The sequence below is a fragment of the Oreochromis aureus genome, linkage group 15 (genome assembly GCF_013358895.1).
Source record: "Oreochromis aureus strain Israel breed Guangdong linkage group 15, ZZ_aureus, whole genome shotgun sequence".
In the NCBI taxonomy this organism is placed as follows: domain Eukaryota; kingdom Metazoa; phylum Chordata; class Actinopteri; order Cichliformes; family Cichlidae; genus Oreochromis; species Oreochromis aureus.
Genome location: NC_052956.1, coordinates 11698534 through 12184935, shown reverse-complemented (window position 1 = coordinate 12184935; position 486402 = coordinate 11698534). Strand labels below are relative to the sequence as shown.

The 486402-nt window shown below is 41.3% G+C and overlaps 12 protein-coding genes and 1 non-coding gene across 26 annotated transcripts; 9 read left to right on the top strand and 4 right to left on the bottom strand.

Annotated features, from left to right (window-relative positions):
* Positions 1-13027: 13027 nt before the first annotated feature.
* On the top strand, positions 13028-42015 carry LOC120433203 (nesprin-1-like). The gene is made up of 31 exons (XM_039599084.1): positions 13028-13112; positions 15234-15295; positions 21727-21822; positions 22412-22495; positions 24971-24991; positions 26297-26389; positions 28001-28182; positions 28280-28476; positions 29377-29489; positions 31059-31166; positions 31537-31674; positions 32081-32245; positions 32372-32484; positions 32710-32878; positions 33114-33210; positions 34433-34638; positions 35058-35222; positions 35350-35502; positions 37288-37431; positions 37517-37693; positions 38597-38767; positions 38978-39130; positions 39306-39440; positions 39715-39876; positions 40001-40209; positions 40286-40394; positions 40486-40650; positions 40733-40900; positions 41073-41237; positions 41612-41752; positions 41845-42015. The coding sequence occupies exons 1-31, from the start codon at positions 13028-13030 to the stop codon at positions 42013-42015; spliced, it is 4317 nt and encodes a 1438-aa protein (XP_039455018.1).
* Positions 42016-42310: 295 nt separating this feature from the next.
* On the top strand, positions 42311-46363 carry LOC120433202 (nesprin-1-like). Its single transcript, XM_039599083.1, has 8 exons — positions 42311-42478; positions 43042-43269; positions 43354-43452; positions 43596-43783; positions 45366-45489; positions 45574-45740; positions 45890-46043; positions 46271-46363. Exons 1-8 carry the CDS (start codon positions 42311-42313, stop codon positions 46361-46363), a joined length of 1221 nt encoding a protein of 406 aa, XP_039455017.1.
* Positions 46364-46380: 17 nt separating this feature from the next.
* Positions 46381-133233, top strand: LOC116310752 (nesprin-1-like). The gene is made up of 108 exons (XM_039599082.1): positions 46381-46838; positions 47144-47323; positions 47428-47581; positions 48831-48989; positions 49590-49772; positions 49864-49965; positions 51442-51645; positions 52093-52300; positions 52957-53069; positions 53353-53558; positions 53671-53832; positions 53929-54208; positions 54367-54539; positions 55751-56060; positions 56177-56341; positions 57661-58020; positions 59451-59587; positions 65389-65566; positions 67681-67863; positions 68056-68199; positions 69431-69586; positions 70503-70667; positions 71059-71231; positions 71402-71555; positions 71724-71867; positions 72247-72411; positions 72611-72928; positions 73981-74136; positions 77008-77178; positions 80213-80539; positions 80887-81039; positions 81317-81484; positions 82303-82479; positions 83593-83739; positions 83879-84004; positions 84113-84289; positions 84418-84683; positions 84889-85045; positions 85160-85558; positions 85755-87359; positions 87780-88117; positions 88239-88383; positions 88546-88764; positions 90342-90628; positions 90898-91063; positions 91961-92116; positions 92451-92603; positions 93075-93257; positions 93384-93521; positions 93815-94000; positions 94723-94845; positions 94981-95163; positions 96192-96335; positions 98672-98902; positions 101076-101216; positions 102713-102826; positions 103037-103198; positions 103666-103860; positions 103986-104159; positions 105940-106131; positions 106799-106930; positions 107093-107193; positions 107340-107490; positions 107686-107814; positions 107951-108124; positions 108292-108507; positions 108616-108717; positions 108827-108946; positions 109032-109232; positions 109334-109507; positions 109634-109765; positions 109859-110055; positions 110165-110297; positions 110701-110883; positions 110972-111121; positions 111209-111385; positions 111466-111621; positions 111707-111862; positions 111951-112121; positions 112200-112333; positions 112432-112636; positions 113374-113556; positions 113659-113805; positions 113901-114055; positions 114986-115133; positions 115255-115349; positions 115451-115685; positions 115960-116154; positions 117334-117459; positions 118705-118860; positions 119109-119267; positions 119461-119627; positions 122365-122527; positions 123123-123310; positions 123514-123664; positions 124203-124385; positions 124528-124665; positions 124812-125003; positions 125462-125780; positions 126745-126878; positions 127364-127490; positions 127574-127785; positions 128042-128248; positions 128626-128754; positions 129069-129323; positions 129524-129598; positions 130130-130188; positions 131739-133233. The coding sequence occupies exons 1-108, from the start codon at positions 46396-46398 to the stop codon at positions 132019-132021; spliced, it is 20853 nt and encodes a 6950-aa protein (XP_039455016.1). The 5' UTR covers positions 46381-46395; the 3' UTR covers positions 132022-133233.
* A 1554-nt stretch (positions 133234-134787) lies between these two features.
* On the bottom strand, positions 134788-145350 carry esr1 (estrogen receptor 1). 2 transcript variants are annotated; one of them, XM_039598991.1, is made up of 10 exons: positions 145245-145350; positions 144154-144579; positions 143090-143298; positions 142159-142275; positions 141473-141660; positions 141228-141381; positions 139819-139957; positions 138693-138826; positions 137281-137464; positions 136767-137103 (listed from the first exon to the last, which is right to left on the bottom strand). In XM_039598991.1, exons 2-10 carry the CDS (start codon positions 144447-144449, stop codon positions 136767-136769), a joined length of 1758 nt encoding a protein of 585 aa, XP_039454925.1. In that variant the 5' UTR covers positions 144450-144579; positions 145245-145350. The 2 variants fall into 2 exon arrangements, with proteins under 2 accessions (XP_031583520.2, XP_039454925.1); XM_031727660.2 differs by lacking the exon at positions 145245-145350 and having other exon boundaries at positions 134788-137103; positions 144154-144590.
* A 1360-nt stretch (positions 145351-146710) lies between these two features.
* On the bottom strand, positions 146711-150639 carry armt1 (acidic residue methyltransferase 1). 3 transcript variants are annotated; one of them, XM_031727661.2, is made up of 5 exons: positions 150122-150406; positions 149641-149746; positions 149306-149547; positions 148620-148785; positions 146711-148223 (listed from the first exon to the last, which is right to left on the bottom strand). In XM_031727661.2, exons 1-5 carry the CDS (start codon positions 150178-150180, stop codon positions 147444-147446), a joined length of 1353 nt encoding a protein of 450 aa, XP_031583521.1. In that variant the 5' UTR covers positions 150181-150406; the 3' UTR covers positions 146711-147443. The 3 variants fall into 3 exon arrangements, with proteins under 3 accessions (XP_031583521.1, XP_039455413.1, XP_039455414.1); XM_039599479.1 differs by lacking the exon at positions 150122-150406 and adding an exon at positions 149888-150112; XM_039599480.1 differs by lacking the exon at positions 150122-150406 and adding an exon at positions 150530-150639 and having other exon boundaries at positions 149306-149746.
* Positions 150640-153700: 3061 nt separating this feature from the next.
* On the top strand, positions 153701-161700 carry zbtb2b (zinc finger and BTB domain containing 2b). The gene is made up of 3 exons (XM_031727657.2): positions 153701-154943; positions 158053-158233; positions 158519-161700. Exons 2-3 carry the CDS (start codon positions 158061-158063, stop codon positions 159927-159929), a joined length of 1584 nt encoding a protein of 527 aa, XP_031583517.1. The 5' UTR covers positions 153701-154943; positions 158053-158060; the 3' UTR covers positions 159930-161700.
* A 2211-nt stretch (positions 161701-163911) lies between these two features.
* On the bottom strand, positions 163912-212463 carry akap12b (A kinase (PRKA) anchor protein 12b). 2 transcript variants are annotated; one of them, XM_031727655.2, is made up of 4 exons: positions 212171-212463; positions 187343-187418; positions 167122-171414; positions 163912-166260 (listed from the first exon to the last, which is right to left on the bottom strand). In XM_031727655.2, the coding sequence occupies exons 1-3, from the start codon at positions 212303-212305 to the stop codon at positions 167126-167128; spliced, it is 4500 nt and encodes a 1499-aa protein (XP_031583515.2). In that variant the 5' UTR covers positions 212306-212463; the 3' UTR covers positions 163912-166260; positions 167122-167125. The 2 variants fall into 2 exon arrangements, with proteins under 2 accessions (XP_031583515.2, XP_031583516.2); XM_031727656.2 differs by lacking the exons at positions 187343-187418; positions 212171-212463 and adding an exon at positions 175119-175392.
* Positions 212464-216366: 3903 nt separating this feature from the next.
* On the bottom strand, positions 216367-261360 carry mthfd1l (methylenetetrahydrofolate dehydrogenase (NADP+ dependent) 1 like). Of its 3 annotated transcripts, none has more exons than XM_031727653.2 (28): positions 260931-261360; positions 259537-259621; positions 259225-259275; positions 259066-259119; positions 258278-258402; positions 257639-257739; positions 255809-255945; positions 255175-255286; positions 254875-254942; positions 254671-254768; positions 254355-254528; positions 254000-254136; positions 253514-253560; positions 252814-252921; positions 252431-252505; positions 251633-251735; positions 248813-248889; positions 247028-247168; positions 246237-246305; positions 241834-241945; positions 235170-235309; positions 234702-234743; positions 228419-228522; positions 228107-228284; positions 226714-226821; positions 226465-226617; positions 217412-217524; positions 216367-217251 (listed from the first exon to the last, which is right to left on the bottom strand). In XM_031727653.2, exons 1-27 carry the CDS (start codon positions 261164-261166, stop codon positions 217435-217437), a joined length of 2925 nt encoding a protein of 974 aa, XP_031583513.1. In that variant the 5' UTR covers positions 261167-261360; the 3' UTR covers positions 216367-217251; positions 217412-217434. The 3 variants fall into 3 exon arrangements, with proteins under 3 accessions (XP_031583513.1, XP_039455129.1, XP_039455128.1); XM_039599195.1 differs by lacking the exon at positions 260931-261360 and adding an exon at positions 260467-260486; XM_039599194.1 differs by lacking the exon at positions 260931-261360 and adding an exon at positions 259956-259981.
* A 316-nt stretch (positions 261361-261676) lies between these two features.
* Positions 261677-265858, top strand: LOC116310670 (syntaxin-11-like). Of its 2 annotated transcripts, none has more exons than XM_039599196.1 (2): positions 261677-261791; positions 264372-265858. In XM_039599196.1, the coding sequence occupies exon 2, from the start codon at positions 264379-264381 to the stop codon at positions 265210-265212; it is 834 nt and encodes a 277-aa protein (XP_039455130.1). In that variant the 5' UTR covers positions 261677-261791; positions 264372-264378; the 3' UTR covers positions 265213-265858. The 2 variants fall into 2 exon arrangements, with proteins under 2 accessions (XP_039455130.1, XP_031583387.2); XM_031727527.2 differs by lacking the exon at positions 261677-261791 and adding an exon at positions 263272-263426.
* A 282-nt stretch (positions 265859-266140) lies between these two features.
* LOC116310748 (syntaxin-11-like) lies at positions 266141-269940 on the top strand. The gene is made up of 2 exons (XM_031727652.2): positions 266141-266727; positions 268380-269940. Exon 2 carries the CDS (start codon positions 268387-268389, stop codon positions 269284-269286), a length of 900 nt encoding a protein of 299 aa, XP_031583512.2. The 5' UTR covers positions 266141-266727; positions 268380-268386; the 3' UTR covers positions 269287-269940.
* A 347-nt stretch (positions 269941-270287) lies between these two features.
* On the top strand, positions 270288-272507 carry LOC116310747 (syntaxin-11-like). 2 transcript variants are annotated; one of them, XM_031727651.2, is made up of 2 exons: positions 270288-270518; positions 271254-272507. In XM_031727651.2, the coding sequence occupies exon 2, from the start codon at positions 271259-271261 to the stop codon at positions 272159-272161; it is 903 nt and encodes a 300-aa protein (XP_031583511.1). In that variant the 5' UTR covers positions 270288-270518; positions 271254-271258; the 3' UTR covers positions 272162-272507. The 2 variants fall into 2 exon arrangements, with proteins under 2 accessions (XP_031583511.1, XP_039455376.1); XM_039599442.1 differs by having other exon boundaries at positions 271245-272507.
* A 2868-nt stretch (positions 272508-275375) lies between these two features.
* On the top strand, positions 275376-275458 carry trnal-uaa. Its single transcript has one exon. It is a non-coding gene; the product is annotated as a tRNA-Leu (tRNA).
* Positions 275459-278960: 3502 nt separating this feature from the next.
* On the top strand, positions 278961-467509 carry utrn (utrophin). 6 transcript variants are annotated; one of them, XM_031727646.2, is made up of 79 exons: positions 278961-279379; positions 280594-280745; positions 299631-299692; positions 300991-301083; positions 302215-302292; positions 304182-304274; positions 304894-305066; positions 306768-306883; positions 307514-307680; positions 310826-311056; positions 312108-312289; positions 312769-312919; positions 313108-313227; positions 313422-313523; positions 313882-313989; positions 314172-314351; positions 315702-315865; positions 315948-316071; positions 316165-316252; positions 316955-317199; positions 317751-317919; positions 319098-319225; positions 321209-321346; positions 321440-321553; positions 321727-321882; positions 322938-323108; positions 323241-323432; positions 324119-324253; positions 326280-326429; positions 326916-327077; positions 327328-327459; positions 327751-327924; positions 328012-328167; positions 328289-328459; positions 329190-329369; positions 329862-329990; positions 332610-332780; positions 332923-332967; positions 333236-333400; positions 334056-334193; positions 334333-334428; positions 335182-335352; positions 335934-336106; positions 337491-337641; positions 338591-338766; positions 339230-339365; positions 339812-339961; positions 340294-340446; positions 340553-340654; positions 340915-341035; positions 341523-341740; positions 341856-341973; positions 342081-342289; positions 343195-343349; positions 343485-343674; positions 388837-389009; positions 391381-391537; positions 401357-401486; positions 404950-405218; positions 406056-406202; positions 409381-409459; positions 410795-410855; positions 418906-418967; positions 420701-420775; positions 423726-423927; positions 424480-424565; positions 426024-426181; positions 431097-431263; positions 433865-433976; positions 437548-437684; positions 444784-444822; positions 445308-445373; positions 447630-447695; positions 455127-455288; positions 456116-456353; positions 460374-460449; positions 460648-460731; positions 463551-463576; positions 466175-467509. In XM_031727646.2, the coding sequence occupies exons 2-79, from the start codon at positions 280673-280675 to the stop codon at positions 466181-466183; spliced, it is 10626 nt and encodes a 3541-aa protein (XP_031583506.1). In that variant the 5' UTR covers positions 278961-279379; positions 280594-280672; the 3' UTR covers positions 466184-467509. The 6 variants fall into 6 exon arrangements, with proteins under 6 accessions (XP_031583506.1, XP_039455048.1, XP_039455046.1 ...); XM_039599112.1 differs by lacking the exons at positions 278961-279379; positions 280594-280745 and adding an exon at positions 291501-291635; XM_039599114.1 differs by lacking the exons at positions 278961-279379; positions 280594-280745; positions 460648-460731 and adding an exon at positions 291500-291635.
* Positions 467510-486402: the final 18893 nt, after the last annotated feature.

Here is a 486402-nt window from a genome sequence, read left to right as displayed (position 1 = left end):
ATCTTTGTTTATTCAACACATGAATGCACTTAGAGCCATTTATGTAGCTATGTGTGTGTGACAGAATGCAGAAATCTAGCTTTTGAACATATTCCAACCCCCCAAAAAAGACAAATGATGGAATTTTCTGCAACTGAATATTTCATTAATTTTGGTTGGTCTTCCTTGAGTTTGGCCTCATTGGCTCAGTGGGCATTATAACCTACAACTTGCACCAACTTTTGAATATAACAATGAAGCTGAAAAAATGTAGTTGTGCACCAGCATCGCAATTCCATTACTTTTTATCATGGCTTACCTTGGTGTGGTTTGCAAAGTGCTTCAGAAAGATGAGGAAATCTGTTTCTTGCACCCATCCTGATTTATTTCCACTACCAATACTTCCTACTGGTCCATCTCTGACACAGTGGTCTGCATAATGTATGTGTGGGAACACAAACAGTGGAGGAATTGTGTTGCCAATGGCATTAACCGCATATACAAAGGCGACCAGTGAACCTCTCTCTGCTGATGTCGTTGCCCCAACTTGTTTAATATAAGTTAAAGTAATAGTGTGGTAAGTTGTAACATCTGCATTATTGTTACAACTAACCCAGACTGTTGCTGTTACAACTGACCCAGACTCCTATAGCCATGAACTAGCTAACATTACAGCCAACGGCTAAAACATTAGCACTAAAGACATACACAGAATAAATCCCCATAGACATACAAATAACATAATTTAAGTTTGATGAGTTTAACTGCAAAGCAGATAATGCTATTAGAAATTGAAATAAAGTAGAAAAATTTACTTTTTGGCATACAAATTACTTTTTTTCGTATTAAATTGTCTGTGTTTGACAAAATGTGCTGATTTTTCACATGTGATAGCAGAACTGAATTGGGCATGCACAGCATGAATCACATCATTTGAAACTTAGCCCTGATTGGAGAAATTGGAAGTGTTACAACTGACCCACGTTACAACTATCCCCGGTCTCCCCTATTGGTGCTGATAGGTTTGATTCTTTAATGTCGGCCCTTTTTAAAGCGGGATTTATCTTCCATCGCACATTTTCTGTGACTCATTCTGTTTTTTCTTGTTTCTTTCTTTTGCCACTCTGCTGACACGCACATTTGCCCAACTAAAGACAACTTCCTGTGTGGAAGAACCAGAAGGCACGAGAAGAAGCCCTATCCTGAGGTCTGAGATGGAAGCGCATTCCTTTTGGTTGGACAGCAGGTGGCAGTACATGCAGACCACAAAGCTATCCTGTCTGCAGGAGGAAAAGTGTCAGGGAAGGGAGGGGGGCCGCTAAGATGTTCAGTGCACAGACACACACGCATGCATGCTCGCATACACATCCAGTTTGCACTTACATCATCATTACCAGGGGAGGAGCTCTGCAGAATGTGAGGATTGCAGACAGCTACTGTAACAGGGATGACTTCAAAAGAAACAGCAACATTGGCATGATTCAGTCTTGACACCCTGCGGTCAGTGTGAAGACTCTAAACTGCTGCAGTCCTGGTCAGAGCATGAGGATCCTGCCAGGGTGAGTCACAGGAGCTGGGACGTGACTTTAGTGACCTCAGTACAGCAGCATGGCATCACCCAGGCACTACGGACACTCTGCTCGGGATATCACCAACGTGATGCAGAAGCTGCAAGGTGGGAGTGAAATGCTTACTCACAATGCTCTTACTTGGTTTTGCAGAGTGTTTAGAGGTGACCTAGAGCTTGGTATGACACAGCAGAGCAGAATGAGGTAGAGACAGCGTGGAAAAATCTGTCTTTCATCTCATCCTCATGACATGAATGTCCTCGATGTGTAATGCTGGAATTCAAGTTCATATGACTGATAAATGTTTGGTATGAGAAGGACATAAATCAGTGGAATGTACAATGTCACTGCATGCAGTATAAGAAGTACAGTGGAAATTTGGGGTTATAATCAGTTCTGTTTTATCTCACCTTCAGGCCCCATCAGTGCTCTGGTTTATTTTAGATGCTCTGAATGTTTTTTAAAAATCGAGATGGAGAAACCTGCAGCGGTTAGAGCTTATTATTTGACATATATTTTTTCTTTTTCATTGGGAAAAAAACTTGATCAAATGGTACTGAGTAAATGTGTGAGAGACAGCATTATTGCCCCATTCTTGTTTGTGTTTTGTGTTTGTTTTAATTGCCTGCTTGCTTGCTGTGTGTTTGGTCTATCTGTGTTAGTGATTGCACACATGGAGTGTGTGTGTGTGTGTGTGTGTGTGTGTGTGTGTGTGTGTGTGTGTGTGTGTGTGTGTGTGTTTTTGTGTATATATATATGTTTCTGTATGTTGATTGACAGGGAGGCAGACAATAGCAAAGCTAATCCTCAGAGAAGCTGACAGGATGAAGTCTATTCCTCAGCCTAACTCGGCTGTAGTAGCAGGACTCCTCATAATGGACAGTTATATCCTCAGCTTGCTGGCACAGTTACATCCAACCTGGCCAATTTAAAATAATCAGCTTAAAGTAATTTTTTTTAAAATCTTCTCTAACCTCTAACTTTTATTTCTTTTTAAAAATTTTATCTTATTGTATTTTTTGCAGCAGATAACTAGCATTTAATCCCATTTGCTAATAATGAAACAGCATGGCTTTAACAGTTTCACAAGCTTCCAGTGGGAAACGGTGTATCTCAGTGTGCCGGGATCATGTATCCTTTGCTGACAGGATCAGAATGATGACGCTTGCAAAGCAGCAGGAAAGTCAGGTGACACTAGAGCTGAGATCCAATATGGCTGCTCACTGTGCGGCTTCTGAGGTGGCAGTTTCTGTGAAAGCCGAGAACAGCATCAGCAGCCACGTGGTTCCCCTGCATCACTGTGTGCAGGTGTGGATGCACACTTCGAATCTCGATTGTACGCTGATGGATCTAATTTTAGAAGCCTCCCCTCCAGCCGTCTCTCCAGTGCAAAGACGGATTGATGCAGACACGCATTGAGTGCGCATTTAACCATTTGCAACAATGAAAGGGTGTCAAATGTTCCCATTATTTATTCATACTTCTCAGAATTAAAACAAATTAATCCACAGGGAGACACCCCCATTTCAAAGAGGTGGATAATGTTTCATCGGCATCTAAATGGTGGTGTTTCTAGATATCTGGCAAGCTTCTACTACTATATAGGAGTCTTATTGAATGCTGCAAGTATGTAAATAACATGACAGTGGTTTGTTCCAGCCACAGACTTCTGACTGGGTCCTACTTTTTTTGGCAGTGTGTCAGCTCCAGTTAGTGAAACCTTTATCTCATCTTAGCAAATGGCCCTTTTACCAACTGTTGCTTTAATGGTTTCACAAATTGTAAGCATTTCAGATAAAATTGCTTCTGTTGCTGTGGGTGTCTTTACATATGGAAAGACTGAGGGTTTGTGGGAACAATGCCGCTTTAATGTAGCCGCAGTAGCCGTTACCACAAAAATACAACGCGTAGATCATCTTTGATTCTGCTGAATTTAGTATGTGCCTATTATATTCGAGTCTGATATATTGCCTGTGGTTGGATTATGCATCGTTCTTACTAGATGTGTTGAAAAAGCAAAATCTGTACTTGATCTACACTCACCGGCCAATTTGTTAGCTACACCTGTTCAGCTGCTTAACATAAATGTTTAATTAATCAAACATGGCGGCGACTAAAAGGATTTAGGCATGCAGACATGATCAAAATGACTTGCTAATGTTTAAAATGAGGATCAGAATGGGAAAGAACGGTGATTTGAGTATCTTTGAACGCAGCATGGTTGTTGGTGTCAAAACGGCTGATTTGAGTTCTTCAGAAAATGCTGACCTACTGAGAATTTCCCCACAAAACCATCTCAGGGGCTTAAAGAGACTGGTCCAAAAAAATAGAAACTATCCAATGACTAGCAGGAGAAAATATCTTGCTGATGGCAGAGGTCAGGCTTTGAGGTGATAGGAAAGTAACAGTAACTAAATACAAACAAGGTATGCAGAAGAGGATTTCTGAACACCACGTTGAAGCACATGGGCTAAGCTAGGGCTAAGAACAGGAAATTAAGGCAGCAATTCAAACAGTCTCACTAGAATTAGACAACATATGATTGGAAAACATTACCTAGTCTGATGAACTCTGATTTCTGCTGTGATATTCAGAGGATAGGGTCAGAATTTGGAGAAACAACACGATAGCATGGCTCCATCCTGCCTTTTACCACTGATTCAAACTACTCTTAATGTAATAATAGTGTGGGGGATATTTTCTTGGCACTCTTTGGGCCCCTTAGTACCAACACAAAATTGTTTGAATGTTACAGCCTACCCGAGTATTGATCCTGATCATGTCTATGCCTTTATGTGTACACATCTTCTCATGCACCGTGTCACAATGCTCGATCACGTCAAGCTAGTTTCTTGAATATAGCAATGAGTACAATGTACTCAAATGGCCTCCACGGTCACAATTTCTCTATCAAGATAAGGGCCTTTAGTGTGTGGTGGAACATACACATGCACATGCTTGCATGTGCAGCACACATATCTCCAGCAACTGTGGATGATCATTTCAATATCGACCAAAATCTCCCAATACTAGCAAGGTGTACCTAATGAAGTGGCCGGCCCCCTTTACAGTTGCCTCTATACATGTACTTTCTCCAGATATTTAGGTTTAGTCCAAATTTAAATCAGGAGTATTGTCTTTCCTTTATAATGGGTTGAGTTGTGGAACTTTTTGATTGTACTCTGTATTTGTTTTTATTCTTTCTTTTTTCATAACATGTAGCTCTCATGTATCTCATATGTTCTCGCCTCTGAGTACAGCATCAAATTAACTTGTTGACAGCGGGCAAGCAGAATCTAATTTCATTTGTTTGATGTGTTCTGGTTGCCGTTCATCTCCTGGGAGGCGAGAGCTAAACCTGTGATAATATAATCAAGATGTATTGTAGGAATCAAAGAGGAGCACTTATTTTTTTCATTAATCTGCAGATGAAAGCGAAACACAACATAAACACGTGTTCTTTCCAGTATCATATAGTTCTGAGCTTGTACCCCGAAAGACAGCTGTAAATGAAATGTATGTAGCCTTTGTTCATGACAGTGTGACTCTAGTGGGATAATTGTTATGTTCACATGTGTTTTAGGGAAGAAAACTTGGTTAGTTGTATAAATATATCTAATCTAATGTCACTTGCATGTCTTGTAAACCGTGATTAGTTTAACATATTTCCTCATCATCTCGAGGGAATATAACAATCTCAAATCGCCATGTTTTAAACCGTTCTCCCTCAAGGCTCAATTTGGCGGCTGCTTGAGAAGAAAGAAACGGCTCAATGCAACATCAAAACAATCAAAACTTTTGCCCCAGTTTTGGGCTTGTGTCTTTCTCCCTTTAACCAGCTCTTTTGGTGCACCTCTCTGTCGCATACAAAAGGAAAAAAAAAAACCCCATCGCAATTAGTGACACCATATGGCAGAGAACGGCAAGGCCGCTTTGAACACCTCCCAGCCTGAACTCATCCATATGCTGTGGAATTTGCCTGTTTGTTGTCTCTCATTAACGAGAAAAGCGATGCGCTGTTTTTGCTATAACAATTTCTCACCTGTTTTCACCGTCGTGGGCGGAAGAGGCGCACGTCCATGCCTACGCCTCTGGGCGCTGCCGTCTGCCGGCCCATCAAGTGGGCAAGTTTGCTAAATCTCATTGAGGTGAGTGTGCACACCTGCATGAGTTTTCCCTGCATTGTGTAATTTTGGTAAAGGAAGATGCTTAGCAGGGGAAAAAAAGGCTGAGAGGGCAAAGGGCATAGGCAACAGAGAGGCAGCACATCTGGAAGACATGAGCCCCATACTGAGAGTTTCAGATGGATGAAATGGGAATGAGAGCGGCAGCGGGAAAAGCAGGAAAATGAGGAGTGGACCAGCAGAGTTGTTGGGGGGAGAGAGAGAGAGAGAGAGAGAGAGAGAGAGAGCCCACACACCAGCTTTTAAGCTCCTAGTTGCTAGTGGGCCTGGCACAGATCCTTGGGTTGGCACAGGGCCAGCTTGACATCCTGTTGCCAGGGGCGACATTATGATGCGGCCGCAGCCAAGGAAGGCCCGAGCAGACGGTCACCTTGAGCCATGCCAGCCTCCTGTTTAGCTGTGACACCACTATTTATTGTCTGTGGCTCTGCACACCGTGGCTTCACACACACACACACACACATACACACACACACACACACACACACACACACACACACACACACGTGTCCACATTTACACAGACACCGAAATAATCGCTGTGTTAAAAATAGCTCTAGTGCAACGTTTTATTTTTGTAATTTTTTAATAAGACTGGGTGTCAGCAGTTTAACTGAGTGGTTAAACAGACCCAGAGGAAGTCTTCAAGGCCACCAGAGTAGAACGGTATCAGAGGGTCTGTTCGGGAACAAAGCTGTAGCGTGAGTTGTTGTTTGTTCTGCTGCTTCTTCTTCTTCGCATGACAGCCAGCTCAGGGCTTTTTTTTCTCTTTTTCACCCTGTGGGCTTATGGGGCATGTCTGGTTCAGGCTCTGCTTCTGTAACAGCACGTTATGCTTGATAAAAAAGTGTGTGTGTATGTGTGTCCCTGCACTAATGGGTGTCTGTGTTCAGACCATGCAAGTTTCCCAGTGGCAGCTTCTATTGCAGATCAGATCATAATCTCTTTTAACCTGACAGTCAGTGAGGTTTTGAGTGACGTATCACAAGATTAGGTCACTGAGGGTCCCTCCTGTACAATATGTAAGGTGGGTCACACTCATCCACTCTAGACGCTCTTTTAAATGTCACCCTTTCACGAAGGTCAGAGTGTATTCCTGCGTTATTTAAGTGAAGAAGAAGAATTACAATATCAAATCTTTCTCTAGCTCAACTCTAAAATTTTATGCAACACAAGCAGCATTAAGTGACTCTAAAGATATAATGAAAGGAGTATTTATGTTATCTCAAACTATTAGGTGCTGTTGATTCTCTATTAAATTCAGCATGGGGCAAAATCACAGCTTTAGGCCACACCGATTCCACGATACAGTATCTTCTCTGATGCTGTCTGTCAGATTGAAGCTCCAGATAGTTTTGACGGACGTGCCGAACAATGTCTTTACAGATAAAATCCTGACATCTGAGCTTTTGACCCCGAGACACATTCAGCCTCTTTCTGTAATACTCTGAGTCTCATGCAGGCTCTTATCTCTCACCCACAGACACCTCTGTCCCCCTTTTCCCTCCGTCTCATTGTGATTGGATAGTAGAAACTTTTGCCTCTGGCGGTAAATTTAGCGCTTTTAAATAGAGGTCAGATTGTGAATCCTTGACCTCGTTAAAGGTCAGTCAGCCAGATAATGTGGAAATAAATAAGTAATTTCCAAGTTTTCCTGTTTTTAAAATAATCTGTCGCTCATAGAAAATAATAAAAATAAAAACACCTCATTTTGTTTTTAAGACACAGACGCAACTCTGCCATCTGAGACTACAAGCCCTTTTTGCCTGTTTCAAGAATGCATAATAAGGAAAAAAAACAACAAAATTCAGGTGAATTTTGGGAAATTAGAAGAAAATTAATAGTAATACCTTTACAGATCTGCACTGTGAATGGGACAGATGGGTTTTAGTGAAGTAAAAGGCGCTCGGACATCTGCCGGATGCAAAAAAGAATTGGTTTAGGTTCACTTTTAATAACGCAGAAAATTTGCCCAGCTGGATGGGCATAAATGCGCTCAAGTGGATATGTGCAACAGGATTTTGCAGATGATTCTGGCTCTGTGCCAGGCAGCATTTTTATTTCACAGCAAAGACGAGCCTTATAACTGAATTTACTGCTCTGGCCACAGTGATTTATTTAGTGTGCTGACGCTAGTCCTTTCACTTTACTCGTCCCTGTAATGTGCGGCGGGCCACTGAACCTGGATAAAGAGCTTAGACTGTCTGACCCACTCCCGCACTCTCCCACACACACACACACACACACACACACACACACACACACACACACACACACACACACACACACACACACACACACACAATCATCACACACATTCATGGAGAGCAGCAGAGAAACATCAAGCAGAAAATATTTTTTCAAAGCCAAACTGAGTCTTTCTAATGCTCTTAGTGCCGCTGAATGGTGTTTTGATACGACCCCCTGTGCCTCCAGTGGAATAGATGCTTTGTATTAGCCGCTTGTTTAGTCTGATTGTGTGTGTGGTGTTAAAATTTTGTTTTGTTCACCTAAATGTATTTCGCTGTGATAAAGAAGGCCTTGATAAAACAAGACAGAAGGCTGTAGCTCACGGACTAACACTGATTCGCTGCAGGATATAGCTGATATTTTGCAGCTCCTCTGTCAGAAATGAATCAAATTAATAACTGAAACAAATATACTGTCTACGCTAAGAGAGATGACCTGTTTAGACTTTTTTGTCTCATTTGATTTTTACATATTTCTTTTTAAAATTCCTTTAGTTTGTTTTGCTGTATTGCATTTGCATTCTGATCTGCCTCATTGCTGTTGTGTGTGTGTGTGTATGTGTGTGCGTCAGTACCGCAGGTGCTAAAATTGCTGAAATTACTGTATCAGTGGCCTGGCTTTAATGAACACTGTGATATTTGGACATTTTTGTCAAACGACAAAGTGCCTTCTCTGCACATCTGCTACTGAAAAGGGAGTGATGGTGCTTGAAAGAGGCAAGGGGTTGTTTTGATAATCACTTTGACTTGTTCCCCCCTTCTTAGTCCTTTTAATGTGGTATCATTATTACTGAAATGTAATTAGGTATGCTAATTGGCTGACATTTGGACTTCCGTCTCAGCACTTACGTCGGGGCTGGTAAAAATGTGTTGTAAATGAAGTGGGATGGCGAATGGAGAGGCTGAATGGACGTGAGGGTTGAGTGGAGGTGCTGAGAGCGTGATAGATGGTGTTATTGAGTGCTCAGGCTAAAGTACTCCAGCGGAAGTGCAGAGAAGGGTTTTTTTTTTTTTTTATAAATTAGGAATTGTTGGGGTGAAAGAGAAGAGCTGGAGTCAGGAAGTGGATAAATAAGCTGTTGGAAGAAGCAGGGGTAGAAAAGCCTCTAACCCCTGTGAAATCAGTGCAGTGGGATGGGTGTGCGTGCAAGTGTTGCAAAATAGGTTGTGTGTGTGTGAGAAAGAGTGTGAAGCAATTATAGGGTACCTCTGCAGCGTACAACAAAGCCATCCATTTAGTGCATGATGGCGTTCACAGGCACGATCCATTAATGTTGTGCTGCAAGACGCACTATTTTCAGAAATCTAAAAAAGCCTCATCATGTACACACACATCTACAGTCACTGTCCTTTAAGCAATTAATCCAGGTTGGTATGCAGCAGTTAGATGAATTTAAATGTCCACCAGCTTGAATAATATGAAGATAATATGATTAAATCAATGTATTACTACATTAATACTTGACAGCAGAGTGTGTGACCTTGTACAGTAAGTATGTGGAGTGCCCGTCCATATGTGACTGGCCATAATCATGGCTGGTGAGTTGTGGAGTCATTAATAGATTAAAAGAGATCAGAAATGCTTTGAGTGCAGAGCGGGGTCATCTGAGAGGCTGAGGTTTAAAGCTGAGCTTGTTCTTTCCACCCTCTTCTCTTGCTTTCTCTTGCTTTCTCTTGCTTTCTTTTGTCTGTACGTTGCTTCTTGGGAAATATACATTCAAAAGAAAAAAAACCCCCATCAACTTCAAATACTTAAAGCTTTACTTATCCACAAGGTGGCGCTGTGTCTCTGTACAGTCATGAAGGGCTAAATAAGAAGTCTTGTTTGCTCAGAAAGAAAACCCAAATATCCTTAGGGTGAATATATTATATGATGAGCAGACATGGCGTTATTCCACCTTCCAGGGGGGCGTTTGTTTTTCCTTTAATGGCTGAAAAGAGACTGTTCCTCCTCTCCTCAGGAAGCATCGCACCCTGCAGGCATACCTGTGTGAGCGCTGGGCGCTGACCCACGTCCAACCTCCACAACCTCAGTGAAGGATCTGGTATTTTCTGGGGCTGCCAGGGGCTCCAACAGGGATCCAGACCAGCTGAGGTTCAGGCTGTTTCAACCCCCACTATCATCTTTTTTTTTTTTTTTCCTCTTGGAAAGACTGAAACACTCCTGAGATCTGCAGCCTAAAGGAGTCTGTTGGTTTATTTTGGTTTATACAGTATATGTGAAAGTGATTGTCTCCATTCAGCTTATTCTGTTCAACATGTGTGTGTGAGCCTGTGTGCACCTGCTCACCCTGTGGTTCTCTCAGCTCCCGTGGTGAAGTCTAATAAGTCCCATGAATCCTCACCATGTTGTTTTGGTTTTTGTCCTGGGGTTGTTTTTCTTAACAGTTTAGTTCACCAGAGAAGTTCTGCTTCCACATTTTTCGCTGTTAAAAAGGAAAAATGATAAAAAACAAACAAACAAACAAACAAAAAAACCCAGAAATACTGTAGCTCAAAAGACTTGGACTTTCAGCGTGGCTATAGCTGGTCATTATTTAGTGCTGGCTCTTTGTAAATTTACTGCTTTAAAGTGGATTAAAAATCGCATTAATTCTCGTTGATTGATTCTCTTTGGCGTGTTCAGCACCTCGGATAGTTCCCTCACACTTCGGAGTTCGGGTGTAGCTGTTTAGCAGCACCTTGAACTTGGCATAGAGGCTGGAGTAAATGGAAACACACTGTGCATCGGTCAATATATTCTGTTTTATTATTTACATCATTGATAATGCGTGGGCTCTCTAGAACAATAGATCTTTGCCTGGTTGCAGCGCAGCATGGGCCAAAGGATTTTCTTGCAGTAATGTTATTGAATTGGGATTGCGAGTTTGTGCAGAGTGAAACCCCCAATGGATTTTGCTTTCCACTGGCATAAATCATGTTTTTATAGTTTAGAGAAGGCTGGTAAAGGCAATGCAAATATAAATATGAAAAAAAAAAAAAAAAAAACAGGACTGCATGAATATTTCTTTGAACTGTCGCTTGAGCTAAAATGCCCGCACAGCCCTTCACACATACACAGCTCTCCGACTATATGTTCAGAAATGTAAAGCGCTGCTTGACAGACACTCGTTTCAAAGAGTCATCCAGAGGGATAGGCTCGCATTATGACGGCCAGTTCCAGGGCTGTTAGAGGGAGGAGTGTCAGCGGTGTGATTATCAGCAGACAGATAGCGGATGACAGCTGCCATCGGTTATTGATGACTTTTATAATTAAAATCCCTTATGGGGGGAACCCAAAGAACAAAAAGAGAAAATCATACAAATGATGAATGGTCCTTTCATCTTTAAGGCTGATATAAGATGCACCGGGCTCTTCAGCATGAATATTGCTTTCCAGGAAACTCTCTGAATATGGTTTCAAAAGGAGCTCTGCAATTTAAATTTTACCAGAGCTCACGCTGGCTGTATGTTTTTGTGTCTGTGTGTGCGCGCGTATGCCTGTGGTTGTTAGAGGAGATGGGGAACAAACAGAAAAGGCTGAATGCAGGAGAGCAGAGGTCAGGCAGAAACTGAGATAGGAATCAGAGTGTGAAAGGAGAAGGGGTCAACATACACTGGGGACATGCCCACCTAGCTTTATGCAACATCATGAGAAGATGTTAAACCATAGGGAATGGCACAAGTTAGCTTTATGTTTAATTCCCAGTATCATCTTGGGATTTCTCGCGCTCAGGGAACATGCCTTTGTAAAATGAACTCTTAGTAGTTGGACAAACAGTGCACCCATTGTCTAATGTTTTCTTGTTGCCTTGTTTAGCAGTAAAAGTTTTACCAGCAGCAGCGGCAGTGCAGTTTCCACAGCATGACTGAATCAGAATGAAAGTGGTGGTCTTCTTTGTTCTGGACTTCCCTATATTGTTCTTGTCCGAGACGCTTCGTGGACTGTGTACATTTCATGCTGTATGGCAATCCAAACCTCGTCCCAGATATTACATCCTCCTGTATTGTTTTCCACTGCTGTTCAGTAGTCGCTTACCCAGAGAGAAAACAAACAGACTATTTGTGACTGTGGTTGAGATGAAAGCGGCTCTTTTCTTTTTTTTTGAAGGGAGTACAGTAGGAGATCAGACAGGATGACTGTCAGTGATAGTCTGCTCCCCTGAAGGCTCTATGGAGTTAAAAAGCAGCGTGCCTCAGAGCACCGCATGGTATCTGTATGGATGACAGAGGGAGAGCAAGGAGGGGAATTAAGAGTGCCAGCAGCACATAGGGAATTCCTGCACGTCTGTCCCCGCGTTGCTTTAGCGCATGTGTGTTTGTGTGTGTGTGGTACTGTCACAGAAGAGCTCCCGCTTTTCCCCTACTAACCTGCTAAATGGTCTCCTTTAACCCACCCACCACCGCTCATTCCTCCCTCTCCACATGCGGATGGGGCTACTGTGACATCACTCATTCCCACGCACTCTGATTGGCTAGCCATTGGAGGGAAGTAATTTTTTTTCCTGCAGCCTATAGCGAAAAATTGAGCAAGAGAGAGAGAGAGAGAGAGAGAGAAAACGTGGGAGGGAAGGACACAGGTAGAGAGGATATGAGAGGAGAAGAGCGAGGGGGAGACTAAGCAAAAAAAGATTGATGCTGAGGCAAGCCGGCACTGCGCAGCACTCTCTCACACACATACACACACAAACAGTCATTGCATCACGCGTACTCTCACATCACACTCCCAAGCTGCTTAACAGGCAGGAAAACCACTGAGTCTGACTGAGTCTGCAGCCCGCTACTGCAGGACAGGACAGAGGACGGCAGAACGTAAAGGGCGACAGGAGAAACAAGAGGGTGGTTCTTTCCACCCTGCTTTACCTCAGCGCAACAGTTCCACTGCTGTCATCTCAGGAGGTCCGGTGCTCCAGGGAGCTCTTTAAAGACACCTCCCCCCGAAAAAAGGGGGGGTGGGCAACAAGGGCAGGAGCAAGGGCAAGTGTTGCCTCTCCCGGAGGTTGTCGTTGATGTCCTGTCAGTGCCCCCATGAAACAAGCACAAATTGAGGCATAATCCGGGTTACAAGATGGCACGGCAAGTAGGGGGCGAAGCCTCCCCGAAAAAGAACACATCCCTCAACCTGGTGGCGGGCTTCTACCAATACCTCCGGGGTAAGTGGGGCAGTTTGTGTGCGCGGCTGTGTGCATGTGTGTGTCCTGCTGAGACAGAGACTCCAAGAAGAAAGCAAGTGCACAAAATGTGTATTTTTGCATGTGTGTAGGGTGTGTGATTTAGAACGGCACTGCAGCATGGACCGTACGTGCCTGCTGGACATATGTGTATGTGTGTGTGCGTAACTATGAATGATTGTGTGCATTTTGCAGTGCAGTTTTCTTCCAAAGAGTTCCCTGAAGGATGCTTTTGTTTTTTTGTCGAAGCTGTGAGTGTGTGTATAAAGTGAAATGGGCAGACGTCTGAAGGGGGCGTTTCCACACTGGCAGAGTCAGCGAGTGAGTGTGTATCAGCCTGTGTGTGTGCGGAGGTCTCCAGCTGGTGAAACAAGCATACCCAGCAGACAAGTAACAACTCACTGCAGGTGTCACAGCACAGAGGGCTGACTGTCAAAATGCTTGATTCCTTATCTCTCTGTCTGACCCTGTGGCTATCTGCCTCTCTGCTCATTTGGATATCACATATTCAGCATTCTGTCTGCCAGCTTGTCTCTGGATAAATCACATTATCAGTCTATACTGTTGAGAAGAAAGGAAATACTCTGAGATGTTTGACAAATGGTCTCTTTGTTTGCACCAAGTTTGCATTCTTTTCCTTGACTGAATCAATGATAATTTGTTAAGGTGATCTTCACTGTGGGAAATCAGGGACTGTGCATGAGACAAGTGATACAGAAGGTAATTAAGTGTGTTAAAATACTGCTGCAAAGGATTGCTGTTTCCCATTGTGATACTGAAAGAAGATGAGCGTGTGTGCTTAAGAGTGACTGCGTTTGTGCGGCAGGTTCAAAGTCACCTCGTCCCTGAGACTGAGAGGCTGGCACCACGCACATGCAGGCATGTTCTCCGTCACGCATGTTCCTGCTCAAGGATGTGGAGGGAGGAACATCTTTCCCCATTCTCATCCAATATTACCGCCCATCAATATTTGATTACTCTCGGACCCAATCAAAAGATTAATTTGTAGAGCGGGTAGCTGCTCAGTGGCACGTATGACTATGTTTGAGTGTATCTACATTATGTATGAAAGGTACCTTCCCTCTGACACAGACACACCTCTTCCCGTTAGCATCTGTCCACAGCACCCAGTGACACACTAACCAACTTGAGTGCAATCAAGGCGTCAGCATATTTCATTAAGGTAGAGGAAGGCACTGTGTCAGACGTCCTTTCTCACTGATAACGTGCTTATCTCAAGGATATTGCTCTGCAGCAAAGACGGGACACACAAAACATCAGTTGCATGCGCGTGATGGGATGCTTTGAATCCCAGGTAGATTGTGTGGTTTTGTACACTCTAATGGTATAAGTGTAGCAGCTGCACATGAATTTCTCTGAGATAACCTCATTCATGTTCAATTTTTTTAATACATGGGTTGCACATAACATTGAATTTTGCTGACACAAGATATCACGAAGAATAAACTATACATTAGTTGGTAAAAAATCCAGCAGAACACACACACTTTCATACTATAAATGCACAGAAAATTGGATATATGCTTGATTTATTAGGTTTTCTCATTTAGGTTAAGTGCCTTTTTAGGGGACATCATCAGCAGACATGTATACTATTGATTGGGTCTTTCCAAAAGGGCCTTCATTATGTTAGCTGCCATAAACAAGTCCAATGCATTTGGGGTAATGTTGCGTTTGTGTATTTTGATCACAGCCCTGAACAGAGCACCAGATTTCATGTTTAAACTGTACTCAGAAATGACTAGAACATGGCAGATAAGAGGGAGAACCACTGGCCTCCTATCATTTAAAGGGCATTTTCGAGAACACAATTTTCTGTCCTCAGCAAGAGGAGTTCAGATAATGAAAATGCCATCTGTAAATGTCAAATGCCTTCTCTTTGTACATTAGTGTAAGGTATGATTTGGTGTGACTGAAACATTAGAGAGACAGGAATATTATCAGAGATAACAAGAGGCAGCCGTCCAGCATCAGAAACCCAATCGACTCTCACAATAAACAATGAGAAGATTGTGTTTTTAATCCTTTCTTTGTTTATTATTGCGCGTGACTAATAGTGATGCTCTGGGCTCTGATTTACAGATGAGCAGGAAGCGGTGCAGAAAAGGACATTCACAAAATGGATCAACTCCCACTTGGCAAAGGTAAGAAAGTCTGGTTGTGTTTCCCTGCTGGTGCCAGCATTGTGTTATCCATTTACACAAAAGCTGGTGCTGGTGTTTGTTTTAAAACTCCCCGATCTCCATGTTTTTCCACTGTGAGTGACTTTACTCCATCCTGTGTGCATGCGCTGACATTTTCCAAGAGCTGGTCATGGGACTGCTTGTTCCAGCTCAGACCACACACGGTCCTTCATTCTTGCATGATTTTCTTGCTCCTTGTCTCATATAGCTACTAGCAAGGATTTACTCTCACTCTAATTATCTATTTCATATTACAGCATTTAATACACTGTATATCTTTTTCCCCTGCAAGCTAGAGTCATTAATTTACATCTTAGTAACCTCGCTATCTCAATATGGGCCAATTTAGATTGTTTAGGATAAGAGTTTTTCATTAAAGCATGCTCTTCATTTGTCCACTCAGTGGACAATATGTCTGTGCCTTATAGTAAACAAACACATTTGATGCTACTGCATGCTGAGGGGCCTGTAATTATTGCATTATACTACGTTAGGCTCATCAGTTTCGCTCATTAATGCTTAAATGGTATGTCAGGAATGGGCAGACAAGGCAAATATGGCACAGTGCAACACAATTAAGTGTTACTCCAATCAGTGACGCTCTTCTCAAGGTTCCCTATTTGATTACGACAGCTGTGGAGTTCTTGAACTGCGGTGACGTGGAGCAGAAAATTCATTTGAAGAGCACTCAGAAGGGAATAAACCATGACGTAATATTAAATAAGCACGTCTCAGGACTGTGCCAGCAGAAAATTACACACACACAGCCCAATATTTAAATGCTGTGAATTTTTTATAAGATTTAAGGTATAACCACATACTTTATTTATCAAGCCTGCAGTTGAGCAGAGCTGCAGTACCTTTGTTATTTCATTGTGATTGAAAATTTTGGAGAGGCATTCCCACGAAGCTTAGAGGGGCTAGTTCAACATTTTTTTGGTCAGATGAGTAAATTGAGAAAATGAACACATATTCCACATTTGCATTATAAATATGTAGATAAGTAGATCCAGTAGCTTATCATCTTTTTTGGCTTCTCCTTTTATGGATCACCACAGATCATCTATCCTTTGCATCCTTTTCTGTCACACCAACCCTCTGCATGTCCTCCTTCACTATATCCATGAACTTCCTCTGAGGTTCCTCTTTTCCTCTTCCCTGCCAGCTCCATCCTCAGCATCCTTTGCTCAATATATCCACTATCCCTCCTCTTCAGACAGTAAAAAAAGGCCAGATATATATCGAGTTAGGGATGTGAAGCCTAGGAGACAGTGCCAAAGCAGCCAGTGCCTTAACTTTAACACATTTACAAACACAGTTAAACCAGGTGGTTTCTAAAATAAATAAGTGGAAGTAAAAAAAAACGTAGCTCTGTTTAAAGCTGACCATTTTTAACACAGGAGTCCAGGGGGATTGACCTCTTTTTGCAGTTTCAAGTGGCCATTCACAGGGCTGTAGTCTTTGACACTTCAGCAATGGGCTCATTTTTCATCCCTGAGGTTGTTGCTTTGTCCTACTTCTATATTTACTCCAAGAGCCGAAGATTGGCATTTATTTCCTCACATAGCTTTCAGCAAGAACGCCGGATGTCTAACTAATCTTTTGACCTAAAGTGGAATAAGATAATTTTTGCTATATCAACACTCATACACTAAAAACTCAAATGAACTGATCCAACAAAGATCCCAGAGACTTCATTAAAATTCCATTTAAATTTGCCTTAATTAATGGATTCGGGTAATTAATAGATTAGTCATACCATCACACTTCCACTGGAAGAGAAAACCATATTTGTTCCCCGTGCTTTTCCCTCTGTCGACTTGATCAAATTACGTAGCTGATGTCCTCCTCGCTCATCACGAAGCTGCTTACATTTCCACCTGATGCCTGACGTTACCATAGTGATACTGATTGGCCTATATTTGTCTTAAAAATGTCTTGGCTGTCATGGCGGCTTGGTGAATTTTCAAAGAGCGTTGTGATGAGCAGGGGGTAAAGGTTCACCAACTTAAAGGTGGTGCAAAGAATAAAGAGGGCCATTTCTGGAAGTCGTCATTCTGCAGACTAGTAGAGATTATGTGGCATCTTATGGACTCACTCTCACAAGTATAGCTAATCATACGCAAAAAGTAGTGTGAAAGTGAGACAGGAGGATAGAGCGAGAAGATGAAGACAGAGAAGCTTTAACAGTTGGTTTAGCTTTGCTCTCACAGGGATAAATCCTGCCCTTGGCTATGCAGATGATTAGGCCACTCCAGTTATCACAGGTCTTTAATTCACCGCCTAAAGGTATGTGATTAATCGTTAGGTGAGTTGAGCCATAGCATGAGGGCTTCCTTTCGCTATCACCGCCCTCCCCCTCACTTTACCACTCCACAGGTATAACAAAAGAAGTCTTACGGGCTCCCACAAAGACTTTCTATGAGAGGGGATGTATTGGAGCTGGTAATTTATACAGAAGATGAATGACTCTCATTAGTTTACCAGATTAACTCGCCAAAGATATGAACTATAAGAGAGCTGCAAGGTAGTATTTTTCCAGGGGGTGCATTTCATTTAGATAAAGGCTGATGTCGTTTAGACCCACACAGCAGTCACACTCAACTTGCAAAATTGCTCTCCTCACAGTGTATTTTATGTTGCACCCGGTAGTGGAGTGACACATGTGGAGGGGTTTCAGTCAGTGGACCCCAAATTTCCACTCTGACAAATCCTTTCTGAGAAGGTTAAAGCTTAATTACAGAGTGGCCAGTGTGAACTGCGGAGGTCTCGCCGTCTTTCAGGCGTTTTCCTGGGAAAACAGCTTTAGTTCAGCCATCAGTGAAGCAAGTGTTCTTTGAGATTAAAGAAGGAAAAGAAATGAAGCTCCCAGCTCCTCTCTCGGTGTTTACTCTCGGGTTAGAGCGAGGGGAAAGGGTGATACATCCCGTGCACGTGAAGTTCAGAGACAGCAAATCATGGCACGTGGCATGTGCTTCAGCTAACAAACAAACAAACAAACAACCTTTATTTGTCACATACACAATTATACAGAGTACAACATGTAGTGAAACTCTTGTGTCTGAGCTGCAGACAGGCTGCAGACATAGCCGCGCCATTCCAGGGCTTTGTTTTTAGCATGAGGGGTCTAGCCAGGACCCTTACTGGATACTGGGTGGGAATCGAACTTGTGACTCCCGCGCCGAAGGTATGTTGTCTTACCACTACACTATCCAGCTGCTGGTATGTTTTTCAAAGTATTAAAAATTTCAGTCAGCCAACTCTGCTTGCGGTGTCCTTTTAAATTGTTAAGTTGTGTTTATTATGTATTTTTTAACGGCAGTGTTGCTTTCTTTCATTTCATTTCAGTTCATACTTGTGTTTAGGAGTCATACAAGCTTATAAGCTTAAAAAAAATCCATCTATCCATCATCTTCCACTGCAGCCTATCCCAGCTGTCATAGGGCAAAAGGCAGGTTACAACACAGAGAGACAAAGAACTATTCATGCTCAGAATTCACACCTCACAATTTAAAATGACTAATTAACCTAATGAGCTTGTCTTCCGAGTCTGGGAGGAGCGAGACTACCACACATATCATGGCCCTGGGTCATTTGCCCCAGTATTTGTGAGTTTTTTGGCCTTTCTGGTTTTGTTCATTTAAATAATCTATTTGTTTAAAGCCATATCTTTTTGTTTCTACTTTCCAGTTGCTTTAGAGAGGAATGTCACACTCGTTTTACATTGTGGACCACATACAACTTTGATTTTAAGTGGGTCAGACAAGTAAAAAAAACAAAACAATTTGTATCAGTGTAAATATGTTTAACTACACATTTGATCCCTGAGATGTCTTAATATAAAAAAAGTGTTATTTCACTGTTATTAAAAAGTGTTATTTCAACAGTATCTCTGAGTTTTTCTTCATGATAAAGAAAACTGTTGTATTAAATGCAGGAAACATGCCAGCATGACTCTTTGGGCTTAAACTGTAAGAAGTAAATATGTAAAATTATAGAAAATTCTGGTAATTTATTGCCTAAACTGTTCTGTAATTATAAAGTGAATTTTTTTTATTATTTATTTTACTGTTAACACATAAAAAAAAAACTCCAGGCATTTAAATTAAAAACAGACATTAATTGTTTATCTATTACATATTGGTATGAATGATGAAGGATGAGGTCTTTATCAAGTCGACAAGTTGTAAATTCATGACAATACATTTAAAAGTCCAAAATTTATGCCCTCCATCACAGTTTCCACAGTGGGCCAGTCTTTGCCAGACTGATTGTGCCCCCTGGGTCTTATGTTTCACACCCTTGCTTGAGAGTTTATTTCTCCCTCAATGTCCCATCCGTTTGTGTTAGTCCTTCCTTTTAGTTGTCCCACTTCCTGCTTTATTTTGAGAGCTGTCCTTTGCTTAGTTTTTGTTTCCATCGTCTCGTCTTCTGTGATTTAGTTCAGCTGTGTCCCCAGCTGTCTCCACTTCCCCGATTGCCCTTCTGTGTATATATAGATGCTCTCTCTCCACGTCTCTGATCATTGTCTGTTCTCCTTGCAACCTTTTGTTTCTGTAGTTTATATTTTTTGATGTTCCCCGTTTTGGATTATTGCAACCAGCCAATAAACGGTTCATTTAAGATTGCTCCGTTTGCCTCCACATTTCTGCATCCTGTAAGACTCCACATGGTCAGCAGCACAGCTGATAATGACAACAAGAAAGGCCCCAGCCAATGGATTTAGACACACAACCTCGCCGCTGTGAGATGACAGTGCTGACTTTGCACAAGTCCTGCATGATTTTAATTGAAATCTTTCTACACGAGTGGTTTTATGTGCCAATAATTCCCTGTCAGAATACCATCATCCTAAAAAGACTTTGCCAATAGGCTTCAAGTTTTTATTGTCCCTTCAAACTGATGTGTTGCAGCTCAAACTGAAACCTCTAAGTGTTCTCTTTGTTTCTGCCCCCTCCTGTGTCTTTCATGCTGTTGATCTTTTGGGATCCAGTCAAATGTACCAGGGGAATAACAAGAGAGCACAGACAGACGCACATCCTCAAACTCCTCTGCTCACAATCAATTACGACCCAGACGCTCATGTGTAATTAGCTCATTAAGTTCGTGATTTATTTTTTTTTACCGCATGTTGCCGAGCAAAGGGAATGAATATTACTTTCTTTTTTTGTAATTAGTCTGAAATTTCCTCATTAGCTTTGGGATTATAATGAACAAATAGGTAAATTTGGCTTCAATTAGCTCATGGTATAATTTATCCCTCTGAATGGGATCTTTTTTAAGTGCTTCTTCTGTCAGGCTATGATACGGGCACAAGTGCTGTCTGAAAACTCTAATATCCAGAGCCATGAAACGACGTTAGAAGAGGAATTAGTGAGAAGCGCTGCTGCGTTTGCTAATTAAATTTGAAAGACGTGAGGTTAGTGTCCTGTCTCTCTCTGCCTCTGTCATGTTTTTCACTGCCACTCCTTCTACTAAATTAAACCCCTCTCTCATTTTCACTTTGTTGGGGTTGTACATATATTTTCACTCTGGCTGCACACACACTCTTGCGCACATCTCTACTTTTTGCCTTCCCTCTCTTCACTCACTCCCTTTGCCGCTAATCTCCCTGTGAATGGTTCGCTCGTCTGAAAGCTCCCCCTCCCCTCTAAAGCTCTCCTCAGCCCCAGCATGTGACTGTGCTTTAAGAGAAATCCTTGATGTGGCGTCGGCGAGAAACTGAGATATGTGGATTTCCTCAAGTCTGGAAGTCTGTGTCAGGTCAGGGAGGAAGTCAATGGGAAGGATACAGTTTGAAATCATCAGCATATTTTAGGATTTGAAGAAGCCGTTCAGAGTCCCCTGAGCCGGCGCTTATGGATGAATCCAGCTGTCAGTAATACACGGCACCACCAAACTCTGTTTGGGCTCCTAGCACAGTTTTTTATGAAGATTTCCTTTATCCATGTCCCACAAGTTTAAATGAGTGTCTTACAGTTTAATATATGTATTATATTAGGGTTATGTATGCACTATGCAGCTTTGTGGGGGATAATGTGCAGAAAAATACTTCTTACCTCAAAGTTTTCTGTACATTGCTAGACCTATTAGCTCTGTAATCCTGACTCTTTGCATTCCAAGAAAACTGGGAAAGCTTTGTGTGACATGAAACATTTATGTAAACAGCGATCCCTTTTTTTTTTTTTTTTTTTTTTTGCACAAACAGTTACATAAATTCAGTGGCTTGTTTAGAAATATCTTGCCTGGAAAAATTGTGTGATTATAAAGTATGCACCTGCCTTCAGATCAGTGTTTTCAAGTCCTTCTCAATGTTAAAAACCAGTGTTTCTAGTTTAAGCATTGCACTTAAGTTTACTTATTGTATATGATGTGTGTGTTTTCTCCTGTAGCGTGTCCCTCCCCTGGTGATGACAGACCTCTTTGAGGACATGAAAGATGGTGTGATGCTGCTGGCCTTGCTGGAAGTCCTTTCAGGACAAAAGCTGGTGAGCCTGTGGGTCATTTCTACATCATGGGATTTGGCTACAAGCTTCAAACACGTCCTCTCCTCTGATCTCTCTGGATTATATTTTCTACTTTCTCACACTGAACCGGCTCAGGCTGATGCAATAAAAGAGAAATGCAATAATTTTTGACTGTTTGTTTGTCCGGTGAGCTGCAGACTTAATGCAGTGAATGCGAAATGAGCCAGAATTATATGGAAATACCTATCGACTGGCTTTTATTAGGATGTTTGAATTGAGTGGGAAAGCCCAGATTAACAAGGACAGATCAGAGTTCACAAACACAGACAAAGACACACACGGTTTGAGGATTACATTTGACCAATACTGCCTAAGGTCTAATCTGCCTCTGTCCTATTGATCCGGTTGTTTATAGTCTCTGATTGGAATTCTGAGTCTCATTATTTCAACAACCTTTATGCTATATTTTTTTCATCTATGCTTTATTGTCTGTTTAAACTGTGCTAATTTTTTATACATGTACTGATACATTTTACCCTCCTGTTTTCTTTCCCTCTCAATATCTCTCTTGCTTCCTTTCCATATCCATTGTTCTCCCTTCTACTTCCAGCCATGTGAACAGGGCAAGAAGCTAAAAAGGATCCACTGGGTCGCCAACATTGGTACAGCTCTTAAATTCCTTGAGGGGAGAAAGGTAAGAGTCCACCGCCTTCTTTTTATGTTTTTTTTCTCTCTTTTTTTCTTAACCCTCCTGCTCCTCTCCCTGCTCATCTGGAGCCTCGTGGGCGCAAATATTGAATCTTGACCTCGTGTGACCCGTTTCTCTTTCCTTCTCGCCTCTCATTGTCTTCACGTTCCCACATCCTTTAGGTGTCCTGAAATTAGTAGATTCTCTCGATTTATATTTCCACAAAGACTCTGTTTGGTAAATGTAATTCTGTCTTAACAACTTCATTACATTTAATTGTTTGTCTCCCTCTAAATGATGGAGAACAACGTCTCTCTCTCTCTCTCTTCAGCTGATTACCACTACACCTACTGCACTCCATGTTATTAGTACTTAGCAAATTCCTTTTCTCTGCTTCATTGGCAGAATTGCATCAGAAAAAAACGCTCAATATGGTTTTGAATGTAATCATCTAAATGCATCAACTGCCCCTCCATGAGATTAGTAAAACGTTCTCAAAGCGTCGCCTGGCTCGTCCTTGGATATACATAAATAAAGCCATGAGTATGAGCTGACGTCTGCGGGGACACTGACTTGTCTTCGTCGAGTGTGACAGGGTTAAAACTGTAAATCCTAAACCAGTAATCTGCTGTCTGGAGATGAGACATCAGTGGGCACTCTGCTGCGTAAATCTGAGAGTTGAAAATTAAACGTAAATATGCTCTCTGTGTGTGAAGCTGATGTACACACAGAGCATATTTACATTTTGCTTTAGATTGCCTATGTCTGATCCACGGCTGTGTCTCGTGTCTGTGTCATAGAAAGTAAGTGTTTGCTGGTGTAATGATGTTTACTGATGTTTGGAAACTGTTGAAACCCTGTGATGTAAAGCCTCCCTTCTGGGAAAGTAGAGAAACTGTGTAAAATGTAAATGAAAACTGGATGCAAAATCAGACCCCAATCATCGGTGATGACCCTGAACCTATCACGATATTCCCCAGAATATGTAAATTTTTCTTCTTTAAAAAATTTGTTCTTGACAGTCAGGGATTAAAAAAAATCATTCTAATTGACACAGATTAGGCACTCAGATCATGTGATTAGGGTTAGTTAATAAAGTCTCTGGTTAGGGTTTAGTCTTTGAAAGCTGTGGTTATGGTTTGGGAAGACGACTGGGTTGGGTTGCCAGATCCTGAAATTTTTACGTCGGCTGTAACTGTACATAGTACATACCACAGCCTGTAAGAAACTCTGAGATAGTTGCACAAGTCAGTGCATGACTCCCTTAAATCGAATGGGTTGGGTTAGAATGAAGAGTTAGGGTTTGGGGTCATCACTGACGGTGTAGTAAACACCACCATGGTCATTTTCTCATTTTGATTTTGATTCCAGCAACATGTTTCACAAAAACTTGGACTGTGGCAACAAAATGCTCATACAAATAAGATTCTTAAAAAATGTATTCATAAATTATTATTTTAATTAGTAATAATTGGATGTAAACGAGTGCCACGGAGAGACTGAGACTTTCTAAAGTAAAGACAGCGAGAAGTAAAAAAGCTGAGTGTCAAATATTTAAACAGTTAAAGAAGAACTCAAAGTCAAATTATTAAAAAATGGTTGAATTTGGGTTTCATTCCTTAATATGTTGCCTTTGATGTGTTATTAATATAATAAATTTAGATGATTGGTTACCTGTGATGGACAGGTCACTGCTCCAGTGTTTACCCCACCTTTCATGCAAACATCTGGGGTAGGTTCCAGTTTACCTGACCCTAAACTGGATAAGCAATTTAGAAAATGGATGGATAGTTTGTAAGCGCTTTACACAGCTTCACAACTTTTTAGTTTTACTATTTAGCGTTTAGTACAATTTATCCAAAGAAACACAACCACTGCTACTGTATATGTTTACCGCTGTCATTTTATACCGGTGTGTTTTCGGTGTGGTCACGCTACACCTCTGTTAACCACTCCAGCCTTGCATTACTGTTTTGATTTGCCAGGATAACCTGCTGTGTTTTTTAATATAACACCATGTATTGCATATGTTCTTATCAGTCACTATCCCACGGTTCCCCATGCTGCCCTCGCCTGCCCCCAATCTCATTTTTCATGCTTGTTCACATGTGCGGAGTGGCAGGTATTACCATTAGATGACCTGTTGTGCTGCGGCTCCTCAGTAATACAACCCTCTATGTGATAATATACAATACTTCATCATATCACAAGATACAGCCCCCTCTCTCTCTCGTTTCTTGCTCCACTCGGCCCCTTTCTCCCTTTCTCTGTGTCCATCTCTGCTGGATATAATCCCTGTTGCCTGCGTAGTAGTGATAGATCTCTCCTCTCAGCCAACCACTCAAGTTATCTCACCTCAGAGATGCTACAGTATCTGCCTTTTCACAGTCAATCAGGCGTTTGCTTTCAATCATCTCCAGTACTTATGAATTATCTTTCTCCCCCTCCTCCTCTTCCTGTTCCTCCTCCATCTGCCTCCAGTCTGCATACAGAGGATCTCCGGTCAGTATTCATAACATTGCTCCACTTTTTTCTTTGTGATGTTGATAAATTGTGTCAGAAACATCTGCATGCAGCAGTTCTGATGATTACATGTGTTTTCTCTTAAAGATGCACTGAAATTAGCTTGAACTTGTGGCTGTTTTGTTTTCAATCTGGATGTTGAGTTCACCTGCTTTAATGTGTGTAACATTAGTATTTGTGCAGCTTTTTATCTTTTACATCGCTCTCTTGAAAAAGAGATTCTCAATCTCAGTAGAACTTGAATGTATTGCCTGGCCAAAAAGTCACATGCTCTTTTATTTCATTATTTCATTCATTTCATAATCTTATGAATGTCCTAATATTTATTTTTGTCCATAAATGCATTATGTTTGTGCCACGATCTTGTATTGATGTTAGAAGAGTCAGATCAGTTTTCCAGCACATCCCAAAGATTCTCAATGGGGTTAAGGTCTAAAGTCTGTGGTGGTCAACTCATGTGTGAAAATGATGGTTCACGCTCCCTGGACAACTCTTTCACACTGGTGCCCTCTTTGAATCCTGCCATTTTGATCTTTAAAAAAATTGATGAAAAAAAATCTGGTCATTAAGTATATTCTGCTGACCTCATGTTTTTTTTGGGCACATGACATTCCTGAACCAGACCAACTAAAGCAACCCCAAATCATAACACTTTTTCCATTGTTCCAGAGTTCAACCTGTTTGCTCCCAACTAAACTAAAGCTACTGATAAGTGGTTTTCTTTACCCTACACAGTTGTTTAGTCCTAGTCCCGTCACACTGTGTATAAGGAAAAGCTTCTACTTTCACTAGTAGACTCATTTATTCATTAAATTTGATTTCACCAAATATTTAAGTGATCTCTGATCACAAACAAGATTTTTTCCAGCTACATAATTTCTTCCTTGAGGATGAATGTTTAAGTCATGAGATAGGATATCGTTGTTTATGAAACAAGAAGCTACTTGTAGCATCAGTTACACTCGAGCAATTGGACAGCAGAGAAAGAATTTAATTGTACAGAGAAATGCTTTTTCTTGGTACACATGACAGTAAATGCTTTGAATCTTCTTAAATCCAATGGATGGCGCTTACTTTTTTGGTTAGTTAAATCCAGGTGTTGAGCTTTTTTTTTTGTTTTTTTTTGGCTGGGCAGTGTTTTTACATTACACTCTTTATTGTTAACTTTCTGAATAAAATGGGCTTATTGGGGTTATAGGGACAACTGATAGAATAGTCTGCGATCTGGAAATATCTAGACATTCTAATAGTGTAGTTTAATGCTGCCGCTGTGTTTGGACACAGATCAAGTTGGTGAACATCAACTCAACAGACATCGTGGATGGACGGCCATCTATTGTCCTGGGGTTGGTGTGGACCATCATTCTCTATTTCCAGGTAACTTTTTGCAGCGTTAGTGCAATTAGATCATCAGATTCAGTGGACATAATTCAGCATTATTGTTTGAGAAGCAGTGAGAAGAAGAACATGATGTGAATATTACCACTCGCTCACCACAAGAACCTTAACCTGACAGCTAATATGGCTGAGAATATCCAGTTTGCAGGGAGAGCAGATGTGTATTTTTCTAGTTATATATATATATATATGTAAAAAAGAGCAATTTAAGTTAAAGGGACATTTTTTAAAAAGGGTAATCTTTAAAAGTATGATAAATAAACAGCATTTACCTCAGGTAATTCAGACATGCAGAGAATAAATCAGAACTTAATACTCCACTCTCGTAGCAGCATCAGTACACATGAATGCCTGCTACTCCATCAGACATAAGGATATTCAATAAAGGAAATGAAGTGCACTAGTAAATGTACACTTTCACTTACTGACGTATTGATTTGTTTTATTTATGGATTTTCTGAGTTGTTGTAGCCCGAGTCTGCTGACTTTAGGGAACAGAAACTGTGGATCATCTACAGGCCTGATAGGATATTATCAGACTGAGCTCCCAATATAATAATTTACATGCTTGCTTAAATATGTCAGTTGACTCTATTTGTACAGATTCACAATTTTTGCTATGTTGAATAAAAAAATATAATATAATACCACAGATAAAAAAAAAATAATATTTAAGTAAAATGCGGCTGATGTATATAAGGATTAAAGCCACAGCTAATTTGCAGACACAATTCATGATAAGGTTGTTAGGAAAAGATTCTCAGTCACAAGCTCTAATAATTAAACAAACAACTTGGAGGGTGAGAATTAGGACCCAAGATGAAGGCACTGGCCTTCATCTTCATCTTCAGTTCATGTGAGTGAGCTTTATTGAAGGCGAGTGACATACAAACAAAAGGCGGGGATGGTACAAACAAAACTAGCACAACTAAACTGGGAAAAACTAAGAACCAAAGTAACAAACCCGAAGGAGACGGAGAGCAGAGCAACACAGGGCGTGATAAACAGGGAGAAACGTACAGAGGAAACACAGGGTAACAACACAGATGAACCAGCAACAAGCAGGAGAAAACACAGGGCTTATATACACACAGGAGCAATCAGGGAATGAGAAAAAGGAGGGAAACACAGCTGGGGTAATTAGGCAGGATGAGATCTGTGCACCTTATATTAGTGTGGAAGATTATAAATATTGTATGAATTCTACTTTTATTGTTAAATAGCAGCTTCTCTTGGGTGACAGTTGATGATTTTTCCCTCCTTTAATGATGTATATTATATAATATATTATGTATATTATAAGTAAACTTCTGGTACTTTGAACTTTCAGAAGAAATAAAACACTGCTCATCAACTAGGTGTAAAGTTACTTAAACTGGCTTTAAAATGAACATGCCCTGGGTTGGGGTACCAGTGTGGAGCTTCTTATTTGCCTCACAAACAGACCTGATAGAATTAGAAAACTAACAGATTATATTTTCAGTTTACGTGATCTAAAGAGCACTGTAGGAATCTGAAAACCTAACAAGATAAAATGTAGCACTTGAACTGTGGCTAAGCCTGACCTGGTTGGTATTCTGTTGCTTCCAGATTGAGGAGTTAACCAGTAGCCTACCAGCACTCCATGCCGTGTCCAGCAGCACCTCCTCACTGGACAGCTCCACCAGCAGCACTGAGACCACCAGCCCACCTGTCAAAAAGAAGACCCTTCCTCCTCTGCAGGGTGGAGCCAGGAAGGCATTACTGAGATGGGTCCAGCAGACAGCCACCAAGTATGAAGTCTGATTTGATGGTCAAGTGTTGCTGCAGGTTGTAGGTTATGTTTTGTTTTTTCTCTGCTGTGACCTTGTAATTTTCTGTCCTTTCTAGAAGTCTGGGCCTTGAGGTGAGGGACTTTGGCCCCAGCTGGCGCACTGGTTTAGCATTCTTCGCGGTTATCAATGCCCTCCGGCCTAATCTTGTCGACATGGAGCGAGTATGGAGAAGGCCCAATCGGGAAAATCTTCATGAAGCCTTCTTGTTGGCCGAGACTGAGTTAGGGATTCCACAACTTCTTGAGCCAGAGGGTAAATAACATTTCCAGCATCATTTCGGAGTGACTCTGTCATTAAGTTTATCAAAAGCAAACGTGAGCCTGGCCAGCAACAAACCTACAAGTTGGAATAAAATTACTATGTATTTTATTTCTTTTTATTGTCTTAAAAATAATATTTCATGTCACTGACTGGATTCTCTGTGGTACAAAATACCACTTCTCCTAGACACAAAGTGTCTAGGAGAAGGACCCAAAAGTAGGCATCCCCAAAAGTCTAAAATATAAAACATATTCCTACAAAGCTTCTTGAAAACAGACAGGGGGAACAGAAGGACAGGTAAACAGATGTTATGACAAAGACTAAGGAGCCATACAGGACTATTTATACGCATGAGGGTAATCAAGGAGAGTAGAAACAGAAGGATACCAAAATACAGCTCAATTAAATCAAGATGACGAGATTCAGCAAGGGGGAAGTTAAACTAGACACAAGACTGAGGAGACAGTTGCCTACCATGGGGTGTGATGCAGCATGAATACTGTGGGAAATGTTTGCAAGGCAAGTTTTAGAGAACAGAAATACTGTACAGTACTGGGTCAGTCCTTGCATCAGATGTGCATCTCACTTTCACTGCCAGACACCATCTGCTCCCCTTCATGCCTGCCCTTCAGAATGTACTCCAGCAAATCAAGCTTGACATCAGCATAATTAAGGTGCATTAGGCCATGAGATCCAGCATGGCGGAACCCCCAAACAAAACTTGGACACTGATCTGAAATGGTGAAGATTGATTTTATTTGAGATGCCCGCTTGTCTCCTTCAGTCAAGCCGATTCTTATCAGCGGCTGATATTTTTCTCTATGAGAAAACTCTTGAAGAATTTACAGCCAGCTTATTTGACTGATTTTATTTATTTGGTTCCCATCTCAGATGTCGACGTGGAAAAGCCAGATGAGAAATCTGTCATGACATATGTAGCCCAATTCCTGAAGCATCTTCCAGAACGAAAGCAGAGCGGCTCCGAGGGACAGCTACAAGTAGAGGTAACCGGCTGTCTCGGTCTCGATAGCCTGTCATTGTGACCATCTTCTCTCTTTCTGCATAGTGAATGTTTGTCTTTTGTATATGTATTTGTATGTTTGTATGTGTATTACTTATAATCATTTTGAGCTATCAAAGTGCAAGATTCAGGGGGAAAAGAAAAATTTGCTTGTCTAATTTTATATTTAATTGATTCAGAATTAAGTTAAAATCTCTTATTTAATGACTTGAAGCTATCTAGTTTTTAAAGTAGGTTGAAACGATCTGCGGCAGTGTCTTGTCTGTTCTGTGTTTGGTTTTTGTACATCTTTCTCTCTTTGTGTCGCTCTTTGTCTTCTTCTCTGGTGTTTTTGTATGGTGACTGCTTTCCTGTGGTTGTTGTGCTGGACTCTGTTCTGCAGCATGATCTTGCACCTCGGGATATAGAGGAAATGTTGGAGGTAGGTTATTTAGCCACTTCGGTTCCCAGGGGAGAGTTTTCAATAATTTCCTCCAACGCAATGCAATTACCACCCATGATCATTCATGGTTTCCATATAAATTTGATTAAAGCATATTTTTCTGCCTCCTCTATTGGATTGCTGTATCAGTCCCTACTGTACTTTGTAAGGATGGGATTAAACACTGATTTTTCATGTCAAAATAAAGCCTGTATCCTAATATTGGCTCTTTATCTAACCTGATGTGATATTCGGGCCGCGGGGTTTCTAAGCCATGATAACGGAAGGAAGTCCAATATAATAAGATGTGATATTACCATTTATGAATGCTACCATTGAGCGCTTTGGCTCTCGGTCCCATTAGCATGACAATGAAGGCCTCTGGCATCGGCAGTGTGCACTGATACAGCGTATTTGATGGAAAGCTTGTGAATAGAGGTTGGCCTTTTTTAATGTTTGCGGTGTCCAGATGTATGTCACACCGTGTTTTGCTGTTTTACAACACTGATAGGGCTTTTTGTTCTTCCTTACTTCCTGGTGTTTGCACTGGAGATTAATTAGCTATGACAAAGCGTGAATTTATAAAATAAACAGAAGCATAAACACTTGGGTTTAAAATATTTAGAGAATGATGGTGAGTAAAATATGGCAGATTGTTTCCTTTTAGAGTTAACTTGATCTACTTCCATGTTCTGAGCTGTCATAGAGAATAAAGTTGGGGCTTCCTACAGGAGGGGTGGTATTCAGAATGAACAGCTCTCAAACTGAATGCTCTATCGCACAAGCTTTTCAGCAGCATCGCATTATCGTCATGCTTATTTAAAATCCAATGAAATGTTCGTAGGGGGTCTTAGACAAAGTACCCTGTCTAAGCTGAGTGTTGTTGGCAGCTGTGGGTTTTTGACGTTTTGTCCTGCAGGGAGACACAGAGGATTAGGGGAACACATGTTTAACCGTGCATGCTCTGCTTTCTTGTTCCCCTCTTTCCTCTTTTCATCCCGGTCAATCACTTTTTCCACTCTGTCTTCTTTTCTTTCCTCCTTTTTTTTGTGGTGCACTGTCCTCTTTTCTTTTATTTCCCAATCTCCTACTCGTTCACTCTTCCACTCCTGCGTGATCCCGGCCACCTAGCGAGAGCAGCGAAAGAGCCTGAGGGAGCTCAGGATGTGGCTCGACCAGCTGGAGAGAGATGCAATACAGGCTCAGGAGACTGAGGGCAGTCTTGCTCAGCAGTACCAGGTTAGTGTGAGTGTGTATGTGTCTGTGTTTAAACTGGGCACACTGGGCACAGACGCTCCTATTATTAGCTTAATCAGTGGTATTAGACTGTGGGGATCAGGCAGCAGCCGTCATATTTTCAGTCAATCTGGCTTATTCCACCAAGCCTCGGGATACATTCCATATTCAGCAGCATGTGGGATATCCTCATTGTCATTGCATAGCTCTGAAAGTCTAAAGCCAGATAGAGGGACAGTTTTTAAAGGTAGAACATATGAGGATCTGATAAGATGCAAATGGGAAAAGGGTATGACCTGTGAGAGAGAGAACACTCATTATCATCCTTTTATTGAGGATAAAGAGCTGTGAGTCCCTGATTTTTGCTTTTCAGCTGTTCAAGAGTCTGCGTGTCCAGTTGGAGATGAGGAGGAAGCAGGTGGAGGGAGCTTTGCAGTCTACTCAGAGGGATGGGATGTTGACTGTGGATCAGGCTCTGGTCAAACAGGCCTGGGAAAGGATCTCCAAAAGGGTGAGAGCAGTGGGATTACCCACTCGCCTCCTGTTCAGAATTGTACAGAGAGCATTTTCTTTCTATTCAGAAAAAGTGATATGTAAAGATATTTAAAGCTACTCCTGGAGGTCGGTGGAGGGTTTACAATGTTCTAATTCATACATAAGGACTTCAGAAGGCATAATTTGAATTTATTTTGTGCTTTGCCAGCAACTCTGAGAATCAGCCATTTTTGAAGCTTGTATGATGATTTATCGTTTAAGGTTATTTCTTTTTACCTTATCTGGGCTAACACAGGTTGTGTTTTTTATAAAGAGCTGATGACTTAGTGTCTCCTTCTTTTTTTAATAGAAATTAAAAATTCAATTATTTGTGTGATGAGGTCATTATTTAAGGAGACATCGTCTGTTTTTATCCATCTTAGTTACTAGACTGGCATCTTCAGCTGGATAGGTCTCTGCCAGCTCCTCTGGACACAGTGGGAGCATGGCTGCACGAGGCCGAGGAAGCTCTGCGACAGGAGATAACCATCCAGCAGGCACATGATATCACAGCCAGCACTGTGCATAGAGCTCTGGAGCAGCACAAGGTTAGTGCAGAGCCATACATAGCACAACAGAGTGTGAGAATCAAACATACTATTAGAATGAACACAGAATGTATGAATACATTTTTATGTCTGTTTTCATATCTTTACTCGGTGTACTCTGCACAGGATGTGTTGAAGAGCCTGGAAAGTCACCAGCAGGTCTTTCAGAGAATCCATAAAGACAGAAGTGTTGATGGAGTGCCTGTTCCCCCAGACCAACTCCAAGACATGGCTGAGAGGTAAACAAAACTCCTGCTAGTCTCTCTTGAAAGTCCAGAATACAAAAACCAAGACATTTCTTCAAATTAATGTTCTTCATGGTAATGTTTTGCTGATAAGATTATTTGGATGAAATTTGGCACCTCAGTCGATGTGTTTTCTCAACCTTGCTTTTTGGGAAAGCAGCAGTATGAGAAGGTCGAGGTATAGGTCTGATGTCCCTGTATGAACTGTGTCTTTTTTAGGATGAACTTTATCTCTACATCTTCTAGCATCCACTTAGCAAAAATGGAATTTCTGGAGAACAAACATCACATGCAGGCCTTCCTCAGTCTGGCTGAGTCCAAACTAAAGTCCTGGATCATCAAATACGGTCAACAGGAATCTGTGGAACTGATGCTTCACACCTATATTGTAAGTTCAGTCTCTGATTTGTTTAGTTTGATCTTCAGGGTTCACCTGCATGCTTATATGGAAAGGATTTTTAATTTTTAATTTATTTTTTGTATATTGCATAATAATTATTGGTTGATGAAGGATAGTTACCATTACATAGCGCATGTATAAGATATTTAGTTCTGTTTCTGTGTATCTGTTAAGATGCTTTTCACCTGTAATAACATTTTCTTTTGGAATCTGTCTTCATCAGTCATTTGTGGAGAAGCAGCGTTTCTTTGAAAACTATGAGATGTTGTTCCAGTCTCTGAAACTGTCTGCAGAGGCCTATGTGAGTGCTGACAGCTCAGGTGAGTAGTTCAAGGTGTAATATTTACTATGTGTATATATAAGCATTTATTATCCTATCACTTTCATATAATAAAGTAATTCAGTAATTCTCCTGGGAAGTCTGGGAAATGTTTATCAATATCCTGGCCAGACAGTAATCTGATATAAAGGAGCTTTATTGCGATGATGTCAGAATCACATAAAATGTCCAACAACGCAATAAAAGAGTCCTGCTCATTGATTGGGAACATCATTATTATGTCACATTTCCAATGCATTCTCATCCTTTTAATGGAGCTTTAATCTGAAATTGATCTGATACTTCCAGTGTGTCCTGGCTGAGATCAGTATCTCTCAATTGTTCACTATATTTCAACTTTATTTCCCTTTTCAACAACTCAGTAACCAATGAGGCTTTCCCTGCCAGCAGCTCAGTTTGCCCCTGACTGGTTTCACAATTTGATAGAGGAGGAGAGTCTGCAGGCTACAGCTAAATGAGGTTCCTCCACTCTCTGCTCTCAGTGGGGAATACGACCCCATTTGCTAGTTGGGGGGCTGCTCCACTTCTGCAGGTCTCTGGGCGCAAACTGAGCTAGCTTGTTGGTTTCATTAGGTTTCAGGGTTGCATTGCTTTAGGGTATGCAGAGCAGAAAAGTGAGGTGTGGTGAGAAATCAGGACATCTGAGGTTTGATTGGTCGACCCCACAAATGAAATGCAGCAGGTCCTGCTGGTACTGTAGTTAGCATCGTGGTTTCTGATTGGCTGCCTGAGAAAAATAAGGAAAGGGTTAGGGTACTGATCTGTTTTTTGTCTCCCATTTTAGAAGGATCGCGTTTATCTGATGTGTGTCTTTATGCCATTGTTTTGCACATACTCTAACAACTAGAGAGTTTGCATCTAAGAATGTAGCACAAGCACGGATGATACATCTCCTTGTAGTGAGTTTTTGGGGTCAGGGAGTTTTCTGCAAAAGCGTGTACCTCCTTCAGCTCTATCGAGTGTTCCTGTGAAAATGTGTCCTTTGCCTTTGCCAAAGTGTGGTGATGTGAAACAAAGCAGTGAAAGTCGTCAGGCGCACACAGACATAAAAGGTACAGCTGCAGCTCCAAAACAGCTGCTTCAGTGCTTCATTTTCCATTTGACTCTTGTGAATAAGTGACATTATTAGTGGCAGCAGAATCAGAGGTAATGGTGGTTTTGTCGGTAGCTGCCATTCTTGTTAAACTTTACCTCTCTTCCAGTGGATGAAGGCGAGATGGGAGTGCGCAGGTTCATGCGAGAGGTGGTGACTCAGTGGAGGAGTCTGTCCATGGAAGTGCGCAGCGTGAGGAGCATGCTGGAGGAAGTGCTGTCCAACTGGGAGAGGTACACCTCCACTGTGGCCTCTTTGCAGGCATGGCTGGAAGATGCAGAGGAAGCCCTGAGCCAGCCAGAAAACACAAAACGGGTATGAGATTAGATCTTAATACTGTCTGAGCCTTTGATTTTTTTTTATTTTATTTTTTTCTGTGAACAGATTAGGAGCCTGCTCATACACCCATTTATTTGATGGACTCACATTTAATTGTAGCAATCAAGCCATTTTGAAGAATTTAGGTTTTTTATGTGGAAGCTTATTAGGAGTCTCCACTCAAGTATCAAATGATCCTACAACAAGCCGCTGAGGATATTCCTGTTGTTGCATTGCCATGGTTACACAGACTCACATCTCCGTCTAGGATTAGACATCTAATTACCCCACTTTTTTTATTGTCCTTCCTTTGTTTCTTTCTTTGAATCACTTTCTTTGTTCCTTTTTTGATTAGCTTTCTTCATCTCTTTCTTTGACACTCGCTCTTTGTTTCTCTTAATTTCTTTGTCTTCCAGGAGTTTTTCAGGGATCTCAGCCACTGGATGGATCAGCATGCAGCCATGAACGATGCAGGGAATTTTCTTATTGAAACGTGTGACGAGACAGTGTCACTTGATCTCAAGCAGCAGCTACTCATTTTAAACGGGCGATGGAGAGACCTCTTCCTCAAAGTCAAACAAGTAATGAATGAAAACATCTAAAAATACTGCCTGTCAGACAAAGACAGAATTGGGTCAAAACATATATGATGGCTCTGTTTGCTTCATTTCTCAGTGTAAAGTGTAATTAGCTTCTTTTTTGCTGCAGTATGCCCATTCAGATGAGTTGGAGAAGTGGAGAAAAGAACACTTGAAGGCTGTTTGGGCCCTGAAAGAGCTGCTGGACACTGCCGAAGCCAAACTTAATGCTCCTGTTCAAGTCTCTTTCCTCAGTGTTAGGGCTTTTCTTCAGGATGTGGAGGTGAGGAAAGCAAAGTGTCAGTTTAACTATCAAATATAAAAGATAAAATAGCCTGACAGTAAAAATACAAACTGTCTGTAATGTTTTTTTAAGCTGGTGGCATTGCAGCATCATGATACTTTAGACTTCTTAGTTCAATGGGCACCTACACTTACATACATACTTTATATTAGACCATCCCTGATCACATTGCTTGGGGTTTTTTCACATCTGTTCTTTCTTAAGCTGATCGAAAATGACAAGCCTGACTCTGAAGTGGACCTAATATGCGTTTTCTTTGTTTCTTTTTTTGTGTGTTTATATGCTGTTACTGAGGGTGGATACTCATGTTAAACATGGCCAAAGTTTCAAATATGGAACTGGATGGAGTTTTTTTTTACTCTTAGCTTTATGTGATTTCAAAGAGAATGGTCATCACAGCTCTTTTTAGGAACACAGCTGCCCCACACACCAACAGCAGGTGAAACCTAACTGTTTTACGTCCTCCCAAGCCATTTTCAGACACGTAAACTCTCTTTTTCATGTTAAAGAGGGACTTTTAACAGGACTCTGTGTAGTCCTGTTATAAGCCAGCTTTAGCAGCAATAAATTGAAGTAATTGTTTGTGGTGTGTATTTATTGGTACATCTTTTAAGGTCCCAACACGGGATTTCAGTTGGGTTGTGGTCTGTTCCTTGGGCCATTAGAACGGTTTCTTTTTCAGTCCTTTTATTGTAGATTTGTTGCTGTGCTTGGGGATCATTGTCCTGTTGCATGAGCCAAGAATTTGTTACTCAGAGGAATTCAGGGTTGACTTAATGGCTAAAAGGTGCCCAGGTCCTGTGCCTGCAAAAAGCACGCCCAAATCACTCCTCCTCCACCACACTTAATAGCTGGTATGAGGTGTTTTGCTTGCAGATATGCTGTGTTTTATGACAAACTGTCTCCACTCTGGTCTCATCTGTCCAAAGCACATTGTTCAGATGTAACTTTGCAAGCCTAAGCGATCCCGCCATGTTCTTTTTTTAAAGGAGAACAAGCTTTCCCCTGGCAATCCATGCAAACTTGTTCATTCTCTTTCTAACTGTACCGTCATGAACTTTAACGTTTAACATGCTAACTGAAGCTTGTAGAGACTTAGAAGCTGCTCTTGAGTTTTTCCTGTTGATTTTCTTCCTTTTTGACATGACTGTATTTCAGACTTTGTCTGAGAATTAGTCACACACAACAGACTATAGTCTATTTTAGATGCATTACCACTATGCTGGCAATGCTGTCCTTGGTCTTGGCAATGGTACTATCTGGGCAGAGCATACACAAGTAAGCTTGTGTGACGCCCACTCACTGTGAAATTTGGGTAATTTTCTTCCCTGTTCTCTAATGCATGCCACCAGATATCTGTCAGACTTTGTGGTGCTTAAAGGCAGCTAAATTTCTGATCTGATAGCATCCAGCATTTATGTTCCATAAATGCAGTTTCATCAGTTAATGCTTAGAAATGTTCATGACTGCAGTAAATAAGTGTCACTGGCTCAGGTCAACATGAATTGAGGCTCAAGCTCTCTTCCTCGCCTGAGACAAATCAGATAAAGTCACGCTTGAGTCATGATAAAGTGAGATTTCACAGCTGCACTCAATGTGTGAAAACAGCTTTACTCTCATACATTTTTGATAAGGTGTTAATAAAAGCTGCAAGTCACTGCTTTATTGATATCAGCATTTTTATTACTAAAACAGCTTTGAAAGCAGTGCATTCACTTTAAGAACGTATGAAATGACCCTTTACCTTTGCACGTCACATCGCAGAATACCAAGCAAAAGGTTGTCGCTATGGAGACACAATACAAGTTGGCTGCCCGCAGTGCTCAGCTCCTTGCCAAGGATGCTCCACAGGATGAGGCAACCAGGGTCATGGCAACTATGGCAACAGTCAAAGGTCAACTAAGCAAGGTGAGTCTCATTTGAGCGTGAACACAAAGCCTTTTAAATTAAAACCTTTTTTCACTGTAAAGCGGTGCGTTTTGTATCTGTTCAGGTGAGAGAGCGGTGCCCCTCTCTGATGCGGGAGTGTCATGCCTTTCTGCCGCTGTTGGAGGAGATGGAGAAACACATCAACACTTTTTACCAGGCCTTGGAGCGAGCGAGTCGCATCACTTCTGCTGCGGGAGACCCAGAGTCACAGGCACAAGCCCAGCAAAAATACAAGTGGCAGGTCAGACATGGACGCGTTAAATTCACAATAAGTGTTTACCAGATATGTTTTTATTCTTTTTTCAGAATCTTTTTATTTTTTTTACAGTTATTATGGATATGAGCTGCCAGCTCCATAAGCAGTGATCTGCATTTACAACACTACAGTCCTATTGCTGTATCTTTTATGTGTTATTGTTCCCTTCCTTTATATTCAAATCTGATGCACGCTGACAGAAAATAATAACTCCCCTCAAACGTCTTCAAAGCAATGAGCCTCTTATGAAAATTCAAGGAGTAGAAAGAAGAGATATTTGTGTTGAAATGTAGCTTACTTCAAATACGTGCTTACTTTACTCTGAGGAGCATTATTGTGTAATTTCTAGATGCAGTTTTCTGCAGTGAACCACTTCCCATCTTTACTTCTGGGGAACTCTACATCTCTAAGACGCTCTTTTTATACTCAGTAATGTTACTGACCTGTTTCCAGTTAACCTAATTATTGCAAAGTGTTTCTCCAGCTGTTTCTTTTTTAACACCACTTACTTTTGTCGCCCCTTTCCCAACTTTTTTGAGATGCGTTGCTGCCATCAAATTAAAATGAGCTCATATTTTTCATGGAATGGTAACATTATCTCAGGTTAAACTAATATTTTCTGCGTCCCATTGTGAATAAAATATGAGTTTATGACATTTGCAAGTCATTGCATTCTGTTTTTATTTACAATTTAAATCGTGTTCCAACTTGTAAAAGTCTATCCATTCGTTTTCTTCCACTCATCCAGTTCAGGGACTGTCGACTTGTCCAGTGTGCACGCTGCCTCACTAAACTGGATAGCTAGATAAGAAAATGGATGGACGGAACAGATGGATATTCGAAACACAAGTAATTTTTTCAAACTTCTTGTCTCCCCTTTTGTGACAGGATTTGTTAAACCAGCAGCAAAGCTGTAAACGATGTTTATCGGTGATTGAGAGGAACCACCACTCCCTGCAGAGGGTGCTTTCCACCAGTAAGGTGCTCAGGAACTTCGACATATCGTTGCTGCAAAAGAGAGTTGTTGAAATTCAGGGCTCGGCACAGGTTAGTATTAGAGTTATGCATTACATGCATTTGCATACCAGAATGCCAGTCAGAAACCACAATACTGATTATACTATAGAGATTACACAGACATCAGAAAAACACAAGGGATTCGTGCAGATTAGACTTATCCACCATGTGTGTTACTGTTCATTTGCTTGTAGGACAAATAATGTAATTACACTGTATTACTACTATCCAACCTCTCAGGCTTTGCTAAAGGAGGTTGGGGAATGGAGAAGGCAGGAAGAGGCCAACAACTGCCTGAGGAGGAGATTTGAGGAATCACGACAAGAGCTGGAGAGAGTGCTGAAGAAAGCTCAGGGCTGCTTGAGAGAGACTGGAGATGCTGAGGAATTATTAAAGAAACACACTGTAAGATTAAATCTGTAACCTCTAAGCATGTCTGTGAAAGCTGCGGCTAATCTGCAGAGGCATTTCTATTTTCTAATTACATTTTTAAGTGGAAACGGATAGAGTGTTAACATTCTTGACTAAACTTTTACTCTGTCTTGTGTCGTGTTTACTCTTATTTTATTTTACATTACAGGATTTCTTTGGACAACTGGACCAACGGGTGCTGAGCGTGTTTTTGAAAGCGTGTGATGAGCTCACGGACATCCTGCCACAGGAGGAGCAACAGGGGCTGCAGGAAACTGTCCGCAGGCTGCACAAACTCTGGAAGGTCAGAGGTCACCATGGTTTACCACTCTCACTAATTAATGTACACCTCTTGAGGCGCATAGGCACTACTTCATTAACTTAACCAGGAAAACCTTTGGCTTCAATAGAGTCCCTCCAGTTTGGTTCCAATTAACCTGGTTAGATAAAAATGCAACCCTCTCTGTGTTTATTTGCAGCCACTCCAGGGAACTTTTGATCAGTGACAGATACAATGTGACACTTAAGGGTAGCTTTCAGGTCTGCTATGTTTTGTCTGATCTCCATCTTTTTTACAGGACATGCAGAGCGAGGTACCATCTCACCTACTCCGTCTCAAGGTGGATGTGGAGCGAAGCCGAGTTGCCGTGATCCTGCAAGACTGCAGAGCAGAGCTGCACAGGGAAATGCAAGCCCTGTCTGGCACCTGCACCAGCGAGCGAGTGATCAAAGAGCACAGAGTGAGTCTTGGATTTAGTGGAAAATTGAAACCGATTGAACTGAAAATCAGAGAAAGACAAAATCACTTAATGTTGTCATCACTGACATTCACATATCTTAATTTTCTTTATTTTTCTCCTTCAGACTTTCTTCAGGGAACGCAAACCTTTAATTCAGTGCGAGAAGAGGATTAGAAACATGGAGGATCTGTGTTACAAGTTGCCTGACAACGACCAAGCTTATCGAATACTTGACTGCACTAGAAGGGCCGTAGAAGAGGTTACAGAGCAGATAAAGAGCACCCACCTCAAGCTGGAGCAGCACCCTGATAAATGGAAAGAGTGGAATGAGAGGTAAAGATGGGCAAAAAGCACAGATTTAAATTGATTTAAAGCAAATTCAGAACTCAGTGGTCCATTTTTGTTTTAGGTTCTGCGAGCTTTCTGATTGGCTCTCATCTCAAAAAAGGCAAATGAGGCTCTTAAGAGAAACAGCAATAACTTCCAGTCATCAGGAGCAGCTTGATGCTGCTGTTCAGGTGAGCTAGTGGGCTACATTTGCTGCTGTAGGCACTGAGATTAGGCTATACTTCAACTTCAGTTAACATCTAGTGCTTCCATCAATTCCAGGCACTACGGGAAGCAGTGGACACTCGAGAGGAGAGTCTGCTGTGGCTCAAGAGCCGCCTTGTTGTGCTGTCTGAAGTTAGCTCTGAAGTGGAAGTCCAAAGACAAAGAGCAGCCTTGGCTAAACTCTCAACTGACCTGCGGGCAGTTTACTCTTCACTCTGTCAGGTATTCCAGGATAAGTGCAGAATATTTTCTTCCGTATTGGGATTTTTCATCAGAAAATAATCCGATGACCTTTCTGCCACAGCTGGGTGATGAGGGCTCCGCCATGTTCCAGTATGAGGAGCTGAGGGACGAGATTCATGGTGCTCTGGAGGAGGTTCTGAGGGCCCGAAAAGAGGCTGAGGAGCAGATCGGCAGAATTCTGGATGCTGAGGGTTTGGAGGAAGCCAAACAACTTTACCTTATTCACCAGGTATGTGTTTAGTGCAAATGCACTTGTAACAACTCGGTTTCCATGTTTGAAAGTCTCTTTTGTATTTAATTTAACAGTTTAACAGTTTACATTATGAATAGTTTGAGCAAAGCAAAGCAAAATCAAGGTTGCTCACAAAATAGCGTGTTGTTTTTGTGTCTGTGTGTTATAGCAACACCTAAAGCGCCTGCATGCTAACAGGAGAGAGGCAGAGCTTCTGGTGTCCCACTGCCGCCAGCTGCAGAAAGGGGAGGGGCTCAGTCAATCTCTACGGGAGCTGGAAGGAGCTTTCAGTGAGGCTGACCACAAATCAGGGGCAAAGGAGCAAAATCTGCAGGTAGGCAGAGCCAAGATTTCTCTCATGTCGGCGCCCTGGTGTTTGCATGTGTGAGTGTCATTGATCATCCACACACAGTCCCGCTGTTATAATTGATTAGCCTATTGCTGACTGTTATCCTGCACATTAATTTTGTTTGTCTGTTACTTTGTGATTTCTTTGTAGACTTGTCATTGTCCTTGAATTGATCAGAAAATTAAAAGTAAACAGCAGATGATCTGCTGTCTTAAAATACCCTATGCTTACAGATGTAATCAGGAGAATGGCAGTAAATATTACAGTGCCCATTTCCTTTGTGTAAGATTGTGCGTGTTATCATCGGGTATGAATTTGTACCTGCTAACGTTACTCTTTCATTTCTTTGTCACTTCAAGGCAACGCTGAGCTCCTGGGAAAGTTTTGAAGCAGAAAGAGAAACAGTTTGGAGGTTTATCAGCAATACTAACAATGAATTGCACAAGGAACTCCTTTTCAACTGCTTGGACAGCCTGAAAATTGAACTGAAGCATAACAAGGTGTGTATGTGCAAAACGTGCATGCATTCATATTCTGGTTTATTGGCCTGTATTTGCTCATGTTGTGTAACTGCTTGTTTTTCGGTCTATAGGAACTCTTCATGGAGGTCGAGGAGTACCTTATACGAGCAGATCTCCTCTCAGAGAAAGCAGAAGACATTCAGCTTGGTCCGAAGACTCAGACTCTTCTCCTGCAGCAGGCGCAGTCCACCAGAGAAGCAATCGCACAACTTCAAGACCACCTCAACAAGAAGTATGTCTGAATATTTTCTTCTATTACAATTTTTTTTTTTTGGGTGGAGATGGGGACAAGCAATAAAGGTCTGAAATGTGGTATGGGCCTAAACCGGCAGTTCTACGAGTGCCCAATAATGAGCTTTAAGTGTAAAAACAAACTTGTGATATTAGTCTGTTAAAAAACTAAAGTATAAAAATGTAAAATTATATTTTGCCAACATGTGATGTCTGTCTGGCATTCACCTGCAAATTGCATCTATGCTATTGTCTGCTTGTTTGTTTTCATTCCAATATTCTGACCTTGGGCTGTTGCCTAATCTCATGTGTCCCAGTGTTGTCCAGCTGGAGATGATATTTGTGTGGTGGGAGCGCTTCAGCAGTGAATCAGCGGCCTTCTTTCTTTGGATCAATCAGAAACAGAAGGAGCTGGAGGCTGTCAACATTTTCTCCTCCTCTGATCCTTTAGACAAACACATCAGCGCTGTAGAGGTTTGTGCAGGTCTATATTTCTATCACAGCATTACATTGTATACCTTGTTTTTTTTTTTATCTTACCTGATCACAGGGTTTCCAATTGGAGGTCAGTCAAAGGTGAGGCAGTTCACTGCACAGTTTTTACACAACTCCTTAAATATTTTTTATATCTTCACAAGTAAATACTCATCATATTTTTGGTTGCTTCAGTTAAACTGGAGAGTCACATTGCTGTCTGGCCTTGTGTCTGTAGTTTACAGTATCATTGTGGCCCAGAATGATTAAGATTATGATGAAATGAGATTAAATTTTAATCTAACCCCAAGGGAAATTGAGTCAGTGCTGTAGCAGAGGCTGGAATTTAAAGGAAATAAATTGATCATATTTAATAAAATATAATCTTGGCATGCCTAATCCCAGACTTGTCACTCTCATGATGGTCTTTAAAAAAAAGGGTACTGCCATTATCTGCCATTTTTTTTTTCTTCTCAGTTTGAAAATAAATTTCTTCTTGAAAGAGCGATCTTTTATCGTTGTAATTTCCTGTATGCTTTCCCTCTCTTATTGCATCTCTCCAGGCCGTGGGGGAAGCTTTAGAGGAGAGAAAGGCGGTTCTTGCACTCATGGAGGCCGACTGTGAGGCTCTGTCCAGGTTTGTGACTTCTGGAGAGGCCGGTCGCATCCGGGCGCAACTTAACCAGACGAGACAATACTGGGAAGAGCTGAAGGGGAGAGCAGAGCAGCTTGGCGTGCAGCTCAACCAGAGCGCCTCCTACAGGCAGAGATGCAATGATAACCTTGAACAGGTTTAGAGCATCACACAATTTATGGCTTTTATTAAAGGTATTTTGTTACATAATACAAACTGACATTTTTATTTTTATTTTCAGGTTAAGAAAGCAGTTAGTGATCTGAATGAAAAACTGGACTGTCTGATCACATGCTGCGTATCGTCATTAGAGACCTACAAAGCCCTTCAGGATCACATTGTAAGAGCACAACTTGGCACCTCTTTGATACATGAATAAGTATCACTGGTTTCCTTTTCAGAGTGGTGCCGTGTTATTATGTTGTATTTTCAAGGGTTTACTTAATGTGGAGTTGATAACAAGTATTTTTGTGTTTATCCCAGGAGGTCTGCCAGAGTGTTGAGCTTCTGAAGCCCAGGCTTATGGCCCTGTGTTCGGCCACAAAAAGGCTTGGAGAGGGCAGCCAGCTGGAGAAAGAGGTGGCTAACCTCCAGAAGCAGCAGAGAGAGTTAATGGAAAAGGCTTCAGAAAAGCAATCTATGTTAGAGAGCCTTCTAGCTCTGTGGCAGAGGTACAATAAACAGCAAAATGTGGTTGCTTTTGTCCTAGACCAGGGATGTCAAGCTTATTTTGTCTGGAGGGCCACATCAACTTTGTGTTAGTGTAAAGTTGTTTAACTACACATTTATTTCACTTTGATATCTTAATAAAAGATAAAGAAGTGCAATTTCAACAGCACATCTCAGTTTTTCTACATGAAAAACATCTGTTACCTCACTGCTCAGGCTGTCCTGTGTTTATGTATTTTTTCTGTCATTTGCTTGTTTATCTATTACTTAATATGAATGGTAATATGAATCAATGTGGGGAGGTCTTTATCAGCAAGAAAAGCTGCAAAACATCTAAAAATACAGTTAAAAGTCTAAAAATGTATCCTCTCCTTCATGTTTTCCAAAGCTGTCCCAGCAGGCCAGATTGGAGAAATTGCCGGGCCAATTCTGGCCCCGGGGTCTTATGTTGATACCAGTGTCCTAGACCTTTTGGAAAATGAACATTAGTACAGGAAAAAGTCAGTGTTTGTCTGGGATAGAGAAGACAAATGCTAGACGGTGAGAAAAGAGTGTTAACTGTTAAACTGAAGGCATGAGTCACTGTTCACTGTAATGTGTGAAGATTTATCCATTTAGTTTAGCGTTTAGAGTTTATTATGCTTTGGTATGGCCCAAAGCATGTCGGGTGTATGTGCCCCTTCAACACTTTTGTATTACTGTAGGGTCTTTACATTACAATATAAAGCGCCTTGAGGCAACTGTTGTCGTGATTTCGTGTTGTATAGATAAACACCTACAATAGGGCTGTTTGAATATTTCAGATTTTGCCACATTGAAAAAAACATAAAACCAAAAAGTACATTTATAAAAATGGAGAAATACATTATAAGTCATTTTTTGAGAAACATCTGTAGTCTCCTTTAGCACACACCTACAGCACCTTATTGCAGCTGTATAAGCAAATGCCATTTTCCTTCTATTGTGCATGTGCTGTTTGTGTTTCTCTCTGTGCCAGTTTCCTCTTTATTCCTCTGAATCTCTCTCTCATCTTAGTGTGATGTGGAAGAGCGAGATCTTGTCTGTCCCCCTGTCAGCCAGTGCATTTCTATTCTAATTATATGCTTTCTTATCGCTTTCTTTTGTCACACAATAGTCCTTCACCGGAGTGATTGTTTCTTTTCTGTTTAAGCGTGAGGAGAAAATAATGATCTAGCCACATGGTGGCTGTTTAAATTGCCCAAGCTTTAGCGCTTCCTTTTATTTACCCAGCCGGTGACTATTTTTGAAATGAACTCAATTATGTTTTTGCCACTAAACTTCAGCAGAGTTTATGTGTGTCTGTTTGTGTGTGTGTGTGTGGCTTAGTGTCTCTGCAGTTAGGCTCATCCTGTATCCTGCAGGTATATGTATAAGGGATTACTTCCAGCACTGGGTGCACTGGGACGATATGGTTGCCCCATTATGACCTTGTCACTGATACTAAGCTTTGGTCAGATTAAAAAAAAAATAAAAATAAAAAATGAACTTGTAATTGTGTGTGTCCTAAGGGGATGCAACTTCTATTTTCCTTGATTTTAATACATGCAACATCTGCATCTACAGATATGAAAAGGAAAATTTGTCCATGAAAAGCTGGCTGGACAGGTGTGAGTCTGTATGCTGCCCAGACACCAAACTGCTCTCTGCAGATAAAGTAAAGCTTAGGAATGAATTACAAAATGTGCAGGTAATCTTTTTACTTTTCTGTATTTGTTTCTCCAAGAAAGTTTTGTTATTTTATCTAATTTGCATTGATTTTATGCCTATCCAGGAAATGCAGGTAGAGACGGTGTCACACGATACTCTCCTTCAGGGCCTCGTGAATCTCGGGCTTTGCCTATACCCCACGGCACCCGAAGCTCGTATCCAGGAGCTCAGTGATGATCTCACACAACTACAGGAGAGATGCACTTCTGTGAAGAACAGCATAATACACAGGTAATTTTTTTTAGGGTGATTGATTATGATATAGTTTATTTACATCTGGGTTACAGTATGTGAATGGATCCTTGAATTTTTTTAAAATTTACATTTAAAACAGTCACTTCCATATTCTCAGTCCATGCTTTTCTCACCCTCACCTTTAGAATAAAGCTGCTGGAGCTGCAGTTGGAGCACTTGGAGCAGTTTGATCAGGCACTGCTGCCCCTTACCCAGTGGAGTGAAAACTTCCTGTCTCTCTTGAGAAGCTCTTCCCAAGTTGATATTGCTGATCTTGAGGCTGCGTTTATTAAGCTGAAGGTGAGAGATCAATAACTTGCTGTCAACACTGATGTCCTTTATAGGCTGTATGTATATTGGAGCAGTTTTAGTAAACAAGTTTAGATCGATTGCTGTTGGAGCTCACATAAATGTGTCTAATTGAACAATCGTGTTGCAGGAGCATGAGGCACAGCTACAGGAGAATGCGTCATTGAGAGAGACACTCCATATAAAAGAGTCCTTCCTGCTTTGCTCTTCCACCCCAGAGGCCCAAGAGCAGCTCCAGGCATGGAGAGAGGACTGCCTGCAACCCCTCAGTGAATCCCAACGTCTCCTGCTGCTTCGTAAAGAGTCCCTGACCGAGTTAAACACTTTCCTCGAGAAGCATAAAATGGTTGCTAAGGCCGTGCGTCGCCTTCATGAGGCTGTGGAGGGCAGAGGGAGCTGGGACCATTCCAAAGCTGAAGAGCTGCATCGCGAAATAGGAGAGGTGGCTAAAGAAGTGGCCCGACTTGAGGCTGAAGCTGTTGGGTTAGATGGGCAGCTGAGCAAAGCACATCTGCACCTGTGTGGAGCAGAGTGGAGGGGATCTAAAGATGCCAGCCATCCTCAGGGAAGAACATCTTGCAGAGGACAGGCGGTTGCCCTGACAATGGCTCTGGAGGAGGTGCAGAGGGGTGTGGGGTGGAGACAAAGTGAAGCGGATGCTTTAGGGGCTTTGTGGAGCTCCTTCAGAGAGAGAAGAGAAGAAGTGATGAAGAATTTGGAGAAACTAGTGGACGATGCAAGACAGGAGGGCATCAGAGAGAGCTCTGTACAGGCCTTTCACAACAGGTTTGTTCATTTTAATCGAGACACTTCAGACCAGTAAATATATCAGTATTCATAGTGTCTGCATAGTTGGTAATGTCGGCTTTCAGTAGTAATAATGCTCTCAGTCCTTGCTTCATTCCTACTTTTTGCATTTCTACTGCCTACTATGAACCTTTGATTCAAAGATCTACTGTATGCCAGAGTCTATTGTCTATTACAGAAGCCAACATACAGGCAGACAAATTTAATCTCCTGAAAATTGAGATGTAATATGTTGGAATCAGGCTACTAATCTCCATTGTTTTCTTCTGCATCTATTCTCCCAGGATGCGTTTCTTTGTCCAGCTGGAGGATGAGCTCCAGTCCCTGCAGCACTCCCAACGGTGGTTAGAAGAGAAGGGAAACCAGCTGGCCCAGAGAGACAGTGAGCTGGCAGGAGAAGCGCTCAGGGAGGTAGCTCTGGTGAAGATAGCCTGGGATAACGTCAGGACTCTAATCATCAACAGGTAAGAGATTAATTTTCTCTCACCCATCTGTTTTTTTTCCATCTTTTACCACCTGCTTTAAAAAATAATATATTTGACGTTTTCTGATTTGTTTTAACATGCAGTCAGGAACACAGTGGAGTTGTGTTAGATCTTCTTCGCCAGTTCCACCACCTGAAGTCGATCCTCACCACACTCATGGAGAGCGCTCAGGCCGTCGCTCACAATCTGCCTGACCACAACCACAGTGCTCAGGAAGCCAAAAGGACTTTCACGCAAGTCAGTAGTTTATGTTTATTCTCAGAAAAGTATTGAATTACTACATTTCTGTGCTTCAGACTAAAAAAAACTGACCATCACAGATTTGCTTGGGGAAAAATATACAAGGAAAAGTAATTTCTCTAAATAAATACATAAGAAATAATTCAAGGGATGAGGGACATTAAAAAAATCCACTAACTAGAAAACTACTTGGCGCTACCTAGGCGCTTCAATTTTTTTATAGGTTGGTATCTACCAATCTACTTTGTGATTAGGGATAGTTGCAAAGGCACCCAGCACACATGCTCTCTTCTTGGCCAGAAAAAAACTTGGCTGTGAAGGGTGGATAAATTGAATGAAAACATCTTGCTCTGCTTTCAAAACAGTCTTTGGCTGCTATACATAAAAATGAGTGCCTTATAAAACTCATATTGACAAAATGTGAAAAATGATCATCAAAAATTTGGGATATAATGTTAAGAGAAATCTGCTTTTTCTAATTAAGTTTGTTTATATTTGGTACATGGTGTCATTCATAGAGCCATAGTACCAGATACTTAATAACAATTGAGGGCCATGCTTAAGTAGGTTTTTAAAAAGGGCTACTAGAAAAAGTGTTTGAAAGCAAGTTTTTGAGAAAGATCTGTTGATTGGTGTGAGGGATTTGATGAGCTAACATGAAATGAACCTACTGTTCATTTTAAAGAATTTATACAGTAGTAATTTATATAGTAATCAAATTGGTAACTTTAATTCTGAGCCTTGTTATGGAGTCAAAAAGGACAGTATCCATTCCTCTCAAATATTTTTTTCCCATTGTTATGACTTGTTGGAACTTTTGATGGTCGAAAGTGTTTATTCATTGTGATTTTTCCTGCTATGATGAGTTAAAATATCTACTACTGTTAAAACCGGATATCATAGATCCAAGTATGATTTATTTTTCGTATGAAAACTTATGTAAGAATGTTTTTATGAACTAAGAAGAAAAATCAGCTTTAGTGTCATTTTCTGGTAATTCAATGAGTTTTAAGTGAGTAATAATCTGTTTTCATCAAGGAAATTAGTCTGAAAAGTTAAGGATTCACAGCTTTCTCTGTGGTTTGACTGTTTTTATTGTATATTAGAAAAAAACAGGAGGTGGAGGAAAAAGAAACTTGTCTCATTTTTATTCAGCAAACCAAATCTCAGAAACCCACTGTCTTACCTCTACATTGAACAGAATCTCTCCCTCCTGTTGCCATTTTCCTTGCTGTGTTCTCTTCAGCATAAAGCCATAAAAGATGAGCTGAGAGAAAAGCAGGAAGACATGGACCAGCTCATCAGGACGGTCGAGGACCTGCAGAGGGAGCTGGAGAAGGTTCCCAACTGTGAAATGTCCTCCATCCAGAGAGACACAGAGACACTTAGAGAGCAGTGGCTGGCGGTGAGTGGTCTTTAGTAAAGATAAATCCACAATACTGATTTTCTGTTATTCAGGTGTTTTGAAGTGAAATATTTTTGTAACATTAAAAAGTTTCCCAGAATTTTCCACATCTAAATAAAAAACTGAAAAAAATCCATAAACTATAAATGGTGTTTTCCCCGAGTCTGGGCCTGAAGTACAATGATAACTATGAAGAGTATGAACAAATCTGTGTGAGTATAAAAAAACATTCATCTCTGCTGAACACCTGCGCCATCACTTTTTTCAATTATATTTTTTCTCTGCTTTTTCTTTTCTTTTATCTGCATTTTCTCCTCTTTTGAGTTGTTGTTGTCTGCTCAGCTGTCAAAATGAGACAGAGAAATAAACAAGTCTAGACAGGTTATCTGCTTCTCTGTCTCTCTCTCTCGCTTCTCACTTGCACATCTGTCAGACTAATTAGGCAGCGATTTTCTTCCATCTCCCTGTAAAGCATACATCCCCTGTTACAGAGAGAAAGCCAAACACAAAGGAGGTGGGCCTTCCTCTCCTCTTGATTGAGATGTATTATTCTCTTACATACCTCACATAGTCTCCTGGTCTCTCTTTTTCTCTTTTAAGATCGCAGAGAAAATACAAACCAATACAGAAAGGTTAGGCTACTGTGTGAAACTCTGGGATGACCTCAAGGCCGCGGAGCAGGACATCAACCAGTGGACCAGTGAATCCATCGCTGATCTAACCGACGCTGTCGCCAGTCTCAGTGACAAGGAGAAGACAGAGGCCCAGCTTGCGACCTTTCAGGTCAGAGTACGCTGCGTGAAAGTCTGCGCAAATGAATGTTCTCTCAGATGACGGCGAATGTTATTTCATTGTCTTGCACTTTGATTCATAGGAGGAGGTTGAAAAGAGGGAGCACATGCTGGATGTTTTGGAGGAGAGAGTGGCAGATTTGAAGGCTCGAGCCAGACTGCAGGAAATCCCATTACAAATGCAGGTGAATGTATAGGAGAAGAGAAAAATAATGCAAGGTATTATTCATCAAAGATTAAAACCACAATATGTGGAACCCAGACTTCTTCTCTGATCATGTGCAGATTTTGCGTATAGAATAAGTAGACACTGAAACATCCTGAGAGTGTTGACGACCTTTTTTTTACGCCTTGGTTCAGTCTTCCTGCATCCAGTAACCCTCCTCCTCTCACCCACACCTGTTGCCACTGCTGTTGTGCTCTTGTTGTGTTACCATTAAGAGCTTCAGAAGGACATTTGAGAGTGCTAAGCAGTTGTAAATGTTAGACGGTGTGCAGAAGCTCAGTGCATTAATGTACACGCAGATAAACCGGCAGGATTATGTGACAGACACACATCAGGAGGATTAGGTGACAGCCGTGGCAGATAAAAGGAGGGGCCATTTAATTGCTGTAGCCAAGGGTCAGTACTAGTGTGTCAGTCAAGCTCTGCTGTGTGTGTTTAGAACATGTTTTGTAGTGGTGTAAACAGCATATTTACACCCATGTACATTACAGCACAATTTATTAACTTGCCTAGTTATTTTTAGCTAATGACACCTTTGGTTAAAATAATTTTTTTCCAGTTTTTTCTTGTTTATATATATAACCGTTCTATTCAGGGGCTCTTTCGTGGCCGTCTCTCCTTACCATAGTACAGCACATCAGCAGAAGCCACATTTATCTTCATTATTCTTCCAATTAATTTGCTATGCTATACTGCCTCTCTCTTCCACTTCCCTCAGTCCTCTGCAGGAGTACTAATTCCCCCTGTTGCTGGCTGCCTGGAAGAGTGCATCAGTTTTTTCCCCATTTATAGGGCCAGGGCTTTGAACAAACAAAATAGTGATATATCCATGGTCCTTGATCCCTGTGTAATTTACTTTCATCTGATTTACGTGGTTCATGCTTTATGGTAAATGGCCTGTATTTGTATAGCGCTTTACCCTAAGGACCCCAAAGCGCTTTACACAACCAGTCATCCACCCATTCACACATGGGTGGATGACTGGATGGCAAGCTACAGTGCAGCCACCCTGGGGCGCACTGACAGAGGCGAGGCTGCCAGACACTGGCGCCACCGGGCCCTCTGACCACCACCAGTAGGCAACGGGTGAAGTGTCTTGCCCAAGGACACAACGACCGAGACTGTCCAAGCCGGGGATCGAACCGGCAACCTTCCGATTACAAGGCGAACTCCTAACTCTTGAGCCACGATCCCCTGGCATAGACTATTCATAGACTTTCTGCTCCAAATTGCCTCTTGATTGACTTAAACTTTACAAATAAGCGTTCTCAGCTGAGCTGAAGACAAATAAAGTATCTGTACCTTCTACTCAGGAGGAACTTACAGTCACAAATCTATGAAACCGTAAATCAAATCTATGAAACCATACTGGACCAATAATTAAACATACTCTTGTGTTGTTTAAATGTGACTAAAACTAATTTTCACATGCCAGGTCCTGCAGTCAGATCTGAGGAAGAAAATGGCCCATGCTGAGGAGGTGTACAATCAGGCCAAGCACACTCTGACCTACTTCAGTTTCCAGAAAGAGCGACTGGAGGACCTCATGTCCCAGATGGCCGAGCGGCTGGAGGCAGTCGAGGGTTCCTTATCGGACCTCACCGAAACTACTTCCCCTGAAGACATTGGCACTGTTAAGGTATGGCATTATCAGTTCCTTCAGTAAGACAGAAAAACTCACAAAAAACAATTTTTTTTTTTATTTACACACCTACAACTAGCTTATTACCTAATTAGTTAGAGGAACTAATCATAATGTGCTAATCATTGTTATTCTAGCAGGAAACTCCTCAAAAGTATTTCCCTAATAAAAATCTGAGCACCATAGGTGGTGTAGTACTGTAAAGAAGGAAAGAAATGTTTACATCATACAATTTTGATTCCTAAAGGAAAACGCCTGTCCTGATTAGTGATGCTTTTCTGGAAGACAGATGTCAAACCAGCAACAGATCAGCATCCGTTCTGCTTGAAGAGACTGTTGCCTTAGGACACATTTGCAGGATAGACACAGCACAACACATACAGAGCACATAGCTATAAACGTGCAGAATTATTTGCACAATTTCTCACTGTGGTCCATTTCCAGGACCTGCAGAGTGTCGTGCAGCAGCAGAGGGCAGACATGGACTCGGCTAGAGATGCCCTGACTGCTCTGTGCAGATCACATCCCTCTGAGGAGCTGTCACGCCTCTCGTCTGATCTCACCTCCATTGCCAAACGAACCGAGACCGTTTCCCAACGCTGTGCCAAGACCAGAGGAAACCTGCAGGACGGTCTGCAGCTCCATTTCAACGGTAAGCGATCATCAGTTTTGCTTGGATTTTGTTTGTGGCATTGATGATGTATCAGCTAATTCACAAAAGGTGCTTAATTCTTCTTCATTCTGATGCACCGAGCGATCTTATCTATCAGTAATAGTAAGTAGCCGCTATAACTTATTCCCTGATGAGGACAAATTAAAATTTTTAATAACACTTAAAATGCCATAATCACCCAATCAAACATTGCACTGTTACACGAAGCAGAGCCATTTGTTCGTGTTAGTAGTGCAACAGATTTGCTGTTGATTATCCTACATTTTCCCCAGAGCGCACTCAATCCGCCCACTACAGCCCACACTCCATTGACACACATGCTGTCAGGTACACTGGTGCACTCTCACTGCGCTGACACACACCTGTGCCTCGGAGAGTAATGTCGCTCTCGTCACATCTGCTCTCGAGGGACTCATTTTGGGCTTGTTGCCAAGGCAACCTAGCACTCCATAGCGTGGACACGCCCACACTTTCCATCTGCCTTAACACACTGCCTGCTCTCACACTTATCCTTCAGGTTTCTTCACTTTAAAATGTTTTTTCTTCCATAATCTGCAACACATCAGCTACCTCGACTTGTTGCTCTATGTTTCTTCGGCTTTTAACTCATCTCTTCTTCCTGTTCCCTCAATCAGAGCTTGTCCAAGACTTCAAATCTTGGCTAGCGATTCTGAAGTTGGAGCTGAAAGAATGCTCTAACCAGTCAGGAGATGCTGTCCTCCTAGGAGCCAAGTTACAAAGGTTAAAGGTACGTTACTTGTTGCTCTTTTTCTCTGTGCAGATCTAAGGGCTATGAAGTGCATATTCCACTTAAAAGTTCTAAGGAGGTTGACTTGTTGATATGAGCATGCTACAGTATAAACAGTTTATATTTTTAGAAACATATATCTGTACCTTCCACATAATTTGTTAGTATAAGTCATAAGTTCAAACTAGGCTTGTAAATAATAAAGACTTAGAGTTGTTTAAATGGATGAAAACACACAAAAAAGTCCCGGCTTTTTATTTAGAGACACATCCTACGTTCACAGGTATCACTTCAGCGGATTTCAGAGGGTGAGGAGCGCCTCTCTGAGGTTTGTAAAGAGGCTGGAAAACTCCAGCTCCACCTACCTAAAGCTGGAGCAGCACAGGTTCAAGAGAACCTCTCTGCCTGCCAGCGAGAGTGGAGGAGCTTTCTGGACGGTTATTATCAGAGCAAGCTGGACTTGGAGGAGAGCGTTGGCCTTCTGAAAAAGTAACACCCCCACTTATGGTTATTTCTTGCTTTTATACAAATGAATTTGAATCAAATAGAAATATGGCTCTCATTAATTCTTTTTTCTCTTCCTTCCCCTCTTTTCCCATAGTTTTGACGACTGCGTGCAGGGTATAAGAGACTGGCTGAAGCAGATGGAGCTCAGCCTTAAGGCTGAGCCAGTTCTTGGGGGAGAAAGCCAGCAAGGACCCCCAGACACCACAGAAGAGCTGGAGAGGATGGAGCAACTCCATAAGGAACTGACAGAAAGAAGGTTTGTATATGAGGGTGTCTGTGGCCATATGCTATACATGTCACAGCATAAGCTACTGAATATTCAGAACAATAATATATCATTGTCTTTTCTAAGGGAGTCTATTGAGCGACTCTGCCAGGAAGCCCAGGCTCTATCTGAGGCAGGCCGGGGGTCAGGAGGAGAGGTCAGAGTATCAGGCCAGCTACAGATGGAGCACCAGGCACTACTGAAGGCAGCCAGGGAGAGGCTCAGAGGCTGCCAGGAGAGCCAGGCTTTTGGAGACACTCTCCAGGGGGTTTGGGCTTGGCTGGAGGAGATCCAGGAGCGACTGGGTACAGTCGACAGCACGATGGGGACGAAAGAGCAGTTAGAGCAAAGGCTGGAGACGGTGCAGGTGAGAGGACAACAAGATTACATCCGCATGTATTCTTTATTTAAGTAATTCACCTTTATTAAAATCTATAGTTTTTCCAGTGAACACAAGAGGGGGCTGTTTGCTCAAGATATATTTATATATTTTTTATCTTTTACTCTGAATGTCTGTTTGCACAGGATATCCTGCTTTTGAAGGGAGAGGGTGAGGTCAAGTTAAATATGGCAATGGGTAAAGGTGAGCTCGCCCTGCGCAGCTATGGCGCCGCCGGACAGGAAGTGGTTCGCTCTCAGCTGCAGGAACTGGAGGACGCATGGGCTACACTGCTTGTGACAGCCATGAGTTGCCACAGGTACAACTACTCACTTTAACTATCACCTGCAATTTGTTATAAACTACAAATCATAATCTAATTAGTAAAGAAGCATTCCTGCCTTTAACTATTTTTGCATTCAGTTATACAATACATGTATGCTTTTGGATAAAGCACTTTGGTTAGCACTGTCACCTAACATCAAGAAGTTTCCACGTTTGAACCCTAACCGGGGCTTTTCTGTGTGGAGTTTGCATGTTCTCTCTGTGTGTGGGTGGGTTTCCTCTGGGTACTCCTGAAGGTATGCAAAAATATGCATGTTAGGCTAATGCCTGGTTCTAAATTGGCCATGGATGTGATGCAGATAAAGTGCTTAAAATTCAAAAAGCACTATATGGATGTGTGGGTAAAATTTGGCTTGTCGAGTAAAGCACTTTGACTGGTCAGTGAGACTAGATGAGCTCAATATAAATGCCAGTCAATCCCCATTTCTCTGCCACTGAAACATTTGCCCATGAACATTTAAGAGGGGATTTTTCTAGTTGCCAAAAAAAAAATCCTCTCTTAGGAACAGGTTATTTTCATCACCATAGATTGATGTGTCGGTGCTGTTAATTACCATTAGGTTAAATAAATAATGAGAAGTATGTGTCTCGTTTTCCAACTGTGACTGATGTGTCTTAGTATGTGCTCTCGGGTGTGTTTGTGTGCGTGCGTGACGGCATGCACGTGCATCAGTTTGTGTGTGTGTGTCTAATTGACCAATTATGGCCCCTCCTAGAAAAAAAATTGATCCCATTAGGGACTAAATGGTGGATGGCAAACAGTGGGTCACACATGCGGTGTGTTTGTGTTGAAAGGGGAGAGGGATAACAGGAGGCGAGGGGTAGCAGGTGAATTAGAGGTGTGTGTGAGTATGTGGATATTGGCGCTATTTGCACAGGCAGGGGTAACAGATGGCAAGGAAAATTATGGGTGTGTGTCTGTGTCCTTGTGTGTTTTGAACCTCCTGATAAAAGGGGAGAAAGGCTTTAAGCCAGTATTACTGCCAATTTATGATTCTTCTGCAATGCTGCAAATGTACAGGAGAGTAAAAAGGTGTAAAAAGATTTGTATGTGCCAAGATTTAAATTAAGCAGTCTATACATGCAGTTGTAAAAGATTTCATGTGCTTTTTTTTCTTTTCTTTTTTTTTTTACACCATATTTAAAAGTGTAAGATTAATGAGAGATCTACTGTTCTGTCTCCAGTCGATTAGAGTGGACTGTGTCTCAGTGGGGAGGATACCTTGAAAGTGCCGCCCAACTGCGCTGCTGGATGGAGGTTGTGGAGCGGGAGGTGTGTGCCCCTCTCACCCCTCAGCCAGGACCTAGGGAAAAAGCCTCACAGCTGGAGAGACTCCGTGCTCTGCTGGCTGATCTAGAAGACCACCAGATGGCGCTGTCCACACTGGAGGAAAAAGCCAGAGAACTCTTCAAGAAGACTGGTGATGCCAGCTTTAACCATGGTGCTCGCACCCAGCTGCAGGTGCAGTTTGACAACCTCACAGCTTTGGTGGAGGTACAAAGCATCTGCCTTTATTTATTAATTTACAATGTGAATGATCTTCAACCTCTTTCAGCTTGATCAAGGCTTTCGGTAATATAACGCGTACATTTTTTGTGTTTATTCTATAGGAGAGAGTACGTCTGGCGCAGGCAGTGGTGTTGGAGCACCAGGACTACCTGGAGGCCGTTAGAGAGCTCACTGATTGGCTAATGACTGCAGGGGAGGAGCTACAGCACTGGTCTGACACATCCGGAGACTCCACATCCATCAAAAAGAAACTGTCAGAAGTTAGGGTAAGGAAGACAAACATTTGGGGACAAATCATAAAGGGTTGCAGATTATTTCAGCCTGCAACCTGCAAGTGATAAAACTGTAGAGAAGACACAAGTGCACGGATGCTAAAACAGTATCAGCTAAACAATCTAAAATTTATTTGACATAATCTGAATCTCTTGAGCCACTCCATGTTAACAGCACACGGTACATGTTGGCTTTATCGTCTTTTAGTTATAAACTTACATTTTTTGAGAATAATAACTTGGCTGGACATCTTGTAGGAATTTGTTGGGATAATTGATGTGTAACAGGCACTAATTACACATCTATTAAAGAAGGATTAACTCTTTAAACCCAATATAGACACAATGATTCTCAGTGCAGTATCAGCGACTCTTGTGTGGAAGCAATGTTTAACTTATTCAAGAATACTTTGTCTTTGGCTCTTCTGCATGCATGAAATGTGTGTGCTGTTCTTTGTTTTGTTTTGTTTTTTTTAATCCACGCCCAGTTTTTGCGAAGATAACTGATTGCTGAATTATCTGAACCCATTTGATGAATACATTCTCACTATGAAGGAGAGCAAATTATGCGGGGAATTGGAATTGGTTCTCAGCTTGTTCCCATATCAGAGCCAAATATCTCAATCTCTCATGATGCATTTTACTGCCAATGCAGTATAATGTGGTTTATGGTCGTGTGTAAAAGGAAAAAAGAAAAGGAGCAATGAATTTAATGCTAAATCTTTCCCTGCTCGATAATTCTGTGATTACAGAGGAGAGAAAATATGTGAGGAAAAATTGATTTGCATTTAAATTTTACACATGGGTACTAATTATCACATTATAAATGTGTGTCGGCAGAGCTATGCTGTGTGAAGCATTACAGTAGAAGAGGAGATATGATGTCTCGTGTACACAAGCTAGTTTTCATTTTTTATTTAGTGTCAAGGTTGATCTTCATAGTCGTCTTCTCCCTTTTTAATCCCTCTATCAGCTCACTGCTATCGCATCACACTCAAGTGTTATTCACATCATCTGCCTGGCTTCCCCTTAGAGAGTAAGAGGTGAAGAGGGAAGGAGAGGGAAAAAAATAACTAACAGATCGATATTACTGATATGGAAATTAAAAATACAGCAAATCAGAATAACTGGTGCACTGACAGAATCAAAGAAGTAGATATAAGCATGTAAGGTGATGAAGCAGGGGACATCTGATGAAAACACTATACAGCAGCTTTAAATAGACACCAGCACAGCCAGAGATTGCGGTTTCCTTAGCCACAGTTTCCGTAGCAACTTTGTCTCTTACCTACCTACCCTCTTTATCTCTCCAGGAGCGCGTGGAGTGTCGACTTCTGGAGGGCCGCGACCGCCTCAGCCGGGTACGTCGCAGCGCAGCGTCCACAGCGGAGCACACGGCAGCGGGAGGCTGCGAGGCCATGGATCGACAGCTGGGGGCGCTGTCCCACGCTCTCGAGCAATGGGAAGGGGCCGCTCTGAGGGCCCGGGATAGCTTGGAGGGGGCCCTGTGCGCTGCCGCGGCTTCCGAAGAGGAATATAACCGTCTGACCGCCCAGTTGGAGGAAGAGTTAAAAGTGTTTGATGGACGTCTGAGGGGGTGGAGCCAGGAGCTGGTCAAAGCTGAAGGGCAGAGTAACGGCGAGGAGGCCGTGGAGGGATGGCAGCTGGCTAAGGTACTATAGAATTTAAATAAACATAATGACAAGAGAAAGCCTGAATTATTCTCTGTTCATTTCCTCACAATGGTGCATTTAAAAAAACAGCATCAATAATAAAAACTCGCTGGGGCGGGTGAAAGCTGACAGCGGCTATGCTGCCGTCCTATGATTAGCATTGTTTAATACAAAGTACACACACAGACCCTCTGCAATTAGCCATGCTTTCTCTGTCAGTAATTATCCATTCTATTTGTAAATCCTAAAAACAGATTAGTTTGTAAATCAGCTTTACTGGAATGATGAACGAGTGACAGCCACAATCCCATCACATCCCCTGGTTTCTTGCTCATTCTGTCTTCCCTGCTGTCCCCTCTACCCCTCCCCGCTTTGTCTTTTTTAACCATTATTTTCCACTATCTCTCCCTCCCAAACATTCCCTCATTGTTTTTCCCGCCTATACTCCGACTTGGTTGAACTGAAGTGTGCTGAGATGTCCTTCTTGGCTGTAGGGGTTCTTTCTTAGATGCTTGTGCTTCTCACCTCCCCTGCTGCTCTGTTTCTAACCTCCACAGGATGTTTACAGTATGACAATTTCTCTGTATTGTCAAGGCCGTGCCAACACGTTCCCTATACTTCTCCTCCGGGCTTCTTCAGCCATGCCTTTCTCCGGTTTTCCTCAATTTGGGGCTGTCAAAGAACAGAGGAGGAGTTTTTATTTTTTTTCTTTCCCCTCCTCCGCTTCTCGTTCTCCTCCTTCTCCAGCCTGTTTCCTGTGTCCGGCCTTGTTTTCGTTACGCGCTTGTTTGTGTGCGTTTGAACCAATTCTACATCTGTGAGGGCTGACAGCTGAAATCCACTGGGAGAGAGCGTGAGAGAGTCATCGGGAGGAAAAATGTGTGCGAGGGAATAAGTGGAAGGAGTGGGAGGAGGGAGAGAGAAAGAGGAGAGAGCGAGAGAGTGGGGTAGAGAAAGAAGTAGAACCGCCGTAGGAGGAGGGAGGGAGGAAAGGAAAGGAGAAGAGGGAGACGGGAGCAGCGAGTCCACAGGAGAAGGGAGGGAGGGTTGTTTTAATCGTCATACGTCAGAGAGTGAGTGAGAGTCACACAGCGAGAGAGAGGGAGCTTGTACATATTTCATGGGACAGGATTTCATGACTGTGTGAGTGCAGAATGTGAGGCACGCTGAGGCGAGCTGGAGACCGTTATCCACAGCTCCTTCCTGCCACACTCCGCCAGGAACAGCAATGCTTTTGTACAGGCAGCACTGTGAGTATGTGTTTGAGCGTCTGTGTGCGCGGTTTGAATGTGAGAAGAGCGAAAACGACTGAGGCAGGGTGTGAATAGGAATGCGAGCGCACTTATTGGAGGGTGTCATGCAGATCCGTTGGGTGCTTGTGTTTCCTTGTCACACACACACTGAGCTGGTGTCTGATTTGTGCCGTTTAGGATATACTGGAGGGCTTGCAGAGCGCCGAGCCGATGGCGGAGAAGTTGAAAGGCCAACTGAATGACCTGGTGCGATACTCCAGAGACCTCGGCTCACAGTCAGACCGGGTCACGGCGCTAATCAAACAGCACAACAGGTGAGAGGAACATTTCTGCTGTAGTGATGTGATGTGGGTGAGCGAGAATTACGCCTTGGAGTGTTTGTGGATGTAAAACGAAACACTGACTGATTAACTACAGTTTATTCATGATGTCTTTTCCTTCAAGTCTGTGTGATGAGGCCAAAAGCTGCTTTTTTCAAATGTAGATAGAAATGGCCCCAACTTGAACTTCCCAACCTAAAAGCCAACAATGTTATCCAAACAAATGCTCTCACTGGAGATGGAGATGAAGTAAAAGGTTTTCTCAAAAGTAGAGATGTTATCACACAGATTATATGAAAACTGTGGTTTAATATAGAACAAAAATAGAAATTAGAGGAAGAACCTGGAGATACTTTGGACCAGAGATGAGAAACAATGGATACCAAATGGAATAACAGCACTGTGGACAGTACTGTTATTATAACAAAAGATGGGAATTTTATGAGTTTTCAGGAGATGGAACAAAATTTTACATTATGCAACCATTCTCCAACCATAGTAGGAATCTACAATTTAAAGAAAAATAGAGTAATATCTGCATGGAAAGGAAATACAGCACATTATGTTAAACAGAAATGGGAAAAAAAGAACTAGGTGTGAATATTTCTCAAGATAAATGGCCGCCTGTATGGAGAACACAACAATCTACTACATCATCATGTAGCTCGAGAGAAAACTGTTGGAAGGGTTGAATAAGATTCTCTGTCACCCCCAATATGAGACGTAAATTTCGGGTTTTCTCTAACAAAGCCTTATTGAAGACAATGTGATGCGGTAAATGTAAACCATTCTCATGTCTTTTGGCTCTGCCCTGGCATTGTCCAGTTTTGGGAGAGTGTTCATTTATTTATTGTTAAAATTATGGGTTGCAATATATACAGGATCATCTCTGGTGTTGCATTTAGGTGATATAGCAGGAAATATTGTGTTGAGAGAAGACAGATGTTTGTTTAAAATCTTGTTAGCAGCCTGTAAAAAAGCCATCCTGGAGAGATGGTACAACCCAGACCCACTATAACAAGATGAATGGCTGTAAATAGTGAGTGAAATATATGTTATGGAGTAACCGACTCATAGGATCAGACAGGAACGGTGGTGAAAGAAATGGACCATGTTTACACATCAATGACAGGGTGAGGACTGAAATATTAATGTCACAGGAACAAGCTAGAGACAATCTTTACTGGATTTTTGTTATTTTGTTTTGTTTCACTTCTTTCTTTTGTGTATACCTGAAATGGAAAGGTGGTAACAATGTGTTTAAAAGTTATCTGATCAAAAAAAATGATTTTGGAGGGGTTTTTTCAGCTAGGATGTTCAAATCAACCTCTATTGACCAATATGCTATACACATTTTAAGGCAAAAGCAAAAAAAATAGCATAAGATAAATAAATAAACAGGAAATAATCGAAATATGTTGAGGAAACTGAAAAAAAAAAGAATTTCATTTGTTTAATTGTAATATCCTAAAAGTAATAAGTGCAAACAAAGGCCAATGCAAAGGCATACTCACCTTGACCCACTTTGATTGTGGAACAGTTAAAAGCAGTTGTTTTGGGGATCTGAGACCTACTGCTTGGGTAGAGGACATTAGGTTCTGAAAATCAATCTGACAGGTGGCCAGTGCAGGGATTTTAGTACTGGTGTAATGTGTTTTCATTATCTGCTACCAGTTAGTCTCACTGCGGGATTCTGCAACTGCTGCATGATGAGATGAGGGCTGGTGCAGTAATGGGTCAAAAATCCATCCTCGAGGAGAATAAACTGTTTGTAACACTCTTTATATGAGTGAGAGAAGGGATGCACTTAGCTGTGTCTGTCTGCCTAGTTTGCCTTTATGGACAGCTCCCTGTGTACATAGCCCTACATAACCCTAACCCTAGACCTGGTGAGACCTTATTCAAGCAGTTGGTCTCTCTAATCATCTGATCCGAGTCTTTTGATAGAAATGACCACACTTTTTGAGCTCTTGAACTTTAGAACTACGTTCTGCAGTGGAGGCATGCATGTATGAGTACGTTGAGTAAAACCAGGACATTTCCAATATTAAAGAAATTGTGTTTTGCCTAAAAAGTCTGCACTTTCTTCTGCAGTTATCTGTTTATAGAGAACGGAACCGAATTAATTCGATTTAGGTTTAAGTGCAAGGTCAAAGGTGATACCAAGATTTTTGCTATGGGCTTAAAGGTTTAGTGCTAATGGTCCTAAATGGCTAGCTAAAATAATCACACCTGTCTTTGAGTCATTAGATGAAGACAGTTTTTTCAGTAGAATTACACATCCTAAAATATTTGTGTGACATTGGATTATCATTTGAAAGATGCATTGTACTTGTGAAAAATATAGCCTAACAAACACATAATGCTAAAAGGGACCTAAAATCAAATCCTGAGGTACTCCATAATTGATTGAGGCATTGGAGAAAGAGAAGCTTTATTAGCTATTAGTCAACAACCTAGCCAACCTTATCCTTTAGACAGTTTTTATTAAAAGGCTGTGATTAATACAGATGATCAAGTGATTATTCTAATTTTTTAAAGCTATAAATAGTTTCTTATGACGCAACGTGCAACATAACATATAAACAAGTTATCTGCTATTTATTATCAAAACTGTACAAGTATGTGATTCTGCAGATACTTACCATATTTTTTATCTGGCATATTATATAAAAATGTGTCATTTTAATGATTCAATTAAACCTGTCCTCATAATTAGATGTTGACGTCACACATCATTCCATATAACAGTCTTAAAAACAGCTGTTCCATAACACAATAACAAGAGCGGAAAGGAAAGTTCTCCTTAATTACAGCTCAAAAGCCAGGGCTATGTTTTATAACCTTTTGTGTGTGTGTGTGTGTGTGTGTGTGTGTGTGTGTGTGTGTGTGTGTGTGTGTGTGTGTGTGTGTGTGTGTGTGTGTGTTGTGTGTCTGTGTGTCTGTGTGTGTGTGCTTGTGGCCATCACACAGAGGTCTGACGTCCGTATCAGCCAGGTGAAGGTGAAAGGTGACGGACAACAACAGAGTCACCAGTTGCTAAGCGACATTTAACCGTCTTCCCTCACTTCCACTTGTTCACTGTGTTTGTGTCCTTCCCCGGTTTAATTTTATGCAACGCTGAGTGTAATTTTTTAGGGAAATTAAAAATGTTTGGAAGGTCTTTTTCTTCACACTGATACCCACTTTAGTCTCTTTACTGAGCTCTAATTGCCTGCTTTAAACCCTCAAGTGAGCCCGTGTTCAATGAGCACCACTTGTTTGTGAACGCACCGTGCAGTGCCTTTTCAAAAGAACAACAGTGCATACAAAAGAGCATGCGCGCACACAGCCATGCATATTCAACGCATTCACGTACAAGTGTAAACTTCTACCGTAGCGCAAATGATCTCCTTTATTTGCTGCTTCTCTGTAGATTTATTGGCAGACAATCTAAGTGAGGTCAGCTTTTTGGAAATGCTTTGGCAGCTAATTGGCGTTGACTGCTGATTGGCAAAACACCACCTTTCCTTATTCGTTTGGCTGTTTAGTCTGTAATAGACTTGGCCTGTGCGCTCTTTGCACCTGTCCTGCATTAAAGCGCTCCAGAAAGAAGAGTGCACAGACAGAATGAAAAAAAGGAGTCAGAGGAGAGGAGGAAAAGGCAGTAACTCCCCTCCGCCCCGCCTCCTCTTTATACCGCATGCCAGATTTTGTCTGTCACAGCAGAAAAAGTGCTTCTTTTACACCCGTGCTATCCCCACTGTGTTACCCTTTCATGCCCTCATCACACCGTTAAAGCTCAAGAGTATCTGTGCCTGACTTTAATGCGTGTTTCAGTGCATTGAGATGCTACATGAGGACAATGTGTTTTTTGTTTTTCATACCTCTATTTCTGATAAGTAACCTTATTTCCCTGCTGTCATCCACTTCTCCCCCTTCCTCCTTTAACCTTCACACACTCCCCACAATGTGTGAAATCCAGTAATTGTTTTTCTTTTTTTGTCTTACATCATGTTTATATCTATTTTGAATGAAACCACATGTACATAGATTTTTTTTTCTTTACCCCAGAGTTGAAAGAAAATAATTCTGCTGGTTGGTCATATAGCTTATCCATATATGAACTTGTATCCATGTTGGTGATAACACATCTCACAATTTGGTTATGTAAATTTAGTGCCAGGGAGCATTGAGCAGAAGTGTGTGAAGGAGTATGGAGGTCAAGAAGATGGTGGGTTGTTTAGTGCGTCATGCTGGAGATTTGAATCTGAAATAAATTTTTTGTTGTTGCCATTTTATACTTTTAAATAGCCTAATAGCTGAATTGTGTCTGATTATAAAAACACATTACTGATTGTTGGTCTCATGACTGACTCAAAGCACCATCAACAAATTAAAAAAAAAAAAAAAAAAAAATCTCATCGCCCATCATTTTGTAGCTGACAGCTGGTCTCCCACCCCCTCATATGCCAATCAACAACATCCTTCGCTCCCACTGGGCTGGTACTTTTGCTGCTGGGTCTTTTCTACTCTAAATCAACACACCAAGGCTCATTCACACATTCATAAAGGTCTTTATTTTGTGCCCTTAAGTGCTTTCTGACTATCATGCAGACACTTAGACTGCAGTCGATGCATTGGGAGAAATTTTGGGGTTCAGTATCTTGCCCATGGACACTTACGCACAATTACTATAGGGGCTAGGGATCAAACCCCCAACCTTCCAGTTAGTAGACGACCCAATGTACCTCCTGAGGTGCCGTAAATTTATTGTCACGCTCCGTAAAGTTGGGAGTTGTCATCAAATTTTGCTGACATTTTCATTTTGTGTGTTCTGTTTGTACATCCCTTTAGATTATTATGGTTTCTTGTGTTCTTAGCTATCCTTTAAAGCAGCGGTCCCCAACCTTTTTTGCGCCACGGACCGGTTTATGCCCGACAATATTTTCACGGACCGGCCTTTAAGGTGTCGCGGATAAATACAACAAAATAAAACTAGTACCGGTACCGAAAAAAAGAAGATTTATTCATAACACACGTGAAAAGACCCAGGAAAACAGAGTTAACGATAAAAACGATAACAAAATAACGTTGAAAACCGATAAAAACCCTGAAAACCATACATTTCACACCTGAGCCTCAACTCTCGCGGCCCGGTACCAAACGACTCACGGACCGGTACCGGTCCGAGGCCCGGGGGTTGGGGAGCGCTGCTTTAAAGCTTCAAATCTCAGTCTCATTCAACAAGTGATTTTATTATGCTTCAGTTACCTACCTGCTGTACCTTGTGGTTAATATATTAATAGCAGAAAAATTCCTAAAATCCAAATTTGAAAGTGTACCTTTGATATTCTGTCAAGCCTTCTGTAACTGCTTCCTCACCTATCTCCTCCATCTCATCTCTTTCCTATAGCATCAAGCTGTCATGCCTCGTTCCCTCCATCTTGTCACCCCTGTGAACTCTTGCCCCAGTCATATGTTGCCTCTCAACCCCCCTCCCACACGGTGCCCCTTAGCACCATCCCCCCACTCTCCCTCTTTGCCCCAGCGCTCATTCCTTCCACTTCACCCACTTTGCCATTTCTCCACCTGCCCATTTCTCATCCCTGGCTCATCCTCCATGACGTGAGTACAGTCTGGACAGTATCAGAGCATCAGCACGTGTCTCCTTTGTTTTGATGGACACATGGGCAGTAAACACTTCCTCTGTTTGTAGCTTCGTTCTTTCTTTGTTCATTTCTCGCGGGAGATTTCAACCCATGAACAACAACTTAAATGAGGCCTTTCCTTTCTTTTCTTCTTCTTTCCTGCAGCCTGAGTCTTCGTGCATCCAGGGAATGTCAAAATAAGGAGCGCTTGTTGGAGCAAAGGTTTCGTGCAGCCCTTAGAGACTTCCAGCAGTGGCTGGTCAATGCCAAAATCAGCACTGCCAAATGCTTTGATGTGCCGCAGACTGTCACAGAGGCGTCCTCTGCTTTGCAGAGGATTCAGGTAAGGGATATATTTTGCAAAATCCTTATTTACAGCTTCTTCCTGTGTGTGTGCGTGTGTGTTTTAAGGGGGCATATAACTGTAGTAAAATTGAAGTTCATCATCTTCTTTGCACAGGAGTTTTTCCAGGACAGACTTACCTGATGCAGGAATTAATCACAGATTTAATCACATTTTTGTCATATTATTCCAGGGCAGACTGAAGTAATACCAGCATATAAAGCAGTTTTTTTGGATGGAAACGTAACTAAATATTACTGTAGTCAAGTCTTTTGAGAAATAACATTTTCAATAACTTGTTTTGTGCTCATTCATATTGATGTCTCAGAGTTGCCAGCCAGTGTAGCCGTATGATATTTTTTCTACAGGCAGATTGCTTCTGTGAGTGTCTGTTGATAGCGGAGGTAGGGAGTGTCATTTATTCACTTACATAAACCAGACTTTTCCTGCCTCTCGGGGTGATGATATTAACAAGCTTCTTGTCATAAAAGCCATTTGTCTGCTCCTTGAGAAGCTGCAACCTTGCATCAGTTTGAGTCCACTTAAATCCACTCCTGCTAATTACAGACCGGTTCTCGCTTTTTATTTTCTTTCCATAGAGGCAGGCTAAGCAACAATATGGTACTACAAAGAAAAGCAAAAGATGTAGTAGTTAAACAATCAATCCTCTTTCATTGGATGTTTGCTCAAAGGGAAGCGTGTGTGAACATGCCCACTGTTGAGTGTCTGCTGGTGGGCTTGTTGGAGTGATGGGACCTGCAGTAGCCTGGATAAGCTAGAAATGGGCTCATAGCCAAAAGGGATAAGAGAAAGCTCCACAGCGGGGTCTCTCTGCCTTTCTCTTCAAAATATCTGTGTGTCTCTCTTTCTGAGAAGTCTCTGAGATTCTGGCAGGTCTGGCAGCCTCTTCAGAGCACCGCAGGGCTCTGGCTAATAGTCAGCTGCTTGTCTGTGAAGGTGGACGTCCCCACATCCATGCACCGCATTACTATCAAGCAATGCGTTATTATTTCTAAACTCTGCACTCTCAGACCATATTTTGTAGCTCTTAGATGATCGACGAAGCAGTGAATCAACAGTTAGGTGGTCAGGGAGTGTGAGTTCAAAATGGCAAAGCAGCGTGTGGTTATTTGACAAAATAATTTGCTGGAAATCCTCTGCAGGGGTTTAGCAAAGTCTGCTCTTTTAGAAGTTTCTAGTTTTTTGGATGAGAGGGATTTTCATACTTTCTGACTATCGGAGGGGAGAGAGGCAATCATGTTTTATTTATTATTGACTTGGTGAGGAATGTGGAACAATGTTTCCACATGGCTGACCTCCAGGAGGGCTAGCGTGGGAGGGGCTGGGGCATCCATTGTGTCATGCTTAATTGGTGGTATACAGTTACACTGGCAGGGTGAGAAAGACAGCAAATGTGGAAAAGAAAAAGAGCGAGCAAGTAAATGAATGTAGAACACAGAGAGCGAGACGGTGAGAGACGCAGACTTTCTTTTCTCGTGTGTGCCTTTTACTTTACCAAGTGTGTGTGTGTGTGTGTGTGTGTGTGTTTTGAGGAGGCTGAAGCTAGATAGTGTGTGTAAGTGATGTGCTGACTGCACAGATGGTGGAGTGGTCCCTGCTGCGCTACTGTCATCGGCTCAGCTCAGAGGGAGGGGTGTCTGTGTGTGTGCATGCTGCATATGCGTGTTTATCCTAATATGTGTGTGTACATTGCCGGTGGGTGTGTATGAAGGCGCTTTGTAAAAAAAAAAAAAAAAAAAAAAAGCAGACACATTTCAGGCTCATTGACTTCCCTTATCTGTTATTGTGTCTGTGGGTCAGGCCACTTCTTCATATGCATGTAGAATTAGTAATGACTTCATCTAATGTAATTACCGCTTTTCACAATGTAAGGTCACATTCTGGGACCTTGAGAGAAAATTTGTTGACAATGTAGAGAATGGCTTTGTTACCCATCAGGCACTGCAGCAGAAGCAAAAGGCAAAAAAAGAAGAAGTTTGGGATTGTCATTCAGTCTTTTCCCCCCTCCTTTCACACCCTTCTCCCTTTGTGTGCATGCTTCAGTTAAATAGTCACTGCTCCTTTGTCTTTGTCTGTATACTGTATCCCCTTAGGAGTTCTTGAGTGACAGGGAGAATGGCCAGGCCAGGCTTAGTACAGTAGGAGCCAGTGGGGAGCTGCTGATGGCTGTAGTGTCCAAAGACAGGGTGGAGGGAATCAAGGCCAAGGTGGCAAATGCGAGAGAAGACTGGAAGAGCCTGATGAATAACCTGCAAATGAGAGAAGATGCTCTCAAGGTTGGTGCATTGTTTTCCGTGCTTAGCAGATGGCTTGAAAAATTACATCAATGTGTATTTAATGTGCAAGAAAGCAAGCAATCAGTAGTTTCATTTTTTTTATCAGAATGCTCACTTTCTCTGATATTTGTACAGTTTGTGCAAATTCAGAACCTGAAAAGGTGTATTTAACAAGTTGCTTCACATTTGCAGAACCTGCAGGCCCAGATGACAGAGTTTGAGGCCAGTGCTGAGCCTCTGCAGGAATGGCTGAACAGCACAGAGGTCAGAGTTCAGGAGAGCAGTGCTCGCCTACATGACCTTCCAGCCAAGAAGCAGGAGCTCAGCAAACTACAGGTACTGTGAAGCCCATAGTGGTGCTCATGATTCTCCCTGGACATTACAGTCCTCTTAGAATGACATTACTTCTGCGGTTATTGTGGCTGATGAAGGGTCAATCTGTTAGTCCACTCCTGTAGCAGTACATCAGGACATTTTAATCAATACTGTAGGGTCCATTTACTGTTAAATTGCATTACGTTAGTGAGGCTGCCCCTTTTACATTTCTCTTCTCAGCTGCTCTCACTGATGTTTTCTAATTTCCTCTCTTCACTCAAATAAACCTTGTCATTACACCGCAAATTGAATATTAAGTAGATTTTCCAAGGATACTAAATAGTCAGCTCTCCATCAGATATGGATCCCTGAAGTACAATTTCAATTCACTGGGGAGAAGAGAAGGACCTAATTACATTTTTCGAGCACCACTGGATCAAAATAGAGCTGCGTCTTGACACAATAGTCAGAAGAAAAGTCCAGAAATCTAATTAATTCTCCTTCTGTCAAAGCTGAAGCACTGCGTGGCTAAAAGGCCTTTTTCAGGATGCGATAACAGCCTCTGCCACGTCTGGCAGAGACAAAAAAGGAAGACAGGCATGAAGCGTTAAAAAAGATAAAACTGACAAAGGAAAAAAAAAAATATCAAACCCATCTCAAAGCTCTGCTCTTATCATTGTTGCTATTTTTATATTTATTCTGTCCCCCGCTGTAGCACTTCTCGTCATTGCCTTTTGTCTGGGCCCTGCAAGCAATTACATTTCTTCCCACAGCACCTGAAGTACAATACAACACGCAGGCTTCAGTCTCTGAACTCATGTAGGGAAAATCCTCCTTACCCTTTAACATGTATACAACCCATCTTTGGATTACGTTATCAGCCGTGTCTCCTGTGCCTCTTCTTTGCTGTGGTGTCTAACCGAATAACAGCATTTATATGTAAAAGTGAACATCAGGAGAAATACTGCTGATGCTCGTGTTCCTCTGTTTTTATCCATGTATTTTGATGTGCTCCTGTGTGTACTTGTGACATGTTAATCCCGTATCCCTCCTCCTCTGCGCTTCTCGCGCCTCCTGTCTCCGCTGTCATGAAAAATGTTATGTTTTCTGTTGTTTCATTTTCACCTCTAATGGTGCTCACACACAACCATACTTTCCAACCCATCACTTTTTTTTCTGTACCCCGCATTCACCAACATCCTATTGCTCCGTCTCTGTTTTTCCACCATTCGCCTGCTTCACACCGGCTTAGTGTGTGCTGGAGGAGATGGCGTGTCAGGAGGTAGAGCTGGGCAGGCTGAGGGAAAGAGCTCATCGACTCTGGGAGGGACAAGCAGCCGGAAAGGGCTTCGTCCACAGAGTATCTCAGCTGTCAGCACAATACCTAGCCCTCAGCAACTTAACCAAGGTAACACCGCTCACGCCTTGTAACCTTATTCCCTGCCTTTCCTCTCTTTATGCTCTGCTTCTATCACAGACTGCTGCAGTGTGCTGAAATGTGCCTTAACCCATGTGCTCTTGATAAACACTGAAGAGCTTTCTGTCCAGCTGTGGTGTTCGCTGTTTTGTTGTATGATCTGCCGTGTCATGGACTGCTGCCCCCTTGCACATTAGTCATGTCTCTAAGGGAAGACCTGGTTCCCAGAGTAATTTACCTGAGCTCAGTAATCTCTCTTACCTCTAAAACGCCCTTGTGCTTGCAGCCTCATCAGCATAAAAGGGCCAAGACTGTGCAGCGTACCTTTATCCACTAAAGCACTTCTGAAATGTCACAGCTGAAATGTGTCACTGCTTGAGAAGCTGACCTTTGTGGAGCTCTCATTAGAGTGGTCGCACTCGTATGATTAATTTGATACATCACAGAACAAAATATTACGCTGACCGCGGAGCACCATTCTCTTACCTCGGGACAATGAGAGTACCCCGGCGATGATGAATGGGATTTATTTACTTTGCTGGCCAGCCAGTGAAGTGCTATTTTTAGGTCCTCTTCCCTCCTAGACGTGGAAACAGGAACGAAAACACTTCAAAAATTGCCACCAGTTATTGAAGCTTTTACTTTCTGCGCTTTGCAGATCCACAGATGTTGCAGATGTATGAGTGATGACTGAAAACACAATGCGTTTTTTTTCTTGCGCTATAACATGTGGGTGGGAGAGTCTCTAGAGATGTCTATCTGGGAAAACAAGGCTGTAATTTCAAACACAAACACAGAAAAATATGAAGAAACTGTTGTTGTTCACTGGAAACGTGTAATTTTAAACTCTTTGGTAAGGAAAGACTTGAGGAGTATATTCACATTACTGTACTTTAATATCTAACAGGACAAGGCATCCAGGATTGAGCGAATTGTAGGGGAACACCGCCTTTTCTCTGAAGGACTGAAAGAGCTCCAGGACTGGGTGTGTGAGGCTCAGCGGGTCCTCAACACCTGCATCTCCACCACTACAGACAAGGGCTTGTTGGAGGACCGGATGTTACAACTTGAAGTAAGGAAGGAAGACATGGATGGAGTTCTTTAAAGGGATACACAAAAACTCCATTGATGCACATTTTGCTAGCAATACTTTTCTTTGCTGGTTGCTAGGAACAAAAATGAGCATTCCCCAGTAAGTTGGCGTGTGGTTGCTGTTGCTTGATAAAATTTGTTGCAAAGAGCTGTACAGATTGCTGTGGTCCCCTGCAGGTTGCACACAAGATGCCAAATTACCAGCAAACAGGCTTATTTTACAAACCATGCAACTGCAGATTTCTGACTTGACACAAGTTTTATCTGTAGATATGTTGCATCTATTTTAATGGTTTAGAAAGAAACAGGGAGAGATGCATTTTACCCTTTAGAGAGTTATTTTCTGTCTGTGTGTTCACCGCTATCTGTAGGCCTTACTAACTGCCCGTCAGGAGAGGGAGATCCAGCTAAAAATGCTCCTGACGCGGGGAGAGGCAGTCCAGAGGAACACTTCAGCTGAGGGAGTCCCGGTGATTCGCAAACAGATCCAAGACCTCAAAGACTCGTGGGACTCACTGCTGTCTGCCTCAATCCAGTGTAAAAGGTGAGCATGGGGCAATTAATCTGTCAGTCTTTGATAAATGGGACTGGGAACTGCCTAGTTTCCCTTGATGGATTTCTGCTAGTTGAAAGGTTAAAGGGATTATTAGATTTAGCTTTTCAGAATCTTGTTTGTTCCCTCTGTGCTAACTTTGCCTTATATTATTGTCACAGTCAGCTGGAAGGTGCTCTATCGCAGTGGACCAGCTATCAAGAGGACGTGGGTCAGTTTATGCAGTGGATGGATCGGGTTGAAGAGACGCTTAGCTGCTCAGACAGACAGTACTCTGAGATGAGAGACAAGACTGCTAACCTGGGAAAGACCAAGGTATCAAATGCCACTGTAGACTATCCAAACTCTGTATTTAGATTAGCCTGACTGTAATTTTAATTTAATTAAAATTTTAGCCATTTATCCGCTTTAGATTCATGCAGTTACATTTATACCTCAGAGCGTCCCGGTTGCAATGATCTATGGGTTCTCCTTTCTTTCCAGCTTCTCTATGAGGAAGTACTGAGTCACAGCAGTCCTCTGGAGACCATTGCCACAAAGGGTTCCAATATGGCTGAACACTACACGACACAGCAGGAGGTGCAGCAGCTGCAGTGTAGATTCAACTCCCTCAAAGAAAAAGCTAAGGTGCTTACCCAGAACATACGGCTTCATTTTTTCCTCTGCAGGCATTTGAATAATAACCGAATAGTTTGAGTGTATTTCTTTAAAAGCTTGCTTCATGCTTTTTCAGAAATCTTAATTATATTCCCCAAAATACTGAAGGGCATGAACTTGTTGAAAATTTTAGTGACTTGCCTAATAATTATTGTAAAATCATTACACATATTTCTCTTTGAGCTTCAAGTCTGTAATCAGAAAGCATTTTAATTGATAGACATTACTTTAATCTCTCCAACTCTTAATTTTACATTATTCAAATTTCAAATGTCCCTATAATACTGAATGAATGAAATGCTTTCATCCATTAATGTTTGCATCTTGTTACCTCTTTTATATTTTGCAGAATGCAGTCAGCAAGGCCAAGGAGCTGGTGCTGGTGCATCAGGAGTATCAAAGGGGGTTACATGTGTTTGAGGACTGGCTGGAGAAGGAGCAGGCCTCTCTGGCCTCATTGTCCCATCCAGAGGGAAACGTGGATACACTTGAGAATACACTGCAGCAGCTACAGGTAGAAACACCGTGGAGTTTTATGTCCACTCTATATGGTTATGATCAGAGAAGAGAATAGCTGCAAACTTTTAACCCTGCCTACGCATAGTCGTATTTTTCAAAAGTAAAGCACCTAACACCTAACCCTTTCTAAATCTTTAAAGTCTTCAGTGACCTCCAGTATTTACTTTGTTCTTGACTCTTCATTTTCTTCACAGAACCTACAGGAGCACTGTTCAAATGGCCAAGCCTTACTCTCTGCTGTGCTCACCAGCAGAGAGAGAGTAATCCCCTGGGGTATACCTCAGATCGAGGACCGAGCCCTGGACACTGCTCAGCGAGAGTGGGCAGCCTATCAGAGCCGCCTAGAGGAGACTCAAGGCCAGCTGCACTCAATGCTGACCCGACTGAGGCAGATGGGACATAAATTCCTGAGCCTGGCACAGTGGCTGGAGGAGATGGAGAGGGTAGCTAATATCAGAAGTAATCGGAGGTCAGACGCAACCACCAAGCAGATTCAGCTGAAGAAACTCCAGGTGAGAAAGAGGCCTGATTGTTGCAGTCCATATAAGATACAGGCCCGTGATATTTCATGCAACTGTCAACACTGTAAAGCTCAAAAGGGAACAACATACTGTCTTATTAGAAGAATTTCTTTTTGGGGGCCAGGATGTAGAGACTGCAGGAAGCTACTTCCCCCAACCAGGAAATTGTTTAGCAATACCCATCCATCTATTTTCTTCTGCTAATCCAATTCAGGGTCGCTGGAGGGGCTGGAGCCCATCCCAGCCACCATAGGGAATACCATAGTTTAATAATATTTCAACAAATGTTTTTTTTTATTTCACTGGTCACTTCAGTCAGAGTTACCTTCTGGTTATACTGAAAACCAAACAGAAGAATATCAAGCTCACAGTTTCTTAATTTAGATTTCAGGACACAGTAGAAGCAAACTAACCTAAAAACACAGCCACACATGCTGTAAGCTGTGAAGCATTGTGTCACTTTGTACTACAGCGCATCACTTTGTCATGTTTCAAATAAAACAGCAGTATTTCCCATACTTGGTATCCTCCCTCTGGAGCATGCTTCCTGCCACTGTCAGGATGCCAGAGAGTCTCAGTATTTTCCTTCCTTGCATTTAAACACACACACACCTACACACACATGATTCATATCTTGTGGGGACATCTAGTTGACATAATGCTTTCCCTAGCCACTTACCCTAACCATCAAAAAAGAATGTCTAAACCTAACCCTTACCCTAAACCTGACCATAACCCAATTGCAACCCTGACACTAAGTGTCCACTAACTCCATTTTTGAGTCTCAAAAATGCCTTCGAAGTTGTGGGGACTGGGATTTTGGTCCCTGTAAGGGCTGTCGGTCCCCACAAGTATAGTAAAATTCCAATTTTTGGTCCCCACACACACACGCACCCTTCTGTCCTTCTAGGCCCTATATTATTTCGCTTGTAATGTGTTTTCTGGCACCTGGCTTTTAAATGAACTTTGCTGGTATATAAATCATCTATAGTTTTGGCATTATGTGACTAAAATAATAAAATTTATGTGTCCCTTGTGATCAGGGGTGTCTGGAGGCAGTGCTCACACGGCAGAGTGAAGTCGATGGACTTTCATCTTTGGCCCAGGAGGTTCTGGAGGAAACTTACATCAGCAGTCGTATCAGTGTTACGGCCACTCAGCTCACTGCCCGATACCACTCCCTGCTGCTCAACATACAGGTTTGGCGCTCTTGATTATCTGCAGTTTAATAATTCCTATAATATTGCATTTATATTAAATTAATGGTGCTTTGCATTTTCAGAGATCCTTTATCTTTTTAACAGTGAGCCACATGCGGGGTTTGTTGTGGTGTTTTCAGCGTTTGTAGTGTTGCTAACCCAGTTGTTCCTCTGTTGCTCCAAATCTACTCAGAAACAGTGTAATGTCACAGTTTTTTTTTTTTAAATTTAACACCATTTCACAAAAAAAGTCCCCCCAAGCTGCTTTATATTGTAATGTAAAGGCCCTACATTCCTGCGTGTATTTATATTTCTGCCTCTGGGCGCACTTTGCCAGTTCATGCATTTCTCCACTCATAGACTCTGCTTCCATCTCGGTTTCACCTGATTTACCCCGACCACTTAAGCTCCCAGCACGGTACTGCTTTTGTAGCGTGCAGGTGTTACACTGAGCTTTGCAACCCACATCAGTATGTTGTAGCTGTGTGCTGTCACTTGAGGGCAGTGTGAAAAATCAGCGGACTACAATGTGGACTGCTTTTGTTCATGTTTGTGCTAAAGTTGTTCCTTCAGTGTCGCCCTTGTAGCCATGAAATCAGAAGTCATAATAGTCAAAGAAGTTATTTACAGTGAACTAAAACTGAGCATCAGAAGCAACCATTGTCTGTGCTTCTATTCAGATGTTTATTTCCACAGTTCCTCCTGTTTTTGGTGAACTCTGCTATCACTGCCCTTCCTGTTCAAGCAGATTTTGAACCAATCAGCATTCTGTCTACACATAGCTTCATTACCATTGGGCTATGCTCTGGTTTTTTGAAGGACTGCATAAAGAATCCATCTCTGCATTGCCAAAGGACACCACTGCAGGAGTATAAATCACAAATTTCTCACCTGTTCCTGTTTTCCTTCTTTGTTCAATATTCATAAAGACTCAATTTCAGCTGCTCTTTTCTCAGAGCCACCATGCCTGGTGACTGTATCTGTTATATTGCTTACCTCTAATTCTCCATTGTCATCGCAGCTTTTTAAAACGCTTCACCAGATTTTCTTACCTGCGTGTTTGGATCCACCCTATTGCCTACACTGCCAGCCTTGATGTATAAATGTGTAAACAAGACCTAGGTGTCATCGCGGGTTTAATAAATAAAAAGAATTAAAAACAAGCTGGCTGCAGGCTAAAACATTTTTTGTGTTACCATCTCAATCATCTATATTAGAAAATGTGAATTTTTCATGCATTGCCTCTGGGATCTCTGCCCACAGTGTGTTTTTCACAGATGATTGTTCTCCCTCACTGTGGAATTTACTCCTGAGAGAGTTTTGACTTTGTTTCTGTAACACCCCATTGAAGTAGCTTTGAGAGTTATCCGTGTTACCCCTGCCGGGGTTGTTCTGTATACTCAGATCCAGCCTCTCTATTTGTCTTCTCCTCTGGGTTGAGGGGGGGGGACTAAAGGAAAATCAATGGGGCTCTGCTGGTCTGGAGCTAAAGCTGTAATTAAACGCTACAGAAAGCAATCTCACACCCTGCACCAGGAGTGGAAAAGCTTTGCCTGCACTGCATTGATTTTTTTTACACCTTCAGTAACACATCTGAGTGTGTGTGTGTGTGTGCGCATTTGTCCCCCTTTACTCCCTCACTTTTGTTTCTCCACCTCCGTACAGCCCACACCCTTCCTTTCCTGCTAAAATTGTCTCACATATGCATATACTTTACAGTCATGCCTACACACATATGCAAACAAATAACATCCCTCTCAAACTGTGGATGCCTGTAATTATACCGTGTGAAGTGTGGGCCATATGGGCTTGAGGTGGGAAGCTGTTACCTCTGGCTAGTCAGAAAAGGTGTGCACTCAGCACTATCAGCTAATTGGAGCTCCTCACCACAGGATTTGCAAGTTGAGTGAATAATGTGTCAAAACCTGCAAGAAACCCTCTCCATCCTCACGGTGTTATCGACTCAGAATATCAGTCAAGTGGATAATGCGTCAAAAGCATAAAAACCCACTCCTCCTTGTAGTGAAGCTATTGACACTGAGCAGATGAAAGAGTAGAGGGGAAACGGATATTTTCTGTTTTGATGGCTGATCAGAGAGCTTGTGGTCCTTGGTGACTAATGTTAGACTGCTGCTGGGGCACAACTCACACCTTCAAAAGGAAAGGATACAGGCAGTGTTTTCTAAATTTGACCCAAAGAAATATAATGTAACTTTGAAGAGTCTCACCAATAATTCTGACATATGAAACACGAAATCCTTTTTTTTTGTTTTTTGTCATTTATCCTCAATTTGTATTTGATCTACAGCAGTCGAGTTGATATTTCCGGGAAGGACTAATGTTGTTTAGAAAGAAAGGGAGGTTTAAGACATTTATATGATGAAAATGGGTGGTTTTAGCCTGTTGTTTGCCATGTATAATTCAACTTTTTCGGATATAAATTAGATGTTCCAATAGGATGCTTTCATAAGGTTTTAGGTCAATAAAGACTGAAAAACAGGTAATTAAAAGCCATCCATAATTCACCTTTTGTGGATATAGGGTAGATGCTGTGATAAAAAAAAAGAAAAAAAAAGAAGAAACATACTTTAATATAGCGTTATAGGTGCATGAATGGAAAAAATTGGCAATTTTAGCCCATTGCTAGGCAACATGATGGATATCATAGTATCTGATTTCGATAAGTCCCTTCAGGGGCTTCAGATATATGTGTGTGCCAAGTTTGGTTGCTCATCTCCTGATCGTCTAGACAGAGTTTTCAGGCAGACAGAGCTTTTATGTATCATAGTAAGATATTTATCCTCCTTAAAAATCCAAACTCAACATTTCTAGAACTTTTTTCTTCTGACCTTTGATTTAATCTACTTTCAGGACACCATCAAACAGCTACAAGAGGAGCTGAGGAGCATTGAAGAGGCCGAGAATCTTTGCAAGTCCTTCACCGAGTGGCTTGGCTCGACTCTGAAAAGCTTCACAGCATTAACTGACACTTCCGAACCTCTAGACCAGGTGGCCATGGAGAAGAAGATGAAAAAACTAGAGGTATGTTTATTTAGTTTCACTGTTACATTTCTAAACCTCCACGGTTTAGACCCAGAGTGATGCATTTGGATAGAAGGTGCAGCGGTGTACCTAATGCACCTCCCTGAACTGTTTATGTCAAAGAATTTGAGCACAAACTCATATGAATCCAATTTCACAAGCCAGCAAACAAATCCTTTGTGCAGTTTTCTTTGGCAGCTGCAAAATGGCCGGTAAAATATGCATAGACTTCCTGTAAAACTTGAAAAGCGTTCATTGTTCGTATAATATTTGACCAGCGCTCTCAACTGAGAGAAAATGACTGCAGCACTTTCTCTTATGTTCATTTCATCAAATTGGCTTTAGAGGGAGGTAGCCCTGCTCAGAAATGCACACACTGTAAAAAGAGAATCACCACTATAGTTTGCCTGGCATAGTTCAAATCGAGTGTGTAGAGGATTGGGTGAGAATGTGTGTATCGATCGGCTCTTTATGAAGACAAAGCGGGTGCTGCTTTAGAGGAAGCGTGATAGCAGGGAGAGACCTCCCACTGTGTGTAAGAGGATGAAGAAGCGCCGGTGTCAGGAGCCTGCTGGCACAGACACTGTAATTGATGCAGTGCCCTTACTGCTTCAATACACACACAGAGACACACACACACACACACACACACACACACACACACACTTCTCTCCTCAAACACTCGTTTCATATCATAAAACCCATCCAAAGTACTAACTAACAAGCTGCAGCAAACCCATGAGTCCTCGCGCATTTTTTTTAACTTCTCCATCGCTATATCTCATTTCTCTTTGTCTTCTTCACACACATCCAGAACAGCCTTAACGCACACAAACACCCACACACCAAACATAGATGTTTACAATAGATCATCTGGTGCAGTCTTTGCAGTAATCCGTGTCTGGGATCGATGCTCTGTCTCTGCGTATGCACTGAAGACATGCTGCCACCACATGTGTCCTTCCAGCACTGCATATAACACGCGAGCGCTTGCTCATCTCCTGCAGTGAGAGCTACAGGGCTGTTCAGTGAGCAGGGATGATTATGCATCGACACAAAGACCAGTAGTCAATAGCTGTGTCAAGGGCCATTAGTTGGATTTGGACTTTATTTGATGCTGTCAAAGTGTGAGTCATACAGTAATGATGGACTACCTCAGTTGGAAATGTGCTGTGAATTCATTGTGCATATGGTGATCATGTAGAATGTAACATATAATTTAATTTGTCCCCTTCAGCTCAAGTGTCTCTGTAGTTTTCTTTCACAAGATTTCTTTAGAAATGACTGGCTCGTACAAACATGTAAACAAGGCAAAATGCAAAATAGAAAAGGGTTGGTTCTCGTTAATAAGCACACACCCCCCCCCACCCCCCACCCACCCACACCCCCCCACACCCCCACCCCTCCTTTCTCCTCCCTCCATAATTTTTAATTTCACTCGCATTTCATAGATGTTCAAGGTCATATCCTTCCCAAAGTCCCTGATGGTTTCTGATGCACACAGTCAGGGTTTTTTCCCCAAAGGTAAAGGTAAATGGCCCCATTTTTTAATTCCATATTTATAACTGGGAATAATGAATGCATTTAGTATAGCACAGAAACTGACATATGCTTCTTAATTAATTTGAACAAAATTTCGAGCTATGCAGAATTGAACATGCTCCTTCTGTTATGTGGTTTCGCTGCATTTCATGCACTGACGGCAGAGACTGCTAAACTGCTCAAAGGGTCATTTTTGTAATGTCCTTCACTTCTAGTAGGTAATGTAATTGCTAAACATGGTTGGCAGATCCATAGTAGATGCAGTGCAGTAGATAAAAGAGCCCAGGCACTGATGCAGAATCACCAGTTACAGCAGGTGCACAAGGAACTTGACTGGGATAATTGGGTTGACGTGCTATAAGACAGCTACAGCAGAAAGGGCATGATGTCTTTAACACCCGATATACATTGTTCACAAGACTGTACTGCCTTATGCTATATGGAAGCCGTAGAATTCTTAAATTATATGAGCCTACGCAGGTTTAAAACCTTACACTGGTAACTTATTTGATGCAAAGACAGATTGTGAGCACCAAATTTTGATCATTCTCTTAAGTGAAGTTAATGATTATTTCAGATTCTGGAAGAACAAAATCTTGCAACTTTAATTCAACATGTAAACAACCACTGCTGCTGCTAAGATGGAAAACTGATATCAGGTGTGAGATGAAGAGGCGATAATGAGTTTTTCAGCACTAAATCTAAAGTGCTGTAACTGCAATTACTGCAGATTTCTTCTTTTAGCTCTTGGTAAACACAGAGAACTATATGAAACTGAAATGTAGTCAGTGTCGCTCATTAAAGCCATAAAGGGGGAGCGCCATTACTCGAGTGACGAGCGAGCCTGGAGCATCACATTAAGCGGGAAGCATGGATGTGTGCAGACAGACGCGGCTCTTGTTATATTATATTACCAACAGCCGTAGCTGGAGATCGGGGATTGCTGAAGTGAGAGGCTACTTTCTACACAAGCAATAACAGACTGATGATGAAAGCTAGATGGCATCCCATAGAGTGGAGGTGTGAGTGTGTGTGTGTGTGGCATGTTATGGTTGCCCTGGAAACCCTGCAGCTACTTGTGCCTGTTAAGGGCCTGTTATAATTGGGTCCTCCTTTCATATTATTCACTGTGGTTTCTCCCCAACATGACCTCCCAGTCCTCTCCACATCGCACCATGCAGGTGTCAGCCTACCCAATGAGTTCAAAGCTTTTCAAATGCACTGCAAGGCTTGTCTGGGTGACTGGGACAGCACTGGAGGTGAAGGACAAGGGAATCAGTGATCTTGTGTTGAATGCCAGCCTCAAAGTCAGTGAAGCTATGATATAAATCTATTTTATCCAAGAGGATGATTGCGGAGGATGATTTACTCTTTTCTTTCATTCAGTAGTGTGTAAACTGCCTTGGCTGAAGGTCAGTTAGTAACAAGCAATGGTGATAACACAGTAGCAGGACCCATGGTGAGGTCTATTCATGCTTTCTCTTTCTCCCAGAGTCTCCAGTCTGAGCTCCAGCACGGTCACAGCTTCCTGAAATCACTCAGGGAGCGAGCAGAACAGGCGGCAGGCTTCCTGAATGAATCTGCAGCTGAAAGTTTAGGAGGAGAAGTAGAGGCGCGTCTTTCCCAGCTGGAAGAGTTAGCTGGAGGCCTCAGGCAGGAGCGCAGCTTCCTTGAGCGGGCATTACTGCTGGCTAAGGAGTTCCAGGACCGGTACAAGGCTCAGGCCCAGTGGCTGGTGGAAACCAAGGTTTTGCTTCGTACGCCAGTGGAGCCCAAGGCTGAGTTGTATCAACGCAGAGCACAGCTGACTAAGTATAAGGTATAGTATAAAAAAAGTGAGGAGGACATCTGGATTAATTTTACACTATGTGATTTTTTTCTCTTTGGCAAATTCAGCAAGACTAATATTAGCATAATGAACCACATGAGTGACCTTGCATGTCTGAAAATTAACTTTAAAAGTAGATTTGCTTTAAATAACTGCTGACCATTTTCCAGAGTCATAATGACAAATGCTTATGGGCCACTTTAACAGCAGTTGGCATTAATAAGTAGACCCTATTAATAGTAAACTAGATTAAAAAACGCTTAACATCTAACGCCACATAACATACTCTATGGTGTGGAAGATACTGAAGATAAAGCTTGTCTGTTTGTGTGTTTTAGGCTCTGTTGCAGATGGTTCAGTCCCATGATGGAGCCATCAAGTCAGTGCTGGAAAAGGGCGACGCTCTACTTTCCTCTGTCCACTACCCCTCCATTCGAGATAAAATGAGCAAACTACAAAAGGACTACACTGGACTTTGTAATACTGCCTTGGTGAGAAGCTGTACACAGATGACAGTAGTTCTTTTTGAAAGAAAAGGACAAACTAATGTACTTTCCATGCAGGCAGAGCAGCAACTTTAGAATCAGCTGCACATAAATTAAGTGCATGTACATGCATGTGGATGTTTCTGAAAAAGTTGTGTAAAACTGGCTTCTGATTTAAAAAAAACAAAACGCTGTTGTGTTTCGGTGTCATAGAAGCTTTCCTGCCCAGCTGTTGCATATGCATTGTCATCAGTATAGTTTGTCTGTGAACTGTGTGGTCCAGGCTCATGTGGAGAATTTGGAAGGCCAGGTGAAGGAACAGGAAGCTTACCACAACGAACTCCAGGAAGTGGAGCGCTGGTTGCTGCAGATGTCCAGCAGGATGGTGACCCCTGATCCCAGTATTAGCGGCAGCCTGGAGGCAGCCACTCAACAGCTGGCCAGACACAAGGTACCCAAATAAAATATTTCACTTTTGCTGTTTTTGGCCGTATTGGTTGTATTTAATGACAAATCACCTTAAGTGGGGGACAAAAATGATCCCTCGTGGCCTGCACTACTACTTGATGTTTGTTTTATTTGATGTTAGTGTCATCATTATTTGAAAGGGTTTTGTTTCTTTAATTTAATGTTGCATATAGGATGCCAGGGTTACTGTCTTCTCAATAAATTTTACTTATGCCTCTTTTACACATGGGTGCATATATATATATATATGTAATAAAAAAATTCCTAGGACTGCACTCTTCTGGACAGAGATCTCAGACGTTGTTCCTGGGATCTGCTCAAGCCACTTGCCTAGCTTGGGAATCACTGCACCTAGTGCTCCAATTACCACTGGGACCACTGTTGCCTTCCCCCTCCACATCTGGTCCCTTCTGGGGATCCTTGGGGATCAGGAACGTCTGGCCAGCCCAGTGTTTCCCATCGATATACTGCACAGACCTAATTTTGCTGGGCATAAGTGATTGGCATGGTGTTTGGGTTTAGCAATAATGGTGAATTTTATGACAGTTAATCTGGAAAAATATCAGACTTTTGCTTTGGACATGAAACTATAAGTAATATATTAATAATAAAATGTTTTCTTTTAGTAGGTTCAGTCTAAATGTTTAACAGATGTTGGATTTAGTCATCATTTAATCCAGACAGTTTAATAGCTCTTTGTGGTCACTCTGCTCAAATCACAAATGCACAAGCTCATCTGCTATTATATCTCCACTGCAGATTCTCTCATAAAATCCTACGCGGTTACTTTATCCTCCACAGGCCATCATGGAGGAAATTGCAGGGTTTGAGGATCGCTTGGCAGGCCTGAAAGAGCGAGGAGACCACCTGATGGAAGGCTGCAGTGACCGTGTGCAGAGCAGGCTGAGACAGCAGGTCCAGGCACACCAGCAAGGCACCAGAGACAGCTACTCTGCCATCTGCAGCACAGCGCAGAGAGTGAGTGAGGAGGAGGAGATGGAGAGATGGAGGGAGGGAGGGAACGTGGAGGAGAAGGGAGGGAGTTGGAGAAGCTGAGAAAGACAGATAGTCTGTCTGTGGAGCAGTGAAATGGTTAATACACATTTATGAAATAATTCTTGGATGTCGTTTGGACGAGACATGCATGCACAGAAACGCATGGTTTAGATATCAGTTCCATTAATATTCCAACAGCTTAGATAGCAACTTAATCCTAAATCATTCTGACACTTAAACCCATCTCTTAAGACAGCCCTTTACTGCCAGCGTAGAGGGCACAACCAATTAGGGCTGCCAAAGTGGAGCTCAACAGCAGCCATACGCGGACAGACCCCACCGGCCAAAATCACTAACTCAATCTCGCCATATTAATCTCCGTGTATCCCCTGTCAGCTCCACTTTTTCATGCTTGAGCCAAAAATGATCACACACCACCATTCAGCGAATCTGGCGAGCCCCCATAATCCAGCCCCACTCTGTCATTTTGGCAGCCTCTGTTCTGTCATCATAGCTCACCTCCCAAGATACTACCTCTACCACCACTCACACATCCAATCTGGCATTGTGTGATCCAGCCACACTTTACCACTACACTGCTGGCTTCTCTACAACTGCGCCTCAAGTGTTACGATGGCTGCCAACTGTGTCCCAGCGCAGCACAGCTCTAATATCCTGCCTGCCACTTGCCACCATGCCAGCCTTCTAGCCTTTGCCAAATACATTGGGCATTTTGCCAGTAGTTGCCCCCCGTTATTCCTCTCTTTCGGGTTCTCATATTAACACTGTCAATCAGACCTTGCTGTTCCGCTCTCCCCTGGAAGCCATGGACGCCTCCACATTCAACACCTGTTAAATACAACAATGAAAAACTGCCTAATCATTTGGGGTTTAATCTGTCATTGTGTTTGGCCATAGGTTTTGACTTCAAAGCATTGTAGCACTGTGTCGTCTACCAACAGTTCATTGTTTTCACTCCGTGTTCTTGCATTTGTTTATTCTGCTACTGTTGGTAAAACAGAAAACATTTAAATGGTTTGCCATGCAGAGGTGCGTCAATAAGAGCACTTATATTTAGCTTCTTCTGTATTACAGGTGTATCAGAGTCTGGATCATGAGTTACAGAGACATGTGAGTCTGCAGGACACACTGCAGCAGTGCCAGACGTGGTTGAACTCTGTGTCAGAAGAGCCAGAGCCTCCTACACATCCTTCTTTCAGCCTCGAGGAGGCTTTACAGCAGGTTAGTAACCATACATACATAAAGTAAGCATACATAAAATATATGTATGCTAATTTTGTAGTGAGAGAGGATGTAGTGAGGATATAATATGCCCAACCAGTAAAATCAATAAAACTAATAGACAGCTGTATACAAACAGGTGAAGCAGGAGCGGGCTCTGCAGGAGCAGGCTGGCACTTACCTCCAGCTTGTGTGCTCCACGTGTGACCTGTCTGAGCCGAGGGTGAGGGAGACCGCGGCAGCTATCCAACAGGTCAAACTGCAGGTCAGTACACTTTAAGAAGCTTTTAAGCAAAAGAGTACAAGTTTCACCATTCATGTTTATAGCTCATACACCCATTGTGAAATGACTGCACTTTATTTTTGTGTCTAGATTGAGGAGCGTATGCTGCTTTGTGAAGAGGTAGCCGACAGCTGGAGAGACATCGAGGAGCAGAAGGCAGATCTGGAGACCCAGCTAACAGAGACAGAGCAGCAGCTTCAGAACCTCACCAGGAGACCTGCAGAGCTGGAGCCTAAGATTGCACAGAACCAGCTGGACAAGGCCCAGGTTTGATTTTACTTTTTAAAATTTTTTTTACATTTACATTTTTCAAAGAGTTTTCTTTTAGCTAAAATCATACAATTTGAGTTGCTGCTCAGAGTAATCCCAGAAATCAACTCTTATCTTTCTTCCAGGAGTTCCTGCAGCAGATTAGGGAGAAACAATCTGAGGTAACACGTCTGCATGAAGCCATCGGCAGGTTGATGGACGGACAGGTCTCTCCTGCCCTGGAGGAGATAAGGAGGCTGAAGAAAAGCTGGATGGACCTGGGCCAGCGGACTGAAGAGCTGGAAGCCCTGCGGGGGGAGGACATGCAGCGAAGTGGAGAGTATCAGGAGAGTGTTGTTGCTGTAGAGGAACTTTTCCATCAAGTATCCAGGGAATGGGACTACCTTGCTAGGTATCAGACTTTTTTGTTTTTATCAAGGCTGTAATGCCATTCTCTGCATGGCATACACTTGTGTACTACCTGTATATACAGAAATAGCTATATATATGAATACACAACATAGTTTTATTAGTCTTTCTACCTCAATAAAGACAAAACTTTACATTTTTATTACTATATCCCTGATGTCCCTTAACTCATGTACATATGTTACTAGGGCTGACACAGAGAGTACAAGTGAGCATCTAGAGGCACTCAGGAAGCTCGCCAGTGACCTAGAGGAGCAAAGAGAAACTCTGGAAGACTTGAGGGACCAGAGACAAGCTATCCTGCCTCGACTTAGCCTGCTAGACAAGGAGCTGGTCAAACAACAGGTGAGGGCATTATTTTTTGCTATAACTGTATGTAATATGTCCAGCAATATGCTAATATGATCACACGGTCGAAGTAATATTGAGACATTTTCCGGAAATATTGTACTTCATCAGGTGGGTCATCTGGAGCAGCGCTGGGCACAGCTGGAATCTCTGATTCAGCAGAAGATCCAGGACTCTGCGCAGATGCTAGAGGATCTTGCCCGAGTGGAAAATCAGCTGAGAGATGCCAGAGAGTGGGTGGAGGAGCAGCGGCCTGCCCTCACCTCTGCCCTGAAAACCAGCCCACCCCCCGATCTGGCCCAGAGTTTCCTGTTCGACCACCTGAGCGTATGTGTAGAGCTGGAGGCCCGTCAGCAGCTGCTCGGTCAGGCAGTGAAGGAAGCTCAAGCTGTGGCTTCCAGGCTGGGACTGAGTGAAAAGAGATGCCTGCAGGAGCTCGTTGAACAAGCCCAGACTGAAGTGGAGGCTCTCGGGGCTCGAGTTGCCCAAAGGAGGAAGTACCTTAGTAAGGTAACAGCTGGACTTATGATTTAGATTCCAAATAAAATTTTAATTATGCCTTAAAGGGGCTAATTTTATCCTGAGCTATTAGTTTGGTGAAAGAAAAAAAACCCAAAGAAAAACCAGGTAGTCCAAGAAATAAATTCTGCTTATCCTGCCAAAGTCCATTTGTAAATAAGTTGTGATGTTTCTGTCTTCCTCTCAGGCCTTCACAGAGAGGACACAGTTCCTTCAAGGCCTGGGGCGAGCATTGTCTTGGATACAGCAACAGGAGAGGAAGGCCTTGATAGATGACCACATAGCACTTCTTCCTGAGGACCTGGCCAAGCAGGTTGCTGGATGTCGAGGTGTCCAGAGCAGCTTACGAGCTTATCAGAGGGAGCTGGCATCTCTCTGGGTACAAGGCCGCGATTTAGAGAGAGATGCCACTGACAAAGAGAGAGCAGAAACGCTGGCAAGACTTGAGGAGCTTCAGTCTGCTTTTGAAACTGCTCTCCAGAGGACTACCCAGCGTCTTGCAGCCTTAGAGAAAGCCTTGACCTCCAGGAAGTACTTCCAGGTTGACCTAGACAAGACTTGTCAGTGGCTGAGACAAGCAGATGACATAACATTTCCGGAAATCAATTTAAGCACTGCTGATGATAGCTCTGATTTGCAGTCACAGCTTTCCAATTATCAAAATGTCCTAGAACAAGCTTCCGAGTATGAGAACCTCCTTCTTATTGTCCAAAGAATAGGCCAGGAGATCCTCCCTACTCTGAATGAGATCGACCATTGCTACCTGGATGAGCGGCTCAATGCCCTGCCACAGCAGTACAATGCCATCCTAGCTCTAGCCAAAGAGAAGAAAGACAGGGTCCAACAGATTATCCTAGAACGGAAAGAGTTCTGCACTTTCTTTGATATTACTCGTAATGCACTGGAGGAGCTTCAGGAGCAGTTTGACAATCTGGAGAAGCAGACTATCAGTATTGAAGAGGAGGAAGTTGTTAGTTTAGTTAATGAATACAGAAATATAAATGAAAGTTTAGTCCATATTAGCCCTGCTGTTAGAGAACTGCACGGGAAAAATGAGGGTTTCCTCAGTAAAGGTCAGCACTACAGAGCTGAGGAGACACAGCAGCTTGTGAGTCTCCACAACACACTGAAAAGGAGAATTGATCAGAAGATCAAACACTTACATGATTGCTTGGAAATACTATCTAAACACAAAGTAGTTTTTTCCAAGTTAGACTCAGAGTTAAAGTCTGCTAAAGAGGAGCTGGTGAAATTGAAATCAGACAAAGAAGTAAGTGCCATAGATAAAATCTCAAGTCTTTATTCACTGCTTGAAAATCTGGATGGAGTGAACTCTCAGGCTGAAGAATGCAAACAACAGATGGAAAACCTTTGTCTTACGACCGATGCTGCTGCCTTTCAGGAAACTAGTCTGCAGCTCCAGTCGCTGCAGTCTTTACGATGTGACGCTAAGCGTTTCGTTGAAGAAAGCGAAACGACAGTCGCAAAAAATGAAGACTTCACAAGAGCAGTTGAGAAAGTGTTCGAGTGGTTGAGGACTATTAAGGACAAAATGAAGGATCCTTTGACCTTTTCAGAGGTCAAAATTGAGAGGATGCACGAGGAAGTGCGGAAACAGAAAATCAAGGAGGAAGAAGTGAAAAGTAGACTGAGGGTCGTTGATGTCTTGGGTGCACGAGAAAAGCAAAAGTACGAAAGCAGGAAAGCAACCGTTCCTTCCCATGTAGACGAGAAACTGCAGGAGCTGGGAAGGCTGGGAGATGAAGTCCAACAACGAATTTCTGCAAAACAAGTATGTAATTATGATTGTTGATTGATTTTATTCATCTTATAGCTATTTCCTGATAGTATTGTGACGTTGCACTAAATGTAATTGATATACATCTGGAAATGACTGCCTCAGTCATTGTCCACAGTATTCCTGAGCCATCATTCATGGTTTAAAATTCTAAATGTTACTTTCAGTCTCATGTCAGCCTCACTGTTAATATTAATCAACTTGGGGAGGTTACAACATTTCAAATATATCCTTAGCATCTTCCTCTATAAAAAAAAAGACTACTGGTAAGTTTAAAAACAGGACATTTTTACACATTAACAGCAAAAATGCGCTTTAATGTTTAAACAATGCACTTCTCTATCAACTCATTTACATAGATAAAATCTTGGAGAAAAAGAAGAAGTTAATTAAATCACCTTTTGCATATTCTAGCTGGCTGTGGATCAAGCGCTTTCCTTGGTCCAGAGGCACCACTTATCTCTGCAGTCCATGCAGAAATGGCTAGACTCCGCTGCGGCTTTACTTCAGAGGGCCACCACAGGGGTGGAGCTTGAAAATCAAGCAGACTGTGCACAGGATCTGGAAGAAATTTTAGCTCAGGAAAAAAACTTCAAAGCTGGTTTAGAGGAGTTCAGGACTTTGGATCCCTTGCTGGTGGATTTTCTGGAGGCAGGAGTGATGAATGGGCTTAGAGAAAAAGTAAACGCAATGCAGCTAAGAAGCACCGAAGTCAAACAGCAAGTGGATACTTACAGAGAAGTGTTGGAGAGGTGTGTACTATATCAAGTATACATATACAGTTCATATTTATTCCATATACCTAAAATGATGTTGTGCATAGTTGCTCTATTATGTCACCCATCATTGATGTTCAATCTGAATGTTTCTTAGATGTGCAGCTCTGTGGAGCTCCTTCCAACGTGAGAAAGAGACCGTGGTTGAGCAAATGAATGATTCAGAGGGCAGGATGGCCATGTTCACAACAGCTAAAGCTGTAAGCGCCCACCAAGCAGAAGACAAGTGTCAAAGATACAAGGTGGGTCACTGTGTCAGAGAAAAAGAGATTCTGTATTAGAAATTACAGAACTGATCTAGCCTTTCCCAGGGGTTGTAACTTTTAGTTTTGCATGATATGTTTGACGAGAACATATTTATTAAACAGCTTTGTGTCGTATCTCTTATAACCTTTTGGTTCTAGTCGCTGGTGGCGCATGTTGACTTGCTGGAAATGCCTCTGAATGCTTTGAAAGAAAGAGCAGCAGAGCTGGAGCAATTAATCTCTGAATCCAGCAAAGCTATCACCAGTCACGTTGTATCGTCGCTATGGCAACGGTGGACCCGTCTCCGCAGTGTGGCCCGAGCCCAGGAGAGGGCACTGGAGGACACCGCAAGAGAGTGGAGGAACTTCAATGAGAAAGTAAGAGACAGTGTACCAGTGGGTTTTTGTGCATGTTTGCCTCAGACGTTTGTGGTGTGGTGGTCCTCACATAATGACCTGCTTTCTGGGGAATAAAGAGCAGGTCCCCACATTGTAAAACACTGAAGTAAACCTTTAGGGAAAAGGTTTACTTTAAGGTCCCAAATCATAAAAATGTGTTTTTATTAGCTTGAAGATGTAAAAAGTATAAATTTGCTTGTCACAATAATTTTTCTAGCACTCTCCACAACTAGACCGCCTTCTAGTTTTATAAGCCACTGAAAACTGGATGATCAGTCATCATAGACATATAGCTAAAAAATGCAACACATTCTACTCTCTGACTGCTCGGTTTCTTTTAGGTGAACGTGAAAGTCCTATTTAAGCACGCAACTCAGACTCTTTTAAAGTGTGGCTGTATCAGAACCTTGTGCACGGTCGGTTTATTAGCTTTAGCAGTTGATAGTTTGTACCAGGTTGGTGAAGCAGACAGGAGTAGCAAGGAAACTAACTAGATCACATAAAATATTATTTTCAGAGTAGGCTGTGTTTATTTTATTACTTCTTTCCTTTACTTGATATGTGACGGCCTTTGCTAAGAGGAGACTGAAGTTGTTTTATTCTGCTGTCAAAGCCACCAGACTATATTGATAAAAACACTTGTTTTACTTTGCCGAACGCAGAAGAGGCTGATCTGCCTCAGCTTGATCGGTTAGGTTATTTCTGTTATTGTGTGGCTTTTATGTTGAATCACCAGAGTCCCACTCTGACGGTCCAGAAACTTGCAGAGAATATGGGACATTTTAGGCTTGGATAAAGGTTCAGGTAAGACAAGCATTAGCTATGGCTAAAGCAAAAGTCAGACCCGAGTACGTCACAAGTCTTCAGTCTGTCCCTGAGTGGTCTGTATAATCAACCCTTCACTGGCGTCCAGTTAAGTCCCTGTTTATTTTAAGAATGCTGTAGTCCACCCACTATTTCCCTTTTTGTTTTGATGTTTTAGTGTTTTATTTTATTTATAAAGGTGCTTTGTAAATAAAATATGACTTTACTTACTAATCTTACTTCTGCAAAAATGCATCTGCAAATTCGAGTCAAACACAGTAACCGCTGAACACCAGTTGGTGTGCAGTGATGTAACTCCAGGCTTCAGGCCAGTTGTTTCCTCCTGCCAAAACACTGTGTCATGGAGTGTTTTCCCGCCTTTCGACCTAATTTGTGTTTGAACACTCTCTGTTCCCATAAATACCCACAAGACACTCTTCCTAAAAAAGGAAATGAAGTCATATTGTAAGTAACTGTCACTTCCTCATATGTGGCACATTCCTGCTGTCCACTGTTTTTCTGTGGCCCCTTTGTTCAACTGGGCATGATGTCATCCTCTTCGTCCACTGATTCCTTTGACTATCACAAAGTCTTGTCGCATATAAAGTAGACTGGCAGCAATCCCAAGTGAAAACAGACAAAAATTTAAGTAATTATGTCTCCCAGCCCCTTTTTTAAACCCACAAGCTCTACATGCCCATCATGAAGCCGAATGTGGAGAATAATTCTGTACATAAACATCTGTCCCCCAGATGGAGAAGGTACGATCGGTGTCCAAAGACCTCCACGGTCGTGTCCCAGACAGCACGGTTGAGAAAGCAGCCACCAGGGCGGCGCTTCAGAGTCTCCTGGAGTACCACGACTCCTTCAGTCTGGAAGTGGAGAGGGAGCAGTCCATACTGGCTCTGCTGGGGCAACAAAGTTGCAGTCTCAGGGGAGAGGATGACAAGGTGGAAGTGATGGAGAAAAGCACTGAGAACGGACACAAGGAGACGCCGTGCTCACAGGAGATCCAGAGCATGCAGGAGCAGTATGACAGGTGAGAGGACTGCTGCTGGGGCTGCTGACAACCACTTTATAATCATAATGATTATTGCTATAACTGTTCAACTTAGGTAGGTGGATATTTAAGTTGTTTTACAGCATCTTAGTACAAGGATAATGGGGCTACTTTTCAGTTTATCTTCATTTTTAAAAAGAGTTTCTGCTTTTTACCACTTAAATTTGTTTATAGTAAATGTAATAAATATCCCATTCAGACCGAAATGTGTTTGTTTATTTTGATCTTTTTCTTTCTTGTCTTGTCAGCCTTGTGTTGCAGGTGCGGGCTAGCAGGGCTCAGGTGCATCAGGAGTTGAGGGAGAGAGAGGAGGTTGAGAAAGAGCTAGGCTTAGTCAAAGGCTGGATCCAAGACACCCGGGGTTTATTGCTGAGTCCCACTGCAGACCTGGATTCACTGCTGCAAGAGCTAGAGGTAAGGCACTTACACACAAAGCAAACATAGTCTGACTTCATTGGTGGTTTTTCTTGCTTGTTTAGACACAAATACAATGTATTAACATAATTAACAGATGTGATTATATTTGAATGTGTGAGTGTGAGAGTAAAGCTATGGATTTACTTGTTTATCTATGTTCCTACCTTCACCTATGGCAGCAAGCTGTTAGTAGTCATCAAAACAATGAGATAGTACATGGAAGTGGTAAAAAATGAATGTCCTCTGAAGGGTCTCTGGGCTCTTCCTTAGAGATAGAGTAAGAACAATGGTCATTTGGGAGGGGCTCACAGTACAGTCACTACTCTCCACATTGAAAGGAGCCTGTTGAGGTGGTTCAGACATCTGATTAGGATTCCTCCTGGGCATATCCTACTAGAAGGAGGCCTCAAGGCAGACCCATGGCACGTTAGAAAGGTTATTCCTCTCAGCTGGCTTGAGGATGCCTTGGTGTACTGTGGGGGAGCTGGAAGAGCTTAGTCTGCTACCTTGTGACCAACAGCCAGATAAGTGGTGAAAAATAGATAGATAGACAGATTAATGGAAAAATGATAAAAAGGGATTTGTAGTCATTCATGTAATAATTACAAATTTAAAAAAAGACCCAAACAATTTCTAAAGTGAAATCACCAATAATGAAATGTTGCTGTTGGTGGATCACTGCTAAAAAAGGGTCTTTGTCTCCATGCAGTTAGTTTAACTCCCTGACAAAGATTTATACACTTAAATGAGTTAGTTAAGTTAAACAAGACCAAGCCATAAAGGGAGTTTAATTGTTGATTAATTGTTAATCATTCAGCTCGATTATAACCATGTATATTTCATCAAGTGCAGCTTCTCGTATGTTACATTCATGTCATACACTATGCCTTGTAGACGGCACACGGTGAGGTGATCAGCAGACGTCAGAGTGTGGAGCGGATGACAGAGCTGCAGCAATCCAAGTACCAAGACCTCCAAGCTGGCCTGCCCTCTGAACTCAGCATGCAGCTAGCTGAGGTGGCGCTGGCTCTCGGATCTGCTGAGGATCAGGTAAGCTCATTTTACTTATTGTATTATTTGACTCTAATAATGATGCATGTATGAATATTATCAATGAAATATGACACTGATTTGTTTAACATTCATTTAGTCTTGTCAAGAGGTTTACGTTAGTATTTGACCTATTTTTTTTTAACTGTGTATTTCCAAGGTATTATGTGGTCTAATTGTTAAGGCTCTATTACACAACCACAAAGGTTCTGTATTGGATGTTGTCTGCAACTCTTTCTTCACACATTGTCTATCTATAACTTCTCTGCCACTAACAAAAATCCAAAAAGGGGTGTTAAACAAGCATTGTGTGTGTTTCTGATATCCACTTCAGGTGCAGGCAAGGGAAAGGGAGGTGCAGCAGACCAGAGATGTGAAAGAGGACTTCAGCTCCAGACTGCAGGACATCGAGGCAAAGCTGAAGACCATTGCTCTAAAATTGGAAGACAAGGGTGCCGACCTGGAGGAGGCCAAAGAAGACACCAAAGTAATCAAACAGACAGATTGACTAATTAGCAAGCAATTAACCCCTGTTAAACTGGCTATTCATTTTGCAGATGTTGAGGTTAATGAGTGAATTGAGTTCTGGCTTCAACAGTGACCCACTTTTGAGAGGAGTATTCCAGATGGGAGTTTGAGCCCCTTGCCTCCTGTTCTTCTTCTTGTCTCCCCAGCATGTTTCTTCCCTCACTCATTTGTAGAAAAAAAAACTTTGGAGTTAAAATTCATTTAAAGGAGCAGTTTGCGCACATCCCACATGCCTCTGGTTTAGTAATTAATCACTGCTTCTCACCAGGAAAGCCATAAAACCACAGCTTGTCATTTATACGCTTTTAAAGCTGATTTAGTCTACAATCTAGTTTTACCTCACTCATGAACTCCCTTTCTTTAATCTTTGCCCTCCTTTGACCTCCTTTCTCCTCCGTTTTTTCAACCCCTCCTCTCCTCCCCTCTCCAGGCTCTTTCTGAGGAGTGTGAATCCTGCGGTTGCTCTCTGGCAGAGTTGGGAGTGGCCGTGCAGGAGTTTGGGGAGCAGAACCCTCTCCTGTGTAAGCAGCTGGGTGATGCTGTGGCCAAATTGACAGAGGTGCAGCACCACACCTCGCAGCAGGTCCAGGATAGAGCCAACAGACTGAAGAAGGTGGGGTGGACAGTCAGTTCAGTGTGCCATCCAGATGATTTGTTTCATATAATTCTCTTAAATATTATTATATTAAATGTAGTTTTTTTATTATTTGCTCTGAATTTGTGGTCTTCTGTTGAGCAGGCAGAAAGACAGGTGGAGGAATATCAGGGCATGAAGGCATTCATTTTGAGCTGGACAAAGAAAGCTGAGGCTCTGGTCACCGGTAATATCATTTGGAGCTCTGCGTCCCAGCTGCAGGAGCAAATTCGAGCACACCAGGTGAGCTTTAATGGCACTGCCAGCAGGGATTGTGAATAGCTATAAGTTGTCCTAAAGCTGCTGTTGTGTCAGATGAATGGGTTCTATTAAATTCCATGTTTATTCTTCCTCCAAAATATTAATCCTGGAGCTGCGGATACCCCACAAAGTTGAAACTAATTAGATGCACCGAGTTTTTAAAATTCCAGTGAAACGTCATGCTCTACACTATGTCGGCCTGCCTTAATTAGTATAACTGCACACCCGAGAAGACTCCTCTCCTTGACTTATAATTTGTGTTCATTTGGTGGCAGGCCTTACTGCGTGAGTGTAGAGGTCTCCATGGTGACTTGGAGGCCATGGGGGAGAGGGAGGTGCAGCTGGCGGATGTGTTGCAGACAGAGGGGTGGAGCCAGCGGGTGAAACACCTCAGCAGACGCGCAGAAGAGCTGCAGCAAACTGCCAAGACTCGCCTCCAGAGTCTGCAGGATGCAGCTAAGGTACATGACACTTTTAAGAAAGCATTACAGGAGTTATGCAGTAGCCCCCTGCCTCAGTCTTACTGTGTTCACATCATCTCCATTGCTGCCAAATAAATGTGGCTATTTCCATTTTATAATTCCACACACTCTGTTGCATAAGAGCATGTGCACATCCCTTCAAATTGAGTCAATTATAATTTAGCCACAACTCAACAGTGCCCCCTTATGGTCATTCACGACAGATTACTCCATCATAATGGAAGGCACTGTTTCATTTAGCGTGTGCAGCAGTAATCTGTTACGCTAATCTGATTGCCATGCAGCTGCTTCCCAGACGACAGTCTGTTGCTGATTGTTGCTAATAACACTGTGCATTGGAAATCTGTTTACAACTCCTCTTGTGAGTTAGATTTTTTTTTTTCTGGGTCTAGATTGCAGAGCACGAGTTTAATTTGTAGCGACTTGTAATTTAGTTTCCTTCCAATGATGCACATTAAGGTCAGTTAGAATTTGCAAATGAATACATTTTAAAGCGAGATGCACCACTATCTTCATCCTTCAAACTGCACTGGGGAAAAAAAACGTTTGCAGCATCAGATATCCACAAAGGAGCTATGATACTTTTAAAAATCTGTTTTCATGTGGGTTTGATTACTGCTGTGTACAGAAGCTACATTCTATCTTGTATCTGTTCCCATATATACTTTCCCTTGATTTGTTATGTCTGTATCTCTCCTCAGGACATGTTGCGTCTGGAAGCGGAGGTCAAGAGCCTCCATGCTGCTGTAGATCAGATACAGGCCACACTTGCTTCCCCTGAGCTTAACAAGCTCAGCCTCAGAGAGCAGTTGACACAGAGACAGGTAAACACAAACATAATACTGGCAAACAGCTTGTGTCCAATCAGTCTGCAAATGTTATTTAAATTAGCGTGCACTGATATACATCTAGCATTTCTATCTCCCGTCTTATTATCAACCTCTTTGCTTTTCAATAAGCGTCTGCTGGTGGAAATGGAGGGCTTTAAGCAGCAAGTAGCTGCTGTTCAGCAGTGTCAGAGCGCCCTCCGGCTGCCAGAGGAGGTAGTGGCCAGTCTGCCTATCTGTCGCACAGCTCAGACTCTGCAGCAAGAAGCCAGCCAACTGCAACACACCACAATCCAGCAGTGCAACATCCTGCAGGTAAAAGGCAGACCGAGTATTATGAAGGCTGTTGATGAGCTGTTAGATATAAAGTCATAGTGACAGAGACAAGAAACAGTACATTACCAGCCTTTGTGATAAGAATCCTACTATCAAAATTATATATTTTTTCAATTGCATTGTTTTTGTTAGTATTTTATCGCTTAAATGTAGCACTGAAATTTCAGCTGCTGAGAAGAGTTATTGCTTGGAAGAGTGGATGCTCTGAAACCTGTGCTCTGTAGTGTTTCAACAAGCCTTCTCAGGAATGTCTGTGTTTTCTTTAAGCCCCCATCAGAGCCCAACTGTAGTGAAGATTAGCCCTGAGGAAGAAGGAAGTGACTTTCAGCCAATAAATCAGTCAATCCATTTGAACCAAATACATCATGTTTAACAAGAACTGAAACAGTTCATCTACCATGTAGGCACATTGTTCTGGCTCAAGGTCAAATTTGTGACAGGCTGTCTAAACATTTTGATACACAGACCTTCTGATTAGGTCATCTACTAATCGGAAGGTTGGTGGTTCAATCCCTGTCTGATCCAGTCCAAATATCCACGGGAAAGATACTAACCCCAAGTTGCTAGATAGATAGAATGCACATAACTACAAAAAGCATAGAAAAAAGTGCATGTGTGAATGGGTGAATGAGGCAAGTTGTATAAAGCGCTTTGAGTGCACAGATAGAGTAGAAAAACACTATATGAGAACCAGTCCATTTACCATTTACATTCACATCTATCTTTGTAATCGCAATATTCTAATTGTGGGAAGTTAGCTTTCACACACCTGCATTATTTCAATATCAGCAAATGAAAAAAATACAGATTATTCTGTCTAATAAGAGCTTACCAACAATATAATGAGCATGCTCAGTACCAGTTACTGCATATGGATTTGAGAGTCAACGTAAAAGTTTAGAACTTGACTCCCTGTGTGGAGTGGGAAGGGAAAATATAATTTCCCTCAGGGATCTATATTGTAAATACAGTTTCATTCATCTCATTTTACCTTAACGCCCTGACAGGAGGCCGTGGTGCAGTATGAGCAGTATGAACAGGAAGTGAAGAACCTCCAGAGATTAATTGAAGAAGCTCATCGGATCATTCAGGACCGGCCCGTTTCCACTAATAATATACAGGAACTTCAGGCTCAGATACACCACCACGAGGTATGAGGGTCTCCTTACTTTCTGTCATTTATCTGTTCAGTTTATTAGAACAGCAGTATGTAGGCGATAAACATGTAACCCCCAAATCATCAACATTATCAATAAAATGCTGCTTTATGATTGTCTAATCCAAGGTTGTTAAAAATAAGGCCAGAATTGGCCCTGCAAAGATTCCCATCCGGATGGCTTTGGAAAATGTAAAGCAGAATAGAAATTTTGGCTTTTTAATATTTATATATTTCTCGGGGATTGTGTGGTTAAACTTCTGTACAATGGTTTCAGTGGTCCTCCCCACAAGATTTGCTCCTAGAACAACATTTTAGTCTTCTGCCGTAAACCAAATTGAGTGTGACTCTTAAAAAAATGAGTTGATGCCTCAGACATTCAGACATTTCTATTGAGGTCAGTATTTTTAACATCAAAGAGTTAAGTGAAAGAAACAGAGAACTTGAGTCATTATGTTTCCTGTCCTATGTTTCAATGCACAGAGGCAAAAAGCAGAAGTTGTGGCACCAGTGAATGTATCATATATCTTAAATTAGCCTTAGGCAAGCCTGACTAAAGTGACTCAAACTATAATTCAATAATTTCATTGCATCATTCAGCATAAGCAAAAGCTGCTTCTATAGAGCCCTGAAATTGTTGAGTAAATCTAGTGTGAGAACACAAATGTCAAAGTGGTTAGACCGGACATGAATTGTTCTTTAATCTTCCAGCTCTTCAGGACAAATGCTTGTCTGATGTCTTATTACACCTGTGTGAGAATGGCACACAGGTGTGTAGTCTAGGGAATTCACAGCATGCACATGTGCTTCCTTCTGCACGCTCCACCCAGGCAATTCCCTCAGCTAAACCAAACAGACAGGCCAGGCAGTCAGTAATGCTCACATAAACACCTACAGTCAATTTAGACCAAACCTAACATGCATGTTTTTGGACTGTGGGTGTTAGCCAGAGTTCCCAGCACAGGATGCAAGTCAGTCTGCACATTCAAACCCAAAACTTCCTTGCTGTGAGCCATCAAGGCACCCTGGTTAAAAATAAATGGTCAATTAATACCCCTTTCCATCATTCCCCCTAAATCCCAATTTAAAAACATCTGATTTAATCTCCCTCTTAACATGATCAAAGCATGCATTTTCCCAAACAGCAATCCAGAGAAAATGTTGTGTGGTGCTTTTACAAGCCCAACTCACGCACATTCCTCGTTTTATCTGATGGTGCATGTAAATATAATCTGCATAGACAGATGCCAGAGTTAGATGGTTTTCACCTGAGCGATTTGAGCCTCTGCTGCAGTTTCACTTTGCTGAGTATGTTTGATCTCCCATGCCGAGAAGGAGATTGCGAAGGTGGGGGGGTGCAGATGCAAAGACCTGCAGAGAAACAGATCATGTCTCCCCGCAGGCAACGTTTTTTTTTATTACATTTTAATTTCTGCTGCACGGTTCAGGCAGATTTATATCTTACTCCAGTGTTTGACTACCTGGAAAATATTAACCCAGGTGTTGCAGATATTTGCAGATATTTTCTCACCCTTGCAATCACTTTTGTCGCAGCAGAGCGGCCTGGCATGCCAGCATTTTTATGTCTAAGTTAGATCTCTAAGCTCAGCGGAGAGTTGCAACTCCACTGGCCCCTTTAGTCACATGACCTGATTATCAGTGCAATGACCATCTGTGGGACAGAGGGTGAAAAGAGGGGTGGAGGAGGAACAGCAGAGATGGGCTGGCCTGCTGGCACATTAACGTAGTTGTAATTTGACACCGTTTCTGTCACTCTTCCTCCAGACGCCCTCCCTCTCTCCTTCAGCTCCCTTTTGTTATAAGTAATCTGCCCAAGGGATTGGCGGAGAACGACAGCGACAGGCAAGGGAGGGGGAGGGTGCAGCGCGGTGAGATCACTTCCTGTTTTTCCTTGCCATTTGTGTATATGTAGCAGAGGGAGTGTCTGAGGGATTTTGAAGTATTTCTGCTATGGTCTCTGCTTCAACCAAACATCCTGTCTTAGCTTCAGCACTGATCTGAGTCACCCGCCTCTGTGCTGCTCCGATTGGCTCAGAGAGAGAGTGAGAAAGACAGAGAGGAAAAAAGGAGAGTGAGGCGGTGCTATTCTCTTTCTACACTTAGACCAAAGGCAGCCAAAGAGAGGAAGAGAATGCGTCTGCTCCGCTTACTCCTCTCAGACCGGCATCACATTCAAGGCTGAACCAACTCAGCCACCCACTTTCACAGGATCCTATTTAAACAGGAACTATTGATCTTGTGCTGTGGACTCAGCCACACTCTCCTGATCCTGGGGGTGGTGTTTTCTGTTTGCTGGGAATGTTTTGACAGGAGTTAGCCCAGAAGATCCGTGGCTACCAGGAGCAGATCGCCTCGCTCCACTCCAAGTGCAAGATGCTGACAGTGAAGGCCAAACACGCCACTATGCTGCTGACGGTCAGCGAGGTGGAGGGCTTTTCAGACGGCATGGACGAACTGAGTGACGAGGAGCTTCCCAGTGCTGTGACAGACACCACCACAGCTGACGCCAAGCAGCTTCCAGCACACCCCTCTGTGGTCATGGTGAGTGGGAAAACCTTTGGTTTTGGGGGGGGATATACAGTCATAGACCTGTAGACATTACAAGGATGTGTGTGCATGTGTGCATAAGTTGTAGCATCTCTCCCTTTCTGCACATACCACTGACTGCCAAGTGACTCCAAGGATCCCAGTGGGGCCTTTAAGGTTTCTATGCACTTCATTTCACAAAACTGCAGTTAGGTTAGTTACTCTTGACTTATACCACATTAATACATGTCTGATAATATCAGTTAAGATCAGATTTTTTTAGCTCTACAAACCTTTTCTTCTCCACTATTAAGGTCACAGTAACAGTTATGACTGTGCAGTTCATTTACAAGATAAAAATGAGCCACACAGAAGTAGCTGAACAGCTCCCTCACGTGCAGCTGTTCAGGCCTACGTAACAGCTGGATAAGTATACAGTGCTACGCAACATGTTTTAAACTAGTGGCGTGAATATTTTTAGTCACCAATTATGTTCTAATTCAAAGTTCAAGTTCAAAGGTCGTTGGGGCGGGTGTAAAACCTTGCCTTTTAAAACAGCACCACTTCTCGCTGGTACTCTTGCACCCAGGTAGGTTTTTCCCTTTTGAAGATGTTGCCACACCTGCTCTGTGGATTTAGGTTCTTTCTTCGTGTAATCCTGGAGTAACTCTGATGTTGAGCTCAGGGCCCTGTGAGGGCAGTGCCATCTGTTGCTGACTCCTTCTTCTTGTAGGTGAAAATAGTTCTTTATAAATCCGGCCGTGTGTGGGAAGTTGTTGTCCCGCTACAGCAAAGAAGTAGTACTGTAAAAGGTTCTGGATAGGTTTTTGTTTTTTTTATTCATTCTGTATGTTATTTAGCAGGTTCCTCTGGTGTGTCACTTCACTGGTACCTTGTTTGTCACTTAATGTTAGCCTGAGCCCGTCTGTCACCCTCATCTTAATCATTTATTTTTCATACAGTTAGCACAAGTAACCACCCCACTTCCTTTCAGTCTGTTTCTGAATCAGGTTTCTGAGCCTTCCCGGTCTACTACTGTTGTTTGTGGTGTGTTTCGTCTCAGCAGGCCAGGAAACAGGATATTACTGTGTGTGTGTGTGTGTGTGTGTGTGTGTGTGTGTGTGTGTGTGTGTGTGTGTGTGTGTGTGTGTGTGTAAACGTTGTCAGTTTGCGTGTATGGTAACTGTCATGCATGGATTACTGATATTTTTAAAAATGCACGTTGTCATTCTTACGGCAGTGGTTTTACCAAGCGAACCTCACAATGTAAAACCACACAGTTTCCCACACATACTGGTCTGCTAATGCTCTTAGTTGCTTTGCATTGCATCATAAAGCCCGCGAAACAGTCCTCCGAAGGTCCTGAGTCAGTAGACTATGGTCCGCATCGACTGCCAAAAAGCAGCCCAGTAGGGTTTGGCTCGCATTTCAGCTCTGCCTCTCTGCTGAAGCATGCAGGCACACTGACAACAGTGCTACTTCTAGGACAGCTGCTGCTGCTGTATTCACCAGTCCCTGTCTCTGTTAGCTATCTCATGCTATAGCCATGCTTTGTTCGAGTCTGAGCCTTGATACTGCTGGGTTTTTCTATCAGAGACCTTATTCTTACTGTCTGTACGACTTTAACCCCTTTCCTGTTGTATATGTGTGTACTAACTCTACAGCATGTGTGGGTTTGTGTGTGATGTGAGCAATCACTGTCTGTGTACTTTGTGTGTGTGTGTGATTTCTCAGCTTCCTGGTGAGGGGCATTCCTTTATCCTGATGTATCCTGTAAAGAATCCAAGCAGCTACTTCATTGCCAGTGGAATCTAATGTTTGTCCATTTGCTCACACAGCAAAGACTTTTACCTCTGCAATGCTCTTTAATGTTGTGTTACGGCAGAAGACTTTCAGTGTGGCATATCAGTAGCATTAATGTGAGCTAATGGGCCTCCTTTCTGTGTTATTTGATTACTCACTGTGTAATTAATCAAGCAGTATGTGTTGCCACTTCAATCTGGCTAACCTGCACTTCCCCATTAATTTTTATGCTTTCTCTTCTTCTTCTCCCTCCTCATTTTTCCCTCTCTGTCTCCTCTCCCCTTTGATCTGCTTCTTTTCTTTTTGGCTCCCCCTCCTTTTTTTCTTTCACCTGCTTCTTTTGATGTGTGCTTTTCATTTCTTTGCGGCGTGTATGTGTGGTCAGATGACAGCCGGCCGCTGCCACACACTCCTCTCCCCTGTGACAGAGGAGTCAGGGGAGGAGGGCACAAACAGCGAGGTCTCCTCTCCCCCTGCCTGCCGCTCCCCCTCTCCGGGGGCTAACGCTGAAGCTGCTCTTAACCAGGTATTGCAAATCCCACCCTGGAAAACTCCAAACCGACCAGTATTACCTGATGGTCTCAACTTCCCTACTGCCACTTTGTGTTTTGCACCTTTAAACGTTCAGTCATCACCATCATTGTTAGAAGATAACACTTTAATCTTTAAAGCTTCAAATGTTGCAAAATGCAAAAGCTAAAAAATATTGAATATGTGGCCAAATTTTGATGTAAGGTAAATACATCACCTTCTCTTCACCATCACCACCATAACAAACCAACTTACCACCCTACAGTGACCACCTCACCATCATCACTGTTAACACAGTATGTTTGAGAGAGCCGGAGATTTGCTGTGCTTATTTTACCTGCTTTTCCCTTTTTTTTTAATCGGCCTCCTGTTTGCATATTTACTTTGCTGATGGAAGTTTTGTTTGCCATTCCCATCTTTGTACACACAACTGAGGTATCATCAAGTAGCTTTTTGTGCTGTCTGTGACTGCAAATGATGTAGAAGTGAAACAGAAACACTCGTTGTGCTCGGAGAAACAGCAAAGGTCAAATTTTTTATTTTAGCTGTAAAATCTAAAATGCAGTTTTAGTGGCCTGTTATGTGTCTCTACACTTAAATATTGAAAGAAAAAAACAAGTTCAAAGACAGCTGGGAAATATGTAACTAACTGTTGCTGTGGGGGAAATGCAGCAGCAGATCTAAGTTAATCTGCCTTAGGATTGGCCCATGCCCACTGTGTGGCAGGATATGATTATGGGGGCAGCCTAATTTTAAAATTAAAGAGAACTACTATTACTGTTAACTCATGACATATTGACTTCAGTTATATAATAGAATAAAAACAACCATGATCAGTGTGTCTCATACTGGGTCTAAAGCCAAAGGGTATAAATGTGTTTTAAGATGAGTTTTGAAAATGGACAATGTAGGTGACTGTTTAACGTGTAAACTCAATTTATGAGAATACGTGGAACACATAGGAGACATATTTCATGCAACAAATGTAATTATTTGAAATTCATCTTTTTCTATGTATAACACACATAAATTGTTCTGTGTTTCTGCTAGAAAGGCGTTAATGTTGAACTTATATATGACATAAACTAAATGCTTCTCTCTCGCTGTGAGAGAGTAACATGAGAAAGGAGGGATTTTATTTCGTTCTCCCAGCAAGAACAGAAAGTAACGTCAGCTGTATCAGCAAGAGACACCCGACTCAAGGTCAACTTTTTTTTTTGCAATGATAAATTGCATTTTAGTAGGTAAAGTGGTATCAAGTTATAACATTTAGCTGCCTCTTTTTAAGCACATGTCTGGGGAAAAAAACATTTTAAAAGTAAGTTTTTGTAAAACTTTCAGATTCTTAGGCCAAGTCTGCCACTAGGCTTTTAATAGACTTGATGCTGTAAATGTAAGCCCAAAGGTTTCCCAAAGAACTATTCCCATCAATAGCGTACATCACTCTGACACACTAATAAAGCCCACACTTACTTTTTCCTCGTTTCACAGGGTCGAGGTACACTAAGCCGAGCACCTCTGCAGGAACTGTATGACCCATCTATGGAAAGCAGTGCTGCTAACTTGGACGACCTGCAGAGATCCTGGGAAACGCTAAAGAATGTGGTATGTCACATCATCCCTTTAATTCAACACATTTATTTATTTTTATTATTTGTGTTACTGTTAGACAAACACAATAACAAACTCAGGATTAGTTTGTCTCCTAACATACTGAGCAAGGCGCGAGCGGTCCCAGATTCCGGCCTGAAGCTTTAGTGACCTCAGACCGACACTGCCATGTCTGACAGCTTCACTTTGTCATCATATTTTCAGATCAGTGAGAAACAGAAGAGCTTATATGAGGCTCTGGAGCGGCAGCAACACTATCAGGAGTCCCTCCAATCTATTTCCACCAAGATGGAGTCCATCGAAGGGGCGCTGAATGAGGGCTTAGAGCCCAACAAGACTCCAGAGAGCCAGATGGCTGCACACCAGGTGAGAGCTGAGGGGGGGGTGTATTAGGGGAATTGTGCTCATGTGTGTTTTAAAGGGATAAAGGAACATAATGTAGTGCAGATAAAGAGAGTAAACGTAGTAGTGTAATACATGAAGTGTAATCTGTAAGGCTGATGGGAGACATCGTCACAAAGATGGTATAGACCAGCGAGCTCTTGGGAAACAGAGTACGACTCGGGGGTTTAATATTGCACGGGGCCAGGCAATGGTTGGACAGACTGCATGGCACTGTTCTTCGTTGCTATGCCAACATCACGGCTTTAAGAGAAACAGTTTGCTTTTGCAACACTACTGTCAAGAGGTTTCTACACACCCTCTTTCACTGCTGGCTCACCATCTTCTATTCAGCCTCTTCTTCTCATCCTTAATTAATTCCCATTGGCTCTGTTTTTTTCTTGTATATTCTCATTTCAATCCTCACACACGTCTTACTGCCGTTTGTTCAGGCTTTAATGGATGAGATCCTGATGCTGCAGGAGGAGATTGGTGAGCTACAGATGTGCTTCTCTGAGGAGCTAGCAGAGAGTGATGGTGATGGGGATGCTGGGGAGCAGCTGGCCCTGCAGTCTACTCTCACTGTACTGGGAGAAAGGATGGCCACCATTCGAATGAAGGCTTCGGGGAAACGGCAGCTGCTGGAGGTGATTTAACAAATCCTCATACTTTTTCTAGTTTATCATGGGCTTGTATATGTTATGTCTGCTCCTTTATATTTCTGCTGAGCTTACCTGAGAATTTAAGATATGCGTCGCATTGACCTCTACAGGAGAAACTAAGTGAACAACTGGAGGAGCAGCGACAGGAGCAGGCGCTGCAGCGATACCACTGCGAGGCCGAGGAGCTCGACAATTGGCTGCTCAGCACTCGCGCCACTCTCAGCTCTGCCCTTCAGCCCCAAAATGAAGACATGGACATGGAGGAGCAGCTCATCGACTGTCAGGTGAGAAGCCAAATCTGCTCTAAACAAACAAAACTGGGGATGACGGCTTGTATGCTGCTGTGTTTTCATCAAAGGCTGAAGTATCTGGCTGCTTCACTGTCCTAGAAATGGTACTTTTTCTTGGACTCTCTGATCTTCATGCTTGCATTCACTTTCATTTCTATAGAAAAAAAATATTTCTGCATTGTTTTTGTGTGTTTGGTGTCTTTTTATGGCAAATTGATTCAATTGGGGAAGGTGCTAACAAACCGCAACTGCACTTGAGCTTAATTAATCATATATATATATTTATATATACAGTATACATACATATTTTTTACAATATTATCATATGTTAATTATTAACATAATATCAGCATTTGAATTTTACGGTACCACTGTGCTTAAATAATTTAAAACTAAAATCTTAGTGTCCAGTGTTATTAAAGGTATATATAAGTGATATATTCGTACTTAGAGTTTAAAAATAATTGTTTTTAACTTTGTATGACTTCTGTCTACATGTTGTTGTACTATATCAAATATCTCAAACATTTCATCCAATATTTCCTCCATCCTGTTGCCCTGGAGATCTTCTAGCTTTGCAGTCTTTTAGTTTAAATTTATAATTCATGGTTCTTTCTTATTTGTCACCATTAGATACTCACTCCTACTTGATTTGCCCTCTGGGAATTTTCTGTATGTCAGGCTCATGATTTAATTTTTGTGGGGAGGGGAGTCATTATGTTAAAAATACTGTCACATCTAACTCCCTGCTGTGTCAAACTCAATGTTTTCTTCTGGGGATTTACGGCAGAGCCTACATGCTAAAATATTCATGTTGCACATATTCTACATTCATATTACATGCGAGCTGTGAGATGTTTACATATTTGCCTTGTGATGCTCCATAATAGGCTTCTTAGAAGTTATAATACTAGCTCTGTTCCCCAGGCAGAGAGTCAGTGTTTTAAAGTGTGTCTGTAGCAGCTGGGAGACAGTAAGCTGATTAAACTGTAGTTCACATATGCTTTGTGTGGTCTGCACATATAAAGGTCTGGACCGTGCTGAGCTTCATGTCCAGATTAAATAATGATAAAACATTGGGTCTTAAAATTTCAGTTTTCTGGTAATCGTCTTTTAAATGTGGTACGATATGCAGAGACCTTAGGAAAGTATTTTGTTGGACTTACTTAACCCACTCTGTTTATTTAAATGCCTGCACACCACAATGTAAGCAGCTTAAAAACTACTCACATATAATATGTATTCAGTCTGTGCTTAATCAAAAGCTTTCCTAACTTTAAACTTTGAGCTTTAATTGCGTCATCATAGCAGTCTCTATTATGTTATTTACTCGGTCTGTTCATCAAAAGAAAAAAACCTGCAAAACTTTTAAACTGGTGTTTGAGAATTTTCATTAAAATGCACTATGGAGGTTTTTGCAGAAGTGGAGATAAACCAGTTTCTTTGCCTGCCTCCTGAATGACAGAGTGACGCTACAAACTAAGGGATAAGAGGTGCTCTGTATTGTTGTGGAAAATTCTCTGCACATGATCACCTCCCATCTCTACCGAGGGCCCTTCTATCCCTGTGTGAAAGAAGAGAATATAAGCTTAGAGAATACAAACTACCGCCTCTCTTCACTTCATTTCAATTGTTGGCCTTTGCAAGCTCTCTCTGCACTTTTAGTCTAAAAGGGAAGACTCTTTAAAACTGTTTCTGTTAAGAAACTAATCTGGGAGCTAAACCTATGAGAAATGCTAATGCTTGATCAACTGTAATCCTGTTTTTTTTCTAGAATATGCTGTATGAGATCGAACAGAAGGTGTCGTACCTATCTGAGCTATCCGTCCATAGCGAGAGCTTGTTGTTGGAGGGCCGGGCTGAAACCAAAGGCGAGGCGGAGCAGCTCACCCTGAAACTGCACTCCCTCAAAGACAGCCTCCTAGAGCTGCAGCAGATGCTACAGGACAAACAAGTTGACATACAGGTGAGATCAGCAGTCATACGTTATTTCTTTACTGTCTCAACATTCATGGCTGCATCAACCCTCCACACCCCAGTGTATTTTCACTTCCCAGCTTTCCTTCCTCCATGCTTCTGTGTCTTTTCTTTTGCTCTGCTGCATTATGTTGAATTGGCCTGCGACGTCAATGCTAGCATTGTGCAAAAAGTACTAAAGGCTAATTCATGCTCTTTCATAAAAGTCCACTGTTTTCCACTGTGAAACAGCAACAGCTGTGTGTCTCACAATGGGGCTTAGACAAAAGGATGCTGACTCATCAGATGTAAAGACTAAATGTATTCGATCAGGTGCGTTTCTGAGGACACAACATGAAAGTTTCACTTTGCATTTTCGCTCCTGGTCTCCTTTAACATGCCCTTTTAGTTGTTCACATTAATCCTCAGATATTTGATCACTGTATAATAAATCTGAAGGCTAGTAAAGCTTTCTAGGTACTTGCTTGCAGCAGTCTCTGATGAATAAATATTAGTTCATCTTCACCATTCTCAAAATAATTTAATGATAAATATCATATGTTAGGCTATTCTGCATATTTATTTCTGCTTACTAAAAATTGGCTTAAAAATTGGCAGCTGTTAAATGCTCTTATTCCAAAATTACATCTTATACCTAATGTCCATCTTTCTCCCAGGGTTCACTGCAAGAGCAGGAGGACAGTGAGCCAGATTCGTCTCTGTCCCAGAGTCCTAACGTTCAGGAGTGGCTCTCTCAGGCCCGGTCAACACGCACGCAGCAGCAACACGACAACCTGCGTCGACAGAAGGTAAGAGAAAGCTCTTTTATACTCTAATATATATTTGAAAGACCTGAGCTGACTGTCTCATATGCCATTTGTAATTATTACTTCCCTTTTATTACAATCCACTGCAAAAAGAAAGTGCATATTTCATATAGATAAATCGAACACAAGTGTAATATTTTGTAGGAGCTTCAGGAGCACGTCGCTGAACAGAGGAAGCTGCTCAAGTCTGTAGCCAGCGTCGGAGAGGAGTTACTCAGCCAACAAACCACACCCAATGGGGACAGGTATTTTATCAAAGATCTTGAAAAATAATTTACGTCCTTAAAACATTTAAAAATTGTGAGTATTTTGTTTTTTCCAGTCGGGATTTTGACCACGACACAGCTTTTGTGCTGCCTTGCTCTCTAATGACGTCCTTTCCTTCCTGCAGTGAGGTGTCCGTGCCTGGTGGAGTGCTGCTGGAGAATGAGACCTTGTCTCATCTGGAGCAGTTGAGACAGAGATGGGAAAACCTAAATAATGATCAGAACACAAAGCTGCAGCTCTCCTTGAACTCCCTGGAGCAAGACCAGCTTAGCCCGGTATACATGCCAGAAACTGTGCATTTTTATTTTATGCATTAAATGGTTTTAAAAATCTTTAAATAAATGTGTTTACTAGAAGCTATAAGGTTGTGTTCGTACTGTTTCTTCCACTGCTGAAATTTCACACTTTTGTTGTTATGCATGCTGCCAGTGTGACCTTGAGCTTTCTCATATTTCGTTCTTTGTGTGCAGGTCCTCCACCGGTCCCGTCTGTCCAGTCCCAGCGTGGTGTTCAGAGGTGAGGCTACCAGCCAGGACTCTTGCTCTCCTAGAGCTTCGTTTGAGGCCTGCAGCCAGACTTTAGAAAGAATCACAGAGGAGGTGAAGCAAACATTTTCTCATGTTAATCTCTCTTTTGTGTTTCTCAAAATAAAAAATGTTTTTAACCAGTAATGCAAAACTGTTCTTAGTCATGCCTTTCAAAATATCAAGTGCGTAATCTTTTTGCCCCTCACAGGCAGCGGGCAGTGAGAGTAAGCTTGCAGGATATTTAGGGGGGGCAACAATCCAGCAGGACCTGTATACTGCAGTATCGGCTGCCTCGTCCTGGTTAGATGCTGCTGAGAATCAGCTGCTCGCTGGTCCTGTGCTGCTCTCCGAGGACACAGAGACACAGCTCACACATTTGGAGGTAGGAGAAGACAAACAGCGATAAAGATGTTAAATAGTCTGACATATAAATCGCAGCAGGAGGAAAAGTACTAGCTGTTCTCGAGCATTAACAAAAAGCTTTTGTCTTACTTGAGTTCAAGGTTTTAAATAAAATAATACTAACTGAGTTTGGCTCCCCCTGTTTAGGGTTTGAATAAACAGTTGAAGGAGATGACCAGAGAAGTGAAAAATTGCAGAGATCTGCTGGGTGGTGGATTGGACAGGCTGTGTGGAGGTGAAGAGCGAGCTCTGATGGAAGACACGCTAGAGGGCCTGCAGGAGAGGATGGGCCTGCTGGACTCTGCATTGGAACAGCACTGTGACGCCATGAGGGACAGGCTGCAGGAACATTCAGCTCTCCAGGTGTTAAAGCTGAATAGTTTTACTGGAAACTTGGGGTTTGAAGCATCTTATTAATGTTACAACATCATTGTTCTTATTCCCCGACTTTGTTTGTATTATTTTTGCCAGAATGAACTGCGGTTGCTGTTCACAGCCCTGACTGAAAGCAAACACCAGTTGCTACATAAGATGGCCGGAACTGCAGACAGACCTGCATCCAAACAGATAGAGGTATGTATGCGCACCAGCAGCAAATACACAAAAATTAGATGCATATTTAAGATGCTAAAGAGAGTTTTTACAAACAGATTTTAAAGTAAATATGTTGCATTTTCTACAGACATTATCAGAAGTAGAAGACAGCCTGAAGGAATTTGAGCAGAAAGTTACTGAGCTGAAGATGAAAGCAGAGGGACTCCAATCAGACTCATCATCCAATCAGGAGCTACTCAAACTACAAGTAATACTTTCATTCTGTTCCACTGTGATCATACTGCTCCAGCACTGTAACAGGGACTGTTTCACATATTAATTTGTCTTTTTAGGATGCATACGAGGAGTTGGTGCTCATGGTGGGCTCCAGACGGAGTAGTCTGAACCACGGTTTGTCTCTGAAGGCTCAGTATGAAGCTGCACTGCACGACCTTAATGACCTGGTGGACACCGCTCAGGACAAGATGGCTGCTGACCAAAAGATGACAGTGGCTTCTGTCATAGAGGTTCAGATGTTACTAGACAAACACAAAGTAAGGAGGGGGCTTTGATTTTGTAACTTTTGAATTGGTTTTAGTTATCTTTTCTACTATACAATTGGATTTAAAATGTTGTTTTTTTCTTTTTAATACAGGAGTTTTTCCAGGGTCTGGAATGCCATATGATCCTCACCCAGACATTTTTCAGTAAAGTGTCTGGTTTGGTGTCTCAGAGGGAAAGCCAAACCCTGGAGGAGACCATGGTTTTAGCCCACAGTGTGCTCAAACAGGCCCACAGAAGAGGAGTGGAGCTGGAGGGGATTCTGGAGGTAGGAATAATAATGAGCTATTGGTAAAAAGTAGCTGCAGTCTTATTCAGTTTAATCCCAAAGAGCAGTGGTTTGTGGTTTAGAAAATGAAAATAAATAGCATACACTTTCCTTTCGCTCCTACAGTCATGGAGCAGACTCGTGGAGGACTATCAGGCTCTGTGTAGACAGCTGGAGGCGGTGGAGTGTAGCATCCCCACTGTGGGTCTGGTAGAGGAGACGGAAGAGAGGCTAACCGAAAGGATCAGCCTCTACCAGGTGAATGTCTTTGTACACTTTACAGAAAGCTGTAGTCAGATATGCTTCTTTAAATAAACGGATTATTTATCTGTTCCATCCTCTTTCTTAAAGCGACTTAAAGCCAGCCTGACTGAGCACCAGCCCCAACTCTATCAGGTGCTAGAGGAGGGCAAGAAGCTTTTTCTGTCTGTTGGTTGCTCAGACTTGGAGAACCAGCTGACACAGCTGGGAGAGCACTGGCTGTCCTCCACCACTAAGGTCAACAAGGAGCTGCACCGCCTTGATTCGACACTCAAACACTGGACCAGGTAAGGGTCTGTGGTTACAGTCCTGGTCTGTCAGCAACCCTGTTTGTGACACTTAGAACCTGAATGATGTTGAAAGTATCCTCTAAGTCTGTGTGTTTGTAAATCTCAGGTACCAGAGTGAGTCAGCAGAGCTGAGCCACTGGCTGCAGTCGGCTCTGGATAGACTGGAGTTCTGGACGACCCAGTCGGTGACCGTTCCTCAGGAGCTGGAGACTGTCAGAGACCACCTCTGTGCCTTCCTGGTTAGTTGTGTTTTTATTAGGGCTGTCAACATTAACACAGGTCCTCCATCCTGACAGCAGTCAAACTGTTTAATACCAACACCCTGTTTAAAAATACAGCGTATATGTTATTACTCCCACTGTAATTTATGTACATATTTTAAAAATTGTGCATTTTACTGTAAATAGTGACCATTTTTACATAGTATAGTGTTTGTTTTTGTGTGCACTATTTGTCTTATTTTTATTTTTGTAATGTATCTCTATTTTACTTTTTCTTCCCATCCCTTGTGCTGCTGTAACAAGTGAATTTAATAATGCTTATGTCTACATCAGCACTAAAAACGTGTCACACACCTATTAATGACGTAAAGTTAACGAATGTAAGGGTAAAGTCCAACTCCTGTTTTTCTCTTTCTTGTAGGAGTTTTCCAAAGAGGTGGACGCTAAGTCGTCTTTGCGCTCATCAGTGCTGAGCACAGGCAACCAGCTTCTGAGACTAAAAAGGGTGGACACGGCTGGCCTGAGGACAGCGCTGGGCCAAGTCGACACTCAGTGGGCTGAGCTGCTGACTCGTATCCCTGTAGTACAAGAGAAGCTCCACCAGGTTTGAGAAAAGCAGCTGTTACAAAGTTAATATTTATCATGACTTTTTGGCCATCTCTAACTTCTTTTCTTCTTCCTCCTTTCCTCAGCTGCAGATGGAGAAGTTAGCATCACGGCATGCCATCACAGAGCTGATGAGCTGGATCTCGCTCATGGAGAACATCATAGAGGAAGATCAGGACAAGATCATGGCAGCTGTGGGCTCAGCGGTGGTACAGGACTACTTGCAGAAGTATAAGGTACGAAGGTTTTCAGGCCATCGGTCCTTGGATTGATATTTTTGCTCCCCATGATCTGTCTCATGATGCGTCTTCTTAATTTCACAGGGCTTTCGTATAGATCTGACATGTAAGCAGCTGACTGTGGACTTTGTAAACCAGTCAGTGCTGCAGATCAGCAGTCAGGATGTGGAGGGAAAGCGCAGTGACAAAACGGACTTTGCTGAGAAGCTAGGAGCTATGAACAGAAGATGGCAGATACTGCAGGGGCTCATTACGGAAAAGGTAGCCCTCAAAGTGTACTTAAAAGCTGCTCTTCACCATTTTTGAGTCACTTAACCATTCCACAATGTTCTGTATTTTAGATTCAGCTTTTAGAAGGACTTGTGGAAGGTTGGTTGGAGCATGAAAATGGAGTTCAGGCCCTGAAAACCTGGCTCACAGTACAGGAGGAGAAATTGAAGAAGAGACAGAGGATAGAGGATGTAGCATCGGTGCAGAGTGCACTCAAAGACTGTCAGGTAGGGCCACACTCGCACAAAAATCTGTTTTTTTGTTTTGTTTTTTTAAATAAGGAGCTTAAAATAAATAAAGTTGTTTTCACAGGAGTTGGAAGAATTAGTGAAGGAAAAAGAGAAGGATCTAGAGAAAGCAGAGGAACGAGGAAATGCTCTCATCCAGGATAAGAAAGGCGCAGCTTGCTGTGTTGTAAAGGAAACCCTTAAAGGACTAAACCAGTCCTGGGCTCATTTGGACCACATGGTGAGCTTCTCACATCTCTGATGTCACTTTTAGATGGTTTCTGAATTTTCCCACACTTACATATTTCGTCTCCCACTTTTCCTATCAGATAAGTCAGATGAAAGTGAGCCTGCGGTCGGTGCTGGAGCAGTGGACGTTGTACCGGCGAGCTTCAGAGGAGATAAATGGCTACCTGATGGAGGGGCGTTATTCTGTGTCCAGGCTGCGTCTCCTTAATGGGTCTCTGGAGGCCGTGCAGCAGCAGGTGGAGAGTCTAGAGGTGAGAAGTGCAGAAAATAAACTGCACGCTGTTATTTGTGGCTAGTTTTTATTCATTGTGGGTACCTGTACCATTTAGAGCCTTCAGGAGGAGATGGATAAACAGGAAAGTAGTTTGAGGAAGTTTGGCTCCGTAACTCACCAGCTGCTAACGGAGTGCCACCCATCGGTGGCGGAAACACTCAACAAAGCTCTCCGGGACGTCAACATCAGGTAATCATAACAAACAACTCATCTCTGAGTGACTTCAGTCTTAAATATCAACTGCACCCTGAGTTGACTTCAGTATGTAACTAAGTTTTCTCCCTCAGGTGGAATCTTCTGCTAGAGCAGATCTCAGAGCAGCTAAGGACCAGTAAGTCCTTGCTCGGACTGTGGCAGCGCTACAGGTCACTGTACAGCCAGTGCGTGACTGCAGTCCACAAACAGGAAGAACGTGCTGATCGACTTCTGAGGAGCGCCACTGACAGGGAGATAACTGAGGAGGAAAGCAGTGCCTGGATTAAGGACTGCAATGTAAGCAGAGATAAGACACTGGAGCACGACATGTTAAACATTGTCTTCTGTAGTTATCGTCCAATGCCTGAGCTTAGCATTAGGTTATTACTGCATCCACATTTTCTGTGGCTTAGAATATATCAGAGGATTCCTCCTGCTATCCCTCAATCTCCTTTCTGAGGAATTTGGGAATAAGCTCCTAAACTGCTTGTCAGCTCACTGTGACGGCTCACAAAGCTTCTATCCGCACTGCAGAATACCACCCTGTCCTTTTGTCCGCTTGAATGTAGATTCATGACACAACTAACAAAAGCCTTTTCAAAGGAGACTGCAAGGGGAAAGACAGGCCCCTGATTTACACTACAGGGGTCCCCCCGGTGTCACGCTGGGTTTGTAGGACCGTACTGGGGCATGTCTAGAGACACACAGTCTTAATACTGTAAGCCGACTGTTTGTATTTTTTACTGCGGATCACTGATGCAAACTACTGCCAGACAAAGTTAAGAATTCAGAGCTGCTTACGCTCTGTTTAGAGTTTCTTCACTTTTATTGCTCACTCAAACTTCTTGTAGTCAGTGGCAAATAATACTTTAGTTTACAAAAAATTGCAACCCTTCCAAATACCACAAATAAAAACCCAATACATTTGGGAAATTACCAGTTTTGGTTATAAATTCTTGTATGCCTGATGTGTCTGTGCAGGCATTCAGTGATTCCTAGCCTCTTTCTATGTCTTCCTGAAAATATTATTGTAGGATTGCCTTTGTGACCAAGACGCGGTGCAGCAGTCCCTCCATCAGCTGCAAGCACTGGGAGAACAACTGAGGAGCCAAGTCGACTCCTCCTCTGCGGCATCCCTTCAGTCCGACCATTTGTCGCTCACGCATCGCCTAGCAGCACTAGAGCACGCCCTGCACAGGCAACAGGATGTATTGCAGGTAGGGTTGTGGGAACTAGAAGGAAAAGACATCTTAAAGAAAGGTATGCAATTGGTAATCCATCGAGTTTGTATTTACACGGTATCACCTGTCTGTCTCTAGTCTGGATCTGTGACGTGTGGGGTTTTCAGAGAGCAGCTAGACAAACTGATCTGCATGGCTGAGGAGGCCGAGGAAGTGCTGAAGGAGTCGGACCCAGTGGGTTCACCCGACCTTAATGTGGTCCAGACGCGTATAGAAAAACTGAAGGTATTAAAAATGGTCCACATTAGAAGAATTGTTTTTAATGTGTTATTTAACATTATATTTTTATATGTCCTCTAACTTACATAATACTTTTCCAGGGTCACCTGTTGAAGCTGAGCAGTCTATCTCCAGACTTGGAACGTGTTAACGAGATGGTGTACAGAATACCAGTCAGTGACAGAGACATTAAACGGCTTCAAAGTCTCAACAGAGCCTGGGCCACTCACTCTGCTCACCTCACCGAGAGGTTCAGGTACCAAAAATCCCCCTTCGGTTGCCTCAGGAAGGGACTCCAATGTAAACCTCTGTCAAATCAAACACGTAGAACTACCTGCTCTGGGGGATCCTTTTTTATACAGTACAACTTCAGTGGGAAACCCCTAACATGGCTGAGCTCATCAGTGTCTTAGTGAAAGCATTCTGGCATTTGTCTTCTTAGGTTCATGCTTCTTTGATATGAGCTCTGATGCATACAAAATATTTGCCACTGGGCATGAAACACAAGGGGTCAGAACTTCATTCTTACAGCATGGCAGATGGATACAAGTGTGCTAGAATGTATTTTCTCATGTTATTGCATTCAGGGCATTCTGAGACATGTGCATGCTGTTTAAAGTGATCTGTAAATGTAGAACCAACCTGATGAGTTTGCTCTCAAAAGTGACCAGAGCGAGCATTTAGACATTTAGACGCCAACAAGTTCAAACAAAGTCATATTATCAATAGGAGTGCATGTTTGAAGGGGACCTAACAAACATGGGCGAAGTCTTTTTATTCAGACTGTTGACCTTGAGATGTTTATACTGTCTGACTTCACAGTTAGTCATTTATTAAGTGTTTATTTAAGTCTTTAAATAGTCACTTAGTCATTATTAAATAAGTGGCTGACCTGAAAAACATCTGAAATCCATAATAATATTGATTCATGAAACAAAAGGTCCTAAAAGTCATAAACTTTTAATAAAGAAGCTGATAAAAAGGAAAAGATGCTACACTGACACTGATAGAGATGTGTCCTTCACTTATGCTAGATTACAACCTGCCAGATCATAAAACATCAATAGAAAACTGTAAAAGTTTGATGAATTTAATAGTAGAAACATGCAAAATTGTGACTACACAGTGCTATAGTGATCTTTGTGGTGATGTAAATGTCTCTAATGAGGGCTCTATTCGTCTCCAGTAAACTGCAGTCGGTGTTGCTCCAGCAGCAGAGTTTCCTTGAGAAGTGTGAGGCCTGGATGGATTTCCTGACTCAGACTGAGAAGAAGCTAGGTGCTGAGATCTCAGGCAACTACCAGAGTCTGCTGGAGCAACAGAGAGACCATGAGGTCAGTGTGTGTCTGTACATATCAGGTTATTTGTGTGACATTAAAGGATTGCTGCTATGCTGTTTAGCGTTTTCTTTGATTGCGTGCAGTGTTTTATTGTTTCATATGTGTGCATGTGCAGTTGTTCCAGGCAGAAATGTTCAGCAGACAGCAGATTCTTTACTCCATCATAAGTGACGGGCATCGCTTGTTGGACCAAGGACAAGTTGATAAGAGGTAAAAGCACACAGACAACTGCTAAATCTCTTTAGGAGTTTCAGGGAAATTAAGGCTAGAGGGATGCTAACACGCTTTCCTTTCTCTTGCCACGCTAACAGTTACGACTTCAGTGTGAAATTGGCTTTGCTGAGCAATCAGTGGCAAGGTGTGGTGAGGCGGGCGCAACAGCGACGAGGCATCATCGATAGTCTGGTTCGGCAGTGGCAGAACTACCGGGAGATGGCAGAGAAGCTGCTCCGATGGCTACAGGAAGTGACACGTGATCCAGATGTGCATCAGCCAGGAGAACCAGTGGCTCTGCAGCAGGCCAGAAACCTGCTAGATCAGATACAGGTAACCTTCAGCAAGACATTTACAGCCTTATTACTAAAATCTCCTCTTTTGCTTTTTATACTAACTTTGTACTGATATTTTTAAATTTTCTTTTGAAATCTGTAAAAAAAAAAACCTGTGAAAAACAAACTTTATAGCCACCCTGAGCCTTTCACTCTTTAAACTGCAAAGCTTAATTGAGCACTAAATTAACCTAAAAACATCAAAATCCTGATCTGATAACAAAACTCTACCCTTAACCTGAACACTCTCTGCCTCATGTCTGCTCCTTCAGCTGAGGGAGCGAGTGCTTCAGCGGCAGCAAGGAGGCTACATCCTCACCGTAGAGGCCGGCAGGAGTCTGCTGCTGTCAGCGGACGCCAAGGCGGAGTCCACCCTGCAGACTGAGCTAATGGAGATTCAGGAGAGGTGGAGGCATGCCCACCATCGCCTGGACCAGCAGAGGAGGCAGCTGCAGGGCTTACTGAAGGTCAGACGCCAGCTTCGAGAATAACTAATCTTCATAAAGTATACTTTAGTTTTCCTGCCCTCGTGATTGCTAGCACCATCTGGTTCATGTTTTCCTGAGTGTTGTTGTTACAGTGATTTTACAGCAGTAAGTTTTTTACAACGTCAAGTTTTTCTTGTACGTAGGCTAAGCCATGTCTCCCACATACTGCAGTGTAGAAAGGTGCTGTGAAGGGTGCTGAAGGGCATTGGCCCGTCTGAGCCTTTATTGAGCATGCCCAGTTGTACATGTAGGACAGTGGAGCCAGGTTGTCACATTAATTATGCAGCGTTGCACCTTAAGGCCTGAAAAGAAGCGAAGTGCAGAGATGGAGCACTCTTCTGTCCTTATATAAATAGCTGAGCCTCTCTGCTCACACACTCAGGCTCAAGCACCACAAAATGGCACCAAGATTTAAAAAAAAAAAAAAAAAAAGTGCCAGCCCAGGGCAAACACATACACACATACAGGCACGCACACAGACTGTAGGCACTGCAGTGAGCTGTAATGATTTGAACCCAGCGAGGTGGATTTTAGAGGCTGTGATAGTGCCCTGCTTGAAACGGGACTAAGTGACGCAGTTTAAAAGACACATCCGGGGTTTTGGCTCTTTCATTGAAGGTCTTCGTCATGCACTCTTTCCCCTGTGATCTGTGTTGTCTTCCCTGGTTTGCTCTTAATCAGCTGCTGTAGCTTTTCTAGTCTTGCTCTGGCTCTTCTCTTACCATGACTCTTGTTTCAGGTATGCTGCCTTTCTCCACTGCTTACCAAATACTCTGTTTTATCCTAAACTGGACTGCTGTTCAGTCTCTAAAAATAGCAGTAATCCACGTCCTCTGGAGCAGAACCTCCCTGTTTTTTGTTAGAGAGCTGTTTATGCTGTATCACTCTTTCTCGAGCTGCTGCTTGAGAGCTTCAGAGCTAAGTGGGCCATTTGTAAGTGATGTGGTCTGACTTCAGCCTTGTGATGTTTGTCCTTGTTAGTCTGTAATTGTGTATTCTGCATTTTACTGCTTGTGATGCCATTGCTATGGCTGCAAGAAGAACACACAGCAACTTCCCTGTAAATGGGAAGGTCTGCAGTCGGTGTGTCTGTGTGTGTTATGTGTGTGTCGGGGGGTGTTTTCTGCTCTAATTCTTACTGTGCGTTTGCTTGCATAGAACTGGGAGCGATGTGAGAAGGGCATAGATGTGTCTTTGGAGAAGCTGAGGGCCTTCAAGAGAAAGCTGTCTGTGCCTCTGCCTGACCACCATGAGGAGCTGCACTCAGAGCAAATCAGATGCAAGGTGAGGAGATTATGATACTTTTTCTCTCTCTCGCACACACACACACTCTTTTAAATATTCTTCATTTTTCTCTTTTAGCTTAATGCTTTACTGAAAGTGTTGATATGTAGATCCTCTCCACTCTCCATCCTGCTGGCTGTTTCTCATCAGTCACATCCCCCCTCTCTCTCTGTCTAAACATTCACACGTCAACAAACTCGGGCATGTCCTCTCGTTACCTCTTTAATCTATCTGTGGGGATAAACGGACAAACAGACGGAGCAGGAACAAAAAAAAGAAAAGAAGAAACAGAAAAAAACGTCCTTTTCTATCAGTCTGCTGTCTCATTGCGTGACCTTGTGTGCGGTAGTCAGGGTAGCTTTATTTTCCTGTGAAGACATAACATGTCATTTACGAAACTAGTTTTTTTTTTGTTTTTTTTTTAAGTGACCCTTTATTAATTTAAAGACTTTTTTAAATTTGACCCAGGCCCTACCGTTCTTTTTTTCTGTAACATAAGTGATCAGATTTTTTCGTGAAAATTCACTTCATGCTCACTCTTTTACTTCATCTCCACCCAATAGTGTATGCAGTCATGTTTCATGCATCACACGTCCTCGGCTGCTCCTCGGGGGAGGAGGTGGAGGAGGAGGACCGTGTGAGTAGCTGCACATAGAATCAGCTGAGGAGGAAGGGGGTGGGGAAAGAGAACGAGAGAGAGACGGTGCGTGCGCATGAGACAGAGAGAGAGCATCCCTGTGTGTGTGTGTGTGTGTGCGTGCTTCCTTTTTGTGTGTGTGTGAGTTGCGTAATGGAGACATGCTCTGGGTCTGCAAATGATTACAGCACAGCAAAACCGTCACAATGACGGAGGAGGAGATGCAAGGTTGGATGCCTCTGTTACCTTATCTGCTATTAGCCTTGAATGTACCTGTTTTTTGCATTGAATATGATGTGCTGCTGTTATTTTAGGGATTTACAAAAAAAACCAATGTCGAATCATAGCATTTGGCACCGCGCCTTCCTCTAATATTCATTGTCACTTTGCTGTTTTGCATTTTCTTACTGTTTCGGGGGATGCAGCTGCTGCAGCTCAGCTTCAGCAGGCATGCTCTGTGGTTTTCCTGCTTTAACCTACTCTGGCTGTGCTCATCATGAGGGAATAAATCCCTCTCGACAGGCTCGCTCCTGTCTTTGCATTCGAACGTGGGGACTGCTTGCCTTGCTTCTTTTTTCCTACTTAATTTCTCATCGTCATGGATGCAGGAGCTGGAGAGCAGCGTGGAGGGCTGGACCGATGACCTTACTTCCTTATTCCTGCTGAGAGACTCTTTGGAGGGCGTGGTGAGTGCTGATGACATCACAGTTCTACAAGAACGCCTCCAGCTGCTACAGCGCCAGTGGGAGGAGGTCTGCCACCAGGTAGGTCCACACAAACACACGCATTGTGGTGTCTGACATTTTTTTTGTCTTTGTCTTCTGTCTTTCTTTTTTTTTAAGGACTTTGCTCCAGTCTGGTTTCTGTTTTTAAAACCCTATTAATTTCTATTTCCATCATCTTCCACCAGTTATATTCTTTCTCTTGATATGCTCACTTTTGATACTGCTTTTGTCACATATTCTCACTCTCACCCCTTCTCTTGTCCCCGTCTCCACCCGTGTCCCCTCAGCTTTCCCTGCGCAGGCAGCAGGTGAGCGAGAAGTTGAATGAGTGGGCCGTGTTCAATGAGAAGAATAAGGAACTGTGTGAGTGGCTCACACAGATGGAGAGCAAAGTCTCTCAGAATGGGGACATCAGTATCGATGAGATGATTGAAAAGCTGCGCAAGGTAATTTCAAAACAGTCTAATGCACTTGTAAAGAAACTACTAAAGAGTATGCTTTGATACAGAAGTATCGAGTACAGACAAATGAAAGAGTTGAGTCTGGCTTGTTTTGAAGTCTGAAAATGGCCAGACTTGACTTACTAAAATACAGCTAAACTACAGCACTGTGTTAACCTCATGTATGTTTGCACACCAGGACTACCAGGAGGAGATCAGTGTCGCTCAGGAGAACAAGCAGCAGCTGCAGGTTATGGGTGAGCGTCTGGCCAGGGCCAGCCAAGACAGCAAGGCGACGGAAATCCAGCACAAACTCAACAAAGTCAGCGAGCGCTGGCAACACCTGCTGGATCTCATTGCAGCCAGGTGGGTGTACGAGACTTGAAAGGAAGGGTCCATGTCCAAACCAAAAAGTTAAAGTAGTAAATGTTTCCCAAGCTGTCTTAAAGTTCGAACAGTTTTCAGTGTCAGGACAATACCAGGACATTATGTTGAATTAAATGTTTTTTTAATGCTGATAAGAAGCAGGCCGGATTTACTAAATGGGGCAAACTAGCATGTGAGTACAGTCCCTAAATAGCACCCATAGGTGTGGTTAGTTTTATGGGTGAGTTATAGAAGTTGTGCTGTTGTCATTTTAATATCAATTGCAAAAAAATAAGACATGCTTTTTTTTAAATATCAGTGCAATTAGTAAATTGCAAAAGTGTTATAAATGTTAGTTAGTCAGTTTGCATGATTTGCTTGATTTATATGTTCTCCTTCCTATATTTTGCCCCTAAAGAAAGGAACTCCTAAAAATACATGCAACAGGATCAGTTCCCACTGCTTTCACTCAAGCTTGTCATGTGTTTTTGTGTAAATACCAACAGTACAGTTTTTACGCCAAAACCCAGGTTAATGCTGTGGTAAATCTGGCCCCTAGTGGGAACAAGGAGGTACTAGTTGAACTGGAGCCTGTGGGGAATTAATTTTCCCACAGTGCTGCTGAGGAATTTCCTTCCCAGTGTCAGTGGGGCATTCATTTAGTGAAGCTGAGAGAGAGGTCACATTCCTCATCACTCCTCCACTATGTTTTAGTGCTGATATGAAGGGTACTAAAAAATGCATGCAGAAACTAGAATTGTAAGCAAAGTAGGATTAGTGAATTGAAAGTGACCTGGCCCAAACTTTGCCTCTAGCTGCCCTGGTCTGCTGTCTTCCGGCAGTTCCCCTCTGGGACTGTACTGGGGGAGGGAGGAAAAGGAGAACTCTTTCTAACCTCACACAGACAGCTGCAGACTCTTTGTTTCTTATATCCTTCCTTTGCTAAAACAAAACATGAAGAGTGAGCTTGTTCCTCTCACAGACTGAGCAGAATGTGTCGTAAGTTAAAATTTTCATGGTCTTTGGATTTTGTCTTTTCTATGGAAGCCATGTTTTGTTACTCCATCGAGCTGCATGTACATGCACAAAGTTTACAGTCCTTACTGCTGTTCACACTCCCTCTGTGTGTCTGATATTCCAGCACAGTCCAGCTCTGCAGCACATGCCTCTGACTATAAGTCTCTTTTTAGAAACAGCAGCACTTGTCACTCCACTCGCACTTGAGGACACACACACACACGCCTGTTGGGGCTTCTCTGTTTTTTAACCTTGGAGAGCAACAGTTGATAAGTCACAGTTGTGCCACCCTGCCACTACCTGCTGGCCCTCCCACTCTGTGCACACAGGGTTGAGAGAAAGTCCCATGTGTAGCTCACAGACGAAACAGAGCGTTCGGACTGACACTTCCTGAGGTTAAGGTTGTCTTTGGGAATCCTGCACTCCCATGGTTTTGGATTTGGGTACGGATAATATGGAAGGATGCACGAGCGAGGAGGATTTGCCGGATTGCGACTGCGATATCAGCAGGCAGGATGACCTTAAGAATTTATAATGCAATTTATATTTTATATTTATTTATTTATTTTTATTTTTTTTTTTTGGGGGGTGTCTCAAAAGTGTTGTTTTCTCTTGTAAATCAAATGCATTATGTTGCATTTTTAACATTTTTAACATACTCCTGCTACAGTGTGTAGAAGTGCATATAAATAATATTTTAATTAGGTAATTAGTGCTTAATATAGAGGTTTTTGTTGCCCCAAGTATTTTAGCTTCATGAGTGCACATCTGGTTTAATTTGTAATATTTTTTAAGTCTTAGCTAGTTGGTATTTTTCAGGAGGAGGCTAAAAACAAAAAGACAGTTGTGTGTTGGTGTTCATGTGAGAGCAGCATCATTTGTTGGCTCACATCTTATCTGGCCTGAGCGGATACAGTGAAGCTGTGCAAACACGTACAAAAAGCAAGTTAAACAAATGTTTACCTATTTGAATTATTTGCAGTCTGTCCTTGATGAGGATTACTTATAAAGCTCTTTACTTTATTTCCCTGTGATGTAAAAAGTCAAGCTGTTTTATCCTACAGTATTTCAAGTGTTGTGTGACAGTAGGTTTAGGAAGTGGAGATGAGGTGTGCAGCTGATATCATGCAGCACCCCTTGCAAAGCAAAATCCAGCTGCAGGTTGCGTGCCCCAGTGCAGCCAGTCGTGTAATAGTGGACTTTATATGAGGTGGAGGAGACTTGCTAAATACGTCTATTTTTAGAGCATTATGGGCCTCAGTATGTTTATGCAACAAAGAGCGGTCGCAGCCTTTGTTCTTACTAAGTCAGGGTGGTGACATGCAGACAGGGTTGCATTGCTTTGCAGGGCGAGGCGCTGAATGTTGCACTTGCTGAACAAAACTTGTAGTTGGATGCCACCTAATATACAGCACGTTTTACAGATTGCAGGGGTCAGTGTTTGAAAATGTCTGGAACTTACAGATCCAAAATGGTCCCCAGCTGTCATATGGGCTTCGAATCTGCTCAGATGTGAAATTTAGTCTGTTATGCTAAGGTTGGTTAGTTCCTTCTTTAAAGCCTGCTTATGTAATTTACCACCGTATCCCTTTATATTCTATTTTTTAAATTATTTATATCATATGCTGTCACCCACCTGAGCAAACCGTCAGATTTCCCTTATTTACAGTTTACAGTCGTACCAGTACTGACACTGACCTCTTCTCTGACTTTGTTCCAGGGTGAAGAAGCTGAGGGAAACCCTGGTGGCGGTACAGCAGTTGGATAAAAACATGAGCAGCCTTCGGTCATGGCTCGCTCACATTGAGACCGAGCTGTCCAAGCCCATCGTCTACGACACCTGTGATGACCAGGAGATTCAGAGGAAGCTCAACCAACAGCAGGTGGGAACCAGACACACACACACAACTTTTCCTAGGCTAATTTACTGATGTGTTCACGGGCCTTTTAGGTAATAAAAAAACAGAATAAAGAAAACCTCATCCTTCGTTTGAATTTGCAGAACTTGGCCAGCATGTGGTAGGCATTGGTCTTACAAACCTACAGTGCAACGCTCAGATGTATAAGCACCTTTGCAAACACATAGAAGCAGATATGTATAATGTGTGTCATTTTCTGCAAAGACTTAATTATAGCAGGACCGTATGACTCAAAGCGAGTTGGTGGAAAATGACACAGAAGCACATGAGGAAATCAAAGCATGACTCTAGCTGTTTGTTTACGTTCAGTGCTCTGTAGGTGTCAGTAGACTTCCTCCTGCCAAGACGCTTCTCTAAATCTGGTCTGGATTCTGGGACCCCATTAACCTTGTTCCTCTTCCAGAGACGTAGTTAGCTTACACATGAATTTAATGTAGTTTGGCAGGAGGGCAGGTTTCCTATCTGAATGAATGTATGATGCCAGAGGAGCTTGCTTTCTCTCAGGAAATTTTATGAGATGGGTCCTGAAAATCAAATAATTATTCTGAATGTTCTCCAGGAGCTGCAAAGGGACATAGAGAAACACAGCACAGGCGTGGCGTCGGTGTTGAACCTGTGCGAAGTCCTGCTGCACGACTGCGATGCCTGCTCGACTGAGACGGAGTGCGACTCCATCCAGCAGGCCACCAGAGGGCTGGACCGACGCTGGAGGAACATCTGCGCCATGTCCATGGAGAGGAGGCTCAAGTCAGTGCATCCTCAGTAAATTCTGCCTAATTTGCAACAAGATTCTGCACTGGTGTTGAAATTCAAACAAACCCTCAATCAGCTTTAGAATCATGACATTTTGCTATCACCCCTAATACAAGTAATACAGTGACATATATTGATTTCAGAACATTTAGTGAGCTTGTCCAACCTCCCTCATACTGTAACTTGTTTCTCTGCAGGATTGAAGAAACTTGGAGGTTGTGGCAGAAGTTCCTGGATGATTACGGCAGGTTTGAGGATTGGCTCAAGACCTCAGAAAAAACAGCAGCCCTGCCTAACTCCTCTGGAGTTCTCTATACCGTCGCTAAAGAGGAGCTCAAGAAGTTCGAGGTTTGCATATTTAACATTTATTACCACAACAAAGAGTAAAGGTCAGCCTCGGCTGCACAAGTTGCATGTGTTTATACAGTTAAAATGCGGTGTTAAATGTGAGAAGATCGAGACAGAAGAAAGAAGAGTGTCACATTGCAGAAACTCGTTTGCTCTGGTCTGCTCAGCTGCTGCTGTCTGTCACTGTGCACGTGCACATTCCTGCTAGCTGACTCGCCTGAGTCTGAGCCAACTGCCCTACTTGTGGCTGAACAGAGTTCATTTTAGTAGAATTGTAAAATTTTAGGAGTTTAATTAGATTTGAAATGTAAGAGCCTAATTAGACATAATTTCACATTTTTTATGGATTTTGATTCAAATTTTATTTTCTAATCAAATCTTTAGCCCACTTCAGCGACTTTCACTTTTCACAGAGTTGTTATTTTTGATATATCATCTGAACTTAAACCATATATAACCATTATAACCATCTGTAATCTTTGTGTATTTGTGTAGTGTAATATATATCCCTTTTCCTCTGGACTTATGTGTGTTGCAGGCTTTCCAGCGCCAGGTGCAGGAGTGCCTGACCCAGCTAGAGCTCATCAACAAGCAGTATCGTCGTCTGGCCCGGGAAAACCGCACAGACTCCTCCTGCCGTCTCAGGGAAATGGTGCACGATGGGAACAGGCGGTGGGACAACCTGCAGAAGAGGGTGGCTGCAGTCATACGCAGGCTAAAGGTAGCTTTCTTTGAGGACTGTGAGGTTTTTGAAATCACCCTTGCCATTGAGCTTATTTCTTTTCTTTCTCTGGGGACTGGCTTTATTGAAAACAAATATCCAAAATCTGAAATCATAAAGCATGGCCGTTTGTCTGTCACAGCACTTCATCAGCCAGAGGGAGGAGTTTGAGACTGCACGTGACAGCATCCTGGTGTGGCTGACTGAGATGGACCTACAGCTCACCAACATAGAGCACTTCTCCGAGTGTGACGTACAGGCCAAAATCAAACAGCTCAGGGTAAGACGATTTTTTTGAGTGCACGGCAGCATACCATTGTCTTTTCTCTCTTGTTTGATGAAATCACAATACTTGAGAACTGCTTTTGACATGTCTAGTTAATTTTGGGTAAATTTAAAAAAAGAAAAACGTGTGTGTCTCAACAGGCGTTTCAGCAGGAGATCTACCTGAACATGGGGAAGATCGAGCTGGTGTTCAGGCAGGGTGATGCTCTGATTGAGAAGAGTGAACCTCTGGATGCAGCTGTCATCGAGGAGGAGCTGGAGGAGCTGCAAAGATACTATCAGGAGGTCTTTGGACGAGTGGAGAGATACTACAAGAAACTCACGCGACTGCCTGTAAGTAAAAATAAGAAAGCTAGCCTCTACCCCACATGCAGAAAGCTTTCAGGTCAGATTTGAGTCAAAGGGTACACGGCAAACAGTCTGAATGAAAGAGCAAGCAGATGTGTTTTTATGAAGCAAATTCTGATTAATGTGAAAAACATGTCCTTTTAAATTGTCAGAAATGAAGCATGAACTCTCATTGCAGTGGCAACTTCCTTTGTTTTTAGTTTTCTTGTATTTACAAGTTGCACTTCTGCTTATTTCCAGGACCTGAAGATGTTAAAATAAACACATCTTCACACTCCTGACATGTAAACATGCTGAACAAAGACACTGAGCATGATTATTAGGATGTCAACTTTATAATAATCACATGCTCACCTCCCTAATCCTTAGAAACTGCACTCTGTCATGTTTTAGTTTGAAATTGCAACATTGACTATATCTCTCGTCTCGCCTGTCTCACTTAGCTTGCAGACGACGAGCTCGACGGTTCAGACAGAGAGCTGGACATGGAGGATGGAGGAGACCTCTCTGAAATGCAGTGGAGCGACTCCTCTTTGCCCCGGACATCAGCGCGTCCAGCCTCAGGCACCGTGCCCCTCGTCCGGGCCGACCGCTCAGGCAGAGACACCCCGGCCAGCGTGGACTCCATCCCGTTAGAGTGGGACCATGACTACGATCTGAGCAGAGGCCTGGAGAGCCCCTCAGGACGAGGCGATGGGGAAAGAAGCCAAGGGCAAGAGGACGAGGATGAGTATATGAGGACGGCTGCCACAGCACTATCAGGTTGGTCTGATGGATGATTAGCTTGATTTAACATTTCCCAGAAATAAACAGTTTTGATGGACTTGCTTAAGTACATATATACACATATACATTACAGCAACTGAGAAAAGAACTTGGATACATAGTTTAAAGTTTTGCAGTAACATCATGGATGACATCACACATTTGCCCTGTCAGCAGAGGGGTGGATGTGAAAAATTAATAAAGATTCAATTATGTCAATTAAATTGACTGTAATAAAAATAAATAAATATCTAGAAAGTACCATGTTTTTCTTATTTGTGACAGGGGACACAAAGGCAGTCTTAAATTAGTGCACAGCAGAGCAGCTTAACATGTGACATTTGTCTGCAGGCAAGAACACAACCTATAATATTTTTTATAAATACGAAAAGCACAAAATGAGCTCACGGGTAACCATTTGTCATTGGAATCACTACGAATTCATTGTTAAATAGTTAAAGACTTAATTCAATCAAAGATAGAGATCCCTCAGAGTTGTGTGTGCATTGTAAGTAGTGTCTGTTGTATGTCTCTTCCCAGATGTAGTTATCCCAGAGAGCCCAGAGGCCTATATAAAACTGACAGAGAAAACACTGAAATCATCCTCTGGTAGGAAACAGCACGAGTTAGAAGCGCATGCCGTCAGCTAAATCACGCTTGTTTTTGTTTTTTAAACAGGCTGGAGTCCAACCATCTAGATAAATCTTTGCATAGCTGCATGCAGGCATGAGTTTTCACTCACCGAATAACCACCGCATTTTTAGTCTTGTGCGTCCCCATTTTTGTCACATCTAATATCATAAAACTGAGCTCTTGTTTGCGATGGCTTGCCGGTATGTTGCGTTTCAGACTAATGCATGCCATTTCAGCCCCATTCAACACCACAAGCATGCTAATAAAGATTTGTGTTATTGGAACTTTTGCTCCTGTTTATGTAGATCTGCTTGTGCTTTTTGTGCAGGTGAGCCAGGCCAGCTGGAGGCCAGTCTCAGGCAGCTGGACCAGGCTTTGGATGCAGGGCGGTATCACCTCCAGCAGAGAGAAGCCACTGCCAACCGGGTCAGCCCCGATGTGGACTCCACTTACATGGGCTACGTGAGTCTTCCTCATGTTTATTGATGTCTTAAAGCATCATAAATGATGAATAGCAGCAGTAGTAGCTTCTTTCAGCTGCTCCCTTGTTTAAAGGGGGTCACAGCAGCAGATGGGTGTGCAGACTTTTGCACTGACACAAACCCTCCCAGGGATTTGTGTTCCCTTCTGCTCTCAAAGCAGGGATCTTCTGCACATTAGGCAAACACTTTAACCACTAGACTGACACAAACAATGAATGGTAAAAACTATAACATTGTCATATGAAGGTTTAGATCATACATTTGAATCTTAATGATAGATTAAATGCCCCAGCTAAAGTCCAGTAGTGATGTAATAGTTAAACATGATCAGTGTTACTTTAGAATGGATTGCATCTTGCTACATGCAGGATTTTTATCCCTAATTCTCTTCTTATTCTTAAACAAAGGTTTTTAAAGTGTGATGTAAATGCAGTAAATGCCATGTGGCTTGTGTTCTCCCCACAGATGCGTCTGATGGGAGAGTGTCGCAGCAGCATAGACGCAGTGAAGAGAGCAGAAGGAGAGCTGACCGAAGATGAGGACGACATGCCGGGACTCACCAACCCTACCAACACAGACACACAGAGCGCCGGTCAGTAAACACACACACAAACACACACATACACACTGCAGATACTGTGTGGACTGTGGTTACATCATCTGTTTTCCCTCCAGGTGTGATTGAGCGCTGGGAGCTGATCGAGGCTCAGTCTCTGAGTGAGAAGCACAAACACAAACAGAACCTGCAGCAGTGGCAGCAGCTGATCTCAGATCTGCAGACCTTGAGGGCTTGGCTCGGTCATTCGGAGGCTGAACTCAGCCACCTACGAGGCCTCGATCTCAGCACTGACATACACACCATCCAGCAGAGAATCAAGAAGCTCAAGGTGGGTGCATGCAGAGTGCAGCGTTGCAGAAAGTCCAACAAATCTGCGGTTATTTAGTCACCTGTCAAACTTACAGTGCAGTGTGCTGACATTTTCCTCCTTCCCCAAACACTCAAATTTAGGTATTTCCACTAGTTTTTGATTACTAGAAAGCAGCATGTCACTATACTATAAATACATCTTTCTCAGCTTCCTCTCTCTGATGCCTGGCTCATTGCTCCAGCACCCTATAATTAATCACCTCTCTTCCATACAGGAGCTGCAGAAGGGGATGGATGCTCACAAGTCAGAGGTCCTGTCCATCAACCTGAGCAGTGCTGACTTCCTCCAATCAGAGCCCGACTCTGAGGAGGCATGGGAGCTGAGGGACAGGCTGAAGGAGATGAATTCGCGCTGGGACCGGCTCGGCGCCTCACTGGAGGACTGGAGGGAGGAGCTGCAGAGGGCACTGATGCAGTGCCAGGTACTAAAAGCACACACTAACTTTGGCAACCCACTTTTAAGCTCCACAAATTTACAGCAGTAAAAATGTCTGGTGCTGGGTTAGCTCAGTGGTTGAGCAGGCAGCCATGTGTCTCAGACCCGCTGCCTGTTCTGCCAATCTCTTTTCACCTGCATGCTCTTCTTCAATGTCCTATCCAACAAATGCAAGAACACCAAAAAAAAAACTCTTTGAATAGAGGTGTGTGCAGTGAATATATGACACACATATATTATATAAAAAAATACCAATTATCTTGTTATTGAAAAGTCTTTTATTTCCTCCTTTTGCAAAACTGGGCATGAGAGACAGCCTTAACAAAAATAACTGATAAGACACCATCTGTTTATTTTTGTCAGGAGTTCCATGAGATGAGTCACGGTCTGCTGCTATGGTTGGAGAACATTGACCGCAGGAGGAACGAGGTGGTTCCCATCCCCCAAAAAGCAAATCGCGAAACGTTACGAGCTCATCATAAAACACTTATGGTATGTCTCTCTTAAAACCGTCTCTGTGTGTAGTAGACTAACCTGGTGTGAGTTTCATACGATTGTTTTACCTTTATATACTGATCAGTAAAGTGGGCTTTAGGCACATGTGACTCCATGTCTTGGTCGATTTGTTCAGACTTGTAGCACCTTTTGTGCAGATGCCCCCAGATTTTTTATATAACAGAGTCAGAGGAGACAGAAAACTAGAAGTTGTCTGATTTATTTAGAAATAACAAGCTGAGGAGGCACAATAGGTCTTAATTTATTCCTAATGTGTGGGTGACTCCTCTGTCTGCTTTATTGTTCTGCAGCAAATCAAGTGCGAGCTGCTGGACTCGCAGCAGAAGGTGTCGTCCCTTCAGGAGCTGTCAGCTCAGCTGCTGGTCAACACTAAACCTCAGAGTCTGGCCCAGGCCTCAGAGCGGACCCAGGCTCAGGGCAACGAGTGTCTGGAGGCCCAGGAGAAGGTTCACGTGATCTGGAACAGGCTAAGGCTGCTCCAGAGGGAGGTCAACTCAGATCTGGAGGGGCTGGAGAGGAGACTGGGGGCCATGGATGCAGAGCAGGTCAGATATATATTATTGCTAATATATATTTTGTAATATATCTATTGCTAAAGCACTTTCTGGATGGATGCAAACTGCATTTCGTTGCCTTGTACTTGTGACATGTGCAATGAGAATAAGGTTGAATTAGTTTTTTAGTGGCTTTGTTTGTTGTAGATCTGAACATCAGAGCGAATGTTGTTGTTTTGGTGTGTTTGCAGGATTGCTCGCCATTGCCTGTTAGCAGATCCGCAGCGCCTGGTTCAGAGGTGACCAGCCAGACCCGCAAACGATTGGTAATGTCTCTCTTCATAATGTCCAGAAGGGAGAGGGCTGAGCTCACATTACCTTCCACTTTTCTTTTTTGTTTTTTGTTTTTGCTCTGCTAACATGTTTGTGGAAGAAAATGTAGTTGACCCCTCCCACCTCCCTTTTTTTGAGATGGTTTTGCTGCCCCACATCATAATGATCTGCAAAAAAAATCACAAGAAAACCTGGCTTTTCGTTTCTGTAACTTTTAATTTATGTGTAAATACCTGAATTTTAACTTTTATTGTAAATGACAGCTAAAACTTTTAATCATGTGAGGTTTTTTTGAGCTTGACCTTTCTGGATTTAGTTTTGAGAAGCCAGATTTCTTGGTTCTAAAAGTCAATCACCGTCATTGATTACGCTGCTGCTCTTTGGTTATTGATGATGATTTCTCTAGCAATGTTATGGCTCTCTTTATGTTGTTTTTATTCTCATCTGAGGCTTTGTCTTTATTTGCCTTTGACTGAAACATTGTTTTCTTTCTTTTACCCCTCCCTGCTCATTATCTGGTTCAGCCCCGAGGCAAAAGTAGTCAGGCCCACCCAGGACACCCTGAGAGCAGCCCGCGCCACAGGTACCTCTCTCCTGGACTCTAGAAACTTGGGATGATGGTGGAACCAAACCTTTCCAACAAGCGTGATTTTTATTAACTCAGTTAGGCACAATCACCTCGTCAAAGATTTGGCAGATTTATCAGATTATTTCGATTGCAGCGTTTGTGATCCGCTGCTTTGAGGTTTTAACCCGGCGTTCCATGATCTTCCCTTATTCTAGAGACCGCGTTGTCGGCTCTTAAACGAGAGGGGAATCGCCTCCGTCAGGCCGCTCCCCTTCTCCTTTAAATGTTTTATTTCACTGCTTCTCTTTGCCCTGCTGCTTTTTGAATGGCATCATGAAGTATTGCCTTCACACATTTTGCTTCTTCTAACTTTGTAGTACGCTCCTCGCCCACTAGATGGCACTCTCTGAGCCCCACTGTCCCCACCTACCCACCCACACCACAGCGGTCGTGCCTTTAGCTCTGTTTTTCTTTTTTGTTTTCCATCCTCTTTCATTCCCTTAATAGTTTTCCAGCAGGATATGATGCATTAACTCCTGGTCTTCCTTCCACGTTAACTCCCGTTTTCTCCTCCGTTTCCTTTCCAGACCTCTTTAAACCCCCCCTTTACACCACATAGTCTCCTAAACTCCTGAACTAGTCTTCCCATGAGGGTTGTAGAGAAATTAAATGTGCTTTTTCCCCTCACAGTTTCTTTATCTTATACATTTGAGATTTTCCAAGTAGAAATTCAGCAGAGCAGGAGGTGTTGCCTGGCCAAATAATTTGAAGCACACATGTGTAGCGTGCACATGCCTCCTCACAGCTGCATCACTGTACGATGGAGGTCGATGAAACTGGGATGTCAGCATGTCTGACCCTCAGTCTCCATGATGACGGGTCGCAGTAAGAACATGCTGTTCTTCCCTTAGCGTTTTTGCTCTGTCAGTGGAAATCTCCAGAGACGCTTTTGGCATTTCTCCTGCTTCTGTTTGGAAAGATGTGTGGCATTGAACTTTCACATAGTGAGCTTTGAAGCCAGAATCCCCCCCCAAAAAAAACACACACACACACACACACACACACAGTGATATGGTGAGACACAGTCCATTATCTGTGAATGCTGTCTTACACGTGCAAGTGAGTGTTTTGTGTGTTTGCAAACGTCTACATGAGTGTGACTCTTTTTGTATCCTTTCTTATTTTTCCGTTCAACATAATTTTGTTTTCATGCTCTAAATGTCAGATTTACAGACTATAAAATGTAAAAAAAACAGTGAAAAATGCCCGCCGCAGTTCCCCTGATGTCTTTTTTCTTTCAACTAGCAACTAAAAGCTAAAAATCAACACGAGTAGAGTGTTTGACAGATGAACAGCTTAACGAGACAATTTTCTGCTATTCAGATCCTTTCCAGGCATTTTAAATGAATCTGCAATATTAAACATTAATTCATAGTCTCATGAAGTCGGAGCATTTTTCACTATAAAGCAGTTTTGGCACAAAATTAAAAAAAAAAACCCCCAACAACTAGTGATCTGAGCCCCGCTCTCTGCAGTGTTTAATTTTTGTCTGGGTCTTCCTGCAGCCGGAGCAGCTCACCAGGCGCCGCTGGCTGCGTTTCCTCCCGTTCTGACCTCTCAGACGTCACTTTATCAGCTTCCTCCTCCTCCTCCTCCACAAAGGATAAGTCCTTCCTGCTGCGGGTCCTCAGGGCAGCGCTCCCCGTCCACTTGCTCCTCCTGCTCCTCATCGGCCTGGCCTGTCTGGTTCCCATGACGGAGGAGGACTACAGCTGCCACCACGCCAACAACTTCGCCCGCTCCTTCCATCCCATGCTGCGCTACACCAACGGACCTCCGCCCATATGAGGAGCAGCTGATTTTTGTATTTATTTATTTTTATTTTTTTAAATCTACCTACTGCTTTGCCAAGGACTCCACTGACTCATGTGAATGTTTCCTCTTCACCCTGTGCCCTAAAGGAACAAACTCTTCCCCCTCGCTGGGGAGCGAGCTGTATTATGAAGTATTTCAGAGGTGATACGAAGACTGCTCTCACTAAACATTGCACACCCACCCACTCACCTGAGTCACCTCAACCCTTTAAAAAAACAAACAAACAACAACACTCTGGATACCCCCCCCCCCCAAAAAAAAATATTTCATGTCGTTTTAACTTAAATATGTATTTTATTTTTAAGGTTTCTGGAGAAACCTGCGAAATCATTGAAAAACAAAGCACTATTTATATACTGTATGTTGGGAGCCAAAGTCGACTGTGCATTTTTGTCCATTATATCAAGTGCTGCTACTATTTATTTAGTGTTCAATCTGTTACTAGATTGTTAGCATCGATTAAGCTGAAGCCCCACTGTGAGTGGGGGGGATATTGTAAATTTTAAGAGCAGGCTTGCCGTCGGAGTAGCAGATTATTCACAGCCTCGGGTGTGAAGAGATTAGTTTCAGACTCACGTTTGAACATCGACTGAGGAAAAAAAATGACCGAAACCGCACAGAATCAGGTCAGCAGAAGTATTTTTCTCCAGGATGACTCGTTTCAGAAGGACCAGCCTGTCAATTTGGAAATGAAGTCTAAAACCTGCACGTAAAGCACTGACACGAGCACTGTCTGAAGGTACTGCACTGATGCCCTCCAGCCAAGATGGCAGACTTCTTTCTCCAAAAGCCAAGGCTTGTACTTTTTTTTTTTTTTTTTAATTTTAGTTTTTTATCAACTGGGACAAAAATGAAAAAAAAGAAGAAGAGCTCTCATTTGTATATCATTGTTTGAAATGCCTTTGAGTACAGGCAGTTATTTTTTTATCTTTCAGTTTGAGCATGCACTTGAAAGTCTCTCGCTTTTACGAAGGCCAAACAATCACTGGTAGTTTTAGTAGACAGCTGTGACATGAAATAGTGTGCTTTGTAATAACTGCGATTATTATTCTGCGGTGATGAGACATCTGAATCTGTTTAAAAAAAAAATTAAATATGAAAATGGTTATTTATGTATGTACAGTTTGCTAATGCCAACTTCATGGAGAATACCCTCTTTGCAAGTAATAAAACATGAAATATTTACTTCTGTGGATTTTGGTTTGGAGAAAATCAAGTCAGGAGAAAGGCGGTGATGAACAATACTTGTTGCTTTTATTTGTATGCACAGTAAACAAACAACAGTCAAGGCAGATTTGGCTGGATTTACACTTCCAAATCTGATGTTCTGATCCTGTGTGGAGGCTTTCCACACATCTCTCAAATGACACAAATCTGCAGCTGCCTCTTTTTTTAATGCTTCTCCCCTGGCAACATAAATTTTAATTGCCTCCAGTTTCCACTCATCACAGGTTGCAGGTAATTTCATGTTTGAGCTGGCAGTGTTTTGCATTGAAAGCACACAGAATAGCAGCCAGACTCGTATCTATCGCTACAGAAGCTGTGTTTTGATCCCAGATTCACTCACTTTAATTTTTTATTCTTTATTTTTTCTGGAGTCAGCTTGGCTCCTGTGTTAAAGTACTTATTTTTTGCATCAAAAAACTAAAGGCTGGGTAAAAACATTTCATGTCCCCCAAATGCAACTGGATTAATAAAACAATTCGTTAAAAACGCAACTAGCAAACCATCAGTTGAGCAAAAGGTGTCAAATACGGACTCGTCCCTGCTTCCCAAGTGTGACTGTGTGCAGTTAATCAGATGCAGTGTGACTGCAAACAAAGTTAAGAGAAAGGTACACCTAGTGAGCAGATTGCTGTGTGCATTGGCTTTATTAACGTAGAGAGAAAGAGAGGAAGGAAGGAAGCAGGCAGAGCCGGGGCCTCATACACTGAAACCGCCAATGATGGTGCAAACAAGAAGTCACCAAAAGCTCATTTGAAAAATGATCTCATTGTGTTTTAAAAAAATGTGTTGACCTGGGTTCCAGGTCCTGTGCAAGACATTTTTACACTAATCTACAGTGTCATGTACAGAAGTCTTGCATCGCCTGTGCTTCCAAGGAGCCAAACTTCCTTGTAATTTCAGTTTTCTGACCTTTCTGAAGGTCTTTCAATTTTTCTTTGGAAATTGGTTCTTTAACACTAACCTATAAATCAATTAAGCATAAAAAAGGCACCTAACTCAAGGGATGGACCAGTGCTGTGTCTAAACAGTACAGACAATTTAGCAAAGCAGCACTTTTAAAATCCCCTGAACTTTGTTGCTAGCATCCTGTTGCCAAAGTTTAATCATCATTTGTTCCCATTTCTTTAGCCAAATCTACCAAGAATACCACAGTTTGACAGGCACACAATAGTATTTTGGCACCAACAAGGTGATTCCCAAAGAGCTATTTCCCAAAAACTTACCCAGCAGGGTTTGCAAAATTCAGGAAACTTAAAAACTGGAGGACAAAAGAAGAAGTAATAGTTCTATGGTAAATGGTAAATGGCCTGTATTTATATAGCGCCTTTCTGGTCCCTAAGGACCCCAAAGCGCTTTACATATCCAGTCATCCACCCATTCACGCACTGGTGATGGTAAGCTACATTGTAGCCACAGCCACCCTGGGGCGCACTGACAGAGGCGAGGCTGCCGGACACTGGCGCCACCGGGCCCTCTGACCACCACCAGTAGGCAACGGGTGAAGTGTCTTGCCCAAGGACACAACGACCGAGACTGTCCGAGCCGGGGCTCGAACCGGTAACCTTCCGTTTACAAGGCGAACTCCCAACTCTTGAGCCACGATCGCTTACTGTTCATCTGAATAGCAGATGAACAGTAAGGGAAAGTGAAGTCCTTCTGATAAAAGAGCTGATAAACCCAAACTTTAAACTTTTGGTTCAATGCATTTTAAATATGTGCAGAGAAGGTCAGGAGAGAGGAACAACAGAGAGTGTGAGTGGACGTTCTGTCAGGGTTTTGGGGCTGCATTTCAGCCAGTGGGGTCGGAGATCTTCTCAAAATTGAAAGAATTGTGAATGCACAAAAGTAACATAAGGGATTGATACTATCTGGAAAGCGTCTCTCCCCTGAGCCCGGACCTTAACATTATCAAAGCAGTGCTGGGTCGTCTTCATAGACAAGAGAACAAAAAGCAGCCAACATCCAAAGAAGAGCTTTGAATGTCCTTCAAGGAGCCTAGAAAACTATTCCTGAAAACTACTTAAAGAAATCACAAGAAAGTTTGCCTAAGCCAGTTAAGGCTGCTTTAAAAAATAAACGTGGTTAGACCAAATCTTGACTTTCAAGCTCATTACATCTGTACAAACTCTGTTTTTACCTTATATACTGTATTTTTATGCTTGTTTTCACAGGTTTCAACAAATCCCTGCATCTATTTCTCATTTTCCTAGCAAAATAAAAACAAACGAGGGTTGAATCAAGACTTTTGCACAGTGCAACCAATATATAACGTATATTGGTATATTCTATGCAGTCCAAAATGTGCATTTAATCTGATGCAAGATTTTAAGCCTAAAAAGTTGAGTGACATGTTATAGCAAATTAGTCAGAGGCTAAACAACCCCCAGTCTGACTGCACTGTTGCAGCTAATCTAAAGTTGGCAAGCTGGCTGTTAAATTTGTCCTCACTGTGTGTTGAAACCATTTCAGGCTGTTAGTCAGACCCAAAAACAGTTCGAATACGTGACCTCGGGAATTTGTAAGGCAACTAAAAGAAAAAAAAAATCTGATAAACTTCTTTTTAGGTGTTTTCTTTCTTCAGCTGCATCCAATTCAGCCAATTTAAACAGAAATTAGGTTGACATATATTCATTTTGGAGACTTCTTTTTTTAACACCATTATTACCTGTTTCAGCGTGTAGTCTCTCTGCTAACCACACACGTGCACAGGGAACACAGACGGCCACATAACAGAGTAGGGAAAAAGGATTTGACGTAGGTTAGCACAGAGAACAATCCTCCTGTACACAGACGTTACCCAACAAACAGCCAACTGATATTTAGGACTTGATCGCACAATTTCTGCCAACTTAAAATTCAACAGATACATCCTCTCCCACTCCTCACTTCAAAATTGCCATCACTAAAATATTTTTTCTCAGATATATCTGAGAAAAAATTGGGTGCGCTCACCCACATTACCTGATATCTATTTTTTTAACGATGCCGGCATCTAAGCACAACGAATTCCACGTTCATTTGAACTAGTTTTACCATCATTTCCTGTGTAATTCTTTCTCTTTTATTTCCTTTATATGAAAAAATGTAAAAAATAATGCCCATCAGCCTCTTAAATCACAGAGGAAGTGCACTTTGGTCGAGGCGAATAAACAGAAAGATTAGCTGCTCATTGTTTGAAATCACCGTAACTAACAGAGCACCACATTAAACATCTGCTGTTTTGGAAATGATAAGCGGTACTGGAAAGCTGATTGAAAATCACAGATATCATTAAAGGCAGCGTACAAGGCTGACAGCACTGAAATTCAGACTGCTGTGCAGTTCCAATGAGAAGGTTCTCACTAAACAGCTACAAAAATCACCTCATTTATAAATATTCTCTCATGCAAACTCGAATATAACCACCATCTTTAATTCACAAACCCCTTTTTTAAAATTCTCTACACAAACCATCCATAAAAATGACTTTAAACCTTCGCGTGCTGCTCGGTTCATGGGATGCGGGTGCAGTCGGAATGGGACCCCCTGTACTGCAGGACACCTGGACCTGTGGGCGCTCTGCTCAGGTTCTCACGCCTCGGGCTCTCATGGCTGCCTTGAGGTCCTGAACTGGAACCGGCCGAGGAGGCGCCTTCATCATCGCCGCCACCCCCGCCGCTGCTGCTGGTGCTGCTGGCGGTGGGAGAGTCTCTGTCACCCTGGGACCAGGACTGAGATGGTTTGACTGGGCGATGGATGCGGTGAGCATCCAGCATCTCCAGCAGCAGGTCGTACAGAGGCACTTTGTTCTTGCACTTCATGCTGTAGAGGTGCTCCATGCCTTTGTTGCTGCAGGGAGTGTAACCAAAGAGAGATGGTAACCTCACCTGCTTTCTAACACTGCATTCTGCAACCTAGAGTCTTTGTTAGATTTTACAATGTGTTTAAAACCTTCCTCACACTATTACCGTCATCACATTAGGGCGACTGAAACTTGAAATTTTCTCACAGTGTTTTGAGTTCTACCTCATGTGCCTGATGTGGGAGAGCAGCAGGAGCAGCTGGGCCTGTCTTCTTGACTGCTGCTGAGCCGAGCATCCCAAATGGCTGATATGAAATATGAGCGCATCAGTAATGGTGTCCAGCATGTGTTGCACTGCCACGCTGTCGTGAAGGGGCTCCATTGTGCCAGTGCAGAAAGAAAAGGCACCTAAGAGACCAAGACATTATCAGCTCGCTGCCAACTTTCTGTCTAATGCTCATTTTTTCTCTTGAACTAATGTTTTCAAACATGTTTTTCTTGCAATATTCACAAAAAACACAGAAAAGTTTAAATAAGGATGTCACTGTAAGCTTAAACGCTCCGTTTTAGAGGTTCAGTTTTTTCTACTGTTCATTTCATATGACGTCATCAGTGAGACAAGATATCTCTGGTCATCTCAGGCACACAGCTTTGTTTGTCTTTATCTTACAATATAAAGCACCTTAAAAGGCAACTGTTGTTGAGATTTGGCTTGATATAAATAAAGCTGAATTGAAAGTTAATTGCTGTGTTATCACAGATTGCATGTCACCGCCGACTCAACCCCATTCAGTAGCAAACTGATAGCAGACTGACTGCATGTTGTTGAGGTTTTATTGCCGTCTTAAAAGCAACACGCCAACGCCTACGAGTGGTCCAGGATCTGGACCCCAACCATTTCAAAGGCAACAAAATCATGAGATCATTGCACGCCGCCACAATAATTTTGGTTACTGTGCCGCAGTCTTCATCCGCTGTTTTCCCCAGTGTGACTGTAGCATTAAAGGAAGACGCGCTAAAACAGCTCGTTTCAGATCGAGGCGTGGCTCCTCTAGTTGAGTCCAAGAAGAAAATTATAGAGCTTCCTTAACAATACTCAGCTTTCTTACAATGAAGAAATGTCTAAATTTTTATTTGAGAAAGGATCTGATCCACATGCTTAAGATGACGCACGGCAATCTCAGTAATTGAAAGTTCATCCCGCTCCAGCAGCTGAGCCAGTAGTGTCATTTCACTGGTATTTCAGACTTCTCGTATAGAATACCTCAATCTCCGGGGCAAACACAGCCCTCTGTGCCGTCTCATGTTGTCATGGGAACAGCTAACGGTTATTGACGGTACAGATCTCTCCAGAACGCTCTGTTCGTCTAATCTGTCTGCGCAGCGCTGAAAGCTTTACCTCTGTGGGTGTAGTTTGACACTGTTCAATATTTACTCTCAGGAGCAGAGACACAAACCTCTGGTGTGGCGTGCTTGTGAACAAAACTGAGTGGATATTAGAAAATAAATAAATAAATGAACTAGGGAGCGCATCCTTTTATTTGTGAAGTGTCCTCGATGTTTTCAGGTATCAGTTTGGTCTCTCTCTCTCTTTGAAATGATTTCACAAGGAGGTCACGTTAACATGGTGTCTTACCAGAGTTTAGCAAAATGATAGCTTTGAGACAGACAAACTCCTCAGGTTTGAGCTTGAGCACCCGGAAGCGGGACGCTGTGGCCAGCAGCATGTCGAAGATCTCGGCCATGCCCTCGACACAGGTGCCTTCATTCCTGGACAGCAGAATGAATTAATGTGTCATAAAGGAAGAACTTAAAAAAAACAATATCAAGATAACACAAGTTACCCAAAAAGTCACATTTTAACAAAAACAGATCACCACTTTAGTGCAGAAGGAGAAGAGACGCATCAAACTATCAAACAAGCGACCAGATAAACAACTAATGGACTGAATGGCTGCAAGGCTCCATTTGTCGACACAGTTGAAAGGTGATGGAAAGATGGATAATGTGGCCGGAGTGCAAGATAAAGTTGGATGGCACAGAGCCGAGGGAATTTGCCAACCCCGGTCCTACAGCATTTTAGTCATCAAGTCCAATTGGAGAGGACACTCATACAGGGACCAGGTTTTAGAGATAATACTCTCTAATACACTTTTGAATCAAATGGGACCATCAGGCACATCAGAGGGTAAAAGCTCTGTCTGCCCGCATGTCTCCCTCATCCCTCGATCTGTCTCTGCCTCTCACTTTTTCTCTGAGGTAGATACTGTGGTTTGGCCAGCTTGTTTACTCTTAACATGGCGGGAAATGGAGGGAACAGGCTGTGCCTGCAAAGCAGAAAACAGGCGTGTCTCCCCCGTATCTCTATTTTCTCGTCCTCTCTGTTCATCATTTAGCTCTCTCTCTCGCTGTCATCTCTCACTCCATCTTTCTTCATTTTCCATCATTCCTTGCATTGAGGGTTTGATTAAATCTCTTTCCTGGCTGCAAGCTCAGCACTGTAATGATGACGGGGTATTTCAGGTAGGAAAGAGGCTGCTCTCCTCTCCATGGGGAACATGTAATTAGTCTTTCACCGTGTGACAGACGTGTTGGGATGGCACAATGCCTGGCAAAGTGTGAAATGGAAAATTTACAATGCTGATGTATCACCCTTAAGATGTGTCTGAGATAGAGAAAGAAAGAGAAATAGGTCGGAATAGCAGGGACAGCGAGATGAGAAAGGATACAAAGGTGAAAATTAGGGAAGTATCCCCCGCTACCTGTCCAGGATGAGGTCCTGTGCGAAGATGAGTTTGCCGGGACACTGGATGGACCTCCAAATGAGCCCAATCATCAGCACCTCCAGCCACGAGCTCTCCAGCAGCAGCACCTGATCGTGAAGAGACAGCTGCAGAAAACCTAGAAACACAAAATACAAAGCATACCATGATGAGAATTTTTGATGCCATGCAGGGAATCTCAACCACACCCAGCAGATTTAACACTTCTGAGTGTATCAGAAATTTTAAAAAAAGTAGATAAGACTACTCAGAATATCTGTGTTTTTTAACCAGGACAAGTAATAGAATATTAATGTCACCTGCTCACCTTCAACCCACTCAAAAATGATTAAACAAATATCCACACTCTTGTTTTAAGCCAGAGAAAATCTACTTGAATAAATCATCTGCAATCTCTGCTCACAAAAGAAGCCTTATCGCTGGCAATCAGCTGGGTTAAATTCATATATAATTACAGCCATCCTCCCCCATTGTCCCCCCCTGTACAATGTTTGGAACCTCTTGCAATTAAAGTTGGGTATCTTTGGGCTTTTAGTGACACACAAGGTTGTAATGCCTCAAAAGCTGGGTTTTAAATCTCCCTGCCAGGTTTGTGTGTGTGTGAGAGCTCATGTAAAAAGGGTGATGTGTCTTATACTGCATTTAGGCTCTATGGGGTGCCTGCAGATTGACCAAACAATCCTCTCAAAGGTGATGACTGTAACTACTATTTCTGTAATGGCTCTGTATTTGTGTGGGGGGCTTATGTGTACTTTTACTACAGAGGTCTCCCATCTCTTCGCTGTTTCCTAAGAAGTCAAATTGACAACAACACACACACGACTGCAACTTCCGTCACACATTACATCTGTGCACGATTAAGCGACTATTTCCAAGATTTTTTATTAGATGTCATGATGCTCCAAAGAAATGGCGCACATACTTCGCATGGGACTTCACGTGCATGGACATGCTGTAGACTAATTCGCTACAACTATTTAACAATAAACAATAGGATACTGTAGCACTTGCATGATTACTGGAAACATTTTATTAAAATAGACCCTGAAGGCATCACTTTGCCATACACAGACAACTACACCTGATCCTTTTATGTGTGCTCATTTGTCATTTTGTGATGTAAGCCATAGTTTCAGGGCCTGTTAGACATCTAAATGATTATAGTGCTGTAATATTTTTTCTTCCCCTTACAGAGAGGACTTTTGTTGGTCCTTGGCATATCCTAAAGAAAGAGTCAAAGAAGACTTCAGGCTAAGATGTATCTGGTAAACTAACACAGCCATTCTATGAACACCCTCTAGATACTGTCTATTGCTGCTCTTGTCTTAATTCTTAGTTGTTGCTTCTTTACATTCTTCTCTGCTATTATACTTTAGATTCATTCCTACCTGGAAGCTTCTTGGCCCAGGTGATCATGTGAACCAGCTCCTTGTCGGCCATGCTGGTGAGTAGGGTCATTATGGTGACCTCTGTGTAGGGTCGACTCATCTTCTGACGAGAGCACAGGATTGGAGGCTCAGCACCCTGGAGCAGGAGGAGCACCTGGATGACAATCAAAATTTCCCCCTAAATCAATAAAACCTGATAGTGGACTTTAATAAAAACCTGCTGTAGATGTTCACTATTTCCTTACCTGATCAGGAGGCATGTTATTTAAGGAGGATCTTCCTCCTCCACCACTTGTACTGCTGCTGCTCATTGCACGCTTCCTTCCATCCTGAGGGGACGCCCTTGTGTGTGGCAGGTCTTTGGCTGGTTTGTCTCTGTCGCAGGCCCGTCGTTTTTCACGCCGCAAAACACGTCCACGGTCCTTACGCATACCTTGAGGACAGACCAAGGATGAAATAACATCATGATACAAAAAAAGGGGGGGAAAAGTCAGGAAATGAACGATAAAAAAATAAATACAAACAAGAACTCATGGGTGTGTAGATAAATCACTTCACTCTTTCCCCCACATTGTTCAAAAATAACTTCATGTTCTGCCACATGTCTTACCACAGATGCGCAGATTCTTTTGGACTGCTGAGTGATTCAGGAAGTATGAAAACAAACATGTGACTGAGCAGTTGTACTCCTTAAGAGGAAATCTCTTCAAGGTCATGTTAAAGTTAGTCTCAAGCTTATCTGGATCCAACAGCAGCCTCATGTTTGTGCCAGGTTTTTTTCCACAGCAAGACAATCAGTTTTTAAATTTGTAAATTTTTTGTACATTTTTGTTAAAAAAAAATTATTAATAGAATTTCTTTACACAATTTTACAAAAAATTAAAAAGTGCAAAAGGTGGAGAATCTTTCTTCTGCTGGTGTTCACGCTCACCTCCTTTCATCATGCCCACTTCGTAGCACTTCCTAAGACGGCAAGCCTGGCAGCTCTTCCTCCGATTCTTGTCAATGGTGCACTGATTTGTCGCTGGGCACATATAGTCATTGTGACCTGAGATGAAAGAAAATCTATTACTTTCAGCTACCCACTTCAGTGTGCAGTTCAGATTTAGGTTATTTAGTAGCCAGGAACACTCTATTCTCCATTCTAAATGAATCTGAGATGGAGCAAATTAAAACTTGGCATCTTGGCTTTGTCATTGCCATGGAGACAATTGGTTTCTTCTTGAGCGCTCTTTCATTGCACGACTTTGCATCAATGCACAAACCGCATCAAATCATAAACATGACACAGCCACCAAGCACACCGAGTTTTGGTTTGCACACACAGGGGCAACAGCACAAAGAGTTTGTGAGACAACTGTTTTCAAAATGAAAATAAATAAATGGACTGAAACCTAAATTGTGCTCCCTCTCAGTTTCACAATGTCCACTGTCTGACATCCGTCCTCCCTCCGTCTCCTCCTTTAACCCAACAGCATTCAACTCCAATTAGGCTGCTTATTTTTCTGTAAACATTACAGGTCGTTCACTTCTGTAAAATGAGCCAACAACATCCAAACTTCCTGTCAGGAATGTTCTTTAGATTTCCCCATGTCTTAAATTAACCCATATTTAATTTCTTTGGCTGAAGGACAGGACACTATGTCTTTTCTGCTTGATAGCACTCAAAGCTAAGAAGCCAATTACTTTAGTGCACTGTGTTCTTTAATACTGTTATTTTGTATGACAGACACAATAAAGCCTGTGATTTAGACAGCTTCCTAATTTAATCAACTGTAGTTAATCTGCAGTGTTTCACAAAATATAGCGCAATCCCTTTATGTCCACTGATGACAAACAGATATAACAGACAGACTACCTACCCTGGATGCTCCTCTTGAAGAAGGCCTTGCAGCCCTCACAAGACCACACCCCATAGTGGTATCCAGACGCGTAGTCACTGCACACAGCGCAGAAACGCGTGTCTTTGGTCATTTCAAACCCCCCAGCTCCAGCTCCCAACTCGCCCACGCTGTATGCCTCGTCACGGGTACCACACTGGTCCTCTCTGGGGACCGGCTGGTGGCTGGACCTGCAACGGGCCATGAATTTTAATTTGGTAATTTCTTTTGTTTTCATAAAGATAAAGCTCAGTCGCAGAGTTAATCACATAATAAATCTGGATATTTTTGCCAAAAAATGGAACCTTTTCTTTTCCCTGAAAATGTTAGGCAAGTCATTTAGTGATTAATCAAATCTTATCAGAACGACTTTAATACGACAGCAGCTGACAGCAGGAGCAGAGTTTTATTTTTCACCTGAGGCAGGAAACAAACTACATGTGTGCTTCTGTTGTTCTTACGTATTGTTCCCTTTTCAAGGTCCTTAACAAAGTCCTTAATCTCTGGAATTAGAGACCAGGACAAAGCTTGATCCTTTCCTCAGAGATAATAGTTATGTTTTGTATAAAGCAAGAGAATAAAAACAATGTGGTTATATAATTGTTATGTTATAATGGCATTTAGAGGACCCAACTGCCATAATTCACTAATTACAAATTCTGAATTTAGTTTTCCAGTAATATTTTGCTCTGCTGCCCCCTTTTAGAACACACCAATTAAATAAATAAATGGCAGAAAACACCGACAAAATTATTTTCTTTGTGGTATAGTCACCTAAAATTTATAATGAAGACATGATAGAGGCAGCTACAGCAGTCGCACTGAAGCAGCACACCTGATGAACTGGTTTTGACTGTACTTATCATATTACGCTTGCATAATCACCAAACTTTTGCACAAACACAACTGACCAAACAATTGAAACCAAGCCCTGGTAGTACCATTGCCAGGCAAATAACTAAATATGTCAGCAGGGGGTGATAATTTCATTCACTTTTTTCCTGTCACTTTTCTCCACCAGAAAAAAACAAACTGCATTTCCTCACCTGTAGACGGGTGTTGAAGTGGTTTCCAGATAGTGGTGGCTGGGCGGGTGCATAAAGGGGCTCAGCCGTGGGCTGGAGGGCACAAACACAAGTGGACTGGTCGGCCCACTGCCCAGGGACTGAAGACTGCCATCGGACAGTGGTCCGTGAGCGTCCAGAGGAGCCGAGTAGCAGCCAGTGGTGGAGTGGCTGTAAAGAGGAGTCGGGGCAGGGGTGGGGGCGGCATAGTCATAAGTCCCTTCCAGGAAGTCCACAGTGGCTACCCCTCCAGACCCCCGGCTCTCTTCGGGGTACATGTCGTTGAGGGGGGAACGCAGCGATGGCGAGACGCGAGTTGGAGAGTGGGGCTCCAGCTCTGAGGAGGCTGGGCTGTCCCTGGGTCTGAGTACTGGTCCGCACGGCTGTCTGCTCTGCGCTGGGCTCTGCCTGAGCAACATCACAGCACAACAGCAGTGATAAGCAACATGATTTAGACTGGCTCTCCCATTTGTTGGGAGGGGGAGTGGAGAGGAGTGTTGCTCTCCCTCTCTTTATTTTTTTTCCCCCTCACTTGCTCTCTGGGTCTCTTCTCTCCAACAAAGCTTGTCAGACAACTTGAAAGCTCCACTGTTATTCAGCTTTTTTTTGTCTGCCTTCAGCTTCTGGTCACTAAGCTCCAAAAGAACAAAAGAAAAAGAGTTTTAAACGACTCTTCCCTTATTTTATTTTATTTTTTTGTCAGCAAAGCATCTCCTTCTTTTCTAATACATCTTCACTAAAGCGTGAGAGGGAGAAAGGCTGGTGGGACAGATGGAAAAAAAAATAGTGATTCACAAACAACTCGTGTCTTCTCGTGCGTGCCACAGTTCCCACTCGTCATTTGTGTAATATGGAAGAATTGTCACTGGTTGCACCTGGTTTGCTGAGAAAAGTTGACTGCATATTCATTATTTGCTCAGCCGATAGCAGCACAGGACAGATGTGATGTACTGCCAGTCTATTTACAGTGAGATTTAAAGAAATCACTGTGGACAGTTTACAACAACAACAATAACAACAACAGCAGAGGCTGAACGAAAACCACAATCTACCACTACTACACTACTACTCACCACTTACAAACGAAGCATCCTCATATGTGCTGTACAATGCACTGGCTCTGCTTGCCTCACAGGGATCTAGTTGAGCTCATTGGACACAATGGGAACAGTGGAAAGGTTTGAAAAAAAGGATAAACAAATTAAAGATACAGCCAAATCGATAACCGTGGTGCGTTTAAGTGCCAGGTCACCATAACACAGCAAACAAAGCAGGAGGTCAAATCTCTCTCTGACAGCCAGTAATTACACAATCAATCCCCAATGAAGAGATTGATAATCATTTTTATGCTTCACATTTATTTCTTCTCGTTAAAAATTGCAATGAATCTCTGAGAAATTTTAAAAGATACCTTCTGAGTCACATTTCATTAAGGGAAGGTTGATATAAGTTACACAACCACAGCATCGACCAGTTAATCATCACTTTATCTTTTCAAATCACAGGTGAAGCAGAACACTATGTGTACATAAACAAAGCCAAGGGACCGACCAACCACTGTTGATAAAAATCAAATATAAAAAATAACGGTTTACAAATTTCGGAGTCAATGACAGAAAGACGCACAAAAATTATTTGGGCCATTTGAATTCACGTCTTCTTGTTACTCAAGTGAGACACGTTGTAATTTATGTGAGAAATTTATAAAGTCAAACATGTTCTCATGCAATAATTAATGGCTACCACCAAGTGGGGGAGAAAACTTGACACAGAGCCCTAATTTTCCTTTCTCTGTGGTACATCTTTCTTGTGTAAACAGCCCAATTTTCAGGACATGTCAGGTCAAGTGGAAAACAAGTGGCCCTGATGATTTCTTGTATTTTCCCTAGAGTAAAATGAAGACATTGTTACACCAGGAAAAAAGAAAATGAAGGGCGAGAAATGAAACAGCTAAATCACCTAAATGATTCAAGATAGGATGCTTCCTGCGGTAATAAGGCCTCATTTTCATAAGGTACCACATTCACAAAGCATCAGAGCAGCCTAAATTACGCCAGTGTTGTTACAGCTCATCCAGAATTGTAATGCACATACTGCAGCATTTCCAGCTGTTTTGTTGGCCGTTTTTCTTGGTCCAACCCGACCTGAATAAATGAAAGGTCAACAGGAAAACGCTCGTATAAATACAGACTAAAGTCACAATCCTGGTGAACCGACTACCTTATAAGAGATTGTGTGTTTACAAATGTATTTGTTCATTATTTTAACATTAAGGTTAACTGGGTCTTTATATTTTGCTGTGTATACATGTAAATTACACTCTCCTGTTTAGGCAGCTACTCTGTACTGTGTTGGCACGTGGTGTTCAAGAAGCTTACAGTGGAGGAATTATATCCTTAAATTATTTATAGCACTTTCAGAAAGACATCTACTGTATTGAAATATATTCATTTCAATATGGTCAGATTTACAAAACGGCTATTAGTACACAAAACAACATTTTTCTTGCTTGTAAAGTACGACAAAAGGAAAAAGAGCAGTCATGTTAGTGATTTATTAAATCAAAACAAATCATCAAAATATATATTTTCACCCAGCAGCACTATGGGATCCAGTTAACATCACCTGTTGATTACTGAAAGTGACAAATGACATGACAATGTGCAAAGAGACATCCACTTTTATCTATGGAGACAGAGGTCCAGGTTCCCATTTTAAGCAAAACAAGCACATGCCACTCATTGTTACACTGCCCCAACAACAATAACAAAAATGTTATGATCTGCTTTTGGTGAACTTAACTATCTGTAATCACAACAAGTAAAACAACCTGAGCTGAATCCAAAAAAAAAGAAAAAGAAAAACAACAACAAAAACAAAAACAAAAAAGAAAAACCAAACAAACTATAAATTACATTTACATCATTCTCACAAACGCATGCAAAACTGTTTCTGCTATAGAATTCATACTCAGTTTTTCCTCAGTAATTGCTCACAACATTAACCTGTAAACAGTATGACTAAATTCATGGTTTATAACACATTTGGGATAAAAAGCAAGATGTGAAATTTTGATATGAGATGGCTTTTTATGAAATTATTACTGAGTATTAATTATTGTGTGAATTCCTGAATCAAACTTGATGAAGTGCTAGTAAACAGCATTTAACAATTCCCCTAACTTAAGTGTCTAGTGGCTTAAAGGTATCGCCTGCTTATGAAGCTTCTTTTTAAACCCATGTCATCAAAGTGAGTTCCTGATTTGAACCTGACTATTCTGACTTTGGATTGTGGAACTGAATCACAGCGTACTTGCCGCTAGTCATCCAGCTTGGATCTTGGGAGGTAAGCTTCTCCCCTTGTCCCGGTTGCAGACCAACCTGAATGTTGGCCTTGAGAGTTCTCAGGCTGCACAGCGGTGCAGGTCCAAAGCCTCGCAGTGCAGTTTCGAAGCTTACTGTGTGCTCCCAGTACCTGTCTCCAGTCAGCTTCCTGTAGTTGAGATCGCCTTTAAACAGCACTAGGTCTGCTCCCTGCAGGGTTGTATACAGGTCAGGAGCATCGGCTGCCATGTCGCAGAACTCATGGGGCTGTGTCCAGAAAGGATGATCATGATAGCACCACATTCCCTCTTTCAAATACCTCTGCCACTGAACACCACATTTGGAAACCCACTTGTGATTGGTTGCCATGGCCTGCCGAATGGTCCACTGAAAATCTTTAGCTGTGACGTCAGAGACAAACCATGGGATGGATTTGCCATGAAAATGAATCTGACGTGCAAGGCCAGAGGAAACCAGGAAGTCGGCTAAGACCAAGTCAGTGACCAACTCAAAGCCAGCATTGTCTAACACAATGTCCACTCTGTCTGCAGTGGTTTTCCCTGACTCTCTTGGCCTCTGCGCAGAAATAAGACCTGACCATACCCTTTTGGTGTCATCCACCAGGATGAAGGGCAGGAGGCTGTAGAGGGAATCTAGTGGACTGGTCTTCTGGGAGTTCTCTTGGCCAGCAGATATAGATAGATCACACTTGTTTCCCCACAGAGATACCTTAAAAGAGTCACAAAATGTATTCAGTAAATAGTAACAGATTACTGTAAAATATTTCTAAAATATCAAACCTCCAAGAACTAATGCACCATATTTATTGCAGTTATATTACAAGTTACAATAAATTAGATCTTTAAAAAAAGATTGAAATTAGGTTCTGCGCATTACATTTTTTGACTGACGCATAAATTAGGCTACCAATCACAACAAGGATTCACAAGAGGACCATTCATCTCAGGTGTAGCCAGAATCACTCACTTTTTCATACTAAAAAGCAAAGTTTTAAATAAATAAATAATTTAAATAAATACAAAGGCAAAATTGAAAAAAAGAATAGTAACTTACATACTGAGAATCTTTTAAATGTATAGCTTTAAGGATATAAATTGAACTGACCTGCATTAGTTTGCTGAAATGCTCAAACAGCTGATTCTTAGACAGCTCTTCTATGTTGTTATTGATGCCCTCCAAGTACGTACACAAGGACATCACAGCCTGTGAAGACTCAGTAAAGCCCTGAGTCTTTCCCTCATTAAAGACATCAAAGTCACTGATGGGAGGACTGAAATAAAAGAAGAAATAAAATCATAACAGGTACAAAAACTACACAAACACAATCTAAAAAGAAATGAGAAAGGGAATTGGAGAGCATATCCTCTGCCAAAGATAGAGCCCAGATTTTCAAAGCAACTGATCTGGATTTACACTACAACTAAGTGGGTGATTCCTTGTCTTCTATTGTAGCTTTGCATAAAGTTTCATGAAATTCAGTTATGTTAATTTTTGTTCAATCTGGCTAACAAACAAAGAGATAAATACAAGCCTTGGCAGAGGAACATATTTACTGAAGGTCCACCGGTTGTGAAACTCAAGGCTGATGTTGATGGTCAAAATCATTTATCCACTAACCAATGCCACTGTGTTTTTGTTTTTCTATGCACCACTATATCAGTCAGTACCAAAGTTTTGTCAGTATATAAAAGTATCCCCATTTACGGCTCAATAATATACTAAAAGTTATTACAAAATCCCAGGGTTTACATCTACAGTAGCTTCCATTGTAACATATAAATGCTTCTCACTTGAGCAAGAGCGCCTCGTGTATCCTACGGTACATGTAGCACTCCACGTAAAGCCAGGGAGACTTGAACCAGCTGACAGACTCCTGGTCACCTTGCAGTCTCTGCTGCCTCTCTAGGTATTGGTTCCAGGAATCTGTGTCCGGTAGGCAGTCTGTCAGTGCTAGCACTGGCTTATCAGTTTGCAGCTCATTCCTCAGCTTAGATAGCAGAGATATAGCTTGCTTCTCTGCCTGGATACCCGCCTGGTTGAAAATAAAGGGGAAGCACTGGCAAAATCCAACGCAAGTCTTAACGTGAACCTCATAATTGCCTCAATCGAATGAACATGGTCTTACCTCTCCGTATTCCTCAAAAAACTTGTTTTTATTGCGATGAATTGTGTCGACAACTTTGGTCAGGATGGTGGGTAGTCTGTCTCTAATGGTCAAATAAGCAAATGACCTGCAGAGAAAACATATAACCATGAATATCTCCCTTTAATACTGCAGCACTGATTTGCAAGTTAACTAGCTAATAAGCCATCTGTAAGCTTAGCCTTTTCTTTGTGGAATACAAAAATTATACTCCCTGGAGTGATATTACCTTCGCATGCTTTATCTTTGTTTACCCATAACATTTCTGGTTTGACCGAAACAACGTCCTGTGCTTGAATATCTACACACCATCACTGCCAACTTACAGTTAGCAGGGAGCTAATGCTATTGCTAGTCTGGACTCTACAGTCCCAACGTTACGAGCCCATTTTCATAAGGAAACGTAAATCCCCAGGTTATCAAAAATTCTGCTATAACGTTGCTTAATCAGCTGTCAACCTACCCAACCACTCTGGCAGACAATGAAGGGGGAACTCCGCGCATAGTTTGATCCGCCGCCATGATGTTAGCAGGGGTTCAAATTCAAACTTTATCAATAAAAGCACTGGGACAGCAAAGTTTCTTGAATAGCTAGGAGGTTAAAGGTGACGTCCGCTTTTCTGCAGAAGTCACGTGTTGAAATAGGTTCCCCCAGGGTTCACTTCTTATTTTTGCTAAGAAAATTTTTACATTTTTAAAAATACATTTCTTCCTGCTTGCGCCTTACAGACTTGTGCTTTTAGTGAGGGACACGATGCTACCATCTAACGGTTAACATGTAAACTACAGTGCTGACAACCTGTCAAACTGTTGCCGAGACTGCATTTTCAAGACGGTAAATCGTATCAGCTGTTTCAGTAATACGTATTACCTTAAATATCAAAGGTCTCAAAGCTGGTGTTATCTCAGGTGGCTCTAAGGTTGGTACGCCTGTCGCCTTGCATTGAGCTGCTGAGGTAGCACGCTGAGCATCACTTGTTGTCCAGGGCAACAATTGTCATGGAGACATTCATTCACCCTATTAGAAAAGGCCAAAGGGTTTTTGGCGGCAAAAGGGGAGGAGGAGTGGGCGGGGTTGGGTACTGCGGTTTCCAGTGACTTCCTGTTTCTGACCCTTGTCAAATATCAATATTTAGCCTACAATGTGGAAGAATAACAAAGCATACAAGTGCCGTTTTTTATGTGTAATATGTTTGCTTATACTAGTAAATATAGAATGTGGGCAAAAGGATTTATTAATGGGTTATGTTATATATTAATATGTTTAATATATTGTTTCTTCTTCCTTCTTAAACCTTTACTAAATTCTACATCAATAACAACTAGCTGTGTTTTTCATTACTTTGCCGGCCAACATGTGAAACAAAAAACACACACATGTAAAACACTGAATCTTTTTTTGGCAAATGCTACATTTCCTTTATTTAACCAGGTAAAAAGCAAAACGTGATCCTTGCTCTTACAAGATAAACTTTTTAAAAAAACAAATAAGTTTTAAGTCTGAACATGAAACAATTCAACCTAATAATTTGATATGAGATGGCGTAAATGTAAAAATTTATTTTTCAAGACAGATCTGGCAAAGATGGCAGAAGAAACGGTAACAAATACGTCACAGTTCTATGAGGATACTTTAAGTGACCAAAAATAACTTGATTCATTATAATGTACACAGTAACACAGAGTCGGTGTCAACTGCAGAGACTTTATTTTATCTATATAATACACACAGAAAAATCGGAAATCACTTTTTGCCAGACAAGCATTGACCGAAAAGTTTAGAGAAAAGTTGACCTACTGACACCCTTTTTAACGACTCCTTTATCTATAGCCAAGAAGGTTACGAAAATCAACCAATCAATGAATAACGAAAATGGAAAATTTAATTGGCAAGTAATAGAAGAGCAATCAAACTAACAGCTAAATAATACAAAATATAATACGTTACTTTTAGCTTGTGAAACACTTTACTCTGGTATGCCAAAAAAAAACCAGGGTTACATGCACTGTATATATAGGCTCATGCCGTGTTTGAGCAACTCCAGGAAAAAACACAACAAAATAAAACAAACAAAACATGGCAACAGAGTAATGACGTAAATTCGCGGTCGGTCCGTTTTTCTTGGGGGGCGGATCCGGGGCTTCCCCTTTTATGAGAAACATGGCCAACTGACTCTGCTATCACGATTACTGGCCTGGAAAGATGCGCATATCAATTAATTCAGGCGGTGCTTTCCCTTCTCTCAAATCAGCCCCGCGGTCACTATGGGAACACTGCCGGGCGGTTGTCAGGATGTCGGGGTCCTTGGGAGTGGGAGTCCAGCTGCGTCCACCTCCGCTGTTCATCCATCGCCGGCTTCCCATCCCCCCGCCGGGCCCCAGCCTGGCCGGATCTGTTTTTCTAAACCGAGAGAGCAGTGACTCACCACTCCGGTTTCAAAACAGGCCAAGGACGGGGGCAGGGCGGCAGTTAACGTTAAAGGCCTTGTTCAGCTGGGTGTTTCAGCTCCCCACACGCAGTCACGCCATGCATTACTTAACAGCAGGATTTCGTTTGTGCGACAAGCCCCTAGAAACTGTGCAGAAACAGGCACAAATCTCACCATTCTCATGGTAAAAGATACGTTACTGCAGCGCAGATGAATTAACCGGTAATAACGGCAAAGAATAAGTTGTTCTGAGAAAATTTAAGCCTGATTAAGGCCATATAAACAAACGTGGGCAAGAGTACTAATGACACAGAATAAAGCTTGAATGTATTGATCCTCATTGTAAACAGTAACAGTGATCCAGTGGTTTACAGTTTATCTACTACATTCAGTACATCCCTGCTGTGCACCTTTCATTAATCAAATATGCTTTTGTTCTTGACATCCTCATGGTCTCAATCCATGTTGTTTTGTTAAATATTTTGAACCATCCATAAATCTACATTTTTATTAACTGAGTAGCTTAAGTAATGTTATGGCCAAGATTATATCTCCTTTTTTGTTAACAGGACAAAGACTTAAAAGCCCTTACGTCCCACCTAATAGTCATTTTACCCCCTCCTTTGAGTAGACTCCACCCAGCCTCCTGCAAAGCAAGCATTTTCATAGAGCCACAACTTGCTTAGGCTCATCCTCCCCTGTGAACCCTGTGTCCTGAGGCTTAAATGTAGCTCAGTAATGGCAGGCCTTGGAAAAAGAAATGGTGTTTACACTGGGACAACATCCAGCAACTTGCTGATGACAACATCTGATGACAAAATATTGACATGACTCCAAAGTACACTCGTGAAAAGGTCCGCCTATACTTTCTGTGTCTTTGGTTTTGGTTAAAATTCAACTGAAACTACTTCCCCTTCACAAAACTTTTCAGAATAAGACTTCCAACATTTTGAGTTTCCTAGTGCAGTTTTTTTCTTTTCTTTTCTTTTTTTGAGCTCACAAAGTAACAGCTGTAACTTAAACCCCCCTCCCCATCAGTACAAGATACTTGTTCTCGATGCCTAAACTTCACTCTATACAAATTGATGCATTTTCAGAGTTTTCACATCACATAGTTGTAGGTGGAAAGTGTCTCGCCTATAACATGAGTTCAAGGTGTGCACCGGTGAGCATGCCTGGTGACATCACAACCAAACCTGTTCCAAGAAGTAACTCTGCAACATATATTTTAAGCTTGCTTTGCTGGGCAACTTTCACTGATGTAGGGGACACCTTTTTATTGAGGAGTTAAACTTTTGAAAATAAAAGAAACAGAAATGTTATAGTTGGTGTCCATGTGATTGGGTGAAACAAAGTTAATGAAATATTAGATCTTAACTGTGTTTGCATCTAGGAATTTACACATATAACACTGCCAAGGCAAGTTACAACTACAGAATACAGAGTACAGTGTTGGTTTCTTTGTTACTATTTGCACTATTTTACAGATGTGCCAGGAAATTACTTTAGTTCCACAAATAAAAAAGAAGTGACAATAAATAGCCAAACTACTGATATAACATCTAAATATAACATTACCAAACATGTGACATGATATAGTCATATAGGAACCAAGTAGTTACCATAAAAAGAGAGTGTAAACTTTTAAGTTGTGTTACAGATCTACTTAATGTGGTTCTTGAATTGTGAAATCTTGTTTTGCTGAAAGATAAAGGGATTTGTTTAAGAAACTGGAACCAAAACAGACCAACAGTGATCACAATCAGAATCAGCTTTATTGGTCAAGTATATGAAAACAAACAAGGATTTGGGCTCTGTTTTTTTTCTCTTTGCTCTCAATGTACTTAACAGAATAGACAAAAAGACAACAGCAACATAACACAAACAATAACAACGTGTACAGTGTGTTTAGATTTATATTTGCAATGCAATGGTGCAGTGTGCAATAAATTGTGGAACAAATAACAGATAGATCACTAGTTATATATACAGTATATGCATGGGATATTGACAGTATTATATGCAATTTTTAATAATCAGTGTGAATACATTTAATATTCTTATCTGACTTAAATAATTTTTATAGCATTTCTTAAGTGTTAAAGTTGTAACTAAAAATAAACAAATTAGTATTTCTCCGCTAATCTTTTTTGCTGTTTAAAACAAAAGTAAAATCATAGTGACCATTTAAACCTAGCATGTTACATAATAGATATCTTAATTCGTCTTTTGAACCGTTATTTGATGTCTGCAACAGCCCCCGACACGCACGGTTGCGTTAGCCTAGCTTAAGTATCTCTATACTGCCCTTTAACTTGTTGAAAATCTACTTTAACCGAATATGCAAACATGAGACGACTGTGAGTAACGCAGTTTGTAATGTGGCCAAAAGGTCATGGCCAACACACAGAGACACTCACTGCCACAGTTTGGTTTTATGTTTACGTGTCGTTAACGGCAGCGGCACAATTATTAACTCGCAGACTGTGTGGAGCTGCTGGCTGTTTGTGTTCAACCTCTTCGGCCGACTGTCACAAAAAAAAAAAAAGAACCTGGCAAGCGGGGGTTGATCTCGCGGCGGTTACACAGTGCGGGAAATTAACGTTAACTCAAACGCCCCCTGCTCAACGGATTTTACAACGGCTGTTTTTGGCTGGCTTTTACCCACAGTCATGTGATTGTAACGTAAAACCCCTAACCGGAAAACACCGACGGACGACCCTCTCTCCGCTGCCAACGAATGCAGCGTTTACAAGGAACAGTTGAAGCTGCTGCGAGCCCAGAGGACGGACGAGTCTCCGGTAACAAACAAACAACGGCGACACGGCAAACTCCGCCAATTTAAGGAGCGCGCAGGTACGGTTGTTTTTAGCGACATACCAGCCAGTTCGTTTACTTGTGTTGTAAAATTAGTGCGCTACTCGTGTGTGCTTCGGCTAATACTGTAATTGTCACGGGGAAGTTAAAAGAAACGCGTTCGTGACCAGCCCCATCCCCCTTGCGTCGCTCGCTCTCTTTCCTCATATGTGTGTGTGTTGGGCGCGCGCGTGCGCGCACGTCCGTTTTCTCGCGCTAGCAATAGCAACCGAGAGAGACCCGGGGCAGGACTCAGTCCAAGCGCGCTTGTGTTGTACGCTCCGTCTGGGTTTCTTTATGTACTCGACGTATAATTTTCTGTTCTCTGTAATGAAATGCTTTATTTCTATAGCGTGTTTACCTTCCTGGCATGCTTCCCTCATGGGCACTTGTACGGTGTATTTTTTCGGAGAATCTCACTACGGAAGTAACTGTTCCACGTGTCTACATCACAGCAGGGGCGGTGCTACATTGTTACGAACAACTTAGTATTGATTAAGACGTACTCCATTGGCTTTCGAGTTGCCCGATTGCGGTTAAACAGTACTGTTATCTTACAAAATCGCGTAAGTGAAGCTCCAAATCAGACTGCTTTAAGAAAACAGGCGGATTCGGAGGCTCACCGCGATTTCTGGAGTTGCAGAAACCCGCAGCATATAGAAATAAATCCTTTTGCAGTTTCTATATATAATAATCTTAAAATCATACCTTCCAATTGGCATTCTTCAACATTGTCTTTAGGAAACCAAGTGAAAAGGTTATTAATTAAGAAAGAGCAGTCAATTAATGACTGAAGATTCTGGTACATTAATGTTTTCTGGTTCTCTTGTGGGTTTAGCAGCCATTAAGGACAACATTTGCCTCTGTCGTGTTGCTTTTAGTTTTCCTATGCTGCTTTGTAACCCGAAAACTAGTGAAAATAAAATTAGATATATAATATACAAGATACATGTAACTGTACTCAAAAAGCAACTATGATGTTGTGATAGAGTAAGTACCCAGGATCAGGCCAACTATTAATAAAACCATTCATTGATAGTTAGGTATATAGCGGTGCTGTAAAGAGGACACGCAGCTGTAGCACACCTAGATAAAAATAACAACCCAGCAGTAAAACCATAAAAATTATGATGTTCAGTTTTTTTCCATTTATTTTAGAGACAGGGTTTGAATTCATGACCGTTTTGGAGACCATGGCGGTTTTGAATTGTAAAGTGACGTATTCTGAATAAAAGGACAGATCGTCACTGACATAAATGGTGTAATGTTGTGAAGTTAGACATTTAGGGTAGTGGGGCCCATCTTTACAGAGAAGAGCAGAAGAAATATAAACTGGAACCACAGATTGTTCTGTACTTTTATTTTAGCTTGTTAATGTCTAATGTAAGATGACCAAATTAGGGCAAATTATTTTTTAAGAAAAGTTATTATCGGTTGATTGAGTGATCATTCATTTCAGCTGTAATTTACTGTAAGCTGTCGGTTGTGAATGAAGAAAACTGAGCAGTTTAGCATTCGTGGAGGTTGGATTAAGTGCTGGCTTGTAATTCTAGCAAGGTATATCTACCTAGTGTATATTAATATTATGTGTGACAGAATCAAAGGTGGTCTATGATTTAGTCTTCTGATGCTTCTGTGCCAGTTTTTATTGCAGAAACTCTAGCATGTTCCTGGTGTGCTGCAATGCCAGCTTCTTTGCACTCTGACCTCTGAAGCAGATGTGCGGAGGGCTTTTGAATGCTTTTTTGTGGTGCTACACATTCTGATCTGTATGAGAAGTTGACTGGTGAGGTGTCCCTTATTGTCTGCTTGTGTGATGTGGAGAACATGTCGGAGAAAGGAGATCCACACAGTTATCTACTGAATAGGGCTAGAACCAGTTTGTCTTAGGAATGTGTGTCGACACCCTTAACCCTGGTCATGTGATGGCCCAAAGCTCTCTCAGTCCTCCAGTGACCTAGGGTCAGCAAAAGCTCATCTCATTGGTTAGATGAAGCCACAGAGCTCAGAAATGCTCCTTGAGTTTGAATTCCCAGGACTTCCTCAGAACTGAGTGCTTCAGAAAGTTAATTGTACACAGACCGGAGCTGCAGATATAGTATATAACAGTTACTGCACATTCACCGTTGGACACAGTTTTTAAAAGAGCTCAAATGTGTTGTTCAGACCTGAAAATTATATGTGGTTATCTCCCCCAACTTTTAAAGGCTCAACATTGTGGAAAACATAACATCAATTTAAAAAGCATGAAATTTCTACCTACCAGGATGTCATTTGAGGGCCTTTGACTGAATCTTTTTTGTGTCTATGTTTGTTTGTAGTATGGTGATATAATTTTTAGTATCGCCATTAAATATTCTGAGGGGTTCAAGTGGAAACCTTTTTCATAATTATGTATTAATTTTAAAAATGTTTTTGTATATGTTCCTCTCTCACACATTTAGTAGATAAGCTTCCTGTTATAGGAGTTTAAATGCAATTTAAAGGTGTATTTTTGTTAAAATAGATTTATCATATTCCATCACCACAGCAACACAGTCTTTTGTTAGACATTTTGCAGTTTTCATGATTGGGTTTTGTTGTTTTCTCATCAGCTCAGGGTAGCGTTTTTGAGACTGCCATTAGAAGTCAGTTAGGGACTCTGAGTACAAAGCTAGTTTGAAAACTTCAAAGGCAGCCATATCAGTCTGGATAAAATTGATTAAAAGTGTCTGGTCTCTGAAGTTCATTCAGAACAAGAATATTTTTCCATGTGTCTGATGTTCTGGATGAAATTTAAATAAGAAGCCGACTTGTTTTTCCCACGTATACCAATGTACAACACTCAATATCCACAGGAGTTCAATACAGTTAACCAATCAGATTAAGATGTTTGGGTTTGCTAAATCATACCTTGGATAAGCATGCGTTTCTGTGAATTAAAGCTTGAGAAATAATCTCCAGTGTCATTAAATGATTCTTTATGGTTGCGTCAAGTTAGCCTTTACAGGGTCGTTAGATCTCCACCGTCAGCCTAACTCTTTGTGGTCACAATACACTCTGGTCTGCTTCCAGACAGGAAACTTACTGGTGCTTGTGTCTGTGTGTGTTTTTGTGCGTCTTTGTGCAGGTTGAAGAATGGAGTTGGCCAACCATGGTCTTATCCTGCTACAGCAGCTTAACGCTCAGAGAGAGTTTGGCTTCCTGTGCGACTGCACCGTGGCTATAGGAGATGTCTTCTTCAAAGCCCACAAAGCCGTCCTCGCTGCCTTCTCCAACTACTTTAGAATGCTCTTCATTCACCAAGACAGGTATAGCGGGAGAGTACTAACAGCTGTATCAGACAAATGGCTCAAAAGTCCCTCAGTTATGACTGTTTGCAATCAAACAGAATAATGCAGATGTAAAATGAAAAGAAAAGAAACAGTGATAAATAACTTGTTACGGTTTTTTAATCATACAGGCATCAGGAGTGCTCACTTGAATTTGTTGTCTTTCCTGTTGAAACTTGTTGTTGCAGCATTTTGCTGTTGCTTTTTAAAAAAAATCTCAGGTATCCTATGATGTTAACTGACCATATTCTGTATGTATTTTAGTGACTGTGTGCGTCTTAAGGCTACGGACATACAGCCAGATATCTTCAGCTACCTCCTCAACCTGATGTACACAGGCAAACTTGCCCCACAGCTCATAGACCCTGCACGACTGGAGCAGGGGGTCAGATTCCTGCACGCCTATCCACTCCTGCAGGAGGCAAGCCAGTCTGTGTATTCCCACCCCGAGCAAAGCATCAACCTCTCAACCTCTCTCTATGGCATCCAGATCTCTGACCAACAGGTTGCGCTGTCGGCCAGACTGCCCAGTCGGCAGAATCTCTCTTCACCCTTTGATACCGAGCAGGGGAGCTCAGAAGGAAAGTATCCAGCCACGCCGCCTACTAGTTCATACACAAATTCCTTACCACCCAAGCAAGCTTCCTCACCCCCAGATGTGGAGGCTTCAACTAGTGGTGCAAAGCCTATGGTTGAGGACGGGGTAATGGATGTCTTAAATGCAGACGGTTCGTCAGCAGGTGCCATCCTCCATGTAAAGCCCAGCATAATGAAGCGGAGTTCCTCCTTTAGGAAGCATTACTCCTGCCATCTCTGCAGGAGTCGATTCACCCAGAGAAGTCTCCTGCGAGAGCACCTCCTACAGCACACACAGGCTCTTCAGCAGACCTCGACTGAGCCCAGCAATTCACTCTCACTTGTCATAACTAAAGAGCACAGCTTAGCAGCTGAGGGAGTTCTAAAGGGAAACAAGGCTGGGTCAAGTGGCTCGGTTGCACCGACAGCAGTCGAGATCATTAGCGACAGCGAGCAAACCCCTGTTTCAGGTACCAATTCGGACTCTCCTCGAGCAGAGGTGTCCACTTCCAGCTGGGGAGTGGGAGGGTTAAATTCTCAGGCCGATACGCCGCCTCCTTCAGATATCGCGGACATCGACAACCTGGAGAACACCGACGTGGACCGGGAAGTGAAGCGACGGAAGTACGAGTGCTCCACTTGTGGCCGCAAGTTTATTCAGAAGAGCCACTGGCGCGAACACATGTACATCCACACGGGAAAGCCTTTCAAATGCAGCACTTGTGGCAAGAGCTTTTGCCGTGCCAACCAGGCAGCCCGGCACGTGTGCCTAAACCAGGGGGCCGACACATACACCATGGTGGACCGGCAGAGTATGGAGCTGTGCGCTGCAGGTGACGACAGCAACCAGATGGAGGCGATGTTTATGGGCTCATCGAAGCCTTACAAGTGTAACATTTGTGCAACTACCTTCTCTAGCCCCAATGAGGTGATCAAACATCTGTGTTTCACCCAAGGGGGATTAGTGGGGCTGCAGGGAAACTCGGGTGCAGGTGCGCTGCTCCCGCGTGAAGAATTTTCCAAAGATGAAGGCTCAGATTTGTCCAACTCTGGTACCCCACTAGAACCCATAAAGACTGAGGAAATCCTCGTAGAATAGTGCCAAGGCTTGTGCTTCTGTCCTGTTTTTGAAGAAAAACAAAAAGTGTGTTATCTAAATTATGTTCAATAGGTAAGCTAAAGGTAAAGATAGTCAGGGTATGTATGTTTGAGGCTCTCCTAAACGTAATTTTTTTAAAGGTGCAGTGTTTAGGCCCGATAAAACAATGTTTCAAGTAAATAAGCGGTTACTCGCTCTATTTGGAAGAAAATCAAATACGTGACATTTGGCTTGAGGCTCGACTACCACTGTTTTGTGTTTTCATTTAATTGTTAGCGCACATTGGTATTATATCTGACATGTTAGGGTGTACCACACTCTCATGAGCTACTATTGTGGTGAGGCAGTTTCTTCTCTATAAAAGGAAGAGGAAGCCGAGGCAGTTCCGGAGGAGACAGCATGTTGCAAGATGAGTTGCCTGTGCTAAATTTGTGAGAGGTGCAAAGTTCTAACAATTCCTCTGGACGTGCACAGTAGAGTCGCTTCTACATGTCCATAAACGAGAGGCTAATTTCACAGATCAGGCATAAAAATTTCCGGCTAAAAGCACACAGACCTAAGACAATCTGTGCTCTTATTTGAGTAGATTCTTAATATGCATCAAACTACATTTGTCTTCCATTAGTCTACTTGTGAGGGCTCGGCAGATTGAACACCTCGACATGTAATCATTAATTCTCAGCAACGATTTAGTTTCCTTTCTGTTCTGCGGACTGTGATTGAGGTTCCTGCGTCAGTCCTGTCACGCCACATTAAAGCACAATTTCTTTTCATAATACGTGTTTGGCCACTGAGGAAAAAGTCACAGGGAACACAGTTCATCGGTCTACAGTCGTGCCACTTTGATTCGACTTTTCTCATCTTTCTTGCTGTGTGTGAGACATATTGTATAACTCTTTAGTTTCTGATTTGAAGAAGCAACATGATCCATTCAGACACGCATACCTACATGGAAGGCTGTCCTGTACAATATTTTACATCTTGTCTTTACAATTAGCCTGGGTCATCTTCTAAAAATCCTTATAATATTTTTTGTAATGTTTTTTATTATTATTTTATATACTGTGCTATACTTACAAAGACTACATTGTATTGAAAAGATTTATGTATACTAGTTGAAAATAGCTTTTCAAAATAAAACACACATAAAGATGCCCGTAATAAATATCTTTCTCCAAAAATTAGGCTGTGATTTAAAAATTGGGTTTTAAGCCTCCTTAACTTGCCAACTTAGTGCTAATTGTTGATATATTTTAAAAATCATTTTGTGAAAAGGGAATTTATTTGGGAAGTTGAAGGGTTGTTTTGTTTTTTTAGTTGTTTGTTTTCTATTCTTTAGTTTTGTCCACATTAGAAAAAAGTAGTGGCACCAGCAATTGTGATTCATAGAAAAACGTTGGGCTTGTTCAAGCTGACAGTGGGATATAGGAAGAGTTTTGATTAACATGAAGTTTGCAAGATATACGAAGTAACAGGGTTATGTAATTATATGGAATTATAAAATGTGCTTTTCACCAATTCTTTGGGATATCCAAACACTTTGTATGTACTACTGATGACTGGAACTTGTGAGACATCTTTTGAATAAGTGTGGAATAAATGTGAAGCTAGGAAAAGTTTTTACTCCTTACATAATTTCTCATCCTCGAGTATAATAAGCTCCACTGCTGTAAATTAAATGATAAAGTTGTTAACAAGCGTATATTTTCATTTCTCTATTTCAGAACTGAACTTTATTTTAGCTGTGATTAAAAATCTACTCTTAGAAATATCTTTAATTTCTGTTCCTTTTTTAAAGTATTGCAATGAAGTCAGTGCAGGGCAGCGTGTAAACATGTCTCTCCAACAGGAAATTACTTGTTACAAAATTGTGTTTTTTACTTTACTTTTAATAGAATCTGTGCTTCCAAATTCCTCCAGTTTTCTCCAATTTTTCCCGTATTTGGGAAATCTTTTAAAGTATTTCCATGCCATTTCTCAAGAGGGTACAAAAACAGAAGCATACTGCACGTACTGTTATCTTGCTCCATGACACAGTATAGTGGTGGTGGTAGTAGAGATGAATTTAACAATTTAGAAATATGGGGAGAAACTACAACTGCCAACTAAGGCACACAAAAGTTACACTGCCCATGTTGTAAATGCATGTTTTAAGTGCCTGCTTAATTATTTTAGTAATTAATGAAAATACTAAAAATGCTCATCTCTAGTGCGTTTAACATGCTTAGTCTGTTGATAGAGCAGTTTTCTTATACCCCCGGCTTAAAATTTGCTTCAATCTGTTTTTCCTTCCTGAGTAGCAGAAAGCAGTTGTTGCTTTGATGCAGTTAGCCCAGCCATGAGCTAGATGGAGCTGTTTCTCTTTGCTCAGCCCGAATGAAGGGGAACGCTTTCAAACTTAAACAGTTAATTTACACCGATCTGACTGTGTGGTTGCCAATGACATATAACGACCTATTTTGCCAGGAGTTATCTTCATGTCAAGTTTAGTTATCATAAAAGCACAAATGTCTGTGAATATGTACTAGTGCAAATGTTCAGTCTTCTAACAGGGAGCGGTTCTTGCATGACTGTCTCAAGTGAGGCAGTTGAAATGCTGTACTACTGACGTTTATTTCTCTGAGCTACATTGATGTACAGAAGAATGCACAGCTTAAAAAAAAGAAGAAAAAAAGATTAACCCTCCCTGAGGTTGAAATTGTGCTTTAGACACATCGGTCTTGTAAGTTAATGGATGTGTTTGTGTGTCTCAGGAAGATGAAATTTTTGTCTTTTCCGTTTGCTGGTTTTGAGATGATAATTTCAGTGAGGACCCCCCAACCCGACCCATGAAACTTGACTGCAAACAATGTTAGTCCCCCCCCAATGCCCATCAGACATCTACTGTGATCAATCTGTATTCTCAGGAATGTGAGTAACTTTTCTGTATAAACTTTTTTTTTCTGTGAAGAAAGAACAATAAAAACATTTCTTTTTTGATGCGTTTGTCTTGTTTTCCCCACCAGCAGAACTTCTGGATGACACATTTTATGTCACTACCACTGATTTACCAGAAATGCTTAATCATCCAAGTCCCAAAAATGGATGTGTCATTTCGTGAAACATCCAAGTGATAAAACGTGTCGCTCGCTGAAAACACCACATCCAGATGAACAGAATTAACTTTCTTGGGTTCCATGCTAGAAGATTTGAATTAGAATTTTTAACTAGACTTGTTACCACTGATTTTAAGTCCAGTTCTTGTGTAATTTGAATACTTCAGTCTTTTCCTTCAAAAATGGCTTCATGACAGCCACCTTTTTACTAAGATCACTTCTGATAAGGCTTCAGTGAACATTAGATGGGTCAACTGAAGAGCCAGATGCATGTCTCAGTCGTCTAGTTTTTATATGTAGTCTTCTTTTGTCCTCCACTTGTCAAGCTTCCTCAATTTTTTTTTAAGGACATTCTGCACACCATACTGAGATATGCCACATTTTAGCTAATAGCTTTTTGGGAATCACCTTGTTTGTGCAAAGATGCTGTTTTATGTCTGTCAAACTGTGTTATATTTGGTATTTTTCACAGATTCGGGTAAAGCAATTAGACTGTGTTTTTGTGACAGGCTGCTAGTAAAGTGTCTAAAGATAGAGTTTAAACTTGGTTCTTTGCCAAGTTGTCTGTAATGTTTAGATAAAACAGTGGTTTGTCCTGTGAGTTAGGTGCCCCTTTATGGCTGAATGATTGGTGGTTACTGTAAGTGGTTTGCTTAACAAACTAAACCCATTCCTAATAAAAGTACCTCAAGAAACCTGGAGAAGTATTGCTCAAGACCACTTAAAAAAAACAGGGCTCCTTGGAAGAAAAATCTAAAGAAATAAGGGGTGGCTTAAGAATTTTGCACATTATTATACCAAAGTGTATTTGTGCACTCTTCATAATCAGTAAAAAGTGTTTTTACCCGATGGTGAGTCATCATGATTTAAAGTATTCACGCTACACATTGTTTTTCTCTAACTTTATTGAATGAAATATAGACAAGTTTCTGAATCCTTACTATTAACAGCTTGGGAAATATAAAAGACATGCTACATGAATATTATGCTAAATGCCTGCAGGTTAATCGTTAATATTACAACAATATGATTTAAGTACATACAGTAGGTATACAATCTGTACAAATGTTAACAGGTTCACAGTTAAGAGTGTTACAAAAAGCAGGGAGGACTGAAGGTGGGCGGGTGCCCCTAAATGCTTAATGTACAATATGCAGCAATAGCAAAAGTCTTTAGTTCACCGTTTTCTTTTTAAATCACTTATTTTACATAAAGCAAATATCACTAATGTGACAGGCCCTCTGGAGTCAAAGCAAAGTGGTGACCTAGATAATGGTCCAGACTTCCTGATCCTTGACTTGTTTGGCAATAAAGCTGAGTGAAAGGGGAGCCTTCAGAGCTACTAGCATCACCCACTAAATTAAACTGATTGGATAACAGAATTCACATCTGAAGAGGTTCCTTTTTTTTTCTTTTTAATTAATTGTTCAGGAGTTGTAACCAATAGGAAAGCGATTACTTTGGTGGTGAAACTGCATCACAGGGATGACGCAGATATTCAGAAATCATCTGCCAATAAATCTCCAAAATAGGCCCCGACTTTTGACTCGGTTTTGAGTTTTGATGCCCGAATGAAAGTAGCTGAGTAGAGGCTTTGGGAATCTAATTGGATGCAACTGATTTCCTATCCTGTGAGCAATGGAAACCACGACTCCCTGATTTATCCTAACTTAATTTGGCTTTTAAATTAAGAGTAAAATGAGCTATTGTTTTTAATTTATGGTACCACGCTTTATTGATCAACCTCTCGGTCTACATCCTCCCTGGTGCCAGTTTGTTGACCCTGAGCGACCATGCATGGTGAACAAGTGCAGGTCAAGTCAAAACTAAACGATGATGATCTCATACTTTACCAGCCTTTAGTTAATATATAGCTGAAGTTAAAAAGAAAATGACACCAATGAGTGAAGATTAATGAGCTGCAGTGCTTTTTGTAGGCAGCAGAGGGCGTTAACATCTCATTACCAAATGTAAATATAGTGCAGCAGAGAAAGTGTTAAACTGCTTCACATCAATTAGACATATTTCACAGAGTAAGTCAGAAAACAGGGTCACTAAACACTGCAGACAAGTGTAAGTGTTCCATAAATGCACATCTACCCAGAGTCAAAAAGTGACATCAATATTCTTTGCACTGTTTACCGCATGCCTGTCACAGTATCAGAGGAGGTGGTTTTAATAGTATTTTATTGTATTATTACATGAAACAATGAGTAACAATGTGTTTTTACAGTAAACCAGGCAGTGATTGTGTTCTTATCTACTTTGAGCTGCATTTTGATCGGGGTGTCGAGTGGTGAAGGACAAACTGTGACAAGAGAATGTGGCAAAAGTCAAACATGTGATGCATTTCTGCAAAGTATCATCATACTCTCTGCCCCTACTTCTTGTTTTCTCTGCCAGAGGAATAACACTTGTACCATGGCTTGCTACAAATCCTAACAATCTTTGAAAATGACAGTTAAAGCTGTGATACACTAAGCACTTTTATGTAACACTTTCACATTTGTTTTGGTAAATTCTGATCATCCAGATACATTTAGTAAGAAATACTGTAGACGTGGGCATCTAACTTTAAAGTCTGCTTTCTTATGTTGCTCAAAAATACCTGTTATATCACAGCTTAATATTAGAAATTAAAAAACAGGCAACAAAGTCCATACAATAACAAAACAGAGCAAAATAAAGAAAAAAATAAAGACCTAGGAGTGAATGAAAGAATAATCAAGATATAAATACAATTTACAGGATAATAATCCATCTCGTCACTTTCTAAGACCATCTTACTCTTCCTTTTTTTCACATACACGCACGCACATATGCACAGAAACACACTCAGCCGGGTTGCTGACTCTTGCCGTGTGCAACAAGGGCAATGGAAAGTCACTGGGACACTGGACATACACTGCACTGATGGGATGCTTCTGAGGCACAAGACATGCATGAGTGTGTGTTTGTGAAAGTGTGAGTGAGTGGGTGGGGTGAGGGTGCAACAGTGGGTCGTCACGTTGCGGTGACAGGGCTGCAGGACGGGGTTGGAATACAGGTGGGAGGGCAGCTGGAGAGAATGGCGGTGCTGTTGCTCTTCTCTCTGGGCGGGATGGCCGAGGTCGTTCTCAGCATGTTACCCCAGAGCAGCTTCTTTTTGTCTCTTACTGTCTCTCTTTTTCTCTCCCTCATCACTCATGTCCTGGTCCAGACAGTGTGTCTCCCAGGCATCAGTCGCCTCCTCTCTGCTGCAGTGGAGAAGCACATAAAACATATATTAGGAAGAAGAAATGACTGGATCTTGTCTTCTGTTATCAGGGAACTATTTATATTACATTAGGAAATAAAATCTTCCGAATATCATCTTAAAGCTGTGTTAAATGTGGCTGAATTAGCATTAGCATTATATTGAATTACTGTGAGATGCCCTTTATCTCCCGTTTCTGTTCCTGTCCAGCCTCTCATTGCATTGCTTAATACATATTTAAGTGAACTAAGCCCAGTTTCCCCCTTGTCCTCGTATCTGGTCGTATCAGGTAACATCACACTGTATTTCGAAAACTGTGCTCACTATAAGAGGATAATTCAGTTAAAACTGAAAAGAAAAACGCCTGCTCTTTGAAGCTTTGTAATTGAGTCTAGTAAATGCGTACTCTGACATGGTTTCTTGACTCCATACTGAGCCTGCGATAGAAGAAAAACAGAAGGAGGGAGCGGAGGAATCATAATCAGCCTTTCAGCACAAGTTCATCTGCCCCTCACACACACAACACTTCCCTTTAAGACCCCGGCCTACAAAGAAGGGGTCAACGGCGGCATTCCTGCTTTGATATCAAAGGTCCCCTGGTTACTCATAGCCCGAACAAAAGCTTTTTCATCTGGTGAGAGTGCAAATCCCCTCCCCTACTCCCTAATAAAAGCAGGACCCATTGATGTTTAAAAAAAGCCACTATAAGAAGATTGTTTGATAGGCCAACAAAGGAATTTTGTAAATAACTACGCTTTAAAAGAAAAAATCTCAAGTTTTGAGATACTACTAGTACAGAAGCTACTTAAAGTTCTGAGACAGTCAAACAGACAATATAACAGCGCTGAAAGATTAGCCTCACCTGCTCATGATGCTGCTGTGATCTCTGTGGACACAGGCTCGATCTCCTTCACAGCCTCCTCGATCACCTCAATCACCTGCGCCATCACTTCTGCACACTTTGACGGTGTTTTCTCGGTCTCCGATGTGCCAGCTGCGTCCTCCGCTGCATTTATCGCTTGAGGTTCTTCCTCCAGCACTGGGAGCTTCTCGCTTCCACTGCTCTTGGGTGGTGCGTTGGTGTCTTGAGCTGCAGGGCCGTTGCTGTCGAACTCTTCAACGGCCTCTTCTTCGATTGATGGTTCCTCAACCACATGCGCTGTCTGCAGGACCACCTGGATGGGCATGTGGACTTCAAGCACTTTCTCTTTCTTTTCCTCTGAGGGAGCTTCAGGCTTGGTTTCCTCTGATTGTGATTCCACCTTTTCAGGAACTTCTTCCTGATCTTTGCTCTGTTCCTCCTTGACTTGTGCAGACTCTTCACTTTCCTGACTCTCGTCCTTTACCTGTCCTGCTTCTTCTGTTTTAAGCGTTTCCTCACTTACTTTAATCTCTGCATCTTGCTTCTGACCCTGTTCTGGTTTCTTTTCCACCTCTTCAAGATTCTCAGTGACCTCGATTGGGATAGCATCAATGACCTGAATGGCAACATTGAGTGGCTGAGGTGACTTTGTTACTGGTTTTTCACAGACGATGGGAACAGGGGTCTCAGTGACAACTGGTGCGTCGGCTGCGATGTCGATCTCGTTTTCTGTTGTTGCTATTGCCTGGACTGGTGTTGGGATGGCGGCTGATGGAGTGGGAGGCTTCTTTGGCTCAGGTACATCTTCTGAAACTTTATCTACAGCATCCTGAATGACAGTCTGAGCAATCGCCATGCTCTGAACCTCAATTTCACTGACCTGTTGGGCTTCCTCCTTGATTTCCTCTGTCTTCTCGCTGGCCTGCTTAGCAACTGAACTGATCACTGGCTCTACTATTGGGGTGGCAGCAGCCTCTGCAGTCTTTGCAACCTCCTTCGTGGTTTCCTGCGAGTTGAACTGCTCAACATCGGCTACTTTAGACTCTGAGCCACTTTCTGTGGCCGCCGCCTTCTCTGATTCCACACTGACTGGAGCCACAAGGACGACTGTATCTGTGATAACAGGAACCGCCTCACTTGGAAGAACTACAGGGATGGGCGGTTCAGTCTCTTCTGTGATGGTGGCCTTTGTGGTTTCACATATGTCTGATGACATCTCTGCAGCTGTAGCCTGAAACACCTCTTGTACAGGGATATTTTCTTCAGTGGCAGCAAAGTGCTCCATTTCCATTTCCACTTCCTTGGTCTCTACAGTTACCTCAGAGACTTCGACACTTTGGGCGCAGATAACCGCTTCGGAGGTCGGAGCAATGGGACTGACTAGCACAGTTTTAGGGGAGTTCTCGCTTACCGTGGTGGGCTGAAGGACCTCAGACTCCTCTGTGACAGTGTTCACAACTCCAACCTTCTCAATCTCCGGTTCTTGACACAAGCTGGCAACTTGAATTCCATCACTCCCTGAACTTTCAACAGCAACTTCAAGTTCAGTGGATTCTACTTGCTGCACTTGGGCCGTCAACACTGGATCTTCTGTAAAGACTGCTTCCACTGTAGGTGGATGCAACTCTTCCACTGACACCTCAGAGCACAGAGCATCACGGATCACCGCCACAGTCTCTACCATAGGCTGTGCGGGCTTCTCCAGAGCTACTTTGGCGATTTCCTTGGTGCCGAGGCCAGTGCAGATAGCCATGGCCTCATCGTGAGTATGTGGCTCGAGGATGGTATTTGTTGTGGCCTTAGCATTGTCAATCGGTGGTTCAGGCTCCGTCTTTTCAGCAGCTACCTCCAATCGCACATCTTCTACAGCCACACATGTCTGGGACGGGATTTCACTGATTTGGGACTCAACACCTTGCATAACCTCTTCTGCGTTCTCCGACTTGGGTGTCTGAGGAACAGGGGTGGTTGCTGCAGCTGGAGCTGGATCGACAGGCTTCACCTCAGCGGTGGAGAGTCGGCGCCCTGTGCGTCCCAAGGGTTTAGGTAGCATGGCTGGGTCCTCAGTGTCATCCTCTGCAATGTCAGTATCAATAGACTTTGGTGTAGCAGCATTCTCTGCTTCCTCTGGGATATCACTCAGCTGATCGTGTTTATCAGCAGCGTCTTCAACATTGGCCGGGATCCACGAAGGGGATCTGTCTTCAGATGACACCTTAATCTGGACAGGAGCTGGTTCTGCCTCTGCCTCGGATTCAGTTTCGACTTGTGCATCGTACTCTGAAAGCGGAACCACAGCTGGAGTTTCAGAGTCCTCCTCTCCTGAGCTCTGGTCAGTGGAAGATTGTTTTTCAACCTTCTTCTTCTTGCGTCCTGGGAAGAATTTTCTCAGAGAGAAGGATGACTCATCTTTTGGTGCTTCACTGTCAGACTGGACTTGCTCTGCAGACTCGTCAGGCTTTTCCTCACTTTTGGCCTTGTTCTTTGGCATAACCATGCGTTTTAGGGTACCCCAGGTAGACTCTCTTTCAGGAGGGCTGGGCAAAGGTTCAGGTGAAGAAACTGGTTCACCTTCAGTGTCAGTTGCAGTCTCTGTTTTACCCTCCTTTTCTGCTTCTGCTGTGGCTGGTGTTTCCTCTTCCATCTTGGTCTCATCATCATCTGAATCAGAGGTCTTCCTGCCCCTCTTTTTGGGTCCACCCATACACATTAGAGCCTCCCAGGAAACAGAGGTGTCCATTTTCTTTTTGGGCTCTTCAGTGCTGCTGAGCAGCTTCTCAGTGGTTTCAGTCTTTGGCTCTTCCTCAGAGGGCTTATCTTCTTTAGCTTCTTCCTCAACACTCTTATCTGCTAATGCAGCACTTTCAGAAGAGGACAGGGTGGCCGACTTGGCTGGTTTCTCCCCAGCTGCTTCATCTTCACTCTCTGATGATCTCTTCACACGCTTCTTTGGCGTCACCAGTTTCTTGAATGAGGACCAGGCCATGATGCCCTCCTTTTTCTTTTCACCATCAGATCCAACTTCACCTTCAGTCTCTTGGCTAGACTCATTCTGGGTCACCTCCACAGCAATAACATGCTCTCCTGACTCCTCTGGAGATGAGGGCCCACTATCAGCTTTAGGAGCTTCTGCTGGCTCTGTGGAGGCCTGGAGCTGCTCAGCCGCCTGCTCCCCAGACTCTGTGAGCTTGGCCTCAGTATCTTTCTTGGTTTTCGGTTTCTTCGTTGAGAGCTTCTTTAGGCCAGCTCCAGTGAAGAGCTTTTTCAGGGGGCTTCCTTGAGGCTTTGCCTTCTCCTGAGATGACAGCAGCTCAGCCTCAGATGTCACCTCAGTTGGAGCTTTCTCCTCCACTCCTGTGGGAGGTTCAGCTTTTTGCTCTTCTTGTTTTACCTCATCATTAGTTGTTTCTGCAACAGCAGGGGTTTCAGCTGTGACCTCGGGCTCTGGATGATCTTCTGATTTTGTTTCCTGTGGGGCAACCACTGCCTCTTCCTTGGGCTCAGATTTTTCCTCCACAGCAGCCTCCGACACTTCCTCCTCTATTTCCTTTTCTGTCACATCTTTGACCTCCTTTTCTTCGACAGCAGTAACAGTTTCCTCTGTCTTAGCAGTCTCCTCCTCAGTAGCCACCTCGTTGACCTCCTCCTCTTTTGGCTTCTTTATGCTCGCTTTCTTTCGCAGGTTAGAGAAAAGACCTCCACTGAAGAACTTCCTGAAAGGGGACATGGCAGCCTCCTGAGGTGGTGAAGTGCTCTCACCTTCCTTCTCAGCTCCTTCCTCCTTGACTGCTTCGTCGACAGCTTCAGCAGCAGCAGCACCTTCAGGCGTGGCTTCAGTGGTTTCAGCTTTCTCAGTTTCTGTAGTGACCTCGACAGCAGCTGCCTCTGCATCAGCCTCCTTTTCTTCAGCTGTGCTTTTCTCTTCAACAGCAGGAGCCTTCTCTTTGTCCTTCTCCTCCTCTTCCTTCGCAGGCTCATCTGTCCCACTTCCCTCCTCTCCTTCTTTATCTTTGACTGTCAGGAGCTTCACAGGGTCTTTCTCCTCACTCTTGTCCTTCTTGAGGGTGAACTTAAAGCCCACAAAACGGAAGATCTTCTTGAAACCAACTTCACTTGCATCATCAGGTTGTTCCTCCGGAGCCTTCTCCTCAGCAGCTGAAATATCATTTGCATCGGGGGCCTCTTTATCAACTTTTTCTCCATTTACTTGAGGGGTCACTTCATCCTGGATGGTGTCCATGGTCTCAGTAGCGTCCTCCTTCTGACCCACAGACACCCCATCTGGCTGGCCAACTGAGAGCACAAGAGAAGAGAAAGAACTTTCTGTAAGATGTTGATCAAATCTCTCACTGGACTTTACTACTTGTCTCTGTCTACAGAAAAAATCACAAATAACATTCCCATGACATTGATATAAAGCTATGATACGCTATATTCAATTTAACAAATTCAGGTTATGTAGAGGAAATCAAATTATTGGCTGAGACAGCATAAATTATTCAGCATTCCATAAAAATCTGTGAGGAGATGACCCAGTAAAAACAATAAAAAGTTTTATATCTTCAACAAAACTCTCACCCTCATCTGCAGAAAAAAAGAAGTTAAACAGAAAGCATTTGCAGAGATCATGTTTTACTACTAAATTCCAATCAGATTGCAATTTGCTCCAACTAATCCTTCGCTATGTAAACATGCCAAAGAAATAAAAGTTTAAGGTTTGACGTAGAAAAATAAAGAACAGTGATCCCCAAATGGAAATTAATTGGAAGCGCTGTGCAAGCAATCCTTCAACAATTTGCAGATTATTGTCCAGAAGCCTACAAAGCAACTCTGCTATTGTGCAACGTGTAAATAGCATCTAGTTGCCTTTGATGGCCAACGCTTTTCATTATCGTGAGTGATTTCTTGGTAGTGATACACTTGCTAGGCAAGTGACGCATGATGATGAAGTTCAGATAAGAGATGAAAACCACACACGCAACACACACATACACATAAAGGGAACGCCTGCCACATCTCTGTGTTTTGACAGAAGAAGGCGTGGGGGGTGGGGGGGTGACGACGACCTGCCATGGGGTCCTCAGATCTCAGTGCAGTTTGGGAAACCTCACATCTAACACCCCAAGACTCTCAAAACAAATTCCCAGAACTTTAATGCCTGGATATCAGGTTACATGATTACACCGGAGGGCACATACGCATTCCACAAACTACGCGCACTGTGGGAAATATGCCCTTTGCTTGCAAGTCACCAACATGGCAGACTTTAAAATATGGAAGGAAAACCTTTGAAACATGAAAAATCATATTTCACAGATCAAGGATTTGCTTCCAAGCAGAATTCAGTTTTCCCATTTCACACAAAAATGTACAACTCTCCATACGCCTACATCCCTTTTCCTAAATTATAGGCATGAATTTCAAGTCATCAAATTCCTTGAATGTTTTTTGCTTTAAATAAACCCAAACAGTTTGTGTTTCTTTGTATGCCAACTTGTTAACGAGGGCACGCCCATATCTTATGCATGAATTTGACTTGAGAGGAATGTGAGCTATGCGGTTCACCGTATGTTTAGGAAAAGAATTTAGGATACGCTAAACATAACTTGAACTTAAATCCCAGCAGATTTCAAGAATGCTTATTTGTTTTTGTTTTTTACAGTTAAACTGTGTCTTGCCTGTGCCCATATAGCATACACAAAACAAACAATACAGTCCTCTACTACCCCTCCTTAGAATAAGTCCCAATCCCCTTGACCCAAATTCCACCACAGCAGGATGGATGGGGACCCACCCCCTTCCCAAGGCACATACACATTCAAACACAATAGTCTTCTAACCCTCTCTGGCCTCCGAAAATAAAGGAAGGGGGTTGGTCAGCTTTCCTCTTATCAAGAGACACTGGAGCCTCAAGGAAGTTTGAAAATTATTAGGAGTTTGCTAACTTTACCCAGCTGATGTAAACACGAATGAAACAGGGGGAAAAAAAACAAGTCTGAGTGGTTTCTTAATTACATCAGTGTCACATGGCAGCGGGCTCTCTCTTTCTCACGTAGGTGTGATTTTCAGGGTCCAATCACACCCTTTTTAAACTGGAAAGGCGACACCAAAAAACATCAAAACAGACCAGCAGAAAAACCCCCGTCATGTAATGTTAAAAGTTTTGCAAATTCAATTTACATATGCTAGCAACAGAAAATCAGTCATAGTGCACATAATGACACCAGTTCCTCTGGGCTGCTCTGATGTAGTAAGACTTTTCCAAGTAAATGTGTATAGAGGAGGGGTCAGACAGTTAGTAAACCAGGCCAGCAACAGTTGTGTGCATCTACGTTGATAATAAAACAGGAACCATGCTGATTTAACAGACTACTGGCATCTCTCTCCTCTTTTTGATCTTTTTTCCAGCCCATCATTTTTCTTGTTTGTTTTTTTTCCCCTTCCAGACACACAACTCTTATCTGGAGGGGGGGGGGAGAAAGAGGAGGGTGTTTAAAGTAACGACTGTACTAGAAAGAATGTGAGAGCGAAGGGTGAGGTGGCTACAAGGGGTGAGGAGGAGACAGTTAAGAGATGAAGGGGCAAGAGTGTGTGTGTGTGTGTGTGGGGGTGCATCCAACCCTCTAATTCACTTTAGAGGGTGTCACATATCTCAAACACACACATTCATAGCTGAAATGCTTCTCTCCACTGTAGACAGGCTTTGTTTATGTGTGAGTGTGAGAGCATGTGGTGAGGCGAGGCACTTGTATTAAATATCGTCACTACTGCAAAAAACTGGTGGTTGTTGTTCATGTACTCCACTCTGCAGGGGGTAGGGGGGGTCAGTTGGGAGAATGAATAGCAGCTATTCTTTCTATACAGTATGTAAAACATTATAAAATGTATGCAAATCCTTGTTATAATTCCTATAGTCTGGACCTGAAGCCTTAAAACAAAAGAAGTCAGTTAAACCCAAGGTAGGGACAACCCCGCCCCCTGTCCTCCCAACAGAGAGGAGACTAACAGACTCTGTCTTGCACCCTGCGTCTGTATGGAAGGTGTGGTCAGAGAGTCTCAGTGTCTCCGAAGGGGAGGGGGGGACATCAACAGCTGCATCATTGCCTCTCAGAACAAACCAGAGCCTGATGTGAGTTAAGCTGAATTAACCAGCAGCGCACTATAGAAACCAAGACCATGAGTCACCATGAAACAAAACAGTCCAACCCTGCTCGGCCTGAAACATCACTCCTGGTTAGATGTCCCAGAAGAAGGAACAGTCCTGGCATGCAATTAATTCCATATGCCCCTTGTCTCCTCCCTCCCTATATCCTCTGTGGCTAAGTTAAATAACCCCACTGGGAATTGGGATCCCACTCTGATCTAATGAAACACTTCACATGATGGGACGTAGGGAGCGAAGCTGGCTGAGTTGACGACACACACTAAAGCAAGGTTTCAAAACATGCATGCATCGTTATACATCTCTAATCGTCAGCTGTCTGCGTGAATTATTTCCTCACTAAGAAGTTTGGCAGCTGGTGAGGGATGTATACTCTGGGATGAGGGGAAGTAGGTCAGTATTTTAACACTTTATATTTGTTAGAAGGACTGTAACAGTGTAACAGGATTACTTTACTTAATAAAAAACAAGGCTCTAACGTATAGCGATCAAAGGAAGCACTCAAAGTGAAATCACTCATCTGTGTCGGGAAAGCTACAAACCACAATGCTCACTTAACCACACCCTCAGGACAACAATGCCTCTGGCCATACTCCCTCATACAGTACAAGAAAAACATGCTTTAGGTTTCGAAATTCCCTCAAATAACAAAGTAAAGCAAAAGCATAAATCACAACATTTAACTTTTAAACATTATCTCATGCAAGCACAGTAAACCAGCAGCCACACCTCTATTTATTTACAAGTTTAAGTAGATATAATTGCATCTTGTACTGAAAAAGACCATATTTGTCCACATGCAACTGCTTATATTCCACTTAATCCTTCTCCTTACCTGTTAACGTAATTGTTCCAAGCATTGGTAGAAGTCCAAAAAATCCTTTCTGCCAAAAAACTTTTAAAAATAAATAAAGATGAAAAAAAAACCCTGGAGTTCAAAACTATAAAAGCCTACACTATGTAGCCTTTTAGCGTTGATTTCTTTCACTGCAGACTCAGTTAAATCTCTCTTTCACTTGGCTCCGTCCTTATTATTAACTCATAGGGCAGAAGCTGTGTGTGTGTCTCTCTCTCCTTCCTCCAGTGCTTCTCGGTCAGTATGAACAGAAATCAGGGCTCCACACACATTTCAATAGTCCCACACACATGTCATGCTAGGACCACCCCTACCTCCCTCCCACCTCCCTTTCTTCAGCTGTTCTGAATGAACCCCCCCCCACCACCACCACCACACACACACACACCACCCCCCACCTCTTCCTCCTCCTCATCCTTTATCCGCTCACACTCCCTCAGACCTGAGCGTCCACCCTGAACAAGTTGAGCTCATCGTGTGACCTTTTGAGGAAGCTTTTGTCGTCCACTTCTTCAAAAAACTATTGTACATGTACAAACCACCAGTGACCCCCACCCCAATCCCATCTATTCTCCCCACTGTCACGTAGACGCAAACTTTGAACACATTGTTTCCTTGGATGGGAGCTCTATAGGCGTCCTCTCCGGCCTTTGAATACCCATGTCTGTCTTTTGAGGAAAGACGTGGGTATTCATGGCTATGTTATTTTTAAAATAGCAACTGTAAAACAGTCGTGAGCACCCCCATCCCCCCTGAATCCCCTCTACTCCACTTCTTAAGGAGGCCACCAGGCTTTCCGTGCAGTGTGTCGTGGCTCACATCACCAATCATGTAGAGGAATGTTGATGGAGGAAGCCCAGAGGGAAATCCAGGATTTAATATGGATGCTAACTGCACTGTATGGAAATTGAGACATTTTAATACACTGACCTCAAGTATGTTCTCATTTAAAGCACCAAAGTCATGAATGGGAACTGCCATCGAGTTCCAGCCTGCCCCCTGTGAATGTTAATGGGGCTCAGTTGCTCCAATACAGACACATTTAATTCAGCTTTTGTCTGTGGGGCAAGTGAGACGACAAGGAATGCAGATAAATCCTCAGGTAAATACCAACATAATCAGATCTGTCACACTTTAACATTGTCCCACAGGAATGTGTGAATTCCACCTTAGCGGGCCCCCCAAATGGGTGATAACAGTAGTAATCAAGCACCGTCTGAAAGCGGTCGCCGAAAATGTTTATGTGCTTGAAGTTTAAAGTGTGAGAAAAAGCATTCACACAGCAGGAAGTTAATTCACATCGATTCAAACTGAAGTAATCAAGGTAAGTGTCGGCTCCAGGAGTGAGATGATTGAAGAGTCGGCTCCGATTTTTCAGTATATGCTATGAAAAAAACATTTCTTATAGCTTTTAAACCTCCAGAATGTCAGGCTAAAAAACAAGGCAAACCAAGGAACATGGGCAAGACAAATATTATTTTCTCCTTATCTAACACCACTTCCTGTGAGTTTTTATCAGATCTACTAAACTGAGTCAGTTGTGAAGGAGTTGTTGGGCTTGCAGACAATCAAATTGTTAAAAAAAAGACCAGAAATCAACACTGGAAAACTGTGATCTTAAAAAGGAGACATGCTTGAGTTGTAGAAATCACCGCATAGGCTCAGCAACACAGTTCATCTTTGCCACAAAGAAAAAAAACCCATATATGACCAAGATCTAGAAACTCTATGGTATATGGGTGAACTAGTGCACATGGTAACTTGCACATGTGTAAAGGGACCAGTATGATTTTTATTAGATGGCCAAATACGCTGCCATATAGACAACATATTTTAAAGGGAAGGCAGTAAAAGAGCCCAGGTGTCTGCCTGCTTGCAGCTCAGAACTTTTGCACCAACTATTGCAGCTTTCTGAACCGACAAATCTATTACCAAGCAAGAATGAGAAAACATTTATTTTGGAAATTTGCCTCCAAAGTTCCCCAACACCTAAAAGAAACAATACAGTCACAAGAAGGCTGGAAAGTACCTGTCATCAAGCTCAATATGAGGAGATGGTTTCCAGAATTTCTCAGTTTTACTTTAGTCATTTGATTCTCTTTTATTTAATTATTTGGAAATAGAGTTATAAAGTATTACACTATTATCACATTATGGATAAAACCTTCAGATTTTTGCTGATGAATGCTATATCCATGATCTGGTTATAATAATATAGAGACTTATTTTAACTCTAACTCTAAGAATATAACTTTAATCCATCCGTGCAATAACAGGTTTAGAGTGAGAAAATCTTGTCACTACAGATTAATTACTCTGATGTTGATCACCTAAAAGGAATTTCATTCAGACACACCAGTGAGTCTTTCTTTATTTGAATCATCCAAGTTATTCGGTTATTGACTCATTAAAGAGTTATTTCACTATCCGTCCCGTACAAAGTGACCGCTTTGACAGGATACTGTGCTGAGTGAACACTGAGTCAGACTGAAGGGAATTTAGATAGAGTGCCTCCAGTAGGTCAAACCACGTCTTCCTTTTCCCTGCCAGCTTCCTTCATGTGACTCATCCACATCAATCACATTCCTGGACTTCCATACATGCTGAGACATATTTTATTTAGACTACACTGTATGGGAAACACTGAAGACAATAAAGGAAAGATCCATATCCCCTTTTAAAATTACCATTATTAAAAACAAAGCAGAGAACAATCAACTCTAAATTTGTCCTGCTACCAAAGATGTCTACAAAATATGTTGGCCTGGCTTGACTTGATACTACTGCAATCCAAATGTACTACATATTTGCACTATTATGTTTGCCTTAACATAAACTAAAGAGCACAAAGTAATTACAATTTTAAATACCGCTGAGCTGCCGTTGGCCAATAATTACAAACAGCAAGAAATCTGCAAGTTTGGAGCCAGAAATCTTTCAAATACACAGAATTTGATGATTTTGTTTGTTTTTTCATACAAAGAAAACCACAAAGTATTTAGATTTGGGAAGCCCGGATCTGATTGTTTTACATTGCCTGTTTGAACTTTGGTGAAAGGAGTATAAAAAGATCTTTTTGCTCGCTTTCCGAGTTCTGATTTTGTTTTTTGGATATCTGTTAGAATTACCTGTTTCAGATCATCCAATAAATGTTAATATTAGACAAAGATAACCTGAGTTTTAAAATTCTGATTGAATTTATTAAATCCTACCTGCCTCTGTCTGAAAAAGTAATTGCCCCATAATCCTGATAAGTGGCAGCAAGAACTTTTACGATAATTATTGGCAACGAGTCTTTCACATCAACGAATTTTGGACCACTCTTCTTCATAGAATTGTTTTAATTCAGCTACACTGGAAGGTTTCCAGCATCAATGGCCTTCTTAAGGTCATGCCAAAGGATCTAAATGAGATTTAAGTCTGGACTTAGGCCACTCTTAAATTGTAAACTTGCTGGTTAGTTTTGGATCACTGTCCTGCTGCAAGCGTGCCTGAGCTTTAGAACATAAACCGATGGCCGGACATTCTCCTTCAGGATTTTCCGGTAAAGAGCAGAATTCGTGGATCGATTACAGCAAGTCATCCAGGTTGTAAAGCAACAAAGCAGCCACAGACCATCTTTTTTCAAATGCTGTGTTAGTTTTACTCTAACATGTAACGTGACTAAAACCTTCCAACTTTTGTCTCGTCAGTCCACAGAATACTTTCCTAAAATTGTTGAGGGATCATCAAGGTGTTTTTTGGGGGGTAAATGTGCGACGAGCCTTTGTGTTCTCTTTGGCCAGGAGTGGTTTTCTCCTTGGATCTCTCCCATGAATGCCATTTTCGCCCAGTCTCTTTCTTACTGTTGAATCATGAACTCTGACCTTAACTGAGGCAAGTGAAGCCTGCGGTTCTTTAGATGTTGTTGATGCGCTCTAGGAGTGATTTTCCTAGGCCGGCCACTCCTGGGAAGGTTCACCGCTGTTACAACTTTTCTCCATTTGTGGTTAATGGCTCTCACTGTGGTTCACTGGAGTCTCAAAGCCTTAGAAATAACTTTGTATCCCTTTCCAGACTGACAGATGTCCATGACTTTTTGTTTCCCGAGTTTCTTTAAATCGTTACTTTTTGATATCTTTTACTCTGCTTCACTTTTTTAAGAAAATGTGGTCAACCATTGGAAATTTTTGATTTTACAACAGAGTCAGAGGAACAGTTACTTTTTCACAGCACTGTATTTAAATGGTGCAGTCATGTTTATATGCTGTCTTAGGGTTGAATATTTCATTAAATGCAAATGTTGTATAGCTTTAATGTTGGGTGAAACAACATGTGTCTTTTCCTTTAATTAAAACTTCTATTTTTACTACAAACAAAGAGTAGTTGTGTTGTTACGTTATGCTGTGCAGTACATGCCTCGCATATCTCGATAAATCGGAAAACGTACTGGAGTTTAGGAATGTTTGAGGAGGGGTTCTGAGTGGTTGGGCGGGTGGGGGGTTTAGGGTGCTGGGTGGAGGAGCTTTTGGTGACTGTAAATAAGTGAGTGACATCATTAGATAGCACAGAAGAAAGTGCCTCATACTCCTCCAAGGGCTGGATTGGGTGATATTGAAATAATTGGAGGAAAGGGAAACGAGGCCAACAAGTGTGTGAAACTGCCCTCAAGATCAGAGAGATTTTTCATTCAGTGACTTTCCTGCCTTCCACATTTTTTAATTCTTCTTTCTCCTTTTCACACTGTAGTTTATTTCCCAAATCCACACTGTAATCCCCTTTAATCCTACCCCACTACTTTCGCCTCAGTCTCTGCTATCCACTTTAAACCCCATCCCACCCCTCCCCCAGTTTGTGTGTGGGCCGGAGGGATGGATAAGAATGCCGGACAGGAAATAGTCACTTCTTGACATCACAGTTTCCTCTTCCCATTTCCTCGAGTTACAGTCATTCTGTTCTCTGCACATTCTGTCCAGCAATCTTTCCGTTTTCTTGCTGAGACCGTACATTACGTGATGTCGTGTGATGAAGCGTACACCATGGCTGTGATGTCTCCCATGTTTTTGTTTAGTTTTGCTGTAAAACAATGGGACAGTCATGTTTACAGCTTTCAGTAATCAGGGAGAAGCTTCTGGCTCCACTAAATTGAATATTGACTGGCACGCAACTGGCTAATATCACATTTGAGACAATTAAGCTCACTTCCTGTACTGCTGGTCTTTCTAAAGTTTTATAAAGACAAAAGGGGCTTATAAATCTGGGCGTGGAGAGACAGTTCTCACAAAGTAGTATGTTTAGCCAACAGCTGCCATCTGATCTACACTTTCCTCTGCATTCCTGAAATATCTGGCCCAGCAATTTGGCATTCCAGTTGTTGTTATGCAGCATCTTGTCTTGCAGTACAGACTGGAATGTATAAACGGGGAAGTGGAGATCTTAAGATCTCCTCCTAGAGGTTGAAACTTGTCAACATTTACAAATGAATGGAGATGAATGGTGTTCCTTTACGTCAGCTGCCAGTTTAACAAGAATGCAGGCTTTCATGTGTGTTTTGCTTCACTTTAATCTGCATTTCAAATGAATGTGTGCATTGAAACTAACTCCAGATAAAAGCTGTGTACCAACCCCCCCCCCCCAAAAAAAGCACAATGCAGATTACTAAATGTTGCTCAACCCAAAGGTGGCTCACATGTTCAGGCTCCTTTATGATCTTTCTCACTGCTCATTCTCCTTTCTTACTTCAGTCTCTGTTTAACATTAGCTTTTGGCAAATATCCATTTACTTGTGACTGATGTATAAAAATGCTGATCCGAACCCTACATTTACTTTCAACTGATCGTTCAAATCAAAGTTTTCTTGAAACGGCTCGCAGAGGGAAATAATTCCACAACAATTTTGATTATTTGTGACTTTTGTTGAAACAATTGCTGGTAGTCTCAAGTATCAAGTATCCTGCACCAAGACGGTTATGCTAAATTTCTGCCAAAACACGTGAAAAACCTCGTCTCACTGGCACATTCCTGGTACCTTTTTAAGAAGCATTTTGTTCTCAATTTAAAGGTACAAATGACTAATGATAATTTATGGATACCTACTGCTTGGGAAGAGTCTCGATAATGGCATTAAAGAAGGAGGGGAGGAGGGGTCAGACACATTTTTGGCCCATTTTCACAAACCTTCATGTGCCTGGAGGAGGTTAGGGGTTGAAGAGGGAGATTAGGTTCCCTGATGCCGGGGAAGATGAGAGAGGAGCGCCCATGGAGACGAGCAGGTCCTGTGGGGGTCTGAAAGCTCTGATGGGAGCCTACCATAAATTTCTAATTATTACTGTACTGTTAGGTCCGGTGCACTGACTATTACTTAAAAGCTGCTGAGTTGACAACCTAATTTAGTGATTTCATATGCTGTGGTTTGGCTCAAAAGCTCTAGTTTTTGAATATGGTAGATTCTGAAAACAACATATTTTATGCCTTAGGTGCTAACGATTGTTTTCTTGCATGAATGTTAATAAATGATCAGGAATTTTAAGAGTTAAAAGTGCACAGCGAGGGTTACCTTTGAGGCAAAAAAGATTCTTTCTCAGTTTCTACTCATCTGGAAGATACATTAAGGCTACTTTAATAAATTATTTTTACATTAATTTAATCACAGATTAAAAATATCTTTGTTGAATGTTAAATTAGGGATTAACAGTTTCAGCGTACTGATAATTAGCAATCCAAATTGAATCCCCGATCAGCTCCACTAAGTTCTTTAACCTCTTTTCCGTAACTCTTTAGGTTTGCTTTAACCTAGTAACATAAACCCTGCTTCCAGCTATAGCACAAACATGTTTTAATGAAAAACATGAAAATAGCTGTGCACTCAGCAGTAAGCAAACAACAACAGGGAATAGCCAGCACACATATCTGAGCATTTAGATGCTAAAAAGACAGATATTCCCCTCCAGACTAGATGGAAAATATATATTAGACTAATAAACTGCTTTGGTAGATAGCCCAGAGGTTGGTCAGTTTCCTGTCAGCTATATATTACACCATCATTTTTTAACAGCCAAAAGTAATGATAAATAATAAATTTCCTCTTTGTGTGAGTTTTGCAATAAGCTGTAGAAATTTAAACACAGTGAAAATTTAAAACAAAACATATTTATCGTGTTTATAAATGCTTGATAAGTATTGATAAAGGTACCTTGATGCTGGTATCAAACAAAGCCAGCAGAATACAAATAGGTGCTGAGTTTTCGAATCAGATATTTGTGCTTATAGAACATTAAAATTGTTGTTGGGAGCCATTGGGGGAAAAATAATGTTACATCTAAGAATTTATATTTGTTCCTAATGAACAGGGAAACACAGACATTATTTATTATCGAAGACACTCCTTTAATTTGCACACAGGAGTCCGCGGGATCTTCCAGCAATGGTGATGATATTTTCCAGAGAACTGATTAGGCAGTAGGTGGCGATTTTATACATGCTAATCTCTAATCTAGAATATAACCAACTCCAGACCAGGTTAGGTTTACGGCATAAGTTACCACGGTGATGTACCCTGGCAAGAAGGGAATAAAAATCAAGAAAGTCCTGCTTCATTTTACAGGCTTAAGGATGTTAGAGAGAAACAAAACAAAGCAAAAACAGGAACACAGAAAAATGTCACAGAAATGTCAGCTTAAAGTGGAGAGTCTTCAGCTGCTCACAGCTCAAAGGTCGTAAGATGAAGGTTTTAGTGGGTGCAGGAAACCAGAGCTTTGAATTCAATTCTGAATGTACCCAACCAAAATCCAACAAACATGGGCGGATTGGTGCTCAGTGGGGTATTGCTGTCTGTTCCTCTATCTATTGCTGATGATGTGGACTTTTCAAAACTGAGCAAGAGTTAAACAGCTGCAACATTAAACATTTTGTTACCCCTATGAGCTGCAAGCTGTGTTTGACTAGGAGGGGAAAAGCCTCCTGCCTGATCAGCAGCTGACAAAAGACAGCTTTCTAATAGAGTTCTCTTATTATCTCCTACCCTGAAGCACCCACTTCATACCTAAAGACTAAATAAAACATGCAGCACAAATGGACATAATTGCAGTCATAACTGGACAACGATGGATCTTGGGGGACAGAGGGGCTTTCAAGCACTCCGGTATAAAACTCAGCCTCTCTAACACTTTCCTGTGGGACATCTTCCTTTATTTGCAGCTGGAGAAATCCTTTTGACATCTCAAGGCAAGTTAATGGATCGCAGTCTGCTCGCACTCGCAGTACAAATCAAGAGCGCACGTATTCCTTCCAGTACTGTAAGGGCAGTAGAAAAAGATGCACAAAACATCTGAACCACAACTGTCGACTGTAATGAGTATTGTCAGTTGGAATGTAAAAGTAATATGGGGCAGAAATCCAAGAGGAGCGATCCAGCGGCTGGATTGTGTTAGGAGCTCGAAGCTTTACTGGCAGAGATCAGACAGAGCTTAAGTGGAGGGAGAGGTCCCTTCCACAGGCATGATGAACATTTTGGCAACGCAGTCATGTATTCCCCGGAGCCGAGCCCGAGCAAGCCCATCCTGGGATGAAATCATGGCTTCACATTAAACACAATCACACACATGCCCACCAGACTGCAACACGTTGTTAAAGCTCACACCTGCAACCAAAAAAGACATAAAAATGAAGTACAGGAAAACACAAGGGAACTAGCAGGGACCAGCAGTACTTGAAAAACCTTTGCTTACTTTTACTTGTGTGACAATCATTAAGCTCTGATGAGGCGCTGTCGGTATTTATTAGCATGTCCACTACTTTTATTGTTTAGTCTATAAGATGTCAGAACAAGCAAATGGCTTAAGCTCAGAGTGATGTCTTTCTAAACAACCTATAAACCCAGAAGTGACTCAGCCTAATGATTATAAACACATTTCAACATAATTTCTGAAGCAGCATTTCTGAAGTGAATGACAGAAAGCTTTAAATCCAGTTACATTTCTTACAGTATCTAAAACTGATACACACACGTTAATGAATGCATTCTTTAAATTGACTTCAATTTGGTGAACCGCACCCACCAGTCCCGTGAGTGGAATGTAACAAACAGACACGGACGATTTGACCAGCGAATGATGTCCGGTCACACTGCAGATAAACACAGGCATCTCCGTATGCATTCACACACTCACACAGTCAGCAGTATCTTCCCTCTGAAGGCTTCCACAAAACTTAATCTGTCCTCTTTTTTTGGGGGGGGGGCCTGTGAGCCATCTGGGAGGGTCTCTCAAAGCTCTGGCCAGTGAATTACCTCAGCTTTCATGTCATTTTTTAGGCTCCCATTGCACCCCTAACTCATCCACACCCCTGAATCACACATGCAGGCTTTTACGCACATCTAAATGGAAAACAGAGCACATAAAAATCTCTCCTGTTGCTAAAATAATTAAAAACTGTACACAAAAAGCGATAGGGGAGACAAAAAATGAAGTGATGTTGATGCATTTGGAGCTAGTTTTGTAGGGTCGAGGCCTTGCACTGGCTTACGTAATAGGTAGCTGCATCATTTATGTTGTTTCCTCTCTTTACCTATTTTTATTCCTCCTGCTTCCAGCTTTTTGTTCCCCTTCTTTTTATCTCCTTGCAAAGAAAAATTTCAGAGGGCCTCTTCAGAACTTTACAAACATGCAATATTTATTGAACTCCTCTCTGTCTACCTGGGATAGTGTCGTAAAACCCTTCATTTCAAAGCCTCTGGCAGCCTTAAGGAAAGATTTTCCCATAGAAATATAGAGAATTTCTTAGACCACACATTTGCTCTTTCACAAATACTGTGCCAAGTTTTGAGTAAATTGGTACTAGGTTGAATTCAGTTATATTTATATGCTATTTATTTATATACTACTTTAGATAGTGGCTGGTTCCTGCATGTTGACTGCTGACAAAAGCACTGGAAAGTGAGTTTAACATATATGTTAAACATAAACATATATCTATCATATATGTTGTGCTACTTGTTCACCTACATATGGATTTTTATCATATTAGGAGGCATCTCCAACTAGGCCATATCATTAAGCATGTTGGCTGGCTTGTGTGTGATGTGTTTGGGGAGTTTCATGCCTGGGCTGGCCTCCTAACTATAAACACTCTGTTTTACCTGATAGAGAGAGATTATGGTTGTGTGTTTGCATATGTGTCGGGTCTTTTGATCTACATCCAGTCTTTTGTTGTTTTTTGCTGTTATCGGAAAGATTCCTCTTCTCTTCCTGTCTCCCACAATGCATTGCTGCCTTTATCAGGCTGCGCAAGAGGAAGAGCGCTGCTGGGATGTGAAATCTTCCATACCTTTTGCTCCTCTATCTTCTCTCTCTGTGTATTGTGTATCTCTCTTCCTTTCACTCCCCTGTTCTCTTCTAATCTGTAGCCTTGAAAGTTCTTCAGAACCTCTGATATTTTCAGTTTTTTGTCTTTTTTGTTTAGGTCCAGCTTACTGAGAACACCAGGTGGAATGGGGGCAAATAAGAAATTCTTTTTGTTGTCAAAACAAAAGACAAATTTGATCTCTTTTTTTAAAGAATTATTATATGAATATTGAGTTCAAGTGGATCTGCATGTACATTTTTAACTTTAAATCATTCCGATTTGGAACAATTAGCAGGATGGACCCCGGATCTTAAGCCTGGATATAAAATAGCTTCTGGAGCTGAAAAGTGAAGCCAAGTGCTTTAAACCCAAATAGTTGTAACGGCCATCACAAGGTGACTCCTCTGGCTTTAAAAAATCCCAAATTTAAAGAGGTTAAGGATCAAATTACCAAGTTTTTCACTTGATCTGTGACCTTCAGTACATACCTTCCTGATGGTCATGGTCTTAACCGCTAGTTTAAAGACTTATTTAATAAAATAAAATAATAAATCAGGTCTTCAGAAACAAGCGAGTCACTTGTGTTCAAAAAATGTAATTATTTTAACCTAAATGAAATTATTTGGTTTTCTATAAATGACATAACTAGTCAGCAGTTTCTATTTGTGCACAAGATCCAAGTACATCCAATAAGGTAAACATCTGAATACCCTCTTTTCTGCTCTATAACTTTCCAAATAGTAATTAAATTAGAGTACAGGGCCACAGAAGCAAGTACTTTCCCAACAGAATTACTCGCTCTAGTCTACATGCCACATCATCTCATACAATCTGTACTTCTGCACTGAGAAGGGTATTGGGTTACTCTATGGATGGACAGATTTGCTTCATTAAATACCTTATTAAATAGGTTATTTGACAGAGTGGTATGTGACATATCTCTGTGTTTTAAGTAGTATAGGGTTACTCCTTCCCCTGGGCCATAACATATTATGAAGTGCACAGGTTGCTTTGTGCGGGGCCCCGGGTCATGGCCTGATAAATATTTAAGGAGGGTGTACGCGCCCCTGCAGCCCTCCCAGACTGAGTGGGACATGATAGAGCATTAAAAATAAACAAACGCAGCTTTAGTGATGGACAGGCGCTGCAGGAGATGAACAGAGCAGGTTGATGCACATGTTAAAACAAATTTACACAGTTTATTACTGTTTAATGTTTTTAAAAGATAACTGATTTACAATTTCCTTAGAATATCTTTCAAAATAAACAATTTCTCTTTAGTAGGCCTGATTTGTCAGAAAATGACAAATCAGGCTTACTTCTGTATAAAGAATCTTCTGTCAATCAATATTTTTATGTTTTTTTGGGGAAATAAATAAATGTTACTCTTAATTTTGTTGAACAAAATAGTTAGATTTCTGCCATTTTTCAAGAGCTATATGTATATTCACAACAGTAGCGAATGCAAGTTCAGTTCGAATCCCGTAAACTGCTAAGCTAAAGATTAAAAAAAGAGAGTAAAGGAGTATCTTGGTATGTGGGCATGTGGGCATGTGAGAGCGAGTGTGTGCGGCTCCAGTGGGAAAAGCTCATGTAGCTGTCCCCTGTGTGTTGACAAAGGGATTAGGTTAGTATCAACTAGATCATGCAAAGCCATGAAGACATTTGCACACAAGAATTCTTCACGCACACACACTGAAAGCAGACCTCACACAAACAAGCTGACCTTCTGCTGCTGCTTAAGACATAGTACAAAACCCCAGACACAAACACGCACACACATGGTCACCGCTTAACCACATTCACCAAAGAAACAGCTCCCAAAGTCACACACAGAGTAAATAAACACTCCTGGCAATACAAAAATACACACGCTTACACACCTTCTGCTAGCGTGTTGTCCTCCGAGTGTCCATTCAGGCTAGTCATGCTGGAGATTTGTCCATTCTTCTGCAAAGACTGAAAAGAAGAGCAAAGAAAAACAAATAACAGTTTAACATATGTGGATACACATATATTTCCTGTGTATATCTGTTTTCCGTTTGCTAAGCATAAAGCTAGCATCGGATATAGCAGCTTAGCTTAGCACAAGCTAATATAAAAACTGGAAGAAGGGGAAGCATTTACTCAACAAGTTACACAATCAAACTTAACTTAAAGAAACTTTACAGATTCTTTAATGTTGCTTATGTTTTCTCTGTGGTCACTGTGAAGCTAATGGCAGCAGGAGACTCGTTTAGCTTTCTGTAGCTTAGCATAGAGACTAAGAATAATTGGGCATGGGGAAAAACTCAAATACACACCACCAAAACCTCGGAAGCTTTCTAATTATCAAGCGTTATAGTGTTTGTTTAATCTGTAAATGGGAAGAAATGTAAAACAACAACTGGTTTAGCAATAGAAACTGCTTGCTGGAAGTATTCCTTGGCAGCAGGCTGTCTGACCACCCACAACATTTGTTAAACTCCCCATAAAACCACAGACTGTAACAGTTTGTTTATGGATTAAGCAAACAATATTCAAAATGTTATTCTAAGAGCTTTCCAGGTGTTGGTATGAGAGTGTTGGAGCTGTAATTTAGCACAGCAAGCTGTTTTCATTTGTTTCCTGTCTTTGTGCAAGAAGAAACCTCAAGCCAGTTTAGAAATACTAAATACCAAAGCTAGTTTTATGGGTGAAATGAACAAACCAGAGTTTGCTGATGCTACTGAGCCATTTTTTTTAAAGTGTGGTTACATGGTATGGTTACATGCTCCTTTTTTTATTCTTAGTGATTCATTAAAAATCGGATAGTAATGATGTAAAATTTGGGTTTGAGTAAACTAACCTAATGGCCTCTTTGCTCAATAGCCTCTCATTAAATTAAATTAACATCAAATTCACTGCACTGAAGTAATTATTTTACAAAGCAAACAGTGACCAAATCTTGAAAATAGCTACAGTAATTCTTTAGTACTCAGAAAAAGAAAAAATACACCAAAATCACAGTAATAATTTACTGTTTTGTTTTGGGGGTTTTTAAGTAGCTCTTCCTGCTCGTTCTTTGTATCTTGGACAAGTGTGTTAACAAGTTAACAACACACAGCCGGGCTCACAGGACTCTTATCTGAGGATCTGAGCACTGACAGTTTTTCAGGCTGCCGCCAACTCTGACTGACAGGTGGACAATTGCAGGCAGGCCCAAGCTTTTGTCCTTCCCAGCCTGGGGAAAAGGAACCAGAGCCTCCCCACTGAGGTGCTAATATAACTAATGGACAAGTCAGGCTCTATTCCCGAGTTCTCTAGGAAAGCCCTGAAAAATGACACCACGAAGGAAACAATCTGCTTGGGACAGGTCAGAGGGATGAACTAAAAGAAAATGGGACCAGATTAGGAGAGTGCAGGGAGAATCAATCATCAGCTGGAGGGATGACCTACATGGTGGTGTAACCACTTGGTGTACAAGGACAAATGGAAAGGACGAGCACAGCAAGACAGAAATACAGATGAAATTTTTTAGATTTAAATTAATGAAGCTGAAGTTTGATCAGAGAAATTTCCTGCAATGTTAAAGATCAGCCAATAGATCCTTGGCTGACATGGTTTATATTTATGGTTTTATTTGATCTGTGATCTTTTAAAGTACTAATCTTATTTTTCTTTTCTGTTACCAAGAACGCCAACTCACATTTGTGTGACTGGAATCAGGCATCACTATCGCTCCTCAATAATCAGCTTTTAAAATAGCTCAGCAGTTTGTAGGTTCCAACTAATACTGGTAACTCTAGCATCTTAAGTGAAACTTATGACATTTGGCTACATTATACAGAAGATCTAGATGTACAAAAGTCTCATAATTGCTTCTGAACTCTGTCAATACTGCAACCACGAACATTTCAGTACACTGAACTTTGCTGAATTGGTCAAATATCTCACTTGTTTGTATTGGCTTATAATGTGCTGTGAAATCAGTCATCTGAAAACATGTTTACTTGAAAAGCACAATACAGTCTAAGTTTTAATCACCGCCCAGCTCGTACAGCAAAGTTCAGTACCTCGTCGTGAAGTCATGAACAATTTGATTCTTCTTTCACTCGTACTAAAACGTTCATCCATCCAGGAATGTGATACTCGAGTGAAAATTTGCCAACCGCTTGTTTGACTTCTCAGTTTTCTGTACAAGAAGAAAGAAAATTTCTAATCCTTATCTGATTCAAAGGCTGCTCTGATCTATTGAAAAGAGAAATAAATGACTCAAAGCCAACAAATGTGAGTTGTTTTTGGAACTGTGAGGCCTGTTTCACAATATGTGCATCATGCAAGCTGCAATTTGCTGCAAGACATCATTTTTTCCTTTAATTTTGACATCTTTCACCGATTAAAACCCTAACTACAACCAGTGCACGAGCTTTCAAACACAGCTCTCAAAAGTTCAGTTTCCGTGCAACAATGTCTGTAGGATCCCACCGTCTAGATCTGTGTCTAAGGTTTGCTCACAAAACAGGGTAAAAAGAGCATTTATACCCCATTCATGTAAAATGAAATCTTCACTCAGTCAAATGCTTGCATGCAGGGGAGGATGGGTCTGTCATTTTTGTCCTTTTCAAGCCATAGGACCTGTGATCAGATTTAGCACGTGAGCCACCAGCTAACCTCCAACCCTGCAACATTCCCAGGATTCCTTGTCCCCTTCACCAAAATTCCACAGGTCCACTAACACCTGACTCCACCTTCCCCAAATGTTCACGTCCCTTACCCGAACATGGTGGGCAGGGAAAAGTATCCCTAAGAATTTATCCATGTTGGAAAGAATTTGCATCTCATAATTTTGAAATGCAATGAGGGTGGTGGTTGTGGGTGCAGCGTGTCTGATCATTACACAGGAGTAACCTTGCAATTAATGTCTGCATGTCTTTTCATTATCACGTTTCTCTTTTGTTTTTATTTCTAACCCCAAACAACCACAGTTCAGTTTTTACCAAGAACTGCTAACGCTGTCTATCCTTAACTACAGGTAAGAAAGTAAAATTGATTCATAAAGTGTTTTTCACAGATATATATCCACAAAGTTATTATCAAAACAATAAAAAGTGAGAACAAACCCCACAGTTTAGAAAAATAGTGTTAGAGGAGAACTCAGGCTAACAAATAAATTCCTGCCAGATAAATATGTGGAAAAGCTGTTTAATGCCGAGCCAGAGATACCAGCCCAAACCTTAAGCCTATTAAGTGACATAGTATGGTCAAAGGCCGACCTGATACCATTAAAAGATCATCACAGACCTTTAAAAGGGAAGTCTCAGTGGAACTGATGAAGGTAAAAAAATGTAATTTACACAATAAGCATCTGAACTGACTTTCTAGAATTTTTCCAATAATTTGCTAATAAATAGGCTAATTATTACCACTAGAGCTGGCTTCAAGATGAGGTTTACACTATAGTTCAGCAAAATGTTTAAGAAAATTCAATTAAAAAAGTAAAAAGTTTACATTTAATATAATATCTAAAATATTCAAATATTGAAATTTTTCTCTGGTTGGGTATATATACACATGAATGGATGGGCATGTAAATTTTGGGAAGATGTAGATTTAATGTCATACTTTATAGAGAAAATAAATGCAAATTCCTATAGAAACCGCAGCGACACTTAACAATCAATTTTAAACTTGGGTTATCTTTAGATTGGAATTTCATCTACTTTACAAATCTCTGACCTGAACCACACGAGCAAACAGATGATATCTTAGGTTTATTTTGCATCAAATTAGTCTCAATTTTACTGTTTATGCCTTTTTTTAATCTTACCCAACAACGATGCTGAGCAAGGATAGGGCTTCTTTTTGTCAAGGTTTTAATGTCATATGAAAGGTAATACTATAGGAAAGACATGCAGTAATGTCATATTAAGTCATATATAAATTCTTGAAGATTGAAATTTTTCTTGGTATTAAAGGAATTTCGCTTGCGTTTCATTATTGCGTTGAACTGAAAGTGAACCGGTCCAAACACTGAAAAGTGGTGTGACGCCTGAGTAACTCTGAATTCCTTTTTCGAGTGTTTGGACGCAATCAGTCACCGTTTCACTGCCAGTTGTGCATTTTTTGATGTCTGTCTGGTCAGCATGGTGTGCCACAAAGATCTAAAGACAGACTTCCTGCTGGGGAAAAAAAGTGCACAAGGAATGGTCACATAACGAAATGTCTGCTTATGAAAACAACAGCATGGAAAAAAATAATCTCCTGCTGTTTTTTTTCCATGCTGTTGTTTTCTCTTGTCTCGTCTCCTGTGTAATATGATCGGATTTAATTTAGCCCAATGAAAAACATTTGAGAAGTCACATTTCCGTCTATGGATAGATTCGATTATTTTTGCCGTCTAGAATGAGACCGCATAAACTGACAAAACAGCAAGATAAGACACAGTACACATGGATGCATATGTTTACGTGTAGTATTCATGCGGTAGGGTAACACAAACTCAGAGAGAGCGAGTAGTAGTAAACACCTCCTTCCTCTCTTACAGCCCCTTTCACCACTTCTAATATGTTCCTGGTCTCGTGTTCATTTATCACAAGCGGCCTAGCACTCACAGAGTGATTTCATCTTCCCCTTCCTTTTCTTCAGCCTCTTCCACTCGAGGGATTACACATGCATTAAGCACTTTTTTCTTTGCAGCACACCTGCTGAGTCACCATTTACACTTGCAAAAAAAAAGCTGCAGTTTATTTGAATTGACCTGCACTGGCAGATGGGCATGATGTCCAACATATATCAGAAACCAAAGTAGAGATCTGGTGACTGTGGAGGTCATTTGAGTACAGTGAACTCACTCTCATGCTGAAGAAAGCAGTTTGAGATCATTTAAGCTTTGTGACAGAAGTCAGGCAACCTTTTTCTATTCTTTTGTTGCCTAATTCTGGTGAGCCCGTGCAAACTACAGCCTCTGTTTCCTGTTCTTAGCAGCAGAAACGTGGTCTTCTGCTGCTGTAGCACATCTGCATCAAGGTTTGACATGTTATGTGTTCAGAGCTGGCTTTCTGCATACCTTCGTGGTAATTTTGAGTTACTTTTGCCATCAACAGAAAGCTCCTGCTCATGGGATATTTTCTTGTTTTCAGACCATTCTCTATAAATCCAAGAGATTGTTTGTGGGAAACTGCCTTTAGTGCACCTTCATTAAAGAAACAATTTAAAGTGTAATTAGTCTGTGAAAGCAAAAGGATTCAGAATAGATTTTCTTTGTGTTTTCACTTTTATCCTCATTTTATCTGTTTTTTTCTTATTCCTCTTATCTGCCTCTTTCATTTACTTCTTGGCTGCACCTTTGCTCATTGGCTCAAGGATAGAGACAACCTGCTGTCTTCTAAATCACTTCACAAAGGGCAACAGAGGAGATTTATATCCTTTATACAGAAAGCAGGAGAATGGAGCTAATGGGAAAAAAAGAGGGTGCCACCAATGGCAAGTTACGTCTTAAAATCAAGCATGTAGTCTAAGATGTTAAGTTAGGTAAGTAAAGTTTGATGACCCTCCTTTTTTGTTTAAATCTCCAGATAAAACAGTCCAGGGATGTCTTTATGATGTTATCTAACAGTCTACAGTTAAATGACCCTCGAATTGTTGGTGAAATTGATTTAGGAGCTCACATGTAGAAAAACAGCAGGATCTTTTGGGTTTATAGTCTGGATTTGTTGCAGCCTAATCGAAAACACCTGTTCTTTTGAAGCTCTATTGCAATTTATGCAACAAGTTAATATCAAGTCGGCTTAAAAGCTTGAAGTCTTCAAAGACCCAGCTCATACAGCCAAGCAATGGATGAAAATAGCTTTTATTGGACTGAATACATTTTGAAATCCTTGTAGAAATAAACAGATACAGTAGGCTAACATTTTCAGTCTCACCAGGAAAGTACTTATAAATGTCAATCATAACACACAGTAAGGATAAAGTAGACATGGCAGTAAATTTACTCCATCCAGCCTTTATGGTCATTTTGTTGCCATTACTACAATTATGCAGTAAAGAGGAAAACCTAGCCCAAATATTAAGAAGTCTTCTAACTGTCTGGGTGAATGGCTGTGCTGAAGTTTAGTAACACTAGCTAGGATGTCAGGATTATTCTCAGAGGGACACATGCACACAAAAGCAAACTGGGCGAATGAGATAACAGGCTTAAAGGCTCCCAGTGGGCTCGTATTTTGCCCGGGATAGTTAACGCGACAACCTCTGACCTCCGAGGTGTGGAAAGGGTCTCTGAGCAAACGAAAGGGGGATGACACGGGCAGAAGGGGCGACTGGGAAACACGGAGACAGGAAAGATAAAGACCGGGGTTTTAAAAATTTCCAGTACTTTTTGTGACATTTCTATCAATTCCCACCAGGAGGTTTCTGGGGGCCATGACACCATCATGTCTGCCCTCGCTTACGCCCTCCCTCTCTCTTCATGTTTCTTCACCCCTGCCAGCCCCCAAACTATTATCCCTGACCCCCACATTCAGTACATACCAAAGATCAAAGCCTGACAAGACCCCCCGACGAACACTCTCGCTGATTCCACATCCCATTAACTCTGCTCAGGTGCTCAAACTCAACACCTGCACCTCTGTGTGGTTTGAGGTGAACTAACAAAGCACTAAATATGTCTAATGTTTCTGGGGATTACAAGGTGGAAAGGTTTTTCTGCCCTCTTTCACTCCAGCTATCTCATCCACTTCTGCTCTATACACAGAGCAGAAGTGGATGCCACTTGGAGTATATTTACTGCAGCTTTCGGGAACCCATCCGTTACCATAAATCTGTCAGCTTTTTCCCCCAGCAAACACACAGGCACAAGCTGTATAAGGAAATAATTCCCTGCTCCTCATGTTTGTAAGAGGGCCAGTGTGTTTTTATGTGCGATGGTGTAGCTGCCAAATTTTTTTTTCTCTTTTCTCTTTAATGGAGGAGGGTCACATTCAGTCTTGTGTTTGGCTGAAAGTCTAAATTAAGTTTGGTAAAGACCTGCAAATTGAAAAAAATATAATTTAGACGTTCAGAATTAAGTTAGTCAAACTCAGTAATATGCTTTTAAAACTTGCTTTGGATTTCATCACCTTGAAAGACCTCACAGTGTGAGAACAAATGAGTGCATTCGGGTCAAACTTGAGTGAAAATGTGAATGTTAGACTTAATTTAAATTTTGCAAGCTAATGCCTTTAGTTTTGCTGGTTTAGTGTAGTGGTGTCCAAACCCAGGCCCCGAGGGCCGGTGTCCTGCAGGTTTTAGATGTGTCCTTGATCCATCACAGCTGATTCAAATGGCTAAATTATCTCCTCCACATGTCTCCAGAGGCCTGGTAAGGAACGAATCATTTGATTCAGGTGTGTTGACCCAGGGTGCGATCTAAAACAGCAGGACACCACTCCTCGAGGCCTGGAGTTGGTCAAGCCTGGTTTAGCGTATGGAAGTTTTGCAGACACGTGACTGCTAACCATGTGACATTAACCTGTCAGCCACTTTGGATGTGATAATCACGGTGACAATGTAGGATCAAGTGGATTAAAGCTCCAGGTTTAAAGATCAGCCTGTTACCATCTGGCAATCACAGGTCACGGGGGAAAAATGAGTATTCCCCAACTGGTTGCTGGTGGTTGATGGCAGTTGCTGAGAAAATGATTGGGGTGAGGGGCACACATTTGATCATAAGTACATTTGGATCATAATGGAGAAATGTGAGTAACCGACTGGTCTCTGGCACAAACCTTGTGATTGATTTGGTTGCTACTTTATTACTGCGGACGCCTGCAGTTTGCACGTTAGTGGCAGACTTGTCTACAAACACCGGTCATCTGCTTCCCGAGGCGTAGTGAAACTGTGAAAAGTGCATCACAAACTGGAAATGCGACAATTTGCCTTCAAAGTAAAAGCTGTCTCTTTTGAAACATGCAAGCTGCAGCTCAGAGGGACAACTCTCACTCTGAATGCAAACCTTCGCCATAGTTTGCCCCACATTTTATCAAGTCTTTGTACTACTGGGCCAGCAGTTAGTGAGGTTTGAGATATAAAAAGAAAATCACTCTCACTGTGTTAGAAAAAAGTCGGATCCCTGACATTTCATGGAAAACTATACATTTCAGCATGATGAGCGGAAACTGTATGACATAAAAAACGAGTGTTTGCGAGCTCTGGCAGCCAGGCTGGTACTTTCTTCACTTTTGGAGTCTTGGTCTGTTTGTATTGTTCTTTAATCATCTGTGGCCAGCCTTAAGTCTGGTGGTCAGAGGACCCAGCTGCAGGATTAAAAGGCATGTGAGGGAAATAAAAGAACTGCTTTTAATTTGCCAAAAAAGTCAAAGTCCAAGACAGATAAACTAAACTGGGAACTAGGAATGAAGCACGAGGAGCCATACAAGAGATTTAAAAAAAAGAGCGGTTTTCCAAATTACAAGAAACACGGGGCGCATAAATGGATGACTTGACAAGAGGAATAAACTATAAATACACAGGGGGATGAGACACAGGAGAAAGTAATAAGTGTTGCATAGACAATAAAGAAGGTAGAAGAGGGGGAAGTAAAACTAGAACAATTCACACAGGAAACAAGCTTCAAAGTAAAACAGGAAGTGACAAAAAGACAAATTAAGACATTAAGATTAAAAATAAGACGAAACCTAGCAACTATAACAAATACATTAAAAATCAGTGATAACCATACAGTGAATCAGCCCTCTTGAAGTGCTGATTTCTTACCCAGCAGTGGCTCGCCTCCTGCTCTGCCTGAGCAGCAAGATTTAAAAAAAAATTAAACACTATCTATTGCTTATTTTTATTTGTCTGATGACATGAATCCACAATCAGCTAATTCAAATAATAATAGTACAGTTAGAGCTGCAGTCCTCCATCATGCTCTGTACTCTGTAAATAAAGTTATGTGTGGCCAAAATGTTTTGCATTTTAGTGTCGAGGGAGAAATATGTCACTTACAGCTTGCAGGCCCCACTTTACCAAAAAACAGCAAAGCTGTGGTGTCCCTGACCGCAGTGTGGCAAAAAAAAAAAATCCACTGTTTGTTTACGTAACAGAGAAAATAAAGAATTTCCACGACTCAACTGTCACTGTTACAACCGACGATTGTCTGAAATGTATCAACAGCTGGCTCCACTTATCCTCGAGTGAGTCCTCTGTGTAGCAAACACTGCAGAGTGGGTGAGTAAGAGGACAAGCATCTTGTGATCAGGGTAAAAAGTGGAGATGAAGACACCTACTGTAGCAGAAACTATACCACAAAGGCAATTTTCGAGGCTTTGACAGGTGCTTATACCGCCTGTCTCTCTGTGGCTACAGAACTCAATACTCTGAGGATTTGGGTGTGGCTGGACCATGAGGACATAATAAAGGCTTCACAGAAGATGCTCCCTTCTTCATGCTCTCGTGCTCATTCATTTTAATTTGCAATTTATTTGAAACACTCCCTTATCTGTTGTGCAAACATGCAATATTTTCAAAGAAGGGTGTGGTCCTGGAGTCAGAGATGTGAATGACCTGCAATTTGTAAAATATTTAAACTGTCTTTGCTGGTTTCTAGGAGCTAAAACGCATGACATGCTTGCTTATAACAACCAGAGCAGCAGTGACATAAGCAGCTCATTCAGTTCATGATGCAGCACAATTCAGAGGTTGTGTTTAGTACAGAAAGATGGTTCTAAGTTTTGTTGTCATTAGCTGGCTGTATTGCACAAACTAAGACTTAAAACCCACTGACAAGTCAAGGAGGCTCTCAAACAGAGACAAATCCAGGACAAATGAATCTCATTTCACTAAAATCTGACTAATACCCGAGGAGGTTGAGTAATTTTACTCATGAAAATGAAAAGTGGCTGTAAATCAAGATATATGGCCTTGACATAGAGCTCAGTTCAGATGAAGATCTAATAAGTGATTATTATTGTGCAAGTCTCCCTCAAATCTGACCAACGCTCCAGCGGGAGCGGGGATTCCTGGGAAATGTGGGGGTGCAGATCCCAGATGGACGCTTCCTCATCGCCTAAGCTCGGTGGTACTGATGACTTAAAAACTGTAACTATTGTTGACCAGTTCTTAAGACCATGATTACTTAACATGATTACTGATGGACTATATGAAATGATTGGATTAAAAAAAACAAAAAACCCTTCCTTGAACTTTAACAAAATAAACAAAATTTAAAAAAGGAAAAAGAATTAGACTATGAACTGGAATAAACATGAGACGTTTTAAGATGAGAAGACAAAATTATGCCTGAAATTAAAATTCGATTAACTGCAGAGTCATAATAAGACCACATCTCTGCTGCATATGCTGCCCGTTGCCAGTCAGCCCTGAAAACCTCATTAGTCTCTCTGTGTGACTGTCAGCTGTATTCAATTTCCGGTTCACATACATGATGTGAGAGGAGGGACCACGGGGACATTGAATTCGATTAATTAAACAAGAAAGGGATAAAAATAAACCCCCAGAACACAATCTTTTCAGTGTGTCCATGCATGCTTGTGTGTAATAGACACAGAGAGAGAGAGAGACATGGGAAAGAGCTGAAAGCAAAGTGACACCAAAGCTGCAGAGACACGCACACCTGTTAGCTGCCGTTTCAGGACAACACACGAGGGCGGGATGTCCTCCTCTACCTACATCAGTGCATCGCTAACCTTTTAACCCCAAGTCTCTATACCTCCCACAATTTGTCTGTTTTTCATCATCCCCACCCCCTCATCTGTGCAGCTTGCTACACTTGAACAGCAAACGGAGCCAAACAACAACAACAGCCTGGCCGCAGTTAAGACCCCCCAGGACACGATCATAATCGGGCCACACTGGCCAGTGTTTGACCCCAGGGGCCTGCCTCTCTAAATGGGTTGAAATAACAAATCCAGCCTCTTTGCTGACCCTCCTCGTCTCACGTCCGATAAGAATTTGAGCTTCAGAGTCCTGTATGAGAAGAGAGGACGACTAAGAAGCATAACATGGTTTTAATTAGCGAGGCACTTAAAGCAGACTGTGTTTTTTATGGCTTTGGGCCTCAAATTACTCCTAGATTGTTGCCCAGTTAATATCCATAAGTTTGATCCAGGTTTTGGCTCAGAAACAACATTCAAGGTCACATCATCAGTGGGGGGCTGAAGGGCCAGACTTTTTCATACAGGGTGTCACTGCGAAGGAGCACAAACTAATCCTTAAAGCGTAAATCTGCAAAAAATGAGATAAAATGGTGAAAACTATGGCAATATCTTCATTTATTATTCATTAAAGCACAAAATATCATGCAGACAGAACAGTATTGTAATATGAAAAGCTGTTTGGTTGTTTCTTAATATGATGAAGTGTTTTTATTTAACACCATAAACCTGCTAACAGGACGTTTGCATTTACAGTTTATAATTTATAATTAAAAAACTGCTTTAGTCCAACTGTTCTTTTGTTTAGCCTGTAAATCAATTTAAAACACTGAGGAATATCGCTACAGAGGAAATGAAAACCTGTTATGTCAGCAGTTCTATAGCCAATGAGAAGATAGGAAGTCTGTATAAAGTTTACTTTGCGTTTGTTTTGGGGTTTTTATGTGTTAAACGTCTACTATTCTAGTCCCTTTCAGGCTACTACTACTACCTACCCATCTATAAAATAAAATCTCCAAATATCCATATACTGTCATAAAATAGATAAATTCCAGTTACTTGTAGTCATGTTCTGACGGTTTCCCTATAGCAACACGTTTTTAACAGCTCACTGTACGGCTGACAGCTGAGCCAGTATGGACCACAGATCCACAACAACAAGTCCGACTGCATTTGACATGGATATCTTGAGGGAGAAACTTCACAGAGCAGCTACAGCTACAAGGTTCTCCAGCGAGCCACTTATTTTCTTTGCCATGAGGTCATAAGATACGGTTTTAAAGACCAGATCATTTAAAACACTGAGCTTTAAAGATGAACGAGTGACAGTTGTGGGCTTGTAATCGCGAGCTAACACCTTCCACATTACAGCCAATTGACTCAGTGTTATATAAACTGATTTATTATGGCTTTAACGCTAATAGGAGTATTAACCCATTAGCTTGACTTGACGGAAAAATCCTTATTTGGGTCTTTTAATTAAGTTTCCTCACATATTGCTGAGTGCCATTTGATTTTAATGCAATGAAAACACACATGTGAGAGAAATTATACGACGAGATCAGCACTGAGGGTGGACTCTGGCAAGAAAACAACCACCTCAGTGTTGGTCTCCTCATCTCGTTACGTTCGTTTATCAAAGATATATTTCAATCCTCAACTCAGTGAAGCTGTGAACGGTTGTTTGCAGTTACATAGTAACACTTTGAGAGGTTTCAAGCAAAACCTTCTCCTATATGTTTCCGATCATTTAGTAACAGCATTTGTGTGTCAAGATACTATTTAGAGTCAAAGTAAGGCAGTTTAATGTATTCAGCGTATGGTTTGGACTAACAGCACCTTTAGTTAGGCAAATAGGGTCGCCCACATTGGAGCTGGACTGTTTTATTATCCTTAGTTTGTAGGCAACAAAATTGTTTTTCTTTCTCCTTTCACCCCCAACCAGTCACAGCAGATGGCTTCATCCCCTACCTCCCAGGCTTTTTCCTGTTAAAAGGGAGTTTTTCCTTCCCACTGTCGCCAAGTCATTTACTCATAGGGGTCATCTGATTATCCTTATAGGGTCTTTATCTTACGATTTAAAGCACCTTGAAGGCACTGTTGTTGTGATTTAGTGCTATATAAATAAAAATGAATTGCACTGACTTAAATTTAAATCAGTGCAAGTGAAGTCTTAAATTGTTGGGCTGGACTTTCTATTTTCCCACACAACCCTCTATAGGGTTTACAAAGAAAGGGCCAAAAAAGAGAAACTATCCAGTGAGCGGTAGTTCTCTGGGAGAAAATGGCTTGACTAGAAGTTAGAGTAGAATGACAGCTTTGAGCTAATGGGAAGGTAACAGTAACTTAAATAGTAGTAATTTTAATGGTAACTTAAAATGAATGCATAATAGGTCAAACCTTAAAGCAGATGGGCTACAGCAACAGACCACACCAGGTGCCACTCACGTCTAAGAAAACGAAAGACTACATATCACACGAGCGCATCAAAATTGGATAAAAGATGATTGGAAAAATTAGGTCTGCTCTGAAAAGCCTCAATTTCTGCAACATTTGGATGGTAGGGTCAGAATTTTACCTCAAATTGCTTTCTTGAACAAAACAATGAGTTACTCAAAACCACAGTCACCACATCTGATGATGTGGTCTCAGAGTAATGTTTCCAGCATCTTGTCGAATCTTGGTATGAAAAATTAGGCTGTTCTATAAATATTATGAGCATTTCACAGATTTAGCATGTTAAATCTGATTGAGGCAGAGGTGTTATTAGACTACACTAAAGATAGGAGTTAATACAGTAAGCACACCTCAGCTGTTAGGATCAGAGTGACCACACTGCCCCACACGAGCGGCTCCGAAAAAGCAGCTGCGCACAGGCTATGACTCACAGTTTGTCCTTCAAATGCCCCTACTCCCACCAGAACTACACACAAACACACACCGGTACCGGAAACACACATACACACACAAAACATGACCTCATACGTCTTCCACTGCGCTCCGTGATGCAGCTAGTGCCGCATCAGGACCGAAGCTGATGAAAAATGGATGTGTTAAAAAGAGCAACAGAAAGGAAGGCGGCGAGCGAGGTGAACGAGTGCAAGAGAGGGAGGGGGGGAGGACAGCTATGAATTATACGATTTTTCTACCTCTTAAAGCCCTAAAAAAAAACCCAAACAACAAGGACTATTTAATGAAAAACAATGCTACTGCTTTGTTTTTTCAAAGCTAAAAACAAGGATGCCATCATCTTAAATACGTGGTTTAATTTCACACTTGTTTATACTAAGCCGCATCTAATTGTTTCCATTAGCCTCATGGCAGATCAGCTGAACCTGTGTGGGGCGTGTGAAAGGACTACAAATGATCATGTCTGTGGAATTTCAACATAATTGCTTGGTTATAAAATCAAAGGGAATACTCTTTTGGGGCTACTGCCACCCATTTTGCCCATTGTGCCCCACTCTGTTTCAACAAACAGGCTGAGAAGCAGACAGCAAAATACAGAAAGCAACTGTAAGTCCACGCTGTGCAGAGCATGAGCTCAGAGGTGTGGGGAAAGATAAAATGATGACTCACAAAGCTGCGAAAGAAGAAAGCAGAGGCAAGGCTGACAAGCGAATCTGGCAAGCTCTTAATGGAGTTGAGGTGGGATGTTAACTGAATTGAGAGACTTCAAACTGTGCAAAAACACATGACTCATGCCCGATGAGCACCACATGAAGGACACTGCTAGAAGAGCAAACGCCTTAACTAAAACTCCTCAAATCAGCCAGATTCCCTGGGTCATGCAAACAGAATTGTTGGATAGGCGTGGCCCTGTAAAGCAATTATACTTTAATCGTATTATGTGTACGATCATAACCTAACTGTGAAAGGTTGTGCATACTCATTAATTTAATGTAATATGTAAATAACACTTTGAAACCATTAAAATGAAGTGATTATTGAACAATCTGGAGTTTTTTAAAATGAAATAAATATTAAATTGCATATATGAGTTTTAATTTGCAACATGTTTGCTACATCTGGCATTATTTATTTATTTTTGCAATTTATTGCTTACAAGTGCATTGTGCAATTTATTTAGATTTTTCTGGAGGAAAACAAAATCACTCTGGCTCAAAAATTTATATATCAAATATGACACACTAGGCGTTCAGGGGACAATAACTCTTGAGGCTTTCCACTCTGCTTTATCTTTGCTTCCACATGAAGACACAAAAATGGGCAAAGCAGTGTTGATAGGCTGCACATATCAGGGATGCTGATGTGGGAGAGTCAGTCCAACATAATAATTGATTTGGGCAGAGTAGCTATAACGGTCCCTGCAGGACAGTGGACAAGACAAGTCTGGCAGGGCAAACCTGAGATATTCAATAATGTATTATCACCACAGGACAACAGTTCCCAGTTCTCAAAACCTCCTCCCAACATCTCCACAGAAAACGAGAACAGAAAAACAGTGTAACGTCTAAAGTGAATAAAATAATTTTCTTATTTCTGGTGACGCAATTAAATTAGACATCACTAACAAAATAGCAAACATGTCCAACACCTGATTAGCTCCATGTCTCTTTTTTTCTGTGTTTATAATGGTTACAATAATAAACGGGCGGTGTCATTATACATGCATGGGTCAGAGGTCAAGTTTTCTGAAAATCTTGTGAATGCGATAACTCGAGGAGGAAGTCACGTAGGTTTTTCAAACTGATACTATAAGGGTATATACAAAAAATCTCAGTGGCCTTAAGTTCAACATGGCCTAAAGGTTAGAGGTCATCTTACATGTAAAACATCCCCAGTTCCAGGGGATCCCCAAGCCTCACGGGGCATAAAGTAATGTACTCCTAGAGTCAGTCCCAGGATAAAAGGGAGGGTTTTATCAGGGAGACCATGTGCCATAAAATCTGAGCCAAATCAAACATGTGGATGAATCTGGAAATAAGGGAGCTACTTGTGTCTTAAAATGACTGCAAAAGCCGCAGTTTGAACGTGTGTACTAGTTATGATCAACTTTAAATGTAAGTGTTCTTCAGTATGAGGTGCTAAAGGCTTCCAGTGTCTAAAGTAGTCTATTGCTTATCACCAGCTGCAGAGAGGCTCCATAATGTAGTGGTTATGCGCTTGGCAAACAAAAGGTCACTGGTTTGATTCCAGTTAGAGACAAATCTATGGAAGCCCATTTCCGCCACTAAAAAAAAAAGTATCCATATTTTTCTCAAAATTTCGACTTATTAACTCGAAATTTTGAGAAAAGTAACTCGAAATTTCGAGTTAGCTCTGCCAATCAGTAATCTACGTGAATGACGTCATTTTCTTGTTACCCGGGAGGATATAGCGCAATGCACACTCAAAACCATATTGCAACAAATTAGCGCTTTCGAGAGTACATTTGCTCATAGTAACAGCATGTGATTCGGCTAATAACAAAAGGATGTCATCATTTGTGAAGCCACGCTGAAAATACTCAGCAATTTGTGCATTCATGACTGGCTGGTAGCTTAGCTGTAGCATTTGTAGCTGAGCGCTTCAGCTTCCGGATAACAAGGAAATGATGTCATTCACGTAGAATACTGATTGGCAGCGCTAACTCGAAATTTCGAGTTACTTTTCTCAAAATTTCAAGTTAATAAGTCGAAATTTCGAGAAAATAACTAAAAATTTCGATTTAGCGCTGCTAACTGTTATGGATACTTTTGTTTGTTTGTCTTTTAGTGGCGGAAATGGGCTTCCATACAAATCGCCTTTGGGGTTACAGCAGGAAGATGTATATTTTTGCTTAAAAATGCAAAGCTCCCTGCTGTTGGAACCCATGGAACGTAGCTTTATTTGTCAGCAACTGCAGAACACATCAAGAAATAATCTCATTTTCAAGCAACAAAAAACGTTTCTTTCTTTTTTCAGTTCATTTGAATCATTTCTTGGTGTGAATGCTTAATGATCTGCAGGGTAAACAGCTTATTGGATAATTAGGTGGAAAAAAGAGGCGGAAACACAACAGACGCCAGTAAAAGAAAAACAAACTAAAAAACAGAAAAAAAAATTATATAATGTTTCAATGCAGTTTGTTTTTACCCAAGTGCTGATGGGTAAAAAGGAACAAAAGAGCGCTGGTTTTTCACGTCCTCAAACACCCACGCCTGTTTTTATGGATCTGGCAGTGTATCTGAGAGATGTGTGAGCAATTAGAACAGACCAATTAGAAGTGAGATACTTCCTGTTTACCTCAACAAGAGCAGGAAAAAAAACTTTTCTAAATTTGATTTCCCTTTTAGAAAAAAAAAACATGGGAGGTTCATTATTTGTTGTAGTTTAATTGTGCTTGCATCTATATTATAATAAAGGAATATAATATACTTACCAGTCACTTCATTAGGTATACTCATTAACACAAATATTTAATCAACCAAACACATTGAAGCTATTTAGTGCATTTAGCCCCCAGTGGCTATGACAAACAAAAACTACCGAAATATGAACGTGGAAGTGAAAAGATAGCCTGTGTCTATCACCTGTAGCCTCATCCTCATTATTCTGCTCAACCTCCAAAGCTGTGGTAAGAACAGGTGTTTACAAAAAAGGTCACTAAGAAGGCTTTTATTTGGACTCATATGCACAAAAACGTGGTATAAAATCATGCCTTGCATAGTTTTAATGGGCTGCATCACCTTTATGATAAAACTCACCGATGTTTATGGCTCTATAGAATTTTTATTTTGAATCAAAATTTGCTCAAAATGGCTCTTTAGATAGTAAAGATTGCTAACCCTTCATATGACATATAAGGCATATGTCATATATAAGCTGTATGATTGCTGCATTGTTTATATTAATCACTGATTCAGTTTAGGGTTACATGAGGTTAGAGCGTATCTCAGCTGTAATTAGGAAAGAGTTGGGGTACACCCTGTACAGGTTGCCAGTCCATCACAGCCTATTTACATCTGAATTTAACCAACAAGTATGTCTGAAGTAAAACCAACATCCAACTGGTGGACATTCCCAGGTAGGTCCCCAATAGATCCTAGTGGGGACCTAAAAGGTGTTCTTGAGGGTTGTTAACGCACTAAAATCTCAATCATTACATGTTACAGGTGTTGAAAAGGGCGTGGTTTATTCCCATCACCGGGGCGGGGAGGTGAAAAGTCTTTTTAGAGACAGACTAATGTTTTGTGCTGAAACTTTTTCTGCCTCGATGAAGCTTCTAAATTTGAAATGTTCGTGTGCAGCAGCCTTTGTTTTCTTCCTTAATATAAAGTTGATAAAACTGCTGAATGAAGCAGGTAGCTGTAACTGCAGAGTGGAAAGTAAATCAGTGTTCATGCACTCACATTATCCTGTGATGGCAGTAACACTCTTTAGCACGTTTCTTTTTTTTTTTTTTACCTGAGCTTATTTTCATTCAACCTCTGTCATCAGTGTTCTTTTAAAATCAGGCCAAAGGGGGGGACTGAGAACACAAATGACTGATTCATCTGCCTTTGTGTCACACTGGCAGGCCCCCCCGTAACTCTCTCTTTCTCAAACTTTTTTCTCCCTGTGTTCCACGCTCGACCCCTCTTCTCATTGCCCACCCAAAATGCATTTCTCCCCCCCCCTCCCCTGGTGCACAGAGGGGCTCCTCGCTTGTCCCCATGCCGGCCCATCCTCAATGGATCTTCTGTCTGACCCCCTTCCGCCTCCCTCTCATCTCTCCCTCCAAACAGGATAATCAGAGCCAGAGCAGCGTCTGATCAGCCGCAGCTCATTACACAGGAACGTACGAGCTTTAATCAGCGCACATTACATTACATAACATGATGTTGGATCATTGGAGTCACCTGCCGCTGCCTCTGCGAGGGGAGGAGGGTCTGACTCCCATCCTAGCCCTCGTGTCTAGCTGGGTATTTGCAGTGCACTTGCTATGTTTAATCTCAAAGTCTCAAAGGAAACTAAAGGAAACACATGCACTGTGATTGCTACACCATATCAGACCTCTATCACTGCCTGCTGATGCATTTAAGAGCATATAGACACCAGCAGAAAAGTTCCTTTTTACTAATCTTGTAGTGTTCACACAGATCACTTAATATCAAGAAGTGATTTATTTAATAAATATTTTTTATTTCAGTGAACCAGTAATAACACAGTCATTAATTATGTTGCAGGATCCCTGCATCCCTTTGCACTCCAAGCCCAGTAACATCCTAAAGCTGAAGCAGCAACCCTACGAACACCGAAATCTTCCAGTGTGCTCAAAGAACTGAGATCCCGCAGTGCAACATTAATTTTACGAGTCCAAAGCCCTCTAAAATCCATACCCATAAATACCCATAAATCATCATGAGACTGAAACCTTCTCCTTATGAACAATGTCCGTACTGTTTCCATGATATACACTCATAACAAGGAAACACTGTCTTCTGCAGACACCACTGTCAGGCTGTACATTAACCTAAAATGAAGGTCACAGTGCCGTAATTAACTTTTCATGTGAGCAGGAGCTCTGAATGGAAGGTGCCTGTGAAAAGTGCTTAACAAATACTTGTGAATGTTCAGCTCGGGAATACATGATAAAGATTTAATCTGTAAAAGATATCATTTCACTCCAAGAGGAATAAACAACCTACATCAGACTGGAACAGCCACCACTAAACGGAGGAGGCCTACAGTGCCACTGATCAGCACCTTACAGTCGGTATGGTTTAGTAGCTTGTAGAATCATTTTCTGTATGACTTTATCAGTATCTCACGCTGTAGTGGAGGAATTTTGGTCCACACTTCTTTACAACATTGCTTCAGTTCATTGAGGTTTGTGGACAGCTCTCTTGAGGTCCCACCACAGCATTTCAATCAGTTTGCAGCCTTTACTTTGTCTGGGCGATTGCAATGTCATGAGTCTTTTCTTTTGGAGTCATTCTGTTGTGCTTGGGATCATTTTCCTTTTGCACGGCTAAACCTTTCGCTGTCAGACAGACGGCTTCACATTTGGACTCTAGGACACGTTGGTATACATGGTCAGCTCAGTGAGTGCGAGGTGTCCAGGTACTGTCAAAACAAGCCTAAAATATTGGCCCAGCCTTACGGGGTTTATTTTGCAGTTTCTCTGAGTATTGCACAGTCTGAATTTGAGATGGATCTGCTTAGACATCCGCTCCTGAGAAGCTTATGGCATTATGTTAACACACAACTGATTAGTCCAGACCAGCAAATTTCCAAAAATCCTGGTTTTTTGCAGGTGCTCACACTTGCATTTGATAATCAGCACCTGGTTTTTACTTATCCTCTTAATTTCTACAGAGGCAGTAAGGAGGCACTTAGTTTTTCAAGCGCAGTCCAGAGAGCACCTCAAAAACCCAAAGGTGTCACATCATGGTCACATGTTACCTCAGCCACTATCAGGGTGCTTACAATCACACAGTTAAGTTAAATGGCAGCACGCTCGATAGTCACAACTAAAGAAGCTTTTCAAATCAGAGCTGCAGAATAGCGATTAGGGATAATCCTCACAGTACCATCACATTTAACTTCAGCTATGCTAATATTTCATAAGTTATATTTCTTTTCATACTTTTGCAAATATTATTACTTTTTTCCATGAGTATTTTGCAGGGGTCTTTCTCTGTAGAAATCCTTCCCTGCAAAGATCTGATGCTCATGACCATCCCGACCCAGGTGATGACCCCTGGAAACTTTTCCAGGCATTGCAGAATCACTCTAATCAATATTAAATAATCAGAGAGCTAAGAAGACCTTTGCTTTAAACAATCTGCTTCTGTGTATTAATCATAAATGTATGCACTTGCCATCAGGTAGCAAATATTCCCAAATTTTGCAAGATTTTACATCTTTATTCCTAAAAATTCAGGCTTAATATATTAGGGGTTTTCAAAAGACGAGCTTACACGTTGTGCTCCGAACAGAATCCAGTGCAGCAGATTCTATATAAGCTTCTGAGGAGAAATTTATGAGACTACATGCTAGATATATTATGTATAAAAGCAGTATAGAGAGACAAACAGAAAGAAGGAGTTGTAGTACTGTGTGATCTAAATTCTTTGATTCTTCATTTTAACTATTTTTTTCATTTGTGCTGGACAAACTTTTATTTTGTCCAGCACAAATGAATGTTTACTTCTTATTTTGAGCCTCTAAGTTCACAGAATATGTCATGTAAACAGCAGCAAAGCCAGCAGAGGTGGGTTCAAGAAAAACATTTTTGCGCTAAAAGCAAAATGTCTCGGAAACACCTACTTAAATTACAAGCGTAATGTGATCGTTTTGATAACACTCGTGAGGTCGAGGAGACGCAGTGGTATGAGCAAGGCGGGCCGTGGCGCTGGTGGAGAGGGAGACATTTCTAACATTCCTCTGTGGAGTGAGGAGGATATTTATCGACTGTGTATCAAGCATGAAGGCTCCAACCGCTACAACCAACAAAGCACACACACGCTTCCCGCTCTCGCCCCAAAATACAACATATTATACAAATGTACTTGAAAATAGACCCTTAAAGATTACATGCTTTGTCTAACTCTGATGTTTGTTCTGAATAAATGGATTTAAAATATCTGTTTTCATCTTAGATAGACGTGTATCACTTACAGAGAAAACAGCAGTTTTCCAGCGACTCCTTTCTTTTGGTGGGATGGTTCAAGTATAAAATACTTGGGAGCCACAGACAAGGTCATGGTTCTCCTCTGTGCTGGACGACACACGTACAAGGTTTAAAAGGAAAACAGCAAGAAAACGTCTGAAGTCTTGACTAGAGGTCAAATACCTGTCAGTTTAACTGACGTGGAAATATTTGTTTAGTCTTTAAAATCTCATTTTCATACAAAACACAGCCAAAGCTCCAGCTTCCGGCTTTTTTAATTAGATTATGTGTGGCTGTTGTTGAGATTTTTATTTGCTGGACAAACAAGCGATTCATTAAAACAAAAAAAACTCTAGGAAGGTTTTAGTTTGAGGAGTTTTTTAAAGACATTATTTAAAAAGTAACAGATCAGTGAATGAAGAAAACAATAGAAACCAGAAAACATGTCAAATATTTAAACTGAGAAAATGAACTATTTTGAGAAAAACCGAGTTAATTTGGCAACAGGTGAGCAAAATGAATGGACATAAAAATGAGCATCTTATAGAGGCTGAGCTTCTCAGAGTTGAAGATTGACAGAGGTTCAACAATTGTGAAGACTCTGATCATCTCATCATCTATGGCGTATAATATCGCAGAAAAATTCTGAGATTCTGGAGAAATCTCTGTGCGCAAGGAACGAGGCTTAAAAACAATGCTGGCTGCCCGTGTTCATCAGGCCCTCAGACGGCAGAGCATTAAAAACAAGCGTGATTCTGACAAAGAAATCACCGCGTGGCCTCAGGAACACTTCCATGATCGCTGTCTGTGATCCAAAAATGCCTTCAGTGGGCCGAAGCTCATTTAGGCTGTTCTGTGGTCAGACAAATCGAAATGTGAAATTCTTTTAGGAAAATGTGGACACAGCAACTTCTTCTACACATTAAAGAGCGTGTCATCAGCACTCAAACGCTTAAATTTCTGATGATATGGGGGTGTGGTAGTGCCTGTAAAATGGGCAGCTTGCACATCTGGAAAGGCACCATCAGTGCTGAAAGGCATACAAAGGATTTAAAGCAACATATGCTCCCATCCAGGTCTCCCCAACAAACTCTTGGCAAAAGAACGAATGAAGAAATTGAATGAACTGATACTTTTCTCAAAATGTTTCCTTTTTTCATTTTAGACATGTGATGTGTTTTCTTTTCAGTGGAAGTGACGTTGAAAAGATTCAGCAGCAACATCATCTCTGCGAGTGGTGACTCTTACTCAAGAACACACAAACCTTGTTTTCAGTGTTGTTTCCATGCGGGTAGTATTTTCCTTTTACTGAACCACACATACTAAACAAACCACTAGAGAAGAAAACATCCATTTACCCATGACTAGAGGCTCATGCTTGCAACAGCGTGCAAAGTGAGCTCGCTCCAACTGAGAGGAAAAGTTAGTAAATTTCACTTTTTTTTGGAGGGCGTAAAAGGTCTCCTTAAAGATCCGTGACTCTGCTCCAATTAGAAATAAAGATCTGTCCTACAAAATCTCATGTTTTTCCACAAATTAAGTAATATTTGATACTAGCTGGTAATAACTGATGTGGAAAAAGCAAAACAGCATGACTGGAAATTTACTGTCAGTGACAGAGACGTAGACTGGGAATCACAAACTGGTCCAACCTGTCACGGTTGAAATCACAGAGAATAACAGATGTATCTAAAACACCCCAGGAGGTTTGAAATATTGCATATCACAAAGTCCCCACAGTTAGTTGGAAATACAATCGAAAACACTGCAATCCATGATGACACCCGAGATAAGAGCTCGAGGCTTGAGGCTTAAACGTCCAACCGCCACACAGACGTTCTTTGGAAATAAACAAGAAGCAACGACCGTGATTCAAATCTGGATTAGATTCTTAATGTACCCCCAACCCCTCCCCCCCCCCCCTTTACCCCCACCCAAGGTATCATGTGACCTCTCTGCTGACCTTAAAGAGACTGAGATGGGCCACAAAATGTAACCTGTTGCCCTCTAATCTATAAAACACTCAATAAATCCAATGGGTTATGTGAGGCGTGAACAGAGCAGAAGGTGAAGACATAAATAGTTCTTAGTAGGCACTTTCCAAATATGCATTCACACAATACTGAGCAACTGACACATTGGTAAGAGTGCAGTGTTTGCAGGATACCTCAGGTGGTGGCAGCTGGACCCCAGCATGGTGCAGGGCTAAAGCAGTGAAAACAGCATATTAGCTTTTTGGAATAGGAATATTTTATGTACTTTTAATTTCAAATGTGGAAAAAAACAGAACAAAAGTTAATGAGAAATAAAAATACATTCATTATCTTTAAATTCTGCACTTTCAGAGGGACTCGGGAAGTGTCATCTGACTTAAATGTGACACTAGAGTTGGAAAACTGCCCAGCTTATGGGAAATGTAAAGCATTTTAATGCTGTTTACTCCTAACAGCTGAGTCACAAGATCAAAGTGCTTGATTTGATTGGATTTCATTTGAAGGGAAAGGTTTAAATAATTAGCTGATCAGTGGGCCTGTTTATTTTTTCCCCATCAGTCATTTCTCAAGCACAAATGCCAAACCTTCTCCTCCAAAAGAATTTGGCGCTAGATAAAAACTGAATGTTCTCATCTTTGTGTCTAAGACTGTTAAAGTGGTGGCATCTTGGGCTTTGAGACATCATAGCAGGCATTTTAACTATTTCCTGTCTTGCAGAGATAAAATAAAAACAGGTGTTTCTTCAGTGCTCTAACATCAACATTGACATTGGACTAACAACACCACCTCTTGAACTGTAATGCATGTAGTTTTAAAATTATGTAATGAAAATCTGAGTATCTATCAGATTTCTGTTTATTAATACATTTTATTTTCTTAGTTTTAATTGTTTGGGGGTTTGTTTGTTTTTTACGTTTTTGTGCCATCTTTAAAAAGATGTGGGAATTACAAAGAACATTGGGATTAATAATTTATGATGAAGTATAAAAATAACTTTTGACAATTTTTGCTGTTAAGGAACATTAATTATGCAATCATCGGTCCCTGTGAGAATCACATCCGTCATTTCTCCCGGTCAAAGCAGGCCGAAAGCGGTCAAATCAATCAGTTCCTACTCTATAAAGAAAAATATGCTCGTTATCCGGGACTAAACGGTGCCCTGTGTGGCTGTAAACCTGGACCAGGCTGAGCTGCTGCTGGCGTTTTATTACTGCGGGACTGCAGACTCGACCCATTACTCAGCAAAAACAGCGTCAGGCGCACATGGAGCTGGTGCGCTGCAGCACATTACTCATGCACACAGCGAAGCACATGATTTGAGGCTGGGGGGGCGGGATGGGGGCGACAGGTATGTTTGCAAACATGTAGGTGAACTCACAATAAATGCACAAAACGACAGCTTTTACAGCTGGAAGCATACGCAGATACAGCCCCCCGCCCCCGGGTCTGTCTCTCTGCTCACCGTGCAGGGGTGGGGGGGTCTTGTTTACTGTGACAGAGCTAAAAAGGCGCAAGTGTCGGCTGTACCTTGCTGTCCAGGACGCTGTCTCCCTCCTGGTGCGCCTTCACTTCTGCGCTGAGATCCCCGGCGGAGGCTGAAGCTGAGGCTGAGGCATCCTCCTGGCTCTTCCCGTCCTGCTGCGCTGAGTTCTGTGCTCCCATGGCCAACTCTTTTCGTCTTTGGCTACTTTCGGTCTAAATAAGCCTCCGCAATAAACGGAGCCAGAGCAGAACGACTGTGTTTAGGGAGCGAATATCCAAAGCGTCCGATGTACGATGCAGCTCCGCCCCGGGGTGGCCTGGATCTGGAGTGATGAAGCGTCGGCACTGGCAAACTCTTTCAGGACGCCCCCACCTCCTGCATCTCCCGTCAGTATCACATGGGGGGCTCCGGTGTGCAGCGGCACGCCTTGCAGGAGCAGAGTCGGTGCTGATGGAGGATAAACAAACGAGGGAAGAGGAGGTCAAGTAATTAAAAGGATAAAGGGCCTTTTCTTCACACGCCGCATTAATCCGTTAGTTTTGTTCTGTTCTGGTAAATTAAATTTGAGCAATTTTAAAAACACAGCAATGACACGAGGGCAGAAATCCGACAAGTTTGAGCAGAAGTTGTAAACATCACCACTGATGCCACTGGTAAAAAGAGAAATTAAGAAGAGTCATTGGGCATAAAAAAACAGTGAAATAAAATCAAACCATGGTGCACATTATTTCTTGATTTTGGTGACAGGAAGCATATATAAGGCACCGGGTAAAATTTACCCGTGCACTTTTACAGTTTGGTCTATGAGTTGTTGGAAAATGACACATTTTTTCCACATTCAATGAGTTTTAAATAAGTCAAAGTGTGAGAAAAGTGCAGACTTATAATTCAAGTGGTTTAACAACAAAAATGCATTTTTTTTAATTTTTTTTTTAGGAATTAAAGACATTTTTATGCATAGAGCCCGATTTTCAGAGGCGCAGATTGAATTGGTCAGCTGACTGATAAGCAGCTAAGACCTCTTCCCTTGTTGTCATGACAAATTTAATCAAAGATCTAGTTCATTCAGAATATTGAACTTGCATTTAGTAGCTTTTCACTGGAATATCTAACACGAGAAAAGAAGATAACAAAAGGTGGTCAAGAGGTGCAAACCACTGGTTACACTCAAGAACAAGATTTGACTTTGCCAAATATAGATATAGATATATAAATGTTGTAATTCTTGCACCAGAATGATAGGAAGAGATAAATATGGAGAGAAGGAAAGAGAACAGCTTGTGATCGGTCAAACATGGTGGAGGAAAGTAAATGTATGGCTGCAGAGGAACTGGCTCACTGGTGTTTTTTGATGACAGAAATAGCAGGATGAACTGTGAAGTGTACAGAGCTACACTCTCTGCTCAGATTCAGACAAATGCTACAAAATTAATCATACAGCATTTTACAGTCCAAATGGATAATGATCCAAAGCTTACTGCAAAAGCAACCTGAGACTTTCTCACAAAGAAATGAGAAATGGCCACACTTGATCTTAACCCAAACAGAGTATGCTTTTCAGATATTTAATACAAAACTGAATGCAGAAGGACCCACAAACAAGTGACGACGAGTGGCAGGGTGATTTGTGACAGAATGACGGCAGCAAAATGGTATTTAGACATGCTGGGCAGAGCTGAAGATGCAGGATAGACAGAATTACATATCCATGAGAGAGACAGCTCAGGTTGATCAGTTTGGAGACAAAGTTAGAGAAGAGGATGCTAGGGGTAGGGTAAGACTTCTCCTCCTGTTTAAAAAGGTTCTCCTGGCTTTACTTTGACATCCACCTCATTTTGTATTGCAGAGAAAACAATCTTTCTTGTGCTTCATGTAAAAACACTAACACAACCTTCATAACACTTGCAACACAACAAACAGTGTCTCTGTTATTCCAGCTGAATTCGCTCCATGACGTAATCTCTCTGACATCTCTTTAGATCCTGATTTTTAATCTTGTTTACATTTTGCTGTGATTCATTGTTCTGATGAAGTGTGTGTACAGTTACTCTGGTTTACAGAACTGGTTTGTAGGTAATTGTAGGTTGAGTCAATGTGTCATTTTGTTTGGAATTTTTGAACACAAAAATTATAGTCCAAGATTTTAAGCCAAGTTCACACACGCCTAAACTTAAGGTCCCGACAGCTAAACCAAAACACAAACCCAAGCACGTAGTGCAACAACACAAATGAAGGCTTTACACAGAGAAACACTCAGAAATAACAGGATATAACCTGTCAAACAGTAAAACACACAGGACACATTATACAACTATGAAACAATAACAGCAACATGAGCTGAAAGGGACTGGAGATCATCTGCTACTTACTGGTAATATAAGGTGGACTCATTTAAAGCAACATACACTGATTTTTATGACCACTCACTGCTGCTTTATACATCTTTTATTTTTTTCTCCAGTAAAAATAGCTTTGTGTCATGGAGACTTCCATCTTTGAATTTTTAAAACCCTTTTGACTTTGTAAACTGGCTTTGACTGGGATTTATTTGAGACTTCCAGAAAGATTTGATTTAAATGTAAGTATGTCTAGAAGATAAGGCAAAATGTCTGAATCTAATAAACAATGGTAACATCATTGTTCTGATGCAGCCAAAGTGATGTTTAATGTCCCTTAGCAAGGTGCGCCTCGATCAGTCCAGTTTTGGTAGCCATCATCAAGCTTCTGGCATAATTCTGCTTGGATATTTGCCCACTATTCTTGGGATAATTGGTATAGTTCATTGATTTGATTACTTAGAAGCTGGGACCACGCCAGGAAATCATAGCCAACAAGTTTTCAGTAGAGTTTAGGTCGGGACTTTGGGAAGATTAATGGGAAACTGGTTAGGATGATCAGAAACAATCATGGAACCACTAAGGCTCAAGCTTGCAATGAAATGGAAAGTGCTAGAACTCTGTCCACAGTGAAGCCAGTCTACATTGCCATTTACTGTCCACATAAACATGCCAAAGAAAAGTTTCGGGGAGAAAAGATAGAGCTATTGGGCCACAGTGAAAAGAGGAATGTGGAGATTTCAAGAAGAGTAACTGAACACAGTATTACAATAACACTCAGATGTCAAGCAGAGCTGACAATCTTGTAAAATCTCGAACAAACTCATGAATACCAACTGAGACAGCAAGACAGAGGGTATGTCCACACTATAAATGCTCAGAGCTCTATGAAATACAGTAGTAGCGCAAGGGTACATTAAAGGCACATTTAGAGGAGGGAGTGTTCAGCAATATTCACAAGCAGATACTCGCCACTTTATAGTTTTCTGCAGACTGGATGGCTCTAGAATATGAACCAGTTTGTTTATTTGAGAAGCATAGCATATAGACCCAGGACTGCTGAGCAGCTAGAATCTAAACTAATTGAGTAACTTTCAATGGAGGACCCAGTTAATGTAGCACTTTTTTAGTATAAAGGTATTGAAACAACTGAGAGTGAATTGGACGTTTGGGGACCAGGATCATTCAGCTTCAACTATTTGGACCAATTTTCCAGAAACTCTTGGAATTCCTCTCACATGAAATATTCAACAGGACACTGTCCTTGGTACTGAAATTGGAAAATCTATTAAATCTGTCCAGAAGTGCTAAAAGATGAAAGCCTAAACAATTTCTCAGATGGAGTCAAAAACTCATTGTAAACAACTCTAACCTAACAAAACAGGGATCTGTCAGCGCATTACAGTGCAATGCCAAAGTGTACAACTTATCAACACATCTTTAAATCTGTCATCAGATCAAAACAAGAGGGTTCAGTCTCTCTCGCTCTCTCTCTCTCTCACACACACACACACACACACACACACTAAATCTGCTGTTGGGGTGCTACTGTATAAGATTCCCACTGCCAGGTGAACACGCAGAATAACACGGAGACTTTGAACGTGTGGAATGCCAGCTATGACACATGTGCACACATGCACACTTGGCTTCATGCTGAAAACCCAAACACCTCATAATGACAGATGTTGCACCCTGGGGTGCTGCTGGGGGGTGGGGGGATCATCTGTTTTCAGACACCCTTCCAAAACACATGGGAAGAAATGAGAAAAGCACAGACAATCTTAAAGGTTTCATCCGTGAAAAGAGGCACGATTGTATCGCAGCATCTCAAAAAGAATCGCGAGACGATAGTAAGAAAACAGCTCATGTCAGATGCTTGACGTAAAAACAGAAATACACAGTTTTGGAGTGAAGAAAAGGTTTATTTTTACTGCTATAAGGCACTTTTGATCTTTGACAAATGAAATGTTTGACATACAGCAGCTTTCAGGATTGCACCAGATGTTTTCATAGAGTAGTACCTCTGTTTGTTTTACACTCTATGGAATAAAAGTGAAAATTCAGGGAATAGCTGATTTTATCTTTTCTGAAGGTAATACTTAAAGAAGCTCCAGAATCTGATTGGTCGGTATTGTCTGAAATACCTCCAAACAACATATATAACATGACAGAAGCACAATGTATTCCTGTCAAACCACAAAACAAAATAATTTACTAATACTAAGAAAAAACTGCTTAGAAATTATGAACATAATTGACATTTGTAGTGTTTCTCAGTGTATGTAAAGCACCTTTAACATTCAGCACCACTTAACAGATTAGGACACTCAAAGTCACATGAATACTATCAGGGCTCTTTGTGCGTACACCAGCATCTTAATTCACAATTTTGCCTACTCACTGCATTTAGGTAAAAAACAACAACACTGTATTAAGACATTTGATTTTCTTTCCAGAAAAATAAACAGAAGTTAGACATCCAAGGAAACAACAAAATAAAATCCAAGTAAACGGACTCTTCTATACCCAGAAAAACGTTGACACAAGTAGAGGATGTATGATATACATATATATGGTTGTAGGGCATGGTCTTTGGCATATGACACACGTGCAAATGCAGCATGATGCTAATCTAATGGTCCGCTAATCCTCCCTCTTCTTCCACGTTGCTTTGATGCGGATCAGCTGGGAAGAGCAAGAAATTGTTTCCTGCCAGTGGCGCTGGGGTTAGATGAGCCTTATGGTGAATGCATGGAGCCCATGATCCTGAAAACAGAGCAGGGAGCCTGGGAACAAAAAAACAAAAACAAAGATGTTTGCAGGGCCTCTGAGCCTGGAGACGATGTAACAAACCGTAATGTCAATAGCTCCTTGTGAAATATGTAAAGCGAAACAATGGCAGCTTCTTCAGAATAATTTATATGATACAGATGAAATGATACCCACGAGAATAACGTTGGGGAGCATGCTCAGAAGAGTCCAGTGATCTCCTCCGTGACCGGGTCAAGGTCAATGTCGTAGAAACAGGGTCGTGTGGGCAGGCCAGGCATTGTGCTCATCTGAGGGAAAACACATCAGAGAAGAACTTTAACCCATATTTGAACTATTATAAATCTAATTTTGATCTATTTAATGAGATGAGAGGTCACCAAAAATGCATATATGGAGATATCAGACCACAGAATTAAGAGAATAACTAGCAGGCACTGCTAATCAAATGCTAGATGTTTATTTATAAGCTACCGAATTAATGGACGTACTTAAAATCCTTTTTATGTGACAATCCACGTTCGCTAGAAATCAAAAAGGTGCTCAGATGACATTAAACTCATCAACAAGCAATAGAATTTGGAAAGAAAAAAGAATATGTCTGTCGTCTACCATTATCCTAATCTAGTCGAATTTCAAGAAAGCTTTTAATGAGTGGACATATCCGAGGAAGCACACGCAGCTGGTACAGATCTTCTCATGAAACTGTCAGTGGCCACAAAAATCAGATAAGAAGGTAAAATTACAATCTATATAATGACCTCACATTAAGGCCGTCACCACAACACAGCTGCTCTACACCAAAACACCATCTGCCAACATTTAGCATCACAACTTGTGTAAATTAGACAGAATAGGGTCATTCCACACAAGCTCAATAACTGTAATCTAGACTTAATTTAACTCAAGGTTGGCGGTGATGAATACGCCCGCAGAAAATGGCAGCTTTGTTTTTACTGTTGTCAAAATATAAACGAAAGGAGGTCTTGCAGGTACGAGACAGTTAATAAGCGCTATGTGAAGTCAGAGAGAATCACAGTTTTGATTTGGGCATTAAGAAGCTCAACTGAGATATATTTTAGAGTTTTAAAAATAGAAAAACATAAACGGAAAAATGTTTAGAGGGCCTTGTAATTATTTTACATTAAAAGGTTTTGATCCATCGCATCTGCCAGAAGGACTTCGTGTTTAAGTTTCTGAATGACAATGAGTCAACAGAGGAATGGTCCTGTTAATCCTGATCATGTCTACAGAGCAACGAGAAAGCTTGTGTCAGATACGGAGCATCACGGGGAAGTACATTGAGACAGACTCTAGACGAAGAAAAGACACGCAAGAGGCTGGAAATGCTGCCAAAAGAAATTTGACATTATCAGAACAGAGCATGGTTCACGAGATGTTGACATCAAGCTGTCTAAGCAACTAATTAAAAGTTTATAGTCAGGTCTGGGTGTCTTTTACATAGTAGGGGGGAAAAGGGCATGTTTTGCACAGTTCAATGGATCAAAGACTCATATGTGACTCATAAACCACTTTTACTCTCTCAAAACCCAGCCAGTTCATCCCGTCCAGACTCAAAAGTAAATTATCTTGCTCATTAGACAGGGAGCGACATTCCTTGCATACCTCCCTTCTTCTGACCCAGGAGCAGTTTTATGGACCCATAAGTGGGAATTAAACAGGAGGAAGTGGGCAGTGAGCTTCCTGTCTGAGGAAACGCGGCTCTGCAAGTAAACCGAAGCACAAAACAAGGAGGACGTGCTTTCGCAATCTCACAGAGCGGATGACAATTCCTCAAATATGACTGCTGTGACATGGGAGTGTGCTTTAAAGTCCACCGTCAATGCTTAAATCCCAAATGAACCCAACTAAGAGGTCCAAATGCTCCTTCAGTTGCCAAAATCAAACAGAGAGGGACCATTAACAAATAAAATAAGGTCAAAGTTCTTTAAAATCCAATAATATGATCAGTGTAGCCGTTCTCCAACATATTAAAAGTTCTCTGTCCATGCATCCATGAAAAACAGGATCTACAAGGCTAAGAGGAGTTGGTCAGGTAGTTTGTGGCGTTCCCACTTTTGGTCGGGGAGGAATTGCTGCCCCAAATGAGGGAGTTGAATTATCTTGAGGTCTTGTTTCAGCTGAGGGGAGAGTGAAGACTGACAGATGGTTTGGTGTGGCGTCCGCAGGACACTGCACCAACCAATTGCGTTTGAGAGGGAGTTAAGCGTAGAAGAAAAGATGTCGATTTACCAATCGATCTACATTTCTACCCTCACCTTTGGCCACAAGCTCTGGGTAGTAATGGAAAAAAGAAGGAGCCAGTTGAGGTGAATGTTCTGGGTGAGACCCAGGAAAAACTGGAGATTACATTGAGGGAACCCCTTGGTGTCCCGTGGATGAGTTGGAGGAGGTGGCTAGGGAGAAGGAAGGCTGGGCTTCTCTAGTTAGACTTTAATCCTGGCAACTGAGCCTTGGATAAGCAGCATAAAACTGATGGATGGGCAAAAAACCTACACCACTGCTATGCTACTGAGTTATGGTTAGGCTAATTAAAATACATTATCGTTCTCAATTAAATTACATGTTGGTGGTCTCTTTGCTGCCTGGTTTGGATCATTGAAAAAGTTGTACAGGACTTGAATGACAATTAAATATTTTTCGGGGGTGGAGTCTGGGGGGACTTTCGCTTTAACTGCAGCATTTACTGCTCCAGTCACTTCATGCCTTTCTGTTTATACCACCTCCTTTGCTTTGCTTTGCTTCTAACGCTACCAATATGTAATCTAATAAAGGAAAAGCTCGCCAAAAATCATCATGTGATATCAAAAAAATATTTTTCTGTCTACATTCCTCAACAATTTGGATAATAGTTCTGGAAATCCCCCCTCCCCCTAAAAAAACTAATTTGGGTTATTGTTGGATGTTTTGATTATAACTATGCAGACTGATGAGTAGAGTTAATTGGCTAACGAAGGAATGTTTCTCTCTGTGAACAAACATAATAGATAACAAATACTTTATTTATCCAAAAAGATTGGAATTATTGTGCAGCCAAAACATGAAAATAACATTAATATAACATAAAAATATAAAAATGTTAAAATTTAATAGGACACACTAAGGAGCCTAAATCTAAAGTGAATGCAGGTAGTGTGACATATGTGAAACATCTGTCCTTACAATCATAAGAAAACATTTTGAAATACCCTTAATGATTGGATAAATGTGCACTTTTTTTGCAGCCACAGGACATAGACAGCTTGCACTCACTGATTCAGCCTTGAGCTTCTCTGTATAGAGACGTATTATAGGGTCAAATGTGAGACAGCCCTCACATTTGGGTCAAACTGGGTCATGCAGCAGGACAATGATCCCAAGCACAGCAGCAAATCTACAACAGAAGGGCTGACAAAGAAAAGGTGCTGCAGTGACCCAGACAAAGTCCAGAGCTCAACCTGACTGAAACAATGTGACAGGACCTCATGAGAGCTGTGCATGACAAATATTTGCAAACCTCAATCAACTGAAGCAATGTTGTAAAGAAGAGTTGGCCAAAATTCTCCACAATGACGTGAGAGACTGATCAAATCATTCTGAACGGCGGAGCTGAAACAGAGACAGTGTTCACTCACTATATTTTAATAGACCTCTCTGCATTAAATCATACTTGTTATTAATCTCTGGCTCTCTTCCACAGCATGTCTTTTGTCCTGCCTTCCTTCTCTCACCCCGACCAGTTGCGGCAGATGGCCGCCCCTCCCTGAGCCTGGTTCTGCCGGAGGTTTCTTCCTGTTAAAAGGGAGTTTTTCCTTCCCACTGTCGCCAAAGTGCTTGCTCATAAGGGGGTCTTATGGTTGTTTGGTTTTTCTCTGTATGCATTATTGTAGCGTCTACCTTACAATATAAAGCGCCTTGAGGCGACTGTTGTTGTAATTTCGAACTGTATAAATAAAATTGAATTTAACTGAATTGAATTCAGCTGCATGCCCGGTAAGTATTCTGCACACACATTTAATTAATATTTTTATCAGGTATGAAAAACAGAACAAACATTTGTGAAGTCAGAACTACGGAAACCAATCAGAGTCCAATATGTACCTTGAGGCATCGATTGCACATCTGATATTGAAACTACCGTATTTTCTGCACTATAAGGCGCACTTAAAATCCTTTAATTTTCTCAAAAATTGTCGGTGCGCCTTATATATGAATTCTGGTTGTGCTTACTGACCTCAAACCGATTTTATGTGGTACACGGCGCTCAAAAATCTGTCAAAAAATGTTTTAGTACGACTTTCATAAGCTACGAAGCTGCACCGCTTGATGGATTTTCTGAGCATTATGGCTACCGTAGTCAGTCAAACGAACACTGCGGCATCACTGAGAGTTAAAAACTGTCTAAATTCTTTCATCTTTGATAAAATGATCAGCATTGCTGCTTTACCAGGTGTAACAATTAAGCTTAACATCCAGGCATCCATGAAAACAGAATTCATTTAATGGAGTTAGACATTAGCAGGAAGTTAGCTCGCTAGTTTCCACCTGAACATGATATAGCATGTTCTGACTGAGAGATTTCTGAAAAAATGAAAACGTACAGCTCTGCTATCACTTCCAACATAAATGAAGACAGAAAACTAAACAGCAGTGACTTTTGTAGGGTTACTGAAGTTGGGCTAGGTGGTATATAATGATGTACTACCTGATCGCTAGCAACACAGCTATGTTAGCATAACATAAACACAATGAAGCTGGAGGATGAACGCTAACTTTTTTCCACTGATAAAATTTAATATGAGGGTTCCAGATGGTTACGGACAAATCGCATGGCAGGATGCTGCAAATGGCCCAAACTTCAGTCAGGAGAACAACTGAGATAATCCATCCACAATACAGGTTAGTCATTAATATACTGCAACAACATGGGAATAGAGCAGCTGCGAGCGAATTCAACATTAATGAATTAATGTTACAGAAGTGGAGGAAGCAAGAAGAATGAGTTGAGTAAAATTTGACTTATCTGTTTTGTTTCACTTAATGCGCCTTATAATCCAGTGCGCCTTATGTATGAAAACAGACCCATTCATCGACAGTGCACCTTATAATCCGGCGCCTTGTGGTCCGAAAAATACGGTAGGCTTTAAAAATCAGATCCATTTGGATTTAATAGGAAGCTGTTCTTGATGTAATTTGATCATTTTGGTACTAAAATTAACTTTTTAGTGGAAACCCCCGCCCCCCCAAAAATCTCATTTTTAACTTCAGGGTGCACATTATCCACCTGTAGGATTTACTCCACCACCCTCTAAACTCTATAGAAATGTGTGTGCCTACATGAAATACACTAATTATAAGGCTTATCATTGATGAATCTCACTTTAGCCATCGATCTCTGCATTAACAAGAACAAGAAGCCATGTTTTGGAAAATCGTTTTGTTCCATATTCAAACATTAAATCATTTTGCCCTGCCCTAGCTAGTGTGCATCCTCCTCATGTCATAACAATCAGCTGATAAATAATGAGCAGAAGCATCCGATTAAGGGCTTCCATTCAGAAAAAACTGACATATGACATGTGGTTAGAAATCGTTACGGGGGAAAACTCTAGACTGCTTTGTGATGACGTCTATGTACAAATGCAAATGTTTTCCATTCCTATATATGAAAGCAAAGCTGCAAGGAATAAATTCATCCCCTTTGTTCTGCAACAAAATCCCAGTTTCACTTTATTTACTTGAATGAAAGACTACAAAATGTCAGCTCACAGGAGGAGACAAATCAAACCTTATTTAAAAATATAAATTCCGATTCACAAGTAAAAGGTCCTTTCACTTTTCTTGCCCTTGAATGAAATATTGGGCAGCACATTTAAATATAAAAAGGTAATAAAAAGTGTATGAAAACCTTTCAAAGTTCTGAAAGCAACAAAAGATGTGCTGTTCTGCCAGTCCTCCTCTCAAGCCTGAGAACAAGTTGGCACTCGCGAAAACACATAACACTCCGTGGCTAAAGTTGGAAAGCCCATTCAGGCAAATAAGTCCCTTCATTATGCCCAAACACAATGTGCCTTTGTTGGGGAAAGCCCTGGAGGAGACAATGTAGCTGGTTTTTTACCCCCCACTGGTTTTGGAGAAGCGTCACGGTCAACAAGCAGCAGAGTTTCAAAAAGTACTGAGAAGATTATGAAATCTAAAAGACCAAAAAGCACTTGTGTCAATTTAAAATTAAAGTAAGTGAAGTCCATAACAGTAAATCTTTAAAAGTCACTCAGATTCTCCACAGTTTATTTGGTTATTGAGTAATAGGGTTTTTATTTAAGCTGTTTTTATTTTAAGATTAAAGGTTCATCTGTGTCTCAGAGAAATCAGTGGATAAAATGTGAAGAACAGATGAGAATTAACGAGTTTTAGATTTAGTCTGAACTCTGAACTGTGCACTTTGGACTTAGATGATTACGGTGCATCCTGTTTAGGGCTAAAAAACAGTATCACTGCTTGTCAATGAATGACAAATCCTGTACAGTTTTTTTTTGTAAATGTGTGTGTACTTAGAGGTTTTTATTTTTCCACACCAAACTTTTTAAACTTTGTAATCTTTAATTTTGAATCTTCTTCTGTGATGTACTTCAGGCTGCATGCTTGCATAGATAAATAAAGCCAAGCTTGTAAATTTTCTTTCGTTTTGCCAAAGGTGTTCTATTGTTTGTGAACGTTTGTACCTTTACTGCTTATTTGTGGTGTGTATGGTGTATTTATTCTGATGCTACATGTATACTACCATAGACGTACATCCACATTACGCATCTGTTCGTGTACGTTTGCTGCCTTGATGATGAAGAACTGATTAAGGCGTTTAATGACGCTGTGCAACTTTATCAATCTCCGCCTCATGTCTAATCTAACTTTAGTAAAGCTGCAGTTGAGGCACAGGTCAATTACCAGATAAATACATTTACTGGACCTGTTGGCCAGCAGGTCATTAAGATAACTGAGTTATCCAAAATTAATGAAAACTGAAACAGACAGCTGTTTTTTGCCATCACTGGACAACAGAATCCATAATAATCTTTCAGCACAAGTTAAGTGGTCTGAGAGGGATTCCTGTGCCATTACTGGGATTTTTAACATAGAAACTCTACACTAAGACTGGAGCCAGTCACAGGTTTGCTCAGGTGAGTTCAGGTAAGCTTTATGAAGTAGCAAGAAGAGCAAAAAATTCCAGATCGGAAGTAAGATGGTGTGGTGTGATAGATTAAACAGAAGACTTTAACCTGGGAAAACGGGGTTCGATTCACAGGTGCAGCATGTATGAAGCACGTGTAGTAGGGATGTGGGCGACAAGTCAGCTGAATGCTAGATGCTGTAATTCCACCATCCACTATCCAAGAATCCAGCTAGGACAAAAGGCTGCCCCCACCCCGAATGTTTAAGCCTGACTGTGCTCACTTCTGGATGTTCTCCGTCTTTTAAAGTAGTCTGGTCTTTTTTCCTCCCGTTTAAACAACTAGTAAATTAGTCACCAGGAAAATCCTAGTGTGTATCTAAGAAGGTCGTTTCGGTTGATCCCTTATTCACATGGGGTTGCCGCAGCAGGAGGCTCCACATGTTTGAGTTGGCAGGTATTTTCCTTTAATGCCAGATGCCTTTGCTTACTGAGCCCCAATAGGATTTGTGGCTCCTTCCGGCATCAACCTGGGGATCTTTTGCTTGTTAGGTGAATGCGTACACCACTACCACTACTGCTTATGGGCGGGGCTTGGAACAGAAAGGGGGGCACTGCATGAAATCGACTCGTATTGCATGCTGCAGCTTTAGGGCTTACTGCTATATGTGTTGCCTTTCTTGGAATTGATAAGAAATCTTTAATCATCAACCATCTTTAAAGTTTAACCAGAGAATATTCAGCCAAGGAGGGCGTTTCTATAAACCTGACTTGTTTAGGGTGTAATGATTCAGTGAAAGCAATTCTAACGGGATATGAATTCCAAAGAGATCTATTGTTCTGCTTCCAACTCCTCCCATACATATCTAGAGAATGACATCAGTGCCTTCCTGACTCTTCACCCTGCAGACCCCTAACCTACCCATCGATCTAAAACCCCGCCATCCTCCTTCTTATTATCTTGACTGAGAGCTTTTCACCTCTTTCCGTGAAGGGAGAATTGAGTTCTTAGCTGTAATCAGAGCTAAGGCATCGGAAGTCCCCTGACCGTTCTATCCAAAACATGATCTCATGGAGGTTTCTTGGCTTTTTTCTTAATAAAGCCATTTTAAACAAAATAGCACCATTTTAACTGTGCCAGAGCAACAGGTGCTAACATGAAAATCATGCGGCGATTAGAAATGGCTTAATCTTTAACTATTAAAAGTTTCAGTCTTGGGTCAGTGTGTCAAGCAGAAGCTAAGCCAACGAGTTCAGAGAAGAAACAAAGAACTTCCTTTGGGTTAGAAGTCATAGTTCAAGAGATGTCAGTGTGCCAGTGGCTCCATGGGCAGCAGCACATTAAAGGCAGGTTGTGGAAAGTGGAGAGATGCCACAACCCTACAAGATGCCTTTCCAAGCATGGCCAGCGTCTCACACCTCTGGCCCAGCCTTTCAAAGCCAGGCCCTGAGGGCACACTGGTGAAACAGCGGGAGGCAAAGCACTCAGGAAGCTGCTTCCTTCCTGCCTGCCCAGCCCATCATCAAGCAAAAGGCTCCAGCCAGCCTTGTTTGCTCTAAGTAGGACTACATGGCTCAGGGAAAGCAACAGAGAGGACCAAAATCACACACACTCTCCGGGGACGAACTCGAGGGAGGAAGGAATTAACATCGACAGATGAATTAAGCACGTGCAGGGAACAATAATCCTACACACTCACCGAACCCTTGAAGATCAGACTGAGCTTCAAGGGTTGGAGAATGGAGATATTAAGCTTTGGCAAGGTTAAGGAACGGTGTCATGTTAACAAAATTAAATTGAACATTCTTCGAGAAAAAAGCAGCTGCACAGGCAAACGTGTAGGCACGAGAAACAAGAAAACACTTATGGTGTGATTTCTGTGCAGACGTCTGCTTTACAGCCTACATAAAGCTGGTCCAAGTTTTCTCTGTAAATTACACCAAATGCACTTTCTTATCACCTCTGTGCAGTATTGTGAAGCCAATCACTTTCAAAAAGCTCTGTGACTTCGCGCTATGAGGCACGGACCAAGGCGTCAACGTTAACCTGCTGCAGACCACGTACCGTTCCCACTAACGGGTAGATGAAGCCAGCTCCGATGCTGGCACGGACATCTCTGATTGGCAAAACAAATCCAGTGGGTGCCCCCTTCTTGTCAGGCATGTGGGACAGGGACAGATGGGTCTTGGCCATGCAGATGGGCAATGAACCATAACCCTGGTTAAAGGCAAAAGAGAAACAGTCGTTGTGTGACCTTGTCACAGAGGAAAGAGAAATGAGATGAGTCAGTTACTGCAGCGGCAGTGAGCTCACTTGTTGATGGTAATAATCTGTCTTGGACTTGGCCTCTGGAGACAGCTCGATGTCATCGGCCCCGTACACTCTCTGGGCTATTGTTCTGATCTTCTCCACGATCGGCATCTATCGGAAGGACAGCGCATCAAACGCAGGTAAACACACAACAGCTCTACACTCAAAGGGAAGTGAGGAAATTAGATTTGGTGAAGTGAACACATATCAGCGTGACATCAGAGTCAAACACAGTTCAGCAAAATGAAATAAATATTTCAACTTTTACTCTTCGAGTTCTTATCAGATATGTGATAGCTAAGAAAGCTGGCTTTATTCCTCTGTTAAAGTGACTGTATTCTGATTTTCAGCCCATTTGACTGAAGCCAAGCACACAATGTCATTTGCTTTTAGATCTTGATCAAGCCTGTTTTCATTTTAGGGGTATTTAGACAACAATCAATGATGGACTATTTGCAATTCTACTTTCTTTTAATGTGACGAAAGACTTCTGACAAACTGAAAGGGATACAGAAATGTTACTTCTGACCTGGAAGACTGATGGCCTGATTTCTACTGAAAAACTGACCGAGGTGTGGTTTGTAAACAAAGCCGACACATTCAGGTGTCATTAGATTAAAAAAAAGAACACTATGTCTGATTCTCACTTGACACTACAAACCTTTGTTTTTCCTTTTTGGTCAAAAACATATAATAACAGAGGATTCGAGCACTATGGCATCAACAGCTTATTAATGAGAAACATATAAAAACCATTTATAAACACATCTTTGACTTCTTTCTTCATCTCCTAAACTGCAGCTTGTCGGAGAATATCTCTTCATTAATATATTCAGAATTATAGCACCTTCGATATGAGACACCATCACCTGCCTGGTGTATCGAGGTGCAGTTCTTCTGTATCATCCATCCGAGCTGCTAACTTGGAACTTTAGCAGGGATGGGATATTCTCACACTACCTTCTCTTCTGCCAAACATCCAAGCCTGAGGTTTTCTGTCTGACCTTCGTTCTAACCCGTCTAGCACATGGAATAATCAAAAGATTGAACACCTTATTATACAGCAGTTAAGGTTTGATTTATTTATTTATTATCCACTAAATCCCGCTGTTGAGAGCGCTTGCATGCAGGCACATGCTTACTGCAAATGGAGCCATGCACAAAGACACAAACAGCATAACAAGGTCAGTTAATTTAAGTCACAACCTCCTAGACTCGCTAACTCAAACCAGCTGATGTTTTTTTACTTCAACCTACTCTAGCTCCCAAAATCAACATAATTTACGGCAAACTAATTATCCACTACTAAAACAGTAGAACTGGGATTCTGCCTATCGTAGGGCAATAACTAAATAAATTAACTAAATAAAATTTCCACTACATTATCTGCACTCACCTCTGTGTTGTAGAGAAACTGGAAGTCACTGGGTTTGCTGGCGGCCTCCTTCACAGCCTGGGCGAGCTCCGAGCTGCCTCTCCCACCCTGCGCCCAGTGGTTGCACGGCAAAGCGTCGGATGCGCCGCACTCTTTCGCTATCTGACATACAAGGTCGATCTCTGCCTGGGTGTCTGTCCTAAAAGATCCGGGGAAAAAAGCACCATTAGCAGCGAGAAGCTGGCGTTTATATAAAACACGAATTAATCACCATTAGTAGCTTTACTCACAGTCAGCTATTTAAAAAAAATATAGCTGTAATATATAACTTACTTAAAGACATTAACAGCAACCACGACTGGTACCCCAAACAGATGTGCAATCTGGATCTGCTTCCTGAGATTGCTACGGCAGCCGCCAGCAACCAGGCTCAGATTCTAGAGATGGCAGAGAAAGAGGAAAGAGAGCAGAGGTAACAAACTGTCATTAAAAAAAACAAAACACATCTAACCCATAAAATACATGTAACAGACGAGCTACACGACCTGTAGCTTCATAACATATGCACTGCACAGTTCCTTACAAGGTGGATTTGTTCATTAGGCTTCTTTAACAGAATAAACAATACACAGGGCTGTGTTATATTATCCCGTCCACAATTACACCGGTATAAACGTTTATGCAATATAAAAATGTCACATTGTGTCACATCTTTTCTACACCTTGAGTTTAAGTTCCGGGGATGCCCAAGAGCTACACGTCAGCTTCTGATGACATTTTAAAACCTACAAAAGGGAGTTACTTTAACATTCCCCAACAACTTGCAAATTATCCAAGAAAACGGTTCCCGTTAAAGGTGAAATCCACAGCCTGTTTCGCCACGGCGCGAGGGAGGAGATACTATCATCTGTGACCTAAATGTAAGCACCACCAAGCATCATTGGAGCTCTTCCAAGTTGCACTCCATGAGGGAGGAAGATGGTAGATGGAAATTATTGATTCAGCTACATGGTGGAAAACCAGAGCTTTCAGCAGGTGGTTAAAAACCTGTTACAGTTATATCGTGATAGAATTTCAAGGCCATATCCCTCACCCCGAGTACTATATAAATCAGAAATAAGTACTTAAATGGTTTGCAGAAATCTTACATGCTAATTGTGTCCTGTGGATCTTTGTTCTATGAAAACACTCCCCCCCCCCAAAAAAAATCAAAATCAAAATCCTGTCTTACTTAATACTGAAATTATTCTGTGTCATAATAAAAATACAAAAAAACCCTAAAAGACAACAGATGAGATGGAGAAAGTTTTACTGCATCTTCAGCTCGCCAGTGGAAAAAATGCTAAAGATCCTTGTTTAACTGATAAGGAGTTTACAGAGATATGATTTAAAGGGCATGACAGGAAATCTGTGATTCTAGTGGGAGCTTCATTTAAATACCTTCATTTCCTATTCACCGTTTTGTATAAGTTGTTCAGGCTAATATAAAATGTCTCGTTACTAACACTTGTGTGCTTTGCATGTGATTGCATTATTATACTTGATCCGGTGATGTGTGCAGCAATTCAATAGCTCATATTGAACCGCATGCTACTACGTGCACATTGTAGTAGCTTCACGATAAGCTCCTATGCGAACAAAGTAATCTAATCTAGCACTATTTGTGTGTAGCCACAGGCTAAGAAGAGTAAGGCCATACAGGTCCCATAAATTCATTTCCTGAGCTCTGCTTTCCTCAGTACTTCTGGTTCTTATTACAGGCTTTACAGTTAACCTTAATTAACTGCTTCATTATTTACTCAGCTGAACCTGCCTGAGAGACCACTGATTTTGGCCAGATACAGCCGCACATGCACGCACATACACACACACACACCAAAAGAATCCCGACTCCACTTTTGCTTAAGTCTACATAGGTGAAAACCACAGGCAAATGTTCTCTTAATACATTAAATGCTTCTAATCACGGTTGTTGGCAGCGGATCTATGCAGGTAGGTGGAGATTTAAATGTCAGTGGGAATGCAGCTGAAAGCCTGAGGTGGACTGGTTCAGTACAATCTCCAAGTCCCTTTATTGCATGACATAAACATCTTATAAATGCTGTCAAATGACGTCTCCCTTCCATGATTTTTCTGGTTAATATTACACACGTTTGACGTAAAGCACAGACCAAGTATACATTAATACAAAGATGATGCACTGCTGTGTAAGTAGCCCAGACCTAATGTGTACAGTAAGCCCATTAGGAGTCAGGTCACAAAACAGCTGCATGAAGAGGAAGTGGGATCACCACCCACGGTCATGCTTCACTGCCATGGTAGTTTACTCAAAACACAGCACCAAGCACATCACCAAACAGAGTTATGTTAATGAGTGTAGATAGCTGTAATTCTCCTGAAAACATCCTGAACTTTCAGACTAAATACAATAAGAACAGATACAGATAATTATTTTATCCTAATTGGAAGTGATGCCATGGCCCAATAATTACCTCCCATCCCCCATTATTTTACCACAGTGCCTTTTTCTTTAACTCTCATATCTAATTAGCCTATCACATGGACGTAACTATCGTCCACCTGGGCCTTACACAGAGTTTCTCTCTGATTTCTCAGACTTTTTATCTGGTTTAGTGCTCAGCTCAGATAAAATAATTATTGTGGGTGATTTTAACATTCATGTAGATGCTAAAAATGACAGCCTCAACATGGCATTTAATCTGTTATTAGACTCAATTGGCTTCTCTCAAAATGTAAAAGAACCCACCCACCACTTTAATCACACTCTAGATCTTGTTTTAACATATGGCATAGAAACTGAACATTTAACAGTGTTTCCCGAAAACCCTCTGCTGTCTGATCATTTCCTGATAACATTCACATTTACAATAATTGATTACACAGCAGTGGAGAGTAGACTTTATCACAGTAGATGTCTTTCTGAAAGTGCTGTAACTAAGTTTAAGAATATAATCCACCCACTGTTATCATCTTCAATGCCCTGTACCAACATAGAGCAGAGCAGCTATCTGAACGCTACTCCAACAGAGGTCGATTATCTTGTTAATAATTTTACCTCCTCACTACGCATACGACTCTGGATACTGTAGCTCCTGTGAAAACTAAGGCCTCAAATCAGAAGTACCTGACTCCGTGGTATAATTCTCAAACACGTAGCCTAAAGCAGATAACTCGTAAGCTGGAGAGGAAATGGCGTGTCACAAATTTAGAGGATCATCATTTAGCCTGGAGAAATAGTTTGTTGCTTTATAAGAAAGCCCTCCGCAAAGCCAGAACATCTTACTATTCGTCACTGATTGAAGAAAATAAGAACAACCCCAGGTTTCTCTTCAGCACTGTAGCCAGGCTGACAAAAGTCAGAGCTCTACTGAGCCAACAATCCCTTTAACGTTAACTAGTAATGACTTTATGAACTTCTTCACAAATAAAATTTTTATCATTAGAGAAAAAATTACCAATAATCATCCCACAGATGTAATCTTATCTACAGCTACTTTTAGTACCATTGATGTTAAGTTAGACTCTTTTTCTCCAATTGATCTTTCTGAGTTAACTTCAATAATTAATTCCTCCAAACCATCAACGTGTCTTTTAGACCCCATTCCTACAAAACTGCTCAAAGAAGTCCTGCCATTAATTAATTATTCAATCTTAAATATGATCAACCTATCTCTAATAATCGGCTATGTACCACAGGCCTTCAAGGTGGCTGTAGTTAAACCTTTACTTAAAAAGCCATCTCTAGACCCAGCTGTCTTAGCTAATTATAGGCCAATCTCCAACCTTCCTTTCATATCAAAAATCCTTGAAAGAGTAGTTGTCAAACAGCTAACGGATCATCTGCAGAGGAATGGCTTATTTGAAGAGTTTCAGTCAGGTTTCAGAGCTCATCACAGCACAGAAACAGCTTTAGTGAAGGTTACAAATGATCTTCTTATGGCCTCTGATAGTGGACTCATCTCTGTGCTTGTCCTGCTAGACCTTAGTGCTGCGTTTGATACTGTTGATCATAATATCCTATTAGAGCGATTAGAACATGCTGTAGGTATTACAGGTACTGCACTGCAGTGGTTTGTATCATATCTATCTAATAGACTCCAATTTGTTCAAGTAAATGGAGAGTCCTCTTCACACACTAAGGTCAATTATGGTGTTCCACAGGGTTCAGTGCTAGGACCAATTCTGTTTACATTATACATGCTTCCCTTAGGCAGCATCATTAGAAGACATAGCATAAATTTTCACTGCTATGCAGATGACACGCAGCTCTATCTGTCCATGAAACCAGGTAACACACACCAATTAGTTAAACTGCAGGAATGTCTTAAAGACATAAAGACCTGGATGGCCGCTAACTTTCTGCTTCTTAATTCAGATAAAACTGAGGTTATTGTACTCGGCCCTGAAAATCTTAGAAATATGGTATCTAACCAGATTCTGACTCTGGATGGCATTACCTTGGCCTCCAGTAATGCTGTGAGGAACCTTGAGTCATTTTTGACCAGGACATGTCCTTCAACGCACATATTAAACAAATATGTAAGACTGCTTTCTTCCATTTGCGCAACATCTCTAAAATTAGAAATATCCTGTCTCAGAGTGATGCTGAAAAACTAGTTCATGCATTTATTACTTCCAGGCTGGACTACTGTAATTCACTATTATCAGGATGTCCTAAAAACTCACTGAAAAGTCTTCAGCTAATCCAAAATGCTGCAGCAAGGGTACTGACAGGGACTAGAAAGAGAGAGCATATTTCTCCTGTATTGGCTTCCCTTCATTGGCTTCCTGTTAAATCCAGAATTGAATTCAAAATCCTGCTCCTCACATACAAGGTCTTAAATAATCAGGCCCCATCTTATCTTAATGACCTTGTAGTGCCATATCACCCTACTAGAGCACTTCGCTCTCGCTCTGCAGGCCTACTTGCTGTTCCTAGAGTATTTAAAAGTAGAATGGGAGGGAGAGCCTTCAGTTTTCAGGCCCCTCTTCTGTGGAACCAGCTTCCAGTTTGGATTCGGGAGACAGACACTATCTCTACTTTCAAGATTAGGCTTAAAACTTTCCTTTTTGCTAAAGCATATAGTTAGGGCGACCCTGGTGACCCTGAATCCTCCCTTAGTTATGCTGCAATAGACATAGGCTGCCGGGGATTCCCATGATGCATTGAGTTTTTCCTTTCCAGTCACCTTTCTCACTCACTATGTGTTAATAGACCTCTCTGCATCGAATCATATCTGTTATTAATCTCTGTCTCTCTTCCACAGCATGTCTTTATCCTGTTTTCCTTCTCTCACCCCAACCGGTCGCAGCAGATGGCCGCCCCTCCCTGAGCCTGGTTCTGCCGGAGGTTTCTTCCTGTTAAAAGGGAGTTTTTCCTTCCCACTGTCGCCAAAGTGCTTGCTCATAGGGGTCATATGATTGTTGGGTTTTTTCTCTGTATTTATTATTGTGCTATCTACTGTACAATATAAAGTGCCTTGAGGCGACTTTTGTTGTGATTTGGCGCTATATAAATAAAATTGAATTGAATTGAATTGAATTGAATGCATTTAGGCATGTACATGTGGTCAAGACGAGCTGCTGACAGCATTAGAATGGGAAAGAAAGGTAATTTAAGTGGCTTTGGATGTGGCATGGAGACTTTCCCCACACAATCATCTCCAGGGTTTACTGGTTGGGAAAAGGAGGAATCCAGTAAGCAACAATTCTTTGGGTGAAAATTGATATTATTGATATCAGAGGTCAGAGGAGAATTGCCAGACTGCTTCGAACTAACAGGAAAGTAATATAAACTCAAATTACCACTCGTTATAATTAAAGAACGCAGAAAAATGCACAACATGTTAAAACATTGAAGCAGATGAGTTAAAGCAGCAGAAAATTACACTGGTTGCCACTCATGCCAGCTAAGAATAAGAAAATGAGGCTAAAATTGCACAGGGTCACCGAAATTGAACAACAGAAAGTTGGAAAAAGCCTTGCCTGGTCTGGTGAGCCTCGAATTTTGCTGTCACATTCAGCCTGTTGCGTCAGGATTTGGTGGGCACAACATAAAAGCATGGATCCCTCGTGCCTTGTGTCAAATGCTTAGGCTGGTGGTGGCGTTAAAGAGATGTTTTCTTGGCAGAATTCGGACCTTTTATTGCCGACCATGTCTACCTCTTTAAGACTACAGTGTACCCATCTTCTCGTGGCTGCTTCCAGCAGGATAACGCACCATATCATCAAATCATGGCAAGCTCAAATAATCTCAAACTGGTTTTTTAATCGAGACACTGAGCTCATTGTAGTCTACCAAAAGTCACCAGATCTCAATTGAATAGAGCACATTTGGGATGTGGTGGAACGGAAGATTTGCATCATGGATATGCAGCCCAGAAATCTGCAGCAACTGTGTGATGCTATCGTGTCAACGTGGACCAAAACCTCTGAGGAATTTTTCCCACACTTTGTTAAATCTGTGCCACAAAGAATTAAGGCGGTTCTGAAGGCAATAGGGGTTCCAACCCAGTACTAGCAAAGCATATACCCAACAAAGTGTTTGGTGAGTGTATATTTATGTTTGCTCATACATGTTTTTCATGGTTCCTACCTCATCGGTATACTCTCGGGGAAGAGGTGCACCTGCAGATACCTAAAACCATACAAACAGACCAACAAATTAGACACTTCAGCATCAGAGTTTTGCCCATATGGGAGATAAACCAAGAAATCAACCCTTCTAATTCTTAATATTTTCACTAGCAAGTCGATAAACACAGTTATTATTTTGGTAGATTTAAGCAAACAGGATGAAGACTAATGAATACCAAGAAACCGAGAGCCCTTGGTAACCCTATGACATAGCCAGTTCATTCATTTCAATTGAGTTACAGCTCAGCACAGGATAGCAGGGCCTTTCATGACCATTAAGAGCATTTTACTGTTGGAGTTTGTCTATCACATGCTGCGCTAGATTTTCAGAGACATTTAAGTGAGTGGTTCTTTAATTCATCCACACCAGAGAAGAATTTATGGCTAGGCTATACTGTGTTATTGCAACAGCGCTGTGTTGACCTACATTTGGGCCGCCGCCGTGCATCTTTAGCGCTCGAACGGTTGCGACCAGCACCACCACGCTGGGCCTCAAACCTGAGGCTCGACATTTGATGTTGAAGAATTTCTCCATCCCAATGTCCGCTCCGAAACCTGCCTCGGTCACTGTGAGGAAACAGGCACAAAACACATTAACATGTCTACCAGTGAATTATTGAATTACATATTAAATTTATGGTCGGCAAATGAAAAATGTGAGCAGACTGTGGTTCAGCCGTGTTAGAAACTGGAGCAGCGGCGCTGGACACAAGCATTAAAGTATCATCTTGCTTGAAATAACTCATCTTCCACCTTCAAGGCATGTTTGACCCAATTTGACCTCACAGCAACACATGTGAGCTCGATTACACGCCTGGAAGAGACATGGGAACGGTTTCTGAACAGTAGTACTGAGTAATGGGTACATTGTAGGGGCTCTGAAAAAGACAGAGGGCCTCTGATACGGACAGCCCTACGCACAGGCCTCTTGAACAGGCTCCAAACAAAGCAAATACCCCACCTGAAATGACAGCCTTGTCAAGATAAGGTTTCCTGCTACATGCTGGCTAGTTTTACACATTTTACAGTAAAACTAAAGTTTATTTCACATCAAAAGTGTTTAGGCAGGTTTTAATCACCTTGGGCTGTTTGTTTAGTCTGCTCAGATGCCATTATTTCAATACTTGAAAGGGAAGAATTCACTGCAAGCTTCCAAGTCTGTTTCCTTGTGATCGCTGAAGCTTTTGGTTTGTGCTAAAGATCAAATATATCTCCTCATATGATATTTAGATGGGTCACAACGATGAATCATCACCGTTTGCAGGCTAGACTGCACAATGCACTGAAAGTCGACTACTTTATTACTGCAAATATTTTAGCTTTTATTCAAGAGGACAGTGCAGAGTGTCTGCAGGAAGGAAGGGAGAAAGTGAGGGGGGAATGACATGCAAGAGATGGTTTAGAGTGGCCTTCAGTCAGCAGCTTGACCAGGTGAGCTATAGTTGCATCGCCCCAACACTTTTACTGGCACTAGTAAAGACTAATGGTTAAGGCATCACCTTTGCTGTTTGGTTAAATGCTTTGCCTTCGTTCCAACACATATTTTACGAGAAATTTTCCAGTTAAAAATTTTATCTAAATCTAAAAGCCAAACAGAATAAATGCACCGTAACGTACATGGAGTCCAGTTTGTAGTTTAACGCTTCACGAACTCTTTGTGACCACGAGAAGAGAGATTAAGCCTTCAAATGCAGCATGACTTTCTGTCAGTCAAATTAATAAAGTTTGTTTTGAATGTCTCCCACAGGTCCCGATAATATAGAGGACTTTGTCAATGTGACATAATGTTAACAAATTGTGGTCCATTAGTAACAGCTGGCCCTCACTATATTAGTGTAAAATGTTTTGGGGTTTTTTTTTTAAAGGACCCATTCTAAACCAGCTGATCCCAGAAAACATTTATCAAAGTAGTGATAATTTAAGTATAGTTAAAGGATAAAAACAACATGTCAGTGATTAAAGCAAGAAGAAACTCTATTTAAGCACAAAAGTTAATTTTTACCACATTAAGACTGATGAAAATCACAAAACAGAGATCCTCAGTCGGAAACCCCCCACAGAATTTAGCCGAACATACAATCTTTAAATGGTACGGAAATCCACAAGGAGTACTGTCCCATGACAACCAAATATTACTAAGGAACAAAGACCAAGGCGCAGATTTGTTTTAACAGCTAAGGGTAATTATCCATATTACAGTTTTGTTATTCTAATAAAAAAACAACTAACTTTTGTAATTGCCAAACCAACTGGGTGGGCAGGTCAGGACATTATTGACCAAAAACAATCACAGGATTTAAGAGCCAAAACAGGGATTGTTGTGAGAGAAAAGGTCACCAGATGACCAAATATAGGGCAAATCGCTCACTATGGATATTCATGAAAAATAACATTAACAGGAGGAGTTTGCTGTTATTTTCCCATTTTTTCTTATAGGTAGAGTTAATTTTTTTTTTTTTAAAAGAACCAATACACAACCCATAAACTTAATCATCTACAGACCCCGCTTCCGCTCTTCCTCAAACTGACCAACCCATCCTGGATAACCTCTTTCTTCCAGTGGTGTAACATCTGTGCTCGTCAACTGCTAACCTTATTAACAGTTAATTTGATTAAAACGATTAAAAAAAAAACCCCAAATGGGACTCAGATGCACACCACAAAAAACAAATGAAATGTTTGTGTCATTTTGATGAGTTTTACGTCTTATACAAGTTTTTGTGCGTAGGACCCTGTGCGCAGACTTGAGCTCCACAGAGACGGGCTTTGACCAGCTCCACTTCTGAACGTAGACAGTAATGACGAAGAGATGGGTTTGCAAATTGAAAAGGGAACGAGGGGAGGGGGGCTTGGATCTATTTCCACTTGGAGGGAAGCGTCACTGCAAATCAAATCTGAGTGGTCTCCTTCATTCTAAGATAAATCATTCCCATCCTGATGAAAGCTGTCTCTTCCAAGAGGAGTCACTGAAGTGAAGTGAATCATAAGCTATGACCTTCAACGCCTCTTTCTATCGCCGTTATTGAAAAAACTAAATGATGGAATAACTTTTGGAAGATTTGAACTTTTAGAAGTCTTGTAAAGTCTAATATGTCAAGTCTGTTTCTAGGTTCAACTCTGAAGACTTAAAGTTTATGACAGCAAAATAATGAATCCTCACTAAATTTTATGAGCTAAACTGTGTTTAATCCAAAAAGAAATTTGCTGAAAACATTTACTGACACGCCTTTGGAAACACAAGAGTACTTTAGCTTGGTAGTACTTGCATCTGACACTTGATGAATTCAATCTCTCTGAGGCTTTAGAGAAAAAAAACAAGTGTTTGCGAGAAGAAATGCATCACTCTGCTTTGTTTGTCTTCGTTTAATGCTAGTCACGGTAAGATTTATTTCACGAGACGGCAGCGTAAATTTACTTCAAGGAGGGAAGGCGAGAGGAGGAGAGAAAGAAGATGGAAATACGTGAGGAATGAAATTAAATCAGAAAGTTGAGAAAGTCTTCGGGAGAGCGGAAGAAAAAAGTAATACTGAAAAGGAGAAAAAAAAAGGAATTTTTCTAACAGGACTTAGCAGTTTCTTGGAATACCAGCAACAACATTTAGCAGAAACTGTGACTTGGGGGGCCTTGGCTGCATCGCCTGCATCTTGAAAAGTCTATCTGCTCAAAGAGGAAAAAAAATAAAGCCTGCGGGAGGAATGCAAAAATGTAACTCTGCTTTCTTTTGGCCAAATATCGCTCAGTGCAATGTTTCTCATTAGCACCACACTAGAGCTTTGGCTCTGAATACAAAAACAGCTTGCCAACAAAAATCGGATTCTTAGGTACAGTATTTGTGGATTTCCATAAACTTTATGACAAAAAGCGAGCACAGGAGTACTCACACGACACGACGCAGCACATTGAGAGGTGAAAGAAAGACAACAGAAAAGACAGTTTCCCGTCGACGGCATTGCATCAAGCGGGAAAGTGACCCCGGAGGACGTCCTAAGGAAACACTTGCAAGCTTCCTGTTCTGCATGACAACCCTGAACTGCCCAGAGACCAAGAGGGAAGGAAGAGGTCGATGATGCTGTGAGCACAGTCAGAGAGAAAGAGAGAGAGATCGGGATGGTGGAACTAGATGTCAAAGCATTGGTATCAGCACAGCTGCCAATAAAAACACAAACACTGCAGAGCAGGCTGCACGAGCATCTATGTGCTGTTAGTTTTCCACAATAAGAGACTTCAAAGTAAAAAGTAGTGAGTACTGTTGCCAGTTCCTACTATTAACCAAATTTCAGAACCTGTCATTATTTGGCTTAAGGCTCTTTAATTTAACTTCTTTAGTTCTGTGTAATGAACAAACTGAGAAAAGCTAAATCAGCTAATCCTATAACATTTCTAACTAAATGTTCAAGCGATCATAAAAAAATGTGATTTATCTCTCATCCATCTGCATTTGCCCATCCCAAAAGGTGGTGTACACCCTCGACTATTCGCCAGTGGTCTATTTGTTGGGTGATCACCATTCATGCTCACATTACCTCCTAGAGCAGCGGTCCCCAACCCCCGGGCCACGGACTGGTTTGATACCGCGAGAGTTGAGGCTGAGTTGTGAAATTTATGCTTTTCAGGGTTTTTAATCGTTTTTTTATCGTTAACTCTGTTTCCCTGGGTAGAAAGAAGTATGTACATACTTACTGAACCCAACCCTGTGCTCAACCAATCTATCGTGTTCTCCCAAACTCCCAAACGCCACACCTAAGTGCCCCAGCTAGCCAGTGGAGTTGGACCCAGGTCCTCAGCCACCGCATCTGTCATCTCATTCAAAAAATTACTTACAACTTATTTCTAAGATCATATTTTAAAACAGTGTGAGGGTGTATTTACCCTGCATTTGAAGCTTCATTCCACTTTCATTAAGCAGTTTTTCCATATCCAGCACTGATTCTGACTAAACTAAAGAAAAATTAACAATCAATTGGGCTAAAATTCTATAATGTAACTGAGTTTTCTTTTAAATTTAATTCACTTTATTGTTCAAACATAATTTTCAAGCAATAACTGTTTGTCTATGTAGATTATAAAAAAAATTAGAACTGCGACTCCAACATGACTGCAAATCTTTAAAAGCTAGAACTTTTTTTTTCACGTTTTCTAATGTGATCTTTTAAATCTTATAATAACTAAGTATCGCGGGGTTATCTGCGTTCAGGACTCCAGACGGTTAATGGTACAGGAGACGCACACATCTGGCATGTGGAATTCATCTCCCGACAGCCGCCCCTCCCTGCAAAAGCAGCATTTCTTCATGTTAAGTCCAGATTCCAGAGTGACTTGAAAAACACCACAATAATATTAAGAATGATGAAGCAGGGCTATGACTGAGCATTAGTACCGGACCCCCCCAGAGTTCACAAAGAGTTCATGGCACATGAGAACAACTTTCACCCACCAAAGAGGGTCCCAGCAATTAACGAAACTTGGGCGTGTTTACTGTACATGAGTGCCAGACGTAGTTTCTTCACTCTAATTGTCGTTTAAAACAACTTCAGCCTAATTTTTTGCAGTTTTGGTCATTAGTCATAATAGTAATAATAGTAATAATAATAATAATTTTTTAGACTCTAAATATTTAACAGGCTCCTGCAAACATCCATACATTTCAAAATGTGTGTAGTGTCTATTTCTCATTGTTAAACCATTACAGTAACACAAAAACTAACAAATAGTTGGCTGCTTGCTTTCTGACAAAACTCTCTTTAATACAGTGAGTGTATATTGCTTTTAGCCACTTTAGTGTGCATTTACAGTACCAGGATGATGTGCCGTGACACAATGAAGGAACACTTCATGTGTTGGCTCGCAGATGCCTTTTTTTAATAGCTTAGGAGTTTCAAGGCAAAAAGGAATAAGGAATCAATATGATCCCAAATCCTATATTCCTTCTGTTTTCATCTTTGACCTACCATACCGTATTATTTAAACAATGTTCTGAGAAATATGGAATTATCAACATTATTACAGTTTTACCACCTATCTGATCATCTGAAAACAGGTTTACTCTCCTGCTGGGCTTCGCTGCATGAGATTGTACAAAGAAATGACTTGCTGTACCAGATTACATCTGCAAAAACTTTCTTGTTTTTTCAGTGTTGCTGTTTGTTTGTAGATGGGACGAACGAAAGGAGGGCACACGCTTCCCAGCTGCCAGGTGGGGGGTTCCCGGCATACCTGAGAGTCAGGTAACGAATATGGAGAAAGGGAAGGGAGACAGGGAACAAGACAGACAGATGGTAACCAAGTGGGATGGAGAGAGGTGGAGGTATAAAACAAATACAAATCTCCCTGCTTTTATGCTCAGTGTTGTGAAATCCAGCTCTCTGCCCTCACATTTGTCTGACTCACAGATGATAGCTTGGACAAACGCTGGCTTTGCCCAAGCAGTCAACTTTTTTTTCCTCCCTTTTATACCTGTTATAGCTTTGATGCCTATAGTATCTGTCGCCTAAACGTGAACATACGCCTTAAGGAGATCTGCATGTACGCCGAATGCACCTGGCAAAAACCACAGACACACACATGCATTCCAGACATATTTCTGCAGCCAAAGTAAATGAAGACAGGGAGAGAGCAGCAGGACAGATAGGCCGATAAAAATGGAAATGCTGCAGTGTGTTTTGACGTTGAAGGGATTAGTGTGGTTTACTCTAAAGCATTCCAAGGGCTCTTAAGATTATCAACTTGCTTCCTTCCTCTGCACTGAGTTTTTTTCTTTCGACTAGCTTCTTAGAAAGTTATGGAGGAGCAGCACCAGAGCAGAATACTAGTCCACCAGAGGCAGGCAGAACAGATCCAGAACCAGGCTGATAATGAGTTCATGCTAAAGCCTTCAGCGGCAGGGGATCACGCTGAAGTTCATGGCTGGAATAAATTATAAGTTATAAATTTGTTTGTTCTGCTAACGAAGCTTAAGCATTCAGTTCAAACACATCTGGGACTCCTAGATCCGACAGCTGAGATCTTCTTGTCTGTCATCCCCAAAGGTTTTGTGGTTGTGTGGTGTGTGTGTGTGTGTGTGTGATCTGTATGCATGGGCTGCATGCTCTTACCCACAAAGCCGTCCTGTCCGACCAACTTCAAAGCCAGCTTGTCTGCCAGCACCGAGGAGTTGCCATGGGCGATGTTGGCGAAGGGCCCAGCGTGGACAAACACCGGCGTACCCTACAATAATTAAGAGGGGTGCACAAACATATGGGAGGAGTTGAGAAAACTTTGCAACCCATGGCAACCGAGTTTAAATACTAACTAACCACTTCTTTCATAGAAAATTCAACATCTTTTAACTGCGGCTGCCAGGATAAATAATGACATGCTGATGCGGGGTTTGTCTAAGCAGTGGGCAGAAGTTAAGAGGCACTTCACTGGCTTGCCAACCTGAATGTGAGCCAGACTTGTGTTGCCTGTTGATTTGGACTGCTTTGGAAAGGCTAGAAACACACACACACGAACTAAAGGAGCACTTCAAGGTTTCAAATCTGGCAGTGCAGCTGTGCAAAGTTCATATTTGCAGCGATTAGCCTCACAAAGACACAAAGGAAACACTGAGTCAGTAAGAAATACAACAAAAATCACTCTTTTCTGTTGCTCTATTAAGTCACCCTGCACAGGTTTGCTATAGGTAAGATTGGCTGGTGTCATTTAAATACCTAGCAAAGATTTTGATGATCAATTCATCTTTAAGGAGGTGGCATATTCCACTGTTCGGATACATCCTTGACTTGAATACCTGGTCTACAAGAGGGACTCCACCACCACAGAATAAATGCTACACCATAAGACCCCAACGACCAAAACCACAAGCAGATGTGCTCGATTTGCACTGTTTTTATTTTATTTTTTTACAAACAAAAATGATTTTGCACAGTAGCATTCAATCAGAAGTGGCCTGAATGTGAGTATTTTGTGCTGTTGCACATTTTTCACATTTGCAGATTAAGAAAATATGTATTTTGTTGTTTGATATAATATTTTCCTTTGATGGAATGAAAACCAGCAATGGTCACTGGCATGCTACTAGAAATAAACTGTATCCAATGCCCTGGATAGTTTTTGTTATTAATTTAATTATAATTTAGCCCTTTATTTGATTTTTTCAACTGTATTATCTACTTTACTTGAACTGCATGACATTTCATACTATTTTAAAAACTACAGGGTCTATTGAAAAAAAAAATTATTGATTGTGGTTATTACTCACCCAAGTCAATAAGAAATGCAAACAAAAAATTTTTCCATTGCTTTTTTCTTGGTGTGGACCTCAAAGAGTTAACACTGACACATATTCTACTAGGTGTAACTGAATATCATTGGCTTTTTTTAAGTGTAAAGAATTGTTACTGTCATGTTTCCACTCTTTTTCAACGTTTCTTGGACTAAATCACTTATTAAATAAAGTAAAGGAATAAATAATGACTTTTTATTTTGCTGCCTCCCAGTTAAAGTTACTACTAATACACAGACGCACAGCTGGTGTACTTTACAAGCAGCAGATGTATCCTCTCGGAATAATTCAGATCTGTTTTGTGGAGTGCAGCCTGCTTGCAAGAAAGGCATGAAAGAATACGGCTGCCAAGGAAAGGCCCACTCATCGAGATCAAAATCCATCTGCCGCACTCGAGACGGGCTCTTAAAAAAAGGTAATTACTTAGAAAGAAAACTAGGGAAGGCAGCTGACCCATTGTTACACTGAATATGAATTCCTTAAGAGAGAAGAAAAGGGAAGGATGGGAAGGCCTAGTCTGATTTTCAAGGCTTTTGTTTGCATATTTCTCCCTCACCCAGCATAAACAGCCTCCCCTCAGAGGAGTAAATCATTTCTTTAAGAAGGTCACGAGCGAAGCTGCCACTAGCAGCATTTACTGAATGAAAGAAAAAAAGAGTATGCATAGTTAAGAATGAAAAGTAAGGGGGAAGAAGACGAAACGCAGACCGTGAGATGAAGAGAAATTGCATTTTAGTACCATTACCTAGCCAAAAACATCACATCCGTTTCTGAGTTTTAGTGGAAGCACATGGACGTCAAACATTACACGGATTTCCATCTGTGTTTGCAAACTCTGAGCTTCAACTTGACCCAGAGCAAAATTTTCACTCTTTCACATCTGTCCACGAGGAAACAACAATGGAATGAAAGTGGAAATCAATGAAAATCCATTGTGTCACCTTTCCATCTGTTGAACGCAAGGATTAGGAACATTCGGAAAAGGGAGACGAATAAAAACAGGAAACTGGAGATCATGTTAATAATTCCGGGTGTCGCGCATCACTTGGCCAATTTTACATGTCAACTGCAGAGCAGGGCTAAAGTGACAAAGTATCCAAAGTGTATTCTGACACAGCACAAGGACTCAAACTGTTCTGCATTTCCACACAACCCTTGCCCTCTATACTATAGTCTACTTCCTCTCCCCCAGGAAAGATGCATTTTGTGAACCTCCACGTAGACAGGATGTTTGGAAAACTCACACAACAACTGAAGTCTGCTTAACAGACACGTACACAGGGAGTGGGCTTGAAAACTATCCCCTTTCTTCTGATCCAAAATGTGTCCCGTCTAAAAACGACACAGAAATGCAAGCTCAGCGCCAGCGTTCGTATGCCAGCTCTATTCTCAGGAGTGCATCTGCATTCACAGCCGTGACGAGCCAAAGGGGCACAAAGGGCAAAGGCAGCCAAGCTCGGTGGAAAATTCTCATGGAGCTCTGAGGCCCGCTTGGTCCCGATACCAGTTCCCTGACCAGAATCGCAGGAAACCCACACAGGAAACGGTTTCACACAACAGGACCGCAACGCTTCCTCCCCAAAAACAAAAAGTAACCAAATCTCTGCTTCGTACAACACAACCCTCTCCGCACCCTTGAAAACACAGAATCCGGGACAGTCGATGTTTATTTTCTCCACCCAGCAGCCATATAATCAAGCTTTCTGCTCAAAAACCAACAAGGAACAAACAAACGAGAAAGAGCCGTCACGTCAAGAAACAAAAAGTCGTTATCACAAGCATGACTGCTAACATTGTGTTCACTGTAAACTTTAATTACTTAAACCAAATGGGCAGAAAAGTACCCTTGGCTTGTGTGGTAAATCTTTGGCCTTTAACTCAGTGTTTCAAGTCTGTGCACAAGAAAATTGAATTAAGTGTGATCAAAAAGTCAAAAGCCATCATCCCATTATAAAAAAAAAATAAAAAAGATATCCAACCAAACACCTTAAAAAACATCACAAGGTGCTCAAAGTAGCATCAGACCAGAACTTTTTGATCACACCTCTTATATTTGGGAATGTGAACATTAAAGATGACACATTCTACTGTGATGCCATAACACAACACCTTTATAGAACAAGCCTAATGAATATGTTTGTCCATATGTTAGAACATATTAAAAATATGCATAAAAGCCAATGTTCCACTTGTATATAATCCTGTTTAACAAACATATATTAGGATTAGGTTTAATGGAGGCCTGTCCAGCAGAGAGTCTCTCTGTGCGTTCCCTCACCACCACCTATTTGCGGTGGATGACTGCCCCTTCCTGAGCCTGGTTCTGCCAGGGGATTCTTCCTGTTAAAAGGGAGTTTTTCCTTCCCACTTTTACCAATTGCTTCCTCTTAGGCAGTGGTCTGCATTTCTGTTTTTTTCTTTCTAATAATGTAGGGTCTTTACCTTACAGTATAAAGTGCCTTGAGGTGAGTGTTGCGAATTGGAAGTATCCAAAAAAATAGAAATATATATAAATAATAATAATATCAAAAACAAGAGTAAACTGGAGAAAATTGTCAATGTTTACTGGATAAAAAAAATCAGAGAAATTAAAGATTTACTCTTTTATTCTCTGTGATGTCATCATCCATAACTGAATCCTTGCTTTGGACTTTAATCACAACTTCTAAAAATGCACAAATAAACTTGGGAAAACCAAAAATATGCATCCTTCATGTGGGGTTTATTCAATTTTAAAAGTGCCCCAGCTTCCCATAGAGTTGTTTGACCAATCATGGGGGCTGCAAGGACTAGATTTGGGCATAGTGTCACAAATATGTTGGTGCGTATGTGCTTTCTGTCCACATGGAAGAAATGTCCTTGTGGTATCACATGTCTAATTCATCTTAAGGTAAAATCTCAAACGCATAATAAAAGCCAGATGTTGTGAGAAGCAGTTTTGTTATCGTCATCACAACCAAATTAAAGTGTTTCCCTAGCACAGCTGCATGAAACTGGATCGGGCGGATCCCCTGCCCGAGAGCTTCACCTGTCCACCGAGCTAAACTGCCATTAAGATAAAGAGCCCTGGGAGGAAAAAAGCCAATCCATCATCCTTTCTTTAAGGATCTCAGCGGAACGCTTTCTCCGGCAGCAGCAGAACAAACCCATTTATTCCATAAGATATTCATCAGAAGCTGCTCAGCTGAGCGGGATAACGACTATTTAAGAGGGGCTGTGCACAGGTCTCACCTCAAGGGTCTGCATCAACGTGGGCTTGATAGCATCTTTCATTAACACCGCCAGAGCTCCACTCACACCCTGACGGAGAGGAAGAGAGAAAAATAAGGGTGCTGGCTGGAAAACAGAGCAGGTTATCAAGATTCAGACAAAACCTTGAGCTCGCTAATACAAATAACTGATAATGTAAAGTATAGTTAAACAGCTGTCCACTTTAGATGATAAATGTTGTTACAGTCCATTTGCAAGTTTCCGTCCTGCATGCAAGTAAATCTTGCTTTGCACAAAATGCTCCGTCAACAACGTGGACACATTTTCTCACACACACACACACACACACACACACACACACACACACACACACACACACACACACACACACACACACACACACACACACACACACACACACACACACACACACACACACACACACACACACACACACACACACACACACCATATTTCCACTGGGCAAGCATTGATGTGTGGTTGTGTTTTCACATCCTGGCATATCAGAAAAGCTAATGCAACTTTATGGGGGTTCCTTCTCAAATTGAGATTTGAAGATGTTTCGTTTCACTTAAATAAATCTATGATAGCTGGATAAGGACAATATACCTTCATCTTTCTATAACTCTTCTCTACAGTCTTAAGCACAAAAACAACTTTTTTCAGAACAAATTTAAAAAAAATCCATATTTTTGGTCTAAAATTCTCAGATGTTTGACGATAAGCTCACTGAGTTAGACAGCAATAATACTTCCACACTTACAAATGAGTTGACAACACAAAATACATACGAGGTCCTCTGCTGTGATAGGCTGTCCAGAGCGGCTGGTCCCCACCACCATGCGCGCCAGTCTGTTCTTCATGTCCTCGAGGCTGTCAGCCAAGGCCAGGATGGCCATGATCTCACTGGCCACTGCAATGTCAAACCCAGTCTGGAGTGTGAGAAAAGAAAAATCACTTGCAACATAAACCAAGACAGTAGTTTTAGCAGTTCTTTTAGACACTTGCTAGCGGAGAGCTGAAAACAAATGTTTTACCTGCAGTAAAGTTTAACGCATGAGTTTGTTTGGAGCTAGAATGCGAAATAATAAGCTTAAGCCTTTACAATCTAATTAATCATTCTCAGACTCAAGAATAAAAGCTTTAAGTGAATAAAATGTTTTGCACAGCTTGGGAAGAAAATTGGCAACTTTCCTCAAAACGGCAGTCACCGGGTTTATCACATGAGAAAGAGAATACAAGTCCTATGAACATGGCCTAGTTTCAATTCAATTAAATTAAATTCAATTTTATTTATATAGCGCCAAATCACAACAAAAGTTTCGGATCGGAGTGATAATTTGATGGAGAAAACTAAAAAACCTATAAAAATGTTTAAATTGTTTTGATACGAGTTTCTGTCCTGATTTATGTTTAACAAAAAAAAGGGATGGAGAGAACAAGAAAACATGAGTAAGTAAGGTTAGATAAAGGCAGGAATATAGAAAACGAAAGAATTCACCAAAAAAAAAAAAAAAGAAGCATAAAACCCACAATAATCCCTCAAGGAATATAAGAATTCTATTCCCACTCCCACTGATAATACCCCGAGGGGCTATAGTATAACCAGCACTGGAGGAAAGTGCAGGGCAGAGGAGAGGAAGGGAAACAGAATGGATTTACCAATGATGATAAATATAAGCATATGCTGAACTAGCTTAGAGGCTATTCTAGGTGTGTACGTGTGTGAGTGTGGATGGATGGGTGGGTCATTTTTCTCATTCTCTAAACATTTGCTTTCACTTAGGCCTGCTAGCTTCCCACTGACGTGAAATGTTTATTTAGAGAATTTCATTTAGCTGCCATTACTACAGATGTATGGTGGTGGTGGGGGTGATTACATCTGGGCTGTATCATGAACAGAGGAGCATGTGCAGAGGGGAGTGTATCAGAGTGGACATGCATGAGAAAGATTTTAGTCATGGTTTTGCTATATTAAAAAGCAAGCCAGCTACGTCTTTACAATGTAAATAAACTGCTGCACCATTGTTCTTCATTATAAAGTAAGTTCATGTGAATCTTTCGTGTTTGAATGAACAAATTACACAAATCCAGGGTGGTAGTTGAAAAGTATGCAACATGGGTTTATATTTAAGAATCATAATTTTCACAGCCTGAGTGATTCATATCACAGTTATTATACTTTAGTATATTCAACACATTTTACATTTTTACTCTTGTTTTAATTTGGTCTCATTTTGTTTTGAGAGTGGATTTGCTCATCTCAGTTTAATTTTAGTAGAGCTTTTATTTGTTAGTCTATTTTAGTATTATTGTATGGAGGGAATAAGCCAGAGGTAAGGAAAACAGTATAGGCATTACAATAAAAACCCTTGAAAAAAGTTGGCTGACATTCTTGTAGACGTCAAAAGTCTTAATAAACATGTCCATTACAGCCTCGTCAGGCAGGTTGTGATAATACACTGTACCAATTTAACAAAGACTAAAGCTAAGTCATTTTAGTTTTCCAACTTCACAAAATTGTTTGTTAGGTAAATGGAATGCTTTTCCACTTTTATTCCACTATAATGCCATACCTCTCTGATCTGTCCTTTCTCAGAGCTTGCCTGTCCGACGGTGATCTTCCTCAAAAAACGGTCATTTGTATCAACGACTGAAAAAACAGACAAAAAAACAAAAACAAAAAACAAATATTTTTTTGGCAAACCTTGTTATATAATCTATAACTCTGACCATGAAACGTTCACCTTTTAACATGATGCAGTTGCCTTATGTGACACAATATGCCACAGAAAAACATTATACACATTTCTGATTAATTTCATGTTAGATTAGATTAAAAAGCACTTTTCTTTAAAGAAAACAAAAAACAAACCCCAACAGGACTACGTGACTGTAAGAACCCATAAACTGTGATTAATTGATCTGATACCTGACCCACAAGGAAAATGTATGTTTTTACAGCGTTAGCCTGACACACTGTAAAAATTCATCTCTACACGTTTATATAAATACTACCACATAACGTGTGTTTATCTTAAAATGGATTAGCTAATGAAGGTTTCCTCACTCAGCACTTAAGGCTACTTTCTGATAATGCGGTTAGAAATTCACTGCACTCAGCCAGGAAATCATTTTAGGAGACATTAATCCTGTGTTGGTTTTGTAGAATGAAAGAACCTTCCCTTTCATGAAAAAAGGAAAGTGTGTCCATATAAAAAAACAAGTTTAGGAAAAAAGTTAAGCAAGAATAAGTCCCGTGAACACATGAAATAAAGTCACATTAGGTGCCAACAGAGTAAAATACCACGTCGGTCAAAGCAGCACCAGGCCGGCTGTCTCACAGGCAACTTTAAACCAACCCAGCTATCACTGCTGTAGCTAATTCCACAGCTGCCGTACCCACATTTATAATCTTGTGACTGATTGTCTGACACTTTACATTAATTTAATATGAAGCCATTTTTGTATTCATTATATAAGAAAGGAAATTACCTTCTATTTCAAGACTGCATGTGACATTCCTCAGGAACGGCCCAATAAGACACTTACATTGCAGAGCATGAGATGTTTGTCAGACATTTTTTATGATAATTAGATTTGTGTGATAGTCATGATATTGCTTTTTGACTGCGAGTACATCCGAGCGCAGACAATCAGACTGGTGTTCTGCAGCAGGCCCTTTGCACCAGTTTGAAATGTAAAAGATCTCAAGGCATCTCTGCTGCGGTGTTGATCACATTTGGTCAGATTAAGATTGCGTGCTTTACACCGCCACTGCTATAAAAACCACTTGACTTCATAAGCAGTTCTAGATCGGTGTTGGGTGTAGTAACATGTTACTGTAATTACGTTTTTCTCTGCAACAACACTATCGGAAATTCAGCAATCGCAATAATGCTGCTTAGCAAAGAATTATGTTACTTATGTCATTACCTGTATTACATACACTTAGCACTTTTAATAATAATAATAATAATAATAATAATGGATTGCATTTATATAGCGTTTTTCGAGACCCTCAAAGCGCTTTACAATTCCACTATTCATTCACTCTCACATTCACACACTGGTGGAGGCAGCTACAGTTGTAGCTTCAGCTGCCCTGGGGCAGACTGACAGAAGCGAGGCTGCCATATCGCGCCATCGGTCCTCTGGCCAACACCAGTAGGCGGTAGGTGAAGTGTCTTGCCCAAGGACACAACGACCAAGACAGACAGAGCAGGGGATTGAACCGGTAACCTTCCGGTTACAAGATGAGCTTCCCAACCCCCCTGAACCACGGTCGCCCATTTCTGTTATAAATGTAAAAATTGAATAAATAAATGAATCAAATTTGCCTTTTTCCTGCACATTTATCCTACAGTCAGCTAATTTCAGTTTATTAGCAGGGAGAGGCCAGAAACAACTGATGCTAACATGACAACTCGTACCAAGGATCTGCACAGGCAGTAGCAAAGAAGCCCAAAATCCTATTTAAGCTGAATGTATGCCAAGCCTGGACAAGAAGCCACAACCTGATGTCCAACAGGTAACAACTGCACTGATGAGCATTTGGACTTAGGACAGTAGCATCACTGTGAAGTGCTCCTCATTAGCACAGTGATATGTGGTGTGGGACCGCATGGTAATTATGCATCTTAGGCCATATTACCAATTTGTGCATAAGTATTGTAAAAGGTAGTACAACAAATGACTTGGACCAGCCAAGTAATGTAAAGCAATACTTTTTCTGAGTGACAAACCTAATGCAGTTGTAGATAAAGCTGTGAAATTTACATGTAACAGTTGTTTTTCTACTCTTAATGAGCACTTAAAAGCAATTTAAAAATACAAGCCATGCTTAACCACACATGCATGCAGCACTTTTATTCCATACACTTTAAATGGCTCACAATTATCTTCAATTCAGAGCCACCAATTGACCTAACATACATGTGTTTGTCAACATGCAAGCATCACACAGAAAAGCCCCAGCTGACCAGAAGATTTGAACCAGTGCTAACTCAGTTACCCCATTATACATTTAAGCGTAATTGCTCAGTGTTAAGATGTTTCCCATTATATGCGAGAACACAAAGACCCAGCTTAGTTACAGAGAGACATTAAAAGTTTCCATTTAAGTCTAACTGATTAAACTGTGCTCATGTGAAAAAAAGTGCTGGTAATTGTCTGGTGCACACACAGCTCTACACAGGCGGTATCTTCGCCTAAAATTCTTGCCTAAGGAGTATTTCTCCTGCTGGGTGCTGCATTTGAGTTGGACGACATCTCTGTTTGAGTCTCCCGACACACAGTTAGTGTGAAAACAGCTTGAATCAGTCATGCTTGCGGTACAGTTACAACCCCCCCTTAAAAAAAAAGCACACAGAGAATTTGTCTGTTTATAAAGATACCTCTCTGCCAGGTGATTTTTGAGGGGTCAAGATCAAGACGTACGAACGCGTTGATTTCTTCAGGTGTGAGTGATGCAGGATCTGTTTTCCTGATGCCAAGGCGCTAGAAATTGAGACAGAATGAGGCAGCAGAATTAAGCAATAGAGAAAAAAAAACAACAAGATTTTGTTCCACATGTTTCTGATGCTGTTTAGATTTTATTTAACATGAAAGAAGCCCACTATGTCCACCATAATAGGTGGGAGGTATCATTCATGCATAGGAAACAAATCCAGACTAAATAACCAGGAAATTATTAACTCACTGTCAAGATCAGAAGGTTTAGTTGGAGTTTTCTGCTTTAAAAAAAGCCTTTTAAAAATCTTTATCTCTCCCTTCATCAATTAACACTAATTTTATAGCCTTTTTTTCTAACCCTGGACTTTCATCCAACAGGACATAAACTGTAAACATGTTCAAACTTTCATCTCCTGGATCAGTAACATCTGCCATATATATTTTATCTGTTAGGACTAAATATTAGACATTCTTCATCGGCACTACATGAAGGCTGAATTACTCTTTCTTCTTACAACAAGGAGTTTTATCTGGCATAAAGAAATGTTTGGTGATGCAGCCACTGTGAAGGGTAAGAGTGAAAATTTAAGCTGGATTCACAGAGGCCCCCTAGTGGACAAAAACAACAACAACAACAACAACAACAACTTTTCATGAACACCCCAGACACAATGCTTAGTTAGTTCACATGTGATCATGGACATCACGTGTGATTATGGAGCTGTAGTATTTAAACTTACTTGCAGCCTGGAGATCTGGATGGGTGAGAATTTTCTGACTCCATTCACAGAAGGGACTAATCTATTGAAAAGGGCCTTGGTGGTAAAGAAAACAAAAAACAATACTATTATTTAAAGTACATTTAACCGGTCCTTATGGGAGGAAAGGACTTTTGTTAAGCTGGAATTTAGATAACAAGATAGCATTATGTGCATGAAAAGCAGGATTACAGAAATAAATCAAATACTTAAAAAGTTACCACAGAATAATTTACAGTCACCGACTAAAATAAATCTACAGCAAATCGTAAACATGACTGAGAGCAAAAGGAATCCATACTGTCATTATATTACGCATGCATTTTTTAAACTAGCGTTGCTATATGATATCTTCACACAGTCACCTTGTCTGACTGTGTCGCTTCGTGGAGCATCCTGGCATCGATGGCTGCTGCCACCAGGTTATTGGCAGCTGTGATGGCATGAATGTCACCAGTCAAATGAAGGTTGAACTGAGAAGATTTTTAAAAAATAGCAGAAAAAAAAAAACAGTGAGAGATGAAAGGATTACAGGCGAGACATCAACATGCTACTGCAGAAGTGTACACTCTGTAAGATTGATTGAGTGGCCCCTATGGAGAAAAAAACCTCTGACAATGGGGGTCAGTGGACTGCACCCACAGCATTTGGTAGCAGATGATAAATGTGGGTTCAACTAAAGTAATCTTCCCATGGCTTGGATTTTTTCCCTTGAGTCTTTAAAATTATTATGACACATTTTCTCACAGTTTGACACAAGCCCTTTGATCTCAAGACAAACAAATATTTTTTTTTTTATTGCGCCTAAAAGAAGGAGGCGTAGAAGAAACAGGGTGAATTGAGAGAATGAGAAAAGTAGTTGGCCTTATTGTAGCCTACAAGGCTGGGGCTTAACCCCTCGTTCTGTGTGTCTTTATGGACTGTGCTTGTAGTCACAGCTCCGGGGTCATGAATGTATGCTTGTGTGTCTTTTTGTACAAACTACTGAGTCTTTGCATGCCTCAGGTCTTTGAAGCCTGCGCTTGTCCTGCTAGGGAGCACTCTGAGCCTGTCTGTGTGTCTTACCTCCTCCATAGGGATGACCTGGGCATACCCACCTCCTGCAGCTCCCCCTAGGCACAGAAGGAGAGGAAACACAGTGAGAGGCAGGCAACAGGACGAGGACACACAAAGAAACAGTGCTGAGTGTTGGACTTTAAATGAACTGCTCCACCCGAGAACAAAATGTAGAGCTGACCTCACACTGACAAAGATAGCTAAACTTGTCCAAATGTCACTGAATGTATTCAGTAGAAATATTCACAATTTGAAACATTAAACATTGGTTCCAATGTGAAATACACTGTTCTATCATAGTTTTCTCACAAAACAGGATTTTAGAGAAAACACTCATTGTTTTAGGAGAAAATAGTTTGGAATGACTAACAGTAAAGTAAAATAAAAAGTATCCAGATGAAGGAATGCCAAGGAGCACAGAGAGATGACAGCATATCTTTCAGCGAGGATAAGCCAAGTACAGTTAGCATAAAGACCCAAGTATTCAATGCTGACCTTTAACTCCAAAAGTTGGTCCCTGGGATGGTTGACGGAGACAGGCAAAAGAGTTGAGCTTAAGGTGGGCAGACAACGCCTGGACTAGGCCGACAGTCACTGTGCTTTTACCTTCGCCCAGTGGGGTGGGAGTTATACTGAACAAAGAGAGAATACAGAAGATTTTCAAATATCAGACTTTTTCTTTTTCTGGTGTGCACACTATGACCCTGTACTGTGGAGTCCCACAGGGGTCTATACTAGGACCTATTTATTTTCTTTGTAATGTTAATGTTGTACTATACAAATAAACTTTATCATTATTATTATTATGAAGCAGGAGAAAGAATAAGAGAGGATTTGGTCAGTCACTCACCCGGCAACCAGAATATATTTGCCATTAGGCTGTGACTGGAGGCGTTCCAACACAGAGAGTCGAACCTTAGCTTTGCTCCTCCCGTAGGCTTCTAGCTCTTCTGGTAGCAAACCAATCTCTTCAGCCAGCTGATCTACTGGTTTTGGTATCTGAGCTCTGGATATCTCTAAATCACTGACAGAGAAAACATATAGACTATATGGATAATGGCTCTACCCACCACATCTTATTCAAATAGCAATAAAATGAGGTATACAAGAATCCGGGTAAGATGAATGAAGTTAAATTCCAGTGTTCACCACACAGTGGTCAATACCTTGGTACAGGAGTTAAGGGCTGCAGTTTGAGGCTGCGCAGATGCCAGGGTCGGTATTCCTGACCCTTGAGCCACCGACTGCAACTCCGGACAACATTCTAACGGAAAAAAAAGAAAAGAAAAGAGAAGGACAGAGAAAGCTAACGAATAAGTAAGGAGGAATATAGTAAGCCAAAGACAGGAGTCACATAGGAATATATATACCTGTGTTCTGTAAGCTGCTGTGAGGCTTTCTAATCCAGATTTTGAAGACAATCCAAAAGCACTTTCATCTAAAACAAACGACAACAGGATTAATGCACACAATAAGTACACAAATCCATACAACAAAAAAAAGCATGCGATAGTGGACGCAAACCAGTGCATCTGAAACTGCAATTTCACTGATTTCTATTCATTTTTAAACGATAACTTTAAAAAGTGTCTCTGCAATGGAGGGCTTTAAAATCATTTAATGTTCACTATAGCACAAGTTGATTGGAAACACAATATATAATGCAATACCTTTCTCCAGAGCTGGCTTAGAGTAAATGATAGCAGCCCCTGGTCTAATCCAGGTGGGTGGAACATACATATTTCCAACATCTAGCAGGACCACAGCATCAGCCTGCATAACCTGGGAAAAGGGAAAAATATTAAAGAAGAAGAAATTAAAATAATAATTAAAATAATGAAATATTAATGACCTAAAAGAACCTCTGCAGAAAAATGTCTTTGAACATCTTCCCATTAGTAAAACTGCTCCAGTGAGATGTTGTAAAATGAGAATACTGTCTCCGTGTGGCCAGCAACTAACATCGCACAAGCCCAACATGAGATTTAAACCCATGATGTGTGTATACAAACTTCAAACCACAATTGCACATACTGAGTGTTTACTTAAACTGGTACTTAAATTGGACACCCTCACCCGCAGTGGGCCTTAGTCTACAACTCTTCTCTCTCAAGCTCTCCCTCTCTATTTTGCAGAACAAAATTTTAGGCATTTTAAGGATTCATTGGAACAACTTCTGGTTAACTCCTGGTTAAAGAGCTGGAACTCCTTATACATTAATTCATTACTTAGGACAATGATTTTGACATAGGTAGCTTCTAAGGCACAATGCGGATCATCTAATGTGAGTACACCCTGTCACACCTGCGCCTGCAGGGTCTTGGAGCTCCAGTGACTTTTCAGAGTGACCATTCCACTTCGTTCAATCAGGCACTGCACGGCCAGCTGAAGGGGTCCCTCTCCACCAACCAGCAACACAGTTTTTCCTTCCAAAGGAGCATCTGTAGGGATGTTTAAAATGATCATTAGCAAATGGAAATGCCCCCAGCTGCCGAGTCTGTCAATGGACTCCCTGTCAGGCTCCCCATTTAAATATATCTGAAGCTAAAATATTAAATAAAGGCAAAATATAAAATATAACAATCTAAAAAAATCTTAAACCCGATTTTTTTTTTAAATATACCTTTAGTTTATAACATTCTACACAGAAGGGTTCAGCATTTTTATTAAAGAGCTTGGAAATCTTTAGTAGTTTTATCAGTACTGAAAATATCTAAACCTGAAGTGTGACTTCAACCAAAATGATCTAAGTCTGTATCTCATATGCACAGACCCCCTGTTCAGTAAATTACCAGCATTTTAAATTAAAAAGAAACATCCCAGAAATATGGTCAAATCTTACCAAATTCAATGTCTTTCCTTCACCTTTTTATAATATAGCCATTTGGACTTAAGTACATTACGTGTTCACATATTTGTTAATTTTTTTCTTGCTCATGTTTTCTTTGTATTTTTTTAAATAATAAATTGGAAGATATTTTCTAAAGTCACAGTTGTCTTTATAATAACCACAGCAATGGTATCTTTTCCTGTTAGCTATCAGATTTAAGTAGTTAACAGTAAAGGATTCTGATGTATTTTACAGTGAATTAAAAAAAGAGAAACATCTGCCACATTTATCAGTGTATCTAATTTAATTTCTAGTGTATATATATCGTCCAATCAGAGCACAGTGAGAATCACTTTGAGACCTCTCGCATTAAATCATACTTGTTATTAATCTCTGTCTCTCTTCCACAGCATGTTTTTTATCCTGTCCTCCTTCTCTCACCCCAACCGGTCGCAGCAGATGGCCGCCCCTCCCTGAGCCTGGTTCTATTGGAGGTTTCTTCCTGTTAAAAGGGAGTTTTTCCTTCCCACTGTTGCCAAGGTGTTTGCTCATAAAGGGTCATATGATTATTAGGTTTTTCTCTGTATGTAATATTGTAGGGTCCACCTTATAATATAAATATATCTGTGAAGGTTCTCAGTCATCCAGGTCATCGTAGTCTAAGGAGCATGGAAAGAAAAGCGTCTGGACTTCTTTAAGCTTCCTTGAAGACGTTTCACTTCTCATCTGAGAAGCTTCTTTACTTCAGAACTAAAGAAGCTTCTCGAATAAGAGGTGAAACGTCTTCAAGGAAACTTAAAGAAGTCCAGACACTTTTCTTACAATATAAAGCGCCTTGAGACGACTGTTGTTGTGATTTGGCGCTGTATAAATAAAATTAAATTGAACTGAACTGAAACGTGAAAATATTTCAAGCACACTGGCTGCATTTAATTTCTTTTTCATTCAAACTGACGCTTTTGGGTCAACTGTTTATATAAACTGTAATTTAATACAGTCGATTGGTTACACACACCAATGCAAATGCACTTAATCAGAACACTGTGACTTTCTTAAAAGTGATGATTTTTCTCATTGGCTAAAAATATGCTCCTACTCTATTTCTGGCACAAGGTGCATAAACCTGCACAATGCAGTTAAGGATGGCAGAAAGTCAGGCATATAATTGGTTTCTAAAGCATTAACTCAGTTTTAAAATTAAAATCTCACGGGAGACTTAACGTCTCACTTCTGATATGTTTCCTGTGCGCTTTGACACTGTGTAGAGAGAGGAAAACCTTCAGTTTCCTTCAGCAGAAACTCACCATGGTTCTCCAGCAGATCCAAAACAGCACTGGCTAAAGGAGGTACAAAGCCTTTGCTCAGGTCTCCTCGTATCAGACGGCCCATATTCAAGTCTGATATCCTACAACAAGAGAAAAACATATAGAAATTACATTTTTTATTTAACCATCGGCTTTTTGCAGAGCATAACAGATTAATAAAGTGCAATGGATAACAGTACACATATTAATAACACAATCACACATAATAAATGTTAAAGACACAGCACAGTACTAATGAATAACATATGAGGATATATAGTTTTCATCAGGATTAGGTTAAAAAAGTTTTACATTAATCAAGAGCAACATATATACTTTTCCTCTGGATAATCTATCCTTAACTGAACCAGATCTGATCAATTTATCGTGATTAAGAAGGGTCCCGTGCTCATTTTCTCATCACGTGTCTACACACACTGGGCACAAACGTCTTAATTGTGAGCAGTCCTTTCTGATTTGGGTCAATAGGACACGCACCGTGAGTTAATTCATTTATTTTAAATTGGAATAACAACCTTACATACATTTTTACATTTATAGAACTTATAAAATAAATGCCCTCACAGTGCACTTTAGTTATCACAATGACTAAATATTTATGCCCCTGCAAGTTTTTACCCTTCGATGTCCTTCTCGGGTTTTAGGGTGTTGAGGACCCGACTGGTGATTGAACCTCGGGGGAGGTGAAGGTAGATACCATGCACTTTGGGGTCATCATTCAACTTCAGCAACTCCTCTACAATCTACATGCATACATAAAGAAAAAAAACAAAAACAACAGTCAATGACACATCTGAGAGATCTAGTGAAAAAATGGTAGACGAAACGAGTGTGAAAATATTGAAGATAATCAGGTACTTTATGTGGTAGTCTACAAAAAAGTCAAGAGAGAAACAAACAGCACATGCACCTTCAAAATCTAACAAATCAGCACTACCTAATGAGCAAAGGGAAAGTGGTAGTGGAAATCCCTGAGGAGGTGAAAAACAGGAGAAAGGGGGACGAGATAATGTGTAAAAGTAGAACAGCTGAGTTCTCCTAAAGTCAGGCATGGCAACATAGATCATCCGCTGTCAGGTCAAATGTCTAAGCTATTCCCATAAATTCCTTATGTCTACATGGTTCAAGTGGCAGGCTCCAGCTGAATGAAGAGCCAAGAAGGTTCCCCCAAATCTCAGTTACATAATGCTGGAAAATATCACTAGGTGGGATAAAACCTGATTCAGTCACTTAGATGATAAATGAAGAATAAACTGGAAATACTGAAGACCTGAACACACAGGCACCATAATCACATGCTGCACAAACATGAGAATGGTAATCATGTAGTGACTTGCTTAACTTTGAGGGGGGAGGAAGAGTTCTCTATTAAGGGGAAAATTAACTTGTGAGTCACATCAACTTACATCATCTTCATTGCACTCCTTTGCCAGACAAATCTGAGTGATGTTCAAACCAATCTGCGGACAAGGAGAGAGGAGATATTTTGTAGACATTACAAAAGAACAAAATGGCCAAGCTGAAGAAGAAAAGTCAGAAAAAGGAGAAGCGGTGGCATGGATTACCTTTACTGCCATTTTCTTATTGATCTCCAGCATACTATCGTCTTCACCTGCCTTTGAGATAAAATAAAATTCTGAAACAACGCACAGAACCCTGATAATATGGAAAAGCTGAGATGAAACTTCAGTAAAAACAGATACCCTCAAGGTCAGGAGAAAATTAAAGCAAATCAGGAGACTTCTAGCATGAAATGTTTAGGCTACGCTTTTTCTAAGCATTAACAACACTTAAAGACTGCTTACTACAAAATCAGACAGTGTATTTGCACTCATTTTTTTGTTCTATAACAGTATTCATGTTTTTCCTTACAGTACCTGTAGAATGGCTAACAAGGGTTGAATTGCTGGGTTTCTTTTCTGCAGAGTCACAATTGCTTCCCTGGTGCTCTGAACCACTTTCCTACAAGAGAAGACAACCTGGTTAGAAATACCCATTAACCTATTAATGGGTACTCGCAGGATAAAACACCCCCATCAGGAAAGTGGATAATACATAATTCAGTTCAAATACCGGTATGTTTATTTATATAGCACCAATTCACAACAAAAACCACCTCAAGGTACTGAATGCAGCAAGGTAAAGAAGCAGCATAATTATGGGGGGTTGATAACTACAGTGGCTTTGAGAATTCAGTGCAATGCAACAAGAAAACAGACCAAATGCGAGGAGGTAACTCAGAAGAGAAAGAACAATCGAACACATGAACACTGAGAAATACAGAAAGTACACATACATGTGCTGAAACACTGAAAGCAGCACATGGTGTAACCAAGTTTTCAAGTAATGTCTGCAGCACATGCAGCAAACTATGGAGCTGATGAGAAGGTGGGAAGCAGTCAGGTGCTGTGTTCACTTTAATTCACAGACTAGCTTGTGAAATATGTGAGATAAGTATTGCTTAGGACCTATCAAGCCATCATTTTTTGTCTATTTGCAGGAATTTTCCTAATGAATGATGCATCAGACTCTGTGGAGTATCAATAGTATCGAAACCAGAGCTTATATTGGTATTGGATCAACACCAATAAATTGGTGACGATTTATCTCAGAAGTCATGGCACACTGCTCTCCCCTACATGAGATGCCTTTAAAAGTTAAACGTATCTGTATCAGTATTGGTTTGTGCAATATTGCCCCTACATTTACTTGGTATCGGATTGATACCAGAACAACCCATGGTCGTTTTCAGTGCGCATGCGGCAATATGCGGGCGGGTGGGGGTAAAATGTTTACATATACTGTACCTTAACAAATGCGTTAAAAGCCCAAAACTTTAAAGTTAAACTTAAACTGAATAAATCCCTTTTGCAAATTTTCTTCACACTCAGTACAAATGTTATAGATCTGCATGCATTTAAATGTTAGCTGTAAAACTAGTTAGCATCACTCATCCACGCCTGCGTGTTTTGACTCGGTTCCTCGTGTATTAGGGAACATGCTCAGTGTCGCATGTTTAGCAACAACAGAAAAGGGTTGCATCAGCTGGCTGGTGTCTCTGACACGGGGACACGTGCAGAAGTGGCTACTAGCCAGGGGCCAAAACGCCGGTGAGACCGGAAATGCTTACTACCTTTGTCACGTAGATAACCATCCCTCCAACGAACTTCGTTTTTTTTTTTTTTTTTAGCTAATTGTTAAAATAATTTGTCATGGCACACCACAATCAAGCTTTTACTCTACATTGTTGTTGCTGTTGTTGTTATTTTACCTCACATGGTTGTCGTAGTCAGACTCATCCCCCTTCTGAGATTGTACCCCAAAGTTACCGGTTAACTTCGGGTTGGTGCCGGTGCTGGAGGTAGCGCTTGCCGCTCGGAGGCTCAACCGACTGCTGGTAATGCCTATCGGTAGGCATCTTCGCGAAAACCCGGTAAATCTGCTGCCCGGACGGACTGGATGTGCCCGGAGACTGCTGTAAGCACTGCGAATTAGCGCCAACTTCATTGTAGTTTTATGTTTAAAAAAAAAATAAACAGGACTAAAAAGTGTTTCTTCTCCTTTCGTCTCTGGCAGCGGTGATTATCCCGGTTCCTTGAAAGGAACAAAAAGAAAGTTGAGGTTGCAACAGGGTGCTGATGGAGGTGCGCTGTCTTCACGGGCAGTCGGAAAGATGAAAAACTAGCGGTCGGTGTGCTTTGTTTTCCCCCATTCCTCCATCCTCCCACCCACAAATAGGCAGTTTCCATAGAAAGAAAGGTCTTTTAAGACAACACAATGCGTTTAGGAGTAACATGCGGATGCCTTGTTGTTAGTGTGTATATGCCTCCACAATATTTTGATTATCTAATAACGTGTGTAAACGACCGTGAACTGCATTTGTTTCCTTACTCCAAAGTCACTGGTAAGGTGAAAGACTGTTTCAATAAGACAATAAATGCTACATTTCTTGCAAGTCTAGATGCTGTTATTAAACCAGCATTTTAAAGTCCTCATATGTTTTCATTTGAAAATCCGGGGTACACTTGAAAGCAGCAGCCTAACAAGAAGCGAATGCTCGCGACCACGCGAGTTCACGTGCTGAAGACCCTGAGAGGAGTTAGGTCAGTGGGTTCAAAATACACCTCAGTCGGTAAGTTAACATATCCATCCAACCCAATGCAATAATGTAAGCGGGGTAAATGAGTAAAACTATATTTCGTCTCAGGCTCATTAAGAATCAACGTTTCACTCACTCAAACATACTTATTCACAGGAGGCCAAACAATCAGTATTAATAATCTATGCCTCAATTCATATGTCGTATCAGAATAATTTAAAACCAGGTTCCCTATCAGCAAACACTTGTCAATATACTCCTAAACCAGAGCGGCACTCTTCGATTAACAGCATGTGATAAATTAGGCTTCTATACACAGCGTGGGTTAGTGGCCTAAGTTGAACTGGTAAGTTTAGCTACATTCCTGTTCCCTATGATTGAAGCCTAAACCCTGATTTTTATCTTGAAGTCATGTACCAATCGTGCAAATTTGATGTGTATCAGAAAGACTGCAAGTAAGGGATTTGGCAGAATATTAAGGAAAACTAATGTATCTATATATAAAGAGAATAATAATGCGTCTAATCTAATAGAAATTCCAGTGAGACCGGGTTTGCCCTTGTGGTGCAATGATAGTTCAAAAGATGGCGATAAATATATTATAGATAAGAAACAGTTAATATGTATTTTACAGCAGGAATGTTCATCCAAGTTTAAAGTTCTTATCTAGGCTCGTACACCCCTTCCTACATCAACTATCCAGATAAGAAAACATAGTTTGTCTTTGTGTGATCAACAAGCAACTAAGCTGTGCTTGTGGTCGATTTTGGAGCCAAAACATGCGGTGCTAAACACAGGACAGATCATTGTGCTACAAATGCCTCAAGCAGACTTGACCTCCTCAAAATAATAAAACCGTCACCAAATACAGGGGTTGACTTAAACCTAACTAAATTGCTAAGGGGCATAACTAACTGTGTAGTAGTCAGAAGAATTTTTAAAAAAAGAAGCTACTAAAATCCAAACTTGTTTGTGCATGTAGTGGTGGAAGTCATTTGGGTGTGTCTAACACACATACACAAGGTGCACACACCTTATCCTACCTGCTCTGAAAGTGTAGGCTGCCCTCCCCTGGTGGCCGTGTAGATACTGCAGATGAGCCGCGGCATCATTTTATTTTCCAGCCATTAAATATTACAATCAAAATGATTAAAAAGTCATTTAAAAAGAGTGGTATGAACTGCGCATTATCTTAATTTCTCATACCCATGTCTGATCCAGAACCATTTTATTTCTTTTGATAATTTGGGATTTGTCACAGATGGGAAATCTCATTTTGACAGAGACTCAGAGGATCAGGGGCCAGGAGAAAAGCTGCTGATGGTGAATCAACTGGTGATTCACCAGATTGTGTGTGGGAACAGAAAAAGTCTGGTGTGTTGATTTAAAGTCTAGGTCCAAGTTTATGTTTACAAAGCTGTCCTACAGAACTGACGCTCCCGTGGTGCAGGTCAAGGTTGAACTGATCTGTCTTCATTCCTAAAGTCACATGACTGTGACGGAGTGTCACAATTGTGCAGCCTGACAAAAAGCACAGCAGATTTTCAGTTTTTACCTCAGAGGCTGCAGCACTGGTAACACGTGGGACTGTTTTTTGTGCTCACAGTCCGGATTAGTAGACTTCAGATGATGGCCAAAGTTTGATTTGTAGAGATAAAGATCAAACAGGTGAGGATCTTTCCTTTAATCTTGTCACTGTGCGCATGATTATTTGACCTTGTTGCATATGAAATGGTAATGGTGGGATTTTGTGGTTTGACAAAAAGTATGGGTAACTTATGAAATTACATGGTGATAGATACTGAGCACAGACGGCAGTCATTTGTATGACATGTAAGAAAAGATCAGATATCTCTAAGTTATCATTTCTTCTAAAACATTTCTTTGGTTTTTTTTGGGGGGTTTTTTTGGATTTTATAGTGTTGGAACCATATATTTGCTCTCTGATGCACTGACATAACCATAGTGTGCTTGGGTGTACTTTGCTGTCATTTATCATGAAAATATTAATGAGACTAATCATATGGAGAAAATCTAAATATCCTCGGAGTCTGAACAATAAGTGCAGATGAAAATTTCCAATGTGATCACCTGGAGTATTTAAATGTATTTATGAGAGAAAACATTCAATTTCAGCTTGAAAAAGAATCACATAAACGCTACAGTTTTTAGCTTTTTAAAACTAAAACCAGGGACAAATGTATCAGACAGGAGAATGATGAACAGGCCTGTGTAGTGCCAATGACTGAAATGCCTGTTAATACAAGTGTACTTTTTGCATTGAAAATATTTAGGCTGTTTATCCAAGATATAACTCTAACTCTAGAGCTCAGTTTTGAAAGTCAAAATGAATCTCTCTTTGGTGAAAAGGAACATTGTTGACTACTCTTTGGAGAACCTGTTAGGCCAGTGATTGGTGGTGGGTGGATTATACTTGAAGGAAGAAGGAAAACTATTTTCATCAGATATGAGAAGCAAGCAAGGCGCCAAGTGTGTTTAAATTCAAACATAAATGGTTCACCTCCTCACCCACTTGAATGAATTAGCTTTACTAATGTTTGTTAAGTGAATAGAAAATCATTTTGACCTCTACAACCTTCACGTGATCTCCAGATCAGCCATGAGGGACAGACTGAGCCACCTGCAGGCAATGTCCGGCAGCCCTTTGGAGCCAGTGGAGAATGCAGACTCCACTCTCTCCAAGTCCCTCAGCAAAGTCGACCTGGACAACAGCCCTGCTCTGGCAGAAATCTTTTCCCAGGCAGAAGGGATCCATAAAGACATCCAGCTCATCCGCCTGGAGGTTAAAAGGCTTCGTGAGCAGAGCTCCTGCATGTTCCATGGCACCTCCACTGTTAAAAGGGACTCTATTGGAGCTGACATAAAGGCGCGGGCTGAGAATGTTCTAGCACGCCTGCGTGACATGGATGGCATGGCGTGCAAGCTAGAAGAAAAACATGGTGCCAATTCTGCTGTGACGCGTATCGCCAGAACCCAGTACGCCTGCCTCAGTAATGGCTTTCGCGATGCGATGTTTGACTACAATGAGGCCGAGATGAGCCACCGTGAAAGCTGTAAAGCCCAGATCCAGAGGCAAATGGAGATAGTTGGGTGTGAGGTGACGGGAGAGGAGGTGGAGGAGATGATTGAGAAAGGTCAGTGGAACATCTTCAGCAATAACGTGGTGACTGAAGGCAGAACTGCGCGTTTAGCTCTCTTCCAGGTTGAGAAACGTCACCAGGAGCTGCTGGACCTGGAGAGCCGCATCAAGGGCATCCATGAGATATTCCTGGACATCGCCATGCTGGTAGAGGAGCAAGGCAACATGCTGGACTCCATCCAGACCAATGTTCAGAAAACCGATGAAGGCGTGCAGGATGCTCTCTTTAAAATTGGCAGGGCCAAACGCCATGACCGCAACAACCCATTCAAAAGAATATTTAAAAGGACATAGCAGCTGAAGATACTTTTTTTTGTTTGTTTTTTAAGCTGGCTTAGTCTCATCATGTGAGGGATTTGCTATTAAAGTTAATTTTGACTCTTCCCACATTCACAGTGTTGCCACAGCGGATGCTTGATTTGGCAAATTTTTTTTAATGTTATATTTTTTTTTTTTTTTTTTTTAAATGTCGGATACTCTTCCTGTCGCAGCCCCAAGGGGATTTGTCTACTTTGTGTCTGATGTTTTGTGTTTGTTTGTTTTAAACTGTGACTTTGAGAAACATTTTTATGCAGTTTCAGAAAAGAAATAAAACTCTGCTGTAGCTAAAGAAAGGCTGAATTATTCTTCAATTATTTGTAGTCTGACTGAACTGTTAAACTTTGGCTGATTTTCAGAAGCCGTTCATCCAGACCCCTGAAAGGGTGGCAATAATACAGCATTTTAACAGAGATTTAATTTTATATAGGTTATGCAGGGATTACACTACTTATGCACTAATCTGTTTTACTGCCTTTTAATTACTTTTTAAATATTAAACATTTTTTATTCCCGTGTTCTGTGCCTTGTCTCTAAGAAAATATATTGAAATTTTTAATGTATTTGTTTAAACATATAACCCACACAAGCTCATTAAAAAAGACTAGATCTACTACACACATTTTACTTTAAGTCTTTCTTAAAGAGGCAGACACACCGTTTGCTTTTTCAGGCATCTCGGAAACAGTAAAACCTTCAGTAAATACTGCCAATAGATTTACATTAATAAAGCACAACAATATTGTTTATTAGTTTAGTACGTTTATTAGTATATGTATAGTGCTTGAATGTCTGGAACCTAACCAACCTGTTAATAGACATAATTTATTGTGTGTTCTAGTCAGGGTACAGTGCAAGAAGCTGGTAAAACCACACAAGTCTGATCTCTCCTGCACAAACACAAGCCGGTACTGTGTAAGTCATTTGGGCGTGGCTGGGAAATATCTTGACGTGAGCTAAAATCAGCTCAGGCTTCACTCGCTCATCTCGGAAACTGTCAGGTAGCCTGCAGCGGCTTTAGATGTTAGGTCAAAGACGCAGTGCGTGGCCAATAAGTGTCACAATGCGTTTTTAAGCGCAACCCCCTTAAAAAAGGTGACCTCGAAGGTTCCATGCCAACAGTTTTGCTTAATTGTACAAGAAGACGCCAAGTTGCATTTGGCACTCACTTGAGTGTTACACACCCGCTGCTCACACCTTGGCCCACACAATTGGCGTCACTGCAAAGCAAACCGACCGGGCTTCATTCCTCAAGTCACATCTCACCGCAGTTGCATGGCGAGGCGCAGTTGGTCAGCTTGACAAAAAAGAAATAACACAGTAAAATTCCAGCTTTAGCTCCAGATATAGCAGCGTTACGCATGTGGGGCCCATTGTTGTGCTCACGGCCCGGAGCAGTCGACATCAGAACAGGAGGATGCTGCTGAGGCACGGCGGCCACCTGACAGCAACCTACAAACTTTGATATCTGTGGACATAAAAGCGAAGCAGGTGAGGATCCTTCCTTTAATCTTCACGAGATTATTTCATCTCGTTGCTCATGAACGGCGAAGGAAGATGAAATGATAACATACCAGTTTAAGTTGTGGCCCATCAGACAAATGAAAAGTGATTTTAAATTTGTTTTTGTTTTGGGTTTTTAGTAGTAAACGAGATTTATCGTAGTAGAAATAGACACTAGCGTGACATATACACAGCCTAAAACCATGTCCATATATTTGTGGAAAAACGTACACCTTTCTTCCACAATTGTTTAGTTATTATTTTTTACTATTATTATTGTTATTTTACATTTTTATTGTACTTTACGATACATTGTGCCCTAATCAAAATATTTCCTAGATTAAAAAAAAACACTGAATATTGAAACAGTGAGTCAAGTGTTGAATAAGTCTACCAACAAAACAACAAAAATCCAACATGATGATAAGGACCGCATGTATTTATGATACACATTTAATCCACTAGATTGCATCTTAATTGGAAAACTGTATGAGGGCTTTTTTGATCAAAGATACAGATTATCAGTTATTCTCAACTAAAAGCACTGACAAAATCAGATAGGGCACTAGAGACGGGAAGGGTGTAGTGGCAGTGCCAGAAATGCCTTTAAATGATGTCACCGCCGTCCCTTTTTCACAATATAAAGATCTTTTACTTAGACTGCTTCTCAGACTCGGATATAAAATTCTGTCTGTGAGTTTTTAAAGTCAAAATGAATCTAGCTACAGACAGACCATAAGTTGAAGGAACTAGTTTGGTAGGAAGGAACACCTCTTATTATTCTTTAGAGAACCTGTTAGGCCAGTGATTGGTGCTGGGTGGATTATACGTAAAGGAAGAAGGAAGATATTTTCAACTTGGTATGAAACTTAGACAAGGTGTGAAGGTGTTTAATTATGAACAAAAAAAGGGGGAGGGGGGATCTTGAGTTGCTTAGTGTTGCACCGTTGAGAAAGGCCCTTCTTTAATTAGTCAGCTTTACCATTGTATGTTAGGCTACGTCCACACGTACCCGGGTATTTTTGAAAACGCAGATTTTTCTATGCGTTTGCACCTTTCGTCCACACGTAAACGGCGTTTTTGGTCACTGAAAACGGAGATTTCTAAAAACGCCTGCCAGGGTGGATATTTTCGAAGACTCCGTTTTTGCATTTACGTGTGGACGAAGAAAACGGAGAAAACGCAGCGTCAAAGGTGTGCGCCTTTTTTGACGTCACACTGTGCGCCACGTTATTGTTTCGGTGAAATGAATTTCTACAATACTGTTACTGTTAATTGTACTCTCTACAGTGTTTAAATGCTTACATATACACACACAGTTACTGTCCCTCCACACATACGACTCGGTTCTGCTTCTATGCCCCATCTTTGTTTACTATTTCCTACCGAGGCTTCTAGACTTCTGATTGGCCAACATTTCTACACGGTTAGGAATATATCGCCATCTGTTGCTTTGGCATGTTCCTAGCAGCGTTTCCCTTCATGTCTGCGTTTACGTGTGGACGGGATTATTTTTTAAAACGAAAACGGAAAATCTCCGTTTTCAAAAATACCCGTGTACGTGTGGACGTAGCCTAAGATCAACAGCAATCAGAGAGAGGGAAAAACATCTTGACCTCTAACCTTCACTTGTTCCCTAGACCAACCATGAGGGACAGACTAACTCACCTCCAGGAGCTGTCCAGCGGCCCCATGGAGCCAATGGAGTACGCGGAGTCCGTTGTCTCTGACTCCTTCAGTAATGTTGACCTGGAGGATGAGTTGCCTCATGAAGCAGTGGTGTTTAGCGACAACAGCCCTGCTCTGGGCGAAATCTTTGCCCAGGCACAAGGTATCCACAAAGACATCCAGCTCATCCGCCTGGAAGTTAAGAGGCTTCGTGAGCAGAACTCCCGCATGTTCCAAGCCACCACCACCATGAGCACCATTAAAAAGGACTCTAACACTATTGGAGCTGATATCAAGGCGCGAGCTGAGGATGTGCTAGCACGTCTACATAAAATGGACGACATGACGCAGAAACTAGAAGAAACGCACGGCACAAATTCTGCTGTGACACGTATCGCCAGAACCCAGTACGCCTGCCTCAGTAATGGCTTTCGCGATGCGATGTTTGACTACAATGCGGCCGAGATGAGCCACCGTGAAAGCTGTAAAGCCCAGATCCAGAGGCAAATGGAGATAATGGGGCGCGAGGTGACGGGAGAGGAGGTGGAGGAGATGATTGAGAAAGGTCAGTGGAACATCTTCAACGACAACATCGTGACTGAAGGCAGAACGGCGCGCTCGGCTCTGTCCCAGGTTGAGAAACGGCACCAGGAGCTGCTGGAGCTGGAGAGCCGCATCAAGAGCATCCATGAGATATTCCTGGACATCGCCATGCTGGTAGAGGAGCAAGGCCCCATGCTGGACTCTATCCAGAACAACGTTCAGAAAACTGATGCTGTCATGCAGGATGTCCTCTTCAAACTTGGCAAGGCAAAACGCCATGACAGCAAGAACCCGTTTAGAAAGATGTTTTGCAGCTGTTTTCCGTGCGTCGACTAATCAGTACAACAGGATGACAAAGACGATGACATCTAGCTCTTAGGATATTCAAAATGTTCAACGTGTCACGAAAATGTTATTTTCACAATATTTATCATCACGGTCTTTGTAGTAGCCTAATATTTTCTCAGAGAGTAAAATGAAGGTTTGAGGGAAAGGGTTCAAACTGCTTGGTTTAAATGCAAAAATTCTTGGGTTAAACTTCATAAAACTCTATTTATGTAATTCCTTGATTTTTAATGTCTGTAGTAAAGGTTTGAGACATAACCTGTGTCAAATAACAATGACCTAGGCATGATGCATACTTGAAACAAATGGTACGTGAAGGTATTTTTCAGCTTGCTCAGGTTACACATTTACTAATAACTAGCTTTCAGGTATTTTTATACAATTTCTGAAAGTTCCATTAAAATAACCTTGAAGAAATGTTTGGTTTGTCACTACACATCTTAGCACCAATACCATGGATGTTGTGGCTGAAGTAAAACAGAGGGTACCGGTAACGAAGCAGTTTAACAGGGATATAACTTCTGCAGGGATTGTACTAGTGATGCACCATGCGCGCTACCTTATTTTAACTTCTGCATATTAAAATGTTTTTGTCTGTCTTATGTGATTTCTCTTACAAGTAAATATAAAATATATTAAATATAATAGGTGTCTGGGTTTATTTTTTTAAACATACAATTCGCATGAACACTAACATTTTAAAAGGCCTGCTATGTTCTTACTCAAACGCACAGAAAACTGGAGAAAATCTGGACCTCCAGCTCAATGACAGCTGCTCTTTGTCATGATGCGTCTAATGACATTAACCAGTTGTTTAACCTGCACACAGGTGCCGTCACAAAACAAATAAAGCTGCTTATTACTCATTTTTCAAGACGTCTAGTCAATTCCCTTTGGTTTCTTGTTTGTTTCCGTAAATTTTCATTAATTCTTGTTTTTGGGCATGTCATTTACCAGGAATGCTTTCTTACTTAATCCATTTGCTTGATTCATGAGGTGAAACAATACTCTAGGAAGTATTATGTGTCGCAGTGGGAAGGCTTAAGTGAGTCACCTGTTAAGGGGCCGGCAATCGCACACAATGCTGAACAGAAGGTAGACGGCCAACTTCCTTCAGTAGATTAAACACATACTTGCTAGATGCTGAGCACCAAAAATGTCAAATGAGACAAGCTGAAAGGATTTACTCGCCTTTTTCGGAGTGTGGCGGCTGTTTAAAGCAGGTAAGATCATTTGATTTGTGAGTCTAAGGATTTGTGTTTTTTCAAAGGAAAAGTGTTGCCACCTGGAGGCAACTAGATAATTGATGGGATTTGCTGGCTATTTAATTTGGGCTCCACTCGACAGGCAACTCGAAGGAAAGATATGATTTCTGAAGACTTGTTTAAGTCTTATTTTTAATTGAGACAACTTTTGAAGTGAATGTTATTCATTCGAACGGTGCGGAATGAGGAAACTGACTTTCTGAGCTTATGACAGAAACTTGATGAAAAGATACCTGCCATCCAAAAACACTGCAACTTGTGGAGTTGACAGACCTAACGTAGAGAAAGTACTTGGATAAATGCACAAACCACCATCCTATTGCAAAACCTCAATTTAAATAGAAAAGTCTGCTTTAGGATGAGATTGTGCTTTCCTTGTTCCTGGTTTAAATTAAGAAATTCCTGTTGGTCACTTAGCTGTGACTGCTCACGGGAAAAGGCTACTGCAGATAAAACTGCCCTTACATGCATCAGTTGCATCATCAGTTTTTAAAACAATCTTTCTAGATGGCTCTTAAAGTTCCCTCCTTAGTAAATTATGGCAACAAAGCACAATAATTTACAGCCAAGTGATCAGATTACTCTGTTCCATGTTTGTCATCACTTTGAAGAATGTTCATGATAATCATTTTGAATTATGGATTTTATTTATTATACTTTTTACTTCTCTTTTTTTATACACTGGTCTCTCAGGCAGAATGCGGGACAGGTTGGAGAGGCTGCAGACCATTAGAGACGAGCAGGAGGAGTATGAGCCCGAATTCTATGGGTTTGAGTATGATGTAGACAAGGGGACTTTGTCTCATCAAGCGGTAATATTTGAGAGCTCCTCAGCTATTGAGGTCATCCTAAAGGAGGCTGAGTCCATACGCAAGGACATCTCCCTGCTCCACTTGGAGGTGGCACGTCTGTGCGCCCACAACGAACGATTTGGCATCTCCGTGCACCGCCTGACCCTTATTAAAAAGGATTGTGACTCCATTGCTAGAGGGATCCAACAGCGGGGGGAGGCTCTATACACCCGTCTACAGGTCCTGGGTAAACAGAGCAAAGAGCTTGAGGAGAAAGAGGGCGCCAACAGTGCTGTTAGTCGCATTGCCCGTGCTCAGTACGAGTCACTGACCTGCGCCTTCCACAGTGCTATGACTGACTACAGTAAAGCGGAAGAGGTTCAGAGGAATACCTGTAGGGTGAGGATCCAGAGGCAGGCCTCAATACTGGGGAAAGAAATCACTGATGAGCAGCTGGACGAGCTGGTGGACAAAGGTGGTGAGGGCTGGGCGGAGCTGTCCCAAGGCCTTCAGAATCAGAGTGTACGCTCTTGCCGCACTGCGTTGTGCGAGATCAAAGGCAGACACAAGGACCTGGTGGAGCTGGAGGCCAGGATGAAGGAGATCCACCAACTGTTCCTCCAAATGGCTATACTAGTGGAGGAGCAGGGATCCATGCTCAATAACATTGAGGCTCATGTGTGCAAAACTGTGGAATATATTGAAAAAGTTCACGTTCATATGAAGAAGGCCATACAGTACAAGAGGAAAAACCCTTTCCTCCAGTGTTGCCCCTGTCTACCGTGCTGGAAAAACGACCAAACTTTTTAGGACTGTGTTTGACGTAAATGATTAAAATTCTGAAAAAAACATTTAACTATGTACGTAAAAGATATGGAACTAAACGAAAAGGAAAAAGTAATGTGCAATATTTCGATGAAAGATGATGGCACTAAGTGCACTGAAGACAGTTCTACCCTGGGTAGAAACACAATGTATTTCTGTGAAAGGGAGTAATTTGTAATCTGTAATTTGATAAATTTTGAGCTAATGTTATGATCACAGAATTTACCAGTGTATGTATTTGAGAGAAGTTTTAACAAATTGATGTTTTAAGTTGAGACTGTTATTGTGTTCAGTGATGCACAAAATAAACTATAGCTGTAGAAAATTAAAACTGGCTTTTTGTTCTTGGATCAGAACCAGGATCATGCGAGTGATGAGTCGAAGTATGGGTGGAATAAACGTTTTTGGTGCTGGATTATTAGTTTATGATTGCACATGAGCAATTATGTGCTGGACACTGCAAGCGTCATAGCTGGGTGGCATATTATACTATTGCAAATGTTAGAAGTTGGAAACCATGCTACATTTAGTTGTTACTAAAAAATCGACTAGTTTCTCCAGATTCTTTGAGTCTAAATAAGTGTAAAAACATTTGACACCCAAATGATCCAGACATAATCACAACTATTTCCTGAATGTGGAACAAGAGCTGTACTGTGTAGCTTTTAACTAGATGTCATGTCAGACTGAGATAAAAATAAGTCATATCAACAAGAGGTGCAGTGAGTGTGGTGTAGACAAGGGGACTTTGTCTCATCAAATCAGACAATCATTACTTCTCACTCTTGAATAAATGCAGTAAACACAAGCAACTTAATCTGCTCAGGGGAAATGGTCTACAGGCTTCATCTTACTGTAACTCTTTCTTGGTCATCTGTGTGTACGTTTCTCTTATATTACATTGGGCCAAGATTATTTTGTGTTAATGTAACAAAATGATCTAATCCATTAAGGTTTTATTTTGGTACTTAAATGAGCACTGGGGTGGGGAAGAAAGGTGATTTGGATTACTTTAAATGTGGCATGATTGCTGGTGCCAAGTAGACAGACTATTCTGTGTCTTTCAAAAACTGCTGATCTACTGGGATTTTCACACACAGCTGCCTCTAGGGTTTACAGAGAATGACACATGATGGAGAAAATATCCAGTGCGTGTACTTCTCTGGGTGAAAATGTCTTGCTGATCCCAGAGGTCAGAGGAGAATGGCAAGACTAAGAACAGAAATAGTAAACTGAGGCTACAATCTGTACCTGCTTACTAATAGAAGATCAATAGAAGATTGGAAGAATTGTTTGGTCTGATTAATCTCAATTTCTTCCACAACATATGGTTGGTAGGGCAGAATTCATGGTAAACATGAAAGATTGTTCGATCCTGCATGCATCAATTGTTCAGACTACTGGTGATGTATGGGGGATGTTTTCTTAAGTTGCTTTGGGCCCCTTAGTACCAATACAGCATTGTTTAAATGCCACAGCCCACCTGAATATTGTTGCTGACCATGTCCATCCCTTTAAGAAGACAGTGTGCTCATCTTTTGATGCTTCGAGCATGATAATGTGCCATTCCACAAAGCTCCAATTATGTCAGACTGGTTTCTTGAACATGACAGCGAGTTCACTGTATTCAAATGGCTCAACCCAATAGGGCACTTTCGGGGTGTGGTGGAACAGGAGATAGTCATGACAGATGTGCAGCTGAGAAATCTGCAGGAACTATGTGATGCTGTCATGTCAATAGTCAGCAGGATTTCTGAGAAATGTTTCCATCAACTAATTCCATGAAGAACTGAAGAAGTTATGAAGGAAAAAGAGGGGTTCATGTCAATACTAGCAAGGTGTACCTAAATGGTGAGTGCATATTTGACATATTCAAGCTTCCATCTATCATTTTCTTCAGCTTATCCGGTCTGGTCAGCATCCTAAGCTTTAAATGTAATATTTAGATTTACCTATTAACACTTAGTATTTCAATTTAAATTTCATCTTTGAACGTAAGATCGAGCATTAGCTGTTATTTGGAGAAAAAAAATCGCTGGAAATCTGCTCAAACGTGAAAAACGAACCCTGAATCTTTATATAATATTTGGAACTTTTTGGAATTAAATCCTGTAGTTATTTCAAGAATAGCTCAGTGCACAAGACAAGGCAACAACAGCCATGTGAATAGATGCAGTCAGTTTCTACTCCACAAACTGTTTAACAAACTAGATGCCAAACTGAAGTTTCCTATCTCGGCCAGTTGGAGTCAGACTGTGTGCACGTCTAACCGCTTTTTGCTTTTTAAAACGATGCATAATAGCTTATGTATGATCAAAATTCAAAGTTTAATTTCCGTACCAGTTAGCAGTATTTCGATTTTATTTTCAAAACAGTTTAATCTCAAAATAACATTTCGAGTTCAGTCTCGAAATTTCATCTTTATGGTCAAAATGAACAATAACATTTATTTTTTTCTTAATGTGGCCCTTTACTATAGTTTTTTTTTTTCGTTTTTCAAATATAGAATGAAATATCCCTGATGGCGCCTGTCCCGTTAATGTCCCACTCACTCAGATCCACATACACCTAGCAAGACTAGCTGTCATTCAGTCTCCGAAGTTTCTACGGACTTTATTTGGCAACTTATTCTCCATGACTTCGTAATTTAGAGATTCGTTGTGCGGTATCGGTGTTTCACTTTGTTTCGAGGTTTCGTTTGGCTGCAATGTGCAGCTAAAAACGCTACTGTGTATTTACAATATAGAAGTTGCACGCCTGCTATAACTTCTGCTACGGGTTAGCATACGCTAATGTTATTAAGCGGGTTCTAATTTGAGAGAGCGGTTCACAGGAATTCGAATGGAATGGAAGCAATTAACCCAAGTATGCGAGCTGGTATATATATATGTATATTCTAGTTTTGTTTTTGTAAATACAAGCCACCTTAAGGATAGCGGTAGTTTTAGTTGAAGCTTTTGATGTCGAGCTTGTCGTTAGCATGACAGTGAATGACTTAGCTGCTAGCTACTAGCAGCGGTAGTGTCAGTTGTTTAGACCAGTATGTTTGTTTGCTATTGTTTATCTCGTCTGCTTACGCTGCTATGCATCGCTAGCGTTGTGCCAATTTGATGACTAAGTCTAGAATAGATAATGATTAACGGTATGTGGATGTGTTGAGTTTTACAAGTGTGGGGATGCGTTGGGGTACGGTGTATATACCAGGATGGCCGAGTGGTTAAGGCGTTGGACTTAAGATCCAATGGACATATGTCCGCGTGGGTTCGAACCCCACTCCTGGTAAATTTATTTTGTTGATGTATTGGGAAGTTTGCGTCACATAACATAAACGAAGAAACAGTTCTGATACATTACAAGCGAGACCGAGGCAAAACAGAGAGCACTGATGATAAAGAGCTTATAGTTGCAGATGTGGTAGCTGCGTATGCATCGTCTCATATTATTTCCACCGAATGCAACAATTTCAGCTCCGTTTAAAATTGCACTTTTTAACAATTCTCCCATTTTATAATTAGTTATTTAAAAAATACAATTTTTTTTCAGCCAATTTCTTTTGATAATAACAGTTTTCCTCTAAGTTAACAGATTTGCAGCAGTCTATTGGTAATAAAATGGTGCTGAAAATCGCGGGCGCTAAAATAGTGTTGTATTACAAAGCCAGCCGCCTGCTTGCTGTTAACCCAAGTATCCAAACATTACTTGGAGAATTAGGAAGGTTGGTTTAAATTCTGATTATCCGTCTGATTATTACTTGTTTAAGGCGTAACCCGACGTGCACCACTCTAGAAATGCAGCTACACCCCCATTGACGGAACTCTTGTGATTGGCTTGTTCGGTGAGGTCGTTTCCTCTTGTGAATTTCGCCGCAGTTTTTGGATTTATCAGTGAAAGAATAACAAAATTATCTCAATATAAGGTATAATAATCATAGCGTCAATATAAAAACTCACAAAATTACGCAAATTAATGCAAGGAGAAACTGAAACTGAGTGAGTGAATGTACAAAGTAGTGGAAAACCTGAGGGACAACAGATGCAGCAGAAATTGCAAGAAATATAACTAAATATAATGTAGGTGCAGTTAACACAGAGTCAAAACAGGTAACTTCTTTATAACTCAGGATTGGGAAATCCTGTTGATTACATCTATTTACCAATATAAGTTTAGTAGTAGTAATATAAGATATTAGACATAAAAAATTGAAACATCAGAAATAACTTTTTGGCACACCAGCAACGACATCTGTAAATTACTTAGGATATACTAAGATTCTCCACAGAAGTTCAAAATCAGGTCTTAGCAAAGCACATTGCATTACTAAATCTTTCAGGAGTAGTTGCGTGATTAGGACAGAAGAGGGCACTTTAACGCCTTCTTGTAGTTTCTGGGCTGGAGTCCAGCACTGGCCCAGAGGAGGCCTGCACAATCTCACCCCTGTAATTTCACAGCCAGGGCGATGCCTTAGATCCATCGATACCCAGTCATCTGCATATGCCACCGGAAAGGCTTGACAGAAAATAGCTGCAAGCAGTACTCAACAGTTTGGTGCACTGTAGTCATACAGCCTTATAAATACTTCTCAACTTCACAAACATGGTGAGTGTGTAACTATGAATCATGTTTAGCAAATTGGGGTAAATTGAGGAAGAATTACTGTGTGTAAAAGTCGCTAATGGGGCCTTACATACTAAAGATTTCCTGTTCTTAGACCATATTTTGTCCCCTTCCTCCCTCTTTTTTTTCACTGACAAACGCATATGCTGTCACTTGATATGTTTTTGAGGCATTAATAGAGCACTGATTTGTGAAATTGAGCCTCTTCTTTAGGCTGCGTGAGGAAGCATCCACAAAAGAGGCCCGACAACTGAGACGCAGGGGGGAGAAGGATGAGGGCATACAATGGGAGATCAACATCTCAACATCCCCCAAAGCCTCAGAGACTCTTTCTAATGGGGTCTAATCTATTATTCAGTCCCCTCAGGCACGGGAAAAGTTGTTGTTTTCAGGCCGACATAACTCACTATCACAACATGAAACCTGATACAAACAGGGGTGGAGGGGTGTGTATGGTAACGATTGTTGCTGTTGTAGGTATTATCTTTCTTATTATTTTTTCCATTTAAGCCGTGGGCATAAATAAGGGTTTGATTCTTATTTTACTTGTCATTATTTATGTTTTAAACTTCATTTCCTTTTTGTCTTCCTGTCTTGTTTGTCGTTGTGTATCAAAGCTGCAATATGAATAAAGTTGGTTATTGAGGAGAAAGCTGTTTTGTGTGTTGATTGAAAAAAGCAACATATGTTTTGTTAGAGCTTTGCTGGTTGTAATTTTGAATTAAACTAGAAAAAACCCCCACACACAAACACACATTTTGGGGATTTTACACTGTACCTGGGTGCCCAGTAATTCCCAGGATTTGTTTATGGGCTGAAATACTCAACAAAGTGATAAGCGGCCAGGCATGGAATGCAGTTACTCCTTCCAGGAAGTGCATCTTTGGGGTACCTTTCCATTTTTATGCATCTTATACATTCTGTCCCTCTTCCTTTTACATGACCGTACTTACTAACTATTTCACTGAGTCATCATTTCCTTTTTGATAAAGCTTACAGTTAGGGCTGGGTCAGGTGACCTTGAAGCATATCTTAGTTATTCTGTTCTAGACTAAGGCTGCTGGGGTACTTCATGTGATCCATTTGGCATTTCATCTCCAGATTTCTTTTCATTCCCCAGGTGTTTATATACCACTGCTGCAGGCTATTAATTTTTGTCCTGTCTCTTGCATAGTCTCTGTGTTTCACATCTCCTTTTTCTCTTCTCTTTACCCTCACCTCTTAACCAGTATCAGCAGATGACTGAGCCTGGTTCTGCTGGAGGTCTCTTTTCTTGCAAGGGAGTTTTTCCTCCCCACAGTTGCCTAATGCTTGCTTACAGGGGGTTATCTGATTGTTGAGGGTTTTCTCTTTAATACCGCAGGAGTCTTTACCTTACAGTGTAAGGTACAGTGTCTGATTTGGTGGTATATAAATAAAAGTGAATCACTTTGAAATATTTAGTGTTAATAGATGAAACTACCCAAAAAATATAGGTCAAATGAAATGCCCCTCTTAATGCATCAATCGCAATATTATAATATGATATATAATCAAACATTGGTACGGACCGGTTTGTAGAGACAACAAATCTGTAGGTGTCTAAATACAACCATTAATGCAGAGAGTTCAATGAATTAAATGGGTCACATTGCCCACATGCTGCAATAAAACAAATCTCTCTGATCCAGCGTCAGGCTTTAGTCGGTTTGCGTTCCCTTTAGGTGGAAAGGCGTGGAAACTGTCTAAAGCACCGTCCGTTATTTCTCCGGGCTTAGTGTTTCTATTAAAGTTTGTGTTTCCCCGTGAGAGTCATAGGTTTTGTTAGAATTACATCACGTGACGGCCACCGCGCCATGTTTCCATCTCAGACTCAGGAAAACTTTTACAGCCAGAGGGACACGCTACAGAGCAAAATCAAGTCACCCAGAGGGGGCAATGTAGTTCCGATATATGCCTTCAAAATAAGAGCTCGGTTGTTGCAACGAGAGTCGGTAATTACGATTGAGTCGATTATCCGGTGAATATATCATTTTCCATCTATAAAAAGATTATTTAGTTTATTTCCGAAGCCGCAGTAACAATATAACACTGCGAGGAACTGCTTTGGTTCTTTGACTATTTTATTTTGAAAGTCAGCGCTACCGTTTCCGTTGCATTTAGCTTGCTGTTTGCGTCAGTGTATGTAACAGGGAGAAAGAGTGGAGAAAAGCAACAGGAACAAAAGTTGTGGGACCTGAGTGAACAGCTCTGCGGTGCTCACCCGTGAAATGTTGTAACCAGCTCTCCGTTTGCAACAGACAGCTAGCTGTGTGCTTTGGTAGACGACGGTGGCCTCACTTTGCATTGCGTTGCCAAAAGGCGTCTCTTGAAGCTTTTTTGGCACATCGCGGAGACTGGATGCGCTCGGGGACGGTTCTCTTTAGTTAACGTCAGCTAAGTTTTAACGCTAGTTAGTGGGGAAAGACGCCTCGTTTCTCGTAGAAAATGCCTTAGATGAATTAAATCCACGCAGTTTTAATACATTTTACCCTGTTTGTCCATCCGTACTCGACACGTTTTGGATTTGCTCTGAGGGAACACGTCTTCTGACCCTTGGTGACAGCAGAGGTGAGTGATTGGATCCATGAAAACGCCCATGACCTGTAGTGCTCATCACTAAGTAAACCGAGTACAGCTTGGTACATTATTGTGAAGTTCGCTATCGGATTTAATTGTAAAACGAGCCACTGAGAAAGAAAATTTTGAAATAAGATGGTAAAAAAAAATCACAGTAATCTTACAGTGAGTTGGCTGAGGGGTGGTGCAGCACTCCAACCAAAAATTCCCAAACTGCCGCAGTCAAACCTAAGAGATAAAACATTAACTAAAACAAGACTATCATTGATTCACTGTTTAAAAGTCACTTGGTATATTAGGCGTGCTTTAAAGCAGTTAACATGTGCACTTTGGTCCAGTCCACTTTGGGGCAAGCTAGAAAGTTCTGCATCACACTTGTGAGTCAAAGAGATCAGATTAGACTGTAATTTTTTTTTTTTTTTTAATCTTCTCAGTTGTTTTGGTCTGGTTGTCAGCACTACCCCACTTACAAAAAAGGAACTGAAATTAAAGTAAAGATAGCTGCAAGACAGATGAGGCTGACTTTTCCTTGAGTTTACAGTTGTTATTTTTGGGGTCTTGCATCATCCCTCAAGAACTGTAACTCACCAAGCACTGTAAGGGGGGGAAACTGCACATGAAGTCCTTTCATGGTAAAAAAGTAAGCTATTTTGGAAGGGAAAGTGGTTGAGTTTTAATGAAAGGATACCCTGAAGTGAAACAGACCACAGGCATAAGTGAGACAAAAAAAAAGGGGGTCTCAAAAGCTGCAGCATGACTCAGAAATGTAAACTAGGAAATTGAGATGACTAGCTGAAGTATTAACTGGAGCTTTTTTTCTTTTGAGTTTCAAACTGAGACTTGAACAAAAAAAAAATCTCTCCAGTCAGATTTCTTTGTTGTGTTGGATGCTGATTTCAATATCTAGATTGCTCCCATGCCAAGGTTTAAGTCCACATTTTAATTGCCAGTTAAGGAGTTATTTAAAGATAAAGAAGGGCACAGCTTGGCATCCTAAGAAATGGTTTAAAAAGCTTGTTTCCTCCTGAGACATCCTAGGTTGTCATGAGGTACCAGGTCTGAGACACTTGATCTGGCCATTTGTGTTTGGAGATTTTTGTCTTCTACTAAATGTCATATGAAAGCAATACAGAACTAATTTAACAGTAAAATGTTTGTTTTTGGAGGAACTGTGGAGTTTGAGTTTTCATTTTTATTCCTTACAGGTGCAGGAAGAGGGCTGCTGAGAGGCCTGGAAATTGATCACAATTTTACCTAATCTAGCACTGGATTAACTGGGCTGCAATGGCGTCACCCGGAGACGTCGCTGGGGGAGGAGCTAACGAAGAATTCAACGACAAAATCAAATCAAGATCTGGTATGTTTTGATATTTCCGGCCATTGTTTGTGTTGGTATTTTGCGGCTGTCTCCAGTACTCACTGTTCCCTAACGTGAACACATGAAGCAGAGCATGCAAGTCCAAAGGTTGTCAGAGCTTCTTTAACAGAATAAATGGCACGAGGCAACAGTTTGTTGTGCGTGAACATGTGCAGTCACTGTTAGAAAACCGTGACAGAGCCAGAAATCCTGTTGGTGTATGGTTAACCTCAGTTCCCGTGGAAGCAGGGGAAGAGAGACACAACAAACAACACAGGCGTAATGAGGACGGGAGTGGGTTTGCGATCACACCTTTGCAAGGGGAAACAGAAAGTAAGAGGGAAAGTGTCCAGCAGCAGAAGAGGGGGAGGACAAGAATGTAGGGATGGTTTTAGAGAGGGACACACCCACTGATCACGTTCTCTGCAGATCATTCCATTCCGTAGGTTAATATTTCGTAGACACCACCCTCAGAGGGAGAGACGCTTACAAACAAGTTGTTGTTCTAGTTAGAGGAGTGCTTTAGTTGATCTAAATTAAGGTAATTGGAGGACAATGCCCTGATTTTGTGTACCCATCTTGATTTACAGATGGAGTCTATTCCTGGCTCTTTGAACAGTACATTTAGTTAGAACATGGCAAACTGGAAGAACAATATAAGCATAAATCTTCTTATGTTAGAGGAGTCTAGAGTGACACTTTGCATTGTAAGTTTATCATTATACATCCTGCTAAAGAGGTTGTTAAAGGATGTCCCATTTTAAAATCGGTGCCCAGGTCAAATAGGCTGACAAGATACAAAGAAAATTGTATCTTATATCAACACTCTTACACCTGTACGAGTAACTGTTACTATTATTATGACTATTGGCATATGGGGATTGTTTACTTTTAACAAAAACTGACCTTTAAGTTAAACGTCTTGGATGTAAATTGATGTTAAAGCAGCATTTGGCTTAAGGTGCAAAATCATTGCCATGTAACTCATGAGGTTTCCATTTCCACTGATAACTGAAATGGGGATCAAAAATAGGAATGCGTTTATATACATCAGCCAACTATTGTGATCGGCTGATCAACTGTTATTATTCCTAATTAGATTTTTAAAAATAATTTACAGATTTCAATATTTATCTATTGGCAAAGACAGAAGTTTAAAACACACTTCCAGAATCAGTCTGCCAAAGAGTTCAATCTGGCCCAATATATGGCTTTGGAAGACATGGAAATTTCAAAGGAGGAGAGTATAAAGTGTGGCTCTTTGACTTTATTTGGATCAGGTTTACAGGCCTCTTACTGACAATGATATAAAACGTAAGCCTATCATATACTTAAAAATAAGACTTAAAAAAAAGTTTTTCTTTGAATTCACAGATGATTTATTTATTTATTTTTTAATTACAGGATTAAGTTGTTTATTTCTTACAGTGTAGGCTCAATGAGCCGTGTCAGTAGGTTTCTTTGATGTCTTTGTGATTTGGAAAAAGTGAGATGTATTAGTAAAATTGCAGGTTTCTTTTATAAAACATCTCAGGATTAAATGTGTAGTCAAACTGTTTTACACTGACGGTAAGGGGAAAATGTTTTAGGTACTTTTAATAGGTTTATTAGGCAGTAGCCTTACCGGTCTGACCCTCTTAAAATGAAATTGGGCTTTATGTGGCTGTTGATATAAATGAGGTTGACCCCTGTTGTACAAAAAAATTTCAGTATTAAAGTTCCCCCAGCAACAAAAAATGGAATTAATAATATCAAAAAGTGGGTAAACCCCCCCCCCCACTGGCTTTCAATTGTTATTTTAACACACTGATATTGGTAATAGGATAACCCTGCTATAAGTTAGGCTAAAGTGTTACTTGACCTATTTTAGGTCATTGGTAAGTAGGAGCACAGGGACAGCTTCAGCCTTGGAATGTTTCTACTTTAATGTTCCTATAAAATAGAACATATATAAATATATTTAAAGGCCTGTGTTCTGGTTTCCACCATAGCCGGCCCCCCTTCTAACTCCCAATTCCTGCTGTAAACTTGTTAAATACAGTAAAAAGAGACCAGTCCTCATGCCAGCTTTCCTCACCCACCCAGCCTCACAGCACTGGTGGATTCCATGCCAGGAATTCCACTGTGCCGATGGAGTTTGTAATTTATAATGCTTGTCTCCAGACCACAATGCTTTTCTCACAAAGATTCAGGTTTCCCTAGCAACCCTAAAAGTAATGTTTTCTTTTATGGCAACGAGGGGAAAATTTAGCACGTAGCATAGCTGCACAAAAAACACAACTTAGAAAATACGGCCGCTCACATGTATGTCGAGGTAACCTAGGAGCCTCGGCACAAGTGGTTCTTATCTTCTCTTTGACGATGGAAATTTGTGGTGTGTGAGTGTGTGTGTTTGTAGTTGGTGGATAAATATGACAGAAATTAGCTGCTCTGTTTTAGAATTCAGAGAGTATGCGCATGTTTTGAAACCAAGGCAAAGCAGGGAAATGGCTTCAAGCTAAACGCTGATAAAATATCATGTGGTCTACCCCGATCACTATAAAGTCTTCTTTCTTTCACCATATTATAAACTCGTGAGGCTGATTGTTAACAGTGATCCTTAGACACCCACCCAAATCTGGGTTTGTTTCATGTGGTTTCTGTCATCATGAGAAAAAGTCTACACAGAGCTGAAACATGGGGTATTAGAAGAGACTGACAAGCAGGTGAGTGTGTGTGCGTCTGTGTGTGTGTGTGGTGAGCAGGTGGAGGGATGTTTTTGCAGCTGGGAAGACAAGCATTAGCGCACTTGTTAATCTCCATGCCGGCCACCATGTGGGCATGTTTGAAAGGTTGGAGAATTCATAGCCAACAGCAGAGCGTGCGCTCAAACGGTAAACTCTGTTTTTTGTCACCCTTAGTGACTGTCGGAAAGTTAGCGCCAGGCGTCCTGATCTTGCAGAGAGAGTGAGCACGTTCGTTATTTCAGCTGGCTCGTTTTCCATTTGGTGCTTGACTGAGATCGTCACTGCAGTGTAGGTTGGAGCAGGGGTGTGTATGTGTGTTACCAAGTTTCCTATGAACTAGCTATATAGTCACTCCGTTTCACAGACAAATGCACATTAGTGTCTCTGGAGGGGCGAGGGGTAGTGTTCAGTGTGTCAGGTTACTATCCAAGCTTACAGTGGATCAAGGAGGAAAGAAAACAGAGGAAATGGGGTGGAGGTTACAAGTGTGTAAAGCTGACAGAGCAGGTAATGTATCTGCTAGGGATGCACTGATCGAACTTCTTCCATCTTAGAGTAAAATAACTTGAATATACAACAATGAATAGTTTACAGAAAGTGTATTTATTAGTAAAATAATAAATGACAGTGGGATCAAAATAATGAAACATATGATAGCTTGGTAGCACTTCATTTGGCACTGTTGTGTTTTCCCTTCTTGCAGCCCTGGGTTAGATTGTTAAATATCCAGCTGCACCTGAGAGGTGGGAGTGACAGGAGTATAAAAGAACAGCTTCTGCAATCTCTCTCTCACTCGCGCGCACACACACAGAATCCGGGAGGCTGCTTGCCAACACGTGTAGTGTTTTTGTTACATGCCTCTTTTTACAACATATTGCACCTACCTTTACAAGCATCCATGCTGGGCATTTCATCACTGATATGTGCGATTACTCATCTCACGTTTAAGTATTTCTTTGTTAAATAAACTAATTGAACAAGCTAAGCCTTGACTTTTTGTGGCCAATTTTGAGCCAAGTTGGTAACAAACAGGTGCTCGTCTGTAGCTATGAATGCAATTTGGAAGGCAATGGTGCTTTTTCAGTTCCTTAGTGGTTGTTTTTTCATTAGTCAGTAAATTTGGAGGCTGTAAGCCTCTTCTAGCTTCTTCTTCTGATTCTGGATCAGGTGAGTCACTTTTTGTTGATTTTTATGGTGGAGCCATTTTTTCCGGGAGGCTCCAGAGATCGTGCTCTGGGTAACTGATGGCAGCTTTGTCATCAGAGTCACCGTGCTGTGTGTTTAAAACACCCACCACCAAATGCATGAAGACTACGGTCTAGTGTATGTAGTAAGTTTCTTTTGGTTAGGTAGCTAGTAAGGGAAGAGTGTGCCTTACTGCTGGGTGTTTCATACCAGTAATTGTTAACCTAGTGTTGTACAACAATTTTGTATCAATAACTGTTTTTTATTCTATCAGTTATATTCTGTGGTCCAGTCCCAAAAGTGTGTACAGTATATTTTACACTATTTTTGTGTGGACATGGCTTCTGCACGTGAGTTTTTTCAAACTCCCAATGAGCAGGTGTTAACTGCTTACAAAAAAAGAGCAGCGGGAAGTGGCAGAGCATTTTGGCATTGATTGCTCTAGACTCTCCAAAAGGATGAAGTTTTTTCTATTTTAAAAGAAAAGCTTATTGAGAACGGCGTATTGATTGCAGAAGGTGGCTGCGAGAAAATCTTAGTCTTCTGAACAAACGCTTAAGGTAATTCCATCTGCATTAACTTTTGAACAGCAGAAAGAGATGTTAATGTTGCAGCATCAACACACTTTGGAGTGTGAAGAAAAGAGAGGCAAAAGAGCAGGAAGTGGAATTGGAAAAGGTTAAGATTACATGTTTGTCTGCATGAAGCTGATTTCCCGAAGGTTATAGAGAAAAGTTTAGAGTTTCCTGGAAACAAGAGAGCCTAACTTATATGGCATTTGTTCGGGAGCTAACAACCTTGTTTAAAAAAATAAGCTCATATTTTTATGTTAACATGTTAATTTTATTTATGTTAATGTAATTATACTAGTGCAAAGTAATGTATTTGCATTGTACCATCTCAGTTCAGTGTGAAAGTCATTAGAAGACTGGATACTAGGATCAGGCTCAGTCATTGCAGAGGAGCCTACCTTGTGGTAATGCTATTCTTTTTCCATAATGTAAAGATGTATGGCTTAAACACATGGCTTAATTTGTAGAACTGGAATTTAACTCGAAACTCCAGTTCTACAAATTCATCCTGGTTCCTTCTACTTAAAATCTCACTTGATTCTGCTGCAGTCTTTACCCTCCCCTCCCCAACACAGCCGAGTTTCTCACAGACAAAAACACCCAGTGGAGGAAGATGAAATGGCATCTCTTGCATCTCTGCAGATGTGGTCATATTACACTCAGATTTAAAAATCAATCCAGCAGTAGTCAGAAATATCCTCCTCTTGTTTGTTCTCCTTAGATGACGATCATGATGGATCTCTTAGCTGCTGTCCACATAAACACACACACACTCTAACTTCAAAGTACAGAGAAGTTTGAGTATCAACTTGTGCATGCCTGGAAACATCTGCGTTGCAAGTTTTGGTTATGTGTTGAGGTACGATGTGAAACCTAGTGCTTCACAGATTGAATTTATCACAAATCTCAGCACATTGACAACATAAATTTAACATATCAATGGGGAAATTGGCTAAAAGTCGCCTTGATTGGCGAGCTGTCATCCTTAACTTTGACCGTTGTGGATGTCTGACGCCATTGTCCTTCTGCACAACCCTGTTGCTGCCATTCAGCTAGGATAGGCTCGAGTCCGCTCACCAGCTGAAGATGAGTAAGCAGTTAAAAACATGAATGAATGCATGCTTGTGTAATTTACAGGATGTTTCTCCTTTCCCTGTTCTCACTGTGATTGCACCTCCTCAAATGTAGGGAGCAAACAGGTCAGGCTTCTGATTGCTCTTAACACTTTCCAACAGTTTTGTCTTTTCTTGGATTAGCATGATGTCAATAAGAGGGGCTATTGTTAATCCCAGGCACACAGCTCTGGCTATGAGCGCACACATCTTCTGTTTATGATGGACAACCAATCAGGAGAAAGGTTGGCTATGTTTTACACAGCATGAACCGAGAGGCTGAAATTGTAAATAAGGATTATGTTAAATGATGCATCATGCAAAACTACTGTAGCAAAGTCCAAGAATAAACACGTAAATCTGGAATTTAGGGTAATAAGTCCCCTATAATTAAAAAAATAAAAAATAAATCACTAGCTGCTGCCCTGCATCTGACCTGTAGGCTGTACTGTATATGGTAAAGTGCTAATTTTGTGGTTTGCCACATTGCACATCAGTTCTGAATGGGATAAGAGGATGGTTAGACAGACTACTTGACACAGTTACAGCTGGATTACCTTATAACCGCTAAAGTCCTGCTTGTACATCCTGTCTGTGCGTGTGCTTTTCTTCTTTCCATTCCTGAGTGCATATTATATATTATATAAAGGTCATATATCACTCACAGGGTTAGTGGCTGTTGTTTTAACATCACACGGTAATGAGGTGAGAAACAATCACCCGATCCTTATTTGTCACTTGAGAGCTCGGTGGAGGAGCCTGCTCTAAACCTGAGTCAGTACCTGACCTGGCCTTGTTGTTCTCTATTGTTTCTGCTCTTTGTTCTGCTCTCCACTCATCAGTATTGATTTCGTATGAACCATAACAGTATCTGCATAACTCCCAGACAATATACTTTAAGAACTGGTGGGTGCCTTGAAATGTTGTGTAGTGTAGTGTTTTGAAATTAGCTGACAAAGTCTATCCTACTTGGTTCCCACACTTTGTTTTTGTGTGTGCTTTGTGCAATATGTTTCACATGAAAGATATGAGGAAAAAGTAGTTGGTTGACTGGTTGAAATGGGAAGCTTAACCATCAGCTTTAGATGCGCGATGAGCCACAGACTGGATCATCTGCTTACCTTTGGGTGTGACACAATGTAAGACATATTTGTGTTTTCAACAAGAGCATGTGAATGTCACCAAATGGGTGGTGTAGAGGGTGTGATTTGTCACCATACTCGCTCAGCTACATGTCACAGATCCTTAATTCAGGCCTTGGCTTCTTGGAGCTGGGTGTACTCAGTGTTTCAGCTGTTCTGTGCGTGCCTGTGTGTTCAGAAGTAACTGGGTGAAACATTGAGACTATCTGGAGTTGTTATTAAACTCATTTGTTATTGTTTCATAGCCTTGCTGAGACTTTAAAAACAGATTTTCAAACTGTCAGTGAATGCAATGATATACATGCAAAATGCTTATAATGGGTGTGTGTTTGCATGTGTGGGTAGCATGGAATACAAATCAAAACAAAGAGGCTTTCACTGTGTGCCGCCTCTTGATGCAACGTAATGACCTGAATTGTTTCTTTGCCTCTGCTTTTTTGGAGCCTCCCAGGCCTGTTTGGGTCAGTGGGAGGTTTCATGAGTTTATTCCACTTTGAGAAAGAAGTTTCCACAGGGAACACGCAGCTGGATGTATCTTCACTGTATATGGGCACACAAGTCTCTCTGTGTTTGTGTTAATGTCTTTGATTGCAGCTTAATCTGGCTGCTTGGGAAATGGGAGGAAACTTAACTTTGCAAAGTCCTGGCTGGAAATGTGGGAATGAAGGCCTGGGCCAAAGCATCTCCCCTGGGTGTGGTTGTGTGTGGGACTCTGCCTCTTTGGTGCATGTGCATGAGCAGCATTGAGACACCCCGCCCAGGCAAGATGACAAGCTCTTCAAGACCACACTGGGAATGGCAGAAAATCATCAGTCTTAAATGTTCCTACAGTTGTTAAACACTCACAGACCACTTTTTTCCCCTCCTGTGGATCTCTTATTTTCCACTGCAGGCACTTCCCATTTCATTCCTCCTTTCTTACCCCTTGTCCTAAGCTCATTACAGCTACAATCTATGTTGCATATTCTACGTTCTGACCTATCGCATGACAGGATTTACTAAAACAAAACAGATAAACAACTTAAAGGGACTGACTCCTACTTTCTTGCTACAGTACTAAATATTTTTGTTGTTTGGTGCATAAAATGATATAAATTTATTTAGTTATCATGCTAAAAATGTTGTGGCATGGTTATTTAGCAACAAGCATAGATCCATAACAACCTACTTTGTTTTTCCAGCGTTGCATAGAGAGGCTCAATAGAGATGGAAAGGACTGACTAGAAGTGATATATCTACTAATGAAGCGATGAAGTTCTAGGATTTAAACAAAGGAATCTACTTGAGTGGATTTAAGTGAAGGTCCAACATGTTTTAAAAGGTTTGGATTTTGTGCTTATTCAATTTTAACTTGGTGTCTGATGTGCGATGTTGTGTTGAGATATAACAATCACATAGACATAATTGTTAAAGAAGAACCTGTTTGTGGTTAAAAGAGAGAGAAAAAGCCAGAGAAGGCCAAAACATGTTGAGGGCAGATTACGCCATGTGACAGGAGAGGCTCACAAACTTGAAATCAATGTGGAATATCAGGAAGGGAGGCTGGAGGGAACAAACACAAAGTTAATTGCACCATTTCATCACCTAACTCCTGCAGCACATCAACATCAAAGAGTGACAGCAGAGTCTGAAGTTTTCTTTTTGGGGATTTTCTGTCAGCGGAGAATGGCTGTTGGTTGAGCTTATTTTGTGATCTGTCTGAACTGCATGCTCAATGATTGTATAGTTTCAGAATCCAGTTTGACAAGGCAGTTAGTTAACATGGAACTTCTCACCCACAATCAAGTAGTCTCAGTCTGTCTGTGTCTGACCCACGTGTACAGACATTTTGGAGACAAGCGAACCTTGCAAAACATTGTTGGGTTGGTGAACTGATGCCAGATGATGGAAAATTAACAAGGATAAATAAGGAATGATTATAACATACCTCGACTTCTACCCTTCTTTCATTTCTCTTTACACAGTAAAGTACTTGTACTTCTGCTTTATGGTAAACATTTAAATCAGTGTTGTTGTTCTTGCCAGTGAGTCACAACACTATGGATATAAGCTAAATTGAATCTCAAAATAAAATCCAATCAGCATTTTGCTGTCTTCCTGTGATTATCTACCCCCGGAGTGCAGAGCGGAGGGCTGCACTGTATGCTGGTGACACTGTAGGCTGCAGCAGCTGAAATGCAGGATAACGCCAGAATGTGGCAGGTGGCTGGATTAATGCACAGCTGGGTTACCGTTTCATGATATTAAGCATGAATATGTTTTTTCACCTCAATGTCACGTCCATGAAATCCTCCAAAACTGTGTGTGAAACACCAAATATGATGTTCATATTGATTTATGCTTTGTGTGCATTCTTCTGAGATCATTTGAGAAGGTTGTGCATCTATTAGTGTGATTACTGTAGACGTAAAAATACTGGGGTGACAGTCGTGCATTACGCTGCAGGGCGACTGCACTGTCCCTGCCAGAGGGCGATGTGAGAAGATGAATTGCTGATGGGCGGTCTCATGTCTGTGCACAAAGATTCATAAGGTCCTTTGTATTATTCATAATTGAAAGTAGGAGTTCCAGTGTTAGCTATGATGCTGAGCCAGGGAACACTGCATGTACGCATGTTTTGCATATCTAACTTTATATCTCACTTGCCATTTTCGACCTTTATGTTCACATCCACATTTAGACTTAATATATGGCTAGAGTTAATTATATTAAGTTTTATAAGTAATTTTCTGTCTAATAATTACTGAAGCTCAAATACCAGACATCCAGGAAACAATCAACTTTGATTGTCATGTAAACTTAGGACTGTTTGTGGTGACACATGGAATGAAAGGGTTTCATTCATTTCTTTCAGTCTCTAGTCAGAAGTGGTATTTGGATATAAAGCGTGAGAGAGATGTTTATGTGTGCATATTTAAGGGGGAGAAAAAAAAAGCACTTTTGCATGGCTTTAGTGAAGCAGCTTGACGATGCTCTGGGGACGGTGTGTGAGGATGGACTGACAGGGGGAGGACGCCTGTCTCTGACTGACGCACCCTAGTGGAAAGTTCCTTTTGGTGTCTGCTTCCTTCACTCACTGCCAAAGCCAGCCTGACCCGAACCATTTCATTCCTCTGAGTTGTGACCAGACCAGCTGCCGCAGCTCTCTGTGGAGGGAAGTGGATTTAATTCAGTCAGACTCTGGAAGCTGGTCACCAAGCTGGCATCGCCTCTTCTACTTCCTCTTTGTTAAGGAAAGGAAAGCAAAAAACAAAACACAGGAAAATATACTTTCTCTTTTGCCCTCACCCTCTGCCCTCCCTCTCATTTCTCTCTCTCTTACTCTTTTTTTTTTTTTTCACTCTCTCTGTGTGGGAATAGAGCTGTTTGTTCAGTTGGCCCTCATTGACTAAATATATCAATGGGCAAATGGACTCTGGCTTTTTCCCTGTTCCCTGCTCCACTGCCCCGGCTGAGACCTTCAGTGAATGTCAGGACCCACGTCTCAGTTTTAACTCAGTCTACTGTAACAGTTCTGTTTTTCTGAGAGTCAGGGACACTGATTGCTTCACTTTGATGCAAACCAAAGGCAAAAGAGGTGGCTGTCCTAAGCCTAAACCGCACTGCTAAGGCATGCTCATTCTGGGTCATGGTTATTTGAATTTGGGCTGTTGTTTCCAGCAGTAGTGTGTTTGCAGGGGAGAATCAACCGATTTCACAAAGTGTACAACACACACACACACCCCACCCCTCTCTAACCTTTCACTTACCTATTTATTATTTAATTAACGATCAGTTTTTCTCACTCGTGGTTTTTTTCTCAGCCTTGTGTGTGCGAACGTTTGCGTGTCGTGACAGAGTGCCTGACCCGGCACCCCACCTAAACCCACCCAGCGTCATCGATGAATGCTGTCACACCTCCACTTCCTCTTTCTTTTTTTCTTGTTCTCTCACTCTCTCACTCACTCACTCTCCCACCACCCACCATCAACGCTGCTGCCACTACCTTGTCTTCCTGTTCCGGATTACTTGTTTTCCTTTTTCTTTCTCTCTATTGTGTGTATATATATTTGTAAGGTCTGTATTGCTGTCATGAATTTGGGTAAATGGATGTCGTGGAGAAAGCGTAACTTCTTCAGAAGAAAGGGAAAGCATGAAAGTACCCTCGATTTAGGTAAGCTTGTCTTGATTAACCTAAAAAGCAGACTAAACACACCAGCATTGATTCTCTTTTTCATACCCGAAGGAGCGTAATTGTGAACGTTACCCATAACTTTGATCAATTGATCGATTCTTTTTCTTTTCCTCCTTGTGATTTTTAGGCAACTTATCTCTTTCTGTCATATTTTAGTCGTGGTGTGCATACTTTTTATTTGTGTGAATGAGATAGTTGAGCATCCCTGGGTTTTATGGCTCCTTATCTAGCCAGTCAACCATCACACAGCAGAAGACTGCTGATCAGCAGTCGTGTTGTGATTTATCTGCACAATGAAAGAGAGAGTGATGTCTCATTACGTCACATCCAAAATACACTCATACTCTACTGAAAAAGTAACTACACGAAGCTCTGCAAATTGCACTACAGAGCTTGGACCACCTCTTGATAAGGCTGGAGTAAAGACTGCCAACATTTACACATAATTGAGTTAAGCGTTTACATTTCTTTCACTCCAGCTCCTCTGTGTTGTGTTAAAGTTGGTTGTGAATTCCTTTCCAACCTTAGTTAGAGTTGTGTAGACTTCCAGCAAATGCAGATAGGAAAGTTAACGCCTCTGCCCCACCGCATCGCCTACTCCATAATCCTGTGTTGCATCTATGTTTGTGTGCCAATCCTTGTCTGACATGCCGATTTTTGCCTTTGTTTTCCCCAAACTTGCATTCTGTCCCGTCGCATGCTGGAATGATGCCGAACAGCGTTTATCTGTGTTCGCCCCCTATCACACGATGCATCATGACTCCCCACTCTTGGCTTGCCCTGTCCTGTTTCGCTCTGCTCCAACCACTTTCCCTTTCCCTGACAGCGTCCCTGCTTCCCTCCCCTCTCCTTTTTCTCTCTGTTGCTGCATTCTTGGGATCTGTTCTTCCCTCTGTGGTCAAGGAGTGACAGACGCATAGGGGAGACAAGAAGAGGGAGGCAGGAATATCGAATTCTTCTTTGCACAGATACTCTTGGACTATCTCTTCCGGCTCTTTACTTGACTTCTGCTGGTTCTTATGTTGAGCGTTGCGGCGGCCTCTGGTAAAAGATGGCTCAGCATGGACTGAGTCTTAGAGGTAGGAACTTTTGACAGGTGTGCGCGCTTGCAGCTAGGTGTGTCGCAGGTGTGGTGGACCTTGGTTTTAAATCGTGCATATTTTTAGTGCTCTTGCAATCTGATCAAGGTGTAGGCAAGATATGGGGTGGCTGGATTAAAAGGAGAGTGTGCCATGAAACGAGAGATTTTGTTTTCTCAAGCAAATTGTCTTTTTTCTGTTTTTCTTCTCTCATGCACTTTGTTAAATGCACCAAAGATACTGGTGGGGTTTACCAAAGGTTAGTTTTTGGACATTTCTTTTTATTTCTACTGAAAAACTGAACATATCTCTTGCACAAGCATACAAAAATACAAGCTATATTTGGACTGTTGTAAATTGGGCATATGGAGTTAAAACCAGTTTGAGGTCCTTCACATTCCTTCACTGCATTTATTATATTTTTATCTTTCTCTCACTTTTACAAGCAGCACAGGCGATTTACACTGCTCTTGTTAAATCTCTGCCGTGTGTGGGGTGATCCGGCTTGTTGAACAAAATTCGCCACCCTGGCCTGACTTCCCCAAAGCCCCGTGCCCTCTCACCTCACTGTTTCTGCTCAGCCCTAATTACACGCACCTCTGCAGACCACGGGGGTGTTTTGAAGAATGTAAGTGGGGATATGGGTTAATCCATTTGGACGTTATGAGTGTTTTCCTTACAAATTCCCAGATCTTGGCAAGAGTAGAGTGTCAACAAAGCTGTACGGGCTGGGGCAAGCTTAGACAAGTGACCAGTGGGGTGGGGGGGGGAATGCATAGGAAATTATAGGAATTCTATTCATTCCTCTAAACCTACAGATTCAAAGTAATACACGTCTGCCAGCAAATTTGAGTCAGACTGAGCGGTATCCTTGTATGAGTGTGATTGTTGTAGGATTGTGTGTATTTCCTGTATACGGATTAGTGCCTTTCATTCAACCGTGGGTGGTGCTCTCCTGACAGGACAGTCCGTAGCCAAGGCTCCTTCCAAGCAGCCATCAAGGTGAAGTTCAGCATGTGATGCTTTTTTTGTGAGCTGTATAGCAGCCAAGCCAAGAGCTCAGTTTAATGCTTCACCAATGACCTGAGAAAGGCACGCATTCAGTCTCATTATTTTTGGTGTAGCCACACTCATGCTAGTTGTTGTTGTTTTTTTTTTTTTTTTCTTTCATTTACCCTTCCAGACACTTCAGCTAATGCAGGAGCTGTATTGTTGGCGTGTTAGCCGTGCTCATTCATCGGTCGAACATGCATTTTAAGCCGTTCGCTGAAACGGCGAACTGGGAAAACCTTGGGCTAAGATTTTAGCTGCTGGGTATGAATTAGTTAGAGGTAACAGCTGCTCACTGGTGTGGCAAACTTTGTAAATATCTCTGTTTGGAAAAGCTCCGAGCTCCCGTGTGTTTACTGTGTGGTGCTGTCGTGGAAACCCTGATGGTTTGTTTGATTTCTCACCTCAGTGCTTTCCACATAGTTTTCCCCGTTTTCTCTACTTTGTGGTCACAGGCTCTCTCCACCTGTGAGAGCGAGGGGGAGACCGGGGCTGTATATTTTATGTGTCTGCTCTTGTGTTCCCAGCTGGCTGCTTTGAGGAACATGTGTGCTTCTGTTAGTTTTTTTTTTTTTTCGTCTTTTTTGCTCCTTGAATATTTATGTTATGCTATGTTTTTCAGGTGTGTTTGTGATTCTTTTTCTCAGGTTTGTCAGCACTGTTTAAACTTTAATTAATGTGCTGTTATCCAGCAGTTAGGGAAATGATTGCAGTTTGGCAGCTTGATGGATCTTGGCCAAATTTCAGGAAAAATAAACTTGTGTTATCACACCAGGTTCAAAGAGTGAACTGATTAGAATTTGTGCATCAAAGGTCACTGACTTCATGAAACATGCTTTGAACATAACTCAAGAATTCCTACTGTAATTGTAACAAAGTTGTTACTCTGGAGAGAAATAGTGAACTGTAAAGTGGGTTTGACTTTTTTAGAATTTATCACCTTGGTTTTAGTCATTCTGCAAACAGGATGAAACACAACACTTTGGTCTTAAGCTGTGGTGTGGGTGCACACCCATGCATACCATGTGTTGAGAGTATGAGTTGGATCACTCTGCTGAACTCGAGATTACTCCTCCTGATGTAATCATTACTTCCTTTTTTGACTCCTGGCAACCCCCCCCAAAACAGTCACTTGTTTCTCAATACTATATAACAGTATTGTCTGTGCAAAGCATATACAGACTAAGACTGATGTGTTTATGTATGACTCAGTTATCTGACATATATTGACTGTTTGGCAGGGCTGGAATATTTTTCTCCGTGAAGGAATGTGCATGTAATTCTTGCTTCACTGTGCTTGTGCTGTATATTTACTTCTCCTCATTTGGTTGATAGAATGTGTCAAAGCAGATTGCATGAATAAGTGAAGTGAAAGTTTCCAAACTGATTAGACGAGGACCTGATAAAAGATACTGAAACAAGAAATACTTGTGTCATATTAATGAACAATGACAAAAATGTTAAAAATAAGCTAATCGGTTTCCATTTTAGAAATTTTAGTGTTTTAATAGTTTTAAAACTATATTTGGATGCGAAATTTAAAAAAGTAGTTTTTAAGCGCAAACATAAGTGCATTAAAAAAAAAGTAATCGTGATAGCATATAAAACGATGTTTAAATAGAACCTAAAATGAGGCTTTGCGCTGTCTTCTTGGAAGGCTTTCCTACATTAGCAGGAAGCATTGGTGTGTTTATGTGCATATTGAAGTGTGTAAGCCAGGGGTGCCCAATCCTAGTCCTCGAGAGCTACTGTCCTGCAGCTTTTAGATTCATCCTTGTTCCAACACACCTGAATCAAATGAATGTCTTGTTATCAGGCCTTTGCCAAACTTGATGGCATGCTGAAGAGGTCATCAAACCATTTGATTCAGCTGTGTTGGAGTAGGGATGCATCTAAAAGCTGCAGGACAGTAGCTCTCGAGGACTAGGATTGGGCACCCCTGGTGTAAGCCTTTAAAGGTGCATGTGGCGGACCATATCAGCATTCTCTGAGCTTTGCTTTAATGCGAAATTTCCTGCTGCAGAAATGCACGTTCTGATGGTGTAGATGTTAATAATTAATGTTAATAATAAATCAGTGCCTCAGGTAAGTGGCTCAGAGTTTTACTGGCCTGCAATAAAATATTATAATTTAATATCATAACAATTTATTTATATATTTCTTTAATCTAAATCTGATAAATAATGTTACTAAAGCTTTCAGGTAAATAGGGTCTAGTATACCCCATGCCCCTCTTTTAGACTCACCCCTGCTTGCTGCAGGTATCACTGCAATAGAAAGTGGAACGGCTGCTGTCAGCTTTTAGCAAGCTGCGTGATTTAAACACGATATTTGACTAGGTTACCAGTTCATCTGCCCACATGCGCTTCTATTTTAAACTTCTGCGGCTTTTTGTACATTTTTCAGTGTAAAACCAACAGCGGTTGATGGGAGCAGCTACAATGTTTGTTTTTCCTTCACATTGGAGCTTGCTGAACAGGTGGTTTAATTTGATTAAGGACGCTCACTAGCTTTTTCCCATTAAACTTTTTATGGTGATTACAGTGACAAGCGCTGCTGTTTTGGACACTAGAAGAAATGTTTATTCGCTCCACCTGAGCTCACAGTCGTGAAAACAGCTCGGCCTCTTTGCTTTTTGCTGTGTGTGTAGACATGCTAAACTAGCCATGCTAAACTACTTAGAGACAGCTGAGCGCTGCAGAGTCATGGGTTTATGAAGCATCGAAGCAAAAATATTTGCATTGTGGTTTTTTCATTAGTTATTCAATTCACTCATGAATCTTTGCAGCCCTAGTAAAAGCTTGATTCATTGATGGATAAAAGGGTCGGTTACTCACTGACAACAAGACAAAGTGCAAAAGAACTTAACTGATGTGTTAAGCAGATTATTTAAAGTGTAGCGAAAAGTCAGTATTGTATATTTATTCTATTTATTCTATGTCTAGCATGTCTATTCTATGCTATTCTTGGTGTATTGTCAATAAAAAGCACCATGTGTAGACCATAAGTCTTTAATGTTTATGCCTCCATCAATGAAACACTCAGGTTTCTAATACACCCAATCAAAAGCATCTTTTTAATTCAGCTCCTTAACAGATGCAAGAATTTGTGCTGAATTATTTTTGCCAGTGCTCGTCATATTGGCTGTTCGTATCACATCAACTTACAATGAAGTGAAGCTTAAACTTGAAGCGTCCCAACTGATTAGAGCAAACACTTATGGCTCTGGCCCATTTACGTCGAAGTTATATTTTAATTAAACAAAATAAAAATACAATTTTAAATGACCTAAACAAGATGTCATTGCAAGACTTATTGCACAGACTGTACATTACAACACACTGAGTGTGCACGTGTGCTTCGGGGAGACTAGAAGAGTGTAAAAGGAATACTTGTGTCCACAATCAAGCATATTACCTGCCTTACACAAATAGGACTGTAGCTGAATTGTGTATGTGATGCAGTGACTAGCTACAAATTAGAAAACTGGCATCGGTGTGCATGTGTAATGTAAAGCTGTACACTTGTTGCATACTCCCCTTTTTTATTAAATCACTTTTTCTTGTGTTGCTCATACAAACACACTCTTGAACACACTTTCTCACACATGCAGCCTGCTGCCTACTTTGATCTATCCTGCAGCGAGGCATTCCTGTGCTGCAGCGAGTAGGAGCAGCAGACAGATTGAGGGGGAGCATTGTGTATGAATCGAGTGTATTGTCCTATGAAGATGGTAAGGTAGAGAGCCTAGGAGACCTGAACCCCAAGGGACCCTCTCCCCAGGGGCCTCTATAGGGTGCCAATAAAGCTGTAAGAACAGGAGGCCTGTGCATGGGGCTTTTTATAAAAGGAAAATTGATATTGTGTTGAAAGCATACCTGTCTTTGCTCCTTGTGAGCTATTTTCTCAATGTTCTTGCCAGTGATTCCTCCCCTTTTGGCTGCCTTTCTCTAGTATTTTTGGCCCACTCTGCTTGCCCCCCCCAGCATTGTTTTTGTCTGGTGGTCCGCCTATTTTTCTTTCATCCCTTTCCTTGTCTGTTCTCCTTGTCAGAACATGTTTAACCACCTGTAAGTTATCTACTGTAATTGATCATCATCTGTTACTGGGTGCCGTGTTATGGCTCGTGGTCTTTGCCAACCATTTTGTCATTTTGTTTTTCAACATGAAACCTTCTTTGTCTCGTGTATCCTTTTTCTGTCATCATCTTCATTAAACCTTTCCATCAGCTGTCTTCTTTTCTTTAAGAATAATACAAAAAAGGAAAAGAAACCCCAAGTGTTTGTTTTTTTTCCTGCCTCAAATTTATATGGAAGAAGGTTCAACCAACACTCAGGAGGTGTTTGTATAGCAGTCTGTGATTCGATGCACTTTAAAGACAATGACACAAAGATAGCAAAGTTCAAGCGTATACCAGTCTAGGCAACAAGCCTCTTCTGGTTTGGTCCCCACCTCAAAATCTAACCTAGCCAGTTGCCAATTTCCTCATACTCTTACTAGTCCTAGTCTCTAGCTACCTCGTCCTATCCTGTTGCCTTTCTGAAGAAATGGATATTATAAAAATAATGTGCATTTCCTTCATCTGCCCTTACTTATTTGGCCTTTTTCCTGTTTCTTAGGGTCTTTAAGATCTTTTAGATCACTGATTTGGGGAAAGTCACAGCAGAAACCCTCTCTGCTACCACTGTTTATCCAGTCCCGTCACCTGTTCACCTGTTTCACCTCTGCTTCTACTCTACCCTTACCATGCACTTGTTTTTTATGCAGTTTGTCACCCAGCCAGCCGCTACACAAACACACACACTCTACACATCCCAAACAGAGAAGCCAACCAGTGCTGAGGCTGGTGATGTTAACCTTTTGACCTTTTGTTCACTTCATGGTGCTTTGCACAGCTGCTGGTTGAACTGACCCCCACACACATAAGGCACTTTAACAGCTTTCCTAACCTTAGATTACAGTCTGATCAAGACCTCAGGCGGAGTGTTTTGAGGCAGATGTGAATACGTCTTTTTACCCGTTTCCTTGGTTGTTACACTGAAATTGACTGAGAACTCAATGGACTAGTTATTTTAGAGTTTATAGAAACGTCACATTAGAAAGAAGCCTAAGTAAAACTGCAGAACATGGCAGACTCCCTGCATTAATTCACTAATGTAACTGAGGTGTAAAATCGCTGATATATACGAACAAATATTGGGGTCATAACTGAAAAGGTTTATTTTTAGGCCCACAAAACTGAAATAAATTCTCAAGAGAAGTCCAAGGCTTTGTGCGAGCTACTGTGATCCATTACAGGAGCCAGCCATCGCCCTGGCACATCAAAGCAGCTGACCCTCTGCCTGTCACACAATGAGGCCTTATTAGAGAGCCATGTTGGAGAGAATAAAGGAGGCGCAGGAAGGGAGGGAGTCAAGTGGGAAGAGAATGTGAAATATTTGTACAGTTGGATTGAGGGGAACATTATAAATGGACAAGGTTGTGCGCACATGTGCAAAAAGGTTTGTTGGCTTTACTTGTCACACCGTGCACCTGTTGACATTTGGTACGCACGTTTAAAATACCCCTCATTTTGTTCTGGTAATTGTCTGATGTTCCAGCCACATTGATCGGGATGCTTTTAAGTCAAAAAGCCTCAGGCTGTAATTACCATTTACCACATCAGTGTAAGTTAATTTGTGCCGAGATCAAGTCGCTTCCTGAAAAAGCACGTGGAAATGGACATCAAGTTGTAACAATGTTTGCTGCTTCTTCTTAAAGGCTGACTGTACCTGACGTCACTTTTGATCCACCTGTTCATGTTCTTGACAATCAATTCTTCTCTTTTTTTTCTTTTCCTGCACAGATGAGCATGACGCAGTACAGAAGAAAACATTCACCAAATGGATAAATGCACAGTTCTCCAAGGTAATGTGAAACATTAGAGCCAAACATTTTCACATGGATGTCAAGTACATATAGGAACCTGTGCTTTTTTTTTTCTCATAGTACAAAAAATATCTTCATCTGCCTAATAATGTTGTAAAATGTTAAATCTGCAGTTATTGAGTCAGCAGAGCATTTGTGTCTTTTTCATACTACGTGACTAAGCACTCGGCAATCCCACTCTGTAAATTTACGTTGTCTGTGTTGCTGTGTGGTTCCTAAACACTTCCTCTTTGCAATAATACCACTTCCAGTTGATCGTGGAATATCTAGGAGAGAAGAAATTTCACAATGAGCTTGTTGTAATGTTGGCTTCCTGTTACAGTACTACACTCAAATGCAGTGAGCTCTTTAAACGACCATTCTTGCACAAAAGTTTTAAGAGATAAGACTGTATGTATAGGTGCTTGATTTTATACACCGGTGGCAATGAGACTGAAGATTAACAGGTGTGGCCCAGTACTTTTTTTCCATACAGTGCAGCTGCACAAACTGATGGATGACATCTTTCTTGTGCCAAAGAGACATGAGGGGTACTTCCCACAGTCTGACCTGCATAGACCTGCTCCAGAGTTAGTCTTCTAAACAACTGTTAACTGAATAATTAAGTTGCTGCAGCTCAAGTTCAAGTTATCAGTGAAGTGGGTGTTTAACCTTTTCACTGCCAAGCTGCGTGACTTAATTTGCATCATTAGACTAAAGCTCAGGGGGCACAGTGACCTCAAGACCCATCCATGATACCAGCGCTGCCGTATTATTATTTCTATTATTTCTTAAGCTAAAAACTAAAAAAATTAAAAAAATGTTAATGTCTTTCAGTTTATGTCAGAGCGCTAATAATCTGTGTGTGTTGTCCTTGTATATATTTTTTATTCTAATAAAACCACAATCAGAGAATGACATTAAATATTTTTGGCTGATTTTTTTTTTTTTTTTGTAGTTGGTCTACCTGAGGTAATTACTGTCCTCACACTGTTTTCTTCTAAATACTTTGAGTTTCACTCTTACACTTGTTTCATTTGGATAGTTTCAGATTTGTTGAATGTGTGTGGCACATTGTAACAACATTGGTTGTTACAATGTGCCAAACTTTCTCTTCTTCTTTCTGCATACCACTGTGACATGTGAGCTTATTCTCAGTGACGCTTGAAGTGTTTGAATTATATGTAAATGTCTGTTTCTCCAAAGCTGCAGCCACACTCAGGGCCTCTTATCACTGGTATTGACTGTTTTAATCCAGTCTTATGATAAATCTAATGCAGAAATTGTGGTGTTTCCAGACAGGGAAGACGCCCATCAAAGACATGTTCACCGATTTGAGAGACGGGAGGAAGCTGCTGGACCTTCTGGAGGGTCTCACTGGCAGTGTCCTGGTGGGTTTTTGTATATGTGCATTAACATTTGTGAGACTTTTTTTTGTCTTTATTTGAATATGACATTTAAAAAAAAAAAAAAAAAGATTGCTGTTTGAACGCATGAAATTTGAGATTTGATTTCAAGGAGGCGTGTTAAAGCTGCAGAAATGCTTATCAAAGGTTTGGCAGTGCATGCAGTCAAATTATAGTAGTGCAGTGTTTTGTTTTGTTTCTTTTCCCCCCTTTCCTCCTCCTCCTCTTAAGTGAAAGTCATGCCAGTACAAGCACATGCACGATGTGATGTAAACACAAAGGTTAAATCTAATGTAAACATCTGAGCCGCTCTGGAGTGCTTGGCTTTTGCTTCCTAAATTAAAACACATATTTTACGCTTATGTTATTTCTTATTTAATTTTGGTAAATACATGTTATGTTATTTGAATTTCTGCAGCTTTCAGCAAACTATCACTTTACTCACCTTAAACCTTATCCAAAAAGAGCTTGGCATAATGGATAAAGAAGTATTATCGGAAAGGAGACTAAAGATATGCATGTCCTCTATGACTGGCTTTGTGCTTGTATATGCAATTTTTATTTTACTGTTTTCTTTTTTTCTGTACCACCCTTCAGCAGCATATCATATTTCTAACACCTGCAGCCGTATTAAGTGCCAACTGTCTTTGTGCCATATATGTTGGCACACACATGTGCACAAAGGCTTTTTCACTGATACCAGAATACTAATTCTATAATTAGGTGCTAATGAGTGGTTGACGTATGTGAAGACTTAAAAGGGATTAGCAGTTGGCAGCCATTCACCGAGCCATTCTTTCCATAAGTTCTTGTGGACGCTGCTGAGAGCGTAATAGTTGTGATAATGTATGGTGTGAAACACTGTGTGGAGTGATGGCATACCTTATCTACATTTAACCCCCAAGCTTTGGCTTGAAGTTGGGGAACAAGTCGTCAAGGTGACTTGTTTCCAAATGAGAATATATTTATTTATTTATTAACCCGCTGAAACTCATTTGAATAAATGAGTTCCAGGAAACGAGAGCTAAAACTGTTGACTTGCATGATTTTTAGCCTTGATTGGCTGGTGAACCGTGAACGTGTCAGCTGATTTATGCTGCATTTCCTCTTCCTCAGAGCAAAGAGCGAGGTTCCACCAGAGTGCACTCTCTAAACAACGTCAACAAAGTACTTCAAGTCCTACATCAAAACAATGTGAGTACTTCCTGTTTGGTGGCAAAACTGTTGTGCATTTGTCATTTTCTGCCACGTGCTGTTAAAGACGAGTCTGTTTCATTTCAGCCTCGTAAGATAATCAGAAATAAGGAACTATATTAAACTGTGAAATGATGTCATGTTGTGTTTTGTTGAAGTAGAAACTCCCAAACCCTATGTCCACACTGCACATTTACAGTCATGGTTGCACTGTTTTTGATTCAAACCTCTTCCTCTAATTATACAAAACTTCTTATTCTCCTGTGGCCTCTGAATTCATTTCATACACAAGTCATTTTCTTGTGTATTTTTCTTTGTCCTTCTGCCTCCTTCGCTGCTTCATTTCATCATCCCTCCTCCTACTTTCTGTGTACAACAGTTGGTCATAATGCCCTGACCTCAGCAGTGGGAGATAAGGGGCAGGGCAGGCTCATGGGAAGCAGCAGAGACTGAAGTTTGCATGCAAATCCTGCTGCTTTCACTCTTGCAAGAGGCAAAATAAGTGTCAACTGGCCAAAGTTTCCACAAGCCTGAACAGTGGAAACATATTTGAAAACAATTAAAATTTTCCCATGGAAGACACAACTCTGCATTTGGATTTAACCAGTTCATGTTATTATTATCATTATTATTATTTCGGTTGGAGGGTACTTCAGGAGACAATACTGCAAGTTTTGGAGTGGGTGATGACTGTATTTGTGCATGTCTGCTCTGATGCATATGTGAGGCTTTGTTTCATGAGAGATGTGGAGAAGTAATGGTGTGGTAGCATGAGGCTAATTGGTACTAGATAGGTCAGAGGCCAGCTCTGCATAGAACAAGAAAGGACACTTCATAACTTGACCAGACACATGACCTCATGTTCCACTCTGTGCCTTGATCCTCTCCACAATATTTATATATAATCAGTTCACACTTGGCCTTAGTTCATGTGATCCATGTCTGATGAACCTGCAGACCTCACTTCACCACTGGGAGGCTGTAATCAGGGTGGCATAATCTGCTTTGTGGAGACAGTTGACTGGGTGGAAGTGTTCAGCTATAACACCGATGGCTCATTAAGATGTAAAGTAATATTACTCAGCTGCGAAAGAAAACTCGAATGCCATTTCAAAGGAGAGCTCCTCTGGTTTTACTCAGCAAGTGTGTTTACAGGTTCTGCCGAGCGTTACCGAGCATAACAACTCACAGCAAGCTTTTTATGGTCTAGAGCTGCCACGATTAGTCGACTAGTCACGATTACGTCGACTATCAAAATCGTCGACGACTGATTTAATAGTCGACGCGTCGTTTGAAGCTTTGTAAGATCACAAAAGATGCAGGAATAAGTAGTAGGATTTAAAAGTGTAATAACGGACTGAAACAGAAGATGGCAGCAGTGCATGTAAAGGATGCCAGCTGCCGTTAAACCCCGAAGAAGAAGAAGCTGTGTCCCAGAATTCATAGTGCGGCCCAGCGCAGTTGTCAACAATGGCGGCAGCTAGTTAGTTTTAATATTACTATTATTATTCTTTCTGGGTCACAAAATAAACGTTTAACATATTTTCAAGCTGTAAGTTTTACGTCCAATCGATGCATGATCTGATTAGTCGACTAATCGCAAAAATAATCGGTGACTAGTCGACTATCAAAATAATCGTTTGTGGCAGCCCTATTATGGTCCCACAGGTATCTTTGGGAAAGCTGATTAATTTCTTCAAGTCACTCAGTAGAAGTATTAATACCATTTCAGAGCAATAGCTTAAATTTTTAGAATTAATATGTTCCCCATAAGAATACATTTCCATATATTTGAACGTTAATAACCTGCGAGCTCAGAAAGTAGAAATCACAAATGTTTATTTGGTTGCTTGTGATATTTTTAACAACTTGGTCTGTCCTCCTTTCAGGTGGATCTGGTAAACATAGGAGGGACAGATATTGTGGATGGGAACCACAAGCTGACCTTGGGCCTCATCTGGAGTATTATCCTTCATTGGCAGGTAAGCAGGGTGCACGCACACACACATACACACTTCTGTTTGCTAACCCTGGGATCAAAAAAACAGATGATGGAAAATCAGTATTGATGTTCACACATGCGTGTATGCATGTAAACATGTATATCATCCAGTGCTTTGTGAGTTCGACCTGCTGTAGAAAACGGCTCAAAAGGTTCTTTCATAAGGTTTGAACCTTGTCAGTTTTTTTTTTTCAACATTTGTTTTTCTTTACTTTCATTATTGTTAGTTTATGTAACAGATGCCACATGCATTTTTTGTCTTTTGTTTGGGTGTTAGACATGGTGTCGGTTTTATTAACTGCATTATTTTTTATATAACTACAGGAATCCTAGTAGGATTAAAAATAAATGGCTAATTTAATGTGCATAGAGTTATTGAGAAAGAGTTTTTCATTGCTGATGCTCCTATTCAATGTGCCCACCTGCTAATAAGAGAATCAATATAATGATTCTGCTGACTTTCAATAGAAGGAGAAGTGATCTATTCAGCCAGAATATAGAAACTACTGTTTTGAATCAAAATGTGGGCGTACAGGTTTTTGCTCTTCATTAATCATCCACATTAAAACTCCTCTTTCAATGTACATGTCTCTCTTTAGGTGAAAGACGTCATGAAGGATGTTATGTCCAACTTACAGCAGACCAACAGTGAAAAGCTCTTACTGAGTTGGGTACGACAGTGCACCCGCTCTTACCCGGAAATCAATGTGTTGAATTTCACCACCAGCTGGGTGGATGGCCTAGCTCTAAACGGCATACTTCACCACTTCAGGTGAGGAATATGGGGACGCCCAGCCGGTACTTTACCAATAAGTGTGGATATACTGCTATTACCTGACTGGTACAAACAAAGGAGCATTGGGACCACATTAAGGAAAAAAATATGTAACTGTTCATTTCAAGAATAAAGTAGAAACACGCAGACTTGGAGGAGTTAGCCGGACAGATACTGATGGTCACAGCCTTGTGCAGTAAGGAGGATGTATGTTTTATCACAAGATGCAATAAGATCGCTGATATAGTTGTGTCTCATGTTGTAACTCAACTTCACAAAGCATTTTGTAAAGGGTATAGCAGCTGTGGCAGTTGCCTGACTTGAAATGACAACTTCAATCCCCACATCTCGGCTTTATATTTAAAAATGAACATTATATACATATATAATACTCATCGTAGGTAAAAGGCTGCAAGTCCAGGTCATGTAATTGTGTTTTGTTACATTAAGTTTAAATTATATTGATGACCAATTTTTGCGTGATTGCATTGTTTTCCACACTTGCAAGCATGCAGCAGCCTTCTGCTGTAGTATGTGTTGCTGTGAGGTGAATTTACTGTTGAAGTTAACGTAGTATGGCATGTACCCTTTAAATACAAAGTTGTGAAGAAATCAAGGACATTTTTAAAAAAATAATAAGTTTAGGACCTTTTTTGTGCATGTATATGAGAGAGAGAGAGAGAGAGAGAGAGAGAGATGCTGTGAGGATACCCAAGCTGTGCATGTGGGTGAAGATCAGGTTGATAGGTCAGCGCCTGCAGGGTGTGTTGACACTGCTTGGCTTGTTCGTTTACGCCTGCCATGTCACTGTTTGCGTGTGTGTGCATGTGTGTGTGCGTAAAAGAAAGAGGGAAAGAATTGTCTGGGGTGTTTCCCCTTTTCTTGTAACCCCTTGTTCTTACTAGTGACATGAACACACACACACATACAGTCCAGTGTTGGTTTAGACCTTGGGCTAGGGTTTAGGTGGATCGCCGCTTAAACACATTCCACACACAACTGGCCTCAATGCACAGATCAGGGAAGACCTTTGCCTATACACAGGGTTTGTAAATGTTTCAGATATCTATGAGCTAGTTTCTACATTAGGTGTATAGATAGAAAAGCAATGTATTGTCAAAAAAATTAATAAACTCTTTACCCCTGGCAAACAGGAAACAAGAGTTTTAAGGAGTAAAGCTTAAAACTCTTGCCTGAACTGTGTGGTTTGTCTTATTTCAGGCCTTCTTATAGAACAATATGACTGACTGTGCATCAGAAATTAGCAAGGATTGTCTCAGGGTATGCAGCTACCCTTTGAAAACCCAGAAACGACTCTAATCGTCATAAAACCTCGTCTTTATTGATAAGTTTTGAAATCTCAGTACATATCACTACGGGTAGGGGGGAGGTCATCAAATGTTGTCTTTATGGAGGAAACGGTAAAAAAACAAAACAATGTTGCACTCAGAGGAATGCATATGTTGCATGTGTGCGCTTTCAAAAGATCAAAACATCAGCTGCACCTGGCTTCAGGTTTTGGATTTCATCTGCATCATTCTACTTCTGAAGTTCTGACCTCTTCTGACCTTTAAAGCAGATGAAGTTGTGCCACTAGGCTCTTCACTGCTTCTGCACATGTGTGTGGTTTCTGATGTATAATGTAGCCATGATATAAAACTGTCTCTTCTATTGGTGCGGTTCTGTGTGTGACTTCAGGCCAGACGCGTTTAGCTGGGATAAGGTGGTCGCAATGAACCCTGTGCAGAGACTGGACCACGCCTTCACTTTAGCCAAAGACCAGCTGGGTATTGAGAAGCTGCTGGATCCTGAAGGTACTGTTGTTCTGAGCTATTCTGAGCACATTTGTGACTGAAGTAAATATTGTAGGAATGTTTTTAGATGCAAGTCTAAGAATTGGCACCTGCATCTGCTTTTTATAGCAGTTGGTTATGGATTGACATAAATTTTACTGTCCAAAATTCCCACATAGTAAAATACAGTCTGCATTCACAAACCTTGCCTTCATGTCCTGCCAGCAGTTGGATAAGCTCAGAGTGAAGAAAGATCTTGATGTTGCTTTGGCTGAACATCTGTAACAAGCTGGACCCTTACTTACTTGCTTGAGCTGTCCAAGTCAGACGCCTGTTTTTATGTCATGACTGAGGAGCAGTCACACCTGACCTGTACTGAAAGCATATTTAATTAGTACATCTTGTCTTAACATGGCGTTTTGTTTGGCTCTCTCACCTTCCTTCCCATCTAATCTCCTCCTGTCACCCTTAACGGCTATCGCGCCCTATCTTCCACGCTTCTGTTCTGCTCATGCAATTTTCACCTCTGTATCCTCCCCTCTTTCTCTCTCCACTCTCTCCCTCCTGCCTGTCACGCACAGTTTGTATCTCTGATCTTTCTGCCTTACATCCCTCTCCCTAACGCCGTCTTGCTCTCTTTATCATTCACAGACGTGGCAGTACAAGTACCAGATAAGAAGTCCATCCTCATGTATATAACATCGCTTTTTGCCGTGCTGCCCAAAGACGTGAGCATGGAGGCCATCAAAGAAGTGGAGACCCTCCCACGCAAATATAAAGTGGAGTCCGAAGACTCAGGTTCAGGACTCGGTGCCAAGGTAAAATATAGAGTAGAGCTGTTGTGACGTGTAGGAACAGGAAGGTGCAAGACAAGCTATTAGGTTTAGGGCAGAGGTGTTGGACATGTCAGGTTTGACCTAAAAATCAAAAGAAATTGAGAAAAGTATTTTTCAGAACAAAGTTGAAGTTGGAATTTAGGAAAATATGTCTAAAATTCAGAATTGCACTAGAATCAAAACTAGATTCAGTTTCAGAAACGGTTCTTGTATTTTTTTTTAAAACTGGGCCCCGCATGCATTTCAGTCAAACAACTTCAATTATGTAGCACCCGTTCACATCAGTGGTCCCTCAAGGCAATTAATATTATTAGGTAGAAGCCCAGCAAATCAACAAATCTCTTTGAGCACTTGGCACAGCGGAGAGTAAAAAAAGACGCCCTTTTTAAGAGCAAGAACTTTCTGAGTGGCTCAGAGATGGTGGATATCTGTTTGGGGTTCATCTTAATCCATAACTATTTGCTGTGAATGTTCATGTTCATCAGCAGATAATCCAAATAAAGCAAAAGTCAGCATTGCTTTAACTTGATTTGCACTGACTCAGGCTCTTTGTGTTTAAGTAAGATAGTATGTGTCCAGAGATAATTCTATACTATTCACTGTTTCTTTGACCTCATGTCAGTCTACAGAGAAGGAATTTACCTCCTTGATTTATCTTATGATCATAAAACAAGAATCCCTTAAGGTGCTTCAAAGTAGCTGGTTATTGCTATGTTATCTCCAGACGTTGCCTATCTGAACCTTGATGAACTGTGATGATATAAACAACTGTTATCTTTTTTTTTCTATGAATGCAGGAATGATAGTCCAGCTCCTTTTTAAAAAAAACAACTGAAAATCTTGAGTTGCAAAAACTGAACAGCTCCAGCTTTTGCTTTGCTGCTGTGCTCCATTTCTAATCATCATGTTTAGTTTGAAGGCAGCAGATGTTGCTACGTGCAAGCATAAGGAATATTGTCATAAGCAATAGTGTCTTATTGTATGTTGCCAGATACAGTGAGTCACTCTGAAAAAGCAGCCTCCTTCATTCTCTCCGGCACCGCTCATGAAAGGCGCAGCAAGCGCAGAGAAATGGGGAGCAGAGCCATGACTCACCCCTCTGACATTATCCAACAGGCCGAGCTGCATGGTGGAAACGCAGAGCTGTAAAAGGATGGAAGGAAAGAGGATGGAAGGAAATAGGGGAGTAAATTGGTGAGAATGGGAGTGAGTGCAGATAGCTGAGAGAAAAGGTTGTTACAACATTAAAGTCAGGGTGCTGTGCAGTGCAGTTCAGTGTCACCCTGAATTCAGTAGCTTTTCTTCAGCATTTCACAAACTAGTGATTGGAATCTGTTTATAATTTGCTTTATCCTGTTAACTGTGATTTGAAAACTCCAGATACTTTATTATTATTAGTTTTTAATCTTTGTGTTTTGAAAAGGAGTTTGCTGGCATTAAGTAAAAGTTAAGTATGCATTTTTGCCTTGTTAGCTTTTCATCCCCTCCCAGCTTGCTGGACTGGTCAATCACATACAGCTCTGGGGCATCTCTCATTTAAGAGGGTTTTTTTGTTTTTTGGTCAAAAGTCAGAAAACCCCCAAACCACCTCTTAGGTTGTTTTATTGCCCATGGGCACATACTTCACACGCCCCTGGAATGAGTGCTGGAACAGTCTTTTTTTAAATAGTGTTCTGATTGGTCCAACAAAGGGTTTACTTTCCTGGCTCGCTTCCTCTCTGCATAGGAACCAATGTGTAATACTGTCGCTGCTGGGAGACTGAGTGTAGTTAAATAAAGGGCTCTTTGTATTTCATAACTTCAATATGGTTTCCCACTTTTCTTTTACATTCATAACTTTATTCGTATTTGTTATGAAAGTAGTTTTCGGTATTGATGATACCTTGAAACATACTGAGATATCCTCCCACGATCGCCTTCATTTTGTAATATCATTGATTATTAGAGAGCTGCTGGTGTGTGGTAGCGAATTACATGCTCTGCGGTTGCAACTGCAAACGTGATGAATGCACAGACTGAGTTGAGCAAATCATCTGGTGATAATAAAGTGTTCTGTTGAGCCAGACCACAGCTATTTTACAGCCATTCAACTCAATAAATGCAGCAAGGCTGCAGTTTTCCCTTCTCCCTCACTCTCTCTCCTCTTTATTTCTCTCCCTGTCGCCCTTCTTTGCCAGCCCTCATTGATGTAACATAAGGGCTTACAGTTCTTTTGTCACTTATTCCAAAAATATCCAAAAGGTCATTGAATATTTTCAGCAGGTGACCTTTCCTGAGTTTGTTGCACAGGCATTACCACTGTATAATTTCAGCCTGGAAAACAAAGGTCTGTTTGATTTGTTACTGCACACCCATTACCATTTCTGTCATCTTTGACTTGGCTGCCATTGCGGAGATTTTATCTGGAGTTCAGCTTCATTCAGATTTGTTGAGCACCGTTGAGCCGTTTCTTTACAAAACTAGAAGCCTGGAATAGTTTTGTCTGTGCAGTCGGTTATAAAGGTGTTGATTTTGTTGAAGTATAGGTTTTTCTTTAGTGATGGTTCAGTTTGATAAAGGTTGGTAAAGTTGATGGAAACCGCTTTTCTTCTTCTTCTTCTTTTAAAGTGTAGAATTAATGTTAATGTAATTTTCCCAGTCCTTCTGACTGCACACCCAACTTTATCTTGGTTAATGCTGTGTTTCAGACTTACTGCTGTTCCCAAAATAAGATTTGACCTGCCCACTTCCCACCATCCCATAATTGGCTTGCAGTCTTTCTTTTTTTCCGCCTTTGCTGAACAGGGCAGGTCGCACTGCGTGCTCAAGAGCAGCACAACCCCCTTCTAGATGTCTGGGTCTATTTTAAAACTTGCCAGCTGATGTGTGCAGATGAGCACAGAAGACAAACCAAAGTCTTGCTTCGACGTGTTATGTTTCATAGGCGTCTTTGTCTTACGAATGTGGCACATTAAAAAAAAACAAAAAAACCCTTCCTTTTTATTTTTACTGTATACTTACAAAATATAAGCCAGTTCTTTCAATCAAGTGTTAAATCAAGCGTTGTACTGCTTTCAGTAATATTTTCCTACTTATTAAGTAATGATCTTGTTTATAACTTGGTCAAACCTTGCCTCACGTTTCTTAGACTGTAAAGACAGAGAAGGCAGGCAGCAGTCCCCGGCCGGAGACCCCCAGCACCATGACTGAGACAGAGGGTGAGATGGAGGGCGGCCTGCTGGAGGGGGACCTTGACACCTACCAGACTACGCTAGAGGAGGTTCTGACTTGGCTGCTGATGGCTGAGGATGATCTGCAGGGTCAGGACGACGTCTCGGACGATGTGGAAGAAGTCAAAGAGCAGTTTCACACACATGAGGTAAGAAGACACAACAGTGCTGTTATTTTCTTTTTGGAATTCATTTGTGAGTTCTGAAACAGTAAAAAAACAAAAATGGATTGGACTGAGACGTCACATTGAGCAGCATCAATTTTACAACAAATGGTGACACATTTAGGCTGTCGCTCTCCGGAGAGACTGACAAAAGTATCCCACAGACAGAGGCCTCCCACAAACAGCAGTGCATGCCTTTAACATGTTGAGAATGGCAGGAATTCCATGGCTAACAGTGACACACTGCACTCCATGGTGCCCTGGCCCACAGCTTACTTCCTTGCTCGACAAGGCTTAGTTACATCGTCTCTGTCGGTGCATGTGTGTAAAGGGGCTTTGGCTGGATTCCCTCGGCTGAACTGTGAATATTTGTGAAGTTGAATGCCTGGAATCCAGGTCAAAGCTGAAATCTGCTGTGGAGACAGAAAGCAACAGGATTGAAAGCTGCTTTAACAGCCAGGCTTTTCAGAAAGTCTAAAAAAATCAATCCATTTTGTTTCGGCCTTGTTTCCCTGACTTACTCCAGTTTCGCCAGTAAAGTTTCGTCAAAAAACAAAGGTGTCAGAGGCGCAGTTGAAAATGCTTACTCATCCAGAGAGCTCCCTGTAATGGACAACAACTCAGTTCACTGGCTTCTCCACAGCTACAATGAAATTAAAGCAACCAAACGTTAGCTTTTGCATTTCTTCTTCAAGCCTTTTTCCCTTTTTGTTTGTTTTTTTTCTTTGGTTTGCTAATTGACAGCCCACCCCTCGATTTGTGCTCACGCTCTTGTTGCTACAGCAGCACTTAAATATGAGGGTGCTACGATACTGCTCAGTGCCTCTGCAGGGCATTATTAACATTAAACCTAATGACAGAAGCGCATCCAGATGTTAGCATGTGGCTGCCAAGTGCTAACAAACAGCCTCAGATTATAAAGGCCTTATTATGAGTGCTGCGTGTTCATGTTCCCAGGATGCAAACTGTTTCATAGACAGAGATTTTTCTGTTTATTGTTTAAAATTATAACCACTTACTACTCTTTCCTTTCAAGACATTTATGATGAATTTGACAGCGCGTCAGAGCAGTGTGGGTTATGTGCTGCAAGCAGGTAACCAACTGATTGCTCAAGGCAACCTAACGGAAGAGGAAGAAGATGAAATCCGGGAACAGATGACCCTCCTCAACGCCCGCTGGGAGGCTCTTAGAGTGGAAAGCATGGACCGTCAGGCCAGGTAAACACAGACATACCTGAATCGGTCTTCTAGAGTTGTTTAAACGTCCCTTACTGATTCATCTCAGAAACGGGTAAAGGACATTTCTATTTCAGGACAAATCTGACTATAAACCTGAACATTTTATGGTGTAAAATGTGTTATCAAGCCATCAGTTTATGCTGTAAAGAATGGAAAGGGGTGCAAGTTGCCGGACATGACACATGCTGAGCGTTGAGCCACCCAAGGTCTTACGATTTGCACTCTCAGCTTGTGTCATCAAGGTTTACGACACACACGCACATATATACAACTGCACACAAGTTGTGTTCATGGTGTCCACTGCATTTGTTGACCCTGAGCTTTTTTAGCCACAGCGTTTGTCTTCCTGTGTTGTTGCAGTTAAATCTTAAAGTTTATGAAATTTATGGCTTACATATCCTTTCTACCTTTATGTGCTCACTTTACTGCCCTTCTGCCTTCACTTTCTTTCTCTCCAGGCTCCATGAAGTCCTGATGGATCTTCAGCAGCAGCAGCTGCAGCAACTGTCTGACTGGCTGACGCAGACAGAGGAGCGAATCAGGAGGATAGAGACACAGCCAGCAGCTAAGGACATGGAGGCCTATAAAGAACAGATAGAACAACACAAAGTGAGGACAGTTTACTGTAGCTCTTGTTCTAAAACAGGCTGGTCTTGTGATCACTCCTTCCCATTTGATTGTAATCTTTCATGACTCATAGTCTTTCTCCATGTAGTCACGATAAGGCTGAGTAGCTTCTCTGCCTGCTTAGTTAATTGCAACATATGACTGAATTCGCTGTTTGTGTTCCTGCACAGGAACTCCAGAATGATTTGGAGGCGGAGCAAGTAAAGGTCAATTCTTTAACACACATGGTGGTCGTGGTGGATGAGAATAGCGGTGAGAGTGCCACTGCTGCCCTGGAGGAGCAATTACAAGTAAGTTGTTAGGCTTTGAAGCTGATTGGCCAGCAATTTATCATTTATCAAATAGTTTTCTTCCATTATGTTCAGAACATACTAATTTGTGTTTAGTATCTTTAAATTGCTTCCTTATGTGGATGCACTCGAGTATAAAAAGGTTCGTCATTAATGAGCTACTGCTTTAATTCATTTTTTATTCTTGAATTCAGTCTTTGGGTGAACGTTGGGGAGCCGTGTGCCGCTGGACTGAGGAAAGGTGGCACAAGTTGCAGGAAGTCTTTATGGTTTGGCAACAGCTTCTATCAGACCAGGTAACATATTTATGTCCTTATACAGTACATTCATATCTTGCACAGGTTTTTCTTCCCTCCTGTTTAAATGCACAGTTGTAACAAATGACTTCAGGAGAGAAAAATGAAACTATATTCAGATAATTTAAAAAAATGAATCACTGGGGGTACAGTTACTAACAGGGGAGCTTTTCTTTCTTTCTTTCTTTCTTTCTTTCTTTTTTTTTTTTTTTTTTTTTTAGATTTAGATTTTCTGCTCTTTATCAGAAAGTCTTGATTAGTGTCTTCTCTTGGGATGAAAATTTTTCAAAATCAACCAGATTAACCCAGGCACGAGTCTCTGTGTGTAATTACAATTAAATTTTTTTCTACTCTGCAGAGCTTGTTTAGTACATGGTTGGTTGAAAAAGAGGAGGCCTTGAATGAAGTAAAGACGAGCAACTTTAAAGACTCCGGTGAAATCAATACAAACGTGCGCCAATTAGCTGTAAGTATTACGCCTGTTCTTTTTAGTTGTTAGTATTTACTCTAAAAAATGTTGCAAATTTTAGTTTCTGGCGATGTAAATGTCAGTACAGCTTTCTCTGTAATGAATGACCTTTCCATCTTTAGTGTAAGACCTGATTAATTTATGTATTTACCTAACTTTTTTGTCTTTCACTCTTATAGATTTTAAAGGAAGACATGGAAAAGAAAAGGAGGGCTCTGGACAAGCTGTCTGATGCAGGACAGGATGTGATCCAGCTGCTGCGAAGTCCTGAGGCTGGAGCAAAGATCGAGGCAGACACAGAGGAGCTGACACAGCGATGGGACAGCTTGGTGCAGAAGTTAGAAGACTGCTCGTTTCAGGTGTGTGACTCTATCGCAGGTGGTAAAACATGATGCTCACATGGTTAATGCTTCAAATGTATGAGCATTTACTGTTTCACCATTTTTGCAAGGGAGTCACCATATATAATATGTGTTAATGTGTTAATGCTATTGCACTGATGATGCACCTCTTGATTGAAGTAAAATTCATGCTTGATCGTGTCTGTGTAGGTTCTCAGTCATCAAGGTTATGGCGTCAAGTGCAGTTGCCTTCATTTGCTTTAGTTTGAAACTTTACAAACGAGGTTAAGCCACAACAGAGTCTAAGATTAGATTAAAACATGGATAAAAATAAAAATGAAAGCAGTGTCTTTCAAAACTAGCCACACTGCCCAACTGCTCGGCATTGCAAGCATCTTTATTTTTCAAAAAATGCTCTGTATACACTACCAGTCAAAGGTTTGTTCCTACCTTCTCAGTGAATGTGTTTTCGTAATTTCCTTGACTATTTACATTGTAGATTCTCACCGAAGGCATCAAAACTATGAATGAACACACATAGAATTATGTAGTAAACAAAAAAAGGTGTGAAATAACTCAAAACATGTTTTAGATTTTTCAAAATAGCCACTCTTTGCTTTGATTACAACTTTGCACACTCTTGGCATTTTCTCGATGAGCTTCACGAGGTCGTCATCTAAAATGGTTTTGCAACAGTCTTGAAGGAGTTCCCAGAGATGCTGAGCACTTGTTGGCCCTTTTGCCTTTCTCATCCCAAACCATCTCGATTGGGTTCATGTCAGGTGACTGTGGAGGTCATCTGACGCAGCAATCCATCACTCTTCTTGGTCAAATAGCGCTTACACAGGCTGGAGGTGTGTTTGGGGTTATTGTCCTGAAACCGGATGGGATGGCATATCGCTGCAGGATGCTCTGGTATCCATGCTGGTTCGGTTTGCTGCTTCAGTTTTGAATCAATCCCCGACCATGTTACCAGCAAAGATCTCAAATGTGGACTCATCAGACCAATGTACTGATTTCCACTGGTCTAATGTCCATTCCTTGTGTTTTTTGGCACAAATAAGTCTCTTCTGCTTGTTGCTATCCTTAGTAGTGTCTTCTTAGCAGCTATTTGACCATAAAGGCCTGATTGGCACAGTCTCCTCTAAACAGTTGATGTACAGATTTGTCTACTACTGGAACTGTGTGGCATTTATCTGGGCTCTAATCTGAGGTGCTGTTAACTTGCGATTTCTGAGGCTGGTGACTCGGATGAAGTTAGGCAGTGAAAACCATTTTAGGTGACTACAACATGAAGCTAAGCTTCTTAGCTTTGGTTGATTTATCTTCCTTTCTTTTTTCACTAATACTTTAACTCACTCCTCACAGCTAATGGAAGCTGTGACGGATGCTGGGATGACTCAGATGGAAGAACAGGTCGTCGTGGATACAGTTGCCGTGGATTCGGTCGCTTCAATTGATGATCAGGACCTGGCCCCACCTGCTCCCCCAAAGAAACGTCTGGTGGAGACGGATGCAGAAGTCATAAGAATGTAAGAATGGGGCCATAAACAGACACAAAACAGACACAAACAGCAGTGTGTACATAGTGTGCATGTCTTTTGTGTTCTGCAGGTTTGAAAACAAAATTTCTGAGCTTTTGAGCTGGATAAAAACATGGAAGATGTCCACTCAGGCACTGGCCACCACACATCCTGAGACTACACCTGATACCCCAGACCTTCAGGAGAATCTAAAGGTAGACCTGCAAACATTTAACGTAATTTTAACTTCAATTTAACAAAATATATTTTGTAGGCATAAACTTAAATATGTTAAACAACCACTTTAGGATTTGGAAGCAGAACTTAAAGCAAAAGAACCCATGGTGAGTCAGATGATCCAGGGGGGAAGAGCCCTGATGGACCAGCTGGAGAGAGGTATGAAACATAGAGCAAAGGTTCCTCTTTCAGTATAAACCACAAAATTATTAGAAACAAATCATCCAAGTTTTGTCACGTATGTTCTTCTAAAGCGTGTAAAAATCTTGACTTCTATTTACTGCCTTAAGGCAGCTCAAACAACAATCTTCCATCTCCTTGTTAAACTGTGTTTTCCTCATAAGATTTTACCACTTTTCTGCAGCTGTCTGGTATTTTCTGGGTATTTACGAGCCTACATATTTTTATTGTTATTTATTTTTAAATGCCAGAACTCTAAACATGTGTTTGTGTATTTGGAGTTTGAGTAATAAAACCCCGTCAGTCTGCAGGGTTGCTGATTTCTTATAACCACTCAATGAAATGAAGAGGCACTCAGGGTTTTTACGTGTTTACACTGCTCTGGAGGCAGTGGGAGGTGGTGGCGTGGCTAAGTTGGAGAAGACTTTTTTTTTTTTTTTTTTTTTTTTTTTTTACGTCAAGATTTCCATTAAACAGTTTTATTCCATCAGTTGCTTTTTCATCTATTTTGCCTTCTCTCCACTATTTTATCCTCTGGTGTTATTACAATTATTACTTGCTAGGAGCTCCCACATAAAATCTAGAACAAAAGCTGTGACACATTCAAACATTCAAAGGCTTAAAATCAGTTAGCTGTTAAGTGCATTTGATGTGAGCCGGTGTCTTTGTTTCTATCTATAGAGGCTGTGAGTGTGGACTTGGTGAGGGCAAACATAGAGCAGCTCCAGACTGAGTGGGATGTCTGTGCGAGGGAGCTGCAGGCAGCCCATGAGCGGGTTCTCATGCAGACCCGGCTGAGAGCGGTTTCTAATGAACTTGCAGACTTGGACCGGGTCTTGCAGGAACAGGACCAGTGGCTGGACTCGACCGCGCCTGTAGAAAAGTGCAACAAGATGGAGCTCGGAAACCTGAGCGGGGAATGCCAGGTAAGATTTACTGTCTCACTCGCAGACACTTCAATGTCCTTTGGGTGACTTTAACCCTAAATGTCACTTGTTAAATTCCTCTCATTCAACTGCAGTTTCTTTACAAGTATTACAATTTTTACAGCAAAGATAAATCGCCATTAAAATCACTGATCAGAAACCATGAGGCCACAGCAGGGATGCAGTAAATAAAGTTGAGATGCATTCAAAAGCTTGTAGAGTAGAGTAAGACAGATGAAACCTCCCTCCAGTGTGTCATAATTTGAGCTTAACTTACTTGCCTGTCATTGGAAACAATGACTCCATCTGGTAAATTCCAGATCAGTTAGCTAACTCACTGCAGCAGTGTGAGTAAGATGTTTTGTAATTATTTTAGATAAATGTATGTAATTGCACAATAAACAATAAAGAATCAAATGTAAATGTTTCTAATTGTTTTCAACAAACATGAGAAGTCTGAAATCGTCAAGAAAGCTAATTGACCAAAGTGTGGTCATATGATCACTCCTCTCAAACACGTGAACAGATTTGTTTTCTTTTGTGCTTGTCAGTCTCGAATTGCTCAGGTCACCGCCTTCAGTCCACGACTGGAGCAGCTGTCTGCAGAGGCAGGGTCAATGGGAGCCCTGCCTTCTCTAAAAGACAACATGGTGGTGGTTTCTGCACATCACGCCTCCACCCTGCAGAAGCTGCAGAGCAGAGAAAAGGAAGTCAATGAAGGTACTGCTTAAGTGCATTAAAATAATTTGGTAAATCAATACAGTAGAAATGAAGTCCGAAACTCTGAGCATGTCCACCTGCTTTTCCAGTGACCTGAGAGCTTTCGGATATCCTCTTATTTCTGAGATCTGCAGGGCAGAGATTTAAACCTCCCTTAAAACAAATGCCTTTATCTCTCTCGTTGCTCGTGGTGCAAAGCTTTCAGGTTTATGGGAGACTGAATGAGTAATGGTTAAGATCAGCAGAGCCCTGTTCCACATGGGCTGTGTAAATTTGACATCAGCTTTTATATGAATCCTTGGCCAGCCACAAGTAATAGATGATGCCCTTATATGGCCTCCAAAAGCTCACGGAGATGCGAGTGTGTACGTGAGCGATCGTGCGTAAGATCGTACCTCTGTGCCAGCTCCGTCTCTACCTGAGGACCTGACTTGGACCTGGACGAGTTCTGAAAATAAGTCACCGTTTTACCTCTGGAATTTACGTGCGCTGATCCTGGCCAAAAAATATCCGTAAAGGGAGGCTTGAATGCTCTGCTGACTGTAGGGGGATGTGGGTGGGTGGGTGTTGTGTTTGCATGCCTGTTTTGCTGTACCTCTAGGGCTTTTATGACACTGAGGGTTTGGATGGGATCCAAGGAAAACCTTTTTGTTTCTGCCTGAGGGTGGTTTGATTCTTGCTGGGTCCCTCTATATCACCACCCCCACCCCACACTTACACTCCAGGTTTGCTCCTTGTGTATATGAACATAGCCAGATTACGTAAGCATTAAATCACCTGGTAGTTAACAGAGAAGGGCACACAGGGGAAGGAAGACAGGAGTGGAAGTATAGAAAAATGTGCAGAGGAATAAGAGTAAAATGAGAGGTAATCGAACTAATTAAAATAAATCGGTCACTTGTGAACCTTTGTTTTGGAGGTTTGGATTTACTATTTTGGAAATGGCAAATCCAAACTTAAAAGTTTAAAATGCAGTGCAATGTCTGGGATCCTCTTAGTGTATGGAAAACACAAGCATCTCCACCTGTAAAGAGGGGGAATCCCAGACTTGCTCACTGCCCCCTTGTGGCAGAAGCTTGATGCTTAAGCCTGAATGCTAAAGTTATATTTCACTGTTTTCCCTGTCTTTTCTTCTCTGTTATTTTCTAAAACATCTTCTCTTCCTTGCCTTATTTCAGCCCTGGCTAATCTGGAAGCCACGCAGCTGGTACAGTCTGTGGTGGAGGGTCTAGAAGCCAGACTGGCCACTCTGAGGAACGGGATGGTTGACATGCCTACAACACAAGAGGCAGTGGAGCGGGCACAGGTGAGTTTTCCTCCAGATGAGTTTAAATACAGATATTCTGCTAACTGACAAGCAGACAGCTAGGACAAAAATGTAAATTCAACTGAGGAGGATATAGCTGCATTAATTAGTTAGATAGATAGTTAGTATTTTTGATGATCTGAGGTACTCGTTAGCACTTTAGATTTGCTTTTTTTGTGCAAGACAGTGTTGCACCGGTTAATTAATGTGTGGTTTAATGTGGCTTGTATTCTAAAGCGCAATGAAACTATATAAATATATAAATAAATAATATATGGATAAAGCCAGTGATATGTGTTTGTTATTTTAAACCTGAAAACTTTAGCTGCTGTCATATGTGCCCTTTGGCCCAAGTAGTTTATTCTTATCATTCACTTTGGTTGTTTCTGTGTCCTTGTATGTACATTATCTCAGTTTTTGCTGTCTTTTTTCCCTCTGAAAGCATAACAGATCCTTGTATCAGCCAGTCACTTCCCTCTGCACTGTATTAAACCTTTGTGTAAGAGGGAAGGGTGTGTAGATTTGTAATCTGTGCATTGTTGTGCTTTGTGTGTTGCTGTGTGTGCTGGTCTCCTCCTCCATCCTTCAGTGGAATGTGGCTCCGTCTGCGCTCTTGTTATCATGGCAGATAGGGCACGGTGCCGGGGAGGGGGGCGGGGACTAGGCGCATTCTGGGCAGCGTGCCCGTGCATGTAGCGCGGAGCTCCTAACAGCTCAGTGTGGAGCCGCTGAACCTGTCAGTCAGCTTGATGACCGCAACATGCAATACCATAGCAGCACGTGCAAGTTCAGGTTCCCTTTAGTCAAATGAGGCAAGGTGATAATCACCATATTGGCTCTGGTTTCTCTCTGTGTTAATCTATTACAGCACTCAATTTTTTCTAATATAGAAATTTTATGTTGATGACATAAAATTAACAGCAGCACTTTTCAGTGTTTAAGCTTTGGATATACAGTTAAACCTTACTAGTTTTCTGCTGGTTTTAACCGGTTTTCCTCCTATCAAACCCCAACTGATGGCTGCCACTCCCTGAACCTGGCTCTACAGGATGTTTCTTTCTGTTAAAAGGCAGTTTTTCCTTCCCATGGTCGCTAGCTGATAAGCGGTGATTTGACTGATGGGGTTTTTTCTGTGTTATTATATGGTCTTTAACTTTTTACTTGAATTGCTAGGAGTGTTTTTGAATAATGAGTAATTAAATTAATTTACACAATATTTAACTAAAGAGTTGAACATTTAATGAGGAACAAACCACATGCTTGTTAGGCCTTCAGTACACATGCAGATTGCAATCATACCTATATTTGTTTTCAAGAAACTACATTCACAGAAAAGCATTTACATTTTTTTTGCAGGGTGTAAAATATATGATCAATATCTAATGACCTTAAAACTTCCCGCAATAGTCCGATTGATCTACTGTATAGACAATGTCTGTGTTAGTTATTTGCAGACATACTGCATTATAAGAGACAGTTAATTTAAATTAAAGAAAAGGCACCAGAAACACCCTTCAACCATCTTATGAGAATTGATGCTGCCACTTCCCTGTTGGCATTATGCATTTGGAGCCCCAAACACAACAACCAGATGATCCCAGCAGAGTCGGGCAGAGTGTAAACAAGTAATCCATGACCTTATAAACCAAGGTTACTTTTAAACTGCATTGTTATGCCTGCAATTTTATCTGAGTAAGGATACAGATAATATTTTGTAGGGAAATCTTTCCGTTTTGTGACCCTGAAAGAAGGAAAAAATGTTGGCTGATATACTGGATTTTTAAATCGCCAAATATCATATTGGTCTTTAAATTCCGGTCAGACTCAACTCTTTGTTTTTTGTTAAACTCTGGAATAATCTCAAATTGTTTTTTGTTTTTTTTCTTCTTAAATGTTTCTCAAATTTGTTTTCCAAGAATTCCAAGATTGATTGATTGTTTTTTCAGAAATGTCATTTTAATTCTGTACTTGTGTTCATGTCAGGTCCTATGTCTGGATATTGAGCAAACACAGCAAGCCACTGACCCTGCAGAACTACAAAAATGGAGTCAGCTCTCCTCCAGGGCCCGTGAGGAGCTTGGCAATTTGCAGTGCATTCTGGGTAGCATGAAGGACAATCAGGTAGAGCAGCTGTCAGTGAGAATAAAGAGTCTGTTTTCTGCTTAAATTATGGCTGTAGTTTACACTGTGGTTTTGCTCTTGTGCTGCATTCAGGTTCGTTTGGAGCAAGTGGAACGATGGCTGGATGCAGTTCAGGAGCTGTTGTCTCGGGATGCCACAGGGATGGGTGACACAGAGAGTCTACGGGAAGAGCTGAATCAGTGCAAGGTGTGAGAAAAATGCAACAAAACCCAAACACTGTGGTTGTAATGACGCATAAACTTTACTGCTCAGAAATCAACTTGAACAATATGCTGAAGTAGGTTTTTTGTGGGGGGCTTGGCTTGAATGAACTTTAAAAAAAAAAAAAAAAAGATTTCCTCTTATTTTCCTATAAACAGGAGCATGTGAATGAGATGGAGCAGGTGGAAGGTTCACTGAAGCAGATGGGAGAGAATGTGAATTCGGTACAGGCAGCTGCAGTACCAGCACTGGCCAGGTGGGGGCAGGACAAATTGGATGAGTGCCAGGCTCGGTGGACTTCTCTCAGCAAACAGGTGAAGCAAAGTTTGTTTTATTTCTTATAATTTATTTAGTGGCTGATTATGTCATGGAAAAATAAACTGAGCGCCGAAACCAAACCAGCAGATCAGCACAGCACGAACAGTCTTCATAGCAGCACAGAACAGAAGAATAACAGCTCCTTTATGCTCTTTGTGTGGATACAAACTCTGCTCAGCTGTAGGGAGCTTGTTTCTCACAGTCATGTAGGCACCTGTCTGATAACAGAGACATGGAAAAGTGCATCATGACCTTGAACACAGCTAACTGTTAGTTTTGGGCCTTTTGCTTACAGTCTTCACACAACGTACAATAAAGTTAAAATCACATATCAGTAATGCACAGAGGCTAAATAAGTTAAAACACTAATTTTACATTATAAATTACAATAACACTTTATGCATGCACAACTAACCTTATTGTTTTAATGTTAAGGTTTCATAACATGTGGTCTCACCTGTGTCCTGTACCTTTTGTTTTGTACATCATAAGTACTTTACAGGAAGATGAAGTCCACTTCATTTCACTAATATGCTGTATGATATATATCATTGCATAATCATGAATGTAAACCATTAAAAGATCAATTAAAATGCGATTTTTAAGCAATATTGGAATTTCTAAAATGTTACTCCAGGTGCAAACTTGCATGTGACAAATAAAGGTTTGATTGATTGATTGAGAATTGTAATAAAACCTTAAAAATTCAACAGTAAATAAGAAAAGTTTTTAAGTAAATTGTAAATATTTAGCATTTCCAGCAGTGATTTTTTTTCTTCTTCTTAGTTTGAAAAATTGGTTAACTTATTTTTATTTTTTTAACCATTAAAAAAAAAAAATCTTCTGAGAAAATAATCCAAAAATGAGGAGAAAGCTATTTTTGTTGTTATTTTCTGGGGTGGAAAAAAGCTTCTATAATTGGGATTATGCTTTAGATGAGCTTTAAAGTTATATTTCCAAACAATAAACTGTTATTTGAAACAATGAAAAAAAAAAAAAAACAAAGTGATGCCAGCTCGTAACAAACCTGCTGAAATGCATTTCCTTCCAGTTGTTGAGCCATCAGGAGCGCGTGGCAGAGAGTCAGGAGAAGCACGTGAATTTGAGGAAAGACCTGGCAGAGATGCAGGAATGGATGGCCCAAGTTGACGAGGAGTTTCTCATGAGGGATTTTGAATACAAAAGTCCAGAGGAGTTGGAGGCATCGCTGGAAGAGATGAAGGTGGGACTGGAAGGGTGGTCAAAGATTTCTTGGTGAAATACGGCAATTTTTCAGAGAAAGTGGTGTTGAGTAATTCTTTGTGTTTGAATCTAACTCATGCTCTCTCATCTTGGGTGGCCTCGGCTCTCGCAGCGGGCTAAAGAGGATGTGCTACAGAAAGAGGTGAAAGTGAAGATCCTGAAAGACAGCATCAACTTGCTGGTGTCCCGAACATCACCCACAGGTGGAGGCAGCAGGCAAGAGCTGACTTCAGAGCTAGAGGGGGTACTAGCCAACTACCACAAGCTCTGTGACCGCCTCAAGAGCAAGTGTCACACCCTGGAGGTAATGTAATTTCTGTTGTTGGTGAATAAAAATTTTATAAATGAGCTCTACTCACATAATATATTGATTAATCTCATTATTATGAGATTTTATTGCTGGAAACCTGTACTTAACTAAGTAAATTATAAAAAGTGGCATTTTCCTCCTATTGTGTTGCATTTAAATTACCTTGAAGCTTAAGTAAAAGCTGCTGTGACACATTAACATGAAGTTAATTCATTGTTTTCTGCTTGAGTGGCACGATTTTGTCCATCAGCTCAGAAGTCCCGTAGTTCAGTAGAGGAATGACATGTCGGTTTATGCAATGTGTCATTTCTTGGGCCCTCGTTTGTTAATTTTCGTGCAAAGACCAAGAGATGCTTGAAGGGAAAATGGTGATTCTTGTTTTCAGAGCTAATCTGTAAGTGTAAAGTCCTACTTAGGGGCTCCTTTTTTGATTAAACACTGCAGAATAAAGGTCAGGCACGTCGGAAAGCTGTGCTTATGCTTGTGTATGCCTTTTGCCTGCAGCCTGTTTGTCACCACCTCCTCTTTGTCCGTAGAGTTTGGCTGTTTAGTCTTGCTATACAGAAGAAAATTAACATTAAAATGTTTTATATTGTTCTTTAACTCATGAGTGCGGTCACCTCATAGTAACATAAAGAATTTCCCTTTTAATTGTTTTTGTGTTGCTCTGTGCTCTGTAGGAGGTTTGGTCTTGTTGGATGGAGCTGCTTCAATACCTGGACATGGAGCAGAGTTGGCTCAGCACTCTGGAGGAGAAGATCCAAGCTACTGAAAACCTGCCAGAGAGCACCGAGGCCGTTAATGAAGCCTTAGAGGTAAAAACACACACCTGTAATCAAATTCAATGTAATTCAGTGCCACATTCCAATTTCTGTCTAATTTTTCTTTTAAACCGCCTTTCTTTTGAAAGGCAAGGTTCTGAGTCCTAATATCCTCATCATCTAAGGGACCGTTGCCATAAAAGGAAAACAATGCACCATTCTCAAAGCGGGAAATCTTAATATTATACTTCCAACTACATAATTTTAGGAAACATGTTGATGTCAAAAGCAAATGTGGAAAAAGTTTTAAAGTACAGAGAAGCATTCTCCACAGCTGAAGGCTGTCAGGAGCAAGTGTGTAAGAAATCGGATATAATTAGTTACATCTTTTATATATAAAGAGAGAAGACATGAATCTTTCAATGGATTTTATCTTTTATCTTTTTATCTGAGATACAACAACATAACCTCACAAATAAACATAGAGTTGTGGTCAGAGGTTTACATGCACATGAATGCTGAATGAACTATTCTTTTTCCAGGATGGACTGTTTGCACAGTAAACATCTTTCCAGAGGCACAGAGTGAGAAGCATACATAGATGCCTGCTAATAATTGGTTAAATGTTCCTTGGCAAATTGCACCTTGACCATCAACAATCTTCTGGGATAATTCTGGCAGAATATTTGACCACTTGTCTTTGGATATTTGGCCAGACCAGCTTAAAAAGTTTAATATTAGCCTCTTTTATCCCATCCAAAACCACTTTTATGTGTGTTTGAGGTCATTGTTGTGCCGGACCACCCGACTTTATCCAAGTTTCAGTCATCTAGCTGTTGATTTAAGGTGAAGGTACCACTGGTTTGAAAGACTCAACTTTACTCCTCCAAATGTGCCAAATCTTGTCATTGTGGTCAATGACTGTATGCATATATTTGAGGCTGTGTAGAAAATCCAAACTATATTCAAACTTGTGCTTTGGATTCTTATTTTTAACATCATTAAAGATGTAAGCTGTACAATCATTCCACCCTGGGAAAAGAACAGTTCAAATAAATCATTTAAAAGCCTCAAATTACCATGACATTCATGCCTGTGATGACTGTATGTAAAGTTCTGATCACTTCTGGTTCTGTATGCATGAAATGGCAACATTTCACAAACTAATTCTTCCTTTACACGTTGAACTGGATGTTAATAACCTCATTTGTCTTTGATTTGTCTTCCAAATTTCTTCTGCTTTGCCTTGATCTGCTGCTATATCTGTAGACCGCCTGCGGCATGACTGTCAGAGTCACTTTAATCACAGCACTGCTTCTGTAACATCGCATAGTGATGAAGGAAGTTGAAGACCCTTGAAGACAATGTTTCCCCGCTCTAGTCTGTGTCCTTATAATATATTTTTTTGACTTTTCTTTTCTCCTCCAACAAGTCCTTCTCTTTCTCTCTTCCTCTTCACTCTTTTAAATCCTGTTTCATCACCCGGCACTCGTTCCCGGCCTCTCAGTTTCCTAATCAGACCCACCCCTCTGGTGGGGGGCTGTCTTTCTCTGTGTCTGTTACCTCCGGGGAAGGAAAAGCACATTTAATGACCCCACATAAACAGTGACTGTTGGGTCCAAACCAGTGCCGTCACTCTTCCAGCTCGCTCTCTCACTCGTCTCTCATTTCTCATTCAGTTATCATCTTTGTTTTGGTTTGCCGCTGTCTGACACACCCAGCCCAGCGAAATTCAGCATCTGGACTCCATCTGTTTGCTCAGCTTTTTTTGTTTTGTGTTGTTTCTCTCTCTTTCATCCACACATACGCTTATGTATCGGAATTCATTTTTCACCCTTATGTTTTGCGCTTTTTGATCCTTTGGTTACAAGGTTAGCTCTGCTCTTCTTTTTCTTTTTAATTCATTTATGCTTTGCAAGTTTCTGTTGCAAATTTTTGGAGCTGTAAAGCTTCATCTTTGTTTCAGCATCCTCAAAGGATTTGCTTTCCTCCTCTTTTTGCTTGATTATTATTTATTCATTTTTTCCTGATTCTTTGCGGATGTATTTATGCTTCTCTCCATCTCTTTTGTCACCACCAGTCTTTGGAGGGTGTGCTTCGCCACCCTGGGGACAACCGGACACAAATCAGAGAGCTGGGTCAGACGCTGATAGACGGGGGCATACTTGATGAGCTCATTAGTGAAAAACTAGAGGCCTTTAATTCCCGCTACGAGCAACTGAACCACCAGGTCAGGACCTTGTCTCTGTCCGTGTGTGTGCATGTTCTTCATTTGTTCCTGCATAAACAGGAATGTTGCAAATTACATTTCAGTTCCTTTTTCAGTGGATAATCTGTGCTTATTCTTTTCGGGGAATTTATATCTGATTCTGTCTATTGCAAGCTAAACCCAGCCTTTTTGTAGAACATGTCCATATCTGTACAGAGTTCATGCATTGACATTTCATACAGTATTATGGAGTGCTCTTTTACTGTATCAGCTATGCTACATGTAGAAATATGCCTCAGTGTATTGTCAAATGTAATTGAGTGCAGCTAAAAGTAGAAATAATTAAGATGTTTACAGCGAGTGTAACATTGTGTATATTAGCTATTATTTTCTGTCTTTTTCTTAGCTCTTGGCACATGCATGATAAAAATAAAATGCCTGTCTACACTAAAATCTGTGATTATAACAGATTCAAATATGTGACTCGGTGTCTGTGTCCTCGTCCAGGCAGTGAACCGGCAGATCAGCCTCGAGCAGCAGCTGCAGACACTAAAAGAAAACGAACAGGCGCTCCAAGCGCTGCAGGAGTCTCTGAGCCAGCTGGACCACACGCTCACCTCCTACCTCACTGATCGCATAGACGCCTTCCAGCTTCCACAGGAGGCACAGGTACAGCGTACATGAACATAACACATTTTTGTGTTGGTAAGACTCACCTAATGAGATCTGACACTCAGAGAAGCCTCTGAGCGTAAAGGCCCTTCATCTAACACTAATAAACTGCATATGCAATAAAATATACTTGAACTTCAAATTGTCTTAAACATAAAACCACCATAATAATGCATACTTGAATGTTCCATGTGCATAAAAAAAACCCCTTCTCAGTGTATAAGGGTTGTTTTGAATTTTTCGTTAGACTATTGGAGCAGAGATCGCAGCTCACGAGGTGACAGTGGAAGAGATGAGGAGAAGAAATGTGGCCAACTTGCCTCCTAACACCGCTGATGGCAAAGCTGGCCGTGGTGGGACAATGCTGGATCACCTACAGGTAACACTGACCCCTGCTGGACAATGTTAGGAGTTGTCATGCCACCAACACTTAATCATGTAGCTTTAATACCTTATAGATACATTTTCTTTAATAAGTGTTGGGCTGATATTACCAATAAGACATAGATTTTTTTCTCTTCCTTTTTTACTTGTATAAAAGTTTCTGTAATCCTGAAGATGCATTTAAATTTTATTCAAAGTTTCATACTTTTAACATTTTGCTGGGTAAACATTGGCTATTTTTGCTCCGATCTTTGACTTTGTTTGCCTTCTGAATTGCTCTCTGCAGAGGAAACTGAGGGAGATCTCCACAAAATATCAGCTTTTCCAGAAGCCTGCTAACTTTGAGCAGCGCATGCTGGACTGTAAGAGGGTCCTGGATGGTGCTAAAGCTGAGCTTCACATCCTGGATGTTAAAGATGTGGAACCGGAAAAAATTCAGTCTCATCTTGCTGGTTGTCTGGTAAGAAACAGACCTTTTCTTCTCTTTTCTTTTTTTCTCCCCAGTCAATCCACATAGCTACTTATTTCATGTCTTTTTATTGGATAGAAATTGTACAAGTTGCTGAGTGAGGTGAAGCTGGAGGTGGAGACGGTGATAAAAACAGGCCGCCAGATTGTGCAGAAACAGCAGACAGAGAACCCCAAGGCCATGGACGAGCAGCTTACTGCTCTTAAATTGCTCTACAATGAACTCGGGGCGCAGGTACCTCATTCTGGGCAAATTAACACTTCCACTTCCACAAAATCGAGCTTTTAACATTGAGTACTTCTGTCATAGCTCCGAGGCCTTTTTAAAGATGCCATTGTATTAATTGTCCTTACAGGTAACAGAGGGCAAACAGGATCTGGAAAAAGCTTTGTCTCTATCCCAAAAGTTCCAGAAGGAAAGTGCTGTCCTGCAGGACTGGCTGAACACAAACGAGGCCGAGCTCCAGCAGAAAAACGGCTGCGGAGACATGCCAGCTGACATTGACGCTGAGATTGCATGGGCTAATGTGAGTAGCTGTATCAGTATGTGGAAAGTTTTTTTTTGTTTGTTTTTTGAGCAGATGTTTATTAAGAAAAAAGTGTGCTGTGCAAGTTTTAGTGAAAACAAAACCTTTCAAAACAATAGAGGTGAGTCTGTTTCTTGCCAGTAGATGGCACAGAGGGACAGTTTCTTGCCCCGAAACACATGAATCTGATTCTCTTTCTAATATGGTAATCAACATTATGAGCGGTGTGAATTATGTGTGGCTTCGTATATAATTGATGAGCTCTTCTCCTCTTCTCTGATCCCACTTCGGTAAAAAGGACTGAAAGATTTATGATTACATACACAGAACCAGGAAAAAAAATTGACCCCTTTTATCCAAAAATACCCAGAAACGACGTTAAAACTGAAATGCTATGAATTAATAATAGTTCACTAGTTTACATAAAGTCATTAAAAGTGCTTTAGTACAGTAGGGTGTAGAAAGTGTTTTTTGTTGTTTTTCAGCTGTGCTTGTTTTGAAACATTTATGCAGTGAAATATCTGAAAATGTTCTTCATATCTAGGTGAAGGCAGGCTGTTGTTTTAGTAACGTCAGCATTGTTTTTTCTTTTATATAGCAGTGTGTCAGTGTCTACATGTGCCTGTGTGATAATATTAAGACACAGTAGCTGACATGGCGCTGAATTATTGAAACATGGTGGTCATAACCTGATCTTGTTGAATATTTTGAATTGGATGTGTTTAACCAGGGTCTGCTGAAGGAGTCGGAGCGTCGGAAGGCGGAGCTATCTGGCCTGACGGAGATCAGCGCTGGTTTGCAGACTCTGGTGGAGGGAAGTGACGCTCAGCTGGAGGACAAACTCTGTGGTCTTAATGAAGCCTTGGAACGTGTTCACACTTTGACTGAGGACTGGCTTAGCACTGTTCTTGTGAGTGCAAATACTGCATATAAAAGACTAATAAAAGGCCGTATTAGTCACAAGATGTCATATTTTGGTTTCTTAATGAAGTCGAGCCTTCCAGCTGCTTAAATTTCATTTCTTTTCATAATTTGCAAATGCACAAAGGCTACTCTTGAGTAGATATATTTAAGGTAAAGGCAATTACCCATGTCAGCTATTACTGCATATGCATACTTTATAATGCATATCAGTAGTACAGGATTATTTAGTTAGACATGGTGAGTTTAGAAATTCTAAGAAATGTATTTAAAAGTTGCATATTCTGCTCAGTGCAACATGCTCATTTTGTGCTCTGTTACTCTACTGATTGCAGGAAAGAAATAAATGTCAAAACCAAAACAAAGACTTCCAAATCACCTCTTTGGTGCACTGCAGCAAGTCTATGATAAAGTACAAACTGTTGAATATGTAGAACATTTAATATTAGTTTTAATTAATCCATTTTTTTGGGTTGTGTAGAGTCACCAGAATGAGGTGGAAATTTTGGATGAAAACTTGGCTCACATCAGCACCTGGCTCTACCAGACCCAGATCCACCTGGATGAGGCTGAACGGCTGGCACCAGCAGAGAGAGAAAAAGTAATAAAGGTAAGGCAGCCCAGGTTATTAGTGTGACAGATAAAGCAACAGTATATAAGGTAGGAGAGCGTGAACCTAATGTGTAGATTCACTGAAACCAGCACCTGGCCTGAGTGTTTCTAAAAACTGAGTTTGTTAGAAAGTTCCCAGTTTATAAGATTCTGTGTGACTGCGTTACATATTAAAAACCACAGGATGTCATGCCACCACTGACGTGTAAGAACAAAACGAGAAACCCTCTTGCCTTGTATTTTATTTAAGTTGTTTAATCTAAACTCCCATGGGGCCCACCTAATCTTAAATCTTCAGTCTAATTAAAATACAAGAGAAATTGATGAATTTTCTTATTCAAAAAAACATAAACAACACAGGCTGTTGGCTAGAAAGTGTTAAGGCCATTGTGTGAGCCACCTGCCACTGGGCCACAAACTTCAATACAAGAGCAGTAAATTTAGGTCATAAGTCAATAAAAGCACTTTAACAAAGTGTCGGCAGTGCAAACCATAGACTGAGCCTTCAAACAAGCTTAGCTGTGTGTCAAAGGAATTTATTTTACAGTTTTACAACTATTTACAGTTAGGCTACACCAGGGGTCGGCAACCCTGCGCACTCGTGCCACAGCTGGCACGCGAAGGGTTAACTGATGGCATGACATGCAGTGAATAAATCTGAGAAAGTGCATTAAAAATAAATGGCTGGGCCACTGATGCACATTGCAAATTAGCTCGCATAGACACATTAGTTGTGCCGCTTCTTAATGATGGTATCTTAGCTAACACCCCAATTACCAGATTCAACTTGTAATTGACTAAAAATCACTTAGCGTACCGGTGAGAGGGACGTTGCTAGCTGGCAGTTTTTTCAAGCGATGTTGAAATTTCCACATTCCGACACTTCAAATGCTTCAGCAGCTGTCCGCTCAGCGCAGCATCAGCACCACGGAAATACACACAAATACACAAGTACTATGCCGACATGTGCAAACAAATATAGTTCTATAAAGTTGTTCTATATAGTGTGAAACTGTTGATATAGAGCGTTATTACATTTATTGCTATTGCAATGGTTGATATGGCACTCATCATCAGAAAGGTTGCTGACTCCTGGGCTACACCATTCAAAATAAAAAGGTTCATGTCAGGGTCTCCAAGGGGCAGAGGACCCCTACAAAGGTTCCGTTAACAAATACAACACTTCATCAAAATAGCAGATCAATTGGATCCCTCAAGATTGCCACTTTTTCTTCCAATATCACTAAACAAACCGGTGGCCACACACTTCTGAGCCGAGTGGCCAAAATTGGAGCTGCAGGAGCTGCATATGAAGTTCCACAAAACATTTGAATGCTGTTCGGCTTTTGCAGTCAGGTGTGGGAGAGCTGGAACTGAAAAGGAGGGACAGAGCAGCTTTGTTTCAGAAAAAGGCCAAAATCTCAGTGAATGTAACAGGATGCCTCTCATCACTGGCAATAGTGTTTGCCTTGCTCCTAATTCGCTTCTGTACTCCCTAAAAGTTTGCTGTCTGGTGTTGCTATCTTTCTAACACACTTTCTCTGGGCCTCAGAAGTGTTTCCAAACAAACAAATGATCCAAAAACTCAGAACACTTTCAATTAAAAGCACAGGAACATTTTGTCCGCAGTCAAGGATAAAAGTGTTTTCTTTGTTGTGCCTCTGTGCTCAGACACTCAGCCCAGGAGTCTCATTTCAGTCTGTAGTGAGCTACAACCCCAAGGTACATATATTAGGTCGCGCACTGCATCGGTTCTCAATTAATGAAAGTGGGTGGATTGTTGCCTCCTAAAATCAGCAATTTCTTTAGTATTTGCAGTGTCTATTCATCTGTAGGTAGGGTTGTAAAATACTTTTAAGGCTCTAGATAATGATTATCGTCTTTCATCTGTCAGTCTCCATTTTACGAGTGTCTGTTGCACAAAGAGATATGCACAGTGAAATAAAGAGCAGCAAAACAGCAGCAGAGACCTCTCACTGAAACGCGTTATCTAAAGCAGATAAAGTGAATGAAAGCACCATCTTTAATCTTTGTTTGTTTGGAGAGCCAGCTGAACACTCCTTTATTGTGTCTGTTGTGTCTATAAATGCTAGGATGCTCAACATTTTTAAGCATGCGCTAACAAGCAAAGAAGGTCAGATCAGAGTTTTCTAAGTGTTTTAAACGAAAGGATTAGCTGAGTTTGCACTTGCAGGTGAAACCTCTGTGCTTTGTTGAAAATGGATAACTCAAAATCATATATATTTTTCTGCTGTTTAATAGGGTATTTTTTTAAATATTTTTAAGAGAGAGAAGGCAGGGCTGAGAGAGAGTGGTTTGGGTGGCATCGAGGAATAAAATTGGAAAGAAAAAAAAGAGAAGGCCGTTCTTTTATGTTGGCGTCATAATTTATCATACAGCTGCATTAATTTCTTAACTCTCCCTCTCCTTTTGCCAAGAAGAGTGAAGGTCCCCACTAAATATCAGCTGAGCTTAAGGCCTCCTAACCTTGATCAGTACATGATGTCCCGAGCTCTCTAATCTGACCCAAGGCTACACTGCCAGCCGGTCTGAGGGAGGATGACTGATGGCATAAACTGATAATTCAATGACCAGCTACTCTGCGGTCTGTCCTTAGAGCATGCTGGAGGAGCTGGAGGATATCGGTCTGCGCGTGGACAACGTCAGGGACCAAGCTGTCATCCTGATGACCAGCAGGGGGCCCGCATGTCGAGATGTGGTGGAGCCCAAACTGGCTGAGCTTAACTGCAACTTTGACAAAGTCTCCCAGCACATAAAAACTGCCAAGGTATTAAAAACAGAACAAAAGAAAGATTAATTACTGCCTTGATGCGGTGTGGAATTCAATCTCATTATATCCACAGAAGGTTACACTGTCAAATAGATGCAGTCTGTTCAGCCAGTCTGTTTCTTTTCTTTTGGCAACACAGATGTTGACGAGTCTGGAGTCAGGCAGTGCTGAGGTGAACCAGCAGGTAAAGAATCTATCTTTGCTATTAAATGCAAGGGTGAACCACACCATATCTTACCAGGAGATACAATATCACAGGCATTAGGCTTATAATTAATTTCATGTAAGTTACAAATGCTGCTGCCAAGTGTTTTAAGACAAAAACACAGAAATACAGCACAGCCGAGCTCTCTTTAAGAAAGTGGTCAGATAATTAGATTGACGTGAGCAGCTCTGACTGTGTTGCCTGAGGTTTGTTGTTTGTTTTTTTCCCCCCATTTCCTTCTAATCAGGTCATTCACAGTCAGGAGATGCAAGTTGAAAGTCGGAGTCTGAGTCACCCTGACCAGGCTGTAGTCCCAGGTGAAGTGAAGGACCTTCAGGCAGAGCTCCAGGACACACTGAAGGCTCTGCAGCAGCATCAGCATGACCCAGTAAACACCTTGGATGATGATAAGGTACAGAGAATTACCTTTTAGTTAGACTTTTTTTTAATATTATTAAATAAGGTCCATTTATTTAAAAGTAGCAGTACTGATTGTGATAGTAATGGTAATAGAAAAGTAGCTTCACCTACTGTACAGAGGAAAGATGACTCAGTCTATTGCCTGGTCAACGGTTTACCATGTCTAACAGTTCTCAGGAGGAACTGGAGCACGCAAAGAGTATTCACCCAGGTTATTATGAAATTTCATGAAATGTTCTGAATATGCCGGGCTGCAGATTGTGTAATGTAAAGCCGTCACTTGATAGCATGAGGTTTGATTGGCTTAGTAGTTCTGGCATTCAGTCTGACTTATCACAGTTTATGACGTTAAACAAACTGACTGATGAAAAAAGACCAATCACGAGTAAGGTCACTGTGCCAGTCGGGAGTTCTTGCTGTGTTTTAAACAGTATTTCCTGAATGGTGTATACTTTGCTAAACAGGCTACAAGTTGCAGAGGCAGAGTTTATGTCAGACGGTGGTATAAATGTTTTCTTCATGTTTATTGAATAGAAGATGCTTAATTTGAGATCTATTGACGACTGTTTGGGGGGGATAACTATTCACATAACTTTTGAATGGGAGGCTCTTGAATGCTCAGTTTGCCCTGTGTCTCTCTGTGCCAGATGGATGAGGAAAAAGCCAGTGTGGAGGACTTGCTGAGAAGAGGAGAAGAACTGCTGCAGCAAACTTCAGACGAGGGCCAGAGGGAGGAGCTGAGACTTCTGTTGCTCGGGCTGCAAAGTCAATACTCTGCTCACAGGGTGAGATGCATATCATGTGTCCTCTGTAGAGTTTTTCTTTTTCCTCTCCTAGAAAAACACGGGATATTCTTATATTGTGTTTTCTGCTGTGCGCCGATGCAGTACACTGAAAGTGTGTGTTTGTGTCTGCTTGTCTCAGGAGCTTAAGGTGCTGCAAATCAGGCGAGCCGAAGTCTCCGTGCAAACGTCGTCTTCTCACACCTTCAGAGAGGAGACAGCTGAGTTTACAGCTGAGGTGAGAGACGAATGCAACCACACACATCTAAGAAAGGGGAGAAATAAATACTTTGGAGTCCTTCTTGATGAAAAACTATAGGGAGGGCATAGCATACTCTACTTCTTCAGGTCTTTTAATGTGTGTGCCTCATGATGTTGCAGCTCATTTACGAGTCAAGTTTAACATTCTTCGCTTAAAGTCTGTTGAGGTAGCAGCATCAGAACCAGTGAGACCAGCAAAGTGAATAGGAAGGATAGCTCTAAGAGAATAATTCAGCTTAAACTGCCAACCATCATGGAGAGGGTGCTGCATCCCCTCTGTGACCTGGTGATCATCCAGTAGAGGGCTAAAAGTAGGAAATGGGTGTGTCAGCTGGCATCACTTTGTCAGAGAGTGCTGTAGTTTTTCAGTGGATTTGTGTTCTGTAGTAGAGTTTTATTCTCATCTTTTAGTGTTTTTTGCCCCTCTTGTTACATTAAGTGTAGTTGTTTCTGATTTGCTCTCATTTAGATCTGTACTATTATAATATCAGCACACAGTGTAGCTGAAGGTCTTCTTAGCTTCCTATTTTCTTTTGTAATATCAATATTTTTATTTACACTGTATTTCGTCTTTTTGGTTATTTTACACATTTATCCTTAAATAGTGTTATTATTCATCCACCTTGTTTCTTTTTGTGGTTCATTTAATTTGGTTGCTGTAACACGTTTAAAACGAATAAGTACTTTAAATACCCAGTGTGCCACTTAATTCTTCTCATCTGTCTTGTAGGAGATGTCTGCAGTGGGGCGTAGCAGTGCTCCTTCGCTGACTCCGTCTGACTACCTTTTAGACATCAATAAAGTTCTTCTCGCCATGGCTGACAACGAGTTGCTGCTGAACTCCTCTGAGCTCAGCGGGGGCCTTTATGAAGACTTTTCTAGCCAGGAAGACACACTGAGAGTGAGCCATACCCAACCTTTGAAATGAGTCTTTCTACTGTAGAAATCGTGGAGAAAGTTCTGGTTATGTTTTTTTTTTTTTTTCACTGTGGTTTGGTTTTGTGGGGCAGTCTTGAAAAAGTTTAACCTAATTAAAGAATAGAAGAGACACAAGACTTTTTTCCTCAAGTAAAACTTATTTTGAATCAATAACAACTTAAATTTGAGGTTCATCAAGGGTTTTATTTTGAAATGTAGGTTTTCTGGTGGTTTGGTGTGTTCTATCATGGTTGATCTGTTGAAGAAAGCTTTACAGTTTAATATTGATCCCCTCAGCAGTACACTTAACAGACCAATAATAGAATTAATTCAGACTTCTTAGTCACACTGGCTGTTCTGTCTATTAAAAATAAATATTTATGTCATTCGCTGATGGATTTTATATGCTGCCCATCACTACTAAACCCTTAAGCTTCATAAGACTGGGGGATGGAATTGTTGACGTTAACTGGTGTCAGATAACCAGTGACCACATTTGCAGTTCTGCAATCTGCCTGCTGCTTGAACTTCCTCTTCTTTTATTATTCCGTTTTCATGTCACAGAATATCAAAGACAATCTGGAGCGTCTGAGCGAGCAGGTCACAGGGATCCACGAGCGCCAGCCCGACGCCATCCGGGACGCTTCGCCTGCTGAGGTGGCGCAAATGTCAGACGCCCTGACACAGCTCAATGCTGAGTGGGACCGCCTCAACCGCATGTACAACCAGAGGAAAGGGTGCGTGCACCAGCTTTCTATAATATAACAGATAAAGGTGTATATATATATTCATTATCTAGATTTAAGGTTTTAAATCAAACGCAAAAAAAGGAGAACAGTGAACAAGCTGCTATTTTTACATGTGGCGTGTTTGTGTGAGTAAGAATATGCATGTCAGGATGTTTAGTAGCTGCAGGGACAATATATGCCAGCTGTCCACTAGTCGGGAGAGACAGCAGGACCAGATAAAGAGAGAGACCAGCACACATGGTAAAGAACACACACATGTACACGGTGACCTTAGTTAATGTCAAAACAATTCCTTGGGCATAAACAGTCTCATGCCAATTCACGCAGTCTTAAAGTCATTCACTCATTCACACACATGCACAGTGCATGACCCTCACTGCCATCAACACAGTTCCTTGGGCATAAACAGTCTTCACATTTGCTGAGTGCAGTGTGTGCAAAGACACGGTAGTAAACTAGTAAGCTAATTTTGAGATTGCACACAAACTCTGCAGCACTGCATCTGTAATCACAATAACCTGTGGGCATCATTAAGTATCAAAAGAACAGAGTACATTTTGTAAAATTACTCATCCAGAGCTCATTTCCTCAGCTTGTCCCTCTGATCAGATTTGTTCTTTTCAGAGCGATGCTCTGAAAGGAAATAGCCGTTGAGCAGACCACCATTGTGATAGAGATCTGTTTTTCTTAAGTAATCATCCTCTCGCTCTCTATTTTTTATTCAGTAGCTTTGCTGTGATCTTCACGGTGTTGTCAGAGGTTCCTGATTGTTGCAGCGTTTTTAATAGAGGTCAACTGTTCAATTTTCCCTTATCATTTCCCGATGGTAGAACACGATGAATTCATTCATTTTTCCATAACTGTAGCATATTAACAAGCGGATATGATTCCAACCAACACAACAGATAAAATATGCAGACTGTTTTCTCACTGCTGTACTCTTACTCACTACAGATACAGTAGATTAGGTATGCTTTTTGAACAGTGGATGTGTAATTGGATCACAGTGATGTTATAGTATTAATGCAGCTGAAAACACTTCACTCAGTTTGGCTGCTGTTCTCAATAAAAGTGGCAGCGGAAATGACACTTTGAGTCACAATCGAGAGTTTTTACAGGCATAGAGATAACATCGGTGTTTGTGATATACACAATATAACTGTTTTATTGGTGAGGTATTACATTTATATAATTTATAGCCCAGTGCTTCACAGAGCCTTTGCCGTGCACCACACTTTTGAGTTCAGCTGTGTTGAAAGGGTCTGAAGCGACGGCAGAAAGTTGGACATATTGTCAGTGTGTCCTTCCTCTTTTTACAGATCATCTCCAGATTTCAGCTTTGATGCATATGTGTTTCCTTTTTGTGCCGCAGGAGTTTCGACCGTGCTGTAGAGGAGTGGGGGCAGTTTCACTGTGACTTGAAAGACATCAGTCAGTGGCTGACTGACACAGAAAACCTGCTGTCTGAGAGCGTTAGCCCTGATGGACAGCTGGACCTGGAATCTGCACGACAATACCAAGAGGTCAGTGGAGGGTGGTGAATCGTTGGTCTGTGTTAAGTGTGTGTGACTACCTGGTGTATTTTTTATTTTTTTTCTCTCCCAATCTGTTTTGGTTTCCTTACCCCAGAGACAGAATAAATATGTATTTTTTGTGACAAAAGGCCTGTCAGGTCTCTTTCTTTTATTGTTATAGAGACTAATTAGATTAATTTGGCAATATCACATCATCAGCGTGTGTTTACAAGTTTAAATCAAGATTATTAACTCCCAAGGATGCTGTAGTAATATGTTCACGCTATAGGCAGCTTGATGGTTCGACGTGTTAGACAGAAGATAATTGCATTTGGCTCCCCCAGGGGACAATGGGTGCTATACTGTATCTAATAAATACACCACACATCTGACTGTTCATTATGCAGAGTGGAAATGGAGAGAAGTGAAGAGTAAGATTAGAAGGGGACTTAAATTTCGCTTTGTTTGATTGCTAAAGCGGTAATTTCATTTCCAAGGGGAATTAAATTCTCTGAAGCTGTTGCATTATCGCTGACGGCGCCGGCGCCATTAACACCTTTATCGGCGTGATTTGCAAAAGCTCGAGCCGCAGTCCTGCGTGTCTGTCTCTTTTACATGTTTTCACAGTCACTGAGAATGAGACGAGGGATCAAGTGGATGGGAATTGAGAGATCAATTAGCTGACTCACCCTTTAGCGGACTTTACAATCACTCACTCTACTTTACGAGTCTGTCTTGGCAGGTTAAATCTCTCTCGGTGGAAACAGAGATTTGGCCGCTTAAGTCGTGACTCGCTACAAATCATGCCTATGTGTCAATAAGAGATTTGCCTGGAGAGATGGACCTGAGCTGGGGATTTGAGCACTAGTAGATCAGATTATGCTGTTTGACTCGAGCCTTTTTTCCCCCCTTTTCTTTTTCTCCTTTTGTCTCTTCCTTTGTTCTGCATGCATTTTAGGAGCTGGAAGAAGGCATTGCCAGTCATAAGCCCATCCTGGTTGGACTCAGCCACACTGGAGAGCGGATAATTGGCAAGCTCTGCTCTCCTGATGGGCCCCTGCTTGAAGAGAAGCTGGAAACTCTGGGTCGGCGTTGGAGAGCGGTAAACCGCCAAGTCCTAGACAGACAGCGGAGGTAAAAATGACCTTGTACAAAAGAGGGGGAAAGATTGAGGATTAAGAGTTTGACATTCTTGTGTGTTGACATATAACATCTTAGTTCTAGAGTACAATGTAGCATAGAGGTTGGTGCTCATTCTCCATTACCATCAGTCTGTTTCTTTATCAGTGTTTGTCAGGTTAACGTTATCAATGCGGTCAGTCAGCCTATAACAGCAATTTAAATGTAAATTTTTAGGATCAGGCCTGCAACCTGGAGGAAATGGAGATCCTAATCTAAGGTGTGTGTGTGTGTGTGTGTGTGTGTGTGTGTGTGTGTGTGTGTGTGTGTGTGTGTGTGTGTGTGTGTGTGTGTGTGTGTGTGTGTGTGTGTGTGTGTGTGTGTGTGTGTGTGTGTGTGTGTGTGTGTGTGTGTGTGTGTGTGTGTGTGTGTGTGTGTGTGTGTGTGTGTGTGTGTGTGTGTGTGTGTGTGTGTGCAGGTTGGCTGGAGGGGATCCGGCCCTGTCAGAGCTGGTGAGGAGGCGCGAGGAGCTCGCTGTGTGGCTCGAGCAGGCAGAAAACGCTGTTAGCTCCCTGCCTGTCACTGCCACTGACAGAAATCTCAAAGAACTGAAGGTAAAGCAAAACCCAAAACATGCTCAAGTTAGTCTGATTCATGGGAGCTCAGAGATTTCTATTCCTGCTCGGGAGCTGCTGGGGAAGTGCTATTTTTATGGTCAGCTCTGACTGTGTTGTGTTGTCCTTTGTTCTTCTTTCCCCTCTATGCTATACTGTGAGCACAAGTTGCTCAGAGTGTCTCAGTTAGTCACAAGCAGAACCAGTCTCACCCAGCAAACGTACACAGAAAGAGCTCTGACACTTCCTGTTTTTAGTATTCCTGTTTACATCCTCTAAGACAGCAAACTCAGACTTGTACCTTATAAATACACTGCAGGGTAGAATCATTCACACTACATATCTCTGTGCAACAGGAGTTTGCTTCTTTGTTTCCCATTCCTTTGACTTTATCTCTCATTTTCAATCACACAGTGAAATAAGCCTCGGTGCATCTTTCCTTGCAGGCCCTTGCTGAGGAAATGGATTTACAGAATGAGCGTCTTGGCTGGCTTAACAAGCACGCTCCTCAGATCCTGTCCAGTCCCAGTGTTAGCCCACAGAACAGAGAACAGCATGTTGCCAAACTCAGAGGCATAAACCTCAACTGGAGCAAGGTATGAAACAAACCAAGCGGACGGCATGCACACCCAAGTTTGTGAATGCAGAACCTCCAATGAGGCGATGTAGGATTATGAAATTCATACCATATGTCCATCTACTAAAAATCTTGAGCGAGTTCGAATCTCTGTGACCTCGACCTCATAGTCAATCTAGAATTTTCAATTTTATACCTTAGGTGCATCTACCAGGAGGCTGAGGGCTAGCAGTAGCAGCTCCCAGTATTTTTAATAGCTGGCTTCTTAGCCTTGTACTCAAAGTGGTTTGTGTGAAACGTTGAGTTCTCTTTCATCTGCTGATTCATCCCTGATTCTACCACTCTCTGCAGGTGACCAATGAGCTATTGGACAAAGTGGGTGAAGTGGAGACCAACCTGCAAAGTCATGCCCAGTTTCAAGACAGGATGAACAGACTGAGTGACTGGGCCGTCATCACGCACCAGACGGTCACGACCCGCGGCCTGAATCCTGGCCAGGCACAGGTAGGTGAACTAAACTGAACGCAGAAAACTAATACGCCGGTGCTCACTGAAAATCCATCAATTATATGCAGACCTGTTCCCTTATATGATTTTATATACGCTGTAGGCTCTGGAGGTTTCCATGAAGGACAGAAAGAAGGACCTGGAGGACCTGTTAGCTCATTCAATAGAGCTGCAGAGACGACAGCAGCTGTTGCCTCAAGAAAAGGTTTCCATAGTAATATAATTTAATAACAAAGTACTACTGATTGTGGCATATAATTACACATTATTGCACTGTTGAAGTGCTGCTGCCTCACTTTGGGCCAAAAAGATACAATTTCCTGTAATTTCTTAGTTTAATTAGCTCTTTATCTGGTTACACACCATTTCTAATGCTATTATTTTGTACTAAGTCTATCTATATATGTGTGTGTGTGTGTGTGTGTGTGTGTGTGTGTGTCTCCTTATGCGCTATCATGTGTATAGGCTAAGGTTGAGCAGCTGGCAGCCGATTGGAAAGCCTTGGATGGCCGGCTGAGGGAATCTCTTGAGCCACCTTTCTCTCCATGGACACATCACCAACATGTAGTCCAACACCAGCAGCTGGGTAAAAAAAATAAATCCAAGAAACTGCAATTATTTATTTCTTTATGTGTCGCTGCCTCTGTTTTTATGGTGCATCAAGGGCATAAGGAAGAAGGCATCCAAACCTTGCCCCAGTGAAGTATTTAAAAATGAGATGCTTGTGGATCATTAACAGGGCATGACAAAAATAAGTAATAAGTTCTTAAATTTGCAATTCCCTTTTGGCCTGCCTTAATCTGGAGCATGAAATGGTTGATTAAAAATAACAAGTAAGAGGTGAGCGGCAAAGGTTGTAGCAAACTGAAACAGTCCCCGATGGCTCGTTCATCATGATTTGGTGTGGCGCTGCTATCCTCTGAGAGCCTTTTGACAACACCACCTCCCTCCCTCTAACATCTTTAATGTTTGTTGCATCATTTCCTTTTAAAGGAGCTCTATATGTCAAACCTCGCTTGCCTCAAGTTTCCTTCCTTTTTTTTTTCTTTACCTCGCCCCCGCCCCTGCTCCAGTGTCTGCCGTCCCTTCAGCCGTGCAGATGGCCAGCTTGGTGAGCGAGGACCCACACCACCAAACCCCGCACACACCGGACACCGTGGCGCCCACTGATCTTAATGAGACTGCAACTGAGCTTGCAGACTGGCTAGTCCTCATCACCCAGATGCTCAAGTCTAATATTGTCACCGTGGGGGACACGCAGGAGATCAGGACCACTATGGGACGTCTTCAGGTGAGAAATTGGTTGTTTTTTTTATATGTGTGTGTGATTCTTCTTCTTCTTTTTTTTTTTTTTTTTAAACTGAACTTTCACTAAACTTTCTTTTGTATGTTTTTTCACTTGACAGGTGACAAAGAATGACCTGGAGCAGCGTCACCCTCAGCTAGAGGACATTTTCACACTGGCGCAGAACATCAAAAACAAAACCTCCAACCTTGATGTTCGCACATCCATTACTGAGAAATGTAAGAAAAAAGTTGTCAGGGGAAAAAAAAAAAAAAATAGTAGCAAATATGTATGTTGTGCTTTAGCCTTTGTTTGTCCATATAACCACATCTGTCTCTGGCTTTAGTGGAGAAGGTGCGCAGCCAGTGGGACAGCACTCAGCATGGTGTCGAGGCACGGCTCCAGCAGCTGGATAATATGATTGGTCACAGCAACCAGTGGGAGGAGCAGAGGAAGGAGGTGATGGGCCTTATCGGGCACCACGAAGGACGTTTCCATAACCTTCTTCAGCGTCAGTCCAGAGATCCCCTGACTGAACAGCTTAAAGACAATAAGGTTAGCGAAAAAAAAAACAAAACACTGCTAAACTTTCTCTGTGACCTCAGTACGTCTCGTCTGTCCTCTTGAGGTCATTTACTGTGATTCTGTAGCAAGCTTGTCTACTCATATTCCTCACGGAGAGAAAAAAAATGGATCAAAGCAAACTTTATAACATATTAGAGGTCCTTCATACAGTCGTGTAAGTTTATACAAGGCGAGAATGAATAAATCACCTCTCTGAAGTATCTCTTTGAACTTTAATAACGTTCGTACACCCACATCATCCATCATTTTAATTTGAGATGATGTCTCGGCCAATGATTTCTGGCACCAAATCCTGCCTCTTCTGACAGATTACAGGGACCGAACACTAGAGGGCAACTGAGTTTAACAGAATCCAGGATGCTGTATACACAGCTGTTTGCTCCTGGTGTGTGTGGTCTTGTAATAATGAGTAATTATGTATTTAAAATAGTGAAGTACACTTTTTTTTGTTAAAAGAGAAGGAGCCTAGCAGTCTTACATGGATGACTTGCTTCCAAATGCTGAACTTGGAGTATTAATCACCAGGGTCTTATGTAACGTGCTTGATTAAGCAGAGGTTAAACAAACAATGTCAAAGAGCCGAGCAGCAGAATAACAAATTTCTGTGTGTGTGTGTGTCGTTGTTTTTTTTTTTTGTTGTTAGTTTAATATTTTTTTCAGCTTATAGAATGGGTCATTAATATCCTCGCATGGCAGTTTTTCATATACCAGGCCACAACAGTATACACAAAACGGCACAGGAAGATGGATAACTCCAATAATGATAAACAATGCCCTTCACAGTGACTTACAGTATTCACGCTGACTCACATCTGTCACATCCTCAGAGTCACAGTCCAGTGTCACGAATATCAAAGCGCTGCATTGTTTTACAGGAGTTTCTCCAAGCTCTGGGCCGAGGCCAAGCTACAGTCGCAGCCTTCAACGAGCTGTCCAATCACCTTTTGCGAGAGTATTCCACCGATGACACCAGGAGGATCAAAGAGGTCGCAGATAAACACAATGCTGCCTGGATCAGCCTCAACAATAGGTGCATACAAATTTGCCTGCTCACCCTCTCACTGTGCTTCAAGGCAGATACCCTTTAACAGTATTAAATGTTTCTGCAGTTATTGCCATTTCTTATATATAGCTATGCGTTTGTCTCAATCATATTAATGGACAGGGCGAATGACCGTCACACGCAGCTGGACAGTGACCTGAAAGGCGTGCAAGTGTCTCTCAGGGAGCTAGAGTCGTTCCTCAAATGGCTCCAGGAGGCTGAGACTACGGTCAACGTTCTCGCTGATGCCTCCCAGAGGGAAGATGTGTCACAGGACTCCGCCCACGCGAAGGAGCTGAGGCGACAATTGGAGGTAGGGGCCGTAAATTGATAGAGAAACCGCGAGTATGTGAGGAATATATGCACAGGTGCCAGCCTATTATCTCACTGTCATCCTTCATTAACGCATCCTTCAGCTACCGAACAGGGGCTGGGGTGTGTGTATGCTGCTGGTTAAAGGTGTGTGAATGAGAGGGCACACAGAGGGCGTGTGAATGCTTTCACACCTTGAACGTAGCTCATTGATCTCCTTGTTCTGTCCCGCTTACGAATTCTGTGTGTGTGTGTTTGCCCCCAGCTTGCTTGTCATTTACCCAGATGTTCCCTCCAGGATCAGTTGACGCATATCATCCTATGCTTTATGTAATGATTTAATCCCAAAATCACCTCACCTCAGCCTTTCAGCAGATATAATGGGCACTAATCTTCTTTCTTTTATTTATTTATTTATTTATTTTTTACTTCTTGCTGAAGTTGAAATGGTGTTTTTAAAAATGTCGACCCTGTCAGTCTTGTTGTCATCTCTTTTGGCTTCTACATTGAGCGACATTTTCACGATCTCATTGCTTTTTCAGAGGAACTCCTTGTCCCTGAAAAAGCGCTGCAGTGTCATCCATCTTTCAGAATCGAAATCACCAGTCCAATAATAACGTTCTCTGTTTTCTTGTCTTGAATGCTACATTGCCATCACTCCCGCTTCCATTTTCCGATCATTTAAAAAGAGGCCAAGGTTATAGAGAAAAATGACGCTGAATCACCGCATGAATGGCTGCAAAGATTTCTGATTCATCAACTTGATGCGAATCTGATGGTCACAGACTTTTGTAACCCTTTTGTTGAGCCCTTGCTGGATTTGGAAGTAATGAATGCTATTATCACATTTACCCGCCCATTACAGTCATCTATATTTGTTGTATTGAACATAATCCATCATTATATAAACCTTTTCAAATTATTACAATTTAGTCCTGCAAAGTTTTCTCTGAGTTATCTGAAAGGTCGAGTATCTTACTAGAACACCAAAATCTGTCTGTATAAACTCCTCTTATACGATGAGTTGGGAAGCCAAAATTGGCACAAAGGTAGATCTTAGGGCTCTGAAGGTTATTATCATTACGTATTAGCACATTATCATGCTGCAACCTAGCAACCACCAACCAGTGGGCTAAAATTAGCCATTTGTAGCATTTTGCACCTAGAACACTTTAGAAAAGCATTAGATCATTTTGATCAAATGATAAGTTTATTTTCACAAACCTTGACTTATACATGTATTGTAATGTCAGCGTGTTGCCTGGCAACCACCTATCAACATACTGTAGCGAGTTCAGTAAATGTGTTAAAATAGTAACTAAGGGTAGTTTCCACCTGACTCCATTATGTTTGTGCTTAAGAGCAAACATTGGTGTAGCTTTCCTAATTTGTTATCACTCGCCGTCTGTCTTTATCTTCTTTTGTCATTTCATTACCAGTTGGAGTCGAGATTGATGGATGGTCCTTGCCCAGAAAGTGGGTTTACATAACACAGACAGGCTTTTAAGCCTTGGATGTTGTGGCTTTACTGAGTGTTGTTCCCCACAAACCCTTTCATTAGGTCACAATGACTGCTCTGCCACTGTTCGGTGCTTAGTTACTTTAATGACAATTTGTAGCTGCAGGCGGTTGTCATTCTTACTGCTGTTTTCATATTAAGCCCGCAGTTGGTGACTGGTCAGGCTCAGTGACAAATACAAATTGGAGCATTAACTGATATTTCATGAAAATGTGAGGCTTAATGGCATAAGACCGAAAAACAACTGATGCTGTTGCGTGTGATGCAGTAATGACAGACATGGCCACAGGAATCAACATACTGGGAAACAAACTTGTTTGTTCTCTTGCCAAGTTGGATTAGAATTGATCGTGACTGTCTGATAAATTGGGGAATTATGTGATCAGTCTGGCTAGTCTCCTGCGGATTTTTGTGGGTTTCCAATGTAGCCAGGAAATAGGGGATAAAGAATAATGGATTTCCAGTTCAAAAATTCCTGTTCTCTTCATTGGTCATTGGTTACGAAAAGAAAAAAGCAAATTAAAGCTTAATCGTTGTCAGACGATAGCTATTGTTTCAGAGATTAGATGCAACTAAAAGCTACTCAGGCAGGTTTGCTCAGTAGAGCAAACTTTGGGCCAGAAATCTTGTCCCTTTACTACAGATTCCCCATAATCACAAGCAGATATCTGATGTCTTGACTCGGCTCAGCCACTATAAAAAAAAGTTCTTGTTCTATTTATTTCGTTATTTATTTTTCTGTTTTTTATGAATTTACAAAATTTCTTAAATAGTTTTTGCTTCACTGAGTGGAAGAAGTACCAGTTTTATTTATTTTTTAATTAACAGACACTAAAACTTTGCAGAAAATGAGGTCGCCTGACTACATTTTGAAACGGCGGTAATTAATTACAAAAATAAATTTTGATCCAGTTCAGTACGCTTTCATTATCTTGGCACTGGAAGGCCCACTGTGCATGAGCCATTATAGAGATATATGTAACTTTGTATTATTTTATCTACATGCAGTATATTTTGAATACTTAATTTTCTGGACATTTAATTCTATAAATTGTGCCTTTTTATAACACACTCCCTCTCATTAATTTGCACTGGTCCAGTAGAGACAGGAACATCAAAGGGATAATTACCACACTGTGAATAATTTCATGTTATGTAATTGCATATTGTCTTACTGGAGCATACAGGAAGTCACTTGTTTACATCACAAATCTGCACATTTGGTGGAATACGCTGCAGAAATGCCTTCCATCATGAAGGTGCAAAGATGTACACAGCCTGATGATCTGCTTATATCTCGCTTGCCTTGTGCGTGTTTAGCTGTGGGCTTTAGATTTATGTGGGCTTGTGCATGATTGTACTGTGGTGTAAGCAGATGAGACGCACATGCTTTCTACAACCTCTTTCTTTGAAAAATGGTTCATAGTTTTATTAACCCAGAGCCAACAAAACACTCAGTGTCTCTTGTAATTCCCCATGAAGCAGAGTCAATACTCTGTGGAATGACTGAAATGGATGCTGTAGCCAGTTAAACCTTGTCTAAACACAGCTCTTCAGTGAGCTCATCATGCCATCTCTCATTGTGTGAGTTTGTGTCAACTGTGTGCCTGATGGTGAATGATGATTACTCTAGTTGGCTGCATCTTTTTCTTCCTTTACACTGTCAAGTTACTGTCATTTAAATAAACTTAATCAGGGACCACAAAACAAAACAGTATTTGTTTTTGTGCGTCAATTTGTGTCACATCTTTAAAAAAAAATAAAAATTATGGAGAGGCGGCTGCTCTTGGGTTTTCATCCTCAATTCAAATAAGTGCCTCTTGTCTTGTGGTTGGGAGAAAGAAGGGTGCTTTTCATCACTTGAAATGAAAGTCAAACATTAGCAGAGGGCATGAAAAGGGTTAAAATATCCACTTTATGGTTTATACTGTGTTATACAGTGTGGTTAGGAGTTCTGGAGGAAGTGAGCGGCTGCTTTTCTCTGCTGTTTTTCTTCTCCTGCTTTTTTTCTTCTCTAAATGTCATCTCTCTGCTGCCTGGTGCCTCCAGCAGATACATTCTCTAAACATTCAGCTGTTTTCTGCACTGATAAAAGATACTTAAAAGCCTTTTATCTTTTATTTTTGACCTTGCCCTCCTACCCTCTCTTCTGATGCTCTGCTTTCCACCCACTTTTTATTTTCCTCATTTTTTTTGTTTTATCTGCAGTTTACCAGCATGTCCTCCCTCTTTTCTTCTCAGTTAATCGTTTAAAAATAGTATTTTTTTGGCGACAAAAACATGGCTCTTAATTAAAGACACATGCACTGTATCTCTCCTACACACTTGTTTGTGTCTGGAAATATTTTTCTGTAACATACTTGGCTTTTTAAAGAGATAATATTCTCAGTTGTAAACACTGAAAAACATAATTTTCTGTTTTTTGTAGGTGTACTGTAGTCTTTGGCCTTTAGTTTTAAATACTTAAGTTTTTTGGACTGCTAGTGGTTTTATTAGATAAGCGACAGCAAAGAGACAGCAAGGAAGCCAGGAGGAGACACCACATGGGTAATGACAGAAGTCTGGTCTGATGCAGCCTGCGTTTGGCACCACAGATAAAAATGAAATCAAAAACAGTCACTTAATGGCTTTTTCAGGAGATTTTAAGTGCATTTGGCATTTCCTGATGTAATTTGTTCCGCGATCATATCTCAGGTGTCTGAAACTGAGACAACAAAAATGGCTTCCTTAATGGAAGAGGAGATGTCGAGCTAAAAAAAAGTAGACTGTTATTTATTTTGCATTGAAAAATTACTGTCTGAAACTAAAGTTTCTCAACAAACTTTTTTTCTTTAATAAAAAAAACTGTTACCAGTGGTTGTCAGCTACCCTAATGGAGAAAAAAGTCTGTAGCAAATTGCATTAAGAAGAAGTTGCGTAGGTGTAGTAACAAATTGGCTCAGTGTAGTTTGAAGGCATTCAGAATTGACCTTTAACCTGTATGGTGCATTATTGTATCACTAGAAGCATTGCTTTTGGGTTCATGCAATCTCATGTGTTCTCAGATTTGCTGGATCCACCTGACTGCACTACAGAGCATCAGTAACGCTTAAGAACAAGCACTCAACAGTGTTGTCTGCAAGTATGCATGGTACCAGCCTTCTTGGCATAGTGTCTCGAGTGCTTGACAAGTGAGGATGTTTTGCTTTTCATACAAGAGGCTTCTTCAGTTTTAAGCAACTGACAGAGCCCCAGGTAATGTGGGGGTTGTGTAGTGGTGTGAGGTGAGGTGTGAAACCTCTGTAAGATGTAGCCCCACCCACCATCATAAGGCAAGGTGAGAATGGGGGATTGAAGAGTGCTGACTCAAGCTGGCTGGTAGCTGGTGCTGTAAGCCATCACCTCTGTTCAACAATGGTTGATCACAGTGGATGTAGATGGCCTCCTTTACTCCTTCCAAACTATCTGTCTTCTTGGTCCAGAATCTGAACACTGGCATCCTTGACGAAACGCCCTCTCTCCTGTAGGTGTACAGCAGAGTCTATCAAGCACTCGACTACCATGACACGGATGACTGAGAACCAACACAGACTTCTTGGCACTCACGTCACACATTCCAGCTGCGATACTACAGTTCTTACTTGAAGACTCCTTTTTGACCTCTGCACATGTGCAAAGATGTATTTTTCTTTTTGTCATCAAAATGAAAAATATGTTTTTAACTACTCGTGTTTAACATTCATGAGTCAGCCACCAGCTTCATGGGCACGTAAGCCGTGGAAGTGCTCCAGCTAAGATTGCCAGTGCAGAAAATGAATGGGACCGCTACTTCCCAGAATCCTGGATGCCTGAAATAACCCCTCCTTCTCTATATCTCTATTGTGTGTGGTTCTCATTTGTCCTCCAAGTTCTTGCACAATCTCTCTCTCTCTCTCTTGCTCGCTCTCTCTCTCTCTCGCTCTCTCACTCACGCTCTCTCTCTCTCGTCTGATTGTCTCTCGCTCATTGATTTGTTTCTTGCCTGGCATAATGTTATTCAACCTTCACAACAGATGCATTGTTTGTCTTCCCTCAGTGGTGCTTTTCATCCCTCTCCCTCTTTCTTAGTCTCTCACTCTATTTTGCTCTCCCTCTCTCTCTGTCCTGCTCTCTCTCTCTCTCTCTCTTTGTCACTCCTTCCCTCTCTTTCTCCTCTCCGGATCGGCAGCAGTAAAAAGTAAGCCGCGTACGAACAGCTTCTCTTCTCGTCCAGTGCAACTCGTGCCTTCCTCTCTCCCTTCTCTCTCATCTCTGCCAGCACTTTGCGCTCTTTCTCTCCCCGTTTATCTTTTTCTTCTCCTTTGTTTCATCTTCTTCTTCATCATCATTTCCCTCTTCTCTGTCACTCTCTTGACTCTACAGGGTGCCGTCACGAGTGATTTGTTTGATTCTCTTCTGGCTCTGCGGTCGAGGTGCGCGTGTGAATGTCCGCGTGGAGGAGAAAGTGAGTGTCTCGTCTTGTCCGGCTCTCTTGCATCATCGGGCGCATGTGTGAGTGCATGCTAAGAGCTGTGTGAGTGACTGTTTATAAAGAGAGAGAGAGAGAGAGAGAGGGGGGGAGAAAGCAAACTGAGGCTGCGCTCACTATGTTTATTGTGTGTGCGTGCGTGTATGTGACGAAACGTGGGGGCATGCTGAGCTGAGTACGCCTGCGAGTGAGTGAGTGTGTGTGGGTTTTTTTTTTTTCCCCTTCTCTCTCTCTCTCTGTGTACATGTGTGTGTGCGCATCACGTCAGCTTGGCTGGGGTCTGGTCGGCTGGAGAGGGAGAGGGTGAGGGAGAACAATATGAGCGGGGTAGGGCAGTGCTAGCATGCGGACCAGGAGCAGGCTGCTGCAGACTTGTAGCAGTCTTAAGATGATGGCCATGGTCCGGACCTCCCTCCAGAAAGTGGTGGTCTTCTTACACAGGCTCCAGAGGATGGCCATCTCCTCGCCGCGCTACCAGAAACTCTGCAAGGTACGTGGAGACACGGAGCTGGAGAGCAGAGAGTTCATGTTTTTCTTTTTTTTCTATTTTTATTTTCCTAATTTAATTGGATTTTCTTTTTAAACTTTTATGATTGCACCCGTGTGTGTCATTTAAATGATTATTTTTTGATTCTTTGGGATTTGTTTGGAGTCTATATTTATCAGATGCTCGGTTTGTGCATCCCTGTCAGCAAGCAGCCATAAAGTTTTTGCTGCACATGTGTATGTGTATTTCCCCCACCCCCAGTGTAAATGCTCTTGCTTTTCAGAAATCTGGAGTTTATCACCAAGTTGCCCGTCTTTGCCTCATCCATAGCTTCTCCTCTATTTTTGGCCTTTTTATTCATGAGTCATTTGGTTGTCAAGACATTCTGTTCCTGCTGAAGTTGTTTTGAGGACTCCAGTCACCTCCACAGCCTGTCGTTTTAAATATATATGTGCATATATACATCAGCAGCTTTAGGAACTTTTGGCACTTCTTCCGCATATCAAAGAAGAATTCAAACTGTGCGTCCCTGCCATAGAGTGAGGTTGTGTGTGCGCGCTTTGTATTTTTGTATACTGTCAGCTTTTAAAGTGAGTGCAGGCATACACAGGGATTGTGGTGAAGAGTGTGTTGTGTTTGTTTTTTGGGTACACAACTGTATTTTTGCTTGTTTGGGATTTTCAGAGACATTTTGACAGGTGGGACAGGTGGGACGCTGTTCTGTAACCGAATTAATTTGATCTCTTGATTAAAGTTTTTAGCTGATCTCATTATGTTGACATGACACACCGGTTAACAGGTTGGTGCCACACACACATTCATTCGAAAAGAGCATAAGAGAAACATGAGGAGAGTGTATTTGGTTAAAAAAAAGAAAAAGTCAGCTTTATTGATTTTACCTGAGAGAAAACGACCGCTGATGCGCACCGGACTCGATGTCATTTTGTACCCCTGTTGATCATTATTGATCGCCGATCTTCATCGCCGTCTCTCTTGCGCTGCACAGCACTGACCTGCTCTCGCTCCGAGGGTAAGGGTGGGGGTGGAGAGGGGAGACCAGCTGTTGAGATTTGACAGTACTGTGCGTGTGTGACTGTTGGAGAGCGACAGACTAATGCATCAGAACAGTTTTGGATTAGTTTCCAGCTTCAATCATGGCTCGACAAACATGTGGTGGCTCAGTTTAATCCATCCTGAAAATTCGTTACGCTTTAGGACTGCATGTTTTTGCCTTTTTTTTTTCTTCTCACCAAGTGTGTGGTTATTCATTTATTTTTTTTCTCTCTACAGAAGAAAAGCCAAAAATTATCACGGGAAAGTCTATTTATATGTATTTTTTCTGTTTTTTTTTTCTAGCCTGTCTTGTTTCTCTGGGAACAAAACAAGAAACAAAAAGCAATAGTGACGCCTCAAGGATTAGACCTCGTTAAAAAATAAAAAAATTATGGGAGAGTAATAAACAGAGCATTAGGCATTCGGGATTAGACATTTATTTCCTGCTCTTTCTCAGCTTATCTTGCAGATGCTTGACTTATGTTTGTTTTTAAACAGTTCTTGGCAAAAACAATTAAAACCAGATCTGTGGTAGCGAACATGCACATAAATGCACAATCAACTCTACCCCTCCTTTTTTTTTTTTTTTTTTTTAACTCCAGCAAATCCAAATCTTGAGTTGATTTGCTCTTTTGGCTCCATTAAGCACCCTTAAGGGGCCAGACCTTCACTGGATTGTGTCCACACCGGACAGTGGGAGGAATCAGTCATTCCACAGCCGATTACCCTCCCCTGGGTTGCATCAGTCATTCCAGCTTCGTTTGGCCTTCCCTTGGGGGACTGTAATGCCAGGGTAGTCCTGCCTCCCTGGGGTGCGCTCACTGGCTGGCAGACTGGAACAATGACATCCTGATGATAGATTCGAAATGGGCTCACCCTCCGGCTCTGGTCATTCTTTATTTTTTGGAGGCAGACCATGGGCTGTTTATTGTCTGACACGCGTTATTAAGCGCTAAAATAATGGAAGCTGGTTCATTTAAATTGATTACGAATAATTTTAACATTTCTAATTATTCTCAGAGGAAATAACTGATTTCATATATTGTATTCCTCAGTTTCTTGAAGAACATTACGTATTCGTACCACTCTTAAAATCGTAAGAAAAATAAGTCCCACCAACACTTTCAATTTGATCACACTAACTCAAGTCAACAGTTCGTGTTTTCGTCTGACTCACTGTCACAAAGGCTGCTTTTTACCCTTGGAAAACCAATTAGACGGCAATATCAAGCCTACCTCTTGAAAAGCACGGATTTGCATCATGTTTGTCGTCACTACCTCTAACAGAGTACCAGTGCAGGGCATGGTGACCACTGACTCACCGTGCTGTGATGGATGGGAAGAGTATGAGATGTACTGAGTCATATCTTTTTATCTGTTAATCATATTTTTCTGGGAGCTTTTGGGTTTATGCAGCGAACCAGTTATTTTGATGTATAATAGCGAGCTTAGCGGTGTTTGCAAGCGGCAGCCATTTAACGTTTTTAAAATTTCATCTGTTATTTGGAGAGTAAATTATCTTCCGCTACTTTCCCAGTTCAAAGCAATAACATTTAATGAGGTTGTATGCTGTTAGAGAAATTTTCTTTAATCTATATGGCGTTCCCCTAAGGCTGTGTTAATGTGTAAAGCCCTTCGATGCATTCATTCTGTACTCATTAAAAACATCGGCTAAATGCCTTAAATGTAAATGCGAGCTTCGCTGCATCCCGATTGTTTCTCTTCGCCGGCCTTTCACCTGGCGTTCTCGCTCTGTAGCGTTCTCTCTTGAAAATTGCTTGCAAGCATGTGACATATAGTTTACTGGTGAATAGAAGTTCTGAGTGGCATGCCTGGTTCATTTATAGTGAGACATACAGAGGGGCCCTTGTGGCTCATTTCATCTCCTCACTTTTGCTGCGCTCTGTCTCTCTGTGTGTAATCTCTAGCTGAGAATTGGCTGAAGGGCCCACCTCTCTCCAGAGGAGCGTCCTCCTACTCTCATTACTGTAGCGTTGGCTGCTATTTCGTGTGTGCGTGTGTGTGCGTGTACCAAAGCCTACTTTAGAAACAGCCCTAAAGCAGCAATAATGTGCAGTCATGCCTTGTCTGTCTCTGTTTCTCTGGCAAATGCTTTGGCCTTTGGGCTCCACACTCGATCCACCTTTGCTCCTGGCTCACTGCTACCCCAGGACAGGTGACTCAGGCGTGGGCATGGAGCCCAGCTGTCTGACCTCCCTGTCCTTGAGCTCCACAGGGGTCCTATGGGTTCTTAGCAAGTGTTAGCATTAGCAGTTAGAGCCTCAGGTGCAGTCAGATTACCCCCCACCCCCCACAGTCCTCTCCCCCCAGTAACCTGGCTCACGCTCAGATTGTGGATAATTTATTTCTTTATTTTTTTCATGCATCCTTAGACACAGTTAGCTTACGGACACTCATGCATTCAGTTCTCCAACACATATGTGGATGAACACATTTAAAATACAAGCATACCCACACACTCACTCACTCCTCAGCTCCTCTGTGAGTGATGAGTCACAGGCGGGAGATTTATGTGGTAACAGATTCATAAATGCAGGTCATTTAAATTCATCAAGACTGTATTGGGAACGAGCAGGGACAATAAAAGAAAATGAAGATGGGTTTTTCTCTCCCAATCAACATTACATGTAAATCACCACAGATGGACTTTCTATTGGGAGTGGGCTGAGGTGAAATAGCACTTAAATCACTGATACAGCCCCGAGTTAAGCTGGTCTCCTTTTCTCGATTGCCATTTCGGCAGAAAGTGACCGTTCCATTATGATAAGATGAGACGAAGAGGACAGAAAAACTGGTCTTGAGATTGAAAATCACCACCCCAGGATTAGATGGAATACACAATATACTACATTTGATGTTGGCTTCAAATATAAACAGAGAAAGGGGGGAAAAAAAAGTCCCTCAACCTCCTCGCCTTTCTCCTCTCTTTGTCTACATCCCATTTTGTCTCTCGCACATCCAGTAAACCCATTTATCGAGCCAGTAATGCACGCGTGTGTGTCCGGTTTGTGTTTACGTGCACTACAGTCTACAGACTTTGCATGCACGCTTCCATTAGTGGCTTTCAGGCACTTCCTAACACCAAGCTAAAGCTGCTAATGCCTGTGTAGTTTGTCATCACGTATACTTTATGGTGCTGGAAAGCTCTGTATTCACCCAGCACTTCAACATGTGATATCCAGAGTAAATAACGAGGAAGAAAAGGAAAGATATTGATGGAGAGATGTGCGCAATTACCTCTGTAACTCTGTACTGGTTAACTGTCGTGATCAGTTTTCAAAGGAGTCGTTTTTCTCTTGTGATGACTGCGTCTTTGCACTGAGGCTGGAAACGGGAGGACAAATAGCTTAAACATGAGAAGCACCTACAAAATTCACTCTTAAAAGTCTGTATACAAAAGCACCAAAGCCCAGTTAAAAGTCAATAAATTAAACACACCGAGCACACAACAATGACATAACCATGTGACATATAACAGAAAAATCTTAACTAACATTACATTTTAGTGTCAAAGTCACTAACAACTTGATCATATTTTTCCCAGTTTAACAAAATCACATTTTACAGTCTTGATACAAATTTGATCTAATGTTTCTACAGTCTTTTTCCCCACCTGTCTGTCCAGCTGTTAAGAAAGTAGATGATGTGAAAGAACTGAGGCCCAGTACTCAGCTTTACTGGAGGACATGTTTGTTTTCAGACAGCAGACTTGGCTAAAACTCACTAACCCACCTGACACCGCGATCTATAGCGGGCCCAGACGTGGCCTGAGCCGAATCACGCCAAGCAGAGGGAGAGATAGAGATCTCAAGGTTTTTGCCTTTTCGTTGCTCTCCCTTATGGCATGGCAATCTCTCAATACGTGCTTAAAGTGCTTAAAGATTTGTAGAAACTAACCCGTAAGAGAGGGGGAAAAAAGGGACATATTGACCTGAAGGCAGTGAGGAGAAGGAGGCAGTCATTTTTGTTGCCAGCTAGAGGTCCCTCTGACCTTCCAGCTCTCTCTTATCATCCTTTCACTGTCTCATGCACCGCTTGCCCGACCGAGTCGGGGTGCGATCCAGGGGGCACCCTAAGTGCGGGAAATAAAATGAAGCATGCAATCATTTTTCCTTTGCTGTTCCTTCTATTCTTGTGCTGACAATCAATCTGCGGGGACAAGGCCTGCGCTCTGCACCTTGCCAGAGTCCCACCTTGCCAATATCTATGGTGAGCACACAAACAGTGCTGACTCACAGTCCATATTATGTTTTCTCTCCGTGTGTATATGTGAGCGCCTGCACCTTTTTGTGGTGCTGACAAATACCACAGTTTCAAATTGAAGAAGAGATTGTGTTTGTACAAATGTACTGATAACATAAGGTCAGAATAATCAGAAGGTGATTGAGCCAATTAGTATTCAACAGATTAGAAAGTGTATCGATTGATCCTCTTCTCACTGCCCTCTGTTACTTCTCTCCTCTTCAACCCTTCCCTCCTGTTTCCCCCCCCGTCTGTTTACCTGCATCAGCTTCAGTTCTCATTCTTTCTCCTCTGTGAATCTCTTCTACCTTTGGACAGTTTCCCTCTCTTGTCAAGGATAATTAATTCTTTAAGAAGGAGTGGAACATTTGCTCCATGATAACGTCTGTTCCTGCTACGTTTCAACGCCTCTGTGTTTTATTTCCACAGTGCTCTGAGCCCAAATGATTTTGTATTTCATCATTATTATTTTTTTTAAAAACATCTATCAAAAACATGGTGTGCATTTGCAGTGATTTACCACTTTTAGAAATCTCTTTTGAAAGGTGAAACATTCACGTATGAGCAAGCGTCTTTGTCTTGGTGCCATTCTTTCTCCGAATCTTGTCCTTGCTGTAGAGATAAACATTTAATTGATCTATTCACCTGTCTTGTAGGCTTTTTGTGCAACCACTCAAAAAAAGGGGGGAAAAACACTTAGATGGAGCTACAAATTATTTTTAGCAGAGAAATACAAAGACACACTTTACTCCCTTTCTTCTTCCTCTACTATCACCATTTCACTCAGTAGCAATTTTCCTAATATCACCATAATATGCAGCATATGCACCGGCTCACATCGCCCTCTTTCTATTTATGCCATCATCTGCTCTTTGCACGCCGCTTCTAAATCATTCATGCTTTCCATCTTTTCCCTCCCATCCTCCAAAAACATTCTGCCCATCTTCCTCAACTCTTAGATGGCTTACTAGATGCTACTTGAGCCTTGCTTCATGCGCCGCTTACAAACCAGATACTTGCATTCGACGACTTTCCAACACTGAAACTATACTTGCGTGGATGTCATATATGATTCGTCTCAAGGTTTATCATCCAGGTAGCTCATCTTAACATTTTGACAAGATCTTTTTTTTCCCAATTGGTTAAATCAGTGGATGTTTACTTCACCCGTGTTATTTTGTCTGAATGTCCCTGACTTGGGCCTTTCAGTGGCCTAAATAAAGAAAGGAGGGGAGGTTAAATAGAACAAGAACCCCAAGAAAATAGCAGTGGAAGAAAAAGTGGGCAAGACAAAAGAAAAAAAAAATTAGAACAAGTGTAGAAGGTATTGCGGTGAAGGAAATGGAGCATTGAGCATGCTCTCAGAGATAAAACAAAGAGGAGCTGAAAATGGTTTTCACTGTTATATCACAGGAGATTAAAGATAAATCACGCTATATATAGTCTGTAATCTGCGGGCAGGAACAGCCTGCTGGAGTCAAATGCCACTATAGGGGGAAAAAAAGGAGATTGATGGGTAGTCACGGTCACGTCACAGAAGTGTTGAGCAGAGTTTTTGTAAAGTCTTAAGTTTGCCCAGAGGAGCTCTCACTGTTGGCGTGCAGTTTCTGCTCTGACAAGCTTTTGAAAGGTAAAACTCTTCTTAAATTAGAAATGTCCTCTCCGTACTACATGGTTAAAAGATTAGACACGAGACGGAACCATGTGATACTCGAGAAAGCTGAGAGAGGGATCGGAGATGACGGGAGCGGATCAGCGTGAGCAATGAAAATGTTTGTGAAAGACAGCTCGACGTAAGCTTTAACTCCATCTCAGTGGTGCCTTCACATGTCGGACCGCAGACATCAAAGAAAATCCAGAGCTGTTAGGTGAGACAAGGAATCAAATTAGATGTACTACAGTGCTGCAAGTGTGGGTGTTCACTGGTTCAGCATATTTCATAGTTAGAGCAGAGATGTCTGAGAAGAGGGGACTTTTTTGTTCCTTGGGGAGAGAAGTCTGCCCTTTCTGAAAAGTAAAGTTCCAAAAAAAGGTTTGACTCAGAAAGCAGAAGAGGAAGAAAAACATGTCATGAGAGAAAAGAAGATGGCTGCCAAGTATGTTTTATTTTTTTTAAGAAGGATGAAATTGAAGTGAGGAAAGAGCTATCTAAACATGTCACTGGGACGATGGAAGCTGGGAAAAGTTGGATACGGTGACAAGAGCGAGTAGGAACCTGGAAATGGAAAAAGGGTGGAAAGATGGGAACGGAGAGACCAGAGCCTGAAAGGAGGTGAAGGGATTGAAGAAGAAAGGGTCGATAGAAGTGTGCGATTGCCTTTTCCATCTCTGGGGTTTGCAGGGCTTATTTCAGGGTCACCGGAGAGACGATCACACACACACACACACACACACACACACACACACACACACACACACACACACACACACACACACACACACACACGGACAGACTGAGAGAAAGAGAGTTTAGAATCGACCCGAGTGCTCATTTTCAGCCTAAAGGATATTCTCAGATTGGGCAGGGGGGTGAGAATTCATTTATTGCCTCAGTACATGAGTGACTTCATTTTCACCGGCTGCCTTGCTTCCCACTGTGGACAAAAGAGAAATGCCAACAAAGCCTATTACACATTTGTCCAGTTTACAGCCAAGTATGTCTTGTTGAACGTCTCCCTCTTTTAGCCTGTCCCCCTTGTCAGTGTTTGTGTGCATGAGTGTGTGTTTGTGTGTGTGTGTGTGTGTGTGTGTGCCAATTCGTGCCTGCTAAATATCATTGGGATTAGCGCCGGAGGCTTAATTAAAAAGCAATTACCTTTGGTCGCTGCGGGCGACGCTTGGCGGAGGGTAGCTCAACTAATCTGGTGAATGTTGTGAGGGATCCTCAGCATGTAGCGCGCACACACAGATGTGTGCAGTTGTCTGCAGAATTAAAGGAGGATTAAAACAATTGTTAATTAGTGAAGTGGGGTGGGGGCTGAAAGGGTAGAAGAGGGACTGTAGGGCCAGACGCACCGTTCCCTCTGCATCTCACGGCCTCTGTGAGTTTATTTATGAGGTTAAGTGGGCAAATGATATACCCCACATCCAATTCATTTTGGAGCTCCTAAGCATGCGTACTCTTTCCCATTGTACCTCTCCTGCTTTTCCACCTCTCTTCTTGCGCTCTCAAACGCTAAAATAGGTTAGCAGAGTTAGTGCCTGGGCTAATCTTTTCATTTTAAAGCTCCAATTAGATGTCGCTAATGACAGTAATTAGATCATCTCTCTGAGACTCGCTCTGTTGTGCCCTTGAAAACCCCCAGTATGCTCGATACAATAGAGGCGAATCTGCCAAAAAAAGTGTGGGGTGGGTCATTTCCTGAAATGATGAAGCTGTCTGAATACAAAGCAATGCTCTGTGTACACCTAAAATCAAAGATTATCTATGGGGATATTAAGAATTTAGCCTGAGCTGAACTTTGGATAGATCTTGGTGTAATTTTAGTGTCTGAAGCAACTTTGAGGTTAGTCTGTTTTTGGATAGGTGGGATAATATCAGATATTAGCCCCTTAATTCCTCCCCCGCCCCAAATGACACATCTGCAAATAATTTAGTATTTACCCATGCCATTGGACCATGTTGTGTTTCATCAGTTTTGTACTGGAAGATTACTTGGTGTCCTTGGCCCAAAGGGGCGAATAAATGACCCAATGGCCGTCTCCTCCACCAATAAAACAAGCCAAAATAATCTGTATTGGGTCTCAGCTGAAATCTATTTTTAAACATTGGTGTTGGTATTGGCACAGTATTGCATTATTCAGAATGGGTGCATCCCTAGAGGATATAAAAAGAGAATTTGTGTTAAAATTGTGGTTTTAGTTGCCACAGAGACAAAGTTTTCACTCCTGTGTGTGTGTGTGTGTGTGTGTGTGTGTGTGTGTGTGTGTGTGTGTGTGTGTGTGTGTGTGTGTGTTTGTGTGTTTGTAATCTGTTTGTGCCCCCAGGTTTGACGATTTGTTGTAGTTCATCAAGATTTAATTTTGGATTGATGTTTTTTTTCATCCCTGAGAGAGACCAGTAATTACCACTAAACGCTGTATGAAAAGTGCTCATGCGCGCACACACACACACACACACGCACACACGCGCCCGCGAACACCCCTCACTACCCCCAGCTGATGTATCATAATTGTCCTCTGTCCTCTTCCCATCTTGCTTTCCTCTATTTATAGCTCGTTTTAGGCCCCACCCTCCCAGACAGCACTATGGCAACTACATGATTGACAGGCCAATTGTCAAGTGCGCTTGATCCTTTTGAGTCTACTGTCTTTCCTCCCGTTGACCTTCTCTCTGACATCACCGCCGTCTGACTGTCTCGCTTCAGTCCGTACTGTCTGCGTGTGATCATAACTCAGTTTGGATGGCCTTGCACCCCGCTGCTAAATGTCCCCCTCACACAGAGATAGATACGCAGCTCGGAGAGGAAGAGCGGGTCATAAAACGCACACTCGTACACATACTACCTTAACTGCATATGACTACATCCATTAATCACCTTTTTAACCTCAACCTTTGTGACTGTGTATCAGCTTTGTGTCTACTTTTTATTCACAATTGGAGACACCGCCTAAAAACTGTAAATGCAGCAGGCTTCCTACTTCAGCAGGGGTGATCCGTATGAAAGGCAGGGTTTATTATGAGTTATTACATGCAATTAAAAATGCTTCTTGGGTAAGGAGGTGGGGCAGACCTCGATGCCCAGTTTGTACAAACATGCTGCAATCTGAGAGATACTGAATGACACACAAGGGCACATGATGTGCTTTAAACACTGTAAATTATTAATGCATAAATCAGTTTTCCTGTTATATAATACATTAATATCGTTGCTGTTGTTGTTCTTTATTGCATATTCTGATGCCTTCGTAATATTATGAAGCCAATAAAGCCGCTTGAGTTGAATTACAAAGAGTAATTTTGGCTGTCACTCAACTGAGGCAAAAGTGGCAGCATGAATCAAGCAGCAGTGCTCGTGGTTGGGTAGAGGTTAAGAAAATTATCAGTCAGGATGCATCAGATTCATGAAAGCCTCACCCTTAATCTCCAGGAGATAAAGTATTGTATATTTTGAATAACTTTACATATAAATTGTGGTAGAATAAGTAGCAGCAGCCACGCTTCTGTACCACTGACAGATTAAAAGTAATTAAAACAAAAACACCTTCAACAGATATGGAAAGATTTGTGGCCACCTACCAAAGTGTAGCATCTGGGAACCTTTTAGGAAGTAGTATATTCCATAAATAAATCAAGGAAAAATGCTAAACTGTACTTGGAGGGAGGACTAAGATTCACATTTTCATATATTATTACTGGAAGAAGCTTGAATGTCACCTTCTGTATCACATGCCCAAACGCACTCGATTTCACCCCATAGTTTAACTGAACCTCTTCACTTATGCAGACCTCTTAGAAATCCTCCAAGGTGTTACGTTCAAACAGTTTCATTTGAGCGTTGCTCACCTGCGTTATATTTCTTTCCATGCCTGTCGTGTTTCTCTTGTCCTGCAGTTTAGCTGTACTTACTACTAACTTTACACAGTGCCCTGTTATCACCATAAGAAGCTGCAACCCCGTGTTTTTTGATGTTTGTACGTTTTCCATGCTGTCAACAGTCTCCAGATCGGCATAGGCACAACCCTGGACAGTTCTGAGAGTGCATGCTTTGGGAATCGAGCTGATATTTTTTTGCCCATGCTTAGCCATTTTGCTCTCTGCAGATATGCACTTCATTCAAGTGCTGCCTTTCTCCTTCTGTCTTATCAACTAACTCTATTTTGGAGCTTTGCAATCTTTCCAAGTGTTTACATATTTTTCATATTTAAATATTTGTTTGCTCGTTATGTGCTTGAGTGGTTTAGTCGAATCTTTTGCTCCCCCTAGCAAACAAAGCGAAGTAGGTCAAATGTCTTTCTCTTCAACCATGCCCTTCAGCGCCTCTTGGAGGAAGTGTTTCCAGGCCAGATGGAGTTCTTCCACCATGCTTTGGCTCTGCTTGAGGTTTTACCGCGGTTGAATGTACCCACTGCTATCCATGTAAATCCTAGAGGAATATGCTCAAAGGAGTAGCCTTGGTACTATTACTGTGTGCGAAGGATGAGGGGAAAAGGAAAAAAGCATGGCCAGAGAGGATGAGGGCTGGTGTGACACAGGAGGATGTTAAGGATAGCGTAAGATAGCTGTACATCTGCACTTAAAGAATAAAGGTCACTCTTTCGAGGATTCTGATGTTCGGATTTTGGACTGAGAAGACAGATGATTCGAAAGAGGAGTAAAAGAAGCCATCTATGTTCTCTGTGAACAATCTTTGAACAGAGGGGGCGGCTCACGACACTGTCAGCCAGCTACACTGCTGTCTTAAGATCCCTTCCCAGGCACTTCAACCCCTACTCGCATCTTGTCTCAGGTGACCTCAGTAGGTCACAATATAGAGTGAGGTAAGGTCTCACAGTAGTTTCAGCTGAAACATCTGTTGGTAATGACCCACAGCTTTCGCACCTTGGCTCACACCTGCAGGCTTGGCTCATGTGATGACACGCATGATTAATAGTGGGTCAACGACCACCTTCTAAGGGACGACTCCCACTTGGGTTTAAATACCCGGGACTCTCCACTTTTTGGTTATAGACTTTTTTCCTTCAAATGCTAAGACTAGCATTGTTGTTCTTTCTGTACACCAAATTTGGCCACTCATCTCAGATTTGGGGTCATGACTGAGATGTTAGATGTTAGGAGAAACTCGCCACCTGTAAAGAAGCTTTTTCTGATAGATTCAAGTCTCTCTTTACCGCAACACTCTATTTAAGATCCATGTGACTGTGGAAGGTGCAGAAACCCAACTGTTGACCTGATCCAAATTTCTCCACTTTTTTAAAAGGGTAGCTCACTCTGGGTGTCTGCCCCTTTCCATTCCAATAATCCTGTGGGTTTCACTTAGTATGGGTTACAATCCCATATAGCTAGCAAGCATGATCTCCAAATTCTGGTTGCCATGACAGTGTCACTGGCAGATCGTTCGAGGAGAAAAGGGGTCCAGTGCACAGACGGGCGAGAGGAAATGAAAAAGAAATGTAATGAAGGAACATGAAATGTCATTTCTCTCTTCCCTACACATGCAGCAGAGATGGGCTTTGGCAGTTTGGTCACAGCTAAAGAAGCGCCAGAGACGGCCCGCTGTAAAGGTTGCAGACGACAGAGAGTGAGGCCGACCGCAGAAAACTGCTCTGACTCGAGCTGTGCCTCTCGCCACCTCGCCGGTGCATTATGACACAAGCTCACCCTGTTCCCCTGTCCCTTTGGGAGGGCACATGTTTGTATACTCCTCTTCCTAATTACCGAAGTAATTTCCTTTTTGCATAACAAAAGAACATCCTTGATTTGTACACTGCTCTATTATTTAAACAGTCCTTCTCATTATTGGCTTAGCCAGCTGGTCCTGAGCAGCAGAAGCACTCAGAGATATCTGTAAGTCACGATGTGGGAGGCAATAGAGCTCAGGAAAGAAGTGACCTGAATGTATAAAGTCAATCTAGGTTAAGTGATTTATGAGCTCAAAAATGATGGGAAAGTTTCCATTTAGATGACAAATGTCAATCAGGTGAAGAAAAAGAGCCATGGTGCCAGTAAAGTGTTTTAGATAAAAGAGACAACATTTATACTCATTTGTAGTCTGGTGTGAGGAGGCTGTTCATTGTATATTCAAACCACTGGTTCAGATATTTTAATGGCTTCAATTATGATAAAACTATCTTCCACTAAATGGCATGCATTAGAGTAATTGTATCTGGCTTCAGTAGTTGTCCCTGCTCTTCGTCAAAGCTGTGCGAATATGCCCAAGAAGATGACTGACGATGAACCAGCCCGACTGAGTAGAGGCTCAAACCCTGACCGTCTCTGATGGTATTTGTGTGTCTGTTACAATAATCCAATAATACAAGAGTTATAAAATAATCACAGCTTAGCGACAATCATTTACAAAGTAGTCAGATGTGAATTCGTATCGAATATCTAATAACGTCCAGCCGAAGCTCTCTCGGGCATTGTTGGCTACATTGCTGCCTCGGTGCCATTTCATCATATAAAACTGTTGCAAGTCTGATTGGATGGCTCCAACCAGAGTTTGGTATTTTCCCAGTAGAGTGGAAGATATTGAAGTGATGTGCCGTGTTGCTGAATTGCTTCAGGAAACCGAATGTTTTAAGTGACTGAATTGGGCACAAATGGTCTCCGTAATGGAAGATGGCTTTCGGAGTGTCTGTGGAATAACGATGCTTCTTTTTTTTTCCACAGGTTTTGTGGGTATTATTCACTTCCTGTTCTCCAATTTCAGCACACTGTTATCATAGACGGTGTAGTTTTTCTCAATTTCATCTCTGTGTACTTTTTTCATTTCTTTTCTTGTTCTTTTTTTCAACCCCTCCTTTTTCTTTTATACGCCTCGGTAGAAAACTGTTGTGACACTGTAACTTTTCCTCTTGTCTGCGCTGGTTTGTTTCCATTTATAAACTTGGACTGGCGTGCTTGGGCCCGAGGCAGGAAGTAAATCAACTTAGAGGCTTTAACCTTTCCATAAATATGTCACTCATCACCTAATTGCTCAGTTCACTAGTTCACTTTAATTAACTAACGCCTGCACACACACACACATTGAGCATCTAGACATGCAGACACAGCAGCTGTGCCACACTTTCTACTTTGTCACAAAGCAGACCGGATTGATAAATTGCTCTAACGCTGGAAGTGCTTGCTGGCGTTTGTTGATCTAATGCTGATTGGCTGTTCAGTTAAGACGTCACACACGCTCTATTTCCATCTTTTTGTTTTATAATCTCTCCAGCGTCCACCTCACTCTGTCGGTCTGTCAGTGGGTAGAGCGCACTGAGTGCCTTGTTAATGCTCAGCTGACATTTATAAGTGTCTCCTTTTTTGTAATGATGAAGTTGTTTCAGGTCATAATATCGATGATTCACCAAAGCTAGAGTTCTATTATGTAAACCAGTCGCTTAAATGGCTTTACGCACTGTGTGCTTTAGAGATAAATGGATTTTAGGCTTAAAAACTTTTTTTTTTTTTAAATAGTTTTTTTTAACAAACTCCTTCTTATAAATGAGATTTGCTTTTTATTTTCTTTGCATTTACATCGTGTTCTTTACTAAACGTGTGTTTTCCTTTGTGCCGTCTGCATTGACTTCGAAATTTTCCTCTTTCTTTTTATGCGTGCATAAAAATTTTTTTTCCCCAGTTACTAATGGTCCAATAATGCTTTGATCTCGAAATCAGACTCATTGGTAGAAATATGTTTGTGAGAGTAACTCGATATCCCAGAAGATTTTCCCCCCCCTGCTTTTTAGGTTGAAGTTATTTGATCAGTCACAGTCTGTATCCGTCAAAAGCTCATTTTGTCTACAAAAAGCATAACTCATTGTTGCTGCGTTCCTATCATAGAATATATAACGGTGTATGCAAACCTCAAGTGCAAGAAAAGACCAATTTCCTTCTCCTGCTTGTAGTTTTCTTTTTTTCCCCCCTTTTTTGGCTGGTCTGATGACTTTAATCAAGTGCTCATCTTCTAGCTATTTCACTGAGGTGTCTGACTCCTGCCTTACAGGTTGTGGCTGTAATTGTTCTATCAATGAGAGAAAATCTGAATAGACTCCGTTATTTTGTCTTAGTCTGATGTACCTCACATTTTTCATTGATACTGAAGGTTGGGTCAGGTTAGATTGTTTGTCATGCTGCCTTTCGGTGACATTTGGCTTTATTGATGCAGTCTAGTTTTATGAGATGACCTTTATGATAGCATGATGTGTTGCATTTTCCTGATAGCAGGCGACTTGTCGACTTGCTGATTTTCATATTTTCAGATCAGTCAAACCTGATGGAGAATTTCTGGAGATACATCTTGGATTAAAAAAAAAACTCATCTGATAATAAATGGAACTAGTTTACACTTTAATTTGACTTGAACTCTGTTATCCCATACCAACACTTTTGGTATGGGATAAACTTGAAGAAATCAGCTCCATGTGTCTCTTCTGTTTACTAAACCTGTGTTCAGACTATTCAAGTGTAAACTCTATTTCAGACTAAATGCATAAAATGCAATTATTTTATGCAAAAAATGTTGTAATGCTTGTTATTTTGATGTTGATGGATTGAATGTGACGCCACATTGTTTAGTTAATTATTAAAAATAAAGCAGATTTGAATCACTGGGAAAAAATATATGTTTTCGGAGGCTTTGAGACAGATTAAAAGTAGCAGCACACTATGCTAATGATGGCATTGCACAAAGTAGATGCTGCCTAATAGCTTAGCTTTAGCTTTCTCTAAAATATGTTTCTGCAGGTAGAAATGGGGACTTGAGATGTTTGCTGCAGTGGTGAATTGCCTCTGCAGGGCCACAGTATGTAAATAAAAAACCCAAAACAAGTAAACAAGCTGAGGGAGAGTGAGAGGAGCTTCACTGCACTTGTCCTAAAGCTTTTAAAGCATCTCTTTTGAGTTTGAATCAATACTGGCTGCCCTGGATGAGAAGCTCCGCAACACTAGCCATTACTCTTGACCACTGCAGTTGGTACATTTGTCTGCGGGCCGTGTGCTTGACTGCGTGTTCGTCCGTGATGGAGCATGAGCTCTCATTATGGGCTGCTATTAGTGTCTTGTCAGTTTTAAAACCTCGGAGCATCCTAATGCGTCTAAAGTGTGCTCCGTCAGGGAGAAGTGCACAAAGCAGAGAAAATGGTCAATGACTGGGCGCGTGATTTCTGAGCGTTTTCTCGCAATGTGATTTAGAGATCGGGCTTTAAGTCAAGCCCATTACTGCATCACAGCGATTCTCCTCAGGGTTAAACGGTTTATCAGAGAAACATGGACCTTAAACTGCATCACGGCATCAGACTCCAAATGGGTTTGATCACAGTCTTGGATGGGGGGAGACTAGTAAATAAAAAGAAAATAGAAAAATAAATAACTGCTGAGACTTGGAACATCAATTTTGGTTTAAAAAAATATAATCCACTTTCCTTTAATCAGATAAAGTGAGTATAGCTTTGAAGTCAATAGTAACCAAGTTATTTTTTCCTTTTTCCACTTTCAGTAACGTATTTTTGCGCCTACTGTTTTGTCTGCATTAAGCCAACTCGGTCAAGGCCATCACTAAATTTCGAAAGTGTCTGAGTGTGTTTGGAAGATTGTGATGGTAAACATCTATCACCAGGGTGTCCTGGATTCTTCAAAGCATGTTATTATTTTATTATTTTTCAGCCTTGAAAATCGGATCTCAGCCACATCCTAGCTTCAATTACTGAGGCTGTTATCGACAGAGAGAACAGCTCAGCAGTTCAGGCTTCATTAAAAAAGGGAAAGTGTATTATTATTATTTATTTATTTATTTATTTTTAATGCTGCCAAACCGAAACACGCATATGCTAATATACATTACACAGTTGCAAGAAGAGTGGTTGTGCTGCAAGGAACTATGTGCTGAGTGAATGAATTGACTTTTGAAGAGCCTCTGTAATTGCACTACAGACCAGTATGGCCTGAGTTTTAATTAACACGTCATGTTATAAATCTGTTTTACGTAACGTGCAGTCAAACACTTTCATTTGCTCAGCAATAGCAGACTCTGGGAGACCTCCTACAGATGAGCAATTACCTCGTGTCACTCGGTATATCTGGACCTCTCTCTTCCGTTTACTGCGCCGATTAGGAGTATGATGAAATGAATTTCACAGGTCTGTTGCAATCACTGCAGCTTCAGTGCTTTAGACTTTTACTTTGTTCCTGTTTTTGTTTGTTGGAACGAAGTTATTATTTCTCATCTTCCCCGCGGCCGACTTCTGTTTTCTCCTACCAAGTTTTCAACAAAAAGTCAACAAACAAAAATTAAACTTCTTCTTTTTTTCCTGGTTTCAATCAGTTGTGCTCTTTTCTTTTTCTTAATACAGCCGTTAAAAGTACAGGGGGTCAGAGGAGGGTTAATTGGGTATCAAAAGGTGAGCAGCAGCTGACACCAGTTATAGCCTAAAGCACAAAATACATGCAAATGGGGCACACATTAAAATCGATCTCGGCGGTCATCTCTGACTTATCCCAGACATCTATTACTGCTACTTAAAATGACCCACATTAAGCACTGATGCAATAGTATGTTTGACGTTAAAAGGTTTAGCATGATTGTAGCAGAGGATGTTTGATATGAAAGGTTAATTCATTTTTGGACTTTTTAACCAATTCAAAGAAATGGAAAGTCTTGAGTGCCTTGAGTATAACAACTACAGTTAAGCAGTTTAATTTCCTATTTCATTTTGTTGGTCCACCAGTTAAGTCCAAGCTAAAATGTCTCCAGTAACTCTTGAGTGAGCTGCCATCAAAATTGGTCTCAAAAATGAAGTGTTTATAAATCTTGTTCCCAGTAGGAGCGAAACGAGGTACAACACATACAATACATGTTGTATTGACGGAAAGGGAACATGAACCATAATGACTTCTGACTACCTGCTGCCACCAACATGTCAGTGTTTTCATGCAGCCATCCATTTTCTTCCACTTATCCAATTCAGGGTCATGAGGCCGGGGGTCATAGGGCGAGAGGCAGGGGTACGCCCTGGACAGATTACCGGGCTGTCACGGGGCTAACGGCAGAGAGACAGATGACCATTCATTGACCAGTTAACCTAAACCCCACTCATGTCTTTGTACAGTGGGAGGAAGCTGGAGTACTCGGAGAAACCCACACAGGCACAGGGAGAGCATGCAAACTCTTCAGCTGTAAAATATTTAACTTTCTGTTTTAATTGAAATCCAGCATCTGTTAGATGGATTGCCTTTATTTTTGTTGTGTATATTCATGTCTCCCTCAGGATGATGTGTAATATATTCGTGGATCCTTTTTAATTTTTATATAGTGCCATTATTATGTCTTAAATTTAATTTGCCCAATGCTTACATGTGTCTGCAAAACTGTTATATTTATATAAGCGCCAGCTGTCCCTTTAACATGCTAAATAAAAAAGCTAGCACGCTAACATGCCGCACTAATGTGCTTTGCTGGGTACATTGGTACATTAGTGTTGTTGTTTTTAACAGCAGTCCTCATGGAAATGCAATGCATGACTGCAGATTAACAGTCTTGGTGTGTGTCAAATGCTATTCACGGTTAAAGTAAAATAAATTCTGTTGAAGATGATGTGTTACGTGCCGCATCGGTAATTTGTTATATCACTTCTGCGTTACCAGATGCAAAATGAACTTTAAATATAGGGCAGATTCATCTGCTTTTGGCATGTCAGCTTTTTGCTCCACTTCAAGCATCTGCATGTTAAAGCTGTAATATCAGAAGCCTCGTGATTAGACAAGCCTTTGAAACAAACCATGAAATTGATGACAAGCTAACAAGTAATCCACAGAAATCCATTCATCCAAAGAACAATCCATTCAGATTGAGCATAAAATTGGTGCAATGCCACCAATAGAAAGCTAACTACATACAATACTCTTAAAAAGTCATTTAGTTACACTGTTGTATCTTTTTTATTCAGCTTTTCACTTGAGAGTTTGTTTATATCATTAAGTCTGTCCTGGTAATTGATTGCTTGGTAGGATGGAGCCTAATGAAGGAGATTACAGAGTGGCTAGAGGATTATAGTTGCTGTGATGAATAAATATAGACAATGTGCCATATAGACTGTACAATGGTACACTACAGACTGATAATCCAAAATACTGTCAGTAGGTTTTTAGAATATAAGACACTCGAGTTAGTCACAGAATCACCTGGTTGTCGTCTAGTTTATTAATGAATTATTTCTCTCTGGTTTATTTCTAATTACCTCATTTGCATCCTTACAGCTCTATTCTAACAGTTTTGTCTTATTTTTCTTTGCTGTTGAAATGTTTTGTTGTAATTATCTGTCAGATTATGCCCTCTCTCTGTTTGAATGATTAGCAGGATTAATTTATGTGTTCAAAATGATCTGTTACCTCCGCAGAGCTGTAAATGTGTTAGTGTATGGACTTTTCGCAGCGTATCAAACTAATGTGTACAAGTGTTTATGAACAGCTGCATATTTCGTGAGTCGCTTTACTTCACCATAATTGGACAGGCCTTTCATCTCCCGCTCTCGCTGCCTTTGAATATGCGTTTCCTCATCGAGGCAGATCAAAGGCACCACTTACAGATTAAAAAGAAGACAGTATAAAGTGTGTGTGTGCGCAGATACATGCGTGTGTCTGCAAATACTCATCACAAAAAAGAAAATCTGAGGGAACATTGATATCAGCCCCCTCTTTTCCATGTTTATCACTGTTTATCTGTTTTTCTTAATCCTCGTCTGACTCTGCTGCTCAGCAAAGCGCTGATATTATGACGAAGCTGAAACTTTAATTTATCAGCAGGATAGAAAACCTAACTTTGGCTTTTAGGTATTTAAAATTGCGATTGGGAATTTTGACCAATGAGGCTCCTGCGAATTGTGAATTTGGTTAGATTTTGAATACGCTTCTTTTCACTCGCTAATTGGGCTTTAGTTGGTTTTATGCCAGATTGTCATCTTGTGTTAGCTTGTGTAATTTCAGTTCCTGAAAGTCTTGTTGATCATGTTTATGTTTTTTAGTTGTATCTACACTAGTAGCCTCTTAGTCCTTCTGTTAACACATTTCTAAGTTTATCGTTTGTTCTATTCGTCAAGCTCGTGACTAAATAAATGTGCTTCCTGTAAACACTCGCACGCCGCTTGACAGTCGAGCAGTAACAGAAAATCAATATTTTTTTCAGATGCAATAACGATTAAAAACGTTCCCCCTTGTGCACTTATTAGCAGATTGTTTCCTAGCGGAGTCTGGGAAACTGACCAAGAACATCGATCCAAAGCGATGAGTTATGTGCACAAGTGTAAATATGAAACATGCTGGTTTCCCCAGTAAAGGTACATTTGAAGACACTGGATGGGCAGTGAGTCATATTTCATTTAGGCTTATTTAGCCTCTCATTTATCTGAAAATATCTTATTAACATGTTCTCTCTGTGTGGTCATCTGATTGATTCCCAAAGTCCCCACTTTGTGATTTTGCACACTTGTGACAGTAATGCTGACTAACTCATTACTCTCCTATCACTTTAGATGTAATACGGTTGGTCTCACTTTGTCATGTCCTTGGCTCATCTTATGACCCTGCATGACTCAGACAGATCTCCCTGGGAAGGCAGAAGGATGTTTAACATGCATCCATCTGTGGCTTTGAAGTCACAAGGCATACTTACATAACATTTGTGCCTCCTTCAGTGCTGCTTGAGAAACGTGTGCCGGAGCCTCCACGGGGCTGGCCCTGTGTGTGTGTGTGTGTGTGTGTGTGTGTGTGTGTGTGTGTGTGTGTGTGTGTGTGTGTGTGTGTGTGTGTGTGTGTGTGTGTGTGTGTGTGTGTGTCACTGTTCCCGCCCTACCTACACTCTCCCATCTTCATTTGAAGTACTGAGGCACAGCTCGCACACACCACAGAGGCCCAGATGAGCACAAGTAGTCTTCCTATCCTTTTCTCCTCATCTTGCTCATTTTCCTCCCACTCGTCGTGCTCCTGCTCCTCAGCGATGGAAGCAGCTGTTGTTTGTTCATTAACTTCTTTTAGGTTTAGCACACACATCCAACAGTGTTTCAGCGATGTGCTCATGCAGTCACACACTCCCAGACATTCACCCTCTCACACAGACCCGCTGCAAAAGGCACATAATGTTTTTCTTTCAGCACACCTCTCTCTCAGTCTTGCTGTTGCACGCTGATTGTTTGTGTCTTTCCATCTAATTAGACTAATTGAGTTTTCTTTGCTCGGAAGACTCTAGCTCGTCTTACGACGCCACTGTAGAGAGCTTGGGTTTTGTTTGATCAGCTAGAAAGTCAGGGGAAGAGAAAAGGCGCAGACAGATCAGACTGGGGGATGTGTATATTTTCGCACAGGCTGAAAACGATTTCCCTCTGTACGAATCAAGGCGAAAAGGAAATGTCAGTCTTTTTTCAGGGCCGCACGCTGTCTTTCTGATCTCCCCCACCTCCCCTGTCCCTTGCATGGATTCATTTGAATAACCCTCTGGTGTACTTGTGAGTACAAGTTCAGAGCTGTGTCACCATGTCCTCTCTTCGTATATTTGACTGAAAGCAGATTACATCTGCCCTGATTTCCTCGGTGAGGACACGTTAGTGTAATGCATGCAGAAAAACAAAGTTAGAAGGGCTTCCGCTTCCTTTCCTTTCTGTCATATGGTGTTGTGATCGGATCGGCACAAACTTTGTCGGGGCAAGAGAGCAAACTTTTCTATTTGATTGATCTTAAGGGGGGTTTAGTGACTTCTCAGTAAAAGCCGAGTAACATACAGAACAGATTTGTGTACCCCAATCAATCTTTTTGGACCTATACACAGACTAGACAAATCCTCTATAATTGGCCCTGTCAAACAATGTATGTCCTCTAGAGAGCTCATTTACAGTGTGCCAATATTTCGAAAATAAATAAATAAATTTGACACTTTACACTGGTTTTAAACTTACTACTGAACAAAGATGTGCTGATTGGGTGTGGGCTGTTGCAAATCACACAGCCCATATCCGCTATATTGAAGCCACATCAATGCCATTGCTACTTGCGACTAGCGATAACTGTAAACTATAAAATTCCACCATCATATCAAGCTGTCACTCTTATTGGCTTTGTGTTTTTCACAGCAGGAGTCCTGTGGAGACGACCACATAACATGGAACATGATGTTCCTCCATAATAGTGGCATGGTGCATCACGGCTATTTACTTGAATGACCCTGGTAATAAATGCATTCATGCTCCCATATTCATCTGACATCCACTACGTGCGTGTCTGTACTCCCGTTCATCCTAAAGTGACCCTGTCTCGACAGGAAATAGAGTGAGAGATTGAGTTTTATCATATCATCCCCGGTCCCATCAGTAGGGACATGATAAACTGTGTGCGCTTTTTGTGTGTTTGTGAGTGTCATGAAATGTCAGTGAAAGGAATGATAAAAGCGCACAGAATAGAGTGTGTGACTTCCATGTAGTTTGTTATTCGAGATCAAAGAGCAGTAGCAATTAATGGCTTTCAGTTTTTAGTTCCCTGAAACATTGTCACATCAGCGTGATGTGCCGAGAGACAACCGTTTGACCCATTAAAAGTTAACTTCATGTATAATACTGTGCAGAAGTCTTGAGTCACCCCTCATTTCTTTATATTTTGCTTCCAAGAGCCAGACTTAATCTTTCAAAGTTTTTCTTTAGACATTGGCTTCTTTTTCACTCCTTTTCAGTCCAGTCCTTGTACCTGAGCATTTTCCCATAACAGACAACTTAGGAAAGTAATAAATGGCATGTTTTAGCACTTTATTAGCAGCCTGTTGCAAAAACATTATATGTCCCCATAAAATAGATAAAATTGCCATAAAATAGTATGCACTGACAAGGTGACTCCCAAAGAGATATAAGCTGAAAACATATCAACATTGTGTACAGTGTATTCTTAAAGAAATTTGACAATTGAAGGACAAAAGAAAAAATGGCTGACCCTAAAATATTACAGCAGATGAAGCAAAAACCTGACAGAGGACCTGAGAGATGCATTTGGTCCTTCAGTTGATCCATCTACTGTTCGATAAAGCCTCACCAGAAACGGTCTCGGTGGAACGTTGGCTGTCAAAAACGCATTCCTTAAGGAAGGGAATTACAAAACTACAAAACTTAAATTGATTGAAATAGTGCAGAGTTAATCCAAATTTTAATATTTTTTTGGTTTGAGTCATGGAGGAGGTTAGACGAGAGGTACAACAATGAGTGTCTGCATCCATCTGTAAAACACAGCAGAGGTGCTCTCATGGTTTGGGGCTGCATTTCAGAAATTGGGGTTGGGGAACTTGTTGAAATTGATGGAATTATGAAAGCAGAACAGTATCAATCAATAAATAAATCTATAAGCACATTTAAAAACAACAGAAGTTGAGCAAAGTGTGGTTACATAGTTTAAAAAGTAGAACAAACACACACAAAGAACAAAACAAAAACTCAGTCACAATTAAAAGTTAGTGAGTAAAAGGGTTTTAAAGATGGTGAGTTTTGGACTGATCCTGATCCTGAAGAGGCAGACCACCATGCAATACCATCAGGAAAGCGTTTGATTAACAACAGTTTCATTTTTTAGCATGACAGGGGTTCCCAACGAAGTGCAATAAAACCATACCCGGATAGAAAAACACACAATGGAACACTATCAGCCATAGATTGGCCTCCCCATAGCCCGGACCGTAACAATATTTAAGCAGTGTGGGATCATCTTGACAGGGAACAAAGCAAAAGGCAGGCAATATCCGAAGAAGAGCTTTGAATGTCCTTTAAGAAGCCTTTAGAACTATTCCTGAACACTACTTGAAGAAATTAGGAGAAAGTTTGAGAGAGAATGCAGAATGTGTTGAAGATTAAAGGTAGCCATCGGCAGGCTGTCTGGTTTCACAGTCTTGATTCCCACATTGATCTTTAGTTTAAACAGCACTTTGTTACTTCTGCTTCCTCTAACGCAGTGAGAAACCTACTGGTTGTCGGACTGATGATACCTTTCCTGCCCCTCTATTTTTGGTTAAATAATCTCAGTGCCCCAGATGGTCTGCAGTTTGCCTAAATTACTGCATGCTCTTCTCCTCCCCTCGATTGGACTATCCAAGTGGTTATTTTTCTGTTTCAGGGGGCATCAAATACAAAACAGCACTGAGGTTAGGATGTTATTCCAGCTCAGTAAATCCTTAGAATTCGGTTTGCGCCTCAGTTATCGTCTGACAGAATATGTCTCATTAGTAGCAGGAAGAAGTTGTCTTTGGAGTCGAATGTGTAGCTTATTAGTGTGACGAATTATTGGTTGGATTTATTGTTAAGCATTATGTGAAGCAGTAAAGCGTGTAATCTGCTGACAGTTGTCTCTGCATGACCCTGTATGTCAGTCAGACAGAAGGAAGCTGTTTTCGTTTAAGGAGCGCTGATGCATTGTGATATATTTGAAGTATTTGGGCAGCTGGTTAAACTTTTGGGATCCTTGCTCATACTTAACTCTTGAATGCAGTGTGTTTTTTGCTTGTTGCTGGTTGACATCGCTGTTCAGAGTGCAAAAAACTCCTGAATGACACTAGTGAGAGCAGAGCCCCAAAGTTATCTGGCATTGGCAGCTGATTTCTCTCAAACTCTAGCAGAATTGCACTTGCTTAAAGGTTTCTTATAGTGGTCCTTATTCATCCTCTGGGGGGAGCAGCAGCACATGTAGGGTTGGAGACGTGTGATGTCCTGGCTTTATAGCTTAGAACTGGACCTGATCCCTGGAGAGAAGCTTGATAAGGCCATGAAGAGATAGATTATCATGTGAAAGTCAACAGGGAAATGTCAGTGAGATGAGAGAAAATGAGGGGGAATAAGGTTATTCAGTTAGGAATAAGATCTTTGTGGTTGACTGCAGAATATTGCTTTTGTCACTGATGGAAAAGATCCATGCGTCTCTGGAGATGAAGAAGTTTGGGAGAAAAACCATGCGGTCCACAGAACACTCATTTTTTTATTTTTTTTATTTTCACCTTGTACCCAGCGGAGCGTAAAAAGTGGCTCAATGCTCATCCGTGGGAGGAAAATTGAGTCCACGGCTTATATTAAGTTGTTGCACTGTGCAGGACGTCTTAAGGAAGTAAAGTTGCTGCTGTATGCTGATGGCATTCATCACAACTTGTAATGGAGTCTCAGTGGGAGATGGAATATTAAACTTCAGGCATGTACATGACAATTGAAGCTGTTTAAACCAGGGTAAAAACTTGCCCCTGCTGAGATGACACAGAGTCAGATCTTCCTTAAATCCGATGGGTAAACTGGATATCAGGGCACGGAGGATTACACACCATCAAACAAGTCATTTCAGTCTAGCAGCAGCAAATGGTTCCTGACTGGTGGTCTGAAATAGCAACATGTAGTGACTGTTAGGACAGTAGGCAATTGAGGGAAGGGAGGAAGACAAATGAAGGCAGGGACTCCAGACAGAGTCATGCTTGAGTGATGGGTAAAGTAATTTGGCGCAGCAGGACAGAAGACGCGTCAATGATGCGGACTGAGACAGCTTTCCTACAGTAAACATTCCAGGAAGTAATAAGCCAACCATCAGCCCAGCCTGTTGTCGTGGTGATGGGAGCTCAGCAAGAGGCCGGCTTGTGGGGGTTGGATATCTCACTCACCTCCCCTGGGCAGTAAACTAACTAGGAGGTGGAGATGACAGAAAATAAAAAGATAAATAGGATGGAACAAAGGTTCTGAAAGTAGGAGATAGAGGTTGAGAAGGAGGATAAAAAAGAGGAGTTGGAGTTAACAGGAGCAGTGGAGAAAGATAAATATGGCCAAGAAATGGGATGAAAAGTTTATATGAAGGGGTAGGATGGAGAAGCCGGGGTGTAGAGGGAGCCCACAGGCTGTATAACCAGAAAACTGCATTGCAATAAAAAGAACTCATCATACACTTAGGCGCCCACTATGTCAGTGTCATCGCTTCCTCCGCGGGGCCTTCATATCCTCGGCACAGGTTTTTCTGACTCGCGTCTTATATTGTATTCAGTAAACACTGCCAACTTTGTTTTCAACTTGACACGGGTCTAATAGTGTTTTTGCAAAGAAATCTTAGTATTTGTTTAAATCTCGCTAGGGTCTGACTTACAAAACTAGGAAGTACTCGCAGTAAGGAGTTGTAAGAGAATGAAAGGTTGGGCGTATTTTTGCTGAGCCGCAAACTTTTACAGCGCTTGTCAGAGCAGTTATGCAAAAATATCAGTCTGTTTGGATGCTCAGAGGCTGTGGAAAGACTTCACCGCCTCAGTTTCCAGCACCATATGCAGGATGTATTATTACATATTTATGGTTTTATCCCCATTTTCGCTCTTTTATTGGACATCGACTTCTTGCCTCCCAGGATTTTTGTCAGTTTTTTGGGGGTGGGGGGTTCTTATTAGCATCTTTGCTGCCAGGCCAAACATTCATTATGTAGCTTGGCTGAAGTACTTTCAAAAATCCAATTCCCTTGTTGAATTATTCTCCTTCTTGACATTTCCTTTTTTCTTAATCTGAAGTTTAAGCTCTTTCTTTGTGACGTTAATTATCACTCATGTCTTCTCCAATACAAAGCAATAAGAAGGCATCCAGCTGAATTATTTTTATTTTAGAAAATCTAGAGAAAGTGGATGTATCACTTTGTTACGTATAGATGCTTGAAGGCTGGTGTGTGTAGGTTTTTATCCCTTTCTGGTGCTTTTTCATAAACATGTTCAGGAGTTAATCAAATGGAAATCTGTGGTGTTTTTTGTTTCTCATGAAATTTCACGGCTGTACCGGTGTAGGGTTTGGCCTTTGGAAACTCTGTGGTCTTATCTTTCCTCTGAACTGAAGCTCTGTTGTGAGTCCCACCCAGCAGTTCATCCCCGAGGGGTTAGACAGGAACTGTGTCTGTAGGCGGTTAGACCCCTACACTGTGAGATTTTATGGAAATGTGCAACATCAATCATCAACTCTGTTCTTGTTCCCTGTTTGCTGTTTCAGTGGTTGATGACAGTCACATAGTGTTGTCATTAAATTAGGAGTAGAGTATGGATTGTGGTTATTGATCCTTTTTTTTCTTACTGTAATGAAGCTCTAATTCTTACCCAGACATCATCTTAAAATCCCAGCTTGGCTATCCGTATGATCGATGCATCAGTTATTTGAAGGTACACAGAAGCTGTCAAATTGTTTTCTGTGCAGCCTCAAAGCTGGACGCCAACCAGCTCGTCCACCCCAATTTGGAAATCCTTCCTCTTCACTGAACGATGCCGGCTCTAAATGAAATGGCTTCAGACAGATGGGAAAGTAAATGTCACACCAAAGCTGAATGGCGTGTTTCAAACTTCAATAAAAAGGCAATTGTAAACAATATGTGAAGAATCGGTCAGTTTCTATGAGTTCAGTGTGTAAAGATTTTAAGGTTGAGTATCTTTGAAGGGTGTTTTCTTTAGTCGTCGATAATATTTGAAGTTGATGGCTGAAAAAAGCGAGGCACAACTGTTATATGAAGCAAATGTCGGCGATTTGCTTTCTCTTAAAAACAATATGTGTAGCAGTTGGTTTGCTTGGCGAGGAAAGGGTGAGTAGGAGGTAGTGTTGATCTGCGTAATTATGCAATTCACTGAAAAGTAAAGAATCGCCAAGTGAATTTTTAAGACTGTTACCAGAAACTCGATAATGTTTTTATTTTAAGGTGGAGGATATGAAGGCACTCTTTCCCACACTACCCATTATTCATGTGTCTATTTTCTCTGGTGAAAACAAATTATTCCCTTCATGCCTTTGTTGCTAAATGTGTCACTTTGTGCACATTTGTCTCTGTTGTTGCTTTCTTCAGGGCGCTCTCATTCTTCCATTCTTTTGATATTAAAGCATTTGCTGATTGTTTTCCAACTTTCTCTTCCTTCATCGACATAAGTATGCAATAATTTATCATCATCACCATTTCCTTTATCCATCAGTTCTTTTCTTGTGTGGTTTGGTGCTCCAGGCCAGCCCCACAGACTGTGACAATGTGCTTCTTTTAAGCCATTATCATAATGCCTTTCATTTCCTTTGAGAATATCAATGTGTTTGAGATGTAATTTGAATATATGTTAGTGGGCTGATTGCATAACACAATATTTTTGTTCTCACTTTTCTACCATTACACTTTCATTGCCTACTTATAACCTGTACTCACCCACTGTTTTGACACCAGCTCCATAGCGCCACAGGACAGTCCTTCACACAGTGGTCTCCTACTGTTCATTATTGGAGCACACTAATTGGTCCAGTCACCTAACCTTCTGAGGCCTCTTTCCTCCCCACCAAACACAGCAGGTGTCAGGCTCATGTTCAAAGTGTATTTCTCCGGCAGCCCGCCGTGGAGGCGACAGCCGCCTCAGAAGCAATCACGTCACATCGACTTTTTTCTTCTTTTTCTTTTTTTTAAAAATTTCTGTTGTGATGTGATGCGGCGACTTGCTGGAAGACCACCCACAAAGGTCAAGATTTTCTGTTCCTAGATGCCTTTACCTAGATGGCTTCACTTCAAATAGTGGCCAAGAGTGGAGACAAAGTGAAAGAGATGGGCTGCTGGAGGAAAATAGTGATGAAAAGGAAGGACGGAGAGGGAGAAGTCTTTGAATGCTAGTGAAAAGCAGGGTGATAAAAACCCTCAGCAGGCCTGTGATTTTTTTTTTTTTTTTTTTTTTTTTTTTTTTTTTATTATCCGATAAATTCAGTAAGTTAATAGTGCTCACAATTCAATGACTTCTTATTCATTTCTTTTACTTCCAAAGGTCTGCTATCCAAGGATTAATTGCTTTCTATTAATAAGTGAGACCTCTGTTTTAGTTAAACTGTACTAGAACTATAATCTTACTGACATAAAACAGTCAGACCTTGTTTTTGTCTTTTAATACTGTGTAGCCAACACACACCTAGAAGCTATTGACATATTCTGTTGTACAATAACTACTCTGTATTTTATTTTTATTGTTTGTTGCAAGCTTGCCTTCACCTTGTTAGATTTAAAATGCCCACCTATGCACAAGTGGCTTACAGGAAACAATGCTATTACCGTTTATTTGATTTGTTTGATGTCTGCCTTGCTGGTTAGTCTTTATGGCAATGCGGGCGGTATATTAAGTTGCTGTTAATCGAAAATAAACATTTTCTACTACTTGCTGGTCACATTTTAAATGATCTGACCTACCACGACACAAGGATGGCTTTTAATTGTTAATCAGACACCAGGAAAGAGGCACACTCGTTGGACACACAACCCCGGAGGCACAAGATTAGCATCTAAGAACCACTGCATTTTACCTCAATCTTCAGGTCATCTCCCAAGAGTCTTGTAGACACACTGCAAGACAAAAAGCCTCTCGACAATCAATAGCTGATTACCAGGTAACAGCACACAGGCTCTTCTAATCAATTTCCACTCCCCGTGTTAAGGAGCTTGCATACGAATTTCAGGATGTCCTTTTTTCTTGGTTATGATGATGACTATGTCGAGTGTGGGGTATTATTGGATCCCCAGAAGAAGTTATTATTCTTCTCCATGACCTTTGACTCTAGTTGTCTTCTCTAATGGCAGCTCTGTCACATCACTGAAGGTTAGCTGTCAATTGAATATCGGATTGTGGCTTTGCCATGCTTTATTACTTTGTCAGCTTGTAAGTGTAGCCCATATATAACTTCTATGAGCAGATACGCCAGATAATTGTTTTCTTGGAAGAGACGCTGCATAATAAGAGCATGTGATGCAACAATGCCATCATTCTTATGTTGGTTATTCTTCTTTTATCTGCCAGTCTTTTTATTCATGCTCCTTCACAGTAGTCACACTGGGAGCCGCATTAACCTTGTGTTTACTAAGTACAGTGCAGAATTCGATAGCTGAAACTGCTGTCGACTCTGCGATCGTATTCAGAGAGAAATTTAAGCCTTACAATATAACGAGTTCGAAAAGTGGCCTTCAAGTTTACAGAACTATTTCTGCTGCACAATTGCACATCTGTTTGATGAGAAGGGTTTATACATCTGAAAGCAGAGCACTTTAAAATACTGCAAGAGTTCTTTCATCTGTGCACACCCACAACACTTTGTTCCAAAACTTGACACATTTGTTATACTGCCAAATGAGCCACAACGAAGACTCACTCGCTTCGCCCGCTTTATATACACACACACACACACACACACACACACACACACACACACACACACACACACACACACACACACACACACACACACACACACACACACACACACACACACACTCAAACTCTTCAGGGCTCAGATCTCCCCAAAGGGCTGCTGCCCTCCTAACAGGAAGAGGAGTGTCAGTGATAACCCGAGGTACAGGAAGTGACTTCACTAGATGTGAATTTAAGAGGCTGCGAATTATAGTGGAATGCTGCAGCTGCATTGATTTTTCAGCAGATGCGGCACATTGTAGAGACAGAGCCTGGATTAGATGGGTTTGTGTGAATTTTAAATGATCTGACAGGGAATGGTTACTGGTGGATGGGTCTGCTGTTAGAATTGGGTTGTGTGTGCTTGTGTGTTTTGGTTTATGTGCCCACATTTGTGTTTATTCATTTGCTCTGTTTGTGATCCTGTGATATGGTTGCCCATCTTTATTTGGACAATATGGCCCCGGCTCCCTCTTGACATCATCCGAGATGGTAAATTGCCCTGCTTCTGTCTCCTGTCCTTCAGCTGTTGCTCTTTAACGCTTTCACATCCTTCTGTGTGGTCTTCTGTGTAGATATTGAGACAAGGTTTTTGATTAAATATGCTGTGTTTTGGATTTGTCATTCCTGTCCTTATATTTATAGTTTCTTTGGTCTAGATATTTCTGTATAGGTTCTTTCTTTTGTTTTAAATCTTTGATGACCCGTTGGCCTGGTTGGCTAAGAAAGCGCAATTTTAGAAAGCCTTAGAAATTGGTTTTTCAATATTTTTTTTCCCTTTTCAACTGAAGTCATTGTGGAAAACAAACACTTTAGAAATTTAGAAATAAGCAAGCACTTAGCCATCTGTGAAACTTTGTGTACGTATAATCATGACACACTCAAGAATAACACACAAAATTTATGTTTTTTTTGGTCCTGTTAATAACTTAAACGTATAAAACAACAAATCAGTCACCTTCACATTCCAAAAATGCATTAAAGAGAGACAAAACCATCCTGATTCATCCCTCCCAATCAGTCGGACAGCAGTCTAAGCAGGGAAACCAATTCCTTGCCGTCCCTCACTGCCACCTCTAACTCATCCAGGGAACATCAAGGTGTTTCTAAGTCAGCTGAGCGATATAGTTTGTACAGCATGTCCTGAGTCTGCCCCAGGGGCATCATCTGGTTGGACATCCTGAAAATACATCATCTTGGAGGCGTTCAGGAGGCCCACCCCAGTCAGATGCCTGAACCACCTCAACTAGATTCGTTCGATGTGGTTGGGGAGGGGCTAAACAACCCGATCCCGGCTAAAAATCTGCACTATTCAAACTTTTGACATTCAGGATTTATTCTCTTTGCTGCTGGAGTGTGTGTGATCTCAACGTACCAAGATATGAAGAGTTCTCTAAGGCCTTAAATATAATGGATTTAGAAAGATAACCAAATTATGTATGATACATTTTTCCATTTTTGGACAGTCATCATACAAGTTGACAGATTTCAACTGCCAACTTGTGCAGGACTCGGTCCTCAGTGATGAGTGCACTACATCAGGACACTTGGGTTAAATATGGTAAAACACAAATTCTCTTTGGCCTTATCACCTATCTTGAATAATATGTAAACCGTTAGAAAAAAATAAAATCCTTTGCCATGAAGTAAAAAAGTAAAACAACTAAAGGTAATACAGAAGAAAAAACAGGATTTGAGGCATATGGCACGTGCATTTCTGACTCACTCAGTTTATTTTATGAAATATAAATCTTTTAGTTTACAGTTAAATGCTTCAAGTTTTTCTTTCCATTCTTTTTTCTTTAAGCAAAAGTTGGAAACGTTTGGGAATCTATTACGTTTTTTTCTATATCCTTTTTTTTGCCTTTCCCCACATTTTCTTTTCTGCTTTGCTAACCTTCATGTTATTACCCCGTAAGTTTGCATTACTCTTTGCTCATTCACTGAACTTTATTTTTCTTTCCTCTCCTCTTTTCGCCCGAGGGATTAGAAGCGTTACATTCTTACCCCTGTAATGGTTCTAATCCGCTTACCTTAGTGATGTAGCCCAACATTAACCCCGACGTGCCCCGCTTTAGGCTTCATCCATCTCTGTTTTTGCATTCTTAATAAATGTCTGCTTTTGTAAACCGCACTCCTTAAGTTGATTGCACAAAGTTAAAGCATTAAAAGCCTCGGCGAGCCAAAATCATCAAACAAGTTTTATCGGTTTTTTTTTCTTTTCTCCCAGCTTCCACCCATTGTTGAATTAGTTATGCTTGTCAAATGTGCCAATTCGCTGCAGTTAATTTTACATCTTTCACTAGAAACCCCTCAAACGGCATATATTTGTCAGCGTAAATCACAAGTGCGATTTAATGGCCTCGAGTATGTAAATATTTTTAATTAGCTAAGTGCACTTCAAAGTCTTTGTCTTATGAATATGCAAGGTTGTATTGTATTTTTTCTTCCCCCTCACTTGACAGCCATCTGTCTGCATGTCTTTGATGCACGCCACATGTCTACCCTGCTGTTCAAAATGCCAGCACACACTCGAGGAGTCAGGCTAGCACTTCCACACTCACACACAGGTTTAATATATGGAATCAATTTTAATGCTTGCACCTCTTTAACATAGCCCTATATAACACAGCTCCTATCCGAGCCTCTTCAAAGCATTTAGCCTTTACACTATAGTAGGAATTTCAGGGCTCACTTAATTCAGTCCTCTGCAGAGTGATGATATTCAAATTGTGGGATCTGAACAGTAACGGCCTTTAGTAGTTGGGTAGTTCTAGTAATTTGAATAAGGGCTGTCAAGGAAAGGTGCTGTTCACTGATTAAAATGCATAAGAAATGAAAAAGGTTCTTTGTGGAGCAGATTATATCGGCCCCTGTCCTGACACCCCAGCATCCCAAATTCCCATTACTTTCCTTTTTCTCATCTATGAACAAAACATCCACGTTTTCATCCCTTTTGCACCAGACGGGTAGAAGATTCCACCTGCACTGTTGGCCCTCTCCCCTCGCTTTCTTTCTCTTAACCCTCACAGAGATCCTTTCTTCTATTAATATTCTTCCTCTCTGCCAGTTTTCTCACTGACATCTCATTTTTCTTTCCTTTTATCCACTTTTACTTTTGCTTCTACTGAATTCTGGTCTGTATATATTTTCTTTCTCGGCAGAAAGCCTTACTTTTCTCATAAACTGCCTAGTTCTATGCCCATGCAGGCCTCAGGAAGTGGGTGTGTAGTGTGTTGAATGGGTTTAGGGGGGAGAGAGAAAGAGAGAGAGGTAGGGAGAGGAGGGGAAAGGGAGGATACTGATTAAAATAATAAACAGCTGTGTGATAGAGTGGGGCTAGTGGCCAGAAAGAAAGAGCAACAGAGGAAGAGAGAGGAATGGGGATACCAGCTATGGAGTTTGTATGAGCCCCCCCCCCCCTAAAAGATCGAGCAGAGAGCTGGAGAATTCAGGTAACTTTTTAAAAAGTTTCTTCTACTCGGAGAGGGAGAGAGGACGGAATGGCAAATAGATCACGCTCATCTCCTTCACCTTCCCAAGAGACAAGGGGATAACCGGCAGAGCTCCAACTCAAAAGAGGGGCCAAAGTGTCAGACTCGCTGTTCAGGATCTAGACGCAGAACATCGAGGCAGCTCTCTGCGAGCATGTGGCTCCAACAAAAAGAAGGCGGCATTCTTTGACTAAGTGGCCCAGTCATGGCAGTGATTAGGAGGGTGTCATAGAGTGACCGAACTGGGGCTGGTAGCAAGTCGGACGCTGAGGGGGACTCTGTCTCTTTGAGCCCGAGTTACCTTTAGCAAGGGCAAATCACGTGCCTCCGTCTGCTGTGGTCTCTCCTCTTGGTGTGTGTGAGACTGGACGAGAGAAAGTGCTTTTTATTTCAGTAATTGAGAGCAAACGTCCCGGCCCTGCCCAGGGTTGGACTACTGGACATGGTGAACAAAGCTTCCTTCATACTTTGAAGGGAAGTGGTAGAAGGAAAGCAAAGCAAACCCGAAGGAGAGCGCAGACCTGTCCTCAACCAATCTGACGTTTACATCAGCCCAGTCGTCCCCCAAGACACAAACCGTTATCTCCACTTTGCAGACCTCCACCCAAGATTTGTCGGATTTCTGTCGCGGTTTAAGTGCTCCATTCCTGGCCCGAGGAACTCAACAATCAGCCTACAGCTGCTGCTCTGTCAAACCTCCAGTGGCCCCAGTTGTCCCTAAATCCTTGTCTCAGCTCTGAAGCATGACTGCAGGGTAACTGTCACCTTCCCTATGCAGTCTGGCTGCCTTTCAAAGGAGGATGCTACCAACATGTGGCGGGATTAGGCGAGCACACGCACCGGCATGCATGTTCGAATGCTGCCAAGGGGTGTGTAAATTGCCTGTTTTGGGATTGCGACCTGGTTTTGACCCTTTTGTGTCTGGATTTTTTGCAAGAGCTGGGTTTTTCAGTTGCCAGATTCGAGATTCTCCAAACTCTGGATTTATTATTGATCTGAACGCTGACCTTGAATGTTCTGGTTTTGACCATAACCACTGGAGGACTTGTCTACTTGCCCTAAACCTGAAACATCCTTTCATCTGTATGACAGTAGAGAAGATGTAGGGACACAAGGGAGTAGGAGGAGTCAGAGCACATAACTCCAGAATGATTGGCTTCAACTTCAGCTTGCAGGAGCTGCTCAGAAAGTTTGAAAAGGTATATTATAAGTTTGTTCTGTCATAGCTTGACTTCTTTTAGTTTTTGAATGATGCAAACTATGAGTACAAACACAACCATCTTTCATTCTTCTTTTTCCTCCCTATCTTTGTTGTTGTGGTCCAAATTTAGTCCGCTTTCTAAGCAGTCCTTATTGGACTCATTAAAGTGGAATGAATGGTTCTGAGAGATGGATACCGTGCAGAGAGCGAATTAGTATAGAATGAGACCCACAGCCATGAAATCGGCATCATTTGTCAAAGCAGACCTTTACGCTAATTGCTTTATTAAGATCTAAAGGCTAACATGGCTTAGCAAAGTAAGGGTCGTTGTTGTTTTGTTAATGTAAACAAGTTCCTTTAGGTGAGACTTTCACCGATGGGCGAGCACGTCTGGGTGTTGTTTTTTTTTTTTCCCTTCAGCCATAGCTTTACACCATGTTTAATGCTTTTATCCTTCATAAAGCTTTAAGCAGTAGTTGTTGCTTCAGTTTCCAGGGAGACTCGGTCGAATCGTTTCTCCAGCTCCAACAAGCTCACAGCCAGCAAATCTCTATCACTCATTACAGTGTGCATGAGATCCAGAACCCATTAACCTTTCTGCTGCTTTTCTTCCCACTCGCACATAAATCAGTGTTTGTGTGTATGGTGAGTGTGAGTTTATAGATCGAGGAGAGGAGGCATATTTGAGGTCCTTTGCCAGGACCTAAAATGGTCCATTTTTAGTCAATAATTCATAAATAAAACATAGAAGAAAAGTAAACACAGGCCGGTGGTTACTCACATGGTGACCTGTGGCATACAAATGGTTTTTTGTGTGTGTGTTTGGGTACGTCTGTGTTGATGAGAGGGTGAAAATGATCCGTCGCTACACTTATACATCAACATATACAATCCTCTGGCTCCAAGCAGTCTTTCATTAGTTGAAATACACCCTAAATGGAGATTTTTGTAAATGAATATGTGCGCCGTTCAATGTGTGCTTTCTGTGTTATATGTGAATGTGCTAGTGTGTGCAGACTACTTGCACTGGAAGTAGAAGCGCTAAAGGAAAATATAAGGGAAGCACTTGGGTAATGACTTGAAACACAGCCAGCTGGCTCAGAAGCCAAATGTGTCTCTGTCTTTTATTCTTGGTGTTACTGTCTTTCTGTCTTTATCTCCATATCCTCTCCCTCTGCCCGTCTCTCTCTGGCTTTCCTCCTTTCTTCTATAACCTTTAAGAAGGATTTTATTTGTGCCTTAAAAAAATGCAGTGGATGATTATCCTTGCAGATCACAGCAGAGGCATTTGCTTCAGCCTTCAATGAAATGCCCATTGGCATTCACTAAACTGCGGCATATTGCCACAGGTGTGTAGCCGTTTCATGTGCAGTCTGGTCACACTGTGGCTGAAATTTACTTTTTGAAATGTATTTTTTGTTTTTCAGCAGCGCAATTTACAGAGTATTTAAACTCTACTATGAACTAATCAAAACATATGCACATGTCATGTCTTTTCATACTCGTCTAACATACATCCACTCTGAGTCTCCTGTATTGTTTATACCCATTCAGCATCTTCCCTCTGTTTATACTGGAGTGTTTATTTGGAACCACGGCTGATTTTTGTCAATGGATTTTTGCTGTATACAAAAAATGCACACACTTGGCATCGCTACATGTAGGCCATGTTAGTTGGACAGTTGAAAGCTCTGCATTTTTCCACCTTAGCGTGATGGACTTTCATTAAGCGTTTTCACACGCTACTCGTGTTTTGACCTGTTGCACTTGTGGCAATGAGTACTGTAAGTGTCGACTCTAGCCAAGTGAATCCATCAATTTTGAGTTTCATTTTCTCCTCAGTCCTCACTAAGACCAGAGTCTGTGGATGTGTGCATGAGGTGTACGACTGAAGCCTTGATTATACTCTGTTGCTGACACAGACACGAACAGCTGGAGACACAATGGCCGAATAGTTATTCCTGTTAAGCCTTGATTATACTTTCTGCAGCCGTTTGGGTTCAAGTGATGTAAATCACCTGTACCTGTCTTTTTTTTTTCTTCTCCTTTTCCTTTTGTGACCACGGACTCATCCTGAGAATTTACATTACACCCACCCCAACTGCACTTGCATCCCAGCTGGTGGACTTGAGGCGGGCTTCAAGGAAGTATGGAATGGGTGCTGAACCTGTGTTTCCAGCTGTTCGTGTCCACAACAGAGTTCAGTCAAGTCGAGAGAGAGGAGTTATCTTCAGGATAGTGAATAGCAAATTATTAAGGGAGCTGGTCAGGAAAAATGAAACTGGAATATGACTTTTATGCATATATGCATATATTATGCAATAATAAATCTTTTTTCTTAAGCAATCCAGTACCGAAACCAATTCCAATAACGTTGGAAGTTTCTGATACTCTAATCTTTTAATAATGTAGCTCCGGAGCCTGTTTAATACCAGGTTTCTGTGCCCATTCCCTACTCACTGGGGAACGGCAGGATCATCGAACAATGGGGGACACTGCCAAATCCTAATCATTTTCACAAACCAGTGAGAAACTTGACACAAATACATTGCTTAACTGCTCGGTTATGATGTATAATTTACAAATATAATAGTGTAATATTAAAAAGAGTTTCATATCTAGAAACATTTTGATGATATGTTCATTAATTCGTCTGTAATAGGCCAAAATTAGCCCGGGGTGATCCGTGTATCCGTTAGGCTCTAGTTAGTGTAGTAGCACATTAATGGCGGTGCAGACCATTTCCATTACTGCACACAGTTATTATAGTGATGCAGAGGATAGGAAAGCAATTCCGCAACAATGGCCTTTTCCAAGATTTTCCTGTGTTTTATAATTAGAGTAAATGTAAAATATTACATTTCCAGTGCAAACGATACACAATTAACTACTTAAGCTGCTGCAGACATGTAATTTTATACGCCATGTCTTGTATTATTTTACAATGTTTCGGCACTGTTGTAGGCTATAGGTCTTATTACACTTTTATTAGCTACACCAATTTTGCCCCATTTGCACATCTCTGTGCTCCAAGCAGTGTTACACTTACACACATGGTATTCTTTGGAGTCTTTTCTTTATGTGCAGTTGAAAAAGGTTGAACTGAGGGGAGTCCCAGTAGAGAGAGTGCGCGAGAGAAGAAAATGGAACAGTTTTATACATCTAAAAATAAAACATTTGACAGGATCCTCTGCTTGCGTCAGCCCCCCTTGTGGTTTAACCCTCACACACACACGTTCACACATGCCCTTTGAGATGGGGTTCTGTAATAGAGCCACTGAGTTAAGAACACACACACGCAGACACACGAAATCTTGCTTCGTCATAATATTGAATTTGGTCCTGTAAACATACGCACATCCATACACAGAGCATTTTTGAGTCACACTGCAGTGCATTAGAACTAGATACTGTATCCCAGCATAAAATGAGAAAATCTTGCTGTCGTTCAGACCTGGTGTAACCTAATCCAGCATTAATATGAAGGCTGATATTGCTCAGGGACTTGCTTCTGGATGGCGTGGGCCTTCCAAGTCGGCAAAAGAGCAGAAGTTAAAATCTTTTTAGTCAAAGTACCTTGAGGATATTCCAGAAAATATAAACTTTTCTGCCCTCTGGTAAATTTGTTTGCAGTATGCTGTGATGTCCCTCAAGAAAAGTCTTTGTGACACAATCCAAAGAAATTTTAGGTTCACTTGTAGTCAGCTGTCTCATCCATTTTTTTGTGATAAGAATGATGTGAAACTACTTTATTGCTGCCCTTGACTGTGCTTTTTCTCAGAACCTTAATTTTCCGCTGATAAAACCATGTTCTTTGTTCGTATTTTTAGGACATCCAGGCTGAGATCGATGCCCACAATGACATCTACAAGAGCGTCGACGGGAACAAGTCGAAGATGGTCAAAGCGCTGGGCAGCTCAGAGGAGGCCGTGTTCCTCCAGCACAGGCTGGATGACATGAATCAACGATGGAGCGACCTGAAGACCAAATCCGCCAACATCAGGTCAGTAAAAGCTCTCAACTTAACTTGTTAACTTTTGCTTTATCGAGTCTTTTGGGTCATGGATGTCAGATTGCAGTTTTTTGCCCTTTTGCTGCTCTCAAACTTGGAAGAAAAAAGATATCTTGGCATAGGGTCTCAAGGCAATGGTCCAAGTAGGTCTCAGCTTGAGTGTGCTCCTTTTTTTAATCAGCTAGTGTGTCATAACATTGCAGAAGTTTTGATTAACTATTAAATGTAGTGCATTGGGAGATGTGCTATTTCCTGATCAGGAAATTTCCTTTTCCCCAACATGTGGAATTCCGGAGCCCAGGAAGTTGATAAATGGAAACAATCCAATCAGAAAATGCTTTAATAATTTAAAAATGAAATAACAATGTCAGTAAAATGGTCTGCATTTGTTTATGGATAACATGATCTGCTTTGTACTCGGTGAAAATCCTAAACACTGCATTTTTAAACACAGTGTCCATAGTGTCTACTTTGATTATATTACGCAAATTACACCAGGCTTCTACACAGTAACTACATCAGGCTGGTCAGACTTAACTCAGTAATCTACTCATTCCAGAAACAAGCTCATTAATTCAGTCATTACTCTTATGCATCACAGCCTCCATCCCAGGCTGCTGCCAATGTTGTATTCATAAAATGCTTTAGAAATTCGGAAGAGGAAGAACAACAGCTAGTGCGTGATATTTTCATTGTGATGTGACCGTTTACAGCATCAAATACTGCAGAATAAAATGTCAGGTCGATGCAGGATAGCCACAAAACACTGGTGCTGTCTGTTTGCATCGTGCCTCTCTCTGCACTATTGACACTACGACAGAACATCCTGCAGCAACCAATTTATAGCTTGTTGAGCTTTTGTCATCCTATTTCTTTGTGATTGGTACTGCAGTTTCAGAGGAGTGAAGCTAGTTCTTTGACTGACTCGCAGCAGTCAGCCCAACTTTGGGCTGCTACACATGCAGTCCCAAAGACAAGAAGTTGAAGCTGATGAATATTCAAGAAATTTGTGCATGCTTTAAATTTTAAGTGTCCCATTTTGGGGGGAATTCAGGTGGTACTTTAATTTAAAAACAAAAAAAAAGAGAGATGCATTGATTTTTCTGCTTGCATGATTGAAATGGGTCTCAAGGTTGCTCTTATTGTATTCTGAAACACCAGGCAGTTTGTTTTGAAGAGCCTGAAAATGTTTTCAGACATGTGTAGAAGTGCATAAATCACCTATCGAAAGATGCACTGAGGCCAATTCCACTGTCAAGTATTGATTAGGAAATTTAGTACTTATGAAATCCAAACGTAGTCCTAGTCATGATTAAAAACATTCTTCATATTTGAAAATATTCATTTGCATACAGTATTTTGGGAAATATTCATTCGAGCTGTTTATAACAGCCTTACACTGCCTCCTGTTCTCTGCATGTCCATCGTGAAGCAGAGGGATGACATATAGCACAAAAAAGACCCGAGAGCAACCAGGGTAGGACATAAACTTCACACACGTAGTGCCTCGTCAGCCACAACCTTGGCATAAATAAAGAAGATTGGTGATGAGTGGGGATGCGGACGGTGAAGAAAGTGAAGGCAGAAGTGAAGGTGACAGGGCCAGATGGAGATGTTCAAAGAGGAAGAGGGGAGGGTGAATAAAGCCATGCCAGGAGAACAAAGTGAGGTTGGGATATCAATAAAAATGGTGAAATGAGATGAAATGACTCTGAATTTATAATGGTTTATTTTAGTGGGAGAAATGGGACTTAAGATGAAGCATTGCACAGAAAGGAAAGAACGGGGAAAATAGACAGCAAGAAAACTCTGTGTGTGTGTGGGAGGTGGGATACGGTATGATGATTGCATGCAGGCCATTATGCCTTAATTGCAGTACATGTGTAATTAAGGCTAACTCGGTAAGTGGCATTAGGAGGTCTCTGTACACCGTGTTCAGATACATTTTGCCCAGAGGAGAAGAGAAAAATAAGTGATTATCAACACACATTGCACTCATGCTGCCACCCACACCGTTAGCAGCCAACTGCATCCACCTTCTTCAAATAACGTCCACTCCAGAAGGCCGGCGACCTCTTTTGAGTGGTTAACAATCTGGTTTTTACATGGTTTTGTAAGGATATGTCTTTTTACGTGTTGAAATACAGTCATAGCTAGAATGTAGCACGAAGAATTCAAAAGTTGTTGAACCCTACTGTATGATTTAAACGCTATAATTTAGAGAATAACAAATTTGAGACCATAATATGTGCGGATGTATAGAACAAAGTGTAAAGTAAGGAGTACAGTTTGAAAGGATTTACTGGGATGCTGTCACAGGGATCTGGTGGTACTAGTTTAAGTGGATGCTTCATCTTGGCAGAGCACATCTGGAGGTGAGTGCTGAGCGCTGGTCTCGACTGCTGGGCCTTTTGGAGGAGCTGTGGAGGTGGATCTGCATGAAGGATGAGGAGCTGGCGAAGCAGATGCCCATCGGAGGAGATGTGCCCACTCTGCTGCAGCAGCAGAATCACTGCACGGTATGAAGTGTTGCCACAGGCGATGTTCCTGCCACACTCTGAAAGATTTATCCATACCTTGTCCTTTCCTTATTGTTTTTTCTTTAAGTTTTCAGAGAGAAGCTTCAAGAAAGTAACTTTTTTTTCCCCTAAAATAAACACGTTCCTTCTGAACATTTTAAGCATTTGTAACCATACTCTCAGCTTGATATAGCCAGCCCCATGTTATCAAGCTCTTTTTTTCCCCTTCTTTAAAGCAAATGCCTCATTAGTTGTCCTCTCTCTCTTTCTGTGTGCACAGATGGCTTGCTTGTGTTTGACTAACATCTCCCTCACTGTCCTAATCATTTTCTCCTGTTAGGGTGCAGAAGGTTAGGATTTCCATTATTTCGTGAGGTTTGCTAATGTTATATCATGTTAGCCTAACTTCTCCCTCCTTATCCTGAGCAGATGTCTAATTAACTAGAATAAAGATATTAAATTGCACAAGATGCGTTGTTGTCATAAAGATAAACAAACGTGTTATTAAAAATATAACCGTGCTGAAGATGATCAAGCGTTAAGCCTGGCAGCCATGTGGCTATGGTACATTTACTAGTTTCAAAATCCTGCATTGGTAGAGTTTTAAAGGCCAATTTTGAAATCATTGCTGTACAGTGAGTAGTGTCGTTTCTCGTGTTTTATCATTGCACTTATTGATGTTTTTACACTATACAGAATCAGTTTTTCTAACAAGCAGTCAATACCTTTATTGCGCTGACCCATTCATACCTTTGCCATCACTGCCGTTTGTCAGCAGTGTTCCCCACTGTATTATTTATTGTAACCACTGGTTATTGTGATATTGCACCGGAGTGTAATTGCTTTCAGATAAATGACTCAGCCCGTGGCTACTGTTTACTCCCAGCCTGCCGGCCGCTCTTGACATCGTAATGCGTTTCTCGGCATCCCGTTCACCACACTATTATTTTGTTCCCCAAAACGCCTTGAGAGTAAACACGTGTGCAGTCATGTGTCACAGACACAAGGATCACAGACACGCTGACAGATCAGCTGCCACACGCGCACACGGAGCTCAGTGCTCGTGCGTTGCTACACCTTAGCATACGTGAAGCGCATTTGTATCCGAATGCCTTCTCCGATCTGCTACATCTGCTTTTTAAGTTTGTGTAACTTTTCAATGAAGTTTGACAAACTACATTTTGAAATGTCATTTTGTAATTTTAGATGGCAATTTGTTAGATATAATACTGTTTGAGGCTAATGAAGCAATCATGCACACAGAACAGAAAGGGGTTTCAATTTTGAGAAGCACTTCTGTGATAATTTGTAGAAAGAAATATGAAAGAGAGGGAAAAAATAAGAGAAATTACACACACACACATAATAAAGTGTGTAATACTTAAAGCACTAATTCCAAACTTCAAAAGAAAAAAAATCATCAGAGCAATGTGCTCAGTGCTTTCCCTTTTTTAAAGGAAAATGGAGAAGAAAAAAAAAGACATAACTGATCGACCACAGACACTAAGAGCGGGCTCTTCCAGTGGCACACGATCAATTTCTTGGCTGCTGTAATGTCTGCTAAATATAGTCTTTTAATGGCTTAATGAAGAGTCGTTACTCAGAAAGCAGAGCAGATTATGTAAAAACTATATATTATGGGAAAAGAGAGACACTCTTCCACACTTTGCCTGGTTGACAGTCCAAACTTGGACCCTTTATGGGAATCTTGTTTCTGATTTTAATTGATATGGGTTCATCAGAGTATGAGGCTTGCTCCATGTGTCTGCTGAACACCTTACAGAGAGAAGAGAAAGGCATTACCCCAGCTGATCAGATGAGCTCCATTATATAAGCAATGAGTCTGAGAGCACACGCAGTAACCACAGAGTGTAATCTACCTTCATGTCCACTTCTACTTTCCTTTTTCTCATTACCCTCTCTCAGCCCTTTTATCTCATTTTCTGTCATCCTTCCCTGTGGTTCCTGTCTCTAGCCTTTTTGTCTCTTTTCTTTACACTCCTCCTCTCTATTTCTTTCACATTTTCTCCTCTCTGCTTCCCCTTGTTCATCTCCAGGTATTCGGCTTTGAGAATACTCAAAAAAGGAAATAATGAAACTGGCGAGTTGAAAGTGCGGAAGTCTCACTTACCATTTTTTCCCTGTGGTATGTTTTTCCCTCACTTCCTCTGTGTTCTTAGTAGATTGGCCTGGAGGTCTTGGTGACCCTAAAAAGGATGAGGGGAGGTGGCTGAGCAGAACAAAAAGCTGGGGCTTTGAACATGTCATGCTCTATTACTTGCTTACACTGACAGACACACACTTGCAAGTCCCCTGTGCTCACACATACATACGCAGACACAGTCGGTGAGCAATGCATGCACCAGCTGCTCTGCCGGAGAGATTGGGGGAATGTGCATGGATATAAATATATGGAAATTGGTGTCTCTGAGGTAGGGAAGGCTTAGAGTGAGGTTTTTTTCCATTCTCTTTTTGTTTTGGGAGACTTTGAGATAAAAGATGAAGGCTAAGCCACTTAGCCCAGCAGAGAGCAACGGATATTGCCGTTATTAAAGAATCGGAAGGAAGAAAAATATGAAAGAGCAGTGGTCCAAGCAGAAAGTGGATAGACAGGAAGTGGCAAACAGAAGCAAAATTAAATGAGGAGAAAAGAGAAAGATGTGATGTACAGTAGATAAGGTGAATCCAGGTTAGTGGAGGTAGGAAAAGTATACATGGTACATCTTTTTATATTCATAATATTTAGGTTTCCAACACATCAGCTGCATTCAGATCTAGCTCAAAAAGCTGATTGTTGAAGTGCTGAAAGCGTGAGGCGACTAAGTGGGTATTGTCTGTGCTAACTTGAGTTACTTCTTCCGCCCTCCTCGGTGTATTGATCCGTGTCTGTGTTTTTCTCTTCTAAAATGGCCATAATAGCGTTTATTAATTGCACATTCAATTACCCAGTAAAAACGCCTTTGTCAGCATCAAGCCGATTAAACTCATCAGTCTCTTCTATTAAATTAGCAGCTTTTAGATCAAGGAGTGGGAACGAGGGACCAGAGGCTTGTGGGCATCTTTAACGACTCTTATCTTTCAGCAACAGTTGGTTTCTTGTCTGCATTGTTAGGCGAGTTCAATCTGGTTCTTTCAAAAGCTCATTCGAATCTTTCAGAATGAATACAGGCAACAGGCAATATGCGATTTAGTTTAAATTTAGTTAAACCCCCCTTCCCCATATCTTCTAAATATGCTTAAGTAGCATACCATTACTCAAACTAAAGTGGGGAGAGTCTAATAATTTGCCACAGGACTCATCTTAATCATTGTGCCTGAATGATTGATTAGCACCATTTACACTTGAATGGACAGGTAGTAAAGGAGAATGAAATGGATTTAAGTGCTGTGCTGGACTTTACCTCAGGGTGTCTGTGGAGACGCAGGGCTTTTTTAGAACTCACCATTGGCTCTTTCTGAGGAACTTTAAATTGTTTTTGCCTGCTTCATTTACACTTGCAGTTTAATGAAATTGCTAGACGTGTTTCTTGATGGTCTAAAGCACTGCTGGCAAAAAAAAGCCCCTATCTGCTGGGGGTCCTCTGGGTTTGTCCTGCAGTATTTGGCACTGGAACATTGGCCTCAAATCCTTTGGGTCCTGTCAACTCTGGGGTGGGGCATCCTTAGATCCGGTATGTTCCAGCACATTCCATGGATGCAGATTGAGCTAGAATCAAAGGAATTTGCAATTGGAAACCAGGTCCACACCATGGGTCCTTTATCGTCTCTCTTGAGCCAAAGGGCAGTGCCATGTATATGCATGGTCTGCAGCAGTGATTAGGTGGATCAAGATGCCAAAATCCAGCAGAACATTAAATTGTACCTAGATGATCAAAGTTTTTCATTTCGCCTGTCATTTGGTTTTTAATGTGAAGTTGTGTTTTTTAACCATGGAAATAATTCTGTGATCATCCACCTCAGTTTTATTATGTGGTCTTTCAGAACTTTTGGTGTTGCTGAGCTGGCCAGTGTGTTCATTATTTTAAAAATGTACCAAATTTTTGGCCACTCTCATAGTGTTTGCAATCACTCTATGGGTTTACTTTGGTTTATTGGTCTAATGACCGCTTCCCTCACTCACATCAGAATCTCTGCCGACGTCATATTGAGAGATCCGGTGAAAACACAACTTATACACTTGGAGTCAAATACAGATGTTTTTATTGGTTTAATTTGTCATGAAACATCAAGGGAACAGACTGTGACTCTGGCCACAAAATTGCTTGTCAATTAATTACTTTTGAGCCTTTGAATATGATGCACTGTTAGCCGTTAATGCAATACTTTATTGAACCGCAATACTTTATTAAACCCCCTTGAATTAAAGCTGAAAGTCTGCATTTTAATCTCATCTTAATTGTGTAATTTAAAATCCACTGTTGGATATGTCTAAAAACACAAGTTAATGTTTAAGTGCATATTTAAGCAATTATTATCACTTCTATTAATGCACCAAACAGCGGACAGATTGCTACATAGATGGTTAGTATAGTCGAGCATTTATGAGCTGAAGAGAGAGGTTTGGGAGTTAATCAAAACTAAAAGAGATGACTAAAAAGAGACTGAATATTTGGACCGTGTTAGGAGATGAATCCTCTAAATTAATGCTAATATTATTCTGGTAAGTGTGCATTAAACCTTTCAAAGGCTATGATAGCATAAAGAAGCAAAGAAGTATATGAACAATGCTGCGGTTAGCAGTTATAATTATCGGTGACAGCAAACCTGATTAAGTACTGCAAAACTATGCTAAAGAGTGATGCAGTGACGATTCAAAAAACATAAAGGTTCTAATTTGACCTCAAACTTGTAAATTATTGCAGTTGCACTAACACAACAATGCAAAATATACATATCTTTTACATGGAAAAAAATAACATTTATATTTCGGCAACTGCGAATTTGTCACAAATAGGTTTCTTGTACATTCACAGGCATTTCACAGCCTGTGGTTATTGTTACTAAATTAACAATGGCCAAGGTTGGATGCATTAGTTAAGTGGAGCATTTGTTTCAAACAGCTACCAGCTATCACTAGCTTTCAGCTATTCTGAGATAACAGCGAATGTTGGGAGGGCAAAGGAGCAATTAAATTTTTTTTCAGTTGAATCACTCTGTGGCTCCTTTATGAACTGTGCAACTGTATGCAACTGTAAAATCTAATTTGGCTCAGACGACACAAGTTCAAATTCTGGCCTCAACTAAAAATAGTTTTTGCTAGAGAAAAATAAGAAGTCATCTGTATTGTGACTTCCCCCCTTTCTCCCGCAGTGTGATTGAACCCTTATTGCAAAGGCGCCTGAAAATTCCTGCCTTGTGCCTCTCTTATGTTGAGAGATGGTATATTGTAGCAGTCCTTTTGGGAGGCTTATTTCTTCTAGAAGATGAGGGCTACGGTAATATTGTGGAGAGGCTGAGATAGCAGGGTTTTGAGAGCAGGAAGAGGGATGTTTGGCAGAGCTCTGAAAGAAGCTGTGTTGTGATGTTATCTCATTGGCGCCACAGCACAGGGCACTTAGTGATAAGAGTCTGCTGTGCTGCTACAGCCACATACTACACTCTTACACAGACCTGGGCACAAGCACTTGCCCACAGACATAATCACACACTCACAGCCAAGGTCACGGTCACTCGTAGCTTCAAGGTAGATGCCAGAAGTATTGTGAAAGTGACAAGAGTCCCCTCTTTCTCTAGTCTCCATAAATCACAGCTCATATTCTGATGTGCCAGAGCCTGAAAATTGTTGAAAAAGAGCAAAGAGAAGACCTGTCGTGTTTTATCTTTGACATAGATGTCTATGTCTCATCACTCAAAGGCTGTCTTGGATTTACTTGGGGGAAAAAGAAAAAAAAAAAAAGAGCTTTTTTGTTAACTTAAAAGCGGCGTATGTGTTTGATATCCGCCTTTCAAAAAAGTGTGAAAAGTGTGTCCCTGTGTGAAACTGTGATAATGTGCGCGTGCTGAGGTTTCACTAAAAAGATTTGGTTGAGTATTGGGTGAAAGTGTTTTGTGCTGTCACCTGCCTGAACTGTAAGGATACCCAGTGGCTGGATAACAGACGGCGAGGCTGTATCTAACAAAGAGGATTACTTGGCGCTGCTCACGTTGCAGATATTAAAGCCTTCTGTGGCTCATTTCTTTGGAGCCAGTTTACATTAGAAGATAATATTACATTTATTGTAACTGACAGGGATTTTTTTTATTACTCAAACTATGCCTGTGTGACATGATTATTAATATGGGTATTATTATAGTAAATATGCCTGAGACGCAGAGTTCACTTTTGACCACAGTGGCCTTACTGCAGGCTGTTCTTGAGCTTTTAAGCCACATGATCTTTATCAACAGGTTTTTTTTTTTCAGCTTCTATTTGAATTTATTCTCACACACAGTATAAGTAAACAGTGCAGCAATAACACAGCACTGCACTTCACTTCACAGAAGTGATATTACACAACAGACATGGCAAATAGAATACAGTATCTCAGAAATTATGAGTGTGTGAGTAATGATAGATAAGGTCAAGCTAGAGAAGGAGAAAAATCAAACATTCAGTAAGAAATCGGTAGGCGTTATCTTAGAAGTTATGAAAAAAAACACCAGAAAAAATTATGTGCACATATCATAAACACATTTTTAGCAGAATGTTTAAAGTGAATCATTACTACTTCATTTAAAAAAAGGGTGGGGGGTGAGTTCATTTTGAAATTGATGACTTGCAACATGTCTCAAAAAAGGTTGGGACGGGGAGTTGCCGTAGGCTAGAAAAGTAAATGTTCTAAAAAGAAATGGATGCAGGAACATTTTGCAACTAATTGGGTTAAGTGTCAGCAAAATAAAATGATTGGGTGTAAAAAGAGCATCTTAGAGAGGCAGAGCTTCTCAGAAGTAAAGATCGGCAGAGGTTCAGCAATCTGCAAAAAAGCTGCAAATTTCAGAATAATGATGTTCAACATAAAATAAAGAACACTTTGAATATCTCGTCATCTATACGGCCTAATATTTAATGATTCAGAGAATTTAGAGAAATCTCTGTGCACAAGGGACAGTGCCTGCCTGCCTGCCTGCCTGTCCTGACCTTTCACCAACTGAAAACATTTGGCACATCATGAAATGCAAAACTAAGACAAAGAAGGCCCAGGACTGTAGAGCAGCTAGAATCCTGTATCAGCCAAGAATGGGACAATATTCATCTCCCAGATGTCACACCGGGTGCTACACAGTGGTAAACCCACCTACTCATTATCTTAAAGACCTCACAGTATCGCCCCAGTAAAACTTTCGCTCTCAGACTGTTGGCAGACCCTGTTGGAGTTTTCTCCATTTTCTCCACCTTACAACTTAAAGCAACTTGAGGCAACTGTTGAATTGAATAAAAGTGGCACTGTTCCAACTTTCTTCGATGTTGCTGCCATCACATTCAAAATGAGTGAATATTTATTAATTTTCTGGGTTTAAATATTTGTTTTCTGTCTTCTATTGTGAATAACATATGGGTTTATGAGACTTGCAAATAATTGCTGATGGATCTTTGGAGATGTTAAAAGTGTAATACATGAAGTCAAACTTCACACATCTATAAACAAGTCAGTTCTACAAATGGCTACAAATGGTTCCTTCTACATCTGGCTGTAATCAGACTTCCCTGATTTATTCAACCAGGTGCAGTTTGTTTCCACCAGGATGCTGTTCGTGGACCTGAGCTGTTATCTGTGATTAACACATTACACAACTGACATCAGAATATTTTACTGGCGTCACTCTGAGTAACATGCAACAAACTTTGAAAATAAACAGCCTCTTTACCCTCATTTCGTTTCCTAATTTAAACCACCACTCTACATCTGAGAGCAAAAACAAAAAGAAATAAATGGAAAACTAAAGGCGTTGGCATCAACTGGGAGTTGTCCTCGCTGCTCAGCTCCTCATCCTCTTTTTCTTATCTCTGCTCACACCCCTTTCCCTCTTCCTCAATCACCTCTCATTTACGTTCTGTCTCTCAAGGTCCCCTCTCTGCGCTACCTGCCTATTATGCTTCCTCTGTGTGAACGGGGAGGAAATCATTGGAACGAAGCAAACCATTTATTAGCAGGGATGATCTAATTTGTGTTCAGCAGGATGCTTCATTTCAGGGTGAGAGTACATTTGTCTGCAGGAGGCTGTGTGAAATTGTCATTGCATTGGTCTAAATCCAACTTTTACAAGAACTTACTTCCAGAAATGACTTTTTTTTTTTTTTTTTTTAAATGCTTCCACAACAGCAGCGTTGGCAAGTGTGAACTGTGAAATAGAATTGAAAGAAGTGGTCAGAGGGTTAAGGTCACTCAGGAAATTATAGGCTAATTATGGCAAATCTTCACACAAATGTCTAAAAGGATGAAATTAGATGGTGATGACATAGTATAATGAAGGTCACACAGAAGGTGAAAGTTCAGGTATGGGCGTATATGGATGTAAACTGCATCTTGAGTGGTGGGGTGTTCTCATACATACGGATTGGATAGTTTCTCTTCAAATGTTGCCGGTAATACGATTGCACCCAAGCCAGCATCTTGTCGTCAATCTTTTGCATCTCATTTTTGCTGCACTCGACTGTTTGATCAGTCTGATAAGTGTGAGACTTTATCAGAGCGAGTCATCCCAGCTAATCAACCAGCTTCACAGTGTCTTCAACTACATCGCCTCTTCACAAAGCAATCACACACTCCGATAGGCAATGAAGTCCTTCGGGGTGTCACATGTATATTCAGACAAGAACAATTATGCCGTTACATACCGTTCTCACCCCCTTTATGTAGTTCCATCGCCTGCCGTGCACTCTGAGGCAGAATTCTTGACATAAGGTTAAGAGCATTTGTCAGATTGCTTCATGAACTTCATGAACTAGAGCCTGGAGTGTGTGTGCGTGTGTATGTGTGTTTATGGTGTGCTATGCTTATTTCAATATGAGCGGCGCTGTGAGAGGATGTGCAGGATGTGTGGTACTACTAGCGAGCTCTATAATGATTATTCCTGCAGGGTTACAGTGACTCGCTTTATTCTGTGCCTTGCTCAGCTAATTTCACACAGACCCAGAGGAGAAGCCCAGTTTGACCCAGTACTCTCACTTCAATCGCTGCTCTGTTCTCAGAGCTCTCAATACCGCTGACACTCCTTACATAGCCACTCTCTCACTTGCTCTCTCTTACCTCTTGATTCCTTCTTAATAGGCGAAGACTGAGCAGGGAAACTGTTTTGTTGTGCTGCAATCACCTAATTAGCCACTGAATGTGTTGCTTATCTTGCCGATAGGCAGAACGTAAACATCTGTGTTTGTTCATTGGTCTGATGTGAGTGTTTTAATCACAAGAACCTCTTTTGATATAATGAAAGTCAAAGCTGATTTAAGAACTGGTTCATTAGTATATATATATTTCTGGGGGGGGGGCAGTAATCTGGGTACAAAACCCTGTTTAATATGCATCAGGTTCACTTGGTGTTCACTGGCAGGGACAGGTTGAGGAGATGAGTCTAGCATGCACATACCTGCAGAGAAAATGGATATATTTTATATTAAAAAACCGTAAAAACACACAAAAAAATATAGCTTCACTGTTTCAGTCTTCAGTTATTTCAAAAACTAGGACCTGCAAGAACTGTATGAAGATTAAACTCAAATTAAACTGTTTTTTAAAATATATTGATCATAACAAAGTTACAAAGAATTTGGTGGTTGATATTAGCAACATTTTTATATGCGTCAAGTCCTCTCTAAGTCATTGCTCTGTGCTTTTCCCACAGGCGCTACGGTCAGAACTGAAGGAGCGCGAGCACTTGGTAATCAGCACTTTGGACCAGGCGAGGACGTTTCTTGCTGATCAACCCATTGAGGGTCCTGGAGAGCCACGCAAGAACCTGCAGCCAAAGACTGGTTTGTTCCTTTTCATTAAAAAAAAAATCTATCTCTAACAGAATAAATAAACTTTAAAAATATTGCACACCACTACAGAGTCCATTAAAGCCACGCCATGCAGTTTTTTCCACCTCCTAACTGAGTAAATTGTGGTAAAATCAGAGCTCATAATGAGGCTTAGGCAGTTTTATCTTTTAGGTATAGTAAGTATCTGGAGATAATGACTTGATGATAAACTAGAAACTCACAGTTCAAGGTCTCTAGTTAGTGTAGTCTGTTCTCAACAGATTTTAAATCACTAATCGCCTATTTTTGTAATTCACATATCATTTTTTGTCTCTTACATGGCCAGAATCCTGTAGAAACAAAATCTCCCACTCTAAAATTGGAGTGTATGATAATAGCATATAGGAAACAAATATGCATTGATTTTGGACGCAGCCCGTGGTAATAAACTGTAGACTGTAAACACTTAAAAAGACAAAACTGTTTTGTAAAGCCCTGTTTTGAAGCCATCCACAATTAACACTGCCACACCACTAAATTTAATGCAATTTAGGCTGGTGAGTTATCAGAAAATATCACCCATACAGTGACTATGAAGCTATACATTAGCTAAAAAACATTTCTTCGTTGAAGCGGTTTCCATGTTTGCTTCTGTTGTAAAGTTGGACCTTTGGCCCCTGAAAGAACTCGTTTTTGGCACCTATACCTTGTCTTCATTTTTCAGGCATAGTGACAGAAGGATAGTAGCAGCACTGAAAGGGAAGGTTTGTAACACTGTTGTGAAAGTTTCTATGATGTACGGTTTGGAGATGGTAGATCTGACTCAAAGAGAGGAGGTGGAGCTGGAGGTAGGCAGAGATGAAGATGTTTGGGAGTGACCTGGAGGGACAGGATTAGTGTCACAGTATGTCAGTGGGACAGCGCCAGCTAAGCATTTTGGAGACAATGTAAGAAAGGCTAGGGGAGATGGTTTGGATATGTGCAACGGGGGGATAGTGCATACACTTTACAAAGGATGTAAAATATGGAGCTGGCGGTAAGGAGGAGAAAGACCTCAGAGAAAGTTCTAGAGAAGGTAGTGATGGAGGACATGCAGAGGGTTGATGTGATGCAAAAGAGAGGGTGAGGTGGCTGCAGATGATGTGCTGTGGTGACCCCTAAAGCGAGCTGCCAGAATACAAAAAAAAGAAGCTGGAAAAGGTTGCGGCTTGCATCCTACAAAGTCATTTGCTAAAGGTTTTTAGTTGGATTTAAGCTCCGTAGTGTAATGGTTAACACATTTGCTTAATGTGCGAAAGATCACAGAGGCACCTACCTGGTGGTGGAGGTGCGGGTGTCTGGAAGGGCAGCATTAAATCAAATATATGGATGCATCCGCTGTGATAACCTGATATAAATGAGAGAACTGCCACAAGAAACTTCTTTTCTGCTACACAAGGGTTTTGTTTTAGGTACCTTAACCTGTCATCAATCACAAGAATGGCTGCTTTTCAGCCAGTTTGAAGAACCAGATTCTAAGGTCTTATTTGCCTCACTTCTGAGGTTAAAATCATTCAAGCTGTTACCTCTGTTGAAGGTAGTATAAATAGATAAGAAGCTGGGCTTACACATACACCAGCTCATTCAGTATTCCCTCTCTGTCTCTTTTTGGATGCAGCAGGGAAGTCTTCGTTAGGTCAGCATATTTCCCTTCTAACTAAATCCCTACTGTGTAAATAATTAAACCGACCCAAGGGAATGTGTAGGGGTGTGGCGAGACTTCAGAGCGCAGACCGATAGGCTTGTTGTCTGTGATCTTTGATGCAGATATCAAAGCGTCATCTCATTGTATACAGTAAATAGATTTTTTTAAAACAAGCTAATTTAAGATCAGAAGCTGTGCTTGTGGTGTAACGAGAGGATATTGAATTTGTCAGAGTAACACTCTGATAGTGATGAAGCCCTAGCATCAAGAGTTTATTAGTATAGTAATGCTTTGTAAAGACAATCAAACGAGCTTATATTACTTTGCCTGTGTACATCATTCTTCTTTATAAACTACAGACACCATCAGTATCAGCAATGACATGGGGCTTCCTGCAGTGTCAGGCGTTTTTGTATGCCGGGAGCAAGATGAGAAAAAGCGAGATTGCAGAGGTGCAACAGGTGAAGATGGTAATTCAGTCACTACCCTGGAGATAAGACCTAAGAACTCCTGAGAGCTGCTCATCTTTTTTGCAGTTAAAATGATTGTCTGGGGAGCAGTTTTCTCCTATACCTGCTCTTTTTCTATTCCCCCCTCTTCTCTAACCGCATCCTCAGATATGCCACAGTCGTCATGTCCTCTCACCTTCTGACTTCTTAGACTTCTGTCATTTCTTAGACCCTCACTCTCCCTCATTTTTTTCTGTCTTTCTCTTTGATCAAGCCTGACTTTAGTTCAAGCTTCAGCGTCCTACCTTCTTTTATTTTTCTGCCCTTCTGTTCTCCTTTGCTCCTCCATTCGCCTCGTGTTGAGTGTCGCTCATTTGCCTAGTATGGGATCAAAGTGTTAACTGAAGAAGTGAGGACTCAAAAGCTGAACTCAGGGACAACAGTGAATAGTTAGTGTCAGAGAGCAGGTCAAGGCTGGCGAGAGTGCTGGAGAAGAGGCGCGTGTGCAGTTTGGATTAGTTCAGGTTGTTACTAGGAAGAAGTTAGTAGACCTGAGACACAAAGGGACAAAAGAATTACTTCTAAGGGTCAGAAAATTCTACATATCAACTTACAAGTTCTGACAAGACTGTAGTTTTTCTATCAGGCAGTACAAAGTCAGAAAGAGGATCGAAGGGCTCTGGTTTATATTGTGCTGGAGCTTGATTTGTCGATGGGTGTCAAGGTTTGCAGATGAGTCATAGAAGGGTCAGACTTAGACATGAAGGATGTGCAACTACTGAAGGAATGTGCAATAAAAGAAAAAATGATCACAAAGGGCTTATTCAGCTGTATAATTATAGTAAAGTTTGCAGATAAATGGCTCATAGTTCTTCAGAATCTTCTGCCACATCATCTTAGGAAGAGAAAAGAAGAGACTTTAATCAAAGTTTATACAGGTCCCTTCAGTGTTTTTATTGTAAAAGTACATATTTAGAGAACAATAATTAAATGCTGAAGATGGTAAAGGTTGTTTTTGGGAAGCTCTAGCACTGAAACGTCACGAGCATGTGTATTTTTGTAAGTAGCAGTGTGGGGGAGCCTGTTTGCAGCGCTGGAAAGAAGTCAAGGACTGTGAAATAAAAGAAAAGATCCGGTTCAGTGCAAGAATTTGAACACATTACAAATGCATTTCTATCATTTCTTCCATTTTATAGAAGTAGTCTTGGAAAAAAATGCCTTTCATTACCATATTGTGAAGAAATAACTGAACAAAATATGAAATTATAATGAAGGCCATGAGCATTTCTCCACAAAATGGCGTGCTTCTTTATTTCCCTTATTCTCTTTTTTTATCTTTCAGACCTCACACCAGAGGAGAAGGCCCGAGGGTTGGCCCGGGCTATCCGAAAGCAATCTGGTGAAGTGAGGGAGCGGTGGGAGCGTCTGAAAGGGCACGTGGGCGGTTGGCACAGTCAGGTGGAGCGAGCCTTGGAGCGACTCCAAGAGCTGCAGAGCTCCATGGACCAGCTTGACCTGCGGCTGACTCGGGCAGAGGAGGCCAAAGCTACCTGGCAGCCTGTGGGCGATCTGCTGATCGACTCTCTGCAGGACCACATCGATAGAACCACGGTGAGTCATTGGGTCAGATTTTTGCTAATGCACCATAACCATCCCTCTTATACTGTCAGATATGCTCAGTTTGAGTTCTGTTTAACAAATAATGTTGTTTTCTGTGTAAAATCTTTGAAAATTCTGATTTAAAAAAAAGAAAAAAAGAATTGTTTGATGTTTCACATGGTTTCCCTGGTTCTTTATTTACTTTTTGTTTGTTGTTGTTTTTTTTAAAGAAAGTGCTACTTCATTTGAGGATATACTCAGTATAGTCTTGTTTGTTTACACATCATATTTGAGGATGTCTCGTTTTGCCAAGGAGAACCGGCCGAGAAACAAGCAACAAATTTAATTTAACAAGCAAGAAAAATGAGAGCATCTTCTTGTAAACTGTAAACAACAAATGAAAGAGTCGAGAAGCGGAGGACAAAGGGGCACTGAAAATAGCCAAGTCACGATTCACAGCCTGCATGAGGAAATTCAGCTGTTGCACTTATTTCTCTCTCTGCTGCACCTCAGATCTTAATCACCTGAGGTACAGCCAGTCCGGGCACTCGTATTTCTTTATATCCGTGTCATTTAGCGATCCACTTTAGATTAAACGGTCTGTTAATAGATTAGATTGCAACCAGAGCAGCACTTGTCTCTAATATGGGAGACAGGTAGGACAGTACACGGAGGAGACTTTTTAAATGCAAATTTTAAAGCTGAAGCTGAAAACTTAATCTCTTCTCGAATTTAGGTGGTTAAACAAGAAAGGGATAAACAAACAGCAGTCAGCAGTTTGGACTAAAGCATATTTTTTTAGGCTAATCTCACAACTATAATACAAATACGCTATCATCTTTTTCCCAGGCCTTCAGAGAGGAGATTGCCCCGTTGCGTCAGGACGTTCGAATTGTCAATGAGCTTTCTGCTGAGCTGACACCATTGGACATTCAGCTGTCGTCCACAGCCTCGAGACAGCTGGACCAGCTCAACATGAGGTGGAAACTTTTACAGGTACTTTAAATCCCCCTGAAACAGCTACAGATTTTGGAGCAGGAGTAGGGTTTTTTTTTGTGTGTGTGTGTGTGCATTTTTTCCTCTAGATTTTGTCACAATTGTCTATATGACTTCAAAGGAGACTGCGCTGTCTCGTTGTTTTTGTTTTTTGTGTCTCCCTCGCTGTTTTTCCACTGTATGCCAATTTTACTTTGTCAGCCGAACACACAGGGGATTTGGAGCCGTCCCTCTCCCTATTTACTTGTTTTAGTTGAACGCAGCTTTGTGTTCAGTGCGACACTTTGTCACTACACATCAGTGGTCACTATTCTCACAGCGCACCGGTCACATCCTTGGCTCTCTGCATGCTTGATAGTCACAGCTAGATTGTCACGAGTGTTTCTCAGAGTTGAACATGTCTCAGACCTCGAGGAGAAGTCGTGAAAAAGTCTCTTAACAAGTCATTACAAGGAGATAGAAGAGGAGTGGGTTTTGAGCATGAGCGCTGGAGTTGTGTTGATATCCTTTAGACAAGTTTCAGTCATTTTTGTATTCTAATTGGGGATTTTTAAACTTAAAGGTGCACTGTTATTCAGTTTTTAATCTCTAGATTGCTATGCCAAAGTAGCTTTTCTGTCATGTCTCTTAGATTTAGGGTCCTTGGCATTGATGCCCAGTGATGCTTGAGATCTGCAGTGGTAGGGTGTGGTAGGACTTGACCTAAGCGGCTAAGAATGGCAGGAGACAGATGCTGTCCAGTGTAGCGAGTGATTTATTCACCATTTTGTGACCAAACCATATTTACAAAAAAATAAATAAATAAGAAGAAGTTCAACTCCATAGTTAACTCAGTTCAAATAAACATAGCTGAACTTAAATCAATGGAAATTAAGGTCAAGCTGCACACAGCTACACTGACCTGGTCCTTTCCCCCCTGAACACCTGCATTCATCTGCTTAAATAGTCGACTCACCCCTGGACTATTCAATTCAGTAGGTAAGATGAACATTATCATACTCAAACCTATACTGCTACTCTTTACTAGCAATAAAATCTCTACGGTGCAATCAATACATATTGCACCAATAAATCCATTTCTGTATAAACACAGTCTAAAATCAGCTTTATTAAATTACAAAGATTCTCCCCCTTCTTCACCTGGTCTCTGCCTGTGACCTCAGATTAACCAGGAAGCTATAAATACAGGAAGTAAAACTATATTTCCTCCTTTTGTTCCTGGACCACAGGTAAGGTGAGTTCAAACTACACCAATTAACAGTTGAAATAAATAAAATGTTAACTTAATAAACTTGTCATAATTGATTTAAACCAAGATGTTATATTACATAATCTGTAATAGTGCAAAACATAAACAAACCTGGGATAGTAGATGTTTGCCTGTTGCAGACTACATATGAAATATGGTTAAAATCAAAGCAAGAATGTTAACTAAGAATATGGACAAATGGTGTTCTCACCCACTTTGTCACATAGAGGAACTGAATACAGGTTAGATGCTCAGCTGTGGACATGAGACAGATGCAGATTTTTTTTTTTCTAGTGCAATGTTTTTGAAGTTTCCTTTATAATTGAGGCAGACAGTGTGGTTGCATTATTCGGGAATTTAAGCAGGAAAAGAAATGTTTCCCCCCCCTTTCCGCGCTAAGCAAAACTGGTTAGCTGTGCTAATTTGTAGCCCTGTGATTTTTTTTTTTTTTTTTTTTTTTTCTCCAGTGCACTGCACAGATACCCACTAACAGTCTTGTTGCCTGGAATATGACCATAATTGAGATTGTGAGTCAGAGAAGGGCTTAGTTTCATTCTGTCTCTCTCTGTTGTCCGGTCTTTTCATTTCTTTCAGTCTGCAGGAAGGCTTCAGCTTCACTAATAAGCCAGATCTGGCTGTGTAGTTTGATGGTTTGGTTTTCATTTCCAGACAGCTACCATCTTCCTTGCTGCGGGAGAGTGAGGATAATAGTCACTAAGTGGCCAAAAAAAGAAACTGAGCTACTGGTCTTTCTGTACCCATTTCCAGGATCCCTCTGTGATCTGGCTGACTTAATGCCCGAGGCTCCTGTGTGAATGCGCGAGTCTCAGTATTACAGGCTGCCAATACTATCCAGCTAGTCGGAATGATGGAGCAAAGCAAATCATGTGCGGCAGGGCACAGGTGCAGTGCCTGGGAGGTCAATACACGGCTCTCAAAGGAGCGCGGGAGTAAAAGTTTGAGTGATTGATAACTTAAATGCCTCTCACACAAGTTTTTTTTATTTTTTTATTTTAAGTAGTAGTAGAGATAATAACATGGAATAAACAGCAGTGTTTTAGCATTGATTTTGAAATTATATAAGATTTTATGTTAACACACAAACAGGCACAGTGTGATTCTGGTGCTATGTTACTTTTCTGATCTTTGCACGAGCACGTTTCTGATCGCACCATAGTGATACATATTTGTTGTTTTTGTGGGATTAGCTCAAAAGTAGAGATTTAGGAAACTTGGTGTTCTTGTGTGCTGCCTGATTTAGCTTCTTATGTGTTTCCCCATTGAATTTATCTCTTCATTTTTCACTTTTAAACAACCTTCCATTAATGCTCTGTTTCCCATTACAGTCACATATATACCATCAAAGCACACTTCCATGAAATCTGGATAATGGGTTTCCCTCTGGCCCCAGCACCATGTGTCTACACTAGATGGCGGATTTGTGACCTGCAAGTCTATTTTGGTCCACAGTTACCTGTAATTGTCACTGCAGTGATTTGCTATGGGCTTTGAGCTCATTGTGTTCGAGCATACAGCCGTACTGTGATTGACTGCATCCGGTGTACTTATTAGCTGACATGTGCATGTAAGCACTCAGTTACCTGCTGTTTGTGGGTTTGACATGTGCTCAGCTAATTGAAGCTGCTTTATAATTTCCAGACAATGCTAAATGTCCTGAAATTCACACCAAGTGCCTGTGAGTCCAGTCAAGACATGATACTGTGTATATGTATACCTCTATTGGAAATAAAGTTTCTTGAGTTGGGGTCTTACAGAAAATCCACTTGTAACTTAATTGCACTGAAATTGAATTCTTTCCAACCATGACGCCAAGTCTAGCCACTGTAAAGTTCTGTCTGTACGAGCAGAGCCTGCCAGCCCACAGCTGACTGTGTCTTCTTTATGTGTGTGCGTGTGGTCATCATACAGGTGGCAGTGGATGACAGACTGAAGCTCCTTCAGGAAGCCCACAGAGACTTTGGCCCCTCCTCCCAACATTTCCTCTCCAGTGAGTACCGAGCCAATTACTTCTCTAAGGAAATTAGAAATTTGGGGTGACTTGGTTTGATTCCACTCAGTTACACAGTTTCACATTGCCCAATTTCTCTCCCATGCCCCGTCTTTTCATCCTCAGCCATATGCTTCGCCGTCACGGATGCTCAGTGGACGCGTGCACGCGTGCACACATAGCGTGCAGACGCGCCACTTCACTTCTGAATAATGCAAGGCTTAATTACAGCTCTGCACTGACTCCTTCCTCTCCCTCCCTCTTTAGAGTGGTCATTAGCAGAGCATAGAGAGTTGGAGACAAAGCTGGAGAGAAAAGACAAATGCAGAAGCGTGAACATTAAACAGAGCAGCCAGACTCCGGCTCCCTGCGCCTCTGTCGCGCTCTCCCTCCCTCTCTCCCTCTCTGACTTTCGTCATTTTCTATAATCATACAGCCATTAGTGTTCTCCCCGTTCCACCTGATTTGCTTTGCTGGCTGTCAGACACGGAGACAAAATGGACGGTGTGCGATTCAGAGCAGGTGGCAGGCTCAGCCGGCATGCTGTGTCACCAACAGACACGAGTTTACAAAGTAAGCGCTGCCGAGAGCTCGGCGACTGCACCCAGACAAAACAGCACTCTGTCTCTTCTTTCATCTTCCTGGCACTATGACACTATCTACTCCATCACACATTCGCTCTCATTACACTAGTAGCTTAATATTCCCTGAGGGATCAATAAAGTAGTGCGTTCTTATCGTGCCCTATCCATCTCGTATATCTCCCAATCTCGCCTAATCTCTTTCTCTTACTGTCTTTTCATCTCTATATCTGAGTGTAGAGCTGTGTCAAGGAGGAGGGAAAGTGGGAGGGCGATAAATCAAGCAACATTTCTGCTGCTTATTGCTTTTGAGAGCATCTCAAGAGTTATATTTGTCTGGTTTTAACACTGTATCAGCTCGTCATTTTTAACATTTCCCTTGCTTGTCTGTGTTTTTTGTCTTGTTTTGTGCTCCCAGTTTTTTCTCCCTCTATTTAAAAAAATAAAAATCTTTCCTTTCATGTCCCATTGTCTCCCTCCTCCGGATTTTCTGCCAAGAAAACAATATCCATTTACTTTTTCCCCCCAATTTCATGCTCTGTGAGAGTCTTCCTTATACATCTAGACTGTGTTATTATGGAAGTGTTAGATGTAAAAATTATTTCAAGTCAAGGTCCAAACACTAAATGGATTTTTATACTGCTTGGTGGAATTGTGCAGCATTTATTAAGATGGCGTTTGGATTTTAGTTGCCCGACTTTGTCTTTCCCCCCATCTCACTGCTCTCTTTATCTTTGTCTCTCTCTGTCTGCAGCATCTGTACAGCTCCCCTGGCAACGTGCAGTTTCTCAGAATAAGGTTCCTTATTACATCAAGTAAGTGGCGAGAAATGGCTTTGATAGCACTTACTGTGCCTGTATAAACTGTATGCATGCGTCTGTCTGTGTGGTGCTGTCTGTCTGTGTGCTGTAGTAGGGTAGAAAAAATGCTATTTGTGACCTATTTGAAATGGAATGATTGTGTGTGTGAGTGATTTTTTTAATGTCCTTTTTTCCAATCAAATTTGAGTTTGCTTTAATTTTCATTCTTGGAATTTCTTTGCCCACTGGTAGTCTCAAGCACCTGAATTTTATTACATGACCTTTTGTGGTGTATGACCATAGTAGAATATTTCACGTGTAGACTGTGCAACTTTGCAAAGTAATCTCCTAAAGGACCTCTAAGGCTTTTAAGGGAGTATTTATAGGGCATGACCCTTTTTTAATGCATTAACTTCGTCCTTTTAATTAAACAGTCAGTTCCCCAAAGTTAAGTCTGTGTAATGTTCAGTTGTGCTTATCAGAGAATAGTGTAGGTAACTGTCTGGTGAAGTGACAGTGAGCAGGCTGGCGCCATGTGTCATGTCTCTTGGACGCTCTACTCGGGCAGCATCATTGTCTAAACCCTTTCAGCAGTGACACTGTGTCTTAAGTGGAACATCTCCTGTCATGTTGTGAGAAATAACATCATCAGTGATGTCAGAGGGTGGCTGTGGCTCAGCAGGTAGAGCAGGTCATCCACAAATCAGAAGGTTGGTGGTTCGACCCCTTACTGATTAAAGCCGATTAGATAGTAGGTGCAGAAAATGACTGGTGTTGACTGGTGATAATGTATGATGGGGTTTGAATGGGTGAACGAGGCATTCTGTATAAAGTGCTGTGAGTGCTCAAGTAGACTATGCATTCACACTCAAGTGATCAGGAGCTACTTTTGACAGTCTCCTACCTCCTGAGTTCTTTGAGCGCTCACATGGAATAGAAAAGCTCTATATAGAACTGGTCCATTTACCATTTACATTTATTTAATGTCCTGATCTGAATCTTCTCACATTGTGTTCATTTCATGTGTGAAAACAGTCTTTACAGATCTTTTCTGCCTTTAAGTAACAGATTTGGTAGAAAAGTTGAAGTTTGCACATTTATGACACCTTTATTCTTCTCAAGGTAGATTCAGATGCGGGCAGTATGGTGCAGACGGAATAGATGTTATGTTTTTGATTTGCATTTTGAAAATGCTGAGAGCTGATTGTGAAATGGCTCATTATTATCTGGTCTTTTCAGTTCTTTCTTTTGTGCGTCAGAGCTGTAACCTCTCGTTACCTCCGGTAAACACCGCCTGGTCATGGATTCTTAGTAGCTATTTGTTTTTCCGTTGTATTTTCTGTGCATTTTCTTTGTCGTCCAATTAAGAACTTCTTTCTCACGCGATTGGTTTTTTGTCTGTAAATTACCATTCAGGCTGTTTCACCTGAACATTTCGCATTCAGTTCAACAGTAGCACTTCCTCTTGAATAGATAATATCTGGCTGAATCCCAGGACTGCTTCCCATATTCTGCTAACAGTGGCTGTAATGACTTTAGCTTGACATCTCGCTTCCCATTCTAATTTTTTGCCAAATCACTCCAAACCGCAGGTTTTTGCTTAAACGTGCAGAAATGGAGTCCGGGACAGCTTTTCTACTTCTTAGGAGATGTCAGTTTTGAAAGCATAAAGGACCTCATTATCCAAAAAACATCTAACTGTACGTCAGTAAATTGCTGCCTTAACCAGATTCACACTTATTTTTGTCTAGCGGTTAGAAAACTCTATTTCAGCTATCATTTATCAGTTCTGCTGCTCTCTGGTTTCTTTTATAACGCTGTTACTGCCTGTATTTATTTTTAGGATGATAGAGTGGTAGTGGTTTTTTCATGTTGCCCTCCTAAATCATCCTGCGCCCTGAGTGGAAATGTCACCGTCTCTGTTAAAATTGTCAAACGGCCATTTACACAAGGGAAAACCCCCACTTGTACACTGTCCACAGAACAGTCCACCATAAAAGCTACAGCTATGAAGATTTAAAGATACAGTCTTGTTTCGGTAACTAGTTAAATGTCTTCAAAAAAAGTTTGATGAATTCATTTTCCAAAAGATTCTCTATTATTAAGTGTGGTCACAGTATCAGCTTGGATAGTTTTCTTTTTATGTAGAAAATGTGTCTGTTTTTGTTTATTTGGTGATGTGTTTGTGTGCATATAGGCAGTAATGAAGAAAAACACAATTTCAGAATAACCTTTTTTGCTGGATGATATCAAGACGCTTAAGTGTTAAATCATGTTAATAAGACTATTTATGTACAGCCTTGTGAAAAAGAGTTGTGCAAAAGTGGAGTGCCAAGTCATTTTTAGCAGCAATAACGAGACATAATCGTTTTCTGTCTGACTTTGTCTCTGACACTATTGTGGAGACATTTTGAACCAATCTTTTTTACAACGTGACTTCACTTCGTTGAGGTTTGTAGGTATTTGTTTATGCACCGCTCTCTTGAGGTCCCGCCACAGCATTTCAGTCACTATTTAGCTGTCAGCCTCATATTTGTTACACAGAGGAGTTTGATGTCAACTTAATGTCTGTGAGGTTCCCTGTGGCTGCCCAACAAGCTCAAATCATCATTCCTCCGCCACCGTGCTTAAGTTGGTGTGAGGTGTTGGAGCTGATATGCTGTTTGCCAAATGCATTGCTGTGCATTATAGTCAAACAGAGGGGATTGTTCCAGAAGTCTTGTGCTTTTCTTTTTTTGTTTTTCAGAGAGAGGAGGATTTCTCTCTTTATCTCCAAACAATCCATGCTTGTTAAGTTCTTTTCTCCTTGAACTTTAACATTTTTAACATTTAAGATGCCAATTGAGGCCTGTAGAGTCTGAGATGTAGCTCTTGGGGCATTTCATGGTCTGATCTTGGAGTGAATCTGCTGGGATGTCCACACCTGTGAAGTCTGGCATTGTATTCACACACCCAAATTCTCCAGACCAGCAAACTGCCAAAGCTTCTGCTTTCATAGAGGTGCTCACACTTACTGGTGATGAGGTGCATTTGATTAGCATTTGATTAGCAGCACCTGGCTGCTTCTTACCCTCTTAATTTGTATGTCAACAGTAAGGGCGTCTGAAAAAAAATCTTTGTTTTGTATGATAGGTCCTCTTTAAAGAGCTAGGTAAGGTCTAGACGAAGACAAAAATGGGATTTTATATATAGAAAGAGGGGAGGGACACCTGCTTTGGGTTTGGGCCTGCATCTTGGCACTAGAAAGGGTTCAGAGATGAAAGCCAGTGACTCGGAGGACAGGCTTTATAACTTTAGAGTCAACAACAGCCTGTGATCACAGATGTGGCCAGCCAATGAACCTGCGTCCACCCACTCATACAAACACACAAACAAAATACAGGGGTATTCACAGAAAACTGTACACAGAAATGTATTTAGAGACACAAGCAGTGATATTTTTTTTTATTTCAAATTGAAGCTAGTCTACAGCAGTATCCTCCTCTCTCACATCCACACATTCGGCCTTGGAGGCAGTTATAAAATTCCACCTAATTTGTTGTTTGAATTCAAGTCTAAATCCATCTCCAGGACTAATCACAGGTCGCTTTTTGTGCCGTGACATCCTTGGGACATCCGTGTCTCTCTCTGAAGCATTCATTTCCCCAAACTCCTCCCCATCTCATCTTCCATCTCCTTTCATACTCTGCCTCTTTTCTCCGGGCTGACAAAGGGCCTCTGATTAAAACTGTGTCTTTGTCCACCCCCTGTAGCGAGCAGTTCCAGTGACATTTTGTCTGGAAACTGAAATGGCTTCACATAAGTTCGGTGTATTTATTGCATCATGCTGGCAACCTCATATGCTTTCCCATTTCACCACTGGCACCCCTCTCGATATTCGAAGAAATCTTTGGTTGTGCTGTCTGTCTGTGTTTGCGTTAGGAGACATTTGGCACTGTGAAATGGTGCCAAACGGTTATGGTGGGGTTGTGCCTAGCAATAAAAAAACCTCCCCAAAAAACAGCCACTCTGCTCACTGTGACAGTGTGCTCCTCAGGATGTCTAGTTTAGGAAGTTTTAATAGGAATCCTAAACTATTTGAACTGTAACTCAAAAGCCAAAAAGAAGGGATGCTATTATAGGAAAGAAGGGGGTGGCTTTTTAAGGGAGGGAAAAAAATGGCGGAGGTGGAGCGGTGAGAGACAGAAGATGTCAGGTGGTGAATGCAGGCACTTATCACCTGTCACAGACACTTGGTGATAAGCCTGGCAGGCTGCTGTCAGTGGGGGGAAAAAAAATAGTTCCTGAAATCTTCCTCGTGCTTACTCAGATATTTCACTAATTCTGTCTTTTGGATATCCAGATATACTACTAATCATTCAAGTGCACGCTCATGATTATTCATGGAAGTCTCTGAGCGTGTGACAGTGACAAACTCCCACCAGCAAAGCAACTGCAGACGTGTTTGGCCACACAGCTGCCGTTTTTAGTTTTTAGGGAATCATCTTCGGCCGTGCTGTGATTTTACATCTATCCAAGAAGGATTTTGGCTTTTCCCTCAGGGAATATGAAACTTCTAGGTTACTTCTAGGGTAGAGGGAAAGAGTAGGAGGTTGTTGTGGTTATAATTTATTTTTAAGAAGCACCAATGAAGACGTAGTAATTAGCAGAACCACTTTAACCTTCAATGAGACTCTAAGTAGCTGGAAATTGTAAAGCTACACAAGCTTGATAAGCTAAACTGCTATTATTATTATGATCAGTTAATCTAAGAGGGTCAGATCGTATCACGTATGTCATATAACTTCAGCTGCCTATTTTGCTGACTTGGTGAGACACAAATCTCATTAAAACATCTTGTAAAAGGTTATTTTCCCCTCACAGTACCCTTGTGGATACGTAAATATCATCCTTTTCTTTATGCCTGCTGCTGCATCCCCTTTCTGTGACGCCGTTCGACTTGTAGATGGTTATTCTGAGATGTCATTTAATGACTTTTATGAGGGAAAATGTCACATGCATTAAACAAGACCCAAGAGGATTCATCTCCAGAACTCCTGTCTCACAGTCATCTGCTGCCTGGCGAATCGGCAAAACCACTACGTGTCATCAGTGGCCGCTTTAATTGCCTTGTTTCTAATTGAATTTCCTTTTAATTTGATGCATATGAGAAGACATTTTCCACTGTGGAAATCAATGTCGAGGAATGTGTTCGATATCTATCACGCTAATTCTTGAGTTTCGAAATGAAACAACTTCAGACGCTGAACTCGATTGAAATTGGCAGCTCTGCATCATGGTGTGCTTTTGGAGTGTTTTTGAACTTTGCGGTGCATTCAAATGCTTCTTGAAAGTTAGTAAAGGACACTTATCCATCGTAAAATCACCAATTAAACAATTAAAAGTAGCTTAGTTAATTTATTGACTCATAACCTGGCTTAATGTCATGAGGTAATAAAAGATTTTCGCTCAGACAACAACATGAAGATAAATAGGATTTGGAGCGTAGGAAGAGAGGGAGTGACACCTGTGCTGTGTTTGCACCTGCTGCTGGCGACACTAAACAGGGATCAGTGATGAAAGCCAGAATGAACAACAATGCTGAGGACAGGCTTATGACTTACAAGTCAACGACATCCCGTGATCACTGATATGTCCAGTCAGTGAAACATTCAAGAATGCTTCTATGTTCAACCATTTGGATTAATCAAGCTGGTCTGAAAGCTATTTGTTGATTATAGTGTGAGCTAAACAATATTCCTGAAAAAGGAGGGTCTGAATTAACATTACAATGCACTAAACACGTATGAGCCCAAGCAGCAGACTTCAAAGAACCATAATGGGCATGACTACTCGGCCGTCTGGTCTCCAGTTGTCCATCTAGGCTCGAGTCCACTCCTAAATTTTGTCGGTTTACCTTTCAAGGTTTTCTGGATCATGACCATTAAACTTGGATTGAATTTTAGGGAAGTGAATAAAAAAACTTGGGCACGCACCAAAGTTTAGGGCACGAAAACTCAGGATGTTATAGTAGATGTTTTGACCCTGAGGGATAGATTTACAGTGCACAATCCAGTGGAAAAAAAGGAGGAAAAACCCAAACAAAAATAACAAGCAATGCTCCTAGTGTTACTCCCAGCCTGACGCACCGCCTTTCAGCTTTTCCACTGAAAGCTGCTGTTTCCAGTCAGGTAAAAACAGCTGAGACACAGTGATCATCTCTGGGGATAATCGTCAACACAAAAGTCCAGCCAGTGTGAAATAGACACAGATTTTTTGCTCTTTAGCAAAGTTAGCCATCCATGGTAAAACGTTATAAAGGTTTAGCTCTAATGTGTGTGTACTGAATCAAGCCGTCAAGCGTGATTTGTTTGTATAAAGCCAACCTTACCCTGAATTTTACTGTGGATGTACTCCTGTAAGTACACAGTATCTCTAAAAGGATTTCACATACCTGCCACAAAATCTGGTTTTGTCCCCTGCTCTTGAATATTCTCCGATGGCTCATCTGTCACATATGAATGTTTCACACTGCGCTATCTAAACTGTAACAGCTTTGTCATAAGTGTGTCATCACTTCCCTTAGCTTTCCTTTTTCCCTCTGCCTTCCTACAGGACAACAAAAGGATTGGCATTGCAAAGGGAATATGTTGAGGGGAAAGAAGTGAAGACAGTTAAATTTGACAATTCAGTTGTCCCCATCATGGCATTCATGAGCTGTGGATATGAGCACAAGCTGTCTAATCTCTCTGGTGATGGAAATACTGGCTGTCGTGTGTGTGTGTGTACAGAAGTCTGATTTTTGATGTTTTGTGAGTTCATGTGTATCCTATCAGTGTACTAGTTCTGTCTTGTCTGCGATGTATCGTTCGACACGTCGGTGACAAAAACGTTTTATGGTGATAGCTGTCGGTCGAATGTGGTCTGCATAGAGATCGTGCTCTTTCTCCTAGTGTTTGTTTGTGTGGAGCAAATATCAGCGAATCCCCTGCCAGCCTTTGACAATTTAGGCAAATGTTTCGCAGGTCCTTAGTGCAGGAATGTCCCGGCGTTAAATGTGCCTGCTCAGGTGTGAAAAGGGTCACCAGTTTGTGTAGCCGCTGAATAGCGATGAACATCTGCGTACGAGGAGGGCTTATGCCATCCACTTCGCCGCTGCGCTTCTCTGTCAGCACTGGGCTTTACTTCCTGCCGACTGTCAGCAGAGAGCGAGCCATCGCAGAATCCACAGGGGAGCTTCTGCATTCTGAAGCAGACTTTTATTTTTAAAAAAACCATCTTCCAGAAAACTCCTCAAACATCGCTCGCAGATCTGAGTGTGGCTTCTGACAGCCAGGTGCCTCCTTGAAATATTATGCAGGCGTGCACACACACACGCACGCACACACGTAGAGCCACATCATGGCCAGAATAGCTCAAATAAAAGAAGTGATTGTCAGGCGAAACTCGAGGAAACTCAGATCCTGTGCTGCCCTGTTGTGAAGGCAGCTATGTTTGATCATTCTTTTTAAATGTGTTTTTTTCCTTCTCCTGCTGTTGGTTTTCCGACTGCTTTGATTTGTGTTGTGTGTGTGTGTGTGTGTGTGTGCATGCTGTGGCTTCTACCTGAAGCAGAAATGTAAACAGAAAGTTTAGACTTGGTCTCCTCATGTTTATTATGGTATTTGAAAGGAAAGGTGTGTGTGCGTGTCTGTGTTGTTTCATTCAGAGTTCTGTGATTTATGATGTATTCGTAGCCTCTGTCTCCAATTCAGGGGTGATAACAAAAGACATGCCAATATAAGCGTCCACAGTGTCTGTACTGTTCCAGTGATGATGATAAAAGTAATGTTAGCTTCTGTGTAATTCCACGTGTTTATCCTTTTGCTCAGTTTCTCTGTATGATTTTGCATACCTTTCCTATTCAATGTTTTTTTTCTATCTTGTTTTTTTGTGATAAGTCTTGAAAGTGTAGAAAGTATTTGTGAGCGTGTGTGTGTGTGTGTGTGTCTGTGTTTAGACATCAGCAGTTGTTCTGTTTATGTATCACCTCATGATTTTGTGTATTTTGCACTCTAAGTTTTCTCTTCTGTGTTTCTGTTTTTAGTCATCAGACACAAACGACCTGCTGGGACCATCCAAAGATGACAGAGCTCTACCAATCACTAGGTATTGAACACAGTATTATGTATGAGGACTTAAGCTCCCGACTTATTTTTCAAAATAAATGTCGCTTCAAAAAATTGCTAAGAATAAACTTATTTCCAACTTTATATAGCGTTATTTAGCTGGGGTTTCTTTGCCCAGGTAATAAGATACTGTTGGAGAAATGTACAATGGAGATATTAAAAATTCAATTTAAAAACATTTCTATACAAAAAATAAAAAGACTGTCACGCAGGATAATCCACAGAATTCACTGTCAGCTGTTTTTTTTCCCTCAGCATTTCTTTGGTGGAAAGTTGTTCCAATGCAAACTTTTCACAGTCTGTACTTCATATTATCCAAAGTATTGAGGTTGCTGATCCTGAAAAGAGATGCTGCTGTTTAATATTTCAAATGTAATCTGTCATTGCTCTGTGCTTCACATAACACAATTTGTCTGTATGATGCTAGGGTCCAAAAACTGTTCTTCTGGTCTTTAGTCCTGTCACAGGGCTAAAGGCGTGGTACCCCATGGACAGGTCGACAGCTCACACAGAGACAGACTCACATTCACAACTATGGCAATTTACCTCATCTTTGTACTGTGAGAGGAAGCCGGAGTACACAGAAAATGCACATCAGCACAGGGAGAACATGCAGATGCCACCAGAAATGTCCAATGATTCAAACCCAGCACTTGCTAACCACTCCAACACAAGGCTAGTTCACAAAAACAAAACCAAAGTTTACTTAAAAAGTATGAATTAAGTGTTAATTTACTGAATGTGATTTGTAAGTCAGGTAAAATTGTCATTAGGTGTCAGCTGATCATGACGTATTATAGCTGATACATTCCCTGACTTGCTCAAACTCTGGCATCTCTAAGTAGCTGATTGAGAATCTAAAATAAAGCCGACGCATGCCTACAAAGCAGGGGAAGGCTATAAAAAGATAGCAAAGTGCTCCCTGTCAGAAATGCCATTAAGCAATGGAAGTGAAGGTGAAGAAGAAGAATACTTAGACTGAAATGTACATCTGCTGGGCAGGGAGGCAAAGTGAACCCTCACATGACTGCAAAGTAGCTGCAGAAAGGTTTAGCTGACTTCAGACTGGGAGCTCCTTGTGTCCTCTGCAGCTTTCAAGCACAATCAGGATGTGGGCTCAAGCATCATCACTGTGATCTCAACTTCTGCACAGCAATATCTGCATGACCAAGATCACTTTGTAAACATGTGATGTGGCTCTTTGAAGCAGACCTCTTGTTTCTGATCAGGGATCAGCACAGTGCTGTAGACCCATTCTCACTTGTCTGGTTCATTTACTCTTTAGATTTGACTTCATGAAGCTGACACCCTGATCTTTTCCCTTTCTCCCCCTCCCTGATAATATCCGTATGCGTGCCCGTGTCCCTTCAGGATCACCCGTATGACTGTGGTATTTTTTTTAATGAGCTGCCAGATAAGTAATAACCTGTGAAACTTTGGGAGTGTATTCTGTAGGCCAGGAGCTCAACAAATAGCACCAGACTCCACTGAGATAGAACTCACTAACCTAATTACACAGTCCATATTAGCACCCTCTCGCCTCAGCCGTCTCCACAGACAATAACTAACAGAAGTCAGATTTCACTGAATACAGAGGTTGCTTGTGTTGCCCAGAAGGCAGATTTCTGCTGCATTTTGTTTTCCAATTTTCTGCCTCCGTTTTCCTTTTTGTCCATTTACCTTTTATCTCTCTGTCTCCTTTCCTGCCTGTAGCGGACTTGAACAATGTGAGATTCTCAGCATACCGAACAGCCATGAAGATTCGCAGACTACAGAAAGCACTGTGCTGTAAGTAAGATGAACACGCACGCACACACACAGACACCTTAATACCTACAGCCGCGGTGTGCTTCTTTTGATGTTTGGGCTCAACAAGGGGATGCAGTAATGATTTGAAGCTTTGCCAGATGCTGTGCCAGAACAGCATAGGAGCCAAGCATATTTTTGGCTTTAAAATTACCCACTCTGCATGAATTTGTGTGCGCGTATGTGCATGATTCTTTGCATACAGAGTCACAGCTGGTGCTTGTGTTAAGCCTGTTGAGCGTAAGCCTCATTTGGTGAGCACAGGTGGAGCTTTTTTTGGCTGAGTTAAAATAAATAAAAAACTAAATACATTCTCAGAATGAGAAAGTGATGTTTTTTTGTGTTTATAATGTCATCTTTGATAGAAAGTTGCCATTACTTAGAGTCTCAGGTGGCTATAAACACCATATATATACACAAACACACACACACACACACACACACACACACACTACAGGTGCATGAGGACTCCTCTATGTGGGGTTTCAACCAGCATGGCAGCAGCTACTTGGGCTCAGCTCAACATAATAATGGTGACAAATGTTAACCATTATCCAGCTGTTGACATTATTAGTGCACCTCACACTGTGAGCCTACACTGTTTATTTACATCCTGCTGTTTGTAGGAAGTTTGGAGTGTGTACAAGTGTAACAAATACCACACATCAAAACCGTACCGTTACCTCAGACGGTTGTGTGCGTGTGCAGCATGCCCAGCAGGGTATATCAAAGTGTGTTATTGTGTGTGTTGGTTGTTAATGAGTTTGAATGATTCAGGCGTTTTAGTTTGCTATCTCATATTGCTTCTCCCATCGCCGTGTGCGTGCGCGATTGTGACGATAATGCATTAGCCTGAGTGAGTTCGACTTGGGGCACTGCGATTCAATTTCATTCATTAGATTGGAACAGTCACAGTATACAAACACACACACACACACAGACATGCACATGGAGGCACAGAAGGATCAGTAGTTATTAGTTATTAGCCTGGATTCATGTGGAATCTTTGCTTGGAGATCCATGTGTCCGACTGTTTGTGATTGTGTGTGTGAGAGAGAGAATTTGACACACACGTGACGGGGATACTATAAAATGGCTAATTGGGTTAAGTCTGTGCCAGGGGGGTGGAGAAGCACAAATGAGCTTGCGTGGCATCCCACTAATGTGCCACAGCCTTTCAGCTCCATACCAGAGTGTGTAATGACAAAGCTGCAGAGAAGTAAAGTTTTGCTTTCTGATAGCACAGCTGCCCTGCTGCGTCCGCTCTGTGTGGATTACTCCAGTAATTAGTACTGTCTTTGAGGGCAGGAGGGTGAGAGAGATGTGCAGTGTGGAAGTCTTTAAATATTTTATAGAAAATTCATTAAAGGTCAGAAGAGTAATGCAGAGAGAGAAGAGTTTACAACTGTGGTTTATGTTCCTGTATACCTGTGAAATAGATTTGAACCTCCCATGAAATGTTTTGATAAATCTGAAACAAGATGCCGTGACCATAAAGTACGGTAGATTTTCAAATGTTAACGATTCTTTCTGTGGTAATTATCCCACCGTCTCATTTTACCTCCTGGTTGGTTGACCTGCCAGTGGATCTAAGCAAAGCACTAATTAAAAATCCTGTTGGTATCTGAGCTTCATCCTCACCTATTAATAATATCTTGTACTCTGTAACTAGATCCTGACTCTTGTCATGTATTTATAAGCAGTACATGTGCTGTAGAAAACAAAGAATGGGATGCTATAACATTTAGAGAAAACTGCTTATCTACTTTTTTTTTTTTTGCTGACAAAAACAAATGAAATATAATTTGTTAATTAGTGAGCTTGAAAGGTGGTGGTCGGCAGATTTTTTACTTCGGGCAGAGACAGCCAGCTGCTCGATCCAGTGTCATATTAAAGAGCGGGATATTAGCGCAGTTTTGATTATCTTATTAACTCATTAGCGTGATGTGTCATGGTTTAATGTCAGATATTTAACAGATTTAAAGGACCAAACCGGCTGTTGCTTTCTTGAAAGTGGAGACAATATCTTTACTCTGGAAGCATTTTCTCAATCTCAATACAACAGTATGACTTCACAGTGACACTCAAAGTTTAATATACTCCACTAGATTTCCATATTGCTGATATCAGTATATTGTAATGAAAACAGGCTGACGTCATCATAGTGTAATTAAAACAGATTTTTAGCCCTTGTCCTTCGAGAAGCATTACGCTCTCTGAGTGCTTTTATATTTCCTTATTCTAAAAGAAGTACTGCACTGTTACAGTTGAGGGCCTCTTACGATGGGGAGTTCATGCTCAAGCACTATAAATACAGCAGCTTCTCTTGTATTTATTTATATTTTAGGTACTTTGTCTCAATGTGCCGGCTTTTTTATTCAATTATCCTCTTTCGTTCGATTTTCCGTCTTTTTTGCCGTCTCTCTTGCGCTTCAGATGCGTAAGTGAAGCGGACAGTATGATGGAGGCATAATTGAAATTCTATATTAAAATATGGTTCCATTTTTGTTTTTGTCATTCTAGAGCCAAGACTCCAGAGAGACTGCTCTCAGTCCGATTGATTTCATCTCTGTTCCTCGTTTGTCTTATTCTAGTTCGCATTTCTCCACAATGGATCCGTCTATTTTCTGTCTGTAATTCTGGCCTACCCCTGCACTTATTTGTTATGAAAGTATTTTGGATAAAATATCTGTCAAGTCTGTAGTTTAGAAGTTCTTCTATAAATAGCCTGTGCCATTTTCAGCTCCTTGTCCTTTTCTGATATCTTGACATTTGTTGAAAAAATCAGAGCAGCTGCTGAAAGCTCAATGAGCAAGCTGGAAAGGTTACTAATGGTCCTGTGTTTCTTTGTCCCTTTCTTCCATTTTCCTCCCGCCTCCTTCTCCTCACTATTTCTCTCCTTCTATATCTCGACCGCCCCATTCATCTGCAGTGGACTTGCTGGACCTCAGTGTTGCCCAGAACACATTTGAGCAGCATAAACTCACCAATAACAATCAGCTGCTTACCGTTCCCGACGTCATCAACTGCCTAACCTCTATCTACGACGGCCTGGAACAGGAGCACAAAGACCTGGTTAACGTGCCTCTCTGCGTTGACATGTGTCTCAACTGGCTGCTTAATGTTTACGACACGTACGTATGCCATCTGCGATACATGTTGCCATACGTATTTGTAGCAAAGCTTACTTCTTCATGCTGTTGCATGCACGTGAATGATGTACTTGTTTAAAATTAGACTGCATTAAAGTGGCTGTCATGTCGACAGTGCACATACTCATGCTGTCATCATGTTATATGCATAAGTCGGCAAGTGCCTCAGTGGGCGTGTTACGCTTTGTGCTAATTTAGGAGCAGATTTCATATGTAAATATAATCTGCTCTGGCCAGAACATACAGTACTCTCTGCATAATCATGCACTCATACAATGTAAACCAACAATCTCCACAATCTAAATACCGTTTGTGCGCATTCAGGGAAAAAAAGCACAAACAAATCACAAAGTCCTGCACGCAATCCTTTCCTTTCCAGGCACATAATGGTTTTATGTCTCTGTTGTTGCATGTAATTCAAATCTGAAATGATCTCGCTACACTTAAATTAAATGTATACTCAGAAACACACAGCAATAGTAAATTTAACTAATTTTCACTGTCTGCTTGGTGTCTCCGTGGTGCTGTCTGCAGTGGTCGCAGTGGGAAGATCCGGGTACTGTCTATGAAGATTGGCCTGCTCTCTCTCTCCAAGGGACACCTGGAGGAGAAATACAAATGTAAGTGTCAGCGAGTTGGTGTGACGTTTGATTCTGTACACGTGCATCTAAACTCACTCGCGTCCCTTTCATAAGAGACCAGCCTGTCTCGGATTTCAAGCGATACTGCTGCACCATAGCTGTACTCCCAGCAGTATTAATCAAACTGGAGACGGAGAGGAGTTAGAAATCGGGTCGTCTAATTGGATGAGAGACCTCCTCCGCGTTTCTCTTGTTCTTTATTTAATTTTCTATTCTCCCTTATTTTTTAGGATTAGGGAGCGTGAATATAGGCTTGCTGCACTGGGAGGAGAATGTCATTTCAGCTTCCTGCTCTTTGTTTTTGCTGCTTTATCTCTCTCACTCTCGCTCCCTGTCTTCCTTTGCTGTCACTGCTCACGCCACTGTTCATCCATCTAACAGTTCCACTTTATCTTTTGTCCTGTCTTACTTAGTCTTGCTTCCATCCTCTTTCCTTTCTTCCTCTTTCGCCTCCTTTTCTCTTCCCATGGCATGGACTCCATCCCTGAGCCTATTCGTTCCACTGGCAGTTTCTATTAGCCTGAGAAGGGTATCTAGCATGGTTGATTGCGTCCTTCCTCCTTTACTCTTTTAGGGTCTCATTGACTGTCAGTCCCTTGCAGATAGCTGCACTGCATTGCGCACGCACCTAACCAGGTGTCCTGTTATTTGACACCCATTTTTGACAGTTGCAAATGTCAGATGTATATCTGTACTGGACAGAATCAGCTGGAGATGTCGGTCTTCAGCAAGATTTCATAAGAGATGTGTACGTGGGGGGGAGATGGGGTCAGAGACACGTAATTGCTGTCTCTCTCTTTTTTTTCTTTTTCTTTTTTGCATGTGCAATCCATGAACACCCACACACAGTCATGGCAGGAGCTGGCGTCAGGGCCAGGCTTCACAGAGAGATCAAAGACAGTGGCAAGCGGAGCAGAAAGACCTGTCATGCCCTCCGTTTTTCCCTCTCCTCTCTTTCTCTGGATTACACTCTCTGCCTTCTTTGCTCATTTTGTGCATGTGCTCCGGCGATGTTTCGTAACCTCATCTGGGGGGGGGGGGGTGCTGCCAACATGCAGACTAGCTGAGATAGTGTGTCACTGGGCAGGCATCCATATCCAGTACGGAGCTTTGTCAATCTCCGTGAGGAGTGATGGAAAGATGGAGACGGGGAGGGAAAGATTAGAGAAAAAAAAGCCTGCTGTGGAAAAACTAAGACACAAAGATTAAAAATGCATCTGTTCTCTGATTCTTTTTGTCCTCCCTGCCACCCTCTCACCCACATATATACTAACACGTTTCCCTCCCACTCCCTGCTATATTGTCACTCTTTCCTTCTCTGCATCTTTTCTATTTATAATTTTTTTTTTTTTTTTTTAAATATCACCCACATGCTCTAACTTTCTCCCTTATTCCTTCTCTTTTACCTCACTCCTCCTCCCTGTCCTCTCTCCGCAGACCTCTTCAGCCAGGTGGCATCAGCAGGTGACACGTGCGACCAGCGGCAGCTCGGACTGCTGCTTCATGAAGCCATCCAGATCCCAAGACAGCTGGGCGAGGTGGCTGCCTTTGGAGGCTCCAACATTGAACCCAGTGTTCGCAGCTGCTTCCAGCATGTATGTTCACGCAGAAACACACAAACATGTGCATTTAACACATCATGTTAGTGTACTCCTACACACATCTGAAGAATACAGAAGCACATAAGCTGGTCATGCCATAGTCTTGTAATGTTCTTAACACTGGATGGATTATAAGCATGGGGGAAAAATCAATTTAGATTCTTTTTCTTTTCTTTTTCCCCCCACATGTTAATTAGTTTATGCTTAACAAGTTCAGGGTTTTTGTTTGTAATAAATCTATAACCTCAATCTGATTAATCAGTGATTTTTCTCCGTGTTTAAACCATGATTTCACTGGTTTTACCTCTAATATAATAAACTGAAAATGATTTTCTTTTTTCTCTTTGTTTTTGTTCTGTTTCGTTTGACAAAAACAGTCTGAATGTGAAATTGTGATTGCTTAACTGGTGGGGGAAATCAGATGGCATATTAATGACTAATTAAAATAAAGGTTTGCAAATTTGTGCTGGGCAGAGAGAATAGAAATGCTGGGAAAAAATTAACCCAAAACTAGTCGACTCAAAATTACCTCTTTATTGCTGTTTTTCTTATATATGCTCATTTTAGTTTGGGGAAAAACTAGCTTATGTACACATATTGTGGGTAGTTAACTGGTAGTGTGGTGCTCATGTGTAAGCAGAAGCATTAAATCTCTTCTTTGCATCATCCTCAGGTCTTGAACTGCAGATATATCTCCTGTTAGCTACAGGGTTCATGTTATGCTTTATATTTTTTGCATGAACTCATAACACCAATTAGGCAATCGATCCCTGGGGATTTTTCTGTTAATATATTATTCATGTCTTTCTCTGGAACCTACTCTACCATATCATATTTATTTATATCTTAAGAAACATCTTCTTGCTTGTCACAAGCACATTTTGTCTCTGCCATCTGTCACTGCTTGTGGATACTTGTAAAAGAAAAGTCTGATTGTCCAGTTATCCAACAAAGATTTCTTGCGTGGACACTGCTTGTCTTTTGACTCAGCTGTCTGCTACAGATTCTAAAAAAGCTGAAAGGTATGAGCTGAAAAAGTGGGGCCAAAAAAAAAGTTGATTCTGTTCATCTGGACGTAGCGTTTTCAGTGCAAGAAACTACATTTGCACAGCGAGTGAAACTAGCCCACTGAATGAACAATGAGCTGTGAGGTCAGTTTCTTGATCATTAAAATGCACATTTTCATGACCATTGATCACCAACCACTGATCTATGACCACTGATCAATGGCCTTGAGTACCATTCACAGAGAGTTGGGGAATGGCTGCAATCACAGCATTGTAAGATGGTGAAAGATGTACCCTTAGGCCCCTTGACTCCGCACTCAAACCAGCGTTCGTCCCTGTCCAGGATGTGTACATCCTCATCATTGAAAGAGTGTCCACTGGCCTGTAGGTGTAATAGACTGCAGAGTCCTGGCCTGACGAGTTAGCTCTTCTGTGTTGTGCCGTCCGCTTAGCCAGAGGTTGTTTGGTTTCCCCGATGTATAAATCATCCAGTCCTCCTGGCACTTAACAGCGTGCACTATATTACTCTGTTTGTGCCGAGCGATCGGATGTTTGGGGTGAGCCAGTTTTTGGCACAACGTGGGGTTTGAAAGCCACAGAGACGCAGTGTTTAGAGAAAATGCGTCTCAGCTTATTCCAATACTCCTGACACATACGGGATCTCTACAGGTTTTCGCTTAGGCAGCAGTTGTCCATGTCTCCTGGATCGCCTGGAGCAGTCTTTGGGTGCCTTCTTAGCTTTGACAAATGTCCAGCTGGGATAACCACATTAACTCAGGGCCTTCTTGATATGATCTTCTCCTTCCATGGCTGCTGTATCTGTGGGGTGTGCTATATGACATTATTATTCAGTGCATCTTCCAAAGGCTGATCATTGAGCATCTGAGCTTTTTTCACCTTCTCCAGCCACCTAACACCAGATCCTGTGAAAAGTACTTCAGTGTTTGAGCTCTGCTAACCAACCACAAAGCCTCAAATGGCCTCCGGTGCTCTGCTGGCTGTCCTCTAGTGTTTTACTGCAGTCAGCTAACCACTTTCTGCGAGTTTACCTCTGGACGTTACTGGCATTTAATGATGTCCTAATCCCCCCCAGGATCACTGTTTCATTTCTCTCACTCTTCCTCCCCCTGGCTCGTGCTTCGGTGGTCATAAATGGGAGCCAAACATTAAAATTAGGAAGCTATAAATTTCACTGATTTCCTGCCGCACGCCTCCCAAAATAGCAGAGGGAGGCAGTTTTACACTTTATCTCTCCCTCTGTTTTCTTCTCGAAATATTGCAAAGAGGCAAACACCTTGCTGCCTTGCCTTGATGTCATAATAATACGCACATATCCACAAGGAGATATATACATGCATGAGTGCACGCACTAGCTTATATGGACATAAATTGCTCACAGACTTGGTCGTGAATTGCTGTGCCAGCTGTAGTCCAGTTGCTCATTAATCATTCAATCATCCAGCCGGGTTGGCAAGTGGAAACCAGGCAGACATAAACTCTCACTCACTCTCTCCGTCTCTTTTATTTACACATGCATACACATGGACAAGCAAAGCCCCATGCCACCTGTGTGTCAGTCAGCCCCGTCAGTGACAGGGCAGTCGCTTAGTCCATTTCCTTTAATGGGGTCTGTGATAAATGAGTTGCGCCGCCATAAATATAGCCTCTTTCGCCGTTCCTTTGTCACTCTCCTTCATTTATCCATCCGTCCATCTATCTAGTCATCCTTTGAGACACCCAGTAATTAATCTGTAAGTGCTATAATTCTGCCGTTAGATGGTGAGTAGGAGGGAGAGAAGGCACAGATGAGACTAATGTATGGGAAAGGAGAGATGGAGAGGTGGTGCATGGGAAGGTCAAATGAAAGAGTGGAGGAGCGTTAAAGATCATTTGAGAAGTCATAAAGGTGAAGAATTAATTGGATCTGTTCTCATTTATGAATCTGAATCTTAAAAGCTGCCTTCAATTTAAAAACAACTACAAAAAAACCCAAACTTGCCTCAGAAACATTAACAGTTACCAAACCCGAGGTTAATTTTTTAAAGTTAAACCTCACTTTAATACTTTAACGAAAATGTCAGTGCAAAACCAGAGTTTCATAAAGAATACCAAAATATAGCTTTCTTTGATTACCTGCAGTTACTGAAATATATGTTACATGGAGCATGTGATTATTTACTAGATTATAACTGAGTAAAATAAGCCACAGATACAATGAATTTAAACTAGAGCTCCACCAATATCCAGTGTAGATATTTGCTGATTTACAGTATTGTCGTCTGCATTTATGACTCTGCTATGATAAATGGGAACGGCTGAGAGTAAACAAGCAAACCACGGCTTGTTGGGATAATTTGAAGGCAGTTATGATTGATAAGATCAATGATGCCACATGTCAATATGTCCTGTCTTTGATCAGTGAGCTAAGTATTCAGCTGTTTTTCCTTTTAAAGGAAATATTTAGATAATATTAAGGAGATTTTAAGGCCAGCAGAAGATTTACAAGAGTCGGGAAGGATAGGGTTTTTCTCTGTCACCACACTCCTATAAACAGTCCAAATATTTCCCTTTTAGAATTGGCATTTGAAGCATAAAATTTGGCTTTTTGTTTGTTGAATTTTATCCGTGTTCTCAATATAAACTTTGAAATGGATGAAGATACTTGATGTATTTCTGTTCCACAGATAATTTTAAATTAAGTGTCGCTCTTCCATAATACCTTTATTTTGTTAGTTTAAACTTTGGGATGGTGAAGAAAAAAAAGCTTAGAAACCTGACTTTGATTTGAGTAGAAGTAAAAAAATATATATATGATGTTTAGTAAAACAAAAGCTTTGAGAGAAGGTAAAGACAGAAGATGGTTTTTGGTTTAAATGTGTGATTTTTGGTTCATATTTTAGCTGGAATTTATTTTCAGAAGTATATGTAAATGAAGTCGAGATGCCGTATAGCCCTACACACCATAAGCCTTGAAAAGGGATCAGGAGGAAACGCACACAAACACACTGACACATTTACTGATGTTCTTCCTTTTGATTGTTTGCTCTTCTTGTTGCAAATGTATTCTGCCCTTTGCTGCCTTTGCTGCCCTTTTGTGTGTCAGGCATGATGGAAAGGTTGCCTTTGATTTGTTTTGCAGTAACAGCAGCCATGTCAAAGCTTTGCTTCATATGTTGACTTTTCCATTGGGTTCATTATTGTCTGCAGATGAGCAAAGATCCAGCTGAAAAACATGTTGTGAACATTGTTGTGTTGGATAACGACACTTGTTGGAATCATTTAAAATATTTGATTGATGGTTAAGCTAATAAAGAACTTTAGTTATTGAAACAGGAGATAAGCAGATTGATTACTCTGCAGTTTTCATGCATAGCACTGTACAAGTACAAGTTACATAAACAGTTACACCCCCAAAAAGTATAAAGCAGCACTTATGAGTAGGAGTTTAAGAGCGTTTTTCAAAGGTATCTGCACAGAGCAACATTGCTGTTATCTAACAGTGCAACTACTGGGTGTGTAGGGCAGAGAGGGTGTTAAAATCAATCATTGTTTACTGTAAGATATTTCAACCAATAAACATGAATAAAGAGCTCATAAAAGTTATTTAGTCTTGGTTCACAATTCAAGGCCTTAACGAGCCGCGGGGACTCATCACTTTAATATGTACGGTCATCTTAAATTTGTCTGCGTCTTTATTGCGTGTTTGGTAACAAGTCAGAAGTTATTGCCTGTTGGTTATTTCTGGTCTGCGTGTTTTTCTCTCATGCTGCAGAGTGCCTGTTATATTTTTTCAGCTCTTATTGCTGAACCTTTATTGAACTGTAAATCATATGATTGATAAACCTTTGATTTAAAAGCCTAATTCTTAATCCTGCCCACTTGTTTTTTTTTTAAATGTCCAGGTAAACAATAAGGTGGAGCTAAAGCCCAGGGAGTTCATTGATTGGATGCGTCTGGAGCCTCAGTCCATGGTTTGGCTTCCTGTCCTGCACAGAGTGGCTGCTGCAGAAACGGCGAAACATCAGGCCAAGTGTAACATCTGCAAAGAGTGTCCTATTGTTGGCTTCAGGTAAATACACATATTCCTATTTAGCATTCAAGACGGCATTTGCGGAACATGCCAAATAAATAAAGGTGATAAAGTCTGCAACTTGTAATGGGCTCCGTACACACACAGCAAATCTAGAAGTGTTGTGCATTGTTTTCTCCTGGTTGAGCATAAAGGGCAGGTCTGCTCTGGAGGGCAGGCATTTATCTAAATGTCAGCAGCTGATACACCACTGACTAAATACCATCCGGAGGTTTGCAGTGGAACATGCACAAGTACTCACAAACAAAATGACATTCTCATACACACAAACATGTAGTGCACCACCAGATTCTCAAAATTTTTAAACAGCTGATCACCCAGCTAACATCTGGCAGAAGACCACCCTGTGATCCTGTACAGTACTGACAAACACACGCTCTAAATATTGCCTGTCTCTTATTTGGCTACTGCTCTTACTGAGTAACCACAGGTAGCGAAAGATCAACAGGTTTATTTATTTCAAAACAAAATTCAGGTTTTCCACTGGCCACCCTGATGGAAATGCTTTTTTTTTTGTGACTGGAGATGGGAATAACCCCACCTTTCTAAGTAAGGTTAGGTGGCAGGATTGCCTCCTTCGGATACCTTGCTTTGCCAGCAGAAAGAGAAATACGCTCAGGCATTTGATGAAGCACACATCTCCCAAGTTGTGTCATTGATCGATGAGAGAGCGCGATAGTGGGAAGGAAAGGCAGGGAGCAGGAATGAAAGGGGAAGAAAAATGCATAGCAGGCATTTTGTGTGGTCTTGAGACACGGCACCAACTGGGTTTCAAGTAGTTTTCATGTTCTTCTGAATATCAGTAGGTTTTAAACTAGCCTTGGACGGCGAGGGTCAACATATACGTTTGAGTTGACTGGGTGTATGTTAACTCAATTCTGCAATTTAGTGAGAGAGTTTATATGCCACTGAGTCGTATTTGCACTCTTGGTCCTTTGCATGTATTTTTTTTTTGTTGCACTGTTCATTCTGACAGCAGTCATCACACTTTGTTACAGCAAAATCCTTGGCAGCCCAAAGGCTTTATGTATTTTGTGGGGCTAAAAATTCAAAATGTAATAATAAGAATCGGAATGAATCGTAAACTAATTAGTTTATAGATGGATGGTTTGATTAAATTAATATATTTGTGGTTAAGTGGAAAATAGTTATTCACATTGGTTTTATAAGTACTTTTCTTCAAAAAGAAGATAACAATTTGATAACAACCTTAATACCAAAGGTATTAACAGAACAGCCAAAAAAAACGGCGATTAACTTTGATAAATCGGTGAAAATTACAGATCTGTTTCTGTCTACTAACACAGAAATTTACATTAATTACTTGCATACAGAGACCAGCCAGAACTTCAAAGATTAAAGCCGAAATTCCACAAATAGTGACAAAGTTGCTGCAGGACAGCAGTTTATCAGAATTGTGCTCTGTTTGTAATCTGTGTTCATAATTTAGATGTCAGTTACTTGGGAGCCTTTGCCACGCTGTCTTTGAGTGATTAGCCACTGAGCTGGACTGAGTTTGGAGACATTTTGCCTCCCACCGGGGTGACCTGTGCAATATCCTTTCAATCCAAAGTGCAAAACCCCCAACATCTGTCCGACCAGCCAGTCACTGCAACTACTTGAAATTAATCGGCAGTTGCAAAAACCTAAATGCAGTCTTTTTTCCCCTAATGTCAAGGAGGTTACCGTCCTACTTTAATGTTTTGAGACTGAGCCATTAAGCAGCCATTCAAGGAACATTTACAACCAAGAGCATGGGCTTAAAATTACCAAAATGTAACTGAAGAGGCAATAACACTAAACGCTAATTAGTTATCACCAAGGCTGCTGTTGCTGTTGGGTTTTTTTGTTTGTGTTTTTTTTCACCGCTTGAGTTGATCCTACATTGATCAATAGCAAAAAGGAGATCACCAAACAATACAAGTTCGCTGGTTACCCAAAGTTGGCGAATTAATTAAATGAGGGCCATCTCAACACCTTCTAAGTGAAGGTGACTCAAACCCCACCCCCATCCCCTTAACAGTAATATGCTATGTGTCAGTACATAATGGCAAATTTGACTTGGAGGTGTCATGCGCACTGTTGCATCCTTTGATATATAGCTCTCTTTTGTAGCTCATCAGTCAGCTAACCTTGGGAGAGCTGGAAAGGAGAGAAAGATAAAAGACTTAAGCTATTATGTCTGAATGGCTCCTGTCTCAATTTAGCTGTTAAATGGCCTTCTGGCTACAGCTGCTGCTGAGGACAACATCCCAACAGTTGTTGTCACATTGTTGTGCTTTGGTGAAAATCCAACTGTCTGTCACTCTGTCAGCACATTTTGTGTGTGTGTGCACACACGCGAATGTACTTCTGTGTGCACATAAACATATTCATGCAGCAAAGGTTGATGGAGTGACTCTGGAAGTCAGCAGCTCTCCAGGTGACTCCGGAGTAGCCTGGAGAGGAGTCGTGTTGTAGTGGTGCATATGTGCCCACACACCCAGACACACATCCTGAAGACATGAAAGTGAGACACACACACACACCGTCCCATCTCAACTTATCTCACTTTTCACCTCACCCTCCCTCTGTCTCTAGGTATCGCAGTCTGAAGCATTTCAACTACGACGTGTGTCAGAGCTGCTTCTTTTCTGGGCGCACCGCCAAGGGTCACAAGCTTAACTACCCAATGGTGGAGTACTGCACACCGGTAAGAAAGTAACACACAGACACACACAGACGTTGCTCACTAGCTCATCTCATATCTCTTTTCCACATGCTCACACATTCCACTCATCCATTTAATGAAAGCACACGAATTCGGGGTTCAGACAGACTTCAGGCTTTGGTTACCTCCTAACCCATCTTTCATTAAAACCGTTCCATGCCTGATGTCATAAATCACTGACTCACACTCTTCCCACTCCTTGAATATTCATGTTCGTTTTTTAATACCCGTTAAGGGAAATCCGAAGTATTACAGCAGCACATTTATACACATTTTCATTTCCAATTTCTTTAACATAATCTTGCACTTAATGCATGCTGTTATTTTAATCTTCTAGTAATGTCTTACTCTCTGGTTTTCTTTGTCTGGCTTCAACAAGAGTTATTTATTAAACGTGCATTGTTTGAAAGTCATTTGCATTCATCTGCAGCTAAAGTAGTCTGCACTCTTCTGGGAGGAAATTTTTTTGAACTTGGCTGGGAGTTTCTCTCTGACATTCACAGGAGCCTTAGTGAGAAATTGTGATAGATTAAGCTGTAGACTCAGAATAGGTTCATTTCTAAAGTATTGGCTAGGGTTTAGGGCAGGAGGAGTCTAGAGTTAAAAAGTATCAAAATGTAACAGTTCCTAAATCTTTATATGATACCGCATATACATGATGAGAGTGGTAAGGTAGCATGATTAATGGAAGTTACTGGTAAGTATTCAGTAAATGAATTTTCTAATGAAACTGACAGACAGCATTTAATGTGGATAATACCTTGGCAGTCACCCAACGTGCTGAAGGTGGTTGGCATTTACAGAGAAATGAGAAACTGCGTGCATCAGAGTGCATAAGAGGCAAACGTATCGGATGTAACGTAGATTAGAAACAGCCCGAATCAAAACACAAACAGACTTGTTCACATCAAGTTATACTGACGACACATTTAGTGAATCTGAAGCATCTAGGCTTTAACTAACCTCTTTTTTCCCTTTAAACTAGGTTCTGTCAACTGCAGAATTTCTTCTCGCCTCACATGCTGTTAAATTCCTTTGTCTTGTTTCTCAATCAGCCCTCCCGAAACACCCCTGGCTTAATTCCGAACGTACAAATGGTAAAATACTCAAGGTTATCTTTTTATCCTTCCATGCCAAAAATATTTCACTTCACAGCTAGAGATGAATATTGGAAAAACGGGAGCTTGGCAAAATTGAACGTTGCTCTTCTCCTCAATTAGGATCTAACACTTGTGGGCTGACTCTTTTCAGTATTGCTTAACGTCATACTTTGAGTGACTCGAGCTTCTCTCGACATTTCTCATTTCTGTCTTTTAATTTGCTTTTTCAATTTCCTAAATGGGATAGATATTGACTTTGGAGGAGTAGCTGTAGGGAGCAGTGATCACTCTTCCCTGAGTTAAAATGCCCAGCAGCTGCCTGACAGACTTGACTTTGAAAAAACAATTTTTTACTTTATTTTTTTTACTTTCAGCTGTGCTGCAGCAACAAATACTTAATCTGTTGGTTAATTATTAGTACTCAGCTACCGGGTAATCACTCAAGAGGTTACTGATTCCCTTCACTGAAAAGAAAAATGGGGGAAAAAAGGCTCTTTCCCTTTTCACTTTCCTTATTTTTTCTTAAAATCAAAGGAGATTTTATTGAGATCTTTCTCGGCCATTTGCACACATGTAAATGAAATGCAAATCAAATACAGCAAAGATAATTGAAACTCTGACTAAGATTGATCTGTGGATATCCACCTCTACCCGTGAAGGGAGGTACTTCACGGGTTGCCCAACAACCCATGCAGTGGAGCTAGACAGACTTAGATATGATTGTGAACTCAAGGGGGCCACACTCATGCAAGAGATATGATGGCAGATCTTGCCAGAGGGACAGTAATCAGTGTGGCAGAGATCTCTTTTGTTTGGGTGGGGAAAAAATCACCATGACAGCAGCCTGAAAAGTGCAATAACAAAACAAAAAACAAAGTTGAAGATTAAATGAATATTTTAAGTTGTCAGCCACAGTATTCAGACTCGTGTCTGCTATAACAGCTGCAACTTTCTGTTTGCGTGCATGTGTCTGAAAGGATGTGACAGCAGCATAGTGTCCACGGGTTTTTCAGCAAGGGAAATGTGTGAGGAGAAAGGGAGAGTGGATGGGGCTAAGTACAAGAACAACACAACATGGTGAAGCTATGTTTTGCTCAAACACTGACGTAAAGCTTACAGCCAGATCAATAAAAGATCACGAAGAGAAACCTTGAAAGTTTTGACTCAAATCCCCGTGTAAAGCCCCGAAACTCAACTCCGGGTTCATAAACGCTGCATATCCATCTTCAAAGAGCTTTATTGAACCTCAGCACAGTGAGGACTGGGAGGAAATCACCCAGATCTTGCTGTTTCAACCTGAGAGATATAGATCTCTGACAAAATAATAAGTTGTGGATCACCTTATTGTCTCATTTTAAATCTCACAGTTCAGCGTAGCTTTATCTGCACCTTTGTAGTAAAAGTCTGATTTTTGTTTTTATTGTTTTTCCTTATTTCCCTCAAAAACCCCCAAAAAACATCAGCATGATATGTAATTATACTTGTTTGCCTCCCCATGCTCGAACCAAATTGTGTTTCAGTTTTATGCTTTTGAAAATATTAAGTCCATATTGAATAATAAACGCATTTTGCAGAGAGTTACAGATTTATCGCGGCTTTGGTGAGACTCATTGCGGTCATTTAATAAGATTGTTTTCTCATCTTTGTCATACTGTTTATTTTATGACCACAATATTGTATTTTTTTTTTTATTAGCTTATGATTTTTATGGGAGTGGTGTCTTCATACTTCTCATTGTTTTTGTCAGGGATATTAAACAACTTTGGGGCGCGATGTATTGATTACTGTAATTTCAAAGTTTTGAACTGTCCTAAGAGAATATTGTTTCAGTTTGAGTGTGATTGCCTGTGTCTCGTCATTTTATTCAAACGTCTTGACTCGTTTCCAACTGGGGTCTTATATCTCCCCCCCTCCTCCTAATGTAATAGAGGCAGTAGAATAAAAAATGCATGTCTCTCAATCCTCACAGGAAGGAGCTTACACACATGCACAAATTCTTCTCCAGCTTTAGTATAACTCTTCTGTAATTGCTGTTGGTTTGCTCAAGCTACCATCTTAAATTGTGTGGATTAGTCAATAAGCCGAGTGAACTCAATAGAGTCTGTTCATTTATGCATATCTGTCAACTGTAGGAGCTGTGTATTTGCCTGCGTGTGTGTGTGTGTGTGTGTGTGTGCCCGCGTGCCCCTGTGTGTGTGTTTAGCAATGGTTGTCTGCATCTTTTGGAAGGGATTTTCTCTCCCTGTGGTCAAACTCGTTTGGTAATTTACTGGTTGCTTGCGTGGCGGAAAGCGCTTCTGCAAGAACACCTCTGCTAAGTATCTAATTAGCAAACACATTCTCTTACACGCAAATGCTTATGCGTGCACAAGAGACTGTGGAAATCTTTGAACTCATTACACACTACAATAAATAATAAGCAACCCCCCACCCGTTGTTTTTTCCTCTTACAGACGACATCAGGTGAGGACATGCGTGATTTCACCAAAGTGCTGAAGAACAAATTCCGATCTAAGAAGTACTTCGCCAAGCATCCACGGCTAGGTTACCTACCAGTACAGACGGTTTTAGAGGGCGACAACATGGAAACGTAAGTAACCCATAAGTGTGTTTATATGTGCTTTTGGATCACAAAAACTTTTCCATAGTTCCTATAACCCTTAAAGGAAGTTTTGTCTGTCCACACTGTCGTTAAGGACTATTAAGCAGCAAGTTAACCCTCCACGCGCGATGCAATATCATCACTCTGGTATTTCTATTTATGCTCACCATTAAGGTGCAGGAAGGCATAAAAAGACACACTGACAATAACACCACACAAGCACTGATATAGAAAGAGATGAAGTCAAAACTGGAAGCAAAGACTTTGTGTATGTTTTGGGGGTTTTTCCCCCCACAAAGTCTCAAGTTTTCAAACTGTTGCAACATGTCGCAATGTATATCTGTATATCTCTGAGCTTCAGTGCTGGAATATCATTAAAATGGTGGTAAAACCCGACACCGATTGTACACTCAACTCAGCTGCAGCAGCTTGATTTTTGTAACCCGGTGCATGACTAGCCAAAGTGTCACAAATACGGTGGCACGCACAGAGTTTGACGGCACATCATGTGGCAGACGCCGCGAGCATAAAAACACCATTAAAGTTCTTAGAGTCTTGTTTTGAGGGCATTGAGCCCCCCAGCATTTCTTTATATTTTGCTTTCAAGGAGACAGACTTTCTTTCACTTTCATTAAAGTGGTCTTGAGTATCAGTTCTCCAGGGTTCTGAAGCTCTTTGAAAGTTTTTCTTTGACACTGGCCGCCTTTCACTCATTTCACTCATTTTCAGTCCAGTCCTGCAACCTGGCCATTTTCAATGGAATGTTTTGGTTTTTCTGTTTGTTTGTTAAGCCACTCAGCGCTGACATATGAATCATCCAAGCATTAAAAAGGCACCTAAATCAAAGGATGAACTACTGTTGTGCCTACACACAACTTAGAATTTAAAATTGGTACTTTTCTATCTTTAAACACTTTGTCACTTGCAGCCTGTCATGAAAACATATAATTTGTTCCCATTTCTTTAGTTCGGTTTATGAAAAATGGCAAAGATAACAGAGTTTGACAGGAATAAAATAGTATTTTTGCACCAACAAGGTGATTCCCAAAGAGCTATCAGCATAGTGTGAACTGTGTGTGTGGTTAAAAAATAAATTAAGGACACCGGACAAGCGGAAGACAAAAGCAGAGCTAAAAAACCATCTTCAAAAGATGAACAGTCACTGAAAGTCATGTCCTTAAGAAATATGAAAAAGCCAGAGAAGACTTGACTCAAAGCTCAAACATGCATTTAGTCTTTCACTCCATTCATCCAAATTTGGAATTATTTGCTCAGATAGTCAACAACATGTTCAAAGGAGGACTGGACACAGCTACAGCAGTGCGTGTCTGCAGTTATCTGCAAAAGACTGTGGGGTTTGTCATGATTTTGGACTGCATGTTAGCCAGTAGTGTTCGACATCTTATCAAAATTGATAGAATTATGAATTCACAAAGGTGTGCAAAAGACAGCCAACCTCCACAAAAGAGCTTTGGACTATCCTTGAATAAGTGATAGAACTGTGGTGTTTGCTGCATGAGCAACAGTTAGCACTAAAACTCTTTTTCTTAATTCTTAGAAATGGACCAATTGAATTAAAGTGGGTGCACTGTGGATACTTTGTCTGCAGCACTGGCACAGTGATTATGTCTAATTTATGTCCCTTCTGCTACCAGCCTTAAATCCTACTGAAAAGAGCCGTTTAACTAGGCCCATATTATGTAGATGCCCTACGTCATACCTTCCAGGAGGCTGTCTGAGTTACTGCCCCTTCAAACAAGAGACTGACAATAAATTAAAACGTCCCTCACTGTGCATTTTTGTCCCCCCGTTGTTTCTTTTGTTTTTGTTTGTTAGTATTTTTTTAATGTGCCATCACTCACTCACTCCTAATGCAACATTCATTTCCGTTGAACCATGTAGTTTTTGCATCTTTTAAAGCAAAACAACTCTCGGCGCTGTTCACGTATGCACACACAATGAGTCACTTGTTCTCTCTCAATAAATTTTTCCCGACTCGTGCGCAGTCACCGTTCAGATGGATTGCTGTACCGCTTTCATCCCTCCCATCCTTGCCTGTCCTCCTCACCTCCCACCTCGCTCCATTTTCACTTCTCTTCCTCTCTGAAAAATGACTCCTGTGGAGCTTCTGGTTTGATAAATGTCTCTAAAAGGTAGTGAAATTACAGCGAAGCGCAGAGATCTTTTCAAAATATGGCAGAAGCGAATGGAGACTTAAAGAAATTTAGGGCTATTTCATGCTCATCATTTTGTCTCTTTTACAGCATTAGGTCTCATCTGTGATCAGTGGGGCCATCCATGTATCGCCACAGGCAAAGAAAGCAGCTTTTGGACCGCCTGTAAGATCTGGCCCAAACATAGCCAGTGTTAAGAAATGCTCCCGTTCATTTTAGCTCTGTATTGTCACCGTCTGGTGGCTTCTGCCATCTCTGCGTCATAAAAATTAATACCGTGACCTAAATTGAAATGGATTTTTCTGTAATTGGAACAAGGTCTGGGTTCCTGCTTAATAAGAGCTTTAATACAGATTAGGTAAACACCAGAACAATTGCAGTCATGTTTGTTGCAGTAAGATAATGCTTGTTTACAATTTTAAAATATGCAATTTTTAATTTCCAATTTGTTTTGCAGTTTTGATTTCTAAATATTAAGAGATTTTAAGTGTCACTCCAAATCTTTTTAGTGCGTTGTCAGTCTTCATTAGTCATCATAACAAAGGGAACTTTTAAGAAGTAGTAATTTTATAGTACTGAGCAGCAGAAGAGAAAATTAGATTGTCTGCTGAATAATTGCCCTCACTAATGCACTCACAATCTCGCGTTCCCTCTTCTCCACTCGTGTAACATCGTTTCTTTTTTGTTTTTTTGTTTAATTCCACCCACTCTCTCCACCTTGAGAGTGAGCAAAACACCACCTACTCTCACCTCCCACTTATATCTTTGCTTCATTTCACGCCAGATAGGATTTTTGATTCGTCGCAGCTATATTTGATAATGTGAAAGAACCATTCAAATGGTTTCCCACTCAGTGTTAGTTTTTTTTGCTTTTCACCCAACGTTACTAGATGGAGCAGATGAGTCTCCGTTGTATTAGGTCTCGCAGAAAGGTTAATGGTTTTGAATGTGGATTTGAAAGCTTGTGGGTGAATTTTCTTGTATAACTGAAAGTTTTAATGGAATGATTTGACAAGGATAAATCAATAGCAGACTTTTAAAAGGAAAACGTTTTCCATTGTCATATGGCAATAAAATAGTTTTTATATTTATTACATTAACCTCCTAAGACCCGAACTCTTCCAGGGCATGCATTTTTAATTTCTGTTTGATATTTGGGCTGATTGGGGCCCGATGAATGTAAAAACAAAGAATTACCAGATTTTTTTTTTTTTTTTTACCTGATTTTTGTTTCTGAGAAAAATGAGAGCCACAAATGAGGATATTCGTTTAAAATTTTGATAGAACAGTAGCAGTATAATGTCCTCGTAAGTGGATATCAGGCCTTTGTAGAGCAAATTTGAGTATTTTGGTCTAAATAACCCAAAATGTGATGTCCACATATGTGGACGCCAGGTCCTAGGAGGTTAAGAAAAAAACTGTTTTATTATATATATGTTTACTATTTTTAAATACTCAGTGGGAAGGGATAGCTCACTAGGTAAAGTGGTTGCCCCATGATCGGAAGGTTGGGGATTTGAATCCACTGAACGGCTACCCTGAGGTACCGTCCCTACATACTGCTCCCGGGTGCTGCACTGGTGGCCACTGCTTCACTGGGTGAATGGGTTAAATGCAATTTCCCTACGGTGACTAACACATACACATTATACTTTGTTAGTTGTTAGTTCACATATATAGACAAGATGACCTGCTGATGTTTAAACTGAGGAAAAGAACAAACGAAAGGTGATTTAAGTGACTTTGAATGGGGGCTGGTTTGAGTATTTCAGAAACTGCCGAACTGCTGAGATTTTCCCTCACAACCATCTCTATGATTTAGAGACAACAGTAACTCAAGTAACCATTTGTGACAACCAAGGTTTGCAGAAGAGCATCTGTGATTGCAAAACACATTGAACCTTGAGGTAGATGGGCTACAGCAGCAGAAGACCACACCGAATGTCACGCCTGTCAGCTAAGAGCAGAAAACTCAGGTTACAGGGGTGTCGAACTCCAGGCCTCAAGGGCCGGTGTCCTGCAGGTTTTAGATCTCACCCTGGGTCAACACACCTGAATCACATGATTAGTTCATTACCAGGCCTCTGGAGAATTTCAAGACATCTTGAGGAGATAATTTAGCCATTTAAATCAGCTGTGTTGGATCGAGGACACATCTAAAACCTGCAGGAATAATGTTGCCTGGTCTGATGAATCTCTATTTCTGCTTCGACATTCAAGCAATAGGGTAGAAATTTGGTGTAACCAACATAAAAGCATGGATCCATCCTGCCTTGCATCAACGGCTTGGACTGCTGGTGGTGTATCCTCACCAGCAGTGGTCTGGTGCAAAGTCTTTGCACACTTGAGGCCACTTAGAAGTAAGTTTAGCATAGTTCAAGAACACATTCTACGTGAGTATTTATGGCCACAGTGTGATCCTGATGATGGATTTCTTAAACATGACAGTGTAATTGAATGACCTCCACAGTCACCAGATCTCAATCCAATTTAAAACAACCCCAAAAAAAAAAAACAAACAAACAAACAAAGCGACCCCTCCCCCCCAAAAACAGTTGTTTTCTTGCATTTTTCTGTACTGTGTAATGCTGGACTTACGCTACTGAACACCCAACAAGTGCAGCCTCTGACCTGCTTTATTCTGTAGCTGATGCTTTCCTTTAAAAAGAAAATAAAAGACACAAGAAAATAACATATGGAGTCCACAAGAATTGTAAGTGGTCAGCAGTGCTTTTTATGCTAGTTGAAATTTTAAAAGTGAAGATGGCATTTAGAGCTGTAAATCAAAAGCTGTTCTGGGACCACCTGTTATCAGCTATCAAGAGAAAATGATATTCTCATTTTAGAGGTTTAGAGATGGTACAAAATGCAGCTGCTCGCATTTTAACCATAACTGGGAAATTTGAGCACATTACTCCTATAATGAAATCTCTTCATTGGCTACCTTGTCAGGTTCGAGCAGATGTTAAGGTCCTGCTGCCCACCTACAAGGCTTTAAATGGTGTGGCACCTTCATACCTCTCTGACCTTTTGCACCTTTATGTTCCATCCCGTGCTCTCCGGTCTCAGGATACTAGCCTTCTAAAAGTTCCTAAAGCCAGAAAAAAAGACTACTGGGGTGTGTGCTTTTTTTTTTTTTTTTTGTGCCCCATTTTTGTGGAACAACCTCCCTCAAGATATTAGGCAGGCATGCTCTGTGGAGGTTTTTAAAGCCAAGTTGAAGACACACTTCTTCACCCTATCCTACATGTCTTAATTCTCACTTAAAAACATTAAAGCGGTAAAACTGACACTGCTCTAAGTTGTAGGCTCCCTAAAGCCATCAGCTAGCCCATTCGCATATTGAAGCCCATTGCACGTCACGTGTGAGCAGTTCAAGTTGTTTTCTTTATTTCCAGAGTTCATGTAAAGAGTGAAGTTTTATCACTGAGTGGAGGTCGTAGAGATATGTATGAAAGGAAACACATCTGCAATCTGCAAAGCTATCCATCTTTGCAGAGCTAAAGACTAATGTCGGTCTCCTGAAAGGCGAGATGAGCACAACGAGTATTCCTCCAGGCAAAGATTTAGGCGGGGGTGTGTAAAATGCTGCAGCACTGCCTCCAAGAAGTTAGCTCAGCCTGCCACACCGACCCCGATCTCGTCTTTTTTTTTCCTCTCTCTTTTTTTCCCTCCTCTGTTCTGTCTGAATCTCCTGTTACATTTTAAATTCTCCTCGCAGCTACAGAAGTGTGACTACGCTGGCTGCCCCGCTGTGAGAAACATAACCACCATGCCTCACGTCTCCCTCTGATTTTCTTTGCTTTAATGTGGGAACAAAAGCGCAAGGCAACAGAATGTCAACCTCAACTGTTATCTTACCAATTTCTAGCCAGCCTCCTTTGTGAAAACGGCACATTTCTTCGTGTTCTTGGGATTAGAAGGTGTCCCGTTTGTTTACAAATGACAATTTTGTGTTCTGGGTCGCTAAAAATAGCAGCAGTTATTGTGGGCTGGAAAGCAGAAACTTTAAAAGACTTGCATCAGTGTTTTATTAGCAAAACTCGATGACCCGTATCTTCGTTTGTGTGCTTATTGCACTGTTTTTTAGTTCTCCTTATATAACATACTGTATTGCACTCAATAGCAGATTGACCAGGAAATAGGTTCTACTGTACTGATTTTTTTTTATTTTTTCCTGGCTTGCTATTTCTGTAAATCCTGCAGGAAATAAATGAGAAAAGGGAATGAATTTAGGCCATATCATTCTGTATGCAGGAGCAACTGTGAAACCAATTTAATGAGATATGTGTGACTGGAGCAAAATCAACTTGCATCATTAACCCGTTGTGTGTGAGATCTTTCAGACACACACAACCATTGTTTGTGTTACAGGGTGTTACTGACAGATCCAGCTGCCCATTTTCACTTTTTCCAAACTGTTTCCAAGTCTAGTTCTGAAACAGATTGAAGATAACTCCACGAGAGATAGTCTCGGCCACATGCGGTATATATTTAGTTATATGTTGGTTACTTTTTTACACGCCTTTCCTGTGTGCTGAGCACACGGGGGAAGTTTGCTCTCAGTGCTTTCTATCAGTCAGGCTCTGTAGATATGGTTGACATTTTTGAAAGGATGTATTTGAGCCCAAACCATGATTTTTATTTTTATTTTTCTTTCCCCAGAGATAAACAAGTATTTTTGCTGAGTAAAACTAACCAAACAGTGACAGAATCTGAAAGTCGAAGAAAGCCCTAAAGGCAAACTTCTCGTGTGCTGAATCCAGGCGCTCAGCAGCCGGACATACTTTTTCCTTCCACTTCTTCCTCTACCTGCTGTGTGTTTTGTTTCTGACCCGCTCAGTGGTTTTGACCCTGAAATGATTTGTGGTTCCTTTACTTCCCTTCCCTCTCCCCTCCCGATTCTCTTACAGTCCCGTCACCCTCATCAGCATGTGTCCGGAGCAGTATGAGTGAGTATCTACGCCACCAGCAAACAACACCTCGTCTCCAGCCTGGAATGCCTTTAAAACACCACCTCTTTTACTCCCTTGTTCACTTACTCATCTCCCCCCATCATCCTCACACCAACTAAGCCATGACTGCTCTGCATGTTGCCTGCCCACCTGCCTGCCTGAGTCACTGGCTGAGCATGGGACCAAAAAAAACTCTCCCCCTGTCTCCTCACCCTCACTTTTTTCTCCTTGTTAGAGCACCCAGCTAGCATTCAGTTGCTGATCCCAGCAGGCCTGTCAAAAACCATCCAGTCGCTCTTTAGATAATCCTGCGCTCCTATTTCTCTGTCTAGGACCATGAGATTTGTTTTCTAGGTGATGTTATGAGGGGCTGTTAGGCTGTCCATGAACATGTGTGTGTGTGCATGTGAATATCAGTGTGTTAATGAGCTTGTGTGGGCTTGCTGAATCTCATTCATCTCCATTACCCCGTTCATTTTCAGGCTGTCCCAGTCACCTCAGCTCTCTCATGACGACACCCATTCCAGGATAGGGCACTATGCCAGCAGGTAGGCACTGGATTCTCCAGTCACCATCCTCTCATTACAAATGCCACAAAGCATGTGTGTAAAGAATCGATAATTGCATTTAAATGTTGAACAGCTTCTTTTTGAGGACCATTTTAAAAAGTTTCCTATGAATTCTTGAAACTGCGGACCATTATCTAATGGATATCAGCGTTTAAGTAGATGCTTTTCCCTCCCCCCAGGCCGCACTTCCCTTCAGTCTGCACTAAAATAATGATCTGAAAGGGGCAACAACAAATGCAGACGTGACAACCAAGTTAAATCTCTCCAAGCTAAAGAAATTGAATAAATTGGAAACAGTCGGTGCTTGAAAGCTAGGGAAAACATTCAATTGTGGTTTCTTAAATGTATAATTCGTCTAATGTAATTTCCAGTAAATGGTATCTAATTAAGTAAATAATGTGTTTTTGGTACCATAAGATGCATGTGTAGTGCAGGCATTCATAAGTAATGGAACAGCTTTTCTTTTCTTTTGTGTTTTGTCGTCATTACACAGCAAAACACGTTTCAAATGGCTCTTGAGATTCGGAAACAAACACAAAGAAAGTAAATTCTGCATCTATCAAAGTACCCCGTTGCTTATTTTGGGAAATTGAGCTGGCTCTATTGTCAGGGACGTTAAATGTCTCCTACTAGCTGAGACAAAGGAAAAGAAAGGGAGGAAAAAAAGCCCAGAAAGATGGAAATGGCATGGTTCCAACTAAACTGGAGACGAAAATAAGCATTTCGCCTTCACTTAAGTGCTGAAAGTGTCACTTTAAAACTTGCTTCATACAAATTAGAGAAACCGGAATACTGTTTGCCAGTTTTCTCCTCAGACGGCACCAAAGCATCTGATTAAAATCGATAACGTTTGGATTTTTCATTGTTACTTTAAAAATAGAAAAAATAATTGACCTGAACCTTTCAAGAGATCCATAATAGAAAAATACAGCATTTATTGATGTTTTCCAAATCTTGATTAAAGTGAGGGAAATGCGTTTGTGGTAGAGGGAGATTATGTTTGGGTGCCAGGGAAGGCACAAACAATCCTAATATGCTCTTTTTGAACTTTGTGACAATCCATCACAGTGTTGACGTACATTAAATATCAGCTTGATGCCGATGTCTGCTTGCTGAGTGGATTTAGTGGCATGCAGCCACCCACCACATGAGCTGGTGACATTATAGATGTGTTGCTAAAATCAGTCTAGTAACAGATTGGCCTGATAGCTGCTTTTAACCGCCCGCTTCAAATTATCTTGCTGTGTACATCAGCACATCTGTGTGCACAGTGTGTGAGCTGCAGTTAATCATTAACAGCATCAACAAACTGATGTTTTTAGTAGGTTTTTTTTTTTTGCACTCGGACTGAATTTCTGTCGTGTTTTTTAAATCATTTTAATACTAAGATCCACTCATATACTTGCTATATCCTATCTGTGCCATTAAAAAGATTTCTTATTGGTCCATATGTCATCTCCTGTATCAAAACCCAACCGCAGGTTTACGGGACTTCTGCAGAAAGCTTTACTCATTATGACTCTCGTGACGCAGCGCTGCTCTGGCTGCCCTGTAACCTTCCATTAGCTACACATTATTAACCTTCGCTCACTGTTTCTGGTGGTATTGTTTCACAGAAAAAGTGACACCAGAATTACAGTTTCAGCTATAATAAAAACAAGAGATTAGATTGGAGCGTACGGATGCACACTTTGATGAGATTTCATATTAGAATTGTAGCTTCTCCCTTTAATGTATATTCTGTCAGAGATCAATTTCTTAATATTGTGGATTATATTTTTAATCTGCCCCTTTTGCACTGGTGTAAGACGGGCTTTGATGTGGGGAACCAGCCTCATTAGCATGGCTGCTTCGACTGCATATGTCATCAAGAAAACAAAGCGTTTTCCCCATAGCATGCCGTACATATTCATCCAAACATTGATCCCATATATTAGGATATAAACTGTGCATGCATAAAGTAGAATCACTCACTGATGTAATCCTTTTCCTCTCTTAAAAACAAAAAGCACCAAAAAAGTCCAAACAAACTGTGGCATCTTTATCATTAACATGCTTGGAGACTCCACGAGATGCTTTAAATTTTAATTGGTCTGCTACTGTGGCATTAATATAATTTGTTGACGCTGTTGCTCTAATGCTCTGTTGCATTTAAATGAGATGTTGACAGCTTTCAAATGGTTTAGTTTCAGCTGGTAATTTCCCTGATGGTGTTTTTTCTTTTTTTTTCCTCAGGTTGGCTCAGATGGAGCGCTCCAACGGCTCTCTGCCCACAGACAGCAGCTCAGCCACAGGAAGCATGTGAGTCACTGCTGGTCATTTTCAGCATTTTTCTACATGGTTATGTGTTTCCATTCAACTATGTTGGACAGATTTCAATTTCCAGTGTCTGGGACTTGAGATTTGTCTAATAATATATTTTAACACCCATTTTAATGTTCATGAAGCTGATAATGCACAAATGAATATGTTCCAGATATCCATATTAGATATTTGGTTTCGTTATAATCCTCAGTGAAAAGTGGAGTGTTCACCTTGTTTTGCCTACCACTGTTTTAAATAAATAAATAAATACGAGGTAGCTTTTGGCATCTGTGCACAGAGATCTGGAGACACAAAAAATTTAGAAAGGTTTCTTGGAGAGTAAAAGAAGTGTGAAATGAGGGGGAAAAGACAATGTGGTTGATTAGTGTGAAGTAGAGGACTTTAGAAAGAACGTACCGGATTAGAGTGCCAACAATGACAAAGTGAGAGCATCTGCTTTCAGGATCTGCGATAACAACAGCGCTATCGTTAATCAAAGGAGATGAGAACATGGCAAACCGTGAAAAGAAACTCACCAGAAATGGGAGAAAAGCTGATGAGGAGCATGCGCGCAGAGGATCCCGATTGTGTTCGTGCTTCTGTCTGCGTGTCGTCTGCAGGCCTTTCAAGTTGAAGGACGTATTGGTTCCAAACTAAGATCCCAATCGCGGGAATGAGCTGCTCTTGCGGCTCAAATGCCCTCCGAGCTCAAATAGAAACAAATTGTGGAGGGAATTACTTCTGGGTTTTGTATCGTTTTTGGTAAGACATTTGTAGATCTTTAAAATTTCCCAAATCATAGAGCATCATTATAGGTTTGGATACGTGCATGAAAAGATTTAAGCTTTTTTTTTTAAATCTCAAAAACAATTTGAAGTGGCAGGAAAAAAAACCTTATACAAACGTGTTTTTGAAGGTTTTGGAAGTGGAGAGCAAAGAGATTCCCTAGACGCTGTGTGAACAGAAGCGAATATAGTTTGGGGATTTCTAAAAGGAAATTCTTTAAAAAAAAAAAAAAAGAGTATTTACAGCATTTACAGCACAACAGAGGGAAGGGCACATGGGGTGGATGGTTAAACCCTTTGAGAATCCGCAGTAAAGATAAAGCAAACGTCAGACTTCACTGTGTTGTAGGTTGTATCCCCTGCTGATGTGCTTGCATCATGTGGACCACTGCTCCCACACTTCACCTTCAACCAACCTTGATGCTTAGAATAACCGTTTCAGACGAAGAAAAAACGCTATTGAAGACTCCCAAAAGCTGCATTTGTCCGCTCTCAATAGGAGGACCGAAGAATGGAAAGACAAACTGTTGGCGAGCAGGGGAAAGTAGAAACAGAGGTGGATTTATTTTCGTAATGCGGGACAAACATATTATCATTACTCCTCCTCACTCTCTCTTTTGTGCTTTGCACTCGGGCTTATTTAAGAGAAGAAGCCATTATCGTTTCCAGCTCTAAAAAAACAGGAAAAAACGCAGATGCTCGACACAGAATGTATGCAGGGCAATAATGAAGTGAGGAAGATGGTGGTTCGATGAAGGCTAATGGGTTTAACAGCAGAAAAAGAACATTTAGTGGATAGTCAAAGTTGGACTTTCTCTTACTTTTGCACTGAAAGTGTAAAAGCAACAGCTGCAAACTACATATAAAAACAGCACAGGAACATTTAAATGCCTTTAGATCAATAGAAGTAATGTGTTATCAACTATACATTGTTATTTGATTGGTTAGTGCTTTATATTCATGATGCACCATAAATCCATCTTCTATATACATCCAATTTCAGCAGGGTCATGCATTTACGTAACGTGCTTTTTAATGCAATAAAACCTTGCTCTAGTTACTGTGCTTTAAATAAATAACCTGGCCCTGAATGGGGAACATTTGTGCCTGCTGTAAACTGTTATGTATTTCAGCCTGAAGGGTATCGCTAATTGACTGGGAAAATTACCTACATTTAGTCTGTCTGCTGTAACATTTGACTATTGGCTAAACAATCCCGAGTTCATCCCTGATGGGAATTGGTACACGTGAAAAGCATAATCATTAGAGCCAGCCTACTTGCCCTGAAATTTACTTTAGACTAGACGTCATGAATGTCCACTTAAGTGCTTCAGTTCTGCAGCTGAATGCCATTCACAGTAGTTCTAGCAGCTGTTTTGCACACCAGTGGGCCCGTTAGTAACTTTGAAATGATCTTTTTTTAAAGGCATTGTTATATAGACCTCTACAGTGAAGCAGCCCACTCAGCCACACGTCCCTCTCTGCAACGAATTAACTCTCATTCCCCTTCCTTTCAAAGCTTTTAGTTTTGAGTGGTTTATTGTCCCCCCTCTTTCTTTTTGCGAGATTTACTTTTTTCTGCCTACAGCTGATTTCACCAAAGCCTCTTTGTCTATCACTGCACTCCATCTGGTGATTCGTAAGGACACAAAGTCACAGAAATTATCCCAACTGCTGTAGGAGGAGCTTCCGTAACACGGGTGACTGCGATTGCCTGTTCAATGCGTGTGTTTGGCTTTTGGCTGGTATTTTCAGTTCATCCACTCATCTTTAGCTTTGCATCGACTTCAATAATTATTACGTGCGCGTGCGTGCACATGTGCCTCTTTGTTTTGCGTCGCTTTTATGTAAAAGGGAATTCTTAATTAGGAACCCAGCGTTGCCTATTTTTATTTCTGACCCTCAACCGAAGCACAGCGTTGTCATCGGCGCCGTAGGACACCACCGAGGAGCGAGACTCTCCACTTCCCCTTTTGTTGCCGGGCTTTATTGTTTGGTTATCTCTCGCTTTCCAGTCTTTCCCCGAGCACTGTCCCTTTTTCTTGTCTTTCATATTTTGCCCTTTTATTCCTGTTCCTCTCCCTTTTTATTTTTCCAGCCCTTTACTTTTTGAAACCACCTTTCATCCTACCCGATCGTCCCCTCTTTCTCTTTTCCTTCTTTCATCAGTTTTTGTTCTAGTCTAATCATGCTTTACCTTTGGGCCCAGGCAACCTTCAGATTAAACACTGCAGGGTGTTAAACACTGAAATAATGTTTTAGAGCCCTGCATGCAGTGCAGAACAGTAACCTCTAATAAATGAAGTCTCTGGACTTTACACACAGAAATCAAGGATTATAAATGTTTCTCGCCGGGGGAGAAGAATAAAAGATTTTTTGCCTTTGACCGTCTTTGATTCCCCCTTTTTTTCTGTTTCCTCTGGTATTCCTGATTTTCTTGTTTCTCTTTCTTTATGTTTTCATCCGTCTTCATCTCTCACTGTTTCTCTCTGAGCTTAGACTACTCAGTTGATCGTGGCATTCAGCTTGAGAGGAGCTGCTTGCTTTGTGATATGTTAGGTAGGCTTTGAGCCCGGAGACCATTGTTGTAGCGGAATAAACTCTAAAAGTCCCCTCGGGCATGTCCTACGCTTCCCCCGTACCAAGCATGGAATTCATATTCACTACAAGTTGTAGCTACAGTGAGCTAACATCCTTGGTATTCATCACTATTATTCACATTTAAATCTTCTGCCACACTGATGCTCTGTTCCTCTGTCATCGCTATAATTTCTGGGTCTCTTTCTCTTCAGCCAGCCCCACGCTGCGTAAGCCTGCAGCCCTTTCAGTGCACTTCCTCCTTCTCTCAGGATTTCAGAGCAGGTGGTCTGTGAGACTGCTCTACCGCCTCTAGTCCCCATTTTCGCACGTAATGATCCCCTTCCTGCAGTCCTCTGGGTTCCTCCTGCCGGCTATAATGTCCTGCTGCAGCTTTCCGTTGTTGGGGACCTTCCCTAATTGGTCACTCGGTTTGTGCAGGACCCCGGTCCCTGACCCTAGCGGACAACATTACTACCAATTTTTAGTTTCTCTCTAGCGAGTAGCTCCATCTCCATCATGTGCGTCTGCCCTGTCACAGCAGAGTGATAATTCAAAGAGAAAAATGTGATTGTGTGCGTGCTGGTGTATTGCTGCTTGTTGCAACAGCAGCTGTGTCGACTTCCCGTCTCTTTCTGCTTTCTTTGTGCCGTTTTTCAATAACTCAGTGGTTTCAACATCTTCAGCCTTCAATTACTTAGTGAAATTGATGAATAACTACAGATACTTTGTGTCATGCATATGCTGGAATCTCCATAAAAGTTTCAGAAAGTCTAGGAAAGTTAAGTTTGAGTGTGTGACAGTTAAAGCAGTGATCACACAAACTATATTTGGAAGAAGTGGTATAAAAGAAGAGGCCAATAGGAGCTGCTAGTTACAGGAGTTCATTTTTTTTAAGCTATGGAATGTGTTTCTTCTTCTCTGAGAGTGCGGAAGTTTAAGCATTACATTCACCGCTTAGAAAGTTTATTTCATGTCTCTTTTATGACTGGCACCTAATTTTTTTTTACCAAAATACAGGGAAGGTTGAACTAGACCTGAATTGAATTCCTAAAGAAAAGGATGCTCTGAACTCATCATACAAGCTGCTTAGGCCGGTTAATCATAAAAAGCTTTTTTTCTGTGTTCATGCAAGGCTGGGCATATTGTTTCTTTTATGTTAAAAAGAGATAAAAAGCCTATTTTGAGCTCCCTTTCATAAGCTTTTCACTCAGCCCATACCTTGGTCATGAAATAGTATAATCACTGTCGTCTCTAGAAAAAAAGGCGTCCTTTTGGTAACCTCTGTCTGTGGTTATACACGTGACCATAATGGATTCTGAATTTCTGCTCACTACTCTTGAGTGAAATGGAAAACCTGAGACATTTTAGTTCGCCAGATTGTTCTTCAGGGTTATTGTGTTAACTTTTCTTTGATAGCCAAGTATTAGGGACTCATTTCATAGTCTCCTTTGCGTACAGAGAAAGCACCTTCCTGGATGCGACTGAGTCAGCTTTGCAGGGTTTTCAGCTCAGACTCAATTTCACCTCAAGCACAGTATTATGTTCTATGAGTCAGATAATGTGCATTTACTTTTCAGACATTAAACTTATCCATGCTAATAATCTTACACTCACCAGGTTAATTGCTTAGATCTGGGAACACAGATTTAAGCAATTAACGTGTGGCACACACGCTACAGGAAGCGTGAGCAGGTTAATGTTAATGTAAACCAGCATAGAAAAATAGCATAAATAAAATAAATATTTATCTTTAACACAGATATTAAATATTTAAGTTCTACAGATGACGTTAGACTGAAATTTTCCTTTAAATTTTTTCACGTAAATGTATAAACGTTATAGGACAACAGCCGGAGAAAGGATTTTTAAGTTATAGTCTAACTTTTCGTGTGAGTGCGTATAGTTGTCAGGGGTTCGGCTTCAACGCAGGCTGTGTTTCAGAATGAAGGTGACAGCTGGGCGAGATGGCACATAAAGAGAGAGACAGATAACCACACATACAGGTCTAGAGCAGCAGCTGTTTCTCCCTCCATATCTTTTCGCTGTCTGCCGGGCTCTTTCTCCTCTCTGCTCCCTCCATCTCCTCATAGCCTCCCCTCATTTCAGTTATCTGATGGTAACGGCTGACACATCTGTGTTTTAAACCCGGGTTTGTGGAGATTACAACGTGGCACACCTACTGTATCTAAGGATCAAGACGACAGCTAGCACAATTCTTGTTTAGATGGGGTGCTTGGAAGCTGCCCATCATGTTTCTTCTGTTCAGTTCTTGCACTTGCTGGTGTTGTACCAGTTTTGTACTCGGTAATCTAAATGGTTATACTGGTGTGTAAAACCAAAAGGCTGTAATGGCTGATCTGTGCTGGCTTTGACCAGAATTCACATAAAACTTTGAAACATTAAATCGAGAGTTATAGATAAAGTTGTTACATAGTTGTTATATACTTTTATATAACATGCAGTGCTTAAGAAATGCATTAGACCACTATCCAGTGAAAGGGTTATACAACAGCTGCCATAAATTCAGACTTTATAATTGGTAAACATAATTTTTATCTTTTTGTAATGGTTAATTTACTGCTATTTTACACTAAGCTCTTTAATCAAAATTATTTTTCTAACGTTAAAGTATAATTATTGTTTTGTCCAAAGCAGATTAAACTAGCAAAGCATTTTTTTTTATTAAGATGCTAAACCCAAGTTATTTACTTGCATTCCTGAACAGAAGTGGTTTGATGTTATGCTTGATTAATTTCTGAGTTCACAGAGAAGTCAAGTTTGGACAGAAAAATGTAAAATAAATAAATAAATCATAAATAGATAAATAAATTGTTTGAAACGGGTGTCTCTTTTAGCAGTAGTCTCAGGATTTGACTACTGCATGTATGAAGTTTGGGTCTGCTAATGCTGAAAGAGGAAAATAATGACACAAACTAAATTTATTATTGATTTAAATTAACTGTACATGCTATCAGTACACAGAGACTAATCAACGGCGTGTACTGTACATTTAGCTATGGAATATGTAAAGCTGAAATGTTAAATGTAATCAAAAAAATCTAAATCAAATCAGACAAACAAGAGAATAGATGCTAACTGGTTTAAATAGGGGAAAAGCATTTCCGACTATGTGTATAGCATCGATTCCTAGACAAGGAGGGGTGGGCAATTCATTTTCCCAAGGGGCTAAATGAGAAACTGGGATTGTTGTGGAGAGACCAATAACCTTATTAAGAGATTAAAAAATAAATAAAAATATTGAGCAGAACTGAGAACCTTAGCCTTGTGTACAAATAGCCTGAAAAGGTATTTCTGCAGTAGTCAAGAAGTACGTGCAATAGTTAGCACAACTAACATGAAACACAAATTACAGCTTTTTAAAAAAAATTATAGATTTGCACATGTTTAAGCAGACAAGTAAAGAGTTGGCTAAAGTGAACAAACAGTAGAAATAGACCATCAGAAGATAATCATGACTGAAGAGGTGGTTTAGCGTTGAAATGGCTAGCTAAAAGTTTGGCTAACAGTTGAAATTGTAAGCTAACAGCATGCGTAGCTGAACCGGACTGTCAGCTCGATGTAATGAGAACAAAGTTAAAATAGTTAATAAAACTGATCAATAGAAAGTCAGAAAACATAATAAAAATATGAAAAGACAAAATTATTACAGGTAGCTGGTAAACGGATTAAAATGGTAAAAGGTATTTCACTGTTAAAGCTCAGTTTGTAGTTGATAAATAGGTTCTTGGGCTTTTGGGCTGTTTTTTGGTGAAACATTTAGGAACCACTATTTTATACAGTTTGCTGGTTGGCATGAAAAACCCTTCAATCTCCACACTCCTTCTGCTGCCTCTATAGAGCAGCACTGTGTCATGGTAATCTCCCAGGGTTCATTCAAAGCCATTTTCAAGCGTACTGATTTGATACAAGTAGTTACCATAATTCTTTCAAATGGCAAAAGTAAATAGCTCCTCTCTAACTGAACAGAAGGTGAATTGAACTGAATAGCAGGGACAGGATGTGTGGGTCTCGTCACTCATCACCAGCTCTGCACTTTCCACAGGGATGATGAGCATGCCCTGATCCTTCAGTACTGCCAAACACTGGGAGGGGAGGCCTCTCCTTGCAGCCAGCCTCAGAGTCCTGCCCAAATCTTACAGGCTGTGGAGAAGGAAGAGCGCGGTGAATTGGAGAAGATCATAGCACGTCTGGAGGAGGAGCAGAGGTAGGAGACAAACATCAAAACTGGCTAATCTTATTAAAATTGATAATCACGTCTTTGCTGGTAGTGATTACAAGCTATTGATTAATTTTATGAAAAGTGACATTCTCAAAATGCATAAAAACAGGGTTCATCTGGTTGCCTTTGTTACGCTAAGTGTTTATTGACAGCTTCTTGGTGTCATTCAAGTACACATGTACCCTCGAGTCACGCTCCAGCACGCAGACACTTACCGCCAGTGCATCGCACCCGCCAGCTCCTTTCCCGTTTTGATTTGTAAATGGAGTTGGTATAGAGACAGAGTGACTGCACAATCTATTGTTGTCGAGATGCTTTTTCACATCCAGCATCTCGACTGGAGTGATTTAACACTGATCACACACACACACACACACACACACACACAGAGGGGAGCGGGTGAGAGCTTTACAGCCAGTCTCATAAATGCCAACTTAAGTAAAGTACTGCAGCTTATAGTTCTGCACTGAGAGGGTGAGGAGGAAGTGAGGCGAGAGATTTGGCAGGGGGCGTTATGTTTGGTTATCCACTTTGGATAGGATTTCACTCAGAATGAAGAGGTAAACACGAGTGTGGTGTTTTGTGTGGCGTCCCGCTGTGGAGGTTCAGAACTGGCTTTTTGAATGTTTTAAGAATATTAAAAACATTATATATTTACATGGGAAACACCAGACAGAAGAACGTATTCCTGCTATTTGTCCAATTTCCCAGCTGTTAAGCTGCCACAGCATGTGCGTCATGTAAATTTCAAACTCATCCATGTGTATGGAAACATTTGTTTCTTCACTTATTTGTTCTCAATTTTTCTTCAGGACACTGCAGAGGGAGTATGAGCAACTTAAGGAGCAACATGGACAGCGAGGCACGCCTACAGGAAGCCCCTGGGAGACGGAGGGCCCCTCCGCCCACCCCGATGAGGCAGATCTTTTAGCTGAAGCCAGGCTGCTACGACAACACAAAGGCCGACTGGAGACCCGCATGCACATCTTGGAGGAACACAACAAACAGCTGGAGTCTCAGCTTCATCGCCTCCGACAGCTACTGCACCAGGTGACGTATCATGTACACATTTTATCCCCGACTTGGGGTTATGTTTTGTTCCCGTTACCGACTGTAGTTTTGGTGCTTTGCAGACAGAAAACATGCAGTTTCTCTGAAAATAATTTAAAAACTGAAGTAACATTGTTATTGTTAATACAGCAAGTTCATACAGCAGATGATTACTGTCTTATGGCTACCTAGTAGGACCAATTTGCAGAAGAGCAGAGGAATTATGGTTTTCTCCTTTGAGCACAGCACATACACAACTGCAATATAAAGTTTATTTTCCACATTGGCTTCCTTTCCGTTCAGTTCATTAGGCTTGTTGTTGAGGAGCAGCAGGGCAGTAATCACGGTTCACAGACTCACTCACGCACACCAGCTGGCAGGGCTGTTTCAGACGGCTCAGGAAAAAAATAATTTAAGCAGACGTAAAAGTAAAACGCTGATACAGAAAGCTTCCAGTAAATTAAAGGGATTCGTTCAAAGTCGAGCTCCATCATGAGCTTGCAGTTATTAACCCCGAAATCCACATGATAACCCACTTTTATCACAATTTTTAAAAAACTGCTCATCATCATTCAGATTAGATCCTAATCACATCATTTCCATTCCACCCAGCATCCATCTCCGATCTCCCTATCAATAACTTCCAGATTTGTTTATACCCGGCCTAATTGCTCACTGAGGTTAGATTGTTTGTGCCAAGTGAGAAATTCACAAGCCTCAAGCCAAACAAGCAGCAATCCTGACAAAGCAAACTGAGGGAGGGGGGGGCAGGTATTGGCTCTCTGGGAGCTGAGAAGCTGTGAGCATGGGTAATAACTCATAACAACAGGCGGCAGCTGACGTGACTCAGCAGATATTTAATGGCAGATGATTAACATTTGGACAGAAACAGTTTTAGTATCGCACTCTCACTACATTTAAATTTGTCCTTCAGCAGAAGTACAGTAGATAAAATAAAATATAAAATAGCTGTTAGGGCCCTGATTTCTACTTTCTCTTGCAATACAGTTAATGATAAAAGGTTGCCAGATACTGGTAGTGTTATTAGGACATACAGGCACTTTAACACACATTCGCTCATTGATTCGATTTGTCAATTTTAACTCTACCAGCATCATTTAACCACCAGATTGTAGGAAATGTTTTTAAAAAAAAAAATCTGTAGTATTTAAGTGTAAGGAGTGATTTCTGGGTGGCCCGTTATAATTTGATCAAGGAAAAAACTAGAAATAAGCACCTTTTTTATGTCGCTTCCATGACCATGTTTTTAAAAGTAAAATCACAAAAACAAAATGCAGATCTGTTAGTGAACTTTTTGGGGCGCTCGTGCTTTTTAAAGCTGGTGAATATGAGCTACGGTTTGCAGGATAAAAGCAATTTTTTGAGAGGAGCGCCAAGCCCATTTCAGAGAGATTTTGAGTTGGTTATATTCAGTCACACGGAATGCCATCACCATGGTAACTAACAGCTTAACTGATACAGGTAGATACAGTTGATGACTTATGATGAATTTGAAATTCTGAATCTCTGATTGGTGGATTTCTTCTCACTTTCTTGACATCAAGTGTGGGAAACAAGATGTATATGTATGGTTTTTTTTCCCAGTCGGTCATCTAAAACGAGCTCACAGCATACTGCGGTTTGAAGGCAGTTTGAAGTATTTTGGCTGTCATTCACAATTTAAAGCTGCCCCTCTCATCGTCCGTCTCACACACAATGTTAGATTACATTTCTACACCCTGACAGTGGCAGTGACCTGCATGGGTGTGTCAGATTTTCTAAATAAAAGTCCTCAGTTTCTAAATGGAAGAGCAGTATGCTTTAAATTCAGTGTGTTTTCTTAATAAATAAAAGGTTTAATCTTCTTAAGGTATTCTGTCAATAAGAACAAAAGCAACAGAATAGTTGCAGGAATTGAACAGGATTCTTTGAAAATTTCATTATGGCTTCAGTTATTTATTGGATGTTATTAAGGTGCTTTAATGCTATGAAATTTTCAAAATAAAAGCCCCCAATTTATATGTATAACCTGAACATAATTCTTAAAAATCTCATAATTAAAAAAAATACATCAGTTATAGTTTGCCAGCATCCTTAAGGTGCCACATTTCCAAAATAAAAGCCTCACATTTAGTTTTTTCCCCCCTAACTTTTAATGATACAGGTATCAAAAGTCATCTCCCTTCAGCTTCATTAGCTAGACAAATCACTTCCAACCTTTTAGCAACAAGCCACAGAGCAGCCAGCAGCAGCAACACTTGTACTGCAGTGTTTTCAGTGTTTTTTCTTTTTTAAAAACACTGAAATGCCTGTATTATTGTAGGGTCTTTAACTTACAATTCAAAGCACCTTGAGGAGACTTTTCTTGTAATTTGGCACTGCATTAAATAAAACAGAACTGAAAAAAAAAAACCCATTAAATTGACGTTTAACTGAATATTTTATGACTTCCCATGGTGTCCAATTAATGATGGCAAAAAAGTGGTAAAAGCTACCGTTAGTTACACTGTTATTGTGAGTTATTATACATAATTGCCATGCATCAAATATGTATGAAGTATCACAGAATCATGTATTGTTGTTGTGGGTAAATTCCTGATTATTTGGCAATTCCCATCCCTATACTACACACAGAACTAAAGAAGTAAAGCGAATCAAGGACTGTGTCGCACATTATTAATTTGAAAAGCGTTTGCTATAACTGTCAAATTATAGCGATGAGGAAGTAGAAATGCTTTAAACCTGCGCTGAAAGGCGATTCTTAATTTGGTTTATACAGCAGACTGTCAGGTTGCAATGTGCTGTAGTGTTGTATACTGTCTAAGCTACTGCATTTCTACCTCCGCTGAGTTAGCCTTGTTTAGACTTTCCATCAATGCTGCCACATGCTGCAGTGGATTTATTCTGACGCTGATTGCAACAGACAGAAAATCCAAACATAAACGGCGCGCACAGCTACCTGCACACACGGAAACGTCCACACACTTAAGTGAGAACTACAGTTCTCAGAGAGTCCCCGGAGACCTGACGATGTGTCAACACGTCTTTCCATCAAGTGCTGTGTTACTGCCAAGCTTCAGAGTAATAAACCCAGCCTGCCTGATGGCACGCATTAAATTCACACTCCCGAAGGGTGACCAAAGCCCTGACCTGAGCTATTCTAAGACGAGCCTCGAGACAGTTGGTTGTGCTCCAGAGACGTTTCCAACATGTTAGCCTTCGCTAGCGCTAGGGGCACGAGGAGATGAAGGAGGAGAGGAAGAAGGAGGGTATATGAGAGAGGGGAGGGAGCATTGATTTACTTTCTTGAACTTGAAAAGCCAAAGGGAATGGGAGATTGTGCCGTGAATGTCACTGGACATGAAGTGTTCACTTCTGAGCATCTGAGAAATTGGTTTTTCAACAGACTTTTGACATATTCTGCTGTGTGTGTGTGTGTGTGTGTGTGTGTGTGTGTGTGTGTGTGTGTGTGTGTGTGTGTAATATATTAATTTATTTGTGAATCTTTGGATCTTGAGAACACAGCACACTGGAGGGCAAATAATTGTTTGTAATATCAAGATGAGGTTAGAGGTTACAGAGTGGCGAGAAGCAGAGTGATTCAAAAATGCTAAATATGAGCGCTGTTGTTTAGATTTAAGTATTTACTATCATCTGTTTTTACCATTTTCTACTTAAGTTATATTTAAGAGCATGTGCACATATTTTTTACCTTTCCACTCAGTGAATACCATCAGGGTAAAGCATTTGAGCTAAAACTAAACAAAAACTAGGGTAATTTTGATTGAGGGATTTGAATGTGATTGATACTGTAGTGTGTTAAACTCAGTTTTGGCTTGTTTGGGAAATTGTACACATGACAAGAGCCTCGTTGTGCTGCCCTCTGGTTTTTTCTTGTCTCCACCTGCTGCTGTGAAGCAGGACTAATTTTGAAGTTGTCAAGCAGACGCCAAGTGGAATAATTGTGTTATAATGACTAAATGTTCTTTTGTTTTGTTTTCATGTCTGTCTCTCTATCAGCCCGATGTGGACTCGAGGGTAAATGGATTGTCCTCCCCCATCGTGCAAGATCAAGGGCCACTTACTGAAAACTCAGGTGAGACACTCAAGCTGAAAAAGGCTTAATGTACTGTTGTTTATTTAAATAGGAAGATATCAGTCCATTGCTCACAACAGAGAAAAAATACTTGCTTTTCTGCAAATGGAAACTGTTCCTCACTGTGGTGCAGTATTGAAGTGTGAGTGCGTGTGGTAACTGAAAATCAACCTGTGCTTTGCGCGCATGTGTGTTCAGATGAGCTGTTGGACTCCCACAACAGCAGCTCTGACCTGGCAGATGTAATGGAGCAGATTAACAACTCCTTCCCTGCATGCAGTCGTAAGTTTCCCAATCCTCCTCCTCGAATTTCCCACCGTGTCTTCCCAGCCTCCTGCAGCAGATTTTTGTCACACCATAAGGTCAAAGGTCAGCAGAGGAAAAAGTACAGTCTGCTTAACCGAAAAAGCCCTTCACAGAAAAACTGATGTAGCATGTACAAGATACAGTGCTGTGATCATTTCTTACTTTTTTTACGTATTTGTCACACTTAAATCTTTCAGATCATCAAATAATGTTTAATATTAGACAAAGATAACCTGAGTAATTGCAAAATACAGTTATTCAATGACGATTTCATATATGAAGAGAAAGGAGCTACCCGCACCTACCTGGCCCTGTGTGAGAAAGTAATTAATCTCCTCCTTGTTAAACGATGAATTAACTGTGATTATCCACATTTTTTGGAAAGCTGAGCTCAGTTTCACTACCCACACTCAGGCATGATTACTGCCAGACTGGCTGAATCAAAAAATCATTTAAATAGATGCTGTCTGTGAGGTAGGCTAAAAGATCTCAGAAAGCAGCATGTCACCATCTAAAGAAGCAGCTGAGAAACGATATCTATCAGCCTGGAAAGGGTTAGAAAGCCACTTCTTAAGCTTCGGGACTCCGGTGAACCACGGTGAGAGCCATTAGTTGCACATGGAGAAAACTTGGAGCAGTAGTGAACCTTCTCAGGAGTGACCGGCCTACCAAAATTATCCCAAGAGCGCAGCGACGACTCATCCAGGAGGTCACAAAAGAACTCAGAACAACATCTAAAGAACTGCAGGCTTCACCTGCCTCAGTTAAGGTCAGAGTTCATGATTGAACAACAAAAAAAGAGACTGGCAAAAATGGCATCCATGAGAGAATTCCAAGGAGAAAAGAACACAAAGACTAGTCTCACATTTGCTAAAAAAAAAAAAAAAAAATCCAACACTGTGTACTGTCGAGACAAACGTTGAACTCTTTGGAAGGTTTGGCTCCCGTTACATCTGGCACAAAACTAACACAGCATTTCATAAAAGAACATCATAGCAAGAGTCAAACATGGTGGTGGTAGTGTGATGGTCTTGGTCTGTTTTGTTGCTTCAGGATGATTTGCTGTAATCGGGGGGAACCATGATCTCTGGTTTCTACCAGAAAATCCTGAAGGAGGATGTCTGACCATCAATCATCAAGGTTCATGTCCTGAACCTCAAGCACACTTTGGATGTAAACACTGGGTTATCTGGACTTAAATCTGATTGATATGCTTTGGCATGACCTTGAGCAGGCTGTTCATGCTGGAAAATCCTCCACTGTGGCTCAATTAAGACAATGTTGCAAAAAAAGAGTGAGCCACAATTCCTCCACAGTGATGTGGAAGACGCATTTCTAGTTATCACAAATGCTCGATTGCAGGTCTTGAAGCATGCAATCGCTTTTTCACTCAGGGCCAGGTACTCTAGGTTTGGACAGCTTTGTCACTTACTTAAAAGGAATCGTCATTTAAAAACTGCAGTTTGTATTAACTCGGGTTATCTGTGTCTAATATTTAAATTTGTTTGATCTGAAATATGTGTTTGTGACTGAGATAAATTTGCCAAAACAGCCTCATATGTTGAATAGCTGGGACAGGAGAATATTTGGCATTTTAGCTTCAGTCATGTCTGAAACAACAAAGAGTTTTTAAAAATAGTTGCCATTTACAGTAATTGTCTGTCATCTTAGTGATTAATTACCACCTTTTACATTTCAGCTCAACAAATGGTTTTGTAACATTCCCCTCTTTTATCATACTTTTTTACATATTATTGTTAAAACAGTATTGAATGTTATTAAGCAGTATTTAACTTTAACTCGAAGTAGATCCGTTAGGTTCATGGGATAACCGAAATTACACATGCATGGCATGAAAGTCAATGATTCCCAGTATATCCACAGCACAACACTGACTTTAGACATCTCTAAGGTACTTTTTCCACTGAAAAGGTGCACACTTGAGCCTGTGGAGAAACGGTGGTACTTTTCTGATATAATCATCATAATCTACAATATCAACAAAACTCATCATCCGCCTTCCGATTTTTTTTTACCGCCTCTCAGTGCTCTTATCGATCCTCGTGTCTTCTTCCTCTTTCAGCCCCTCGCACACTCCTGCTCTGTATCCTTCCTTTTTATTTCCTCGTCTCTCACGCTGCCACTCGGCTTTGTGCCTGTTTCATGTGTCTTTGTGTGCACTGCGAAGTGTCAAGCAGCTTTGTAATCCTGAACTCAGAAGGTCTCGTCCTGCACGGCGCTGAAATTTTCCGTTTTCGGACGGTTTGCTCAGTGCGGTCCAGGTTCCTCTGCACCCATTTGTGACTTTGTGCTTTTGATTCTGATGTCTGATCAGATGCGCAGAGTTTAAATACAGGCCTAATTGTTTCAGCCATCATCATTTAAATTTGGTATTTGATCAAATCGGGAAGAAAACGTTACAGCTCATTACTCCTAATAGCTGAATCTGAAACAATATTCACCTTTGGGAACGTTAATCAAATAGCAAAATAAATTAGAACGTTAAAATATCGAGCTCGGTGATTTTTAAATTGTATTCCATTATTGGAGAGTCGAAACTCCTACGAGGGCTTTAGTTAAAAATCCATTGTAATCTGGCACACGCTCCAGCGTTATTAGAATTTGGTTACTGCATAGCTCGGAGGCACCGGGACTCAGCCGCTCAGAGTGTGCGCACAAGTACGTGGGAGGTACCCAGAGGCTGACAATTTTGTGTAGACTCATAAATGCTGAAATGAACTGGGGAAGTTCAAGTGTTAAACTGCTCTAATTTCTCTTTGTTTTGCCTCCTGCAGCCTCAAGCCTCTCCTCGAGACCACAGGTAAGACGTTCTCCCATAAATTTAGAGACACAACAGGGGATGTAAATTTGTCTTTTAGCAGTGGGGTTTTGTTTTTTTTTGGTTCTTACGCCGTATTGTTTGTGTTGAGGGATTGGTATTTTGGTAATTGGCAAAGGTGAGAGAAGTTGGAATAGAGCACGTTTTAGAGGTAATTACAGCTGCTGCCACAAAAGCAATCCCCTCCACGAAGCCTTCACCTGCCTCAACCCTCCACATTCGGTGGCCTGTGAGAAAGCGGCTGCTAATGGATCCCAGGGGAGTGCCATTAACGGCTACTCTCTTTCTCTCAGTCTGAGGCCAAGGTGCATTTTGGGACAGAGGTATTGTGAAAGCTGTTGCCGCTGACCTCTTCCCACTGTAATTATTTACCCCGCTCCGGTGTCCCTTGGTTCTGCTTCACACCTCTTTTCCCCTCAGGGTCTTTTTAAGCTGCTCAGCTTGTCTCCCTGCACAAGAAGCAGTACTTTTACATGCCAGTTAAACTGCCTATTTTCTGAGAGTCAGACATTTCTACTTTTCTCTCTGTTGACCAGAGCAGTACAGCCCGTCCTTTAAAGCAGTTTACAACTCAAAATTTACATTGCTGTTAAAAACTTTGTCCTCTTCCTGATTTCTTGGGTTGCTTGTTTTTTTTTTGTATATTTGATAAACATACATGTTTGAGATCAAAGATATATTAATATTAGTCAAAAATACCCAGAGTAAATACAAAATGCAGTCTGTTATCCAAACCTACCCGGTAATTCCCCCCCTAAGTCTAATAACTGGTTTTGCCACCTTTGGCAGCAAGAACTGTGATCAAGCGATGACCGGCTATGAGTATTTCAGATCCCTGTGCAGGAATTTTTGTCCAATTGTTTTAATTCAGCAACACTGAGGGTTTTCAAGCATGAACGACCTGTTTAAGGTCGTGCCAAAGAGTCTCATTTGGTCCAGACTTTGACTAGGTCAATCCAAAACCTTCATTTTGTTTGTTTTTTTGTATTTTTTGAGCCATTCAGAGCTGGACTTGCTGGTGTGTTTTGGATCATTGCCCTGCTGCAAATGCTCTTGCAGCAGGGCTTCAGGGCATGAGCTGGTGACCGATTATTTTCATTTAGGATCTTCTGGTGAAAGGTAGAATTGTTGTTAGGATGTTGGTGCAATAATCATTTTATAAAAATGCCGTGTTAGATTTACTCCAGATGTAATGGGACTCAAACGTTCCAAAGAGTTCAGCTTTTGTCTCATCAGTCCACAGAATATCTTCCCCAACGTCTTGGGGATCATCTTAGACAAGCCTTTGTGTTGGATCCACGAATGTCATTTTTCCCCAGTCGTTTTCTTGTTGAATCATGAACTCTGACCTTAACTGAGTCAGGTGAGGCCTGCAGTTCTTCAGATGTAGTTCTGGGTTCTTTTGTGACCTCCCGAATGAGTCTTTGATGCTCTCTCGCTTTAATTGTGGTAGGCCGGTTCACCATGTTCTCACACTGGCTCATTGGAGGCGCAAAGCTTTAGAAATGGCTTTGTAATGCTTTCCAGGCTGATAGATATTAATAACTGTTTCTCAGCCCTTTCTTTAGATCGTGGCATGATGTGTTGCTTCCCGAGATCAGACAGTAATCAGGCCTGAGTGTGGGTACTGAAACTGAACTCAGCTTCCCACAGTTAATTCATCATTTAGCAATTAGTTTTTCACACATAACCAGGCAGGTGTAGCTTTTCCCCCCCTTAATAAATGAAATCATCACCTAAAAACTGAATTTTGTATTTACTCGGGTTATCTTAGTCTAATATTAGAATTTGATCGACCTGAAACATAATGTAAAAAAACTAAGAAATCAGGAAGATGACAAATACTTTTTGACAGCACTGTAAGCTTATGACTTGTATTCATTATCTACATATGCACTTTGACTACAAACACTATGTGAACCACCGGTCTCCTCATTCTTCTGTTAGTTTCATTTTTTCTCGCCGGTGCTCTGCTGCAGGTTCCATGTTAATGATGTGTTTATTTACCACCTGCTTTGGAGTACATTCCTCTGTACAATAATGCAACCTCATCTGACTCTCATCTGCAGCAGTGTTACACAACACATGCATTACCACATCAATTGAATATTAAATCTAATGAGTTCATTTCCCAAACATCTTCCACTCCTGGCTTTTTACAGTCCTCGGCGGACAGCGCTCCACGCACTCTCCTTTAACTTCAGCGCAAAGCTTTAGTTTGAGTGCCTAATTTCATTTCTGAGGAGAGCTGTGGTTTGTAAAATCTTCCCAGATTCATCCATACCCACCTCCTACTTTCCCCCCTCTGCGCTCCTAATGGACTCTAACTGGCTTGAGGGACTGCAGTCCATTTGCCAGCTTTCAAACCCGATTACTTTGTTTGAACTTCTGACGTTTCCACACGGTGATGTCTTGATGAAGAGAAATGAGGCGGGTTCACCCGCAGCACTCGGGACTAACCAAAGAAATGCATAAACTCAAGCTTTTCTGTGGCTGTATGTGATCTGCGGCACTGTCGTGTTTCAAGATTCTTGGTTTTTGTTGTCTGATCCAAAGCGTTTGCTCTCTGTGTGTTTTCAGATGATGTGAGGACTGACCGGAGGATGGAGAGACCATTCCCACACAAACAAAATCCCCTATCCCTAAATCCCAAAGACGCACAGGAGCAGACAACTTAACTACTTTTACCACCTTGTCTTGTACTATGCAAACTGTACATTTTATGAACTGTAGATTGTACCGAATTGAACATTTGTCAGTGATTTATTTAGGTATGCAGATGAGTATGTGGACACGGGGCTTTGTATAGATTTTTTTTGTTTTGTTTTTCAGAGGGTGGTTGGGATTTTGTTCGAATTCTGTTGACTTTACTGGGAATCAAACCGTTCCATTTTTATGTGTCATTCCACTGCTTTGTACCATCGAGCCCCGAGTAGCCCCAGACTTTTGTTAAATGCTTGGGGAGCGCACACACTGCTCCCGGTGGCTGAAAGGATCGTTTCCAAAATGTAGACTGTCACCTCTCGGATCACCTGGTTTGTTTTCCTATCTATCTCGTAGCATGCTTGATGTCAAGTTCCCCTTTAAAAAGCATCGATATGCCGGCAGACTTTGTCTCAGCTGCGATTTTGTTAAAGTAAACTTTTACCCCTTCTGTGCCTACAAAGTTTGTCGTTCCACACGTGGAAGACGGAGGTGAGAATCGATGCATTATTGTGGGATAGTGTATAAAAGGTTTTGGAAGTTACAGATTTAAATCTAAAGTTGTTTTGAATCTGGGTTTATGAGAGGCCCGCCGTTATCATGTAGAATAGGTTTGGTTTGTTTTTTTAAAAGAGATATATGTTCAGAAATCAGAGGAAAGCCATGATTGCCTTGCTACCTCAGACTCATAGACACAGTTTTGTTTTTGTGGTTCGTAAACTCGTCAAACAGTTGTGTGTTCATTTACAACCATGAGCAACCTGGTATAGATTTCTAAGCTTTAGCTCACTGTATTGGTGTACACTGCAATGAGGAGTTACCAAGTTTAAAAAAAGAAAAAAAAAATGAAGTTACTATTACTGTACAACAATGGGTCTGTGGCCTGCTGAAGCTAGCCTCCCGTTACGATGAGTAGTATTTTATCTGTTGTTGGGTTGTTTTGGGGGTTTTTTCCACTGGCCTTCTAGCACTGGTCCCTCACTGCGTCGTGTTGTTGTGCTATATGCTACCCTGTAAAACTTGTGAGATTGAACAACACTACTATAACCTCCTCTGACTGTAAACTGATGGTGATGATGATTTTAATGATCATGATGAACCGTACCATGGCAGAACTGTGTCGCTTCTCCTGAGGTATGTAAAATAGATGGACCACACTACATGTAATATGGCTACGTTGTTTTATTCAAAATAAAATTTTTATAACAAGTACACATCCCCCATGCGCTTTCTTTATTACCTCCACCACAGGAGAGGTTATGTTTTTGGCAGCGTCTGTGTTTAAAGTTAAAAATGATGTCGTCGTGTTGTCGAAGTTTGTGAATGCGATAACTCGAGAACAAAGCGATGTAGGAGTTTTAAATTTACACCATAGGTCAGGGGTCTGCAACCTTTAACACCCAAAGAGCCACTTGGACCCGGTTTCCACGCAAAAGAAAACACTGGGAGCCGCAAATACTTTTTGAAATCTAAAATGAAGATAACACTGTATATATTGTTTTTTTTTTACCTTTATGCTTTGTGTGAACAACTAAAGTAAGTAAGTAAAGTTTATTTATTAAGCGCTTTTCACAGACAGGCAGTCACAAAGCGCTGTACACAAATATTAAAATTAAACAAAACAATCAATAGACATTATACACAATGTAAAAGATCAAATGTAAATAAGTCAAAAGACTTGTTTGAACAGAAAAGTTTTTAACTGCTTTTTAAAAGAATCCACAGAGCAACTAAGGTGTGTTGCTTATGAAATCCATGAAGTGCTACAGAGAAAATTACATTTTATTTAAGTAAATAACACATTTTAAACTCTTAAAGAAATATAACAAAAGGAAAGAAACCCAGCTGAACTAAAATGATCCATGTAGCAAACAAAAACTGTTGTGAGCCGCCACCCTTATATCGCCTTTGGGCTTTTGGAGCCTTGACCTGACTTTTAAAAAGTAATTGGGGGGAAAAAAAGCACTATGCTGCTAAAAAAAAATAGGCAGAATTTTGCAAATATCTAAATATGTGTTTTACCTGGTTAATGTGTGTGGCGGGGCGTGGTCTGCAGTGCCGCTGCATGGGAGTCGGACGCACCTGAGCGGCACCCGCAATCACGCCTCGCCGCCTTAAAGTCTGTGCTCTTTCTGCTGTTGTGTTGTGGGGCTGTGAGCTGAAAAGCTACAGCCGGCTGTATGCGTACAGCAACCGTGTGTGAAAAGTGGTCAATAAAGAGATGCTGAAAAGCATGTTCATGCAAACATCGTCGAGTCTGCCGTGATATGTTTACAATAAGACTTATGGTCCCGAACCTCTGCGCACAGCGTCTGCAAATCGGGACTTTCATCTTTACGCAGGACTGTAAGCTGTCATCTGTGAGGCCTGAGCGGTGTTTGTTTTTAACATAGTTCAGGGTGGAGAACAGCTGCCGACATAATGTGGATCCAGATCCATAATTGGCCTACCTGGTGTTGAAAGTCTAGATAAATGCACGGCATTTCCGCCAGTGTGAAGCTTATTTTGAGCAATGAAAAAATAATAAGATATAATTTTATTTTTACATTTCAAAATCACAATAATCTTCCAATTTAGAACTACAAGTTAAAAAAAAGAACTAAACACAAATAAAATACACTTCAGCTAAATACTTCTAATTTATTTTCCCAAACCACCCGGAGCCGCAAAATAAAGACTAAAGAGCCGCGGGTTGCTGATCCCTGCCATAGGTATATCTACTAAAAATCTTGGACTAGTTTGAGTGGACCTCAAAGTCGAGGTCAGAGGTCAAGCTTTCTGAAAGTCTTGTGAATGCGATAACTCGAGATTAGGAATGGGTACCGATATCTGACATAAACGGTACCAGACCGAAAAGCAGCGCACATTTCGGTGCTTTATTTCGGTGCTTTTTTTTTTCCTGAGATGTCATACACTTTGGATTCTAGCCAATCATTTTACCTTTCCAAGGATAGTAGGCGGGCCCAGGTACGTACATTCTTTTAGAGCAGAGCTACAGATTAAAAACGCCCAAGGCAAAGCGGTCAAAAGTCTGGCTGTACTTCACCGCAAAAGATGCAAACTCAGCAGCCTGCAACAAGTGCTTTAAGCTGATACTGTGCAAAGGAGGTAACACCTCGAAACTGATGAAACACCTGGCGACGCATAGCGTTTTTTTTTTAGAAAAAATGCACCGTATTTGATACCTCACACCGAGCACATCTACTGCAGGTGTGGTGCCTGTTATCGGACCCGGAGTTAGCAACATCCCCCAAGAACCCGAAGAGTAGAGTCCTGGTCCCTAGCCCTGTCAGTGTAGCAGAAATGATGACGGATGATGATGGCAGCAGCAGCCGTTCTTCTCTGGGTGAGTAGCTTAATGTTGTTCGTGTGTAATTTACGTTGAGTAGGCGAACACGTTATTAAATTAATGCATGTAAGGTGAACTAGCAAACACCGTCATAGTTACATGCGGCTGTCTTCTTGTTTGATGGCAGATACTCCCTTCACCCTGGCCAAAAAGGCTACAATGACCAAAGAAAAAGTGGACGAAATTCATAGGGCAGTGACAAAATTTATAGTCAAAGATCTCCATCCGTTTTCAACGGTGGAGTCACCATCATTCAGCTGAAAAATGTTGTATTACTCTGACATAAAAAAAAATAGTATCTTATAGACTGTATAATCATGTTGCAGAAAAAAGAGACTGCTAAAAATTAAGTTTAAAAGTTTAAGCACCGGCACTGTTTCAAAAGTACCGGTTTGCCACAGTATCGGATAAAACCTAAACGATACCCATCCCTACTCGAGATGGACATCACCTATGATTTTGAACCTCATACCTCAGGTGTATCTACTGGGAGGCTGAGTGGTGCCAATAGCCACTGCCAGCTTGAAAAATTAGAAATGAATTCTGATAAAACTTTGTAGAGCTGTAAAGTCGGGTCATGCTAACAAGTCGTTAAAATTTGGCTTATATCCAGTAAGGTTTTCAAGGTCGACTTGATTATCCTTTAAGTCCTGTAAGTTGCGAAATGGGGCCTCCTGGATCAGACTTGTTTGCCCAGCACATCCCACAGATGCTTGAATGAGGTGCTCCTTTCTATCAGATCCAGGATTAACTTTTTGAGCAATTTGACCTACAGTGGCTCATCTGTTGCCCTCACGGGCCGGTCTTCACTCCCCATGTGCATCAGTGAGCCTTGGCTCCCCATCACCCTGTCACTGGTTACTTCCTTGGACCACTTTTGATAGATGCTGACCACTGCAGACCAAGGACATCCCACAAGAGCTACCGTTTTGGACGTGCTCTGACCTAGTCGCCTAGCCATGACAATTTAACACTTGTCAAACTCACTCAAATCCCATTTTTCCTGCTTCTAACACGTCAATTTTGAGGACGAAATGTTCACTTGCTTCCTAATACATCGCACCCACTAACAGGAGCCAGATGAAGGATGAAGAGATAATCATTGTAATTCACTCACCTGATCAGTGTATAGAAAGTACCATATAACAATGTAAAGTATCATGTCACATGCGACCTCTGACCTCTCCTTCAAGGTCAATAGATTGATCTGAAGGTCATAGTGATAAACAGCTTTATATAGCTTCATTAATACTGTTTCTTACTGCCATTGTTTGTACTGACAAACACATATATGTTGATATATGTTATGGGGATTGTAAATGTCACGTTACTTTGGACCTCTGACCTCTTCAAGATCAAATAAGGTCAAACTTAAGGCTTAAGTCAAGTTTATTAAAATGAGTTTCAGCCGGGCAAATAACAAAAGCCTGCACTTTGCACTTCTCATTGCTATTCTATTAAAAGTGAGAGAGCGAGCTGCCTTGGCGCATGTTTGTGCGCTTGAAGGTTGTTTAACGCTCTAAATTTTATAAATGTAATGCAGATTAATAACTCTACAGACTCATAAACTCTAATCAGATTCGAAGCACACCTGTTTTAAGGACTATAGGGCTCATTACAGCCAACTCCTCAGCTGTCATCCAGCCACAGGAGTCATTATTTATCAAAGGAATTGATCACGCAGTGAGAGGTTGTATCATTATTACATGTTTGCAGTGAGCATGCTGAGCTGTAGCTGAGAACTCAAAATGAATAATGAAGCGCAATTAGCCTTTTCATAATTTACTTAAACCCTTCAGATCGTTTTTTTTTTCTTCTTCTTCTTCACTGGAGCAGCATTACTGGTGCTGCACGCATTAATTATTTCACTTTTCTCAGCGATTGCACGATGTTTTGATTAAAGACATTTACCTTCATCTTGCTTGGCCGTTCCTTGTTGGTGGTAATGAATGAAAATCTGACAGGACGCGTGATGTCACGGTGATGGAAAATCAGCTCATTTTATCAACCTGTCCGACTAAATTGTCTCCCAGCAGGAGACCGTCAGCACTCTTGAGTTATTAGACCGTGCCAAACCTAAATTGCTTGTTTTTCAGTTTAACTGCTCCTTCCTAAACTTGCAGCACTTCCTGTCATTCTTGCCTCATCGCATCAAACCTGTATAATCTTGTGCTCTCCTGGAGAAAAATGAACTGCAGGCATACCAATCTGATCAATTTATGCACTTCTTCTTCTTTCTTTTTTTAAGTTGTAACACCTGTACAGATTCAACAAACAAGGTAAGGAAAGTAGTTGATTTTCCCCACCCTGTATTCTTAATGGCGTTCCCCATCATCCAAGGTCCAGCAATTCCATACTTAATAATGCAAGAGTAGCCAAATGGTGGTGCACCCTAATTGGATCCGAGGCTACTACATATTCTGGCTCTGCTCACATCCTTCGGCACCCCTGAGGTGCTTTAATTAGTCTACCACTCCCATATTTGTAATACTGCAAGAGTCGGCCTATATATGTGGAGGCAAAGGAAGTTTTAAGCTGTGAAGTACTAGACAAGTGAAATTTGATTCTGACTTCTGATGGTCTCATATAAAACTTAGTTGAACTAAGATTGTATGAATTATTAGAATTCTTATACACATTTTAATCCTGTCTGGTTGGAGCCGAGCTCTCGGTGCATCAGGCTGTCAAATTCGAGTGAGGTGCAGTGTTTTTGCTAGACTGAGCAAAAACGCCAGTTTGTCATTACGTGATATCAATTTAAGTAAAGTTCAGGCTAGATCTGGGAAAGAAAATGAATAATTCAGTCTAGACTGGAACTCCCTATAACAGCGTCTTGTGGTTGTAATCTTTATTTCCCAAAGGACCCTGTTGAATAGATGGTGGTGAGGCTGCTTTACTGTGGGGTTTGGCCATAGGGTGCAGTAAGATGTACTGAAATGACAACATATTTACAGACTAGATGTTTAACTGTCCCTTCCACTCACTCCTGTGAGTTTACTCCTTAAGTGGTATAGCTGGAGCTCCCACACCACTCCATGATATCAGACTTGTATTAAACCCAGTCATTTATTTGTGAATAGAATTTAAACCCTGAACCATGTAAAGCACGGGTGTCAGACTCATTTTGCATCGTGGTCCACATACAGCCCACTTTGATGTTAAGTGGGCGAGACAAGTGGAGCTCCTCTTTCTGTCGGTATAAAAAAAAGCTGATTTGATTGAATTTAATCCTAATCTATGAGAAAGAGTTAAGAACATTAACAGATTTTTCTACATGACAAAGAAATTCTACTATAGTAAATGGATGAGGTTCGACTCTTTGGGCTTAAATTGCAAGAAATAAACATGCAAAACTACAGAACGCATACTAGTAGCTGTAGCTCATTGACTGTTTTTGTTAATTCACAAAAATTCCTAGAGTGTGAAAAAACAAAAACTCTCCTGTCATTTAACTTAAAAAAAATAAAATATATATATATACATAGGTCAGATCAAGTAATATATATATCTCCACTAACCTCATGTCTTTGGACTGTTGGATGCTGGAGTACCCAGTAAACTAATCTTAATTAAACAAATTAGTTTAACCCTATCATGCATGAATTATGACAACCTCAATCAGGATTTTTTTTCTTAAGTATTTTTATTCATCTCAGGCATGAAAAGATGAATAAAAATACTTGAGAAAACAATAACAATAATTACAATGAAACACGTCATACATCTATAGTAACATTAAATGACCAGTGGGTGGCAGGGTATGGAGTGACCCATCAGTGTCCAATGCAGTGGTTTATGTGCAAGTATACCATCAACATTGACACAATTACAAGAAAACAGCCTTTGAAAAGCTTTCCACTGTAGTGACCACTATGCGTGAAAGGGTTAAATGTAATTTAAATTTAATATTAAAAAATACACAAGTATTATTACTATTGTTGTTGTTGTTGTTATTATTATTGTTATTGTTATTGTTATTATTATTACTGCAGTTTTGAGTCTGTGCTGCCAAACATTAATAGCACTTAATGTCATATCCAGCACTTATTTACTGCTCCATACTGTAGTGGTTAACACTTTCACCTAACAAGCCAAAGGCCCGTCGTTTGATCCCGGGAGGAGATGCAAAATGCTACTAGTGTAAAAAATCAAACATGGAGATGCCTGCTGGGGTTTGCAAACAATCCTTAAAAATCTTAAGTACAAACTTTATAGTCACACATTTATTTATGTACTTTAACAAGTACAAAACTTTGAGTTTGCACCCCTTCAAATTTCATACACACATGACATTTTGCCATACATGCACTGCTAATTTGGACACTATAGTTGTGTAATACCGCTACTTTTTGCGTCATGTAAGTGACTGCTTTTCCCCCCCATCTGCTTTGTGTGAACGAACTGAACCTATTTGATGGATTTGTTGAACGCTGAAGCACTCTGTTTGCTCATTTTGCTCAGAGCTTTACTGAAAAGCGGTCTGTGTGAAGAAGGCAAGTGCCTGCAGGTTCATTTAATTTCATTCAAATACAGCCAAGCAGTTGGAAAGACAGCACTTTCTTTCATCTCCGAAAACTTCAAACAACACTGATTTTGCTGCAAGGTGTTGAAGATCGGGTCAAACATGCACTGATGCAAAGGAAAGTAACCGAGCAATTTCCCTCACTGAAGAACGGGGCCCTCATGAATGTCACACCTTCCTCTGTTTCTGTGTTGGTTCATGCAGGGTTTCCCCTGTCCTGTGCATATGAGCCTCTCACAGGGTCCTAGGTAGTGTCTAATCTAGTTAATTTTCTTGTCCCCTTGTCCCTTTTCTCCTCTGAGCAACACCATCTGTGATCTGCAAATTCTCTTTGCTGTGGGGAAAAACAGACCATGGCGCCTCCAGGCTTTGGCCGTATGGCCTCAGCAGTCCGCTAACCAGCCAGCCCATTTTTTAGGATGCTGGTGCTGCTGATGGTGCTGGATGTTTATTTTTTCTTTTCCCTCCCCTGCACATTTTTCATTCATACAGCAATGCTGGCTTGCAGATCAGTTCGACAGCTGTCCTCTTTGATCAGATGCTTGGCAGGCAGCGGCATAGCTGGTATGGGTGTCTTGGTGGGTATAGCTGCCCCTGGCACAAGGCAAGGACAGGGAACAGATGTTGAGGGGGAGGCAGGACCCGTGTGGGGTATAGGATACAAGCTAGACCTCAGACAGATGAAGTCAGAGAGAGTGGGGAACGGATGAGCACGAGGCAGGCAAACTAGATGGGAGACTCAAAAACGGATTAAGGAGGAGAGCTGCTGTAATTTCTGTTTTCATTATTGCTATCATGTCAGCAGTGGAATCTCTTTTATGCTGACACAGTTTCCCTGCATGTAAAAGCTCCATCACACACAAACTCGAGTTAAACTTGTATCCTAATGATCCTCCTGGCTTTAACAGTTCCTTCGCAGTACTTATCTGCTGAAGTTTATTGTCCTCAGTGCACTTCAGACCCACAGAATATGCTGAGCGCACATGGTGAGTTAGCATTAGCTGCATATTATCTCTCTGTCTGACAATTAATTTTAAGTAGCTAACTGCAGCGGACCCTCTGGCAGGGCGTCGACCTGGGCTTTTCATTTTGGATGCTTTTGGGAATATTCTGGGCATTTGTCCCATGTCAGCATTTTTACATGTTGGCAAAAAGAAATGGAGAGCACAACCTGATATATCAAGCTTGCTTTCTTATAGCACTTGTCTGTTTTTTAAGGAGTCAGCATTACATGTCGCCCTCTCCTGCCCTTGTCTTTTGTTGAAATGTTTCCCCTTACATTAATTTTCACTCATTTCTCTTTGCTTTCACCTCTTCTTGAGAATAATGTCATCCAGCGCTATTAGCCGCCTGTCTCCATGGTGCTCGTGTTTCAAGGCAGTCATTACGTTGTTCTTTACACTCATATGGCTGTAATAGATGCAAAGGCTGTTTTTCCCCACTTGCCTTTCCAGTCATGCTACTGTAACATGCTTTCTGAGGCTATTTAAGCTCCCTCATCTCTTTCTAACAGGCTCATCCATGATGCCCGGTCAGGGCTAATGAAGGGAGACGAACCCAAACTGGTATGTCTCAAATGGAAGCAGTGGGAGGTATGCATGGAATTGGTCAGTGTCTTCTCACTTTCATTACAGCATGGACGATTAGCTGCAGGCAGGTCACTGACATTCCCTCTCTTGGTTTGTAGAGCTCTGCTGCCATCACACCAGTATAAACCAATCAGGCCTCTTGTAAACACAGAAGACTGGGCTCTAATGAAATTTGATAGGCATTTTGTATCGCTTCACCGGTTTCAGGAGGATCTGGAAAATATGAAGTGGACCGTTGTTGCTATGATTAAGAAAAAATAATCATAGCACCCAATCTGATCTGTGCAGACTGATAGCGGTTTGATTTCTGTGTGTGTGTGTGTGTGTGTGTGTGTGTGTGTGTGTGTGTGTGTGTTAGTCACAAAATGTCTCAGGTGTTCACCGCCTCCCTTTTCTTTCATAACCCACCATCCTGCCAGGGGGAGCTCTCATGCTCATCACACCTCTGTGGCTGACAGAGGTTTGGTTAATGCGTCACAACACTTTTGCCACAATCCTGCAGGATTGTGAATGAGAAACACGCTGAATTATTAAAAGATTGCTCCTGGTCATGGTGCACAGACACACTAGCATATTGATGAGCGTAATACTGAATGTGGATGCCACCACGTCATAGTCCACGGTCCATGTTTTGAAATTGGAGCAGCGAAGGGCGGGTTCTGTGAAGTTACACAAAGCAGAAATCGGCGGTTACCGAAGGCGCTGTGATTTTAATCAGTCTTGCGTAGTGATTTGTTGTTGTTTGATATGCAGATGATGTTCTGAATTTTAAATGGGACAAAAAAAAAACCTTTGGCGTGCTTAACGCGCTCTCGGGTGTTTTGCTCATTGTCACGTTCGTAAAATGCCTCAAAGAAGAGAATTGGAAGAATTTAAGCTTTACACAATGTTCCCCGTGTTTGTAAAACAAAATGTGTCTGCCGGAAGCAAATTCAGTGCTGATTACGCCGCCATGCAGGACAGGTTCACTTCTTATCCTGAGGATGTGTTTTTGAAATTATGTTTCGTCTGTCTTTGTAACAGCTCTCTGTTTTTCATCAACCAACTACATGCTTTACAGACAGCTAGGTGAAAACATGCAGATAACAGCAAGGGACAAGGATGGAGGTTAGGCAGGAGTAATCGCTGTTTACCACCATGTTGCAGCTGGATGCGATTATCTACCGGTGTATAATAAAAAATAATGATGGCAGAACTCTATGCAGAGTCCATGCTGACTCCCTTTTCCACTGTCCTCTGGCTTACCGGGACACTCCACATCTATCTATCCAGCCATTGTCACTGGTAACGCCTTTGGTTCGTGCATTATGGAAGCTCTGGAAATAAGCTCAGTGTGATGATGCAGTCACATCAGATGATAAAGTCCGCACAGCACGACAGCTCAGCTTTCTTTTATCTGCTGTAGACATTAATATTTCTTCCGGCGTGGCGGGAGCTGAGGCGAGGAGGTGTCATTTGTATGTCTGTCACAGAGATTACCCAAAACTACAAAGGCAAGTTTCATGAATCACGTTGTAGAAGTGGGGCAAGAGCAAATGAGGAATTTGGTGTGGATCCAGACTAATTTATTCAGAATTACACAGTGTGGCTTTGTCCTTGGGAAACTTTCTGAGTGACCTTCTAGTTCAAGATCAGATCCCTTTTACTCAGTACAAAATCTGTTCCTGCCAATTAACTTCCATCCATCCTTTTCCACTTATCCAATTCAGGATGGCTGGATTAACATCACATTCATAATTGATTTTTTGCCTGTTAACTTTTCCACTGAATAAACTTGACTTCCCAACAATTGTGGAAACTTTTCAACAGCAGAGCAGACAGAGGTGATTGACAGCTGCAGCTGAAGGATGTTTGAATGTATCAGCGCAGTGAAGATGCACAGCAGGGAGAGAAGTTAGTTTTTTAATTATACCCTGTATTGTGGGTTATTGTATAATACTATTGCATATGTTGACACTGTCAGGATGTTACCAACTAATCCAAGAATGACTGTGATTTTCATACAGATCATAAATACCGTCACACTTTGTGTTTCTTAGCAATAGCAGCTCAACTGGTTGTATCCTGGTTATATTCAGTATAACAGCTGCAGGAATTGTGATCATGCAGCTGTCTCCAAGCACCGTTTTCCCTAGTCTGACTAACAGGAGTGAGGTGCTGGGCCAGAACAGCTGCCAGTGCACTTCCAGTACAAGTCTATGGAATTCTATTGGAGAGATGGAATATATTCCGAAAGATATTCCCTTAACTGGTAATTTGATGATGTTTGTTCAATACATCGGTCCAAAATCTCCAATTTAATTCAGTTAAATGCAATTTTACTTTCTTTTTAGCGCCAAATCAGAACAACAGTCACCTCAATGAGCTTTACTGTATATTCTGAGGGAGAGACCGGACTATAATAATAATAATACATCTGTAGGTGTTCATCTGGGGTGATTGACTGAGAATGTAACAAAATGTATTCAATATGCCCTTCTGCTGACTGTCGTTCTTGAAAACACCATCGCCCTCTGGATAAAATAAAAATCTTTACCAGTGAATAAAGCTGAACTATTGATTTGCAGTGATCTTAACACAACACAGGCTCCTGGTCCTCCCACTGCAGGGGTTTTTCTTCAGCCTATCATGTCTGCCCAAAGAGTAAGTAAATAGACAGGGAAATTGCTCCTTAATTACCATCAACAGTTGATGATGATTAAGCCCTGAAAGCGTGATAAAGCTTTGACAGTGCAAACCCATGGACTCGTGAAAGCCATTTATGTGAAAATTAATGGACCTTCTAGCAGCTCAATGTATCCGCTTCGGCAACAACAGCAAAAAAGTTGCTCCACAGAGAGGAAGCTTCATCAGATACAGCTTTTTTTTTTTAAATAATATGCATGTTCTTTATGACAAATGGGGAGCTAATGATCAAAACACAATTCACTGAAGCCTTTAAAGAGCCTGTCAAATTCAGCATCCAGGCTGATGTGAGGAGAGGGAGCTGTCACGCGTCAAAGGAACAGGTAACTACGCTACCAGCTGAGGAACAAGGGAGATGTCAGTGAATTATGTAGGTAGGAGCTTGTAAGAGATGTGCTCATCTGACTTGTCACTAACGAGAGAGAGTGTGTGTGTATTTACAAAAAACCTCAAAGCTGCAATTTTCCTTTTTTTCCTTTCACATTTTAACTACTTGCAATCCAGTTTCTCAATAAGCTCCTGTGACAAACCTACAGACAAAGCCGTTGGGTTACAACTTTTCCCATCTACAGCAATGAAAGGACCAGACTGTTAAAGTAAAAACAAACTCTGAGAAAACTGAAGAAAAAGAGATACAGGAAGGACACTGGCAATGATTCTTCAGCGTAAGCAGAGATCATAAAGTAACCGAAGCTTAAGAGAAAGACAGAGAATCAAGCTGGCAGCTGGTGGCAGCCATCTCTGATTCAGCCCATTTTAATCAGTTCTTTTATGAATAACTGAATACCAAATCACTTGTGGTTCATCTTTGTATTACGGTGTGTGTGGCACGGTGTTTTCTTTCTGAGGATGAGTAATGCTTTCATCAGTCGGTGAGTACAGGAGCTACCGACGCCGACCGACCTTCGGTGTTTTGGGTTTTTTGGGCATTTCTACTTGGAGGTGATCCTGCCATTCGTCTGCAACCACGCTTGCTATTTTGTATTGCCCGGGTGAATCACTCTATTCAGTTCAATGCATATTAGCCCACATTCACATACAAAATACTTCTTGGCAGATCTGGACTTTACTTCATAGAATTTCACAATGAGAAAAGAAGTGAAAACACAAACATTATACTGCTACTATAGTATAGTAATGTGTGTAGCGTAATGCAATGGGTTGCAAATTATGTTCTAAGAAAGCCTAATGAGCTACTAAAAGTGGGAAATAATGATGCAATTTCATTTATTTTACAGCATAATTCTTTCGTAATAGGCCAAAAAATACTGTCTTAACAAGGTTCGAGTGTTTGATGGGAAATTCAGAGCTAGTGGTGGTTTACCAGGGCTTTCTTCAGTATAAGGCTTCTGGGTTTGAATAATGAAATAGCATCCCGTATGGGAGCAAAGTGCTGAGGAATTACTATCTACAAACTTTGCAAACATCATCCAGGCTATGAGGGATCATTTGACCCTGCTCTTTTTTTAACTGAGGTTTATGGTACAGTTTCCTTAGAATAAACAAATGACCTTTATAACACAATTAAAACGATGTTTTAAGACAATCTTTCGGGTCGTTCCATCATGCATCTCCGATTCACCAAAAATATAAATAACAATTGCTGTAAACCTCAAATCAAATACCTTTTGATTATATATATGTTTTTGTTGTTCGAAAAATTGTCTGTTGACCCACTTTTAGCACACTTTTTCACATTTTGTGAAGCCAAGTCTAGTTAATTGTCAAGTTAAAATATATTTTTTTTACAAAAAAATTAAAGAAATCCTATTAAGTCCCATATTTAATTTAAAAAATAATTGCAGATAACATTGCAAAATGTATAGGATATAGCTGTATTTCACAATACTGCAAAATAAAACACAGAATACTTTTTTTCAGGAAATTCTGAGTCACAGAAATGAAGAAAATCCTATTTTCCTTCAACCCCACTCTGTTATTTAATGTGGCCTTGTACTTCGTGGCTGAGTTGCAGTCATTCCCAGTCGCTTCTACTCTTATAATACTGTTATAGTACTGAGGAAATTTCACGACTGGACTTGCCCGGGTGCTTGATTTTATACGCCTGTGTCCATGGAAGTGATCGGAACAATTCAATGGTCTGGATGGGTGAGTGAATACTTTTGGCAATATAGTGCATCTCCAAGCAGTCTGGCCATACTCCTCTGACCACTGGCAGCAAAGCATTTTCTCCTCACTGGAAATTTTCAGTTTTTTTTAGACCTGTAAATCCCACAGCTGGTTGTTCAGGAAAATCCCAGCAGTTTCTGAAATACTCAGACCTGTCTGGCACCAGCAACCACGTCACATTCAAAGTCGCTTAAATCACCGTTCTTCTCCTTTCTGATGCTCAGTTTGAACTTAGGCAGGTCGTCTTGACCATGTCTACATAAACCGCCTCAATGTATTGAGTTGCTGCCATGTAATTGGCTGATTGGATATTTACATTAATGACCAGTTGAATAAATGTGCCAAACAAAGTTCTGACTCTGAATCGGGCTTGCAGCAGCTTTTACATGAAATTGTTTTGTTTGGGCTAACACTGTGCACTTGTAAGTCCACGACCTCAGCAAATCAATACCGCACAATAGATTTACACCTCAGAGAAGTTATGGTGAAGTTGTGGACAACCCTAACACTTGCTTCCACTCCACTACAAATTACCCCAACTCTCATTACAAGAATCAGGGGAGAAGCTGCAGCATGACAGCCCTCAAAATAAAACGAAAGCCTCATGGCTGCAATACCAGTTTCTCCGTTTCACCCCCTGCTCCCTCTACATGTCTGTATTCCATTATTCATGGATGACAGGCTTGCCAGGGAAAGCGTTGCCCCACTTTTCCCTCCCTCCCCTCTCTCTTTTCTTCGCCATGTGAAGTGAAACTGAAACCAATCCAGCTTAGGGCCCATCGCTGTGTTTCCTTGTAGCCTCTTTCCATTGCTGTAGTCGCAATGAGAATTTAGCTGGGAATCCGGCTTTGATTGCAGTTGGAAAGCAGGTTATCCTTTCATAGCAAGGGGCCTGGAATGACACAACACAACACCTTGTTTTTTTTTGTTGTTGTTGTTCACAAATCCGCAGGTGAACAATAGAAGCTGTGAACTGGCATCGCCTGAACCGAAGCTGCCAAACTTGTATTTGTTGGTTTCTGCTGATGAGGGACGAGCAAAAGTGCAGAAGTGGAGCAAAACAGGAAAACAGAAGAAAAACCTGCTTACTCCTCGCGGCCTCGCGCGAATCCACCAGCGTCGAATTAATATATAGACAGACACAGTTGTATTGGTTTATATGAGCTTTGATGTGGGAGCTTTGTTTAGTTGTGCGCAGCTGTCAGCCTGAAGGTTGTTTACGTGGAACTCTATAGCTTTGGGGTTGTATGAGTAGAAGATATGTGTTCATCCTTTGCATTAATAATTGACAGCAACATCTGCTTCAGAGAGTTCCTTGTCAAGCGCCGGAGCTAAAAGCAGCAGAGGTTTGAAGAGCCGTTTAATGTGGGCACAACTTTTAGCCTTGGGAGTAATACGAAAAAAAAAGGACAAATACTGAAGGAAAAAAGGTGTTCCTGGTTCCCCTTCCAGGAGATTTTTAATTTTAACTCAAAAATTTTTAGTTCCCTCGTAGGAACTAAGGAAAAAAAATGTGTGGATGGATTCAATTTGCACATTAACTGATAGTCTTCATGGAGAACTTCGATGCAGATTTCTAGGGAGGGCTCTCGGAACATAATTTCAGCTTTGTAATTAAAATTTCATCAAGTAATGAAGCGAACCAAAGGCTAAATGAGCATAAAGGTTAATCATCTGTTCAATAGCTAGAAGGTCAGACTTTGTGTATTTTGGATTATGTGTGATATGAAGCGTGCATGTGTGCGTGTGTCTGTGTGGGATGCTAATATCGGATGTGCTCTGACATGAAACTAATGGACATGTTAAGTTTGAGCTCTGACAAGCATTGTCGATTAAAGGTTAATCGTTAATTATTACAGCGTGCGGAAGAAACGCCGCTGGCACAGCAGGAGGGAAACAACAGTTGTTTGTGACCTTGAGAGAACGTGACTGTGCGTTTGTCGGAGACTCGGAGAGGAGAGGAAAGGAGAGAGTGCCGGCGCCGTCATCTGACCGTGCATGCGTCTCTGCATAGAGGCAGTCTTATTTGGTATCCAGAATGCAATGCATCCACAGGGCCTGCATTCAAACCTTGTTGTCTAAGGGAAACATTGCAGCAGTCACCTAATGGTGCATGTCCATCCCCTGCAAATAATGACTCTCTCTCTCTCCGTTCTCCTTGCTTTTGCTTCCCTTCACTCGCAACACTGATGCTGAAATTGAGTTAATCTCCCATTTATCCGATCACTCTCTTCAACTCATTTCTTCCATTTCGCTCCTTTCTGCCTCTCTCTTGCTCGTATTGTTTTCATGCCTCTTCGCTCTTACGTGCAGGAACAAAATGCTGACGGTAATATCTCAGTGTGCTAGGCTGGCCCGTTCTCATTCCCAGGGCGTCAAATTCTGACATTTTGTCAAAAACCATTGGTGTCTCACAGATACCCACAAGGTGTGCTGTGACACATGGGGATACAGGCACCTGTGAGATGGATCGTTCATTTCCAGCTTTCACATATAGATGCTTCCCAAGGACTCCTTGGCATCACATTTAAATGCTCTGGACAAACATTTTCCATGCGCACAGCCTGTGTTATCCAAAACTTTATCTACAGCTGACCATGCAGCTCTTACAAACGACCTAATCAAGTAGTTTTTGGTGCCTAATTCTAGCCGTTGAAAAGTGAACATCGAGGCTCCCAGATGGGATGTAAACTGCCTTACTCCACTGGCACCAAAAGTAATAGCAGCTGCAGCAGTATTTTTTGCCCTTGGATGAGAAGCCATTGATTGGACTGCCCTGACACATGAAGTATTTGCGTATTTTTTTTGTTTTTCAGTGGTTGAAACCACATTGCGATCCAAGTAGCTGATAGTGTTTTCATAAAATTTTAAAAGCCATTAAATATTCACACTGCCCCGACCAAATCAAGGTATAAACAAAACCCCAAATGTTTATCAGTGAATGTGAACCTTAAATTTTACATGCAATTTTATCTAATGTCGATGTTATTTGTGTTGGTCTCCTTTGCCTTAAACACAATAAACTCCTCTGTCCTTTCCTTTTTCGTGGGTATCTTTCCCTTCCTTTTTCTGGTGCTTACAGGTGAAAGGCGAGCAGTCAGGTGATTCTCCTGAGTGGAAAAGCCTCCACATGTGGACCGTTACTCCTCCGATGCAAGAGGAGAGTTTTTGACTGACAAGTTCATCGATTAGTTGGCATGAAAGACTTGGCCGTAGAGGTTTTGCGTTGAGTAAATGTGAATGCTTTTGCTTGACTTAACAAAAACAGGGCACGCATTACCTGAAAGCATAAATTTTTTAGATAACAGCAAATCTGTTCATTTCAGTTCAAATGGAAGAAAACCGATTTACTGCACAAATTCTGGTGTCAGAGAATGTGAGCACTTCTGTTAGTAATCTCCTCAATTGTTACATAATAATCCACAGATTTACCTCCCTGTCCCGAAAGCTAATTACTCCCCCTGATTTCCAAAACAAAACCTGGGCAATCGCACCCGGACAGCTCAGGAAAGGGAGATGCCAGTCGCCTTAACATGCTCACAGTGTGGGGTCATTATTGATTTGGGGCTAATCCCTCCCCGTGTGGAGGATTATCTCCTCGCCTGACACTCTGCTAAACTACTGTTTACCAAAGACAACAGAACGTATCAGAAAGCCCAGGTGAATTCAGTCACACCAGCAGCTAACACTGATCCTCACTAATCCAGCCAATGACAGGGTCTGTCAGAGAAGGTTGCCACGGCAACGGCTAATATTCTGGGATGGAGAGAATGGCTTTTGTTAGAAGGGAACGACCGGCTGTTTGCAGATAATATTTTAGGCCATTTTGTTTTCTCCCGATCGCTTTCTGAGGGGAGACGCACTGAAAAAAGCTCCAAAAATCCACGTATTTGCACACACACAGACACACAATTACACATGGTTGTGTGCACATATTCTCATTAACTTCAGGGTGAATTGTCACACACAGACATATAGTACCGCCACTGTTTCTCTCTTGGCAGCCGCCACCAAAAGACAAATAGTTTTTCCTCTGGTTCCCCTGATGAAGTCGAGTACATTTCAGGTGCTGCCTCTGCCCGTGTGTTTGTGTCGGTGTCCACTGTGATGTAAAAACCTGCACACTGTGCTGTTTTGTTTTCCAGCCAAGCTGTTGAATAGCACGTGTGTTGTGTGCTGGGATGCCGGGAGCTCGCTGCTTTATTTCAGTGTTTTTGTCGACAACTGTTTCATGCTAATGTGATGGGCTCAGGCCTCCTTACTGCCCATTTGGCTGTGAGAGGATGAATTGATGTTGCACATCTGCATCGCGAACGTAATTCATTCCTCTCCAGTACAGGGGCGCCCGTGAACTAATTAGTCATTGCTGAGCTTTTCTTTCTTTGTGAGTGTAATGTGTGGGTTTATTATACATGAGCAGGTAGACCTGTGCGTGTTTTCTACACCTGTGTGTGTGTGTGTGGTTATGAGTGCTGAAACCTACATAAAAATAACAAATTATTGTCATTTTTCCTGCTTCATTTCACAACGATGGAGAATAGTGTTTTTGTTTGTGTTGGAGAAAAATATACTGCACACTGAGGTCTATAATTCATAATAATATCTCACTGTTCCTGTCTAATCACGGGGTAGACCATGGGCCTCGGGTGAATTAACACCGGCAGCCAACACATGCACAAGGAAATAATTGCTAATTTAAAATGGATCTTGTTTCTGTGCAAATTTTGATTTTACAGGTGGGATTTCTGTGTAATAACCTGATGCTGAAATGTTGAAAGACTCTGTACAAGCTTACTTCTTAAAACCCATAAAAAAAAGTAGAAAGAGGACAGAAAAAAGTTAAAAAAATTGTTGTAAAATGTAGATTTTCCATGTGCTGCCATGTGCTCATTTGAATCGCATTCTGTGGAAGGTTCTGTATTAAGAGCAAACCTTTAAATAGAGATATGTATCTAAAAATTAATCAATTTATTAGGCACCCGCTCAGGTGTCATTAATGCAAATACCTAATCAGTCAATCACAAACAGATATGGTGAGGATGACCTGCTGAAGTTCAAACAAAGCATCACGATGAGGAAGAAAGGTGATTTAAGTGACTTTGAACATGACAGGTTGTTTAAATATTTCGGAAACTGCTGATCTGCTGGGATTTCAGCAACTTATAGGATTTACAGAGAGAAAAAAATAAAAGAAAATGGCCAGTGAGTAGTGGGCTACTGGCTGAGAATACCTTGTTGATTCCAGAGGTCACAAATACCAGGCTGCTTTGAGCTGATAGGAAGGCAACAGTAACTCAAATAACTTATTTGAAGAGCATCTCTGAACGCTCAACACAGGGTACCTTGAAGCAGACGGGCTATGACCAAAGAGCAGGAAACCGAGGCTACAATAAACATGGGATCAGCAAAATTGATGATTGGAAAAATGTTGCCATGTCTGTGGAGCCTTAGTGTCTGCTGCCACATTCAGATGGAAGCGTCAGAATTTGGTTTAAAAAACATGAAAGCATGTTTATCTATGTATATGTACAATTCAGGCTGGTGGTGGTGGTCGTGTAACAGTGTGGGGGATATTTTCTCGACACACACAGGGCCCTTAAATACCACCGCCTACCCGAGTGTTGTGGCTGACATCTCCATCCTTTTATGACTACAGTGTACCCATATTCTAAATGCTGTTTCCAGCGAGATAAACACACTATGTCACAAATGGTCTCAGACTGGTTTCCTGGACATGACAATGAGTTCACTGTACTCTGCTGGCCTCCACAGTCACCAGATCTCAATCCAACAGAGCATCTTTGCGATGTGGTGAAACCTGAGACCACAA

Coding starts and splice junctions, on each gene's coding strand:
- utrn (XM_039599112.1), top strand. CDS start 291,554: ATGAATTTGGGTAAATGGATGTCGTGGAGAAAGCGTAACTTCTTCAGA. Junction 315,866..315,947: donor GATGCAGAAGTCATAAGAAT/GTAAGAATGGGG, acceptor TGTGTTCTGCAG/GTTTGAAAACAAAATTTCTG. Junction 405,219..406,055: donor ACCACATCGATAGAACCACG/GTGAGTCATTGG, acceptor TCTTTTTCCCAG/GCCTTCAGAGAGGAGATTGC.
- LOC116310748 (XM_031727652.2), top strand. CDS start 268,387: ATGAGGGACAGACTAACTCACCTCCAGGAGCTGTCCAGCGGCCCCATG.
- LOC116310670 (XM_039599196.1), top strand. CDS start 264,379: ATGAGGGACAGACTGAGCCACCTGCAGGCAATGTCCGGCAGCCCTTTG.
- LOC116310752 (XM_039599082.1), top strand. CDS start 46,396: ATGGTTGCTAAGGCCGTGCGTCGCCTTCATGAGGCTGTGGAGGGCAGA. Junction 91,064..91,960: donor CACTGCTGCAAGAGCTAGAG/GTAAGGCACTTA, acceptor TATGCCTTGTAG/ACGGCACACGGTGAGGTGAT. Junction 127,786..128,041: donor AGAGAATCAAGAAGCTCAAG/GTGGGTGCATGC, acceptor TCTTCCATACAG/GAGCTGCAGAAGGGGATGGA.
- LOC120433203 (XM_039599084.1), top strand. CDS start 13,028: ATGGCACGGCAAGTAGGGGGCGAAGCCTCCCCGAAAAAGAACACATCC. Junction 31,675..32,080: donor GGGAAAGGATCTCCAAAAGG/GTGAGAGCAGTG, acceptor TATCCATCTTAG/TTACTAGACTGGCATCTTCA. Junction 41,238..41,611: donor CAAAGGAGCAAAATCTGCAG/GTAGGCAGAGCC, acceptor TGTCACTTCAAG/GCAACGCTGAGCTCCTGGGA.
- LOC116310747 (XM_031727651.2), top strand. CDS start 271,259: ATGCGGGACAGGTTGGAGAGGCTGCAGACCATTAGAGACGAGCAGGAG.
- zbtb2b (XM_031727657.2), top strand. CDS start 158,061: ATGGAGTTGGCCAACCATGGTCTTATCCTGCTACAGCAGCTTAACGCT. Junction 158,234..158,518: donor CTCTTCATTCACCAAGACAG/GTATAGCGGGAG, acceptor TATGTATTTTAG/TGACTGTGTGCGTCTTAAGG.
- mthfd1l (XM_031727653.2), bottom strand. CDS start 261,166: ATGAAGTTGGCGCTAATTCGCAGTGCTTACAGCAGTCTCCGGGCACAT. Junction 246,306..247,027: donor CTATCACAGCAGAGGACCTC/GTATGTATTTTG, acceptor CCTCTCCGTCAG/GGTGTGAGTGGAGCTCTGGC. Junction 226,618..226,713: donor CAGATTATTACCATCAACAA/GTGAGCTCACTG, acceptor GCCTTTAACCAG/GGTTATGGTTCATTGCCCAT.
- esr1 (XM_031727660.2), bottom strand. CDS start 144,590: ATGTTGCTCAGGCAGAGCCCAGCGCAGAGCAGACAGCCGTGCGGACCA. Junction 141,661..142,158: donor AGTGGGCATGATGAAAGGAG/GTGAGCGTGAAC, acceptor TCTGTCCTCAAG/GTATGCGTAAGGACCGTGGA. Junction 137,104..137,280: donor TCCCACATCAGGCACATGAG/GTAGAACTCAAA, acceptor CACTCCCTGCAG/CAACAAAGGCATGGAGCACC.
- akap12b (XM_031727655.2), bottom strand. CDS start 212,305: ATGGGAGCACAGAACTCAGCGCAGCAGGACGGGAAGAGCCAGGAGGAT. Junction 187,419..212,170: donor ACAGCGTCCTGGACAGCAAG/GTACAGCCGACA, acceptor TCTTCTTTTCAG/TCTTTGCAGAAGAATGGACA. Junction 171,415..187,342: donor GGACAACACGCTAGCAGAAG/GTGTGTAAGCGT, acceptor TTGTGCTCTCAG/TTGGCCAGCCAGATGGGGTG.
- LOC120433202 (XM_039599083.1), top strand. CDS start 42,311: ATGTGTCCCAGTGTTGTCCAGCTGGAGATGATATTTGTGTGGTGGGAG. Junction 42,479..43,041: donor AACACATCAGCGCTGTAGAG/GTTTGTGCAGGT, acceptor GCATCTCTCCAG/GCCGTGGGGGAAGCTTTAGA. Junction 46,044..46,270: donor CTGCGTTTATTAAGCTGAAG/GTGAGAGATCAA, acceptor CTTCCACCCCAG/AGGCCCAAGAGCAGCTCCAG.
- armt1 (XM_031727661.2), bottom strand. CDS start 150,180: ATGGCGGCGGATCAAACTATGCGCGGAGTTCCCCCTTCATTGTCTGCC. Junction 149,747..150,121: donor TTGTCTGCCAGAGTGGTTGG/GTAGGTTGACAG, acceptor TTTTCTCTGCAG/GTCATTTGCTTATTTGACCA. Junction 149,548..149,640: donor TTTTTGAGGAATACGGAGAG/GTAAGACCATGT, acceptor ATTTTCAACCAG/GCGGGTATCCAGGCAGAGAA.